Source organism: Oncorhynchus mykiss, chromosome 10, assembly GCF_057628025.1.
Source record: "Oncorhynchus mykiss isolate SJ-2025 chromosome 10, ASM5762802v1, whole genome shotgun sequence".
Lineage (NCBI taxonomy): Eukaryota > Metazoa > Chordata > Actinopteri > Salmoniformes > Salmonidae > Oncorhynchus > Oncorhynchus mykiss.
This window is the reverse complement of record NC_143031.1, coordinates 63,963,013-64,512,199: the sequence shown is the minus strand read 5'-3', so window position 1 is coordinate 64,512,199 and position 549,187 is coordinate 63,963,013. Positions and strand designations below refer to the sequence as shown.

The 549,187-nt window shown below is 42.7% G+C and overlaps 17 protein-coding genes and 3 long non-coding RNA genes across 58 annotated transcripts; 8 read left to right on the top strand and 12 right to left on the bottom strand.

Annotated features, from left to right (window-relative positions):
* The first annotated feature begins 3,979 nt into the window (after positions 1 to 3,979).
* On the top strand, positions 3,980 to 17,922 carry LOC110534655 (uncharacterized). 2 transcript variants are annotated; one of them, XM_036934502.2, is made up of 5 exons: positions 3,980 to 5,091; positions 5,490 to 5,620; positions 5,824 to 6,009; positions 10,087 to 10,239; positions 14,735 to 17,922. In XM_036934502.2, exons 1-5 carry the CDS (start codon positions 4,809 to 4,811, stop codon positions 15,599 to 15,601), a joined length of 1,620 nt encoding a protein of 539 aa, XP_036790397.2. In that variant the 5' UTR covers positions 3,980 to 4,808; the 3' UTR covers positions 15,602 to 17,922. The 2 variants fall into 2 exon arrangements, with proteins under 2 accessions (XP_036790397.2, XP_021475294.3); XM_021619619.3 differs by lacking the exons at positions 10,087 to 10,239; positions 14,735 to 17,922 and having other exon boundaries at positions 5,824 to 8,324.
* Positions 17,923 to 27,929: 10,007 nt separating this feature from the next.
* LOC149980157 (uncharacterized) lies at positions 27,930 to 44,969 on the top strand. The gene is made up of 7 exons (XM_021619625.3): positions 27,930 to 28,455; positions 30,204 to 30,334; positions 30,531 to 30,698; positions 37,218 to 37,376; positions 39,329 to 39,440; positions 41,854 to 41,963; positions 42,600 to 44,969. The coding sequence occupies exons 1-7, from the start codon at positions 28,173 to 28,175 to the stop codon at positions 43,527 to 43,529; spliced, it is 1,893 nt and encodes a 630-aa protein (XP_021475300.3). The 5' UTR covers positions 27,930 to 28,172; the 3' UTR covers positions 43,530 to 44,969.
* A 1,899-nt stretch (positions 44,970 to 46,868) lies between these two features.
* On the top strand, positions 46,869 to 53,494 carry LOC110534635 (uncharacterized). Of its 3 annotated transcripts, none has more exons than XM_021619557.3 (3): positions 46,869 to 47,981; positions 48,619 to 48,749; positions 50,223 to 53,494. In XM_021619557.3, the coding sequence occupies exons 1-3, from the start codon at positions 47,699 to 47,701 to the stop codon at positions 51,516 to 51,518; spliced, it is 1,710 nt and encodes a 569-aa protein (XP_021475232.3). In that variant the 5' UTR covers positions 46,869 to 47,698; the 3' UTR covers positions 51,519 to 53,494. The 3 variants fall into 3 exon arrangements, with proteins under 3 accessions (XP_021475232.3, XP_090043637.1, XP_090043638.1); XM_090187511.1 differs by having other exon boundaries at positions 47,414 to 47,588; XM_090187512.1 differs by lacking the exon at positions 48,619 to 48,749 and having other exon boundaries at positions 47,457 to 47,981.
* A 4,386-nt stretch (positions 53,495 to 57,880) lies between these two features.
* LOC110534632 (uncharacterized) lies at positions 57,881 to 91,769 on the top strand. Of its 3 annotated transcripts, none has more exons than XM_090187507.1 (6): positions 57,881 to 58,960; positions 61,385 to 61,515; positions 61,717 to 62,448; positions 69,780 to 69,944; positions 70,166 to 70,277; positions 70,516 to 72,073. In XM_090187507.1, exons 1-6 carry the CDS (start codon positions 58,678 to 58,680, stop codon positions 71,382 to 71,384), a joined length of 2,292 nt encoding a protein of 763 aa, XP_090043633.1. In that variant the 5' UTR covers positions 57,881 to 58,677; the 3' UTR covers positions 71,385 to 72,073. The 3 variants fall into 3 exon arrangements, with proteins under 3 accessions (XP_090043633.1, XP_021475228.3, XP_090043632.1); XM_021619553.3 differs by lacking the exons at positions 57,881 to 58,960; positions 61,385 to 61,515; positions 61,717 to 62,448; ... (1 more) ...; positions 70,166 to 70,277; positions 70,516 to 72,073 and adding exons at positions 77,464 to 78,238; positions 78,500 to 78,624; positions 78,806 to 78,898; ... (1 more) ...; positions 88,444 to 88,555; positions 90,378 to 91,769; XM_090187506.1 differs by lacking the exons at positions 57,881 to 58,960; positions 61,385 to 61,515; positions 61,717 to 62,448; ... (1 more) ...; positions 70,166 to 70,277; positions 70,516 to 72,073 and adding exons at positions 77,657 to 78,238; positions 78,500 to 78,624; positions 78,806 to 78,898; ... (1 more) ...; positions 88,444 to 88,555; positions 90,378 to 91,769.
* A 7,653-nt stretch (positions 91,770 to 99,422) lies between these two features.
* Positions 99,423 to 139,535, bottom strand: LOC110534636 (uncharacterized). 3 transcript variants are annotated; one of them, XM_090187432.1, is made up of 7 exons: positions 139,106 to 139,535; positions 137,865 to 137,995; positions 130,192 to 130,380; positions 103,993 to 104,142; positions 103,484 to 103,595; positions 103,154 to 103,275; positions 99,423 to 101,183 (listed from the first exon to the last, which is right to left on the bottom strand). In XM_090187432.1, exons 1-7 carry the CDS (start codon positions 139,368 to 139,370, stop codon positions 100,242 to 100,244), a joined length of 1,911 nt encoding a protein of 636 aa, XP_090043558.1. In that variant the 5' UTR covers positions 139,371 to 139,535; the 3' UTR covers positions 99,423 to 100,241. The 3 variants fall into 3 exon arrangements, with proteins under 3 accessions (XP_090043558.1, XP_090043556.1, XP_090043557.1); XM_090187430.1 differs by lacking the exons at positions 130,192 to 130,380; positions 137,865 to 137,995; positions 139,106 to 139,535 and adding exons at positions 108,603 to 108,794; positions 111,449 to 111,579; positions 117,215 to 120,072; XM_090187431.1 differs by lacking the exons at positions 99,423 to 101,183; positions 103,154 to 103,275; positions 103,484 to 103,595; ... (2 more) ...; positions 137,865 to 137,995; positions 139,106 to 139,535 and adding exons at positions 106,959 to 107,996; positions 108,603 to 108,794; positions 111,449 to 111,579; positions 117,215 to 120,072.
* Positions 139,536 to 142,772: 3,237 nt separating this feature from the next.
* Positions 142,773 to 150,615, bottom strand: LOC110534701 (uncharacterized). Of its 3 annotated transcripts, XM_090187539.1 has the most exons (6): positions 150,106 to 150,605; positions 149,364 to 149,494; positions 149,044 to 149,199; positions 144,841 to 144,993; positions 144,326 to 144,433; positions 143,951 to 144,085 (listed from the first exon to the last, which is right to left on the bottom strand). In XM_090187539.1, the coding sequence occupies exons 1-5, from the start codon at positions 150,392 to 150,394 to the stop codon at positions 144,350 to 144,352; spliced, it is 813 nt and encodes a 270-aa protein (XP_090043665.1). In that variant the 5' UTR covers positions 150,395 to 150,605; the 3' UTR covers positions 143,951 to 144,085; positions 144,326 to 144,349. The 3 variants fall into 3 exon arrangements, with proteins under 3 accessions (XP_021475307.3, XP_090043665.1, XP_090043664.1); XM_090187538.1 differs by lacking the exons at positions 143,951 to 144,085; positions 144,326 to 144,433; positions 144,841 to 144,993 and having other exon boundaries at positions 145,376 to 149,199; positions 150,106 to 150,615; XM_021619632.3 differs by lacking the exons at positions 144,841 to 144,993; positions 149,044 to 149,199; positions 149,364 to 149,494; positions 150,106 to 150,605 and having other exon boundaries at positions 142,773 to 144,085.
* A 92-nt stretch (positions 150,616 to 150,707) lies between these two features.
* On the bottom strand, positions 150,708 to 156,730 carry LOC149980156 (uncharacterized). 5 transcript variants are annotated; one of them, XR_016483875.1, is made up of 4 exons: positions 156,396 to 156,730; positions 154,731 to 154,868; positions 151,431 to 151,770; positions 150,708 to 151,299 (listed from the first exon to the last, which is right to left on the bottom strand). It is a non-coding gene; the product is annotated as an uncharacterized LOC149980156 (long non-coding RNA). The 5 variants fall into 5 exon arrangements; XR_016483878.1 differs by having other exon boundaries at positions 151,657 to 151,770; positions 156,396 to 156,715; XR_016483874.1 differs by lacking the exon at positions 154,731 to 154,868 and having other exon boundaries at positions 156,396 to 156,526.
* Positions 156,242 to 324,674, top strand: LOC110534626 (uncharacterized). 15 transcript variants are annotated; one of them, XM_036934482.2, is made up of 13 exons: positions 156,242 to 156,764; positions 157,152 to 157,282; positions 157,441 to 157,605; positions 159,672 to 159,836; positions 169,371 to 169,482; positions 170,111 to 170,232; positions 171,735 to 171,933; positions 193,679 to 193,809; positions 194,006 to 194,164; positions 199,853 to 200,017; positions 219,358 to 219,469; positions 219,685 to 220,444; positions 227,860 to 228,175. In XM_036934482.2, the coding sequence occupies exons 1-13, from the start codon at positions 156,476 to 156,478 to the stop codon at positions 228,056 to 228,058; spliced, it is 2,709 nt and encodes a 902-aa protein (XP_036790377.2). In that variant the 5' UTR covers positions 156,242 to 156,475; the 3' UTR covers positions 228,059 to 228,175. The 15 variants fall into 15 exon arrangements, with proteins under 15 accessions (XP_036790377.2, XP_036790383.2, XP_090043611.1 ...); XM_090187486.1 differs by lacking the exons at positions 156,242 to 156,764; positions 157,152 to 157,282; positions 157,441 to 157,605; ... (8 more) ...; positions 219,685 to 220,444; positions 227,860 to 228,175 and adding exons at positions 225,638 to 226,092; positions 240,941 to 241,065; positions 241,426 to 241,441; ... (5 more) ...; positions 275,752 to 275,863; positions 276,081 to 277,223; XM_090187489.1 differs by lacking the exons at positions 156,242 to 156,764; positions 157,152 to 157,282; positions 157,441 to 157,605; ... (8 more) ...; positions 219,685 to 220,444; positions 227,860 to 228,175 and adding exons at positions 262,531 to 266,873; positions 273,788 to 273,796; positions 286,748 to 286,823; ... (5 more) ...; positions 315,061 to 315,065; positions 322,970 to 324,674.
* LOC118936898 (uncharacterized) lies at positions 218,262 to 219,780 on the bottom strand. Its single transcript, XR_005034334.2, has 2 exons — positions 219,673 to 219,780; positions 218,262 to 219,438 (listed from the first exon to the last, which is right to left on the bottom strand). It is a non-coding gene; the product is annotated as an uncharacterized LOC118936898 (long non-coding RNA).
* Positions 324,675 to 326,416: 1,742 nt separating the features above from the next.
* LOC110534640 (uncharacterized) lies at positions 326,417 to 330,474 on the top strand. The gene is made up of 3 exons (XM_021619563.3): positions 326,417 to 326,946; positions 327,308 to 327,435; positions 327,637 to 330,474. The coding sequence occupies exons 1-3, from the start codon at positions 326,664 to 326,666 to the stop codon at positions 328,870 to 328,872; spliced, it is 1,647 nt and encodes a 548-aa protein (XP_021475238.1). The 5' UTR covers positions 326,417 to 326,663; the 3' UTR covers positions 328,873 to 330,474.
* A 3,199-nt stretch (positions 330,475 to 333,673) lies between these two features.
* On the top strand, positions 333,674 to 344,715 carry LOC110534683 (uncharacterized). Its single transcript, XM_090187472.1, has 7 exons — positions 333,674 to 335,096; positions 339,478 to 339,608; positions 339,785 to 339,952; positions 341,880 to 342,032; positions 342,274 to 342,385; positions 342,537 to 342,664; positions 343,096 to 344,715. The coding sequence occupies exons 1-7, from the start codon at positions 334,814 to 334,816 to the stop codon at positions 343,963 to 343,965; spliced, it is 1,845 nt and encodes a 614-aa protein (XP_090043598.1). The 5' UTR covers positions 333,674 to 334,813; the 3' UTR covers positions 343,966 to 344,715.
* A 6,256-nt stretch (positions 344,716 to 350,971) lies between these two features.
* LOC110534618 (uncharacterized) lies at positions 350,972 to 389,642 on the top strand. 9 transcript variants are annotated; one of them, XR_016483866.1, is made up of 12 exons: positions 362,664 to 363,149; positions 364,053 to 364,183; positions 366,736 to 366,903; positions 370,699 to 370,851; positions 371,091 to 371,202; positions 371,345 to 371,510; positions 377,723 to 377,853; positions 379,155 to 379,310; positions 380,724 to 380,888; positions 381,257 to 381,368; positions 387,295 to 387,422; positions 387,751 to 389,642. XR_016483866.1 is itself a non-coding variant. In XM_090187469.1 (9 exons), exons 1-9 carry the CDS (start codon positions 351,316 to 351,318, stop codon positions 388,669 to 388,671), a joined length of 1,911 nt encoding a protein of 636 aa, XP_090043595.1. In that variant the 5' UTR covers positions 351,080 to 351,315; the 3' UTR covers positions 388,672 to 389,642. The 9 variants fall into 9 exon arrangements, 8 of the variants coding, with proteins under 8 accessions (XP_090043592.1, XP_090043595.1, XP_090043593.1 ...); XM_090187469.1 differs by lacking the exons at positions 362,664 to 363,149; positions 364,053 to 364,183; positions 366,736 to 366,903; ... (3 more) ...; positions 380,724 to 380,888; positions 381,257 to 381,368 and adding exons at positions 351,080 to 351,598; positions 351,970 to 352,100; positions 357,545 to 357,718; positions 359,533 to 359,570; positions 361,567 to 361,570 and having other exon boundaries at positions 370,732 to 370,851; XM_090187467.1 differs by lacking the exons at positions 362,664 to 363,149; positions 364,053 to 364,183; positions 366,736 to 366,903; ... (3 more) ...; positions 377,723 to 377,853; positions 379,155 to 379,310 and adding exons at positions 351,080 to 351,598; positions 351,970 to 352,100; positions 357,545 to 357,718.
* Positions 389,643 to 393,091: 3,449 nt separating this feature from the next.
* On the bottom strand, positions 393,092 to 405,968 carry LOC110534662 (uncharacterized). The gene is made up of 3 exons (XM_021619559.3): positions 405,451 to 405,968; positions 398,965 to 399,053; positions 393,092 to 398,746 (listed from the first exon to the last, which is right to left on the bottom strand). The coding sequence occupies exons 1-3, from the start codon at positions 405,731 to 405,733 to the stop codon at positions 397,457 to 397,459; spliced, it is 1,662 nt and encodes a 553-aa protein (XP_021475234.2). The 5' UTR covers positions 405,734 to 405,968; the 3' UTR covers positions 393,092 to 397,456.
* A 10,161-nt stretch (positions 405,969 to 416,129) lies between these two features.
* On the bottom strand, positions 416,130 to 425,774 carry LOC110534677 (uncharacterized). The gene is made up of 3 exons (XM_021619607.3): positions 423,790 to 425,774; positions 419,717 to 419,847; positions 416,130 to 419,021 (listed from the first exon to the last, which is right to left on the bottom strand). Exons 1-3 carry the CDS (start codon positions 424,046 to 424,048, stop codon positions 417,819 to 417,821), a joined length of 1,593 nt encoding a protein of 530 aa, XP_021475282.3. The 5' UTR covers positions 424,049 to 425,774; the 3' UTR covers positions 416,130 to 417,818.
* LOC118936894 (uncharacterized) lies at positions 425,632 to 428,232 on the bottom strand. The gene is made up of 3 exons (XM_036934540.2): positions 428,052 to 428,232; positions 427,642 to 427,753; positions 425,632 to 427,266 (listed from the first exon to the last, which is right to left on the bottom strand). The coding sequence occupies exons 1-3, from the start codon at positions 428,196 to 428,198 to the stop codon at positions 426,437 to 426,439; spliced, it is 1,089 nt and encodes a 362-aa protein (XP_036790435.2). The 5' UTR covers positions 428,199 to 428,232; the 3' UTR covers positions 425,632 to 426,436.
* A 334-nt stretch (positions 428,233 to 428,566) lies between these two features.
* On the bottom strand, positions 428,567 to 431,517 carry LOC149980155 (uncharacterized). Its single transcript, XR_016483881.1, has 3 exons — positions 430,833 to 431,517; positions 430,335 to 430,465; positions 428,567 to 430,148 (listed from the first exon to the last, which is right to left on the bottom strand). It is a non-coding gene; the product is annotated as an uncharacterized LOC149980155 (long non-coding RNA).
* Positions 431,518 to 442,651: 11,134 nt separating this feature from the next.
* On the bottom strand, positions 442,652 to 450,895 carry LOC110534696 (uncharacterized). 2 transcript variants are annotated; one of them, XM_090187450.1, is made up of 7 exons: positions 448,665 to 450,895; positions 448,179 to 448,309; positions 447,834 to 448,007; positions 446,184 to 446,345; positions 445,682 to 445,793; positions 445,333 to 445,460; positions 442,652 to 443,791 (listed from the first exon to the last, which is right to left on the bottom strand). In XM_090187450.1, the coding sequence occupies exons 1-7, from the start codon at positions 448,939 to 448,941 to the stop codon at positions 442,883 to 442,885; spliced, it is 1,893 nt and encodes a 630-aa protein (XP_090043576.1). In that variant the 5' UTR covers positions 448,942 to 450,895; the 3' UTR covers positions 442,652 to 442,882. The 2 variants fall into 2 exon arrangements, with proteins under 2 accessions (XP_090043576.1, XP_090043577.1); XM_090187451.1 differs by lacking the exon at positions 442,652 to 443,791 and having other exon boundaries at positions 444,091 to 445,460.
* A 14,473-nt stretch (positions 450,896 to 465,368) lies between these two features.
* LOC149980154 (uncharacterized) lies at positions 465,369 to 468,793 on the bottom strand. 2 transcript variants are annotated; one of them, XM_090187531.1, is made up of 4 exons: positions 468,640 to 468,762; positions 468,297 to 468,509; positions 467,204 to 467,325; positions 465,369 to 467,028 (listed from the first exon to the last, which is right to left on the bottom strand). In XM_090187531.1, exons 2-4 carry the CDS (start codon positions 468,499 to 468,501, stop codon positions 465,832 to 465,834), a joined length of 1,524 nt encoding a protein of 507 aa, XP_090043657.1. In that variant the 5' UTR covers positions 468,502 to 468,509; positions 468,640 to 468,762; the 3' UTR covers positions 465,369 to 465,831. The 2 variants fall into 2 exon arrangements, with proteins under 2 accessions (XP_090043657.1, XP_090043656.1); XM_090187530.1 differs by having other exon boundaries at positions 468,297 to 468,793.
* A 4,113-nt stretch (positions 468,794 to 472,906) lies between these two features.
* Positions 472,907 to 500,395, bottom strand: LOC110534619 (uncharacterized). Of its 2 annotated transcripts, none has more exons than XM_090187433.1 (7): positions 499,912 to 500,395; positions 498,626 to 498,756; positions 489,292 to 489,471; positions 484,397 to 484,555; positions 478,327 to 478,438; positions 477,952 to 478,079; positions 472,907 to 474,278 (listed from the first exon to the last, which is right to left on the bottom strand). In XM_090187433.1, the coding sequence occupies exons 1-7, from the start codon at positions 500,192 to 500,194 to the stop codon at positions 473,343 to 473,345; spliced, it is 1,929 nt and encodes a 642-aa protein (XP_090043559.1). In that variant the 5' UTR covers positions 500,195 to 500,395; the 3' UTR covers positions 472,907 to 473,342. The 2 variants fall into 2 exon arrangements, with proteins under 2 accessions (XP_090043559.1, XP_090043560.1); XM_090187434.1 differs by having other exon boundaries at positions 488,722 to 489,471; positions 499,912 to 500,394.
* Positions 500,396 to 508,666: 8,271 nt separating this feature from the next.
* LOC110534617 (uncharacterized) lies at positions 508,667 to 537,691 on the bottom strand. Its single transcript, XM_021619533.3, has 7 exons — positions 535,991 to 537,691; positions 535,483 to 535,613; positions 535,124 to 535,285; positions 532,757 to 532,909; positions 532,266 to 532,377; positions 527,853 to 527,977; positions 508,667 to 514,758 (listed from the first exon to the last, which is right to left on the bottom strand). Exons 1-7 carry the CDS (start codon positions 536,265 to 536,267, stop codon positions 513,817 to 513,819), a joined length of 1,902 nt encoding a protein of 633 aa, XP_021475208.3. The 5' UTR covers positions 536,268 to 537,691; the 3' UTR covers positions 508,667 to 513,816.
* Positions 537,692 to 549,187: the final 11,496 nt, after the last annotated feature.

Below are 549,187 nucleotides of genomic sequence, written 5' to 3'. Positions count from 1 at the left end.
TGTTATTTTAAATGGACAAAACATTTTTTGCTTTTCTTTCAATAACAAGGACATTTCTAAGTGACCCAAAACTTTTGAACGGTAGTGTAGTATATAGGGCAGCAGACTCTAAGGTGCTAGTGATGGCTGCAGTCTGATGACCTTGAGATAGAAGCTGTTTTTCAGTCTCTCGGTCCCTCTGCTGTTTCCTGAAGTCCACGATCAGCTCCTTTGTTTTGTTGATCTTGGCACCACACTCCCAGGGCCCTCACCTCCTCCCTGTAGGCTGTCTCGTCATTGTTGGTAATCAGGCCTATTACTGTTGTGTCCTCTGCAAACTTGATGATTGAGTTGGAGGTGTAGTTGGCCACGCAGTCATGGGTGAACAGGGAGCACAGAAGGGGGCTGAGCACGCATCCTTGTGGGGCCCCAGTGTTGAGTGTCAGCGAAGTGGAGGTGTTGTTTCCTACCTTCACCACCAGGGTGCGGCCTATCACGAAGTCCAGGACCCAGTTGCACAGGGCGGGGTTCAGACCCAGGGCCTCAAACTTAATGATGAGCTTGGAGGGTACTATTGTGTTGAATGCTGAGTTATAGTCAATGAACAGCATTCTTACATAGGTATTTATCTTGTCCAGATGGTATAGGGCAGAATGCAGTGCAATGGCGATTGCATCGTCTGTGGATCTATTGGGGCGGTAAGCAAATTGAAGTCGGTCTAGGGTGTCAGGTAAGGTAGAGGTGATATGATCCTTAGATGGTCTCTCAAAGCACTTCATGATGACAGAAGTAAGTGCTACGGGCAGTAGTAATTTAGTTTAGTTACCTTAGCTTGCTTGGGTACAGGAACAATGGTGGACATCTTGAACCATGTGGGGACAGCAGACTGGGCTAGGGAGAGATTGAATATGTCCGTAAACACGCCAGCCAGCTCATGCGGCTAGGGATGCCGTCTGGGCCGGCAGCCCTTGGAGGGTTAACATGCTTAAATGTCTTACGTCGGCCACGGAGAAGGAGAGCCCGCAGTCCTTGGTAGCAGGACATGTCGGTGGCACTGTGTTATCCTCAAAGTGGGTGAAGGTGTTTAGCTTGTCCGGAAGCAAACGTTGGTGGTTTTCCATTTGTAGTCCGTGATTGTCTGTAGACCCTGCCACATACGTCTCGTGTCTGAGCCATTGAATTGTGACTCCACTCTGTCTCTATACTGACCTTTTGCCTGTTTGCTTTACGGAGGGAATAACTACACTGTTTGTATTCGACCATATTCCCTGTCACCTTGCCATGGCTAAATGCAATGGTACGCGCTTTCAGTTTTGCTCAAATGCTGCCATCTATCCACGGTTTCTGGTTAGAGTAGGTTTTAATAGTGGGTACAACATATCCTATACACTTCCTGATAGACGAATACGGTGACTGAGTTTATGTTGTTCTCGGAGGCTACCCGGAACATATCCCAGTCCAAGTGATCAAAACAATCTTGAAGCGTGGATTCCGATTGGTCAGACCAGCGTTGAATAGTCCTTAGCACGGGTACTTCCTGTTTGAGTTTCTGCCTATAGGAAGGGAGGAGCAAAATTGAGTCATGATCAGATTTGCCGAAGGGACGGTGGGGGGGAGGGCCTTGTAGGCATCCCGGAAGTTGGAGTAGCAGTGGTCGAGTGTTTTAGCAGCATGAGTACAACAGTCATTGTGTTGATAGAACTTCAGTAATTTTTTTCTCAAATGTACTTAAATAAATGCAGCCTTCGGATATGTGGTTTCCAGTTTGCATAAAGTCCAGTGAAGTTCTTTGAGGGCCATTGTGGTATCTGCTTGAGGGGGAATATACACAGCTGTGACTAAAGATAATTATCTTGAAGATAAGAAGATAATTATCTTGGGAGGTAATACGGTAGGAATTTGATTGTGAGGTATTGTAGGTCAGGTGAACAAAAGGACTTGAGTTCCTGTATGTTATCACAATCACACCATGAGTTGTTTATCATGAAACATACACCCCTGCCCTTCTTCTTCCCAGAGAGATATTTATTTCTGTCTGCACAATGAACTGAGAACCCAACTGGCAGTACGGACTCAGACAGAATATCCATGTTTCCGTGAAACAGAGTATGTTACAGTCCTTGATGTCTCTCTGGAAGGAAATCCTCGCCCTGAGCTCGTCAACTTTTTTATTCAGAGACTGAACATTAGCGAGTAACAGACTAGGAAGTGGCAGGTGGTGTGTGCAATTCCTGAGTTGGACTAGAAGTCCACTCAGAGTCCCTCTTTTCCATCGGTGGCGTTTTGGATCAGCCACTGGAATCAGCTCAACCGCCCAGGGGAACAAACAAACGATCCGATTCGGGAAAATCAATGCTGGTAATGCTTTTGAGTTACCGCCGCTCTGATATCCAAAAGTTCTTCCCGGCTGTATGTAATAACATAAAACATTTCCTGGGCTAATAATGTAAGAAATATGACAAAAAAAACGAAATACTGCAAAGTTTCATAAGAGCTAGAAACACGGCAGCCCTATCCGTCAGCTCAGTTTTCGAGTCACGCCCCTCAGGGAACGACCCTTGTCGTGCTTTGCTCTCCAGAGCAGGGCACCGTTCAAAGGAGTGATCAATGGGGTAGCATTGAGTGTAGAAGTGGATCAAATAAAAAAATATATATTCCTGGTGTTTGTGACGCCCTCCGTTTGGTGAGACGCAGTCCTGGTGGCAATGGCAAGACTGAGAACCCGGTCTGTCTTGTTGAGATTTGAGACAGTTTCTACCAGGTTAGGTCATATGTGACTCACCACCTTGATTTGGTCTTATGTAGTGAAATTGTGTTTTTTTTTTTTACATTGAATAAAAGTAGAGATTCAGCTACAAAATGGTATATCATACAATGCGTTTTTGAGGAACAATTGGAAAGTAATTCTGCTTTGAAAGTTGCTAAACTTTTGAGAAAATGGCCTTTGAATGTTTTGGTGTCTAGTGAAGAGCTCTTCTTTGTCTACACCCATTCAGCATTGTTCACACCCTCTTAAGCTTTAGTCCCACCCATCTCGTTTCGCTCTCAGCGCTTTCAGAGCCCACACTTGACACTGGCTGATGATTTGTTTACCTCTGGATAACATGAAAAACAGCCTAACCAGCTCTGCTGGCAACAATTTCATTACGCTTTTTTTGCCGGCGTCTACTCACACCTGCAATATTCAGCAGGTATTGTACACTTTAGCTTAAGATATGTACAGTGTTTCATTCTGGAAATGGTCCTCTACAAGTCAGAATGTTGAATACAGTTATATTTGAATTTACTCTGCCAATTTTCCGTGGTGTTGGTCCTACAGACAAAATATTCACAGGAAAGTATTGTTTTCCTGACTTGTTAGAGAACCGGTTCTGAAGTAGAAATGTATGTCACCTGCACAAAACTTTGTAAACTCCTGCAAGACTTCAGTTAGTATGCATGGTTCTGGTGTGTGTACTTCCGTCTTGTGCACCTGCCTTCGGTCATGAGCAAAACATATTGATTGCCACACACATAGACCCGCATTTTGAAGTTGGTTTAATAATACTTCATTGTGGATAACTGGCAGAGTAAGTTTAAATATAATTTTATTCAACATTCGTTGTCTACATAATTTAGTGATAAGGATAGAGAAAGCACTGAGAAAGAACTGTGTGTCAACTGTTGGGGCGCCGAAGATGTACTCTTAGGTCTAAATCGATTCTCAAGAGCGGCGCGGTTCTGGAAACAACGCCCTTTACTTTAATACCACATCAAAATAATTTCACAAATGTAAAATATACATGTACTGTTTTAATTGGCTTTATCACAGTTGCAGCCAACAGTATTTTTCAGTTACATACTTGTTAACATTAAGCGATACTTGTTAACATTGAGAGCAAACATCGGTTCTATCATCAATAGGTGATAAAGGTAGTTAGCGTCTATGAATGGGGTAGGGGCACCCATGCAACTGGGGATACGAAGTGCTCTTTGAAAGAGAGACGAGTTTGAGTGGGGCAGAAAGTTTACTATGCTTAAGGCAGTGAAGAGAGCAGAGGATAGGCCAAGGTCAAGTGTTCGACCGGGAGCCCCCCAGTGAGTAGGCCTGAAGAGAGCAATCCATAGAGGATTTATTGCTATGGTTATTAATTGTCTGCACTGATGGAGCATAAATCCCAGAAAATAGATGTTGTAGTGGCAGCAGCAGGAATTGGTAGGGCTAAAGTATTGGTATTTGTGCAGGGTTAGATAGTGGTGCGAATAATTTTTCACCCTTCTTTTCTGTGACATAATGTGCAATTCACACTCCAACCTGTAAAAGACAGCATCAAGTCTACCTGCCGGAAACTCACAGGAAGGAGTAAACCTATGCTAGGACAGTTTACTATTTACCTTACTGAGTCTTTGGAATAAAGTTGTATTATTTTCTATTCGATTCTAACACACTGTTCTGTGTAAACAAGTCTGCTTTGAGCTTGAAAGATACTGATCATACGTGTAATGTAAGAAGTGTGTAATGTAAAATTATGTGTCATGTAATAAGCAGTACCGTAGTTCAAAGAACAGCGCGCATACATGTTTCATTTAACCACACCCTTTAAGCTATGACGCCAACAAATAAAATCCTTTCTCTTCTGTGTAAACGGAAGTGAACAGGTGACCAAAAAACATTTCCACATTAACGTTAATATTGTTGTTATTTAGACGTTTATTAACTCACTTGAACTTTACAATATGACCCATTTAACTGCACAGCATTACCTCGTGTAGTCTTTAATTCGCATTGGAGACAGGACTTGATAAATGTTATCTAGGTAACGCTAGCTAGCTGCAAAAGTTAGCAAACAATGGCTAACTGTATGGTTTTTCACACTCAAATAGCCTCCATCATGGAGGTGCTAGCGAATGCAGCCGTGGCAGAGATCTGTAAACTCGTAGACGACGACTATGCAGTGTTACGTGTGGAAATTTCTCAAAGCCAGAAAGAAAACAGGGGATTACGGAGGAAACTACAACTACTGGAACTGAAGGTGGCACGGGAGCGCGCAGAGAGGACCATTCGAGAGCGCGTCCTCGCTAGTCGTCCCAGTAGTGTCAAGATCCTCGACAGATACAGAGGAATGGCAAGAGGTACATTTTGCAGAAGGCTGCAGGGCCTGTGGCCTCATTCCCCTCTCTGCATGTGTTCAGATGTGTTATCCAGAATTGGGTCTTGGTCAGTTTTGGGATAGTATGCAACTTCCCCAGATTACTTGGCTATCTTTATTTTACCTGGCAGATCAATTAAGGACAAATTCTTCTTGCACAAAGACAATATCATATTCTAGCAAAATTCTTGAATTTCCTATTGTTATACTCAATATATATTTTTTGATGCATGTAATATAATTAATCAATAAATACTATATAAAAAAGTTATGAATAGTGTTATCTTACATTCTTGCCAATTGTAGACAATGTCAATAGTGTACAATATAGCATTGACAGTACCTAACTTAACCACTCCTTTTTCCCACAATCACTCTCAGGTGAAGGACATCTCACTGGAGGCCACAGGAGCTTTGTGAAGCCAGCAGGACACAACGCTTGGAGAGATGACCAACCCATATCTATAGATGAGGGGAGTGGAATCTCAACCCAGCATGTTATCGTAATAGAGGTTAGTGTGCATAAAACATGTTATTTGTAAATTACTGTACATCAAATGTCGGCCGTTTATTTTAAAAAGGTAACCCTCAGCTATTGACTTGCTTACATGTACATCCTTATTTATCTGCTGTGGGGGCACTTGTGAGACTTCCCTACGACATTATTATCCAATTCAGCTCATGTACCTGTAATAACCTCTTCTCTGCTTGTCAGTCTGCAGATGCAGAGGCTGCAGGCCCTGGAGGATTGTCTCTGGTCAAGCAGGAGAGGACTGAAGGAGATGACCCACGACACAGCAGAGACATCCAGACTGGCGCAGTGGCTGGAGTGGCACCCCTTTTAGCCACGGAGGACCCCACCGCCCCGCCCCAGCCCAGGAACCAACGCAGCATCACGGAGGTCAGTGGAATGCTGAACGCCGACCTCAAGTCAGAGACAGACAGCGAGAATTTAACTGTAACACACAGGCTCTTACACACAGGACCTGACCAAATGTCAGACCCAGAGAGACTGGGGCTGGGACCACTGGGCTGTCGTCCTGCTCCTGGCTCAGAGTATTTGCTTTACGGTATCCCGAGCCCGAGGATGGTTCATTACCATCGGGACTCAGGTGACACGTTGGAGACTGGCAATGATCTGTCTTGTACTTACACTACAGAGATGGACCCTGGCAACATGCACTTGGGCTTAGAGAGACAAACTGATCTGTCGCGAGAGGACTGGAACCAGTACAGTAGTAGTGGATACACTGAAGGGTGCCTAGATAAGAAAGGGGACGATATAGTGGTAGATGATGTGAAAGTGGAGGGCGACGCTCCTCTGACGTGGAATGTAGACAAGACTCACTTAGGAGAAGGACATTCAAAAGGCAGAGATTTTTTAGATTACAGGGAAAGCTTGGAGACAAATCCAAATGTCGCGACCCACTCCCATTTGCACGTGCTCAGGGATCGTGAACCTGTGCCCACGTCGACGGGGCCTTCCAATTCACATGGCTGCGTCCTTTTTGATAAGGTATTGAACTCAGAGGACCAAAGGGCCAAGGAGCAGGGAGGGAGACCAACATCTGGCAATAGCAAAGAGAAACGGTTCCTCTGCACGTTCTGTAACAAAGGCTTCAGCTGCCCCCAGAAGGTGGAGATCCACCAGAGGGTCCACACAGGAGTAAAACCCTTCAGCTGTACCCAGTGTCAAATGCGCTTTGCTGAGGCTGGCAACCTGAAGAGGCACCAGAGGGTCCACACAGGGGAGAAACCCTTCAACTGTACCCAGTGTCAGATGCGCTTCACCCAGGCTTGCCACCTGAAGAGGCATCAGAGGGTCCACACAGGGGAGAAACCCTACAGCTGCCCCCGGTGCGATATGCGCTTCGCCCAGGCTGGCAACCTGAAGATGCACCTGAAGGTCCACACGGAAGAGAGGCCGTTCGCCTGTACGCACTGCGGGAAGAGGTTCTCAGAGAGGAGCTATCTCAAGATACACCAGCAGAAAAACCATTCCACACGATAGCCTCTGATTTTCATTGTTGTCAGCAGAAAATATCCACAGATGCATTTGGAATAACGAGAGTAACACATTTCAGTGTTGAATATTCCTGGTAGAATATTGCATTTAGACATTGTGTGATATATAAGCCTAAAAAGTCTTACATATTGTGTTTGTACTGTGTAGACTATATGATGTTCAGAATTGCATGTTTCATTACCTGCATTCAACTACTTAATTTGACTTAATACTATTTCTATAAGAAACTACTATTTCTATGAGAAAATGTATGCGGTTTATCAACTTTATTGTGATTTTTTTGTTAAGACATTACATTTACATTTGAGTAATTTAGCAGATGCTCTTATCCAGAGCAACTTAAATCACAGTTATAGCAAGTACAGTTTCCCTCAAAGTAGTTATCAGTAATATCTGTGCAAGTAGGAAAATACTATTTGTATTTATTTATTTTAATGATTCGGGGGGGCTTTCGGATTAATTTAAGATTATATTTGAAGAGGTAGGGTTTCTGAAGATTGTCAGTGAATATGCTGTCCTTGCTTCAGGGGGAAGTTGGTTCCACCAATCGGGTGCCCGGACAGAGAAGAACATTGCCTCGGCTGGCCGTGGGACGGCCAAGAGTCCATAGGTGGCAGAACAGAATGCTTGGGTTGAGGTGTAGGGTTTGATTATAGCCGGAAGGTAGGGAGGGGCAGTTTTCCTTGCTGCTCCGTAAGCAAGCACAATGGTCTGCTAGTGGATGCAAGCTTCAACTGGAAGCCAGTGGAGTGTGCTGAGGTGTTGGGTGACATGGGAGAACTTGGGAAGGTTGAACACTCGGTGGACTGTGGAGTTCTGGATAAGTTGCAGGGGTTTGATGGCACACGCAGGAAATCCAGGCAACAGAGTTGTTGTAGTCTAGACAGGAGATGACAAGCGCAGGGATTAGGACCTGCATTGTTTCCTGTGTGAGGAAAGGTCGTACTCTATAGATGTTATAGAGCTCGTGTCAAACTCATCACCCATGTTGTAGAGCATGAACCTGCTTCGATGTTCTTTGCACTCTGGGAGGGGGACATCATGGTGGCGCAGCTTCATCTTGTTAAGCTTGAGGTGGGTCGACATCCAAGCTGAGATGTCTGCCAGGCATGCAGAGACATGTATGTGTGGTTTTCATGTGATGTATTTTAACACTTAAATGTTTAATAAACACAAAATGGGACTTTTCATTCTAAGACTTTCATTGAGACCCTTTAGTATACTGTAATCTGATCTCACCCTATTCTGCATACACTCGACAGCGCTTTATAACTGTAGTGGGGATGGGTAAACACTTCATGTTGAAAGTGTGTTTATTACAGGGCCGGCCCGCCATACTGTATCTCCATAATTGTCCAAACAAAATATTTTAATATTTATCATTTATTTGACCGAGAAGCGCGCCGACAGAAAGACCCATCACTGTCAGAGTATTCGAGCAGCCAAAACAGCACCCCTCTGTCTCAGTATGTGTAGCCCATGTATCTGATACTGTCTGGACTAAAAGATTATGGCATGACATTCTCTTTTTTGACCGCATCAGATAAATGGGCTACATATTGTAAGACAGAAAGGAGCTGTTTCAGTCGTTCGGATGCTATTTTGGACTAAGGTGTGAAGGTAACCTACTTTCAAAGTGATTTGTTTTACAATCAGATGACAACATCATGACGTGTTGTGTTCATGCCACATTAAAAGGCAGACAAATACATTTTTACAGTTAAACTACATGCATTACTATACAACCCACAATAGAAGCGCAAAAGCAGTCATTTGGACTGCTCATGAATACAAAAAAAAATGCATTAGGCTAATCTGCTACTTTTAAAGTCATGTCCCCCTCCGTCCTAGACTTTTCCTAAATAAGTCTATAATACACATGGTCAGAATCTTAATATCACAAACAGAATTTGTGTTCTAGACCGTTTTAGGAGGCCCCTTCTCCCCACAATATGGCCTGCTCCCCACCTTCTCACGATTAGTTGAAGATGCCAGTTGATAATCACGCAGATAATTGTCTCGAGGCTGAACCTAAACTATACCGAAACTAAATTCAAACGCATAAGAGATTAAATAAATTAAGTAGGCTAAAGTATGATGGGGGAGAATGAATGGGTTGATGAGCAAAGGGAAGCGAACAATGCATAGTTATGTGATCACCAATTGTTAATGAAGGACAGGGCGGGCAATTCTATTGTATTGATCTATTTGAATTCTAATTTGAACATGGTATGTACTCTATCAGTGTATTCTGGATCTCTTGGAGTACACCGTGAGAGCGTGTGTAATTTATAATGGCAAGAAGGCCAAGATGAATGAATGCACTCGTTAGCGTTGCTACAAAATCGGAATAAAAACAACTCAGATGGTGTGGAAGAATGAATCATGAGCACATCTCTGATGAGTGTTCTTCTGATTCTGAGCCTCAACCTGAACCTATTCCTCCGAGTCCTAAGCGCAAAACATACCTAATTGTGCGCACTGAGCAGGTGGTAGCGCCACCACCAAATGAAATGGTGAGACAGGAAAGCGGACGGCACTATTCGGAATAGAACAAGCCGGTGAGAATTCTACGGGCCATTATCAGCACAAAATGTATTCACTGAGAGAGCAGGCCCTACATCTCAAGCAAGAAACCAATTCAGCAATGCACTCCACAGCTTTCGTTTAGGCTGTGTGACATGGACATGCTCCAACTGATAATTAACTTTTTGACTGTCATATTAACACTTACAATTTCCTGAACACTTGAAAATATATATATATATATATTTTTTTTACATATATCCACATAGGTCCTGAAAAAAACATGCCCCCCTATGAAAAAATCGAATGCCCATCAAACGGATTTGTTCTGGCACCCACCCTGGTTTATTATCTGTGTGTGCGTGTTTAGATTATGTATCTGATGGAGTGTATGTCTATTTAATCTGTATCACCTGTCTCTTCCAGGAGGAGGAGGGTCCAGAGGTGTTGCTGGTGAAGGAGGAGAGTCTGGGGAACCCTGAGGGGACCATGGTAATGGAGGACAACCAGACTACACCTCCTCCTGAACCCACAGAGGAACCAACTGAGCAGCACAGGACCACATACAGTCTCACTGAGGTGGGCCCACTGTGAACTCCTGTCTGAATGGTATTAGGTCAGGGCCGTGTTCACAAAGCCTCTCAGAGTAGGAGTGCTGATCTAGTATCAGTTTTGTCTTTTAGATCATAATGAATAAGACTATGTAGTCAAGTGAGGACGATCAGCACTCTTACTCTGAGATGCTTTGTGGATTTTATTTTGTCTAAACTGTGGGACCATGCCTTTTTAATGATTGAACCATTAGTGTAAAGTAATCAAATTAATTAACATGTTTTTTTATTTTACCTTTATTTCATCAGGGAGTCATACTGAGACCAAGGTCTCTTTTACAGATGAGCCCTGAATTACAGAAATGAGAGAAAATACACACATCAAAATATAAATCCAAAATGCAACCAGAAAGAAAAGTCATTAAAAAAAAACACATTAATCAGTAACAAGGTCCTCAATCAGCCTTCTGAATTGCCCTAGAGGCACCAAAGTATAAATGTAAGAACATTTGGAAGATTGTTCCACATATACGATGCAAGAAAACTAAAAGCTGATTAACCTAACTTCGAGACCAACGGTATTCCCAGAGTTAGCCAACCCTGACACCGGGTGTAGTAACTCATAAGTCTAAAGTTTTTGCAAAAATGTTAGGTACAGTGGGGGGTTTTGTAAAAGGGCTTTATAAATGAAAATGTATCAACCTATGTGACATCAGAGGGCCAACCAACTTTCTGATAGAGATTGCTTTGATGAGTACTAAATCTGACACCCGTATTAAAGCACTATGATAACAGCATCTAACAGCTTTAATGAAGTGGCAACTGTGTTCATGTAGATGTCGCCATAGACTGAATAATTTGCTGTCTACTATTTAGCGAGAGGCATAATCTATTTCTTTAGAAGAAGCTTATTTTTATTCTCAACTTCTCCATATTATTTTTAAAAGACAGCTTTTCAGCTATCCAGATGTCCAGACATTTGTAGGCAGGGACACGATCAATATGGACACCGTCCAAAGTACATTAGTTATTTTTATGCACTCTAGATAACAACATATTCTTAGTTTTACCTGCATTCAATACTAATTTCAGGTCAATAAAGTTTTTTGGTAATACGATGAAGACCGACTGTAGTTCAGATAAAGCCTGGTCAATCGTGGGGGAAATAGCATACACAACAGTATCATCGGCATGCAGGTTACAATTTTTTGTAATCTGCAACAATATTGTTAATGTAAACAGTAAAAAGTACAGGACCCAGAATAGACCCCTGTGGGTCTATTTGTCAAGTAACTTTTAAACCAGTTATACTGAACAAAAATATAAATGCAACATGTAAAGTGTTGGTCCCATTTTTCATGAGCTGAAATAAAAGATCCCAGAAATGTTCCATATGCACAAAAAGCTTATTTCTCTCAAATGTTATGCACAAATTTGTTTACATCCCTGTTAGTGATAATTTCTCATTTTCCAAGATAATCCATCCACCTGACAGGTGTGGCATATCAAGAAGCTGATTAAACGGGATGATCATTACACAGGTGCAACTTGTGCTGGGGACAATAAAAGGACATTCTAAAATGTGCAGTTTTGTCACACAACACAATGCCACAAGTTTTGAGAGAGTGTACAATTGGCATGCTGACTGCAGGACTGTCCAACAGAGCTGTTACCAGAGAATGTAATGCTAATTTCACGACCATAAGCCTCCTCCAATGTAGTTTGAGAATTTGTCAGTATTCAGTACTCCGACTAGAAGTGGTAGGCCACAGACCTCCCGGGTGGCGCAGTGGTCTGCATTGCAGTGCTAGCTGTGCCACCAGAGACTCTGGGTTCGAGCCCAGGCTCTGTCGCAACCGGCCATGACCGGGAGGTCCATGGGGCGATGCACAATTGGCCTAGCGTTGTCCGGGTTAGGGATGGTAGGGATATCCTTGTCTCATCTCGCACTAGCGACTCCTGTGGTGGGCCGGACGCAGTGCACGCTGACCAGGTCGCTAGGTGTTTCCCCCGACACATTGGCTTGGTTGTTGTGTTTCGGAGGACGACCTTCGTCTCTCCCGAGCCCGCACGGGAGTTGTAGCGATGAGACAAGACAGTAACTACTTATAATTGGATACCACGAAAATGGGGGTAAAAAAAAAAGTGGTAGGCCACAAAAGCTCACAGAACAGGACCGCTGAGTGCTGTAACGCGTAGAAATCCTCTGTCCTCGTTTGCACTACCGACGTCCAAACTGCCTCTGGAAGCAACGTCATCACAATAACTGTTCGTCGGGAGCTTCTTGAAATGGGTTTCCATGGCCGAGCAGCCGCACACCATGCGCAAGGCCAAGCGTCGGCTGGCCTAAAGCTCTCCGCCATTGCAGTGGAAATGCGTTCTCTTGTGTAATTACGCAGTCTGACGGACGAATCTGGGTTTTTACGATGCCAGATGCATAATGCCAACCTGTAAAGTTGGGCGGAAGAGGTTTGGGCCCTTTAGTTCCAGGGAAGGGAAAGGGAAATCTTAATGCTACAGCATACAAAGACATTTAACGATTCTGTGCTTCCAACTATGTAGCAACTTTTCTGTTTCAGCATGACAATGGCCCCCTGCACAAAGCGAGGTTCATACAGAAAGGGTTTGTGGGGATTTTTTCAGGATAAAATCAAATGGAATGAAGCTAAGCCCAGGCAAAATCCTAGAGGAAAACCTGGTTCAGTCTGCTTTCCACCAGACACTGGGAGATGAATTCACCTTTCAGCAGGACAATAACCTGAAACACAAGGCCAAATGTACACTGGAGTTGCTTAACAAGAAGACAGCGAATGTTCCTGAGTAGCCAAGTTACAGTTTTGACTAATCTACTTAAATATATGCCAAGACCTGAAATTGATTGTCTAGCAATGTACAACAACCAATTTGACAGAGCTTGTAGAATTTTGAAAAGAATAATGGGCAAATGTTGCACAATCCAGGTGTGAAAAGCTCTATGAGACTTACCCAGAAAGATTCAGAGCTGTGCTCGATGGTGCTTCTACAAAATGTTGACTCGGTGTGAATACTTATGTAAAGTAGATATTTCTGTATTTCATTTTCAATAAATTTGCAAAGATTTCTAAAACGTGGGTGAAAGAAAAAGGAGGCTTAGATTTGGTCTGTGGGGACGGGGAGGTGTCTGTATGAGAACAGACACAGACTCTCCTAGCAGTGCGCCGTCCTGCTCCTCTAGTTGTGATTCAGACAGACTGATGGCACCTCAGATTAACCCCCTAACCGGTGCTGCCTTCAGCCTGCCTTCTACAGGATCTATCAACTGGAACATGGACCCTGCGACAACACAGACACTCCCTGGCCTTTGTCCTCCTCACACTCTCCTAATGTTTAACCAGACCTCAGACAATGCCAATTCCTCAGCACTAAATGGCTACACAAGCCCATTCACAAATGACAGTAGTAGTAATGCTATCAGCAGATCCGGTGGAAAAGAGAAGCTCTTAGTGTTCATTCTGTGGGAAAGCTTTCAGTTTCCCCAAACAGGTGTAGATCCACCAGAGGATGCACACGGGGGAGAAATTGTTGGGCTGCCGCCTGTGCTGGGCCTGTTTTTCCGACTCGTCCCACCTGAAGAGACACCAGATGGTCCACACGGTAGAAACCCTACAGCTGCCCCCAGTATGAGAAGAGGTTCTCCCACCAGTTGAAGATGCACCTGATGATCCACACGGGAGAGAGGCTGTTCACCTGTACACACTGCTGGAAGAGGTTCTCAGAGAGGACCTACCTCAAGATACACCACCAGAAAATGCACACGGCCCATGTATAGTTTAATGTAACATAGTACTAGTTAGTTTGTTTGTAGTTAATTCTGTTGGTTTTGGATGTAGTTGAGAACTGAGGAAAGAATGAATATGATGAGGCAGAGTAGATGATAGTGTGATGGTGTCTGTAAAAATGCTTCATTATTGAAAAGCATTTTCATGTAATGTTGAACTTTTTCCAAAGTATCTCCCAACCCTACCTGGTCATATCCCCTATACTCCCTCAACCTGGTTATATCCCCTATACTCCCCCAACCCGGTCATATCCCCTACACTCCCTCAATCTGGTCATATCCCCTATACTCCCCCAACCCGGTCATATCCCCTATACTCCCCCAACCCGGTCATATCCCCTATACTCCCTCAACCCGGTCATATCCCCTATACTCCCCCAACCTGGTTATATCCCCTATACTCCCCCAACCTGGTCATATCCCCTATACTCCCCCAACCTGGTTATATCCCCTATACTCCCCCAACCCGGTCATATCCCCTATACTCCCCCAACCCGGTCATATCCCCTATACTCCCTCAACCCGGTCATATCCCCTATACTCCCCCAACCTGGTCATATCCCCTATACTCCCCCAACCTGGTTTCTCCCCCATACCTCCATTGACGGTGGTTAATATTTTAGAATATCTTGTCATGTTTGTGTATGTACAGCAAAAAGTTTATTATATAAACTTTTATGATTTTCTCTTCCATTTGTGTTTACAGTCTGCAGTCCACGAGGACTTGTTAATATCCAGTGTTGCTGGTGGGAGAGACTGGACCTCTGAGGTGGCTGGTCACAAACCCTGGCCCAGGATCAGGATCATGGATCAGGAGCCGTCGCTCTTTCTTCCTGAGTCGGATCCAGGACCCAACCGTGAGGGACAGAGACTCTACCACCACACAGAACACAACCAGCGGACAGGTGGACTGAACAACCTCAGACATGGCGGTCATCAGAGAGGCTCCAGTCCACAGCCCAGACCCTTCTCTTCACAGTCTCAGTGCAGGGATGGAGCAGGGCCTGGCGCTGATGGAGATAGACCCTCCTGTTCCTATGATACAAACACCACAGTATCCATGATGAAAAGAGCAAGACACCCTGGGCTTCAGCCTTCCGAGAGAGTAGAGGGAGACTCCCCTGATGGGAATCTAACAGGAAGTTTGTCTTCTCTTTCAGGGTCTCGTCTAATGCCTAGTGACTGGGTTCATAAAAGGCCTGGGCCTGGGTCTAGCCTTACTCAGCTACTTCATGGTTACCCTACCAACACAGCACACAATCCCAACAACACCCAAACAATGACTAGAGGAGGGAGCTCAAAGACTAACCACCTGAGTGTGGTGGCTCCTGCTTCTACCTCGCCTGGTGTCATTGGGTCACAGCGTGGGAGGCAGAGCATTAGGGGGGATGCCGACAAGCCATACGCCTGCCCCACATGTGGGAAGCGCTTCGCTCAGTCAAATTATGTGAAGATGCATCAGACCGTTCACACCAAGGAGAAGCCCTTCAAGTGCAAACTATGTTACAAGAGCTTCTCCTTCCTGACTAACCTTACCAGACATAAGAGTGTCCACAATGGGGAGAAATTGTAGCACTGTGGCTTGAGTTTTATATAGGGGATATCTGGGAACCATTCTTTAGCTGACATTATATTTATCATGTGAAGTGTCTTGGGATACGATATATATACAGTGCCTTGCGAAAGTATTCGGTCCCCTTGAACTTTGCGACCTTTTGCCACATTTCAGGCTTCAAACATAAAGATATAAAACTGTATTTTTTGTGAAGAATCAACAACAAGTGGGACACAATCATGAAGTGGAACGACATTTATTGGATATTTCAAACTTTTTTAACAAATCAAAAACTGAAAAATTGGGCGTGCAAAATTATTCAGCCCCCTTAAGTTAATACTTTGTAGCGCCACCTTTTGCTGCGATTACAGCTGTAAGTCGCTTGGGGTTTGTCTCTATCAGTTTTGCACATTGAGAGACTGAAATTTTTTCCCATTCCTCCTTGCAAAACAGCTCAAGCTCAGTGAGGTTGGATGGAGAGCATTTGTGAACAGCAGTTTTCAGTTCTTTCCACAGATTCTCGATTGGATTCAGGTCTGGACTTTGACTTGGCCATTCTAACACCTGGATATGTTTATTTTTGAACCATTCCATTGTAGATTTTGCTTTATGTTTTGGATCATTGTCTTGTTGGAAGACAAATCTCCGTCCCAGTCTCAGGTCTTTTGCAGACTCCATCAGGTTTTCTTCCAAAATGGTCCTGTATTTGGCTCCATCCATATTCCCATCAATTTTAACCATCTTCCCTGTCCCTGCTGAAGAAAAGCAGGCCCAAACCATGATGCTGCCACCACCATGTTTGACAGTGGGGATGGTGTGTTCAGCTGTGTTGCTTTTACGCCAAACATAACGTTTTGCATTGTTGCCAAAAAGTTCAATTTTGGTTTCATCTGACCAGAGCACCTTCTTCCACATGTTTGGTGTGTCTCCCAGGTGGCTTGTGGCAAACTTTAAATTACACTTTTTATGGATATCTTTAAGAAATGGCTTTCTTCTTGCCACTCTTCCATAAAGGACAGATTTGTGCAATATACGACTGATTATTGTCCTATGGACAGAGTCTCCCACCTCAGCTGTAGATCTCTGCAGTTCATCCAGAGTGATCATGGGCCTCTTGGCTGCATCTCTGATCAGTCTTCTCCTTGTATGAGCTGAAAGTTTAGAGGGATGGCCAGGTCTTGGTAGATTTGCAGTGGTCTGATACTCCTTCCATTTCAATATTATCGCTTGCACAGTGCTCCTTGGGATGTTTAAAGCTTGGGAAATCTTTTTGTATCCAAATCTGGCTTTAAACTTCTTCACAACAGTATCTCGGACCTGCCTGGTGTGTTCCTTGTTCTTCATGATGCTCTCTGGGCTTTTAACGGACCTCTGAGACTATCACAGTGCAGGTGCATTTCTACGGAGACTTGATTAAACACAGGTGGATTGTATTTATCATCATTAGTCATTTAGGTCAACATTGGATCATTCAGAGATCCTCACTGAACTTCTGGAGAGAGTTTGCTGCACTGAAAGTACAGGGGCTGAATAATTTTGCACACCCAATTTTTCAGTTTTTGATTTGTTAAAAAAGTTTGAAATATCCAATAAATGTCGTTCCACTTCATGATTGTGTCCCACTTGTTGTTGATTCTTCACAAAAAAATACAGTTTTATATCTTTATGTTTGAAGCCTGAAATGTGGCAAAAGGTCGCAAAGTTCTAAGGGGCCGAATACTTTCGCAAGGCACTGTATATTTTAAGTTCTCTAAGTCCCTCAGTTGAGAATCTTGGTACACTCACATTCTCAAATATACAGACTTGTTGTTTTGGGTGCTAGCATAGCCAAAACACTGCCATGTTATTGAAGAGCAACATTATATTTCCCCTCTCAATTTGATTTTGCCTATGTTATATTCATAACAAATATAATGTCCCTCGCAACATTATTTAGCATAATCAGGTGGTACCTGTTACTTTATGTACAATAATTAAGTGATCAAATCTGTTAATAAATTAGAATAAATCTTGTTGATTTTGCATTTGCTTGTTGACCATTTAAATTTAAAATTGGCCTTAGTTTCCTTGGCTTATAGTGCTCTGAGCTTGAAAGATACTGATTGTGAAAAGGAAATTTGATGTGTAATGTAGTAAGCAGTACTGTACTTTAACGCCCCCAAATAGCAGTCTATTTTTAAATCATGTTGTTTATTTCATGAAAATAACTCCAAATATATAATTTATTTCCCTGAACCTCTCTTTGCCATTGAAATGCTCAGGGGAAAATACATTTTTATTAAATTACTGTTGCTGCATCCCTGTTGATTTAAATAAAACTTTCCATACATGTTTGCCCATAGAAGAAGAGGACAGAAATGTACTTTTTTGAGCCGAATGACAAGAAATTGTTCATGTACAATCACTGCAGAACAAACTGTATGAGCTCCGTTCGAGACTATCCTATCAACGGGACCTGAACAACTGTAATATCCAATGTTTCTCTGAGTCCTGGCTGAACGAGGACATGGATAATATGCATCTGGCTGCTTTTCCTATGCATCAGCAGGACAGAACGGCAGTATTGAGTAAGCTCAAGGGGTGTGCTGTGTCTCTTTGTTAACAGCTGGTACGTAATCTTTAATATTAATGAAGTCTCAAGGTTCTGCTTGCCTGAGTTAGAATACCTCATAAACTGTAGACCATACTATTTACCACGCTGGCATTAAGACCGGACTCAATGACCTGTGTAGGGCCATAAGCGAAGAAGGAAATACTCATCCAGAGGCGGCGCTCCTAGTGGTCAGTGTTTTTAATGCTGGAAAACTGAAATCCGTTTGACCTCATTTCTACCAGCATGTAACTAGAGGCAACTAGAGGCGAAAACACTAGATCACTTTTTCTCCACAACACAGGCACGCATCCAAAGATCTCCCTCGTCCTCCATTTGACAAATCTGACCATAACTCTATCCTCCGGATTCTGGCTTACAAGCAAAAACTCAAACAGGAAGTACCAATGGCACGCTCTATACGAGTCACTTGTACTTCCTGTGGATGGTAAACTACAGGACTGTTTTGCTAGTACAGACTGGAATATGTTCTGGGACTCATCTTACGGGTTTGAGGAGTTAACCACATCAATCATAAGTGCATTGATGACATTGTGACGTACATATCTCAACCAGAAGCTATGGATTACAGGCAACATCCGCACGGATGTGGCAGGGCTTGCAAACTATCACAGATTACAAAGGGAAACCCAGCCACAAGCTATCCAGTGAGTCGAGCCTTCCAGATGAGTTAAATGCCTTCTTTGCTCGCTTTGAGGAAAGCAACGGTGAACCATGTGTGAGAGCACTAGCTATTCCAGATGACTGTGTGATAACGCTCTCTGTAGCTGACGTGAGTAAGACCTTTAAACAGGTTAACATTCACATGGCCGGCAGGGCCATGCGGATTACCAGGACGCGTAGTCAGCATACGCTGACCAGCTGGCAAGTGTCCGACATATTCAACCTCTTCCTGGCCCAGTCTGTAATACCTACATATTTCAATCAGACCATTTTAGTTCCTGTTCCCAAGAACGCCAAGATAACTTGTCGAAATGACTATCGCACCATAGCACACACCTGTAGCTGTGAAATGCTTTGAAAGGTTGGTCATGGCTCACATCAACACTATCATCGCAGACACCCTGGACCCACTCCAATTCGCATACAGCCCCAACAGATGACGCAATCTCTATTGCACTCCACACTGCCTTTTCCCACTTAGACAATAGGCACACCTACGTGAGAATGCTGTCCATTAACTACAGCTCAGCGTTCAACACCATAGTGTCCTCCAAGATCATCACTGAGCTAAGGACCCTGGGACTGAACACTTCTCTCTGCAACTGGATCCTGGACTTCCTGACAGGACGGCCCCAGGTGATGAGGGTAGGCAACAACACATCCACCACGCTGACCCTCAACATGGGGGCCCCTCAGGCATGATTGCCAGGTTGAGCAAACATTTCAAGCCCAATGACCACTCAAAATCCAGCCAAAGGGCCTGAAAATGTGCCAATTTTGATTTCCCACAGCAAGAGTTGCAACATTTATATGATAAACAATTTTTCCATTGTTTTCAAGCTAATTAAGAAGGAATATACGTAACTTGTAACTACGTTAGAAGCAAAAAAAAATTTCATCAAAATAATAATTATTGTGAACAAGACATAAACTAATTAAACTTGCCAGATCATTTTCCATCAATGGATGTCGATTTAACTCGTTTGACTGCTATGATTAAGCAATAAAGCATGAGAGGGTATGGTATATGGCCAATATACCACAACTAAGGGCTGTTCTTAAGCATGACAACACGGAGTGCCTGCATACAGCCGTTAGCCGTGGTATATTGACAACAAACCCCCAGGGTGCCTAATTGTTATTATAAACTGGTTACCACAGACGTTACCAATCACACTGCACACTGCCCTATCCCATCTGGACAAGAGGAATACTTATGTAAGAATGCTGACTACAGCTCAGCATTCAACACCAAGGACCCTCCAAAACTCATCATTAAGCTTGAGACCCCGGGTCTCGACTCAGCCTTGTGCAACTGGGTCCTGGACTTTCTGACGGCTGCCCCCAGGTGGTGAAGGTAGGAAACAACATCTCCACTCCGCTGATCCTCAACACTGGGGCCCCACAAGGGTGCGTTCTCAGCCCCCTCCTGTACTCGCTGTTCACCCACGACTGTGTGGCCATGCACGCCAACAACTCAATCATCATGTTTGCAGACTACACAACAGTGGTAGGCTTGATTACCAACAACGACGAGACAGCCTACAGGGAGGAGGTGAGGGCCCTCGGAGTGTGGTGTCAGGAAAATAACCTCTCACTCAATGTCAGCAAAACAAAAGAGATGATCGTGGACTTCAGCAAACAGCAAAGGGAGCACCCCCCTATCCACATCAACGGGACAGCAGTGGAGAAGATGGAAAGTTTTAAGTTCCTCTGTGTACTTATCACGGACAAACTGAAATGGTCCACGCACACAGACAGTGTGATGAAGAAGGTGCAACAGCGCCTCTTCAAGCTCAGGAGGCTGAAAAAATTGGGCTTGTCGCCGAAAACCCTCACAAACCTTTACAGGTGCACAATTGATAGCATTCTGTCGGGCTGTATCACCGCCTGGTACGGCAACTGCACCGCCCACAACCGCAGTGTCTCCAGAGGGTGGTGCGGTCTGCATGACGCATCACCGGGGGAAAACTACCTTCCCTCCAGGACACCTGCAACACCTGATGTCACAGGAACGCAAAAAGATCATCAAGGACAACCACCACCCGAGCCACTGCCTGTTCACCCCGCTTCCATCCAGAAGGCGAGGTCAGTACAGGTGCATCAAAGCTGGAACCGAGATAGAAGCTGTTTTTCAATCTCAAGGCCATCAGATTGTTAAACAGCCTCCACTAGCACAGAGAGGCGGCTGCCTACCTACGGACTTCATATATCATTGGCCACTTTAATAAATGGAACACTCGTCACTTTAATAATGCCACTTTATTAAGAATGTTTTCATATTTCGCATTACTCATCTCATATGTATATACTATATCCTTCACAATCCATTCTTTATCTATTGCATCTTAGCTGCTCTGTCACTGCTCATGCATATATTTTATATTTATGAAGTTGGAAGTTTACATACACCTTAGCCAAATACATTTAAACTAAGTTTTTCACAATTCCTGACATTTAATCCTAGTAAAAATTCCCTGTCTTCGGTCAGTTGGGATCACCCCTTTATTTTAAGAATGTGAAATGTCAGAATAATAGTAGAGAGAATGTTTTCTTTCAGCTTTTATTTATTTTATCACATTCCCAGTGGGTCAGAAGTTTACATATACTCAAATAGTATTTGGTAGCATTGCCTTTAAATTGTTTAACTTGGGTTAAACGTTTTGGGTAGCCTTCCGCAAGCTTCCCACAATAAGTTGGGTGAATTTTGGCCCATTCCTCCTGACAGAGCTGGTGTAACTGAATCAGGTTTGTAGGCCTCCTTGCTCGCACACGTTTCTTCAGTTCTGCCCACAAATGTACTATGGGATTGAGGTCAGGGCTTTGTGATGGCCACTCCAATACCTGGACTTTGTTGTCCTTAAGCCATTTTGCTACAACTTTGGAAGTATGCTTGGGGTCATTGTCCATTTGGAAGACCCATTTGCGACCAAGCTTTAACTTGCTGATTGATGTCTTGAGATGTTGCTTCAATATATCCACATAATTTTCTTTCCTCATGATGTCATCTATTTTGTGAAGTGCACCAGTCCCTCCTGCAGCAAAGCACCCCCACAACATGATGCTGCCCGTGATTCACGGTTGGGATGGTGTTCTTCGGCTTGCAAGCCCCCCGTTCCTCCTCCAAATGATGTCAATTAGCCTATCAGAAGCTTCTAAAGCCATCACATCATTTTCTGGAATTTTCCAAGCTCTTTAAAGGCACAGTCAACCTAGTGTATGTAAACTGCTGACACTCTGGAATTGAGATACAGTGAATTATGAGTGAAATAATCTGTCTGTAAACAATTGTTGGAAAAATTACTTGTGTCATGCACAAAGTAGATGTCCTAACCAATTTGCCAAAGTATAGTTTGTTAACAAGACATTTGTGGAGTGGTTAAAAAACGAGTTTTAATGACTCCAACCTAAGTGTATGTAAACTTCTGACTTCAACTGTATATATTCTTATCTCATTCCTTTACTAGATTGTGTGTATTCGATTTTGTTGTGGAATTTGTTCGATATTAGGTTTTGTTGTGGAATTGTTAGATATTACCTGTTAGATACTGTTGCACTGTCGGATCTAGAAGCATAAGCATTTCGCCCCGCTAACCATGTGTATGTGACCACAATTTTTTTTATTTGAAGTCATTTTTTGTCATACCCATGGTACACGGTGTGATTTGTTAAAAAAAACATTTTTTTTACCTTTATTTAACCAGATAGGCCAGTTGAGAACAAGTTCTCAGTTACAATTGTGACCTGGCCAAGATAAAGCAAAGCAGTGCGACAAAAACAACAACACAGAGTTACACAAACCAACCTACAGTCAATAACACAATAGAAAAATCTGTGTACAGTGTGTGCAAATGTAGAAGAGTAGGGAGGTAAGGCAATAAATAGGCCATAGGGGCGAAATGATTACAATTTAGCATTAACACTGGAGTGACAGATGTGCAGATGATGACGCAAGTAGAGATACTGGGGTGCAAAAGAGCAAGAAGATAAGTAACAATATGGGGATGAGGTAGTGCTATTTACAGAATGGCTGTATACAGGTACAGTGATCGGTAAGCTGCTCTGACAGTTGATGCTTAAAGTTAGAGAGGGAGATCTAAGACTCCAGCTTCAGTGATTTTTGCAATTCGTTCCAGTCATTGGCAGCAGAGAACTGGAAGGAAAGGCGGCCAAAGTAAGTGTTGGAGTTGGGGATGACCAGTGAAATACACCTGCTGGAGCGTGGGTGTTGCTATGGTGACCAGAGATAGCTGAGATAAGGCGGGGCTTTACCTAGTTGTTGGAATGAGACCAAGGTGCAGCGTGGTGAGCGTACATTTTATTTTGTTAAAATGTCGCCAACAAAACAAGAAATAACAAAAACGACCGTGAAGCTTACAAGGGCTATAGTACCCCTAACAAAGACAACTTCCCACAATGACAGAAAGGAAAAAGGCTGCCTAAGTATGATTCCCAATCAGAGACAACGATAGACAGCTGTCCCTGATTGAGAACCAAACCTGGCCAACACATAGAAATACAAAAACATAGAAAACAGAACATCGAATGCCCACCCAAATCACACCCTGACCAAACCAAATAGAGACATAAAAAGGCTTTCTAAGGTCAGGGCGTGACAATATGGGGCTTTGGTGACAAAACGGATGGCACTGTGATAGACTACATCCAATTTGCTGAGTAGAGTGTTGGAGGCTATTTTGCAAATGACATCGCAGAAGTCAAGGATCGGTAGGATAGTCAGTTTTACGAGGGTATGTTTGGCAGCATGAGTAAAGGAAGCTTTGTTGCGAAATAGGAAGCCAGTTCTAGATTTCATTTTGGATTGGAGATGCTTAATGTGAGTTTGGAAGGAGAGTTTACAGTCTAACCAGACACCTAGGTATTTGTAGTTGTCCACATATTTTAAGTCAGAACCTTCCAGAGTAGTAATGCTAGTCGGGAGGGTGCGGGAAGCAATCGGTTGAAGAGCATGCACTTAGTTTTACTAGCATTTAAAAGCAGTTGGAGGCCACGGAAGGAGTGTTGTATGGCGCTGAAGCTCGTTTGGAGCTTTGTTAGCACAGTGTCCAAAGAAGGGCCAGATGTATACAGAATGGTGTAGTCTACGTATAGTTGGATCAGAAAATCACCAGCAGCAAGAGTGACATCATTGATATATACAGAGAAAAGAGTCAGCCCGAGAATTGAACCCTGTGGCACCCCCATAGAGACTGCCAGAGGTCCAGACAACAAGCCCTACGATTTGACACACTGAACTCTATCTGAGAAGTAGTTGGTGAACCAGGCGAGGCAGTCATTTGAGAAACCAATGCTATTGAGTCTGCCGACAAGGATGCAGTGATTGACAAAGTCGAAGGCCTTGGCCAGGTCAATGAAGAAGGCTGCACAGTAATGTCCTCTATCGATGGCGGTTATGACATAGTTTAGGACCTTGAGCGTGGTTGAGGTACACCCATGACCAGCTCGGAAACCAGATTGCATAGTGGAGAAGGTATGGTGGGATTCGAAATGGTCGGTGATCTGTTTGTTAACTTGGCTTTCAAAGATTTTAGAAAGGCAGGGGTAGCCAGGTGGAAAGCATGGCCAGCCGTAGAAAAATTATTATTAAAATGATTGATTATCGTCGATTTATTTGTGGTGACAGTATTTCATATCCTCAGTGCAGTGGGAAGCTGGGAGGAGGTGCTCTTATTCTCCATGGACTTTACAGTGTCCCAAAACTTTTTGGAATTAGTGCTACAGGATGCAAATTTCTGTTTGAAAGAGCTAGCCTTAGCTTTCCAAACTGACTGAGTATATTGGTTTCTGACTTCCCTGAAAAGTTGCATATTGCGGGGGCTATTCGATGCTAATGCAGAACGCCACAGGATGTTTTCGTTCTGGTCAAGGGCAGTCAAGTCTGGGGTGAACCAAGGGCTATATCTGTTCTCAGTTCTAACTTTTTTTGAACAGGGCATGCTTATTTAAGATGGTGAGGAAAGCACTTCTGAAGAGCAAGCAAGCATCCTCTACTGACGGGATGAGATCAACATCCTTTCAGGATACCCGTCCCAGGTCGATTAGAAAGGCCTGCTCACTGAAGTGTTTTAGGGAGCATTTGACAGTGATGAGGGGTGGTCGTTTGACCGTGGACCCATTACGCACGCAGGCAATGAGGCAGTGATTTCTGAGATCCTGGTTGAAGACAGCAGAGGTGTATTTAGAGGGCAAGTTGGTCAGGATGATATCTATGAGGGTGCCCATGGTTATTGATTTAGGGTTGTACCTGGTAGGTTCCTTGATAATTTGTGTGAGATTGAGGGCATCTAGCTTAGATTGTTGGACGGCCAGGGTGTTAAGCATGTCCCAGTTTAGGTCACCTAACATTACGAACTGTGAAGATAGATGGGGAGCAATCAATTCACATATGGTGTCCAGGGCACAGCTGGGGGCTGAAGGGGGTCTATAACAAGCAGCAACGGTGAGAGACTTTTTAAAAGTAGAAGCTCAAATTGTTTGGGCACAGACCTGGATAGTATGACAGAACTCTGCAGGCTATTTCTGCAGTAGATTGCCACTCCGCCCCCTTTGGCAGTTCTATCTTGTCGGAAAATGTTATAGTTAGGGACGGAAATTTCAGGATTTTTGGTGGCCTTCCTAAGCCAGGATTCAGACATGGCTAGGACATCCGGGTTTCCGGAGTGTGCTAAAGCAGTGAATAAAGCAAACTTAGGGAGGAGGCTTCTAATGTTAACATTCATGAAACCAAGGCTTTTACTGTTATAGAAGTCAACAAATGAGAGCTCATGGGGAATGGGAGTGATGCTGGGGACTGCAGGGCCTGGGTTAACCTCTACATTACCAAATGTAAACAAAGGAGGAGTATGATAAGGGTACGGCTAAAGGCTATAAAAACTGGTCGTCTAGTGTGTTCGGAACAGACAGTAAAAGGAGCAGATTTTTGGGCGCAGAAGAATAGATTCAAGGCATAATTTACAGACAAGGGAATGCTAGGATGTGAGTACAGTGGAGGAAATCCCAGGCATTGAGTGACGATGAGAGAGGTTTTGTCTCTAGAGGCACCATTTGAGCCAGGTGAGGTCACCGTATGTGTCGTATGTGGAACAAAAGGGCTAGCTAAGGCATATTGAGCAGGGCTGGAAGCTCTACAGTGAAATAAGACAATAATCACTAACCAAAACAACAATAGACAAGGCATATTGACATTAGGGAGAGGCATGTGTAGCCAAGTGATCATAGGGTCCAGTGAGTAGCTAGGCGAGCTGGAGACACAGCGATTCAGACTGCTAGAGGGCTGGGGCTAGCGGGCTACCAGAAGGGCCTCCGGGGGACGTCGCAACGGAGCCTGTTGAAACCCCCTCGGACCGTTACATCGGCAGTCCAGTCGTGATGGATTGGCGAGGCTCCGAGTCGGCAGTAAAGGGTCCAGGCCAATTGGGAAAAGAGGTATTGCAGCCCAGGAATTGGCTGATGGACCTCTTCGGCTAGTCGGGAGATGGGCCTAGCTCGAGGCTAGCTCAAGGCTAACTGGTGCTTGCTTCGGGACAGAGACGTTAGCCAGGAGTAGCCAATCGGATAGCAGCTAGCTAGCTGCGATGATCCGGTTTAAAGGTTCAGAGCTTGCGGCAGGAATCCGGAGATGTGGTAGGGAAAAAGCAGTCTGATATGCTCTGGGTTGATATTGCGCTGTGCATACTGGCAGGAATTGACCGGGCTGAGTCTGGCTGATGTCGGAGTTAATGGTGATGACCGCTAGTAGCTAGTTAGCTGGCTAGCTTCTGATGGGGGTTCCGGTTCTAAAGTATAAAAAATAGCAGATCCGTATCACATTGGGTGAGGCGGGTTGCAGTAGAGTATGTTCAGTCCGTTATTGGAAATTTAGATATTTATTTTTTAATATATACTGAATAGATACGAAGAAAACGATATATACACGGGACAGGATTGTTTTTCATGAGTATGTCTTATTTTATTTGTTTGTACTTTTATTTTCTTATGTAATTTGTTGTGCAATTGTAAGATGCAGGGTTCCCTTGCAAAATAGACGTTCTCCCTGTTAAAATAAATGTAACAAAAAATTAAGTACAGTGCACATACTCTTTTCATTTAGCCATACCCTTTGAGTTATGACACCTACCAATAACAGGAGTGATTACTGCGGTAGCAGTAAAAGTAGAAGTTGATCAACTGAAGGGGAAAATTCCCGGTGTTTGTGATGCTCGTCGTTTGGTGCGATGCAGACAGGGTGGTGAGAGTGGGGAAACAGAAGAGTCTGTTCTTTTGAGTTTTGATGTTGAGTCTTTTTCCATCAAAGATGTTTGGGTATATAAGTTATCCTGTATGAGCTTTTGTGCCGAATACATTATGTTGTTACAGGTGTCAAGCTTATGGGCATGTGGCAGCAATGTTTAGGAGGGAGGTTCCTAGGTGTGAGAAGTGTGCAGAAGGGCATGAGACAAAGGAATGTGTAGCATTGGGGAAAGTAGTGGTATGTGTTAATTGTAGGGGTGCCCATGGGACTGGGGATCAGAAATGTCCTGTGCGAGAGAAGCAGGTTGAGGTGGTTTCCAGGGTTAGAGTAGTGCAGAAGTTGTCATATGCTGAGGCAGTGAAGAAAGTAGAGGAAGATGGGTCAAGGAGGACAGATCCTGAGAGGAGTGGTGTGAGTAGTAGATCTGTACCAGTAGAGGGATAGGCCAACAAGTGATATGTTTCAGTAAGATTGGATTTTCGGCATTTATAGCAATGGTTATCAACTGTACTGCAGGGATGGAACGTACGTCTCAGAAAATTGAGGTTGTGGTGGCAGCTGCAGAGGTATTTAGGTTTTCGAGACTTGACATCAGAAGAGTTACAGGGTGTGTTGAGTGGTGATGTCCCATTCTTTAAGGTTGTTAGCATGAGGTAGGACTAAATAGATTTAAATATTGGAGTAGGGTGGTGGTCATTTTTTGTGAGTTAGTGTTAAATGGTAGTTTATTTCGTTTTCAAGCAAAGTATAAGGTAGTTGTACTCCAGTCTAATAGATGGCGGTAATGCAACATATATTGGATGCCAACCGCGTTAAACCTCATCGAAGAAGAACAACATCCTTTCTCTTCAGTGTAAACGGAAGTAAACAATGTCAACGACCAAGAAACATTTCCACTTTAGTGTTTTTAATTTGGTTATTTAGACGTTTATCAACACAATACAACTCAGAATATAGACCATTTAACAGCAGAGCACCATATTCTTACCCCATGTAGTCTTTAATTCGCGTTGTAGACAGGACTTTATTGATATATGTTATCTAGGTAACGCTAGCTGCTAACAATGGCTAACTGTATGGTTTTTCACACTCAAATAGCCTCCATCATGGAGGTGCTTGCGAATGCAGCCGTTGCAGATATTTGTAAACTCGTAGACGACGACTATGCAGTGTTTCGTTTGGAAATTTCTCAAAGCCAGAATGATAACAGGGCATTGCGGAGGAAACTACAGCTACTGGAACTGAAGATGGCACGGGAGCGCGCAGAGAGGACAATGCGAGATCGCGTCCTCGCCAGTCGTCCCAGTAGTGTCAAGATCCTTGACCGATACAGAGGAATGGCCAGAGGTACAATTTCGCCCCATTCCCCTCTGCACATGTCTTCAGATTTGGGTCTTGGTTAGTTTTTGGATAGTATGAAATAATTTCCCTGATTACTTAGCTAGCTATGTTGTGCAGACACTATCGTACAGGTATTCTGACCAGGTGAGCGCTACTTTTGGATGTAGATTGCAGAATGAGAGCAGGTCACACAGTCGTCAGTCAGGGCCCCGAAGAATCATTCATAGGTTGTTGTAACCAGAGCCACACATTTTTGGTTTGTCATACACGTACAATGTTTTGATTATTACTTGAAAAGTCACTAAGATTATATTTGGTTGTGGTCTTTTTTTTTGCAAAATACCTATTTTGGATGCAGCTGTTAGCTAGAATGCTAACGCTCATTGACATACAGTGCATTTGGAAAGTATTTAGACCCCTTGACGTTTTCCAAATTGTGTTACTTTACAGCCTTACTCTAAAATGTATTAAATCATTTTTCACTCAATCTGCACACAATACTCCATAATGACAAAGAAAAAAGTATTCAGACCCTTTGCCACGAGACTCTAAATTAAGCTCTGGTGCATCCTGTTTCCATTGATCATCCTTGAAATGTTTCGACAACTTGATTGGAGTCCAACAGTGGTAAATTCAATTGATTGGACATGATATGGAAAGGCCCCACAGTTGACGGTAAATGTCAGAGCATAAACCAAGTCATGAGGTCGAAGGAATTGTCTGTAGAGCTCTGAGATACGATTGTTTCGATGCACAGATCTGGGGAAGGGTACCAAAAAATGTCTGCAGCATTGAAGGTCCCCAAGAACACAGTGGCCTTCATCATTCTTAAATGGAAGAAGTTTGGAACACCAAGACTTCCTAGAGCTGGCTTCCAGGTAAAACTGAGCAATCGTGGGAGAAAGGCCTTGGTCAGGGAGTTGACCAAGAACCCGAAGGTCACTCTGACAGAGCTCCGGAGTTCCTCTGTGGAGATTGGAGAACCTTCCAGAAGGACAACCAACTCTGCAGCACTCCACCAATCCAGGAGTGGCTTCAGGACAAGTCTCTAAATGTCTTTGAGTGGCCCAGCCAGAGCGCGATCTCTGGAGAGACCTGAAAATAGCTGTGCAGCGACGCTTCCCATCCAAGCTGACCGAGCTTGAGGGGATCTGCAGTGTGCCAAGCTTGTTGCGTCATACCCAAGAAGACTTCAGCCTGAATATCGCTGGCAGGTGCTTCAACAAAGTACTTAGTAAAGGGTCTGAATATTTATGTAAATGTGATGTCATTTTTTTAAATATAAATGATCAAAAATTAAAAAAATCTGTTTTTGCTTTGTCATTATGGGATATTGTGTGTAGATTGATGAGGGAAAAAACAATTTAATCAATTTTAGAATAATGCTGTAACGTAACAATGTGGACAAAGGGGTCTGAATACTTTGAGTGCACTGTAAGCTGTAGCAAAGTTAGCCGAAAGAGCCATAATTTTTAAGTGTAATGCAGTTGATTTGCGATGATGATAAACATTATCTAGCAGTCATGCCAGCCTTAAAATCCAATTATAATCCAAAAGTACAGTAGTGTGAAATGCATTCATAAGCAACATGTACTTTTTGTTGCTGATGTTCTATGAGAACTTCCCCATCTTCTGCAACCAAATTCTGCACATAGCCCTGGTGCAGCAATGTTTGAAAACACTGAATGGGGTCTATACCATTGAAAAGACAGTAGCTAACCTAAAAGCATATTTTCCCCCAATCACTTTCTCAGGTGAAGGAAATCTCAATGGGGGCCACAAGAGCTTTGTGAAACCAGCGGGACATAATACATGGAGTGATGACCAACCAATCACTGTTGATGAGGGGAGTGGAATCTCAACCCAGCATGTTATCGTGATAGAGGTTAGTGTCATAGTGTAACATAAAATAATCACAGTACATTAAATGTGGCCCGTTTATTTCAGAAAGGCTCCCCTCAGCTATTCACTTGCTTACATCCTTATTTATCTGCCATAGGGGAGCTTGTGAGACTTCCCTATGACATTGTTTTCCAATTCTACTCATGTACCGGTAATAACCTCCCCTCTTCTTGTGTCAGGATGCAGAGGCTGCAGGTCCTGGGGTCAAACTGGAGAGGTCTGAAGGAGAGGAGGACACACGGCACAGCAGTGAAATCCAGACTGGACAGGCTGGAGTGCCCCCTGAAGCCACGGAGGACCATACCACCGCCTCAGCGCAGCCCAGGAACCGAAGCAGCATCACGGAGGTCAGTGGAACGGCAAACGCCGTTCTCAAGTCAGAGACAGACACCAAGACTTTAACTGTAACACACAGGCTCTTACACACAGGATCTGACCACAGATCAGACCCAGAGAAACTGGGGTTGGGGACACTGGGCTGTCCTCCTGCTCCTGGTTCAGAGTATTTACCGGTATTTCAACAGAGCCAGAGGACAGTTTATTCCCTTGGAGATGGTGATGCATTAGACACTGGTGGTGATGGCCTGTCTTGTTCTTACACTACAGAGATGGACCCTAGCAACATGTCCTTGGGTTTAGATACACAGACTGATCTGTCTAGAGGGGACTGGAACCAGTACAGTAGTAGTCTATACTCTGATGGGTGCCTAGATAAGAAAGGGGAGGTTATGGTTGTAAATGAATTGACTGTGAAATTGGAGGGCAACACTCCTCCCACATGGAATGCAGATAGTCACCTAGGAGACGGACACTCACAGGGCAGAGATTTCTTAGATTATAGGGAAATCATAGAGACAAATCCAAATGTTGCGACCCACTCCCCTTTACACGTGTTCAGGGATCGTGACCCAGTGTCCACGTCGATGGGGCCTTCCGATTCAGAAGGCCGCGTCCTTTTCGATCAGGTATTGAACTCAAACGACAGTGCTAGACCCCAGGCTCAGGGAGGGGGATCAGAATCTGTCAATGGTAAAGAGAAGCGGTTCCTCTGCGTGTTCTGTAACAAAGGCTTCAGCTGCCCCCAGAAGGTAGAGATCCACCAGAGGGTCCACACAGGGGTGAAACCCTTCAGCTGTACCCAGTGTCACATGTGCTTCGCTGAGGCTGGCACCCTGAAGAGGCATCAAAGAGTCCACACAGGGGAGAAGCCCTTCAGCTGTACCCAGTGTGAGAAGAGGTTCTCCCGTCAGCACCAGTTGAAGATGCACATGAAGGTCCACACCGGAGAGAGGCCATTTGCCTGTATGCACTGCGGGAAGAGGTTCTCAGAGAGGAGATACCTCAGGATACACCAGCAGAAAAACCATGCCACTCTATAACATAGAAAGTAACCATTCCACTCAATAGCGTCTGATGTTAACATCAAACCCTGCATTGAAGGTAGACTCATTGAAATGACATAGATGCACAAAGTAAACAGCAGTAGTTGGTCAATTTCCGCAACAGCAAAGAGCATTGAAGTGCAAGGCGCAGACATTGTGGGATATTTAAGCCTGACATTCAGAGGTTTAGCTACAACCTTCTAAAGTCGAGGAGTCAAAGAAATGTGACTTTGCTTGGGAAGTAATCTTATACCATATGTGACTCTCGCTATCAATTCACTTTCTGTAAAATATAATATGTATAATAAAATTGAATGTTCATATAAATTATTATTATAATTATATATGGTAGCAGAATAATTTTTGGGGAAATCTGGTCTATCATTTATTTTCCTTATACATTATTTTTTATTATTATTATTATTATCATTAAATAGCCTACCTAAAAGATGTAACGAGTCTTTGTTAAACTATGTAGAACTGCAGGAAATTAGCTTCAAAACAAAATTCCTAGGTCCTTCAAATTGAACAAAATCAAGCTGGGAGGGGCTATAGAATGATCACAAATACCTGTTTCATCACTTATATTTAACTACTTATTTTTTTCCAAATACACTTTTAATGAGAAAATGAATGCAGTTTATCAAGTTCATTCAGATTTGTAGTTGAGATGTGTGTATATGTGGTTTTTATATGGTCTAGTTAAAACTTGTTTGTTTAATAAACAAAACATTTGACTTTTCATTCTAAGACTTTCATTGAGACTCCCTTTTAATATACATAACTTCTGATCATATAAATCACACAACAGCACTTTATAACCAATATAAACTAAATATATCTACACATACACACACACACACTAACAAACACCTATTTATTATGGAACATTATGCCAGACAAAATTGAACGGGCCTATTTATATAATGAATTCGTAGGGCAGAAATGATAAAATATTAAAGTACTGGACCTCTAAGTAAAGGCTTCAGTCATGCAAAAGCTATACATAAATCCAATATGGTTCGCTCCTTGTTCAAGAAGGACCTTATTCCCTTTATTCAGATTATAACCTCACTTTCGGTTGTTTGAAAATTAAACAATCTTCAAAATATCACTCTTTTTAAAACAAGCCATAGAAAGCTGGTTGCCATTTCAGTTTAATCCAGCAGAAAAAAAGACAGAACAAATATTACAACACATATTATGGTTAAACTCAAATATACTAATTGATATAAAATAAAATAAAAACAGTAATCTTTGTAAATGATATCATAAATAGGACTGGTAGAGTTATTTCACACATGCAGTTTACAAAAATATGGAAATGTCTGCTCTATCCAAAATTACAACCAACTGCAGCATTACTGCAAAAATGAATGAGGCAAGTGAAAGGGGTACAAGGTAACGCATTTGTCTGTCAGACCTGCATTAAAGACCAAAATTGGTTAAAGAAAATTGTGATAAATAAAAGTATACCAGTTTCATTTTAGGACCAAACGCACCATACAGGTTGCAAAATAGTTGAAGAGATTTTCGATGTACCGATTCCATGGTACGTGGTTTATGTGACAACTACGCTTGATTCAAAACTTTGAGTCTTTCAATTTTAAATTATTATACAAGATTCTTGCAACCAATATAATGTTATGCACAGTGTGTATCTATATATATTTCTTTCTACAGTGCATTCAGAAAGTATTCAGACCCCTTGACTTTTTCCACATTTTGTTATGTTACAGCCTTATTCTAAAATGGTGTAAATATTTTTTTCTCCTCACCATTCTACACTCAATACCCCAATACCCCAAAGCAAAAACAGTTTTTTTGAAAGTTCATCAAATTTATACAAAATAAAAAAACAGAAATATTACATTTACACAAGTATTCAGACCCTTTACTCAGTACTTTGTTGAAGCACCTTTTGCAGCGATTACAGCCTCGTCTTCTTGGGTATGACTAAAAGTTTGGCACACCTTTATTTGGGGAGTTCCTCCCATTCTTCTTTGTAGATTCTCTCATGCTCTGTCAGGTTGGATGGGGAGCGTCGCTGCACAGCTATTTTCAGGTTCAAGTCAGGGCTCTGGCTGGGCCACTCAAGGACATTCGTAGACTTGTCCGGAAGCCACTCCTGCATTGTCCTGTTGGAAGGTGAACCTTCGCCCCCAGTCTGAGGTCCTGAGCGCTCTGGAGCAAGTCTTCATGAAAGATCTCTGTACTTTCCTCCGATCATCTTTCCCTCGATCCTGACTAGTCTCTGCCGCTGAAAAACGTCCCCAGCATGATGCTGCCACCACCATGCTTCACTGTAGGGATGGTGCAAGGTTTCCTCCAGACGTGACACTTGTCATTCAGGCCAAGGAGTTCAATCTTCTTTTCATCAAGCCAGAGAATCTTGTTTCTCATGGTCTGAGAGTCCTTTAGGTGCCTTTTTGCAAACTCCAAGCGGGCTGTCATGTGCCTTTTACTGTGGAGTGGCTTCCGTCTGACCAATCTACCATAAAGGCCTGATTGGTGGAGTGCTGCAGAAATTGTTGTCCTTCTGGAAGGTTCTCCCATCTCCACAGATGAACTCTGGAGCTCTCTGAGTGACCATCGAGTTCTCGGTCACCTCCCTGACCAAGGTCCTTCTCCCCCAATTGCTCAGTTCGGCCGGGCGGCCAGTTCAAGGAAGAGTCTTGTGGTTCCAAACTTCTTCCATTTTAGAATGATGGAGGCCACTGTGTTCTTGGGGACCTTCAATGCTGGTACCCTTCCCCAAATCTGTGCCTCAATATAATCCTGTCTCGGAGCTCTAATAATTCCTTTATAATTCCTTTGACCTCACCTCATGGTTTGATTTTTGCTCTGACATGCACTGACAGGTGTGTGCCTTTCCAAATCATGTCCAATCAATTGAATTTACCACAGGTGGATTCCAAAAATAAGGTATTTCAGTTTATATATATTTTTTTATAAATGTGCAAACATTTCTAAAAACCTGTTTTCGCTTTATCCTTATGGAGTATTGTGTGTAGAGTGCTGAGGAAAAATATTAATTTAATCAATTTTAAAATAAGGCTGTAACATAACAAAATTGGGAAAAGGGGAAAGAGTCTGAATACTTTACGAATGCACTGTATATATGGGGGATACAACCATCCCAGCTCTGCAGATTTTGCTGCGAAGGGACAGAGTCATTAGATCACTTGTTTTGGTACTGCCCATATGTGGCTTGTTTTTGGTTGCAGATTCAGGAATGGCTGAAAAATTGCTACATTTACCTGGCGCTAACTCTGCAAATAGCACTGCTGGGTGATTTTGAAAAGTCATAGTCAATCGATCAATAATATAATAATACTCTTAGCAAAAATGGTCATCTTTAATTTACAATTGTAGAAACAATGAGAATAGAAAGGTTCAAAACTTTGGTCAAACAACACAGTGGAAAAATACAGTGGGGAGGACAAGTATTTGATACACTGCCGATTTTGCAGGTTTTCCTACATACAAAGCATGTAGAGGTCTGTAGTTTTTATCATAGGTACACTTCAACTGTGAGAGATGGAATCTTAAACAACAATCCAGAAAGTCACATTGTATGATTTTTAAGTCATTCATTTGCATTTTATTGCATGACATAAGTATTTGATCACCTACCAACCAGTAAGAATTCCGGCTCTCACAGACCTGTTAGTTTTTCTGTTCTCCACTCATTACCTGTATTAACTATACCTGTTTGAACTCGTTACCTGTATAAAAGACACCTGTCCACACACTCAATCAAACAGACTCCAACCTCTCCACAATGGCCAAGACCAGAGAGCTGTGTAAGGACATCAGGGATAAAATTGTAGACCTGCACAAGGCTGGGATGGGCTACAGGATAATAGACAAGCAGCTTGGTGAGAAGGCAACAACTGTTGGCGCAATTATTAGAAAATGGAAGAAGTTCAAGATGACGGTCAATCACCCTCGGTCTGGGGCTCCATGCAAGATCTCACCTCGTGGGGCATCAATGATCATGAGGAAGGTGAGGGATCAGCCCAGAACTACACGGCAGGACCTGGTCAATGACCTGAAGAGAGCTGGGACCACAGTCTCAAAGAAAACCATTAATAACACACTATGCCGTCATGGATTAAAATCCTGCAGCGCACGCAAGGTCCCCCTGCTCAAGCCAGCGCATGTCCAGGCCCGTCTGAAGTTTGCCAATGACCACCTGGATGATCCAGAGGAGGAATGGGAGAAGGTCATGTGGTCCGATGAAACAAAAATAGAGCTTATTGGTCTAAACTCCACTCGCTGTATTTGGAGGAAGAAGAAGGATGAGTACAACCCCAAGAACACCATCCCAACCGTGAAGCATGGAGGTGGAAACATCATTCTTTGGGGATGCTTTTCTGCAAAGGGGACAGGACGACTGCACCGTATTGAGGGGAGGATGGATGAAGCCATGTATCGCGAGATCTTGGCCAACAACCTCCTTCCCTCAGTAAGAGCATTGAAGATGGGTCGTTGCTGGGTCTTCCAGCATGACAACAGCCTGAAACACACAGCCAGGGAAACTAAGGAGTGGCTCCGTAAGGAGCATCTCAAGGTCCTGGAGTGGCCTAGCCAGGCTCCAGACCTGAACCCAATAGAACATCTTTGGAGGGAGCTGAAAGTCCGTATTGCCCAGCGACAGCCCCGAAACCTGAAGGATCTGGAGAAGGTCTGTATGGAGGAGTGGGCCAAAATCCCTGCTGCAGTGTGTGCAAACCTGGTCAAGAACTACAGGAAACGTATGATCTCTGTAATTGCAAACAAAGGTTTCTGTACCAAATATTAAGTTCTGCTTTTCTGATGTATCAAATACTTATGTCATGCAATAAAATGCAAATTAATTACTTAAAAATCATACAATGTGATTTTTGTTTTAGATTCCGTCTCTCACAGTTGAAGTGCACCTATGATAAGAATTACAGACCTCTACATGCTTTGTAAGTAGGAAACACTGCCGATTTTGCAGGTTATCAAATACTTGTTCTCCCCACTGTATATGGCAATTAGAAATCAAAACGGGATGGTCTTCAGGGATAGATGGGAGGGGTTGAGAGTAGCTGAAGGGTGGGCCCAAAATAAACAGAAATAATGTAAAATATACTATGTCCGTAAAATGTATATAGTATGTATAAGCTGGAAGTTGTCCATTTGTTTACTGCAATTAGGGGAGGGGTGGTTGAAAAAACAAAAGTATACTTCAAAATAGTTTAGTCGGGTTTGTCTGATGATGACTTTTGACTTATCATAGCTGACTCTTATTTACCCACATCCTCATCATTTATGTCCACCATGATGGGTGTAACAGCAATGAAGTTATTCTGTAACTACAGTACAGGTCTCATGTAGTCGAGATGGGTAAACACTCCATGTTTAAAGTGTGTTTTATCTCTGCGTTTTTAGTGTGTACTGTACGTATCTGATGGAGTGTATGTCTATGTAATCTGTATCACCTCTCTCTTCCAGGAGGAGGAGGAGGTGCTACTGGTGAAGGAGGAGGGGTGTGAGGATGGTCTGGGGAACCCTAAGGGGACCATGGTCATGGAGGGCAACCAGACTACACCTCCTCCTGAACCCACAGAGGAACCAGCTGAGCAGCACAGGACCACACACAGTCTCACTGAGGTGAGCCGACTGTAAACTACTGTCTGAATGGTATTAGGTCAGGGCCCGTATCCACAAAGCCTCTCAGAGTAGGAGTGCTGATTTAGGATCAGTTTTGCCTGCCTTGTTTCCTGTTATTAGTTGATTTTGTTAGTGCATCCCTAAATCTAATTTATCAGCTGTTGTCAAAGCCAAAAATCAAATTGTATTTGTCACAGGTGCTGAATACAACAGGTCGGGTTTTCAGGGAAGTCAGGAACCAATATACACAGTCAGTTAGGAAAGCTAAGCCTAGCTTTTTGAAACAGAAATGTGGATCCTGTAGCACTAATTCCAAAAAGTTTTGGGACGCTGTAAAGTCCATGGAGAATAAGAGCACCTCCTCCCAGCTTCCCACTGCACTGAGGCTAGGAAACACTGTCACCACCGATAAATCTATGATAATCGATCATTTCAATAAGCATTTTTCTACGGCTGACCATGCTTTCCACCTGGCTACCCCTACCCCGGCCAACAGCTCTGCACCCCCCGCAGAAACTTGCCCAAGGCTCCTCCACTTCTCCTTCACCCAAATCCAGACAGCTGATGTTCTGAAAGAGCTGCAAAATTTGGATCCCTACAAATCAACTGGGCTAGACAATCTGGACCCTCTCTTTCTAAAATTACACGCCGAAATTGTTGCAACCCCTATTACTAGCCTGTTCAACCTCTCTTTAGTATCATCTGAGATCACCAAAGATTGGAAAGCTGCCGCGGTCATCCCCCTCTTCAAAGGGGGAGACACTCTAGACCCAAACTGTTATAGACCTATATCCATCCTGCCCTGCCTTCCTAAATCTTCGAATGCAAAGTTAACAAACAGATCAAAAACCATTTTGAATCCCACCATACTCCGTTCTTGTTGGCTGGCCCTCGCTACATTTGTCGCCAAACCCACTGGCTCCAGGTCATCTATAAGTCTTTGCTAGGTAAAGCTCCGCCTTATCTCAGCTCACTGGTCACCATAGCAACACCCACCTGTAGCACACTCTCCAGCAGGTATATTTCACTGGTCATCCCCAAAGCCAACACCTACTTTGGCCACCATTCCTTACAGTTCTATTGCTGCCAATGACTGGAACGAATTGCAAAAATCACTGAAGCTGGAGACTTATATCTCCCTCTCTAACTTTAAGCATCAGCTGTCAGAGCAGCTTACCGATCACTGTACCTGTACACACCCCATCTGTAAATAGCACACCCAACTACCTCATCCCCATATTGTTATTTTTTTTCTCTCTTTTGCACCCCAGTATCCCTACTTGCACATCATCATCTGCACATCTATCACTCCAGTGTTAATGCTAAATTGTAATTATTTCCATTCTATGGCCTATTTATTGCCTTTACCTCCCTAATCTTACTACATTTGCACACACTGTACATAGATTTTTCTATTGTTTTATTGACTGTACGTTTGTTTATCCCATGTGTAACTCTGTGTTATTGTTTTTGTTGCACTGCTTTGCTTTATCTTGGCCAGGTCGCTGTTGTAAATGAGAACTTGTTCTCAACTGGCCTATCTGATTAAATAAAGGTGAAATAATTTTAAAAAATAGAAATACAGTTAAATGCTTACTTACAAGGCTTTAAGAGGTTTTAAGAAAAATAAATTTAAGTAAAACATAGAAAATAAAAGTTACAAATAATTAAACAGCAGCAGTAAAATAACAATAGCGTTATGACATCCAGGCATTTCAAGTATACTCAATTTTCGAAACGTCGCACACTAATCTTTTATTTTTCATATACTCAAACAGCTTACTATTTAGGATGCAAATATGGTTATTCAGACACAGCCCATGTCTTTCAAGGATCCAACCACGAATGAGTGTCAAAGAATAAAATCTTAGTATCAAATCAACTAAAACGTTTGAATAGTACTCATAGCGAATTTCTTAATCCAACATCCTCTCACTCTGTATCTCTTACAGTCAGTAGACATGGAGGAAGGGAAGCCTGATCTGCTGCTGGTCAAAGAGGAGACAATAGAAGATGGACCAGATAGCATTGATCTGCTGAGTGGACTAAAGATGGGGGAGCAAGGTAAGGGAGAAATACATATAACCTACATACAGTAATATCAGGATGTAGGAATGGACATAAACCTAACAATTTCAAAGACCAATGTATCTAAAAGGGAGGAGGCACCAAATTCACTGGGGTGGAATTGGTGTGGAGGGTTCATGGGTGGCATTTGACAATTTATTTGAATTCCTCATGTCTAAATTATTGTTAGAAAAAGTTTGGTCCAAATCAGAGGTTAGATGCTATATTTATTGAACAATATATGAATCCTATAAACTAGAATAGACAAGTTGGGTGCAATCAATTAGCTTCATTTCTCAGAGATGAAATTATATTTCTAGAGAATAATGTTGCAGGAATGCTAATCTTATCTATTTCGAACAACAAAAACAATTTCAGAACAATCTGAGATGGTGGGTGTCAAAATCCTCTTTCTTGTGCTTCTTGAGGTGGAATGACCCTAAAGCATCCATACCAGGAGTCCACCCTCACATTCAGATACTCAAATGAACTCATCACATGCACAAATGAGTCTGGACAATTGGCTCACAGTGTAAGACGCCTAGTTCCTGACGCTTATCCCCACTTCCGACTTAAGTTCAAATCCCCAATGGGGTCATCATTTGTCCTTTGATATGTGGACATTCATTGTGGTATTGTGTTGAGAAGAAAAGTGCAGTCGTCACCTCAAATGAAGATTAAGAATGAATTTAATAAAGGAGCTAGGCCTAAGACTTTCTTCTGTCGTCTTCACAAACATACTGCTAGGACCTACAAATTTCTTAGTATATGAGGCTGCATGGTTGTGTACACTTGCCTACATGTAGGATAGGGCTACATTTTATATGCGTTTTTAGAATCATTATCTAGCTTACCTTGTCTCACGTGTAACAAAGTGTAAATTGACTGGTCTGGCTAGGTTCACCAAGTGTCCAGACTTGCCTTCTCCTAGCTTTACAACTTGAAGTCACTCAGACCAAGACGCAGGCTGTAGAATAGGCCTAATACATAAATATTTGTTGCTACAATGAATATACATTTGAAGTCAGAAGTTTACATGCACCTTACCAAATACATTTAAACTCAGTTTCACAGTTCCTGACATTTAATCCTATTAAAAATGCCCTGTCTTAGGTCAGTTAGGATCTCCGCTTTATTTTAAGAATGTGAAATGTCAGAATAATAGTAGAGAGAATTATTTATTTCAGCTTTTATTTCTTTCATCACATTCCCAGTGGGTCAGTAGTTTACATACACTCAATTAGTATTTGGTAGCATTGCCTTTAAATAGTTTAACTTGGTTCAAACGTTTTGGGTAGCCTTCCACAAGCTTCCCACAATAAGTTGGGTGAATTTTGGCCTATTCCTCCTGACAGAGCTGGTGTAACTGAGTCTGCCCACAAATTTTCTATATGTTTGAGGTCAAGATTTTGTGATGGCCACCCCAATACCTTGACTTTATTGTCCTTAAGCCATTTTGCCACAACTTTGGAAGTATGCTTGGGGTCATTGTCCATTTGGAAGAGCCATTTGCGACCAAGCTTTAACTTCCTGACTGATGTCTTGAGATGTTGCTTCAATATATCCACATAATTTCCCTCCCTCATAATGCCATCTATTTTGTGAAGTGCACCAGTTCCTCCTGCAGCAAAGCACCCTCACAACATGATGCTGCCACCCCGTGCTTCATGGTTGGGATGTTGTTCTTCGGCTTGCAAACAACTTGCGAACTATTGTTTGTACAGATGAACGTGGTACCTTCAGGCATTTGGAAATTGCTCTCAAGGAGGAACCAGACTTGTGGAGGTCTACAATTTTTTCCCCTGAGGTCTTGGCGGATTTATTTTCCCATGATGTCAAGCAAAGAGGCGCTGAGTTTGAGGGTAGGCCTTGAAATACATCCATAGGTACACCTCCAATTGACTCAAATTATGTAAATTAGCCTATCAGGAGATTCTAAAGCCATGACATCATTTTCTGGAGTTTTCCAAGCTGTTTAAAGGCACAGTCAACATAGTGTATGTAAACTTCTGACCCACTGGAATTGTGATACAGTGAATTATATGTGAAATAATCTGTCTGTAAACAATTGTTGGAAAATGACTTGTGTCATGCACAAGGTAGATGTCCTAACAAACTTGCTAAAACTATAGTTTGACCCAATTGACCTAAGCAGGGCCAAATTGACCTGTTGAACAAATGCGAATGGAGGGCGGCTCTACCGCTTGAGGTCTCTGATGAGTTGAATTTGTTATTTTGTTACCGGATATAAATTATATGCCGTCCACAGCATCGTGGCTTATTTGGCCAGGTTGCCCTTTGAGAAAAGCTAGCAGCTAGCCATTTTAGACTGATGGTTTAAAGCAAGTCTAAGCAAAAGTTCATAAGTATGGTCCCCTTATGTAGAGTTGTCTCTGCCATGTTTCTAAAGGTTGTTGGCTGGAGGCTAACAGAGGAGACTGGGCGGCCATATTGGATTCCCAGACCCAGATGGGTGCAACCAAGGCCTCGGGGGACGACACCAGAGGCAACATATTGGAGGTCAGTGGATGGGAATCCATTTATTTTTTACCAGCTGAAGATGCACCTGAAGGTTCACACGGGAGAGAGGCTGTTGTATGTAGTTGGAAACTGGATGAGGTGAACTAAGGAAAGAATGAGTATGATGAGGCAGAGTAGATGATATGGTGATGGTGTCTGTAAAAATGCTCCACTGATGAAGAGGGACAACCTTATCATGGTGTTTGATGCTGGTGTTTTATAATGAGGAAAATTCATTTTATCAAAGCGAGGGTACCAGATTTACAGAAAAGGTCAAGTGTTACCATAGTGAGAAATTATTCTACTTGTCACATCGCTTTGTGCAATAAAAGTACTGTACTTCATGTTCTGTGAGTGTATGACCATTTTGTTCAAATTAAATACAAAATCAACTCTGTGCTGACTGACTTTCCCCAAAAAAATTCCAGGCACAGACTTTCCCTTATCTCAGTCAAACCAAACATTAATTATTGAATCAACACATAAGGACATTTTTTATAGTAAACTCCAATGGCTCCATATTGTTAGGTGCTTGAATCACAGTGTTAGAGATGGGCTTGACTGTGGTAAACAGTTTACTGATGAAGAGTTTGTTATATAAGGTTTTATGCTTGTCTTTACAATTGTTGTTTGCAGTGTGCAGTCCATGAGGACCTGCTGAAATCTGGTGTTGCTGGCGGGAGAGACTGGACCTCTGAAGCGGCTGGTCACAAACCCTGGCCCCGGATCAGAACCCTGGATCAGGAGCCGTCACTCTTCCTTCCCGAGTCAGAACCAGAACCGAACCACGAGGGACAGAGACTCCAGCACCACGCAGAACACAACCAGTGGACAGCTGGACTGAACAACCTCAGTCCTGGTGGTCATCAGAGAGACAGAGGCTCCAGTCCACAGCCCAGACCCTTCTCTTCACAGTCTCAGTGCAGGGATGGAGCAGGGCCTGGGCCTGATAGAGATAGACCCTCCTGTTCCTATGATACAAACACCACAGTATCCATGATGAACAGAGCAGGTCACCCTGCACTTCAGCCTTCACAGAGAGTGGTGGGAGACTCTACTGGTGGTAGTCTATCAGGAAGTCTGTCTTCACCTTCAGGGTCTTGTCTAATGACTAGTGAATGGATTCATAGAAAGCCTGGACCTGGGTCTAGCCTTCCTCAGTTACCTCATGGTTACCCCACCAATACAGACAGGGCCAGGATGGGTGGTCACCACGAGAGGTACCTAGCCTATAACACAGCACACAATCCCAACAACACCCAAACAATGGCTAGAGGTCAAGGAGGGAGCTCAAAGACTAACCACCTGACGGTGGTGGCACCTGCTTCTACCTCCTCTGGTGTCATTGGGTCACAACGTGGGAGGCCGAGCATTAGGACGGACGCTGAAAAGCCGTATGCCTGCCCCACGTGTGGGAAGCGCTTCGCTAAGACAAAATATATCAAGCAGCACCAGACCGTTCACACCAAGGAGAGGCCCTTCAAGTGCAAACTATGTTACAAGAGCTTCTCCTTCCAGAGTAACCTTATCAAACATAGGAGTGTCCACAACGGGGAGAAATCATAGCACTGTGGCTTGAGATGTACACTGGGGAGATCTGGGAACAATTCTTTAGCTGACATGTTATAGTCATCTTGTGAAGTGTCTCAGAGAGAGGGTTTTTTGGAATACTAAGTCCCTCAGTTGAGCATCTGGGTACGCTCACATTCTCACATGATACAGACTTGTTGTTTGGTGTGCTGGCACAGTAAATCCATTTTGAATTCGCTCACTTTTTGAAAGCATCCGTTATGATTTAAACAAAACTTTCCATACATGTTTGCCCATGGAAGAAGTTGTCAGAAAGTGACGCGTGAACTCCAATGTTGCAGCTTGGACCCTATTTCACATTATCTGAAGTTTGTGTTGTGCCCCGCCATCAGTTGAGACACAACATGCTCTTGAATACAGAGTGGGTGTCATTTCAATCATAGAAATATAACTCATAGAACGGACCTATTCCTTCAGACCACTGCCATTTACATTTTTATTGAATTGACATTTTTACTTCTAATTACTACCACAACAATGACCTTCGGTCCACCCACAGTTTAATGTCAATTTAAAGGGTCATGTCTATTATATTATCTTTATTTCAATAGGTTTCCTATGGAGGATTGGCAGTATAATTTATATAAACAACAGATATTCACATACAAGTCAACATTCTCGGATGTGTGGACCTCCAACCATCTTTGTGGTACCATTTTAAAGTTGACATTTTTGTACATTTATCATCCAAAACATGACACCCACCCTGTATTCAAGAGCAAGTTGTGTCTCAACTGATGGTGGGCACAACACAAAAACCTTAGATTATGTCAAGTAGGCTAAGATACGACATGTGTGAATATGAAAAAAATCTCATTACAGATTTAGATAATTGACTTAATAAAACGTTTTTTTAAATACTTAATTAAAAACAAATATATAAAATAAATCTCCAGAAATCATAAAATAGTTTGACAACCCTGTTTTGTAAGCTTTTAAATATAAATCTCAACCGTTTATCTTTTCCAGTGATGAAGACATGGATGTCTCATGGTATGGTGGGGTATGCAAAATGGGTCATCTTTGAGCACCTTTATCTCCTGAATGTTTTGGTATTCAGGTCCAAAAAGTTACTTTTCGAGCACTCATACCATGGGTTTTGTTCAAATCAAAAGGGGTGCCATCAAAAAGTGGTTGAATTCAAATGGATTTACCCATAGCCAAAACACTGTCATTAAAGTGTAACACTATATTTCCCCTCTGAATTTGGTTTTGGCTATGTTCTATTCATAACATATATAATGTCCCTCTTGTTATAACACCCCCTCCCCCCAACATTATTTGGCAATCAGGTGATTGATACCTGTTCCTATATGTAGAAAAAAAAAATAGATCAAATCTGTTAATAAATGAGAAATCAGTTTGTGAGTGGGTTACACTGGTGAAAAAGAAAGGAAATGAGAAGTAAAGTTGTAGTGGAAAATAGGAAACTCTCAGACTCGTTTTTAGTTGGAGTGAGGGTTTTGGACGAATGTAGCCTGGGAGATCCTTTTGAAGTCTCGATAAATGTCATGCATGCGGCGTTGTGTGAAGTGGCGTCAGTACGGTTCACAAGAAGTGGGCTTATATAGATATTTTTTTGTGTCAACGGAGCAGAAGAAGCGTGCATTGGGCCTCAAGAAGATATGAGTGGAATATTTTGTGTATGGATCTTCAAATCAGAGCGCCTATCAAGGGGGTTATCTATCGTTTTGCATGTAACGGATGTGAAATGGCTAGCTTAGTTAGCGGTGCGCGCTAAATAGAGTTTCAATCGGTGACGTCACTTGCTCTGAGACCTTGAAGTAGTGGTTCCCCTTGCTCTGCAAGGGCCGCAGCTTTTGTGGAGTGATGGGTAACGATGCTTCGTGGGTGACTGTTGTTGATGTGTGCAGAGGGTCCCTGGTTCGCGCCCGGGTATGGGCGAGGGGATGGTCTAAAGTTATACTGTTACATGCGCATAAAGTACGTGCAGATGTAATACCAGAGGAAGTAGGTGGAGTGGTTGGTGCCCTTTGACACCGTATGGTGGATTGAGTGAAGAAATTAACTTCATCCACACTTTTGTTTACAGCCAAGGCATTGGGGCGGCAGGGTAGCCTAGTGGTTGGAGTGTTGGACTAGCAACCGAAAGGTTGCAAGCTCAAATCCCCAAGCTGACAGAAGCTGTCGTTTTGCCCCCGAACAGGCAGTTAACCCACCGTTCCTAGGCCGTCATTGAAAATAAGAATTTGTTCTTAACTGACTTGCCTAGTTAAATAAAGGTAAAATAAAAATTGCAATAAATCCAGGTAAAGGATGTTCTGCCCTCACAGGCCCCCGAGCCTGTTTAGTAGGGGTGTGACTTGAATTGGAATGTGACTGACAGAGTGTGATGGGTTTTTTCAGGGGTGGACTGGGACAAGAATTCGGGCCTGGCATTTTATCCACACCAGCCCACATCACAGTGCGCGCCGCCAACTCATTTTCCACTGGTGTCACTAACTTTTACAGTTGGTGACACCAGCCCATGATATGGTCGAACCCAAATGTCCAAATCATGAGTTACCATCTAATCAAGTCATTCATAGTGCAAAAAAACAAACACATTTCACCGTTTTATTTCCAAAATCGGGTCACCTTAATTGACAATATAGCAAATGTAGTCAATTTGTCAACCCAAAATTCATGACAATCACTGGATTAGGTTGCACATCAAAATATCATATATTCAAACATAAGTCCAAGCAGGAATGTATGAGTTCATGATATTTTGATATGCATCCTAATCCAGCCATTGCCATGAGTTTTGACTTTGAATGTGTGTTTGCGTGACCTCAGCTCAGCCTATCAGAAAACTGGGCTGGCAATCCTGATAGGTCCATCCATTGCCCACTATTCAGCCAAAGGCTCATTAGCAAAAATCATTAATAAAGGCCCATAGGCCACCGGCCATGTCATTTTACTCTTTTTGTATATCGAAAAATAAAACAATAAGTTGTGTGTGTAAATTTCGACCAGCCCAACCAAAAAAAAAAATTATCTAGCCCATCTGGCATTTGACAGATGGCCAAGCTGCCTCTGGGTTTTTGAATGATTTTAGATTTTTCCCCCTTTCCTACGATATTCCTGCAAAAAAAATATATAGTTTACTACCCATACAGTAGGTGGCGGCATGCACCTCAAACGATTGTTTGCCGACGACCACAATACCATAGAAGAAGGATACTTAGCTATTCTTGCCTGTTTCATGTTCAGGGCTAGAAGGGATCCAGCTTTTGTCAAATTAAAGTCCGATTTGACTTTTCGCAGCAGGTTAGGAGAACTCACGCAGCAGGTTAGGAGAATTTACGAAGCAGGTTAGGAGAATTTACGAAGCAGGTTAGGAAAAGGGTTGGGGTTAGCTAAAATGAACAAAAAATATATTTTGATCTTCATTTGACAAAAACTGGATCTCATCTAGATACCAACCATTCATAGGGTTGTTACTACACGAGGTACAGCTAAGGACGATATTTACCATTGAACTACTGCGAGAGTTTGGATGTACGTTTTGAAGCCTGATAAATCGGCTTCTTCTTATACGTCAGTGGTCGGACATCACTTTTACATTTGCATTGTATCTGTGCGCTGATACATTGTAGTTAATTTCCGCAGACCTTATTTTCGGCCCCTATCCTTTCCCCATTCAGTTTTTCCATAGAGACGGCTGAAAGAACCAGAGGTAGCTTATTTTCGGGTTTTAGGACTACACATTTTTTTAATTAATCAATACATAAAGCACATGAGGGAACACAAGCATACATAGATTACAAACAATGGACAATCGAGCTAGGGGTAGGTTTTAGGACTACAAATCTAAGCGATATCCGACTCCGATTCGTCATCATTCCAAACTCTCGCGGTAGTCCAATGGTACATCTCGTCCGTAGCTGTACTCCATCTAGTCACAACCGTTTCACAGCGGTACCGAGAACAGTTTCCACGTAATCGTTTTTATTGTTTAGACATTTATTAACACCAAGGAACTGAATCATATGACTCATTTAACGGCACAGCATCACGTACTTACACCAGGTAGTATTTAATTCGTATTGGAGACGGGAGCTGGTTGATAGCAGCTAACTAGCGTTACACCCCCCCCCCCCACCCCCCAAAAAACTAGCGTTACCTAGATACATCTAACAATGGCTAACTGTGTGGGTTTTCACACTCAAATAGCCTCCATAATGGAGGTGCTAGCGAATGCAGCAGTGGCAGAGATCTGTAAACTCGTAGACGACGACTATGCAGTGTTTCGTTTAGAAATAACTCAAAGCCAGAAAGAAAACAGGGGATTGCGGAGGAAACTACAGCTACAGGAACTGAAGGTGGCACGGGAGCGTGCAGAGAGGACAATACGAGAGCGCGTCCTCGCCAGTCGTCCCAGTAGTGTCAAGATGCTTGACGGATACAGAGGAATGGCAAGAGGTACATTTTTCAGAAGGCCAAGGCTGCGCGGCATGTCGCCGTTAATATAAAATTGTATTGGTCACATACATATTTAGATGTTATTGCAGGTGTAGCAAAGTGCTTGAAAATAGCTCATTTTATGTCGCCCCGTTCCCCTCTGCACATGTGTTCAGGTGTGTTACCCAGAATTGGGTCTTAGTCCGTTTTTGGATAGTATGATTACTTCGCTATCTTACGCAAAGACACAATATCATATGCTATCCGGATTCTTGATTTGCTGCATTTCCTATTATTTACTCAACGAAAACAATGTGATACATGGAACATAATACATCAATCAATAAATAGTATGAGAAATAAGTTATGAGAATTCTTACATCCTTAATTTACCATGCAAGTCAGTTAAGAACAAATTCTTACAATGACGGCCAAACCTGGACAACGCTGGGCACTGAGATGCAGTGCCCTAGACCGCTGCGCCACTCGGGTGACCAAATTGTAGACAGTGTCAACATAGCCACGGGAATTAGGGGTACTGCAGCGCCCCTGAAATGTAAAACACAAAAATATTAACCCCCCCCAAAAAAAACCCCCAAAACATTCCCACCAAATTAGTGTAACCTAACCACTTATTTTCCCCCAATCACACACTCAGGTGATGGACATCTCACTGGAGGCCATAGGAGCTTTCTGAAGCCAGCGGGACACAATACATGGAAAGATGAACAACCAATCACTGTTGATGAGGGGAGTGGAACCTCAACCCAGCACGTTATTGTGATAGAGGTTAGTGTAATGCATAAAATGTATTATTTGTCAATCAAATGTGGCCCTTTTTATTTTAGAAAGGCTCCCCTCAGCTATTCACTTGCTTACATGTACATTCAAATGTATCTGCCATAGGGGAGCTTGTGAGACTCCTACAACATACATGCACACAGTAATGCGATTATTTGCGTTGGTGGGTTTTTTTATCAACTGAATGTATGCATCTTCGAAGTAGTTTTCACATACAAACTTTACATGTCCCAATTCAGAATCAAATATCTTTCCCAAAAAACAACATGATAGATTTTGATTGGCGATTTTGTACATTTATCAGAGTGCCAACAGGATTTCGCAACATTTTATTGTAATTTCTGTTGCCAAAAATGGCGGCAGCATTTCTGAAATTTCATATAAAGACATGTGCTCAGTTTTAGGACAATTTTAAGCAGAATACATAATACAAAAACAATTAGAAACACCTAAAGTGCTCAATTTTGTTTATTTTCCTCAACAAACAGCTATGTCATAATCCACTTACACACACACCCCTTCTCTCCATCAGGCTTGGGGCTTGCTGTCAACACAAGATGCACCTCCCATTCCATCTCTCTCTCAAAAAACCCCAAATTGATTCAAAGCTGATCAATCGCTTTCAATTTGAGGATCGATATTTCTTTCTAATAAGTTGTCTTCAAAATAATTGATTGTGATTTTCTTTTCTGAAAGGGTCGTATGGTAGATAAAGAACAGATAACGTGGTTGATATGTACAATTATTATTTTTTTTTATCCAGAAAGATTGTTCTTTCGTGATCCGTATTAAGTTTTACAGAGTTTAAAACGGCAAAGCTGACAAATAGCACTCAGCTCTTTGCGCAGCGCTCTCCATAGACAGACTGGTGGAGAGCAGAGTGCCGACCACCCTACTAAAGCCAAGGTTAGCGGAGTAAAAGTTTGCGTGAAACGCCACTCACCTTGATTCTTTCAACACTTACCACAGTCTTCCCTGCTACCACTTCAGTCATTGTGGTCTGCCGCTGCTGTGGGAACTGTTGTGACATTCTCTTATGTTTTGCTGATTCGAAGTTACTGTTGGTTGTTGACTTTCTCTATTTTCTAAAAACATTTGGAAATTGTTTTGCACGTTCATTAGCTGTTATTTTTGTTGGAAAATTAGATTGATTTCAGTTCATTGTACTGCCTGTCAGCCATCAACAATCACCCATCATCTTCGCATGTGAATAGGCTGACAGGCCAGGGGGAAATAACTTTGTTGAAGGGTGGTCAGATTGGGTGTTACAATCTGTGTATGCTTACTTTGATTTTGACCTTACTCTGCCCATCTTAAATCGGTGTAAGGTGTTTACATAACTATTGCATAATCTGCCTACTGCCATAATCTGTTTAACATAGAATTTTTACTATGCATGTAAACATACTCTTCATGTATCCAATTCAATTCATGTACCAATAATAACCTCTCTTGTGTCAGTCTGTAGATACAGAGGCTGCAGGTCCTGAAGGATCGTCTCTGGTCAAGCAGGAGAAGACTGAAGGTGAGGAGGACCAACAGCACAGCAGAGACATCCAGACTGGAGCGGCTGTAGCCACAGAGGACCCCACCAACGCCCCAGCACAGCCCAGGACTCGACGCAGCATCATGGAGGTCAGTGGAACGCTGAACTCCGTCCTCAATTCCGAGACAGATACCAAGACTTTAACTGTAACACACAGGCTTTTACACACAGGATCTGACCACAGATCAGACCCAAAGAGACTTGGGCTGTGGAAACTGGGCAGTCCTCCTGCTCCCGGCTCAGACTATGTACCGGTATTTCACCAGAACGAGAGGAAGGTTCATTCCCACGAGGATGGTGATGGTGATGCGTTACACACTGGCGGTGATGATCCGTCTTGTTCTTACGCTACAGAGATGGACCCTGGCAACATGCCCTTGGGTTTAGAGACACAGACTGATCTGTCTAGAGGAGACTGGAACCAGTACAGTAGTAGTATATACTCTGAAGGGTGCCAAGATAAGAAAGTGGAGGGTCTGGTTGTAGAGGAAGTGACTGTGAAAGTGGAGGGCGACATTTCTCCCACATGGAATGCAGATAGTCACTTAGGAGACGGACACTCACAGGGAAGATATTTCTTAGATTACAGGGAAAGCTTGGAGAAAAATCCAAATGTCGCAACCCACTCGCCTTCATACGCGTTCGGGGACCGTGACCCAGTGTCCACGTCGATGGGGCCTTCCGATTCACACAGCCGCATCCTTTTCGATCAGGTATTGCACTCAAACGACAGTGCTAGAGCCCAGGCTCAGGGAGGGGGAGAAACATCAGGCAATAGTAAAGAGAAACGGTTCCTCTGCATGTTCTGTAACAAAGGCTTCAGCAGCCCTCAGAGTGTGGAGATCCACCAGAGGGTCCACAGAGGGGTTAAACCCTTCAGCTGTACCCAGTGTCACATGCGCTTCAGCCAATCTAGTGACCTGAAGAGGCACCAGAGGGTCCACAGAGGGGTGAAACCCTTCAGCTGTACCCAGTGTTTAATGCGCTTCACCCAGTCTAGTGACCTGAAGAGGCATCAGAGGGTCCATACAGGGGAGAAACCCTTCAGCTGCCCCCAGTGTGACATGCGCTTCACCCAGGCTGGCAGCCTGAAGAGGCACCTGAAGGTCCACACAGGAGAAAGGCCGTTCGCCTGTCCGCACTGCGGGAAGAGGTTCTCAGAGAGGAGATACCTCAGGATACACCAGCAGAAAAACCATTCCACTCTATAAACTAGAAACCATTACATGTTATAGCGTATTACGTTTAGATCAAACCCTGCGTTGTTGTCAGCAGAAAAGATCCACAGATGCATTTGGAGTAGCGAAAGTAACACATTTCAGTGTTGAATATTCCTGTTTTGAATATTTAATCTCACAACTTGAATGAAAAATTTGTGAGGATGGTAGCGGCCTATATTGCCACTCCTATTTGCTATCTCTTCAGTATAAGCCTACAGCCTACAAGCCACTCAGGCCTGGAGGGAAGCAAAAGTCATTCTGCTACCCAAGAATATCAAACCCTGCGTTGTTGTCAGCAGAAAAGATCCACAGATGCATTTGGAGTAGCGAAAGTAACACATTTCAGTGTTGAATATTCCTGTTTTGAATATTTAATCTCACAACTTGAATGAAAAATTTGTGAGGATGGTAGCGGCCTATATTGCCACTCCTATTTGCTATCTCTTCAGTATAAGCCTACAGCCTACAAGCCACTCAGGCCTGGAGGGAAGCAAAAGTCATTCCGCTACCCAAGAATATCAAAGCACCCTTTACAAACTCCAGCAGCCAACCAATCAACCTGCTACCAACCCTTAGTAAACTTCTTGAAAGAAAAATGGTGTTTTACCAGATACAATGCTATTTCACAATAAACATATTAACAACTGACTTTCAGCCTGCTTATAGGGAAGAGCACTCAACATGTACGGGACATACACAATGATGATTGGCTGGAAGAAATTGATAATAAGAAGCTTATGGGAGATGTTTTGTTAGACTTCAGTGCAGCTTTTGACATTATCGATCATAATTTGCTGCTGGAAAAATGCATGTTGTGTCTTTACGTGCCCATTTTTACCACATTCTTGCCAGCATACGCCTTTTATACCTCCTATGCGCATGCCAGAATGCAGGTGACGAGTGACAGTAGTGGTGTGCAGATGCTGGTGGGCGTTTATTTGAATAAATCCATTGAATATACACTTTCAAAAATATATACTTTATTTTTTTTGTCAGGCAGGTCCTAAGAAACATAAGACTAATAATGTATTTTCAATGGGATAGAATAGGCCTAGCATAGAGTTTAATGATGTTACGTACAAATGAATTAAGTCAATAGTTCATTCTTTTGTTCATTAAACCCACGACACACACCTACCCCATTCAGTCAACACGCTTGTATTTTATAGTAAGAATAAATAAATAAAATACAAATAATATTTTTCCAACACAACCACTGTCATATAAAAAAGTGGTATTCTGAAATAGAAGCACGTGCTTTTTTGATCCTTTTTTGATCCACATTTCATCTATTTCCTACCCTCACTCCACTTTGTTAGGGAGCAGAAAATAAGAGTTGAGTTCATATTTCACAATCTCCGCAGGCTTTTGGAGTTGCCTTTACGCGATCGAGCAAAATAGTAGGTCTACGCTTGCTACATTATAGCATTCAATAGGTCTCTGATTTGCTCAGCCAGAAACCAATTAACCAAATAGCCTGAGACAAATCCGTGAAGTCGGGATTAGGCGTAGGCTACTAAGCAACTGCGAGTGAAGGGCAAAATAATCCACTTGTTAAACTGCATTGGCCTATATTACATGCTGACACAATGTTCTAACAAATGAGCCAACTATACAACATGATCATGAGCAGCACTCACCTCAATTTAGCTAACATTTCCCCCGGGTGACATCAATAAGGGACCATAACTTTCACCTGGTCAGTCTATGCCATAGACAGAGCAGGTGTTCCTAAAGTTTTGTACACTATGTATAAGCCACTTAAGCCTAAAAAGTCTGTCATATATTGTATTTGTACTGTGTAGGCTATATGATGTTCGCAAATGCCTGTTTCATTACTTTACTTCAACTACTCTGTTTGTCCCCAAGACGCTTTCAATTAGAAAATGAATGCAGTTCATGTGTATGTGTGGTTTTCATATGATTTATTTAAAACTTGTTTAATAAACACAATGTGACTTTTCATTCTAAGACTTTCATTGAGAATCTCTTAAGTATACATCACATCTGATCTCACCCTGTTCTGCATACACCAGACAGTGCTTTCTAAACAATTTACACTTACTAAATATACCTACACATACCCACACACAAACAAGCACCTACTGTACACATCAAAATAGTTTTGTCAGGTTTGTTTTATGATGACTTGACTATTTTTACCCACATCATATTTATGTCCATGATGAGTTTAACAACAATGAAGTCACCCTGTATCTACAGTTTATGATGCAAACATATTGGGGATGGGTAAACACACTGGGGCCATACTTGCAAACATTAGAAAAAGTTCAAGGTAAAGTTTAAGTATCAGCAAATTAAAATCCTTGACGTAGTGGCATGTGATCAAAGCCTACATGTTAGCTGTTGCCACTACATGAGTTTACAGATTTAGCCCTACAATAACCTCACCAGATGGCTGGGATTATTTCCTGTAACAAATTATCAGCCAAATAAAAATGGTCAATGTAGTTGGACGTGTTCCAACATGTGTTCATGGAATAGTCCTTAACAGAAGTATAACAGCATGTACTGATGATCAGAGCAACTACATCACCTGTATCTAACTGATTGGCCAAATTGCTTTCTGTGTTGAGTGCCTAGATCCAGATAATTGTCACAGATTGTGGCAAGGGTTCGAATCTCACGTTAGTTCCCCCCCCCCCCCCTTTGAAATGTAGTATTATATTTGTGTTAGTGTGTTGAAAGGATGTAGCCTACAGCCAACAGTTTGAAAATGAAGATTAAGAATACATTTATTAAGGAGCTACCTCTTTCTTCAGCCTTGCAGACAAACACTGCTGTGACCTAATAATCATATTGCATAGGCTATATTATATTGACTTGTACACCAAATCATCTACTTCGTCACATATGTACTAGAGTAGGATTACAGGTCATCCTACAGATGGCAGTATTGCAGTTTATTTTAAATACGTTTATCGGAAGTCCGGACTCGAACCCACGCTAAGCCTAATGTGTGTAAAATATTCCAAATCTACAATCTTAATGGAGGAAGATATTTATTATGGGGAATTGTTTTTATTTGACAGTCATCTAACTCTGAGCGGGTCGAAAGTTTCAAGTTCCTTGGTGTCCACATCACCAACGAACTACCAAGACAGTCGTGAAGAGGGCACGACAACCCCTTTTATCACCTCAGGAGGCTGAAAAGATTTGGCAATGGGTTCCCAGAACCCAGGGACTCTGATGGCACAGCTGGCGCTGCAGTACAGCGCCCTTAACCACTGCGCCACCCGGGAGGCCCCCACTATAACCTACATTAATTCACATCAGATAGTGTCCTCCTTATGCTATAAACTATTAATGCATATGGGACTTTGTATGGTACACTTCCATTGTCGATTGGCTATAGTCGTCCGGAAATAAAAATGTATCACTCCTGGAACCCGTCTCATATGAAAACCATGAATTCAATGTAAACATGCAGACTGACACAGGCCACTGGCACAGCTACATAAACAATCAACGCTACTCTAGTATATTCTGTATCATGTAACGTTAGCCGTGGAGGCTTGCACTTACATCTACAATGTTATATATACATTATTATAATAATCCACTTCGTCATGTGTGGACCAGCAGTGAACAGCATTTCCCTTAACAAAAATGCTTGAAGCGAGGGGTTTTCGAACCCGCATTTAATGAACACTGCCGTTTACGAGTCAACCGCATTAGCGCTGTTTGTCACCTGAAAAGCAATGGCTACGGAACATGACAGCTATTTAACAAGTCCATAAGGCAACAAAAAAAATGTTTACTATCCAATTCAAGGATGCGATGATAATGCAAAATTGACATAGACCAAGTGAAGAGGAACAAATGTAAACCTTAAATTTGTAGGTTTAAAGGTATCACTTTGGTGGCCAAGTTGACCTATTTTAAGAAATGCCATTGGTTTGTGGAAAAAAAGTTTAAGCTCGATGATAAACTGTTACCGGAAATAATCAAGGTCACCTGGTGAGGTTTGCATAGGGCTAAATGTGCAAGCTTATGTAATGGAAACCGCTAACATGTAGCCTTTGATCACGTGCCACTACGTCAACAATTTAACAGGCTGACCCCTTAAACTCAAGGGTCGAGTGCCTGCGAGTTTTCGCTCCTCCCTTGTACTTGATTGATACATTAAGGTCACAAATTAGTAAGGAACACCTCTCACCTGGTTTTCTAGGTCTTAATTGAAAGGAAAAAAACTAAAACCAGCAGACACTAGGCCCTTCATGGAATGAGTTTGACACCCCTGGCCTCATTTTTAAAATTTAACTAGACAAGACAGTTAGGAACAAATTATTATTTACAATGATGGCCTAGGAACAGTGGGTTAACTGCCTTGTTCAGGGGCAGAACAACAGATTTTTACCTTGTCAGCTAGGGGTTTCGATCTGCAATCTTTCGGTTATTGGCCCAATGCTCTAACCAGTAATGATGGGTCGTTTGCGAACGAGTCGGCTCTAAGAGCCGGTTCTTGTAGGTGAACGTTGGGAGCCGGCTCGCATATCAGAAGAGCCAAATCTATTTATAAAAAAATTAAGATATGAATAATCAAAATATGTAAATTAATAGAATGAAATAATTCAAAGAACGAAAAAAGAAATAGAATTATATAGGCCTAAATGTTCAAGCGCGCACACACATTCGTTCTGACTGTCTGCTTAGACTAACAGCCTCACCTGTTGAACCTGTCAATCAGACACACAGTGTCAACCAATGAACCAAAGATGCATGAGGGAGGGCTGAACCAACTCACTCACAGTCACACACTTAGCAGCCGAGGAGAGAGAGGAAGGACAGCTGTGAAAACAACAGCTGGAAAATGAGTCGGAAGCACAGTAGCATTTGGATGCATTTTAATAATGTAGATAATGTTAGAGCCCAGTGTAGAATTTGCCAAAACAAAATCTCATATAAAGCCGGTTCTACGCACAACCTACACCGGCATATGTGAACTATGCACCCAACGGTGAAGCTAGCTGTATCTTTGAGAAACTAGCTGGCCTGCTAGTGATAGTGGCGGAGCCAGCACATGGAGGTGTATTCACTCAGTCAAGTAGGCCTACTCCGCAACCCACAGCAACGCAGTCTTCAATGGACCAGTTTATGCCAAAGTCTATGTTTGTAACAAAACGAGGCGAAATTGATATTGCATTGGCTAAAATGATTGCCACCGATTTCCAGCCATTTTCGATCGTGGAGGACAGAGGTTTTAGAAATTATAGCAATAGTCTAAATCAAATGTACACAATTCCAAGCAGGAAAACCCTTTCAAGATCACTTATTCCACAACTGTACGAGAGGACACAGGCTTCAGTGCGGGAAAGAGTCCAAAAAGCTACTGCAGTTTGCCTTACCACTGACTGGGTAACCACTTCTTACATGTCAGTTACATGTCACTTCATTGAAGATTTTTCGATGTCTAGCTGTCTTCTGGATTGCTTTGAGTTCAGTGACAGACACACCTCAGAGAACTTGTTGAGAGTGGCCAGAGAATGGCTAGTAGATGGAAAAGTGTGTTAGCGACAATGCAGCTAACATAACCGAAGCCATGAACATTTTTAAATGGACCCATCATCCATGTCTTGCCCACACAATCAACCTGATTGTAAGAGAAGCTCTGAAGGTGATGAAGCCCACTGTGGACAAAGTGAAAGCAGCTGTGGAATTCTTCCGCAGGAGCACAGTAGGTGCTGAAAAACTAAAGTCTACACAACACCAGATGGGGATGCCTGAGCTGAGGCCTAAACAAGACTGCACTACAAGGTGGAATTCAACATTTTATATGTTGAAGCGGTTTCTTGAGTCAAAGGATGCCATCATCTCTACCCTGGCCATTGTCAATGCACCTGTTGATGCTCTGACCCAAGAGGAATAATGGGAGGTGGTGGAGGAGGTGTGCAGAGTCCTGGAACCCTTTGAGCAGGGCACTGTGGAGATCAGTGGAGTGAGGTACAGTAAGCAGTTATTACTACATAATTTTTTTATCCAGTATTATATATGTATATGAGCAGTAGATGAGAATGTAGTATCAGCAGACAAAACATGAACCTGAACCTATAAGTTACTATTCTCTCTTTTCAGCTATGTGACAGCCTCAAAAATGATACTCCTGTGTAAGGGTCTGCAGCGAATCACATCCAGCTGCCAGAGAGAAGCAAATGTAACCACAGGATATGTGACAGAGTGGATGGACACACTATGTTCATCAATGGACTGAAAGTTCCACAGAATGGAATCATGTGCTATCAGAAACCATTGCACTTGACCCCAGGTTTAAGAAGTTAGCCTTCAGTGATGCCAGAGCATGATTAGGCTCTTCAAAGAATAAGGGAGGGACAGCCCCAGCAGTCAGCTGGCTCAGGCACCAGGGCAACAGGAAGAAGAGGGATCAGATGGAGCAGAAGCACCAGCAGGTGCGCCACAAATGTCTGCTGTTTGATGAGAGAGCAACTGGGTCAGAAATGTGCAAGTGAAAAAATTTGAGGTTGCCAGGGTTACAGTGCAGAATGTGTCTCATGCTGAGGCAGTGAGGAAAGGAGATGTTGATGGGAAAAGAGTGAGGCCGGGTGAGGGAGCCTGAAAGGATCCCTGTGACTCGTAGGCCAGAACAGTGACCAGGACAGTTTGTACTTTAGTAAGTTTGGTTTATTATAATTTATTGCTATGGTCATTAATTGTACCGCACAGATGTAGAAGAAATCCCAGAAGATAGGTTTGGTAGCAGCAGCAGAAAAGTTTTTGGGTGTCAGATTTGAGTGCAAAAGAACTACACAGGGTTTTGAGAGAAGGGGTTCCAGCCTCCCAGGCCGACGGCCTATGGTGGGAAATATGTAGGGTTAGATGGTGGTGCCCTTTTTTCGTGAACAAAATGTGCAATTCAATCCCTGACCTGTGAAAGGCAGCAAAACGCAACAAAGCGTCTAGTCGGCCGGAAAACCACATGAAGAAGACCATTTAAACGGAAGTGAACAGTAACCAAGAACAATTTTTACGTTATCGTTTTTATTGTTGTTATTTAGACGTTTATTAAAACCCTGCATAGCATCACATACTTACCCCAGGTACTATTTTATTCGCGTTGGAGAAAGGTTAGTTTGATGTTATCTAGGTAACGCTAGGTAGCTAGCCTCTAACAATGGCTGACTGTATGGTTTTTCACACTCAAATAGCCTCCATCATGGAGGTGCTAGCGAATGCAGCCGTGGCAGAGATCTGTAAGCTCGTAGACGACGACTACGCGGTGTTTCGTTTGGAAATAACTCAAAGACAAAAAGAAAACAGGGCATTGCAGAGGAAACTACAGCTACTGGAACTGAAGGTGCCACGGGACCGCGCTGACAAGACAATGCGAGAGCGCGTCCTCGCCAGTCGTCCCAGAAGTGTCAAGATCCTCGACAGATACAGAGGAACCGCAAGAGGTACATAAGGGGCTATTTATGTGTGGTAAATTCCGTAATTATATGTGGGGAATTTAAAACGATTACGGAACCCAAGGATCTGGTATCTCAGTCAATTTCATACATTTAAATACACATTTTGAAACTTATCGCAACCTGAACCCTGCTGCAGAAACAAGGATGTTTAAAAAAAATATATACTCGTTGCACAGTTGTCAGAAAATGTACAGTACCTGTCAAGTTTGGACACCTACTCATGCAAGGGTTTTTATTTATTTGCAATGTTTTCTACATTGTAGAATAATGGTGAAGACATCAAAACTATGAAATAACACTGTTAAACAAATCAAAATATATTTGATATTCTTCAAAGTAGCCCCCTTTTGCCTTGATGACAGCTTTGCACACTCTTGGCATTCTCTCAACCAGCCTCATGAGGTAGTCACCTGGAATACATTTCAATTAACAGATGTGCCTTGTTAATTTGTGTAATTTCTTTCCTTAATACGTTTGAGCCAACCAGTTGTGTTGTGACAAGGTAGGGGTGTTATACAGAAGATAGCCCTATTTGGTAAAATACAAAGTCCATATTATGGCAAGAACAGCTCAAACAAGTAAGAACTTTCAAGAACTTTGAACATTTGTTCAAGTGCAGTTGCAAAATCCATCAAGTGCTATGATGAAACTGCCTCTCATGAGGACTGCAACAGGAAGGGAAGACCCAGTTACCTCTGCTGCAGAGGATACGTTCATTAGAGTTAACTGCACCTCAGATTGCAGCCCAAATAAATGCTTAACAGAGTTCAAGTAACAGACACATCTCAACATCAACTGTTCAGAGGAGAACTGTTTGAATCAGGCCTTTGTTGAATTTCTACAAAGAAACCACTACTAAAGGACACCAATAATAATAAGATACTTTCTTGGGCCAAGAAACACAAGCAATGGACATTAGACCCGTGAAAATCTGTCCTTTGGTCTGATGTCTAAATTTGAGATGATTGGTTCCAACCACTGTGTCTTTGAGACGCAGAGTAGGTGAACGGATTATCTCCGCATGTGTGGTTCCCACCATGAAGCATGGAGGAGGAGGTGGTGTGATGATATGCTGGTGCTTTACTGGTGACACTGTGAGTGATTTATTTAGAATTTAAGGCACACTTAACCAGCATGGCTACCACAGCATTCTGCAGTGATACACCATCCCATCTGGTTTGTGCTTAGTGGGACTATCATTTGTTTTTCAACAGGACAATGACCCAACACACACCTCCAGGCTGTGCAATGGCTATTTGATCAAGAAGGAGAGTGATGTAGTGCTGCATCAGATGACCTGAACTCCACAATCATCCAACCTCAACCCAATTGAGTTAGTTTGGAATGAGTTGGACCGCGGAGTGAAGGAAAAGCAGCCAACAAATGCTCAGCATATGTGGAAACTCCTTCAAGACTGTTGGAAAAGCATTCCTCATGTAGCTGGTTGAGAGAATGCCAAGAGTATACAAAGCTGTCATCAAGGCAAAGGGTGGCTACTTTGAAGAATCCAAATATATTTGGTTTTGTTTAACTTGTTTTGGTTACTACATGATTCCATATGTGTTATTTCATAGTTTTGATGTCTTCACTATTATTCTACAATGTAGAAAATAGTAAAAATAAAGAAAAACCCTTGAATAAGTAGGTGTGTCCAAACTTTTGACTTGTACTGTATGTATAAATCCCAAGTCTGTCTTTCATGGTGTCTTCGATGCTCACATGGATGGATGACTCTACTAAAGAATTATGGTGGACAATAATGTACGTTATGAACAGTACAATTTGGAAGACAAGATGCATTATCACTATGAAATAATATTTTGTTCAATTAAAAAAATTATAATAATCAAAACAGAACTAAAAAGAAGAAATAAGATGGAATCCAAAAACTACCACGGACACTATAAAATCTGTAAATCACGTTATGTAATTATGAACTAAAATGTATTGATGTGAAACTTGAATTGTATTCATATGAAATATTTATGATTGTAAAATGTTAACTTCAATAAAGATTATTGTTTTAAAGAAAGAAAGGCAAGAGGTTTATTTTGCAGAAGGTCGTCCTTTCCCCTCTGCGCATATGTGACTTTAAATGTGTTAACCACATTTGGTTAACCAGAATTGGATTGTATGCAATAATTCCCCTGATTTATTTAGAAATCTTGCACAAAGACACTATCATTTTCTTGATTTACTGCATTTACTATTATTTACCTTTTGAAAACAATGTGATGCATGGAACATTATCTACTGATTACAAATAAAATAACTTCTTGATACACTAAGTGTTTCCTTACATCCTTGCCAATTCTAGACAGTGTTAAAACTGTCAATAGTGTACAACATGGTGTTGAGCATTGATGGTACCTAACCTAACCACCTCTTTTCCCCCAATCACTGTCTCAGTTGAAGGACATCTTACTGGAGGCCACAGGAGCTTTGTGAAGCCAGCGGGACACAATACATGTAGAGATGACCAACCAATCACTGTTGATGAGGGGGGTGGAACCTCAACCCAGCACGTTATCGTGATAGAGGTTAGTGTAATAGTATTACATCAAAATGAGAGTACATCAAATGTGGCCAGTTTATTTCAGAAAGGCTCCCCTCAGCTATTCACTTGCTTACATGTACATCCTAATTTATCTACCATAGGGGAGCTTCTGAGACTTCCCAACAACATTATTACCGGTACATGAGTGTTATCCAAATTCTAATCTCCCCTCTTCTTGTGTCAGGATGCAGAGGCTGCAGGTCCTGAGGTCAAGCTGGAGAGGTCTCAAGAAGAGGAGGACCCACGGCACGGCAGATGCCACTATACTGGAACGGCTGGAGCGCCCCCTGTAGCCACAGAGGACCCCACCACCGCCCCAGCGCCACCCATTACCCGACGAAACATCACGGAGGTCAGTGGAACGCTGAACGCCGTCTTCAAGTCAGAGACAGATACAGAGACTTTAACGGGCCTGGACCGACTGGGCTGTCCTCCTGCTCCAAACTCAGAGTATTTACTTTACGGTAACACAAGCCCAAGGACGGTTCTGTCCCATCAGGACTCAGGTGACACGTTACAGACTGGCAATGATCCGTCCTGTTCATACACTGCAGAGATGATACCTGGTGACATGCCTATCGGCTTAGATACACAGACTAATCCATTGAGAGGGGACTGGAACCGGTACAGTAGTAGTGTATACTCTAATGGGTGCCTTGATAAGAAAGGGGAGGGTATAGTTGTAGATGAAGTGAAAGTGGAAGGCGACACTCCTCTGACATGGAATGCAGACGAGACTCACTTAGGAGAAGGACACTCGCAGGGCAACACCAGTGACTTCTTAGACTACAGCGAAAGCTTACAGACAAATCCAAATGTCGCAACCCACTCCCCTTTACACCCACTCAGGGATCGTAACCCAGTGTCCACGTCGATGGTACCTTCCGATTCACACAGCCGAGTCCTTTTCGATCAGGTATTGAACTCCAACGACAGGTCTAGAGCCCAGACTCAGGGACGGGGAGCAACATCAGGTAAAGAGAAACGGTTCCTCTGCATGTTCTGTAACAAAGGCTTCAGCCGCCCCCAGAAGGTGGAGATCCACCAGAGGGTCCACACAGGGGAGAAACCGTTCAGCTGTACCCAGTGTCACATGCGCTTTGCCCAGGCTTGCAACCTGAAGAGGCATCAGAGGGTCCACACAGGGGAGAAATCCTATAGCTGCCCACAGTGTGAAAAGAGGTTCTCCCACCAGCACCAGCTGAAGATGCACCTGAAGGTCCACACAGGAGAGAGGCCGTTCCCCTGTGTGTAGGGAGGGCTGTTACGGTGACCGTAATACCGCCGCGCCGGTGGTCACAAGTCATCACTGTAGTCAAATGCCACGTGACTGTTGAGTCATGGTAACTGAGCTACTCAAACTGCACTCTGTAAATGAGTGTTGCTGATGAGTGTGAGTAGCCTACCAAACTTGCTAATGGCCATCAATACGCTAATTGCATGGTACTCAACACTCTATTGTCCCTCAAATCACTCTGACATCAATGTTAATGCATTTGAAAATCGCATCAAAAACACTATGATTGAATTTGAATAATCTGCAGGGGTCGCAATAGCAGGAATACATGTGTGTTGCATTCTGAAAATACAGGTGTATTGACCATGACTTTCAAGTTCCACATTTTTATATTGAAATAGACTTGCTGCTATTATCTGAAACGTCTCATCCATCCTCCAAACCATGCTCTCTATCTCTGCGCAGAGTGATTTGAGGGACAATAGAGCGTTGAGTACCAGGTCATAAGCATCTTGATGGCTGTTAGCAAGTTTGGTAGGCTACTAACGCCCATCAGCACCATCTGTTTACAGAGCGCAGTTTGAGTAGCCCAGTTACCATGACTACGTTCACGTGGAATTTGACTAGAGTAATTCGGTTTCAAGTTCCACATTTTTATATTGACATAGACTTTCTGTTATAATCTGAAATGTCTGATCCATCCTCCAAACCGCGGTCTCTCTCTCTCTGCACTCCATGTGGGTGAAAGGGGAGGGAGAGAAATGCATTGTGATTGCAACATTTCAAATTGCAGTTGTGGGAAAATCATGCAAATAGGCCTATTGTTATGACTGTTGGAAAGAAGTGGGTCTCAGATGTCTTTGTGCTTTTTGCCACTTTTTCTCCCCAATTTTGTGATACCTAATTAGTACTTTTGTCCCATCGCTGCAACTCCCGTACGGACACGAACGAGGCGAAGGTCGAGAGCCATGCGTCCTCCGAAACACAACCTGCCAAGCCGTACTGCTTCTTGACACACTGTTTGCTTAACCCGGAAGCCAGCCGCACCAATGTGTCGGAGGAAACACCGTACAGCTGGCAACCGAAGTTGGCTTGCAGGCGTCTGGCTCGCCACAAGGAGTCGCTAGAGCGAGATGGGACAAGGACATCCCAACTGGCCAAACCCTCCCTTAACCTGGATGACGCTGGGCCAATTGTGCGCCGCTTCATGGGTCTCCCGGTCACGGCCGGCGGTGACACAGTCTGGGATCGAACCAGAGTCTGCGATGCAGTGCCTTAGACCGCTGCGCCACTCGGGAGGCAGGAGAGTCTCAGCTTTCTGTAGGTTTTATATTTATTTCTCAATTTGGACAGCTGGAGCACCTTTTTTAAATAAAGTGTCTCATAGGCTATAGCTTTGAGATATATCTTATACGGGGCGGAGTAATTGCATAGGCCTATAGACATCATTGGGTATGCTGAAAAGTGTTCAGGACATTACATTAACTGTTAACTAACTACTTGAACTGTTAGTTAGCTGTGTAATTGATTAATCTATCAGCATATTATATTTAGTTTTCTAGCTAATGCATTTTGAGTTTCCACTTCCTCAGATGGTGAATTAGCCCAAATCCACATATACAGTATGTCACTAAAGTGAGTACACCCCTCACATTTTTGTAAATATTTGAGTATATCTTTTCATGTGACAACACTGAAGAAAGGACACTTTTCTACAATGTAAAGTAGTGATTGTACAGCTTGTATAACAGTGTAAATTTGCTGTCCCCTCAAAATAACTCAACACACAGCCATTAATGTCTAAACTGCTGGCAACAAAAGTGAGTACACCCCTAAGTGAAAATGTCCAAATTGGGCCCAATTAGCCATTTCCCTCCCCGGTGTCATGTGACTCGTTAGTGTTACAAGGTCTCAGGTGTGAATGGGGAGCAGGTGTGTTAAATTTGGTGTTATCGCTCTCACACTCCCTCATACTGACTGGTCACTGGAAGTTCAACATGGCACCTCATGGCAAAGAACTCTCTGTGGATCTGAAGAAAAAAAAATATTGCTCTACATAAAGATGGCCTGGGCTATAAGAAGATTGCCAAGACCCTGAAACTGAGCTGCAGCACGATGGCCAAGACCATACAGCGGTTTAACTGAACAGGTTCCACTCAGAACAGGCCTCGCCATGGTCGACCAAAGAAGTTGAGTGCACGTGCTCAGCATCATATCCAGAGGTTGTCTTTGGGAAATAGGCATATGAGTGCTGTCAGCATTGCTGCAGAGGTTGAAGGGGTGGGGGGTCAGCCTGTCAGTGCTCAGACCATACGCTGTACACTGCATCAAATTGGTCTGCATGGCTGTCGTCCCAGAAGGAAGCCTCTTCTAAAGATGATGCACAAGAAAGCCCGCAAACAGTTTGCTGAACACAAGCAGACTAAGGACATGGATTACTGGAACCATGTCCTGTGGTCTGATGAGACCAAGATAAACTTATTTGGTTCAGATGGTGTCAAGCGTGTGTGGCGGCAACCAAGTGAGGAGTACAAAGACAAATGTGTCTTGCCTACAGTCAAGCATGGTGGTGGGAGTGTCATGGTCTGGGTCTGCATGAGTGCTGCTGGCACTGGGGAGCTACAGTTCATTGAGGGAACCATGAATGCCAACATGTACTGTGACATACTGAAGCAGAGCATGATCCCCTCCCTTCGGAGACTGGGCCTCAGTCTATCTATATATATATATCACACACACTACCGTTCCAAAGTTTGGGGTCACTTAGAAATGTCCTTGTTTTTGAAAGAAAAGCACATTTTTTGTCCATTAAAATAACGTCAAATTGATCAGAAATACAGTGTAGACGTTGTAAATGACTATTGTAGCTGGAATCTGCGTGTTTTTTATGCAATATCTACATAGGTGTACAGAGGCCCATTATCAGCAACCATCACTCCTGTGTTCCAATTGCACATTGTGTTAGCTAATCCACATTTATCATTTTAAAAGGCTAATTGATCATTAGAAAACCCTTTTACAATTATGCTAGCACAGCTGAAAACTGTTGTTCTGATTAAATAAGCAATAAAACTGGCCTTTAGACTAGTTGAGTATCTGGAGCATCAGCAAAAAAGTCCCAAAATTTGAACATCCCAAGGAGCACCATTGAATTCATTATTTAAAAAAATTGAAAGAATATGGCACCACAACACACCTGCCAAGAGAGGGCCGCCCACTGAAACTCACGGACCAGGCAAGGAGGGCATTAATCAGAGAGGCAACAAATATAACCCTGAAGGAGCTGCAAAGCTCCACAGCAGAGATTGGAGTATCTGTCCATAGGACCACTTTAACCCGGAAACTCCACAGAGCTGGGCTTTATTGAAGAGTAGCCAGAAAAAAAGCCATTGCTTAAATGGCCAAAAAGCATGTGGGAGACACCCCAAACATATGGAAGAAGGTACACTGGTCAGATGAGACTAAAATTGAGCTTTTTGGCCATCAAGGAAAACACTGTCTGGCGCAAACCCAACACCTCTCATCACCCCGAGTACACCATCCCTACAGTGAAGCATGGTGGTGGCCGCATCATGCTGTGGGGATGTTTTTCCATCGGCAGAGACTGGGAAACTGGTCAGAATTGAAGAAATTATGGGTGGTGCTAAACACAGGGAAATTCTTGAGGGAAACCTGTTTCAGTCTTCCAGAGATTTGTGACTGGGACAGAGGTTCACCTTCCAGCAGGACAATGACCATAAGCATACTGCTAAAGCAACACTCGAGTGGTTTAAGAGGAAACATTTAAATGTATTGGAATGGCCTAGTCATAAGTCCAGACCTCAATCCAATTGAGAATATGTGGTATGACTTATGAGCTGGAGCAGTTTTGCTTTGAAGAATGGGCAAAAATCCCAGTGGCTAGATGTGCCAAGCTTATAGAGACATACCCCAAGAGACTTGAAGATGTAATCGACAAAGTGTTGACTTTTGGGGGGGTGAATGGTTATGCACGCTCAAGTTCAGTTTTGTGTTATTTCTTGTTTATTTGACAACAAAAATATGTTGCATCTTCAAAGTGGTGGGCATGCTGTGTAAATCAAATTATACAAACCCCCAATTTTAATTCCAGGGTGTAAGGTAACCAAATAGGAAAAATCCCAAGGGGGTTGAATACTTTCGTGTGTGTTGTGTGTGTGTGTGTGTATAAAGATGTCCCTACTGTTGGTGCATGCAAATGTGAGCCATTTCAACTGAACATTGTGGTTACATTAATGAAGAATGAAATCAAATAAATCTTATTCATGATGAATAAATGATGCGTGTCAGGAGCTGGTCCTTTTTACAACACACCTATTATAGCGTTCGTATTTCATCGACACTGTCGAGTGCATACGGATGGCATGCCCATGCAGCTGATAATGGCCTATTCTAAAGTATAAAGTATAAAACCTTATAAATTGAGAGTAGTCTGATGGGAGAGAATATTATCACTAAGAGAGACTAATGAGCAGTACGTACAGTCTAGGCAAGAAACAGCGCATGCCTTTTTTGCAACTTTTTAAAATCATCAATAGTTACATCATGCAGCCCATTTGTTTTGATTTCTAATTAGGTTTATCTCACAACTAAAGTTGCCAAATAACTCGAAATGAAGCATATAGGACGTGTTACAAATGATCAATTTTTACACTCGACACAGAAAAGCGCACTCGCTCGGCAATCGTTAGAGAAAAATATCCCTTCTATTGTATTAATCAATGTACACTTATATTCTTGTAACTATAAAGTCATATAAAATAATTGCATAGGAATTAAGCATATATTTTCTGCTATTGGCATGGCACTCCCAGATCGGTAATATACAGTAGGCCGACTCAATATAAAATCCGGTTCTTCTGAAATACATTTTTTTCATATCATGTTTCTTAACACCAGCTATTGTGATGGTGTATATTAAATAGATTTGTAATCCATATATTCATTGTAGATGTTCCAAAGGCGCGCATCAGCGGCTTGTATGCGTGGAAACCCGGAGATGCCAACCGTATTTATATTAATGCATGGTCAATAACCTCGAGACCGGTGGTCACTCTGCGTGACAGTTAACGGCTAACACATTTTCATGCCCGCCACAGCCCTACGTGTACACACTGCAGGAAGAGGTTCTGAGAGGACCTACCTCAGGATACACCAGCAGAAAAAAACATTCCACTCTATAACATAGAAGCCATTCCACACGATATCTTCTGATGTTTGGATCAAACGTTGAATTAACAGATTTCAGTGTTGAATATTCCTAGGTAGAATATTGCATTCAGACATAAAACATCTGTTACATATTGCGTTTGTATTGTGTAGGCTATATTATGTTCACAAATGCCTATATCACTACTTCTATTCAACTAACTTCTTTTTTTCCCCAAAGACACTTTTAATGAGAAAATGAATGCAGTTAATCAAGTTCATGGACATTTTTTAAGACATATATGTGTGGATTTCATAAGGCCAATTTTTTCCGTTTTGTTACGAAGTGGGATTAAAATGGATTCGTCAATGATCTACAAAAAAAGTGGAAGAAAAACTATACAATATATTTTTTTTTAAAACATGAAAAATAAAACATTATCTGAGTCTATACAGGTTAGAATCACCTTTAGTAGCAATTACATCTGTGAATCTTTGAGTAAGTCTCAAAGAGCTATCCACACCTGGTCTGTGCAACATTTGCCCAATTTATTTTAAACAATAATCTTAAATCCCTGTCAAATTGGTTGTTGATCATTGCTAGACAACCATTTTCAGGTCTTGCCATAGATTTTCAAGCAGATTTAAGTCAAAATTGTAACTTGGCCACTCAGGAAAATTTGCGGTCTTCTTGGTAAGCAACTCCAGTGTAGATTTGTCCTTGTGTTTTAGGTTATTGTCCCGCAGAAAGATGAATTCTCCCAGTATCTGGTGGAAAGAAAACTGATCCAGGTTTTCCTCTACGATTTTGCCTGTGCTTAGCTCCATTATGTTTATTTTTTTATCCTGAAAAACTCCCCAGTCCTTAATGATTACAAGCATACCCATAATACGATGCAGCCACCACTATGCTTGAAAATATGGGGAGTGGTACTCAGTAATGTGTTGTATTGGATTTGCTCCAAACATAACCCTTTGTATTCAGGACAAAAAGTGAATTGCTTTGCCATTTTTCTTTTGCAGTACTATTTTAGTGCCTTGTTGCAAACAGGATGCATGTTTTGGAATATTTTATTCTGTACAGGCTTCCTTCTTTTCACTCTGTCAAAGAGGTTAGTATTGTGGAGTAACTACAATGTTGTTGATCCATCCTCTGTTCTCCTATCACACCCATTAAACTATGTGACTGTCTTAAAGTCAGAGGTTGAAAACTTATTGACTCAAGAAATTTCAGCTTTTCATTTTTTATTAATTTGTCAAAATTAAAAATTAAAAAAACATAATTCCACATTGACATATTGTATGTAGGCCTGTGACCCCAAAAATCTCTATTTTAATCCATTTTAAATTTAGTCTGTAAAATAACAAAATGTGGAAAAAGTCAAGGTGTATGAATACTTTCAGAAGGAACCGTAACAGTGGAGGCTGCTGAGGGAAGAACGGCTCACAATAATGGCTTGAATGGAGTTTAATGGATGGAATAGAGTGAATGGAATGGTATGAAAACCATGTCTTTGGAACCATTCCATTTACTCCATTCCAGACATTATTACGAGCTGTTCTCCCCTCATAAGCCTTCACTGCACTGTACCCACACACTAACAAACACCTACTGTGCACTTCAATATAGTTGAGTCAGGTTTGACTGATGATGACTCATGTTTACCCACATCATATTTATGTCCACCAGGATGAGTTTAACAACAATTAAGTCATTCTGTAACTACAGTATAGGACTCAAGCGTAGTGTGGATGGGTAAACACTGTTGAAAGTGTGTTTATTATCTGTGTGTACGTACCTGAGGGAGTGCATGTCTGTAATCTGTATCACCTGTCTCTTCCAGGAGGAGGAGGGTCCAGAGGTGCCGCTCATGAAGGAGGAGAGGTGTGAGGAGGGTCTGGGGAACCCTGAGGGGAACATGGCCATGGACGACAACCAAACTACACCTCCTCCTGAACCCACAGAGGAACCAGCTGAGCAGCACAGGACCACATACAGTCTCTCTGAGGTGAGCCCACTGTGAACTACTGTCTGAATGGTATTAGGTCAGGTCTTAATTCATTTTTTCTTAAGTGTGGGACCCTGCCATTGAATTATCCAACCATTAGTATAGTATCAAATCAACTAATATGTATGCATTGTACTCATAGCCCAATCAGAAGATGCCCCATAGCAGGATGCTCATATCAGATGTCTTGATCCAACATCTTCTCTCTGTATTTCTTACAGTCAGTAGACATGGAGGAAGGGAAGCCTGATCTGCTACTAGTCAAAGAGGAGACAATAGAGGACGGACAAGAGAGCATTGATCTGCTGAGTGGACTAAAGATGGGGGAGCAAGGTAAGGGAGAAATACATATAGCCTACATACAGTATTACATCTTCAATGGGATTAGCGATGCACCTGACTATTTTGTCTTCATTTTCTTCATTCATACAATGAAATCAATACAACTTATGTTTACATACAACAAAAACACAATGTATGAACTTGACCATGTAATTGACTAAAAAACACTCCATATGTAGAGTTTTCTCTGCCATGTTTGTAAAGTCTATTTTCTAACCTCTTCCTGCAGGTGGTTGGCTGGAGGCTAACAGAGGAGACTGGGCGGCCATCTTGGATACCCAGGGAAAAGCAGCCAAGAGCCCAGGGGACAACATCATTGAGCATGCCAGGACCAGATGCGACATAGTGGAGGTCAATGGATGGAACAGCGTCCTTAATTCTGGGCTGGGGAACAACACTGTTAACCACAACCAGAAACAGACGGTCGAATACAAAACAACAGCTGAACTTAGTCTTCATGACAACAGACTGGCTGAGACCAGGGCGAGGCGTAGATTTGGTCTGCGGGGACGGGGAGGTGTCTGTATGAGAACAGCCACAGACTCGGCTAGCGATGCTCCGTCCTGCTCCTATAGTTGTGATTCAGAGAGACTGATGGCGCCTCAGGTTAACCCTCTAACAGGTGCTGCCTTCAGCCTGCCTTCTATAGGATCTATCAACTGGAACATGGACCCTGCAACAACACAGACACTCCCTGGCCTTCGTCCTCCTCACAATCTCCTAATGTTAAACCAGACCTCAGACAATGCCAGTGCCTCAACACTAAATACCTACACAAGCCCATTGACAAATGACAGTAGTAGAGATGGAATCAGTAAAGGTGGCATCGCCAAAGATAAGTGTTTCCCGTGTTCGTTCTGTGGGAAAGCCTTCAGTTTCCCCAAACAGGTGGAGATCCACCAGAGGATGCACACGGGGGAGAAACCATTCGGCTGCCACCTGTGCTGGGCCAGTTTTTCACACTCGTTCAGCCTGAAGAGGCACCAGAGGGTCCACACAGGGGAGAAACCATTCAATTGCCACCTTTGCCGGGCCAGTTTTTCACACTTGTTCAACCTGAAGAGGCACCAGAGTGTCCACACAGGGGAGAAATCCTGAAGCTGCCCCAGTGTGAGAAGAGGCTTTCCCACCAGCACCAGCTGAAGATGCACCTGAAGGTCCACATGGTAGAGAGACCGTTCGCCTGTACACACTGCGGGTTCTCAGAGAGGAGATACCTCAGGATACACCAGCAGAAAACATGGTCCATGTATAGAGTATAGTAACATATAGTACTAGTTAGTGTGTTTGTAGTTAATTCTGTTGCTTTTGGATTTAGTAGGGAACTGGATGAGGTAAACTCCACCCAGCACTGCCAGAAGAGGACTGAGTTTTTCCTAGCCACTGTGCTTCTACATCTGCATTGCTTGCTGTTTGGGGTTTTAGTCTGGGTTTCTGCTGATGTATAAAGGGCTTTATGAATGCATTTGATTGAAATTTGATTGAACTGAGGAAAGAATGAGTATGATGAGGCAGAGTAGATGATATGGTGCTGGATGGTGTGATAGTGTCTAGTAAAGATGCTTCACTAATGAAGAATGACAAACTTAGTCCCTTTAGCTTGATACTGGTGGTGTTATAGTGAGATCAGGATGGTGCCTTGTAATGTTGAACCTTTTCCAAAGTATTCTGAAATTCATTTTATCAAAGTAAGGGTTCCAGATTTACAGAAAAGGTCCAATGGTACCATAGTGAGAAAAGTTAATCTACTTGTATCGTTTTGTGCAATAAAAGTACCGTACGTAAAAGTTATGCGAGTAAATTACCATTTTGTTGAAATGAAATACGAATTTGACTGTGCTGACTGACTTGGTTGTTTTTGTATCATTGCAGGGACTGAGTTTCCCTTATAAGTCCATTTCAACTTAATTTTTTGGGAAAATGGTCAGTTACTTGATAAAACCTTCGGTACTTAATTATTTAATCAACACACACAGTCGTGGCCCTTGCACTTTTATCAAGTAACTGACCATTTTCCCAAACAATTAAGTTGAAATTTAACATTTTATTTGGCCTCGACAATTCTTTATTTCACTGTTAATATTACAGAACCTTTGTTTTTGATTCATAACTGAAATGGCATTATTGACACCCTAGACATAATATTTGGTAGCACAGCCTTTGGTCAAAATAACTGGTATAATCAAGCGCTTCCTATAGCCATCAATGAGCTTCCTGCAACTCTGTACTGGCAGCTTGGCCCATTTCTCTTGCGTGCCATCTCCCAACTGCTGTTTTTGGGTCTATCCACAAGTTTAATGGGATTTCGTTCTGTACTCATTGCTGGCCACTTTAGAACAGTCCAGTGTTTTCTCTCAAACCATTTCTCGGGGCTTTTTGAAGTGTGTTTAAGGTCATTGTCCTGCTGGAAGACCTTTGACGGAGACCCAGCTTTCTTGCACTGTGTCTGGCATTGCGCTCAAAAATGCCTTGGTATTCTCCTGATTTCATGACCCAGTGCTAGAGTCAGCAAAGCAACCCCAAAACATCGCTGGTGTGCTTTAGAGATGGTGTGAGAGATGGTGTGCTTTACCAAAAAGCTCTAATTTGTTCTAATCTGCCCACAGGACATTCTCCCAGAAGGATTTTGGCATGTTCAGGTGTTAGGGCAAATTGCAGTCAGGCTTTCTTATGTCTCTCTCTCAACAGTGGGGTCCTCCTGGGTCTCCTACCATATAACCCCCTGTCATTGAATTGGTGACGGACGGTGCGCGTTGAAATTGTCATACCTTGTGTCTGAAGGTCAGCTTGAATGTGTGTGCTTTCTCCACCATTCAAACAATCCTTTGCCGCAATCTTCCATCACGTTCTCTTGCGGACACTTCCAGGGAGGTTGGCTACAGCGGCATGGGCCTTAAACTTATTGATAACGTTACGTACGGTGGAAACAGGAACTCTGGAGATGGACTTGTAGCCTTGATTGTCCATGCTTTGCTACAATCTTGTGTCTGACCTCTTCAGATAATTCTCTGGTTTTCTTTATTTTCTCCATGCTCATTGCAGTACACTCAGTGACAAACAAACAGGAGAATGAGTCCTTTTCTCTATTCAAACTTCTTCTTCTACTATGGTATAATGGCGTTCGCAACATTTAGATGTGCATTCCGCCACCTACTGTGCGGGTAGATAATAAGGATCCCAAAAAGGAAAACGTTTCAGTAAAAATAAATAAAATATCATACAAACTACCCCAAAATAAATTAACTACACAAAATCAACCTGCTTTTCTGTAAAAACCTCATTCTAATCAGGTCCAACACAGGCTCAGAAGCCTCCTGTGAGGACAGGACTATAGTCCTTGGAGCCCCAAGTCTTTGAGCCTCAAAAACGTATCTGGCTGCAGATATGATGTCCAGCTTCTTGGACATCTTAGACACTTGTGCTGTACAATTAATCTTCACAATGAGTGTATCCAGATCACCTGATTGACTTAAAACACTATCAACTGGTCGCACTGAATCCACCACCATATCGCCAACACTGTTGCCTCTTGCCCCTATGACTCTCTTCACCGCCTCCACATAGGAGCTCCGCTGTGCAACCCTGATCCTTGACACCTGGACCTCCTTTACCCTAACAGGACACGCGAGGAAGTCTGGAGTAAGATGCCCACCACATTTGCAACATTTTCCATTCACAGATTCTTCAATATGATACTTCTCCCATCTGCAAACATTTGACACGTGACCATATCCTTTACGATTTCTACAATGATTGTGGACTACAGGAAAAGGAGAACCGAGCACGCCCCCATTCTCACCGACAGGGCTGTAGTGGAGCAGGTTGAGAGTTTCAAATTCCTTGGTGTCCACATCACCAACAAACTATCATGGTCCAAACACACCAAGACAGTCGTGAAAAGGGCACGTCAATGCCTATTTCCCCTCAGGAAACTGAAAAGATTTGGCATGGGGACTCAGATCCTCAAAAAGTTCTACAGCTGCACCATCGAGAGAATCCTGGTTGCATCACCGCCTGGTATGGCAACTCTTCGGCCTCCGACCGCAAGGCACTACATAAGGTAGTGCGAATGGCCCAGTACATCACTGGGGCCAAGCTTCCTGCCATACAGGACCTCCATACAGGCGGTGTCAGAGGAAGGCCCTAAAAATTGTCAAAGACTCCAGACACCCTAGTCATAGACTCTCTCTGCTACCACACGGCAAGCAAAGGCAGTCTTTAGGTGGTCCTCTGGAGCCACCAGCACTTGCCAATATCCTTCATCATTCCTAAGCACTCCAGGAGTTCATTCACGCGGGGCATGGGATACGCGTTGAACGTAGAGATTGCGTTTACACCCCTAAAGTCATTGCAGATTCTCATACTATGGTCAGGTTTGGGGACCAGGACTATGGGACTGGACAACTCACTCGTAGATAGCTTGATCACCCTCATCCTCAGCATCTCCCTTACCTCGTTCTTTGCGATGACTTGGCGGGCCTCAGGAATCCTGTAAGGCCGGATATGCACCTTCTTGCCGGGTTCAGTGTGAATATGATGAAACAGGACATCTGTTTGTCCTGGGAAGGGCGAGAATACCCTGCCGAATTGCATAATCAGCTTGTCTAGCTGTCTCGACTGCTCCGGAAGGAGAGTTCGGCCACAGTTCACCTGTAGCAGGGCCTTCTCTTTTTCCTTGTTCTCCACGACCATCAAAGCCAAACCCTTCTCTCTCCCATTGTACTTCTTCAGCAGGTTGATACCCCTTTACTTATTCCACATTTTGTTGTTACAGCCTGAATTCAAAAAGGATTAAATATATTTGTTTATTTACCCATCTACAGACAATACCCCATAATGACAATGTGAAAACATGTTTTTTTAGAAATTTGTGCGCAAATATCTCAAGTATTTACACCCCTGAGTCAATACTTTGTATAAGCACTGTTGGCAGTGATTAAAGCTGTGAGTCTTTCTGGGTAAGTCTGTAAGAGCTTTCCACACCTGGATTATGCAACATTTGCCCATTATTCTTTTCAAAATTCTTTAAGCTCTGTCAAATTGGTTGCTGATCATTTTCAGGTCTTGCCATAGATTAGTAAAAACCTGTTCTTGCTTGTCATTATGGGGTATTATGTGTAGATTGATGAGTTGAAAAATACTATTTAATCAATTTTAGAATAAGGCTGTAACATAACAACATGTGGAAAAAGGAGTCTGAATACTTTCTGAATGCACTGTATATGGTTGGTATTTACAGTTTTTTTATTTTCTGCCCAGCCCAAACACCACGTTCAACTATTCATGGTCTACAATTTAGACCACAATTAGTTGAACGAAGTGTTAGTGAAAGGCTGGAACAAAACATGTAAACTCCTGTCATATGTACAAAAAACCTGGGTTCGATCCCAGGCTGTGACCTGGAGTCCCATAGGGCGGCAGACAATTGTCCGGTTTAGGGAAGGGTTTGGCCAGGTGCTCTAGTGACTCCTTGTGGCGGGCCGGGCGCCTGCAGGCTGACTACGGTCGTCAGTTGAACAGTGTTTCCTCCGACACATTGGTGTAGCTGGCTTCCGGGTTAAGCAAGCGGGTGTTAAGAAGCATGGCTTGGCAAGTTATGTTTAGAGGACGCATGACTCGACCTTTGCCTCTCCCGAGTCTGTTGGGGAGTTGCAGCAATTAGACAAGATCGTAATTGGGGAGAAAAAGGGGGTAAGAAAATGCATAATAATTAAGGGCTGTGTTTTGTGTAGGTTTAACATGGCATTCATTACGTATTGATAACTGTGTACAGTGCCTTCGGAAAGTATTCAGACCCATTGTCTTTTTCCACATTTTGTTATGTTACAGCCTTATTCTAGAAACCAAGATTGAACTCTTTGGCCTGAATGCCAAGCGTCACATCTGGAGGAAACCTGGCACCATCCCTACAGTGAAGCATTGTGGTGGTGGCAGCATCATGCTGTGGGGATGTTTTTCAGTAGCAGGGACTGGGAAACTAGTCAGGATCGAGGCAAAGATGAACGGAGCAACGTACAGAGAGATACTTGATGAAAACCTGCTCCAGAGCGCTCAGGATCTCAAACTGGTTCAAAGGTTCACCCTCCAACAGGACGACGACCCGAAGCACACAGCCAAGACAACGCAGGAGTGGCTTCGGTACAAGTCTCTGAATGTCATTGAGTGGCCCAGCCAGAGCCTGGGCTTGAACACTATCAAACATCTCTGAAGAGACCTGAAAATAGCTTTGAAGGAAGGCTCGTCATCCAACCTGACAGAGCTTGAGAGGATCTGCAGAGAAGAATGGGAGAAACTCCCCAAATACAGGTGTGCCAAGGTTGTAGCATCATACCCAAGAAGACTCGAGGCTGTAATCACTGCCAAAGGTGCTTCAGCAAAGTACTGAATAAAGGGTCTGAATATTTATGTAAATATGATATCAGTTTATTTTGTTTTATAAATAGCAATATTTTCACTATTTTGTTGTTGCTTTGTCGTTATGGGGTATTGTCTGTAGATTGATGAGGGAAAAATAATTATCAATTTTAGAATAAGGCTGTAACCTAACAAAATGTGGGAAAAGTAACTTTTATCAATATATTCGCCTGTATTTAACCCCAACAAATGAAATGCTAATCGGCTGCTAATGTGGCTATCGTAAAAAACTACAAATGTCATGATGATCTGGACGAGACTGTAGAATCAAGGCAAACTCTGCATTAACTATCCAATGTTAGCTAAATGTAATTATGAATAAATTGGCTACATTTCTTAATTGACCTACAACGGTGCCAGCTAGATATGACGTTCAGGAGCTTGCAGGGATTTGTAGTCTTGCATGATGTCTACTTTGATGCCAATTAGTATTTCCAATCTGACAGTAAATAGAGCTGAATATTGAACAAATTCACCTTGTCTGAGAGAATTACATAGTTATCAAAACGTAACACCAGGGTAAAGCTACACAAAACACAGCCCTTAATTTAAGTGTTTCTAAAATCCCCTATTGTAAAAATGAATGGTGGAAAAACTATTGGAACCATTTCCGTGTTTGACCGCTAGGTTTTAGGGATATTATGACACCGCCACCACAGATAGAACAATTAGCCAGATATTTCACCAGATGTATACATTTGAAGCATCCGGTTGGAATTTCCACTCACGACCAAATATGGTGATGAGAGGAAGCCCGGTGGCCAGAAGTGGGAGTAGATGGATGGATTTTCTTGCAAATTTTCTCATCTATTATACATTTGATCTCCATACAGTTTTCTGTTTCCAAAACTAGAATTTGTAACAAACAGAGTGGATTGCGTTTTGTTTTTTCTCTTTGCCAAAGTTTTAAAAAACAATTGCGTTGTTTAGAATGAGTTATTGCACGAGCGCACTTCAGACTAGGCATTCCCTAACGGAAACCACGTGTAATCGACTCAAACTCCAGTCCAATTGGTGGCGGTAATGCACCTTTTTGGTTGCCAACCGCCATTTAAAAACCAGATAAGTATTGACGTAAACATGACCAAGAACAATTTTCTCGTTAGGGTTTTTATTTAGACATTAACACAATGGAACTCAAACTATTATTAATTTAACTGCTCAGCATCACATACTTATGCCTCTTTAAATCGCGTTGGAGGCAGGACTTGGTTGATATATGTTATCTCTGTAACGCTAGCTTGCTAGTCGTTAGCAAACAATGGCCATGGTTTTTCACACTCAAATAGCCTCCATCATGGAGGTGCTAGCGAATGCAGCCGTGGCAGAGGTCTGTAAACTCGTGGATGACGACTATGCAGTGTTTCGTGTGGAAATAACTCAAAGCCAGAAAGAAAACAGGGTATTGCGGAGGAAACTACAGCTACTGGAGCTGAAGGTGTCACGGGAGCGCGCCGAGAAGACAACGCGAGAGCGCGCACACTCCAGTCGTCCCAGTAGTGTCAAGATCCTCGACCGATACAGAGGAATGGAAAGAGGTACATTTTGCAGAAGGCTGAGGCAGCGGGGCCCCCCTCTGTACATGTGTAACTAGATGTGTTAACCAGAATTGAGTCTTGGACAGTTTTTGGATCGTATGCAATAATTCCCCAGATTACTTAGCTATATTGCACAAAGACACAATTTTACATCCTGGCCAATTCTAGACTGTCAAAACTGTCAATATTGTACAATATAGCGTTCAGCATTGACCGTACCTAACCTAACCACCTATTTTCCCCAATAACTCTCGTGTGAAGGACATCTCACTGGAGGCCACAGGAGCTTTGTGAAGCCAGTGGGACACAATACATGGAGAGATGACCAACCTATCACTGTTGATGAGGGGAGTGGAACCTCAACCCAAAATGTTATTGTGATAGAGGTTTGTGTAACAGTACATCAAATGTGGCCAGTTTATTTCAGAAAGGCTCCCCTCAGCTATTCACTTGCTTAGATAGACATCCTCATTTATCTGCCATAGGGGAACTTGTGAGACTTCCCTACGACATTGTTATCCAATTCTACTCATGTATCGGTAATAACCTCCCTTCTTCTTGTGTCAGGATCCAGACGCAGAGGCTGCAAGTCCTGGAGGATCGTCCCTGGTCAAGCAGGAGAGGACTGTAGAAGAGGATCCACGACACAGCATCACGGAGGTCAGTGGCACGCCGAACGCCATCCTAATGTCAGAGACATTTAACTGTAATGAACAGGATCTGACCACAGATCAGACCCAGAGGGGCTGGGCAGACTGGGCTGTCTTCCTGCTCCCGGCTCAGAGTATTTACCGGTATTTCACCAGAGCCAAAGGGCTGTTAATTATTGTGTAGATGGTGATGCGTTACACACTGGAGGTGATGATCTGTCTTGTTCTTACGCTACACAGATGGACCTGGCAACATATCCTTGGGTTTAGAGACACAGATTGATCTGTCTAGAGAAGACTGGAACCAGTACAGTGGTAGTGTATACTTTGAAGGGTGCCTAGATAAGAAAGGTGAAGTTATAGTGGTAGATAAAGTGACTGAGAAAGTGGAGGGTGACATTCCTTTCACATGGAATGCAGATATTCACCTAGGAGACAGACACTCACAGGACAGACTTCTTAGATTACATGAAAAGCTTAGAGACCAATCCAAATGTCGAGTCCCATTTCCCGTTCAGGGATCGCAACCCAGTGTCCACGTCAATGGGGCCTTCCAATTCACACGGCCTTTTCGATCAGGTATTGAACTCAAATGACAGGGCTAGAGCCAGATTCAGGGAGGGGGAGCCACATCGTTCTTCTGCATGTTCTGTAACAAAGGCTTTAGCTGCCTCCAGAAGGTGGTTCCATCAGTAGTTCCACACGGGATAAATCCTTCAGTAGTACCCAGTGTCACATGCACTTCGCCCAGGCTGGCAACCTGAAGAGGCACCAGAGGGTCCACACGGGCAAAATCCTACAGCGGCCCCCATTGTGAGAAGAGGTTCTCCCACCAGCACCATCTGAAGATCCACCTGAAGGTCCACACGGGAGAGAGGCCGTTCGCCTGTACACACTGTGGGAAGAGGTTCTCAGAGAGGAGCTACCTCAGGATACACCAGGAGAAAAACCATTCCACTCGATTAGTTTCTTATGTTTAGAATGAACCATTAAAGACAAATATACATTTTTATTGTTGTCAGCAGAAAATATCCACAGATACACTTGGAATAACAAGAGTAACAGATTTCAGTGTTCAATATTCCTGGGTATAATATTGCTTCCAGGCACTGTGTGATATATAAGGCATATATAACCCTAAAGTATGTTATAAATTGTTTGTACTATGTAGGATATATGATGTTCACAAATGCATATTTAATTACTTTATTTCAAGTACTTACATTTTTCTTCAAGACACTTTTAATGAGAAAATTAATGCAGTTTATCAAGTTCATGCTGATTTTTATGGTGTATTTTTATTATTATGTAATTTAAAACTTTATGTTTAAAAGAAAACACAAAATGGGACTTTTTATTCTAAACTTTCATTGAGACTTTCTTTAGTACACATCACATCCGATCTCACCCTATTCTGCATACACCCAACAGCGCTTTATAACCATTATAGACTTATTAAATATACCTACAAAAACCCACACATGAACAAACACCTACGGTACATGTCAGAATAGTTTAGTTGGGTTTGTTAGGCTTTTGACTCATATTTGCCAACACCATCATATTTATGTCCACCATGATGAATTTAACAACAATTACATAATTCTTTAACTACAGTATAGGACGTACCTGAGGGAGTGTAATCTGTATCAGCTGTCTCTTCCAGGAGGCGGAGGGCCCAGAGGGGCTGCTAGTGAAGGAGGAGGGGTGTGAGGAGGGTCTGGGGAACACCGAGGGGATCATGGTCATAGATGACAACCAGACTACACCTCTTTCTGAACCCGCAGAGGAACAAGCTGAGCAGCACAGGACCACACACCGTCTCACTGAGGTGAGTCCACTGTGAACTACTGTCTGTTTGGCATTAGGTCAGGGCCCGTATCCACAAAGCCTCTCAGAGTAGGAGTGCTGACCAGGTGGGGGCCTGATCCTAGATCAGTACTCTTACTCTTAGAAGTCTTGTGAGTAGAAAATTGGTCGTAAGTGCTGGGACTAGAGACATTTTACTCCTACTCTTAGGGTTTAAAAAAAAGCTATGCAGGAAGCCTCTTTAGTCATGAGTCCCACCTACTTGACAGATACTTTTGGTCATGTAGTGTAAGTGGCCACCTGATCGTCAAACATCTCGAGTTGAGAACAAGTTTTCATTTGCAACTGCGACCTGGCCAAGATAAAGCATAGCAGTTTGACACACAACAACACAGAGTTACACATGGAATAAACAAAACATACAGTCAATAATACAGTGGAAAAAAAAAAAAAAAAAAGTCTATATACTGTGAGTGCAAATGAGGTAAGATAAGGGAGTTAAGGCAATAAATAGGCCATGGTGGCGAAGTAATTACAATATAGCAATTAAACACTGGAATGATAGATGTGCAAGTAGAATTACTGGGGTGCAAAGGAGCAAGATAAATAAATAAATACAGTATGGGGATGAGGTAGTTGGATGGGCTGTTTACAGATGGGCTATGTACAGGTGCCATGATCTGTGAGCTGCTCTGACAGCTGGTGCTTAAAGCTAGTGAGGGAGATATGAGTCTCCAGCTTTAGTGCTTTTTGCAGTTTGTTCCAGTCATTGGCAGCAGAGAACTGGAAGGAGAGGCGGCCAAAGGAGGAATTGGCTTTGGTGGGTGACCAGTGAGATATACCTGCTGGAGTGCGTGCTACGGATGGGTGCTGCTATGGTGACCAGTGAGCTGAGATAAGGCGGGGCTTTACCTAGCAGAGACTTGTAGATGAACTGGAGCCAGTGGGTTTGGCGACGAGTATGAAGCGAGCGCCAGCCAACGAGAGCATACAGGTCGCAGTGGTGGGTAGTATATGGGGCTTTGGTGACAAAACGGATGGCTCTGTGATAGACTATCCAATTTGTTGAGTAGAGTGTTGGAGGCTATTTTGTAAATGAAATCGCCAAAGTCGAGGATTGGTAGGATGGTCACGAGGGTATGTTTGGCAGCATGAGTGAAGGATACTTTGTTGCGAAATAGGAAGCCGATTCTAGATTTAATTTTGGATTGGAGATGCTTTATGTGAGTCTGGAAGGAGAGTTTACAGTCTAACCAGGCACCTAGTTATTCGTAGTTATCCACATATTCTAAGTCGGAGCCGTCCAGAGTAGTGATGCTGGACGGGCGGGCAGGTGCGGGCAGTGATCGGTTGAAGAGCATGCATTTAGTTTTACTTGCATTCAAGAGCAGTTGGAGGCCACAGAAGGAGAGTTGTATGGCATTCAAGCTCGTCTGGAGGTTAGTTAACACAGTGTCCAAAGAAGGGCCAGAAGTATACAAAATGGTGTCGTCTGCATAGAGGTGGATCAGAGAATCACCAGCAGCAAGAGCGACATCATTGATGTATACAAAAAAGAGAGTCGGCCTGAGAATTGAACCCTGTGGCACCCCCATAGAGACTGCCAGAGGTCCGGACAACAGGCCCTCCGATTTCACACACTGAGAAGTAGTTGGTGAACCAGGCGAGGCAATCATTTGTGAAACCAAGGCTGTTGAGTCTGTTAATAAGAATGTGGTGATTGGCAGAGTCTAAAGCCTTGGCCAGGTCGATGAATACGACTGCACAGTAATGTCTCTTATCGATGGCGGTTATGATATCATTTAGGACCTTGAGTGTGGCTGAGGTGCACCCATGACCAGCTCTGAAACCAGATTGCATAGCGAAGATGGGATTCGAAATGGTTGGTAATCTGTTTGTTAACTTGGCTTTTGAAGACCTTAGAAAGGCAGGGTAGGATAGATATAGGTCTGTAGCAGTTTGTGTCTAGGGTGTCTCCCCCTTTGAAGAGGGGGATGGATGACTGTGGCAGCTTTACAATCTTTGGGAATCTCAGATGATACGAAAGAGGGTTTGATAGGGGTTGCAACAGTTTTCGCAGATCATTTTAGAAAGAGAGGTTCTAGATTGTTTAGCCAGGCTGATTTGCAGGGGTCCAGATTTTGCAGCTCTTTCAGAACATCAGCTTTCTGGATTTGGGTGAAGGAGAAATGGGGGAGGCTTGGGCGAGTTGCTGTGGGGGGTGCAGGGCTGTTGACCGGGGTAGAGGTAGACAGATGGAAAGCATGGCCAGCTGGATTTATTGGTGGTGACTGTGTTTCCTAGCCTCAGTGCAGTGGGCAGCTGGGAGGAGGTGCTCTAATTCTCCATGGACTTTACAGTGTCCCAGAACTTCTTTGAGTTTGTGCTACAGGATGCAAATTTCTGATTGAAAAAGCTAGGCTTAGCTTTCCTAACTGCCTGTGTATTTAGGGGGCTATTCGATGCTAATGCAGAATGCCACAGGATGTTTTTGTGCTGGTCAAGGGCAGTCAGGTCTGGAGAGAACCATGGGCTATATCTGTTCCTGGTGCAAATTTTTTTGAAAGGGGCATGCTTATTTAAGATGGTGAGGAAGGCATATTTAAAGACTGACCAGGCATCCTCTACTGACGGGATGAGGTCAATATCCTTCCAGGATACCCGGGCCAGGTCGATTAGAAAAGCCTGCTCGCTGAAGTGTTTTAGGGAGCGATGATGAGGGGTGGTCGTTTGACCGTGGACCCATTACAGATGCAGACAATGAAGCAGTGATCGCTGAGATCTTGGTTGAAAACAGCAGAGGTGTATTTGGACGGCAAGTTGGTCAGGATGATATCTATGAGGGTGCCCTTGTTTATGGATTTGGTGTTGTACCTGGTTGGTCCATTGATCATTTGTGTGAGATTGAGGGCATCAAGCTTAGATTGTAGGATGGCCGGGGTGTTAAGCTAACAGTCCGATGTGCTCTGGACAGCTAACAGGCCGCGGCTAGCAGGCTAACGGCGGAGCCAATTGAGAAACCCCCCTCGGGCAAATCACGTCGGTGGTGCAGTCGTGATGGGTCGGCGGGGGTCCTTTGCCAGTTGGTAAAATAACTATTGTAGCCCAGGGAGTGGCTGATTGGCCTCTTTGGCTAGCCGAGAGATGGGCCTGGCAGGGCTAGCTCCAGGCCAATTGGTTCTTGCTTCGGGACAGGGACGTTAGCCAAGAGTGTCCACTCGCCTAGCAGCTAGCTAGCTAGCTGTGATGATCCATGTGAAGAAAGGTTCAGAGCTTGCGGTAGGTATCCGGAGATATGGAGAAAAATAAGTCCGATTTGCTCTGATTTGAGTCGTGCTGTGCAGACTGGCGAAAGTTGTTAGAGGTGCTAGAGGTAGCTGATGACCGCTAGCAGTGGCTAGCTGACTACTAGCTAGTTAGCTGACTACTAGCTAGTTAGCTGGCTTGCTTCTGTTGGGGTTCTGGTTCAGAAGACTTCTGATACTTCCGGTTTAGACGACTTCCGGTTCAGAAGAATTCATCCCAAAGGTGTTCGCTGGGGTTGAAGTCAGGGCTCTGTGCAGGCCAGTCAAGTTCTTCCACACCGATTTTGGCAAACCATTTCTGTATGGACCTCGTTTTGTGCACCGGGGAATTGTCGGGCTGAAACAGGAAAGGGCCTTCCCTAAATTTTTGTCACAAAGTTGGAAGCACAGAATCGTCTAGATTCTTTCTATGCTATAGCGTTAAGATTTCCCTTCACTGGAACTGAGAGGCTTTGTCCAAACCATGAAAATCAGCCCCACACCATCATTCCTCCTCCACCAAACTTTACAATTGGCACTCTGCATTTGGGCAGGTAGCCTTCTCCTGGCATCCATCGGACTGCCAGATGGTGAAGCATGATTCACTGCTCCAGAGCCCAATGGCGGCGAGATATACACCACTCCAGCAGACGCTTGGCATTGCGCATGGTGATCTTAGACTTGTGTGTGGCTGCTCGGCCATGGAAACCCATTTCATGAAGCTCCAGACGAACAGTTGTTGTGCTAACGTTGCTTCCAGAGGATGTTTTGAACTCTGCAGTGAGTGTTGCAACTGAGGACAGACTACTTTTACGCGCTACACGCTTCAAGCACTCGGCGGCCCGTTCTCTGAGCTTGTGTGGCCTACCGCCTACAGCACTTACAGTTGACCAGGGCAGAAATTTGATGAACTGACTTGTTAGAAAGTTGGCATCCTATGACGGTGCTCAGTTGAAAGTCACTGAGCTCTTCAGTAAGGCCATACTACTGCCAATTTTCCTATGGAGATTGCATGGCTGTGTGCTCGATTTTATACACCTGTCAGCAACAGGTGTGGCTGATATAGCCAAATCCATTCATTTGAAGGGGTACCACTTTATTTTGTGTATATATACACCGTGCATTCAGAAAGTATTAAGATCCCTTGACTTTTTCCAAATTTTGTTAAGTTACAGCCTTAAAAATAAATAAATGCTCATCAATCTACACACAATTCTTTACTCAGACCCTTTACTTAGTACTTTGTTGAAGCACCTTCGGCAGCGATTACAGCCTTTAGTCTTCTTGGGTCTGACTCAACAAGCTTTGCACATCTGTATCTCCCATTCTTCTCTGCAGATCCTCTCAAGCTCTGTCAGGTTGGATGGGGAGCGTTGCTGCACAACTATTTTCAGGTCTCTCCAAAGATGTTCATTCGGGTTCAAGTGTGGGCTCTGGTTGGGTCACTCAATGACATTCAGAGATTTGTCCCCTAGCCACTCCTGCGTTTTCTTGGCTTTTTGCTTAGGGTCGTTGTCCTTTTGGAAGATGAACCTTTGCCCCAGTTTGAGGTCCTGAGCTCTCTGGAGCACGTTTTCATCAAGGATCTTTCTGTACTTTGCTCTGTTCATCTTTCCCTCGATCCTGACGAGTCTCCTGCCGCTGAAAAACATCCCCACAGCATGATGCTGCCACCACCATGCTTCACTGTAGGGATGGTGCCAGGTTTCCTCCAGATGTGACGCTTGGCATTCAGGCCAAAGAGTTCAATCTTTCTTTCCTCAGACCAGAGAATCTTGTTTCTCATGGTCTGAGAGTCTTTAGATGCCTTTTGGCAAACTCCAAGCGGGCTGTCATGTGCCTTTTTTTACTGAGAAGTGGCTTCAGTCTGGCCACTCTACCATAAAGACCTGCTTGGTGGAGTGCTGCAGAGATGTTTGTCCTTCTGGAAGGTTCTCCCATCTCCACAGAGGAACTCTGGAGCTCCTTCCCTAGATCTGTGCCGCGACACAATCCTGTCTCGAAGCTCTACGGACAATTCCTTCGACCTCATGGCTTGATTTTTTGCTCTGACATGCACTGTGAACTGGTGGGACATTATATAGACAGGTGTGTGCCTTTTCAAAATCATGTCCAATCAATTGAATTTACAACAGGTGGATTCCAAGTTGTAGAAACATCTCAAGGATGAACAATGTAAACAGGATGCAGCTGAGCTCAATTTCAAGTCTCATAGCAAAAGATCTGAATACTTATGTAAATAAGGTATTTCTGTTTTGTTTTTTTAAACAATTTTTTAAAATTTTTTCTAAAAACCTGTTTTACTTTTTCCATTTTAAAATAAGGCCGTAACAAAATGTGGGAAAATTCAGGGGGTCTGAATACTTTCCGAAGGCACTGTAGTGTATTAAGGACACCTTTTGAGCTGTCCTAACCAGTTAAGAGGTACCAGCCGGTGCCTTGATAATAGAAAAATGCGGAGTCAGTGGTTCCTGCGCCACATGCAATTGCTTTGGAGTTGTTGAAAAAATGTTTATTGATATGAATGTAACTTTACATCAAACGTTGCAATGGTAAAATGTTTTATAACTTTCACTTGACACGATAACTTTGCCTTCTCTTAATTTTTTCCTAATGTTGGAATGCATAATCTTTTAAGAAATGTTGATATTTTTTATAATGCGATAGGCATATTGCACTGAATCATACAGTATGGTTGTTAAAAGTAGAAGTTGGATAGCTGTTATATCAACACACGCGTACTCCCGTTCAACAATTCTCTAAATTACTTCTGGCACGGTAGGCTAGGCATCCACTCGATAATGTTGCATAAAACGTTTGAAAGGTCTATCAATAATCATCAAACCGTAGGCCCTAGATGCTGTCAATTGCTTATTAATCAATTGCCCAACTCATAACTTGAAATAACACGATGTATGTTAATTGAATAATCAAAAGAAAATGTGTATTATTTATTAGCCTAGTGGTTATAAGTATTTAGGCATATCATGTGACTTAGGCCTCATGTAAAATCATTGTCAGAAGCGCAAAAGATAGCATGTAGATCTGTTCTGAACAAAAATATAAACACAGCATGTAAATTGTTTGTCCCGTTTCATGAGCTAAAATTAAAGATCCCAGATATTTTCCATATGCACAAAAAACATTTTTTCTCTCAAATGTTGGGCACAAATTAGTTTACATCCCTGTTAGTGAGCATTTCTCCTTTGCCAAGATAATCCATCCACCTGAAAGGTGTGGCATATCAAGAAGCTCATTACAAGCTCATTACACAGGTGCACCTTGTGCTGGGGACAATAAAACGGTCCTATCTCTAAAATGTGCAGCATTGTCAAACAACACAATGCAACAGATGTCTAAAGTTTTGATAGAGTGTGCAATTGGCATGCTGACTGCAAGAATGTCCACCAGAGCTGTTGCCAGAGAACTGAATGTGAATTTCTCTACCATAACTCGCCTCAAACGTCTTTTTAGAGAATTTGGCAGTACGTCCAACCGGCGTCACAACCACAGACGATGTGTATGGCGTCATGTGGGTGAGCTGTTTGCTGATTTCAACGTTGTGAACAGAGTGCCCCGTGGTGGGGTTATGGTATGGGCAGGCATAAGCTATGGACAAAATGAATGCACAGAGATACAGTGACGAGATGCTGAGGCTTATTGTCGTGCCATTTATCCTCCACCATCACCTTATGTTTCAGCATGATAATGCACAGCCCCATGTCGCAAGTATCTGTACACAATTCTTGGAAGCTGAAAATGTCCCTGTTTTTCCATGGCTTGCATACTCCCATTGAGCATGTTTGGAATGCTCTGGATCGACGCATACAACAGGGTGTTTCAGTTCCCGACAAAATCCAGCAACTTCACAAAGCCATTGAAGAGTGGGACAACATTCCACAGGCTACACTCAACAGCCTGATCAACTCTGATGTGTAATTTAAAAAAAAATGTTGCATATTGCGTATGTTTTTGTTCAGCGTAGATTATTTTTTGGTTGATCATATAGAAATATCAAAACATTCTTTGAACTCCAAAACAATTGCATGGGGTACAGGCGCCTCTGCCTTTTCTTATTATCAAGACACTTGCTGGTAACTCTTAATCGGTTAGGACAACTCATGAGGGGTCCTAAATATCTGTCGACTAGAAGAGGCTTCACGCATAGCTTTTATTTTTACCTATAAGAGTAGGAGTAAAATGTCTCTATTCTCAGTACTTACGGCCACATTTGTAGTCTAAGACGCTTTGTGAATACAAGCCCTGATCTTGATTAATTTTGTCTTAAGTGTGGGACCATGCCTTTGAATTAGCAAACCAATAAAGAATGTCAAGTGATCAAATCAACTAACATTTGCATAGTACTCATAGCAATCACTCGTCTGATCAGAAGATGCTCCATAGCAGGGTGCTCATATCAGATTTCTTGATCCAACATCCTCTCACTCTATATCTCTTACAGTCAGTAGACATGGAGGATGGACAGCCTGATCTGCTGCTGGTCAAAGAGGAGACGATAGAGGATGGACCAGAGAGCATTGATCTGCTGAGTGGACTAAAGATGGGGGAGCAAAGTAAGAGATAAATACACTGCTCAAAAAAATTAAGGGAACACTAAAATAACACATCCTAGATCTGAATGAATTAAATATTCTTAAATACTTTTTTCTTTACATAGTTGAATGTGTTGACAACAAAATCACACAAAAATGATCAATGGAAATCAAATTTATCAACCCATGGAGGTCTGGGTTTGGAGTCACACTCAAAATTAAAGTGGAAAACCACACTACAGGCTGATCCAACTTTGATGTAATGTCCTTAAAACAAGTCAAAATGAGGCTCAGTAGTGTGTGTGGCCTCCACGTGCCTGTATGACCTCCCTACAACGCCTGGGCATGCTCCTGATGAGGTGGCGGATGGTCTCCTGAGGGATCTCCTCCCAGAACTGGACTAAAGCATCCGCCAACTCCTGGACAATCTGTGGTGCAACGTGGCGTTGGTGGATGGAGCGAGACATGATGTCCCAGATGTGCTCAATTGGATTCAGGTCTGGGTAACGGGCGGGCCAGTCCATAACATCAATGCCTTCCTCTTGCAGGAACTGCTGACACACTCCAGCCACATGTGGTCTAGCATTTTCTTGCATTAGGAGGAACCCAGGGCCAACCGCACCAGCATATGGTCTCACAAGGGGTCTGAGGATCTCATCTCATTACCTAATGGCAGTCAGGCTACCTCTGGCGAGCACATGGAGGGCTGTGCGGCCCCCCAAAGAAATGCCACCCCACACCATGACTGACCCACCGCTAAACCGGTCATGCTGGAGGATGTTGCAGGCAGCAGAACGTTCTCCACGGCGTCTCCAGACTCTGTCACGTCTGTCACATGTGCTCAGTGTGAACCTGCTTTCATCTGTGAAGAGCACATGGCGCCAGTGGCGAATTTGCCAATCTTGGTTTTCTCTGGCAAATGCCAAACGTCCTGCACGGTGTTGGGCTGTAAGCACAACCCCCACCTATGGACGTCGGGCCCTCATACCACCCTCATGGAATCTGTTTCTGACCGTTTGAGCAGACACATGCACATTTGTGGCCTGCTGGAGGTCATTTTGCAGGGCTCTGGTAGTGCTCCTCCTGCTCCTCCTTGCACAAAGGCGGAGGTAGCGGTCCTGCTGCTGGGTTGTTGGCCTCCTCCTACGGCCTCCTCCACGTCTCCTGATGTACTGGCCTGTCTCCTGGTAGTGCCTCCATGCTCTGGACACTACGCTGACAGACACAGCAAACCTTCTTGCCACAGCTCGCATTGATGTGCCATCCTGGATGAGCTGCACTACCTGAGCCACTTGTGTGGGTTGTAGACTCCGTCTCATGCGACCACTAGAGTGAAAGCACCGCCAGCATTCAAAAGTGACCAAAACATCAGCCAGGAAGCATAGGAACTGAGAAGTGGTCTGTGGTCACCACCTGCAGAACCACTCTTTTATTGGGGGTGTCTTGCTAATTGCCTATAATTTCCACCTGTTGTCTATTCCATTTGCACAACAGCATGTGAAATTTATTGTCAATCAGTGTTGCTTCCTAAGTGGACAGTTTGATTTCACAGAAGTGTGATTGACTTGGAGTTACATTGTGTTGTTTAAGTGTTCCCTTTATTTTTTTGAGCAGTGTACATATAGCCTACATACTAATAGTAATAGATCTTCAGTGGGAATAGTGATGCACCTGGCTATTATTATTTATTTATTTTCTTAATTCATAAAATTAAATCAATACAACTTATGTTTAAATACAAAACACACATAATGTATGAACTTGACCAAGTTATTGAGTCAAATTCCCTATGTAGTTTTCTCTGCCATGTTTTTAAGATCTATTTTCTAACCTCTTCCTGCAGGTGCTTGGCTGGAGGCTAACAGGGGAGACTGGGTGGCCATCTTGGATTCCCAGACGGGTCCAGTCAATGGCCCGGGGGTTGACATCACTGAGCAGGCCAGGACCAGAGGCGACATAGTGGAGGTCAGTGGATGGGACAGCGTCTTCAACTCTGGGCTGCGGAAGAACAATGTTAACAAGAAACAGACTGTCGAACACAAAACAACAGCTGAACTTAGTCTCCATGACAACAGACTGGCTGAGACCAGGACGAGGCGTAGATTTGGTCTGCGTGGACGGGGAGATTTCGGTATGCGGCTGGAGAGAGAAGAGACTGACTCGACTAGCGATGCTCCGTCCTGCTCCTATAGTTGTGAGTCAGAGAGATCGATGGCACCTCAGGTTAACCCCCTAACAGGTGCTGCCTTCAGCCTGCCTTCTATAGGATCTATCAACTGGAACATGGACCCTGCGACAACACAGACACTCCCTGGCCTTCATCCTCCTCACACTCTCCTTATGTTAAATCAGACCTCAGACAATGCCCGTACCTCAACACTAAAGGGCTACACAAGCCCATTGACAATTGACAGTAGTAGAGATGGAATCAGTAAAGGTGGCGGCGCCAAAGAGAAGCGCTTCCCGTGTTCGTTCTGTGGGAAAGCCTTCCGTTTGCCCAAACAGGTGGAGATCCACCAGAGGATGCACACAGGGGAGAAACCATTCGGCTGCCACCTGTGCCGGGCCAGTTTTTCAGACTCGTCCAACTTGAAGAGGCACCAGAGGGTCCACACAGGGGAGAAACCCTACAGCTGCCCCCAGTGTGAGAAGAGGTTCTCCCGCCAGCACCATATGAAGATGCACCTGAAAGTCCACACGGGAGAGAGACCTTTCGCCTGTACACACTGTGGGAAGAGGTTCTCAGAGAGGAGCTATCTCAGGATACACCAGCAGAAAATGCACACGGCCCATGTATAGTGTAATGTAGTATATTTAATGTAGTGTTAGTCAGTTTGTAGTTAATTCTGTTGGTTTTGGATGTAGTAGGGAACTGGATGAGAACTGAAGAAATAATGAGTATGATGAGACAGAGAAGATCAGGGGTTATCAACAGGATGGGCGGCCCCCTAATCCTGCCTAATGAGTGGGCAGGCCTTGCCTATAGCATATCATAATTGCATCAATGATTTATATATCAATGGTCATAACAAACTCTGAACACCATTACATCAAAATGGATGTAGAGGACATGACAAATAAACTCAAAAGGTGGGAATATTTCCTGGTTGCTCAGGAGGTAAAGGAAAAGTGGAATAAATGTGACTAGTTATGGAAAATACTGGAGATCAAAAAGGAGGTAAGGAGCCAGCACTGCTTGTATATTATGTGTAATAAAGTATAAGCATACTAGAGAGTATGTTGTAATGGTTTTTTTTCATGCCTTAATTACAGCAAAGTCTAAAAACTGTCAAATTAATTTGTGAATGCAATTTCCGAAATGGAACGGTTTAGTTATTGTTTATGCTAATTATTCAAGACTTGCTTTATTTTATTTTAAAATTTAAAATACTAGATTGCATTTCACATCATGAATGACTTGTGTGATGACATGAATGAATGAATGATTGATTGATACAGTATCCTATAGAAGTATTGAAATATAGTCCTAAGTAAGTTACGGTATTAAGACTAAACAGGATGTGTTTTTAGGTCTTCAGCTCGATGGTGGTTATACAAGGTTGCTATACTAAACCTACTAATAATAATGACTTATTATTATTATAATAGTAATAATAAGGAGATCAAGAAAAATTAGACAATTTGGTACAGTGTCAACACTAAATAAATGATAAATAATACCAGAGGCTGTTCTAACAAAAAAAGTGGAAAGCCTTTATTACAGCAAAGCAAAGATTAAAACAGACGGATTTGTGAAATGGTTTGCTTGGCATATCGTTGCGTAGCCTCATGGAATCAGTAGGCTATTAAACAGTCAAAACAGGTAACAGAAGCAGGATCTGTCTTATTTCTGTAGGTATATTGATGATTTATAAAGCTAGGCACATTTCACAGTTAGGCTATTGATTATAAACCTAATTAAGTTTGGGTTTTCTCTCCTCACTTTTCTTAGACAATAAGGCAACGGCTGTTTTCTCATCTCGTTCTGCTGCTGCCTCCGGCATTGTTCTCAACACCAATATGCTGGTTAACTTTGCTATTATGCACATAGCAACATGGTCTAGGAAAAGGCACCAATTAAATCCAATTCATGTTTCAAAATCATGGACATCAACCGCTATCCAACAAGGGAGAAAGCGTATTTGTTATTATTTTTGTTAGTGTTGCACCACTGTTTGTTATATAACCACAATTTCAGTAACACTGATGGACTGTGCCATCCACACGGCCTCCACAATGGATCAATCAGGTGTCTTGTAAACCATGAGATACAGCACCAGTCAAAAGTGTGGACACACCTACTCATTCCAGGGTGTTTTCTTTATGTTGACTATTTTCTACATTTTAGAATAATAGTGAAGACATCCAAACTATGAAATAACACATGGAATCATGTAGTAACCAAAAAAAGTGTTAAACAAATCAAAATATATTTTATATTTTTTAACGTAGGGGGGGAGGGTATTAGTATTAGGAATGGTGTTCCTAATGTTTGATATAGTCAGTGTAAGTATTCCTGTATTTCCACTACTGTACTGTCAAAGCAATTATCTAAGTAAGCCTCAGTGATGGCGAATATAAAGTTAGCAATATATTGATTTCATTAACCTTATTTCTGAGGTTATATATTAATATTGGCTATTTGAGTGGGAGAGTGAATGCTCCTGGGCAGCAGGTAGCCTAGCAGTTAGAGTGTTGGGCCAGTAACCAAAAGGTTGCAAGGCAAAAATACATTTGATCTGCCCTTGAGCAAGTCATTTCACCCTAATTGCTGCAAGATCGCCGTCAATAATGTCTGAATCCCTGGTTGCGACTCCACTCTCCGATGGATGTTTATTTTTTATTTATCCCTTATTTTACCAGGTTGACTGAGAACACATTCTCATTTACAGCAACGACCTGGGGAATAATTATAGGGGAGAGGAGTGGGGATGAATGAGCCAATTGGAAGCTGGGGATGATTAGGTGGCCATGATGGTATGAGGGCCAGATTGGGAATTTAGCCAGGACACCGGGGGTTAACACCCCCTACTCTTACGATAAGTGCCTTGGGATCTTTAGTGACCACAGAGAGTCAGGACACCCATTTAACATCCCATCCGAAAGACAGCATCCTACACAGGGCAATGTCCCCAGTCACGGCCCTGGGGCATTGGGATAAAAAGAAATTGACCAGAGGAAATAGTGCCTCCTATTGGCCCTTCATCACCACTTCCAGCAGCATCTGGTCTCCCATCCAGAACCAACCCTGTTTAGCTTCAGAGGCAAACCAGCAATGGGATGCTGATGGTCTCAGGGGGAGTTGGGATATGCAAAAAAAACATGTTTCCAATTCACACCTCACACTCATACAGGTTACCCACTTCTACATGCAGTGAAACAGGACAAATATAACACTCCCTATTTGACCTTTTGTATCAGATGTAGACAATGTCCCCATGCTCCCTAACAGCCTTCATTGCTGGGATCAGTTATTTTCTCCTCTGGCGCACAGCTTCAGAGTAGTCCTCGTTTAGGAAGATGTTGGTTCCTCTCAAGTTCTTGGCTCTCTCCAGGACATCCACCTTGTCCTTGTTCCTCAGGAACTTAATCACTACTGGTGATATATTTTCCAGTCCTGTGGGCGTGCTTAACCTCAATCTTTCTTGATCCAAAATGCAACTTTTCATCAATCATTTTCCTCACTTTCTCCTCAGACTCCATCCAGTTCTCATGTGGAGACTGTGGGATTCCACCCACAACGATGTCATTTTTCCTTGACTGTCCTTCTAGGTACTCCCATTTCCCTGTAATTATCAACATCGATTCACAGACAGTGTTGTCATCTTTTCTCTTGGAATCAGAGTTAGTTATGTTGCAGCCGTCTTTTTTCCCAACTCATCAATCTCTCCCTCGGAGAAATGCACTGTTTTTCAGGCCATGAACCTCTCTGGTCAGATTGTCCATTCTTGAATTTACCAGTATTCGGACAAAACTATTTTCCTGCAGTTGTAACAGAGCCTTGTAGAATTATTTTTGTTGGTTTAAATGTCATAATAGCAGCGTAGGCTATCGTTGGTATACCACGTAGTTCCAGCCCCGTCAGTTCACCCTTCACACATGCACTTACAGCCCAGTTCAGTACATTGACTGTCTATTTATCTAATTTTTCTAATTGGGGGAAATCCCGTGGGATCTGTTCTCTACAACAAAGAGGAATGTGAACTAAACTATCTTTCATGACCACCTGCTCTGCTGAAATGCAGTACATTTAGCAAATTTAACTATCTGAATATATAATTTGTTGCCATTTTGCGTTGTATTGTAACATGCTGTTAGATACCTGCAAGGGATAAGATAGTTGGGTGTGGATAATCTTTCTACAATGAGTTAGCAAGTCGGAAATGTCAAAGTTTCCTAGTGCCGATTAGCACCTGAACGCTGCATTATTCTTGCTAGGTCTTGCTTATTCTTGCTGGCTTCTCAGAGGTCTGCTAACGTTAGCCAACAAGCTAACTGTATGATTTTTCACTCAAATAGCCTCCAGTGTTTCGTTTGGAAATTTCTCAAAGCCAGAAAGAAAACAGGGCATAGCCCCACCTGTTTAGCAAAAACAGTTGGGGCTCTTTTTTGTGCCTGTTTTGCATGTTATTTTGGCATTAATACATGTCACATATCAGTTTGCAAACAATGTAAAATAAATAAATAATTTAGTTAATAAATAATTTAGTTAATAAAGCCGCATACAAACATTATCTCTTTTTTGCTTTCTTGAGTAAGGCAGCTCCAAAATGCAGGTGTTTCAGCCTAGCTCAGTGCTTTCTGTGATGGTGGGTCAGCCAGCGGATAATACGGAGGGGTTGGTAATGTTCTCTAGTTGCGCCGTGATTGGCTCAGTGTTCTGTCACTCATGGGGACACTATGTCACCGCAAAATCTAAGGGTAGAGCTCGAAAATGCAAGCCCCTTGGGTGCTGCCATAGAGTTACATTAGATGTGCCCATCCAAGAAGGCTCATAATGAAGAGAAATAGTTGTTAGGAATCAGTAGCTAACTGCAAGCATTGCAAAGCAATCACTAGCCTGCTATTCAGTGGAGTGGGTGTGTGGTCCAATTCTGGGTTTAAGGGTTTAAGGGTCTCTTTACCAAGCTGAATAAACATTCAACATTGGCCATTCTGTCAATCCAGCATGACTTCTGCCCCGCTGGAAACTCAGAACTGGGAAGGTAACTGGGAACTCGGGGAAAAAACAAGCTCTGACTGGGGAAAATACATTTTGAATGGTCTTCCAACTCGGAATTGCAAGTCGAGAACTTGTGCATCTTTCTAGAGCTCCAACCTGAATATCACTGATGTCCTTATGATTCGACATCGTTTTTTTCCGAGTTCCCAGTTTTCTTGAAAGCACCATAAATCCATAAAATGACGACAAAGTTTGATGACAACATTTTCCCATGAAAGACCGCTTGCGCCTCCTTCCTGTGAGCACAGCACAAGGTGAGTCCAAAAATGTATTGTATGCTGCTGCATAAATTATGAAATATGCCAGGGAAATATGTATACTGTAGCTAAGAAAGTAATACTAAGTGCATGTTGTGTAGTTAGTAGCCCATGTGCCTCACCACAATAATTTGGTCCCCTTTCCCATCATAATTTAGCCTACTGTTTCTGACTTGGTTGTGCACATGTAGCCTATAGCCTGTTTTAGAGAAATGTTATCATCAAATAAGAGCTTTCATTGTCTGCTTATATGCCCCCTTTATTTATCCTACAGTTCTGACTTGGTGTACAGCGAGAATACTGTAAGAACGACCCATGTTCTGAATTCTGTCACGGTACATTTCAAAAGTGCTGAACAAATAGTTAAATTTACTATGTCCGTCCTAGCTCGCTTATTAATGTCTTTAATCGAAATTACAGATTGACTCTTATCCGCTCATCGTCCCCTTATACCATAGTTTGTACATCTCAATTGTCTGTAGAAACCACATTTGTTTAAGTAGGTCAGCCATATCAGCTGTTTTTTTTAAAGGCAGTAAATGAGGCTGAATGAACTTGCTGCCAGACAAGGCTCCGCTGATAGTCAGGTGAAGCAGTAAGAAGGTGTTGGGACTGCTGTTGGGACTCTGCTGTTGGGACAGCTCTGTGTAGGCCATAACAGTTTGTGGGCACCGTTTGTCACCGTTATAGTGCATGTATTGTTTAGTGCTGTGTTGTGGCTTTGCTGGCATGCATCTAAAAACGGAATTTTTTAGTTTGCCCCACCAAGATTTACATGCTAAAATCTCCACTGGAAACAATATATCCACAAAAAAAGTATAATTACATCAACTTTTCAAAGCGCTGGTAGTGCATTCAGATTTCTAGCACCTGAAGTATGCACAGAACCATGTAAACACGCGCACGATGTCTGGCATGTATTTTCTTCTTGTGCGCATGTTTCAGGTGCTAAGAATCTGTACGCACTACCAGCGCTTAATTTAGTGAGCCACCTACTGTGTGGGATAGAAACAGGATTCCAAAAAACAGAACCGATGTTGGGGGGGATATTCAAACAAACAACCAAAAAATACATGAAATTAAACAAGTGTATTTTTTAAACATACTTGTATCCAAAACAGAATGTAAGTATCCAGTTTCAGTTGAGCAAAGTCATATATATTGAACAAAAATATAAACACAGAATATAAAGTGTTTCATGAGCTGAAATAAAAGATTCCAGAAATGTTTCATACGTGCGTATGAAGCTTATTTCTCAAATGTTGTGCCAATTTTTTTTACATCCCTGTCAGTGAGCATTTCTCCTTTGCCAAGATAATTCACCCACCTGACAAGTGTGGTATATCAAGAAGCTGATTAAACAGCCACACTTGTCAATGTGCAGTTTTGTCACAGAACACAATGCCACAGATGTCTCAAGTTTTGAAGGAGCATGCAATTGGCTGGCTGACTGCAGGAATGTCCACCAGAGCTGTTGCTAGAGAATTGAATGTTCATTTCTCTACCATAAGACACCTCCAATGTAATTTTTTTGAAAATGTGGCAGTATGTCTAACCGGCCTTACAAACGCAGACCACGTGTAGCCATGACAGCCCAGCATCTCCCCCTCTGGCTTCTTCACCACCTGCGGGATTATCTGAAACCGTGGGTTTGCACACCCAAAGAAATTCTGCATAAACTGTCTCAGGGAATCTCATCTGCGTGCTCATCGTCCTCACCAGGGTCTTGACCTGACTGCAGTTTGGCGTCGTAACCGACTTCAGTGGGCAAATGCTCACCTTCGATGGCCACTGGCATGCTGGAGAAGTGTGCTCTTTATGGATTAATCCCGGTTTCAACTGTACCAAGCAGATTTCAGACAGCGTGTATGGCGCTGTGTGGGAAAGCGGTTTGCTGATGTCAACGTTGTGAACGGAGTGCCCCGTGGTGGCAGTGGGGTTATGCTATGGGCAGGCATAAGCTACGGACAACAAACACAACTGCATTTTATTGATTGCAATTTGAATGCGCAGGGATACTGTAACGAGATTCTGAGGCCCATTGTCGTGCCATTCATCCGCCGCCATCACCATCATGTTTCAGCATGATAATGCATGGCCCCATGTTGCAAGGATCTGTACACAATTCCTAGAAGCTGAAAATGTCCCAGTTCTTTCATGGCCTGCATACTCACCAGACATGTCACCCGTTGAGCATGTTTGGGATGCTCTGGATCGACGTGTACGACAGCGTGTTCCAGTTCACGCCAATATCCAGCAATTTCGCAGAGCCATTAAAGAGGAATGGGACAACATTCCACAGGCCACAATCAACAGCCTGATCAACTCTATGCAAAGGAGATGTCGTGCTGTATGAGGAAAATGGTGGTCACACCAGATACTGACTGGTTTTCTGATCCACGCCCTTACTTTTTTTTAAAGGTATCTGTGACCAACAGATGCATATCTGTATTCTCAGTTTTTTATTGACTGATATCCTTATATGAACTGTAACTCAATAAAACCTTTGAAATTGTTGCATGTTGCGTTTATATTGTTGTTCAGTACACTTGGTGTTACCTTAGATTTTAAACTGTCATGGTCAAAACATATATATTCAATGGTTGTAAAGATGGAGAGTGGTCTGTCTGTGATAAAGAGATGCTTTCTTTTTTTGACACTACACTCCACAAAGCAAGTCCTGCAGGCTCTAGTTTGATCTTATCTTGATTATTGTCCGGTTATATGGTCAAGTGCTGCAAAGAAGGACCTAGTTAAGCTGCGACTGGCCCAGAGCGGAACATTTTGCTCTTCATTGTAATCAGAGGGCTAATATCTATACTATGCATGCCAGTCTCTCTTGTCTAAGAGTCGAGGAAAGACTGACTGCGTCACTTGTTTTTATAACAAACAATGTGTAAGGAAATTCCAAATTGCTTGCATAGTAAAATTACACACAGCACTGACACACACACTTACCCCACCAGACATACCACCACAGTTCTTTTCACAGTTCCCAGGTCCAGAACAAATTCAAGGAAATGTACTGTATTATACAGAGCCATGATTGCACGGAACTCCATTCAATTTCATATAGCGCAAGTGAACAGCAAACCTGGCTATCAAAAAACAAATACAGCAACACCTCACGAAACAACGCCTCTCCCCCATGTGACCTACTTGTTGTGTGGATGTACTAACGTGTGTGTAACTGATAGATGCACGCTCACGTTAATGTTTTTAAATATATGTAAATTGTCTTTGGTCTGTAATGTCTTTTTCGTTACGTGTCGGACCACAGTAAGACTAACGTTCACCATTGGTGTCGGCTAATGGGGATCCTAATAAAATAAAATCCTCTTCATGATAACTACAGTATCTTTCAAGCGGAGAGCAGACTTGTTTAGAAAGAACAGTGTGTTAGTAAGAATAGAGTAGAAAAGAGTATGACTTTATTCCATCTACATCACCTCAGTATGGTAAATATTCAACTTTGTTTTGTAAAACACCCCTCATTTTGACTGTCACAGACGTCACAAACGACTTCAATGATGGCCGTCTCAGACTGAAGTACGTAGCGAACGATAGAGCAGCGGAATAATTCAGTTTGATTTGTCAGGCAATGACTTGTGTGGCTGGGGAAATCAATTATTGAGTGGCAATGTTTGCTACAACCATTGGAGATCCATAACAATAATACACATAAACGATATGGAAGATGATAGACGGGAGGATGAAAAATATCTGATTAAGGCGAACTCTTACCTACTACCCAGTGCCATGGGAGGGTTATAGGGGAAAGGGGCACAGTAAGGGGTTGTTTTTGGACCTCTTCCCCAATGAAAGCGACCTCGGGGTCATCTCATCTCACCTGACTTGTTATAAAAAGAGGGTGTATTTTGATCACCTATTTTTAGTAAATAAAGGAACAGGTACAACCGGATTGTGTGTGTGTGTGTGTGTGGGGAGGGGGGTGTTGTAAAAAAAGAGGGACATATTTATTATGAATAGAACATAGGCAAAACCAAATTCAGAGGGGGAGTATAGTGTTGCTCTTCAGTAACATGACAGTGTTTTGGCTATGCTAGCACACCAAACAACAAGTCTGTATCATGAGAGTTTACCCAGATGCTCAACTGAGGGACTTGGTAATCCCCCCAAAACTCCAGGACTTTTCACATGATAACTATAATATTTCAGCTAAATAATAGTTTCCAGATATCTCCTGTGTACATCTCAAGACCCAATGCTATGATTGCTCCCTGTTGTGGACACTCCTATGTCTGATAAGATAACTCAGGAATGAGAAGCTCTTGTAACACAGCTTACACTTGAAGGGCCTCTCCTTGATGTGAATGGTTTGGTGCTTCTTCACATAGGTCGCCTTTGCAAAGCGCTTCCCACACGTGGGGCAGGTGTACGGCTTGTCTTCGTCTGTGCTAATGCTCGGCCTCCCATGTTGTGACCCAATGACACCAGAGGAGGTAGAAGCAGGAGCCACCGCCCCCAGGTGGTTAGTCTTTGAGCTCCCTCCTTGACCTCTAGCCATTGTTTGGGTGTTGTTGGGATTGTGTGCTGTGTTATAGGCTAGGTACCTCTTGTGATGAACATCCATCCTGACCCTGTCTGTATTGGTGGGGTAACCATGAGGTAACTGAGGAAGGCTAGACCCAGACCCAGGACTTCTATGAACCCAGTCACCAGGCATTAGACAAGACCCTGAAGGTGAAGACAGACTTGCTGCTAGACTATCACCCGGGGGGTCTCCCACCACTCTCTGTAAAGGCTGAAGCTCAGGGTGACCTGCTCTGTTCATTATGGATATTGTGGTGTTTGTATCATAGGAACAGGAGGGTCTATCTCTATCAGCCCCAGGTCCTGCTTCATCCCTGCACTGAGACTGTGAAGAGAAGGGTCTGGGCTGCGGACTGGATTCCTGACTGGAGCCTCTGTCTCTCTGATGACCACCAGGACTGAGGTTGTTCAGACCACCTGTCCACTGGTTGTGTTCTGTGTGTTGGTGGAGTCTCGGTCCCTCGCAATTCCGTCTCCGTTCCGACTCGGGAAGGAAGATCGATGGCTCCTGATTCAGGGTCCTGATCAGGAGCCAGGGCTTGTGACCAGCCGCTTCAGAGGTCCAGTCTCTCCTGCCAGCAACACCAGATATCAGCAGGTCTTCATGGACTGCAGACTGTAAACACAAATTGTACAGAAGAGCATATCAAAAGTTTATGAAAGAAACTCTTTGCTGTTACACACAAAAACATGACATGATAATTATCAAATGTTAACCACAGTCAAGTCCGTCTCGAACACTGATTCAAGTACCTAACAGTATGGAGCCAAAAACTGTCTATATGAGTTGATTCAAGTTGATTTTCTGCTGGTGTATCCTGAGGTACACTACATGACCAAAAGTATGTGGACACCTGCTCGTCAAACATCTCATTCCGAAATCATGGGCATTAATATGGAGTTGATCCCCTCCTTGCTGCTATAACAGCCTCCACTCTTCTGGGAAGGCTTTCCACTAGATGTTGGAACATTGCTGCGGGGACTGGCTTCCATTCAGCCACAAGCGCATTAGTGAGGTCGGGCACTGATGTTGGGCGATTAGGCCTGGCTTGCAGTAGGTGTTCCAATTCATCCCAAACGTGTTAGATGGGGTTGAGGTCAGGGCTTTGTGCAGGCTAGTCAAGTTCTTCCATAGCGATCTTGACAAACCATTTCTGTATGGACCTCACTTTGTGCATTGTCCTGCTGAAACAGGAAAGGGCCCCAAACTGTTGCCACAAAGTTTAGAATGTCATTGTATGCTACATCGTTAAAATTCCCCTTCACTGAAAGTAAGGGGCCTTGCCCGAACCATGAAAAACAGCCCCAGACCATTATTCCTCCTCCACCTAACTTTACAGTTGGCACTACGCATTGGGACAGGTAGCGTTCTCCTGGCATCCACCAAACCCAGATTTGCCGTTGGACTGCCAGATGGTAACGTGTGATTCATTACTCCAGAGAATGCGTTTCCAGTGCACCAGAGTCCAATGGCTGCGAGCTTTACACAACTTCAGCAGACACTTGGCATTGCGCATGGTGATCTTAGGCTTGTGCGCAGCTGCTCGGCCATGGAAACCCATTTCATGAATCTTCCAATGGAACAGTTCATGTGCTGAAGTTGCTTCCAGAGGATGTTTGAAACTCGGTAGGGAGTGTTGCAACTGAGGACAGATTATTTTTACGCGCTACGTGCTTTCAGCACTCTGCGGCCCCGTTCTGTGAGCTTGTGTAGCCCACTCCTTCACGGCTGATCCGTTGTTGCTACTAGACGTTTCTACATCACAATAAGAGCACTTACGGTTGACAGGGGCAGCTCTAGCTGGGCAGAAATTTGACGATTTGACTTGTTGGAAAGGTGGCATCTTATGACGGTGCCATATTGAAAGTCACTGAGCTTTTCCGTAAGGCCATTCTACTGCCAATGTTTGTCTATAGAGATTGCATGGCTGTGTGCTCAATTTTATACACCTGTCATAACGGGTGTGGCTAAAATAGCCTAATCCACTAATTTGAAGGTGTGTCCACATACTTTTGTATGTATAGTGTAGCTCCTCTGAAAACCTGCAGTGCCTACAAGTGAACAGCCTCTCTCTCGTGTGGACCTTCAGGTGCATTTTCAGCAGTCGCGCTGATGGGAAAACCTTTCCTCACACTGGGGAAGCCTAAGGGTTTCTCCTGTGTGGACTCCCATTTGCCTCTTCAGGTTGGAGGAGTGTGAAAAACTGTCCTTGCACAGTTGGCAGCCTAACCAGGAAGTGTCTGTGTTGTCGTAGGGTCCATGTTCCTGTTGATAGATCCTATAGAAGGCAGGCTGAAGGCAGCACCTGGTAGGGGGTTAACCTGAGGCGCCATCAGTCTCTCTGAATCACAACTATAGGAGCAGGACAGAGCATCGCTAGCCGAGTCTGTGTCTGTTCTCTCCAGCCGAATACAGACACCTCCCCGTCCCCGCAGACCAAATCTATGCCTCACTCTGGTCTCAGCCAGTCTGTTGTCATGGAGACTATGATCGGCTGTTGTTTTGTGTTCGACTGTCTGTTTCTGGTTGTGGTTAACAGTGTTGTTCCCCAGCCCAGAGTTTAGGATGCTGTCCCATCCACTGACCTCCACTATGTCACCTCTGGTCCTGGCCTGCTCAGTGATGTCGTCCCCCGGGCTATTGACTGCACCCGTCTGGGAATCCAAGATGGCCCCCCAGTCTCCTCTGTTAGCCTCCAGCCAACCACCTGCAGGAAGAGGTCAGAAAATCTTAAAAACATGGAAGATAACTCTGCATAAATGTTTTTATAACATACATTATAATGTGGGTTTTTGTATGTAAACATAAGTTGTATTGATTTAATTTTATGAATAAAGAAAAAAATAATAGCCAGGTGCATCACTATTCCCATTGAAGTGTATCTATTATGTTCTGTATATGTATGTCTCCCTTACCTTGCTCCCCCATCTTTAGTCCACTCAGCAGGTCAATGTTCTCTGGTCCATCTTCTATTGTCTCCTCTTTGACTATCAGCAGATCAGGCTTCCCATCCTCCATGTCTACTGACTGTAAGAGATACAGAGTGTGAGGATGTTGGATCAAGAAATCGAATATGAGCACCCTGCTATGGAGCATCTTCTGATCATGCAATGAGGGATTGCTATAAGTACTATGCGAACTTTAGTTGATTTGATACTATGCAAATAACTTGATTACTTGACACTTAATGGTTTGGTCATTCAAAGGCATGGTCCCACACTTAAGACAAAATAAATCAAGACCTGGGGCCATATCCACAAAGCGCTGATCAAGGATCAGGTCCCCCCATATGTGTAAATAGGTCTTATTCATTTTTATCTAAAGGAGTTAAACTGATCCTAGATCAGCACTCCCACTCTGAGAGGCTTTGTGGATACGGGCCCTGAACGAATACCATTCAGACAGTAGTTTACAGTGGGCTCACCTCATTGAGACTGTGTGTGGTCCTGTTCTGCTCAGCTGGTTCCACGGTGGGTTCAGGAGGTGGTGTCGGATGGTTTTCCTCCTCAGGGTTCCCCAGACCCTCCTCATACCCCTCCTCCTTCACCAGCAGCACCTCTGGACCCTCCTCCTCCTGGAAGAGACAGGTGATACAGATTACACATACATACACTCCCTCAGGTACGTGCACACAGGTAATAAACACAGTCAACATGGAGTGTTTACCCATCCCCACTATGTTTGAGTCCTATACTGTAGTTACAGAATGACTTTGTTGCTAAACCCATCATGGTGGACATAAATATGTGGGTAAAAATGAGTCATCAGACAAACCTGACTAAACTATTTTGACGTGTACAGTAGGTGTTTGTTAGTGTGCAGGTATATTTATTTATATTTAAGTGTATATTGGTTATAAAGCGCTGTTGGGTGTATGCAGAATAGGGTGAGATCAGATGTGATGTATATTAAAGACAGTTTCAATGAAAGTCTTAGAATGAAAAGTCCCATTTTGTGTTCATTAAACATAAACAAGTGTTGAATACACCATGTGAAAACCACACCAACACGTCTCTCTGCGTGCCTGGCAGACATCTCAGCTTGGATGTCAGCCCACGATCTCAAGTTCAACCTCGACAAGACGGAGCTGCTTATCTTCCCGGGGAAGGCCTGCCCGCTCCAAGACCTCTCCATCACGGTTGAAAACTCCACGGGATAGGCCGTCTTGTGTAAATAAGAATTTGTTCTTAACTGACTTGCCTAGTTAAATAAAGATTACATTAACATTTTCTTTTAGAAATAAGTCAGTCTCATCTAAAACAGAGTTGAAAAAAAAACAACGTTTTTTTAAACGTTTTATTATTTTGCTTTTTGGTCTTAATTTAAGGTTAGGGTTAGGCAAAAGTTTAGCATTGTGACAAAGGTTAGGTTTAAAATAACATTTTAATAAAGATACATTTTAGAAATAGGCTGAGTTTCTGACTTTGTGGCTGTGGTAACAACCTAGAATTAGCTTGACCCCGAGTTAGTACCCTGGTGACAGACTGCTTCATCAACAATGGTAAATGTGTGTTATGTTAAAAAAAATACCCGGTTTGATAAGCTGGTAGCTTCATTACTCAGCCAAGCAGATACAAGTAGTAGATCATTTTGGTTGTGAAGTGCATTATCAAAAGCGTTCTCCTCTCTTTATAACAAAATGCAATTAACCCCTTGGCTGTCTATTGTATAACGCTGTCACAGGCCCTCCCAGTCAACCCCACCTCATGATATGAGGAAGTCAATTGTTTATAAGGATTGCCTGCTGCAGTTGTTTGAGAAATGTCCAGTTTGCAGCCGAACAGCCAACATACAGAAGACCAGCAAGGGGACCCTCAACATCACGCAGACATGCGCTCGCTGTGAGCATTCCTATAAATTGAACAGGGAGGACACTTGAATCAGGTTGGTCAAATTTGACCTGGTCAAAACTGTTTAGCCATTTTTTCCCCCCAATTCACCATCATAACCTAGCCTGGTGGAACCAGCCTGATCGCTGCGTTTACCATTCTATTTTACGTCACATATATCTGAAGTGAAATAGAAAGACATACTCAGCGATCAGGTTGGTTCCACCACGCTAATCATAACCACTATTGATAATGTAATCAGTGCTCTGTGTGTGTTTGTATCAATGGAGGCTGCGGAGTGGAGGACGACTCATAATAACGGCGCGCGAATGGTAAGTTTGATGTATTTGATACCATTCAACTTAATCCAGTCCAGCTGTTACCATGAGCCCATCCCGCCAATTAAGGTGCCACCAACCTGATCTACAATGGCAAAGACCTCACCTCCAGCGTCACCTCGTTTGCTCAACAACGGTTGTCGATAGGTAGACCATAATTAGGCAGGTTTAGTCTGACCTGTTAAAACTTCAACACAGTATGTTTGTCAGATATCACCAAACCTAACTGCCATTGGTAATAGAACAGTGACTGTGTATACGTTGACAGATGCATCTATGGAGCCATCACTTGGAGACTTGCAAGATGATGTGATGGAGTCCTGACCGACAGACGGGCTTGATACTGACGTCTCTGAATGGACAGAGACCTGGCACTCGGCATAAAAATGTTACTAGATACCATTTCATTCAATAATTAAAAAAAGACAATGCAAGGAAAAGTTATCAGTCAATATGGGGAGGGAGAAACTGTGTATTCTGCACCAGGTTCAGGGAACTCCTGTTTTATACGGGACACGACACAGGAAGGTATGACCACTGACATGTTTGCTAAGGCAGCCACATTACCGCCAGACAAAATGCAGATAGGCAGTGTATCTGTATCGGCTGGGAACGACAATGAAAGGTCAAAGGTTCACATTGTTATATTAGCAGAATACTGCTTCTTTGGTTTTATTTAAAGTGTTGTTTATTCTACATGGACATGTTACTACATTTGAAAGTTATCAAAATACTTAGTTTAGAATATTTACATAAATTTAGCAATCACATTTTTACACTGTAGGCTACTGACCTATTCAAAGCTTCCTCCAGCATCTCACCATACATCTATCATCTGCCTGTAGTTGTTGTACTCAACAAGCAGGAGGTTTGTTTGTTGTGAGGGGGGGGGGGGCTGCTGCAGTCAAGGTTCTGACATATGAGTGTGTCTTGGTGGTGGCAAGGACAAACACAAGAAACACCCACATTAAACCACACCCCCCCAAGCCATCTCAAGTATGGCTTCCGTCATGGCCGACAGCATTTCTTGAGGAGCAAGTTAAAAAAACGACGCCAAATCAGCAGCTGCAATTCCCCCTGAATGTTGAGCCCTGATTTACTACGACTTTGATACTTGGTTCTCACCCAGCCATCTTAAGATGAATGCACTGATTGTAAGTCGCTCTGGATAAGAGCATCTGCTAAATGACTAAAATGTAAATGAAATGTCTCAACTAAAACTCTGCACAAACTTGATATCTCCATTTATTTTTTAATTAAAAAGTATCTTGGGGTAAAAAATTAAGTAATTGAACGGAAGTAATGAAAACAGGCATTTGTGAACATCATATAGCAGAGTACAAAAATAATATGTAACAGTCTCTTTAGGCTTCTACACTGTGTACAAAACATTAGGAATACTCATTATTTCCTTGACAGACTGACCAGGTGACGCCAGGTGAGAGCTATGACCACTTATTGAAGTCACTTGTTAAATCCACATCAATCAGTGTAGATGAAGGGGAGGAGACAGGTCAAAGAAGGATTTTTAAGCCTTGAGACAATTGAGACATGGATTGTGTAGGTGTGCCATTGAGGGTTAATGGGAAAGACGAATTGAGGCTGTTCTGAGGGCAAAAGGAGGTGCAACTCAATATTAGGAAGGTGTTCCTAATGTTTTGTACACTTAGTGTATATGCCTTATGTATCACAATGTCTGTATGCAATATTCTACCCAGGAATAGTCGACACTGAAATCTGTTTATTAATCTTGTTATTCCAAATGCGTTTGTAGATCTTTAAAAAAAAAGTATCTTCTTTATGCAGGGTTTGATCTAAACATCACAAGCTATCGAGTGGAATGATTCTTTTCTATGTTATAGAGTAGAATGTTTTTTCTGCTGGTGTATCCTGAGATAGCTCCTTTCTGAGAACCTCTTCCCACAGTGCGTACAGGCGAACGGTCTTTCTCCCATGTGGACCTTCAGGTGCATCTTCAGGTTGCCAGCCAGGGAGAACCTCTTCTCACACTGGGGGCAGCTGAATGGTTTCTCCCCTGTGTGGACCCTCTGGTGCCTCTTCAGATCACCAGACTGGGAGAACCTCTTCTCACACTGGCTACAGCTGAAGGGTTTCATCCCTGTGTGGACCCTCTGATGGATCTCCACCTTCTGGGGGCAGCTGAAGCCTTTGTTGCAGAACTTACAGAGGAACACCTTCTCTTGACTATTGTCTGATGTCGGTCCCCCTCCCCACGCCCTTTGGTCCTCTGAGTTCAATACCTGATCGAAAAGGACACAGCCGTGTGAATCAGAAGGTGCCATTGATGTGGACACTGGGTCGCTTTCCCTGAAAGAGTGTAAAGGGGAGTTGGTGGCAACAATATGATTTGTCTCTAAGATTCCCCTGTAATCTAAGAAATCTCTGCCTTGTGAGTGTTCTTCTAAGTGAGTCTCGTCTACATTCCATGTCAGAGGAGCGTCGCCCTCCACTTTCACAGTTACATCATCTACCACTGTAACCTCTCCTTTCTTATCTTGGCACCCTTCAGAGTATACACTACTACTGTACCCGTTCCAGTAACCTCTAGACAGAGCAGTCGGTCTCTCTAAACCCATGGGCATGTTGCCAAGGTCCATCTCTGTAGTGTAAGAACAAGACGGATCATCACCGCCAGAGTCTAACGTGTCACCAAGGGAGTAAACCATCCTCTGGCTCTGGTGAAATACCGGTAAATACTCTGAGCCAGGAGCAGGAGGACAGCCCAGTTTCCCAAGTCTGTCTGGGTCTGATCTGTGATCAGATCCTGTTGGTAATAGCCTGTGTGTTACAGTTAAAGTCTCGGCGTCTCTCTCTGACTTGAGGACGGTGTTCGGCGCTCCACTGACCTCCGTGATGCTACGTCCAGTCCTGGGCTGGGGTGAGCTGGCGGTGGTGAGGTCCACCGTGGCTTCAGGTGGTGCCACTGTAGCCACTGCTCTAGTTTGGGTGTCTCCGCTGTGTCGTGGGTCCTCTCCTTCAGTCCTCTCCTGCTTGACCAGAGACGATCCTTCAGGACCTGCAGCCTCTGAATCTGCAGACTGACACAAAAGAGGAGGTTATTACCGGTACATGATTTGAATAGGATAACAATGTCATAGGGAAGTCTCACAAGCTCCCCTATGGCAGATAAATTAGGATGTACGTGTAAGCAAATTGGGATATGGGATATGTATATGTGGGATATGTTCCAGGATTCATCTGATAGCATTCAGGAGTTTGACACATTAGGCACGGGATTCATCTATAAGTGCATAGACGAAGTAGACCCCACAGTGATCATACGAACGTATCCAAACCCGCCAAAAAACATTGATTAAATGCAATATCTGCACTGGGATAAAGGCTAGAACTACTTCTTACATGGAATGGGACACAGACATGGACACACACAAGAAAGCACACTACGAGCTTGGAGGAGACATTAAAAGGACAACATTGGAGGAAGGTGGAATCCTATTCCACCGGCTCTGATGCTCGTCGTATGTGGCAGGGCTTGCAGATGACAACAGATTACAAAGGGAAACCCAGCTGTTAGACACCCAGTGATGCAGAACTTCCAAACGAGCTAAATACCTTTTATGCTCGCTTCGAGGAATACAACACTGAGTCTTTTGTGAAAGCCCCAGTTGTTCCGGATGACTGTAATCTCGCTCTTTGTGGCCGTCAACACTCACAAGGCCTCCGGGCCAAATGGAATCTTCTCAAAGCATGCGCAGACCAGCTTGCAAGTGCCTTCTGACATTTTCAATCCCAGTCTGTAATCCCAACATGTTTCAAGCTGACCACTATTGTCTCTGTTCTCAAGAACTCCAAGGTTACCTGCCTAAATGACTATCGCCCAGTAGCACTCACACCTGTAATCATGAATTGCTTTAAAAGGCTGGTCATGACACACAAACACCATTATCCCAGACCACATGGACCCACTTAAAATTCGCATACTGCTCCAACAGATCCACAGATGACGCAATCTCAATGGCACTTCACACTGACCTCTCCCCCCTGAACAAGAGGGGAAATAAGTATCTGAGAATGCGGTTCATGAACGCCGAGCTGTAGTCTAACACCATAGTCCCCTCCAAGCTAATCCCAAAGCTGGGGACCCTGGGACTAGAGGCCTTCATTGGTCCAAAAAGTTGGACCCATTCCAAATTGGACCTGGGGCTTTTCCATCCAGACCGGATATGCATAATTTATTTTTCAATATAGAGGCCCGTTCCGAACTAATAGCTGCCATAGGTTATTTATCATGCAATAGGATTTTGTAGTGGCTACCTGTCTTGCATCAAACCGGGAGAAGCTAGTTAAGCTAGCTTTGCCCCACACAGAGAGACTATGACTGTAACCTATTGCCGTCTTGATGACTTATGTTTGGCCAACAACAAGTCACATGCGCCACTATTGTGAAAAGCTAAAATGCATACATTTCGCTCTCTCTCTACCGCAGTAGTCGCGTTCGGATCCTTCCGGACCAGTCAGTTAAAATTACACATACCCAAGACAATTTCAGATCCGACCCAGACCAGTGACATTATTTAGAATTCTGGATCCGGAACCGCTCGGGAATTCAGGTACCGGTGGATCCGTGAATACCTGGAACTGGACACTTTCCTCTGCAACTGGATCCTGGCCTTCCTGACGGGCCGGTACCATGTGGTGAGGGTAGGCAACAACACCTCTGCCACTCTGACCCTCAACACGGGGCTTCTCATAGGTGTGTGCTTAGTCCCCTCCTGTACTCCCTGTTCACGACTCCAACACCATCATCAAGTTCGCTGACGGCACGGCGGTGATAGGCCTTTGTGGTGCTAGGACAACAACATCTCCCTCAATGTCAGTAAAACCAAGGAACTGATATTGGACTACAGGAGAAAGAGGGTAGAGCAAAGCCTCCAGCCAACCAAGCCATAGTCTGTAAACGGTACCAGAGCATCGACACTGTAGCTTCTACCCCCAAGCCACAAGACTGCTAAATAACCATAAGAGTGCTAAATAACCATAAGAGTGCGAAATAGTTAATTAATTGGTTACCGGACTATCTGCACTGACCCTTACACGTGGTCTGCCACTGCGAGGATGATCAGCTGTCCATCCTGTCTCCCTGTAGCGCTGTCTTAGGCGTCTCACAGTACGGACATTGCAATTTATTGCCCTGGCCACATGTGCAGTCCTCATGCCTCCATGCAGCTTGCCTAAGGCACGTTCACGCAGATGAGCAGGGACTCTGGGCATCTTTCTTTTGGTGTTTTTCAGAGTCAGTAGAATGGCCTCTTTAGTGTCCTAAGTTTTCATAATTGTGACCTTAATTGCCTACCGTCTGTAAGCTATTAGTGTCTTAACGACCGTTCCACGGGTGCATGTTCATTAATTGTTTCTGGTTCATTGAACAAGCATGGGAAACAGTGTTTACACCCTTTACAATGAAGATCTGTGAAGTTATTTGGATATTTACAAAATATCTTTGAAAGACAGGGTCCTGAAAAAGGGAAGTTTCTTTTTTTGTTTAGCTCCATTCTAGTATATTGTATTCCTCGTGTGTTACTATTTTCATGGTGAAGTCTACACCCGTTGTATTCGGCGCATGTGGCAAATAAAATGTTATTTGATTTTAATAGCTGAGTGGACCATTTCTGAAATAAAACGGGACACATTTGATGTACTGTAATTTCTAATGTTACACTATGACACTAACCTCTATCACAATAACATGCTGGGTTGCGGTTCCAATCCCCTCATCTATAGCTATGGGTTGGTCATCTCTCCACACATTGGGTCCCGCTGGCTTCACAATGCTCCTGTGGCCTACAGTGAGATGTCCTTCGCCTGAGAGAGTGATTGGGGGAAAAGAGGTGGTTAGGTTAGGTACTGTCAATGCTCAACACTATATTGTACACTATTGACACTGTTTACAATTGGCAAGGATGCAGGGTATGCAAGGTAACACTTCTCATAACTTCTTGATATACTATTTATTGATTCATTATGTTCCATGCATCACATTGTTTTTTATTGAGTATGACAATAAGACATTCAGTAAATCAGAATCTGGTTATAATATGATACTGGCAGTGCCCGAAATCTGGCTTGCCTACTACTTCCTTAAACTGCATACTGTGTACTAATCATACTATATATTACTTAGAATGTGCTGTTTAGTAATAACGTATGCCCTAAACAACAAATACCAATATACTAGGCTCATCCATACTGACAATGCTTCATCTAATTTGCAATTGCGCTGTTCTGTGCAATTTGTTCATTTTGGTAGCACCTCCCATATTTGAATATCAGCTATTTTTGCCTACTATTCAGTGATGTAAAAAAAATATAAATTGTAAAGTACAGATACCCCCAAAAACTACTTAATTTTAAGTACTTTAAAACTTTACCTTTTTACTTCACTACATTACTAAAGAAAATTATGTAATTTTTACTCAATACATTTTTCCCTGACACCCAAAATTATTGGTTACATTTTGAATGCTTAGCAGGATAGGAAAATTGTATATTTCACAACATTATCAAGAGAACATCGCTACTGCCTCTTATCTGGCAGACTCACTAAATACATGCATATCTTGTAAATTGTCTGAGGGTTGCAGCATGCCCATCCGTAAATTTAAGGGGGAAAAAATGGTGTCGTCTGGTTTGCTTAATAAGGAATTTGAAATTATTTATACTTTTACTTTTGATATTTAAAAATATTTAAAACCAAATACTTTTAGAGACTTTTACTGGGTGACTTTCACTTGAGTCATTTTCTATTAAGGTATCTTTACTTCTACTCGGGTATGACAATTGGGTACTTTTTCCACCACTGCTACCATTTATAGGTGACGCGATAAACAATGGACGCTATGCGAGAATTCTATACTGAATAAAAATATAAAAAACGCAACATGCGACAATTTCAAAGATTTGACTGATTTTACAGTTCATATAAGGAAATCAGTAAATTGAAATAATTCATTTGGCTCTAATCTATGGATTTCACATGACTGGGAATAAAGATACGCATCTGTCAGTCTCTGATCTGCAGAGGCTGTACTGTGCAATCCGGGAATTTTGTGATTGATGTTTTTATTATTTCAAGTGTAAACTACCAGAATTCAGTGGCTACAGACATACAAATTGATAAAAGCTAAATACCTGTGAATTTAAAATGTGTCCCATCTATCTTGCTGTGCAGGTGGCTAGCAGGAAGCTCACTCTGTTTCAGCCTAGGCTAATTATTTTCTGGAAATGGTGCAGTTTACCCTCCCATCACTCTATTAACTCATCAAGACCCAACATAACATTACAATGTAACCCAACTCAGGTGTAGCCCTACCTTAGAAGTAAGCTGTGTTTTTAGACTAGTATTGCAACCTTCTACATTCAGACTTATTGAGAAATGTGTGTCTGTGTTAGGCTGTGTGTGTGGGTGGGGAAGTTTGTGTCTGTGTGGGCTGTGTATGCAGGTGGCATCAGTTTGACCTAATCAGTTAGGCTACTGAATAGAACATACCTGTACTATATAGACTAAATCTTACTAATTGGTAAATAGTTAACCTGACTTTTGTTCAGGATTATGTAATCCCAATTATATGTACTCCTAAAACCCTGGTGTGTGTGCGTGGCAGCTTACCCCATAGTGTAAGCATTCTTAGAATACATAGTGTGCTGTGCGTTTAGTATTTATCTTCTTTATTCTCCAGGACATACAGTGCCTTGCGAAAGTATTCGGCCCCCTTGAACTTTGCGACCTTTTGCCACATTTCAGGCTTCAAACATAAAGATATAAAACTGTATTTTTTTGTGAAGAACCAACAACAAGTGGGACACAATCATGAAGTGGAACGACATTTATTGGATATTTCAAACTTTTTTAACAAATCAAAATCTGAAAAATTGGGCGTGCAAAATTATTCAGCCCCCTTAAGTTAATACTTTGTAGCGCCACCTTTTGCTGCGATTACAGCTGTAAGTCGCTTGGGGTATGTCTCTATCAGTTTTGCACATCGAGAGACTGACATTTTTTCCCATTCCTCCTTGCAAAACAGCTCGAGCTCAGTGAGGTTGGATGGAGAGCATTTGTGAACAGCAAGCAGTTTTCAGTTCTTTCCACAGATTCTCGATTGGATTCAGGTCTGGACTTTGACTTGGCCATTCTAACACCTGGATATGTTTATTTTTGAACCATTCCATTGTAGATTTTGCTTTATGTTTTGGATCATTGTCTTGTTGGAAGACAAATCTCCGTCCCAGTCTCAGGTCTTTTGCAGACTCCATCAGGTTTTCTTCCAGAATGGTCCTGTATTTGGCTCCATCCATCTTCCCATCAATTTTAACCATCTTCCCTGTCCCTGCTGAAGAAAAGCAGGCCAAACCATGATGCTGCCACCACCATGTTTGACAGTGGGGATGGTGTGTTCAGCTGTGTTGCTTTTACGCCAAACATAACGTTTTGCATTGTTGTCAAAAAGTTCAATTTTGGTTTCATCTGACCAGAGCACCTTCTTCCACATGTTTGGTGTGTCTCCCAGGTGGCTTGTGGCAAACTTTAAAACGACACTTTTTATGGATATCTTTAAGAAATGGCTTTCTTCTTGCCACTCCCATAAAGGCCAGATTTGTGCAATATACGACTGATTGTTGTCCTATGGACAGAGTCTCCCACCTCAGCTGTAGATCTCTGCAGTTCATCCAGAGTGATCATGGGTCTCTTGGCTGCATCTCTGATCAGTCTTCTCCTTGTATGAGCTGAAAGTTTAGAGGGACGGCCAGGTCTTGGTAGATTTGCAGTGGTCTGATACTCCTTCCATTTCAATATTATCGCTTGCACAGTGCTCCTTGGGATGTTTAAAGCTTGGCAAATCTTTTTGTATCCAAATCCGGCTTTAAACTTCTTCACAACAGTATCTCGGACCTGCCTGGTGTGTTCCTTGTTCTTCATGATGCTCTCTGCGCTTTTAACGGACCTCTGAGACTATCACAGTGCAGGTGCATTTATACGGAGACTTGATTACACACAGGTGGATTGTATTTATCATCATTAGTCATTTAGGTCAACATTGGATCATTCAGAGATCCTCACTGAACTTCTGGAGAGAGTTTGCTGCACTGAAAGTAAAGGGGCTGAATAATTTTGCACGCCCAATTTTTCAGTTTTTGATTTGTTAAAAAAGTTTGAAATATCCAATAAATGTCGTTCCACTTCATGATTGTGTCCCACTTGTTGTTGATTCTTCACAAAAAAATACAGTTTTATATCTTTATGTTTGAAGCCTGAAATGTGGCAAAAGGTTGCAAAGTTCAAGGGGGCCGAATACTTTCGCAAGGCACTGTATGTACATAACCTGTTACCAATGCTGCTACTGTTTGTCATGTTTGCACTGTTACTGTACACTTGACCATTTCAAATCGAATCAGTTTGTCACGTGCGCCGAATACAACAGGTGTAATAGACCTTACAGTGAAATGCTTACTTACAGGCTCTAACCAATGGTGCGAAAAAAAAGGTGTGTGTCTGTGTAGGTAAGTAAAGAAATAAAACAACAGTAAAAAGACATGTGAAAAAAGAGTAGCAAGGCTATATACAGACACCTGTTAGTCAGGCTTATTGAGGTAGTATGTACATGTAGGTGTCGTTAAAGTGACAATGCATATATGATGAACAGCGAGTAGCAGAAGCGTAAAAAGAGGGGTTGGCAGGTGGTGGGACACAATGCAGATAGCCCAGTTAGCCAATGTGCGGGAGCACTGGTTGGTCGGGCCAATTTAGGTAGCATGTACATGAATTTTTAGTTAAAGTGACTATGCATATAAGACAAACAGAGTAGCAGCAGCGTAAAAGAGGGGTTGGGGGCACACAATGAAAATAGTCCAGGTAACCAGGAGTCTTATGGCTTGGGGGTAAAAACTGTTGAGAAGCCTTTTTGTCCTAGACTTGGCTCTCCGGTACCGCTTGCCATGTGGTAGTAGAGAGAACAGTCTATGACTGGGGTGGCTGGGATCTTTAACCATTTTTAGGGCCTTTCTCTGACACAGCATGGTGTAGAGGTCCTGGAATGCAGGCAGCTTTGCCCCAGTGATGTACTGGGCCGTACGCACTACCCTCTGAAGTGCCTTGCGGTCGGAGGCAGAGCAATTGCCGTACCAGGCAGTGATGCAACCGCTCAGGATGCTCTTGATGTTGCAGCTGTAGAACCTTTTGAGGATCTCAGGACCCATGCAAAAATATTTTTTGTTTGCTGAGAGGGAATAGGCTTTGTCGTGCCCTCTTCACGACTGTCTGTGTGTGTTTGGACCAATCTAGTTTGTTGTTGATGTGGACACCAAGGAATTTGAAGCTCTCAACCTGCTCCACTACAGCCCCGTCGATGAGAATGGGGACGTGCTCGGTGCTCCTTTTCCTGTAGTCCAAAATCATCTCCTTAGTCTTGATTACGTTGAGGGGCAGGTTGTTACTCTGGCACCACCCGGCCAGGTCTCTGACCTCCTCCCTATGGGCTGTCTCATCGTTGTCGGTGATCAGGCCTACCACTGTTGTGTCGTCAGCAAACTTAATGATGGTGTTGGAGTCGTGCCTGGCCATGCAGTCGTGGGTGAACATCCCTGGGGAGCTCCAGTGTTGAGGCTCAGCGTGGCAGATGTGTTGCTACCTACCCTCACCACCTGGGGGCAGCCTGTCAGGAAGTCCAGGATCCAGAGGGAGGTGTTTAGTCCCAGGATCCTTAGCTTGGTGATGAGCTTTGAGGGTACTATGGTGTTGAACGCTGAGCTGTAGTCAATGAACAGCATTCTCACATAGGTGTTCCTTTTGTCCAGGTGTGAAAGGGCAGTGTGGAGTGCAATAGAGATTTCATCATCTGTGGATCTATTTTGGCGGTATGCAAATTGGAGTGGGTCTTGGGTTTCTGGGATAATGGTGTTGATGTGAGCCATTACCAGACTTTCAAAGCACTTCATGGCTACGGACGTGAGTGCTACGGGCGTGAGTGCTACGGGTTAGTAAGGAATTCCCCACACCTGGTTGTCTAGGCCTTAATTGAAACCCCTGGACTAGGAATTGACCTTTTTCGATTACTTGGAAAATACGACATTCTAGCAATGACAACTCCTAACCTCATGAAATAAAGTGTTCTGTATTCCTGAGAAGCTTCTCAATAACATGGAATACAAAGTATAACACCAGAGACAGTTTCATTTTGACCTCTAACACTATACTATCTAGAACGCAATAATGGGTATTCTGAAAAATGGCCATTGTGTCTGCAATAATATTTTTTCTTTCTTTTAACCAAGCAGGTCAATTTAAGGTCAAATAAATAAAATATTAAAAGATAGCTTAATAATCAGGGTAAGTATTGTATACTATCCAAAAACTGACTAAGACCCAATTCTGGGTAACACATCTGAACAACATGCCCAGAAAATAACCGAACAACAGGCACCTCAGCCTTCTCCAAAAAAGTACCTCTTGCCATTCCTCTGTATCGGTCGAGGATCTTGACACTACTGGGACGACTGGTGAGGACGCGCTCGCGTATTGTCCTCTCTGCGCGCTCCCGTGACACCTTCAGTTCCAGTAGCTGTAGTTTCCTGCGCAATCCCCTGTTTTCTTTCTGGCTTTGAGACATTTCCAAACGAAACACTGCATAGTCGTCGTCTACGAGTTTACAGATCTCTGCCACGGCTGCATTCGCTAGCACCTCCATGATGGAGGCTATTTGAGTGTGAAAAACCATATCGTTAGCCATTGTTTACTAGTATCGTTAGCAGCTAGCTGGCGTTAACTAGAAAACATCAACCAAGTCCCGTCTCCAAACGCGAATTAAAGACTACCCGAGTTAAGTACGTGTTGTTTTGCAGTTAAAATGAATCGCATTGAGTTTCAGGGTGTTAATAAATGTCTAAAAAATAAAAACGCTAACGTGGAAATTGTTCTTGATCACTACTCACTTCCGCTTATTACTTATTTACATTTGTATTGACGCAACCAACTGAAAGGTGCATACACCGCCACCTACTGTACTGGAGTGTGAGACCGTCCTCCAATTATTCTCTTCACTAAACCTGAGCTGTGTTCGAATACTCATACTAACCGTACTATTTGTGACGTGAATTGAGTATATAGTATGCTTTTTGGTAATAGTGTGGATATAGTTTCTATGCAAAAAGTTATCGGATGATATACTAAATTTGACAAAATACGAGGTGGACACTTTTTCCGTGCTTTTAGGGCCGATAATGCATTTTTTTTCGAAAATGGGCGTGGCTTCACATGGTTTTCAGATTTGAAGAAAATGGCGAAAAATATAAATTGAGCAATTCAATGTAATGACTTTTCAAATAAGTTACGTTACAGGTTATGTTAGCTACACTATTCTTACACACCGCATAGAATTACAGTAACCGGTATGTCAGCTAGGTACCTAACGTTAGTTGGCTACTAATACATTGAACTTGCCAGGCAGTATTATTAACTATCTGCTATCTAACTACCCAACGTTTATTGACTTGATTATTCACATTGTTCTTAGCTAAGTGGTATATTCGTTTCAATCGACATTGTTCATTCTGGCTATCTACTCCGATTTCAAGCAGAATTACTGATGAGTGAGAGTGAGGTGTTCTCTGTTTCATTTGTTTCTGGAAGTAGCTAGCCAACATTAGCTAGTTAACTTGGGTGCTTGACTACTGTTGAACGCTCGGATCAACACGACTTCTCGGCCAGATCATGCTCCGAATTTATGAACTGACAACACTCTGGATTTACAAAAGCCCTGACCGCACTCTGGCACTCCAGATTGAATTTACAAACACAACCCAAAATCATAAAATGTTTAGCTAGTTATTTGTTATGCTAACAAGCTAGCAAGAGGTTGAATAGCAACAACATCAACTTCCGGTAGACAGGCAAAGCTCTGGTAAACTCAACTGAAATGACAGTTCGTTTACAGTATTCTAAAATTAACGAATAGCATACATACAGTATGTAGTATATCGTCATTAAGTATATAGTATACAGTATTTTAGTATGGATATTCAAATACAGATCTGGATTTATTTCTTGTAAAAATATGTTTTTAACTTGAATCCCTTTTCTCCCCAATTTCATGGTATCCAATTGGTAGTTACAGTCTCGTCTCATCACTGCAACTCCCGTACGGACTCGGGAGAGGCGAAGGTCAAGAGCCGTGCGTCCTCCGAAACACAACCCAGACAAGCTGCACTGCTTCTTGACACAATGATCGCTTAACCTGGAAGCCAGCCGCACCAACGTGTCGGACCTGGACCGGCACATGAGTCGCTAGTGCGCGATAGGACAAGAACATCCCTGCCGGCCAAACCCTTACCTAACCCGGCCGACGCTGGGCTAATTGTGCGCCACCCCATGGGTCTCACGGTCGCGGCCGGCTGCGACAGAGCCTGGACTCGAACCAGAATCTCTAGTGCTCCAGCTAGCGATGCAGTGCCTTAGACCCTCCCATACAGATTTATTTGAAAAAATGTCTTCCCTTACTATTCATCCCATTGCCTCTGCCAGCAATGTAACCCATTTTCCCTAATCAATATGTACATTTCTCTAATTAACTGCACCTGTATATCCACAATATTATTTTTCACTGCTTTCTTTGCTATTATATCTACTATATAGTTTTAACTAACTCCTCCTGTATGAGTAGGAATGCAACAAAACTGAACAACAGCGTCATTACTTCTACAAATTAATCCTCTCGTTCTGATTTTCCAGATCTTAAACTACACAAAACTGATGCAGAGTCCAAACAAATTACTACTCTTGGTTGCGCCTCCTCTATCCATTGCAATACAACAATCACAACCATTTCTGTTGAATATACAAATTCATTACTTTATTTTCTTCAATCAGGCTAAGATCAACATATGGTATTGTATAAAACCACAGTGGCACATGTCCTATTGTCACAGATGGCTCTATAAAAAAGGGCTCTATAAAAAAGGTCCCCGTGTCTATATTCATCAAACCCCTTTCCGAATCTCAGGGGCTCCCTCTTTTGATATTGTTCATATTCCCAGCAGTCTTCCAATACTGCCAGCGTAGTATCTACATGTTATCAACCTCTTAAGGATTTTCACCTAAAATGAGATACCCAAATCTGACTGCCTGTAGCTCAGGACCTGAAGTAAGGATATGCATATTCGTGATACCATTTGAAAGGAAACACTTTGAAGTTTGTGGAAATGTTAAATTAATGTAGGAGAATATAACACATCTGGTAAAAAAAAGTGTTTTGTTTTGTTTGTACCATCATCTTTGAAATGCAAGAGAAAAGCCATCATGTATTATTCCAGCCCAGGCACAATTTAGATTTTGGCCACTAGATGGCAGCAGTGTATGTGCAAAGTTTTAGACAGATCCAATGAACCATTGCATTTGTTCAACATTTTGTATCAAGAATGCCCAAATGTGCATAATTGGTTTATTAATACATTTAAGTTCATAACTGCACTCTCCTCAAACAATAGCATGGTAATCTTTCACTGTAATAAATCTACTGTAAATAGGACAGTGCAGTTAGATTAACAAGAATTTAAGCTTTCTGCCAATATCAGATATGTCCAGAGAAATGTTCTTGTTACTTACAACCTCATGCTAATCACATTAGCCTACGTTAGCTCAACCTCTACAGGACCCACCGATCCTGTAGAGGTTAACTCGTCTAAGGGATAGTGGTATTTCTCAATAATATACTTGTAAAGCCTCTACCGGTGTAGTTTTAAAAAGGCACCATCATACATACTGCGTGCCCTTGCTTGCATCAAAGCGCAACAGCAATGTAATAGCCACTGAACCATATACAAAGCACCCATAGTTAGACGATCTGATCAAAGTATGATAAATATTCACTAAAGATTAGCATTAGCGATGACTGGAAGTCTATGGGTATCTACTAGCGGATACAGATAGCGCAATGACTGGAGGTCTATGGGTAACGCTAATTTGCATTGGTTCGCAAAACTACCTCTAACTTCATACTGAACAGAGACATAGAAATGGTATCCACAAGTTCCTCTGATGCTGGGGAAGTAGATAAAGTGCCCCATAGCTGAACTCCGGAAGTATCCCTTTATCCTTAAAGGAAAACTCCACCCAAAAATAATATTTTGGTATTTGCTTTATTAGTCCATTGTTGACATAGTCCTAAAATATTTTGCATGTCAGCAATCAAAATGATCAAGTTTTGTAACTTTCAAAATACAGAAATCATCCCTGTATGATGCATTTTGCAAACGTAAGAATCTCTGGATTAACTATCCAATGTTAGCTAAATGTTCTTTAAATGGACAATTCTGTGAAATGTCTGTTGGAAGTTTTAAATTGACACAATACCTGTTAGCAATGGTATCAGCTAGAGATGACATGCAGGAGCTTGCAGGGATTTGTAGTTTTGCATGTCTACTTTGATGCTAATTAGCATTTTCGAATCAGAGTAAATAGAGCCGAATATATTGATAAAAGTTACCTTATCTGAGAGAAATGTACATGGCTATCATGCCAGGGGAAGCCTACACTGGAAGCCCTTAATTTAAGTGATTCTAAAAGCCCCTATGGGGAAAATGGTGGACAAACAATTGGAACCATTTCCCTGTTTGACCTCTAGGTTTTATGGGTATTATGACACCTCCACTTTGGGGCTCTATAGTCTCAAGGCTTAAAAATCCTTATTTAGCCCGTCTCCTCCCCATCATGTACACTGATTGAAGTGGATTTAACATACATGTGACATAAATAAGGGATCATAGCTTTCACCTGGTCAGTTGCATTGAAAGAGCAGGTGTTCCCAATGTTTTGTACACTCAGTGTGCATGGGCTGTGTGCTTTTTCTGCTGATGTAGCCAAATGTATCTCCTCTCTGAGAACCTCTTTCTGCATGCGTACAGGCGAGTAGTCTTTCTCCAGTGTGGACCTTCAGGTGCATCTTCAACGGGTACTGGCGGGAGAACCTCTTCTCAAACTGGGGGCAGCTGTAGGAATGCTCCATGTAGACCCTCTGGTGCCTCGTCAGGGTGCCAGCCTCAAATCCAATTAAATTGTATTTGTCACATGCGTCGAATACTAAAGGTGTTGACCTTACAGTAAAACGCTTACTTACAAGCCCTTAACCAACAATACTGTTAAGAAAAATAAGAGTTAAGAAAATATTTACTAAATAAACTTACCTTACAACCTTATTCTAAAAATGACTACAGATATTTTTCCCTCAATCCACACAATACCCCATAATGAGAAAGAAAAAAACTGTTTTTTATATCACATTTACATAAGTATTCATAACCCTTTACTCAGTACTTTGTTTACAGCACCTTTGTTAGCGATTGCAGCATCGACTCGTATTGGGTATGACACTACAAGCTTGGCACACCTGTATTTGGGGGGTTTCTCCCATTCTTCTCTGCAGATCCTCTCAAGCTTTGTCCGGTCTCAAGCGTTGCTGCACAGCTATTTTCAGATCTCTCCAGAGATGTTAGATTGGGTTCAAGTCCGGGCTCTGGCTGGGACACTCAAGGACATTCAGAGACTTGTCCCGAAGCCACTCCAGCGTTGTCTTGGTTGTGTGCTTAGGGTCGTTGTCCTATTGGAAGGTGAACCTTTGCCCCAGTCTCAGGTCCTGAGTGCCCTGAAGCAGGTTTTCATCAAGGATCGCTCTGCACTTTGCTTTGTTCATCTTTGCCTCAATCCTGACTAATCTCCCATTCCCTGCCGCTAAAAAACATGCCCACAGCATGATGCTGCCACCAACACGCTTCATCGTAAAGATGGTGCCAGATTTCCTCCAGAGGTGATGCTTGGCATTCAGGCCAAAGAGTTCAATCTTGGTTTCATCAGGCCAGAGAGTCCTTTAGGTACCTTTTGGCAAACTCCAAGCAGGCTGTCATGTGCCTTTTACTGAGGAGTGGCTTCTGTCTGGCCACTCTACTATAAAGGCCTCATTGGTGAAGTGCTGCAAAGATGGTTGCCCTTCTGGAAGGTTCTCCCATCTCCACAGAGGAATTCTGGAGCTCTGTCAGAGTGACCATCGGGTTCTTGGTCCCCTTCATGATCAAGGCCCTTCTCCCCCTGATTGCTCTGGCCGGGCGCCCAGCTCTAGGAAGAGTCTTGGCGGTTCCAAACTTCTTCCAGTTAAAAATGATGGAGGCCACTGTGTTCTTGGGGACCTTCAATGCTGCAGACATTTTGCTACCTTTCTCCAGATTTGCGCCAACACAATTCTGTCTCGGAGCTCTACGGACAATTCCTTCGACATCATGGCTTGGTTTTTGCTCTGACGTACACTGTCAACCGTGGGACCTTATATAAACAGATGCGTGCCTTTCCAAATCATGTCCAATCAACTGAATTGACCACAGGTGGACTTCAATCAAGTTGTAGAAACATCTCAAGGATGATCAATGGAAACAGGATGCATCTGAGCTCAATTTCGAGTCTTATAGCAAAGGGTCTGAATACTTAAAAAAAAAAAAACAGATACCTTATTTACATATTTAGAATAAAGCTGTAATGCAACAAAATGTGGAAAAAGGGAAGGGGTCGGAATACTTTCCGAAGGCACCATATACATGACTGGGAATACAGATTTGCATCTGTTGGTCACAGATACCTTAAAAAAAAGTAGGGGTGTTTGGATGAGAACCATTCGGTATCTGCTGTGACCACCATTTGCCTAATGCAGCGCGACACATCTCCTTTGCATAGAGTTGATCAGGCTGTTGATTGTGGCCTGTGGAATGCAACAAAAATGTGGAAAAAGGGAAGGGGTCTGAATACTTTCCAAATGTACACTGTACGTACGGGAAACTGTGGGGACGAGGTCATCGATCAAGCTGCTCCAAGGAGTTGGATAGTTTTGACTTCTCAACAGCAGCAGCTTACTTTCAGCAGGGCAAGATCTGCCGCAAACGCACGTAAAATTAGGCTAGAAGCAATTATTGTGTTCGTCAGGCTCGATCCTAAGCAAGATCAACATATGCCTTCCCTGTGTCATGTATAATATAAAGATTCGGAATGGATTGAGACTATAGTAGATTAATGTGCAATTGGTGCATTTCAGTAGCACCTGGAAACGAAACATCGTTGCCAACAATACCCATCGGAGAATTACACTTTTTTTTTTTTTTTACCTTTATTTAACTATGCAAGTCAGTTAAAGAACAAATTCTTATTTTCAATGACGGAACAGGCTAACAAGGGCAGAATGACAGCTCGGGGGATTTGAACTTGCAACCTTCCGGTTACTAGTCCAACGCTCTAACCACTAGGCTACCCTGCTGCCCCAATGTTGCAATCACTAGGCACACAACTACCTACAGTAGGAAACAGAGTTGTTATCAATAAGCCACATATCACACGACACGAGTCATGACCATAGTTAAAATGAAAATAAAAACATTATCATCCAGTAGAACTGTTTTGTTATTCATTCGGCCTAATGAAAATGGTCATGCCAAGGCTAAATTCAATTAGCTGTGTTTTGATATTTATTAATTAAATATTCACACAAATAGCTTATAAAGCAAGATTATTTGAAAATTATTTTATACAAATACTCTATTTTGAAGTTTTATTACTGTGTAGGCGACTTGTTCTTCTAAATCTTTTTTTATTTAAAAAAAATGATATTCACTTGTGATTTTTATCAGGGATGAAGACGCAACGGGCAATGTTTTGCCTTTCAATAAACCTGTCATGTTGTTATAAGAACATCATTCTACTTTATTACAACTTTACAGGCTAACATGCTGACCACACCGCTTGCATTACAAAATAAATGTACACATACATGTTATTCAATCATTGAACCCAAACTGCTTGCGAGTGCCTGCGTGGCTAGGCGCTAAAATAGAAATAGGTTCTATTTGTGACCCTGCAAGTCTGGCCTCTCCCATCTCCTCATTGGTTTTTAAGAACATATACCCACGTGCCATCTCCTCATTGGTGTTTAGGAGCATATACCCACGTGGGTGATTGAAAGATGAACTGACGACCACACTCCAGTTGGTTGTGGTAATGCACCTTAAAGTTGGTTGCCAACCACCATATAAAGTCCAAAAAAGAAAAAGCCTGAAAGAGAAGAGATTACTATTAACAAACTGTTTACCCTTTTATCTGTAGATTAATTGTCAGAGTAGAGGACCTTGTGCATTTCAGGTAAAGGAACAACCAATGTTTATATCCCAGGACAAATTAGCTAGCAACAGCAAGCTAGCTAGCTAGCTAGCTAAATTGCCATAAATGTTTAATGTTTTTCGACCTGTCCCCAAATTAATATAATTAGTTCAGAGTTTGTTTGACATTTCAACCTGCCTGTCCTGATCGCGTTACGAACACAATGCATATGGATGTCCGGTAAATTAAAATCTTGCTGGCCACGTTGTCCGGCGCCAAAAGGAAACCCTGACCAGATCCCCCCCTTTCTTATTTAGGCTCCCTTCAGAGTATATACCAGAGGTGTGACCAAGTCACTATTATTCGAGTCACAAGGAAGTCTCAAGTCACAAAGTAGTCCAAGTCGTGCATTCTAAGAGCAAGTCAACTCGCATCACCAGTTATTTAAAGTCAAGTTTAATAAACATAAATACGTTTTAAATACACCAAATACGCATACACTGAACAAAATATATAAATACAACTTGTAAAGTATTAGCCCCATGTTTCATGAGCTGAAATAAAATATCCCAGAAATTGTCAGAAGGTAATTTCTCAAAAATGTTGGCCACAAATTGATTTAGATCCCTGATAGTGAGCATTTCTCCTATGCCAAGATAATCCATCCACTGGATAGGTATGGCATCTCAAGAAGTTGATTAAACATCATGTTCATTACACAGGTGCACCTTGTGCTGGGGACAAAAGGCCACACTAAAATGTGAAGTTGTGTCACACAACACAATGCCGCAGATGTCTCAAGTTGAGGGAGTGTGCAATTGGCATGCTGACTGCAGGAATATCTACCAGAGCTATTGCCAGATCATTTAATGTTAATTTCTCTACCATAAGCCACCTCCAACGTTGTTTTAGAGAATTTGTCAGTACATCCAACCGGCCTCACAACCACAGACTATGTGTATGGCGTCGTGTGGGTGAGCAGTTTGCTGATGTCAACGCTGTGAACTGAGTGCCCCATGGTGGCGGTGAGGTTATGGTGTGGGCATGCATAAGCTACGGACAATGAACACAATTGCATTTTATCCATGGCAATTTGAATACACAGAGACACCGTGACGAGATCCCGAGGCCCATTGTCGTGCCATTCTTCCGCCGCCATCACCTCATGTTTCAGCATGATAATGCACAGCCCCATGTTACTATATCTGTACACAATTCCTGGAAGCTGAAAATGTCTCAGTTCTTCCATGGCCTGCATACTCACCAGACATGTCATCCACTTAGCCCTGTTTGGAATGCTCTGGATCAACGTGTACGACAGCGTGTTCCAGTTCCCACCAATATCCAGCAACTTCGCACAGCCATTGAAGAGGAGTGGGACAACATTCCACAGGCCACAATCAACAGCCTGATCAACTCTATGCAAAGGCGATGTGTCGCTCTGCATGAGGCAAATGGCGGTCACAGCAGATACCGACTGGTTCTCATCCACCTCATCCATTTTGTTTTTAAGGTGTGTGACCAACAGATGCATATCTGTATTCCCAGTAATGTATATATATTTTTTGTTGTTGATGTTTTAACGATCTCAGTCCAGCTTTAAACTTACTCTTGAATGATGTAATAGTAGAACTCACTAATGTGCAATTTCGAAATTGGGTAGTGCATCATCAGTTCCTCTCGTCATGTTAGTCATTGCATACCATAGAGAGATGTATAACTTGTCAAAAATGTCCAGATCAATTAGCCCATGTCAGCTAATGTTTTTTTTTTTATGTAGTTTTTTTTAGCCCATTCAAGCTTCTGTTTAACCCAATCAAAGCTCTTCTGTGGTTCTGTGGAACCAGCTTTCCCTTGCAACTAGGACAGCATAGTCCCTGCTCAACTTCCAAAAACATCTGCAACCCTGCCTCTTCAAAGAATATCTTAATTTAACCCCCCACCAATATTTTTTTACTTTGGCTACTAGGACTGACTTTGCTGAGAACTACTTTGAGGGAAACTGCATTTGCTACGACTGCAATGTGGTTCTAATCCAGCCATTTTAAGATGAATTAACTAATTGTAAGTCACTCTGGATAGGAGCTCCTGCTAAATTACAAAAATGTAATTTCTCAACAAAAATCTGCATGAACTTCATAAACTGCATTCATTCTGTCAATAAAAGTGTCTTGGGAAAAATGTCAATAGTTGAATGGAAGTAATTAAACTGGCACTTGTAAAGATATAGCCTACACAGTACAAACACAATATCTAACAGACTTTTTAGGCTTATATATGTGTTATATGGTGCCTTCGGAAAGTATTCATACCCCTCGACTTATTCCACATTTTGTTGTGTTACAGTTGGAGTTCAAAACGGATTCAAAAATGAATAATTCCCCTCACCCATCTATAGACAATAGCCCATAATAAAAGTGAAAACATGCGATTACAGCTGTGAGTCTTTCTGGGTAAGTCTCTAAGAGCTCTCCACACCTGGATTGTGCAAATTTGCCCATTATTCTTTAAAACAATTATTCAAGCTCTGTCAAATTGGTTGTTGATCATTGCTAGACAACCATTTCCAGGTCTTGCCTTAGATTTTCAAGTAGATTTAAGTCAAAACTGTAACTCGGCCACTCAGGAACATCCAATGTCATCTTGGTAAGCATCTCCACTATATATTTGGCCCTTTGTTTTAGGTTATTGTCCTGTTGAAAGGTGAATGTCTCCATGTCTGTTGGAAAGCAGACAACCAGATTTTCCTGTAGGATTTCACCTGCGATTATATCTATTCGTCTTCTTTTTATCCTAAAAAAAACTCCCTAGCTTTTGCCGATGACAAGCATACACCTAACATGATGTAGCCACCACCATGTTTGAAAATATGAAGAGTTGTACTCAGTGATGTGTTTGTCTTGATTACAAAGTGTTATGTTTAGGGCAAACTTAATTTCTTTGCTACATTATTTTTGCAGTTTTACTTTAGTGCCTTATTGCAAACAGGATGCATGTTTTTGATTTGTATTCTGTACAGGCTTCCTTCTTTTCACTCTGTCAATTAGGTTATTGTGGAGTAATTACAATGTTCCATCACAGCCATTAAACTGTTTTAAAGTCACCATTGGGCCTCCCGAGATTCTGGATTCTGGGTCCAAGTCCAAGCTCTGTCACAGCCGGTAGACCCATGGGGTGGTGCACAATTGGCCCAGCGTCGTCCGGGTTAGGGGGGGGGGGGGGTCCTTGTCCCATCGTGCACTAGCGACTCCTGTGCGCAGTGCACCCTGACACGGTCACCAGGTGCATGCCGTTTCCTCCGACACATTGGTGCGGCTGGCTTCCGGGTTAATTGAGCACTGTGTCAAGAAGCAGCGCGGCTTGGTTGGTTGTGTTTGAGGATGCACTGCTCTCGACCTTCGCCTCTCCCGAGTCCGTATGGGAGTTGCAGTGATGCGACAACTGGATACCACGAAAAAGGGTCAAAGTAAAAAAAAATAATAATAAAGTCAACATTTGTCTCTTGGTGAAATCCCTGAACGGTTTCCTTCCTCTCCGGCAACTGAGTTAGGAAGGACATCTGTATCTTTGTAGTGACTGGGTGTATTGATACACCATCCAAAGTGTAATTAATAACGTCACCATGCCCAAAGGGATATTCAATATCTGCTTTTTATTTTTACCCATCTACCAATAGTTGCCCTTCTTTGCGAGGCATTGGAAAACCTCCCTGGTGTTTGCGGTTGAATCAGTGTTTGAAATTCACTGCTCGACTGAGGGACCTTACAGATAATTGTATGTGTGGGGTACAGAGATGAGGTAGACATTCAAATTTCATGTTAAACACTATTGCACACAGAGTGAGTCCATGCAACTTGTTTAGAACATTTTTACTCCTGAACTTATTTTGGCTTGCCATAACAAAGGGGTTGAATACTTTTCAGCTTATCATTTATTATTACATTTGTAAAAAGACAAAAAATGTAATCCATTTTAAATTCAGGCTGTATCACAACAACATTTGGAGGAATTCAAGTAATGTGAATACTTTCTGAAAGCATTGTATATCACACAATGTCTGGATGCAATATTTTACCCAGGAATATCCAACACTGAAATATGTTACTCTCATTATTCCGAATGCATTTGTTGATTTTTTCAGTTGACAGTAAAAAATCATCTTTGACTTTAATCTAAACCTTAGAAGCTATCGAGCAGAATGGTTACTTTCTATGTTATACAGAGGAATGTTTTTTCTGCTGGTGTGTCCTTAGGTAGCTCCTCTCTGAGAACTTCTTCCCACAGTGCATACAGGTGAACGGCCTCTCTCCCTCGTGGACCTTCAGGTGCATCTTCAGGTTGCCAGCCAGGGCAAAGCGCATGTGACACTGGGTACAGCTGAAAGGTTTCTCACCTGTGTGGACCCTCTGGTGCCTCTTCAGGTCACCAGCCTGGGAGAACCTCTTCTCACACTGAGGGCAGCTGAAGGGTTTCTCCCCTGTGTGGACCCTCTGGTGCCTCTTCAGGTGGTCCTGGCGGGAGAACCTCTTCTCACACTGGGTACAATTGAAGGGATTCTCCCCTGTGTGGACCCTCTGGTGGATCTCCACCTTCTGGAGGCAGCTGAAGCCTTTGTTACAGAACATGCAGAGGAACCGTTTCTCTTTACTATTGCCTGATGTGGCTCCCCCTCCCTGAGTCTGGGCTCTAGCCCTGTCGTTGGAGTTAAATACCTGATCGAAAAAGACGCGGCCATGTGAATCGGAAGGTGCCATCGACGTAGACACTGGGTCCCGATCCCTGAGCTCGTGCGAAGGGGAGTGGATTGCGACATTTAGACTGGTCTCTAACCCATCCCTGCAGTCTAAGAAGTCACTGGTGTTGCCCTGCGAGTATCCTTTCCATATAGGAGTCTCGTCTGCATTACATGTCAGAGGAGCGTCGCCTTCCACTTTCACTTCATCTATCACTATAACCTCCCCTTTCTTATCTAGGCACCCTTCAGAGTATACTCTACTACTGTAGGGGTTCCAGTCCCCTCTAGACAGATCAGTCTGTGTCTCTAATACCAAGGGCATGATGCCAGGGTCCATCTCTGTCGTATAAGAACGAGACAGATCATTAACAGTCTCTAATGCATCCCTTGAGTCTTGATGGGAATGAACTGTCCTTGGGCACGAGTTTTCATAAAGTAAATATTTTGAGTCAGGAGCAGGAGAACAGCCCAGTCTCCCCAGCAACAGTCTCTCTGGGTCTGATCCGTGGTCAGATCCTGTGTGTAAGAGCCTGTGTGTCTCGGTGTCTGTCTCTGACTTGAGGATGACCTCCGTGATGCTGGGTCGGGTCCTGGGCTGGGGCGTGGTGGCAAGGTCCACCACGGCTACAGGGGGCGCCACTCCAGCCGCTGCTCCAGTCTGAATGTCTCTGCTGTGTTGTGGGTCCTCCTCTCCTTCAGTCTTCTCCTGCTTGACCAAAGACGATGCTCCAGGACCTACAGCCTCTGCATCCGCAGGCTGACACAAGAGAGATGATTATTATCGGTAAAGGAGTTGAATTCGATAACAATGTCATAGGGAAGTCTCATGTAAGCAAATTGGGATATGTATGTGGCATATGTTCTAGGATTCATCCGATAGTATTGAGCAGCGAGTTGTGCCGGGAAAATAATTCTGGGGCCCTTAGTATTTCCTGATCTGGTAACCTAACCAGGTAAAAGTCAGGACTTTATACAGCCTGGGGTGATTCATCTGTAGTAAAAAGGTTTAATATGGGCTTTTGCAACAGCTAAATGGGGATCGTAATAAAATACATGGTTTGAAAAGAGGATAAACATGGTTGGACAATAAAACTCACAAGACTGCGCTTGTTTTATGCAGGTTTGAATCGCGTAGTCCTGCCCTATGCAACTGTCAGCTATTGTGTTTGATTAATTCCAGTTAATAATTTGATTGAAAAAGTCTAGGTAGCCTAGTCAGCCCAAGTTTGAATATAAACCAAATCTGATCCCATTCACATTTTCTCACTAACAAATAGGCTACAGATACACAACGTTACCACTTTGTTTACCCTGGCCAGAGCGACAGGGAGCATAGTAGGCTAGACTATGCAGCTACGGTTTTTAGTAGCCTACAGTTGATCAGACTGAGAAACTGTGTCGTCTCCAAGGAATACAGCATGTCAGATAGCTAGTGTTTAGGTGTATATGCTGCCACATTTATGTAAGAGTTTTTGATGGTGTCTAAATAAATAAATACCATGGGAATGTGGAGAGCATACCTTGATTTCAGTTAATCTGATTGGTAAAAACACTCAGACTGCAGCAGCACTCTGGTGTTGACAGAGAAATTGTGAGAGAGTTGACAAATCCGTGTATGAGGGCTGTCAATTTTCTATAATGCCTGCCACAAGAAGTTAGTCATTCTTGAATGCGCATTATGCATGATTCTGGTTAAATTGGTAACATAAGGGACATTTTATAGACACTCTTGAAAGCCAGATCAGTGATTAGTGCAACAAAAAAAAGCAGGTTCAACTATTTTGATAAAACAATATATTATTTGTGGGTCTTATGGTTGTGGAAGGCTTATATTTATCTTAGGTATAATTTCACAAGCCCTGAATTAGTTACATTATTTCTGACTGCTTAACATCCAGCGTATATGACCATTAAATTGTACAACAAAGCTTATTTAGAGAAAACCTTTTTAAAAATGAGATACAGTGCATTTGGAAAGTATTCTGACCACTTTACTTTTTCCACATTGTTACAATATAGCCTTATTCTAAAATGGATTAAATAAAATGAAAAACAAATTAAATCTACACACAATACCCCATAATTATGAAGTGAAAACAAGTTATACATTTTTGGTCATTTATATTTAAAAAACATTTAAAATACCTTATTAATAGAAGTATTCAGACCCTTCGCTATGGAGACTCGAAATTGAGCTCAGGTACATCCTGTTTCCATTGATCATCCTTGAGATGTTTCTCCAACTTGACTGGAGTCCACCTCTGATAATTTCAATTGATGGGACATGATTTGGGAAGGCACACCCATGTCTATATAAGGTCCCACAGTTGACAGTGCACGTCAGAGCAAAAACCAAGCCATGAGGTTGAAGGAATTGTTCGTAGAGCTCCGAGACAGGATTGTGTCGAGGCACAGATCTGCTGTCTGCAGCATTGAAGGTCCCCAAGAACACAGTGGCCTCCATCATTATTAAACGGAAGAAGTTTGGAACTACAAAGACACTTCGTAGAGCTGGCTGCCTAGCCAAACTGAGCAATCGAGGGAAAAGGGCCTTGGTCAGGGAGGTGACCAAGAACCTGATGGTGCGTCTGACAGAGCTGCAGAGTTCCTCTGTGGAGAAGGGAGAACCTGCAGCGCTCCACCAATCAGGCCTTTATGGTAAAGTGACCAGACGAAAGCCACTCTTCAGTAAAAGGCACATAACAGTCCGCTTGGAGTTTGCCAGAACGCACTTAATGACTCTTGGACCATGAGATTCTCTGGTCTGATGAAACCAAGATTGAACTCTTTGGCCTGAATGCAAAGCATCACGTCTGGAGGACACCTGCCACCATCCCTACGGTGAAGCATGGTTGCGGCAGCATCATGCTGTGGGGATGTTTTTCAGCGGCAGGGACTGGGAGACTAGTCAGGATTGAGGGAAAGATGAACGGAGCAAAGTACAGAGATCCTTGATGAAGTCCTGAGCGCTCTGGAGCAGGTTCTCAGACTGAGGCATAGGCTCATCTTCCAACAGGACAACAACCCTAAGCACAGCGAAGACGCAAAGGGCTTGCTTTGGAACAAGTCTCTGAATGTCCTTGAGTGGCCCAGCCAGAGCCCAGACTTAAACCAGATCTAACATCTCTAGAGACCTGAAAACAGCTGTGCAGAGACACTACCCATCTAACCTGTCAGAGCTTGTAAGGATGTGCAGAGAGGAATGGGAGAAACTCCCCAAATACAGATGTGCCATGCCTGTAGCATCATACCAAAGAAGACTCAAGGCTGTAATTGCTGCTATAGGTGCTTTAACAAAGTATTAAGTAAAGGGTCTGAATATATTTGCTGTAACAAGCAGTTCTCTTTGTAGTAATGGTGCAGGCATGACAGTCATGAACCTGTAGGGCTCGACATTAACACTTGTCCTTTTGTCCGGGACAAGTAAAAAAACAAGTAAGATAAGAAAAATGTCCATTCAGAAAACTCCATTTACAAGTAAAAATAAACACACAACAATTACTCCGATCAGAGGCCAACATTGGAATAATATTCACATTTATTTCTCATGTTAAAATGTAGGTGATATGCATGTTGGTTACAGCCTCATGTACAAATCGATGCAGACATGAGGAGCCAGAAATTGTAGCCGTTCTAACGGACAACAATAAGTAGGTCTGTCCAGGGGCTGTTGGCTGTGCCTCTGTACTACATGGACATTGTTGGCGCACCCCCTTGGGTTTGTGCCGTGGGGGGAGATCTTCTTTGTCTATGCTCGGCCTTATCTCAGGATGGTAAGTTGGTGGTTGAAGATATCCTTCCAGTGGTGTGGGGGCTGTGCTTTGACAAAGTGGGCGGGGTTATTTCCTGCCTGTTTGGGCCTGTCCCGGGGTATCGTCGGATGGGGCCACAGTGTCTCCCAACCCCTCCTGTCTCAGCCTCCAGTTTTTATGCTGCAATAGTTTGTGTCAGGGGGCTACGGTCAGTCTGTTATATCTGGAGTATTTCTCCTGTCTTATCCGGTGTCTTGTGCGAAATTAAGTATGCTCTCTATTTCTCTCTCTCTCTCAGAGGACCTGAGCCCTAAGACCATGCATGCCTCAGGACTACCTGGCCTGATGACTCCTTGCTGTCCCCAGTCCACCTGGTCGTGCTGCTGCTCCAGTTTCAACTGTTCTGCCTGTGGCTATGAAGCCCTGACCTGTTCACCGGACGTGCTACCTGTCCCAGACTTGCTGTTTTCAACTCTCTAGAGACAGCAGGGGCGGTAGAGATACTCTGAATGATTGGCTATGAAAAGCCAACTGACATTTACTCCTGGGGTGCTGACCTGTTGCACCCTCTACAACCACTGTGATTATTATTATTAGAGCCGGCTGGTCATCTATGAACATTTTAACATCTTTGCCGTGTTCTGTTATAATCTCCACCCTGCACAGCCAGAAGAGGACTGGCCACCCCTCATAACCTGGTTCCTCTCTCTGTTTCTTCCTAGGTTCTGGCCTTTCTAGGGAGTTTTTCCTAGCCACCGTGCTTCTACACCTGTATTGCTTGCTGTTTGGGGTTTTAGGCTGGGTTTCTGTACAGCACTTTGTGACATGAGCTGATGTAAGAATGGCTTTATATATACATTTAATTGATTGATTGACAGACATTGGCTTACCCAAACAACAACTCATGCTCCGTTTATTTATTGGCTTCCTGGTAAGATCCTAATTTGATAAAGCCATAAATATCATTGTTTTTGTCACAGAAGGCTGCTGAGGGAAGGACGGCTCATAATAATGGCTGGAACGGAGCGAATGGAATGGCATCAAATACATGGAAACCATACTTTTTTTTTTTATGCACTGCTCAAAAAAATAAAGGGAACACTAAAATAACACATCCTAGATCTGAATGAATGAAATATTCTTATTAAATACTTGTTTCTTTACATTGAATGTGCTGACAAAAACACACAAAAATTATCAATGGAAATCAAATTTATCAACCCATGGAGGTCTGGATTTGGAGTCACACTCAAAATTAAAGTGGAAAACCACACTACAGGCTGATCCAACTTTGATGTAATGTCCTTAAAACAAGTCAAAATGAGGCTCAGTAGTGTGTGTGGCCTCCACGTGCCTGTATGACCTCCCTACAACGCCTGGGCATGCTCCTGATGAGGTGGCGGATGGTCTCCTGAGGGATTTCCTCAGTCTGGACAGTCTGTGGTGCAACGTGGTGTTGGTGGATGGAGCGAGACATGATGTCCCAGATGTGCTCAATTGGATTCAGGTCTGGGGGACGGGCGGGCCAGTCCTTAGCATCAATGCCTTCCTCTTGCAGAAACTGCTGACACACTCCAGCCACATGAGGTCTAGCATTGTCTTGCATTAGGAGGAACCCAGGGCTAACCACACCAGCATATGGTCTCACAAGTGGTCTGAGGATCTCATCTCGGTACCTAATGGCAGTCAGGCTACCTCTGGCGAGCACATGGAGGGCTGTGCGGCCCCCCAAAGAAATGCCACCCCACACCATGACTGACCCACCGCCAAACCGGTCATGCTGGGGGATGTTGCAGGCAGCAGAACGTTCTCCACAGCATCTCCAGACTCTGTCACGTCTGTCACATGTGCTCAGTGTGAACCTGCTTTCATCTGTGAAGAGCACAGGGCACCAGTGGCGAATGTGCCAATCTTGGTGTTCTCCGGAAAATACCAAACGTCCTGCACGGTGTTGGGCTGTAAGCACAACCCCCACCTGTGGACGTCAGGCCCTCATACCACCCCATGAAGTCTGTTTCTGACCGTTTGAGCAGACACATGCACATTTGTGGCCTGCTGGAGGTCATTTTGCAGGGCTCTGGCAGTGCTCCTCCTTGCACAAAGGCGGAGGTAGCGGTCCTGCTGCTGGGTTGTTGGCCTCCTCCTACGGCCTCCTCCATGTCTCCTGATGTACTGGCCTGTCTCCTGGTAGCGCCTCCATGCTCTGGACACTACGCTGACAGACACAGCAAACCTTCTTGCCACAGCTCGCATTGATGTGGCATCCTGGATGAGCTGCACTACCTGAGCCACTTGTGTGGGTTGTAGACTCCGTCTCATGCTACCACTAGAGTGAAAGCACCGCCAGCATTCAAAAGTGACCAAAACATCAGCCAGGAAGCATAGGAACTGATAAGTGGTCTGTGGTCACCACCTGCAGAACCACTCCTTTATTGGGGGTGTCTTGCTAATTGCCTATAATTTCCACCTGTTGTCTATTCCATTTGCACAATAGCATGTGAAATGTATTGTCAATCAGTGTTGCTTCCTAAGTGGACAGTTTGATTTCACAGAAGTGTGATTGACTTGGAGTTACATTGTGTTGTTTAAGTGTTCCCTTTATTTTTTTGAGCAATGTATATACACTTTCACCCCCCTACCCTCATTAGAGTAAACTAACGGACAACAATACTTCTACTTACAGCTACTTCGTTCACATCTACAGTACCTGTAATTAAATAATTCTACATATAATCCTAATTTCCTCTTTCTTCAAGTGCTAGATTATCACTCACAGCGGCCAATCCACCAGTCATTCTGAGTTTAACTCCAACCCTTCGATATCCACAGATTAACCCATCTTTCCCATTTCCTTTTGCAATACATCCCTCCATTTTACTATGATGTCTTACAAGGGTCTTGAACCTCCCTATTTGTAACATTTCTACCATTCATTCCCTAACAATAAATAGCTTACCCAAAAGTATAATGATATTTCCTATTGACTGATGGTTTTTCAGATCCTGCAACAACAGTTTGTTAGGGTTTTAGTCCAGAGAAATCAGAGAAAATTAATTAAATAGCCACTGCTAAATAATTATCCGCAGTGACCCTATATTGCACTGACTATGCCAACGTGTCTCAAACTAGGGGTCTTGAATTAAAAATGGGGTCGCGAGAGAAACTGTGAAATAAAATTAAGGTTGTAATAAACTGAGCGGTTTCTGTTTCCTTCCTACAAATAAAATGTGGCTCTATCTTTTATACGGTTTAAGCTACAAAATATTATGACCCCCATCACTGAAAGATAAGACTCAGAAATACATATGTGTCTCCCTCAATAAATGCCCACAAGTCTCATTAGAACAGAGTGGACTAGACCAGTGGAGAAAGAACATCAATGATGACATCTTGACCATGTTTTGTTATAATCTCCACCCGGCACAGCCAGAAGAGGACTGGCCACCCCACATAGCCTGGTTCCTCTCTAGGTTTCTTCCTAGGTTTTGGCCTTTCTAGGGAGTTTTTCCTAGCCACCGTGCTTCTTCACCTGCATTGCTTGCTGTTTGGGGTTTTAGGCTGGGTTTCTGTACAGCACTTTGAGATATCAGCTGATGTACGAAGGGCTATATAAAATAAATATGATTGAAATTTGAATGATGATGTTCTTTTCTACACAGAAGATCATACAAAATGATCGCCTGATGATTTTCTGAACTTCCCAATACCTTTCTGATCCCTTATTGAGGTCACTAGTTAAGGTATCGTGGCTTTCACCTGGTCAGTCTATATCATGGAAAGAGCAGGTGTTCTTAATGCATTTTAGAGTCCGCTACCCCTGTCGCCCCATGAATGGTTTTGACCACTAACGTTTAAAAAGATATGTTTTGCATGGCCCGGTGCTGCGGGTGAGCAGGATTTGCAACCATTCCACTGATTCTAAATAGAAATCTCTACCCACCCTGGGGACCAGGCCAACCAAAACTAATACACGCTTCAAACCATACATTAGGCTATCCATATTACCAGATCTTCTATTCTTTCTATTTCTACGGTGGATTTGCAGCTGCGATGTAGATAATGCATTGATGTATAGCTAGCTAGCTGAAACGACAGAGAGAACAAAGAATATAGCTATTTGATCATGTCTGTGTGTATATCCAAATATTAATGATGTCTGGAATCCTATATGGTTTCACTGGAATTATCAACAGGCAAGAATTAGACAAACGGCAACCCTCAACAGCTCGTATAGCCACGGTTTAGCTGAGATTCAACTGCTGACAGGTAGTCTTTCTGAAAGAATTATTTTCACCTAATAGTATGCCTGTTAACCAAAATGGTGCTCACAGGTGGAACCTAAAACGAGAACTTCCTCTCTAGGACAGGAATTGCTCGAAATAGGTGCGATAACTTATTTTGAGGTGGGCCTTTAATAGTGGAGTGAAGCCTTTCTGAAATAGACGGGGCACATTTGATGTACTGTTTTATGTTACTCTATGACACTAACCTCTATCACGATAACATGCTGGGTTGAGGTTCCAGTCTCCTCATTTATAGCTATGGGTTGGTCATCTCTCCACGGGTTGAGTCCCGCTGGCTTCACAAAGCTCCTGTGGCCTCCAGTGAAATGTTCTTCACCTGAGAGAGTGAATGGAGGAAAGGGGTGGTTAAGTTAGATACTTTGTGCTCAGTGCTATATTGTACACTATTGACACGGTCTACAATTGGCAAGGATGCAAGGTAACAGTTCTCATAATTTCTTGATATCCTAATTTATTGCTGGATTCTTTTCCATGCACCACATTTTTTTTATTGAGTATGACAATAGGCAATTGGTTAGAAGCTGGTTAGAATATGATACTGTCTTTGTCTGAAATCCAGTTTGCCTACTACTTACTTAAACTGCATACTAATCGTATAACATACTACTTAGTTTTAAAAAAAAATACAGTAAGCAACAAATACCAACATACTAGGCTAATCCATTTTTCTACATTAGATGGGTTTCGATTCTGCCTGCACTCCGTCGAGGGACGAGCATCACGGATGGGTGACGCCATCTGACGTAAGGCAGTGAGGCTCATTGTGCTTTCAATACAACTGGGAATTCGGAAATAACCGAGGTCAAATAATGACGAAAGTGATCTCCAGGTCGGAAAGTCGGAGCTCTAGAAAGACGACTTAATTTCCGTCATGCAATTTCCAGTCAGAGCGAGTTTTTTTCCCGAGTTCCCAGTTGTTTTGAATGCAGAGAAGTTGGAGATGTACTTGTTCTGAGTTGTTTTGAACCCGGCATAATACAGAGAACGCGTCATCTAATTGCGATGTTTCCCGCCAATCGTTAGTTTAGTAACTCATCCATATCAGCTGTTGTCAAACACACGTGAGTCTTACTCGAAAGTGAACATTGATTTATACTAGACGAAAAGCCGACATGAGTATAACATACTGGCACTCAAAGCTTACTCAATTTTCTAAAATTCACATACTATAAAAATATTTAGGCATACCTAAAAGGCCTATTATTTAGAACGAAAATATAGGTATTAGGACAAAGCAATTCTGTCGGTGGAATAATACTTTTCTTAATTTACCTTCCTGGTAAAATACAAACATTGTACAATATGGATATCAGAGAAGTATTACATACTATCCAAAAACTGACCAAGTTCCAAACCTGGATAACATATCTGAGCAGAGGGGAACCGGGCGACAGGCCACGCAGCCTTCGCATTCAGCAAAATTTACCTCTTGCCATTCCTCTGTATCCGTCGAGGATCTTGACACTATTGGGACGACTCGCGAGGACGCGCTCCCGTGACACCTTCGGTTCCAGAAGCTGTAGTTTCCTCCGCAATGCCCTGTTTTCTTTCTGGCTTTGAGACATTTCCAAACGAAACACTGCATAGTCGTCGTCTACGAGTTTACATATCTCTGTAACGGCTGCATTCGCTAGCACCTCCATAATGGAGGCTATCTGAGTGTGAAAAGCCACACCGTCACAGTTTGCCATTGTTAGCTAACACGAATTAAACACAAACTGGGGTAACGTTAAGTATGTGATGCTGTGCAGTTAAATTAACAATGTTCCACTGTGTTAATAAATGTCTAAATAACAATAACAACCTTAACGTGGAAATTGTTATTGGTCACTTCCGTTTGTTTGGCGTCATAGCTTAAAGGGTGTGGTTAAACGAAAAGGTTGTGCGCGCTGTTCTGTGAATTACGGTACAGATTATTACGTTACACATCAAATCTCTTATGATCTGTATCTTTCAAGACGATAGGAGAAATTGATAATGAATAGATTTATTCCGTCTACATCACCTCAGTAAGATAAAGATTAAATTGTCCTTGTTCTATCCAATGTTTACCGTCTCTCTAAAAGCAGGTATTTACACAAGCCTGTTTCAAATGATAAATTAACAAAGGATTAATGAGGGGTATGTGGTTATTTACCCTCTTAGCCCAAGACACCAAACATAACTACAGTGCATTCGGAAAGTATTCAGACCCCATGACTTTTCCCACATTTTGGTACGTTACAGCCGTATTCTAAAATGGTTAGAATATTCCCCCCACCCCCCTCAATCTACACAAAATACCCCAAAATGACAAAGCAAAAACAGGTTTGGGAATGTTAGCAAATTTATAACAAATACAAAAATATATAAATGTAATATTTCAGTTGAAGTATTTCGACCCTTTACTCAGTACTGTGTTGAAGCACCTTTGGCAGCAATTACAGCCTCAAGTCATCTTGGGTACGACGCTACAAGCTTGGCACATCTGTATTTGGGGAGTTTCTGTCTCTGTCAGGTTGTATGGGGAGCTTCACTCCACAGCTATTTTCAGGTCTCTCCAGAGATGTTTGATCAGGATCAAGTCCGGGCTCTGGCTGGGTCACTCAAGGACATGCAGAGACTTGTCCCGAAGCCACTCCTGCGTTGTCTTGGCTGTGTGCTTAAGTTTGCTGGAAGGTGAACCTTTGCCCAAGTCTGAGGTCCTGACCATGCTTCTCATGGTCTGAAAGTCCTTTAGGTGCTTTTTGGCAAACTCCAAGCGGGCTGTTATGTGTCTTTTACTGAGGAGTGGCTTCCGTCTGGCCACACTACCATAAAGGCCTGATTGGTGGAGTGCTGCAGTGATGGTTGTCCTTCTGGAAGATTCTCCCATCTCCACAGAGAAACTCTGGAGATCTGTCAGTGTGACCATCGGGTTCTTGATCACCTGCCTGACCAACGCCCTTCTCCCCAGATTGTTCAGTTTGGCCGGGCGCCCAGCTCTAGGAAGAGTCTTGGTGGTTCCAAACTTCTCCCATTTAAGAATGGAGGCCACTGTGTTCTTGGGGACCTTCAATGCTGCAGAAATGTTTTGGTACTCTTCCCAAGATCTGTGCCTCGACACAATCCTGTCTCGGAGCTCTCGGAGCTTTGCTCTGACATGCACTGTCAACTGTGGGATCTTTAATAGACAGGTGTGTGCCTTTCCAAATCATGTCTAATCAATTCAATTTACCACAGGTGGACTCCAATCAAGTTGCAGAAACATCTCAAGCATGATAAATGGAAACAGGATGCACCTGAGCTAAATTTAGAGTCTCATCGTAAAGGTTCTGAATACTTATTTAGATTGTACTGTTTTTTATTTTTAATACATTTGCAAAAACATTTTTAAAAATGTTTTCGCTTTGCCATTATGGGGTATTGTGTGTAGAATGATGAGGGGAAAAATTTATTGAATCCATTTTAGAATAAGGTTGTAGCGTAACAAAATGTGGAAAAAGTAAAGGTGTCTGAATACTTTCCGAATGCATTGTACGTCAGCTACAGAAAGGTTCCCAGATGCCCTCTGTGTAAATCTCAAGCCACACTGCTACTATTTCTCCCCATTGTGGACACTCCTATGTCTGATAAGGGTACTCAGGAAGGAGAAGCTCTTGTAACATACTTTGCACTTGAAGGGCCTATCCTTAGTGAAAACGGTCTGGTGCTTCTTCACATTGTTTGCCTCAGTAAAGTGCTTCGCACACGTGGGGCAGGCGTATGGCTTGTCTGCTTCCGTCTTAACGCTCGGCCTCCCACGTTATGACCCAATGACAGCAGAAGTAGAAGCAGGAGCCACTGCCCTCAGGTGGTTAGTCTTTGAGATCCCTCCTTGATCTCTAGACATTGTTTGGGTGTTGTTGGGATTGTGTGTTGTGTTGTAGGCTTGATCAGGATCAAGTCCGGGCTCTGGCTGGGTCACTCAAGGACATGCAGAGACTTGTCCCGAAGCCACTCCTGCGTTGTCTTGGCTGTGTGCTTAAGTTTGCTGGAAGGTGAACCTTTGCCCAAGTCTGAGGTCCTCTTGTGGTGAACGCCCATCCTTAACCTGTCTGTATTGATGGGTTAACCATGAGCCAGCTGAGGAAGGCTAGACCCAGGCACAGGCCTTCCATGAACTCAGGTACAAGGCATTCGACGAGACTGAAGAAGACATACTTCCTGTTAGAATACCCACCACTGTCTGTGAAGGCTGAAGCCCAGGGTGACCTACTCTGTTTTTTTTTTTTTTTTTTGTTTTTTTTACCTTTATTTAACCAGGCAAGTCAGTTAAGAACAAATTCTTATTTTCAATGACGGCCTGGGAACAGTGGGTTAACTGCCTGTTCAGGGGCAGAACGACAGATTTGTACCTTGTCAGCTCGGGGGTTTGAACTCGCAACCTTCCGGTTACTAGTCCAACGCTCTAACCACTAGGCTACCCTGCCGCCCCTGGTAGTGTGTTCATCATGGATACTGTGGTGTTTGTATCACAGGAACAGGAGGGTCTATCTCTATCAGGCCCTGCTTCATCCCTGCACTGAGACTGTGAAGAGAAGGGTCTGGGCTGCAGACTGGATCCCTGACTGGAGCCTCTGTCTCTCTGATGACCACCAGGACTGAGGTTGTTCAGACCACCTGTCCACTGGTTGTCTTCTGTGTGGTTGTGGAGTCTCTGTCCCTCGTGGTTGGGTCCTGGTTGTGACTCAGGAAGGAAGAGCGACAACTCCCGATCCAGGGTTCCGATCCGGGGCCAGGGTTTGTGACCTGCCACCTCAGAGGTCCAGTCTCTTCCGCCAGCAACACTGGATATCAGAAGGTCCTCATGGACTGCAGACTGTAAACACACAATTTAACAGAAAAGCATTAAGGTCTTTATATAAGAAACTCAGAACACACAGAAACATGACACTATAAAATGTTCTCCACAGTCAAGCCCATCTCTAATGCTAATACAAATGTAATATAACAAATTTCCATGTGTTGACTCAATAATTAAGTATAATGTTTTGGTTCGAATGAGATGTTTTGTGCAGCAAAACAAAAATAACCAAATCAGTCAGCACAGTCAGTTTTGTATTTAACTTCAACAAAATGGTAATACACTCAACTTTGAAGTACAGTACTTTTATTGCACAAAACAATACGTGACAAGTAGAATAACTTTTTCTGTAAATCTGGTACCCTCATTTTGAAAATAAAATAAAGGTTCAACATTACACACAGCTTCACTACTTTATGTCAAGTAAACATTAATTAATGCACTATCATTTCCTCATTATAAAACACCAGCATCAAACACCATGAGAAGGTTGTCACTTTTCATCAGTGAAGCATTTTTACAGACACCATCACAGCAACCATCATCACCATATCATCTACTCCGCCTCATCATACTATAAATCCAACCTCAACAGAATGAACTACAAACTAACTAGTACTACATTATTATATGTCACTATACACTATACATGGGCCGTGTGCATTTTCTGCTGGTGTATCCTGAGGTAGCTCCTCTCTGAAAACCTCTTCCCGCAGTACATACAGCGGAACGGCTTCTCGCCCGTGTGGACCTTTTGGTGCCTCTTCAGCTGGTGCTGGTGGGAGAACCTCTGCTCACACTGGGGACAGCTGTAGGATTTCTCCCCTGTGTGGACCCTCTGGTGTCTCTTCAGGTGACCAGCCTGGGCGAAGCGCATATCACACTGGGTACAGATGAACGGTCTCTCCCCTGTGTGCATCCTCTGGTTGATCTCCACCTGTTTGGGGAAACTGAAGGCTTTCCCACAGAAAGAACACGAGAAACGCTTCTCTTTGCCACCAGATCTGCTGATAGCGTTACTACTACTGTTATTTGTCAATGGGCTTGTGTAGCCATTTAGTGCTGAGGAATTGGCATTGTCTGAGTTCTGGTTTAACATTAGGAGAGTGTGAGGAGGACGAAGGCCAGGAAGTGTCTGTGTTGTCGCAGGGTCCATGTTCCAGTTGATAGATCCTATAGAAGGCAGGCTGAAGGCAGCACCTGTTAGGGGGTTATCCTGAGGAGTCATCAGTATCTCTGAATCAAAACTATAGGAGCAGGATGGAGCATCAGTAGCTGAGTCTCTGTCTGTTCCCTCTCGACTCACACCGACACCTCCCTGTCCTCGCAGACCAAATCTAGGCCTTGCCCTGGTCTCAGCAAGTCTGTTGTCATGGAGACTAAGTTTGGTTGTTGGTTTGTGTTCGACTGTCTGTTTCTGGTCACGGTTAACAGTGTTGTTCCCCAGCCCAGAATTAAGGACGCTGTCCCTTCCACTGACCTCCACTATGTCGCCTCTGTTCCTGCCATGCTCAATGACGTTGTCCCCTAGGCCCTTGGTTGCACCCGTCTGGGTATCCAAGATGGCTCCCCTGTCTCCTCTGTTAGCCTCCAGCCAACCACCTACAGGGAGAGGTTACAAAATAGACTTTACAAACATGGCAGAGAATTCTACATATGGATTTTTTTTTGTTTTACCTGGTCAAGTTCATACATTATGTGTGTTTTGTATTTAAACATAAGTTGTATTGATTTAATTTTATGAATGAAGAAAATAAATAAATAATAATAGCCAGGTGCATCACTATTCCCACTGAAGATCTATAACTATTAGTATGTAGGCTATATGTATTTATCTCTTACTTTGCTCCCCCATCTTTAGTCCATTCAGCAGATCAATGCTCTCTGGTCCATCTTCTTCTCCTCTTTGACTAGCAGCAGATCAGGCTTCCCATCCTCCATGTCTACTGACTGTAAGAGATACAGAGTGAGAGGATGTTGGATCATGAAATCTGATATGAGCGCCCCGCTATGAAGCACCTTCTGATTGGGCAATGAGGGATTGCTGTGAGTATTATACAAACAGGTCAATTTATTTGATACTATGCAAACGTGTTAGTTAATTTGATTACTTGACACTCTTTAAGGGTTTGATAATTCAAGGGCATGGTCCCACACCTAAAATGTATCAAGACCTGGGCCCGTATTTACAGAGTCTCAGAGTTAAAGTGTTGATCGTCCCCAGCTGTCTATATAGTCTAATTCATTTTGATCTAAAAGGAAAAACTGATTCTAGATCAGCACTCCTACTCTGAGAGGCTTTGTGGATATGGGCCCTGACCTAATACCATTCCGACAGTAGTTCACAGTGAGCTCACCTCAGTGAGACTGTGTGTGTTCCTGTGCTGCTCAGCTGGTTCCTCTGTGGGTTCAGGAGGAGATGTAGTCTGGTTGTCCTCCATGACCATGGTCCCCTCAGGGTTCCCCAGACCCTCCTCCTTCACCAGCAGCACCTCTAGACCCTCCTCCTCCTAGAAGAGGTGATACAGATTACACAGACTTACACACCCTCAGGTACGTACACACAGATAATAAACACACTTTCAACATGGAGTGTTTACCCATCCCCACTACGTTTGAGTCCTATACTGTAGTTACAGAATGACTTCATTGTTTTTAAACCTATCATGGTGGACATAATGATGTGGGTAAAAACAAGTCAGCTATGAAGTCAAAAGCCATCAGACAAACCTGACTAAACTATTTTGATGTGTACAGTAGGTGTTTGTCAGTGTGTTTGGTATGTGTAGGTATATTTAGTAAGTGTATATTGGTTATAAAGCGCTGTTGTGTGTTTGCAGAATAGTGTGAGATCAGATGTGATGTATACTAAAGAGAGTCTCAATGAAAGTCTTAGAATTAATGTTGTCTTTATTAAACAGAAACAAGTTTCAAATACTCCATATGAAAACCACATTCGTCTCTCAAGCTACTATTTTTTCCTAGCTTTCAAATAGGCACGTTCTTCTCTCCCCTGCAACTCTTCCCTGGGTCCTTATTGTATAAGAGAAAGTTGTGTTTTCTGTCAATATACCTGGTAAAGGAATGGTTAATAAACAACTAGGGGGGCCCTGTAAAATCAGATTTTCCCCCCAAAATAGTGTTTTTGGTCTGTCTGGAAGAATAACCCAAAAATATTCCCCTTTTAATTGCGCATTTGGCCCTTTAATTATGCGTCTAGCGATGGTTCTGTACTGCTGCTGCTCATTTCATGGCAAAGTTAGCAAATAACAAATAATAGATACAAACAGTTCATATTTAATTGAAAAGGTTTTGGGGACACTCAAAAGACAGTTATCACATCAACTGGCTACACACAGAGTGATAGACAAATGCCTGCACCACACAGACAGACAGAGGCAATATTGCTGAAAATGTATTGGGAGAGTGTTTAATTTGGCTTTTTCATCAAATAGTGACTAACCAGGGGTGGGACAATGTCAATACAGCGTTGATTAGATAGTAGCTGGGAGCTTGCGGTGTCTGATACTTGTGAGGTTTGTTTATGTCATTTTGCAATGGAACACGTGAAAATTGAATATATATACAAACAGGTACATTTATTTGATACACATTTTTCCATTGGGCGTAGAGAAAATGTTGTATTTTTAAAGCAATTGCCGCCAATTGCCCAGCCCTGGCCTACACAGTACAAACACAATATGTAACAGACTTTTAGGCTTATACAGTTGAAGTCGGAAGTTTACATACACCTTAGCCAATTACATTTAAAGTCAGTTTTTCACAATTCCTGACATTTAATCCTAGTAAAAATTCCCTGTTTTAGGTCAGGTAGGATCACCACTTTATTTTAAGAATGTGAAATGTCAGAATAATAGTAGAGAGAATGATGTATTTCAGCTTGTATTTCTTTCATCACATTCCCAGTGGGTCAGTAGTTTACATACACTCAATTAGTATTTGGTAGCATTGCCTTTAAATTGTTTAACTTGGATCAAATATTTCGGGTAGCCTTCCACAAGCTTCCCACAATAAGTTGGGTGAATTTTGGCCCTTTCTTCCTGACAGAGCTGGTGTAACTGAGTCAGGTTTGTAGGCCTCCTTGATCGTACACGCTTTTTCAGTTCTGCCCACAAATTGTCAAAAGGATTGAGGTCAGTGCTTTGTGATGGCCACTCCAATACCTTGACTTTGTTGTCCTTAAGCCATTTTGCCACAACTTTAGATGTATGCTTGGGGTCATTGTCTATTTGGAACCAAGCTTTAACTTCTTGACTGATGTCTTGAGATGTTGCTTCAATATATCCACATAATTTTCCTACCTCATGATGCTATCTATTTTGTGAAGTGCACCAGTCCCTCCTGCAGCAAAGCACCCCCACAGCATGATGCTGCCACCCCCATGCTTCACGGTTGGGATGATGTTCTTTGGCTTGCAAGCCTCCCCCTTTTTCCACCAAACATAATGATGGTCATTATGGCCAAACAGTTCTATTTTCGTTTCATCAGACCAGAGGACATTTCTTCAAAAATTACGATCTTTGTCCCCATGTGCAGTTGCAAACCGTAGTCTGGATTTTTTATTGTGGCTTTGGAGCAGTGGCTTCTTCCTTGCTGAACGGCCTTTCAGGTTATGTCGATATAGGACTCGTTTCACTGTGGACATAGATACTTTTGTATCTGTTTCCTCCAGCATCTTCACAAGGTCCTTTGCTGTTGTTCTGGGATTAATTTGCAAATTTCGCACCAAAGTACGTTCATCTCTAGGAGACAGAACGCGTCTCCTCCCTGAGCGGTATGACGGCTGCGTGGTCCTATGGTGTTTATACTTGCGTACTATTGTTTGTACAGATGAACGTGGTACCTTCAGGCATTTGGAAATTCCTTCCAAGGATGAACCAGACTTGTGGAGGTCTACAATTTTTTTCTGAGGTCTTGGCTGATATATTTAGATTTTCCTATGATGTCAAGCAAGAGGCACTGAGTTTGAAGGTAGGCCTTGAAATACATCCACAGGTACACCTCCAGTTGACTCAAATGATGTCAATTAGCCTATCAGAAGCTTCTATAGCCATGACATAATTTTTGGGAATTTTCCAAGCTGTTTAAAGATAGTCAACTTGGTGTATGTAAACTTCTGACGCACTTGAATTATGATACAGTGAAATATTTAAGTGAATATATATAATATAATATATATATATATTATAAGTGATATAAGTGAAATAATCTGTCTGTAAACAATTGTTGGAAAAATTACTTGTGTCATGCACAAAGTAGATGTCCTAACCGACTTGCCAAAACTATAGTTTGTTAACAAGAAATGTGTGGAGTGGTTGAAAAACGAGTTTTAATGACTCCAACCTAAGTCTATGTAAAATTCCGACTTCAACTGTATATGCCTTTGTTTGATATGTAATGTCTGGATGCAATATTCTACCTAGGAAAATTAAACACTGAAATCTGTTAATCTCGTTATTCCAAATGCATCTGTGGGTCTTTTCTGCTGACAAAAATAAAAATGAATCCTTGTCTTTAGTGAAGGGTTTGATCTCAAGTCAGAAGCTATCAAGTGGAATGTTTATTTTCTATTGAGTGGAATGTTTTTTCTGCTGGTGTATCCTGAGGTAGGTCCTCTCTGAGAACCTATTCTCACAAAGGGGGCAGCTGAAGGGTTTCTCCCCTGTGTGACCCCTCCGGTGCCTCTTCAGGTCACCAGCCTGGGCGAAACGCATGTGACACTGGGTACAGCTGTAGGGTTTTTCCCCTGTGTGGACCATCTGGTGTCTCTTCAGGTGGCCAGCCTGGGTGAAGCGCATATGACACTGAGTACAACTAAAGGGTTTCTCCCCTGTGTGGACCCTCTGGTGGATCTCCACCTTCTGGAGGCAGCTGAATCCTTTGTTACAGAACATGCAGAGGAACCGTTTCTCTTTACTGTTGCCTGATGTGGCTCCCCCTCCCTGAGCCTGATCGAAAAGGACATGGCCATGTGAATCGGAAGGCCCCCTCGACGTGGACTCTGGGTCGCGATCCCCGAGCATGTGTAAAGGGGAGTGGGTAATGACATCTGGATTTGTCTCTAAGCTTTTCCTGTAATCTAAGAAATCTCTGCCCCGTGAGTGTCCGTCTCCTAGGTGATTAGCTGCATTCCATGTGGGAGGAACGTCGCCCTCCACTTTCACAGTCACTTCATCTACGACCAGACCCTCCCCTTTCTTATCTAGGCACCCTTCAGAGTATCCACTACTACTGTGCCGGTTCCAGTCCCCTCTTGACAGATCAGTCTGTGTCTCTAAAACCAAGGGCATGTTGCCAGGGTCCATCTCAGTAGCGTAAGAACAAGACGGATCATTACCGCCAGTGTCTAACGCGTCACCATCCCCAAAGGAATGAACCGTCCTCTGGCGAAATATCGGTAAATACTCTGCAGGAGGACAGCCCAGTGGCTCCAGTCTCTCTGGGTCTGATCTGTGGTCAGATCCTGTGTGTAACAGCCTGTGTGTTACAGTTAAAGTATTGGTCTCTGTCTTGAGGACGGTGTTCAGCGTTCCACTGACCTCCGTGATGCTGTGTTGAGTTCTGGGCTGCACTGGGGCTGTCGTGGGGTCCTGCATGGCTACAGGGGGCACTCCAGTCTGAATGTCTCTGCTTTGCCGTGGGTCCTCCTCTCCTTCAGACCTCTCCAGCTTGACCCCAGGACCTGTATCTGCAGACTGACACAAGAAAAGTGGAGGTTATTACTGGTAAATGAGTGGAATTGTATAACAATGTTGTAGGGAAGTCTCACAAGCTCCCCTATGGCAGATAAAGATGTACATGTAAGCAAGTAAATAGCTGAGGGGGTACTGTAATTTTGATGTAATACTATTACACTAACCTCTATCATGATAACGTGCTGGGTTGAGGTTCTACTCCCCTCATCAACTGTGATTGGTTGGTCATCTCTCCATGTATTGTGTCCTGCTGGCTTCACAAAGCTCTTGTGGCCTCCAGTTAGATGTCCTTCACCTGAGAAAGTGATTGGGGAAACAAACAGTTTTCAGTTTGCATGTGTGTTATATTAAACATAGAGGAGGGAGTAAAATGTAGGCAAGCAATAAACATTTCAGAACAACTACTAGTCGAATAAGACATGGGAGAGATGACAAATTTTGGAAAAGAGATTTATTTATAGACTAATACACTTGAAACAAATAGCCAAACTGAAAACTGGAGACATTACTAGTGCCTCCACCGCGATCAAAGGACCCAAATAAAAAAAAAGCGTACTGTCTTCTAGGGTGGCTAATGCTACTTCCTGATGTTGCCAGGGGTAGACAGACTCACGTGGTGTGCAACATCCGAAAGTGGTGGTGGGATTATTTGTATTAGTACAGTACGCACATTTCGTCCGTGTTTTCCCCCACAGACGAGCCATTAACTCAAGTTAAGAAGGAAACTGAAGCCTTTGCAGCCTGAATGGAATATGTTTTATGTGCCAGCCGGTCCATGGGGGACAAGTGTATGTCCGAATACATTAAAGTTGGACGTAAAATGCCAAACGATGTAAAAGGCCGGATGGGCTAGGCTATATATGAACGGCGACAGCCTCCGCTCTCTCGGCCATCTGCTAAATGTACCTCTTGCCATTTCTCTGTGTCGGTCGAGGATCCTGACACTACTGGGACGACTGGCGAGTGCGCGCTCTCGCACTATTCTCTCTGCGCGCTCACGTGCCACCTTCATTTCCAGTAGCTGTAGCTTCCTCCGCAATCCCCTGTTTTCTTTCTGGCTTTGAGTTATTTCCAAACGAAACACTGCATAGTCGTCGTCTACGACTTTACAGATCTCTGCCACGGCTGCATTCGCTAGAACCTCCATGATGGAAGCTATCTGAGTGTGAAAAACCGTACAGTTAACGTTAGCCATTTTTAGCTAACCAGCAGTCAGATAGCATCTATAAACAAAGACCCGGGACCAACGCGAATTAAACACCGCCTGTGGTAATTATGTTAAATGTCTAAATAACAACGCTTGTTTCTGGTCACTGTTCGCTTCCGTTCTTCTTCTTTAAAGTTTTCGATTACACCTATTGGTGTATTGCAGCCACCTACTGTACGGGGTCTTCTTCTTTGATATTATGGTGGTCCGAAAACAAATGCTATAGGTGCATGCCGCCACCTACTGTTTGGCTGTATATCAGCCCAAATAATTAACAAAATACAAATAAACAAGGCAAAACTCAATGTACTCCTTTATTTAGGCTCTGGGGCCTGAGAAGAAGAGCATCTTTGGACAGTATTATTTGCAATGTTTCGGCAGTGAAGTTCTGGAAACCCCAAAACCTTTCAGCTCCAGTTTCTTTGTCTTTTTGTTCGTTTATGCAGTACAATTAATCATATGTTCGATAAACACACCATTTTAAATTGTATTCATTTTAGAATAAGGCTGGATACTGGATACTGTGGTGTTTGTATCATAGGAACAGGAGGGTCTCTCTCTATCAGCCCCAGGTCCTGCTTCATCCCTGCTCTGAGACTGTGAAGAGAAGGGTCTGGGGCTGCAGACTGGATCCATGACTGGAGCCTCTGTCTCTCTGATGACCACCAGGACTGAGGTTGTTCAGTCCACCTGTCCACTGGTGATGTTCTGTGTGGTGGTGGAGTCTCTGTCCCTAGTGGTTCGGTGCCAGGTCCGACTCGGGAAGGAAGAGAGATGGCTCCTGATCCAGTGTCCTGATCCGGGGACAGGGTTTGTGACCAGCCACCTCAGAGGTCCAGTCTCTCCCACCAGCAACACCGAATACAGGTCAGCAGGTCTTCATGGACTGCAGACTGTAAACACAAATTGTACAGAAATGCACAAAGGTTTATATTAAAAAACAATGTTCTGTACACACAGAAACATGATCATTATAAAATGTTAACCACAGTCAAGCCCATCTCTAAAACTGGGATTCAAGTACCTAACAATATGGAGCCATTGGAGTAAAAAAAAAAAAGTCCATATGTGTTGATTCAAGAATGAAGAAGACAAAATCTACGCCTCGCCCTAGTCTCCGCCAGTATGTTGTCATGGAGACTAAGGTTGTTGTTTTGTGTTAAACTGTCAGTTTCTGGTTGTGGTGAAAAGTGCTGTCCCCAGACCAGTTTTGAAGACACTGTCCTATCCATTGACCTCCACTATGTCACCTCTGGTCCTGGCCTGATCTGTGATGTCGTCCCCTAGGCCCTTGGCTGCACCCATCTGGGTCTTGGAATCCAAGATGGACATGCACTCTCCTCTGTTAGCCTCCAGCCAACCACCTACAGAAAGAGGTTAGAAAATGTGACCTGTTTCAGGAAGCTAGGCGTATGTCACATGTCACCACTTCACAGGAGGCATTTGAACGTAACAAAATGTTTTTTTATTTATCATAATGCGTTTTTGTGCAGAAATGCCTTCTGGAACATGTAAAATTTCATATGCCTTTATAACAAACTTGTATGCCATCTGTAAATATGAATACAATTGTTAAATTGTGACCCTAATTGGTTTAGCCACAGAAAGAGACAGGAGCCTTCCTGCTAGTCATGATTGGCTAAGATAATGGATGGGCTGGACATGCAGAGAGATGAGCTCGGATTGGCATGCTTGGCACGGTAGCATGCTTCCGTCTATAACATGAGCTTCTCAGTATGTGTAGACAATAATTTCTACCACAGATTTGTGAAAGATGTCATGAAGAACTGCAAGTGTTGCTACTACTCTAAACATTGCTGCCCTTAATTTAACAGGCGCTATCGGCAACAATCAGAGAGAAAGAGTTTCTGGAGGACAATCGTGCCATGCTGACTCTAGGACTCTTAAAATGAATCAGACAATGAGGAAATCCCTGACTTAGTGTAACGGATGTGAAACGGCTAGCTAGTTAGCGGTGGTGCGCGCTAAATAGTGTTTAAATCGGTGACGTCACTTGCTCTGAGACCTTGAAGTAGTGGTTCCCCTTGCTCTGCAAGGGCTGCGGCTTTTGTGGAGCGATGGGTAACGATGCTTCGTGGGTGTCAGTTGTTGATGTGTGCAGAGGGTCCCTGGTTCGAGCCCGGGTATGGGCGAGGGGACAGAGTAAAGTTATACTGTTACATTGGTGCTGTTGACCCGGATCACTGGTTGCTGCGGAAAAAGGAGGAGGTCAAAAGGGGGGTGAGTGTAACGGATGTGAAACGACTAGCTAGTTAGCGGTGGTGCGCGCTAAATAGCGTTTCAATCGGTGACGTCACTTGCTCTGAGACCTTGAAGTAGTGGTTCCCCTTGCTCTGCAAGGGCCGTGGCTTTTGTGGAGCGATGGGTAACGATGCTTCGTGGGTGACTGTTGTTGATGTGTGCAGAGGGTCCCTGGTTCGCGCCCGGGTATGGGCGAGGGGACGGACTAAAGTTATACATTAGGTAAAAACATTTTCATTTAACCAGACATTGTAGTCTTCTGATGACAGTGGTGTGGAAGAAACGGCGATCAACAGTGTTGTTGTCATGGAAGAAGTTGACCAAGTTTTGAAATCAGTGGAATGTCTGGTGGAAGCAGAATATGATTGCAATTGCGAAGGGAGTCGAAAAGAGGCCCCCGAAGGAGGTTGTATGTTCGCTTAACCTCGGAAGCCAGCTGCACCATGTGTCGTCGGAGGAAACACTGTTCAACTGACAACCAAAGTCATGTTTCGGAGGACGCATGACTCGACCTTGCCCTCTCCCGAGCCCGTTGAGAGTTGCAGTAATGAGACAAGTTCGTAATCACAAAATTGAGGAGAAAAAAAGGGGGTACAATTTTTTAAAATTATAATTAACCTTATTTACATAAGTATTCAGACCCTTTGCTGTGAGCCTCGAAATTGAGCTCAGGTGCATCCTGTTTCCATTGATCATCCTTGAGATATTTCTACAACTTGATTGGAGTCCACCTGTGGTAAATTCAATTGATTGGACATGATTTGGAAAGGCACACACCTATATAAAGTTCCCATCATTCAGGGAGGCGACCAAGAACCCTATGGTCACTCTGACAGAGCTCCAGAGTTCCTCTGTGGAGATGGGAGAACCTTCCAGATGGACAACCATCTCTGCAGCACTCCACCAGTCAGGCCTTTATGGTGGAGTGGCCATACTGAAGCCACTCCTCAGTAAAAGGCACATGACAGCCCGCTAGGAGTTTTCCAAAAGGCCCCTAAAGACTCTCAGACCACGAGAAACAAGATTCTCTCATCTGATGAAACCAAGGTTGAACAATTTGGCCTGAAAGCAAAGCGTCACGTCTAGAGACAACGACCCTAGGCACACAGCCAAAGACAACGTAGGAGTGGATTCAGGACAAGTCTCTGATGTCCTTGAGTGGCCCAGCCAGAGCCCGGACTTGAACATCTCTGGAGAGACCTGAAAATTGCTGTGCAGCGATGCTCCCTATCCAGCCTGACAGAGCTTGGGATTAACTGCCCAAATACAAGTATGACAAGCTTGTAGCGTTATAATCAAGGCGGTAATCACTGCCAAAGCTACTTCAACAAAGTACTAAGTAAAGGGTCTGAATACTTATGTAAATTATAATTTAAAAAAAAGTATATATAAAATTTGCAAAAATTTATAAAAACTGTTTTTGCTTTGTCACTATGGGGTATTGTGTGTAAATTTGAGGGGGGGGGGGATTGAATACATTTTAGAATAAGGCTGTAGCGTAACAAAATTTTGAAAAAGTCAAGGGATCTGAATACTTTCAGAATGCACTGTATACAGTAACTAACCCCTCTACTGCACACATTTTGGTTTTTCATTTTATTATGTTCTGAGGTGTTGTCCATCCCCAAAGACCTGGAGAAAAGGACCAACTTTGGAAAACCCTGGTATACATCATTGGTTATGACGTGCGAATTTCACCTGATCGTGGCTGACTGCCCATGTGGTCATGTTGTCTAAACTTGTAGGTACTAAAGCTTGTGGTGATCGGTGGCATGTTATAGAACCTATCCACAAGAGTGTAGGCTACAGCTTAGTTGTTAAGGTTGTAAAAGATGTGAAAGTTACTGTCTCACTGACCAAGGCCAATTTTGGCTCAGGGTTGGTCACATGACCCACTACAGTGACTGTTTTTCTCATTCCAATGATTTGATGATTGACAATCTATAAAATGTTTATTTTGCATGCTCGCGCACACGATGCGGGCAGTGTGGTCCGCATGTATAATTGCGCAAGCATTGGAAAATAAATTTGCACATACATGTTATTCAATTATTGCACCCACACTGCTTGCGCACGTCTGCGTAGCCTCTCCCATATCCTCATTGGTTTTTAGGAGCTTATATCCACGTGGGTGATTGAAAGGTGAACTGAGGTCCACACTCCAGTCCTGTTGGTACTGCACCTTAAAGTTGGTTGCCAACTGCAATATAAAGTGCAAAGAAGGAGAGATTACTAGAAACAAACTCCGTTTTCCCTTTTATCTGTGGATTAATTGTCAGAGTAGAGGACCTTGTGCATTTCAGGCAAATTATCAACCCAATGTTTATATCCCAGGACAAATTAGCTAGCAACAGCAAGCTAAATTGCCATAAATGTTTAATGCTTTTCGACCTGTCCCCAAATTAATACAGTTGGTTCAGAGTTCGTTTTGATATTTCAACCTACGTGTCCTGATCGCGTCTGATGTGGGTGGCCAAAATCAACATGGACGCATGCGCACGGGCGGTGTGGTCAGCATGTGAGACACTGCATTGCAGTGCTAGAGGCGTCACTACAGGGTCGGGAGGGCGCCATCCAGGTTAGCGACTCCTTGTGGCGGGCCGGGTGCCTGCAGGTTGACTTCGGTTGTCAGGTGAACGGTGTTTCCTCGGCACATTGGTGCAGCTGGCGTTAAGAAGCGCGGTTTGGCGGGTCACGTTTCGGAGAACGCATGACTCGACCTTTGCCTCCCGAGCCCGTTGGGGAGTTGCAGCGATGAGACAAGATCGAAAAAGGGGGTAAAATACAACAACAAAAAATGAACAACTTTCTTTTTTAAATAAAAATAAATACAAATTACAAGTTGTATGAAAATCCCTTTCATTTGAACCATTAATCATTACAGGCACTACTATAGCTACAATGTCAATTGCACCTCTTCTGTGATAATTGGTTCTGTATCCTGATTGTCTATGGCATCAGATGAGTGCCAAATTGAGATGGAGCACGCAAGCAAGAATATAAATCACAGCGCGAGCAGATTTGTATCGAAGAAAACCAGTCGCGCAAGCGCATAAACTACTTTGATCGTGCATAGACAGGGTTGGGCTGGAAATTAAACTTGAGAGCTTGAAACATTGATATTGAACAAGTTGAAAATCATTGTCGAATGCAATAAATTAGTCCGAGTGCATGCAGAGATTAATGCACTCTCAAAAATACACCCTGCCCATGTATGAAAGTCTCTTCTCACAAACACAATTTTCATTTTGCTCTCATTGTCCATCTCACGGAGTGAACGTTTGACAGTCCTATATCGTGGGGCTCTGCTCCTAGTGGTTTACCCAAGGTGCCAGGGTTCTGGTCAAGAAGTTCGGATATTGATTGAACGATCCGCACATGGATCGAAGAGCTTACTCTTTCACATTCAGAAAACCTTAAGGTGATATTCTATTTAATAATGTATTCCATTTCCTTAGGTATAATGGTTGAATTGGGTAGGGATGTGAACTAGGCTTTTGACCGTCGCAGTCTCTGGTCCACACTCCAGTTCAATTTGTGGCAGTAATGCATCACTAAAGTTGGTTGCCAACCATTTAAGAACCACTGAAGAAGAACTGTCAACGGAAGTGAAAAGTAACCAAGAACAATATCCACGGCAGCGTTTTTATTGTTGTTATATATACTTTTATTATCACCTTGAAACTCAAAATATTACTTATGTAACTGCACAGCCACACATACTTACCCCAGGCAGTGTTAAATTAGCGTTGGAGACAGGCCTTGGTTGATAGATGTTATTAAGGTAACGCTAGCTAGTTGCTAACAATGGCTAACTGTAGGCCTATGGTTTTTCACACTCAAATAGCCTCCATCATGGAGGTGCTAGCGAATGCAGCCGTGGCAGATATCTGTAAACTCGTAGACGATGACTATGCAGTGTTTCGTTTGGAAATAACTCAAAGTCAGAATGAAAGCAGGACATTGCGGAGAAAACTACAGCTACTTGAAATGAAGGTGGCACGGGAGCGCGCAGAGAGAACGACGCGAGAACGCGTCCTCGCCAGTGGTCCCAGTAGTGTCAAGATCCTCGACCGATACAAAGGAATGACAAGAGGTTGGCTACATTTTGCAGAAGGCGGATGCTGCGGGGCCTGTCGCCCAGATCACATCTGCGCATGTGTGACGTTAGATGTGTTTAACACATATGGTTAATCAGAATTGGGTCTTGGTCAGTTTTGAGATAGTATGCAATAATTCCCCTGGTTACTTAGCTAACTTGCAGAAAAACAATATCATATTCCGACCAGGTTGATTTACTGGCATTTCCTATTTATTAATAGAAAACAATATGATGCATGGGACAGTAAATCAAGAAATTATAAGTGTTACCTTACATCCTTGCCAATTGTAGACCGTGTCAAAACTGTCAATAGTCTACAATATAGTGTTCAGCATTGACAGTACCTAACCAGTACCTCTTTCCCCCCAATCACTCTCTCAGGTGAAGGACATCTCACTGGAGGCCACAGGAGCTTTGTGAAGCCTGCTGGACACAATGCGTGGAGAGATGACCAACCAATCACTGTTGATGAGGGGAGTGTAACCTCAACCCAGCACTTTATTGTGATAGAGGTTTGTGTAATAGTATTACATCAAAATTACAGTTCATCAAATGTGGCCAGTTTATTTCAGAAAGGCTCCCCTCTGCTATTCACTTGCTCACATCCCTACAACATTGTTATCCAATTCTACTCATGCACTGGTAATAGCCTCCCCTTTTCTTGTGTCAGTCTGCAGATGAAAATGCAGCAGGTCCTGAGGTCAAGCTGGAGAGGACTGAACGAGAGAAGGACCAACAGCACCAGACTGGAGCAGCGGCTGGAGTGGCGCCCTCTGTAGCCACGGAGGATCTCGCCGCTGCGCCCCAGGCCAGGACCCGACGCAGGATCACGGAGGTCAGTGGAACGCTGAACGCCATCCTCAAGTCAGAGACAGACACAGAGACTTTAACTGTAACACAAAGGCTCTTACACACAGGATCTGACCACAGATCAGACCCAGAGAGACTGGGCAGTCGTCCTGCTCCCGGCTCAGAATACTTACCGGTATTTCAGAGCCAGGGGACGGTTAATTCCTGTGGAGATGGTGACACGTTCGACACTGGCGGTGATGATCCATCTTGTTCTTACGCTACAGAGATGAACCCTGGCAACATGCTCTTGGGTTTAGAGAGACAGACTGATCTGTCTAGAGGGGAATGGAACCGGTACAGTAGTAGTGTATACTCTGAAGGGTGCCTAGATAAGAAAGGGGAGGTTATAGTGGTAGATGACGTGACTGTGAAAGTGGAGGGCGATGCTCCTCCCACATGGAATGCAGATGGTCACCTAGGAGACGGACAGTCCCAGGGTAGAGATTTCTTAGATTACAGGGGAAGCTTAGATACAAATCTAAATGTCACGACCCACTCCCCTTTACACGCGTTCAGGGATCACGATGCCGTATTCACGTCGAAGGCACTTTCCGATTCACATGGCAGCGTTCTTTTCAATCAAGTACTGAACTCAAACGACAGGGCTATAGCCCAGGCTCAGGGAGGGGGAGCCACATCGGGCAATAGTAAAGAGAAACGGTTCCTCTGCATGTTCTGTAACAAAGGCTTCAGCTGCCCCCAGAAGGTAGAGATCCACCAGAGGGTCCACACAGGAGAGAAACCCTTCAGCTGTACCCAGTGTCATATGTGCTTTGCTGAGGCTGGCAACCTGAAGAGGCACCAGAGGGTCCACACAGGGGTGAAACCCTTCAGCTGTACCCAGTGTCAAATGCGCTTTGCTCAGGCTGGTGACCTGAAGAGGCACCAGAGGGTCCACACAGGGGAAAAACCCTTCAGTTGCCTCCACTGTGAGAAGAAGTTTTCCCGTCAGCACCAGCTGAAGATGCACCTGAAGGTTCACACGGAAGAGAGGCCATTTGCCTGTACGCACTGCAGGAAGAGGTTCTCAGAGAGGAGCTACCTTAGGATACACCAGCAGAAAAACCATTCCTCTCTATAGCATAGAAAGTTACCATTCCACTCGATAGCTTGATGTTTAGCTCAATCCCTGCATTAAAGGCAAAGATTCATTTTTGTTGTTGTCAGCAAAAAGATAACGATAGTAATAGATTTCAGTGTTGAATATTTCTGGGTAGACTATTGCATCCAGACATTGTGTGTTATATATGGTATATTTAAGCCGGGAAAGTCAGTTACATATTGTGTTTGTTCTGTGGTGCCTATATAATGTTCACAAATGCCTAGTTCCTTACTTTCATTCAACTACTTCATCTTTTTCCTAAGACACTTGTACTGAGAAAATGTATTCAGTTTCTAGGTCATGCAGATTTTTTAGTTGAGAGTGTGCGTGGTTTTCATATGGTGTATTTAAAACTTGTTTATGTTTTAATAAACACAAAATGGTAATTTTCATTCTAAGACTTTCATTGAGACTCCCTTAAGTATACATCACATCTTATCTCACCCTATTCTGCATACACATTACAGCGCTTCATAGCCAAGTTAGTCACTAGTTAACAAAGTCATGATTATGGCTATTTCTAAAATGTATCTTCTTAAAATTAGATTATAAATTTAACTACACTGCTATACCTTATGCCTAATCTTAAATTAAAACCAAAAAGCACATTTTTGTTTTCATTAATGTTTATGTTATAGCCAATTTTTATTGTGTGGGTGTGTTAATCAGCGACAACCAATACCTAACAAACACCTACTGTACACGTCAAAAGATTTTAGTCAGGTTTGTCTGATGTTGACTTTTGACTTATCATAGCTTATCATATGTACCCTCAAGATATTTATGTCCACCATGATGGGTTTAAAAACAATGAAGTCATTCTGTAACTACAGTATAGGACTCAAACGTAGTGGGGATGGGTAAGCACTCCATGTTGAAATTGTGTTTCTGTGTGTACATACCTGAGGGAGTATGTCTGTGTAATCTGTATCACCTGTCTCTTCCAGGAGGAGGAGGGTCCAGAGGTGCTGCTGGTGAAGGAGGAGGGGTGTGAGGAGGATCTGGGGAACCCTGAGGGGACTATGGTCATGGAGGACAACGAGACTTCACCTCCTCCTGAACCCACAGAGGAACCAGCTGAGCAGCACAGGACCACACACAGTCTCACTGAGGTGAGTGCACTGTGAACTACTGTCTGAATGGTGTTTGGTCAGAGCCCGTATCCACAAAGCATTTTAGGGTAGGAGTGCTGATCTTAGATCAGTTTAGCCTTTTAGATCAATATATAGACAGGTGGGGACCTGGGCCCAGATTCACAAAACACATCTTACGCAAAAACTTACAAACTATCTTAAGAATTTTTTTTTTAATTCATAAGAAAGTTAGTGCAATTCCTCAACAATGTCTTAATATTTAATGATCTTCTTACGAGCTTCTCAAATATCTTCTTCCGAATCTTCTTAATATATTTGTTGCTAGGCAACCAAATCAAATGTATTTATATAGCCCTTCGTACATCAGCTGATATCTCAAAAGTGCTGTACAGAAACCCAGCCAAAAACCCCAGACAGCAAGCAATGCAGGTGTAGAAGCACGGTGGCTAGGAAAAACTCCCTAGAAAGGCCTATAGTTAAGGAAAAAATGGCAGTTAAGAACACGTTTCTTCTTAGGAAGGTTTTGTGAATCTGGGCCCTGATCCTCGATCAGCACTTCTACTCTTGAGAAAAACGTCTTATTTAAAACAAAATAATTATTTCTTTACAACACATCACACTCAACCAACATCAAAACACACCGCATTTCAACACATTACATCGTTCTCTCTCATCCTGGTCTAAATACGTTTTGACTGTGGGGTTTATTGTTGATGTACTCTTCTCATACTTTGTTTACTTGATATCTAGCAAACTCATTCAAAACTGTCGTTGTCCCGCTGTCTTAGCTGTGTTGACACTCGTGCACAGCCTATCCTTGCACCCACTATCACAGCGGATTAATGAAATGCATAGTTCGGAGAAAATAGTTACAAAAATAAATGTTTTTCAAACAACTAACGTTAAAATAAGAGTACAAAGTGTGAACCACCTAGCTTTGGAGTAGTTACAATGTCTATTTACCTGCCTTTGAGAGGAGCAGGCTAGTAGATACCCATAGACTTAGCAATTGCACTAAGCTAACTACATGCAGAGACATAAAAATGGTATCCATGAGTTTGTCTGACTGGGTAATTATGAAATCACCAAAGATACCAAAGTATCCATTTAACCAATTTACCAACTGGTGATTTCACCAGGCAGGCCAAAACTCCATCCCACCAAAACAGGCTGAAATTTCAGGCAGCCTTTTTAAACAGCTCTTACACTAAACGGCATTATCATAATTTTCACAATTTTACAGTATTTTTCAAACCTAATAGTGTGGAAATGGATATAAAATACAGGAAAAATACATAGTTGACTGCACTGGGCCTTTGAGACTAGATTTATCAAGACCTGGGCCCGTATCCACAAAGTCTCAGAGTAAGAGTGCTGATCTTTCCAAATAACCTTACTCATTATGATCTAAAAGGCTAAACTGATCCTAGATCACTCCTACTCTGAGAGGTTACTTCATCCTATGGTACTACAGCCATGACGTTTGTTTACTGTTGCTAGAAACTCATTTAATGGGACAAGTCTTGGAACAAATGAAGAAAGATTTTGATGGAGAAATATATTTAACATCTTACTCACTGTTAGCAGTTGATGTTATTCTTCAATAACACAAACTCCAAAGCAAATCAGTGGGAGAAAAATAGATTTATTTGAAAAGGACAAATCATAGATGTTATGCTGGGAGGTAGATGTTCATTCCCCCTGTCCTCAGATTTTCTCCACAGAACAAAGAAACATGATGCCACTTATAACACCCCACCCTAGCCTGGGGTTGACCAATCAGATGACCTTGCAGTACAACTGGGCCAATGGCCAAATAACAAGTATCCTGCTGCAGACTCAATGTGCAGACAAATGAAACCATGACACACGTAGCTCTGAGTTCAGGACTGACATTCCAAAGATTCTAAACAACTGTTTAACTGAAAACCAACTATTTCCATTGACAATTCCCTATTGACCATTAGTACTCTCTTTAGTTTTTAGTACTCTCGTGTTCTCATCCTCTGCGTTGTGTATTTATCTTCAAAATAGTATTATAATCAGCCAAAGCAAGGGGAATGGCAGTGCTGTTCAATAATACTATTAAGCACAAGTTAAAGTCTCAGTATGTTGAGCTCAACTGTCGATTTATTTTCAAACATGTTATATTGGGCAATGCAACAATGCTTATTGTGAATATTTATGGGCTGCTGAGTGGAACAGCAGTCTAAGGCATTGCATTTCAGTGCTAGAGGCATCACTACAGACCCTGGTTCGATCCTGGGCAGTATCACAACCGGCCGTGATTGGGAGTCCCATAGGGCGGCGCACAATTGGCCCAGCATCGTCCGGGTTTGGGCTTGTCCGGGGTAGGCCGTCATTGTAAATAAGAATTTGATCTTAACTGACTTGCCTAGTTAAATAAAGATTAAATAATGAGGATATGCCTTTGCTTTTTTTCTGATATTCAGTGTCGACTATACAATTTCCCAGAAATACAAAATCTAGAATATTACTATTAGATATGATCATTAACAATGGGCTTGCAGACATCTGGCGAATACTACATCCAGTAGACAGAGTATACATTTTACTCTCCAGTCCACAAGGTCTACTCCAGACTAGACTAGTTTTTTTGGTCCAATTTACAATCAGTGACAATGGATAACATTTTTATCTGATCACAGTCAGGTAAAGTTGGTTGTTGAAATAGAGGTAAACCTAGGGCTGTTGCGGTGACCGTATTACCGCCACACCGGCGGTCATGAAGGCAGTCAAATTCCACGTGACCGTTTAGTCGCGGTAATTAGGCTTCTCCAAGCTCTAATGCTGCTGATGGTCATTAGTAGCCAACCAAACGTGCTAACTGCCTGGTACTCAGCACTCTATTGTCCCTCTAATCACACTGAAATCAATGCAAATGTATTCAAAAATATAATCAAACACTTCTTGAGCTCCCATGAGCTCATGTTGTGCAACATTTCAAAAGGCCATGCAATTGCGTGAGAAAACAGAGTGATGGCCAATATTAAAAATAGGAGGATCGGCGTTCTATAGGCTAGGGCTACTATATGAATTTCTCAACTTTCCTAATATTAAGCACATTGCTTATATTTACAACAGGAGTATAGCCTACCTGTCTGGCATGAAAATAAACCACGGGGAAGTGTCCTCCATTCGCTATTTAAGTGCATAGGTGACATGTATTTTCTCCTGCTGACCCTGTTTCGATACAGGTGCATGATAATGGTCCATTCTAAATCAAAACAAATTTCACACATATACTGAATAATATGTAAAGGCAAGATTAAATCAAGAATAGTCTGATGGGTGGCAATATTAGCGTATCACTTATGAATGATGCCCAGCATAAGAAACAATGCATTTTTTTGCGACTTTTTCTAATCGTAGTCACACACCTCATGTAGCCTAGCCCATAGGCCTATATGTTTCAATAAGGTTTGTACCACAACTAAAGTGGTCAAATAAGTTGCCTTGCTCAGGTGCAGAATGACAGATTTGTTATAATATGTTAATATGTTATCTCTTGTTTCGCTGGTTATACTTTACCATATAATGCCTTGTGACCCATCTCTACGACATAGTTTACCAATGTGGTGATGTTTGGTGTAAGAGTTTCTCCGTCTTTTTACACCAGTATTGTATATACTGCCAATTTTAATGTCACCTAATATCCACTGTCCTTGATTCTCACAAGGATTATTCAACCCCAAAATATGCTAAAGGGCAGGGTTGATCCAAGCTCTCTGATTCATAATGCATAATACTTTTCTTGCCTCACAATGCAGTCAATCATCCAAGCTAACTGGCTAAAGTTGGCTAGCAATGCTTACTTCCAGACACAAACAAGAAAATACATCACTCTCCATTTTACTCACCTGGCAGAGCTGGTTAGGCTTTTTTTCCAAGTTATTCAAAATGTTGGTGACTAACTGTGAAGCTGGCAATAATTTAATGTTTACTGACACCAGCCATATTCAACAGGCAATAGACAAAGCGAATTTACCAAGTACCCCATTTAACAATGTCCATGGAGAACACACAATGACTAAAGTGGCTTGTGAAAGTATTCACTCCCCTTGGCATTTTTACTATTTTATTGCCTTACAACCTGGAATTAAATTTGATTTTTGGGGGCGTTTGTATCATTTGATTTACACAACATGCCTACCACGTTGAAGATGCAAAACATTTTTTCTGGTCAAACAAACAAGAAATAAGATTTAAAAAAGTGAAAAACTTGAGCGTGCCTAACTATTCACCCCGCCAAAGTCAATACTTTGTAGAGCAACCTTTTGCAGTAATTACAGCAAGTTACAGCAAGTCTCTTGGTGTCTCTATAAGCTTGGCACATTTAGCCACTGGGATTTTTGCCCATTCTTGAAGGGCAAAAGGTTCCGAAGGTTCCGCCGGTGTACAGCAATCTTTAAGTCATACCACAGATTCTCAATTTGACTGAGGTCTGGGCTTTGAATAGGCCATTCCAAGACATTTAAATGTTTCACCTTAAACCACTCAAGTGTTCCTTTAGCAGTATGCTTAGGGTCATTGTCCTGCTGGAAGGTGAACCTCCGTCCCAGTCTCAAATCTCTGGAGGACTGAAACAGGTTTCCCTCAAGAATTTCCCTGTATTTAACGCCATCCATCATTCCTTCAATTCTGACCAGTTTCCCAGTCCCTGCCGTTGAAAAACTTCCCCACAGCATGATGCTGCCACCACCATGCCTCGTTGTGGGGGATGGTATTCTCAGGGTGATGAGAAGTGTTGGGTTTGTGCCAGATATAGTGTTTTCCTTGATTGCCAAAAAGCTCAATTTTAGTATTATCTGACGAGAGTACCTTCTTCAATATGTTTGGGGAGTCTCCCACATGCCTTTTGGCAAACACCAAAAGTGTTTGCTTATTTTTTTCTTTAAGCAATGGCTTTTTTCTGGCCACTCTTCCATAAAGCCCAGCTCTGTGGAGTTTATGGCTTAAAGTGGTCCTATGGACAGATACTACCATCTTCGCTGTGGAGCTCCTTCAGGGTTATCTTTGGTCTCATTGTTGCCTCTCTGATTAATGCCCTCCTTGCCTGGTCCGTGAGTTTTGGTGGGTGACCCTCTCTTGGCAGGTTTATTGTGGTGCCATATTCTTTCCATTTTTATTAATAATGGATTTAATGGTGCTCCTTGGGATGTTCAAAGTTTCTGATATTTTTTTATAACCCATCCCTGATCTGTACTTCTCCACAACTTTGTCCCTGACCGGTTTGGAGAGCTCCTTGGTCTTCATGGTGCCGCTTGCTTGGTGGTGCCCCTTGCTTAGGGGTGTTGCAGACTCTTGGGGCTTTCAGAACAGGTGTGAGATCATGTGACACTTAGATTGCACACAGGTGGACTTTATTTAACTAATTATGTGACTTCTAAAGGTAATTGGTTGCACCAGATCTTATTTAGGGGCTTCATAGCAAAGGGGGTGAATACATATGTACACACCACTTTTCTGTTTTTAATTTTTAAGATTTCTTTTAACAAGTTATTTTTTTAAATTTCACTTCACCAATTTGGACTATTTTGTGTATGTCCATTACATGAAATCCAAATAAAAATCAATTTAAATTACAGGTTGTAATGCAACAAAATAGGAAAAATGCCAAGAGGGATGAATACTTTTGCAAGGCACCATATACCATTTAGCTAAGCTAAGAATGATGTGAATAGTCAACAAACGCTGGGCAGTTGAATAGCATATAGTTAATATACTAGCTCGTTGCAATGATATACTATGCAGTTCATAAAGATAGTGCAAGCAACACATTTCATACTTAGTTAAAACAAATAATGTATATTTTAAGACCAATAAGCATACTACATACTCAAATGACTTCACAAATAGTACGGTTAGAGCGATTACGCTGATATAACGCTAATATCAATACACTGAATTCTCTATTAGATTGGAATTTTCCTGTCAGCAGGGTAATGCTGCTAAGTTCGATCCATGATTAGATTTTTTTTTATATTTGTGCCGAATTGGTAGAATGCCTGTGCACTTCTAGTAGTGCCTCCATAGCTTGGAAAAATAATTTATTCAATAAATATAGCATCTCATCTCTTACTGTGAAAAACACATTTTCAGGCCTTTTCTCTTTTTTACATTTTTATTTCACCTTTATTTAACCAGGTAGGCCATTTGAGAACAAGTTTAACACAAAATAAAATAAAAATATTTTTTAAAATCTATGTACAGTGTGTGCAAATGTAGAAGAGTATGGAGGTAGGCAATAAATAGACCCTAGAGGCGAAAATAATTACAATTTAGCATGAATACTGGAGTGATAGATGTGCAGATGATGATGTGCAAGTTGAGATACTGGGGTGTAAATTATGATGTGCAAGTAGAGATACTGGGGTAATGAGATAATGAGGTAGTCGGTGTGCTATTTACAGATTGGCTATGTACAGTGTACAGTGATCGGAGAGGGAGATATAAGACTCAGCTTCAGAGATTTTTGCAATTTGTTCCAGTCATTGGCAGCAGAGAACTGTAAGGAAAGGTGGCCAAAGTAAGTGTTGACTTTGGGGATGACCAGTGCAATGTACCTGCTGGAGCGCATGCTACGGGTTGTATGGAGTTGTATGTTGTATGGCGTTGAAGCTCGTTTGGAGGTTTGTTAGCACAGTGTCCAAAGAAGGGCCAGATGTATACAGAATGGCGTCGTCTACGTAGAGGTGGATCAGAGAATCACCAGCAGCTAGAGCGACATCATTGATCTATACAGAGAAGAGAGTCGGCCCGAGAAGTGAACCCAGTGACACCCCCATAGAGACTGCTAGAGGTCCGGACAACAGGCCCTCCGATTTGACACACTGAACTCTGAGAAGTAGTTGGTGAACCAAGCGAGGCAGTCATTTGAGAAGCCAAGGCTATTGAGTCTGCCGATAAGAATGTTGTGATTGACAGAGTCGAAAGCCTTGGCCAGGTCGATGAAGACGGCTACACAGTACTGTCTTTTATCGATAGCGATGTATTATCTGAAATGTATTACCTGATGGAAAAATCCCATAAGCGTTTAGACAATCATAATGCTTTAACCATATCTTAACAAATGATCCATAAAGAGACCACTCTGAACCTACGTACATCTACGTATGGGTTGTTTAAGTTGCATCTCATTAGATTCCCAGTATTAATTGATCAAATCTTAAGTAATCGATTATACACACATGGTAATTTCGCATTCATTTTTTTCTTCATATCTTCACATAATCAATATACACTGCTCAAAAAAATAAAGGGAACACTTAAACACAATGTAACTCCAAGTCAATCACACTTCTGTGAAATCAAACTGTCCACTTAGGAAGCAACACTGATTGACAATAGATTTCACATGCTGTTGTGCAAATGGAATAGACAAAAGGTGGAAATTGTAGGCAATTAGCAAGACACCCCCAATAAAGGAGTGGTTCTGCAGGTGATAACCACAGACCACTTCTCAGTTCCTATGCTTCCTGGCTGATATTTTGGTCACTTTTGAATGCTGGCGGTGCTTTCACTCTAGTGGTAGCATGAGACGGAGTCTACAACCCACACAAGTGGCTCAGGTAGTGCAGCTCATCCAGCATGGCACATCAATGCGAGCTGTGGCAAGAAGGTTTGCTGTGTCTGTCAGCGTAGTGTCCAGAGCATGGAGGCGCTACCAGGAGACAAGCCAGTACATCAGGAGACGTGGAGGAGGCCGTAGGAGGCCAACAACCCAGCAGCAGGACCGCAAGGAGGAGCAGGAGGAGCACTGCCAGAGCCCTGCAAAATGACCTCCAGCAGGCCACAAATGTGCATGTGTCTGCTCAAACGGTCAGAAACAGACTCCATGAGGGTGGTATATGAGGGCCCGACGTCCACAGGTGGGGGTTGTGCTTACAGCCCAACACCGTGCAGGACGTTTGGCATTTGCCAGAGAACACCAAGATTGGCAAATTCGCCACTGGCGCCCTGTGCTCTTCACAGATGAAAGTAGGTTCACACTGAGCACATGACCGGTTTGGCGGTGGGTCAGTTATAGTGTGGGGTGGCATTTCTTTGGGGGGCCGCACAGCCCTCCATGTGCTCGCCAGAAGTATCCTGACTGCCATTAGGAACCGAGATGAGATCCTCAGACCCCTTGTGAGACCATATGCTGGTGCGGTTGGCCCTGGGTTCCTCCTAATGCAAGACAATGCTAGACCTCATGTGGCTGGAGTGTGTCAGCAGTTCCTGCAAGAGGAAGGCATTGATGCTATGGACTGGCCCGCCCGTTCCCCAGGCCTGAATCCAATTGAGCACATCTGGGACATCATGTCTCGCTCCATCCACCAACGCCACGTTGCACCACAGACTGTCCAGGAGTTGGCGGATGCTTTAGTCCAGGTCTGGGAGGAGATCCCTCAGGAGACCATCCGCCACCTCATCAGGAGCATGCCCAGGCGTTGTAGGGAGGTCATACAGGCACGTGGAGGCCACACACACTACTGAGCCTCATTTTGACTTGTTTTAAGGACATTACATCAAAGTTGGATCAGCCTGTAGTGTGGTTTTCCACTTTAATTTTGAGTGTGACTCCAAATCCAGACCTCCATGGGTTGATAAATTTGATTTCCATTGATCATTTTTGTGTGATTTTGTTGTCAGCACATTCAACTATGTCAAGAAAAAAGTATTTAATAAGAATATTTCATTCATTCAGATCTAGGATGTGTTATTTTAGTGTTCCCTTTATTTTTTTGAGCAGTATATATATATATATATATTTTGTTCCTAGCCCATGACTCCTCCGACCTGTGAATGGCAGCAAGCAATACGCAACATAGCGTCAAGTCTGCCGGAAACTCACACTAAGAAAAACACGTAAACGGAAGTGAGTGTGACTCCAAATCCAGACCTCCATGGGTTGATACATTTGATTTTCGTGTGATTTTGTTGTCAGCACATTCAACTATGTAAAGAAAAGTATTTAATAAGAATATTTCATTCATTCAGATATAGGATGTGTTATTTTAGTGTTCCCTTTATTTTGAGATAAAAACATCTGCATTGAACCTTTAAGTCTGGGACCATGACTTTGAATTATCAAACCATTAAAAGGGTTTGTTTGGGATTTTGCTAATTAAGCTCTTTATCTACTTCCCTAGAGACCGATGAAGTCGTGGAAACCATTTTTACGTCTCTGTATGTAGGAAGACAGAACACTGGAAGTATTTGGGTACAGCTAGCATGCTAGTTGTACCCAAAGACTTCCATTCTTTGCGCTAAGCTAGTTAACATTGGCTCGGCAAATTACCTCAAACTGCCTGCATACTGGACTCAGAGACATAATAATGGTATACACCAGTTCATCTGACTCTGGGGAAGTAGATAAGGGCTTCATTCCCAAAATCCCAAACTATCCTTTTAAAGAGTGTCAAGTAAGCAAATCGCCAAACATGTTTGCATAGCAATCCCTGATTGCCGAATTAGAAGATGCTCCATAGCAGGGTGCTCATATCAGATTTCTTGATCCAACATCCTCTCACTCTGTATCTCTTACAGTCAGTAGACATGGAGGATGGGAAGCCTGATCTGCTGCTGGTCAAAGAGGAATCTATAGAAGACGGACCAGAGAGCATTGATCTGCTGAGTGAACTAAAGATGGGGGAGCAAGGTAAGGGAGACATACATATACAGAACATAATAGATATACTTCAATGGGAATAGTGATGTATCTACATAAAACTGAGTATATCAAACATTAGGAACACCTTCCTAATATTGAGTTGCACCTCCCCACACTTTTACCCTCAGAACTGCCTCAATTCATCAGGGTATGGACTCAACAAGGTGTCAATCGTTCCACAGGGATGCGGTCCCATGTTGACTCCAATGCATCCCACAGTTGTGTCAAGTTGGCTGGATGTCCTTTGGGTGGTGGACCATTGTTGATACAGACGGGAAACTGTTGAGGGTGAAAAAAAAACCCAGCAGCGTTGCAGTTTTTGACACAAACCGTTGAAAGGCACTTACATTTTCTGTCTTGCCCATTCAACCCTTATTTAACCTGTCTCCTCCCCTTCATTTACGATGATTGAAGTGGATTTAACAAGTGACATCAATCAGGGATCATAGACTGACCAGTTAAAAACTGTCATGAAAAGAGGTGTTCTTAATGTTTTGTATACTCAGTGTATGTTTATAACAAACATAATGTATAAACTTGATGATTTAATTGACTCAAACTCCATATGTAGAGTTCTCTGCATGTTTGTAAAGTCTTTTGTAACCTTTTCCTGAAGGTGATTGGCTAGAGGATAACAGAGGAGACTGGGTGGCCATCTTGGATACCCAGACTGCTGCAGCCAAGGGCCCAGGGGACAACATCACTGAGCAGGCCAGGATCAGAGGCGAGATAGTGGAGGTCAGTGGATGGGACAGCGTCCTCAACTCTGGGCTGGGGAACAACACTGTTAACCACAACCAGAAACAGACAGTTGAATACAAAACAACATCCAAACTTAGTCTCCATGACAACAGACTGGATGAAACCAGGACGAGGCGTAGATTTGATCTGCAGGGACAGGGAGGTGTCCATATGAGAACAGACACAGACTCGGCTAGCGATGCTCCGTCCTGCTCCTATAGTTGTGATTCAGAGAGACTGATGGCGCCTCAGGTTAACCCCCTAACAGATGCTGCCTTCAGCCTGTCTTCTATAGGATCTATCAACTGGAACATGGACCCTGCAACAACACAGACACTCCCTGGCCTTCATTCTCCTCACACTCCTCTAATGTTAAACCAGACCTCAGACAATGCCGGTGCCTCAACATTAAATGGCTACACAAGACCATTGCCAAATGACCGTAGTAGAGACAGAATCAGTAAAGGTGGCAGTGCCAAAGAGAAGCGCTTCCAGTGTTCGTTCTGTAGGAAAGCCTTCAGTTTCCCCAAACAGGTGGAGATCCACCAGAGAATGCACACGGGGGAGAAACCGTTCGGCTGCCACCTGTGCCGGGCCAGTTTTTCTCAATCGTCCAGCCTGAATAGACACCAGAGAGTCCATACAGGGGAGAAACCCTACAGCTGCCCCCAGTGTGAGAAGAGATTCTCCCGCCAGCACCAGCTGAAGGTGCACCTGAAGGTCCACACGGGAGAGAGGCCATTTGCCTGTACACACTGCGGGAAGAGGTTCTTAGAGAGGAGCTACCTCAGGATACACCAGCAGAAAATGCACATGGCCCATGTATAGAGGATAGTGACATATAATGTAGTACAAGTTAGTTTGTTTGTAGTTCATTTGTATTGAGTATAGTGACATGTAATGTAGTTAATTATATTGTTTTTATATGTAGTGTGGAACTGGAGGAGGTGGACTGAGGAAATCATGAGTATGATGAGAGAGTAGATGATATGGTGATGGTTGGTGTGATGGTGTCTAAAAATGCTTAATTGATGAGTGACAACCTTGTCCTGTTGTTTGATCCGGTGTTTTATAATGAGTGCCTTCATTCCTGTTTACTTGACATAAAGTAGTGAAGATGTGTGTAATGTAATGTTGAACCTTTTCCGAGAAGTTATTATACTTGTCACGTATCATTTTGTGTAATAAAAGTACTGTACTTCACGTTATGTGAGTGTATGACCATCTTGTTGAAATTAAATACAACATTGACTCTGCGCTGACTGACTTGGTTATTTTTGTATCATTTCAGGGACTGAGTTTCCCTTGTCACAGTCGAACCAACACATATGGACATTATTTATAAAAAACTCCAATGGCTCCATATTTTTGGGTACTTGAATCAGTGTTAGAGATGGGCTTGACTATGGCTAACATTTGATAATGTCATGTTTCTGTTTGTACAGCAAAGAATGACTTCTATAAACCTGTATATTATCTTCTGTACAATGTGTTTACAGTCTGCAGTCCATGAGGACCTGCTGATAACTGGTGTTCCTGGCAGGAGAGACCGGACCCTTGAGGCGGCTGGTCACAAACCCTGGCACCGGATGAGAACCCTGGATCAGGAACCGTCGCTCTTCCTTCCCGAGTCTGAACCAGGACCCAACCACGAGGGACAGAGACTCCACCACCACACAAAACACAACCAGTGGACAGGTGGACTGAACAACCTCAGTCCTGGTGGTCATCAGAGCGACAGAGGCTCCAGTCAGGGATCCAGTCCGCAGCCCAGACCCTTCTCTTCACAGTCTCAGTGCAGGGATGGAGCAGGGCCTGGGGCTGATAGAGATAGACCCTCCTGTTCCTATGATATGAACAGAGCAGGTCAGCCTGGGCTTCAGCCTTCACAGAGAGTGGTGGGAGATCCCCCTGGGCCTGGGTCTAGCCTTCCACAGCTGCTTAATTGTTACCCCACGAATACAGACAGGGTCAGTATGGGCAGTCACCACAACAGGTACCTAGCCTATAACACAGCACACAATCCCGACAACACCCAAACAATGGCTCCATGTCATGGAGGGCTCTCTGGTGTCATTGGGTCAAAACGTGGGAGCCCAAGCATAGGGACGGACGCCGACAAGCCATACGCCTGCCCTACGTGTGGGAAGCGATTCGCGAAGGCGAAATATGTGAAGCAGCACCAGACCGTTCACACCAAGGACAGCTTCAAGTGCAAACTATGTTACAAGAGCTTCTCCTTCCTAAGTAGCCTTATCAGACATAGGAATGTCCACAATAGGGAGAAATCGTAGCTTGAGATGTACACGAGGGATGTCTGGGAACTCGCTCAAAATAAAAAGTCCCTCAGTTGAGCATCTGGATATGATCACATTCTCACATGATACAGACTTGTTGTTTGGTGTGCTGGCATAGCCAAAACACTGTCATGTTATTGAAGAGTAACACTATTTCCCCTCTGAATGCTTTTTCTTATGTTCTATTCATAAAACACTTTTATAACACCTTTATAACAAGTCAGGTGAGATGACCCTGAGGTCATGCTTTCATTGGGGAAGAGGTCCAAAAACAACCCCTTACTGTGTCCCTTTCCCCTATTGCCCTCCCATGGCACTGGGTAGTAGGTAGGAGTTCTCCTTAATCAGATATATTTCATCCTCCCCTCTATCATCTCCCATATCTTTTATATGGCTGTAGCAAACATTGCCACTCAATAATTGACTTACTCAGACACTGTTGGCTGTATTATACTGATGTACGTCAACTGTTTCTGTTAAGCTTGTGAACTCTGGGGATTTTCTTATCTATCATCTATGGTATGGGATCTTTACAAACAGTCCTTTGGCCTCAAGCTGTTTGCAGTAAATGGCCTGAAGGCTCCAGGTCTTGTGATGACGGGTGAAATAATAAACATGAACGAATGTAACCCTGTACTTGATATTACAACCTGGAGTGTATATCCTTTTAACCCTTTGTTAAATTGTCATTTGAAACAGGCTTGTGTAAATACATGTTTTAAGAGAGAGAGTAAACCTAGGCTAGAACAAGTATAGTTTAATATTTACCTTACTGATGTGATGTTGATGGAATAAAGTAATTCCTTGATTTTACGCTCTTCTTTCTAACACACTGTTCTTTCTAAATATCACAATAACGAGGCTATATACAGGGGGTAAATAAACAAATGTTTTAAAAAGTAACACAAGATAATAAGGCTATATACAGGGGGTACCGGTTAGTCAAGGTACTTGAGGTAATATGCACATGTAGGTAGGGGTAAAGTGACTATGCATAGATAATACACAGCGAGTAGCAGCAGCGTAAAGAAGGGGGTCAATGCAAATAGTCCGGGTAGCCATTTGATTAAGTGTTCAGCTTGCGAGTAGAAGCTGTTAGGGAGCCTTTTGGACCTAGACATGGCGCTGACAATTTTTAGGGCCTTCCTCTGACACCGCCTGGTATAGAGATCCTGGATGGCAGGAAGCTTGGCCCTAGTGAAATATTCCTAAACAATGCACTAAAGTAATACTGCAAAAAATGTGACAAAGCAATTCACTTTTTGTCCTGTATACAATGTCTTGTTTGGGGCAAATCCAATACAACACATTACTAAGTACCACTCTCCATATTTTCAAGCATAGTGATGGCTGCATCATGTTATGGGTATGCTTGTAATTGTTATGGATTGGGGGGGGGGGGGGGGGGGTTCAGGATAAAACAATTAATGGAATGTAGCTAAGCACAGGCAAAATCCTAAGCGGCGATACAGCCTGACAGAATGCTCTCGATGATGCATCTGTAGAAGTTCAAAAGGGTCTAAGGGGCCAAGTCAAATTTCTTTAGCCTCCTGAGTTTGAGGAGGCACTACTTCTTCACCATGCTGTCAGTGTGGAGGGACCATTTCAGCTCCTCAGTGATGTGCACGCCGAGGATCTTGAGCCTCTCCATTGTAGCCCCTTCTATCTGGAAGAAGTGAGAAGAGTGGAAGGAGTAAATGGTAGAAGTGGTAATTGAGCCTGCACCAGTGAATGTTTCTTGGCAATCAAGGGATCCTGATAAACAGTGCCTTGACTTTTTCTACATTTTATGTTACAGCCTTATTCTAAAAATGATTAAATATTATTTTTTTCTCAGCAATCTACACATCAGCAATACCCCATCATGACAAAGCAAAAACTGTTTTATTTTTTTATTTATATGTTTTCTAAAATAAAAGTAACAGAATTACCTTCTTTACATACATTGGGGCAAAAAAGTATTGTCAGCCACCAAATGAATGGGGCCATGTATCGTGACATTTTGAGTGAAAACCTCCTTCCATCAGCAAGGGCAATGAAAATGAAACGTGGCTGGGTCTTTCAGCATGACAATGATCCCAAACACACCGCCTGGGCAACGAAGGAGTGGCTTCGTAAGAAGCATTTCAAGGTCCTGGAGTGGCCTAGCCAGTCTCCAGATCTCAACCCCATAGAAAATCTTTGGAGGGAGTTGAATGTCCGTGTTGCCCAGCAACAGCCCCAAAACATCACTGCTCTAGAGGAGATCTGCATGGAGGAATGGGCCAAAATACCAGCAACAGTGTGTGAAAACCTTGTGAAGACTTACAGAAAACGTTTGACCTCTGTCATTGCCAACAAAGGGTATATAACAAAGTATTGAGATAAACTTTTGTTATTGACCAAATACTTATTTTCCACCATATTTGCAAATAAATTCATTAAAAATCCTACAATGTGATTTTCTGGATTTTTTTTCCTCATTTTGTCTGTCATAGTTGAAGTGTACCTATGATGATGTACCTATGATGGCCTCTCTCATATTTTTGAGTGGGAGAACTTGCACAATTGGTGGCTGACTAAATACTTTTTTGCCCCACTGTAAGTATTCAGACCCTTTGTTATGAGACTTGAAATTGAACTCAGGTGAATCCTGTTTCCATTGATAATCCTTGATGTTTCTACAACTTGGAGTCCACCTGTGGTAAATTCAATTGATCGGACATGATTTGGAAAAGCATACACCTGTCTATTTAAATTCTAACAGTTGACAGTGCATATCAGAGCAAAAACCAAGCCATGAGGTCGAAGGAATTGTCCGTAGACCTCTGAGACTGGATTGTGTTGAAGCCCAGATCTGGGGAAGGGTACCAACAAAAATTATGCTGCATTGAAGGTCCCCAAGAACACAGTGGCCACAGTCATTCTTAAATGGAAGAAGTTTGGAACCACAGAGAGTCTTTCTAGAGCTGGCCACGCGGCCAAACCGAGCAATCGGTGGCGAAGGGCCTTGGTCAGGGAGGTGACCAAGAACCAGATGGTCACTCTGACAGAGCTCCAAAGTTCATCTGTGGAGATGGGAGAATCTCACCGAAGGACAACCATCTCTGCAGCACTCCACCAATCAGTCCATTAGAGTGGCCAGACGGAACCCACTCCTCAGTAAAAGGCACATGATAGCCCACTTGGAGTTTGCCAAAAGGCCTCTAAAAGACTCTCAGACCATGAGAAACAAGATTCTCTCATCTGATGAAACCAAGATATTGAACTGGAGGAAGCCTGGCACCATCTCTATGGTGAAGCATGGTGAAGCATGGTGGTGGTGTCGTCATGCTGTGGGGAAGTTTTTCAGTGGCAGGGACTGGGAGACAAGTCATGATCGAGCAAAGATGAACGGAGCAAAGTATAGAGAGATCCTTCCAACAGGACAACAACCCTAAGCACACAGCCAAGACAACGTAGGAGTGGCTTCAGGACAAGTCTCTGAATGTCCTTAAGTGTCCAGCCAGAGCCCGGACTTGAATCCAACCTAACATCTCTTGAGAGATCTGAAAATAGCTGTGCAGCAACACTCTCCATCCAACCTGACAGAAATTGAGAGGATCTGCTGAGAGGAATGAGAGAAACTCCCTGAATACAGGTGTGCCATGCTTGTAGCGTCATACCCAAGAAGACTCGAGGCTGTAGTTGCTGCCAAGGTGCTTCAACAAAGTACTGTGTAAAGGGTCTGAATAAACTCAGCAAAAGAATAAATGTCCTCTCACTGTAAACTGTGTTTATTTAAAGCAAACTTAACGTGTAAATATTTGTATGAAACTAAGACTCAACAACAGACAGAAACGGAACAAGTTCCACAGACGTGACTAACAGAAATTGAATAATGTGTCCCTGAACAAAGGGTGGGTCAAAATCAAAAGTAACAGTCAGTATCTGCTGTGGCCACCAGCTGCAGTAAGTATTGCAGTACAGCTCCTCCTCATGGACTGCACCATATTTGCCAGTTCTTACTGTGAGACGTTACCTCGCTCTTCCCATACATTTCTGGGGGGAATGGCCCTAGCCCTCACCCTCCGATCCAACAAGTCCCAGACATTTTAAATGGGATTGAGATCCGGGCTCTTTGCTGGCCATGGCAGAACACTGACATTCCTGTCTTGTAGGAAATCATGCACAGAACGAGCAGTATGGCTGGTGACATTGTCGTGCTGGAGGGTCATGTCAGGATGAGCCTGCAGGAAGGGTACCACATGAGGGAGGAGGATGTCTTCCCTGTAATGCACAGCGTTGAGATTGCCTGCAATGACAACAAGCTCAGTCCGATGATGCTGTGACACACCGCCCCATATCATGACGGACCCTCCACCTCCAAATCGATCCCGCTTCAGAGTACAGGCCTCGGTGTAACGCTCATTCCTTCAATGATAAATGTGAATCCGACCATCACCCCTGGTGAGACAAAACCGCAACTCATCAGTGAAGAGCACTTTTTGCCAGTCCTGTCTGGTCCAGCGACGGTGGGTTTGTGCCCATAGGTGACGTTGTTGCCGGTGATGTCTGGTGAGGACCTGGCTTACAACAGGCCTACAAGTCCTCAGTCCAGCCTCTCTCAGCCTATTGCGTACAGTCTGAGCACTGATGTGCGTTCCTGGTGTAACTCTGGCAGTTGTTGTTGCCATCCTGTACCTGTCCCGCAGGTGTGATGTTCGGATGTACCGATCCTGTGCAGGTGGTGTTACACGTAGTGTGCCACTGCGAGGATGATCAGCTGTCCGTCCTGTCTCCCTGTAGCGCTGTCTTAGGCGTCTCACAGTACGGACATTTCAATTTATTGCTCTGGCCACATCTGCCATCCTCATGCCTCCTTGCAGCATGCCCAAGGCATGTTCACGCAGACGAGCAGGGACCCTGGGCATCTTTCTTCTGGTGTTTTCCCGAGTCAGTAGAAAGGCCTCTTTAGTGTCCTAAGTTTTCATAACTGTGACCTTAATTGCCAACCGTCTGTAAACTGTTAGTGTCTTAACGACCATTCCACAGGTGCATGTTCATTAATTGTTTATGGTTCATTGAACAAGCATGGTAAACAGTGTTTAAACCCTTTACATTGAAAATATGTGAAGTTATTTGAATTTGAACAAATTATCTTTGAAAGACAGGGTTCTGAAAAAGGGACATTTATTTTTCTGTTGAGTTTACTTGTGTAAATTTGTTATGAGAATTTCGTTATCAATGTTCATAAACTTCAATTAATCTACTCAGTCTGCAACCCAGAGTTTGTAAGGTTCTGGTTTAAATGTTTATTCACGAGAGCGCTCTAAAATCAAAAATGCAAACAGTGTTGATAACACACACAAACAAGTTCAAATCTTAAGGAATGCCTTGCTCAGACAGTCAGTGTTTTTGCACTACACAGATACATTGTTTAATCTGCAACATGTTTCATAATTTTCTGCAAGCCTAACAGTTTCTCCCCTCCACAGGTGGAGACAGAATGTCCTGTAAGAAGCACAGTAGTACAACTTGTCTGTCGATAGCTCCTCTCACCTTTTGTTTCCCACTTGCACTCTGCTTACATACTAAAAAGGAACAAAAGGTCCTTGTTCTAATTCTGACTAAAACTACACACATCATCAGATTATAGTTTTATGATTCTAATACATTTCACACAATTATATGGTTTCAGGATGGAATATTTTTAGTCATTATCTTAATTAACATATAAATAATTTAGTCATTATCTTACCATTACCTTAAACATATAAATCATATGAATGTCTATTATATCACATTTATTTGCAAAAATGTCTAAACCTGTTTTTGCTTTGTCATTATGAGGTATTGTGTGTAGATTGATTTGGGGGGGTGCGATTTAATCAATTTTAGAATTAGGCTGTAAGAGGTAACAAAATGTGGAAAGAGTCAAGGGGTCTGAAAACTTTCTGAGTGCACTATATTACATGTGAAACGGGTGAACTTTGTAGCATTTTTTTGCAATGGTCATAAACTGCACAGCACAAATGAAGAAATCAGAGTGCAACAGAATGCTTTTTGGGGACTCAGTGAGTTGACAACCGAAGCATTGTAAGTATTCCTGTCAAAGGGATGTGAACTATATGGAGGGGTGCTAGCAAATGCAGCCGTGGCAGAGATCTGTAAACTCGTAGACGACTATGCTGTGTTTTGTTTGGAACTAACTCAAAGCCAGAAAGAACGGGATTACAGAGGAAACTACAGCTACTGGAACTGAAGACCGCACGAGAGCGCGCAGATCGACCCATACAGCGCCGTATGGGGGGGAAAGTTTTTTTATTTTCTTGTTTTTGTTAAAAAGTAAACATCCAGAGAGCCTCTGTATGGAAAAAAATAAAATGATTAAATCCTTTTCAATGATAAGAATTCAAACACTAATTATTTTTCCACAATGATCATTATATGAAACAAAAACAGCCTATAGTCTGTATTGGATGCTGGATAGTTTGAAGCATTGAATGACAGCCAATGTTAAAATAATACCTTCAGGGCTTCTGGTCATTTGCACACACCATACATAGCTTTTTCTATTTTATTATATTTTCTTTTGTGTTATTGACTGTACGTTTGATTATGTGTAACTCTGTGTTGTTTTTGTCGCACTGCTTGGCTTGATCTTGGCCAAGTCGCATTTGTTAATGAGAACTTGTTCTCAACTGACTTCACTGGTTAAATAAAGGTTAAATAAAAAATAAATATATAAAAATGGTCGAGGTATGTCTCCATGGCTTTGAAGCAGACTGTGGTGGTGATACGCAACTGCAGGTCATTTGGGTCCATATTCTGCAGGATTCAGTGCAGTTTAATTTTTTCCATGGTGCATGCAGTTAATTTAAGTAAAAAAATGGAAGTTACTGAAATGTTGGTTGATGTTATTACAAATGGTAGTATATTATAGGATATATTATCATGTGTGTCATGTACACTCTACAGAGCCAGGATCCTCTTCAAGTGATACGGTTTTGTCAGGGAGGAGTGTGGAAGTGAAGGAAGAGGTGAAAGACTGTGCCGGCAGTACCAATGCAGATGATGAGGATGGAGCAAATGAGAGAAGGTGCACAGAAAGAGACAGACAAAGTGAGAATGTTGAAAAACAAGCTGATCAGTGACTTTGCTAGCAAGAAGGCTCGCCGTTCTTGCTAGCACCCGATGCCCAAAGGCTGAGAACAAGATATGAGAGAATACAGTAGACGGCATGTGTCCGAAAGTGATTGATGACTAATTTTATGTGTCATGTGGTTATGCCCATTTATGTACATCCTGTATAGAGTGAGTGCTTATGTAACCTGATAGTGCAGCTGTTTTGGATAAAGCATGTGTTTGCAATAAAGCTGTCCTGGTGATTGATGTGTAGTGACCTAGTGACCTCTGGAATGTGTTTGAACATTTGAAAGAGTTGGGAAATTTTATAGTGAACTTATGGCTCTGCTGTTTAGGGATCTTGTATATGAAACAGTAATTTCCGGGAATGCCTGAGTATAAGTAAGAGCTGTGAACACTACGAGCGACAAGAAACCTCAAGAGAGATAAACCACGAAGACTCCAAAGAAGAAACAAAACATGGCTCCTAGACCAATGGGTATTGTGTCCTTCGTGTCATGAACACAATGATAAATCCATCAAAGCCATTCTTTGCGATGCACCTGATTGTTTTAATGGTGTGACGGACATGTGGAGTACATTTTCCAACCGGACGATTCAACAGTGAAGATTTTCACAAACAGCTGCCTCAGCACCCTTTTTCAACCAAAATGGGGAGTTTTTCTCCTAAAGTTGCGGATGAGAAAATGGCTTAAGATGAGACTTGCTCTATGTCAGTTCGAACAGGCCCTGAATGGAAATTCCCTTCCTCGGTACGCATTGGAAGAGGAAGTCTGCGGGAGAGATGATTTGAAAGCCATAAGACTCTCTTCAGTGGCATATAGTCCAGACTCCAAAGTGACAATTGTTGGTTGTGCCAAATTCAATAGTTCAAATGCAATCAATTCAGTTAGTTCGTTATGTATTTTCAAAAGCCTGCACAGAGGTCAACTATTTGGTGCCTGTCTTTAGCTTTAGGTGGGGAGATTATTATAAAGTCCTTGAAATGATGAAACAAGTGGAAAATATTTTGCAACATCGTGAACCTTTACAGAGATGAGCCCTTCTGTCCTCAATACATAACTTGGGGCTAAAGGCAAGAAAGTTCATCTATCATGGAAAAGAAAACATACAAAATCTGGACGGTAGTATTGTTCAATAATAACGTGTAATATGTATGCATTTCGATACTAAATTAATGAAATATCAGGCTCTCTCTGTCTCTGTCCCTCAAAGGTTGTGTGTGTGTGTGTGAGTGCGTGTGCATGTTTGTGTGTGTGGAAGGTCTTTGAAACCACTGTCTGAAAACAGTGGGGGTCCTGTGGCGTCTGAGGAGCTCATGACCTGTCACCCCCCTCATGTGGGTGTGGCAGGGCGTTAGGTTACAAGCAGAGAAACTTGCTGAGAACATTATTTTCTAAGAAAGGAATTAAAGAAAAATTATAACTGTAAACATTTAATAGATATTAAAGTGTAGTATTGGGAAATATGTATGATTTATATAAATGTTTCGTAAAAAAAAAAAAAACATTCCCTGCATATTTTTAATATTGCATTGTGCACTTTTTAATAATTGTAACATGTTTAAAGGTCTGTACAGCAGGCATTTCGATGGAGAAAAAAAAGGGTTTTAAAATGTAGTTTAACTTCAATGAATGACAGCTCTTCCTTGGGCCATATGTCTCTGTCTTTCTTACAACAAAACAATTATACATGTAAACATTTAAGGGGTATTCAAATGTAGTATTGTGTGATAAATAATATATATGTTTTATATTTTTTGTAAAAAAAAAGAGCTATAATTTAATATTGCATGGTACACTTTTTAATAATAGTAATATGTTTAAAGGTCGGTACAGTAGGCATTTCGGGATTAACATTTTGGAAGAAAATATTATATTTAAAAATAAAATTGTATCTTACCTTTAATGAAGGAAAGCTTTATGTCTCTCTCCCTCTCTCGCCGATCTGTTTCTCTCTACACACGAGCCAAGGGTTCCTGGAGGGGGGAGGGGGGGGGTTGTGTGCGTGTGTGTGGAAGGTCTTTGAAACAACTGTCTGAAAACAGTGGGGTCCTGTGGCTTCCGAGGATCTCATGACCTCTGAACCTCCAAAAGACTTCTCGGCATATCCGAATGTTGGGTCAGCAAAAAATAATGTCAGAAAACTGTTTTTATGTGTTCTCAGAATGAGTCCTGGTGTGGTTGTCGCAGTCAATCACGCCATTCTCTTAAACAAACCTATAAAAAGAGAGTCCATACATTTTCTCAGTTAGGACACAGAGGACCATAGGACTGCTGACGGAACAATCTCAAAGAGACTCCGTGAATCCTTTATCACCCATGGAGCATTTTGAAGGCGAGTTGAAATTACAATAATAATGAATGCTTTTGATATCTAACGATGCAGGTTTATAAAGATATATTGTATATTATTTTACCTTTGTTTAACTAGGCAAGTCAGTTAAGAACAAATTCTTATTTTCAATGACGGCCTTGGAACAGTGGGTTAACTGCCTGTTCAGGGGCAGAACGACAGATTTGTACCTTGTCAGCTCGGGGATTTGAACCCCTCAACTTGGATATACGTACCAAGTCACCCACGATGAATTTAAAATCTATTTTTTTCTTACGGCGAAGGGGAAACAGACCATACAGATTTTTTAAGATTTGAAGAGTTTTCAGAAGAGACCTCAGGCGGTTTCATACATATACTCTTATGGTAGCTGTAGTTATAACCTTTACTAAACCTTGAACTATATCCACATATCTATAGGTGTTGTGAGCCGTAAAGTATTTCTACATCCTCTCCTTCAAAGTCCTGTTAAAGTGTTAAACAACTGAAGCTTTCAAATACGAACCTGTAGCAAAATGTACGATATTGTCCTTCTTCATGAGTTTCTGAAAAGTATTATAAAAAAAAATCCTTACCGCCGTCAGTCTGCACTTTCTTGTGTGCTCCTCCTTCCTCCAAGATAGAGTCAAAGGCCCGGGTCACCTCTGCCCCACTCTTATTTCTTTAAGACCCATACAAATGCTATTTTAGATAAAATGTCTATAACTGTTAGCATGAATCGATTTCCATCATTTTTATCAGCAAGTGCCTGCATGCCACATAGATCCGCCTGAAACCGGGTCATGGGATGAGTAGAAAAAAACTATATTTAGAGGAAATTGTTTTCGCACCGGTTTATGCAGTGTAAGCATCCTGTTCTGCTAGCCAATCATTCACTTGAGCATCGCCTAACCTGCTACCTGTTTCTTCAACTATAGCTCTCTGGAACCTCTCCTTCCCGCCGAAAGACCCTGGGTTAGACGGGGTATAATAAAAGTATTTCATAATCTACCCTTCTTGCCTCTCTGATGTACAATAACATTAATAAGCCCATTAAAAATAATGAGAACATTTCATATACATACATTCAGACAATTCAGGATATGAAGCAAGATATTAGTACCTGTTTTCTCAATGACCCATGCATGCAACACATGGTATACTTGGTTTACATTTACAGGCTTATATCTCTGAATTTTTAAAACACATACATCCGTTATACAAGTATATTAACAACAAAATATGATACGTTACAATTAAATGATGGTTCAAACAAATAAACTAAAATCTTAGACAAGGATGTTTCTAGTTCTTCAGAATCATCCACAAGACGTGATACCTGTTGTGACCAGTGTAGTCTTCCGCGACTCATGATTTGTTCCATTTTTAACACACGCTCTGCATTAGTATTGTTGGATGTGTAGAGCGATACATTGTCCACTTCCTCTCAAAATAAAAAAATGCATTTATTATCTTTAACATATAAACAATGGGTAACAATTTGCATACTATCTATTTAAAAAATAATAATAATGTTACTCGTTTTCTTGGGGTGTATTGAGCCAGAAAGTCACTACATCAGCCACCAAAGCTTCCTTGTATTTGTTATTGTCCACCAGTACTTTCTTGGTTTCTTTGAGTCGCTCATGGATGAAGATCACCTCCTTCAGTTCATGTAGGAAAGTATCTGTCACACCAAAGACCCATACACCATAGACCCATACACCATAGACCCATAGACTCCAGGGCTCTGACCGTCCGATGTTATATTTTTTTCAACTAGAAAATGTTTCTATGCAGGACAAGGATTGTCCTGACTTTCAAGAATGCCTGAGTAGCTTCGCCTTGCTTTTCTGGTTGGCTGGAAAGTTTCACCATCCAATTATTTCAGATCTACAAGAGTTCAAGTCTTACCATGGTACGGACGGACGGTGGCGATACATTGGCACATGATAATTATTATAATATGGCAAATATGAGTAAATTCTTGCATTCTATACATGCTGGTTTTCGAGGGCTATACATAACGCATGAAACAGATTAATGGGAGGGTATACAGGCTGTTGCTAATTTATTAATGTGCAATTTGCCGAAATGGCTAATGGAAACACTTCAACCACTACATTTTTTTATTCAACACTGTAGGTGTAATCTAGTGACAAATCAAGAAGCCAAACCAATTCTAGACAGTCAATAGTGTGCAATACCGTTTTGCATTGAAAGTAGCTAGCCTAACCATCTCTTTTCCCCCAATCATTTTTTCAGCTGAAGGCCATCTCACCGGAGGCCACAAGAGCTTTGTGAAATCAGCAGGACACAATACATGGCAAGATGGCCAACCAATCATTAAACCAAACAGTTATCGTGATTGAGGTTAGTGTAATAGTGTTGCATCATTTTTTTTACTTTGTAAATCAAACGTGTCCCGTTTATTTCAGAAAGACACCCCTTGGCTATTCATTTGCTTGCGATAAGGGAGGTTGTGAGACTTCCCTACGACATTGTTATCCAATTCAACTCATGTACCAGTAATAACCTCCCATCTTCTTGTGTCAGTCTGCAGATGTAGAGGCTGCAGGTCCTGGGGTCAAGCAGGAGAAGTCTGAAGGAGTTGCCGCTCCCGCGGCAAAGCAGAGACATCCAGACTGGAGTTGCTGGAGTTCCCCCTGTTGTCACGGAGGACCCCACCACCGCCCCAGGACCCGCAGCATCACGGAGGTCAGTAATTAACTGTAACACACAGGATCTGACCACAGATTAGACCCAGAGAGACTGGGCTGGCCTCCTGCTCCCGGCTCAGAGTACTTACCGGTATTTCACCAGAGCCAGAAGACAGTTAATTCCTGTGAAGATGGTGATTGTGACGCGTTAGACACTGACGTTGATGATCCGTCTTGTTCTTACGCTACAGAGATGGACCCTGACAACATGCCCTTGGTTTTAGAGACCCCGACTGATCTGTCTAGAGGGGACTGGAACCGGTACAGTAGTAGTGTATACTCTGAAGGGTGCCTAAATAATAAAGGAGATGTTATAGTGGTAGATGATGTGACTACAAGTGGAGGGCAATGCTCGTCCCACATGGAATGCAGACAGTCACCTACAGAGGTTAAAGTTCTCTGTCAATGAGCCAGGTTTCCATCAAATGGATTCTGGTTTGGAGATGACATAGCCTAATACAGACAAGCATGTCTGTTATACGAAATATAGTCTCAAATCAGGCCCAGCGGCAGGATTAAGTTGGCAAGGGGGCACAACTATTTTCACTTGCTGATAATAATCGATAGTACAATTACATACACTGTATTTGCAGCCTCGGACTGCTGTCTTGCCGCAGAAATACAGACTACTGCACCGCTTTACAAACATGGACAATTCATAACTGGGTCGAGAAAATGCAGTTATGACAACGCTACACAGCTACATGCACAATACCAATCAATGCAATGCAAAACAGTTGCCTATTACAGTAATAACACTTCCCCATGCCAATACAATGCATTTCCAATCGCGGAAAGCAAACAATAATGTACAATGCACTACCACGACTTGTCAGTACAATGCAGCTTGGACGCAGCTACTAAGTTGTCTTCCCACAAGAGTGCTGTACTACACTGTGTATGATAAGAGAAATTAGTATTCCATAGCAACAAGTTGTTTCTGGCAACACTATAGCTACATCGTTACTCAACCATTGGTCAAGGTCTGCCCACCCTCATCAATGTAGCACCTCTTCTAACATAAACATATAAAACAACATTAAAAACAATCATATTATAAACTAAACATTTACAATCCAATCACAGAAATCAAGCAGTAGACTTGGCAGCAATGCCAATGAAGACAATCACATCTACACCTATTTCTGACATTTGCCACGCATTTCCAAAAACTAGCAAATAACAAGATAATAAAAGCCCATCCAGGCTGCCTGCTCTTACCAAGATTCAAAAGAGTTGCAGCCACCTTGATGCTGTGTTGAACCTCCTCAGCAGTCTCTCGTTCCACTCCCCACGGAATTTGCTTGTAAGATCCCTCTCAAAGCCAGTTGAAAGCTACGCTTTCCTGCTGTGCAACATGCTCCGTCTGTGCTCACAGAACATTTTCAATGTTGAAAAAGAGTTCTCGCACATTGACGTGGATGCTCCAAATGTTAATCCCAGATTCAATGCCATCAGCACAGGCATTGCTGTTAGAGGCCGGGAGTATCTATCCAAAATGTAGTAAATTTTCCTTCTCCAGATCAGACGATTTCAGTCTGTAGAAACTGCCATGCAACAGTAAACTCGGCTTCCACAAAAACCAGCAGTCATTTCACCTTTTTGACATCCATAAAGGTTTCATTCTCTGGGTGCAAGGCACACAGGGCCTCAAAAATCAAATCAAATCAAATGTATTTATATAGCCCTTCGTACATCAGCTGATATCTCAAAGTGCTGTACAGAAACCCAGCCTAAAACCCCAAACAGCAAGCAATGCAGGTGTAGAAGCACGGTGGCTAGGAAAAACTCCCTAGAAAGGCCAAAACCTAGGAAGAAACCTAGAGAGGAACCAGGCTATGTTCCAACAAGTTGCCTGTTTCGTTAGTTAAATATTGCTGACATTTCTCCCAGTACAGCATCGAGTGCTGAAAAACAGTATTTTGCACTCCCTCTAATTACCGGTCCATTGTTGTTTTGACCACATATTCTTTCAGATTACAACTCACTACTCTTTGCCGTTTGCTTGGAGAGGGAGTGTCCGTGTGCTTGTATTTCCTTGCAGGAATATTCCAGCCACTCTCTGTCTTTGAACAACGTGCTACAAAATGCCTGTTTTCTCCCACAGAACAGGCAGGTTGGGTATTTCCCCAGACAAAGCTGCACTGGCTCCTCATCACCAAGGTTGTCAGGCACGAATGGAGGCGTCGGTGCTTGTAATAGCCTAGCGGTGCTGCTGCTAGGTTCGGTCTTGGAGGCTGCAGTTGTTGGGTTGGTTCCCTCCTATGTCACCAGGCTGGAAGACGGTTGCGCATGTACCTTTGCTGCTGGGCTCGACGGCCTTGGCGATTCGTGTTGGCTCAGCGGTAGGCTTCTCCCCCTCCCCGCCGCTTTGATTCGATGCTGCCGTTGTGCCCTGGCGAAGCCACTTTTTAATATCCATCATGCTATCAGTTACCAAACTAACTGTTAACTTTAGTTAAATTACATCCATGAAAGTAAACCTAAAACGGTCAAATTGACCCCGCCCTTCTACTGTGAAGGCCAATCAAAGTTTGTTTTTTTCAACTGGTAAAATATGTATAACGTATGCGTGCAAGGGAGTTGCATGAATGAAGCATTCACAACAAATCGGTTTGGCATGATGGAGTTGACAGATTGTGGGACAGAATAGGGACACAAAACTGATGGGGAACAATATTTCGCCCCCTCGTGGCGCCGGGCTTGTCTCAAATATGTTATTTTCTCTTTAAGCTGTGTGCACTGAACCAACATGCATAATTGTTGATGACACTCCGATGTTCAGATGAATGGAATTTAATGGTCTATAAAGGGCACCACAGCAGCACTTAACTCAGTGGTGTGTAGCTGCTGGCAAATTAATTCAAAGCCTCTATTTTATCACTCAGGATGCAACTTTCCAGTGCTACTATTTTGCCGTGTAATGTTCTTAAAACAAAATCAGACAAACCCATAGTAGAATAGTTTATCTATTTACCTTGTCGACTTGTTGTTCTGTGGTCCATGCAGATAAGAAAAATATTCCTCTCAAAGCGCATTCAAGTTACGAGAGTGAAACATGTATTGACAGTCAATGCACAACTATTCTTAATGCAATCACGGGAAAACACTTGAAAGCAGTTTTGGCATTGTTAAAAAAAATTGAGGGATTCCAGTTTCACATTACTACCACATTTGTTTATCTATTCATTGAATTGCGTGTCTGGCATCGTTTTACAAATGCAGTTTTACAACACGTGTTTCAAGCATGGTTTATATGTGGTGGGCGAAGCCAAAAATAGGAGCGTATTTGTTTTGTAGTTGTCATTAAAACATTTTTTATGTTTTTAAAAACGTTTAACGTTTTTAAAAACGTCAGCAGAATATGCATATTCGCCCCATACATATGGCATATCCTTACACACATAGCAAACCTTGCAATACAATTTCTATAAAAACAGTACAGTGTGCTCTTCAATAAGAAAACCAGAGTTTGATTTCTATACCAGATGAGTTCTCAAATAGCAGGTGCCCAATATCATGGTGGACGTGCATAATGTTGGATGCATTGGAATATAAGGTATGGCAAATGATACCGAGGCTGTAGGATTATACAAAAAACAGTTGGGAAATGAATGTTTGAGTTTTAAACACTAAATGTTCAGTGAATGTGAGTATAATTAAGTGGTTTACATGATTAACTTTCCTAACCTTCTAAAAGTTGACGGTGACATGCTTTTCATAATGTACACTTCATGCGTATACATTTGAACAAAGAACACCATAAAGTGTTTATTTTTTATTTATCTTGAAGAACAATCTGGCCATAATGGCCATGTACTCTTATCTCCACCCAGCACACACAGAAAAGGACTAGTCACTGGTTCCTACCATTCCAGGGAGTTTTCTTAGCCACCGTGCTTCTACATCTGCATTGTTTACTGTTTGGGGTTTTAGGCTGGGTTTCTGTATAAGCACTTTGTGACATCTGCTGATGTAAAAAGGGCTTTATAAATAAATGTGATTCATTGATTGATTATTGAGTACGGAGACAAATAGCAAAGGTACTTCAGGCACTATTTGGAGTATGTAAATATAGTGTAACCTACCAATCAATGTATATCAAGTGCAGTGGAGGGCACAATCTTACAATGTTGTAGTCCAGACATGAGAGCTTTACCATCTATGCCAAAAGCCTGGGCCTCTGACGGAGACTGTAGAACTGTTATCGCCGCATCCTTCAGTATTACCCCTACTCTCTAGGCGCATGTGTGTCCAGGCCCTATAGGCATATTGAAAGGATCCCACCCTGGTCACCAATGTAGCTGACCGATGTAGAGTGAGGCAAGGACCTTAGCAGAATGCAATCTAAAGCTTGTGTGGTCCAGAGACGGGGAACTCTAGCATCTTTGGCAAAAGCCTGGGCTCCTGACAGGGACAATAGAATTGTCCACATTCCATGTTAAAATTGTAAGATAAAACAAATTTGTCACCTGTCAGAAGCGAGATGCTGTCTGAAGAGGAACAGATATAGCTAGCTCCCAAAGACTGAAATAAGATAAATATCTGTTTGAGTGCACTTGAAATATGCAGCATGCAATACGAATGGTTTTGATTGTATGAAGACTCCATTGACCATTTAGCCAATTTATTGAAAGCTAGCCAATGTTTGACTAGTCAAGCCAGCTACTGTAAATGTCCATTTGTGTTTCATTAGCTAGCAGTCAGTGAATAGCAGTTGTGAAAAAAGTACACAATTATTATATTTGAGTAAAAGTCATAGAAAATGACTAGAGTAGAGGTGTAAGTCACCCAGTGAAGTACTACTTGAGTAAAAGTCTAAAAGTATTTGATTTGAAATATACTTAAGTATCAAAAGTAAATGTAATTGCTCAAATTTACTTAATTATCAAAAGCAAAAGTATAAATAATTTCAAATTCCTTATATTAAGCAAACCAGACGGCATTATTTCCTTGCTTATTTTAATTTACGGAAAGCCAGGGGCACACTCCAACACTCAGACATTATTTACAAACGAAGCATGTGTTTAGTGAGTCATCAGATCAGAGGCCGTAGGGATGACCAGAGATGTTCTCTTGATAACTGTGTGAATTTTATAATTTTCCTGTCCTGCTAAGCATTCTAAATGTAAAGAGTACCTTTTGGGTGTAAATTAAAATGTATGGAGTAAATAGTACATAATTTTCTTTAGGAATGTAGGAAAGTAAAAGTTGTCAAAAGTACAAATAGTAAAGTACAGATACCCCCAAAAACTACTTAAGTAAAAATAGTTGAAAGTATTTCTTAAGTACTTTACACCACAGGTGAATAGCACTTGGCTGATCTCTTGGAGCAGGACACATGAGAGCTGAATAAATCATGTGAGACAAGAATTAATCAAATAAATCGCAGCAAGGCAATGTAGTTTGTGAAATAGAAAATTAACATCCTGACAGACTGAGGCAGGCTGCTCTGCAATCATCCAATTATTGACCGGGATAATGTGGCATTTCTTATTTGTCAGTATGAATGAAATTAGTGGGTCCTGCCTTGATGACTGTATTAGATTTACAGTACTTGTCCTATATATTTTTGTTGTCTTAAACTATTACCTAGAATAAACTGATAGCTCTATTGCTATCACGTCATTCCAGGAAAGGGGCGTTTTAGCTATCTGCTCCTGCTAGCTACATCTAATGGTCTGGGAGGACAGAACACTACCACTCAACACCCCCTACAACTGTTCTGCAGTAAAACCTCGCAATCCCAAGTATTTCTCTCCCGCTGCCACCACAACCTCTATTTTCTGCAACTTTAGATCCATTTCTGCAATACAATTGACAACCATAGCTATGAATGCCAAGAAACCTACCTTACTGAAGCACATATTATTTCCATCACTCTCTTAGTTTCTGCCTACTCACAGAAATCCTCTAAGGATCCCTCACCCTGTACCATCTTCCTCAGCCACTCTCTTCACTGCTTCAGCATGTTTTTTTGGGGACGCTGGGATTTGACAGCAGAGGCATTACAAGGAATCCTGTCGATTTAATGCTCCATCCTCACAGGCACCTGAGCCTGTCTAGGGATGGGATTTGAACTGTGACTGAAGGAGTGGAGTGGTATCTTGATGTATTTTGTGTATGATCTCGGTTTACAAATATTTTTGTTTCAATACCCTGTACAGTAGGTTGAGGCAATACACCACAATAGGTGTAGTTTGCTATAAAACCTTGAAGACTTGATGTGTAACATAATAAGCAGTACCGTAATTCAAAGAACATCACTCATTTTTAGCCACACCCTTTGAGCTATGACGCCACCCAATAACATCCTTTCTCTCCAGTGTAAACGGAAGTGAACAGTGACCAAGAAGAATTTCCACATTAGCGTTTTTATTGTTCCTATTAAGACGTTTATTGACAACATGGAACTCAAAATATGACTAATTTAACTGCACAGCATCACATACTTACCCCATGTAGTCTTTAATTCGCGTTGGAGGCGGGACTTGGTTAAAATACGTTTTTTTTTAGGTAACGCTAGTTAGCTGCTAGCAATGTCTAACTGTATGGTTTTTCACACTCAAATAGCCTCCATCATGGAGGTGCTAGCGAATGCAGCCGTGGCAGATATCTGTAAGCTCGTAGACGACGACTATGCAGTGTTTCGTTTGGAAATAACTCAAAGCCAGAAAGAAAACAGGGCATTGCGGAGGAAACTACAGCTTCTGGAACTGAAGGTGTCACGGGAGCGCGCAGAGAGGACACCGCGAGAGCGCGTCCTCGCCAGTCGTCCCAGTAGTGTCAAGATCCTCGACCAATTCAGAGGAATGGCAAGAGGTATACCTCGCAGAAGGCTGCGCGGCCTGTCGCCATTCATATATTGCTCGGTGCCTGTCACCATTCATAAATTGCTCGGTGCCTGTCGCCATTCATATATTGCTCGGTGCCTGTCGCCATTCATATATTGCTCGGTGCCTGTCGCCATTCATATATAACTCAGTTCCTGTCGCCATTCATATTTAACTCAGTGGCTGTCGCCATTCATACAGTTGAAGTCGGAATTTTACATACACCTTCACCAAATACATTTTAACTCAGTTTTTCACAATTCCTGACATTCAATCCTAGTAAAAAAAACCTGTTTTAGGTCAGTTAGGATCACCACTTTATTTTAAGAATGTGAAGTGTCAGAATAATAGTAGAGAGTGATTTATTTCAGCTTTTATTTATTTCATCACATTCCCAGTGGGTCAGAAGTTTACATACACTCAATGAGTATTTGGTAGCATTGCCTTTAAATTGTTTAACTTGGTTCAAATGTTTTGGGGAAACTTCCACATGCTTCCCACAATAAGTTGGGTGAATTTTGACCCATTCCTCCTGACAGAGCTGGTGTGACTGAGTCAAGTTTGTAGGCCTCCTTTCTCGCACACACTTTTTCAGTTCTGCCCACAAATTTTCTATGGGATTGAGGTCAAGGCCTTGTGATGGCCACTCCAATACCTTGACTTTGTCCTTAAGCCATTTTGCCACAACTTTGGAAGTATGCTTGGGATCATTGTCCATTTGGAAGATCCATTTGCGACCAAGCTTTAACTTCCTGACTGATGTCTTGAGATGTTCCTTCAATATATCCACATAATTTTCCTCCCTCATGATGCCATCTATTTTGTGAAGTGCACCAGTCCCTTCTGCAGCAAAGCACTCCCACAACATGATACTGCCACCCCTGTGCTTCACAGTTGGGAAGGTGTTCTTCGGGCTTGCAAGCCTCCCCCTCTTTCCTCCAAACATAACAATGCTCATTATGGCCAAACAGTTCTATTTTTGTTTAATCAGACCAGTGGACATTTCTACCAAAAGTACGATCTTTGTCCCCATGTGCAGTTGCAAACCCTAGTCTGTTTTTTTTATGGCAGTTTTGGAGCAGTGGCTTCGTCCTTGCTGAGCGGCCTTTCAGGTGATGTCGATATTGGACTCTTTTTACTGTGGATATAGATACTTTTGTACCTGTTTCCTCCAGCATCTTCACAAGGTCCTTTGCTGTTGTTCTGGGATTGATTTGCACTTTTTGCCCCAAAGTACTTAATCTCTAGGAGACAGAACGTGTCTCCTTCCTGAGCGGTATGACGGCTGCGTGGTCCCATGGTGTTTATACTTGCATACTATTGTTTGTACAGATGAATGTGGTACCTTCAGGCGTTTAGGAATTGCTCCCAAGGATGAACCAGACTTGTGGAGGTCTACCATTTTTTTCTGAGGTCTTGGCTGTTTTCCTTTGATTTTTCCATGATGTCAAGCAAAAAGGCACTGAGTTTGAAGGTAGGCCTTGAAATACATCCACAGGTACACCTCCAATTGACTCAAATGATGTCAATTAGCCTATCAGAAGCTTCTACCCCATGACATAATTTTCTGGAATTTCCCAAGCTGTTTAAAGGCAAAGTCCACTTAGTGTATGTAAACTTCTGACCCACTGGAATTGTGATACAGTAAAATAATCTGTAAACAATTGTTGGAAAAAATACTTGTGTCATGCACAAAGTAGATGTCCTAACCGACTTGCCAAAACTATAGTTTGTTAACAAGTAATTTGTGGAGTGGTTGAAAAACAAGTTTTTAATGACTCCAACCTAAGTGTATGTAAACTTCCGACTTCAACGGTATATAACTCAGTGCCTGTTGCCCCGTACCCTGGAATTGGGTCTTGGTCAGTTTTTGGATAGTATGCAATAATTCCCCAGATTTCTTAGCTATCTTGAACAAAGAAACAATATAAAATCCTAACCAGTTTAATTTACTGCATTTACTATTATTTAATCAATGAAAACAATGTGTTGCATGGAACATAATACATTGATCAATAAAAAGTATATCAAGCAGTTATGCTAAGTGTTACCTTACATCCTTACCAATTCTAGACCGTGTCAAAACTGTCAAGTGTTCAATATAGCATTGAGCATTGAGCATTGACAGAAGCTAACTTAACAATCTTCCCCCCCCCCCCATTCACTTTCTCAGGTGAAGGACACCTCACTGGAGGTCACAGGAGCTTTGTGAAGCCAGCGGGGCACAATACATGGCGAGATGACCCACCAATCACTGTTGATGAGCTGAGTGGAACCTCAACCCAGCATGTTAACGTGATAGAGGTGAGTGTAGTATTACATAAACATCTACAATTAAATTGTAAATGAAATTTGGCCGGTTTATTTCAGAAAAGCTCCCCTCAGCTATTTACTTGTTTACATGTACATCTGCCATATGAGAGCTTGTAAAACTTCCCTACGGCATTGTTATACAATTCAACTCATGTACCAGTAATAACCTCCTCTCTTCTTTTGTCAGTCTGCAGAGGCTGCAGGTCCTGGGGTCAAGCAGGAGAGGTCTGAAGGAGAGGAGGACACACGTCACAGCAGAGACATCCAGGCTGGAGCGCCCCCTGTACCCACGGAGGACCCTACCACCGCCCCAGCACAACCCAGGACCCGACGCAGGATCACGGAGGTCAGTGGAACGCTGAACGCCGTTCTCAAGACAGAGACAGACACAGAGACTTTAACTGAAACACAAAGGCTAGACACAGGATCTGACCACAGATCAGACCAAGGTCGATTGGTCTCTCACACAGGATTTGATCCTGCTCCCGGCTCAGAGTATTTACTTCAAGGTAACCCGAGCCTGAGGACGGTTCAGTCCCATCGGGACTCAGGTGACACGTTAGATGATCCATCTTGTTCTTACACTTCAGAGATGGACCCTGGCAATATGACCTTTGGTTTAGAGATTGATCTATCTAGAGGGGACTGGAACCGATTCAATAGTAGTGTATACTCTGAAGGGTGCCTAGATAAGAAAGGGGAGGGTTTGGTCATAGATGAAGTGAAAGTGGAGTGTGAGGTTCCTTCCACATGGAATGCAGATAATCACCTAGGATACGGACTCTCACAGGGCAGAGGTTTCTTAGATTACAGGAAAAGCTCAGAGACAAATCCAAATGTCGCAACCCACTCCCCTTTACATTCGCTCAGGGATCGTGACACAGTGTCCACGTTGATTGGGCCTTCCGATTCTCACTGCCACATCCTTTTCGATCAGGTATCGAACTCAAATGACAGGACTAGAGCCCAAACTCAGGGAGGGGGAAACACATCAGGCAATAGTAAAGAAAAACGGTTCCTCTGCATGTTCTGTAACAAAGGCTTCAGCTGCCCCCAGAAGGTGGAAATCCACCAGAGGGTCCACACGGGGGAGAAACCCTTCAGTTGTACCCAGTGTCACAAATGCTTCGCCCAGGCTTGTGACCTGAAGAGGCACCAAAGAGTCCACACAGGGGAGAAACCCTACAGCTGCCTCCAGTGTGAGAAGAGGTTCTCCCACCAGCACCATCTGAAGAGGCACCTGAAGGTCCACATGAGATAGATTCAGGTCACCTTAAAGGGAAAAATTAAAGTTTATGGCTCGTATCACTGGTGTTCTGCCTAGCAGTAAAGAACGATGTTTGTACAGATGTGTAGGAGGAGACTCAGCCTATGAGGAACGTTTAAATATCAGTGCTTGTGTGAAAATGTTTTTGTCTAATGCAGCTGTATTGATCCTCTGGGAAGAATAAACTTGGTTAAGCTTTCATAATGTTCGTTGAGTGTTTTACTCTGAGAATTAGAACCTAACAACAGTAAAACATTTTTATGATGACTATTACATTTGTTGGTACTTTAAATTCTCATAAAAAGTATATTCAATAATTTTGTTGGGCAAATTCTCGAAACTGCTAAACTTTGAACTAATCACATACCCGTTGTGATGAAGGCAGCCAATGGCCTGCTTCTATCTACGACGCAAACACTGCCTCTTGTGAAAACGCAAACTGCTGTCTAATGAAGAGGAACAGCTATAGCTAACTCTCAAAGACTGAAATAAGATAAATATCTGTTTAAGTGCACTTGAAATATGCAGTATGCAATACCAATTGTTTTGATCGTATGAAGAGGTAACTTCGTTGACCGTTTAGCCAATTTATTGAAAGCTAGCAAAATGTTAGTTTGACTAGCCTAGTCAGCTACTGTAAATGTCAATTTGTGTTTCATTAGCTTTCTTTGACAGTGAATCCAATTTTTTAAATAATGTTTCGTCTCATTTCAAGTAACTAGCTGTAAGATTAAATGAACATTCAATCGTATAATTTGCATAGAAACCTAAACAAAAGCATGAAGATAGAAAAATGTGTGTGTCATGAATGCTAGAATGGAGGTATAAAAATGACAGCTGCATATGCATATTAGCCAATACATATAGCATAACCTTCATTACATCTCCTCTAAAAACAGTTGTACAATGTGCTTTGCAATAAGATAACCAGAGTTTGATTTCTAAACCAGATGAGTTCTCAAATTGCAGCTGCCCAATCTCATGGTGGGCATGCATAGTGTTTGATCCATTGGTATGGAGAATGATAAAGAGCTTTTAGGATTATAGAAAAAGTAGTTGGGAAATATATGTTTTAGTTTTTTATGAGTTTCAGTGAATGTGAGTATATTTAGGTGGTTTAAATTATTAACTTTCCTACTAATCTTCTAAAAGTGGACAGTGCCAAAATCTTGTCAATCCATTCATTATTCTACTAACTATGACTGAATGTGAGGCAAATTTTCCATAATGTACATTTCGTGCATATACAGTGAGTGCCTTCGGAAAGTATTCAGACCCCTTGAGTTTTTCCTCATTTTGTTACGTTAGCCTTTATTTTAAAATATATTAAATTAATGTTTTTCTTCATCAATCTACACACAATACCCGATAATGAAAAAGCAAAAACAGGTTTTTATACATATTTGTTAATTTAAAAAAATAAAAAGCTGAAATACTTTATTTACATAAGTATTCAGACCCTTTGCTATGAGACTCGAAATTGAGATCAGGTGCATCCTGTTTCAATTGCTCATCTTTGAGCTATTTCTACAACTTGATTGGCGTCCACCTGTGTTAAATTGAATTGATTGGACATGATTTGGAAAGGCACACACATAAGGTCCCACAGTTGTTAGTGCATGTCAGAGCAAAAAACAGACATTTCCAGAAGGACAACCATCTCTGCAGCACTCCACCAATCAGGGTTTTATGGTAGAGTGGCCAGACGAAAGCCGCTCCTCAGTAAAAGACACATGACAGCCCGCTTGGAGTTTGCCTTAAAGGTACCTAAAGACTCTCAGACCAAGAAACAAGATTATCTGGCCTGATGAAACCAAGATTGAACTCTTTGGCCTGAATGCCAAGCGTCACATCTGTAGGAAACCTGGCAACATCCCTACGGTGAAGCATGGTGGTGGCAGCATCATGTTGTGGGGATGTTTTTCAGCGGCAGGGACTGGGAGACTAGTCAGGGTCGAGGGAAAGATGAACGGAGCAAAGTACTGAAAGATCCTTGGTGAAAACCTGCTCAGGACCTCAGACTGGGGCAAAGGTTCACCTTCCAACAGTTCAACGACCCTAAGTACACAACCAAGACAACACAGGAGTGGCTTCAGGACAAGTCTCTGAATGTCATTGAGTGGCCCATCCAGAGCCCGGATTTGAACCCGATCGAACATCTCTGGAGAGACCTGAAAATAGCTGTGCAGCGACACTCCCCATCCAACCTGACAGGGCTTGAGAGGATCTGCAGAAAATAATGGGAGAAACTTCCCAATACAGGTGTGCCAAGCTTGTAGCGTCATACCCAAGAAGACTCAAGGCTGTAATCGCTGCCAAAGGCGCTTCAACAAAGTACTACTTATGTAAATGTGATATAAAAAATAAAAATAAAATAACAAAAAATGTATAAATGTGTAAATATTTATAAAAACCTGTTTTTGCTTTGTCATTGTGGAGCGTTGTGTGTAGATTGATGAGGGGAAAAAAGAATGATACATTTTAGAATAAGGCTGTAATGTAAGAAAATGTAGAAAAGGTCAAGAGGTCCAAATACTTTCCGAATGCACTGTACACCCGAACAAAGAACACCGTCACAAATAGTGTTCCGCCATTTATTGATTATGGAGACAAATAGCAAATGTGTCTCAGTATCTAAATATAGTGTAACCTATCAATCACACACATACAATGTTTGTCCGGAGATCTTTTACCATCTATGCCAAAAGCCTGTGGCCTCTCATGGAGACCGTAGAACTGTCACCAACACATGCTTCACTATTACACCTTCTTTAAGAACATTTGTGTCCAGCAAATGTATTGAAAGCTAGCCAATGTGTGACTAGCCAAAGCGTATCGAAATGATCCCGCCCTGGTCACCAATGTTGCTGAATCCAATCAAATGTTATTTGTCACATGGTTTGTAAACAACAGGTGTGGACTAACGGTGAAATGCTTACTTACAGCCCTTCCCAACAACGCAGAGAGAGAATATAGAGAGATAATAGAAAAGTAACGGAAATGTGTTAAAAGTAATAAATATACACTCTGAAAACCAGCTCCTCCCTCAACAGAAGATACTGTAGTTTGCTGAAGTCCATCACATGTACGCACTGTGGAAGAGGTTCTGGGTGACGAGCTACCTCAGGATACACCAGCAGAAAAACATTCCACTATATAACATAGAAAGTAGGTCTGGGAATTGCCAGGGGCCTCTTAAGATATTATCACAATACTTAGGTGCCTATAAAATATTTATCACGCTTCTCACAATTCAATATGTATTCCGATTTGATGTTCCAAACGTATTGCTCACTATATGTCTGCTGCAGAGAGAGGAGAGAGCATGAGAAATCGAGCTTTGATGAATCAGGGAAATAAAAGTGCTGAAAACATGTTGGCTCACTATTTAAAAACAAGATGGAGAACAAGCTATAGGATGAAAAATATTGGGAGTTTTTGCGCAGGTACAGCCGACTAGCGCCAGCTAACGCTACCTACAGTAGCAAAAAAGTTATAATAATAAAAAATATATATATAATTAATTTGATTTAAATCGGTAATTGGAGTCAAATATTGATATGATATTGTCCCAAAAGTAACGTGATTGGTAACCATTCCAATCATTAAAGGACACATGTTAATATCTATTGTTGTCAACAGAAAAGATCCACAGATGCATTTGGAATAATGAGAGTAACAGATTTCAATGTTGAATATTCCTGAGTGAAATATTGCGTCCAGACATTTTGTGATAAATAAGCCAGCGGCCTAAGGCACAGCGGTCTATGGCACTGCATCTCAGTGCTAGAGGCAGACCCTGGTTCGATTCCAGGCTGTATCACAACCGGCCGTGATTGGGAGTCCCATAGGGCGGCGCACAATTGGCCCAGCGTTGTCCGGGTTAGGCCATTATTGTAAATAAGAATTTGTTCTTAACTGACTTGCCTAGTTAAATAAAAATAAATAAAAATCTATTAACACTGTTACATCTGTTACATCAAATAAAAATCAAATGTATTTATAAAGCCCTTTTTACATCAGCAGTTGTCACAAAGTGCTATACAGACACCCAGGCTAAAGCCCCAAACAGTAAACAATGTAGATCTAGAAGCACGGTGTTTAGGAAAAACTCCCTAGAAAGGCAGGAACCTAGGAAGAAACGTAGAGAAGACTGAGGGGTGGCCAATCCTCTTCTGGCTGTGTTTGGTGGAGAGAGTATATCGCCATTAAGGCCAGATTGTTCTTCAAGAAGTTCATATTGTGTTTATACTGTGTAGACTATATGACGTTCACAAATGCCTTTATCATTACTTCTATTCAACTACTTTATTTTTTATGTGTAAATGAGTGCAGTTTATCAAGTTCATGCAGATTTTTAGTTGAGACGTATGTGTGGTTTATATATTGTGTATTGAAAACTTTTCATTCTAAGACATTCATTGAGACTCTCTGTAGTATACATCACACCCTATTCTGCATACACCCGACAGTGCTTTTTAACCAATATATGCTTACTAAATATACCTACACATACCCACACAATAACAAACACCTACTGTACACATCAAAATAGTTTATAGTTTAGTCAGGTTTGTCTGATAATGACTTTGACTTACAAAGTCATATTTATGTCCACCATGATGGGTTTAACAACAATGAAGTCATTCTGTAACTACAGTACATGTAGTGGGGATGGGTAAACACTCCATGTTGAAAGTGTCTATGTGTGTATAAGTACCTGAGGGAGTGTATGTCTGTGTAATCTGTATCACCTGTCTCTTCTAGGAGGAGGAGGGTCCAGAGGTGCTGCTGGTGAAGGAGGAGGGGTGTGAGGAGGGTCTGGGGAACCCTGAGGGGACCATGGTCATGGAGGACAACCAGACTACACCTCCTCCTGAACCCACAGAGGAACCAACTAAGCAGCACAGGACCACATACAGTCTCACTGAGGTGAGTCCACTGTAAACTACTGTCAGAATGGTATTATGTCAGAGCTCGTATCCACAAAGCCTCTCAGAGTAGGAGTGCTGAACTAGGATCAGTTTTGCCTTTTAGATCATAATGAATAAGACAATATAGACAGATGGGGACCTGATCCTCGATCAGCACTTCTACTCTGAGACTTCCCTGGGGCTGTAGCCACAAAGCGTCTCAGAAAAGGTCATAGGAATTAGATTAAAACCTGTTTTAAGACAACAACAAAAAACCTCTAAGCTCAGAATAGTTTTTAGGATGATGTTAAAACACTGCTCAGACCAACTCTGAGCCAGGAGTAAAATCAACTCTTAAAAGTTTCTCAGCTGGTAATCAGGACAATTTGAGGTACCATAATGGAAAGATAGTGATGACGCTCATTAACATTGTTATGGGCCCTTCCCAACAATGCAGTGAGAAATAAAATAGAGAAATAATAGAAAAGTAGTAACAGAATAATAATAAATACAGAATGAGTAATGATTACACGGGGTACCAGTACTAGGATAATTGAGGTAGATATGTACATATACAGTGGGGCAAAAAAGTATTTAGTCAGCCACCAATTGTGCAAGTTCTCCCACTTAAAAAGATGAGAGAGGCCTGTAATTTTCATCATAGGAACACTTCAACTATGACAGAGAAACAGAGAAAATGTGAAAAAAAAATCCAGAAAATCACATTGTAGGATTTTAATGAATTTATTTGCAAATTATGGTGTAAAATAAGTATCTGGTCAATAACGAAAGTTGATCTCAATACTTTGTTATATACCCTTTGTTGGCAATGACAGAGGTCAAAAGTTTTTTGTAAGTCTTCACAAGGTTTTCACACAGTTTATTTTGGCCCATTCCTCCATGCAGATCTCCTCTAGAGCAGTGATGTTTTGGGGCTGTTGCTGGGCAACACGGACTTTCAACTCCCTCCAAAGATTTTCTATGGGGTTGAGATCTGGAGACTGGCTAGGCCACTCCAGGACCTTGAAATGCTTCTTACGAAGCCACTCCTTCGTTGCCCGGGCGGTGTGTTTGGGATCATTGTCATGCTGAAAGACCCAGCCACGTTTCATCTTCAATGCCCTTGCTGATGAAGGAGGTTTTCACTCAAAATCTCACGATACATGGCCCCATTCATTCTTTCCTTTACACAGATCAGTCGTCCTGGTTCCTTTGCAGAAAAACAGCCCCAAAGCATGATGTTTCCACCCCCATGCTTCACAGTAGGTATGGTGTTCTTTGGATGCAACTCAGCATTCTTTGTCCTCCAAACACGACGAGTTGAGTTTTTACCAAAAAGTTATATTTTGGTTTCATCTGACCATATGACATTCTCCCAATCTTCTTCTGGATCATCCAAATGCTCTCTAGCAAACTTCAGACGGGCCGGGACATGTACTGGCTTAAGCAAGGGGACACGTCTGGCACTGCAGGATTTCAGTCCCTGGCGGCGTAGTGTGTTACTGATGGTAGGCTTTGTTACTTTGGTCCCAGCTCTCTGCAGGTCATTCACTAGGTCCCCCCGTGTGGTTCTGGGATTTTTGCTCACCGTTCTTGTGATCATTTTAACCCCACGGGGTGAGATCTTGCGTGGAGAACCAGATCGAGGGAGATTATCAGTGGTCTTTTATGTCTTCCATTTCCTAATAATTGCTCCCACAGTTGATTTCTTCAAACAAAGCTGCTTACCTATTGCAGATTCAGTCTTCCCAGCCTGGTGCAGGTCTACAATTGTTTCTGGTGTCCTTTGACAGCTCTTTGGTCTTGGCCATAGTGGAGTTTGGAGTGTGACTGTTTGAGGTTGTGGACAGGTGTCTTTTATACTGATAACAAGTTCAAACAGGTGCCATTAATACAGGTAACGAGTGGAGGACAGAGGAGCCTCTTAAAGAAGAAGTTAGGGATTTTCTCATGGGTCTCACCACAGTTTATAACCATCATTTAGTTATTATTCATAAAAAATCCCATAACAATATGCCAAAAGACTGTGGGCTACACTAGTTCATTTAGCAGGCAAGATTTGCTTAGAATTCCATGGCATTATTTTATAGTATGAAGAATACAAGTGAACAAAGCTGAATAAAATAGAAAGGATATTTTCTCCAAATAATTTGAGGAAGTGCGCACATGCGGCTATTCTGTGTTGAGCGGTTAACAAATAAGTAGGTACTATATGCTTAATTTAGAGTTATTAATGTATCTTTAGTTGTTCTACAAACGTTGGGCTGTATTTTTTTATTTGTAATACATTGTAAGGCTGTATGATGCGACTAATGATGATGTGAAAAAAGTAGCTTGAAAGGCATGTGCTCTGCTTTGGTTTTTTGCGCAGGCTGTACACACTTCATCAGTCTCTTATTCACAATTTGAATAAGAGTGCTGCCTGCTCCGAATCACTCACACTGCTCTTCATCACCTGATCTGGTCTTTCTCACAGGCTACAAGTGAGGACAGACACATCGGGGACGCAACTTCGCATGTCCTTATCCAATTCCGAAGTGCATATTGAAGATATTGGAAGAACTGTCCACATTTACTTTTCGCCAGCTAACAAGATGAGTGGGCCTAACGTACAGAAAAAGCTCTAGCCTATGTCAATCTACTATCCCCCATAGTACAAAAGTTGGTCAATTATATTCTCTGTGAGAAATAAATATTCCAAACATAGTCTGGAACAAAACCTTGACCTATAGGGGAGGGTCTGGGTGGGCGTCTGTCCGCGGTGGCGGCTCTGGCGCGGGACGCGGACCCCACTTCACCATTGTCTTAGTCCGCCTTATTGTCCGTCTCCGTGGCTTTCTCACCATGGCCACCCTTCTCAATGACCCCACTGGACAGAGGGGCTCTTTGGGACAGAGGGGCAGCTCGGGACAGAGGTGGGGCAGCTGCTCGGGACAGAGGGACAGCTGCTCGGGACAGAGGGGCAGCTGCTCGGGACAGAGGGGCAGCTGCTCGGGACAGAGGGGCAGCTGCTCAGGACAGAGGGGCTCCGGCAGCGGCGCCGGACAGGCGGGAGGCTCCGCCAGCGGCGCCGGACAGGCGGGAGGCTCCGCCAGCGGCGCCGGACAGGCGGGAGGCTCCGGCAGCGGCGCCGGACAGGCGGGAGGCTCCGGCAGCGGCGCCGGACAGGCGGGAGGCTCCGGCAGCGGCGCCGGACAGGCGGGAGGCTCCGGCAGCGGCGCCGGACAGGCGGGAGACTCCGGCAGAGGCGCCGGACAGGCGGGAGACTCCGGCAGAGGCGCCGGACAGGCGGGAGACTCCGGCAGAGGCGCCGGACAGGCGGGAGACTCCGGCAGAGGCGCCGGACAGGCGGGAGACTCCGGCAGAGGCGCCGGACAGGCGGGAGACTCCGGCAGAGGCGCCGGACAGGCGGGAGACTCCGGCAGAGGCGCCGGACAGGCGGGAGACTCCGGCAGCAGGGCCGGACAGGCGGGAGACTCCGGCAGCAGCGCCGGACAGACAGGACCACCTGCAGGGAGGAGACAGAGAGACAGCCTGGTGCGTGGGGCTGCCACAGGAACCACCAGGCTGGGGAGCCCTTCAGGAGGCTTGGGGTTAGGAGGAGGCACCTGAAGGACCGGGCTGTGGGGGAGCACTGGAGCTCTGGTGCGCAACCTTGGCACCACTTCCCCAGGCTGGATAACCACTCTAGCCCGGACCCTCCAGAGTGCAGGCACAGGTTGAACCGGGCTGTGGGTAAGCACGGGAGATCTAGTGCTTACTACACGCACCTCTCCCTTAGGCTCCACTCCCACATTCGCCCGGCACGAGCGGAGCGCAGGCAGAGGACGCACTGCACCCTCCCAGCGCCCCGGAGACACAGCACGCAGAGCCGGCGCAGGATACCCTGGACCAAAACTGCGTACCGGCGATCAGACCCGCTGAGCAGGCACCATACGCCCTGGCTCGATGCCCGCACTCGCATGACACTCTCGGGGGGCTGTCCTATAGCGCACCGGGCTATGGACACTTACTGGCGACACCGTGCGCTTAACCGCATAACACGGTGCCTGCCCAGTATCACGCTGCTTATAATAAGCACGAGGAGTGAGCGCAGGTCTGCTACCTGGCTTAGCTCCACCCCTCGTGTGCCCCCCCCCCAAAAAATGTGGGGCTGTCTCTCGTACCTGTCGCACTGCCCTGCTGCTTTCGCCAACCTCATTCTCCTGTAACCTTCCTTGCACTGCTCCATCGAATCCCAGGCGGGCTCCGGCACTCTCCCTGGGTCGATGGCCCATCTGTCTACCTCCTCCCAAGTAGTGTAGTCCTGTGAAGCCGGCCGCTGTTGTTGTTGCTGCTGCTGCTGCTGCTGTCGTCGCTGTTTTCTACCACGCCACTTGGTCCTTGGTTGGTGGGTGATTCTGTCACGCCCGTCCTCCTCTTCATCTGAAGATAACAAACACCTACTGTACACATCAAAATAGTTTATAGTTTAGTCAGGTTTGTCTGATAATGACTTTGACTTACAAAGTCATATTTATGTCCACCATGATGGGTTTAACAACAATGAAGTCATTCTGTAACTACAGTACATGTAGTGGGGATGGGTAAACACTCCATGTTGAAAGTGTCTATGTGTGTATAAGTACCTGAGGGAGTGTATGTCTGTGTAATCTGTATCACCTGTCTCTTCTAGGAGGAGGAGGGTCCAGAGGTGCTGCTGGTGAAGGAGGAGGGGTGTGAGGAGGGTCTGGGGAACCCTGAGGGGACCATGGTCATGGAGGACAACCAGACTACACCTCCTCCTGAACCCACAGAGGAACCAACTAAGCAGCACAGGACCACATACAGTCTCACTGAGGTGAGTCCACTGTAAACTACTGTCAGAATGGTATTATGTCAGAGCTCGTATCCACAAAGCCTCTCAGAGTAGGAGTGCTGAACTAGGATCAGTTTTGCCTTTTAGATCATAATGAATAAGACAATATAGACAGATGGGGACCTGATCCTCGATCAGCACTTCTACTCTGAGACTTCCCTGGGGCTGTAGCCACAAAGCGTCTCAGAAAAGGTCATAGGAATTAGATTAAAACCTGTTTTAAGACAACAACAAAAAACCTCTAAGCTCAGAATAGTTTTTAGGATGATGTTAAAACACTGCTCAGACCAACTCTGAGCCAGGAGTAAAATCAACTCTTAAAAGTTTCTCAGCTGGTAATCAGGACAATTTGAGGTACCATAATGGAAAGATAGTGATGACGCTCATTAACATTGTTATGGGCCCTTCCCAACAATGCAGTGAGAAATAAAATAGAGAAATAATAGAAAAGTAGTAACAGAATAATAATAAATACAGAATGAGTAATGATTACACGGGGTACCAGTACTAGGATAATTGAGGTAGATATGTACATATACAGTGGGGCAAAAAAGTATTTAGTCAGCCACCAATTGTGCAAGTTCTCCCACTTAAAAAGATGAGAGAGGCCTGTAATTTTCATCATAGGAACACTTCAACTATGACAGAGAAACAGAGAAAATGTGAAAAAAAAATCCAGAAAATCACATTGTAGGATTTTAATGAATTTATTTGCAAATTATGGTGTAAAATAAGTATCTGGTCAATAACGAAAGTTGATCTCAATACTTTGTTATATACCCTTTGTTGGCAATGACAGAGGTCAAAAGTTTTTTGTAAGTCTTCACAAGGTTTTCACACAGTTTATTTTGGCCCATTCCTCCATGCAGATCTCCTCTAGAGCAGTGATGTTTTGGGGCTGTTGCTGGGCAACACGGACTTTCAACTCCCTCCAAAGATTTTCTATGGGGTTGAGATCTGGAGACTGGCTAGGCCACTCCAGGACCTTGAAATGCTTCTTACGAAGCCACTCCTTCGTTGCCCGGGCGGTGTGTTTGGGATCATTGTCATGCTGAAAGACCCAGCCACGTTTCATCTTCAATGCCCTTGCTGATGAAGGAGGTTTTCACTCAAAATCTCACGATACATGGCCCCATTCATTCTTTCCTTTACACGGATCAGTCGTCCTGGTTCCTTTGCAGAAAAACAGCCCCAAAGCATGATGTTTCCACCCCCATGCTTCACAGTAGGTATGGTGTTCTTTGGATGCAACTCAGCATTCTTTGTCCTCCAAACACGACGAGTTGAGTTTTTACCAAAAAGTTATATTTTGGTTTCATCTGACCATATGACATTCTCCCAATCTTCTTCTGGATCATCCAAATGCTCTCTAGCAAACTTCAGACGGGCCGGGACATGTACTGGCTTAAGCAAGGGGACACGTCTGGCACTGCAGGATTTCAGTCCCTGGCGGCGTAGTGTGTTACTGATGGTAGGCTTTGTTACTTTGGTCCCAGCTCTCTGCAGGTCATTCACTAGGTCCCCCCGTGTGGTTCTGGGATTTTTGCTCACCGTTCTTGTGATCATTTTAACCCCACGGGGTGAGATCTTGCGTGGAGAACCAGATCGAGGGAGATTATCAGTGGTCTTTTATGTCTTCCATTTCCTAATAATTGCTCCCACAGTTGATTTCTTCAAACAAAGCTGCTTACCTATTGCAGATTCAGTCTTCCCAGCCTGGTGCAGGTCTACAATTGTTTCTGGTGTCCTTTGACAGCTCTTTGGTCTTGGCCATAGTGGAGTTTGGAGTGTGACTGTTTGAGGTTGTGGACAGGTGTCTTTTATACTGATAACAAGTTCAAACAGGTGCCATTAATACAGGTAACGAGTGGAGGACAGAGGAGCCTCTTAAAGAAGAAGTTAGGGATTTTCTCATGGGTCTCACCACAGTTTATAACCATCATTTAGTTATTATTCATAAAAAATCCCATAACAATATGCCAAAAGACTGTGGGCTACACTAGTTCATTTAGCAGGCAAGATTTGCTTAGAATTCCATGGCATTATTTTATAGTATGAAGAATACAAGTGAACAAAGCTGAATAAAATAGAAAGGATATTTTCTCCAAATAATTTGAGGAAGTGCGCACATGCGGCTATTCTGTGTTGAGCGGTTAACAAATAAGTAGGTACTATATGCTTAATTTAGAGTTATTAATGTATCTTTAGTTGTTCTACAAACGTTGGGCTGTATTTTTTTATTTGTAATACATTGTAAGGCTGTATGATGCGACTAATGATGATGTGAAAAAAGTAGCTTGAAAGGCATGTGCTCTGCTTTGGTTTTTTGCGCAGGCTGTACACACTTCATCAGTCTCTTATTCACAATTTGAATAAGAGTGCTGCCTGCTCCGAATCACTCACACTGCTCTTCATCACCTGATCTGGTCTTTCTCACAGGCTACAAGTGAGGACAGACACATCGGGGACGCAACTTCGCATGTCCTTATCCAATTCCGAAGTGCATATTGAAGATATTGGAAGAACTGTCCACATTTACTTTTCGCCAGCTAACAAGATGAGTGGGCCTAACGTACAGAAAAAGCTCTAGCCTATGTCAATCTACTATCCCCCATAGTACAAAAGTTGGTCAATTATATTCTCTGTGAGAAATAAATATTCCAAACATAGTCTGGAACAAAACCTTGACCTATAGGGGAGGGTCTGGGTGGGCGTCTGTCCGCGGTGGCGGCTCTGGCGCGGGACGCGGACCCCACTTCACCATTGTCTTAGTCCGCCTTATTGTCCGTCTCCGTGGCTTTCTCACCATGGCCACCCTTCTCAATGACCCCACTGGACAGAGGGGCTGTTTGGGACAGAGGGGCAGCTCGGGACAGAGGTGGGGCAGCTGCTCGGGACAGAGGGACAGCTGCTCGGGACAGAGGGGCAGCTGCTCGGGACAGAGGGGCAGCTGCTCGGGACAGAGGGGCAGCTGCTCGGGACAGAGGGGCTCCGGCAGCGGCGCCGGACAGGCGGGAGGCTCCGCCAGCGGCGCCGGACAGGCGGGAGGCTCCGGCAGCGGCGCCGGACAGGCGGGAGGCTCCGGCAGCGGCGCCGGACAGGCGGGAGGCTCCGGCAGCGGCGCCGGACAGGCGGGAGGCTCCGGCAGCGGCGCCGGACAGGCGGGAGACTCCGGCAGAGGCGCCGGACAGGCGGGAGACTCCGGCAGAGGCGCCGGACAGGCGGGAGACTCCGGCAGAGGCGCCGGACAGGCGGGAGACTCCGGCAGAGGCGCCGGACAGGCGGGAGACTCCGGCAGAGGCGCCGGACAGGCGGGAGACTCCGGCAGAGGCGCCGGACAGGCGGGAGACTCCGGCAGAGGCGCCGGACAGGCGGGAGACTCCGGCAGAGGCGCCGGACAGGCGGGAGACTCCGGCAGCAGGGCCGGACAGGCGGGAGACTCCGGCAGCAGCGCCGGACAGACAGGACCACCTGCAGGGAGGAGACAGAGAGACAGCCTGGTGCGTGGGGCTGCCACAGGAACCACCAGGCTGGGGAGCCCTTCAGGAGGCTTGGGGTTAGGAGGAGGCACCTGAAGGACCGGGCTGTGGGGGAGCACTGGAGCTCTGGTGCGCAACCTTGGCACCACTTCCCCAGGCTGGATAACCACTCTAGCCCGGACCCTCCAGAGTGCAGGCACAGGTTGAACCGGGCTGTGGGTAAGCACGGGAGATCTAGTGCTTACTACACGCACCTCTCCCTTAGGCTCCACTCCCACATTCGCCCGGCACGAGCGGAGCGCAGGCAGAGGACGCACTGCACCCTCCCAGCGCCCCGGAGACACAGCACGCAGAGCCGGCGCAGGATACCCTGGACCAAAACTGCGTACCGGCGATCAGACCCGCTGAGCAGGCACCATACGCCCTGGCTCGATGCCCGCACTCGCATGACACTCTCGGGGGGCTGTCCTATAGCGCACCGGGCTATGGACACTTACTGGCGACACCGTGCGCTTAACCGCATAACACGGTGCCTGCCCAGTATCACGCTGCTTATAATAAGCACGAGGAGTGAGCGCAGGTCTGCTACCTGGCTTAGCTCCACCCCTCGTGTGCCCCCCCCCCAAAAAATGTGGGGCTGTCTCTCGTACCTGTCGCACTGCCCTGCTGCTTTCGCCAACCTCATTCTCCTGTAACCTTCCTTGCACTGCTCCATCGAATCCCAGGCGGGCTCCGGCACTCTCCCTGGGTCGATGGCCCATCTGTCTACCTCCTCCCAAGTAGTGTAGTCCTGTGAAGCCGGCCGCTGTTGTTGTTGCTGCTGCTGCTGCTGCTGTCGTCGCTGTTTTCTACCACGCCACTTGGTCCTTGGTTGGTGGGTGATTCTGTCACGCCCGTCCTCCTCTTCATCTGAAGATAACAAACACCTACTGTACACATCAAAATAGTTTATAGTTTAGTCAGGTTTGTCTGATAATGACTTTGACTTACAAAGTCATATTTATGTCCACCATGATGGGTTTAACAACAATGAAGTCATTCTGTAACTACAGTACATGTAGTGGGGATGGGTAAACACTCCATGTTGAAAGTGTCTATGTGTGTATAAGTACCTGAGGGAGTGTATGTCTGTGTAATCTGTATCACCTGTCTCTTCTAGGAGGAGGAGGGTCCAGAGGTGCTGCTGGTGAAGGAGGAGGGGTGTGAGGAGGGTCTGGGGAACCCTGAGGGGACCATGGTCATGGAGGACAACCAGACTACACCTCCTCCTGAACCCACAGAGGAACCAACTAAGCAGCACAGGACCACATACAGTCTCACTGAGGTGAGTCCACTGTAAACTACTGTCAGAATGGTATTATGTCAGAGCTCGTATCCACAAAGCCTCTCAGAGTAGGAGTGCTGAACTAGGATCAGTTTTGCCTTTTAGATCATAATGAATAAGACAATATAGACAGATGGGGACCTGATCCTCGATCAGCACTTCTACTCTGAGACTTCCCTGGGGCTGTAGCCACAAAGCGTCTCAGAAAAGGTCATAGGAATTAGATTAAAACCTGTTTTAAGACAACAACAAAAAACCTCTAAGCTCAGAATAGTTTTTAGGATGATGTTAAAACACTGCTCAGACCAACTCTGAGCCAGGAGTAAAATCAACTCTTAAAAGTTTCTCAGCTGGTAATCAGGACAATTTGAGGTACCATAATGGAAAGATAGTGATGACGCTCATTAACATTGTTATGGGCCCTTCCCAACAATGCAGTGAGAAATAAAATAGAGAAATAATAGAAAAGTAGTAACAGAATAATAATAAATACAGAATGAGTAATGATTACACGGGGTACCAGTACTAGGATAATTGAGGTAGATATGTACATATACAGTGGGGCAAAAAAGTATTTAGTCAGCCACCAATTGTGCAAGTTCTCCCACTTAAAAAGATGAGAGAGGCCTGTAATTTTCATCATAGGAACACTTCAACTATGACAGAGAAACAGAGAAAATGTGAAAAAAAAATCCAGAAAATCACATTGTAGGATTTTAATGAATTTATTTGCAAATTATGGTGTAAAATAAGTATCTGGTCAATAACGAAAGTTGATCTCAATACTTTGTTATATACCCTTTGTTGGCAATGACAGAGGTCAAAAGTTTTTTGTAAGTCTTCACAAGGTTTTCACACAGTTTATTTTGGCCCATTCCTCCATGCAGATCTCCTCTAGAGCAGTGATGTTTTGGGGCTGTTGCTGGGCAACACGGACTTTCAACTCCCTCCAAAGATTTTCTATGGGGTTGAGATCTGGAGACTGGCTAGGCCACTCCAGGACCTTGAAATGCTTCTTACGAAGCCACTCCTTCGTTGCCCGGGCGGTGTGTTTGGGATCATTGTCATGCTGAAAGACCCAGCCACGTTTCATCTTCAATGCCCTTGCTGATGAAGGAGGTTTTCACTCAAAATCTCACGATACATGGCCCCATTCATTCTTTCCTTTACACGGATCAGTCGTCCTGGTTCCTTTGCAGAAAAACAGCCCCAAAGCATGATGTTTCCACCCCCATGCTTCACAGTAGGTATGGTGTTCTTTGGATGCAACTCAGCATTCTTTGTCCTCCAAACACGACGAGTTGAGTTTTTACCAAAAAGTTATATTTTGGTTTCATCTGACCATATGACATTCTCCCAATCTTCTTCTGGATCATCCAAATGCTCTCTAGCAAACTTCAGACGGGCCGGGACATGTACTGGCTTAAGCAAGGGGACACGTCTGGCACTGCAGGATTTCAGTCCCTGGCGGCGTAGTGTGTTACTGATGGTAGGCTTTGTTACTTTGGTCCCAGCTCTCTGCAGGTCATTCACTAGGTCCCCCCGTGTGGTTCTGGGATTTTTGCTCACCGTTCTTGTGATCATTTTAACCCCACGGGGTGAGATCTTGCGTGGAGAACCAGATCGAGGGAGATTATCAGTGGTCTTTTATGTCTTCCATTTCCTAATAATTGCTCCCACAGTTGATTTCTTCAAACAAAGCTGCTTACCTATTGCAGATTCAGTCTTCCCAGCCTGGTGCAGGTCTACAATTGTTTCTGGTGTCCTTTGACAGCTCTTTGGTCTTGGCCATAGTGGAGTTTGGAGTGTGACTGTTTGAGGTTGTGGACAGGTGTCTTTTATACTGATAACAAGTTCAAACAGGTGCCATTAATACAGGTAACGAGTGGAGGACAGAGGAGCCTCTTAAAGAAGAAGTTAGGGATTTTCTCATGGGTCTCACCACAGTTTATAACCATCATTTAGTTATTATTCATAAAAAATCCCATAACAATATGCCAAAAGACTGTGGGCTACACTAGTTCATTTAGCAGGCAAGATTTGCTTAGAATTCCATGGCATTATTTTATAGTATGAAGAATACAAGTGAACAAAGCTGAATAAAATAGAAAGGATATTTTCTCCAAATAATTTGAGGAAGTGCGCACATGCGGCTATTCTGTGTTGAGCGGTTAACAAATAAGTAGGTACTATATGCTTAATTTAGAGTTATTAATGTATCTTTAGTTGTTCTACAAACGTTGGGCTGTATTTTTTTATTTGTAATACATTGTAAGGCTGTATGATGCGACTAATGATGATGTGAAAAAAGTAGCTTGAAAGGCATGTGCTCTGCTTTGGTTTTTTGCGCAGGCTGTACACACTTCATCAGTCTCTTATTCACAATTTGAATAAGAGTGCTGCCTGCTCCGAATCACTCACACTGCTCTTCATCACCTGATCTGGTCTTTCTCACAGGCTACAAGTGAGGACAGACACATCGGGGACGCAACTTCGCATGTCCTTATCCAATTCCGAAGTGCATATTGAAGATATTGGAAGAACTGTCCACATTTACTTTTCGCCAGCTAACAAGATGAGTGGGCCTAACGTACAGAAAAAGCTCTAGCCTATGTCAATCTACTATCCCCCATAGTACAAAAGTTGGTCAATTATATTCTCTGTGAGAAATAAATATTCCAAACATAGTCTGGAACAAAACCTTGACCTATAGGGGAGGGTCTGGGTGGGCGTCTGTCCGCGGTGGCGGCTCTGGCGCGGGACGCGGACCCCACTTCACCATTGTCTTAGTCCGCCTTATTGTCCGTCTCCGTGGCTTTCTCACCATGGCCACCCTTCTCAATGACCCCACTGGACAGAGGGGCTGTTTGGGACAGAGGGGCAGCTCGGGACAGAGGTGGGGCAGCTGCTCGGGACAGAGGGACAGCTGCTCGGGACAGAGGGGCAGCTGCTCGGGACAGAGGGGCAGCTGCTCGGGACAGAGGGGCAGCTGCTCGGGACAGAGGGGCTCCGGCAGCGGCGCCGGACAGGCGGGAGGCTCCGCCAGCGGCGCCGGACAGGCGGGAGGCTCCGGCAGCGGCGCCGGACAGGCGGGAGGCTCCGGCAGCGGCGCCGGACAGGCGGGAGGCTCCGGCAGCGGCGCCGGACAGGCGGGAGGCTCCGGCAGCGGCGCCGGACAGGCGGGAGACTCCGGCAGCGGCGCCGGACAGGCGGGAGACTCCGGCAGAGGCGCCGGACAGGCGGGAGACTCCGGCAGAGGCGCCGGACAGGCGGGAGACTCCGGCAGAGGCGCCGGACAGGCGGGAGACTCCGGCAGAGGCGCCGGACAGGCGGGAGACTCCGGCAGAGGCGCCGGACAGGCGGGAGACTCCGGCAGAGGCGCCGGACAGGCGGGAGACTCCGGCAGAGGCGCCGGACAGGCGGGAGACTCCGGCAGAGGCGCCGGACAGGCGGGAGACTCCGGCAGCAGGGCCGGACAGGCGGGACCACCTGCAGGGAGGAGACAGAGAGACAGCCTGGTGCGTGGGGCTGCCACAGGAACCACCAGGCTGGGGAGCCCTTCAGGAGGCTTGGGGTTAGGAGGAGGCACCTGAAGGACCGGGCTGTGGGGGAGCACTGGAGCTCTGGTGCGCAACCTTGGCACCACTTCCCCAGGCTGGATAACCACTCTAGCCCGGACCCTCCAGAGTGCAGGCACAGGTTGAACCGGGCTGTGGGTAAGCACGGGAGATCTAGTGCTTACTACACGCACCTCTCCCTTAGGCTCCACTCCCACATTCGCCCGGCACGAGCGGAGCGCAGGCAGAGGACGCACTGCACCCTCCCAGCGCCCCGGAGACACAGCACGCAGAGCCGGCGCAGGATACCCTGGACCAAAACTGCGTACCGGCGATCAGACCCGCTGAGCAGGCACCATACGCCCTGGCTCGATGCCCGCACTCGCATGACACTCTCGGGGGGCTGTCCTATAGCGCACCGGGCTATGGACACTTACTGGCGACACCGTGCGCTTAACCGCATAACACGGTGCCTGCCCAGTATCACGCTGCTTATAATAAGCACGAGGAGTGAGCGCAGGTCTGCTACCTGGCTTAGCTCCACCCCTCGTGTGCCTCCCCCCCAAAAAATGTGGGGCTGTCTCTCGTACCTGTCGCACTGCCCTGCTGCTTTCGCCAACCTCATTCTCCTGTAACCTTCCTTGCACTGCTCCATCGAATCCCAGGCGGGCTCCGGCACTCTCCCTGGGTCGATGGCCCATCTGTCTACCTCCTCCCAAGTAGTGTAGTCCTGTGAAGCCGGCCGCTGTTGTTGTTGCTGCTGCTGCTGCTGCTGTCGTCGCTGTTTTCTACCACGCCGCTTGGTCCTTGGTTGGTGGGTGATTCTGTCACGCCCGTCCTCCTCTTCATCTGAAGAGGAGAGGCAAGATGGATCTGAGGACCAATACGCGGCGTGGTAAGTGTCCATGGTCAATCTTTAATAAAGAAAGTAGTGAACACTGAAAACTATACAAAACCAGTAAACAAAATAACAACCGTGAAGCTAATCATATGGACTGTGCTGAAACAAGCCATCAACATAGACAATCACCCACCAACAAACAGTGCAACCCAGGCTACCTAAGTATGATTCTCAATCAGAGACAACTAATGACACCTGCCTCTGATTGAGAACCATACTAGGCCGAAAACATAGAAATGCCCCAAAACATAGAAAAACAAACATAGACTGCCCACCCAACTCACGCCCTGACCATACTAAATAAATACAAAACAACGGAAATAAAGGTCAGAACGTGACACCGTGCTTCAAGGTTGGGATGGTGTTCTTCGGCTTGCAAGCCTCCCCCTTTTTCCTCCAAACATAACAATGGTCATTATGGCAAAACAGTTCTATTTTCGTTTCATCAGACCAGAGGACTATTCTCCAAAAAGTACAATCTTTGTCCCCATGTGCAGTTGCAAACCGTAGTCTGGCTTTTTTTAATGGCGGTTTTGGAGCAGTGGCTTCTTCCTTGCTGAGTGACCTTTCAGGTTATGTCGATATTGGACTCATTTTTACTGTGGATATAGATACTTTTGTACCCGTTTCCTCCAGCATCTTCACAAGGTCCTTTGCTGTTGTTCTGGGATTGATTTGCACCTTTCACACCAAAGTACGTTCATCTCTAGGAGACAGAACGCGTCTCCTTCCTGAGTGGTATGACAGCTGCGTGGTCCCATGGTGTTTATACTTGCATACTATTGTTTGTACAGATGAACGTGGTACCTTCAGACATTTGGAAATTGTTTCCAAGGATGAACCAGACTTGTGAAGGTCAACAATTATTTTTCTGAGGTCTTGTCTGATTTCTTTTGATTTTCCCATGATGTCAAGCAAAGAGGCACTGAGTTTGAAGGTAGGCCTTGAAATACATCCACAGGTACACCTCCAATTGACTCAAATGATGTCAATTAGCTTATCAGAATCTTCTAAAGCCATGACATCATTTTCTGGAATTTTCCAAGCTGTTTAAAGACACAGTCAACTTACTGTATGTAAACTTCAGACGCACTGGACTTGTGATACAGTGAATTATAAGTGAAATAATCTGTCTGTAAACAATTGTTGGGAAAATGACTTGTGTCATGCACAAAGTAGATGTCCTAACCGACTTGCCTAGACTATAGTTTGTTAACAAGAAATTTGTGGAGTGGTTGAAAAATGAGTTTTAATGACTCCAACCTAAGTGTATGTAAACTTCCGTCTTCAACTGTATATCATTCACAAGTGATAGGCTAATATTGTCACCCATCAGTCTATTCTTGATATAATATTTCTTTACATATACTAAATAAAATGTGTGAAATTTGTTTTGATTTAGAATGGACCATTATCATGCACCTGTATCAAAACAGGGGCAGCGGAAAAAATACATGTCATCTATGCACTTAAATAGCGAATGGAGGACGTTTTCCCCGTGGTTTATTTTCATGCTAGCCAGGTAGGCTATACTCCTGTTGTAAATATAAGCAATGTGCCTAATTTTAGGAAAGTTAAGAAATAAATATAGTAGGCCTAGCCTATAGAAAGCTGATGGGCTCCTCCTCTTTTTAAAAGGCCATCACTCTGTTTTCTCGCAGAATTGCATAGCTTATTGAAATGTTGTGCAACATGAGCTTATGGGTCTCATGAAGTGTTTGATTAGATTTTTGATTACATTTGATGTCAGAGTGATTAAAGGGACAATATAGTGCTGAGTACCAGGCAGTTAGCAAGTTTAGTAGGCTACTAATGACGATCAGCAGCACCAGAGCTTGGAGAAGCCTAATTACTGTAACTAAACGGTCATGTGGAATTTGACTGCCTTCATGACTCGTGACCGCCGGTGTGGCGGTAAGGTCACTGCAACAGCCCTATTCCAGACTTGGTGCATCGGCACTACTTGCCCTGCGGTAGCAGAGAGAACAGTCTATGACTTGGGTGGCTGGGTTCTTTGACAATGTTTAGGGTCTTCCTTTGACACCGCCTGGTATAAAGGTCCTGGATGGCAGGGAGCTCGGCCCCAGTGAGGTACTGGGCTGTATGCATTACCCTCTATAGCGCTTTGCGGTTGGATGTCAAGCAGTTGCCATACCAAGCGGTGATGAAGCCAGTCAAGATGCTGTCAAGGATGCAGCTGTAGAACTTTTGGAGAATCCGAGGGCCATGCCAAATCGTTTCAGCCTCCTGAGGGGGAAGAGGCATTGTCGTCCCTCTTCATGACTGTGTTGGTGTGTGTGTGGACCATGATAGGTTCTTAGTGATGTGGACACCAAGGAACTTGTAGCACTCGATCCACTCCACTACAGTCCAGTCGATGTAAATGCAGCCGTGTTCGGCCCTCCATTTCCTGTAGTCCATGATCAGCTCCTTTGCCTTGCTGACGTTGAGGGAGAGGTTGTTGTCCTGGCTTCACACTGCCAGTTCTCTGACCTTCTTACTATAGGCTGTCTCATTGTCGTCAGTGATCAGGCCTACCACCGTCGTGTCGTCAGCAAACTTAATGGTGTTGGAGTCATGCATGTCCATGCAGTCGCGGGTGAACAGGGAGTACAGGAGGGGACTAAGCTTAGTGATGAGTTGAGGGCAATATGGGGTTGAATGCTGAGCTGTAGTCAATGTGTGAATTTATGTATGCTCTCTCTAATTCTCTCTTTCTCTCGGAGGACCTGAGCCCTAGGACCATGCCTCAGGACTACCTGACATGATGACTCCTTGCTGTCCCCAGTCCACCTGGCCGTGCTGCTGCTCCAGTTTCAACTGTTCTGCCTATGATTATTATTTGACCATGCTGGTCATTTATGAACATTTGAACATCTTGGCCATGCTCTGTAATAATCTCCACCCGGCACAGCCAGAAGAGGACTGGCCACCCCACATAGCCTGGTTCCTCTCTAGGTTTCTTCCTAGGTTTTGGCCTTTCTAGAGAGTTTTTCCTAGCCACCGTGCTTCTACACCTGCATTGCTTGCTGTTTGGGGTTTTAGGCTGGGTTTCTGTACAGCACTTTGAGATATCAGCTGATGTATGAAGGGCTATATAAATACATTTGATTTGATTTGAACAGCATTCTCACCTCTTGTCCAGGTGGGAGAGGGCAGTGTGGAGTGAAAGAGATTGCTTCATCTGTGGATCTGTTGGGTCTGTATGCGAATTGGAGTTAGTCCAGGGTGTCTGGTGTGATGTTTTCAAAGCATTTCATTGCTACATATGCGAGTGTTACGAGGCGATAGTCATTTAGACTGGTTACCTCTGTGTTCTTGGGCACAGGGACTATGGTGGTCTGCTTTAAACATGTAGGTATTACAGACTGGGTCAGGGAGAGGTCTGGTAATCCATCTGGCCCTGCGGCCTTGTGAATTTTCTTGTTTGCTTATGGCCCTATACAGCTCGTTAAGTGGGGTCTTAGTCCCATCTGTTTGTTGTGGTAAATAGACAGCTACAAAAAATATAGATGAAAACTCTCTTGGTAAATAGTATGGTCTACAGCTTACCATGAGATATTCTAATTTAAGCAAGCAGAACCTCGAGACCTTAATTTTAGAGACAGCATCAGCTGTTGTTAACAAAGAGACATACACCTCCCCCTTGAGCTTACCGGATGCTGCCGTTCTGTCCTACTGCTGCATGGAAAAACCAGCCAGATGTATATTATCCATGGTCTTGTTCAGCCAAGACTCCGAGAACCATGGGTTATTACAGTTCTTCAAGTGCCGTTGATAGGGTAGTCTCGAACGGAGCTCGCCCAGTTTGTTTTCCAGTGATTGTACGTTCACCAATAGAATGGAGGGTAGAGGTGGTTTATGTACTCGCCGACGTAGTTTGTTAGGGTGCCTGCATGTTGGCCACTCTTGCACAGTCTATTTATTTTCCGAGTCTCTGGGATTAGGGCCTGGTCTGGGGTGAGCAGTATGTCCTGCTCCTCTGACTCGGTGAAGTAGAAATATTCATCCAAATCGAGGTTAGTGATCGCCGTTCTGATATCCAGAAGGTCTTTTTGGTCATAAGAATTAGAATTATGGGGAATAACTCATCGCGATGAGGCATTACCAGTTTTGGACTATAGAATGCTTCAGACACCCATCAAATGTTGCAATGGTAAAATGTTGAATATAATTTTCACCGAATACAATTACTTTGCCTAAACTTAATTCTTGCCTAATATTTTGGCATGCATAACCTTTTTTTAACCAATTCTGATGGTTGTTAAAAGAGGAATTATGTTAATAGGCTATTACCGTTATAACAACACACTCGTCACTACCGTTTAACAACTCTAAATCGCTTTGGCACAGTAGGCATCAACTCACTTGCCGATAATGTTGCATAAAACGTTTGAATAGTCTATCATTTTCGTCAAACATAATCAAAGTTAATGTAGGCCTTATCATGTGAAAATTATAGACCTTTCAAACATTTTGTGCAACATTATCTAGATGCTTTCAATTTCCAAACCTAAAGGCATACCCAATTTAAGTCTTATTTTTTTAAAGGTCGACTGAATGTCTATCAAGATGATGTTGCGCCCCAAAGGGATAACGTGAAATAACAATGTAGGTTATTGACATAATCAAAAGAAAATTGGGATTATTTATTAGCCTAGTGGTTAAAACAATTTAGGCATACCATGTGAAATTAATGTCAAAAGCGCAAGAGATACTGTTGCAGGTAGGTCTAGATTAATTATGGATTGATCATATAGAAATATCAACACATTCTTTCAACAACTCCAAAATAATCGCCTATGGTCCAGGAACCACTGACTCGCTGCCCTTTTCTATTATCTAGACACTTGCTGGTAACTCAACTAGTTAGAACAGCTCATGAGTTCTCCTAAATATCTGTAGACTAGGTAAGACTCTTATGACTAAAGATTATTCAAGCATAGCTTTTATTTTTACCCATAAGAGTAGGATAACTTTTACTCTGAGACACTTTGTGGATGCGGGCCGTGGTCTTGATTAATTTTGTCTGAAGTGTGGGACCATGTTTTGATTTATTAAACCATTAAAGACTATCAAGTATTAAAGTCAACTTACATGTTTGCATAGTATCAAATCACCTAACATGTTTGTATAGTGCTCATAGCAAACTCTCATTGCCCAACCAGAAGATGCTCCATAGCAGGGTGCTCATATCAGATTTCTTGATCCAACATCCTCTCACTCTGTATCTCTTACAGTCAGTAGACATGGAGGAAGGGAAGCCTGATCTGCTGCTGGTCAAAGAGGAGACCATAGAAGACGTACCAGAGAGCATTGATCTGTTGAGTGGACTAAAGATGGGGGAGCAAGGTAAGAAAGAAATACATATAAACTACATACAGTAATAGATCTTCAATGGGAATAGTAATGTGCCTGGCTATACATTTTTTCAGAAGATTAAATCAATACAACAAAACACACAATGCATGAATTTGACCAGGTAATTGACACAAAAAAAACTCCATATGTAGAGTTCTCTGCCATGTTTTTAAAAAAAAAGTATATTTTGTAACCTCTTCCTTCAGGTGGTTGGCTGGAGATTAAAAGAGGAGACTGGGCGGCCATCTTGGATTCCCAGACCGGCGCAGCCAAGGGCCGAGGGGACAACATCACCGAGCTGGCTAGGGCCAGAGGAGACATAGTGGGGGTCAGTGGATGGGACAGAGTCCCTAATGCCGAGCTGGGGAACAACACTGTTAACCACAACCCAAAACAGACTGTCGAACACAAAACAACAGTCAAACTTAATTTCCATGACAACAGACTGTCTGGGACCAAGGCAAGGCGTAGATTTGGTCTGCGAGGACGAGGTGGTGTCTGTATGCGGCAGGAGAAAACAGCCACAGACTCTGCTAGCGATACTCCGTCCTGCTCCTATAGTTGTGATTCAGAGAGACTGATGGTGCCTCAGGTTAACCCCCTAACAGGTGCTGCCTTCAACCTGCCTTCTATAGGATCTATCAACTGGAACATGGACCCTGTGACAACACAGACACTCCCTGGCCTTCATCCTCCTCACACTCCCCTAATGTTAAACCAGACCTCAGACAATGCCAGTGCCTCAACACTAAATGGCTACACAAGCCCATTGACAAATGACAGTAGTAGAGATGGAATCAGTAAAGGTGGTGGCGCCAAAGAGAAGCGATTCCCGTGTTCATTCTGTGGGAAAGTGTTCAGTTTCCCCCAACAGGTGGAGATCCACCAGAGGATGCACACAGGGGAGAAACCGTTCAGCTGCAACCTGTGCAGGGTCAGTTTCTCACACTCATCCAGCCTGAAGAGGCACCAGAGGGTCCACACAGGGGAGAAACCATTTGGCTGCCACCTGTGCCGGGTCAGTTTCTCCCACACGTCCAGCCTGAAAAGGCACCTGAAGGTCCACACGGGAGAGAGGCCGTTCGCCTGTACGCACTGCGAGAAGAGATTCTCAGAGAGGAGCTACCTCAGGTTACACCAGCAGAAAATGCACACAGGCCATGTATAGTGACATATAATGTAGTATTAGTTTGTTTGTAGTTAATTATGTTGGTTTTGGATGTAGTAGGGAGCTGGATGAGGTGACATGAGGGAAGAATGAGTATGATAAGGCAGAGGAGATGATATGGTGATGGTTGGTGTGATAGTGTCTGTAAAAATGCTTCACTGATGAAGAGTGACAACCTTATCATGGTGTTTGATGCTAGTGTTTTATAATGAGGAAATGATAGTGCCTTAATTCATGTTTACTTGGCATAAAGCAATGAAGCTGTGTGTAATGTAATGTTGAACCATTTCCAAAGTATTCTCAACTTCATTTTATCTAAGAGAAGTGTACCAGATTTGGTAACAGGTCAACTGTTACCATAGTGATAAAAGTTATTCTCCATGTCACTAGGGCTGTTGCGGTAATCCAGCATTCATGCGTCATGACCGCAATAAAATTCTAATGTGACCAGTCATGGTAATCTCCTTTTAAGCACTCTGGAGATATGTTCGTAGTACCCAACTCTGTAACGATCATCAGGTCGCTAATGGCCTGGTACTCAGGGCTCTATTGTCCTTCTAGCCACTCTGACATCAATGCAAATGTAATCGAAAATCACATTAAACACATCATCAAAACAGTATGTGCTTTTAAACTCACCTCACTCTGATTGATTGATCAATTTGAATAAATTAGTTCAACAACAGGTTGAATCTGAGTGGAAAAAAGATACCTTTGGTACAAACTTGCCCTAGCCTAAATAAAACAAATTCAGAGTCTACATTATAGTGGATTTTTGGGGGAATTTGTATAGCCTAGTAATAGGGCACATTTTATATTTTTCATAATTAATAGTCTGATATGTTTCCTTTAGCTACAGAATATCTCACCACCATGCCTTTCCATCTCCTCCCAGCTTTCCTTAATGCCATTCTTCAGCGCACAGTCAGAGGGGCTGTCAACAGTTTAATGAAATACAGCAGACAGTTTCGTTGTGAAAACATGTTACTATCGATGTTCCCTTACAGATTTCACTTGTTTTTCCATATTAAGCACTGGGTAGCTGCAGGAACAGGATTGGAGTGCCCATGGCATGCAGAGTTTGGGCAGAATATCTATCACATGAAGTAGTTTCCCCGAAATGGGACCAAGCTGCGGGAAAGTGACCTCCATTCGCTATTCGATACGGATGATATGCATCTTTTTCTCTTGCCTCTGTTTCTGCAAATGTGATAATGGGACATTCTAAATCGAAACTCATTTGACATATTAGTTAGGATTACATTGAGAATAGTCTGGTGAAATAATGATCACTTGATGAGAGCTGGAGTGAACAGCATGTGCAGCCTGAGGCAAGGAACAGAGCACAAGCTTTTTTTTGTGACTTTCTCAAAATTGTCAATAGCCTATCGTCGCATCATGCAGCCCATACCTTTTGATTTCTAAAGCATTCTAAGGTTTGTATCATTCACAACTAAAGTTGCCAAATTACAGAAAATCTGGCATATAGAACCTGTTTCAAATTATGACTTTTATGCTCAACATAGACACTTCATATGCGCACTCCGGAATGGGAAAAATGTAATTTCTATTTTAAGTTCAATTATAATCGTCTTACTATAAAATCATACAATATAAAATAATGGCATGGGATTTAAGCATATCTTGTCTGCTAAATGAACAAGCCTACAGCATGGCGCATAGCCATACAGCATGGCGCATAGCCATAAAATGATATTTATTTTTGACATGTTTCTTTAGACTTGCCTAAAATAAATCATGGCTTTGTTGTGATGGTGTATATTCAACTGATTTACTCTGTGTTTTTAAATGTAGATGTTCCAAAGTTCATCAGCAGCTTGTATGCATGGAGGGCTGGATGGAGGGCTGTATGCATGGAGGGCTGGATGGAGGGCTGTATGCATGGAGGGCTGTATGCATGGAGGGCTGGAGATGCTCAACGTGTTTATGTTAATTACTGGTCAATTACCATGAGACCAGCAGGCTTTTGCATGACAACCAGCTGACAAAGTGTCATGACCACCACAGCACTACTTATTGTTTTGTGCAATAAAAAGTACTGTACTTTACATTGTGAGTATTACCATTTTGTTGAAATAAAATACAAAGTTGACTCTGCTGACTGACTTGGTTATTTTTGTATTATTCCAGGAACTGAGTTTCCTTTATTTCAGTCAAACCAAAACATTATACTTAATTCTCGAATTAACACATATGTAAATGTTTTAAATAATTAACTCCAATGGCTCCATATTGTTAGGTACTTGAATCACAGTGTTAGAGAAAGGCTTGGCTGTGGTTTAACATGTTATAATGTGTCATGTTTCTGTGTCTACAGCAGAGTTTCTTATATGAACCTTTTTATATGCTCTTTTGTATACTTTGTGTTTAGTCTGTAGTCCATGAGGACCTGCTGGTATCTGGTGTTGCTGGCAGGAGAGAGTGGACCTCTGAAACGGCTGGTCACAGACCCGGACAACAGCACCCTGGGTCAGGAGCCATCGATCTTCCTTCCCGAGTCGGAACCAGGACCGACCCACGAGGAACAGAGATTCCACCACTACACAGAACACAACCAGTGGACAGGTGGACTGAACAACCTCAGTCCTGGTGGTCATCAGAGAGACAGAGGCTCCAGTCAGGGATCCAGTCTGCAGCCCAGACCTTTCTCCTCACAGTCTCAGTGCAGGGATGAAGCTTCAGCCTTCATAGAGAGTGGTGGGAGACCCCCCTGGTGGTAGTCTACCAGGAAGTCTTTATTTTCCTTCAGTCTCATCTCATGCCTAGTGACTGGGTTCATAGAAGGTCTGGGCCTGGTCCTGGGTCTAGCCTTCCTCAGTTACCTCAGGATTAGCTCATCAATACAGACAGACAGTCAGGATGGGTGGTCACCACAAGAGGTTCCTAGCCTATAACACAGCACACAATCCCAACAACACCCAAACAATGGCTAGAGGTCAAGGAGGGAGCTCAAAGACTAACCACCTGATGGTGGTGGCTCCTGCTTCTACCACCTCTGGTGTCATAGGGTCAAAAATTAAGAGGCCAAGCAATAGGACAGACGCTGACAAGCTGTATGCCTGCTCCACATGTGGGAAGAGCTTTGCTGAGGCAAGGTATGTGAAGCAGCACCAGGCTGCTGACACCAAGGCGGGGCCCTTCAAATGCAAACTATGTTCCAAGAGCTTCTCCTTCCTGAGTTACCTCATTAGACATAGGTGTGCCCACAATGGGAAGAAATCGTAGCAATTCTTTAGATTAAATATTATAGTTATCATGTGAAGTGTCCAGGGCTAAGAGTTTTTATTACTAAGAGTTGAGCATCTGGGTATGCTAACCTTCTTACATAATACAGATGTTGTTTGGTGTGCTGGCATAGCTGAAACACAGTCCTTGAAGTCTACTATATGAAAACAGTGCATTCGGAAAAGTATTCAGACCCTATACTCAGTACTTTATTGAACCACCTTTGGCAGCGATTACAGCCTCGAGTCTTTTTGGGTATGAAGCTACAATTTTGGCACACCTGATTTTGGGGAGTTTCTCACATTCTTCTCTGCAGATCCTCTCAAGCTCTGTCAGGTTGAATTGTGGGCGTCGTTGCACAGCTATTTTAAGGTCTCCAGCGATGTTCGATGGGGTTGAAGTCCGGGCTCTGGCTGGGCCACTCAAGGACATGCAGAGACTTGTCCCAAAGCCACCCCTGCGTTGTCTTGGCTGTGTGCTTAGAGTCATTGTCCTGTTGGAAGGTGAACCTTCACCCCAGTCTGGGGTTCTGAGCGCTCTGTAGCAGGTTTTCATCAAGAATCTTTCTGTACTTTGCTCTGCTCATCTTTCCCTCGACCCTGACTAGTCTCACAGTCCTTGCTGCTGAAAAACTGTAGGGATGGTGCCAGGTTTCCTCAAGACGTGACGCTTGGCATTCAGGCCAAAGTGTTCAATCTTGGTTTTATCAGACCAGAGGATGTTGTTTCTCATGGTCAGAGTCTTTTAGATGCCTTTTGGCAAACTCCAAGTGGGCTGTCATGTGCCTTTTGCTGAGGAGTAATTCCTTCGACCTTGTGGCTTGGTTTTTGCTCTGACATGCATTGTCAACTGTGGGACCTTACATAGGCAGGTGTGTGCCTTTCTAAATCATGTCCAATCAATTGAATTTACCACAGGTGGAGTCCAATCAAATTGTAGAAATGTATCAAGGATGATCAATGGAAATCGGATGCACCGGAGCTCAATTTCGAGTCTCATAGCAAAGGGGCTGAATACTTGTAATAATAAATAAGGTAAATATGGTATTTGTTTGTAATAAAAAAAATGTTTTTTCTAAAAACCTGTTTTTGCTTTGTCATTGTGTGTTGATCGCTTTGTATTGTGTGTTGATTGAGGAAAATAATGAATTTAATAAATTTTAGAATAAGGCTAAAGTAACAAAATGTGGAAAAAGTGAAGGGGTCTGAATACTTTCCAAATACACTGTATATTCCCCCTTTGAATTAGTTTTTTTTACCTTTGTTCTAGTCAACAAATATAATGTCCCTCCCAACATTATTTTGCATAATCAGGTGGTACCTGTTCCTTTATGTACTATAATTAGGTGATCAAATCTGTTAATGAGAAATCATGTCCTTCTGATATGTTTACTTTTTATGTACTTGTTTATCCTTTAGAATAAAACGTGGCCTCATTTTCCTTCGAACCTATGAAAGGGATTCCACGGCCATTGTCAAAATTGGCTATATCGTACAATTGAATGAAAACAAATTAGCTTTATAATTTAAGGTTCGTTTTAAAATCAAATGTTAAGCAGATACATTGTAGAAATAGGCAGGCTTTAGACATAATTATGACTTTGGCTGTGGATACTTGTGACAACTGCTTGAAAGATACTGATCATGATTCGGTTTTACGTGTAATTCAAGAACATCGCATACCCTTTATTTAGCCACACCCTTCTATGACGCCTACCAATAATATCATTTATCTTCTGTGTAAACGGAAGTAAATTACGAAGAACATTTTCCACGTTAGCGTGTTTATTGTTGATATTAAGACGTTTATTAAAACCATGGCACTTAAAATGATTCATTTAACAGCACAGAATCACATACTTACCCTATGTAGTCTTTAATACACGTTGGAGACAGGAATTGGTGATAACTAGTTAATGCTAGCTGCTAACGTTAGCTAACAATGGCTGACGGTATGGTTTTTCACACTCAAATAGCCTCCATAATGGAGGTGCTAGCGAATGCAGCCGTGTCAGAGATCTGTAAACTCGTAGACGACGACTATGCAGTGTTTCGTTTGGAAATTACTCAAACCCAGAAAGAAAACAGGGCATTGCGGAGGAAACTACAGCTATTTGAACTGAAGATGGCACGGGAGCGCGTCCTAGCCAGTCGTCCCAATAGTGTCAAGATTCTCGACCGGTACAGAGCAATGGCTAGAGGTATATTCTGCCGAGGCTACGCGGCCTGTCGCGGTTCATATATAGCTCAGTGCCCGTCTCTTCGTTCTGCACGTGTTCAGATGTTATCCAGAATTGGGTCTTGGTCAGTTGTTGGATAGTATGCAATAATGCCCCTGATTATTTAGCTATCTTGCGCAAAGACACTATCATATTCTAATCAGATTCTTGATGTGCTGCATTTCCTATTATTTACTCAATAAAAACAATGTGATACATTGAACATAATACATCAATAAATAAATAGTATATCAAGAAGTTATGAGAAGTGTTACCTTAAAATCGTTGCCAATTCTAGACAGTGTCAATAGGGTACAATATAGCATTGACAGTACTGAACTTAACCCCATCTTTCCCCCAATCACTCTTGCAGGTGAAGGACATTTCACTAAAGGCCACAGGAGCTTTGTGAAGCCAGGGGGACACAATGCATGGGGAGATGACCAACCAATCACTGTTGATGAGGGGAGTGGAACCACAACCCAGCACATTATCGAGATAGAGGTTAGTGTAATAGTGTTACATAAAAAATGCTAATTTGTAAATCAATAGCCCATTAATTTCAGCAAGGCTTTCTTCAGCTATTGACTTGCGTACATGCACATCTACCATAGGGGAGCTTGTTTGACTTCCCTACGACATTGTTATCCAATTTAAGTAATAACCTCATCTCTTCTTGTGTCAGTCTGCAGATGCAGGTCCTGGGGTAAAGCAGGAGAGGTCTGAAGGAGAGGAGGACCCACGTCACAGCAGAGTCAACCAGACTAGAGCGGCTGAAGTGCACTCTGTAGCCACGGAGGACCCCGCCACAGTGCAGCCCAGGGCCCAACGCAGCGTCACGGAGGTCAGAGACAGACACAAGTCAGAGACAGACACAGAGACTTTAACTGTAACACAAAGGCTTTTACACATAGGATCTGACCACAGATCAGACCCAGAGCGACTGGGGCTGGGGCCACTGGGCTGTCCTCCTGCTCCCGGTTCAGAGTATTTACTTTACGGTAACCCAAGCATGAGGGCTGTTAATTCCCATCCGGACTCAGGTGACGCATCAGAGATTGGCAATGATCCATCTTGTTCTTACGCTACAGAGATGGACCCTGGCAACATGCGTTTGGGTTTAGAGACACACACTGATCTGTCTAGAGGGAACTGGAACCGGTACAGTAGTAGTGTATACTCTGAAGGGTGCCTAGATGAGAAAGGGGAGGGTCTGGTTGTAGAGGAAGTGACTGTGAAAGTGGAGGGCGACGATCCTCCCACATGGAATGCAGATAGTCACCTAGGAGACGGACACTCACAGGGCGGAGATTTCTTAGATTACAGGGGAAGCTTAGAGACAAATCAAAGTGTTGCGACCCACTCCCCTTTACACGCACTCAGGGATCACGACCCAGTGTCCACGTCGATGGGGCCTTCCGATTCACACGGCCGCGTTCTTTTCGATCAGGTATTGAAATCAAACGACAGGGCTAGAGCCCAGGCTCTGGGAGAGGGAGAAACATTAGGCGGTAGTAAAGAGAAACGGTTCCTCTGCAGGTTCTGTAACAAAGGCTTCAGCTGTCCCCAGAAGGTGGAGATCCACCAGAGGGTCCACACAGGGGTGAAACCCTTCAGCTGTACCCAGTGTCACATGTGCTTCGCCCAGGCTGGCAACCTGAAGAGGCACCAGAGGGTCCACACAGGAGTGAAACCCTTCAGCTGTACCCAGTGTCCCATGTGCTTTGCCCAGGCTGGTGACCTGAAGAGGCACCAGAGGGTTCACACAGGGGAAAAACCCTACAGCTGTACCCAGTGTCCCATGCGCTTCGCCCAGGCTGGTCACCTGAAGATGCACCTGAAGGTCCACACGGGAGAAAGGCCATTTGCCTGTACGCACTGCGGGAAGAGGTTCTCAGAGAGGAGCTACCTCAGGATACACCAGCAGAAAAAACATTCCACTCTATAAAATATAAAGTTACCATTCCAATCGATAGCTTCTGATGTTTAGATCCTACCCTTCATTAAAGACAAAGATTAATTGTCATTGTTGTCAACCGAAAAGACCCACAGGTGCATTTGGAATAATGAGAGTAACAGATTTCAGTGTTTAATATACCTGAGTAGAATATTGCATCCAGACATTGTGATACATTGTATAATACTGTATGATATACTGTATAACCCTAAAAAAGTCTGTTACATAGTGTTTGTACTGTGTAGGATATGATGTTCACAAATGCCTGTTTCATTACTTCCATTCAACTACTATTTTTTCCCCCCAAGACACTTTTAATGAGAAAACGAATGCAGTTTATTCACTTCATGCAGAGGTTTAGTTGAGACGTGTATGTGTGGTTTTCATATGGTGTATTTAACGACTTCCTCCCGGGATTGAACTTTTTCTGTTGTAAAGTGATATCCCAAGTATAAATACAAGTCTAAATAAATAAAAAATGTTTTGAGCAAAAGTTTTTGGGAACACAACTGCAAACTTCAAGGAGTAGGGCATTCAAGGAGTTGGTTTGATAGGAAGTTGCGATACCATCTGCCTAGTGAACAAAAGAGGAAAGCCCACCCACTTGTGCTATGTCCTGGACCACCTATTGAGATGTGCCTTTTAAGTAAATCCGCTGTTAAATGAGGTGAAAAGGAGACTGGATTGCCACCTTAACACTTGTTCATGTTTAATAAACACAAAATTAGACTTTTCATTCTAAGACTCATTGAGACTCTCTTTAGTATACATCACATCCCATCTCACCCTATTCTGCATACACCCGACAGCGCTTTATAACCATTATAGACTTACTTAATATAGGCAGACTTACCCACACACTAACAACTACTGTATATGTCAAAATAGTTTTCAGGTTTGTCTGATGACTTTTGATTTATCATAGCCAACTTATTTTTACCCACAACATCATATTTATGTCCACCACAATGGGTTTTACAACAATGAAGTCATTCTGTAACTGCAGTATAGGACTCAAAAGTAGTGGGGATGGGTAAACACTCCATGTTGAAAGAGTGTTAATCTGTGTGTGTACGTACCTGAGGGAGTGTATGTCTGTGTAATCTGTATCACCTCTCTTCCAGGAGGAGGAGGGTGTGAGGTCTAGACTACACCTCCTCCTGAACCCACAGAGGAAACACACACAGTCACACTGAGGTGAGCCATTGTAAACAATTGTCTGTATGGTATTAAGTCAGGTCCAATATCCACAAAGCAACTCAGAGTAGAAATGCTGATCTAGGATCAGATTTGCCTTTTAGATAATTATGAATAAGACTATGTAGACAGGTGGGGACCAGATCCTTGATCAGCACTTCTACTCGGAGACTCTTTGCGGATATGGGACCATGCTTTTGAATTATCAAACCATTAAAGAGTGTCAAGTAATCAAATCATCTATCACTTTTCCAAATCAATTACCATGTTTGCATAATACTCATTGCAACCCCTCATTTCCCAATCAGAAGATGCTCCATAGCAGGGTGCTCATATCAGATTTCTTGATCCCACATCCTCTCACTCTGTATCTCTTACAGTCAGTAGACATGGAGGATGGGAAGCCTGATCTGCTGCTGGTCAAAGAGGAGACAATAGAAGACAGACCAGAGAACATTGACCTGCTGAGTGGACTAAAGATGGGGGAGCAAGGTAAGTGAGAAATACATATAACCTACATACAGTAATAGAGCTTCAATGCGATGCCATCTTCGATTCCCAGACCGGTGCAGCCAAGGGCCCAAAGCACATCAGCAAGCAGGCCAGGACCAGAGGCGACATAGTGGAGGGGGGATGCGGTGGGATTATTTAAGATACTCTTTGTAGAGGTAGAGTTTCAGATGTTTTCGGGAAGATGGGCAAGGATTCTGCTGGCCTAGCTTCAGGACGAAGCTGGTTCAGGGAATAAAATTAACACCTGCTACACCGGTAGATTAGATTTAGGTATTGGCGGGTAAGAATTTCTATTTCACCAGCCACGTTGGCGGGTGGTCAATTTCCAGTGCCAGCATTACATTTACAAATAAAAATAGTCAAACATCAAGTATGAGCAGATCTGTTTTGTTTCATAGCTGCTAATCGCACAAAGAAATAAGAATCCTATATCCCACCTCGCGCAGAAACACTGCCTGGCTGGGGAGCTGTGTGCACTGACTGAAGTGCTGAGAGATTCATTTTTAGAGGCGCTGCACACAGGCATAAAAGTGTCTAATTTACTCAAAAGTCTACAAAGTGAGACTTTGTCCTCGTGTTTCTTGGCTATTTACACTGTTTTGTTCACAAGCTCGGTTGTATTTCAACATTACTTTGATTCTGCTACTTCAATTGATAGTGAAGAGACACCCTAGTCAGATCCCAAATCTCACACGCACACAAACACACCTGGCACAACTCGAGTGGCCCCGATACCACGGTTAACCTCCCCCTTTAAGGGGCAGGTGAACATTTTGTCTCTGATATTTTGGTTAAAAGACTCAGGTCACAAAATGTTGTATGAAGTTGAGCAAAATACCACATTACTTCATACTAATACATTTCTTGTTTTAAAACATCACAAATCATGGTCATCTGTTTTATTGTTGTTGATGTATTTGTATCCTGTAGCACAAACTCAAAAAGATTCTGGGACACTGTAAAGTCCATGGAGAATAAGAGCACCTCCTCCCAGCTGCCCACTGCACTGAGGGTAGGAAACACTGTCGCCACCGATAAATCCACTATAATTGAGAATTTCAATAAGCATTTTTCTACGGCTGGCCATGCTTTCCACCTGGCTACCCCTGCCCCGATCAACAGCCCTCCACCCCCCACAGCAACTCGCCCAAGCCTCCACCACTTCTCCTTCACCCAAATCCAGATAGCTGATGTTCTGAAAGAGCTGCAAAATCTGGACCCCTACAAATCAGCCGGGCTAGACAATCTGGACCCTCTCTTTCTAAAATGATCTGCCAAAATTGTTGCAACCCCTATTACTAGCATGTTCAACCTCTCTTTCGTATCGTCTGAGATTCCCACAGGTTGGAAAGCTGCCGCGCTCATCCCCCTCTTCAAAGGGGGGAAAACTCTAGACCCAAACTGCTACAGACGTATATCTATTCTACCATGCCTTTCTAATGTCTCCGAAAGCCAAGTTAACAAACAGATTACCGACCATTTCGAATCCCACCGTACCTTCTCCGCTATGCAATCTGGTTTCAGAGCTGGTCATGGGTGCACCTCAGCCACGCTCAAGGTCCTTAACGATATCATAACCACCATCGATAAGAGACATTACTGTGCAGCCGTATTTCATCGACGTGGCTAAGGCTTTCGACTCTGTCAATCACAACATTCTTATTGGCACACTCAACTGACTTGGTTTCTCAAACGATTGCCTCGCCTGGTTCACCAATTATTTCTCAGAGTTCAGTGTGTCAAATCGGAGGGCCTGTTGTCCGGACCTCTGGCAGTTTCTATGGGGGTGCCACAGGGTTCAATTCTCGGGCCGACTCTCTTCTCTGTATATATCAATGATGTCGCTCTTGCTGCTGGTGATTCTTTGATCCACCTCTACGCAGACGACACCATTCTGTATACCTCTGGCCCTTCTTTGGACACTGTATTAACTAACCTCCAGACGAGCTTCAATGCCATACAACTCTCCTTCCGTGGCCTCCAACTGCTATTAAATGCAAGTAAAACTAAATGCATGCTCTTCACCCGATCACTGCCCGCCCGTCCAGCATCACTACTCTGGACGGTTCTGACTTAGAATATGTGGACAACTACAAATACCTAGGTGTCTGGTTAGACTGTAAACTCTCCTTCCAGACTCATATTAAACATCTCCAATCCAAAATTAAATCTAGAATTGGATTCCTATTTCGCAAAAAAACATCCTTCACTCATGCTGCCAAACATACTCTTGTAAAACTGACCATCCTACCGATCCTCGACTTCAGCGATGTCATTTATAAAATAGCCTCCAACACTCTACTCAACAAATTGGATGCAGTCTATCACAGTGCCATCCGTTTTGTCACCAAAGCCCCATATACTACCCACCACTGCAACCTGTATGCTCTCGTTGCCTGGCCCTCGCTTCATATTTGTCGCCAAACCCACTGGCTCCAGGTCATTTACAAGTCTCTGCTAGGTAAAGCCCCATCTTATCTCAGCTCACTGGTCACCATAGCAGCACCCACCCGTAGCACGCGCTCCAGCAGGTATATCTCACTGGTCACCCCCAAAGCTAATTCTTACTTTGGCCGCCTTTCCTGCCAGTTGACTGCTGCCAATGACTGGAACAAACTGCAAAAATCACTAAAGCTGGAGACTCTTACCTCCCTCACTAGCTTTAAGCACCAGCTGTCAGAGCAGCTCACAGATCACTGCACCTGTACATAGCCCATCTGTAAATAGCCCATCCAATCTACCTCATCCCCATACTGTATTTATTTATTGCGCTCCTTTGCTTCTTGTACATTAATCTTCTGCACATTCTACCATTCCAGTGTTTAATTGCTATATTGTAATTACATTGCCACCATGGCTTATTTATTGCCTTACCTCCCTTATCCTACCTCATTAGCACATGCTGTATATAGACTTTTCTACTGTATTATTGATTGTATGCTTGTTTATTCCATGTGTAACTCTGTTGTTGTATGTGTCGAACTGCTTTGCTTTATCTTGGCCAGGTCACAGTTGTAAATGAGAACTTGTTCTCAACTAGCCTACCTGGTTAAATAAAGGTGATTTTTTTATTTTTATGTAATGATAAAAAATCAGAGTGCCTGGTACATTTTTTTAATCTACCTGTCACTGTGGCTTGTGGTCCAAAAACTACATTTTAAGCCCTGTACTGGTTCCACCATTTGGGTTTCAGGACAAAGAAGAGCTTGGAATGGGCTGATCGGTTGCTGCCCTCCCGTAGGGGTGGGAGGGCCAAGAGACCAGAGATGGCAGAACAGAGTACTCGGGTTGAGGTTGTAGGGTTTGAGCATAGCCTGAAGGTAGAGAGGGGCAGTTCACCTTGCTGCTCCATAGGCAAGTACCATGGTGTTGTAGTGGATGCGATATTGGACTGGAAGCCAGTGGAGTATGCAGAGGAGTGGTGTGACATGGGAGAATTTGTGAAGGTTGAACACCAGCCCTGCTGCAGCGTTCTTTATAAGGATTTGATGGCACAAGCGGCGAGCCCCGCTGTCAGAGAGTTGTAGTCCAGACGGTGTCGAAGACAGTGCATAAATCAAGGATGATGAGAACAGAGGAGAGAGAGTCAGCTTTCGCAGTGCAGAGAGCCTCCGTGACACAGAGAAGAGCAGTCTCGGTTGAGTGACAGCGAGAGAGTTCGTCAGAGACAGCACACTAGTGTTTTGTAAAGAAAATAAGGAATACCGGTCTGTAGTTTTACGTCTGATGGGTCAGGTGTCAGTTTCTTGAGGATGTGACGACTCTGGCCATTTTGAAGTGAAGAGGGGACACAGCCAGTGGTCAGGGATGAGGGAAGTGAGGTCTCCAGAGATGGTCTGGAGAAGGGAGTTGAGCGGGCAGGTTGTTGGGCGGCCGGACCTCACTAGTCGCAGAATTTCATCTGGAGAGAGAGGGGAGAAGGAGTAGGAGTAGGGTAGTTCTGTATGAGTGGGACCAGTGGACTCAATAGATTGAGTGAATGAGGAGCGGATGTCATCAACCTTTATTTCAAAGTGATTGACAAAGTTATCCGCAGCAAAGGGGGGTGGACAATTAAGGAGGGAGGAGACGGTGGAAAATAGTTTCCTAGCGTTAGAAATTTAGAGTGATAGGGTTTGAAATTTAGAGTGATAAAGTGACTTTTGCAGTGGATACAGAGTAAGAGGAGGAAGTGAAAGGATGATAGGTCCTCCGGAAGTTTAGTTTTCCTCTATTTTCGCTCAGCTGCCCACAGATCTGTTCTCTAAGCACGCAATGAGTCACTCAGCTACGGAGCAGAAGGAAAGGACCGAGTCTTCCAGGAGGAAAAGGGACAGTGCGAGTCATAGAATGCGGAAAGGGAGGATAGTAAAGGGTCAACGAGGCAGAATCAAGAGTCAGGAGGGAGAAGGATTTAGCAGAAGGGAGAGATGATAGGAGAGGAGTGAGTTGTGGGAGAGAGAGAAGATTGTGACAGCGCATGACCATCTAGGTAGGGGCTAAGTGACTAGGGTTGGAGAAGAGGGAGATAGAAAAGGAAACAAAGTAGTCAGAGACCTGGAAGGGGGTTGCCGTGAGATTTGTAGGTGAACAGCCTCTGGTAAATATGAGGTCAAGTGTATTGCATGCCTTGTTGAGTGGGAGGGGACTGGGAAAGGGTGATGTCAAAGGGAGGGGAAAGAAAGAGTTGTAAAGAAATTAATCGAAGGCAGACGTCGGGAGGTTGAAGTCACCCAGTACAAAGAGCGGTGAGCCATTGTCAGAAAATGAGTTTATCAAGGGGTCAAGTTCATTGAGGAACTCAAAGGGCACTTGGTGAGCGATTGATGACAACAATGGTATTGTTGCACACAGGGGAGAAATCCAACACCTGTCCCCAGTGTGAGAAGAGGGTCTCCCTCCAGCACTACCTTAAGAGGCACCAGAGGGTTTATACAGAGGAGAAGCCCTACAACTGCTGAGTGTGAGAAGAGATTCTCCCACCAGCAACAGCTGCAAATGCACCTGTATGTTCACACAGGAGAAAGGCTGTTCACCTGTATGCATTGCGGGAAGAGGTTCTCAGAGAGGGCAACCTTGTGATATTCCAGCAGAAAATGCACACAGCCCATGAATAGTGTAATATGTAGTACTCGTTTTTTTTGTTTAATTATTTTGGATGTATAGAGAACTGGATGAGGTGAACTGAGGAAAGAATGAATGTGATGAGGCAGAGTCAATTATATGGTGATGGTGTCTGTAAAAATGCTTCACTGATGAAGTGACAACCTTGTCCTGTTGTTTGATGCTAGTGTTTTATAATGAGATGAATGTGCCTTAATTCATGTTTACTTGGGATAAAGTAGTGAAGCTGTGTGTAACATAATGTTGAACCTTTTTTAAAGTATTCTAAAATGTATTTTATTAAAGCGAGGGTACCATAATTTACAGAAAATGTCAAGTGCTACCAGTGAGAGAAGTATAATAACTTGTGACAAATAGATTGAGGTCCCTCAATTTGTAAGGTCCCTCAACCGAGCAACCATTTTGTTGAAATTAAATACAAAATTGACTCTGTGCTGACTGACTTGGTTATTTTTGTATAATTGCAGGAACTGAGGAACCCTTATCAGTCAAACCAGAACATGATACTTACTTCTTGAATCTGTCACACCCTGATCTGTTTCACCTGTCTTTGTGATTGTCTCCACCCACCTCCAGGTGTCACCTGTTTTCCCATTAGTCCCTTGGTACTTATTCGTGTGTTCCCTGCTTTTCTGTTGACAAACAAGAAGACCTGGTAAGTCAACCAGTGTGGTCTTTTCACCTGTTCTCCTGCTTTTTCCTTCACTCTGTTTTTGCTAGTTCTCCCGGTTTTGACCCTTGCCTGCATTGACTCTGAACCCACCTACCTGACCATTCTGCCTGCCGTTCTGTACCTTCTGGACTCTGACCTGGTTTTTGATCTTTTGCCTGTCCATGACCATTCTCATGCCTACACCTTGGATTATAATAAATGTCAGAGACTCAAACCATTTGCCTCCTGTGTCTGCATCGTGCCCTTATAGAATAAACACATATGGCCATTTTAATAAACTCAATTTTCTCCATATCATTAGGTACTTGAATCACAGTGTTAGTTTGGCTTGCCTGTGATTAACATTTTATAATATGTTTCTGTGTGTATAGTAAAGAGTTTCTTACATTGCTTTCAGAAAGTATACACAACCCTTGACTTTTTCCACATTTTGTTGTGTTACAGCCTGAATTTAAAATGGATTTTTTTGTCACTAGCCTTACACACAATGTCAAAGTGGAACTATGTTTACACATTTTTATAAATTAATTAAATTAAAAGATGAAATGTCTTCCGTCAATAAGTATTCAACCCTTTTTGTTATGGCTATATAAGTTCAAGAGTAAACAAACATGTGCTTAACAAGTCACATGTTGCATGGACTCACTCTGTGTGCAGTAATAATGTTAAACATGATTTTTGACTGACACCCTCATCTCTGTACCCCACACAATTATTTGTTTAGGTCTCTCAATCGAGCAATGAATTTCAGACACAGATTCAACCACAAAGACCAGACCAAGGAGGTTTTCCAATACCTTGCAAATAAAGGCAACTATTGGTTTTCTTTCTCCTCCTGGCGGCAGACTGATTCATTCTCAATAAGTGTGACGTTCGCGTGCTTCAATGATGTCAGACAGTGGTATGCAAGTGCTTGGAAATACCTTAGAAGGCATAGCTTACATGTCTCGTATGTTTTTTTATACAATCCAAGCAAAAGCTAGTTATTACTGTGGTCCAAGTGTTTTGAAATTCAAAATGTCCCATGTACTGTAAATCTCCCATATTTGTTGTGTGTATTATTGCTATGAATCCCCCATGGCTGTAGCAAACATTGCCACTAAGCAATTGACTTACTCAGCCACACACTGTTGGCTGTTTTTATACTGATGTACTTCAGTCACCATGTCACCGTTTTTAGAGACAGTAAACCTAGGCTAGAACAAGGACGGTTGTAATCATTAGTCCAAACAGTTGTGCAAATAAAACGAGTGTTTCTAATGGACAAATGCAGGTATGTCCCCATTCTTTTTACAGTCCATGTAGGTCCCTCCGTTTCGTTCCATTTGAGAAACGTTTTGCAACAGAATCGGCGTAGTGAATATAATAAAAAACAAATTAATACGGCCCAGCTGAATATTTACCTTACTGATGTGATGTAGATGGAATCAAGTAATTCATTGTATTCTACAATATTCTCTAACACACTGTTCTTTATAAACAAGTCTGCTCTGCGTTTGAAAGATACTGATCATGTGAAATGTGATGTGTAATAAGCAGTACCGTAAATCAAAGAACAGCGCGCATTCTTTTTTCATTTAACCGCACCCTTTAACTATGAAGCCAACCAATAAGATCCTTAAACGGAAGTGAACAGTGACCAATAATAATTTAGCCACTTAACGTTTTAGTTATTTAGGCGTTTGTTAATACCGGGGAACTCAAAATATGACTTATTTAACTTCCCAGCATCACATATTTACCCCCAAGTGGTGTTTAATTCGTGTTTGAGAAAGCACTTGTTGATATATGTTATCTAGGTAATGGTATTTAGCTAGCTGCTAAGAATGGCTAACTGTAACGATATGGTTTTTCACACTCAAATAGCCTCCATCATGGAGGTTCTAGCGAATACAGCCGTGGCAGAGATCTGTAAACTCGTAGATGACGACTATGCAGTGTTTCGTTTGGAAATAACTCAAAGCCAGAAAGAAAACAGGGCATTGCGGAGGAAGCTACAGCTACTGGAACTGAAGGTGGCACGGGAACGCCGTCCCAGTAGTGCCAAGATCCTCGAGCGATACAGAGGAATGGCAAGAGGTACATTTTGCAGAAGGCCGAGGCTGCTGTCGCCCGGTTTCCCATGTGTTCAGATGTCTTACCAATAATTGGGTCTTGGTCAGTTTTGGATAGTACCGAAAAATTCCCATTATTACTTAGCTACCCATCTTGCGCTAAGACACTATCGTATTCTAACCAGATGCGCGAGACTTTTGGATAAAGAATTAAAGCAGTTAGCGCCGCTGCCACGAATAAACGTTCATAGTTGTTGTAACCAAAATATATTTTGGGGATGCTTACAATGTTTATATTATAGTTTGACCAGACACTAATAATATATTTGGTAGATATCTTTGTAAAATATATATTTTGGATGCATCACTTGTTAGCTAGAATGCTAACGCTCATTGACATCTGCTGTAGTAAAGTTAGCCAAAGAGCCATTTTACTGTTTGAAGTGTTTTGAAAAAGTGTAATGCAGTTGATTTGTGATGAGACAACCATTACATTAAAAAGGTCCAATGCCGCCGTTATCTTAATATCAAATCATTTCTGGGTAACAATTAAGTACCTTGCTGTGATTGTTTTAATTTGAAATTATAAAAAATAATAGATTCTTAGCAAAGAGCAATTTCTCAAGCAAGGATTTTGCCAGGACTGTCGGAGTGGGGAGAGAAACAGAAAATGTGTTATTGGCAAAGCGGTTTGGAACTCCACTTCAGATTGGTCTAAAGGAAAAATCCACCCAAAACCACTCATTCCTATAATTTAATATGTGAGAACAATATTTGTGAACAAATGTTTCATTTTTCCATTATAATAAGATTGGTAGCAACATGTGGAAATCTGTTACAGCTCAAGTGGACTACAAAACTCAAAATGCAATGCTCTCTCTTTGGGCTGGCTAGCTAGGTAGCTAGCTAGTAAATGTAGCTACACACAATAATACCAAAGTCAATATCATGTGAAGTAGTTGGCAAACTGTAAAATCGCCTAAACAAACTGCACTATCATTTTAGGAGTCTACAGTCTCACTTTGTTAAACCTGCAGATCGTTGTGCCTCAGAGTGGAGTCTGACATAAACATCGGCACCATGCAATGCACACAGAACTGAAGAGGCAGACAAATAGGATACATTTGGTAGACCCTCTGTTAAATTACAAATTTGAGCGAAGACAACCTCCCGCGTTTACATCTGACAGTATTGAAATCTGACATGCATGATATAAGATTTCGCAATCTAAAAGTCGTAGTCCTATTAACTTCCAGTGGAGTAACAGCGGCTTTATTGCAACGCAAAATCATACTGGTCGAATTCCTGCCTGCTTGAATGGCAATAGCTCAGATACACATGAAAATATGCAGGGAATGGATAGAATATCGCCAAGAGATGCACAAAAACAATATTACTTTCAAAATGGGTTAATCTTTACTTTGACTAATGTTACCAGGCAGGCCACCAAAACAGGCTGAACATTTCAGACGGTCTTTTCAAACAGCTCTTACACTAAAAGGGATTATCATAATTTTCACAAATTTACAGTACCATTCTAACCTCAGTGTGGATATACAGTACCAGTCAAAAGTTTGGACACCTACTCATTCAAGGGTTTTTCTTTATTTTGACTATTTTCTACATTGGGGAATAATAGTGAAGACAAACTATGGAATCATGTAGTAAACAAAAAAGTGTTAAATCAAAAAATATATTTTAGATTCTTCAAACAGCCTTGCACCCTATTGGCATTCTCCCAACCAGCTTCATTAATAATTATTTTCAAACAGTCTTGGGAGTTCCCACATATGCTGAGCACTTGTTGGCTGCTTTTCCGTCACACTGCAGTACAACTCATCCCAAACCATCTCAATTGGGTTGAGGTCGGGGGATTGTGGAGGCCAGGTCATCTGATGCAGCACTCCATCACTCTCCTTCTTGGTCAAATAGCCCTTACACAGCCTGGAGGTGTGTTTTGGGTCATGATCCTGTTGAAAAACAAATGATAGTGGGACTAAGCGCAAACCAGATGGGATGGTGTATTGCTGCAGAATGCTGTGGTAGCCATGCTGGTTAAGTGTGCCTTATTCTAAATAAATCACAGACCGTGTCACCAGCAAAGCACCATCACACCACCTCCTCCATGCTTCACGGTGGGAACTACACATGCGGAGATCATCCATTCAACTACTCTGCGTCTCACAAAGACATGGCGTTTGGAACCAAAAATCTCACATTTTGAATCGTCAGATCAAAGGACAGATTTCCACTGGTCTAATGTCCATTGCTCGTGTTTATTGGCCCAAGCAAGTCTCTTATTATTGGTGTCCTTTAGTAGTGGTTTCTTTGCAGCAATTTGACCATGAAGGCCTGATTCACACAGTCTCCTCTGAACAGTTGATGTGGAGATGTCTGTTGAACGCTGTGAAGAATTTCTTTCGGCTGGTAACTGTAATGAACTTATCCTCTGCGGGACTTATCCTCTGAGGTGACTCTGCGTCTTCCTTTCCTGTGGCAGTCCTCATGAGAGCCAGTTTCATCATAGCACTTGAGGATTCTTGCGACTGCACCTGAAGAAACGTTCAAAGTTCTTAATTTTCCAGGTTGACTGACCTTCATGTCTTAAAGACTGTTGTTTCTCTTTGCGTATTTGAGCTGTTCTTGCCATAATATGGACTTGGTCTTTTACCAAAAATAGGACTATCTTCTGTATACCCACCCCTACCTTGTCACAACACAACTCATTGGCTCAAACACATTAAGAAGGAAAATAAATTCCAGAAATTAACTTAACGGCACAATTTAAATGCATTCCAGGTGACTACCTCATGAAGCTGGTTGAGAGAATGCGAAGAGTGTGCAAAGCTATCAAGGCAAAGGGTGGGTACTTTGAAGAATCCCAAATAAAACATTTTGATTTGTTGAACCCTTTTTTTGGTTACTACGTGTTTTCCATATGTGTTATTTCACAGTCTTCACTATTAAATAGTAAAAATAAAGAAAAAACCCTTGAATGAGTAAGTGTCCAAACTTTTGACTGGTACTGTGTGTGTGTGTGTGTGTGTGTATATATATATATATATAACAAAGAAAAATATTATTTTTGACTTCACTGGGCCTTTAAACAGGACGTGCACACAAGGCTTAAAATCCAATTATGATACAAAAGTAGTGTGAAATAAAAAATATTTACATATTTCATAATTGTATGTTTGTGTATTCTGAAAACTCCCACGTGTTCAGTAATTGCACGCATCGCCTTTATGGCATTGTTTGCAAACACAGAAAGAGGTCTATACCACAGTAGTTAACCTAACCACCTCTTTTCCTCATTCTTGCTCTCAGGTGAAGGACATCTCACTGGAGGGCACAGGGGCTTTGTGAAGCCAGTGGGACACAATACATGGAGAGATGACCAACCAATTACAGTTGATGAGGGGAGTGGAACCTCAACCCAGCATGTTATCGTGATAGAGGTCAGTGCAGGGCTCTCCAACATTGTTCCTGGGTGGCTGCAGTCCTGTAGGTTTTCACTCCAACCCTAATCTAGCGCACCGGATTCTAATAATCAATAAGCTGAATCGGGTTACTTAGATCTGGGGTTGGCGTGAACCTACAGAAGGGTATCTCTCAAAGGACAAGGTTGGAGAGCCCTGGCTTCATTTAGTGTTGCATTACAGTTACTTTGTAAATCAAATGTGGCCCATTCATTTCGGAAAGGCACCCTTCAGCCATTCACATGTACATCTACCATAGGGGAGCTTGTGAGACTTCCCTAAGACATTGTTATCCAATTCTACTCATGTACCGGTGATAACCTTCTCTCTTCTTGTTAGTCTGCAGAGGCTGCAGGTCCTGGGGTGAAGCTAGAGGGGTCTGAAGGAGAGGAGGACCCACGGCACAGGAGAGACATCCAGACTGGAGTCGAGGACCCTACCACCGCCTCAGCGCAGCCCAGGACTCGACGCAGTATCACGGAGGTCAGTGGAACGCTGACCGCCGTCCTCAAGTCAAAGACAGACACCAAGACTTTAACTGTAACTCACAGTCTCTTACATACAGGACATGACCACATATCAGACCCCGGTCTGGGGAGACTGGTCTGTCCTCCTGCTTCCAGCTCAGACTATTTACCGGTATTTCACCAGAGCCAGAGGCCTGTTCATTCCCGTGGGGATGGAGACACGTTAGATACTGGTGGTGATGATCCTACTTGTTCTTACACTACAGAGGACCCAGAGGACCTCAACATGCCCTTGGGTTTAGAGACACAGGCAGATCTGTCTATAGGGGACTGGAACCAGTACAGTAGTAGCGTGTACTCTGAAGGGTACTTAGATAAGAAAGGGGAGGGGCTGGTCATAGATGAAGTGACTGTGAAATTGGAGGGTGATGTCCCTCCCACATGGAATGCAGATCACCTAAGAGAAGGCCACTCGCAGGGCAGAGATTTCTTAGACTACAGGGAAAGCTTAGAGACAAATCCAAATGTTGCGACCCACTCCCCTTTACTCACGCTCAGAGAGCGCAACCCTGTGTCCACGCCGATGGGGTCTTCTGATTCACAAGGCCACATCCTTTTCGATCAGGTATTGAACTCAAACAGGGATAAAACCCAGGCTTGGGGAGGGGGAGCAACATCAGGCAATAGTAAAGAGAAACGGTTCCTCTGCATGTTCTGTAACAAAGGCTTCAGCTGCCCCCAGAAGGTGGAGATCCACCAGAGGGTCCACACAGGAGAGAAACCATTCAGCTGCACCCAGTGCCACATGCGCTTCACCGAGGCTGGCACCCTGAAGCGGCACCAGAGGGTCCACACAGGGGAGAAACCTTACAGCTGCCCCCAGTGTGAGAAGAGGTTCTCCCGCCAGGACAAACTGAAGAGGCACCTGAAGGTCCACACGGGAGAGAGGCCGTTCGCCTGTACGCACTGCGGGAAGAGGTTCTCAGAGAGGAGCTACCTCAGAATACATCAGGAAAAAACCCATTCCACTCTAACATAGAAAGTAACCATTCCATTTGATAGCTTCTAGATCAAAGCCACATTGAAGATAGACTTTCAATTTCCGCAACAACTAAGAGCGTTGGAAGTGCAAGGCCCAAACATTGGAATATACACAGTGCACAAAACATTAGGAACACATGACATGGACTGACCAGGTGAAAGCTATGGTCCCTTATTGATGTCACCTGTTATATCCACTTCAATTAGTGTAGATGAAGGGGAGGAGACGGGTTAAAGAAGGATTGTTAAGCCTTGAGACAATTGAGACATGGATTGTGTAGGTGTGCCATTCATAGGGTGAATTAGCAACACAAAATATTGAAGTGCCTTTGAACACTGGATGCAAATGACATCCAGCCAACTTGACACAACAGTGGGAAGCCTTCGAGTCAGCATGGGCCAGCATCCTTGTGGAATGCTTTTGACACCTTGTGGAGTCCATGCCCCAATGAATTAAGGCTGTTCTGAGGGTAAAATGGGGTGCAACTCAATATTAGGAAGGTCAAATCAAATTGTGTTTGTCACATGCGCCAAATACAACAGGTGTAGTGTAGACCTTAACCAACAATGCAGTTAAGAAAAACAAGTGTTAAGTAAACACTTTTAAATAACAAATCATAATTAAAGAGCAGCAGTAAAATAACAGTAGCGAGGCTGTTACTAACCAGTGCGGGGCCACAGGTTAGTCAAGGTCATATGTACATGTAGGTAGAGATAAAGTGACTATGCATAGATATATAAACAGAGTAAAAGAGTGGGTGCAAATAGACTGGGTAGCCATTTGATCAGCTGTTCAGGAGTCATATGGCTTGGGGGTAGAAACTGTTAAGCCTTTTGGACCTAGACTTGGTGCTCTGCTACCGCTTGCTGTGCGGTAGCAGAGAACAGGTGTACCTAATGTTTCGTAGACTCACTGTATAAGACATGTATAAGCCTAATGCATCTTTCATGACTTCCATTGAACTACTTCATTTTTCCCCCCAATATTATTTTGTGAAAATGAATACAATTCATCAGGTTCATGCAGCTCTGTAGTTGAGACAACGTGTGTGTGGTTTTCATAATGGTGTATTTAACTTGTTTGTTTAATAAACACAAAATGGGACTTAAGTCTGACGTTTGTTGAGATTCTCTTTTGTATACATCACACATACTTAAGTCACCCTATTCTGTGTAAACCTGACAGAGCTTTATAACCAATATATACAGTGCCTTGCGAAAGTATTCGGCCCCCTTGAACTTTGCAAACTTTTGCCACATTTCAGGCTTCAAACATAAAGATATAAAACTGTATTTTTTTGTGAAGAATCAACAACAAGTGGGACACAATCATGAAGTGGAACGACATTTATTGGATATTTCAAACTTTTTTAACAAATCAAAAACTGAAAAATTGGGCGTGCAAAATTATTCAGCCCCTTTACTTTCAGTGCAGCAAACTCTCTCCAGAAGTTCAGTGAGGATCTCTGAATGATCCAATGTTGACCTAAATGACTAATGATGATAAATACAATCCACCTGTGTGTAATCAAGTCTCCGTATAAATTCACCTGCACTGTGATAGTCTCAGAGGTCCGTTAAAAGCGCAGAGAGCATCATGAAGAACAAGGAACACACCAGGCAGGTCCGAGATACTGTTGTGAAGAAGTTTAAAGCCGGATTTGGATACAAAAAGATTTCCCAAGCTTTAAACATCCCAAGGAGCAATGTGCAAGCGATAATATTGAAATGGAAGGAGTACCAGATCACTGCAAATCTACCAAGACCTGGCTGTCCCTCTAAACTTTCAGCTCATACAAGGAGAAGACTGATCAGAGATGCAGCCAAGAGGCCCATGATCACTCTGGATGAACTGCAGAGATCTACAGCTGAGGTGGGAGACTCTGTCCATAGGACAACAATCAGTCGTATATTGCACAAATCTGGCCTTTATGGAAGAGTGGCAAGAAGAAAGCCATTTCTTAAAGATATCCATAAAAAGTGTTGTTTAAAGTTTGCCACAAGCCACCTGGGAGACATACCAAACATGTGGAAGAAGGTGCTCTGGTCAGATGAAACCAAAATTGAACTTTTTGGCAACAATGCAAAACGTTATGTTTGGCGTAAAAGCAACACAGCTGAACACACCATCCCCACTGTCAAACATGGTGGTGGCAGCATCATGGTTTGGGCCTGCTTTTCTTCAGCAGGGACAGGGAAGATGGTTAAAATTGATGGGAAGATGGATGGAGCAAAATACAGGACCATTCTGGAAGAAAATCTGATGGGAGTCTGCAAAAGACCTGAGACTGGGACGGAGATTTATCTTCCAACAAGACAATGATCCAAAACATAAAGCAAAATCTACAATGGAATGGTTCAAAAATAAACATATCCAGGTGTTATAATGGCCAAATCAAAGTCCAGACCTGAATCCAATCGAGAATCTGTGGAAAGAACTGAAAACTGCTGTTCACAAATGCTCTCCATCCAACCTCACTGAGCTCGAGCTGTTTTGCAAGGAGGAATGGGAAAAAATGTCAGTCTCTCGATGTGCAAAACTGATAGAGACATACCCCAAGCGACTTACAGCTGTAATCGCAGCAAAAGGTGGCGCCACAAAGTATTAACTTAAGGGGGCTGAATAATTTTGCACGCCCAATTTTTCAGTTTTTGATTTGTTAAAAAAGTTTGAAGTATCCAATAAATGTCGTTCCACTTCATGATTGTGTCCCACATGTTGTTGATTCTTCACAAAAAAATACAGTTTTATATCTTTATGTTTGAAGCCTGAAATGTGGCAAAAGGTCGCAAAGTTCAAGGGGGCCGAATACTTTCGCAAGGCACTGTACTTACTAAATATACCTACACATTACCACACACTAACAAACGCCTACTGTACACGTCAACATAGTTTAGTTAGGTTTGACTTAACCACATATTTATGGCCACCATGATGGGTTTAACTAGAATGAAGTCATTCTGTAACTACAGTATAGGACTCAAATATAGTGGGGATAGGTAAACACGCATACTTGCGAACATAAGCAACCATTTAAGTTTCTCTGGCTCAAAATGCGTATCAGCCAATTAAAACTGTTGATTTACTTACACGTGACAGAGCTCTGAATTGTACGTTGAACGCTTTGTACTGAACGACACGTTTCCCAAAAACGTTATTGTACGTTGTTTAACAGACTGTTTGGTGGGTGTGGCTTGAAGCAATGAGTGACTTATTTAAAAGGGCAGTGGCCATGCTGACTGCGTTCCACAACCCAACCCTTCCTCGTTTTTTAACTGGTCCTTCAGTACAGCATCGCTCCGTTCAACTGTACGTTCCAGAATGTAAAAACGTAGTGAATGGAGCACTGGTCCCATCAGATAACATGGCACACGTTAGCCCTATGCTTATCTCACCAGGTGGCAGATTATATCCTGTAACAAATTCTTCATAAGATCTATAAAGATCATACTTTAAATCCCCCAACCAATATTATTTCTTAAAATAGGTCAACCTTGGCCACTTAAGGGATATTATAAACCTACAAATTCAAGGTTTGCTTTTATTCCGCTGGTCTGTAACAAAATGTTCTGTGCCAATATTGCATTGATGCATCCTTGACTAGGCTACTAGCTACTACTAACGTTAGACATTTTCACATATGTCGAAATCCTGCGTTTTTGTTTCAGTTTCACACACATCCATGTGCTTTTATGGAAAAATTGAAATAAGGTTCTTACAACATGTGCATTTATCATACATCATAAGAAAAAAACAAGAGCCTCATGGATTTGTCTAGTAAGCAGTCATGTAGGCAACCATTATCACCATCACTTCTAGGCAGCACACACTGCTAAAGCGATTGACTCTAAATCAATAGTGCACTTTCACCATGAGCCCCCCGCATCAAGATTTTTTGTTCACCGCTGGTCCTTCATGCTCGATTCAAAACGTTTGTGATGAAGTGGATGACTATAATAATGTATAGCCTATAAAAACGTTATATGCCTTCATAGGAATATAGCCTACACTAATGTGTCCTAATCAGCTAAGCTCCACTAGGCATTAACCTCACCGGCCTGGAATCCGAGGCTACATATGGAATAGGACCTAGGTAGATAATGGGGTTCATCATAAATTGAGGTGTACCATGCAAAGTCCCATATGCATTAATAGGTTATAGCATAAGCAGGACACTATCTGATGGGAATTAATGTAGGTTATAGCTCTACTGTTGATTGGACGGTGTGTCTGGGTGAGCCTTTGTTTGCGTGGTGGTTAATTTCTGTATTACCAAATGAGGAGAAACAAACTTCACACACCGGTCAGAGTTACACTTAAACTACATCTTTAATAATAAGAGCTTTGCATTAGCAATAACTTTCAATGATGCACCATTTCTAATGAACCATTTAACGTGACAACACAAAAGTACAACTTTTTATAGCCAAGATACACCCCTCTCAACCTACATGACGGACAACAGATACATAAAATGGTCACAAGGTTAAGATTTGTATGAAAGGTGTCTATAATACATAACTGACACAGCAGTTGCTGTCTGCTTTCATTGTATAGACCAGTGTCTGGTCCTCCTACTCCAAACTGGAACCATCTCACACTGGTACGTTATAGCACAAAAACATTACCTTGTGTTATCTAGAATGCTCTTTAGGTTTTATCACCCAAAGACATCGTAAATCTCCTCTGTCAGTGCCATCTCAGAGGCCCTCCTCAGTAGAACACACACAATAGTTAACAGAATACTCTATTCTGCAGAATAAAGCAACCATTATAATGCAATACAAGCATTATAACATAATCTTGCAATTTCCACAACAGATGGTACATAAATGGCTATGAAATAATGGATAAGGTAAATCTACCGGACAAACAAATGCAACAATTTCGAACATTTTACTGTGTTACAGTTCATATAACTGACTCCGTCAATTTAAATAAATTCATCAGGCCCTAATCTATGGATTTCACATGACTGGGAATACAGATATGCATATGTCGGTCACAGATACCTTAAAAAAATGTGCCTCACACTGGGCCTCAAGATCTCATCACTGTATCTCTGTGCATTCAAATTACCATCCATAAAATGCAATTGTGTTCGTTGTCCTTACGCCTGCCCATACCATAACCCCAACTCCACTATGGGGCACTCTGTTCACAACGTTGACATCAGCAAACAGCTTGCGCACACACACAATGCCATACACGTGGGTAGAGAAATTAACATTAAATTCTCTAACAACTGCTCTGGTGGAAATTCCTGTAGTCAGCAAACCAATTGCACGCTCCTTCAAAATTTGAGACATCTGTGACATTGTGTTGTGTGACAAACCTACACATTTTAGAGTGGCCTTTCATTGCCCCCCAGCACAAGGTGCACCTGTATAAAGATCATGCTGTTTAATCATCTTGATATGCCACACCTGTCAGATGGATGGATTATCTTGGCATAGAAGAAATGCTCACTAACAGGGATGTAAATAAAACATGAGAGAAACAAGCTTCTTTTTAATGGAACATTTCTGGGATCTTTTATTTCAGCTCATGAAACATCGGACCAACACTACATGTTGTGTTTATATTTTTGTTCAGTGTAGTATGGTCTACAGCAGGGCTGCCAAGCCTCTTCCTGGAGATCTACCATCCTGTGGGTTTTCAGTCCACACCTGATTCTACTTATTAGCTGCTCAACAAGACCTTAACTAGCTGAATCAGATGCACTAAATTAGGGTTGGACTGAAAAACCTACAGGACAGTAGATCTCCAGGAAGAGGGTTGGGCAGCCCTGGTCTACAGCATGTCTCCAACCCTGTTCCTGGAGAGAGACCCTCCTGTAGGTTTTCGCTCCAACCTCAGCTGCAGCTAACACCAACCAACTAATTATTAGAATCGGGTGCGCTAGATTAGTGTTGGAGCAAAAAACCTACAGGACTGTAGCTCTCCAGGAACAGGTTTGGAGAGCCCTGGTCTACAGCTTATCGTGAGGTATTCTAACTCAGGCGAGACTTCCTTAATATTAGAGATTGCGTACCAGCTGTTGTTAACAAAGAGTCACACCACCCCCTTTGTGCTAACCCGATGCTGCTGTTCTGTCCTGCCGATGCATAGAAAAACCCACTAGAATATTATCCATGTCCTTGTTCAGCCAAGTTTCAGAGAAACATAGGATATTACAGTTGTTCAGGTCCTGTTTATTGGATAGTCTCGAACGAAGCTCATCCAGTTTGTTCTCCAGCGATCATACATTAGCCAATAGAACAGAGGGCAGAGGTGGATTATTTACTCGTGTCCGTAGTTTCATCTGGGTAGCCGCATGTCGGCCTCTACATTGCTTTCTCTTTCGAGTGTTGTGGATTAGGGCCTAGTCTGGGGTGAGCAGTATTTCCTGTGCCACCGACTCATTGAAGTAGAAATCTTCATCCAATTTGAGGTTAGTGATCACTGTTCTGATAACCATAAGCTCTTTTTCAGTCATAGGAATTGATGGCGGAAACATTATGTACAAAAAAAACTTAAGATCAGTACAAACAAAAAAATTAAGATCAGCGCAAAAACCTCCACAAAATAACAGAATTGGTCAGGAGCCTGTAAAACGTCCGCTATACATTCCACCGCCATTTTCATGACAGAGCCATGACCATGTCTGTGACAATTATGTGGACTAGGCACTTTACACAGAGAGCAATTTAACCAGTCAGTCAAATACACGCGATAGTTGCTTTGATGATGATGGACTGAGGTACGTTAAGGATGCTTCCATGAACAAGGAAAACCAACAACTATGTCAACGACTTGAACTGGTGAGGTCTAACGTGTGTACAATTTAGCGCTCTGTCAACTGCAAATAAATCTACGTTCTGAATTGACTGATACACATTTTGAGCCAGAGAAACTGTTCACATTTATATGGTTGCAAGTATGGCCAAGCAATGTTTAAAGTGTTTATTATTGGCATGTATGTCTCTTCCAGGAGGAGGAGGGTCCAAAAGGTGCTGCTGGAGGACAACCAGACTACACCTCCTCCTGAACCCACAGAGGAATCAGCTGAGCAGCACAGGACCACACAGTCTCACGGAGGTGTGCCCACTGTTAACTTAATGTTATGACTATAACTACTGTTTTTTGAAGGAGGCGATATGATGTACAACATACTATGGAGAGTCGCACTCTTGCGACTTCGGTTGAAGGATCTCCAATCACGCCAGACAAGGCCAATGAAATCCGTGCCTCACTGGAACCCCCGCCTTCCACAGGTGATAAGTGTGAGGCTAGGATTCATGCTCTATAATGAGCCCAGGAATGGGCAGCGCAGATCCAAACAGGTGTTGTATCTCATTTGCCTCCTTCAGGGAGCAGTAGTTAGTCATAATGTTACATTCTCTTTCAGTCTGTCAAATATCTCCTATAGTCAACCCTTTAAAACAACGCCCAAGACGCTGCCAGACCCCTGGTGGAGTGGGTGTGTACACATGTAGGTAACCCTTAACCTTTGCTGCTATATGCCAGGGAGATAGCAGCATCTCTCCTTGGATTGTGGAGGCTGAGACAGTGCCCTCCTGTGAGCTGGATTAGCAAAAGAGACCAAAAGCTGGTCACACAACCGGATATCCCAGGTCCGTTCAATGTGCAAGCGTAAAGCTTGCACCGGACACAGGACATGTAACCTCTGTTGCTCTTTAGAAGCAAAAGGAGGAGGCAAAAAGGGAAATAGCCCTAAAGCTAAGGACCTGTAGGACATAGCCATAGAACTGAATACAGGAAGCATGTAAGGATAACACGGTCCCCAACACGTTTAGTCAAAGCCAGGAGCAGGGAGGTTTCGTAGGAGGGGATCGTCAGATCCACCGACTCCAGAGGCCCAAAGAGTGCCTCCAAAACCAGCGTCAAGTCTCATGTGGGCGGAATAGGTTTAGAGACCCGTCAGACGGCATTCAACTTAGAGGAACCCTACTACCAGGGGGTGGGTCCCTGGTGAGGCTCCGTCAATTCCCACATGACATGCTTTAACGTGGAGAATACCCGCCCCTGCTAAAAAAGCTCCTGTAGGAACATAAGGATGTCCCTCACAGAGCACTGAAAAGGAATAAGTCCATTATCTTAGCACCAGAGCTCAAACGCTTGCCACTTGTACTCATACAACCCTTTAGTGGAGGGCGCCCTTGCAAACTGAGTGGTAGCAATAACATTGAGGTAAACCTCTAGTCATCAGATTGGCCCGCTCAGGGGCTCGGCCCATAGGAACCGAATATCCGACCTCCTGTGCCAAACCTGCCCGTGTGCCTGGGACAACAGGTCCCCGCCTAAAAGGCGATTGATCTCTGCAAACAAAGGCTGCCTGGACCAACGGGGAGCCACAAGAATCAATGATCAACCCTCCCGGCGCACCCTCCAACGTTGGCTGAATCAGAACCACTGGCGGAAACGCGTAAAGGAGGGTACGAGGCCACTGGTGCGCCAGAGAGTCTGTTCCCAACAGGGCACTAGGGTCCCTCTTCAAGAAAAATATAACAATGACACTGCGCATTTTCACGATGCGTAAAGATCTACATCGGCTCTGCTGAAAATTCCCCATACCTGGGAGACCATCCAGGAGTCTAACCTCCACTCTTGAAAGAGAGGGTCCAACTTGGATAAAATATCTGCACCCGAGTCCTTGTGGTGTGTCGGGCGCCTGCAGGCTGACTTCGGTCGTCAGTTGAACAGCGTTTCCTCCGAAGACATTGGTGCAGCTGGCTTCCGGGTTAAGCAGGCGAGTGTTTGGTTTGGTGGGTCATGTTTCGGAGGACGCATGACTCAACCTTCGCCTCTTGAGCCCATTGGGGAGTTGCTGCGATGAGACAAGATCGAAAAAGGGGTGTAAAAAAAATATAAATAACACCTGCACTGGAGAGGCAACCAAGAATGCGCTGCCCAGCGCCGCTCCCCAATGCCGGTCTCATTACTCCCATTCAACTACAAAAACAAATTCCCAAGACACTTTTAATGACAAAGTGAATACAGTTTATTAAGTTCATGCAGATTTCTTGTTGAGACGTGTACAGTTGAAGTCTGAAGTTTACATACACTTAGGTTGGAGTCATTAGAACTCGTTTTTCAACCACTCCACAAATTTCTTGTTAACAAATTATAGTTTTGGCAAGTCGGTTAGGACATCTACTTTGTGCATGACAAGTAATTTTTCCAACAATTGTTTAGACAGATTATTTCACTTATAATTCACTGCATTCACTAAGTTGACTGTGCCATTAAACAGCTTAGACAATTCCCGAAAATGATGTCATGCTTTAGAAATTTCTGATAGGATAATTGACATCATTTGAGTCAATTGGAGGTGTACCTGTGGATGTATTTCAAGGCCTACCTTCAAACTCAGTGCCTCTTTGCTTGACATCATGGGAAAATCAAAAGAAATCAGACAAGACCTCAGAAAAATAATTGTTGACCTTCACAAGTCTGGTTCATCCTTGGAAACAATTTCCAAATGTCTGAAGGTACCACGTTCATCTGTACAAACAATAGTACGCAAGTATAACCATCATGGGACCACACAGCCTTCATACCGCTCATGAAAGAGACACGTTCTGTCTCCTAGAGATGAATGTACTTTGGTGCAAAAAGTGTAACTCAATCCCAGAACTACAGCAAAGGACCTTGTGAAGATGCTGGAGGAAACAGGTGCAGAATAATCTATATCCACAGTAAAACGAGTCCAATATAGACATAACCTCAAAGGCCGCTCAGCAAGGAAGAAGCCACTGCTCCAAAACTGTCATAAAAAAGCCAGACTACGGTTAGCAACTGCACATGGGGACAAAGATCGAACTTTTTGGAGAATTAACCTCTGGTCTGATGAAACAAAAATAGAACTGTTTGGCCATAATGACCATCGTTATCTTTGCAAGCCGAAGAATACCATCCCAACCGTGAAGCACGGGGGTGGCAGCATCATGTTGTGGGGGTGCTTTGCTGCAGGAGGGTCTGGTGCACTTCACAAAATAGATGGCATCATGAGGAATGATGTGGATATATACAGTGGGGAGAACAAGTATTTGATACACTGCCGATTTTGCAGGTTTTCCTACTTACAAAGCATGTAGACTTCAACTATGAGAGACGGAATCTAAAACAAAAATCCAGAAAATCGCATTGTATGATTTTTAAGTACTTAATTTGCATTTTATTGCATGACATAAGTATTTGATACATCAGAAAATCAGAACTTAATATTTGGTACAGAAACCTTTGTTTGCAATTACAGAGATCATACGTTTTCTGTAGTTCTTGACCAGGTTTGCACACACTGCAGCAGGGATTTTGGCCCACTCCTCCATACAGACCATCACCAGATCCTTCAAGTTTCGGGGCTGTCGCTGGGCAATTTTTCAAAAACTGAAAAATTGGGCGTGCAAAATTATTCAGCCCCTTTACTTTCAGTGCAGCAAACTCTCTCCAGAAGTTCAGTGAGGATCTCTGAATGATCCAATGTTGACCTAAATGACTAATGATGATGCGCTACCAGGAGACAGGTCAGTACATCAGAAGATGTGGAGGAGGCCGTAGGAGGGCAACAACCCAGCAGCAGGACCGCTACCTCCACCTTTGTGCAAGGAGGAGCAGGAGGAGCACTGCCAGAGCCCTGCAAAATGACCTCCAGCAGGCCACAAATGTGCATGTGTCTGTTCAAACGGTCAGAAACAGACTCCATGAGGGTGGTATGAGGGCCTGACGTCCACAGGTGGGGGTTGTGCTTACAGCCCAACACCGTGCAGGACGTTTGGCATTTGCCAGAGAACACCAAGATTGGCAAATGGAGAACGTTCTGTTGCCTGCAACATCCTCCAGCATGACCGGTTTGGCGGTGGGTCAGTCATGGTGTGGGGTGGCATTTCTTTGGGGTGCCGCACAGCCCTCCATGTGCTCGCCAGAGGTAGCCTGACTGCCATTAGGTACCGAGATGAGATCCTCAGACCTCTTGTGAGACCATATGCTGGTGCGGTTGGCCCTGGGTTCCTCCTAATGCAAGACAATGCTAGACCTCATGTGGCTGGAGTGTGTCAGCAGTTCCTGCAAGAGGAAGGCATTGATGCTATGGACTGGCCCGCCCGTTCCCCAGACCTGAATCCAATTGAGCACATCTGGGACATCATGTCTCGCTTCATCCACAGACTGTCCAGGAGTTGGCGGATGCTTTAGTCCAGGTCTGGGAGGAGATCCCTCAGGAGACCATCCGCCACCTCATCAGGAGCATGCCCAGGCGTTGTAGAGAGGTCATACAGGCACGTGGAGGCCACACACACTACTGAGCCTAATTTTGACTTGTTTTAAGGACATTACATCAAAGTTGGATCAGCCTGTAGTGTGGTTTTCCACTTTAATTTTGAGTGTGACTCCAAATCCAGACCTCCATGGGTTGATAAATTTGATTTCCATTGATCATTTTTGTGTGATTTTGTCAGCACATTCAACTATGTCAAGAAAAAAGTATTTAATAAGAATATTTCATTCATTCAGATCTAGGATGTGTTATTTTAGTGTTCCCTTTATTTTTTTGAGCAGTATATATATATATATATATTTTGTTCCTAGCCCATGACTCCTCCGACCTGTGAATGGCAGCAATCAATACGCAACATAGCGTCAAGTCTGCCGGAAACTCACACTAAGAAAAACACGTAAACGGAAGTGAACTGTGACCACATTAGCGTTTTTGTTATTAAACATTTATTTAACAACCTGAAACTCAAAATATGAGTCTTTAACTGCACATTATCACATACTTACCCCCACATAGTGTTTAATTCGCGTTGCAGACAGGACTTAGTTGATAGATGTTATCTCTAACGCCAGCTTGCTAAACATATATAACTGTATGGTTTATCACGCTCAAATAGCCTCCATCATGGAGGTGCTAGCGAATGCAGCCGTGGCAGAGATATGTAAAGTCGTAGACGACGATTATGCAGTGTTTCGTTTGGAAATAACTCAAAGCCAGAAAGAAAACAGGACATTGCGGAGGAAACTACTGGAAATGAAGGTGGCACGGGAGCGCGTCCCTGTCTGTCGTCCCAATAGTTTCAAGATCTTCGACCGATACAGAGGAATGGCAAGAGGTACATTTTGCTGAGGTTGCGCGGCCTGTCGCCCCGTTCCTCTCTATATGTGATGTGTTACCAATAATTAGGTTTTGCTCAGTTTTTGGATTGTATGCATTATGATTTATTTAGCTATCTTGCGCAAATACACCATATTCTAACCAGATTTGCGATTTTCTGCATTTTCTATGTTTTTATTGACAAAATAAATGTGATTCATGGAACATAATACATTGATCAATAAATAGTGTATCAATAAGTTATGAGAAGTGTTACCTTACATCCTTGCCAATTGTAGACAGTGACAAAAGTGTGCAATATACCATTGAGCACTGGCAGTACCTAACCTAACCACCTCTTTTTCCCCCAATCACTCTCTCAGGTGAAGGACGTCTCACTGGAGGCCACAGGAGCTTTGTGAAGCCAGCGGCACACAATACATGGAGAGATGGTCAACAAATCACTGTTGATGAGGGGAATGGAAACTCAACCCAGCACATTATCATGATAGAGGTTAGTGTAATAGTGCTGCGTAAAAAAATAAAAAATAGTTGGCTCCCCTCATCTATTCACTTGCTTAAATGAGGATGTACATTTATCTGCCTTAGGGGACCTAGTGAGACTTCCCTACAGCATTGTTGTCCTTGTTATCTTCTTGTATCAGGCTGCAGGTCCTGGGGTCAAGCAGGAGAGGTCTGAAGGAGAGGAGGACCTACGGCACAGCAGAGACATCCAGACTAGAGAGTCTGGAGTGCCCCCTGTAGCCACGGAGGACCCCACTACCACCCCAGCGCAGCCAAGGGCCCGACGCAGCATCACGGAGGTCAGTCGCCAATACTCCAGCCGCCAAGCTATAGACTGTTCTCTCTGCTTCAGCATGGCAAGTGGTACCGGTGCATCAAGTCTGACACCAATAGGCTCCTGAACAGCTTCATTCCCCAAGGCATAAGTCTGCTAAATGGCTAACAAAATTGCTACATGGACTGAGTTCACCCTTGTATTTTATTTTTGCACTGTCTCTATGCACACTCACAGGGCCTTACACACTCATGCACACTCCAACACACACACAAACACTCAATTCATAATTTCCTCACACGCACACCCACTTGCATACAATCATCATATATGCTGCTGCTACTCTGTTTATCATATATCCTGATTCCTTGTCACCTTACCCCTATACATGTCGCTCCAGTATCACTGCAAATTGTAGTATGGTACTAGAACTGACTATGTATATAATATGCATATTTACTTTTTTAGATTTTTATTTTTTCTATTACATTGTTATTGATTACTGCATTGCTGGGTTTAGAGCTCGCAAGAGAGGCATTTCACTATACTTGTGCAGTTGACATTACAACTTGAAACAAGAAGAGGCACAAGTGGGTCCACACAGGAGAGAGGTCGTTCACACTGCAGGAAGAGGTTCTAATAGAGGAGCTACCTCAGGATACACCAGCAGAAAAAAACATTCCACTCTATAAAATATAAAGTTACCATTCCACAGGAATAGCTTCTGACGTTTAGATCAAACATGACAAAGATTAATTTTCATTGTTGACAGCAGAGAAGATCCCACAGATAGTGTGGTATGAGCCTAAAATGTCTGTTTCATATTGTTTGTGCTGTGTAGGCTTTTTAATGTTCACAAATTTTCACAAAATACTTTTAATGAGGAAATGAATGCTGATTTATACATATGGTGCATTTAACACTTGTTTATGTTTACTAAACACAAAATAGGACTTTTCATTCTAAGATTTTCTTTGACTCTAGACCCACACACTAACAAACATCTACTGTACACGTCAAAATAGTTTGTCTTTTGACTTTTGTCTTATCATAGCTGACACATATTTACCCACAACATCATATGTATGTCCACCATGATGGGTTGAACAACAGTGAAATAATTCTGTAACTACAGTATAGAACTCAAACATAGTGGGGATGGGTAAACACTCCATGTTGAAAGTGTGTTTTCTGTGTGTACGTACGTACGTACGTACGTACCTGAGGGAGTGTATTCTGTGTAATCTGTATCACCTGTCTCTTCCAGGAGGAGGAGGGTCCAGAGGTGCTGCTGATGTGTGAGGAGGGTCTGGGGACCATGGTCATGGAGGACAGCCGGACTACACCTCCTGAACCCACAGAGGAACCAGCTGAGCAGCACAGGACCACACACAGTCTCACTGAGGTGAGCCCACTGTAAACTACTGTTTACTACTATAGCAATCCCTCATTGCCCAATCAGAAGATGCTCTATAGCAGGGTGCTCATATCAGATTTGTTTATCCAACATCCTCTCACTCTCTCTTACAGTCAGTAGGCATTGAGGATGGGAAGCCTGATCTGCTGCTAGTCAAAGAGGAGACAGTAGAGGATGGACCAGAGAGCATTGATCTGCTGAGTGGACTAAAGATGGGGGAGCAAGGTCAGAGAGAAATGAATATATATACATACAGTAATAGATATTCAATGGGAATAGTGATGCACCTGGCTATTATTTTCTCTTAATTTATCAAATTAAATCAATACAATGTATGTTCACGTACAAAAACACACATTAGAATGTATGAACTTGACCAGGTAACTAACTCATGCCATATTTGTAAAGTCTATTTTGTAACCTTTTCCTGCAGGTGGTTGGCTGGAGGCTAACAAATACTGGGTGGCTGTCTTGGATTCTCTGACCCTGACTGGTGCGGCTAAGGGCTCGCAGGACGATATCACTGAGCAGGCCAGGACCAGAGGCGACATAGTGGAGGTCAGTGGATGGGACAGTGTCCTCAACTCTGGGCTGGGGAACAACACTCTTAACCACAACCAGAAACAAACAGTCGAACACAAAACAACCAAACTTAGTCTTCATTACAACAGACTGGCTGAGACCAGGATGAAGCGTAGATTTAGTCTGCGGAGACTGGGAGGTGTCGGTTTGTGGCGGGAGAGAACAGACACTCTGCTAGCGATGCTCCGTCCTGCTCCTATAGTTGAGATTCAGAGAGACGGATGGCGCCTCAGGTTAATCCCCTACCAGGTGCTGCCATCAGTCTGCCTTCTATAGGATCTATCAACTGGAACATGGATCCTGCGACAACACAGACACTCTCCATGTCCGAATAACCATAATAGCATCCGACATACTGTACTTAAACTGCGTAGTATGTACTCATTTTCATACTATTTATGATGTAATGCCTTTTAAAATGTATGCAGTATTCCATGGCTGTTGCGCACTACTCTGCTACGCAAATATAACTGGCTAGCTAGGCTAAATATGACATTTGTATTTATTATTTGCCAGCAGCATACCACCCTGCATACCACTGCTGGCTTGCTTCTGAAGCTAAACAGGGTTGGTCCTGGACAGTCCATGGATGGGAGACCAGATGCTGCTGGAAGTGGTGTTGGAGGGCCAGTAGGAGGCACTCTTTCCTCTGGTCTAAAAATATCCCAATACCCCAGGGCAGTGATCTTTCGGATGGGACATTAAACGGGTGTCCTGACTCTGAAGTCATTAAAGATCCCATGGCACTTATCATAAGTGTAGGGGTGTTAACCCCGGTGTCCTGGCCAAATTCCCAATCTGGCCCTCAAACCATCACGGTCACCTAATAATCCCCAGTTTACAATTGGCTCATTCATCCCCCTCCTCTCCCCTGTAACTATTCCCCAGGCCGTTGCTGTAAATGAGAACGTGTTCTCAGTCAACTTACCTGGTAAAATAACGGATAAAAAATAATAATAATAATAATAATTGGGATGCCCATTAGCTCTGGGGTCCAAACACACCAAAGCACCCACATTACTTCTAAAACAACAGATAAAACGGTGAACTATGTTTGTACTGAATGAGCTAAAGATAAAACAGTACATCGTATAACATCCCTACACCACCACATATCCACAACACAATGTTCAATAACACCATATGACAATATCACAATGTATGTGTCTGTACCTTTTGTGTGTGTCTCTTCACAGTCCCTGTTGTTCCATGAGGTGTATTTCTACCTGCTTTTTACATCTGATTATTCTGCTTGCATCAGTTACCTGATGTGGAATAGAGTTCCATGTAGTCATGGCTCTATTTAGTACTGTGCGTCTCCCATAGTCTGCTCTGGACTTGGGGACTGTGAAGAGACCTCTGGTGGCATGTCTTGTGTGGGGTATGCATGGATGTCCGAGCTGTGTGCTAGTAGTTTAAACAGACAGCTCCGGACATTCAGCTTGTCAACACCTCTTACAAAAACAAGTAATAAGGAAGTCGATCTCTCTCCCACTTTGAGCCATGAGAGATTAACGTGCATGTCATTGTTCGCTCTCTGTGTACTTTTAAGCGCCAGCCGTGCTGCCCTGTTCTGAGCCACCTACAAGTCCCTCTGTGACCACACTACTGAACAGTAGTCTAGGTGCGACAAAACTAGGGCCTGTAGTACCTGCCTTGTTGATAGTGTTGTTAAAAGAAGGTAGAGCAGCGCTTTATTATGGAGAGACATCTACCCATCTTATCTACTGCTGCATCAATATGTTTAGGCCATGACAGTTTACAATCCAGGGTTACTCCAAGCAGCTTAGTCACCACAATTTGCTCAATTTCCACATTCATTACGAGACGTAGTTAAGGTTTAGGGCTTAGTGAGGGATTTTTCCCAGATGCAATGCTTATATTTGGTTAAATTACATTTAACCTAGCTTGCCTAATCAATAGCCTGCTTTCATAACAGAAGACCAAAAAACGATCTACAATTTTAATATTAGTTGATTGAACTTACCTCTGTCAGCCATTGTTCACCTTTCGGGCCGAACTCGGTTGAGTGAAGGCATGATCGGCTGAGAGTCAGCTTCGGGTGTCAACTGGACCAACACCATGTCGACTGATGGTGTCGCAAGGGTTTGTGTTACGGCGATAAGAGCTCGGGCTGATCAAGGCAAATTCATGGCAGATGGAAACATTTTATACTTTAGATTTATATTGTGAAGGGGAAAGGGGTGTTTGTCATCCCTGCGGTCAAGCTGCTGTTGGACATGGCCCTTTAGGTTGATGCTGATGTTTTATAGTGAAATAATGATAGTGCCGTAATTCATGTTTACTTGACCTGAAGTAGTGAAGCTGTGTGTAATGTTATGTTGAACCTTTTCCAAAGTATTCTAAAATTAATTTTATCAAAGCTAGGGTACCAGATTTACAGAAAAGTGTTACCATAGTGAAAGTTAGTCCTGTCGCGTATCGTTTCGTGCAATAAATGTGAATGTAATGCCATTTTGTTTCAATTAAATACTAAATTGACTCTGTGCTGACTGACTAATGTTTGGTACTTGAATCAGTGTTAGAGATGAGCTTGACTGTGGTTAACATTTTAGAGTTTCTTTATATAAACATTTATGCTTTTCTGTACCATCTTTGTTTGCAGTCTGCAGTCCATGAAGACCTGCTGATATCCGGTGTTACTGGCGGGAGAGACTGGACTTCTGAAGAGGCTGGCCACAAACCCTGGCCCCGGATCAGGACCCTGGATCAGGAGCCGTCACTCTTCCTTCCCCAGTCAGAACCCGGAACCAACCACGGGGGACAGAGACTCCACCACAACAACTACATAGAACACAACCAGTGCACAGGTGGACTGAACCACCTCGGTCCTGGTGGTCATCTGAGAGACAGAGGCTCCAGTCCGCAGACCAGACCCTTCTCTTCACAGTCTCAGAGCAGGGATGAAGCAGGGCCTGGGGCTGATAGAGATAGACCCTCGTGTTCCTATGATACAAACACCACGGTATCCATGATGAACAGAGCAGGTAACCCTGGGCTTCAGCCTTCACAGAGAGTGGTGGGAGACCCCCCTGATGGTAGTCTATCAGCAAGTCTGTCTTCTCCTTCAGGGTCTCATCTAATGCCTGGTGACTGGGTTCATAGAAAGCCTGGACCTGGGTTTAGCCTTCCTCAGTTACCTCATGGTTACCCCATGAATACAGACAGGGTCAGGATGGGCGTTCACCTAGCCTATAACACCGCACACAATCCCAACAACACCCAAACAATGGCTAGAGGTCAAGGAGGGAGCTCAAAGACTAATCAACTGAGGGTGGCTCCTGCTTTTACCTCCTCTGATGTCATTGGGTCACAACATGGGAGGCCGAGCGTTAGGACAGACACAGACATGCCGTATGCCTGCCCCACGTGTGGGAAGCGCTTTGCTGAGGCAAATTATGTGAAGACGCACCAGACCGTTCACACCCTTCAAGTGCAAACTAAACTACAAGAGCTTATCAGACATAGGAGTGTCCACAACGAGGAGAAATCGTAGCAGTGCGTCTTCAGCTGTACGCAGGGGATGTCAGGGAATCATTCTTTAGCTGACAGATTGTTGTTATCGTGTGAAGTGTCTTGGGGTAAGAGGGTAATTAACCATACCCCTCATTAATCCTCTATTTAACTTGTTTTTAAGAGACAGTAAACCTAGGCTAGAACAAGGACAGTTGAATATTTACCTTATTGAGGTGATGTAGATGGAATAAAGTCATTCTATTCTGTTCTTTCTAAACAAGTCTGCTCTCAGCTTGAAAGAGACTGATCGTATGAGATTTGAAGTGTAAGGTAATAACCAGTAGCGTATTTCAAAGAACAGTGCACATACTATTTTCATTTAACCACACCCTTTGAACTATTACGCCAACCAATACGATCCTTCCTCTTCAGTGTAGACCGGTGTCTTGATTTGTCGAGATCTCTGAGTGGGAAGAAAGGTGCAAGGCTCAAACGTCTTCTGAATATATACCTAGTAATGGTGCAGAATGCTCAATGAGGTTAAGAAGAATCCTAGAGTGTCAGCTAAAGACATACAGAAATCTCTGGAACATGCTAACTGTCTGTTGACGAGTCTATGATACGTAAAACACTAAACAATAATGGTGTTTATGGGAGGACACCACGGAAGAATCCACTGCTGTCCAAAAAAAACCATTGCTGCACGTCTGAAGTTTGCAAAAGTGCACCTGGATGCGCTACTGGCAAAATATTATTTGGACAGATGAAACTACATTTGAGTTGTTTGGAAACAACACACAACACTGTGTGGAGAAAGAAAAGGCACAGCACACCAACATCAAAACCTCAACTAAAGTATGATAGAGGGAGCATCATGGTTATGGGCTGCTTTTCTGCCTCATGGCCTGGACAGCTTTCTATCATCGACGTAAAAATGAATTAAAGTTTATCGTGACATTTTGCAGGAGAATGTCAGGCTATCTGTCCGCCAATTGAAGCACAACAGAAGTTGGGTGACAAGACAAGACAACAACCCAAAACACAGAAGTAAATCAACAGAATGCCTTCCAGAGTGGCCCAGTCAGAGTACTGACCTCAACCCGATTGAGATGCTGTGGCATGACTTCAAGCAGTTCACACCAGACATCCCAAGAATATTGCTGAACTGAAACAGTTTTGTAAAGAGGAATGGTCCAAAATTCCTCCTGACCGTTGTGCAGGTCTGGTCCGCAACTACAGGAAACATTTGGTTGAGGTTATTGCTGCCAAAGGAGGTTCAACCAGTTACTAAATGCAAGGGTTCACATACTTTTTCCACCCTGCACTGTGAATGTTTACACAATGTGTTCAATAAAAACATGAAAACGCATAATTGTTTGTGTTATTAGTTTAACTTCTCTGGGATAGGTGGGACGGTAGCATCCCACCTGGCCAACATGCAGAGAGCCAGATTCAAATAAATTACAAGCTGGAGGAGTTGCAAGCAAATGTGAGCTAACTGAATGAATATACAGTTGAAGTCGGAAGTTTACATACGTTTAGGTTGGAGTCATTAAAACAACTTTTTCTTTTTTTTTCTCCCTTTTTTCTCCCCAATTTCGTGGTATCCAATTGTTGTAGTAGCTACCATCTTGTCTCATTGCTACAACTCCCGTACGGGCTCGGGAGAGACGAAGGCTGAATGTCATGCGTCCTCCGATACACAACCCAACCAGCCGTACTGCTTCTTAACACAGCGCGCATCCAACCCGGAAGCCAGCCGCACCAATGTGTCGGAGGCTACACCGTGCACCTGGCAACCTTGGTTAGCGCACACTGCGCCCGGCCCGCCACAGGAGTCGCTGGTGTGCGATGAGACAAGGAGATCCCTACCGACCAATCCCTCCCTAACCCGGACGACGCTAGGCCAATTGTGCGTCGCCCCACGGACCTCCCGGTCGCGGCCGGTTACGACAGAGCCTGGGCGCGAACCCAGGGACTCTGATGGCACAGCTGGCGCTGCAGTACAGCGCCCTTAACCACCCCTTGTTTTTCAACCACTCCACAAATGTATTGTTAACAAACTAGAGTTTTGGCAAGTCGGTTAGAACATCTACTTTGTGCATGACACAAGTCATTTTTCCAACAATTGTTTACAGACAGATTATTTAATTTATAATTCACTGTATCACAAGTCCAGTGGGTCAGAAGTTTATATCCACTAAATTGACTGTGCCTTTAAACAGCTTAGAAAATTCCAGAAAATGATGTCATGGCTTTAGAAGCTTCTGATAGGCTAATTGACATAATTTGAGTCAATTGGAGGTGTACCTGTGGATGTATTTCAAGGCCTACCTTCAAACTGGGTGAGGCAGTGGTAGCCTAGTGGTTAGAGCGTTGGACTAGTAACCGAAAGGTTGTAAGATTTAATCCCTGAGCTGACAAGGTAAAAATCTGTTGTTCTGCCCCTGAACACAAGGCAGATTACCCACTGTTCCTAGACTGTCATTGAAAATAAGAATTTGTTCTTAACTGACTTGCCTAGTTAAATAAAAGTAAAAAAAATAAATAACTCTGTGACTTTTTTTTTGACATCATGGGAAAATCAAAAGGAATCTGCCAAGACCGGTTCATCCTTGGGAGCAATTTCCAAAAGCCTGAAGGTATGATGTTCATCTGTACAAACGATAGTACGCAATATAATATAAACACCATGGGACCACGCAGCCGTCATACTGCTCAGGAAGGAGTCAGGAAGTTAAAGCTTGAACACAAATGGACAATGACCACTTTGGAAGCATACTTCCAAAGTTGGGTCAAAATGGCTTAAGGACAACAAAGTCAATGTATTGGAGTTGCCATCACAAAGCCCTGACCTCAATCCCATAGACAATTTGTGGGCAGAACTGAAAAAGCATGTGTGAGCAAGGAGGCCTACAAACCTTTTATTTTATTTTTTATTTAACCAGGTAGGCTAGTTGAGAACAAGTTCTCATTTGCAACTGCGACCTGGCCAAGATAAAGCATAGCAATTCGACACATACAACAACACAGAGTTACACATGGAATGAACAAAACATAGTCAATAATACAGTAGAACATAATAAGGCAAAAAGTCTATATACAGAGTGCAAATGAGGAAAGTTAAGGGAGTTAAAGCAATAAATAGGCCATGGTGGCGAAGTAATGACAATATAGCAATTAACTACTGGATTGGTAGATGTGCAGAAGATGAATATGCAAGTAGAGATACTGGGGAACAAGATAAATAAATAAATACTGTATGGGGATGAGGTAAGTAGATAGATGGGCTATGTACAGGTGCAGTGATCTGTGAGCTGGTCTGACAACTGGTGCTTAAAGCTAGTGAGGGAGATTTGAGTCTCTACAAACTACAAACCTCTTCCTGGTTGGATTTTTCTCAGGTTTTTGCCTGCCACATTAGTTATGTTATACTCACAGACATCATTCAAACTGTTTTAGAAACGTCAGAGTGTTTTCTATCCAAATCTTCCAATAATATGCATATCCTAGCTTCTGGGCCTGAGTAGCAGGTAGTTTACTCTGGGCACGCTTTTCATCCGAACGTGAAAATACTGCCCCCTAGCCCAAAGAGGTTTTAACTTGTGAATTATGTAGAGTCTATGCTAATGGTGCCACGTCCAAAAAAAACTACTCACTTGAACAGGTTCACCACAAGGGTGTCACCCCTCCCTTTATTATCTACACCAATGACTGATTGTTCTGCTCCTGAACAAGGCAGTTAACCCACTGTTCCCCTGTAGGCCATCATTGTAAATAAGAATTTGTTCTTAACTGACTTGCCTAGTTAAAGGTAAAAAAAATAATAATTAAGTATGCTGGTTTACATCCCTCTCTGTCAAGAACAGATACTGCCTTCAAGCCATTGTGAACACCTGCTCAAAGATCACCAGGCTGCCTCAGAAGTCTGGCCTCATTCTTTGAGCAGCAGGCCAGGAGGAAAGCCTACGACATCATGGGGAACAGCACCATATCCTCAACCCGCAGTTCCATCTGCTCCCCTTTGGGATGTCGCCTGTGCTTTCTCAAGTGTTCCACCAATAGACGCAGGGCCTTGTTCGTAGCTGAGGCAAATCGCCTGGTTAACAGGACCATTCATGAAGACTATTCTAGAGATAATTAATGGCAGGGCTAAACTAAGAACTGTGGCTACCACGGACTTAAATGCACCATGCACTTTTAACTGATGCCTTAATGCGTTTTTTTTTGGTCTCTTACATTTTTTTTTTATATACTGTGTTTGTCCTGTCTGAAGCACCCTGTCAGGCCTGAACGAATTGCCTCTCTGGGATTATTAAAGTTGAATTGTAAGTTTCGAGAATTCAATTTAAGATTTTTTTTGTGCATCCTCTGCCCAGAGGCAGCGGGCGCTCCGTGTCACGCGACTCGGGATCGACCTGTGTCGTGCTTTGCTCTCTGGAGCAGGCCGTCGCTCAACAGAGTGATGAATGGGGTAGCGTTGAGGTGGATCAAATGAAAATGAATATTTCTGGTGTTTGTGAGACGTAGATCCGGTGGCAATGGCAAGACTGAGAATACCCTATCTGTTTTGTTGAACTATGACAGAGTTTCTACCTGATATGGTTAGCTTATATTTGCTATTCTGTGAGGGCCCATGTTCCGAACCCTGCTATGGTGCTTTAGGTGTAAAGGATTGACATGTTGCAGCAGTGTCTAGAAGGGAGAGTGTTGGGAGTTGGGATAGAGAAAGCACTGTGTCAACTGTGTGCCCTGTGAGAGAGAGACAGGTTGAGATTGACAGAATTTGAGTTGTGCAGAAAGTGTTCTATGCCGAGGCAGTGAAGAGAGTAGAGGACAGCCCAAGGGTGAGTGAGTAGGCCTGAAGAGAGAGATCCAGAGAGGATGAGTTTTAGTAAAGTATGGTTTCTTGTGTTTATTGCTATGGTTATTAACTGTCCTGCACTGATAGCTGTATTTTCTGAGATTTACACTCTAACTACCAAAATAATGCAAAGAATTGAGTAAATGAGGGATGAAAAGTATATTAAAAGCAGATGCTTCCACACAGGATGGTTCAAAATGGTTCAACCTTGAGCGCCTGTTTTGGCATTAAGTTCCAAAAAGTAACTTTCTGACCACTTCTACCATGGGCAAATATGTATGGAAAATTTCATTCAAATCAAAAAAGGGTTGTGGTTGAAATCAAATGGAACGACCCTTCTGTTTTGTAGGTTATTTGAACACATACCCCTCATTAACTTGTCATTTGAAACAGGCTTGTTTTTAGAGAGACAGTAAACCTAGGCTAGATCAAAGGAAAGTTAAATATTTACAGTATATTGTATTTTATTCTACTCATCTTGCTAACACTGTTCTAAGTGATCTAAGCTTTTAAGACTGATCTTGAATAGGAGATAAGCAGTACCGTATTTCAAAGAACAGTGCGCATACGCTTTTCATTTAGCCACACCCTTTGAGCGACAACATCTTTTCTCATCGGTATTTCAACGGAAGTAAACAGTAACTAAGAATACATTTCACGTTAGCGTTTTTTAAAATTTATTTAGACGTTTATTAACACCCTGGAACTCAAACTATGTCTAATTTAACTGCACAGCACCACATACTTACCCCATGTAGTCTTTAATCCTCGTTGGAGACAGGACTTGGATGGTCAATAGAGGTTAGCTAGAGGTAACGCTACCTAGCTACTAAGTTAGTTAATAATGGCTGCTAACTGTATGGTTTTTCACACTCAAATAGCCTCCATAATGGAGGTGCTAGCGAATGCCGCAGTGGCAGAGGTCTGTAAACTCGTAGACGACGACTATGCAGTCTTTCGTTTAGAAATAACTCAAAGCCAAAAAGAAACCAGTGCATTGCGGAGGAAACTACAGCTACTAGAACTGAAATTGTCACGGGAACGCGTCCTCGCCAGTCGTCCCAGAAGTGTCAAGATCCTCGACCGATACAGAGGAATGGCAAGAGGTACATTTTGAAGAAGGCCAAGGATGCGGGGCATGTCGCCGGTTCCCCTCTGCGCATGTGTGATTTTAGATGTGTTAAGCACATATATGGTTAACCAGAATTGGGTCTTGGTCCGTTTTTGGGTAGTTAGTATGCAATAATTCAGCTGATTACTTAGTTATCTTGCGCAAAGAAGCAATATAATTTAACCAGATTCTTGATTTACTGCATTTCCTATTATTTACTCAAAAACAATGTGATACATGGAACACAATACATTGATCAATCAATAAATAGTATGTCAAGAAGTTATGAGAAGTGTTACCTTACATTCTTGCCAATTCTAGACAGTGTCAATCATGTACAATAGCTTTTGAGAATTTACAGTAGCTAACCTAACCACCTCTTTTCCCCCAATCACTCTCTCAGCTGAAGGAGATCTCACTGGAGGCCACAAGAGCTTTGTGAAGCCAGCGGGACACAATACATGGAGAGATGACCAACCAATCACTGTTGATGAGGGGAGTGGAACCTCAACCCAGCACGTTATCGTGATAGAGGTTAGTGTAAACGTGTTACATTAAAATTACAGTATATCAACTGTGATCAGTTTATTTCAGAAAGGCTCCCCTCAGCTATTCACTTGCTTACATTTACATCCTTATTTATCTGCCATAAGGGAGCTTGTGAGACATCCCTTTGACATTGTTATCCAATTGAACTGGATACTAGTAACAACCTCCTTCTTGTGTCAGGATGCAGAGGTTGCAGGTCCTGGGGTCAAGCAAGAGAGGTCTGAAGGAGAGGAGGACCCACAGCACAGCAGAGACATCCAGATTGCAGTGCCTGGAGCTTCCCCTGAAGCCACGGAGGACCTCGCCGCCACGCCACAGCCCAGGACCCGACGCAGCATCATGGAGGTCAGTGGAACGCCGAACGCCGTCCTCAAGTCAGAGACAGACACTGAGACTTTAGCTGTAACACACAGCCTCTTACACACAGGATCTGACCACAGATCAGACCCAGAGAGACTGGAGAAACTGGGGTGTCCTCCTTCTCCTGGCTCAGAGTATTTACCGGTATTTCACCAGAGCCCGTGGATGGTTTATTCCCGTGGTGATGGTGACACATTACACTCTGGCGGTAATGATCCGTCTTGTTCTTACGCTACAGAGATGGACCCTGGCAACATGCCCTTGGGTTTAGAGACACAGACTGATCTGTCTAGAGGGGACTGGAACCGGTACAGTAGTAGTGTTTACTCTGAAGGGTCCATAGAAAGAAATAAGAAAGGGGAGGGTCTGGTCGTAGATGAGGTCACTGTGAAAGTGGAGGGTGACTCTCCTCTGACATGGAATGCAGACGAGACTCACTTAGGAAAAGGACACTTGCAGGGCAACACCAGTGACTTCTTAGACTACAGGGAAAGCTTAGAGACAAATCTAAATGTCCCGACCCACTCCTCTTTACACACGTTCAAGGATCGCGACCCAGTGTCTACGTCGATGGGGCCTTCCGATTCACACGGCTATGTTGTTTTCGATCAGGTATTGAACTCAAATGACAGGGCTAGAGCCCAGACTCAGGGAGGGGGAGCAACATCAGGCAATAGTAAAGAGAAACGGTTCCTCTGCATGTTCTGTAACAAAGGCTTTAGCTGCCTCCAGAAGGTGGAGATCCACCAGAGGATCCACACAGGGGTGAAACCCTACAGCTGTACCCAGTGTAACATGCGCTTCGCCCAGGCTAGCACCCTGAAGAGGCACCAGAGGGTCCACACAGGGGTGAAACCCTTCAGCTGTACCCAGTGTCAAATGTGCTTTGCTCAGGCTGGTGACCTGAAGAGGCACCAGAGGGTCCACACAGGAGAAAGGCCATTCGCCTGTAATCACTGCGGGAAGAGGTTCTCAGAGAGGAGATACCTCAAGATACACCAGCAGAAAAAACATTTCACTCTATAACATAGAAAGTCACCATTCCACTCGATAGCTTCTGACGTTTATAATAAAGTCACATTCATTTTTGTCAGCTGAAAAAATCCACAGATTCATTTGGAATAACGAGAGTAACATATTTCAGTGTTGAATATTCCTGGGTAGAATATTGCATCCAGACATTGTGTGATATACAATGCCTTCAGAAAGTTTTCACATCCCTTGACTTTCTCAAAATTTTGTTGTGTTACAGCCTGAATTTAAAATGGATTAAATTGAGATTTTGTGGCACTGGCCTACACACAATACACCATAATGTCAAAGTGGAATTATGTTTTTAGAATTTTTTACAAATTAATAAATGAAAAGCTGGAAGTTCTTGAGTTAATAAGTATTCCACCCCTTTGTTATGACAAGCCTAATAAGTTCAGGAGTAAAAATCTGCTTAACAAATCACATAAATTGCATGGAGTCACTCCGTGTGCAATAATAGTGTTTAACACTATTTTTTTTTTACGACAATCTCATCTCTGTACCCCACACATACACAACTGTCTGCAAGGTCCCTCATATGAGCAGTGAATTTAAAGAACCGATTTGAGTGTTGTTGGAATAAGTATATACACAAATTGACAGTGTAAATGTTTGAGGTCCTGCAATCAGGGATGGGGATGGGATTACTGTATGTTTTGCCTTGCCAGCATCTCGGGCCGGTGAGTGCGAAACCACCCTCTGGGAGCGGCAATTTGTGTTGTCTGTATTCTATTGTTTTAAATACAAAAAGGAAAACGTGTATATATACACTGCTCAAAAAAATAAAGGGAACACTTAAACAACACAATGTAACTCCAAGTCAATCACACTTCTGTGAAATCAAACTGTCCACTTAGGAAGCAACACTGATTGACAATAAATGTCAATGCGAGCTGTGGCAAGGTTTGCTGTGTCTGTCAGCGTAGTGTCCAGAGCATGGAGGCGCTACCAGGAGACAGGCCAGTACATCAGGAGACGTGGAGGAGGCCGTAGGAGGGCAACAACCCAGCAGCAGGACCGCTACCTCCGCCTTTGTGCAAGAAGGAGCAGGAGGAGCACTGCCAGAGCCCTGCAAAATGACCTCCAGCAGGCCACAAATGTGCATGTGTCTGCTCAAACGGTCAGAAACAGACTCCGTGAGGGTGGTATGAGGGCCCGACGTCCACAGGTGGGGGTTGTGCTTACAGCCCAACACCATGCAGGACGTTTGGCATTTGCCAGAGAACACCAAGATTGGCAAATTCGCCACTGGCGCCCTGTGCTCTTCAAGGATGAAAGCAGGTTCACACTGAGCACATGTGACAGACGTGACAGAGTCTGGAGACGCCGTGGAGAACGTTCTGCTGCCTGCAACATCCTCCAGCATGACCGGTTTGGCGTTGGGTCAGTCATGGTGTGGGGTGGCATTTCTTTGGGGGGCCGCACAGCCCTCCATGTGCTCGCCAGAGGTAGCCTGACTGCCATTAGGTACCGAGATGAGATCCTCAGACCCCCTGTGAGACCATATGCTGGTCCCGTTGGCCCTGGGTTCCTCCTGGGTTCCTCCTAATGCAAGACAATGCTAGACCTCATGTGGCTTGAGTGTGTCAGCAGTTCCTGCAAGAGGAGCCTCATTTTGACTTCTTTTAAGGACATTACATCAAAGTTGGATCAGCCTGTAATGTGGTTTTCCACTTTAATTTTGAGTGTGACTCCAAATCCAGACCTCCATGGGTTGATAAATTTGATTTCCATTGATAATTTTTGTGTGATTTTGTTGTCAGCACATTCAACTATGTAAAGAAAAAAGTATTTAATAAGAATATTTCATTCATTCAGATTTAGGATGTGCTATTTTAGTGTTCCCTTTATTTTTTAGAGCAGTGTAGTATAAAAACTCAATCCTTCAGAAAGTGGAGAGCAAGACTTATGCAGCTCCACTACACATTTTTATAAAAGCCGCGTTCGACAGGATTACCAACACAGACTGACCAGCTCAAATAGACAGAAGCCCTCTATGGCAGACTAATCCGAACTCCTCTCTCGGCATGTCCAGCCCACTCATTATCTCAGCCAATCATGGCTTGTGGGAAGGTTGCTGTCTTTCTGTGGCTTAACCAACAAGGCTTGTAATTTAACAATTTTATTTGTATTTACAGATGCCATACAAGTTTGTTATTAAGGCAAATTAAAGTTCACATGTTCCAGAAGGCATTTCTGCAAAAAAAGCGTATTTCGAAAAAATTAACTTAATGGATCTCCTTTGAAGTCGTGACTTGCGACATACGCCTAGTTTCCTGAAACAGGTCACATATATACATTCACACACAGTGCATTCGGGAAAGTATTCAGACCCCAAAGCGAAAACAGGTTTTTAGAAATTGTTGTAAATTTATTCAAAATAAAAAACAAATACCTTATTTACATTGGTATTCCAACCCTTTGCTACGAGACTTGAAATTGAGCCCAGGTCCATCCTGTTTCCATTGATCATCCTTGAGATGCAGTGCATGTCAGAGCAAAAACCAAGCCATGAGGTCCAAGGAATTGTCCGTAGAGATCCGAGACAGGATTGTGTTCAGGTACAGATCTGGGGAAGGTGGGTACCAAAACATTTCTGCAGCATTGAAGGTCCCCAAGAACACAGTGTTCCGATCAATCTTAAATGGGAGAAGCTTGGAACCACCAAGACTCTTCCAAGAGCTGGCCGCCCAGCCAATCTGAGCAATCAGGGGAGAAGGGCCTTCGTTAGGGAGGTGACCAAGGACCCGATGGTCACTGACAGAGCTCCAGAGTTCTTCTGTGGAAATGGGAGAACCTTCCAGAAGGACAAACATCTCTGCAGCACTCCACCAATAACACCTTTATGGTAGAGTGACCAGACGGAAGCCACTCCTCAGTAAAAGGCACATGACAGCCTGCTTGGAGTTTGCCGAAAGGCAGCTAAAGGACTCTCACACCATGAGAAACAAGATTTTCTGGTCTGATGAAACCAAGATTGAACTCTTTGGCCTGAATGTCAAGCATCGTGTCTGGAGGAAACCTGGCACCATCCCTACGGTTATGCATGGTGGTGGCATCATCATGCTGTGGGGATGGTTTTCAGCGGCAGGGACTGGGAGACTAGTCAGGATTGAGGCAAAGATGAACAGAGCAAGGTACAGAGAGATCCTTGGTGAAAACCTGCTCCAGAGTGCTCAGGACGACAGAGTGGGGCAAAAGTTTACCTTCCAACAGGACAATGACTCTAAGTACACAGCCAAGACAACGCAGGAGTGGCTTCGGGACAAGTCTCAATGTCATTGTGTGGCCCAGCCAGAGCCCGGACTTGAACCCAATCTGACATCTCTGGAGAGACCTGAAAATAGCTGTACAGCAATGCTCCCCATCCAATCTGACAGAGCTTGAGAGGATCTGCAGAGAAGAATGGGAGAAACTCCCCAAATACAGGTGTGCCAGGCTTGTAGCATCATACCCAAGAAGACTCAAGGCTGTAATCGCTGCCAAAGGTGCTTCAACAAAGTACTGAGTAAATGGTCTGAATACTTATGTAAATGGGATATTTCAGTTTTTTATTTTGAATACTTTGGCAAAAAAAAATACCCTGCGTATGCTTTGTCAGATTGATGAGCGAAAAAAACTATTTAATCCATTTTAGAATAAGTCTAATGTAACAAAATGAGGAAAAAGTGAAGGTCTGAATACTTTCCGAATGCACTGTGTATATATAAGACCAGGGAGGTTTTCCAATGCCTCACAAAGAAGGGCACCTATAAGTAGATGGGTAAAAAAACAAAAAGCAGGCATTGAATATCCCTTTGAGCATGGTGACTATTAATTACACTTTGGATGGTGTATCAATATACCCAGTCACTACAAAGATACAGACGTCCTTCCTAACTCTGTTGCCGGAGAGGAAGGAAACCTGCTCAGGGATTTCACCATGCCAATGGTGACTTTAAAACAGTTAGAGTTTAATAGCTGTGATAGGAGAAAACCGAGGATGGATCAGCACCATTGTAGTTACTCCACAATACTAACCTAAATGACAGAGTGAAAAGAAGGAAGCATGTACAGAATAAAAATATTCCAAAACATGCATCCTGTTTGCAATAAGGCACTAAAGTAAAACTGAAAAAAATATGCCAAAGAAATTAACTCTATGTCCTGAATACAAAGCATTATGTTTGGGGCAAACACCTGATCAGTCTGTCATAGAAAGAGCAGGTGTTCTTAATGTTTTGTATACTTAGTGTACAGTATAAGCCTGAAGTCTGTTTCAAATTGTGTTTGTACTGCGTAGCCTATATGATGATCACAAATGCCTGTTTCATTACTTCCATTCAACTACTTAATTGTTTTCCCATGACACCTTTTAATGAGAAAATGAATGTAGTTCGTCAAGTTCATTCTGCTTTTTAGTTGAGACGTGTATGTGTGGTTTTCATATGTCGTATTTAAAACTTGTTTAATAAACACAAAATGGGACTTTTCATTCCAAGACTTTCATTGAGTCTCTCTTTAGTATACATCACATCTGATCTCACTCTATTCTGCATACACCAGACAGCGCTTTATAACCATTATACACTTACTAAATATACCTACACATACCCACACACTAACACCTACTGTACACATCAACATAGTTTAGTCAGGTTTGTCTGATTTTTACTTATCATTGCAGACTTATTTTCACCCCCAACATCATATTTATGTCTATTTTTCTGTATATCTAATAGGGCCGAGGCGATACCAGTATCGCGATATTCGTTTGTGTCGTGGCAAGGAAACAAAACACGAAGCAGATTTAACTTTGAGGAAAACAGTCCTAATATTGAAAACAAACATCATTGTGTTTTCATCCAGACTCACATAGATTTATTTTCCATAACACACACTGTTTTACATACAGCAGGTTTTTAAAGGGCCAAAGAGTTTTGTCCGCTTCGTGTTTTCATTTTTGCCATGAAAAACAATGTTGCGATACTGTTATCATCCCGGCCCTAATATCTAAGCTTAACTCTTGAGTCTTCTGAATCCTCCTGACTGTGCCCCCTATAGACCACAATATGAGTCATAATACCCATAAAACCTGGAGGTCCAACAAGGAAATGGTTCCAATCGTTTTTTCCACCATTCATTTTTCCCAAAGGGGATTTTTGAAACTTAAAATAAGGGATGTATTCGTGTAGGCTTACCCTGGTGTGACGCTTTGATAACCGTGTAAATCTCTCTAGGACAAGGTAACTTTATCAATTTACATTCGCCTGTATTTACCCCCCCAAAAAATGAAATGCTAATTAGCTGCTAATGTGGCTATCATAAATAACTACAAATGCCATGATGATCTGGACCAGACTACCAAATCGAGGCAAAGGTAAGATTCTCTGGATTAATGTTAGCTATATTTAGTCATGAATAAATTGGCTACATTTCTTTAAATGGACAATTGTGATCCGTCTTGCGCAAGTAAATTGACACAATACCGGTTAGCAAAGGTGTCAGCTAGTGATGACGTGCAGGAGTTTGCAGGGATTTGTAGTCTTGCATAATGTCTACTTTGATGCTAATTAGCATTTTCGATATTGAGAGTAAATAGTGAGGAATATATTGTCCGAGAGACATTTACATGGTTATCAAAACACAGCCCTTATTTTAAGTGTTTCTAAAAACCCCTATGGTGGAAAAATGATTAGAACCATTTCGCAGTTTGACCGCTAGGTTTTATGGGTTTTATGACACCTCCACCTTGGGGCTCTATGGACATGATGCCTCTGCCCCAACCAATGGCATTTCTTAAAATCGGTCAAATTCAATAGTTCAAAATGTGCTTTTCTTCCGTTGTTCTGTAGCAAAATGTTGTATGCCAATATTGCATTGATGCATCCTTGACAAGGCTACTAGCTATTACCGTTAGATAACATTTTCACATTTTTGTGAAAAAAAATCCCACGTTTTTGTGAAAAAAAAATCCCACGTTTTTGTTTATCTGTTTCACACACATCCATGTGCTTTTATGGATCAAATAGAAATAAGGTCAGTTTATCTTACATCGTAAGAAGAAAACAGATCCTTATGGATTTGTCTAGTAGCAGTCATGTAGGCAACCATTATCACCATCACTTCTAGGCAGCACACACTGCTAAAGCGATAGCAGACTAACTTTAAGTGAACTTGTTCCTGGATATAATCACTGCCACCTTGTGATGTTAGCATAGGGCCAACGTGTACGACAATTTAGCGTTCTGTCACGTGCAAATAAATCAGTTTTTAATTGGCTGGTACGCAATTTGAGCCGGATAAACTGTTTTAAATGTAAATAGTCGCTTATGTTTGCAAGTATGGCCAATTAATGTTCAAAGTGTGTTTTATCTCTGTGTGTATGTGTGTACGTACACTCCCTCAGGTATGTCTGTGTAATCTGTTTCACCTGTCTCTTCCAGGAGGAGGAGGGTCCAGAGGTGCTGCTGATGAAGGAGGAGGGGTGTGAGGAGGGTCTGGGGAATCCTGAGGGAACCATGGTCATGGAGGACAATCAGACTACACCTCCACCTGAGGTCTGAATGGTATTAGAAAGCAAAGCCTGTCAGAGTAGGACTACTGATCTGATCTGCTGATCAGTTTAGCCTTTAAGATCATAATGAATAAGACTACAATATGTAGGCAAGTGGGGACCTGATCCTCAATCAGCACTTCTACTCTGAGACGCTAGGTGGATATGGTCCAGGTTACAATTAAAATGTAGGAAAATGCCTTTACATTATCAAACCATTATAGAGTGTCTGGTAACACAATGTAATAACGTTTGCATAGTATCAAATCAACTAAAATGTTTGCATAATACTCATAGCAATCCTTCATTGCCCAACCTGCTCTGTATCTCTTTCAGTCAGTAGACATGGAGGATTGGAAGCCTGATCTGCTGCTCATCAAAGAGGAGACCATAGAGGACCGACCAGAGAGCATTGACCTGCTAAGTGGACTAAAGATGGGGGAGCAAGGTAAGGGAGAAATACATATAGCCTACATACAGTAATAGATATTCAATGGGAATAGTGATGCACCTGGCTATTATTTTTTCTTCATTTATAAAATTTAATCAATACAACTTATGTTTAAATACAAAAACACAATGTATAAACTTGACCAGATAATTGAGAAGAAAAAAAACTATATATGTAGAGTTTTCTGTGTCATGTTTGTAACCTCTTCCTGCAGGTGGTTGGCTGGAGGATGACAGGGAAGACTGGGCGGCCATCTTGGATTCCCAGACGGGTGCAGCCAACATCACTGACCAGGCCAGGACCAGAGGCGACATAGTGGAGGACAGTGGATGGGACAGTGTCCTCAACTCTAGGCTGCGGGACAACACTGTTAACCACAACCAGAAAAAGACAATCGAACACAAAACAACAACCAAACGTATTCTCCATGACAACAGATTGTCTGAAACCAGGATGAGACATAGATTTGGTCTGGGGGGGCGGGGAGGTGTCCATATGCAGCTGGAGAGAACAGACATAGACTTGGTTAGCGATGCTCCATCCTGCTCCTATAGTTGTGATCCAGAGAGAATGATGACGCCTCAGGTTAACCCCCTAACAGGTGCTGCCTTCAGCCTGCCTTCTTTAGGATCTATCAACTGGAACATGGACCCTGCGACAACACAGACACTCCCTGGTCTTTGTCCTCCTCACACTCCCCTAATGTTAAACCAGACCTCAGACAATGCCAGTGCCTCAACACTAAATGGCTACACAAGACCATTGACAAATGACATTAGTAGTGACGGAATCAGTAAAGGTTTCAGCGCCAAAGAGAAGCGCTTCTCATGTTCGTTCTGTGGGAAAGTATTCAGTTTCCCCAAACAGGTGGCGATCCACCAGAGGATGCATACGGGGGAGAAACCGTTCGGCTGCCACCTGTGCCGGGCCAGTTTCTCAGACTCGTCCAACCTGAAGAGGCACCAGAGGGTCCACACAGGGGAGAAACCCTACAGCTGCCCCCAGTGTGAGAAGAAGTTCTCCCACCAGCCCCATCTGAAGAGGCACCTGAAGATCCACACTGGAGAGAAGCCGTTCGCCTGTATTCAGTGCGGGAAGAGGTTCTCAGAGAGGGGCTACCTCAGGATACACCAGCAGAAAATGCACACCGCCCATGTATAGAGTATGAGTGACAAAGTAGTGAAGATGTGTGTATTGTCATGTTGAATATTTTCCAAAGTATTCTAAAATGAATTTGATAAATGCGAGGGTACCAGATTTACAGAAAAGTTTGTTACCATAGTGAGAAAAGTTATTGTACTAAATTTAATGTGAGTGTATGGCCATTTTGTTTAAATTAAATACAAAATTGACTCTGTGCTGACTGACTAGGTTATGTTTGTATCATTGCAGGGACTGAGCTTCCCCTATCTCAGTGGAACCAAAACATTGAACTTAATTCTTGAATCATGACATTTAAATAATAAACTCCAATGGCTCCATATTCGTAGGTACTTGAATCAAGACATTTTTTTATAAAGCCCTTTTTACATCAGCAGATGTCATAAAGTGCTCTACAGAAACGCAGCCTAAAACCCAAACAGCAAGCAATGCAGATGTAGAAGCACGGTGGCTAGGACAAACTCACTGTGTTAGAGATGGGCTTGACTGTGGTTAACATTTTATAATATAATATTTCTGTGTGTTAGAATGCTATTTTATGATGAGTATTCCCTATTGGAATTTGGCCTCCAGGTACCCTCTAAGGCCAGATGTCACCGTAAAGCAGGTCTCAGTAACTGGTATCTGGGCCCCTGAGCCTTAAAACCGGCCATGGGTGTCGTTATTAAGCGATTTAAGATGTTTCAAATGTATAGTATATTCAACCCCAAGGTCTCTGCCTTGATTTAATGCTTTGGCACCAGGCACAGAAGGGTGGAACAGCAAACGGCAAGAATATTTAGGTCCTTCCTCCCCACTGGAGGGGGAGGAGATTTTCTGCTAACCTCTTAGAAGAAAGTGTCTGTCTTCCCCATATGTCTGTTTTTGTTTATTAGACCTTTAAAATGTAGAAGTTGTTCACCTTATATTTTACATCTAGCATTTCTCCAAACTGACCAGTTTTCAATTCATAACATTGGCGCTGCGAGCAGGGTGGGCTTCTCATCACCGGAGGACACGTGACAAAAGAGGTGAGTGCTCTATCCTTTTAATTTAGAATTAGATGGATTTGATATTGTCACACCTCACCTGTAAAGTTAATGTTAAAAGTAGTGACCACACTTGTCTCTGTGTGACCCCACCAATTTGGCAAAGAACTGAAGTGAATCGGATAACTGTTTGGTGTGGAAAGCATTGATAAGTGTGTTTCCTTCATATATTCCTGGGTTGTGAGTGCTGCATAACTATCTATGTTTATGTCATAAGAGAGCTCTTTTCGCAACTTTTGGGGTGTTGTGTATTGCTGTACAATCATGGTAGCTAGAGTGAAGGATTAGATTTAAGCTCCGTCTGACATATGGCTGAGGTGAAGGATTAAATTGTCTAGCAGGATGAAACTCCAAATGACAGACATGGCACTTTTCCTTTTTATGAACAGGAGGGAAGGACCTTTTGGTGACACTGCATATGATGATGCACTGTCCTGATTATTTCATATAAGCAGGATAAACATGGGTATGCATGTGCAGACAATGTGTGATTGACTGTGTGCATATGATTTATGGTGAAGGCAACAGTGCATGTTGCGAGAGATGGGTGCTGCAGCCTAATGTTAAAGTGATTCCTCAGCAGTGTTGGGTATAGAGTACTCAACTTACTTTTTTGTTGTAAAGAGTAACTTAACGCAGTAGTTTATCAACTGAAGACATCCGTTAATTAGTTACTTTTTTCAATTAGTTACTTTTTCTTTTTTGGGCCCCAAAATGTTTAAATCCTTTCCCTAAGTTCACACATTTCCTGTTTCTTCAAGAACGTTGTGGTGGGAAGCTAGCAAGGTGCAGAGACAATTGCTGTGGAACATCGTGGAAGTGTTCACATTTATTTTGAATTGGTAGAATAAAAGGTTTTTCACATAATAAAAACTGCCAACTTAAAATATCAAAAAGCACCTTCAGGCCAAGCACAGCTCCACAAGAGTGTTGGAGAAAGACCCACACCAGCCAATTGTCGTTGATGCTGAGGATGACCGTGCTTGCTTCAAAACAGCAAAATCTAGATTTCTGTTAGGCTAAACCTGTCACCCTGAAAGAACTAAATACAAATGTATGCTTCTTTGATGATTGTAAGTAATTCCTTTGATTGCATGCCATATATTTCAATGCATTATGTTTAGGATTGATCTGACAGTTTGCATTTGTGGTCAACAGTTTAATGCGCAGGGTATTTACATTTTCATATTTCAATTCGAGCTTGTTGTGATTTAAAAACCTGTATTTAGTGGCTTTAATATGTATATTTTGTTTCATAAAACTCCCTAAAATGTTGGTTTTGATTTATGGACAATGTTCCTTTGATGCTTTGGATTTATCAAGATATAAATTCTCAACACTTCTTTGCATTCATCAGACTGATTTATGTTGAATATAACAATGTTACCGGTATTAGACCTTATAATTATTTACATGAGAAGGAGGTTAATATCTCTTTATAGGATTATGATTATATTGATATAAAGAGAAAGAACTGTTACAAACGGTTAGACCTACATCCATCCTGCCCTGCCTTTCTAAAGTCTTCGAAAGCCAAGTTAAACAGATCACTGACCATTTCGAATCAAATCCCGTTAGCAGGATCAATTTGACAACATCCCGTGAAATGGCAGAGTGCCAAATTCAAAATAAATTATTAGAAATATTTAACTTTCATACAATCACAAGAGCAATACACCAAAATAAAGCTTAACTTCTTGTTAATCCAGCCACCGTGTCAGATTTCAAAAAGGCTTTACGGCGAAAGCAAACCATGCCATTATCTGAGGACAGCACCCCATCATACAAACACATGACAATCATATTTCAACCCGCCAGGCGCAACACAAAACTAAGAAATAACAATATAATTCATGCCTGAACCTTTGAAGATCTTCTATGTGCACTCCAATATGTCCCATAAACATCACAAATGGTCCTTTTGTTTCGATTAATTCCGTCGTTATATCCCCAAAATGTCAATTTATTTGGTGCGTTTGATTTAGAAAAACACAGATTCCAACTCGCGCAACATGACTACAAATGATCTAATAAATTACCTGTAATCTTGGTCCAAACATTTCAAACAACTTTCCTAATCCAACTTTAGGTATTTTAAAAAGTAAAAATATGCTAAAATTTAAGACGGGATAAACTGTTTTCAATAGCGGATAAAATCAAAGTGGAGCGAGCTTCAGGTCGCGCTCCCCAAACAAAAGAGTCCACTTCGCTCGACTCCCAGAAAGGAAAGGGCTACTTCTTCATTACTCAAAGGAAAAACATCAACCAATTTCTAAAGACTGTTGACATCTAGTGGAAGCCATAAGAACTGCAAGCATATTTCTATTGAAACGGGCTTGCCATAGAAACCTAATGGAAAACAGATTGACCTCAAAACAAAAATTCCCTGGATGGATTATGCTCGGGGTTTTGCCTGCCAAATCAGTTCTGTTATACTCACAGACATTATTCAAACAGTTTTAGAAACTTCAGAGTGTTTTCTATCCAGATCCACTAATTATATGCATATTCTAGCTTCTGGGCCTGAGTAGCAGGGAGTTACTTTGGGCACGCTTTTCATCCGGACGTGAAAATACTGCCCCCTATCCCAGAGGTTATCAAACAGATCACTGACCATTTCGAATCCCACCATACCTTCTCCGCTGTGCAATCCGGTTTCTGAGAAGGACACGGGTGCACCTCAGCCACGCTCAAGGTACTAAATTATATCATAACCGCCATCGATAAAAGACCAGTACTGTGCAGACGTCTTCATCAACCTGGCCAAGGCTTTTGTCAATCACCGTATTCTTATCGGCAGACTCAATAGCCTTGGTTTCTCAAATGACTTCTTCACCTGGTTCACCAACTACTTCTCAGAATTCAGTGTGTCAAATTGGAGGGGCTGTTGTCCGGACCTCTGGCAGTCTCTATGGGGGTACCACAGGGTTCAATTCTCGGGCCGACTCTTTTCTCTGTATATATCAACGATGTCGCTCTTGCTGCGGGTGATTCCTTGATCCACCTCTACGCAGATGACACCATTCTGTATACATCTGGCCCTTCTTTGGACACTGTGTTAACAAACCTCCAAACGAGCTTCAATGCCATACAACACTCCTTCCGTGGCCTCCAACTGCTCCTAAGTGCTAGTAAAACCAAATGCATGCTCTTCACCCGATCGCTGCCCACAACCGTCCGCCCGACTAGCATCAATACACTGGACGGTTCTGACTTAGAATTTGTGGACAACTACAAATACTTAGGTGTCTGGCTAGTCTGTAAACTCTCCTTCCAGACTGACATTAAGCATCTCCAATCCAAAATTAAATCTAGAATTGGCTTCCTATTTCGCAACAAAGCCTCATTCACCCACTCTGCCAAACATACCCTCGTAAAACTGACTATCCTACCGATCTTCAGCGATGTCATCTACAAAATAGCCTCCAGCACTCTACTCAGCAAACTGGATGCAGTCTATCACAGTGCCATCCGTTTTGTCACCAAAGCCCCATGTACCACCCACCACTGCGACCTGTATGCTCTCGTCGGATGGCCCTCGCTACATATTCGTCGCCAAACCCACTGGCTCCAGGTCATCTATAAGTCTTTGCTAGGTAAAGCCTTATCTCAGCTCACCGGTCACCATAGCAACACCCACCTGTAGCATGCACTCCAGCAGGTATATTTCACAGGTCATCCCCAAAGCCAACACCTCCTTTGGCCACCTTTCCTTCCAGTTCTCGGTTGCCAATGACTGGAACGAATTGCAAAAATCGCTGAAGTTGGACACATATCTCCCTCACTAACTTTAAACATCAGCTATCAGAGCAGCTTACCGATCGCTGCAGCTGTACACAGCCCATCTGTAAATAGCCCATCCAACCTTCTACCTCATCCCCATATTGTTTTTATTTACTTTTTTTGCTATTCTATCACTCCAGTGTTAATTTGCTAAATTGTAATAACTTTGCTACTATGGCCTATTTATCGCCTTACCTCCTTACTCCATTTGCACACAATGTATATACAGTGCCTTGCGAAAGTATTCGGCCCCCTTGAACTTTGCGACCTTTTGCCACATTTCAGGCTTCAAACATAAAGATATAAAACTGTATTTTTTTGTGAAGAATCAACAACAAGTGGGACACAATCATGAAGTGGTACGACATTTATTGGATATTTCAAACTTTTTTAACAAATCAAAAACTGAAAAATTGGGCGTGCAAAATTATTCAGCCCCTTTACTTTCAGTGCAGCAAACTCTCTCCAGAAGTTCAGTGAGGATCTCTGAATGATCCAATGTTGACCTAAATGACTAATGATGATAAATACAATCCACATGTGTGTAATCAAGTCTCCGTATAAATGCACCTGCACTGTGATAGTCTCAGAGGTCCGTTAAAAGCACAGAGCATCATGAAGAACAAGGAACACACCAGGCAGGTCCGAGATACTGTTGTGAAGAAGTTTAAAGCTGGATTTGGATACAAAAAGATTTCCCAAGCTTTAAACATCCCAAGGAGCACTGTGCAAGCGATAATATTGAAATGGCCATCCCGCTAAACTTTCAGCTCATACAAGGAGAAGACTGATCAGAGATGCAGCCAAGAGGCCCATGATCACTCTGGATGAACTGCAGAGATCTACAGCTGAGGTGGGAGACTCTGTCCATAGGACACCAATCAGTCGTATATTGCACAAATCTGGCCTTTATGGAAGAGTGGCAAGAAGAAAGCCATTTCTTAAAGATATCCATAAAAAGTGTTGTTTAAAGTTTGCCACAAGCCACCTGGGAGACACACCAAACATGTGGAAGAAGGTGCTCTGGTCAGATGAAACCAAAATTGAACTTTTTGGCAACAATGCAAAACGTTATGTTTGGCGTAAAAGCAACACAGCTCATCACCCTGAACACAGCTCATCACCCTGAACACACCATCCCCACTGTCAAACATGGTGGTGGCAGCATCATGGTTTGGGCCTGCTTTTCTTCAGCAGGGACAGGGAAGATGGTTACAATTGATGGGAAGATGGATGGAGCCAAATACAGAACCATTCTGGAAGAAAACCTGATGGAGTCTGCAAAAGACCTGAGACTGGGACGGAGATTTGTCTTCCAACAAGACAATGATCCAAAACATAAAGCAAAATCTAAAATGGAATGGTTCAAAAATAAACATATCCAGGTGTTAGAATGGCCAAGTCAAAGTCCAGACCTGAATCCAATTGAGAATCTGTGGAAAGAACTGAAAACTGCTGTTCACAAATGCTTTCTATCCAACCTCACTGAGCTCGAGCTGTTTGCAAGGAGGAATGGGAAAAAATGTCAGTCTCTCGATGTGCAAAACTGATAGAGGCATACCCCAAGCAACTTACAGCTGTAATCGCAGCAAAAGGTGGCGCTACAAAGTATTAACTTAAGGGGGCTGAATAATTTTGCACACCCAATTTTTCAGTTTTTGATTTGTTAAAAAAGTTTGAAATATCCAATAAATGTCGTTCCACTTCATGATTGTGTCCCACTTGTTGTTGATTCTTCACAAAAAAATACAGTTTTATATCTTTATGTTTGAAGCCTGAAATGTGGCAAAAGGTCGCAAAGTTCAAGGGGGCCGAATACTTTCGCAAGGCACTGTACCTTTACCAAACTATGGCTCAAGTGAATTAGTACACACTGTACACTTAGAAATAATTTGATTATTCTGAACAATAACTTATCAACATTTGATAAAATCCATCAAATATTGCTTCGACCATTCGGCGCTGTGAATTTGTACGTTTTAATCCACTCTCACTGTAGTATTTTAATCTACCCTTGGGCGGCAAGTGCTTGCCTCGGCACCCGAGCAGGGGGAGGAATGGGGGATAAGGGGGGTGACATCTGCCCCCTTTCTGTTTACCTGTCCTTGTTCTGTATGTCTTATTTTATATAATTTACTTTGTACCTATAACTCGTGGGGTCTTGTAGTTTCTGTCTGCTCTTTTATGTTTAGATAATAATTGCATACTTGTCTTTTCTACAAAATACCTACACACCATTCGTGTGTGTGTTCAATAAAACTTGTTTGAACAAGAAGAAAGCATTCGAGTGAGGGAAACAGCACCCCTCTGTCTCTCCAGGTGTAGGCCATCTATCTGATGCTGTCTGGTCCAAACGTGTATGACATTGTTGCCACCGGCAGCATTGAAGGCAAGGGAAGCCAGCGAGCATTTGGCCTCCCTTGAGAAAAAAAAATGTATACAAATTTGCCAATCAACATTGGTGCTAAACTGGCCGAGTTCAACTGAATGATCCTAGCGCACCAAATAAAAGTGTCAAGGGAAGCCAGCTTGGATTTAGATGTCCCTCCTATCAAATCGCATTGAGAGCACATTTCATTGACAGAAACTTGAATTGTTGCATCTCGTTGTGTTGTCCTACGGTAGCTAGCTAGCTAAAATGGTCACTTTCCTAAATTATCCATGGATGGAGATAAGGGTTTGGACTTGTGATTTTACTTCTTTCTCCGTACTGGCCAAGAATTGGCCAGATTGGTGATTTTGATCCAACCATGAATTAATACATTGTTGTGTCCCTGGCCTGAGAGGATGGAAGTTCAATAAGTACCTAATGTAGAAGAATAGTGTTAACTAGCTAACGTTGCCCATGAATGGGGCTTGTGTGATAAGTTTGTCTCTCCTCATTTGATAGTAAAGAAATGAACCACCACAACAGTCTACACAGTGTAGTGCCTTTTAGAATTGAAGAGCACCGAATCCCCAGCTACAGATACACGTTCTTGTTAGAGCATCTCGAAGACTAAATTCAATGTAGAATCAGTTTTGACAAGGTGACAAACAGATTATGTTTTACCATTGTAACATGCAGTGATAATAATTCTATTGTCCCTGTCAGGAGCCCAGGCTTTTGCCGTAGATGGTAGAGTTCTCGTCGCTGGACCACACAATCTTAAGCCCTACCAATATACATTGATTGGTAGGTTACACTATATTTAGATACTTCAAATACTTCCTGAGACACCTTTTTCTATTTGTCTTTGTACTTAATAAACGGTGAAACACTAAATGTGACAATGTTCTTTATTCAAATGTATATGCATGAAACGGACATTGTGGAAAAGATTCCTCACACTCAATCATAGTTAGTAGTAGAATAATAGATTGGCAATAATTTGGCACTGTCAACTTTTTAAAGGTAACTGGGAACGAGGCTAATCAGTTAAACCACCTAAATATATTCCCATTAACTGAACATTTAATAGATGAAGCTCAAACTTGAATTTCCCAACTCCCTTTTCTGTAACCCTGCAGACTATCGTTCTCCATACCGTATATTCCAATAAATCCAACACTATGCATGCCCACCATGGCATTGGGCAATCTGCTGACATGAGGACTCATCTGGTTTAGAAATCAATCTATGGTCATCTTATTCTAGAGCACATTGTATATATTTTGCCCAGCGGTTTTTAGAGAAGATTGTATTGCAAGGTATTGGCTAATATGTATATGCAGCGGTGGGTTTTAAACCACCATTCTATATGACTGAACGTTTCTTTAAGGCAGCAGGTGGTTACTTGAAATTGGACATAATCGTCCCAACATTTCCCGAGGTAGGAATATCGCAAAATATGACCAATGGCTCATTCGAGAGAAGACATCCTCCTTGTAGTGTCTTAACACTTAGTACTTATTTATGTAATAAGAAAGACTCTGAATACAAGCAATTGAACTGGAGCTTCACATTTACTCAAACGAGTTAGTACCAGAATAACATTGAACAACACTGCGCATGACCAAGGGTGCTCCATCCTTAAAGGGGACATCAGTAAATTAACAGAACATAACACTCCCCGAGTTATGACATCGGCTAGTATTGAAATCTGACATGTATGATAGACGTTTTCGCGATCTAAAAGTCGTATTCCTATTAACTTCCAGTGCAGCGAGAGACTTAACACGGTGCCTACGTCATACCGGTCGGATTTCTGCCTGCCGCATCCTTTTCCATCAGATACACATGAAAACATGAAATGGCCCTTGGAATCGCTAGGACATCACCCAGAGGTGCACAAAAGCAATATAACATTCAAAATGGGTGAACCTTTCCTTTAAGATACTTTTTTTTAAGGCGGGGATTTGCAATAATTCTGTCTGTGGGAGTTAGTGACGACCTGCTTGAAGATAATGAACATGAATAAAAGTTTTGATGTGTCATGTAAAGCAGTACCGTATTTCAAAGAACGGCGCGCAGACCCTTTTCCATTTAGCCACACCCTTTGACCAATGACGCTCCCAATAAACACCCTTTCTCTTCTGTAGAAACGGAAGTAAACAATGACAAGGAACAATTTTTACGTTAGCGTTTTATATTTAGACGTTTATTATTAACACCATGGAATTCAAAATATGACTAATTTAACTGCACAGCATCACATACATACTCCATGTAGTCTTTAATTCGCGTTGGAGACAGGACTTGGTTGATTGATGTTATCTAGGTAACGCTAGCTAGCGAACAATGGCTAACGTTAACTGTATGGTTTTTAACGCTCAAATAGCCTCCATCATGGAGGTGCTAGCAAATGCAGCCGTGGCAGAGATCTGTAAACTCGTTGACGACGACTATGCAGTGTTTCGGTTGGAAATAACTCAAAGCCAGAAAGAAAACAGGGCATTGCGAAGGAAATTACAGCTACTGGAACTGAAGGTGGCACGGGAGCGCGTCTGCGCCAGTCGTCCCAGTAGTGTCAAGATCCCTGACCGATACAGAGGAATGGCAAGAGGTACATTTCCGTTCCCTCTGCACATGTGTTCAGATGTGTTACCCAGCATTTTTGGATAGTATGCTATTACCCAGATTACTTAGCTATCTTGCACAAAGACGCATCATATTCTAACCAGATTGATTTACTGCATTTCCAATTATTTAATAATCGAAAACAATGTGATGCATGGAGCACCATCAGTCGATCTATAAATAGTATAACACGAAGTTATGAGAAGTGTTACCTTATATCCTTGCCAATTCTAGACAGTGTCAAAAAACTGTTACTAGTGTACAATATACCTTTGAGCATTGACAGTACCTAACCACATCTTTCCCCCAATCACTCTCAGGTGAAGGACATCTCACTGGAGGCCACAGGAGCTTTGTGAAGCTAGCGGGCCACAATACATGGAGAGATGACCAACCAATCACTGTTGATGAGGGGAGTGGAACCTCAACCCAGCACGTTATTGTGATAGAGGTTAGTGTAATAGTATTACATCAAAATTACAGTACATCAAATGTGGCCAGTTTATTTCAGAAAGACTCCAATCAGCTATTCACTTGCTTACATTATCTGCCACAGCGGACATTGTGAGACTTCCCTACAACATTGTTATCCAATTCATCTCATGTTCCAGTAATAACGTCCCCTTGTGTCAGTCTGCAGATGCAGAGGCTGCAGGTCCTGGGGTCAAGCAGGAGAGGACTGAAGGAGAGGACCCACGACACAGCACAGACATCCAGACTGGAGCAGCGGCTGGAGTGGCGCCCCCTGTAGCCACGGAAGAACTCTCAACTGCTTCCACGCTCCAGTCCAGGACCCGATGCAGCATTAGGGAGGCCAGTAGAACGCCCAACGCCATCCTCAAGTCCGAGACAGTCACAGAAACACAAAGGCTCTTACAGACAGGATCTGACCACAGATCAGACCCAGAGAGACTGGAGCTGGGGCCACTGGGCTGTCCTGCTCTCGACTCAGAATATTTACTAGACGGTAACCCAAGCCCGAGGACGGTTCATTCCCATCGGGACTCTGGTGATGTGTTAGAAACTGGTAATGATCCGTCATGTTCTTACACTACAGAGATGGACCCTGACAACATGCCCTTGGGTTTAGAGACACAGACTGATCTATCTAGAGGGGACTGGAACCGGTACAGTAGTAGTGTATACTCTGGAGGGTGCCAAGATAAGCAAGGGGAGGTTATAGTCGTAGATAAAGTGAAAGTGGAGGGCGACGCTCCTCCCACATGGAATGTAGACGAGACTCACTTAGGAGAAGGACACTCACAAGGCAGAGATTTTTTAGATTACAGGGAAAGCTTAGAGACAAATACAAATATCACGACCCACTCCCCTTTGCACGCGCTCAGGGATCGTGAGCCAGTGTCCACGTCGATGGGTCCATCCGATTCACACGGCCGCATCCTTTTCCATCAGGTATTTAACTCAAACGACCAGGCTAGAGCCCAGCCTCAGGGAGGGGGAGCCACATCAGGCAGTAGTAAAGATAAACGGTTCCTCTGCATGTTCTGTAGCAAAGGCTTCAGCTGCCCCCAGAAGGTGGAGATCCACCAGAGGGTCCACACAGGGGTAAAACCCTTCAGCTGTACCCAGTGTCACATGCGCTTTGCCCAGGCTTGCAACCTGAAGAGGCACCAGAGGGTCCACACAGGGGTGAAACCCTTCAGCTGTACCCAGTGTCACATGCGCTTCTCCCACTCATCAAGCCTGAAGAGGCACCAGACGGTCCACACAGGGGAGAAATCCTACAGTTGCCCCCAGTGTGAGAAGAGGTTTTCCCACCAGCACCAGCTGAAGATGCACCTGAAGGTCCACATGGGAGAAAAGCAGTTTGTCTGTACGCAAGAGGATCTCAGAGAGGAGCTTCCTCAGGATACACCAGCAGAAAAACCATTCCACTCTATAACATAGACCAGACATTAGTTACATAAGGCACGCCAAGCAATTTGATAAAATGGAGTAAATCAGTGAACTTGCATTTGTTTTGAAATTGCATTGGTTTTCCATAAATGGCTATTTAATCATTGTGTTTTGTTTGGAGAGCTCCTGTCAATGTTGAGTATGGACGCTCACCTGATTACACATAGAAGTAGGCCTAGGCTACCTGGCCTGCACACAAATGTATAAATGTGCCTATTTGGGGATGTCTGATAGTATTTCTGATTGTCTTAACTCACCACCACTAATGATCTGGGGTGCTTCTCATTGTCATTTTTTTCTTCTCAAACAGCAAGTAACCTAAACAATGTCTGTTTTTACATCCATTGAGAATGACAGTAGTTCCTCAATAACCAGGTTTCCAGCCAACTCTTTTTCTATAAGTAAAATACATGTCGGAACAAAATATTCACTACAGGCCTGATGGAAACAGCAAGTTTTTTCGGTCAACTTTCCAGATGTCGACAAATCAAAATACACTAAACAAGGTTGGATCTTTGTGTCGGTAAAATTAATAATGCGAGAAATGGCGGTGGAAACGCTTTTATCCGCAAATATTGATATAATATTCATCATATCGAAGTAAACTTGGAGGCACGCAATGATATGTTGTGTGGTCCTCCCACTACGACTCGGGAAAGCATGCAGTTTATTAGACTAGAGATTAAATAAGTTATGATGAACAGGGTGGGGAAAGTTCACGGTGATGAGCTTGATGCTCCTTTTCAATAAATATTGAGGGTCTTATTCTGGTGACATAATGATTGATGTTTGGCTGCCGTTTAACTAATAAAAATAATCTTGCTATTTTGTCCATAATAATCTTATCACGTAGACTATATACCCTCACTGTATCTGCGTGGTGTTGGATAGAGCGCATGTGCCATCAGTAGAGTTGAAAATAAGATGGAAACCACTTTATCGGCACATGGGAATTTAACTGCAAAAGTCATTTTTATGTGCACTACCTCATCACATACAGCTTGTTATCTGCAACAAGAAAGGCTTACTGTGTGTACGTAAAACTGGACACACCCCTCTGATGGGAAAATGTGCATATGGTTTTTATGCAGATTTTTAGAATATTCACATTAAAATCTGTTGCCAATTGGATGGAAACCTAGCGAATGTATTTAAAATCTTTTCAGCTCTCTCCCTTTCGAAAACAACGGAGCCTAGGCGTGAAAGGGAAAAATGTAATGCTCTGATCCAGTGAAAATTGCAAATACCTGATTACTCCTTATCCCTTATCCCAGAGAAAAAGCTGGCTCTGTCCAGAACTCACTGGCGCAAGAAACTCTGAGGACCCAGAATAGTTGATACAATGCTGCAAGTTTGCAAGCTGGAGCTTCGGGCCGGACCCAGTTGATAGTTGATACAATGTTTCAAGTTCTTTGCAGACAGGCAGAGTAGAGAGTTAAATGCAATTGAAAGAACATGAACAAACTGCTATGCGTAGCCAATGTGATTTATATAATACTTATTTTTATCAGGATATTTTCTACCTGCAATGTTTTTATTTGTTGGCTTTATTTTTGGCTATTTTTACCTAGTTGTCATTAATAGTTACTTGCATTGGTATACGTTCTTTAGCTGCCAATGGCTCAAGGTGTATCATACAATGTGTCCATTACACAGAGACAGGCGCTCTTGCATTAGATACATTTTAACTTAGATCTGTATCATTTTAATTTCAATAGAATTTAGCTTAACCACATGACAATGATTTTAATATGTTATTATCCATGAAAATGTTCATGTGAAAATCATAACTTGCACGTAGACCGGTAGCTCCAGGCATGCCTGTTTGTCATGTGCCTTTTTCTCAGGAGTGGCTTCTGTCTGTTCACTCTCCCAAAAAAGCCCAGATTGGTTAAGTGCTGTAGAGATTGTTGTCCTTTTGTCAGGTTCTCCCATCTCAGCCAAGGACCTCGTTGACCAAGGTCCTTCTTGCCAGTTTGGTCGGACGGCCAGCTCTAGGCAGAGTCTGGATTGTTTTGTAATTTTTTTATTTCCCAATGATGGAAATCATGCTCTTGGAAACTTTCAACATTCTAGAAATGATTTTATACCCTTCCCCAGCTATATGCCTCATCACAATTCTAACTCGGAGCTCTACGGACAGTTCATTGGACTTCATGCTATAGTTTCTGCTGACATGCACTTCTTCTTCTTTGAAATTGGGTTGGTGGATTGCATCCAACTTTTAAAGGTGCATACTCCGCCACCTACTGTACTGGAGTATGAGGTCAGTTACGGCCTACCTACATTAAATTATCTTCATTAGTCCTTTTCCTCTAAGAAAGTGAAAGAGCCATAGACACCCCTCCCCTTTCAATCCCCCACTACACAACCCAAACCCCAACCCCGTCCAGCCTCTAACCCTTTCACACAATCTCTCGCTATCTACGTCATACCGTTCACAAAATATCAACACATGCCCCACCGTTTCCTCCACTAAACACTCATCACACAGACCTGTTTCATGTCTCCCTATCATCCACAACGTGACATTCAAACCTGTGTGCCCAAACTGTAGTCTACTCCACACAAATAACTCTGTCCTACATCGTGTACAACCCACCTCTTCCTTTACTGACTGATGCATGCAATACAATTGCCTCCACTTACTACTAGCATCCCACTTCCTTTGTCAAAGACCGAGCCCTTTTGCCCGGATCAAGGACTTGACTTCCCTGCGGCCCAGCAGGACCTGAATACCCCCTCTCTCTCTGAATACCCCCTCTCTCCTCACTACCCTCTTAGCCACCACATCAGCCTTTTCATTACCCTCCACATCCACATGGGTGGGAACCCAGTAAAAGCTTACCACCACTCCAATCCCAATAACAGCACCATCATCTCCACAAACAAGTCTCCCCTATCTGACCTGGACTAATCTATCCGACTACTCAACACTGCAGCCCAATCAGAGCAGATCACTACTGAGTGGTTTCAACTCCTTCACCCATCTCAAACCTATAATTATGGCCATCAACTCGGCCGCATACACTGACACATTCAGTTAACTGCTTACATACTCTAACATTGAAATTTGGGATATACAGTACAGTCGGAAAGTATTCAGACCCTTCATACCCCTTCACTTTTTCCACATTTTGTTACGTTACAGCCTTATTTTAAAATATGGAGAGACTCAAGGCTGTAATCGCTGCCTATGGTGCTTCAACAAACTACAGAGTAAAGGATCTGAATACTTATGTAAATGTGATGTTTCATTTGCAAAAATGTTTGCTTTGTCATTATGAGGTATTGTGTGTTGATTGATGAATAAAATAATTAATTTAATCAATTTTAGAATAAGGCTGTAATGTAACAAAATGTGAAAAAAAAGTGAAGGGGTCTGAATACTTTCCAAATGCACTGTACACCCCTGCCCCCACCTTACCGCTGACTGGATCCTTTTCCTTTGAACCATCTGTATATATCCTGAAAAACAAATAAAACCGATTATCCTGACATGCACTGTCAATTGTGGGACATGATATAGACAGGTGTGTTTCTTTCTAAATCATGCCCAACAATTGAATTGGCCACATGTGGACTCCAATTGTAGTGATGTCTCAAGGATGATCAAAGGAAATTGGATGCACCTGAGCTAAATGTTTAGTGTCATAGCAAAAGGGTGTGAATACTTTTGTAAATGAGATATTTCTGTATTTAATTTACAATACATTTGTTAAAATATCTAGACATGTTTTCACTTTGTCTTTATGGGTTATTATGTGTCGAAAAAATATAGATTTAATACATTTTGAATTCAGGCTGTAACACCACAAAATGTGGAATTAGTCAAGGGGTATGACTACTTTCTGAAGGCACTGTATATGATGTTCAGAAAATGTCATTACTTCCATTCAACTACTTAATTTTTCCCCTAGACACTTTTAATGAGAAAATGCAGTTTATCAAGTTTATGCAGATTTTTTTGTTAAGACGTGTGTGGTTTTCATATGGTGTATTTAAAACTTGTTTGTTTAATAAACACACAATGGGACTTTTCATTCTAAGACTTTCATTGAGACTCTCTTTAATACACATCACATCTGATCTCACCTTATTCTGCATACAAACACACTAACAAGCACCTACTACCAACTATAGTTTAGTCGGGGTTGTCTGATGACAGGGTTTTTTTCTGCATATATACAGTACTAGTCAAAAGTTTGGACACACCTACTCAATCAAGGGTTTTTCTTTATTTTTACTATTTTCTACATTGTAGAATGATGTTGAAGGCATCAAAACTATGAAAATAACACATATGGAATCCTGTAGTAAACAAAAAAGTGTTAAACAAATACATTTTAGATTCTTCAAAGTAGCCACCCTTTGTCTTGATGACATCTTTGCACACTCTTGGCATTCTCTCAAACAGCTTCATGAGGTAGCCACCTGGAATGCATTTCAAATAACAGGTGTGCCTTGTTAAAAGTTAATTTGTGGACTTTCTTTCCTTCTTAATGCGTTTGGTAAAAGACCAAGTCCATATTATGGCAAGAATAGCTCAAATAAGCAAAGAGAAATGACAGTCCATCAATACTTTAAGACATGAAGGTCAGTCAAACAGGAACATTTCAAGAACTTTGAAAGTTTCTTTAAGTGCAGTCGCAAAAATCATCAAGCGCTATGATGAAACTGGCTCTCATGAGGAGCGCAAGAGGAAAAGAAGACGAAGTCACCTCTGCTGCAGAGGATAAGTTCATTACAGTTACCAGGTTCAGAAATTGCAGCCCAAATAAATGCTTCAGAGTTCAAGTAACAGACACATCTCAATATCAACTGTTCAGAGGAGACTGCATGAAATCAGGCCTTCATGGTGGAATTGCGGCTAAGAAACCACTACTAAAGGACACCAATAATAAGAAGAGACTTGCTTGGGCCAAGAAACACAAGCAATGGACTTCAGACCAGTGGAAATCTGTCTGATGAGTCCAAATTTGAGATTTTTGGTTCCAACCGCCATGTCTTTGTGAGACGCAGAGTAGGTGAACAGATGATCTCTGCCTGTGTGGTTCCCACCGTGAAGCATGGAGGAGGAGGTGTGATGGTGTGGGGGTGCTTTGCTGGTGACACTGTCTGTGATTAATTTAGAATTCAAGGCACACTTAACCAGCATGGCTACCACAGCATTCTGAAGCGATACTCCATCCAATCGGTTTTGCGCTTAGTGGGACTATCATTTGTTTTTCAACAGGACAATGACCCAACACACCTCCACACCGTGTAAGGGCTATTTGACCAAGACGGAGAGTGATGGAGTGCTGCATCAGATTACCTAGCCTCCACAATCACCCGACCTCTAACCAAGAGATGGTTTGGGATGAGTTGTACCACAGAGTGAAGAAAAAGCAGCCAACAAGTGCTCAGCATATGTGGGAACTCCTTCAAGACTGTTAGAAAAGCATTCCAGGTGAAGCTGGTTGAGAGAATGCCAAGAGTGTGCAAAGCATTTCAAGGCAAAGGGTGGCTACTTTGAAGAATCTCACATATAAAATATATTTTGATTTGTTTAACAATTGTTTGTTTACCACATTATTCTATAAGTGTTATTTCATAGTTTTGATGTCTTCACTATTATTCTACAATGTAGAACATAGTAAAAGTAAAGAAAAACCCTTGAATGAGTAGGTGTGTCCAAACTTTTGACTGGTACTGTGTACATATACACAGTGCCTTCGGGAAGTATTCAGACCCTTTTTTCCATATTTTGTTACTTTACAGCCTGATTCTAAAATGTACTCTTTTTTAATCCCCTCATCAATTTACACACAATACCCCATAATGACAAAGCAAAAACATTTTAGAGATGTTATCAAATTTATTACAAATAAAAAACTTAAATATCACATTTACATAAGTATTCAGAACCTTTGCTCTGAGAATAGAAATTGAGCGCAGGAGCACCCTGTTTCCATTTATCAGGATTGTGTCGAGGCACAGATCTGGGGAAGGGTACTACAAAATGTCTGCAGCATTGAAGGTCCCAAATAACACAATGGCCTCCATCATTCTTATATGGAAGAAATTTGTAAGCATCAAGACTATTTCTAGAGCTGGCTGCCTGGCCAAACTGAGCAATCGGGGGAGAAGGGCTTTGGTCAGGGAGGTGGTAACTCTGACAGAGCTCCAGAGTTTCTCTGTGGAGATGGGAGAACCTTCCAGAAGGACAACCATCTCAGTAGCACTCCACCAATCAGGCCTTTATGGTAGTGGCCAGACAGAAGCCACTCCTCAGTAAAAGGCACATGACAGCCTGCTTGGAGTTTGCCACAAGGCACCTAAAGGACTCACAGACCAAGAGAAACAAGATTCTTTGGTCTGATGAAACCAAGATTGAACTCTTTGGCCTAAAAGCCAAGCGTCACGTCTGGAGGAAACCTGGCACCATCCCTACAGTGATGCATGGTGGTGGTAGCACCATGCTGTGGGTATGTTTTTCAGCAGCAGGGACTGGGAGACTAGTCAGGATTGAGGGAATGATGAAAAGTACAGAGAGATCCTTGATGAAAATGTGCTCCAGAGCGCTCAGGACCTCAGACTGGGGTGAAGGTTCACCTTCCAACAGGACAACGACCCTAAGCACACAGCCAAGACAATGCAGGAGTGGCTTTGGGACAAGTTTCTGAATGTCCTTGAGGGGCCCAGCCAGAGCCCGGACTTGAACCCGATCGAACATCGCTGGAGAGACCTGAAAATAGCTGTACAGCAACGCTCCCCATCCAACCTGACAGACTTTGAGAGGATCTGAAGAGAAGAATGGGAGAAACTTCCCAAATACAGGTGTGCCACGTTTGTAGCGTCATACCCATGTAGACTCGAGGCTGTAATCGATGCCAAAGGTGCTTCAACAAAGTATTGAGTAAACATGATATTTCATTTTTTACATTTTTATACTCCCTAGTCCTTGCCGATGACAAGCATGACAAGTAGAAGTCGGACATTTACATACACCTTAGCCAAATACATTTCAACTCAGTTTTTCACAATTCCTGACATTTAATCCTAGTAAAAATTCCCTGTCTTAGGTCAGTTAGGATCACCACTTTATTTTAAGAATGTGAAATGTTAGAAATAATAGTAGAGAGAATTATTTATTTCAGCTTTTCTTTCTTCCATCACATTCCCAGTGGGTCAGAAGTTTACATATACCAAATACTAATTGAGTGTTATTGTCTTTAAATTGTTTAACTTGGGTCAAGCCTTCCAGAAGCTTCCCACAACAAGTTGGGTGAATTTTGGCCAGTTCCTCCTGATAGAGCTGGTGTAACTGAGTCAGGTTTGTAGGCCTCCTTGCACACACACGCTTTTACAGTTCTGCCCACAAATGTTCTATGGGATTGAGGTCAGGGCTTTGTGATGGCCACTCCAATACATTGACTTTGTTGTCCTTAAGCCATTTTGCCACAACTTTGGAAGTATGCTTGGGGTCATTGTCCATTTGGAAGACCCATTTGCGACCAAGCTTTAACTTCCTGACTGATGTCTTGAGATGTTGCTTCAATATATCCACATCATTTTCCTACCTTATGATGCCATCTATTTTGTGAAATGCACCAGTCCCTCCTGCAGCAAAGCACCCCCACAACATGATGCTGCCATCCCCGTGCTTCACGGTTGGGATGGTGTTCTTCGGCTTGCAAGCATCCCCTTTTTCCTCCAAACATAACAATGGTCATTATGGCAAAACAGTTATATTTTTGTTTCATCAGACCAGAGGACATTTCTCCAAAAAGTACGATGTTTGTCCCCAAGTGCAGTTGCTAGCTGTAGTCTGGCTTTTTTATGGTGGTTTTGGAGCAGTGGCTTCTTCCTTGCTGAGCGGCCTTTCAGGTTATGTCGATATAGGACTCGTTTTACTGTGGATATAGATACTTTTGCACCTGTTTCCTCCAGCATCTTCACAATGTCCTTTGCTGTTGTTCAGGGATTGATTTGCACTTTTTGCACAAAAGTACGTTCATCTCTAGGAGACAGAACGCGTCTCCTTCCTGAGCGGTATGACGTCTGTGTGGTCCCATGGTGTTTATTATTGTGTACTATTGTTTATACAGATGAACGTGGTACCTTCAGGCATTTGGAAATTGCTACCAAGGATGAACCAGACGTGTGGAGGTCTATAATTGTTTTTCTGAGGTCTTGGCAGATTTTTTAAAATTTTTCCATGATGTAAAGCAAAGAGGCGCTGAGTTTGAAGGTAGGCCTTGAATACATACACAGGTACACCTCCAATTGACTCAAATGATGTCAATTAGCCTATCAGAAGCTTCTAAAGCCATGACATCATTTTCTGGAATTTTCCAGGCTGATAAAAGGCACAGTCAACTTAGTGTATGTAAACTTCTAGCCCACTGGAATTGTTATACAGTGAATTATAAGTGAATCAAATCAAATGTATTTATATAGCACTTTGTACATCAGCTGATATCTCAAAGTGCTGTACAGAAACCCAGCCTAAAACCCCAAACAGCAAGCAATGCAGGTGTAGAAGCACGTTGGCTAGGAAAAACTCCCTAGAAAGGCCAAAACCTAGGAAGAAACCTAGAGAGGAACCAGGCTATGAGGGGTGGCCAGTCCTCTTCTGGCTGGGTCGGGTGGAGATTATAACAGAACATGGCCAAGATGTTCAAATGTTCATAAATGACCAGCATGGTCAAATAATAGGTCTGGGACAGGTAGCACATGCGGTGAACAGGTCAGGATTCCATAGCCCCAGGCAGAACAGATGAAACTGTAGCAGCAGCACGGCCAGGTGGACTGGGGACAGCAAGGAGTCATCATGCCAGGTAGTCCTGAGGCATGGTCCTAGGGCTCAGGTCCTCCGAGAGAGAGAAAGAAAGAGAGAAAGAGAGAATTAGAGAGAGCATACTTAAATTCACACAGGACACCGGATAAGACAGGAGAAGTACTCCAGATATACTACACAAACTACTGCAGCATAAATACTGGAGGCTGAGACAGGCGGGGTCAGGAGACACTGTGACCCCATTCAACGATACCCGGACAGGGCCAAACAGGAAGGATGTAACTCCACCCACTTTGCCAAAGCACAGCCCCCACACCACTAGAGGGATATCTTCAACCACCAACTTACCATCCTGAGACAAGGCCGAGTATAACCCACAAAGATCTCCGCCACAGCACAACCCAGACAGGAAGATCACATCAGTGACTCAACCCACTTAAGTGACGCACCCCTCCTAGGGATGGCATGAATGAGCACCAGTAAGCCAGTGACTCAGCCCCTGTAATAGGGTTAGAGGCAGAGAATCCCAGTGGAAAGAGTGGAACCGGCCAGGCAGAGAGAGCAAGGGCGGTTCGTTGCTCCAGAGCCTTTCCGTTCACTTTCACACTCCTGGGCCAGACTACACTCAATCACATGACCCACTGAAGAGATGAGTCTTCAGTAAAGACTTAAAGGTTGAGACCGAGTTTGCGTCTCTCACATGGGTAGGCAGACCATTCCATAAAAATTGCGCTCTATAGAAGAAAGCACTGCCTCCAGCTGTTTGCTTAGAAATTCTAGGGACAATTAGGAGGCCTGCGTCTTGTGACCGTAGCGTACGTGTAGGTATGTAAGGCAGGACCAAATCAGAGAGATAGGTAGGAGCAAGCCCATGTAATGCTTTGTAGGTTAGCAGTAAAACCTTGAAATCAGCCCTTGCCTTGACAGGAAGCCAGTGTAGGGAGGCTAGCACTGGAGTAATATAATCACATTTTTTGGTTCTCGTCAGGATTCTAGCAGCCGTATTTAGCACTAACTGAAGTTTATTTAGTGCTTTATCCGGGTAACCGGAAAGTAGAGCATTGCAGTAGTCTAACCTAGAAGTAACAAAAGCATGGATTAATTTTTCTGCATCATTTTTGGACAGAAAGTTCCTGATTTTTGCAATGTTATGTAGATGGAAAAAAGCTGTCCTTGAAACAGTCTTGATATGTTCGTCAAAAGAGAGATCAGGGTCCAGAGTAACGCCGAGGTCCTTCACAGTTTTATTTGAGACGACTGTACAACCATCAAGATTTATTGTCAGATTCAACAGAAGATGTCTTTGTTTCTTGGGACCTAGAACAAGCATCTCTGTTTTGTCCGGGTTTAAAAGTAGAAAGTTTGCAGCCATCCACTTCCTTATGTCTGAAACACAGGCTTCTAGCGAGGGCAATTTTGGGGCTTCACCATGTTTCATTGAAATGTACAGCTGTGTGTCATCCGCATAGCAGTGAAGGTTAACATTATGTTTTTGAATGACATCCCCAAGAGGTAAAGTATATAGTGAAAATAATAGTGGTCCTAAAATGGAACCTTGAGGAACACCGAAATTTACAGTTGATTTGTCAGAGGACAAACCATTCACAGAGACAAACTGATATATTTTCCGACAGATAAGATCTAAACCAGGCCAGAACTTGTCCGTGTAGACCAATTTGGGTTTCCAATCACTCCAAAATGATTTATGGTGATTCGATGGTATCAAAAGCAGCACAAAGGTCTAGGAGCACGAGGACAGATGCAGAGCCTCGGTCTGATGCCATTAAAAGGTAATTTACCACCTTCACAAGTGCAGTCTCAGTGCTATGTTTGGGTCTAATACCAGACTGAAGCATTTCGTATACAGTGCCTTGCGAAAGTATTCGGCCCCCTTGAACTTTGCGACCTTTTGCCACATTTCAGGCTTCAAACATAAAGATATAAAACTGTATTTTTTTGTAAAGAATCAACAACAAGTGGGACACAATCATGAACTGGAACGACATTTATTGGATATTTCAAACTTTTTTAAGAAATCAAAAACTGAAAAATTGGGTGTGCAAAATTATCAGTTTTGCACATCGAGAGACTGACATTTTTTCCCATTCCTCCTTGCAAAACAGCTCGAGCTCAGTGAGGTTGGATGGAGAGCATTTGTGAACAGCAGTTTTCAGTTCTTTCCACAGATTCTCGATTGGATTCAGATCTGGACTTTGACTTGGCCATTCTAACACCTGGATATGTTTATTTTTGAACCATTCCATTGTAGATTTTGCTTTATGTTTTGGATCATTGTCTTGTTGGAAGACAAATATCCGTCCCAGTCTCAGGTCTTTTGCAGACTCCATCAGGTTTTCTTCCAGAATGGTCCTGTATTTGGCTCCATCCATCTTCCCATCAATTTTAACCATCTTCCCTGTCCCTGCTGAAGAAAAGCAGGGCCAAACCATGATGCTGCCACCACCATGTTTGACAGTGGGGATGGTGTGTTCAGGGTGATGAGCTGTGTTGCTTTTACGCCAAACATAACGTTTTGCATTGTTGCCAAAAAGTTCAATTTTGGTTTCATCTGACCAGAGCACCTTCTTCCACATGTTTGGTGTGTCTCCCAGGTGGCTTGTGGCAAACTTTAAACGACACTTTTTATGGATATCTTTAAGAAATGGCTTTCTTCTTGCCACTCTTCCATAAAGGCCAGATTTGTGCAATATACGACTGATTGTTGTCCTATGGACAGAGTCTCCCACCTCAGCTGTAGATCTCTGCAGTTCATCCAGAGTGATCATGGGCCTCTTGGCTGCATCTCTGATCAGTCTTCTCCTTGTATGAGCTGAAAGTTTAGAGGGACGGCCAGGTCTTGGTAGATTTGCAGTGGTCTGGTACTCCTTCCATTTCAATATTACCGCTTGCACATTGCTCCTTGGGATGTTTAAAGCTTGGGAAATCTTTTTGTATCCAAATCCGGCTTTAAACTTCTTCACAACAGTATCTCGGACCTGCCTGGTGTGTTCCTTGTTTTTCATGATGCTCTCTGCGCTTTTAACGGACCTCTGAGACTATCACAGTGCAGGTGCATTTATACGGAGACTTGATTACACACAGGTGGATTGTATTTATCATCATTAGTCATTTAGGTCAACATTGGATCATTCAGAGATCCTCACTGAACTTCTGGAGAGAGTTTGCTGCACTGAAAGTAAAGGAGCTGAATAATTTTGCACGCCCAATTTTTCAGTTTTTGATTGTTAAAAGAGTTTGAAATATCAAATAAATGTCATTCCACTTCATGATTGTGTCCCACTTGTTGTTGATTCTTCACAAAAAATACAGTTTTATATCTTTATGTTTGAAGCCTGAAATGTGGCAAAAGGTTGCAAAGTTCAAGGGGGCCGAATACTTTCGCAAGGCACTGTACATTGTTTGTCTTCAGGAAGGCAGTGCGCAACAGCCTTTTCAAAAAACTTTGAGAGGAATGGAAGATTCGATATAGGCCGATAGTTTTTTATATTTTCTGGGTCAAGGTTTGGCTTTTTCAAGAGATGCTTTATTACTGCCACTTTTAGTGAGTTTGGTACACATCTGGTGGATAGAGAGCCGTGTATTATGTTCAACATAGGAGGGCCAAGCACAGGAAGCAGCTCTTTCAGTAGTTTAGTTGGAATAGGGTCCAGTCTGCAGCTTGAAGGTTTAGAGGCCATGATTATTTTCATCATTGTGTCAAGAGATATAGTACTAAAACACTTGAGCGTCTCTCTTGATCCTAGGTCCTGGCAGAGTTGTGCAGACTCAGGACAACTGAGCTTTGAAGGAATACGCATATTTAAAGAGGAGTCCGTAATTTGCTTTCTAATAATCATGATCTTTTCCTTAAAGAAGTTCATGAATTTATCACTGCTGAAGTGAAAGCCATCCTCTCTTGGGGAATGCTGCTTTTTAGTTAGCTTTGCGACAGTATAAAAAATAAATTTCCGATTGTTCCTATTTTCCTCAATTAATTTGGAAAAATAGGATGATTGAGCAGCAGTAAGGGCTCTTCGATACTGCACGGTACCGTCTTTCCAAGCTAGTCGGAAGACTTCCAGTTTGGTGTGGCGCCATTTCCGTTCCAATTTTCTGGAAGCTTGGAAGTAAAATAATCTGTCTGTAAACAATTGTTGGAAAAATTACTTGTGTCATGCACAAAGTAGATGTCCCAACCGACTTGCTAAAACTCTAGTTTGTTAACAAGAAATTTTTGGAGTGGTTGAAAAACGAGTTTTAATGACTCCAACCTAAGTGTATGTAAACTTACGACTTCAACTGTATCCATAACATGATGCAGCCACCACAATGCTTGAAAATATGAAGAATGGTACTCAGTCATGTGTTGGATTTGCCCCAAACATAATGTTTGTATTCAGGACATAAAATGTATTTATTTGCCACATTTTATTCTGTACAGTCTTCCTTCTTCTTGTCATTTAGGTTATTCATGTGGAGTAACTACAATGTTATTGATCCATCGTCAGTCTTCTATCACAGCCATTAAACTCCGTAACGGTATCTTTGTAGTGACTGGGTATATTGATAGACCATACGAAGTGTAAAAAATAACTCCACCATGCTCAAAAGGATATTTTGCCCATCTACCAGTAGGTTCCCCTTTTTTGCAAGGCATTGTATAACCTCCCTGGTCTTTGTGGTTGAATCTGTGTTTGAAATTCACTGCTCGACTGAGGGACCTTACAGATAAATGTATTTGTGGGGTACAGAGATGAGGTAGTCAGTCAAAAATCCTGTTTAACACTATTATTGCACACAGAGTGAGTCCATGTAACCGATTATGTGACTTGTTGGAGGTGTCCGCAAGAAAACAGACACAAACTCAGCTAGCAATGCTCCGTTCTGCTCCTATAGTTGTGATTCAGAGAGACTGATGGTGCCTCAGGTTAACCCTCCAACAGGTGCTGCCTTCAGCCTGCCTTCTATAGGATCGATCAACTTGAACATGGACCCTGTGACATCACAGACACTACCTGGCCTTCATCCTCCTCACACTCTCCTAATGTTAAACCAGACCTCAGACAATGCCAGTGCCTCAACACTGAGTGGCTACATAAGCCTATTGACAAATGAAAGTAGTAGAGACAGAATGAGTATAGGTGGCAACGCCAAAGAGAAGCGCTTCCCGTGTTCGTTCTGTGGAAAAGCCTTCAGTTTTTCAGCTGGAGATCCACCAGAGAATGCACACGGGAAGAAATAGTTTGGCTGCCTCCTGTGCCGGGCCAGTTTCTCCAACTAGTTTAACCTAAAGAGATGCCAGAGGGTCCACACAGGGGAGAAACCCTTCAGCTGGCGGGGGAAGAGGTTCCCCCGCCAGCACCAGCTGAAGATGCACCTGAAGGTCCACACAGGAGAGTTTGTTTGCCTGTACGCACTGTGAGAAGAGGGTCTCAGAGAGGAGCTATCCCAGGATACACCAGCAGAAAATGCACACAACAGTTGTGTATAGTTATGCAGTTCTAGTTAGTTTGTAATTAATTCAGTTGGTTTTGGATGTAGGAGGGAACTGGATGAGGTGAACTGAGGAAAATAATGAGTATGATGAGGCAGAGTAGATGATATGGTGATAGTTGGTGTGATGATGTCGGTAAAAATGTTGATAATGAAAAGTGACAACCTTGTCCTGTTGTTTGATGCTTGTGTTTTATATAATATAATGAGGAGTCGATAGTGCCTTAATTAATGCTTGGGTGGGGGTCTTATAGTTGTCCTGTTTCACTGCATGTACAAGTAGGTAACCTGTAATAGTGTGAAATGTGTTTTGTGCATTTCCCAACTCCCCCTGAGCCTGGGGTCAAGGCCAGGGATCAGCCATTATTGACGGTGACACTGGAGCAATTAGGGTTCGGTGCTCAAGGGCACATCGAAATATATATATATATTTTTTACCTAACGACCTTTCGCTTAGTTGCCAAACACTCTTAACCGCTAGGCTACCTGCCTACCTCATGTTTACTTGACATGAAATAGTGAAAATGTGTGTAATGTAATGACAAACCTTTTCCAAAGTATTCTACAATTAATTTGATCAAAGCGAGGGTACAAGATTTACAGAAAATGTAAAGTGTTACCATAGTGAGAAAAGTTATTCTACTTGTCACATATCGTGAAAAAGGTACTGTACTTCACGTTATGTGAGTGTATGACCATTTTGTTTTTGCAGAGTTTCTGATCTCAGTAGAACCAAAACATCATACTTAATTCTTGAATCAACAAATATATACTTTTTAAAATGTTTTATAATGACCTCCAATGGCTCCATATTGTTAGGTGCTTGTGTGAGAGATTAGATTGTGGTTAAGATTTTATAATATCATGTCATGTTTCTGTGTGTACAGCAAAGATTTTCTTATATAAACCTTTACAGTCTGCAGTCAATGAAGACCTGCTGATATCCAGTGTTGCTGGTGGGAGAGACTGGACCTCTGAAGCGGATGGTCACAAAACATGGCCCCGGATCAGAACCCTGGATCAGGAACCGTCGCTCTTCTTTCCCGAGTTGGAACCAGGACCCAACCACGAGGGACAGAGACTCCACCAACACACAGAACACATGCAGTGGACAGGTGGACTGAACAACCTCAGTCCTGGTGGTCATAAGAGAGACAGAGGCTCCAGTCTGCAGCCCAGACCCTTTCTCTTCACAGTCTCAGTGCAGGGATGAAGCAGGGCTTGGGGCTGATAGAGATAGACCCTCCTGTTCCTATGATACAAACACTACAGTATCCATGATGAACAGAGCAGGTCACCCTGGGGTTCAGCCTTCACAGAGAGTGGTGGGAGAACCCCCTGGTGGTAGTCTATCAGCAAGTCTGTCTTGTCCTTCAGGATCTCATCTAATGCCTGGTTAATAGAAGGGTTAATAGAAGGCAGGGGTCTGGACCAGAGTCTAGTCTTCCTCAGTTACCTCATGGTTACCCCACCAATACAGACAGGGTCAGCATGGGTGTTTACCACAAGTGGTACCTAGCCTATAACACAGCACATAATCCCAACAAAACCCAAACAATGGCAAGAGGTCAAGGAGGGAGCTCAAAGTTGAGTTTTATATCTGGGAACCAATTTTTGGCTGACATATTATAGTTATCATGTGAAGTGTCTTGGGGTGAGAGGGTAATTAAATTCACACCCCTCGTTAGCTTGTTACTTGAAACAGGCTTGTGTAAATACCTGTTTTTAGAGAGACCGTAAACCGAGGCTAGAACTAGGATAGTTTAATATTTACCGTACTGAGGTGATGTAAATGGAATAAGTCATTACTTTCTACACTATTCTTGTCAATACAGTTATTTTTAAAGAAGTCTGTGGTGAGCTTGAAATATACTGATCATAGTACATTTGATTTGTAATGTAATTAGCAGTACCGTAATTCAAAGAACAGCCCGCATATATTTTTAATTTAACCACACCCTTTCAGCAACGACGCCAACCAATAATATCCTTTCTCTTCTGTGTAAACAAAAGTGAACAGTGACTTAGAACAATTTCCACATTAGCGTTTTTATTGTTGTTATTTAGACGTTTATTAACACCCTATAACTTAAAATATGACTAATTTAGCTGCACAACTTCACATACTTACCCCCAGGTAGTGTTTAATTCACGTTGGAGACAGGACTTGGTTGATAGATGTTATCTAGGTCACGCTAGCTAGCGAACAATGGCTAATGTTAAATTTATGGTTTTTCACACTCAAATAGCCTCCATCATGGAGGTTCTAGCGAATGCAGCCGTGGAAGATATCTGCAAACTCGTAGACGACGACTATGCAGTGTTTCGTTTGGAAATAACTCAAAGCCAGAAAGAAAACCGGGTATTGCGGAGGAAACTACAGCTTCAGGAACTGAAGGTATCACGGGAGCGCTTCCTCTCCAGTCGTCCCAGAAATGTCAAGATCCTTGACAACAGACACAGAGGAATGGCTAGAGGTAGGCCCGTTCCCCTCTGCGCATGTTTGACTTCAGATGTGTTTACCACAGATATGGTTAACCAGAATTGGGTCTTGGTCAGTTTTGGGATAGTATGCAATAATTCCCTTGATTACTAAACTAACAAATATCACATTCTAACCAGATTCTTCATTTAATGCATTTCCTATTATTTACTCAATGAAAATAATGTGATGCATGGAACATAATACATTGATCAATACATAGTATATCAAGAAGTTATAGGAATTGTTACCTTATATCCTGGCCATTTCTAGACAGTGTCAATAGTGTACAATATACCGTTGAGCATTGATAGTAGTTAACCCAACCACCTCTAATTCCCAATTACTCTCTCAGGTGAAGGACATCTCACTGGAGGCCACAGGAGCTTTGTGAAGCCAGCGGGACACAATACATGGAGAGATGACCAACCAATCACTGTTGATGAGGGGAGTGGAACCTCAACCCAGCACGTTATTATGATAGAGGTTAGTGCAATAGTATTACATCAAAATTACAGTATATCAAATGTGGCCAGTTTATTTCAGAAAGGCTCACCGCAGCTATTCACTTGCTTACACGTACATCCTTATTTATCTGCCATAGGGGAGCTTGGAGACTTCCCAACGACATTGTAATCCAATTCAACTCATGTACCGGTAATAGGTTTGTGACAAATGTAAAACATTTGTTAATGTTTAGTAAAAGACCAAGTGCATATTATGGCAAGAACAGCTTAAATAAGCAAAGAGAAACAACAGTCAATCTGGAAAGTTAGAACTTTGAAAGTTTCTTCAAGTGCAGTCGCAAAAACCATCAAGCGCTATGAAGAAACTGGCTCTCATGAGGACCGCCACAGGAAAGGAAGACTCAGAGTCACCTCTGCTGCAGAGGATAAGTTCATTGGAGGTACCAGCCTCAGAAATTGCAGCCCAAATAAATTCTTCAGAGATCAACATCAACCGTTCAGAGGAGAGAATCAGGCCTTTGTGGTCGAATTGCTGCAAAGAAACCACTACTAAAGGACACCAATAAGAAGAGACTTGCTTGGGCCAAGAAACACGTGCAATGGACATTAGACCGGTGGAAATCGGATTTTTGATTCCAAACGCCGTGTCTTTGTGAGACGCAGAGTAGGTGAATGGATGATATCCGCATGAGTTCCCACCGTGAAGCATGGAGGTGGTGTGATGGTGCTTTACTGGTGACACTGTCAGTGATTTATTTAGTATTCAAGGCACACTTAACCAGCATGGATACCACAGCATTCTGCAGCAATACGCCATCCCATCTGGTTTGCACTTAGTGGGACTATCATTTATTTTTCAACAGGACAATGACCCAACACACCTTCAGACTGTGTAAGGGCTATTTGACCAAGACGGAGAGTGATGGAGTGCTGCATCAGATGACCTGGCCTCCACAATCATCCAACCTCAACCCAATTGAGATAGTTTGGGATGAGTTGGAACCGCAGAGTGAAGGAAAAGCAGCCAACAAGTGCTCAGCATATGTGGAAGCATTCCAGGTTAAGCTGTTTGAGAGAATGCCAAGAATGTGCAAAGCTGTCAAGGCGAAGGGTAGCTACTTTGAAGAATATAAAATACAAAATAATATTTTGATTTGTTTAACACTTTTTTGGTGATTCCATGTGTGTTATTTCATAGTTTTGATGCATTCACTATTATTCTACATTGTAGAAAATAGTCAAACCAAAGAAAAACCCTTGAATGAGTAGGCGTGTTCAAACTTATGACTGGTACTGTATATGGATGATTCATAAAGCCAGGCACATTTAACGGTTAGGCTGTTGATTATAGACCTAATTAAATTTAGTTTCCTCTCTCCTCACATTTCTTAGACGATTAAGTCAAGGGCTTTTTTCTCATCTCCTATCTCTGCCGCTGCCTCCGCCACATTGTTCTCAACACCAATATGCTGGTTAATTGAGCTATTATGCACATACAGTTGAAGTCGGAAGTTTACATACACCTTTGCCAAATACATTTAAACAGTTTTTCACAATTCCTGACTATTAATCCTCGTAAAAAGTCCATCTTAGGATCACCACTTTATTTTAAGAATGTGAAATGTCAGAATAATAGCACAGTGTTTTTCTGTCATCACATTCCCAGTGGGTCAGAAGTTTACATACACTCAATTAGTATTTGGTAGCATTGCCTTTAAATTGTTTACCTTGGGTCAAACATTTCAGGTAGCCAGCCTTCCAAAAGCTTCCCACAATAAGTTGGGTGAATTTTAGCCCATTCCTCCTGACAGAGCTGAGTCAGGTTGGTAGGCCTCCTTGCTCGCACATGCTTTTTCAGTTCTGCCCACAAATTTTCTATGGGATTGAGGTCAGGGCTTTGTGATGGCCATTTTGCCACAACTTTGAAAGTGTGCTTGGGGTCATTGTCCATTTGGAAGACAAATTTGCTTCAATATATCCACAATTTTCCTACTGCTGTTCTGGGATTGATTTTCACTTTTTGCCCCAAAGTACGTTCATCTCTAGGAGACAGAACGTGTCTCCTTCCTGAGCGGTATGACGGCTACGTGGTCCCATGGTGTTTATACTTGCGTACTATTGTTTGTACAGATGAACGTGGTACCTTCAGGCGTTTGGAAATTTCTCCCAAGGATGACCCAGACTTGTGGAGGTCTATAATTTCTTGGCTGATTTTCTTTTGATTTTCCCATGATGTCAAGCAAAGAGACACTGAGTTTGAAGGTAGGCCTTGAAATACATCCACAGTTACACCTCCAATTGACTTCTGCCACATTTTGTTTCATTATAGCCTTATTCTAAAATTGATTTTTTTTTTTATTCTAAAAACCTCAGCACACATCGTGCCAAAGGAGATGGCAGCAGTTTTACGGGCTCCTAACCAATTGTGCTATTGTGTGTGTTTTTTGCAAGTTATTTTGTACATAATGTTTCTGCCACCGTCTCTTATGACTGAACGGAGCTTCTGGATATCATAACAGCGATTACTCACCTGGTACTGGACAAATATTTTTTCTTTAACTTGTCAGATGCAAAGGATTTACTTAAGACACCGAACATGGCCCAAATCCCCATCATTCGCATGAAGAAGAGATGGAGGTATAGGGGACGTAGGTCAGGGTTCCTTGTAAGAATCTGACAGCGAGTGAGTAATCCCCCGCCTAAAATCAGTCCTATTAGCCAACGTGCAATCATTGGATAATTAACTAGATGAGCTCTGATCTAGACTATTCTACCCAAGGGACAATAACTAATATATCTTATGTTTCACCGAGTCATGGTTGAACGACTGGGTTTTCCGGGCATTGGCAAGATAGAACAGCTGCCTCCGATAAGACAAGGGGTGTCGGTCTATTTGTCAATAACTGCTGGCGCACGAAATATAATATTAAGGAAGTCTTGAGGTTTTGCTCACCTGAGGTAGAGTATCATGATAAGCACTATTTCCCAAGAGAGTATCTATATTTTCCGTATACTTACCACCACAAACCGATGCTGGCACTAAGACCACACTCAACAAGTTGTATATGGCCATAAGTAAACAAGAAAATGCTCATCTAGAGGGAGCACTCCTTGTGGCCGGGGACTTTAATGCAGGGAACCTTAAATCTGTTTTACCTCATTTCTAACAGCGTGTTACATGTGCAAACAGAGAGAGGGAAAAAAAAAACTAAAATTTTAACATAATTCTATACTCGTGATTGCTGTTTACAAGCAAAAACTAAAAAAGGAAGTACCAGTGATTCGTTCAATATGGAAGTGGTCAGACGACGCAGATGCGTAACTTCATATGGCTGCAATCCCGTTAACAGGAGCAATATGACAACAGCCAGTCAAAGTGCAGGGCGCAAATTTCAAAACATAAAAAATCTAAATTAAAATTCCTCAAACATACATGTATCTCATAACATTTTAAAGCTAATCTCGTTGTTAATCCCACCACAGTGTCTGATTTTCAAATGTGCTTTACAGCAAAAGCACCACAAACGATTATGTTAGGTCACCACATAACCACAGAAACACAGCAATTTTTCCAGCAAAATGTTTTCCAGACACTGTCACAAAAACCACAAATAGAGATATTAATCACTTACCTTTGATAATCTTCATCAGATGACACTCATAGGACTTTATGTTACACAATAGACATGTCATATTTTAAAAAGGCTTTTCGGCAAAAGCATAAGCTATTATCTGATGATAGCACAACAGTCAACAAAGAGGGTAGCATATTTCAACCCTGCAGGCGCTACACAAAACGCAGAAATAAAATATGCATTACCTTTGGCGAGCTTCTTTTGTTGGCACTCCAATATGTCCCATAAACATCACAATTGGTCCTTTTGTTTGATTAATTACGTTCATATATATCCAAATGTCAATTTATAAAGCGCGTTTGATCCAGAAAAAAAACAACTTCCAAAATGCGTATAAATGCCTATAAACTTTGCCAAAATATTTCAAACTACTTTTGTAATACAACTTTAGGTATTTTTAAACGTTAATAATCGATCAAATTGTAGACGGGTCTATCTGTGTTCAATACAGGAAGGCAACAAACCATGCTACATCTTGCACACTCTCAACAGTGTTACCCAGTTCCTAGATGGCCGTACTTCTTCATTGCACAAATGAATAACCTCAACCAAATGCAAAGACTGGTGAAATCCAGTGGAAGCGGTAGGAACTGAAAACCAGTTCCTAAGAAATATAGTTTGCCAACGAGAACTCAATGAACAGACAGGGACCTAAAAAAAAGAAAATTCTGAACGGTTAGTCCTCGGGGTTTTGCCTGCTACATAAGTTCTGTTATACTCAGACATGATTCAAACAGTTTTATAAACTTCAGAGTGTTTTCTATCCAAATCTACTAATAATATGCATCTCTTATATTCTTGGCATGAGTAGCAGGAAGTTAAAATTGGGAACGCTATTTATCCAAAAGTGAAAATGCTGCCCCTTATCCCAAAGATCTTACCCCAAAGATCCAGAAATACTCATCATAATCTGAGACGGCGCTCAGAAGTAAAAATCACAATAGCCGCCACGATGGCGTCAACATAAACAAGAAATTACATAAATATTCCCTTACCTTTGATGATCTACATCAGAAAGCACTCCAGGAATCCCAGGTCCACAATAAATTTTTGTTTTGTTCGATAATATCCGTTATTTATGTCCAAATACCTTCTTTTGTTAGCGCGTTTGGTATACATATCCAAAAGCTCATTCTGGTCAGCGTTACATCGGACAAAAACTTCAAAAAGTTATATTACAGGTCGAAGAAACATTTCAAACTAAGTACAGAATCAATCATTAGGATGTTAACATATAGCTTCAATAAAGTTCCAACCGGAGTATTCCTTCGTGTCTTCATGAGCAATGGAACACAAGTGGGTACCATGAGGAATAACCGTGATCAGAAAATGGCTGCTTCTCAGACACCTGATACATTCTGCTCGCATTCACTCCCACAACAACGTGGAAGTCTCATTCAAATTTCTATTGATGGTTGACATCTAGTGGAGCCCCTAGGCAGTGCAACATCATTCATATCTCAAGGGGATTTTCATTGGGGACTTTGTATGGTGAATGCATACAAAGCTCAGATTTCTCACTTCCTGTTTTGATTTCTCAGGATTTTGCCTGCCATATGACTTCTGTTATACTCAGACATCATTCAAAGAGTTTTAGAAACTTTAGAGTTTTCTATCCAATACTAATAATAATATGCATATATTAGCAACTGAGACTGAGGAGCAGGCCGTTTACTTTGGGCAACTTATTCATCCATGCTACTCAATACTGCCCCCCAGCCATAAGAAGTTAAGCTACAGGACTGTTTTGCTAGCTTAGACTTGAATATGTTCAGGGATTCTTCCGGCATTGAGGAGTACACCACATCAGTCACTGGCTTCATCAATAAGTACATCTGACGCCATCCCTACAGTGACCGTACGTACATACCCCAACCAGAAGCCATGGATTACAGGCAACATCCGCATCCGCTAAGTGGTAGATCTGCCGCTTTCAAGGATTGGGACCCTAACCTGGACACTTAAGAAATTCTGCTATGCCCTCCGACGAACCATCAAAAACGGCAAAGCGTCAATACAGGAAGGACTAAGATTGAATCCTACTATACCGGCTCCGATGCTCGTCAGAGCTTGCAAACTATTACGGACAACAAAGGGAAGCACAGCCACGAGCCACCCAGTGACACGAGCCTACCAGACGAGCTAAATTACTTCTATGCACGCTTGGAGGTAAGCATGAGAGCACCCGCTGTTCCGGACGACTGTGTGATCACACACACTCCGTAGCCAATTTGAGTAAGACCTTTAAACGGGTCAACAGTCACAAGGCCACACAGCCAGACGGATTACCAAGACATGTACTCCGAGCATGCGCTGACCAACTGGCAAGTCTTCACTGACATTTTCACAATCTCCATTGCACTCCACACTGGTCTTTCCCACCTGGACAAAAGGAACACCTACATGAGAATGCTTTCATTGACTACAGCTTAGCATTCAACACCTTAGAGCCCTCAAATCTCATCTCTAAGCTAAGGACCTTGGGACTAAACACATCCCTCTGCCACACTGATCCTCAACACGGGGGCCCCTCAGGGGTGCGTGCTGTACTCCCTGTTCCCCCATGACTGCATGGTCAAGCACCACTCCAACACCATCATTAAGTTTGCTGACGACAACAGTCTGATCACTGACAATGATGACAACATCTCCCTCAACGTGTTCAAGACAAAGGAGATGATCGTGGACTACAGGAAAAGGAGGGCCAAGCATGCCTCCATTCTCATTGACAGGACTGTAGTGGAGCAGGTTGAGAGCTTCAAGTTCCTTGGTGTCCACATCATATCTGATCTCACCCTATTCTGCATACACCAGACAGCGCTTTATAACCAATATACACTTACTAAATATACCTACACACGAAACACCAACTGTACATGTCAAAACAGTTGTCCAATTTGTCTGATGTTGACTTGACTTATCACAGCGGACTTATTTTTACCCACATTTATGTCCACCATGATGTATTTAACAACAAAGTAATTCTGTAACTACCATATAGGACTCAAACGTAGTGGGTATGGGTAAACACTCCCATGTTTATTATCTGTGTGTATGTACCGGAGGGAGTGTAATCTGTATCACCGCTCTCTTCCAGGAGGAGGAGGGTCCAGAGGGGGTGCTGGTGAAGGAGGAGGGGTGTGAGGAGGGTCTGGGGAACCCTGAGGGGACCATGGTCATGGAGGACAACCAGACTACACCTCCTCCTGAACTCACAGAAGAACCAGCTGACCAGCACAGGACGACACACAGTCTCACTGAGGTGAGCCCACTGAACTACTGTCTGAATGGTTTTAGGTCAGGGCTCGTATCCACAAAGCCTCTGAGTAGGAGTGCTGATCTAGGATCAGTTTTGCCTTTTAGATCATAGTTTTATTCATTCTGTCGACAAGTCATTCAGCACTTCCACTTTGAGATGCTTTGTAGATGCGGGCTCAGGTCTTGATTAATTCTGTCCAACCAATCAACTAACATGTTTGCATAGCAATCCCTCATTGCCAAATCAGAAGATACTCCATAGCAGGGAGCAAATATATAATTTTTGGTAACACTTTACTTGACACCAAGCATCGTAACGTTATGACACGGTCATATCTATGTAATATGTCATAACAGCTGACATGAGTGTTATGACCATATGACAAGTTATGACATATTTACACCTGACATATTACATTATTGTATGGCACATAAATGTCAAAACCCACATTTATTCAACTGTGTTTTGCCAAGTTTCTTTTTAAACATTTTCAAACATCCTTTGTCATGTTTTTGTTTTAAGTAACTTGTAGAAAATACACTGACACTGTCTTGAGGCATTATGACCATCATGTGTCACTTTACTTGGACTAAGAAAAAACACTGACAAGAAGCTTTATGACCATCAGATAGGCCTATCACGTACATGCCCTTATGTCAGTCATCAGTCAAAAAAAGGGTGTCTTGTCCTGCTCCTAAAATCTGCTCCTGTATTCATCCCAGTCATCAGCAACAGCGGATTGGGGAAGGTGCATGTCTGACATCAATGTGTGCGCAATTACAATAATAATTTAATTTGGCCAATTTCAGAAAATGTTCTAGGTAGGATTTGTGCATTTTGACACTCGTATGTTGGTGCCTTAACCAGCCATAAAATAATGCAATATGTCACAAGAGGTCTAAGTATGTGTTATGACCATAACTTGTCATGTCAGCTGTTATTACATGACACGGTTATGACCGTGTTATGATGCAAGGTGTCAAGTAAAGTGTTACCCAGATTTATTGATCCAACATCCTCTCACACTGTATCTCTTACAGTCAATAGACATGGAGGATGGGAAGCCTGATCTGCTGTTAGTCAAAGAGGAGACAATAGAGGACGGACCAGAGAGCATTGATCTTCTGAGTGGACTAAAGATGGGGGAGCAAGGTAAGGGAGAAATACATATAGCCTACATACAGTAATAGATCTTCAATGGGAATAGTGATGCGCCCGGCTATTATTTTTCTTAATTCAAAAAATGAAATCAATACAACTTCTGTTTACATACAAAAACACATATTATAATGTATGAACTTGACAACAAACAAATCCATATGTAGCGTTCTCTTCCATATTTGTAAAGTCTATTTTCGAACCTCTTCCTGCAGGTGATTGGATGGAGGCTAAAAGAGGAGACTGTGCGGCCATCTTCGATTCCCAGACCCAGACTGGTGCAGCCAAGGGCCGAGGGGATGACATCACTGAGCAGGCCAGGACCAGAGGCGAGGTCAGTGGATGGGACAGCATCCTCAACTCTGGGCTGGGGAACAACACTGTTAACTACAACCAGAAACAGACAGTCGAACACACAACACCAACTGAATTTAGTCTCCATGACAACAGACTGGCTGAGACCAGGGCGAGGTGTAGATTTGGTCTGCAGGGACAGGGAGGTGTCTGTATGCATCAAAAGAGAACAGACACAGACTCTACTAGCGATGCTCCGTCCTGCTCCTATAGTTGTGATTCACAGAGACTGATGGCGCCTCAGGTTAACCCCCTAACAGGTGCTACCTTCAGCCTGCCTTATATAGGATCTATCAACTGGAACATGGACCCTGTGACAACACAGACACTCCCTGGCCTTCATCCTCCTCACACTCTCCTAATGTTAAACCAGACCTTAGACGATACCAGTGTCTCAACACTTAATAGCTACACAAGCCCATTGACAAATGACAGTAGTAGTAGTAGTAATGCCATCAGTAGATCCGGTGGCAAAGAGAAGCGCTTCCCGTGTTCATTCTGTGGGAAAGCCTTCAGTTTCCCCAAACACGTGGAGATCCACCAGAGGATGCACACGGGGGAGAAACCATTCAGCTGTAGCCAGTGTCACATGCGCTTTGCCCAGGCTGGCCACCTGAAGAGGCACCAGAGAGTCCACACAGGGGAGAAACCCTATAGCTGCCCCCAGTGTGAGAAGAGGTTCTCCCGCCAGCCCCAGCTGAAGAGGCACCTGAAGGTCCACACGGGAGAAAGGCCGTTCGCCTGTACGCACTGTGGGAAGAGGTTCTCAGAGAGGAGCTCTCTCAGGATACACCAGCAGAAAATGCACACAGCCCATGTATAGAGTATACTGACATGTTATGTAGTACTAGTTAGTTTGTAGTTCATTCTGTTGGTTTAAGATGTAGTAGGGAACTGGATGAGGTAGAATGAGTATGATGAGGCAGAGTAGATGATATGGTGATGGTGTCTGTACAAATGCTTCACTGATGAAGAGTGACAAACTTTGTCCCTTTCAGGTTGATGCTGGTGTTTTATAATAAGGAAATGATAGTGCCTTAATGTTTACATTAAATAAAGTAGTAATGTGTAATGTTGAACCTTTTCCAACATTTATTTTATCAAAGCGAGGTTACCAGATTTACAGAAGTTATTCTACACTGAATAAAAATAAACGCAACAAGATTTTAAAATCAGTTAATATAAATACATTTGTTAGTCCCAAATCTAAGGATTTCACATGACTAGGAATCAGTGTTGTGTTCTAGACCACCTAAAGCGAGACCGATTCAAGACCAAGACCGGAGAAAAATTGAGTCCAATTCAACACCATGATTGTAATTTTGTCAAATCTCCACCATTGTAAGAGTTCAAAATGTCCAGTATTTCTGTGTTCATATTTCAGAAGAACATGTGGTTTCTTTAGACATTCAGAAAAGGTGAAAAAATGCATGCAGAGGGAAAATAGAGCCACTCTACCAATTATTACTAACCCAAACAATGAAGATCTTCTACGCCTAAGGATCTCAAGCACTGAGATGCAGCGCCACTCGGGAGCCCCAGAGTATTTATAACATATTTATAATGATAATAATAATTCTAATTACATTATTTTCAAGGATATTGATTTAATCTATTACTAAGTAAGCCACTGGCTAGGCCACCAGAAGCTAGACAGAAAGGATCTGCCATTCAACTACATTTTGGCGTGACAGTGGAATCAACCAATCACATTTTGAATTGTAATGGGTGGGACTGTTTTTACAAAAAAAACATATGGAAACGTCTGCCTTCTCAAAGGCCAGCAGGTCATTGCGGAATAGGGAGCAGTAGTTCTCAGTCTAGCCAGCTATCTTTTGTTGTAGGCTAGTTTGCAGTGGCTGCAGCATTGTTATTGAAGATGTTGTTGCTAATTTGTTAGCTTCTCACTTATCAAGAATAACTTTCAACAAGAAGTTAAGTTTCAAATGATCATCAACTGGTGAGTGGGACAGTTTTTTATTGGAGCTCACTTGCTTTTCTTAGCCATTTCTTTTAAAATAACTTGTGTGTGAAACATTGTTGCATTTAAACTTTACTTCACCGGCTACTTTGTGTGTTGAATGTGAAATGTTTTTTGCAATGGGAAGTAGTAGTTGTACATTTCGATTAGGAAATGCTTTGCCTAATGGTTGTGTTTTTGTACTCTTATGATTGGGAACTACTAGCTTATTATGTCAGTGTGAATGGACTGCTTCTCTTTAACATCATGCTGTGTGTGACTGCTGTCTTTCCATCGGCCCTATGTAGTGATGCCTGGTGAAGTGGGTATCCTCAAATTTTACCAAACGGCCTGCCCAGCGGAGGCAAGGCACCCTATGTTTTCCTGTGGTTTTTAATTAGTATTCCTATATATTTTTCAGATTTGCACTCTCAATCACACTGTTTTTTTTTTAAACAGAAAAACAACAAAAATGTTATTTTCTTAGAGTCCACAACGATGCTTAAACCACATCCTGAGACCATTTTGTAGGTCTGGGGAAAAAAGTATTTGAGGTGAGGAGTATTTTTAATAATAGTAATAATGTATTATTTTATCTGATTGGGTGGGCATTATGACTGAATTGTGCGTCAGAAATAGCCTAATAACCAAGACTTTTTCCAATACCTGGTTTGCATACCCATTTACTTGTAGATCATAAGTTTAGACGTCTTTCCTACCTACCCTACCGGTTACCGATGTCATTCTTATGCGACCTGCTCCATGCCAAAACCAGTTGAGAGCTGTACCCTCTTGCTGCCTGCAGACGATATCCTGTTGAAACTAGGCTGTGCGGCGCACTTGTGAATATATTTCACATGCTTTGCGATTGTGTAGGCTACTTTGTGCATGATCTCTCTATTGTACTACATAACTGATAAGTCGTATACCTCCACTCCACTACTTTAATAGGCATCAATGGGGATTAAGAAGTGAGTATACGAAATGCCCAAAAGTGCACTCCTACATGAGTGCGCTGGTATTACCATTGCTGTCCTTTCAGCATCACAAACCTCTCACACACTGAAGGTCCAATAGGTTCGCCACTGAAGGCCTAGGTCCACTAGGTTCGCCACTGCGCAAACATGTCTATAATAGATAAAGACTGCAGGTATTAATGTTTCAAGAAAGGAGGGTATATATTTGGCCTGGCAAAGCGTGTTACGGAGTCTAGTTGATAGGTAATCAACTAGCTGGGCTGTTCCCCGGACCCCGTATGTAGGGACTTGTACAATGCTTGAACATGGCTATTGAACTTGACATTTGTGTCTGTCTTTATTTTTTAATCTAACATACCATGTTTCTGTATGATATCAGAAGTGTCACGAAAAACCACACGTTTGTTATTTTACAGTATAGGCGCAGTTACGTTCCATATGCGAACACACGCCGTTTCCTACTACTAATGTTCGTCACACCACTGATCAACTCGTCGTTAGCTGGCTAGTTAGCATCACTACCTACCGCGATGGCTGAAGGCAAAGAGATATATTCCGTCGCTATGGCAGTGAACATTCTGCCACCAAAACCCATGGTTCTCACGGGGGACTGGAATACTAATTGGGACAACTTCAGGGATGAATTCGAGGACTGTGCGCTGGCGACCGGTCTACATGAAAAAACCAACGAGGTCCAAGCGGCAACTCTGAGGAGTTTAATGGGCAGCGATTCCAGGCACATCTACCTGCACAATCTCCCCCACACAGCACAACAACAGGGTGATGGAAAGGCCATACTGGATGCATTGGATAACTACTTCAAACCCGCCAGGAACGTCATTTAGGAGCGGTTCGTTTTTGGAAGCTGCAAAACAGGAAGAGGGTGAGTCAGTAAACAACTTTGTAACCCGTTTGAGAGAAAGAGCCGCTACTTGTGAATACGGGGAATTGAAAGATTAACTGATTTGTGACAAAAATAGTACTGGGAATTGCAAATGAGGACATGCGCCGGCGTCTACTAAGAGAGATAGGCTTAACATTAGTAACTGCCATTGAAATGTGCCGCACTGCCGATGTCACTGACATGAGAATGAGAGCAATGGAAATCGAAACCCAACGCACTGACGTTGATACTGTTCACACTGTTGCCAGGCAAACATTGGTTTTTGTCAATCGAGGCAGAGTAATTCACCACAAACGGTGAATACAGACAGCCCATAGTATGCAAATACTGTGGAAATGCACACGCAAGAGACAGAGCACTGCCCTGACAATGGAAAACCATGCAGAGCTTGTGGAACTAATAATCACTTTGCAAAAGTGTGTCTCAAAAGCAAAAGAAGGGTGAGTGAGGGCAAGATTCACTGTGTTGATGTCACTCAGTGTTCAGAACAGTGAAAGTGACATTTACATGCATGAATCCATTGGGGCTGTATACTCAAGAGGGAAGAAATGGTTTGTGGCACTACGATTACACAACAAGTTGCAACAATGTCAACTGGATTCCGGTGCTACATGCAACGTAATGAGCGACAAAGACAAAAATCAACCTGGCACCTGACACACATCTCTTGCCCAGCGATATTAGACTAAAGCTGAGCTAATGAGCTCTATGGGCATCTTTGAGACCCATAGCTGTAGTTTGAGATCATGAAAACCAGTCAACATCCTCTCCTCTCATGCTCTACATGCGAACGCCCGGGATGGATGCAGTTCACCATACCAAATGACCTGCACATCACGGAGCTTGTCCAGCAAGGACGCCTCAACTACTCAGCAGATATGACAATGTATTCAACGGGCTTGTTGAATCAGTACCTGGGGAAGTACACTTTGAATTGGATGAGAGTGTCACTCTAGTCCAGTGTGCTCCTCGCAATGTGCCCATTGAAATGAAACTGGATGTGAAGGCACAGCTGGACAAGTATGAGGTCGATGGCCACATGACATCTGTGACTGAACCAACTGACTGGATCAGCAATATGGTCATCATAGTGAAAAAGCCTGAGAAGCTGAGGGTCTGCATCGACCCAAGCACTGAAACGCCCCCACTACATCATGCCGACACTGGAGGATGGCCTCTACAAGCTTCCCAAAGCCAGAATGGTCACCTTTGTGGACACCCGAGATGCATTCTTGTAATGCAAGCTGGACCAAGATGGCAGCGTCATGACAACCTTCTGGACCCCCTTAGGGTCAGAAACGCTGACTCAAGCTCCCGTTTGGTGTCTCCCTGGCGCCTGAGGTATATCAATGCAAGCAGCACGGGTTACTGGCTGTGCTCAAGGGCATTGAACCCATCGCTGATGATGTCTTGGTTGTAAGCTGTGGTGACACAGACGAAGAAGCAGAACGCGATCACAATGTGAAGTTCCTGGCACTGATGGAGTGCTGCCGATCAGTCAAGCTGCGCCTTGGCCTTAAGAAGCCTCGGTTCAAGGTGAAAGATGTCAATTTCCATGGCCACATTCTGTTGGCCAAAGCCCTGAAGTTTTGGCCAACAGTCAGAGCGATCCTTGACATGCCAAACCCGTCTGATGCAAAAGGAGTGCAGCGTCTCATCGGTTTTGCAAAGTTCATATCATACCTATTAGCAGTCTGTGAGCATCTGCACCCGCTGCTGGACAAAGACACACCATGGCACTGGCTACCCAAAAACAAGGCTGCGGTGCAGGATATAATTTCTGGCTTCATCCATGTCAGTGTTGCGCTACTACGACGTTACGACGCCTGTCACAATCCAGAGTGACTCCAGCCAAAGTGGACTTGGATGCTGCCTTATGCAGGCCATCCTGTTGCATTTGCCTCGAGCGCTCACTCCACAAACAAAACTATGCACAAATTGAGAGAGTGCCACAGCATCGTCTTCTCCTGCCAGCACATCCATCACTACTCATATGGTCAAGAGCTGGTCACCTCTGAAACTGACCACAAACCACTCATTAAACCTCTCAATGTGCCTAATAGGCTTCACAGCATGCTCCTGACTCTGCAAAACTACAGCCTGAAGGTTGTCTACAAGCCAGGACCAGAGATGTACATCAGTAACACCCTGAGCAGGGCAACAGCACAATGTACAGGCAGAGGCACTGCCTATCAGCGGCATGCCATCTGTTCTCTACAGCAGGAACAACAAGATGTTCAACAGATCAATCAGGCAGACTACTTAAACGTCACAGATCACCTCCTAGCTCAGATCAGGCAACACACTGACAAGGACGAACACCTACAGTCACTGAAGTCCATTGTTCTCACAGGTTGGCTGTACTTGAAAGAGGAGACACATTTCAAGTTGAGATCAGTGTGCAAAATGGCATCTTGTTTGGAGGTCAGAAGGCCATTATCCCCAAATCACCACATCCAGAGATGCTGACCCGCATACACTCCAGTTATGTTGGAGTTGACGCATGCTACCGCCAGGCACGCAAAACATTATACTGGCCAAACATGCAAGTAGAAATGAAAGACTCTGCAGCTGTACCATATGCAACGAGTATGCTCATGAACAGCAAAAGGAAACCAGGATGTCGCACAAACTGCCCTCAAGGGCCTGGCAAATCGTCAGCATGGATTTATTCAGCCACAGACAAATAGACTATCATCGTTGATCCCTACTCTGACTTTTGGGAAATGTAACTGCTCCCTGACTTGTCTGCAGAGACGGCCATAAAGCGCTGCAAGGCCAGCCTGACAAAGGCATCACGGAAAATGGCCTACAATTCACTGCACAGTTCAAGCGTTTCGCCTCAGAATGGGAGTTTGACCACACATGACCTCTCCAAGGCACCCAAAGGCAAATGGCAAGGCAGGGTCAGCTGTCAAGATTCCAAAAACCTGTTATGCAAGGCCTTGCGTGATAGCAAGGAAAAGCCATCTGAAAGTGGAGGAACACGTCCACTGAAAACATGGACAGCAGCGCAACGCCTTCTGTCCAGTTGTCTGAAGACTACCATCCCTGTAGCTAACAAGCTACTTGAGCCTTGTTTTATGGTTGGCATCACAGACAAACTGCAACACAGAAAGCAGCTCGCTAACTGCTTCTACGACCAGACTGCTTGAGACCTACCAGAGCTGGAGATGGGTGAAACGATAAGGATGAAACCGCTGCCGGGAGACCACATAGGACTTTTGAGGCTGGGCAAGTCTACAGAGTTGCGTGTCTACAGAGAGTTTCACCACATTCAAACCTGGTGGATGTCGGTGAGTCCCTCCATCGTCGTAAATCGGGTCGATCTGCACGTAGGAAAGCAGACAACAAACCAGAACACACCATACACTCACCTAGATGAACTGGATCACAGTCCAGGCCTAAGGGAAAGGGGAGCAGATTTGAGACATGAGTCAACTGAGGGTGAGGCTTCTACTCCACCAAGCTCCCCAGCTTGTGACCCTAACTCTACCCGTCAGAGCCCATACTTACTTCCGGGTTGGTCGGCTGTGTAAGCCACCGAACAGGCAAGGGACTGTGTTAACTCGTGCTGTTATATATATATAAATAAATAAATAAATAAAAAAACAGGAAGAGGACAACTGAAGTAAAAAGAAATGCAATGCATTTTCATTTGTTATGACTTGACTGTTAAGAACTTAATGTTGTGCTGTTATGTTTGCACTTTCTATTGAAACAATAATGTTAGTCTAGTTGATAGGTAATCAACTAGCTGGGCTGTTCCCCGGACCCCGTATGTAGGGACTTGTACAATGCTTGAACTTGACATTTGTGTCTGTCTTTAATCTAACATATCATACAGAAACAAACCTGTTTTATGCACTTACTGAATGGAAGCTGATAATTATGAATTTTGTACTCTGCTGGTCTCTAAGAAATTACAAGGCTTCACTGTCTGAGACAGAGTCAAGACTGAGTACAAATGTATCCGACACCGAGACAAGAAAACCACTCAAGATGTGGTCTCGAGACCGGTCTCGAGTACTACAACACTGCTAAGAATACAGATATGCATCTGTTGGTCACAGATACCTTAAAAAAGAAGGGACGTGGATCAGAAAACCAGTCACTATCTGGTGTGCCATCTGCCCAGTACAATTGAAACAGGGATTCATTCGTGAAGAGCATACTTCTCCAGCATGCCAGTGGCATTGAAGGTGAGCATTTGCCCACTGAAGTTAGGTTGAGACCCTGGTGAGGACGACGAGCACGCAGATGAGCTTCCCTCAGACGGCTTCTGACAGTTTGTGCAGAAATTCTTTGTTTGTGCAAACCCACAGTTTCATCAGCTGTCCGGGTGGCTGGTCTCAGATGAAACCACAGCTGAAGAAGCCAGATGTGTAGGTCCTGGGCTGGTGTGGTTACACGTGATCTGCTGAAAAAAAAACTCCAGTGGCTCCATATTGATACTTGAATCACAGTGTTAGAGATAGGCTTGACTGTGGTTTACATTTTATTATAAAACTGGGTGGTTCGAGCCCTGAATGCTGATTGTCTGAACACCATGGTATATCAGACAGTATAACACGAGGATGACATCACTTATTTTTACTGTTCTAATTCAGTTGTAACCAGTTGATAATAGCAATAAGGCATGAAGGGGCATGTTACAGATTTTTTTAATGTTTCTGTGTATTCAGCAAGAGTTTCTTATATAAACCTTTTATATGCTCTTCTGTACAATTTGTGTTTACAGTCTGCGGTCCATGAGGACCTGCTGATGCCCAGTGTTGCTGACGGGAGAGACTGGACCTCTGAAGCACCTGGTCACAAACCCTGGCCCCGGATCAGAAGCCTGGATCAGGAGCCGTTGCTCTTCCTTCCCAAGTCAGGACCAAACCACGAAGGACCGAGACTCCACCACACCGAACACAACCAGTGGCCAGGTGGACTGAACAACCTCAGTTCTGGTGGTCATCAGAGAGACGGAGGCTCCAGTCAGGAATCCAGTCTGCAGCCCAGACCCTTCTCTTCACAGTCTCAGTGCAGTGATGAAGCAGGACCTGGGGCTGATAGAGATAGACCCTCCTGTTCCTACGATACAAACACCACAGGATCCATGATGAACAGAGCAGGTCAGCCTGGGCTTCAGCCTTCACAGAGAGTGGTGGGAGACCCCCCTGGTGGTAGTCTATCAGCAAGTCTGTCTTCTCATTCAGGATCTTGTCTAATGCCTGTTGAATGGGTTCATAGGAAGCCTGGGTCCAGCCTTCCTCAGCTACCTCATGGTTACCCCATGAATACAGACAGGGTCAGGATGGGACAGATTAGGACGGACGCCGACAAGCCGTATGCCTGCCCCACGTGTGGGAAGCGCTTCGCAGAGGCGAGCTATGTGAAGAAGCACCAGACCGTTCACACCAAGGAGAGGCCCTTCAAGTGCAAACTATGTTACAAGAGCTTCTCCTTCCTGAGTAACCTTATCAGACATAGGAGTGTCCACAATGGGGAGAAATCGTAGCAGTGTGGCTTTAGATGTACACAGGGGATATGAGAACCATTCTTTATCTGACATATTATAGTTATCATGTGAAGTGTCTTTGGGTAAGAGGGTAATTAACCACATACCCCTCATTAACCCTTTGTTAACTTGTCATTTGAAATAGGCTTGAGTAAATCTGTTTTTAGAGAGACAGTAAACCTAAGCTATAATAAGGATAGTTGAATATTTACCTTACTGAGGTGATGTAGATGGAATAAAGTAATTATTTTCTCTTCTCTATTCTTGCTAACACACTGTTCTTTCTAAAAGAGTCTGCACTCAGCTCGAAAGATAGCAATAATAGGAGATTTTGTGTAATGTACACTGAACAAAAATATGAATGCAACATGTTAAGTGTTGATATCATTTTTCATGAGCTGAAAAAGATGTTCCATATGCACAAAAAGCTTATTTCTCCAACATGTCCACAAATTCGTTTACATCCCTGTAAGTGAGCATTTCTACTTTGCCAAGAACATCCAATCCACCTGTCTAGTGGGGCATATCAAGAAGCTGATTATCATTATTTTCTCTTCTGCTCTATTCTTGCGAACACACTGTTCTTTAGAGCGTTGGGCCAGTAACCGAAAGTTTGTTGGATCGAATCCCCGAACTGACAAGGTAAAATAAAATCTGTTCTTCTGCCCCTGAGCAAGGTCGTTAACCCACTGTTCCCTGAGCACGAAAAATGTGGATGTCGATTAAGACAGCCCCCAGCACCTCTCGGATTCAGACACATTTCAGTTAAAGGCATTCAGTTGTACAACTGAGTCGGTATCCCCCTTTCCCTTTGTAAACACGTTTGTCACAAAACTTAGCGAGGCCTTCAAATTATGTAAACGCCGCGCACATATACATTCAATAATGACAAACCGTCCCTTTGCAAGTCAGAATGTTTAATAAACTTAATTTGAACTTACTCCGTGGTGTTCGTCCTTCTGTTGGTATACATTTTAGACAAAATATCAACAGGGCAGTGTTATTAACCCGACTTCAAAACACGGATCTTTGTGTGTGGCAATCAAGATGTTTTTTTTGCCCGTGGACAATACGGAAGTACGTGCACACCGGACGTTTTCATGAAACTGAAGTTTGCAGGTGTTTACATGGTTTTGTGCACGTGTCAGGTGATCATAATTTAAAACGGCAGTAATGGTGCTCTAAAAATTCGGGTAAACAATACTTTCCTGTGGATAATTTGTCTCGAATTTCGAGCAATTGAAGGACAAACCGCACAGATCACCGGTGTAGAGTAAGTTCAAATGTAATTGTATTCAATATTCTTGCTTGTAAGGAACATTTGCACAATGTTACATTCGTTTCAGGCTGTATCTACCAATTGCATGGTGTATTACAGCCTAATGAAATCAGACAATTAACAAGTCTGTTGTCATTATTTAGATTAGCGTCCCGGTGTTGTGCCGAAAATCTCCCCCTGACAGAGGGGGGTTCGGTCCCGAACTAATATTATGGACTGTTGATGATTACATTTTGTGATGTTGTATTGCAGCTGTCTTCTTGGGCAGGCTTCACTTGCAAAATATAGTCTGTCTCAATGGGCTACTATTAGGATATTAAAGAAAGACATTACACAGCCATATTAACTGAGAAAACATTTATTATAAATTAAAGTGAATACGCCCTTTTAATTAGGAGACCACGTATTTGACTCTAGTGACAAAATTAAAGAGATTTTGTCCCCTCAATCATTTTTGCAGCTTTGTATAATGTTAAAAATTATGTTTAAAAAAGTATAACTACTCAGTGGTGACCCATCAGGAGTGGGGTGTAATAGGAGTGGGGTGTAATACATTATCAGACTCAGAACATGACATTAAAACCAGTCCAATGATGTTAATGAACAGTAACACATACCAGTTTTTAAAATAGAAAAAATAACAATCATTAGGATTTCATAATCACCAATTACCATGTGAATAGTTTCACAACCTTGAAAAATGTTTTTGAAGGTGTCTGTTTATAACCAGTTTAATAAAATGTCAGAATTGATTAACAATAATAATTAACCTACTGAACAATAACTCATTGACCTGTTTATTTATTGTGTGTGTGTGTGCGCGTGGCCTATCAGTGGGAAAACTGCGGATGTTTTTTTCAGTTTTATACGTTTATCGAACTCTGAGATGATGGTTGACAGGGCAATTCAGAGGTCATGCTGGCTTGTCCAGTTTGTTTCTGCTTTTAGTTTTCAGCACGGCCATAGCAGAGAAGACACTTTCACACAGATAGGAACTGCTGAACGGTAGCATGATTCTAATTGCATGACAGGCCAGAGCAGAATGCTCTCCCACTACGCTGCACAAGTTATGTTGTGCAGAATGAGATTGGGGCATACGGGATTGAATCCTTCTTTGAAATTAATCGGGAAACATGGTACTGGAATGTGTGATGGGTGTATGGTAGAGAAGGGTTGAACATGTATTATGATGTAGAAAGGGAGAGTTTATTTGATAGGGTTAGAGAGGTAGGCCTGAGATGGGGATTGGGTGGTATTGTTTTTTGGAGGGGGGGGGGGGGGGGGGGGGGTAGTGAGGTTTGTAGGGAATTTTATTTTATTAGAAATTCAGAGTTATAGAATAGGAATAGGGAGACCGTGACCGTCCTCACACTCCACTACGGTAGGTGGCGGTATATACACATTTCAGTTGGTTGCGATTCGCCAATGGAAATGTAAAGAAGAAGTAATTGGAAGTGAACATGACCAAGAACAATTTCCACGATAGCGTTTTTATTTAGATATTAACTCCACAGAACTCAAAATGACTAATTTAACTGCACAGCATCACATACCTGCTCAGGGTAGTCATTAATTCGTGTTGGAGACAGGACTTGTTTGATAGATGTTATCTAGGTAACTAAGCTATATAGCAGTTAATGTTAGCTAACAATGGCTAACTGTATGGTTTTTCACACTCAAATAGCCTCCGTCATGGAGGTTCTAGCGAATGCAGCCGTGGCAGAGATATGTAAACTCGTAGACGACGACTATGCAGTGTTTCGTTTGGAAATTTCTCAAAGCCAGAAGGAAAACGGGGCATTACGGAGGAAACTCCAGCTACTGGAACTGAAGATGGCACGGGAGCGCGCAGAGAGGACAAGGCGAGAGCGCGTCCTCGCCAGTCCTCCCAGAAGTGTCAATATTCTCGACCGATACAGAGGATTGGCAAGAGGTACATTTTGCAGAAGGCTGAGGGGCGTGTCGCCCCGTTCCACTTTGTGCATGTGTCACTAGATTTGTTACACACATATGGTTAACCAGAATTGGGTCTTGGTCAGTTTTTGGACATTATACATTAATTGCCCTGATTACTAACTGTCGTTCTAGCACAGACACTTTCATATTTTAACCAGATTTTTGATTTACTACCTTTTCTATTATTTACTTATTGAAAACAAATAGTATATAAAGAAGTTATACGAAGTGTTACCTAACATCCTTTCCAATTCTATACAGTGTCAATAGTGTACAATATATACTGTTGAGCAGTAACCGTACCTAACCTAACCACCTCTTCCCCCAATCATTCTCAGGTGAAGGACATCTCACTGGAGGCCATAGGCGCTTTGTGAAGCCAGCGGGACACGCGTGGAGAGATGACCAACCCATATCTATAGATGAGGGGAGTGGAACCTCAACCAGGCATGTTATCATGATAAAGGTTAGTGTAATTGTGTTGCATTAAAAAGGAGAGTTTGTAAATCAAATGTGCAACATTTATTTCAGAAGGGCTCGCCTCAGCTATTCACTTGCTTACATGGACTAATTTGTCTGCCATAGGGGAGCTTGTGAGACTTCCCTATGACATTGTTATCCAATTCAACTCATGTACCGGTAATAACCTCCTCTCTTCTTGTATCAGTCTGCAGATGCAGAGGCTGCAGGTCCTGGGGTCAAGCAGGAGACGTCTGAAGGAGAGGAGGACCAACGGCACAGCAGAGACATCCAGACTGGAGACCCTACCATCGCTCCAGCGCCGCCCAGGATCCAAAGCAGCATCACGGAGGTCAGTGGAATGCCGAACGCCGTCCTCAAGTCAGAGACAGACACAGAGACTTTAACTGTACCATACAGGCTCTTACACACAGGATCTGACCACAGATCAGACCCAGTGGGGCTTGAGCGACTGGGCTGTCCTCCTGCTCCTGGCTCAGAGTATTTACCAGTATTTCACCAGAGCGAGAGGACGGTTAATTCCCATGGAGATGATGATGGTGACACGTTAGACACTGGTGGTGCTTCATCTTGTTCTTACGCTACAGAGATGGACCCTGTCAACATATCCTTGGGTTTAGAGAGACAGATTGATCTGTCTAGAGGGGACTGGAACCGGTACAGTAGTGGTGTATACTCTGAAGGGTGCCTAGATAAGAAAGGGGAGGTTATAGTGGTAGATGAGGTGAAAGTGGAGGGCAACGCTCCTCTGACATGGAATGCAGATGAGACTCACTTAGAAGGACACTCACAAGGCAGAGATTTCTTAGATTACACGGATAACTTAGAGACGACCCACTCCCCTCCACATGCTTTCAGGGATCGCAACCCAGTGTCCACGTCAATGGGGCCTTCCGATTCACACAGCCGGGTCCTTTTCGATCAAGTATTGAACTCAAACGACAGGGCTACAGCCCAGACTCAGGGAGGGGGAGCCACATCAGGCAATATCAAAGAGAAGCGGTTCCTCTGCATGTTCTGTAACAAAGGCTTCAGCTGCCCCCAGAAGGTAGAGATCCACCAGAGGGTCCACACAGGGGTGAAACCATTCAGCTGTACCCAGTGTCACATGCGCTTTGCTGAGGCTGGCAGCCTGAAGAGGCACCAGAGGGTCCACACAGGAGAGAAACCCTTCAGCTGTACCCAGTGTCATATGTGCTTCTCCCACTCTTTCAGCCTGAAAAGGCACCAAAGGGTCCACACAGGTGACAAATCATACAGCTGCCCCCAGTGTGAGAAGAGCTTCACCCACCAGAACCAGCTGAAGATGCACCTGAAGGTCCACATGGGAGAAAGGCCGTTTGCCTGTATGCACTGCGGGAAGAGGTTCTCAGAGAGGAGCTACCTCCGGATACACCAGCAGAAAAAACATTCCACTTTATAACATAGAAAGTACCCATTCCACTCGATAGCTTCTGACTTTTTGATCAAACCTTGCATTAAAGACAGATTCATTTTCATTGTCTGCAGAAAAGATCCCCAGATGCATTTGGAATAATGAAAGTAACAGATCTGTGTTGAATATTCCTGGGTAGAATATTGCATACAGACATTGTTTGATATATGACATGTACACCCCTCACATTTTTGTAAATATTTGAGTATATCTTTTCATGTGACAACACTGAAGAAATGACACTTTGCTACAATGTAAAGTAGTGTGTACAGCTTGTATAACAGTGTACATTTGCTGTCCCCTCAAAATAACGCAACGCACAGCCATTAATGTCTAAACCGCTGGCAACAAAAGTGGGCCCAAAGTGTCAATATTTTGTGTGGCCACCATCATTTTCCAGCACTGCCTTAACCCTCTCGGGCATGGAGTTCACCAGAGCTTCACAGGTTGCCACTGGAGTCCTCTTCCACTCCTCCATGACGACATCATGGAGCTGGTGGATGTTAGAGACATCGCACTCCTCCACCTTCTGTTTGAGGATGCCCCACAGATGCTCAATAGGGTTTAGGTCTGGAGACATGCTTGGCCAGTCCATCACCTTTACCCTCAGCTTCTTTAGCAAGGCAGTGGTCGTCTTGGAGGTGTGTTTGGGGTCGTTATCATGTTGGAATACTGCCCAGCGGCCCAGTCTCCGAAGGGAAGGGATCATGCTCTGCTTCAGAATGTCACAGTACATGTTGGCATTCATGGTTCCCTCAATGAACTGTAGCTCCCCAGTGCCGGCAGCACTCATGCAGGCCCAGACCATGACACTCCCACCACCATGCTTGACTGTAGGCAAGACGCACTTGTCGTTGTACTCATCACCTGGTTGCCGCCACACATGCTTGACACCATCTGAACCAAATAAGTTTATCTTAGTCTCATCAGACCACAGGACATAATTCCATAGTTCCAGTAATCTACAGTGGAGCAAAAAAGTATTTAGTCAGCCACCAATTGTGCAAGTTCTGACTTAAAAAGATGAGAGGCCTGTAATTGTCATCATAGGTACACTTCAACTATGACAGACAAAATGAGAAAAAAAAGTAGGATTTTTAATTAATTTATTTGCAAATCATGGTGGAAAATAAGTATTTGGTCAATGACAAAAGTGTATCTCAATACTTTGTTATATACCCTTTGTTGGCAATAACAGAGTTCAAACGTTTTCTGTAAGTCTTCACAAGGTTTTCACACACTGTTGCTGGTATTTTGACATTCCTCCATGCAGATCTCCTCTAGAGCAGTGATGTTTTGGGGCTGTTGCTGGGCAACACGGACTTTCAACTCCCTCCAAAGATTTTTTTTGGGGGGGAGAGATGTGGTTTAGTGAGGAATGGGGCTGGGACAGGTCGGGTCACATTAAGGGAGAAGGAACAGTTTATTATCCACATCACCGAACTTCCTGCCTAGTAATAAAGATGTCATGTCTAGAGGAAAGGAGGAGACTTCACCTAAATTGGGGTATATATATTTGTGCTGGTGGGAACATGTCTGTCTGTTCAGCTGTCTGACCCATTGGGTGAATAAACTTGGTTTTAGCTTTAATAATCATCTGTGAGTTTTTACTCGGTTAATTTAGAACAGGCCTGGGCAACTCCAGTCCTCGGGGGCCTGATTGGTGTCACACTTTTGCCCCAGCTGCAGCTAACACACCTGACTCCAATAATCAACTAATCATGACATTCAGTTAATAAAAATGCAATTAGTTTAAAATCAGGTGTGTTTGCTAGGGATAGGGGAAAAGTGTGACACCAATCAGGCCCACGAGGACTGGAATTGCCCAGGCCTAACAGTATATATTATGGTACCACGTCTGATCTCATTAATATGCTACCTTGTAGGGATGAAATGGTTACCGTTTCACGATAAACCATGGTAAAACTGGTAAATGGTAAAATTCCCAACGGTTGGTATTACCGTTTCAAATTATAATTATCATTAAATCAGTAAATACTGTCCAGCATCAACCAGCATCAACCAAAGTTAGACACAGTCTGACATAGGCGCAGCATGCAACGTGGGTTTTGATTTGTGTGGAAACATGGCAGAGTCAGTGACAGCGCTCGAGAGATTTTTCAACCTTCTAAGAGGACAAAATCTGAAGTGTGGTCGTATTTTGGGTTTAACAAGAATGCTGAGGGAAACTTAATCGAAAATGGTCACCCTATCTGCAGAACATGCAAAAAACAACTTCAAATCAACACTTCAAATCTCTTGAGTCATCTTCGTGACCACCACCCGCTACTTTATAGCAAATGCAAGCTAAGTTAACTTTTAGCTCAATGCATGATGTGGTGACTTCGGAATGGGGGAAAATGTCATGGTTTGTCTGTCTAACTTGCTAATAGCTTGTCAATAATGTAAACTGAAGCTTTCAGTGTTACCTACTCTTTTAAAAACACTTCACGTTGTTCTGCAGCTGTATGTGTCGTGTGTCTGCAGACTCTATTCGCCCATTGCACACGATAACACGTTATGTAGTTTAGTTACCCAACCAACATATTTTGTGAAGTTAAAATCCGGCAGTCGTCGACTTGGTTGTAAAAGTGTTCCAACGAGAGAGACTATAGACTCCTATACAAGGCTCCTGTATTTGTCAATTGTTGAGCTCATTGCAATTACTGTCACTGTCTTCTTAAGACTAATTTGTATTTATGTAAATTGTGCATGGGGGTCATTGCATATACTCATGCAACACAGAAGATGATAGACTGTGTGAGTGAATAATAATTATAACGTAAAACTAGTGACGCACCAATATGACATTTTTTGGCGATACCGATATTTTCATTGCCCAAAAAAAACAGCACGATAACCGATATTCTAAAAAATTAGCGGCCTTTTTAAGCATTCTATTACAGTTAAATAATTACACACACATGGACGCAGCGGTCCAAGGCACTGCATCTCAGTGCAAGAGGTGTCACTACAGTCCTTGGTTCGAATCCAGCCTGTATCACATCCGGCCGTGATTGGGAGTCCCATAGTACGCCGTAGTACGCCGCACAATTGGCCCAGCGTCGTCCGGGTTTGGCCGGGGTAGGCCGTCATTGTAAATAAGAATTTGTTTTTAACTGACTTGCCCAGTTAAAGGTTACACACACACACCACACTGACCAAAAAGTTATTTTGTTGGCATTTACGTATGTCCCCATTAACAGTAAAACATAATCAAAACCAATTTCTTTCACTACCTTGCTGTGCTGTTTCGTTTGTCATTTGCTCAGTCATTTCATTCTCAACCAGGATTTCTATGGAACGCCGTTGGGGTCTTGGCATGTCAAAAAAGATACACGTCAAATAAGCTTGTTGACCAATCAGGACCTGAACATGACTGCATGTCACATAATAATTTAACGCTTTAATTAATTTGTATGTAGTTATTACACATTGATTACACTATCACTTGTATTTCATAAGTCACAACGATTCATCGATACGTATGCTATGATGCTGGTAAAGTTGTCCCGCGCGCCTACAGTGCTGGTCAAAACAAATCTAGCTAGCTCATGGAAGCAAAAAAATGTCTTCCCCAAAAACATATCAAAACAAAATCAGTTTCAGACACTCTAATGTGCTTGTCCTCTTGCTCAGTTGTGCACCGGGGCCTCCTTCTCCTCTTTCTATTCTGGTTAGAGCCAGTTTGCGCTGTTCTGTGAAGGGAGTAGTACACAGCGTTGTATGAGATCTTCAGTTTCTTGGCAATTTCTCGCATGGAATAGCCATCATTTCTCAGTACAAGAATAGACTGATGAGTTTCAGAATAATTTTCTTTGTTTCTGGCCATTTTGAGCCTGTAATCGAACCCACAAATGCTGATGCTCCAGATACTCAACTAGTCTAAAGATGGCAAATTTTATTGCTTCTTTAATCAAAACCGTTTTCAGCTGTGCTAACGTAATTGCAAAAGGGTTTTCTACTGATCAATTACAAGACTGAATCCTAAGCCTGTACAACCAGGTTAAAGCTGATGTTGGAAAAACTTTGGCTCAAGGCACATGGTTTGCTGCAACCACTGACCTCGACCAGTGAAAGCAGGGGTTGTCTCAACCCTACATCAGCTTCACTATCCATTACCTCACCCCAGACTGGCAACTGGAATCAAACTGCCTGGAAACACAGTTCTTCCCAGAAGATCACTCAGCTCACAACATCAGGGAGTTTTTTTGAGAATATAACATCTCTGTTGACGAGTCTACAATACGTAGAACGTGTAAGCAGAGGGAGCTGAAAACAGGAGGAGAAATGGAAGTGAATGAGGGCGAAGTATCGGAGGTGGTAGGTGTGATGAAGTTCTCGGAGCCTGAAGCTTGCACCGAGGGTCAGGATAAAGATGAGTCTGTGACAGTAGGAGTGAAGTTTTTGGAAAAAGTGGACCCTTGCACAAGCATTTCGCTACACTAACATTAACATCTGCTAACCATGTGTATGTGACCAATAACATTTGATTTTCATTGTTTGAAAATAATGTCTGAGTGTTGGAGTGTGCCCCTGGCTATACATCAATAAAAAAAATATAAATTGTACCTTCTGGTTTGCTTAATATAAGGAAGTTGAAATGGTTTATATTTTTACATTTACTTTTGATACTTAAGTACATTGTGCCCCTGGCTATCTGGCAATAATTACATTTTTTTTTATACAATTGTGCCATCAGGTTTAATATAAGGAATTTGAAATGATTTATACTTTTACTCAAGTATGACCATTTAGTACTTTTTCCACCGCTGGATGTGGCTGGGGGTTATAGCATTTATTTCACATGACCAATCAATTTAGACAAGTGTGTCTGGTTAAGCGTCATCTAATATTAAAAAAATATTTTGATCTGGACACTTTCTGTTTACCTGGAATTTTGCCTTTTTGTAGGCACCTACCACTTTTAGTCTTCAGCACATGACCTCATGTGAATCCTTAAAGAGATGGGTGGGGCTGGCTTAAGAGGGTGTGAACAATGCTGAATGGGTGTAGACAAAGGAGAGCTCTAGTAGGTACCAAAACATTCAAAGGCTGTTTTCTCAAAAGTGAGTTTACAAGTGTATCAACTTTCAAAGTAGAAATACTTTCCCATTGTTACTCAAAAATGCTGTGTATGATACCATTTTGTAGCTCTGTGTCTCTACTTTTATCCAATGTAAAAAATAAAAATTCAAATTTTCTACATAAGACTGAATCCAGGTGGTGAGTCACATATGCTGAGGCAGTGAAGAAAGTAGAGGAAGATGGGTAAAGGGATCCTGAGGAGTGGTGTGAGTAGTAGATCTGTACCAGTACAGAGGAATAAACCAATAAGTGATATGTTTCATTCAGTAAGATTGGATTTTTGGCATTTATAGTAATGGTTATCAACAGTACTGCAGGGATGGAATGTAAGTCGCAGAAAATTGAGGTTGTGGTGGCAGCTGCAGAGGTATTTGTGAGTGCGAGACTTGACATCAGAAGAGTTACAGGGTGTGTTAAGTGGTGGTGTCCCATCCTTTCAGGTTGTTGGCCTAAGGTAGGACTAAATATATTTAAATAGTGGAGTTTTTTTTATTGTCGTGTTAGATGGTAGTGTATTTGTTCTATTATTATTAAACCATTTTTTTCAAGCGAAGTATAAGGGAGTTATACTCCAGTCTTGTAGGTGGCGGTAATTCAACATTGATTGGCCAACTGCCGTTAAACGTCATCAAAGAAGTAGTAGTAAACGGAAGTAAACAGTGACCAATAACCATTTCCACGTTAGCGGTTTTATTGTTATTTAGACGTGTATTAACATCCTGGAACTCAACATATGACTAAGTTAACTGCACAGCATTACATACTTACCCCAGGTAGTCTTTAACTCGCGTTGGAGACAGGACCTGGTTGATGCTAGGTAATGCTAGCTAGGTAGCCGCTAATGGCTAACTGTATGGTTTTTCACACTCAAATAGCCTCCGTCATGGAGGTGCTAGCGAATGCAGCCGTGGCAGAGATCTGTAAACTCGTAGACGACGACTATGCAGTGTTTCGTTTGGAAATGTCTCAAAGCCAGAAAGAAAACAGGGGATTGCGGAGGAAACTACAGCAACTGGAACTGAAGGTGTCACGGGAGCGCGCAGAGAGGACCATTAGAGAGCGGGTCCTCGCCAGTCGTCCCAGTAGTGTCAAGATCCTCGACCGATACAGAGGAATGGCAAGAGGTACATTTTGCATAAGTTGTCCCGTTCCCCTCTGCGCATGTGTTCAGATGTTACCCAGAATTGTGACTTGGTCAGTTTTTGGATAGTATCCAATATACGCTTTGGTTGTTTTAGAGTTTTTCCTGGTTAGGTAAAACTCTGTGTCCTATTTGTAGGCCATGACAAAAGATTGTTATAGATAGCTTCCCTTTTCATCTATGTTATGACTATAGGGCTTGGATTTTTTGTCAGGTCATGTGAATTGGAAACACTCAGGACAGGTTTGAAAGTCTTCATTTAATGTATTCCTATTTAACCTATTTCTTCGTCTGATTACAGTGCTCTTCAGAAATGACTAATTATGTTATCTTTATGTAAGGCAGGGTTACATTTAACACTATACACAGACTTTGTAACAGTTTTTATAAGTCATAAAACCACTAACTTTGTGTTGTCCTGGTCTCCATCCATCCCACCAGAAGTTGGTTTCCTGGCGCTCACTGTAGGAATTGATTGCCTGTAAAATCCATATATTCAATCATTAAATCAACTATTTGCTAAAGTTTACTTGAAAATAATACCCCCCTTTTCATTAAGTATATTTCATTGAATATCACTCATTCTATTGCACTCTATTCTAACCAAACCTGCATTACCAATTCATATCAGTAAGTTGGAACCGGTTCAGGGAACAGAACAGAAAACCAGAAAATAACGAAATTATATTTCATAGGTTTAAAAATGAACAAAAAGGAACTATATAATCGGGTACTTTTCTTAGGGTCGACCCGGTTCAGTAATTTATTTTGCTGGTCGGAACAGTGGAACGGAACAACAACAAAAATGGTTCTAAATGACTTTGGGTTCAACCCTTGGTCACGATGCACGTGACTAGGTCGTTGAAAAAGACTGATGGCTGCCTGTCTCTGTATTTGAGAAAGTTATTGTGGTGCTAGAATCCATAAATTCTCTCTTTCTGCATTAGCTATCCATCTGTTATGGTTGGACAAATGTGTTCATATTGTCTGTGTAGAATGCTCTGTGGTGGAATTTTAAGACAGGGGAATTTGCTCCAGAAACATAAATAAAATAATATGCCAATGAAGTTTACTGGACTAATAAACTGGCTGACTAACCCTTTCAGGAACTTGAGTATCCCTACGCCTTGGGTAGCAGCAGCAGATCGTTTCATCTTCTTTACCTGTGCCAAACACATTTATTCAGTGAGTCTAAATCAGGGGCGCAACTTTCACTGGGGACGGGGGAGACACGTCCCCTCCACATTCTGAAATTGCATTTTTTTATCATTGGAATGTGATACAAAACGAGGCAACTGTGTACTTTAGGACTCTGAGCGGTCGAGTAGGATGTTTCTGGAACAAAGCCTATTCCCCCTCAGGAGACTGAAAAGATTTGGCATGGGTCCTCAAAAAGTTCTGCAGCTGCACCATCGAGAGCATCCTGACTGGTTGCATCACTGCCTGGTATGGCAACTGCCATAAGACTCCTGAACAGCTAATCAAATGGCTACCCAGACTATTTGCATTGTCGTCATCCCCCCCTCCTCCCCTTTGTTATGCTGCTGCTTCTCGCTGTTTATTATCTATGCATAGTCACTTTAACTCTACCTACATGTACATGTTACCTCGACTAACCTGTGCCCCGCACATTGACTCTGTACCGGTACCCCCGTATATAGCCTCGCTACTGTTATTTAACTGTATTTAAAAATAAATAAAAAAAAGTTTTTACTTAACACTTATTTTTATTGTTGGTTAAGGGCTTGGAAGTAAGCATTTCACTGTAAGGTTGTTGTATTCTGTTGTATTCGGCGCAATTTGATTTGGAGTGTATCGGACTGGATTTAAAAAAAGGGGCCCCCCCACTTCTAAAAATCAATATTAACGTTAGCTGCTGGCTGCATAAACATATCTAGCTAATGTTATCTAGCTAGTCTACTATAGCTATAGATTGGATCGTTGTACCTAGATTTGGACAACGACTAAACTGCTTTTATTAACACACTCTTGTTTTCCATGAAAATATGTGTTCGCTCTCTCTTGAGGCAGGCAGGAGAAGACTGTTTACACTAGATAACACAGCCACAAAGTCGGGTCCCACAGAACGTGCGCGAAGACAGGGGCATATTGCGAGTCAAACAATGGTTAGTGCTATCCGAAATCATTGGGACATCCCTAGCCTCAAGTCCTAACCATTTTAACTTTCAACTTTAATGGGGGTAGGGCCGTCCCAATGATCCATGATAGCAAGGACAGCCAAACAACGAGGTCACAGAGTTTCTAAACCGAGACGCTACATTGCGAGACTTCCGGGAACCCTTGCGAAGCAGACCAAACAGACCAGGCCGGGGTTTGAGAAGTCGATTAGAGAACAAAAACAACTTTAGATCAAAGTAGTGTCTTTGATTTGACAGCGCGAGACCACCGTTAGAACCGATGACATGTTTCTGTGCATGAGTAAAGCTAGCCAACGTTGCAATGACATCGCCTACAAGCATGATCAGGGATTTCTATTGGAGAAACAGTTTCTGCCTATCTTCATACTGTACTGTCTTTGACGAGGTGCTGGTGCAACCAGACTAGTTGTTGAGAGGCGTGGTTGATGAGGCTCTGTAGGCTGTAGCTAGGCGACCGCTGTGACTGACAAGTGAATCCACCTGTCACAGCAAGTGTGGGGGCTACCTCCTCACTAGACAAACGGGGGAAAATATGCTGAAATTGGGGGAGGTACTATGTAAGCTTGTCCAATAAGAAACGGCTGCTTTTACGTTTAATTTTTTTTTCTATGACATAAACTAATGAATATGTCTGGTAAACGCATTTGTTGCTGCTGCTTGGAAGGTGTTGAAAAGTATTGGAGCAAATGCTGTCTCGCCACACGTTTTCCGGCGGGTCGGGCTGGCCCTAGCCTTTTGGGGGCCCTACACAAAAGTTAAGGCAGAGGACATTTTAGAGTTAATTTCCTGCAATTCTACACATTTTGCCAGGGGGGGATATATAAAATGTTTTCAAGATGCATACTGCATACATACAAAATGCCTCCAGATTGTAAAGTGGTGTGTGCAGCGCTGATGAAGCCTGCCTTTCCGTTGTCACATTTTGTGGTATACCTCATAACCTGGCTGGTGAGTGCCTTCAGAATGTATTCATACCCCTTTGCTTATTCCACATTTTGTTGTGTTATAGCATGCATTTAAAATGGATTTAATTATAATTGTTTCTCACCAATCTACACACTACCACATAATGACAAAATGAAAACATATTTTTAGAATTTTCTTTTGTTTCTGTACAATCTTCCTTCTTTTCACTCTTGTCATTTATATTAGTATTGTGGAGTAACTACAATGTTGTTGATCCATTCTCAGTTTTCTCCTATCAAAGCCATTAAACTCTAACTGTTTTAAAGTCACAGTTGGAGTCATGGTGAAATCCATAAGCGGTTTCCTTCCTCTCTGGCAACTGAGTTAGTAAGGACACCTGTATCTTTGTAGTGACTGGGTCTATTGATACACCATTCAAAGTGTAATTCATAACTTTGCCATGCTCAAAGGGATATTCAATGCCCTTTTTTGTATATTGGTATTGGAAAACCTCCCTGGTCTTTGTGGTTGAATCTGTTTTAAATTTACTGCTCGACTGAGACCTGTATGTGTGGGGTACAGAGATGAGGTAGTCATTCAAAAATCATTTTAAACACTATTATTGCACACAGAGTGAGTCCATGCAACTTATTGTGATTTGTTAAGAAAATGTTTACTCCTGAACTTATTACTTAACTTAATTTGTGTGTATATATATAAAAATAACATAATTCCACTTTGACATTATGGGGTATTGTTTGTAGGCCAGTGACCCCCAAAGATCCACATTTAGTCAATTTTAAATTCAGGCTGTAACACAACAAAATGTGGAAAAAGTCCAGGGTTGTGTATACTTTCTCAAGGCACTCTATACATTTTTTTTTTGGGGGGGGGGGGGGGGGGGGGGGGCGGCACTAGTGGATGGCCTCCTAAGCAACTACTTATGTCACTTATGCCCTGGGCCAGGCCTGATGTAATAGTTCCCCTGATTACTTAGCTATCTTGCAAAAAAAAATTATTTACCAGGCAGGTCAATTAAGAATACATTATTCTAACACAGACACAAAATCATATTCTAACCAGACTCTTGAGTTACTGAATTTACTATTGTCATACTCAATAAAAATGATGTGATGCATGGAACACAATCAATCAATCAATCAATAAATAAATAGTATATCAAGAAGTTATAAGAAGGGACATCCTTGCCACTTGTAGACAGTGTCATGTGTACAATATAGCATTGAGCATTGACAGTAGCTAACCTAACCACCTCTTTTCCCCCAATCACTCTCTCAGGTGAAGGACATCTCACTGGAGGTCACAGGAGCTTTGTGAAGCCAGCGGGACACAACACATGGAGAGATGACCAACCAATCACTGTTGATGAGGGGAGTGGAACCTCAACCCAGCATGTTATCGTGATAGAGGTTTGTGTAATAGTATTACATCAAAATTACAGTTAATCAAATGTGGCCCATCTTAATTTCAGAAAGGCTGCCCTCAGCTATTCATTTATTTGCATTAGGGGACATTGAGACTTCAGTACCACATTGTTATCCAATTCAACTCATGTACCGATAATAACCTTCTCTCTTCTTGTCAGTCTGTAGATGCAGGTCCTGGGGTCAAGCAGCAGATGACTAAAGGAAAGAAGGACCCACAGCACAGCAGAGACATCCAGACCGAGGCAGTGGCTGGAGTGGCGCCCCCTGTGGCCACGGAGGTCCTCTCCGCTGTGCCCCAGGCCAGGACCATACGCAGCATCATGGAGGTCAGTGGAACGCCGAACGCCGTCCTCAAGTCAGAGACAGACACCGAGACTTTAACTGTAACACCCAGGCTTTTACACACAGGATCTGACCACAGATCAGACCCAGAGAGACTGGGGCTGTGGAGACTGGGCTGTCCTCCTGCTCCTGGCTCAGAGTACCTACCAGTATTTCACCAGAACCAGAGGATGGGTCATTCCTGTGGAGATGGTGATGGTGACACGTTAGACACTGGTGGTGATGATCGGTCTTGTTCTTACACTACAGAGATGGACCCTGGCAACATATCCTTGGGTTTAGAGACACAGACTGATCTGCTTAGAGGGGAATGGAACCGGTACAGTAGTAGTGTATACTCTGAAGGGTGCCTAGATAAGAAAGGTGAGGGTTCAGTCGTAGATGAGGTGACTGTGAAATTGGAGGGCGACGTTCCTCCCACATGGAAAGGTCACCTAGGAGACAGACACTCGCAGGGCAGAAATTTCTTAGATTACAGGGAAAGCTTAGAGACAAATCCAAATGTCGCCACCCACTCCCTTGTACACACGTTCAAGGATCACGACCCAGTGTCCACTTCAATGGCCCTTTCCGATTCTCACAGCCACATCCTTTTCGATCAGGTATTGAACTCAAACGACAGGGCTAGAGTCCAGGCTCAGGGAGGGGGAGCCACATCAGGCAATAGTAAAGAGAAACGGTTCCTCTGCATGTTCTGTAACAAAGGCTTCAGCTGCCCCCAGAAGGTGGAGATCCACAAGAGGGTCCACACTGGAGAGAAACCCTACAGCTGTACCCAGTGTCATGTGTGCTTCGCTCAGGCTGGTGACCTGAAAAGGCACCAGAGGGTCCACTCAGGGGAAAAACCTTACAGCTGCCCCCAGTGTGAGAAGCGGTTCTCCCGCCAGGACCAGCTGAAGAGGCACCATATGGTCCATACGCGAGAGAGGCCGTTTGCCTGTACGCACTGCGGGAAGAGGTTTTCAGAGAGGAGCTACCTCAGGATACACCAGCAGAAAAAACATTCCACTCAATAACTTCTGACGTTTACATCAAACCCTGCATTAAAGACAAATGTACATTCTCACGATTGTCAGCAGAAAAATCCACAGATACATTTGGAATAACAAGAGTAACAGATTTCAGGGTAGAATATTGCATCCAGACATTGTGTGATATATATATATATATATATATATATATATATAATATAAATAAATATATATATATATATATATATATATATATATATATATATATATATATATATATATATATAGGCCTAAACAGTATGTTACATATTGTGTTTGTACTGTGGCATATATAGGCCTAAAAAGTATGTTACATATTGTGTTTGTACTGTGTAGGCTATATGATGTTCACAAATGTCTATTTTATTACTTCTAATTAAACTACAAAATGTTTTTCCAATACATTTAATGAGAACATGTATGCAAGTTATCAATTTTGTTGTTGAGACGTGTACATGTGGTTTTCATATGGTGTACTTAAAACTTATTTGTTTAATAAACACAAAATGGGACTTTTTTATTCTGAGACTTTCATTGAGACTCCCTTTAGTATATATCACATCTGATATCACCCTATTCTGCATATACCCAACAGCGCTTTATAACCAATATACACTTAAATATAAATAAATATACTTAAAGTATTTACACTTACTGTACAATTCAGAATAGGTTAGTTTGTCTGATGACTTTTGACTTATCTGAATCATATTTACCCACAACATCATATTTATATCCACCATGATGGGTTTAACAACAATGAAGTCATTCTGTAACTACAGTATAGGACTCAAAAGTAGTGGGGATGGGTAAACACTCCATGTTGAAAGTGTGTTTATTATCTGTGTATGTACCTGAGGGAGTGTAAGTCTGTGTAATCTGTATCACCTGTCTCTTCCAGGAGGAGGAGGGTCCAGAAGTGCTGCTGGTGAAGGAGGAGGGTCTGGGGAACCCTGAGGGAACCATGGTCATGGAGGACAACCAGACTACACCACCTCCTGAACCCACAGAGGAACCAGCTGAGCAGCATAGGACCACACACAGTCTCACTGAGGTGAGCCCACTGTGAACTACTGTCTGAATGGTATTAGGTCAGAGCTCGTATCCACAAAGCCTCTCAGAGTCGGAGTGCTGTTGTCTTATCAAACCATGAAAGTGTGTAAAGTAATCAAAAACTAACATGTTTGCATAGTATTCATAGCAATCCCTCATTGCCCAATCAGATAATACTCCACAGCAGGGTGCTCATATCAGATTTCTTGATCCAACATCCTTTCACTCTTTATCTCTTACAGTCGGTAGACATGGAGGATTGGAAGCCTGATCTGCTGCTGGTCAAAGAGGAGACAATAGAAGACGGACCAGAGAGCATTGACCTGCTGAGTGGACTAAAGATGGGGGAGCAAGGTAAGGGGGAAATAATTACAGCATAGAGCAACTTATGTTTGCATACAAAAACACACATCTTAACTTGACCAGGTAATTGACCCAAAAAAATCCATATGTAGCGTTTTCTCTGACACGTTTGTAAAGTCTATTTTCTAATCTCCTTCTGCAGGTGGTTGGCTGGAGGCTAACAGAAGAGACTGGGTGGCCATCTCGGATTTCCAGACCCAGACGGGTGCAGCCAAGGGCCCAGGGGACAACATTACTGAGCAGGGCAGGACCAGAGGTGACATAGTGGAGGTCAGTGGATGGAACAGAGTCCTCAACTCTGGGCTGGGGAACAACACTGTTAATCACAACCAGAAAAAGACAGTCGAACACAAAACAACAACCGAACCTAGTCTCCATGACAGCAGGGTGAGGTGTAGATTTCGTCTGCAGGGACAGGGAGGTGTCCGTGTGCGGGGGGGAGAGAACGTGTAGCTGTGCTGACTGACTTGGTTCTTTTTGTATTATTGCAGAGACAGAGTTTCCCTTAACTCAGTTGAACCAAAACATATTTCATTCTTGAATCAACACATATGGACATTGTTTCACAATAAACTCCAATGGCTCCATATTGTTAGGTACTTGACTGTGGTTAACATTTTATAATATCATGTCATGTTTCTGTGTGTACAGCAGTTTCTTATATAAACATGTATGCTTTTCTATTAAATTTGTGTTTACAGTCTGCAGTCCATGAGGACCTGCTGATATCTGGTGTTGCTGACGGGAGAGACTGCACCTCTGAGGTGGGTGGTCACAAACCCTGGCCCCGGATCAAAACCCTGGATCTGGAGCCATCACTCTTCCTTCCCGAGTCGGAACTAGGACCCAACCGTGAGGGACAGAGACTCCACCACCACACAAAACACAACCAGTGGACAGGTGGACTGAACAACCTCAGTCCTGGTGGTCATCAGAGAGACAGAGGCTCCAGTCAGGGATCCAGTCTGCAGTCTGGGGCTGATAAAGATAGACCCTCCTGTTCCTATGATACAAACACCACAATATCCATGATGGACAGATCAGGTCACCCTGGGCTTCAGCCTTCACAGAGAGTGACGGGAGACTACCTCCAGGGGGGACTATCAGCCAGTCGGTCTTCTCCTTCAGGGCCTCGTCCAATTCCTGGTGAATGGGTTCATAGAAGGTCTGGACCTGGGTCTAGCCTTCCTCAGCTACCTCATGGTTACCCCACCAATACAGACAGGGTCAGGATGGGCGTTCACCATAAGAGGTACCTAGCCTATAACACAGCACATAATCCCAACAACACCCAAACAATGGCTAGAGGTCAAGGAGGGAGCTCAAAAACTCTTGCTTCTACCTCTGGTGTCATTGGGTTACAATGTGGGAGGCCGAGCATTAGGATGGACGCCGACAAGCCATATGCCTGCCCCACGTGTGGGAAGCGCTTTGCTGAGGCAAGGTATGTGAAGCAGCACCAGACTGTTCACACCAAAGACAGCTTCAAGTGCAAATTATGTCACAAGAGCTTCTCCTTCCTGAGTAGCCTTATCAGACATAGGAGTGTCCACAATGGGGAGAAATCGTAGCAGTGTGGCTTAAGATGTATACAGGGGATGTCTTTATCTGACATATTATAGTTATCTTGTGAAGTGTCTAGGGATAAGAGGGTAATTAACCACATACCCCTCATTAACCCCTTTAACTTTTAATTTAAAACAGGCTTGCGTTAATACCTGTTTTTAGAGAGATAGTAAACCTAGGCTAGAACAAGTATAGTTTAATATTCTCTGTCTGTTGAAACCAAGATTGAACTCTTTGGCCTGAATGCCAAGTCTGGAGGACACCTGGCAGGGACTGGGAGACTAGTCAGGATCGAGGCAAAGATGAACAGAGCAAAGTGCAGAGCGATCCTTGATGAAAACCTGCTCCAGAGCACTCAGGACCCCAGACTGGGGTGAAGGTTCATCTTCCAACAGGACCCTAAGCACACAGCCAAGATAACGCAGGAGTGGCTTCGGGACAAGTCTGAATGTTCTTGAGTATCCAGCCAGAGCCCGGACTTAAACCCAATCAAACATTTCTGGAGAGACCTGAAAATAGCTGTGCAGCTACACTCCCCATCCAACCTGACAGAGCTTGAGAGGATCTGCAGAGATGAATGGGAGAAACTCCCCAAATACAGGTGTGCCAAGCTTGTAGCGTTATACCCAAGAAGACAAGGCTGTAATCGCTTCCAAAGGTGCTTTAACAAAGTACTGAGTAAAGGCTCTGAATACTTGTGTAAATGTGATATTTCAGTTTTATATTTTTAATAAATTAGCAATAGTTTCTAAAAACCTGTTTTTGCTTTGTTAATATGGGGTATTGTGTGTGTGGATTGATGAAGGGAAAAAAACGATCTAACACATTTTAGAATAAGGCTGTAATGTAACAAAATGTGGAAAAACAGGGCATTGCGGAGGAAACTACAGCTACTGGAACTGAAGGTGGCACGATGGCACATCCCCGCCAGTTGTCCCAGTACTGTCAAGATCCTCGACCGATACAGAGGAATGGCAAAAGGTACATTTTTGCAGAAGACCGAGGCTGCGGGACCTGTCGCACCGTTCCCCTCTGTGCATGTGTGACTTTAGATTTGTTAACCACATAAGGGTCTTGGGCAGTTGGATAGTATGTAATAATTCACCAGATTACTTAACTAGATATCTTGCACAAAGACACTATAATTTTCTAACCAGATTCTTGATTTACTGCATTTCCTATTATTTACTAATTGAAAATAATGTAATACATTGATCAATAGATAGTATATCAAGAAGTGATGAGAAGTGTTACATATACACAATACACACAAGTCTAAGTAACGGAATGGAATTAAGAATAGTAGAATAGAATACAGTATATACAGTTGAAGTCTGAAGTTTACATACACCTTAGACAAATACATTTAAACTCAGTTTTTCACAATTCCTGACATTTAATCCTAGTAAACATTTCCTGTCTTAGGTCAGTTAGGATCACCACTTTATTTTAAGAATGTGAAATGTCAGAATAATAGTAGAGTGATTTATTTCAGCTTTTATTTCTTTCATCACATTCCCAGTGGGTCAGAAGTTTACATACACTCAATTGGTATTTGGTAGCATTGCCTTTAAATTGTTTAACTTGGGGTCAAATGTTTCGAGTAGCCTTCCACAATAAGTTGGGTGAATTTTGGACCATTCTTCCTGACAGAGTTGATATAACGGAGTCAGGTTTGTAGGCCTCCTTGCTCGTACACGCTTTTTCAGTTCTGCCCACAAATTGTCTATAGGATTGAGGTCAGGGCCTTGTGATGGCCACTCCAATACCTTGACTTTGTCCTTCAGCCATTTTGCCACAACTTTGGAAGTATGCTTGGGGTCATTGTCCATTTGGAACCAAGCTTTAACTTCTTGACTGATGTCTTGAGATGTTGCTTCAATATATCCACATAATTTTCCTACCTCATGATGCCATCTATTTTGTGAAGTGCACCAGTCCCTCCTGCAGCAAAGCACCCCCACAACGTGATGCTGCCACCCCCGTGCTTCACGGATGGGATGGTATTCTTCGGCTTGAAAGTCTCCCAATATTTCCTCCATCGTTACGAGGGTCATTATGGCCAAACAGTTCTATTTTTGTTTCATCAGACCAGAGGACATTTCTCCAAAAAGTACAATATTTGTCCCCATCTGCAGTTGCAAACCGTAGTCTGGCTTTTTTATGGTGGTTTTGGAGCAGTGGCTTCTTCCTTGCTGAGCGGCCTTTCATGTTATGTCGATAAAGGACTTGTTTTACTGTGGATATAGATACTTTTGTACCCGTTTCCTCCAGCATCTTCACAAGGTCCTTTGCTGTTGTTCTGGGATTGATTTGCACTTTTCGCACCAAAGTACGTTCATCTCTAGGAGACAGAACACGTCTCCTTCTTGGGTGGTATGACGGCTGCCTGGTCCCATGGTGTTTATACTTGCATACTATTGTTTGTACAGATGAACATGGACCTTCAGGCATTTGGAAATTGCTCCTAAGGATGAACCAGACGTGTGGAGGTCTACAATTTTTTTCTGAGGTCTTGGCTGATTTCTTTTGATTTTCCCATGATGTCAAGCAAAGAGGCACTGAGTTTGAAGGTAGGCCTTGAAATATATCCACAGGTACACCTCCAATTGACTCAAATTATGTCAATTAGCCTATCAGAAACTTCTAAAGCCATGACATAATTTTCTGGAATTTTCCAAGCTGTTTAAAGGCACAGTCAACTTAGTGTATATAAACTTCTTACCCACTGGAATTGTGATACAGTGAATTATAAGTGAAATAATCTGTCTGTAAACAATTGTTGGAAAAATGAATTGTGTCATGCACAAAGTAGATGTCCTAACCGACTTGCTAAAACTATAGTTTGTTAACAAGAAATTTGTGGAGTGGTTGAAAAGAGTTTAATGACTCCAACCTAAGTGTATGTAAACTTCCGACTTCAACTATGTGAGATGAGTAATGCAAAATATGCAAACATTGTTAAAGTGGCCAGTGATTTCAAGTCTATATAAATAGGCAGCAGCCTCTAATGTACTAGTACTAGTGATGGCTGTTGAGATAGAACCTGTTTTTCAGTCTCGGTCCCAGACCGTACCATCCTGTGGAGAGCCCTGCGATTGCGGACGGTGCAGTTGCCTTACCAGGCGGTGATACAGGTCGACAGGATGCTCTCAATTGTGCATCTGTAAAAGTTTGTGAGGGTTTTAGGTGCCAAGACAAATTAAATGCCAAGACAAAATAAATCTGACACAGCGGTTGCATTAAGGAGAAGTATATCTCTAATTCTGTGCATAACACTTGCATCTTATGATGGGTATTTCTGTAAATTGATGTGGCTCTCTGCAAATTCGCCGGATGTTTGAGGCACATTATTGAACATAACACACCAATGTAAACAGAGATTTTTGGATATAAATATTAACTTTATCGAACAAAACATACATGTATTGTGTAACATGAAGTCTTATGAGTGTCATCAGATGAAGATCATCAAAGGTTAGTGAATATTTATAATGCTATTTCTGACTTTTACTGACTGCACAACATGGCGGGTAACTGTATGGCTTGTTTTTGTTGTCCGAGCGCTGTACTCAGATTATTGCATGGTTTGCTTTTTCCGTAAAGTTTTTTTGAACTCTGACACAGCGGTTGCATTAAGGAGAAGTATATATTTAATTCCATGTATAACACTTGTATTTATCAACATTTATGATGAGTATTTCTGTAAATTGATGTGGCTCTATGTAAATTCGCCGGATGTTTTCGAAGCACAACAATACTGAACAATAATGCGCCAATGTAAACTGAGATTTTTGGATATAAATATAAACTTTATCGAACAAAACATACATGTATTGTGTAACATGAAGTCCTATGAGTGCCATGTGATGAAGATCATCAAAGGTTAGTGATTCATTTTAATCTCTTTCTGCTTTTTGTGACTCCTCTCTTTGGCTGGAAAATGGATGTATGTGTTTTTGTAACTAGGTTCTGACCTAACAATCATATGTTGTGCTTTCGCTGTAAAGCCTTTTTTGAAATCGGACACGATGGGTAGATTAACAAGAAGTTAAGCTTTAATTTGGTGTTTTGCACTTGTGAATGTATGAAAGTCAAATATTTTTGAATTTTGCACTCTGCCTTTTCAGCGGATGTTGTCGAGGGGTTCCGCTAGCCCTAACAAGTTAAGGTTGCAGTGACACATCCATAACCTGAGCGGAAACCTGATTGCATACCCGAGAGAATACTGTAGACATCACAAAAGCCAGTCAGTTGATTATTGACAAGTTTTTCTAACATTTTGATAAACAGGGCAAAATAGAAATAGGCCTATAACAGTTAGTATCAGCTTGATCTCCACCTTTAAATAAAGGACAAACTGTGGCTGCCTTCCAAGCAATGGGAACCTCCCCAGAAAGGAGAGACCGGTTAAAAAGGTTGGAGATAGGCTTGTCGATGATAGGGGCAGAAACCTTAAAAAAGAAAGGGGAGCTCCTTTAGCACCTCTGACTCAGTGATTGCCTGTGGGACATGGGAAAAAGAGGGAGAAGCATCGGGGATATTTGCATTAGAAGGGATGGGAGATGAGGAAATGTTGGAAGGGAAGGAGGCATGGCCGAGTCAAATAGGAATCCTGACTTAATGATGTGGTGATTAAAAGCTCAGCCATGTGCTTCTTGTCAGTAACAACCACATCATCAACATTAAGGGACATAGGCAGCTGTGAGGAGGAGGGTTTATTCTCCAGGTCTTTAACTGTTTTCCAGAACTTCTTGGGGTTAGACCCACAGAGAGAGAACTGCTCCTTAAAGTAATGAACTTTGGCCTCCGAAAAGCCTGAGTGCACTTATTTTAAATTTGCCTGAACGATAGCCAGTCAGCCTGAGTATGCGTGTGCCAAGCCTTTCGCCAAATGCAATTCTTGAGGTGGAGTAACTCTGCAAAATCACGGTCGAACTAGGGGCTGAACCTGTTTTTAATATTCATTTTCTTTATGGGGTGTGTTTGTTAACAATACCACTGAAAATATAAAAAAAGAAGGTTGATGCATCTCCAACAGAGGGGATCAAGCTGATTCTATACCATTTTACAGAGGCCAGTTCATGAAGGAAGGCTTGCACATTAAAGTTTTTTAGCAAGTGTCTATGACGAATCAGGACAGGTCGTTTCACTGAATAGCCATTTCAAACACAGGCTGCAAAACAGTGATCACTAATTACAGAAAACACCACACTAATGCCTATCAGGATTATTTGTGAGGATAACATTGAGGAGCGTAGCCTTTTCTGGGTGTTTGGAGTCATACCTTGTGGGATTGGTAATAATCTGAGAAAGATTTAGGGAGTCCCATTGCTTTAGGACTTGGTCAGGTGATTTAAGCATGTCCCAGTTTAGGTCACCTAGCAGAAAAATGCAGACTTAGTGTAAGGGGCCAGGAGAGAGATTAGGACAGGTAGGGTACAGGCCAGTGCTGATGGAGGACAATAGCACCCAGCAACAGTAAACCAAGAGCTATTTGAAAGTTGAATGCTTAAAACCAGCAAATCAAATTGTTTGGGGACAGACTTGGTGGAGAGAACCGAGCTTTGAAGGTGATCCTTGGTAAAGATTGCCACTCCCCCACCTTTGGAAGATCAGTCTTGCCGCAAAAGGTTATAACCAGAAAGGTTAACATCAGTATTCAAACACTTTACCTTAACCACGTCTCTGTACCAGTCAAAAGTTTGGACACGCCTACTCATTCCAGCGTTTTTCTTTATTTTTACTATTTTCTACATTGTAGAAAGAATAGTGACGAGATCAAAACTAGTCACCTAGATATTTGTGCGTCTAACTTTCACACATCGTTATTCACGATTCCTTCAGGATTATCTACATTAATGTATTAGTGTTTAGAAACATATTGTATTCTTATTTACAATAAAAGTGACTCCAAAATGACACATTATTTACCATTCATTTCTATTGGCCACAAAATAATCTAAAACACAACCAAAACAAACAGCAAATAAATCTAACAAAGTTTTATGTTCACAATCTTGATGTAATCATTGTGTACAAGGAATATGGTACCAAATACTAAACTGTACAACCTTATTCTAAAATTAAGAAAAAAAAGTTTTATCCATCTACACACAATGCCCCACTGGGGGCAAGAAATTTGAATTATTTCGCTTTTTTCCCAAGAAAAGTGCGCCATTGAAAGGAGTGATTACTGGGGTAGCTGTAAATGTAAAAGTTGACCCACGGAATGGGAAGATTCCCGGTGTTTGTGATGCTCGTTTTTTTGGTGCGATGCAGACAAGGTGGCGAGAGTGGTGAAACAGAAGAGTCATTATCTGTTATTTTGAGTTTTGATGTTGAGTCTTTGCCCGACATAGTGATGTTAGAATATAAGTTATCCTGTAGGCGCTTTTGTGCCGAATACATTACGTTGTTACAGGTGTCAAGCTTATGGGCATGTGGCAGCAGTGTGTAAGAGGGAAGTTCGTACAGTAGGTGTGAGAAGTGTGCAGAAGGGCATGAGACAAAGGAATGTGTAGCATTAGGGAAAGTAGTGGTATGTGTCAATTGTAGGGGTGCCCATGGGGCTGGGGATCAGAATTGCCCCGTGCAAGAGAGGCAGATTGAGGTTTCCAGGGTTAGAGTAGTGCAGAAGTTGTAATATGCTGAGGCAGTGAAGAAAGTAGAGGAAGATGGGTCAAGGAGGAGGGATCCTGAGAGGAGTGGTGTGAGTAGTAGATCTGTACCAGTAGAGGGATAGGCCAACAAGTGATATGTTTCAGTAAGAATAGATTTTTAACAATGGTTATCAACTGTACTGCAGGGATGGAATGTAAGTCGCAGAAAATTGAGGTTGTGGTGGCAGCTGCAGAGGTATTTCTGAGTGCGAGACTTGACATCAGAAGAGTTACGTGGTGTTAAGTGGTGGTGTCCCATCCTTTCAGGTTGTTGGCCTAAGGTAGGACTAAATAGATTTAAATAGTGGAGTAGGGTGGTGTTAATATTTTTGTGAGTGTAGTGTCAGGGTATTTTTTAATTGTTTAAAGCAAAGTATAAGGGAATTGCACTCCCGTCTAGTAGGTGGCGGTAATGCAACATCTTGGATGCCAACCGCCGTTAAACCTCATCGAAGAAGAAATATCAGCGGGTACGTTGATATTTTGGCAACCTTTGCACTTCGACGCCAACCTATAACATTTCTCTATGTAAAAGGAAGTGAACAGTGACTAAGAACAATTTCCACGCTAGCGTTTACTGTTGTGATTATTTTAACTACACAGCATCATATACTTACGCCATGTAGTCTTTAATTCGCGTTGGAGATAGGACTCGGTTGATAGACGTTATATAGGTAACGCAAACTGCTTACAATGGCTGACTGTATGGTTTTTCACACTCAAATAGCCTCCATCATGGAGGTGCTAGCGAATGCAGCAGTGGCAGAGATTTGTAAACTCGTAGACGACGACTATGCAGTGTTTCGTTTGGAAATTTCTGAAAGCCAGAAACAAAACAGGGCATTGCGGAGGAAATTACAGATTCAGGAACTGAAGGTGGCACGGGAGCGCGTAGACAGGACAATACCAGAGCGCGTCCTCGACAGTCGTCCCAGTAGTGTCAAGATCCTCGGCCAATTCAGAGGAATGGGAAGAGGTACTTCTCACAAAAAGCGGAGATTGCGCGGCCTGTCGCTGTTCATAAATGCTGTAGCTCAGAATTCGGTCTTGGTCAGATTTAGGATAGTATGCAATATTTCCGCTGAATACTTAGCTAACTTGCGCAAAGACACTCATATTCAAACCAGATTCTTGATTTACTCCATTTCCTATTTACTCAATGAAAACAATGTGATGCATGGAACATAACACATCAATGAATAGATAGTATATCAATAAGTTATGAGAAGTGTTACCTTGTATCCTTGCCAATTCTAGACAGTGTTTAAACTGTTAATAGTGTGAATATACTGTTGAGTATTGACAGTGGCTAATCTAACCACCTCTTCTCTCCAATCACTCTCTCAGGTGGCAGACATCTCACTGGAGGCCACAGGAGCTTTGTGAAGCAAGCGGGACACAATACATGGAGAGATGACCAACCAATCACTGTTCATGAGGGGAGTGGAACATCAACCCAGCATTTTATCATGATAGAGGTTAGTTTAATAGTGTTGCATTACAAATTACAGTTACTTTGTAAATCAAATGTGTCCCGTTTGTTTCAGAAAGGCTCCCCTCAGCTATTCACTTCAGCTATCTGCCTTAGGGGAACTTGAGAGACTTCCCTACAACATTATCCAATACGCCATGGTTCCTTGTTTTGTAGATTGAGAATTTGCTTGAAATGTATATATATTAAAATGTATGTGTTTCCAAGGTAATGTACTTACCATATGCCGGTTTTCAACGTATCTGACGACCAAGAAGAAGCATAAAGCCGAAACGTTAATCATTAAATGTTTAGCTTTTTTTTTTTGTACTGGCTGGCAATGTTCAGTAAAAAAGGTACAGCGTAATCTAATAAAGGTTTTTATCGTCCCGTGAGTCCAACTTGAGCAGGCACGCTAACAGGGTTGCTGAGTTGTAGTTCAAATGAGACTTTAATAACTTATTCTTATTTCTTGAGTGTTAAATATTTAGATAAAAGTCATCTCAATACACAAATACGAATATAATTGTACCTTCAAAAAGTATTCACAGCTCTTGACTTTTTCCACATTTTGTTATGTCACTGCCTGAATTGAACATGTATTCAATTTAAATGTTGTCATTGATCTCCACACAATACCTCATGTCAAAGTGGAATTTTGTTTGTAGAACAATTTAGAAATGAATACAAAATGAAAATCTGAAATGTATTGAGTCACATTTTCAACCCCTTTGTTATGGCAAGCCTAAAGTTTAGGAGTACAAATCTGCTTAACAAATCGCATAATGTTGCTTGGACTTATTCTGTGTTCAATAAGAGGTTAACATGATTTTTGAATAACTAGCCAATTTCTATACCCCACACATACAATTATCTGTAAGGTCCCTCAATCGAGCAGTGAATTTCAAGCAGATATTCAACCACAAAGACCAGGTAGGTTTTTCCATGCCTCGCAAAGAAGGGCACCTTTGAGCATGGTGAAGTAATTAATTAGGCTTTGGATGGTGTATCAATGCACCCAGTCACTACAAAGATACAGGCATCCTTCCTAACTCAGTTGCCGGAGAGGAATGAAGGGATTTCACCATCAGGCCAATGGTGATTTTAAAACAGTTAGAGTTTAATGGCTGTGATAGGAGAAATCTGGGGATGGATCAACAACATTGTAGTTAGTCCACAATACTAACGTAAATGACTGAGTGAAAATAAGAAAGCCTATACAGAATAAAAATATAACAAAACATGCATCCTGTTTGCAATAAGGCACTTCGGAAAGTATTCAGACCTCTTGACTTTTTCCACATTTTGTTAGGTTACAGCCTTATTCTAAAATTGATTACATCTTTTTTCCCCCCTCAGTCTACACACAATACCCCATAATGACAAAGCAAAAACAATTTCAGACATTTTTGCTAATTTATAAAATTTCAACTGATATGTAAATGTGATAAGTATTCAGACCCTTTACTCAGTACTTTGTTGAAGCACCTTTGACAGCTGTGAGTCTTCTCGGGTATGACGCTACAAGCTTGGCACACCTGTATTTGAGGAGTTTCTCCCATTCCTCTCTGTATATCCTCTCAAGCTCTGTCAGGTTGGATGGGAACATTGCTGCACAGCTATATTCAGGTCTCTCCAGAGATATTCGATCGGGTTCTGGCTGGGCCACTCAAGGACATTGAGACTTGTCCCGAAGCTACTCCTGTGTTGTCTTGGCTGTGTGCTTAGGGTTGTTGTCATGTTGGTAGGTGAACCTTCGCCCTAGTCGGAGGTCCTAAGCACTCTGGAGCAGGTTTTCATCAAGGATCTCTCTGTACTTTGCTCTGTTCATCTTTCCCTAGATCCTAACTAGTCTCCCAGTCCCTGCCGGTGAAAAACATCCCCACAGCAAGATGCTGCCATCACCATGCTTCACCGTAAGGATGGTGCCAGGTTTCCTCTCGAAGTGACGCTTGGCATTCAGGCCAACAAGTTTAATCTTGGTTTCATCTGACCAGAGAATCTTGTTTCTCATGGTCTGAGAGTCGTTAGGTGCCTTTTGTCAAACTCCAAGTAGGCCACCCTGACCAAGGCCCTTCTCCTCCAATTGCTCAGTTTTGCCCGGGCGGCCAACTCTTGGTGGTTGAAGAGTCTTGGTGGTTCCAAACTTCTTCCATTTAAGAATGATCGGGCCACTGTGTTCTTGGGGACCTTCAATGTTGCAGAAATGTTTTGGTACCCTTCCCCAGATCTGTGCCTCGACACAATCCTGTCTCCGAGCTCTACGGACAATTCCTTCAACTTCATTGCTTGATGTTTGCTCTGACATGCACTGTCAACTGTGGGACCTTATATAGACAGGTGTGTGCCTTTCCAAATCATGGACAATCAATTTTATTTACTACAGGTGCACTCCAATCAAGTTATAGAAACATCAAGGATGATCAATGGAAACAGGATGTACCTGAACTCAATTTTGAGTCTCAAAGCAAAGTCTGAATACTTATGTAAATAAGGTATTTATAAAAACCTGTTCTCACTTTGTCATTATAGGGTATTGTGTGTAGATTGAAAAATGATTTTTTTTAAATACGGCTATAATGTAACAATGTGGAAAAAGTCAAGGGGTCGAAATACTTTCCAAAGGCACTGTAAATATGCAAAAAAATGTGGCAAAGAAATAAATGAAAGCTTTCAATTCAGGACATAAAGTTATGTTTGGGGCAAACACTACACATCACTGAGTGCCGTTCATATTTTCAAGCATGGTGGTGGCTGCATCATGTTTTGGGTATGCTTGTCATCGGCAAAGACTAGGGAGTTTTTTTTAGGATAAAAGGTAACGGTATAGAGCTAAGCACAGGCAAAAACCTAGTGAAAAATCTGGTTCAGTCTGCTTTCCAACAGACAATGGGAGACAAATTCAGCTTTCAGCAGGGCAATAACCTAAAACACAAGGCCAAATATACATTGGAGTTGCTTAGCAAGATGACATTTAATGTTCCTAAGTGGCCTAGTTACTGTTTTGACTTAAATTGGCTTGAAAATCTATGGCAAGAATTGAAAATGGCTGTTTAGAAAGGATCAACAACCAACTTGACAGCTTGAAGAATTTAAAAAAAAGTATAATGTGCAAATATTGTACAATCAATCCAGGTGTGCAAAGCTCTAATAGACTTACCCAGAAAGACTCACAGCTGTAACCGCCGACGAAGGTGATTCTAACATGTATTGTTTCATGGGTGTGAATACTTTTGTATATGAGATTTCTGTATTTCATGTTCAATAAATTTGCTAACATTTAAAAAAAATATGTTTTCACTGTCATTATAGAGTATTGTGTTTTCATTGGCTTGCAAAAGTATTCACCCCCCTTGGAATTTTTCCTATTTTGTTTCATTACAACCTGGAATTAAAGTGGATTTTTGGGGGGGTTTGTATCATTTGACTAACACAACAACACTTAAGATGCAAAATAGTTTTTATTGTTTAACAAATAAAGAAATAAGACAAAACTTGTGTGCATTACTATTCACCCCCACCCCCAAAGCTGCAAGTCTCTTGGGGTATGTCTCTATAAGCTTGGCAGATCTAGCCACTGGGATCTTTGCCCATTCTTCAAGGAAAAACTGCTCCAGCTCCTTCAAGTTGGATGGGTTCTGCTAGTGTACAGCAATCTTTAAGTCATCCCACAGATTCTCAATTGGATTGAGGTCTGGGTTTGACTAGGCCATTCCAAGACATGGAAATGTTTCCCCTTAAACCACTCGAGTGTTGCTTTTAGTGTAACAGACTTGCTTCCGTCCCTCTCCTCGCCCCAACCTGGGCTCGAACCAGGGACCCTCTGAACACAACAGCAGCCACCCTCGAAGCATCGTTACTCATTGCACTACAAAAGCCGCGTTCTTGCAGAGCAAGGGGAACAACTACTTCAAGGTCTGAGTAAGTGACTTCACATCGGTTACACTCACCCCCCTTTTGACCTCATCCTTTTCCGCAGCAACCAGTGATCCGGGTCAACAGCATCAATGTAACAGTATTGCTTCCGTCCCTCTCGCCCCTACCTGGGCTCGAACCAGGGACCCTCTGCACACAGACAACAGTCAGCCTCGAAGCATCGTTACCCATCATGCCACTATTAGCGCGTACCACCGCTAACCATTTCACATCGGTTACATTAGCAGCATGCTTAGGTTCATTGTCCTGCTGGAAGGTGAACCTCTGTCCCAGTCTCAAATCTCTGCAAGACTGTAACAGGTTTCCCTCAAGAATTTACCTGTATTTAGCACCACCCATAATTTCTTCAATTCTGACCAGTTTACCAGTCCCTGCCGATGGAAAAACATCCCCACAGCATGATGCGGCTACCACCATGCTTCACTGTAGGGATGGTATTCTCGGGGTGATGAGAGGTGTTGGGTTTGCGCCATAAAGTGTTTTCCTTGATGGCCAAAAAGCTACATTTAGTCTCATCTGACCAGAGTACCTTCTTCCATATGTTTGGAGAGTCTCCCACATGCTTTTTGGCAAACATCAAACATGTTTGCTTATTTTTTTCTTTAAGCAATGGCTTTTGTCTGGCCACTCTTCCGTAAAGCCCAGCTCTGTGGAGTGTACGGCTTAAAGTGGTCCTATGGACAGATACTCCAATCTCTGCTGTGGAGTTTTGCAGCTCCTTCAGGGTTATCTTTGGTCTCTTTGTTGCCTCTCTGATTAATGCCCTCCTTGCCTGGTCTGTGAGTTTTGGTGGGCGGCCCCCTCTTGGCAGGTTTGTTGTGCCATATTCTTTCCATTTTTTAATAATGGCTTTAATGGTGCTCCTTGGGATGTTCAAAGTTTCTGATATTTTTTTGTAACCCAACCCTGATCTGTACTTCTCCACAACTTTGTCCCTGACCTGTTTGGAGAGCTCCTTGGTCTTCATGGTGCCACTTGCTTAGTGGTGTTGCAGACTCTGGGGCCTTTCAGAACAGGTTTGTATATATACTGAGATCATGTGACAGATCATGTGCCACTTAGATTGCACATAGGTGGACTTTATTTAACTAATTATGTGACTTCTAAAGGTAATTGGTTGCGCCAGATCTTATTTAGGGGCTTCATAGCAAAGGGGGTGAATACATATGCACTTTTTATTTTTTTGAAACAAGGTATTTTTTTCATTTCACTTCACCAATTTGGACTATTTTATGTATGTCCATTACATCAAATCCAAATCTATTTAAATTACAGGTTGTAATGCAACAAAATAGGAGAAACGCCAAGGGGGATGAATCCTTTTCAAGGCACTGTAGTTGGGTGAGAAAAACAATCGATTTAATACATTTTAAATTCAGGCTGTAACACAACAAAATGTGGAATAAGTCAAGGGGTATAGATACTTTCTGAAGGCACTATATCTTATTTTTTCACCACATTTCCATGAATTTGATATGCGTGACGCCTATTAAAAACACGTACCTCTTGTGTCAGTCTACAGAGGCTGCAGGTCCTGGGGTCAAGCAGGAGAGGTCTGAAGGAGAGGAGGACCCACGGCACAGCAGAGACATCCAGACTGGATCAGCGACTGGAGTGGCGCCCCCTGTAGCCACGGCGGAACCCAACACCACCCCAGCGCAGCCTAGGACCCAATGCAGCATCACGGAGGTCAGTGGAACGCCGAACGCCGCCCTCAAGTCAGAGACGGACACCGAGACTTTAACGGGGCTGGGACAACTGGGCTGTCCTCCTGCTCCCCGCTCAGAGAATTTACTTTACGGTAGCCCGAGGATGGTTCTATCCCATCAGGACTCAGGTGACTCGTTACAGGCTGGCAATGATCCGTCTTGTTCATATGCTACAGAGATACCTGGTGACATGCCTGTGGGCTTAGATACAAAGACTAATCCAATGAGAGGGGAAATGAACCTGCACAGTAGTAGTGTATACTCTGAAGGGCGCCTAGAAAAGAAAGAGGTTATAGTGGTAGATGAGGTGAAAGTGGAGGGTGATGCACCTCTGACATGGAATGTAGACGAGACTCACTTAAGAGAAGGACACTCACTAGGCAACACTAGTGACTTCTTAGACTACAATGTGGTGACCCACTCCCCTTTACTCACTTTCAGGGATCGTGACCCAGTGTCCACGTCGATGGCACCTTCTGATTCACACGGTCGCGTCCTTTTCGATCAGGTATTGAACTCAAACAAAAGGAATAGAGCTAAGGGTCAGGGAGGGGGAGCCATATCAGGCAATAGTAAAGAGAAACGGTTCCTCTGCATGTTCTGTAACAAAGCCTTCAGCTGCCCCCAGAAGGTGGAGATTCACCAGAGGGTCCACACAGGGGAGAAACCCTTCAGCTGTACCCAGTGTCACATGCGCTTCGCCCAGGCTTGCACCCTGAAGAGGCACCAAAGGGTCCACACGGGGGAGAAACCCTACAGCTGTACCCAGTGTCACATGCGCTTTGCCCAGGCTGGTAACCTGAAGATGCACCTGAAGGTCCACACGGGAGAAAGGTCTTCTGACATTTAGATAAAATCCTGCATTAAAGACTGATGAATTGTCATTGTTGTCAGCATAAAATATCCACAGATGCATTTGGAATACTGAGTAACATATTTCAGTGTTGAATATTCCTGGGTAGAATATTTCATCCAGATGTGTGATATATAAGCCTAAAAAGTCTGTTACATGTTGTGTTTATACTGTGTAAGCTATATGTTGGTCACAAATGCCTATTTCATTTCTTCCATTCAACTTAATTTTTTCCACAAGAAAATGAATTCAATTTATCAAATTCATTCAGTTTTTTGTTGACATGTGTGGTTTTCACATGGTGTATTTAACACTTGTTTCTGTTTAATAAACACAAAATGGGACTTTCATTGAGACTTTTAGTATACATCACATCTGATCTCACCCTATTCTTTATAAACACTGCGCTTATGTGAAGAAATAATAGTTTATCAACATTTTAAACTAAACGTTCTGATCTGTTGCATCAGCCTCATTGCTTTAAAAAAAATGTTGATGTAGCCGAGGCCTACTGGTTGATTGACTTTGATCTTTTGTCCCACAACTGTCCCAGAGTCTGTTAGGAATAGGCTATTTCTTTCTCGCACAAAACGACAAGCTGACCAATAGAATAGGTACTCTTTTCTACTATTGGGGATAGTAGATTGACATAGGCTAGTGATAATGCTGTTTGACTTTTCTTCAGCCAACAAGAAGAGTATCACTGTGGACAGTTATTCTAACATCTTCAATGTGCGCATCAGAATTCGGTAAGAAGGATGCACTTCTATTGAGCTGAATGACAAATGTCTGAATGTGATTTCTGTCATTCTGAGCACCGTGGGTGGACGCCTAATCAGGTTATGAACCTAATGCATATGGGTCCGGTACATTTCTCAAATGTCAGATAAATGAAAATGCTTCCAGTTAAAATGTCCGGTATCACCTGTCACTTCCAGGAGGAGGAGGGTCCAGAGGTGCTGCTGGTGAAGGAGGAGGGGTGAGAGGAGAGTCTGGGGAACTCTGAGGGGACTATGATCATGGAGGACAACCAGACTACATCTCCTCCTGAACTTAGAGGAACCAGCTGAGCAGCACACGAACACACAGTCTCACTGAGGTGTGCCCAATTGTAAAGTAGAGTCAATAGTATTAGGTCAGAGCCCGAATCCACACAAAAAAGTGAGTGCTGACCTGCATCAGTTTTGCCTTTTAGATCATAATGAATAAGATTATATGTACAGATCCTAGATCAGCACTCCTACTCTGATACATTTTGTCTTAAATGTGGGACCATGTCTTTTGAATTATCAAACCATTAAAGACTGCCAAGTAATCAAATCAACTAACATGTTTGCATAGTACTCATAGCAATCCCTCATTGCCCAATCAGAAGATGCTCCATATCAGATTTCTAAGTCCAACATCCTCCCACTCTGTATCTCTTACAGTCAGTAGACATGGAGAATGGGAAGCCTGATCTGCTGCTGGTCAAAGAGGAGACCGTAGAGGATGGACCAGAGAGCATTGATCTGCTGAGTGGACTAAAGATGGGGGAGTAAGGTAAGGGAGAAATACTGTACATATAACCTACATACAGTAATAGATTTTCAATGGGAATAGTGATGCACCTGGCTATTGGGTTATTCCACCAATTAGGTGGCTTTTGAGTAGTGTAACTTGGTGTAAAAAATAAAGAACACATATTCAATTTAATAAAAAAACACTTTTTCCAATCTAAAAAAAAAAAGCCTATTAAGTACCAAATAAAGTAACAGGGTTGACCATAACAGGGTTTAGAAATTCATCTTAAATCAGTCATGAATCCCCTTGTGAAGGGGAATGGTTGGCTAAACATGACTGTTACCATGGTTACTCCATGATAGTCTTAAAGAAATAGCCTCTACAAGGCAGAATATTGAATAAAATTATATTTGCAATTTTCAAAAAAATAGTACAAAAAAAAAATATTCAGCATTTTGGCTTGTAGAGGTCTTGAGTGGAAACTTTCCTGATCCAAATGCACATTTCTGCCCAACATAGAATTCTATGTAATTCAATGTCGGGTCTCAGCCTAGGGGAATGGACCCTTCTTATGTGCAACAGGAAGGGACAATTGAATGCAAGCTTCACAAAAAACAAAAACATTTCTAGCCTATCTATAGGTAACAGAGTTGATGTGTTAAGCTTGACCCATTCAGTTTCCCAACACAAAACACCAGAATATGTCCAAAAAGAGTAAAACCAGCTCACCTGATTTTACACTATGATTTCACGATTATATGTCTTTTGAAAATAATATTTTTTTTACTGTAAAATTAGGGACATTAAAAAAAATGTTTAGCTTAAAATGAATCACTAATCACAAATAATAATGAAGGAGCTTCCACATATGCTGAGCACTTGTTGGCTGCTTTTTCCTTCACACTGCAGTACAACTCATCCCAAACCATCTCAATTGGGTTGAGGTCGGGTGATTGTAGAGGCCAGGTCATCTGATGCAGCACTCCATCCTTCTCCTTCTTGGTCAAATAGCCCTTACACAGCCTGGATCACAGTTTTGGGTCATTGTCCTGTTGAAAAACAAATGGTCCCACTAAGCGCAAACCAGCTTGGATGGTGTATTACTGCCGAATGCTTTAGTAGCCATGCTGGTTAAGTGTGCATTGAATTCTAAATAAATCACTGACTGTCACTAGCAGAGCAGCATCACACCACCTTTTCCATGCTGGGAACCACACAGGTGAAGATAATCCATTCACCTACTCTGCGTCTCACAAAGACAGTGGTTCGGGAAAAAAAAAAAAAAAAGAAATCGCAAATTTGGACTTATCAGACCAAAGGACAGATGTCCACTGGTCTAATGTTCATTGCTGGTGTTTCTTGGCCCAAGCATGTATTTTCTTATATTGGTGTCCTTTAGTAGTGGTTTCTTTGCAGCAATTTGACCATGAAGGCCTGATTCAGGCTGTCTCCTCTGAACAGTTGATGTTGAGATGTGTCTGTTACTTGAACTCTGTGAAACATTTATTTGGGCTGCAATCTGAGGTGCAGTTAACTTTAAAGAAATTTATCCTCTGCAGCAGAGGTAACTCTGGGTCTTCCTTTCTAGTTGCGGTCCTCATGAGTCAGTTTCATCATAGCTCGATGGTTTTTGCGACAGCACTTTAAGAAACTTTCAGAGTTATAGAAATTTTCCGCATTGACTGACCATGTCTTAAAGTAATGATGGACTGTCATTTCTCTTTGCACTTTGCTTATAATATGGACACATGGTATTTTACCAAATAGGGCTATCTTCTGTCTACCTTGTCTTAACACAAATTATTGGCTCAAACGCATAATTATCCAATGAGGTTGCAGGGTGGGCCTAATGGCTCAGTGGACACAGCAGAGAGAAAGAGAGAGCAATGACTTGGTGCACATATCTGGACCTATGTGACGTAGTACCAACTTTTCGGGGACCACTTTTGGCTCTTACGTGATAGTTTCAGAACTACTGGCTACAAATTATACAGAAGTACCAGAGAATCTCTTTAAAGAGTGGCCTATCGGGCCTCCCGAGTGGCGCAGTGGTCTAAGGCACAACATCGTAGTTGCAAGCTGTGCCACTAGAGATCCTGGTTCGAGTCCAGGCTCTGTCGCCTCTCCCGAGTCCGTACAGGGGTTGTAGTGATGAGACTAACTACCAATTGGCAACCACGAAAATGGTAAGAAAAACAGGTAAAAGGAAATATATATATATATATATATATTTTTTTTAAGTTGCCAATCCACTTAAATCCAATATTTCACACAAAAAAAAGTCTTAAACTAGTCATATTTTGGTCATATGGCATCCTGATCAGAATATGACCATTATATAACATCATAATGACATGTGCATGTTGGTATGGAGTACTGTCTCATGTGGTCTCACCCTCTCAGGCCCCAGAGCTTTATCAGGGTGTTTGAGTGACTGGAGTGGGATTTTTTTTTGTTTTTGTGGAATAATGTTATTTTCCCTATCCCCAATAATATCATGTAATTTTCTTTTGTCTATTTTTTCACCCCATCCAGTTGGTGGCGGCAATATACCTTTTGCGTGAAATTCGCAACAAAACCTCACCTAAGAAGTAGTAAACGGAAGTAAGCGTTGACCAGTTAACATTTTCACATTAGCGTTTTTATTGTTGTCATTTAGACATTTATTAAACCCATGGAACTCAAAATATTACTAATTTAACTACACAGCATCACATACTTGCCCCAGGTACTCTTTGATTCGCGTTTGAAACAGGAGTTGGTTAATGTTGTCTAGGTAAAGTTAGCTGCTAACGTTAGCTAACAATGGCTGACAGTGTGGTTTTTCACACTCAAATAGCCTCCATTATGGAGGTACTAGCGAATACAGCCGTGGCAGAGGTCTGTAAACTCGTAGATGACGACTATGCAGTGTTTCGTTTGGAAATAACTCAAAACCAGAAAGAAAACAGGGCGTTGCGAAGGAAACTACAGCTACTGGAACTGAAGGTGGCACGGGAGCGCGTCTTCGCCAGTCGTGTCAAGATTCTTGACCAGTACAGAGGAATGGCAAGAGGTACATTTTGCAAGGCCCAGGCTGCGGGGGCTGCCTCGGTTCATATAGCTCAGTGCCTGTCGCCCCGTTCCCCTTTGTGCATGTGTGTCTTTAGATGTGTTAATCAGAATTGGATCTTAGTCAATTTTTGGATAGTTAGTATGCAATAATTCACCTGATTACTTAGCTACCTTTCCCGAAGACATAATAGGGTCGTTCCACTTCTGCTTAACCAAAACCATCACATTGTTTTAAGTGAGTAAACTATAGATAATGCAGTAAATCAAGAATCTGTTTAATATTGGGTTGTTCCATTTGATTTCAGTCACTTTTTGACCACATCCCTTTTGATTTGAACTAAACTTTCTATACATATTTGCTTATGGTAGAAGTGGTCAGAAAGTATTTAGGAGATAGATGTGCTCAAAGTTGACGCGTTTTACATACCCCACCCTACCATGAAACATCCATGTCTAAATCACTGGAAAATATAAATGATTGAGTTGTATATCATTTAAAAGCTTACAAACATGGTTGTCAAACTATTTAATACTTGATTTATTTTTAAACTGGCTTTCTTTCTTTTTTTACCATTAACGTCAATTATCTAAAAAGGCTAAAAACAGCTACTTTCTCAGAACTGTTAATTTCTGACTACTTCTATCATGGGCAAATGTGTATAAAAGTTTAGTCCAAATTAAAAAGTTGTGCTGTCAAAATATAATTGAAATTAAATGGAAAGACACCTACAATATCATCTAACTTGATTTACTGCATTTACCATGATTTACTCATTGAAAACAATCAATAGAATATCAAGAAGTTATATCCTTGCCAATTGTAGACCATGTCAATAGTGTATAATATACCATGAAGCATTGACAGTAGCTGACCTAACCTCTTTTCCCCCAATTACTGTCTCAGGTGAAGGAGATCTCACTGGAGGCCACAGGAGCTTTGTGAAGCCAGCGGGACACAATACATGGATAGATGACCAACCAATCACTGTTGATGAGGGGAGGGGAACCTCAACCCAGCACATTATCGTGATAGAGGTCAGTGTAATAGTGTTGCATTAAATATTACAGTTACATTGTAAATCAAATGTGTCCGTTCATTTAAGTAAGGCAGGTATCAGGTATTCACTGTACAACATGTACATTGAAAATGGCGCCGGAAAAGGCTGACGTTTTACATGTCCCCAACCGATAGTGTTTTTGTTTGTTTATTTGCGTGGTTTGTAACTTATTTTTTAAACGTATTTTGTACATATTGTTTCTTATGACCGAAAATAACTTCTGGACATCAGGACTGCGATTACTCACCACGGACTGGCAGAATCCTTTTTTTCCTTTGAGTCCGACTCGAATGATATACTGCTTTTTCGGGAACAGGCCCAGATCCCCGTGATTTGCGTGAAGAGGAGGCAGAGAAAAAGGAGCTAGAGGGCAGGCTGCCTTCTGAGAATTAGTAGACGATTGAATAAAGCCCCATTTCCTTCCATTCTGTTAGCAAACGTGCAATCTTTGGAGAATAAAATCGATGACCCACGCGGAAGATTAAATGACCAACGGGACATTCAAAACTAATATCTTATGCTTCACGGAGTCATGGCTGAACGACGACACTATCAACATACAGCAAATCCTGCTATGCCCTCCAACGAACCATCAAACAGGCAAAGCGTCAATACAGGACTAAGATCGAATCATACTACACCGGCTCTGGCGCTAGTCAGATGTGGCAGGGCTTGCAAACCATTACAGACTACAAAGGGAAGCACAGCTGAGAGCTGCCCAGTGACACAAGTCTACCAGACGAGCTAAACTAATTCTATGCTCGCGTCGAGCCAAATAACACTGGAACATGCATGAGAGCACTAGCTGTTCCGGAAGACAGTGTGTCACTCTCTCCGCAGCCGATGTGAGTAAGACCTTTAAACAAGTCAACATTCACAAGGCCGCAGGACCAGACAGATTACCAGGATGTGTACTGCGAGCATGCGCTGACCAACTGGCAAGTGTCTTCACTGACATTTTCAACCTCTCCCTGTCCGAGTCTGTAATACCAACATATTTTAAGCAGACCACCATAGTGCTTGACCCAAGAACACTAAGGTAACCTGCCTAAATGACTACCAACCCGTAGCACTCACGTCTGTAGCCATGAAGTACTTTGAAAAGGCTGGTCAAGGCTCACATCAACACCATTATCCCAGAAACCCTAGACCCACTCCAATTTGCATACTGCCCCAACAGATCCACAGATGATGCGATCTCTGTTGCACTCCACACTTCCCTTTCCCACCTGGACAAAAGGAACACCTATTTGTGAAAATGCTATTCATTGACGACAGCTCAGTGTTCAACACCATAGTGCCATCAAAGCTCATCAATAAGCTAAGGACCCTGGGACTAAACACATCCCTCTGCAACTGGATTCTGGACTTCCTGACGGGCTGCCCCCAGGTGGTAAGGGTAGGCAACAACACATCAGCCACGCTGATCCTCCACATAGGGGCCCCTCAGGGGTGTGTGCTCAGTCCCCTCCTGTACTCCCTGTTCACTCATGATTGCAAAGCCAGGCATGACAACAGTGGTAGGCCTGATCAACGACGAGACAGCGTACAAGGAGGAGGTCAGAGACCTGGCCGCGTGGTGCCAGGACAACAACCTCTCCCTCAACATGAATAAGACAAAGGAGATGATTGTGGACTACAGGAAAAAGAGGACAGAGCACTCCCCCATTCTCACCGATGGGGCTGCAGTGGAGCAGCTTGAGATATTCAAGTTCCTTGGTGTCCACATCACCAACAAACTAACATGGTCCAAGCACACCAAGACAGTCGTGAAGAGGGCACGACAAAACCTATTCCCCCTCAGGGGACTTAAAAGATTTGGCATGGGTCCTCAGATCCTCAAAAGGTTCTACAGCTGCACAATCGAGAGCATCCTAACTGGTTGCATCACTGCCTGGTATGGCAACTGCTCGGCCTCCAACCGCAAGGCACTACAGAGGGTAGTGTGAATGGACTAGTACATCACTGTGGCCAAGGTTTCCGCCATCCAGGACCTCTATACCAGGCGGTGTCAGAGGAAGGCCCTAAAAATACTCCAGCCACCTCAGTCAGACTTTTCTCTCTGCCTCCGCACGGCAAGCGGTACCGGAGCGCCAAGTCTATGTCCATAAGGCTCCTGAACATCTAATCAAATGGCTACCCAGACTATTTGCATTGCCCCCCCCCCCCCCCGCCCCACACTATTTATTCATAGTCACTTTAATAACTCTACCTACATGTACATATTACCTCAACTAACCGGTGCCCCCGCACATTGACTCTGTACCACCGGTACCCCCCAGTATATAGTCTCACTATTGTTATTTTACTGCTGCTCTTTAATGACTTGTTACTTTTATTTCTTAGGGGCTCGTAAGTAAGCATTTCACTGTAAGGTCTACTACCCCTGTTGTGTTCGGCGCATGTGACTAATAAAATTTGATTTGACATCCTCATTTATCTGCCATTGGGGAACTTGTAAGACTCCCCTAGGACATTGTTATACAATTCAACTCATGTACTGGTAACAACCTCCTCTTCTTGTGTCAGTCTGCAGATGCAGGTTCTGGGGTCAAGCTGGAGAGGTCTGAAAGAGAGGAGGACCCATGGCATAGCAGAGACACCCAGACTCGAGCGGCTGTAGAGCCCCATGTAGCCACAAAGGACACCCCCACCATCGCCCCAGCACCGCCCAGGACCCGACGCAGAATCACGGAGGTCAGTGGAACGCAGAACGCCGTCCTCAAGTCAGACACCAAGACTTTAACTGTAACACACAGGCTCCTACACACAGGATCTGACCACAGATCAGACCCAGAGAGACTGGGGCTGGGGAGACTGGGCTGTCCTCCTGCTCCTGGCTCAGAGTATTTACCTTACGGTAACCCAAACCCGAGGACTGCTCATTCCCTTCGGGATTCAGGTGATGCATTAGAGACTGGCAATGATCGGTCTTCTTCTTACGCTACAGAGATGGACCCTGGCATCATGCACTTGGGCTTAGAGACACAGACTGATCTGTCTAGAGGGGACTGGAACCCCTACCGTAGTAGTGTATACTCTGAAGAGTCCGAAGAAAGAAATAAGAAAGGGGAGGGTCTGGTCATAGATGAAGTCACTGTGAAAGTGGAGGGCGACGCTCCTCTGACATGGAATGTAGATAAGACTCACTTAGGAGGACACTCACAAGGCAGAGATTTCTTAAATTACAGGGAAAGCTTAGAGACAAATCCAAATGTCACAACCAACTCCCCTTTACACACGGTCAGGGATCATGAGTCAGTGTCCATGTCGATGGGACCTTCGAAGTCACAGGACCGCGTCCTTTTCGATCAGGTATTGAACTCAAAGGGCCAAAAGGCTAAGGCACGGGGTAGAGGAGCAACATCAGGCAAAAGTAAAGAGAAACGGTTCTTATGCATGTTCTGTAGCAAAGGCTTCAGCTGCCCCCAGAAGGTGGAGATCCACCAGAGGGTCCACACAGGGGAGAAACCCTTCGGATGTACCCAGTGTCATATGCGCTTCGCTGAAGCTGGCAACCTGAAGAAGCACCAGAGGGTCCACACAGGAGAGAAACCATTTGGCTGTACCCAGTGTCACATGCGCTTCGCCCAGGCTGGTCACCTGAAGAGACACCAGAGGGTCCACACAGGGGAGAAATAATACAGCTGGTCCCAGTGTGAGGAAGATGCACCCGAAGGGCTACGCGGGTGAAAGGCGGTTCACCTCTACGCAATGCGGGAAGAGGTTCAGAGATGAGCTACTTCAGAATACACCCGTAGAAAAAAACATTCCACTCTATAGCCTCTGATGTTTAGATCAAACACTGCATTAGTTTAATTTTCATTATAACCAGAGTAACAGATTTCAGTGTTGAGTATTCCTGTGTAGAATATTGCATCCAGACATTGTGTGATATACACTGAGTGTACAAAACATTAAGGATACCTGCTCTTTCCATGCCAGACTGATCAAGTGAATACAGGTGAAAGCTTTGATCGCTTATTGATGTCACTTTTTAAATCCACTTCAATCAGTGTAGATGGAGAAGTAGAGAGGTTAAAGAAGGATTGTTAAAGCCTTGACACAAGAGACATGTATTGTGTATGTGTGCCATTCAGAGGGTGACTGGGCGAGACAGAATATTTTTATAAATTGAAGTGCCTTTGTAAGGTGTATGGTATTACAGTCGGAGTGAAACAAATTTCTTGTAAACAAACTATAGTTTTGGCAAGTCGGTTAGGACATCTCTTTTGTGCATGATACAAGTAATTTTTCCAACACTTGTTTACAGACAGATTATTTCACTGTATCACAATTCCAGTGGGTCAGAGGTTTACATACACTAAGTTGACTGCCTTTAAACAGCTTGGAAAATTCCAGAAAATTATGTAATGGCTTTAGAAGCTTCTGATAGGCTAATTGACATAATTTGAGTTAATTGGAGGTGTACCTGTGGATGTATTTCAAGGCCTACCTTCAAACTCAGTGCCTCTTTGCTTGACATCATGGGAAAATCAAAAGAAATCAGCCAAGACCTCAGAAAACAAATTGTAGACCTTCACAAGTCTGGTTCATCCTTGGGAGCAATTTCCAAACGCCTGAAGGTGCCACGTTCATCTGTACAAATAATTGTACGCAAGTATACACACCATGGGACCACGCAGCCATCAAACCGCTCAGTAAGGAGATGTGTTCTGTCTCTTAGAGATTAACGTACTTTTGTGCAAATCTATCCCAGAACAACAGCAAAGGACCTTGTGAAGCTGCTGGAGGAAACGGGTACAAAAGTACCTATATCCACATAACCTGAAAGGCTGCTCAGCAAGGAAGGCACTGCTCCAAAACCACCATAAAAAAATCCAGACTACGGTTTGCAACGGCACACGGGGACAAATATTGTACTTTTTGGAGAAATGTTCTCTGGTCTAATGAAACTAAAATAGAACTGTCATCTCAAGACATCATTCAGGAAGTAAATGCTTGGTTGCAAATGGGTCTTCCAAATGGAAAATGAATTAAGCATACTTCCAAAGTTGTGGCAACATGGCTTAAGGACAACAAAGACAAGGTATTGGAGTGGCCATCACAAAGTCCTGACCTCAATCCTATAGAAAATGTGTGGGCAGAACTGAAAAAGCATGTGCGAGCAAGGAGGCCAAGAAACCTGACTCAGTTACACCAGCTTTGTCATGAGGAATGGGCCAAAATTCACCCAACTTATTGTGGGAAGATTGTGGAAGGCTACCCAAAACGTTTGACCCAAGTTAAACAATTTAAAGGCAATACTACCAAATATTAATTGAGTGTAGGTAAACTTCTGACCCACTGGGTATGTGATGAAATAAATCATTATTTCTACTATTATTCTGACATTTCACATTCTTAAAATAAAGTGGTGATCCTAACTGGCCTAAGACAGGGAATGTTTTCTAGGATTAAATGTCAGGAATTGTGAAGACTGAGTTTAAATGTGTTTGGCTAAGGTGTATGTAAACTTCCGACTTCAACTGTAGATGACAGGCGCACCGCTACTGGATTTTTCACGCTCAACAGTTTGTGTGTATCAAGAATGGTCCACCACCCAACGGACATCCAGCCAACTTGTAGGAAGAATTGGAGTCAACACGGGCCAGAATCCCTGTGGAAAACCTTTGACATCTTGTAAAGTCTATACCCCAACAACTTGAGGCCGTTCCGAGGGCAAAAAGGGAGGGGGTGCAACTCAATATTAGGAAGGTTTCAATGTTTTGTAAGTAATGTGTTTGATTCTAACATGTATTGACTCAGGGGTTGAATACTTATCTAATCAAGAGTTTTATTTTTCATTTTTTACTTACAAATGTTACATTTTTCTTACACTTTGACAGAGTTTTGTGTAGATCGTTGGAGAGAAAAAAAAGACAATTTAATCAATTTTAATTCCACTTTAACAACAAAATTTGGAAAAAGTACAGATGATATTGTGTTTGTACTGTGTAGGCTAAATTATGTTCACAAATGCCTATTTCATTTGCTTCTATTCAACAACTTAATTTTTTTCCCAAGACACTTTTGTTGAGAAAATGAATGCAGATTTGTAGTGGAGACATGTGCATGTTTGGTTTTCATATGGTGTATTTAAAATGAGTTTTGTTTAATAAAAACAAAATGGGACTTTTCATTCTAATACTTTTTAAAATACTTGTCTCTCTTTAGTATACACCGCATCTTATCTCACCCTATTCTGTATACACCTGACAGCACATTGTAACCAATATACACTTACTAAATATACCTACATGTACCCATACACTAACAAACACCTACTGTACATTTCAAAAATAGTTAAGTCTATTGATATGTATGTCTACCATGATGGCTTTAACAACAATGAAGTCATTCTGTAACTACAGTATGGGACTCAAACGTAGTGGGGATGGGTAAACACTCCATGTTGAAAGTGTGTTTATCTGTGTGTACGTACCTGAGGGAGTGCATGTCTGTGTAATCTGTATCACCTGTCTCTACTAGGATGAGGAGGGTCCAGAGGTGCTGCTGGTGAAGGAGGAGGGTCTGGGGAACCCTGAGGGGACCATAGTCATGGAGGACAACCAGACTACATCTGCTCCTGAACCCACAGAGGAACCAGCTGAGCAGCACAGGACCACACACAGTCTCACTGAGGTGAGCCCACTGAACTACTGTCTGAATGGTATTAGGTCAGAGCTCGTATCCACAAAGCCTCTCAGAGTCGGAGTGCTGTTGTCTTATCAAACCATGAAAGTGTGTAAAGTAATCAAAAACGAACATGTTTGCATAGTATTCATAGCAATCCCTCATTGCCCAATCAGATAATGCTTCATAGCAGGGTGCTCATATCAGATTTCTTGATCCAACATCCTCTCACTCTGTATCTCTTACAGTCAGTAGACATGGAGGATGGGAAGCCTGATCTGCTGCTGGTCAAAGAGGAGACAATAGAAGACGGACCAGAGAGCATTGACCTGCTGAGTGGACTAAAGATGGGGGAGCAAGGTAAAGGGGAAATAATTACAACTTATGTTTGCATACAAAAACACACATCTTAATTTGACCAGGTAATTGACCCCAAAAAAATCCATATGTAGCGTTTTCTCTGACACGTTTGTAAAGTCTATTTTCTAACCTCTTCCTGTAGGTGGTTGGCTGGAGGGCAACAGAATAGACTGGGTGGCCAAATTGGATTCCAAGACTCAGACGGGTGCAGCCAAGGTCCCAGGGGACGACACCACCGAGCAGGCCAGGACCAGAGGCGACAGTCAAAACTATAACTCGGCCACTCAAGAACATTCAATGTCTTCTTGGTAAGCAACACCAGTGTAGATTTATCCTTGCGTTTTAGGTTATTGTTCTGCCGGATGGTGAGTTAATCTCCCAGTGTCTGGTGGAAAGCAGACTAAACCAGGATTTCCTCTAGGATTTTTCCTGTGCTTAGCTCCATTCTGTTTATTTTTTATCCTGAAAAACTCCTGTCCTTAATGATTACAAGCATACCCATAACATGATGCAGCTACCACTATGCTTGAATATCGGGAGAGTGGTACTCAGTAATGTGTTATGTTTGTGGCAAATCCAATACAACACTTTGTATTCAGGACAAACAGTTAATTGCTTTGCCACATTTTTTGCAGTATGACTTCAGTCCCTTGTTGCAAACAGGGTGCATGTTTTATTTATATTCTGTACAGGCTTCCTCCTTTTAACTCTGCAATTAGGTTAGTATTGTGGACTAGCTACAATGTTGTTGATCCTTCCTTTGTTTTCTCCTATCATAGAGCCATTAAACTCTAACTGTTTTAAAGTCACCATGGGCCTCATGGTGAAATCCCTGAGCTGTTTCCTTCCTCTCCGGCAACTGAGTTAGGAAGTATGCCTAACTGTATTTTTGTAGTAACTGGGTGTATTGATACACCATCTAACGTGTAATTAATAACTTCATCATACTCACAAATCATGTTAAACCCAATTATTGCATACAGAGTGAGTCTATACAACTTGCTAAGCATATTTTGACTCCTGAACTTTAGGCTTGCCATAACAAATCTAAATGTAATCAATTTTAAATTCAAGCTGTAACACAACCAAATGTGGAAAAAGTCAAGAGGTGTGAATACTGTATTTTAAAGAAGTGAGCTCAGCTAACCTGTCAGAGGATGGGCAGAGGGAGAGAACGAGAGAGGAGCACCCTGGAGCACTGGATATGAGGGAGGATGTAAATTATGCATTGAATGCACCATTTACCATGGCAGAGGTGAAGACAGCAATAGGCAAGGCTGGGTTAGCTTCACCTGGGAAAGATGTTTGCTTTGTCATATTGGCCCATGTCCGCGATGAGGCTCTGGATAATGTATTGGATTGAGGTCAAAGCTTTGTGATGGCCACTCCAATACCTTGACTGTTGTCCTTAAGCCATTTTGCCACAACTTTGGAACTATGCTTGGGGTCATTGTCCATTTGGAAGACCCATTTGCAACCAAGCTTTATCTTCCTGACTGATGTCTTGAGATGTTGCGTCAATATATCCACATCATTTTCCTTGTTCATGATGCCATCTATTTTGTGAAGAGCACCAGTCCCTCCTGCAGCAAAGCACCGCCACAACATGATGCTGCCACCCTTGTGCTTCTATTCAGTTCTATTTTTGTTTCATCAGACCAGAGGACATTTCTCCAAAAAGAACGGTCTTTGTCCCCATGTGCAGTTGCAAACCGTAGTTTGGCTTTTTTATGGCGGTTTTGGAATGGTGTCTCCTTCCTTGCTGAGCGGCCTTTCAGGTTATTTCGATATAGGACTCATTTTACTGTGGATATATTTAGATACTTTGGTACCTGTTTCCTCCAGCATCTTCACAAGGTCCTTTGCTGCTGTTCTGGGATTGATTTTCACTTTTTGCCCCAAAGTACTTCATCTCTAGGAGACAGAACACGTCTCCTTCCTGAGCGGTATGACGGCTGCGTGGTCCCATGGTGTTTATACTTCAGTACTATTATTTGTAAAGATGAACGTGGTACCTTCAGGTGTTTGGAAATTGCTCCCAAGGGTGAACCAGACTTGTGGAGGTCTGCAATTTTTTTTCTGAGGTCTTGGCTGATTTCTTTAGATTTTCCCATGATGTCAAGCAAAGAGCAACTGAGTTTGAAGGTAGGCCTTGAAATACATCCAGAGGTACAACTCCAATTGACTCAACTGATGTCAATTAGGCTATCAGAAGCTTCTAAAGCCATGACATAATTTTCTGGAATTTTCCAAGCTGTTTAAAGGCACAGTCCACTTAGTGTATGTAAACGTCTGACCCACGGGAATTGTGATACAGTGAAATAATCTGTCTGTAAACAATTGTTGCACAAAGTAGATGTCCTAACCGACTTGCCAAAACTATAGTTTGTAAACAAGTTTTAATGACTCCAATCTAAGTGTATGTACACTTGACTTCAACTGTATGTAAGATTATGGAGAATTACTTCCTGGAGAACAGGGGGTTAATATTGCCACATCAGAGTGGGTTCAGGAAGGGGAACTATGGACCCAGTGCTCTGCTTAGAAGCAGAGGTCAGGAAGGCCCAGGTCAATAAGGAGACTGTTGTAGCTGTCTTGTTTGATGTGGATGGCATATGATATGCTAATCAAGCTTGACCTTATTGGTGTAGGAAGTAGAACGTTCAACTGTTTGGAAGGTCTATCCAGGTGAGGGTGGGGCAGCTACTTGGTGGATAATGGTAAACCACAGGGGAGCGTGATTAGTTGGGATGCACCGACATTACAATTTTGGCCGATAGCTGATATTTTCCTTGCCCCCCCAAAAAAATACCGATAACCGATATTTACAATTTTAGCGGCCTTTAAGCTTTCTAGTACATTTAAATAGTTTAAACACACACTAAAAAGTTATTCTGTTGGCATTTACGTATGTCCCCATTACCAGTAAAACATAATCAAAACCTATTTCTTTCACTTACTTGCTGTGCGGTTCTGATGTTCATTTATTCAGTCTTAACCAGGATTTCATCATACATGTCAAGCAGTGAAGTTTCAGCTCTCTTTGTCCGTGGCCTCTCTTCCTCCGTGCGCACTGTCACTATTTCTATCTTGTCCAGCTGTGTCTGTAACATTTCACATAAACCCTGCTGCTTGTCTGCATCGAAGTAGCGGTCCTTGCATCGAGCATGGTGGCGAAACAGTAAAGAGGCTCAGAGAGAATTCCAACGAATCGCTTGTTCACAGCCTTTTGCAAGTTTTAACCCCGCGGTCTGTGTCGGCAGTTTCGTTGAGCAGGCGTTTCAATGCCGTGACAGAGGGTATCACGTCTGCTGCAGACGCTGTTGATTAGCTTATTTCTCGAGTCAGTTCGAATGTAGCTAGGAGTGTGTTCATGTTTCCAAGTTTCAAACATGTTCTCAAATGCCATTGAAATGGCAGCAGTGGTATGAGAACCAGCACATTCTTGAGCATGTAATACGGCTTTCCTCAGTACGAAATTATCGTTGACCCACTGCGCTGTCAGACTCAGCATGTTCACTGGGCTGACAGCGGCTGGTCCAAATTTCAGTCGTGAAACTAATAGCAGTGACGCCCATAGCAAGTAGCTTATGAATGTGCGTTTCAACAATACTCTGTAACTCCGGTAGGGTAACATCTGAAAAATAGCACATACTTGGTAGTGTGTACCGGGGCTTGAGTTGCTCGACCAGTCGACGAAAGCCCAAAATCATCCACGACATTGTTAAGGGCAATGAATTCCAATATCTTGGCGATAATGGATTTCGCCTTTGAGTTGTCTCGCTGAAATGTATTTTTTTGTGGCGTCATTACGTCATCTACCTACATTATATAGGTGTGCACGTCAGCTTTGACATTGGTTTTGCACTTCAGCGTTAAATGCCGATGTTGGCATTTTTAGCTAATATCGTCCGATTCTGATATGCTTACCAATTTATGTTGTGCATCCCTAGTGATTTGTCATCTTTTGTTCTCAATCAATATCAATTATGTTTACTCTCAGGTACAGCTGGATATTGGAAGGTCTTTATTTGCAGATGATGGGGCCTAATGGAAGAAATGTACCATTCACAGTCAGGATGTACAGGAAGCAGTCGATGAGGTGGTCATTAAAGTAGGGATTCAGATTCTCTGTAGAGAAGTCAGACAGTGTTCTTTACCATGAGGAAGGTGGGAGATGAGGTACGTCTGAGGTTGTATGGGAGAAACTTGGAGAGACTGGGGGCCTTCAGGTTCCTAGGGATGTACTTTGACATAAGGCTGACCTGGGTAGAACACATTGAGAGAGTGGTGGGAAAATTCTATAGGTTCTGAATGTGATGCGCTGTCTGTAGCTTATGGTTCAGATGCCAGGATATCACTGGAAAGATTAGATGTCATACAGGCGCAAGGACTCAGAATATGAAGCCTGACAGAGTAGTGGTGTGCGCTGTCTCATTTCATCAGTACTGATAAGCCTGCAGTCCTTTAGCTCACGCAGCACCAGATAAAACCTGCTGTATGAGGTACTACAAACCCATCTTCTCTATACAGAGGGAAAAAATCGAATCAAATTTGATTTGTCACATGCTTTGTTAAGAATAGGTGTCGACCAACAGTGAAATGCTTACTTCCGGGTCCTTTTCCAACAATGCAAAGTTAAGATACAAAAATACAAAGTGACACAAAGAATAAATACACAGTAAATAACAATACAGAGTAAAAATAACATGGATATATACGGGGAGTACAAGTACTTAGTCAGTGCAAGAGAATTAGCACCAAAAAGGGTCAATGCGGGTAGTAAAGGTAGCCATTTGATTAGCTATTTAGCAGTCTTATGGCTTGGGGTTATAAGCTTGTTGGTCCCAGACTTGCTGCACTGGTACTGCTTGCCGTGCGGTAGCAGAGAGAACAGTGTATGACTTGGGTGACTGGAGTCTTTGAACCTTTTTTGGGCCTTCCTCTGACACTGCCTGGTATGGAGGTCCTGGATGGCAGGGAGCTTGGCCCCAGTGATGTACTGGGCCGTACTCACCACCCTCTGTAGTGCCTTGCGGTCAGGTGCCTTGCAGTTGCCGTACCAAGCCGTGTGCATCCAGTCAAGATGCTCTCAAAAAGTTGGGGGCTGGAGAACAGCAGCATGAGAAAGATGATAGGAGGCCACCTTAAATAGACATAGGTTGGGACACAACCGGCTGAATAATTAATAATTAATAAATTACATATCATAGGAAAATATCCACCAGGAAGGTGTGATTATTGCCAGGAAATATAAACAGAACATGTGTTGATATAGTGCGGGCAGTATAAGCGGAAGAGAGATATTTGAGCATCTGTATTTTATTTAAAAAAATATATTTTACTGTTATTTTACCAGGTAAGTTGACTGAGATGAGAGAGAATGGGATACAGGAATTTAGTGTAATGAGTCCATTGAGTAGAATATGAACATATACAGTATCCGTTTTTTTGTTGTATTTTTTACAAGATAAACGGGGCAGGCAGGCATTATTATGTTTCTCCCGGTCTCTGGCCCACACTCCACTCCAGCACAGTAGTAGGTGGCAGTAATGCACTAACAACATAGGATGCCAACTGCCCAAAAATACCACCGAAGAAGTAAACGGACGCGAACAGTGACCAAGAACAATTACCACTTTAGCGTTTTTATTGTTGTATTTAGACGTTTATTAACACACTGGAACTCAAAGTATGCCGATTTTTACTTCACGGCATCACATAATTACCTCAGGTAGTCTGTAATTCGTGTTGGAAACAGGACTTGGTTCATATACCTATGTTATCTAGGTAACGCTTGCTAGCTGCTAACAATGGCTGACTGTATGGTTTTTCACACTCAAATAGCCTCCATTATGGAGGTGCTAGCGAATGCAGCCGTGGCAGAGATCTGTAAATTAGTAGACGACGACTATGCAGTGTTTCGTTTAGAAGTTACTCAAAGCCAGAAAGAAAACAGGGCATTGCGGAGGAAACTACAGCTACTGGAACTGAAGGTGGCACGGGAGCGCGCAGAGAGGACAATACGAGAGCGCGTCGTCGCCAGTCGTCCCAGTAGTGTCAAGATCCTCGACCGATACAGAGGAATGGCAAGAGGTACATTTTGCAGAAGGTTGAGGGGCTTGGCGAATTTGTTCAAATGTGTTATCCAGAATTGTGTCTTGGTCAGTGTTTGGCTAGTGTGCAATAATTCCCTTGATTACTTCGCTATCTTGTACAATGTTTTATTTATTTTACCTTTATTTTACCAGGTAGGTCAATAAAGAACAAATTCTTCTTGCACAAAGACACTGTCATATTCTAAACAGATACTTTGAATTACTGAATGTCCTATTGTCATACTCAATTAAAAGCATGTGATGCATGGAACATAATCAATCAATAAATGGCATATAAAGAAGTTATGACAAGTGCTACCTTACATCCTTGCCAATTGTAGACAGTGTCAAGTGTACAATATAGTATTGAGCATTGACAGTTGGTGACTTAACCACTCCCTTTCCCCCAATCACTCCCTCAGGTGAAGGACATCTCACTGGGGGCCACAGGAGCTTTGTGAAACCAGCGGGACACAACGCGTGGATAGATGACCAACCTATAGCTATAGATGAGGGGAGTGGAACCTCAACCCAGCATGTTATTGTGATAGAGGTTAGTGTCTTAATGTAACATAAAAAATTACAATACATTTAAATGTGTCCTGTTTTATTTCAGAAACACTCCCCTCAGCTATTCATATGCTTACATGTACATCCTTATTTATATGCCATAGGGGAGCTTGTGAGACTTAGATTTTAGTCATTTAGCAGACACTCTTATCCAGAGCGACTTCAAATCAAACTTTTTGTCACATCCCCCGAATACAACAAGTGTAGACCTTACTGTGAAATGCTTACTTACAAGCCCTTAACCAACACTGCATTTCAAGAAGAGTTAAGAAAATATTTACCAAATAAACTAAAGTAAAAAATAATACAAATTAACACAACAATAACGAGGCTATATACAGGGTGTACCGAGTCAGTGTGCGGGGATACAGGTTAGTTGAGGTAATTTGTACATGTAGGTAGAGGTGAAGTGACTATGCATAGATATTAAACAGCGAGTAGCAGCAGTGTACAAAACAAATGTGGGGGGGTCAATGTAAATAGTCCAGGTAGCTATTTGATTAATTGTTAAGCAGTCTTATGACTTAGGGGTAGAAGCTGTTAACCTTTCTGGCGCAGGCGTTCCGCTAGCGACCCACCTCGACAACATCCGGTGAAATTCAAATGACAGAAATATAAATATTTAACATTCATGAAAATACAAGTGTGATACATCAAAATAGAGCTTAACTTGTTAATCCAGCCGCTGTGTCAGATTTCAAAAAGACGTTACCACGAAAGCACACCATGCGATTATCTGAGGACAGCGCCCCGCATACAAAAGCATGAAAAACATTTTTCAACCAGGCAGGTGCGCCACGAAAGTCAGAAATAGCGATATAATAAATGCCTTACCTTTGATGATCTTCTTCTATTGGCACTCCAAAAGGTCCCAGCTACATCACAAATTGTCCTTTTGTTCAATAATGTCCTTCTTTATATCCCCAAAAACTCAGTTTAGCTGGCGCGCTTCGTGCAATAATTCACCGGTCTTGCTCATATCGGCTACCAAGAGCGTTATCACACAGTCATCCAGAACAGCTGGTGCTAGGACCAAAAGGCTCCTTAACAGCTTCAGTGTTGCTTGCCTCGAAGCCAGCATAAAAGGCATTTAGCTCGTCTGCTAGGCTTGCGTCAGGAGCAATTAGAGTTCAACACCTTGCTCGGGGATTCGAACCAGCAACTTTTCAGTTACTTAACCAACACTCTTAACCACTAAGCTATCTGCCGCCCCCAGACTTCCCTACGACATTGTTATGCAAACCTATTATGTATCGATAATAACCTCCTCTCTTCTTGTGTCAGTCTGCAGATGCAGAGGCTGCAGGTCCTGGGGTCAATCAGGAGGGGACTGAAGGAAAGGACTCAAGACACAGAGACATCCAGACTGGAGCGCTCCCTGTAGCCACGGAGGACCGCGCCGCCACGCCCCGGCCCAGGACCTCCCGCAGCATCACGGAGGTCAGTAGAACGCTGAACGCCATCCTCAAGCCAGAGACCGACACAGAGACTTTAACTGTAACACACAGGCTTTTACACACACGATCTGACCCAGTTAGACTGGGGCCACTGGGCTGTCCTCCTGCTCCCGGCTCAGAGTATTTACTTTACAGTAACCCGAGGACTGTTCCTTCCCATCGGGACTCGGGTGACGCGTTAGGGACTGGCAACGATCCGTATTGTTCTTACACTACAGAGATGGACCCTGGCAACATGCCCTTGGGTTTAGAGACACAGACTGATCTGTCTAGAGGGGACTGGAACCAGTACAGTAGTAGTGTATACTCCGAAGGGTGCCTAGATAAGAAAAGTGATGTTATAGACTGTGGTGACTGTGAAAATGGAGGGCGACGCTCCTCTGACATGGAATGTCGACGAGAATCACTGAGGAGAAGAACACTCAGACAGATTTCTTAGATTATAGGGAAAGCTTAGATACAAATCCAAATGTCCCCACCTACTCCCCTTAACACAAGTTCAGGGATCACGACCCAGTGTCCACATTGATGGGACCTTCCAATTCACAGGGCCACATACTTTTCAATCAGGTATTGAAATCAAACGACAGGACGAGACCCTACACTCGGGGAGGGGGAAAAACATTCAGTCAATAGTTAAGAGACGCGGTTCTTCTGCATGTTCTGTAACAAAGGCTTCAGCTGCCCCCCGTTCGCCTGTATGCTAAACTGTCTCCTACCTTCATCTACACTGATTGAAGTGGATTCAAAGTTGACATCAATAAGGGATCATAGCTTTCACCTGGTCAGTCTATGTCATGTGAAAAGCAGGTGTTAAGGTTTTTATACTCATTGTACATCACATCTGATGTCACCCTATTCTGCATACACCCAACAGCGCTTTATAACCAATATACACTTACTAAATATAGCTTTACATACCTAACAAACACCTACTGTACACGTCAAAACAGTTTAGTCTGGTTTGGCTTTTGCTGATTCATATTTGCATTTTAACAGATGCTCTTATCCAGAGCGACTTACAGTAGTGAGTGTGCATACATTTGATCAGTTATCAGTTGTAGCCTTCATCTGCCTTTCCAGCCGTTTGGGAGATGGGACACCTTTATCCGCCTGGTCAGCCGTTTAGGAGTTGTGGCTTTGAAATTGGGAATTGTCCATCTCCAAGACTGGCTGCCCGCCAGGGTTTGAGAGCGCATTCTACCCAACATTTTCCCATAACACTGATTTACCCACAACATCATATTTATATCCGCTGTGATGGCATTAACAATGATGACGTCATTCTGTAAATACAGTCTAGGATGGGTGAACACCATGCTGAAAGTGTTTATTATGTGTGTACGTACCTGAGGGGGTGTATGTCTGTGTAATCTGTATAATCTGTCTCTTCCAGGAGGAGGAGGGTCCAGAGGTGCTGCTGGTCAAGGAGGAGGGGAGTGAGGAGGGTTTGGGGAACCCTGAGGGGAACATGGTCATGGAGGACAACCAAACTACACCTCCTCTTAAACCCACAGAGGAACCAGTTGAGCAGCACAGGAACACACACTGTATCACTGAGGTGAGCCCTCTGTAAACTACTGTCTGAATGGTATTAGGTCAAGGCCCATATCCAGAAAGCCGCAAGAGTAGGTGCGCTGATCTAGGATATCAACTTATTCATTATGATCTAAAAGGCAAAACTGATCCTAGAACAGCACTCTGAGACTCTTTGTGGATACTGACCCAGGTCTTGATTCATTTTGTCTTAAGTGTGGGACCATGCCTTTTGAATGATCAAACCATTAAAGAGTCAAGTAATCAAATCAACTAACATATTTACACAATACTCATAGCAATCCCTCTTTGCCCAATGACAAGATGCTCCATAGCAGGGTGCTCATATCAGATGTCTTGATTCAACATCCTCTCGCTCTGTATTTCTTACAGTCAGTAGACATGGAGGATGGGAAGCCTGATCTGCTGCTAGTCAAAGAGGAGACAATAGAGGATGGACCAGAGAGCATGGATCTGCTGAGTGGACTAAAGATGGGGGAGCAAGGTAAGAGAGAAATACATATAGCCTACATACAGTAATAGATCTTTAGTGAGACTAGTGATGCACCTGGCTATTATTAATTGTTCACAGCTAATCTCTCCGAAGACACTTGGGCAGCCCATTCCTTCATTTTGGATTGGTGTCTTGCCTTTGTCTGACACTTCAGCAACTGGTTACAGTTTGTTGGTTCTGTTGTTGTTGGAGTGAGGCCTAGCCTACCGGTGAAGTGGGTCTCATTCATTTTTTGGAAACGATTTTGCTGGAGGGAAGGTTTTGCCAAATCCTGTCGTAAGGAACCCGATGGGTTATCAGAAAATGACCCAGCGTGTGCCGTTACACGTGCTATGTCTAAGAAAGTCGTCGGGAGCAAGGCTAGAGGATGTCAGCAATCCCACAATGGTCAATCTGTCCGAGATGTTTATGGGTGATCCTGATTTCACTAAACCTCCTTGAGTTGACCTCTCCTTTGACAACCTCAAAGATGAGCGAGTTTGCAGGACCACTGAAGGAAGAGGGGGTCCCTACAGTTGATACTTTGATGATGTATAGGAGGAAGCAGTTGGTTGCTGAACAGAGTAAAGATGTTTCCCTCTCCCCTCTTTTTGCTGAGATACGTCCAGAGCAGGAGCTTGAAGTTTGTGTGGCTTACTTTGACAGAGATGGTGTTCTAATGAGGAAATTGAGTTCTTGCGCCACTTTTGGCCAGTACGATTGGCCCAGTGTTTCTCAAGTTGTCGTTCCAGTTACGCTTCGACAAGAGATACTGAGGTTGGTCATGATGGTAGTATGGCAGGCCATCTTGGGGGTCAACAAGACGTATGAAAATATCTTGCATAACTTCTTCTGGCCTGGTCTAAAACAGGACTTTGTGTCTTAAAGTAAATCCTGTTATGTTTGCCAGAGGATGGGTCAACTGAACCAAGCTGTGCCGTTTGCACCTTTACTGCCTATTCCTGCTTTTGATTTGGTATTTCATTAGGATCCCCATTAGATGTTGCAAAAGCAGCAGCTACTCTTCCTGGGGTCCACACAAAACATGAAACAATACAGAACATTAATAGACAAGAACAGCTCAAGGATAGAACTACATACATTTTTTTTAAAGGCAAATGTAGCCTACATATCAATGCATACACACAAACTATCTAAGTCAAATAGGGGAGAGGCATGGTGCTGTGAGGTGTTGCTTTATCTGTTTTTTGAAACCAGGTTTGCTGTTTATTTGATTATATGAGATGTAATGGAGTTCCATGCAATACTGTCCGCTTTCTTGAATTTGTTCTGGATTTGGGGACTGTGAAAAGACCCCTGGTGGCATAAGTGTGTGTGTGTGTGTGTGTGTGTGTGTGTGTGTCAAAGCTGTGTGTAAATTGACTATGCAAACAATTTGGGATTTAACACATTAATGTCACTTGTAAAAAATAAGTGATGCAGTCACTCCTCAACTCTTAGCCAAGAGAGACTGGCATGCATAGTATTTATATCAGCCCTCTGATAACAATGAAGAGCAAGACGTGCCACTCTGTTCTGGGCCAGCTGCAGCTTAACAATGTCTTTCCTTGCTGCACTGGACACATGACTGGACCGTAATCAAAATTAGACTAAACTAGAGCTTGCTTTTTGGAGTGTGGCGTCCAAAAAGCAGAGCGTCTCTTTATTACGGGCAGACCTCTCCCCATCTTTACAACCATTGAATCTATATGTTTTGACCATGACAGTTTACAATCTAAGGTAACGCCAAGTAATTGAGTCTCCTCAACTTGTTCAACAGCCACACTATTCATTACCAGATTCAGCTGAAGTTTAGAACTTAGGGAATTATTTGTACCAGATACAATGCTCTTAGTTTTGGAGATGTTCAGGATCAGTTTAATACTGGCCACCCATTCCAAAACAGACTGCAACTCTTTAAGGGTTTCAGTGATTTCATTAGCTGTGGTTGCTGTGTATATGGTTGAATCATCAGCATACATGGACACGCATGCTTTGTTTAATGCCAGTGGCAGGTCCTTGGTAAAAATAGAAAAGAGTAGAGAGCTGCCCTGTGGTACGCCACACTTTACATGTTTGACATTAGAGAAGCTTCCATTAAAGAATACCTTTTGATTCTATTTGATATATAACCATAACACACACTTTTTTTCAACAACTGGTTGTGGTCAATAATATCAAAGGCTGCACTGAAGTCTAACAGTACAGCTCCCACAATATTTTTATTATGAATTTCTTTCACCCAGTCATCAGTCATTTGTGTCAGTGCAGTACATGTTGAGTGCCCTTCTCTATAAGCATGCTGAAAGTCTGTTGTTAATTTGTTTACAGAGAAGTAGCATTAACAGTTTACTAAGAGCTGGCAGCAAGCTTTTTGGTCTGCTGTTTTTTTTGGTATGCTGGCTTCCCTCCAGGCCTGAGGACAAAGACTTTCCTCTAGGCCCAGATTAAAGATATGACTGATATGAGTGGCTATAGAGTCAGCTACAAATCCTCAGTAGCTTTCCATCTAAATTGTCAATGCCAGGAGATTTGTCACTATTGATTGATAACAATTTTTCCACCTCTCCCACACTAACTTTACAGAATTCAAACTGCAGTGCTTTTCTTTCATTATTTGTTTTTTTTTAATGCATGAATACGATGGCTCACTGTTCATTGTTGCCATTTCCCGCCTAAGTTTGCCCAATTTGACAATGAAGTAATCATTCAAATAATTGGCAACATCAAATGGTTTTGTGATGAATAAGCCATCTGATTCGATGAAAGATGTAGTTGAATTTCTGCCCGTAATTTTCCATCATTCTTTATATTATTGATCTTGGCTTCATAATACAGTTTCTTCTTCTGTTGTATACATAATTTCTCAATTTGCAGTAAGTCAGATGTGCAGCCAGATTTATTAGCCACTCCTTTTGCCTTGTTTTTCAATTCCTCATCAATCCATGGAGCCTTAACAGTTCTAACAGTCAGATTCTTGACAGGTGCATGTTTTATTACGCTTTTTTGCCGACATTTACTGACACCGGCCATATTCAACGGGTGTTGTACACTTTAGCTTAACAAAATAAAGTCCCAGTATTTAAAGATGACCGCAATATACCGATACACTAATGCTGAAAACGTAAAAAATCTTAACATAAACCATAAGTCAATTTGACCCCAGAACTGGACTCAATACATTAAATACTTTAACGGGTACGTGGGACTAGCGTCCCACCTGGCCAACATCCAGTGAAATTGCAGAGTGCCAAATTCAAAAACAGAAATACTCATTATAAAAATGTATAAAACATACAAGTGTTATACATCGGTTTAAATATGAACTTCTTGTTAATCCAACCACGGTGTCAGATTTCAAAAAGGCTTTACGGTGAAAGCATACCATGCAATTATCTGAGAACAGCACCCAGCAGACAAATCATTACAAACAGTTACCAGCCAAGTAAAGGAGTTAAACAAGTCAAAAATAGCGATAAAATTAATCACTTACCTTTGATGATCTTCATATGGTTGCATTCACAAGACTTCCATTTACTCAATAAATGTTTGTTTTGTTTGATAAAGTCCCTGTTTATATCCAAAAACTTTAGTAAAACTTCAGTAATCCACATGCGCAGACGTAGTCACAACAGGCAAATTAAAAATCCAAATAGTACCAGTAAAGTTCGTAGAAACATGTCAAACGATGTTTATAATCAATCCTCAGGTTGTTTTTAGCCTAAATAATCTATAATATTTCAACCGGACAATAACGTCATCAATATAAAAAGTAAACAAAAAAGGCGTGCTCTCGGTCGCGCACATAAAAAACCTCTGGGACACTGTAGGGTCCACTCATTCAGAGTGGTCTTACTCGCTCATTTTTTCTAAATTTCTAAAGACTGTTGACATCTAGTGGAAGCCATAGGAAGTGTAATTTGAGTCCTAAGTCAATGGATACTGTAATGGCATTCAATAGAAAACAACAAACATAAAAACAATTATCAGGATTTCAGTACTGTTATACTCAGACAATATTTGAACAGTTTTGGAAACTTTAGTGTGTTCTATCCAAATCTACCAATTATATGCATATCCTAGCTTCTGGGCCTGAGTAGCAGGCAGTTTACTTTGGGCACGCTTTTCATCCGGAAGTGAAAATAGTGCCCCCTACCCTAGTGAAGTTAAGATTGATTACCTGCTACATTCAAAGATAATCAACCTACAGCACTACACTAAACTTCACTTACTTGTGGTATTGTTGTGTCTCTGACTGATTAAATTATATGACAGGCTATTTTATCAAATCGATTACCTAACGTTTGATTGATTACGTGATTTAATTAAACCATGCAACAATTAACTTGTTAATAACCTGGGGCACCACAGAAGGGTGTTTATAGAGCTGCTGTCTTCCGAATAAACTCTTAAAGATGTTTTATGTCAATAGCGGTCCATTATTAATCGTCACCTTATTCAGTCTTATCTGAACGTTGTAAAATTCCTAGTTATCTTCACAAACCCTGGCTAACAAGTTTAATCGGCAATACAAAAATTGGCTTGATTATTTATTAACTAAATACCTAAATAATCACACAAATACTTTACACAGGATGGATCATACATCTATTACTAATCATGTCATAAAATAAAAAGTCCCTAGCAGATGAAACCAATATAATGGCTGGTTACGCAAAGAAAAGGGGTTGGGTTTGAATCAAAGATAGGGAAGACTGAGGGACAAAGGGGATTGGGTCTCTGTCGGACCTTGAGAAGCTATGCTACCGTAAATACAGAATCTTATGCATTCTAATAACCGCCTATTCGGAAAAGGAAAATGCAAGATATAAACACTCAGCAAAAAAAGAAACGTCCCTTTTTCAGGATCCTGTCTTTCAAAGATAATTCATAAAAATCCAAATAACTTCACAGATCTTCATTGTAAAGGGTGTAAACACTGTTTCCCATGCTTGTTCAATGAACCATAAACAATTAATGAACATGCACCCGTGGAATCGTCGTTAAGACATGAACAGCTTACAGACGGTAGGAAATTAAGGTCACAGTTATGAAAACTTAGGACACTAAAGAGGCCTTTCTACTGACTCTGACAAACACCAAAAGAAAGATGCCCACGGTCCCTGCTCATCTGCGGGAACGTGCCTTAGGCATGCTGCAAGGAGGCATGAGGCACCAGTCCTCACGCCTCACTAAAATTACATTTAATAATTTCACAAATAGTTTCATATTTAAACATTTTAAATTGCACAACAATTCCATGTGAATCTGATAACTAGAATGTGTGGCCTTTCCAAGATACAATTTATGTCGTCCTATCATCAGATATAATCCCCACACAACAACTGACCTGACATCATATTCTTTAAGTACCAACGGACACTTTCAACTGGTTGGATTACACAAATATTGTACCTTTCCCCAACCTTTTGATGTTACCATATTCTCTCTATGTTAACAAAGGGCTTTCCAAGGGTCCATTCTGTAGGGTGGAGGGAAAAGGGGAAAGGTATTTATGGGGGTCATAAACCTCATACAACAGGGCAACGTCATGACAATATTGAGATATAAACTTGGTAATGCTTTCACTGATTGCACATAAAGCAGCATTTCCCCAAGGATTTATTTTCAGCAGTGGTGGAAAGTTAGTGCGGGTGGGTCGTTTCTGTGGCCAGCGGTGCCATCTACGATCAAACATTTTAGAGGACCTCCTCTTGACCGCAGAGACCAATTTTGTTGCTTTAAAGCAAATTTTCCAATACACATTTTGCATTGGAGCGGAGATAACATTATACAGTTTTAAAGCTAGTTTCCTGCCATTCTACACTTTGTCATTGCTGCTCGCAGCAGTTTACATACAAAAACACACAATGTATGAACCTGACCAGGTAATATCCCCCAAAAAGTTCTCTGCCATTTTTGTAACCTCTTCCTGCAGGTGATTGGCTGGAGGCTAACAGAGGAGACTGGACGGCCATTTTGAATTCCCAGACCCAGACCGGTGGAGCCAAGGGCTTACGGGACAACATCACTGAGCAGGCCAGGACCAGAGGCGACAAAGTGGAGGTCAGTGGCTAGGACAGCGTCCTTAACTCGGGGCTGCGGAACAACACTGTTAAAAACAACCAGAAACAGATAGTTGAACTTACTCTCCACGACTGAGCCCTGGGCTAGGCGTATATTTGGTCTGCGGGTACAGGGAGGTGTCTGTATGCGGCGGGAGAGACAGTCTCAGACGAAAGAATGTTGCGAACGACAGAGCAGCGGAAGGATTTAGAGTCGTCAGGCTAGGGCTGAACTGTGGTTACCATTTTATAATGTCATGTTTCTGTGTGTAGAGCAAATGGGTTCTTACATAAACCTATATGCTTTTCTGTTGAATTTGTGTTTACAGTCTGCTGTCCATGAGAGCCTGCTGTCATCCGGTATTGCTGGTGGGAGAGACTGGGCCTCTGAGGTGGCTAGTCACAAAGCCTGGCCCCGGATCAGAACCCTGGATCAGCAGCCTTCGCTCTTCCTTCCCGAGTCGGAACCAGGACCCAACTACGAGGGACAGAGACTCCACCACCACACAGAACACAACCAGTGGACAGGTGGACTGAACAACCTCAGTCCTGGTGGTCATCAGAGAGACAGAGGCTCTAGTCAGGGATCCAGTCTGCAGCCCAGACCCTTCTCTTCACAGTCTCAGTGCAGGGATGTAGCAGGGCCTGGGGCTGATAGAGATAGACCCTCCTGTTCCTATGATACAAACACCACAGTGTCCATGATAAACAGTGCAGGTCTTCCTGGGCTTCAGCCTTCACAGAGAGTGGTGGGAGACCCCCCTGGTAGGAGTCTAACAGGAAGTCTTTCCTCTCCATCAGGATCTCGTCTAATGCCTGGTGAATGGGTTCATAGAAGGTCTGGGTCTAGCCTTCCTCATTTAACTCATGGTTACCCTAGCAATACAGACAGAGTCAGGATGGGTGTTCAGCACAAGCGCTTCCTAGCCTCTAACACAGCACAAAATCCCAACAACACCCAAACAATGGCTAGAGGTCAAGGAGGGAGCTCAAAGACTAACCACCTGAGGCTGGCTCCTGCTTCTACCTCCTCTGGTGTCATTGGGAGGCCGAGCATTAGGACTGACGCCGACAAGCCGTACACCTGCCCAACATGTGGGAGGCGCTTTGCTAAAGCGAGCTATGTGAAGATGCACCAGACCGTTCACACCAAGGAGAAGCCCTTCAAGTGCAAACTATGTTACAAGAGCTTCTCCTTCCTGACTAACCTTATCAGACATAGGAGTGTCCACAATGGGGAAAAATCATAGCAGTGTGGCCTGAGATGTACACTGGGGGTGTCAGGGTGACATATTATAGTTATGTGAAGTGTCTTTGGGTAAGAGAGTAATTAACCACATACCCCTCATTAACCCTTTGTTAACTTTTGAAACAGGCTTGTATAAACTGTTTTTAGAGAGAGTAAACCTGGGCTAGAACAAGGATAGATGAATATTTACCTTACTGAGGTGATGTAGATGGAATAAAGTAATTGTATTTTCTACTGTGTTCTTCATAAACAAATCTGCTCTGAGCTTGAAAGATGGTGATCATGAAGGAGATTTGATGTGTAATGTAATAAGCAATGGCGTATTTGAAAAGAACAGCATACCCTTTTCATTTAACCACATCCTTTGAGCTATGAAGCCAACCATTAAGTATGAGGCGTTATACGTGCCTATTCCTTGATTGTAATATTCAACCGATAAGGCAATGCCACAATAGTGATTATTGGAAGAATTGAACCGCTCATGCAACGAGAACCGGAAGCACCGACTGCTAGCTGAGTGGATGATTGTAAGTAGAAACTTCAGTGCAAACTTGTTTGGAAGACTGTTGTGGGGGGCGCAGACTGCTATAGAAGGTTGACTGGAAGATAGCTACAGATTGTTAAACCAGATAGATAATGTGATTGAACCAAAGATTTTTGGTATCCATTACTGGGAGTTACAGGTTAGGTACTGTTTGGTGTAGCACAGAATATTTTCTACCAACCCTAACTTCAAATTATTGGTCACATACACATATTTTGCGGGTGTAGCTAAATACTTATGTTCTTAGTTCCAACAGTGCAGTAGTATCTAAAAATGATTCACAACAATACACATAAATCTAAAAGTAAAAGAATGGAATTAAGAAATAAATATTAGATTGAGCAATGTCGGAGTGGCATTGACTAAAATACAGTAGAATATAATACAGTATATACATGTGAGATGAATAAAGCCGTATTTAAACATTATTAAAGTGACTAGTGTCCCATTATTAAAGTTGCCAGTGATTCCAAGTCTGTATATAAGGCAGCAGCCTCTAAGGTGCAGGGTTGTGGAAGCCGGCTAGTGATGGAAATTTAACAGTCTGGTGGCCTTAAGACCGAAGCTGTTTTTCAGTCTTTCGGTCCCAGCTTTGATGGACCTGTACTGATCTCGCCTTCTGGATGATGGGGGGTGAACAGGCAGTGGCTCAGGTGGTTGATGTCCTTGATGATCTTTATGACCTTCTTGTGACATTGGGTGCTGTAGGTGTCCTGGAGGGCAGGTAGTTTGCTCCCGGTAATGCGTTTGGGCAGACTGCACCACCCTCTGGAGAGCCTTGCGGTTGCGGGCGGTGCAGTTGCCATACCAGGATGCGATACAGCCCGACAGGATGCTTTCAATTGTGCATCTGTAAAAATGTGTGAGGGTTTTAGGTGACGAGCCACATTTCTTTAGCCTCCTGAGGTTGAAAAGGCTCTGTTGGGCCTTGTTCACCACACTGTCTGTGTGAGTGGTTTATTTCAGCGATGTGTACGCCAAGGAACTTGAAGCTTTCCACCTTCTCCACTGCGGCCCTGTCGATGTAGATAGGGGGGTGCACCCTCTGCTGTTTTCTGAAGTCCACAATAATCTCCTTTGTTTTGTTGACGTTGAGTGAGAGGTTGTTTTCCAGGCACCACACTCCCAGAGCCCTCGCCTCCTCCCTGTAGGCTGTCTCGTCATCATTAGTAATCAAGCCTGCTACTGCTGTGTCGTCTGCAAACTTGATGATTGAGTTGGAGGCGTGCTTGGCCACGCAGTCATGGGTGAACAGGGACTAGAGGAGGGGGGCTGAGCTCGCACCCTTGTGGGGCCCCAGTGTTGAGGATCAGCAGGGTGGAGGTGATGTTTCCTACCTTCACCACCTGGGGGCGGCCCGTCAGGAAGTCCAGGACCCAGTTGCACAGGGCGGGGTTCAGACCCAGGGACAGTCAATATGTTGATAGAAGTTTGGCAGCCTAGTCCTCAGATTTGCTTTGTTAAAATCCCTAGCAACAATAAATGCAGTGTCAAGATATGTGGTTTCCAGTTTGCATAAAGTCACCCTCTAAAAGAGCCTTACGGTCCGCGGCGGTGGAGTTGCGTACCAGGCTGTGATGCAGCCCGACAGTATGCTCTCGATGTGTGCGCAGAGGAATTTGAAGTTATTGACCGGCCCCATTGATGATGATGGGCGTGTCCAGCCTGGTTCCCCCTGAAGTCCACAATGATCTCCTTTGTTTTGCTAACGTTGAGGGAGAGGTTGTTTACCTGGCACCACTCCGTCAGAGTGCCTACCTCCTCTCTGTAGGCTCGTCGTTGATCAGGCCTACTACTGTCATGTCATCAGCTAACTTGGAGTTGGAACTGTGTCAGTCCATGCAGTCTTGGATATACAGGAGGGGACTAAGGACACCCTTGTGCGGCCCTCATGTTGAGGATCAGTGGCAAGGAGCTAATGTTGCCTACCTTCATCACCTGGGGGCGGCCCGTCAGGATGTCCAGGACCCAGGTCCATATGGAGGAGTTCAGACCCAGGGCAGTGAGATTTTTAATGAGCTTATTGGCACTATGGTATTGAAGGCTGAACGTTAGTCAATCGATGAACAGCATCCTCACATATCCATTCCTTTTGTCAAGGTGGGTAAGGGCAGTGTGCAGTGCAATGGCGATTACGTCGTCCTTGGATCTGTCAGGGCGGTATGCGAATTGGAGAGGCCGAGTGTGTCGGGAAGGGAGTAGGTGATGTGGTCTTTGTTGTTACTTTCCCTTTCTTGGGCATGGGGATGATAGTGGACAGATTGAAGCTGGTAGAGAGGGCTGTAATCATTGGTTGACGCGAAAAGAAAAAAAACAATGGCGGCGGCAACACGACCCACCATCGGATTACCAAAAATGTATAGAGTATAGAGGCCTGAGCTAGAGATTGAAAATGTCAGCACATGGTCTGAGGGTGCGGCTTGAGATGCTGTCTGTGCCGGCAGCAATGCGAGAGTTAACACGTTTTGAAGGACTTACATACATACTCAGTGGAGACTGTGTGTAGCTCATTGTGCTCGACTCTTGAGAAAAGGGTCTTTAGCTCGTCTGGTAGGTTGGCGTTGGTGACCGTGATGTGGCTGGATTTCTTTTTGTAATCCGTGATCGTTAGGAGACCCTTCCACATACGCCTCATGTCCGACCCATTGAATTGCTCCTTCACTTTGTCCCTGTACTTGTTTCGCCATCTTGATCAATCTGTACTGTTAAACCAAACTATTGTTTTTTAAATCAATCGACGATTGTGCACCCCAATACATAGACATGCTTTTGAGTTATGTACCCAGTAGGTCCCTCACATTCTCTGGCACTGGCCTTTTTAACTATCCCAAATCCTAGGACCAAGATGCAGCTTTTGGTTCTATGCCCCCTGCCCCTGGAATAGCCTGCCAGAGAACCCGAGGGCGGCCGAAACTGTGAACATATTTAAGAGATCTTAAAACACACCTTTTTAGCTTTGCTTTTTAGTCGTTCAGTTTTTGTTATTCTTTTGTTTTATTATCCTCATGTTTGTTGTGTAATAAATATTTCAGTTTTCATTTTCATAGTTTTTGTTTTTTCCTGTGAAGCTCAGAGCATCGCATTCATGTCTGAAATCTGCTATATAAATAAAGCTTGATTTGATTTTTTAAAAGTCAAATGTATTCCCACAGAACAATGAGACAGATATTTCACTGGATGTATAAATGTGAAGCATCCACTTGGCGTTTCCACTCACTACCAAATATGTTAGAGGAAGCCCAGTGGCCGGCAGTGGGAGAAGATGGATGTTAGCAGACGTTCTGCAAAATGTTCTCATCTATGAAACATTTGATCTCAATACAGTTTTCTGTTCCAAACATAGTGGACTTAAGTATTGTAGTTGTTACCCTTTGCCAAAGTATTAAAAATGGCATTGTTCAGGAGTGCAAGGGCAAATTGAGTTATTGTAGGCGTTCCCTAACGGTAATATGCAAATATATGCTGAACACGCCAGCTCGTGCTTGTTCTGCCCATTGGAAATGACAGTCCTGGATTAGTTATAAACATTTTTGGTTATCCGACGGTGGGTAGTGTTGCCGCCGCCATTGTTTTTTTGCGTCAAGAGGTGACGAGGAGTTGGGTCTGTTTTCAGTATGCATGTTGAAGGGGGTGTGTCATCTATCATCATTCACTTCCGTAGGTTTACTCAAATGATGAGGGAACCATCCCTTCACCTTGTTTTGGTATAACATCTTTGGTCTGACAGAAGTTTATAATGCATTGTATGACGTCAACAAACATGGCTTAGCATTAGCTCATCAGTACAACCTTCAAAGAAGTATTATACACGCAATTTATGCAAAAATCGAATGCATGATGTCACCAGTAAATTCATTAATTATTACCACACAAACCATTTTCTGATGATTTATTGATACAAGTGGCACGTGCCAGCAGTCAATCACGTAATTAGTCTGACACCTAATCAGCCATTCAGTCTTGTTTATGTGGGCTAAGCTGTAGCATTAGCAATATCTTTCAAAAGGAGACCACTCACAAATGTGGAAATTCTGACAGTGAGTCTGAAAATCAGATTCTGATGGTGAGGATCTGCTTCCCATCCTTGTGGCCATTGATAACCCTAAATCTGAGGACCCCTTGCCCACCGACAAAGTCCCATGCCCCTCTGAAGATGCTGGTGGTGATGGAGGCAGACCGACGAAGATGAAGTACAAGAGGTCTGTGGTAGCTGGAAGGCCGCGAGCCATTTCACCACTCCTGGCACTGCGGTTTGCTTATGAGTCCCAGTCTGGAGTGCATAGCTCCTTGCCATTGAGACGTCCATATCCTCTCCGCTGTCTATACAGCGACATTGTCGGCCACAGGGAAGGTGGACCACCTGATGGGATCAAACCAGACTGAACTTGACTAACCTCAAAATGGGGGCAGTGGATAAGACAGACATGATAATCAGCTTTGTGGAATGTGCTCGGAAGACTACCAAGTGGTATAAGATCTTTTTCCATCTGACACTGCTGTCCTCAATGGCCACATAGTTCACCACCAGATAACAGGTGAGATTATTGAACAAGGTTTTTTTTGTAGTAATTAGACATACTTTAATTTTAGAATTGAACTGACTCTCTCACCCACCTCTCCACTCCCTCATCCTCCCTACTCCGCCATAGGTGAGGTAATTACCTACCAAAAGTACAGAGAGAACCTCCACTGGGGGCTGTCCTGCTGTAGACAATCCCCTACGCCTCACCGCAAGGCATTCTTTCAAACTGCTGCTCAAGACAGTCGCACACGGAGGCACTGCAAATCTGACTGTCTGGCACCATGAGAAGGAAGCAAAGGTTGTTGACAAAGTACACGTGTTCAGCTTGTGACACACCCCTGTGTCGTACCGTACACTCAAGCACTATTTAGCACATTTGCAGCAATGACTGACATTCCATGATACTATGACTTTTGGGGTGGATGGGTGGGAATGCAGTTCAAATCACTACATGAATATTGAAATATGGGTTATGCATATTAATAAGTTGTCAGTCATTTCTTGCTGTTTTTTCCCCAAGCAAAGGAGTGTCTGTTTAAACTGTATGTTGCTAGCATACAAAAGCTGGCCTTAATCGTCAGCGGCAAATGATGTTTGTGTGTGGCACAGAATAAAGAAGAATTATTACTAAATTACAATACAGCATCAGGATATAGCAATAAAACAATTAAAGTAGTAACATAACCCTGCTATAAAAGTAATAAATTGCATTGACAAAATCACAAATATGAATAACAGTAACTGTTGAGCTCCACAAGGAGGCAGGGCCCAGCAGAGCTAAAATACACAGGCCATGAGGCCAGGGCAGCTTCAAAGGATACAACACAAGCAAATACTTCTCCTTGTGGAGTGCAACAGCAGCATTGTTTTACAAAGATAATAGAAGAATGTAGCTAGTAACATAAGCACAATTGAGTAGAACACCATAAAGGTTAAGAAATTAAGTTCCTTGCATGTCCACGGTTATAAAGGAATGCACACAGAATACATTATGCTCCATACATATATATACGGTGTGCTACAGTAGAAACGACAACACGATACACAAACTATAATGTAATAAGTCACTTACTTTGATAGAAATGCACACAAGTCCAAAGTTATTATTTGTAAGGAAAACAACAATGAAGGTAATTCAGGCGTCAGGAGGAAAAAGTTAGCATTTCTTTTCTGATCGGAGATGCTCAAATGTCTGCATACGTGACCAGGGCAACACTGGGGAAGTGCTTGGGCTCTCATCAAAGAGAGAAATTTGTCCGGTTCATCGTAGTGCCTCAAACGTAAATTCTACGACACAGTGAAATGGGATACTTTATGTGAATTAATAAGGAATTGGAAGACACCTCAATTCAAACTGTTTGAAAATTATTTGAAATTGGCCAGTTGAAAAACAGCCTATAGATAATTAGCAGGCAGTGTGGGTTAAAACCTTTTAGGGATAGGGGGCAGCATTTTCACTTTGGATGAATTGCGTGCCCATAGTGAACTGCCTCCTACTCTGTCCAAGATGCTAATATATGCATATTAATATTACTATTGGATAGAAAACATTCTGAAGTTTCTAAAACTGTTTGAATTATGTCTGTGAGTATAACAGAACTCATAGGGCAGGCAAACTTCCAAACAGGAAGTGGAAATTCTGGGGCTGGTTGATTTTCAACTCATCGCCTATTCACATCCAAATAAGATGTGGGATCTGTTCGCACTTCCTACGCCTTCCACTAGATGTCAACAGTCAGTAGAACTAGGAATGAAGCCTCTAGTGTGATGTGGGACCGGATGGCCGCTATTTGAGTCACTGGTCTGGCAGAATGCCAGTTCCAAGTTACGCGCAGTAGTCATTATATCGCCTTGCGTTCCATTACTCTGTAGACAAAACGAATGCTCCGGTTGGAACGTTATTGGATATATATGATAGCATCCTGAAGATTGATTCTCTACTTAGTTTGACCAGTTTATTCGACCTGGAATATAACTTTTAAAGTTTTCGTCCGAGTTCGCCTGGACCAGCGCCAGCTTTTGGACATGTGAACTAAACGTGCTAGCAAAAGTAGCTAATTGGACACTAGTAATGGACATTATGGAACAAAAAAACGATTTATTGCAGAACTAGGATTCATTGCACTGCATTCTGATGAAAGATCATCAAAGGTAAGGGAATGTTTATGATGTAATTTCGTATTTCCGTTGACTCCAACATGGCGGAGAAATATATTAACTTTGAGCGCCGTCTCAGATTATTGCATGGTATGCTTTTTTCGTAACGTTTTTTAAAAAATCTGACACAGCGGTTGCATTAACAACCAGTGTATCTTTAATTATATGTAAAACATGTATCTTTCGTCAAAGTTTATGATGAGTATTTCTGTTATATGACGTGGCTCTCTATAATTACTCTGGATATTTTGGAGGCATTTCTGAACATGGCACCAATGTAAACCGAGATTGTGGATATAAATATGCATATTATCGAACAAAACACAAATGTATTGTGTAACATGATGTCATATGAGTGTCATCTGATGAAGATTATCAAAGGTTAGTGATTCATTTTATCTCTAATTCTGCTTTTGTGACCATCTTTGGCTGGGAAAAATTGCTTTTTTGGGGGATTTGGTGGAGATCTAACATAAATATGTTGTGTTTTCGCTGTAAAACATTTTAAAAATCAGACACGTGGGTAGATTAACGAGATGTTTATCTTTCATTTGCTGTATTGGACTTGTTATTGTATGAAAGTCAAATATTTCAAAAAAATATTTTTGAATTTCCCGCGCTGCCTTTTCAGTGGTATGTTGGGGGCGGGGGTTCCGTTAGCAGAACCTGTGTCCTAGACAGGTTGACTGTCCTGCATAACAATCACATTTTGGAACACCAATTACATTTCCATCCAAAAATGTGTCATTTTTTTGTTTAAAGAAAAATCACGGCAGCTGTGATGGAAACATGGAAGTTTCAGTGTAATTTTAAAAAAATGGCAACAGATCATTTGTTCCTTCGACATGGAGGGATCTTTGTGTCGGTAAAATTAACACAGGAAATGCCAGTGAAAACGCTTTATGTGCAAATAATTATATAATAACCAGCGTATCTAAGTAAATTTGGAGTCACGCGATGATATGGTGTGTGGTCCTCCCACTATGACTTGAGAAACCATGCAGTTTATTAGGCTTCAGAGGAAATATGTTGTGAAAGTGCATGGTGATGAGCTTGATGCTGCGACATGATGATCGATAATTGACTGCCTTTTGACAAATATATTCGCTGTTATCCATAATAATCTCATCATGTAGACTAGACAAGCCACAGCCTACCCGTATTGTATCTGCGAGCTGTTGGCTAGAGCGCAGGTGCCAAGACCAAATTAGACACATTTGCTGTTTATGACAAAACTATCAGTAGAGTTGAAAATGCGATGGAAACACATTGAACTTTTATATTTTTATTTGGTACATGAAAACTTGAATCGAAAAAGTACATTTTGGGTGCACTACGTCATCACGCACTGATTTGATGGAAACATTTCTGGTGGGAAAATGTGCACATTGTTTTTATGCAGATTTGAGAATATTCCATTGAAAATCTGTTGCCAATTGGGATGGAAACCTAGCTAATGAATGCATTCTGATATCACGCGCATAACCAAAAAACTCACGCTGGGGGGTTAATGCAGCATTTGATCTAAATGTCAGAAGCTATTAAGTTAAATTATTTTCTATTTTACAGAGTAGAATGGTTTTTCTGCTGGTGTATCCTGAGGTAGCTCCTCTCTGAGAACCTCTTCCCGCAATGCCTACAGGCGAATGGCCTCTCTCCCGTGTGGACCTTCAGGTGCATCTTCAGGTTGCCAGCCAGGGCGAAGCGCATGTGACACTGGGTACAACTGTAGGGTTTCTCCCCTGTGTGAACCCTCTGGTGCCTCTTCAGGTCACCAGCCTGGGAGAACCTCTTCTCACACTGTGGGCAGCTGAAGGGTTTCTCCCCTGTGTGGACCCTCTGGTGCCTCTTCAGGTCACCAGCCTGGGCGAAGCTCATGTGACACTGGGTACAGCTGAAGGGTTTCACACCTGTGTGGACTCTCTGGTGGATCTCCACCTTCTGGGGGCAACTGAAGCCTTTGTTACAGAACATGCAGAGGAACCGTTTCTCTTTACTATTGCCTGATGTTGCTCCCCCTCCCCGAGCCTTGGCCCTTTGGTCATTTGAGTTCAATACCTGATCGAAAAGAACGCAGCCTTGTGAATCGGAAGGTGTCGTCGACGTGGACACTGGGTCGCGATCCCTGAATGCGTGTAAAGGGGAGTGGGTGGCACCATTTCGATTCGTCTCTAAGCTTCCCCTGTAATCTAAGAAAACTCTGCCCTGTGAGTGTCCGTCTCCCAGGAGACTATCTGCACTCCATGTGGGAGGAGCGTCGCCCTCCACTTTCACCTCATCTACCACTATAGCCTCCCCTTTCTTATCTTGGCTCCCTTCAGAGTATACACTACTACTGTACCGGTTCCATTCCACTCTAGACAGATCAGTCTGTGTCTCTAAACCCAAGGGCATGTTGCCAGGGCCCAACTCTGTATTGTAAGAACAAGACGGATCATTGACAGTCTCTGACGCATCACCCAAGTCCAGATGGGAATGAACCGTCCTCGGGCTTGGGTTATCGTAAAGTAAATACTCTGAGCCAGGAGCAGGACAGCCCAGTAGCCCCTGCCCCAGTCTCTCTGGGTCTGATCTGTGGTCAGATCCTGTGTGTAAGATCCTTTGTGTTACAGTTAAAGTCTCGTTGTCTGTCTCTGACTTGAGGACGGCGTTCGGCATTCCACTGACCTCACTGACCGTGATTCTGCATTGGGTCGCGGCAGCAGTCGCAAGGTCCTCTGTGGCTACAGATGGCGCCACTCCAGCCGCTGCTCCAGTCTGAATGTCTCTGCTGTGTTGTGGGTCCTCTCCTTCAGTCCTCTCCTGCTTGACCAGAGACAATCCTTCAGGACCTGCAGCCTCTGCATCTGCAGACTGACACAAGAAGAGAGGAGGTTATTACCGGTACATGAGTAGAAATGGATAACAATGTCTTGGGAAGTCTCACAAGCTCCCCTATGGCAGATAAATGAGGATGTAAGCAAGTGAATAGCTGAGGGGAGCCTTTCTGAAATAAACGGGCCACATTTGATGTACTGTGATGTTTTATGTCACACTATGACAAAGACATGCTGGGTTGAGGTTCCACTCGCCTCAATTGCTATGTTTTGTTCATCTCTCCACACATTATGTCCCGCTGGCTTCACAAAGCTCCTGTCGCCTCCAGTCAGATGTCCTTCACCTGAGAGTGATTGGGGGAAAGGGTGTTTAGGTAAAGCTCACGCTATATTGTACACTATTGACAGACACTGTGTCCGAATACCCATACTTGCGTCCTAAATAGTAGGCCATAATGTGAAAATAGAACGTTTTATAGTATGTGAATTTTCTAAAATCGAGTGCTTTAAATGCCAGGATGCTATACTCATTTCGGCTCTTCATCTTGTAGAATTCGCTGCACACTTCAGGAATTTTACAGCCACAGTGCATTGGAAGAGGGGGAATAGTGAAGCTTCTGCGGTAGTGTTCAAATCTAAGTAGTTTTTGTTTTCCTTGAAATGATTACGAATGTATCATTGTGATGTTACACCTTTGAAAACAGATCTGCTGTCTGCCGTGCCTTTCAATAGCGTGTGACTGTGGTCCGCAATTCGGGGAGTTCCTGCATGTGGGCATTGCAGGAACCCCCTCCTCCCCCCCATCGAGCATCCCATTGATATTCTGGATATCCCCTGATTGTTTATGTAATTACAATGTCGGTCAAAAGGGAAATAAATGTATAGGCTAATTGACATCATTCAAATCAATTGGAGGTGTACCTGTGGATGTATTTCAAGGCCTACCTTCAAACTTAGTGCCTCTTTGCTTGACATCATGGGGAAATCAAAAGAAAATAACAAAAAAAACTACATTTTAGACCTCCACAAGTCTGGGTCATCCTTGGGAGAAATTTCCAAACGCCTGAAGGTACCACGTTCATCTGTACAAACAATAGTACGCAAGTATAAACACCATGGGACCACGCAGCCATCATACCGCTCTGGAAGGAGACTCGTTCTGTCTTCTAGAGATGAACGTACTTTAGTGCTAAAACTGCGAATCAATCCCAGAACAGCAAAGGACCTTGTGAAGATGCTTGAGGAAGTATCTATATCTACAGTATCTATATCCACAGTCAAATGAGTCCTATATCGACATAACCCGAAAGGTCGCTCAGCAAGGAAGAAGCCACTGCTCTAAAACCGCCATAAAAAAAGCAATTGCTTTTTTTTTTGCAATTGCACATGGGGACAAAGATCATACTTTTTGGAGAAATGTCCTCTGGTCTGATGAAACATAAATAGAAATGTTTGGTCATAATGACCATCGTTATATTTGGAGTTAAAAGGGGGACAACATCCCACTCGTGAAGCACAGGGGTGGCAGCATCATGTTGTGGGGGTGCTTTGCTGCAGGAGGGACTGGTGCACTTCACAAAATAGATGGCATCATGAGGTAGGAAAATGATGTGGATATATTAAAGCAACATCTCAAGACATCATTCAGAAAGTTAAAGCTTGGTCGCAAATGGGTCTTCCAAATGGACAATGACCCCAAGCATACTTCCAAAGTTGTGGCAAAATGGCTTAAGGACAACAAAGTCAACGTATTGGAGTGGCCATCACAAAGCCCTAACTTCATTCCTATAGAACATTTGTGAGCAGAACCGAAAAAGCATGTGCGAGCAAGGAGGCCTACAAACCTGACTAAGTTACACCAGCTTTGTCAGGAGGAATGGGACAAAATTCACCCAACTTATTGTGGAAGGCTACCTGAAATGTTTGATCCAAGTTAAACAATTTAAAGGCAATAATACCAAATACTAATTGAGTGTATGTAAACATCTGACCCACTGGTAATGTGATGAAAGCAATAAAAGCTGATATAAATAATTATCTCTACTATTATTCTGACATGTCACATTCTTAAAATAAAAGTGGTGGTCCTAACTGACCTAAGACAGGGAATTTTTACTGGGATTAAATGTCAAGAATTGTGAAAAACTGAGTTTAAATGTATTTGGCTTGAGTATATGTAAACTTCCGACTTTAACTGTATCTACAGAAAGTTAACAGCTACTTTGCTCATGTTTTGGTTAATGTTGTACTTCATCTTATAACTTTTCAGGATCTATGGGCAGGATCACCTACATGAGCTGGAGGGGCAGTCATCAGAAGAAAAAAAAGTTGGGAGAAACATAAGCAAAAATAAATGATACGCTACTGTATGTTATCTTGACTAATAAGGTACCCCTGTTCTCTGAAAGCAACAACACTTTTCCATCCATTTTCTATGCTTCCTATGAACACCTACTCATTCAAGGATTTTTCTTAATTTTTTAAAACTATTTTCTACATTGTAGAATAATAGTGAAGACATCAAAATTATGACAAAACACATATGGAATCATGCAGTAACCAAAAAAAGTGTTAAAATATATTTAGATTTGTTTACATTTGAAATTCTTCAAAATAGCCACCCTTTGCCTTGACAGCTTTGCACACTCTTGGCATTCTCTCAACCAGCTTCATGGGGTAGTCCAGGAATGCATTTCAATTAACAGGAGTGCCTTCTTAATAGTTAATTTGTGGAATTTCTTTACTTCTTATGCGTTTGAGCCAATCAGTTGTGTTGTGACAAGGTAGGGGTGATATACAGAAGATAGCCCTATTTGGTAAAAGACCAAGTCCATATTATGGCAAGAACAGTTCAAATAAGCAAAGAGAAATGACAGTCCATTACTTTAAGACATTAAGGTCAGTCAATACGGAACATTTCAAGAACTTTGAAAGTTTCTTCAAGCGCAGTCGTAAATACCATCAAGCACCATGATGAAACTGTCTCTCATGAGGACCGCCACAGGAATGGAAGACCCAGAGTTACCTCTGCTGCAGAGGACAAGTTTGTTAGAGTTACCAGCCTCAGAAAGTGTATTACCCACCGTAAAGCATGGAGGAGGAGGTGTTATGGTGTGGGGTGCTTTGCTGGTGACACTGTCAGATCATTTTGAATTCAAGGCACACTTAACCAGCATGGCTACCACAGCATTCTGCAGCGATATGCCATCCCATCTGGTTTGGGCTTAGTGGGACTATCATTTGTTTTTCAACAGGACAAGGGCCCAACACGCCTCTAGGCTGTGTAAGGGCTATTTGACCAAGAAGGAGAGTGATGGAGTGCTGCATCAGATGACCTGGCCTCCACAATCCCCCGACCTCAACCAAATTGAGATTGTTTGGGATGAGTCGGACCGCAGAGTGAATGAAAAGCAGCCAACAAGTGCTCAGCATGTGGTAACTCCAAGACTGTTGGAAAAACATTCCAAGGGAAAGCTGGATGAGATAATGCCAAGAGTGTGCAAAGCTGTCATCAAGGCAAAGGGTAGCTAGAATTAAAATATATTTTGATTTGTTTAACATTTTTTTGGTTACTACATGATTCCATATGTGTTATTTCATAGTTTGTCTTTACTACTATTCTACAATGTAGAAAATAGTAAAAAAAAAAAAAACCTTGAATGAGTAAGTGTTATAAAACTTTTTACCGATAGTGTAAATGTGAAGACATACATGTTAGAAAGGTGCAAGTATTCCAGAGAAATGTAGCACAATTAGCATAATCATTTACAGGGCTTTATATGTAGTATATTTGATGCTATCCTTTTCCATATTTTTCCAGGAATATGGAATCCGTGCTGACTCGGGAGGACACAGCCGCATCTTGGAAGTTGTATTCGGTGATGGATTTGGCGCTAGATGCATCCAGATGTGGATGCTGGAGAAGGTATGGCCATTTTAAAGGTCATTAATAAGATGTAGTTTTAGATATTTTGTATCCATTTTATTTCATAGCTAGTATTTATTAATTTTGTACTGTTTTTGGTGAAATCTTTTTTTAAACCCAAAGTGGATCTCTGTTCTCATTGAAGTGTTTCTTGTTTGTTAGAAAATATTTGTACATCGACTGTTGGTGTGTTTTACTTTCAACATTTCTATTAATTTTTTTAATGCACTGGCACATCTGAGCCCTTTTGTTGCAGGTGCATGGTAAACATTTGATACGTTTAAAGAAAAAAAAGAAACCCACGCACTCTTGCTAGTATCACTTTTTTTTATTGAAGAGTGTCGGGTTCTTGGCCTTTCACCTTTTTGCTCTACTAAACTAAATAAAATATCTTTGGTAGAATAATAATTGATTTAATTTCTATAGCTCTTTTCATTACAATCTCAAAGTAAATCAAAAGCAAAAAAACAAAATAAATAGTCATAAGTATCCTAGCGATAGTTGCCTAGGTCATTCCAATGGAGGCCAAGTCTTTGAGTGCATGCTACTTATCTAGCTAACATTTGCCCAAAACATCAACACGCCGCTATAGTGAAAGGGCTTCTTCTTTTGTGTTTTCACTTTGTGAAACAAAAGGGGATAGAAAACCACCCTTCTGATTTCCCTACACTCATTAAAACCCACCACCCCATTCCACTACTTTGAGCCTATTGTCTCCTACACCAGGCCGACACCCAGTAACTCTTATTTTTTACCAGTCTGAGCTCATTTTGTTTACAAGTTCCCAGTTGTCTTGAACGCACCAAAAGTAGTAAGTTTCAGCCATGGCATACTGCATATTTTTTTACTAAACAGTGTGTGCTAAATACTATGAGACGATAAGTACATACTATGCAGTTTAAGTATGTAATATTCTAGTATTCGTACATGCCCAGAGTCTACAATTGACAAGGATGTAAGGTAATACTTCTCATAATTTCTTGATATACTATTTATTTATTGATTGATTGTATTCCATGCATCACATTTTTTTTATTGAGTATGACAATAAGAAATTCAGTAAATCAAGAATCTGGTTATATGATACTGGTTGTGTCAAATCTGGCTTGTCTACAACTTACTTAGACGGCATACTGTGTACTAATCATACTACATTCTCTTTAGAACTACTGTTTAGTAAAAACAAATTCAGTAACCAACAAATACCAACATACTAGGCACATCTATAATGAGAATGTGCCATCTAATACGCAATTGCGCCATTTCCAGCCATTCTTTCATTTCGGTAGCACATCCCCATATTTAAAACTGCAACATGTAACTTTTTGTGGACTGACAAAATTCACATAGAAATGTGTTATAGATCTGTCACTCATTGAAAGCAAGTCTAAGAAGCGGTGGATCTGTTTTATGTTTCATTTCTATGCTTCCCATTCTTAAGTTGAGTTTTTGCATCTTTTGCTTTAAACAGCTGAAAATACAATAGTTTTGGTTATGGAAAATATATTTAACATCGGTTTAGATGGTACAATGATTCTCTACACAATGAATGCTTGTTTTGTCACAAACTGAAATTGGGCGAACTATTAGAATTTTAGCAACCAGAAAATGGAGGCGCGATTTCTGCATATTGCACCTTTAATTAATCAGCAGATGTAAAACACATGGGAGTCTTCCTCAAAAGTCTACAGTAAATTCTACTAGATGAAATGCCGACATGAGTATAACATACTAGCATTTGCTGTCCAGTGTAGCTCAGTTGGTAGAACATGGCACTTGTAACGCCAAGGTTGTGGGTTGGATTCCCACGGGCGTCAAGTACAACAAAAAAAGTATAAATAAGTAGGCACTCACTACTGTAAATCGTCAACAAAAATGGTAGGTTTAAATCAAACTAGATTTTTGAAAATGTACATACTAAAAACGTTCTAAAAACGTACCTAAAATGCCTATTCTGACATAATCTTTGTGCAAGAGTATTTTGTTCTTAATTGACCTGCCTGGTAAAATAATTGCGATGTTTTTTTTTTTTTTTGCACCTATGTGAAATTAGCCACAACAGTGGAATTTGTGGATTGCCTTCATAATAAAAGTCCGCACTTGAAAGTGAAGGAAACGATGCATATATAATAATCATGCCATATTTGGACTAGCTATTGCTGAACAATATTCGAATGTAATATAAATTAAACAAAAGACGATAATTAATTTGACCCCCCCCCCCCCCCAAAAAAAAAAAAAATGTTTTTTTTAAATCACTGTGGATGTAAGTAGACTTGAATTGCATTGGTGCCTAATTCTATGCACTGTACAGCCTTACCTATGGATTCTGGTTACATGAAATGGGGTATCAGCCCACTCAGTGATACCCACAAGACTTTACACACATATTAGTGTCAGATTTTATTGCGAGATCTCACTGAAATGAGCCAAATTGCAATATAAAATGTCAATACATACAATAGGCTTTATAGTGAGGGGATTGTGTTAAAATAACTCATTATTGTATTTAGTTGAATTTATGACATTGTCAGAATGATAAAAAATGAAAAAACGTTGCATGATCTATTCCAAATATGCCACGACTCCATTATTTGTATCCATTTGCATCACTTTCAATGGTGGTCTTTTACTTTGAAGCCGAAATGAAAGTTCCACTAGTGTGGCTAATCCTTATTGTGGCTAGCTTAACATAGGTCAGTATTGCGTACTATTCAAAAACTAACCAAGATACAAGTCTGAGTAACACATCTGAACACGTATGCAGAGGAGAACGGTGCAACAGCCCCGCACCCTCCACCTTCTGCAAAATGTACCTCTTGCCATTCCGCTGTATCGGTCGAGGATCTTGACACTACTGGGACGACTGGCGAGGACGCGCTCTCGTATTGTCCTCTCTGCGCGCTCCCGTGCCACCTTCAGTTCCAGTACCTGTAGTTTCCTCCGCAATCCCCTGTTTTCTTTCTGGCTTTGAGTTATTTCCAAACGAAACACTGCATACTCGTCGTCTACTAGTTTACAGATCTCTGACACGGCTGCATTCGCTAGAACCTCCATAATGGAGGCTATTTGAGTGTGAAAAACCATACAGTTAGCCATCGTTAGGTTAGCAGCTAGCTAGCGTTACCTAGTCTTTACTTCCAACGCGAAGTAAAGACTACCTGAGGTACATTTATGATGCTCGTATTTTGAGTTCCAATGTGTTAATAAACGTCTAAATAACAACAAAAACGCTAACGTGGAAATTGTAGTTGTTCACTACACTACTTCTGTTTCTTCGGGATCATGGTGTTCGCACGTTGTTTGTGCATGCCGCCACCTACTGTGCGGGAGTGTGGGCGTTCACGTGAAATTGAGTGATGCAAAAAGGTTAGAGGGAAAGGAAAACAATTGTACCACCAGACTAGCCCTTCACCTATATACCACTAATTCATTAAAAAAACACCACCACCCCAGTCCACTACTATGACCCTAACTGATCCTACACCAGGCCTACTATTTTGTTCAACACACCTTGTAACTCTCCTGCAGAAAAACCTTGTACACCCAAGTACTTCTTTGCAGCTGCCACAACATCTATTTTCTGTGATTTAGGTTCCATTTATGTGGTACAGTTGATAACCATGGCTATGAATACTAAGAAGCCAACCTTACTGAAGCACAAATTCATATCACTGTATTGGCCAAGGCCTACTACTCACCCTTGACCCATCATCCTCTACTCTCTTCACTGCCTCAGCATATGACACCTTCTGTTCTACTCTGACTCTGGCAACCTTAACCAGTCTCTCTCGCACTAAGGCACTTCTGATCCCCAGCAACATGGGAACCCCCACAATTGATACTAACATTCCTTCGGGCCAATGCTCTCCTACACACTGCTGCTGCAACATGACCATAAGCTTGGCATCTGAAACACGTTAGTGGGTTCGGCTCAAAAGCTCTCATGGGATAACTGACATATTCTAACATGACTTTGTTAGGTAAAGACGAAAAAACTCAAAATGACATGCGGTGTCAGCGTAGCACCAAACGGCAGGTGTCACAGACAAAGGGAATCTTCCATTTCAGTTTCTCCACCTCAACACTTCATGCCATCCCAGTAATGACTCCTTTCAAAGGCACACTGCTCCAGAGAGCAAATCAAGTCACGGGTCTTGTCCAGAGGTGCGTTCTGTGAAGTGCCCTCTTCCTCAGAAAGGAACAAACACTGAAAATCATTAAGTCCATTTCGAACTGCCTTCACTGATTTAACAGTACCCAAATAATTTCCCCCCCCAGCCTGAGACTACATATGGGTCAGCCAAAACGCAGGGATCCACTTTCTACAAAAATGTCACTCCCACTGGGACAGAACCATCCTTTACATGACCATCGGGTGAGGTTTGGAGTCTGAGGTCTTCATCCTCACTCTCTTCAGGTTCAATTTCTGAGCCATCAGAAACAGCAGAGTACGGTTTGTAATTCGTGCCATTCTTCCTCAACACACATCTTCCAACTACTCGTTTTTTCTTCCTCGCTGTCCATAGCTACATCTCTGTTCACAATGCTCATGCCGCACTGATGGCCTTTCTCCAATTCCCAACATCTGTTCCTAAGCCCAATTTACGCATCTGGCAATCTCTGGCCTCTCCCAATTGGGATTGTTATCTGCTGTTCATTTTGCTTATTTTGCACGTGTTGATTTCATTTGACAGCTGACATAACAAGGAATTGCCAAAGAGCCACTATTCACTTCCGTTTACTTATTCTTAAAGTGTATTGGCGTATTGCAACTAGCGATGTGCATTTCGAACGATTCGTTATTTTTTAACTCTTTTAACGGACTCGAGAGTCATGATTTGTTTTTCTGAGTGACTCGTTCATTTGACCGGCTAGTTCTGGTCGCAATGAGTTCTACAGTATGATTAATACGCGCTTCTCTGGCTCGGCGGCTCCAGTGAATTGCAACTGAGAAAATTATCATAATCCATTGGCTAATTTGTCAAGTTCCACTTATTTTTTTAGCTAGTCTGTACAACAACAAAAAATAACTGACCATTTTATAAATGGTAAACAGTGGGGCAAAACAAGTATTTAGTCAGCCACCAATTGTGCAAGTTCTCCCACTTAAAAAGATGAGAGGCCTGTAATTTTCATCATAGGTACACTTCAACTATGACAGACAAAATGAGACAAGAAAATCCAGAAAATCACATTGTAGGATTTTTAATGAATTTATTTGCAAATTATGGTGGAAAATAAGTATTTGGTCACCTACAAACAAGCAAGATTTCTGGCTCACAGACCTGTAACTTTTTCTTTAAGAGGCTCCTCTTTCCTCCACTCGTTACCTGTATTAATGGCACCTGTTTGAACTTGTTATCAGTATAAAAGACACCTGTCACACTCCAAACTCCACTATGGCCAAGACCAAAGAGCTGTCAAAGAACACCAGAAACAAAATTGTAGACCTGCACCAGGCTGGGAAGACTGAATCTGCAATAGGTAAGCAGCTTGGTTTGAAGAAATCAACTGTGGGAGCAATTATTAGGAAATGGAAGACATACAAGACCACTGATAATCTCCCTCGATCTGGGGCTCCACGCAAGATCTCACCCCGTGGGGTCAAAATGATCACAAGAACGGTGAGCAAAAATCCCAGAACCACACGGGGGGACCTAGTGAATGACCTGCAGAAAGCTGGGACCAAAGTAACAAAGCCTACCATCAGTAACACACTACGCCGCCAGGGACTCAAATCCTGCAGTGCCAGACGTGTCCCCCTGCTTAAGCAGTGTTCCTTATCATTTGTGGAGTGCATCATGAGCAAAGTCATTGTAGCCTATAATTTCAATTCCCCTGTGAAAACCATGAGCATGGGACTTGGCTTTGCTATACCGCAGCCTACCAAAGGTTGTACCGTGTCCATTACAGCGTAGAAAAACGCCTCTCCAATTTATGGAAGATACCAAAGCATTGGCCATAACAATAGATGGTGAAGTCAATGATACTGTTTTTTCCTATTCACCTGTGGCTAAGTTTTTCCTAAATGCTTATGACAAATCCAGCTCCAACCATAGTCCAGCCAACTGGCTAATCTTTTGAATACAGTATAGTGAAGATAACTAGCTAGATAAGGTTAGCATGCTAATTAATAATAATGTTAATTTATACAGCGTCAGCTGTCAAAGCAGCTTACCGATCGCTGCAGCTGTACACAGCCCAACCAACTACCTACCTCATTCCCATATTTGTTTTTCTGCTCTTTTGCACACCTGTTTTTCTACTTGCACATCCTCATCTGCACATATCACTCCAGTGTAAATTGCTAAATTATAATTACTTCGCCACTATTGGCCTATTGCCTTACCTCCTTACTTCATTTGCACACACTGTATACAGATTTTTCTATTGTGTTACTGACTGTACGATTGTTTATGTGTAACTCTGCTGTTTTTTGTCACACTGCTTTGCTTTATCTTGGCCTGGTCACAGTTGTAAATGAGAACTTGTTCTCAACTGGACTACCTGGTTAAATAAAGGTGAAATAAAAAAAAATCTAAATACATTAATAATAATTAAACAGTCCTCACCTTGAATTTCAAATCACAACCTCTTGATTCACGGTACGCTAATCGTCCTGCTACATATCGGTTAATCAGAGTATTCTCATCATTGATTAGATGCATTTATTTCAGCAATATAAGGCCTTTCAGTATAATTGTCTAATGTTGGTGGGGCATGTTAACCCGATTGAATGATACTGCTGAATCACTTTGAGATCTGTTCATGTTTTTCTTGAGTGTACTTTAACAGAGCTGAGATTTACTTCAAAATGCATTCACCCTATTGCTTACAGCCTTACACCTATTAAGTTGTTTCAGCTCTCCACAAGTCCCTAGAGAGGGTAGGGTTTCTTTGCTGCTTGCATTTGCTGTTTGTTTTGGTTGTGTTTCAGATTATATTGTGCCCAGTACAAATTAATGGTAAATAATGTATTGCGTCATTTTGGAGTCACTTTTATTGTAAATAACAATAGAATGTTTCTAAACGCTTCTACATTTAATGTGGATGCTACCATGATTACAGATAATTCAGGACTAACTGTGAATAATGATGAGTGGGAAAGTTACAGGTGCACACATATCATACCCCCAAGACAGGAAAGGTGAACGTTTTAGGGGGGGGGGGGGGGTTATGATATTTGTGCATCTAACTCTAACTCATCATTATTCACAAATCATTCAGGATTATCTGTAATCATGGTAGCATCCACATGAATATTGAAGTGTTTAGAACATATTCTAGTCTTATTTACAATAAAGGTGACTCCAAAATTACACAATACATTGTTTACCAATAATTTCTATTGGGCAGAAAATGATCTGAAACACAACCCAAACAAACAGCAAATGCATCCAACATGTTTGTAGAGTCACAAGCTTAAAGTAATCATTGCACGCTAGGAATATGGGACCAAATACTACACTTTTGACTACTTTAATACACATACAGTTGAAGTCGGAAGTTTACATACACCTTAGCCAAATGCATAATAATAATATATTCTTGACCAGCACAAAAACATCCTATGGCGTACAGCATTAGCATCAAATAGCCCACGCGATATGCAACATTTCAGGGAAGTTAGGAACCAATATGCACAGGCAGTTAGGAAAGCTAAGGCTAGCTTTTTCAAACAGAAATTTGCATCCTGCAGCACAAACTCCAAAAAGTTCTGGGACACTGTAAAGTCCATGGAGAATAAGAGCACCTCCTCCCAGCTGCCCACTGTACTGAGGCTAGGAAACACTGTCACCACCGATAAATCCACTATAATTGAGAATTTCAATAAGCATTTTTCTACAGCTGGCCATGCTTTCCACCTGGCCACCCCTGCCCTGGTCAACAGCCCTGCACCCCCCACAGCAACTTGCCCAAGCCTCCCCCATTTCTCCTTCACCCAAATCCAGATAGCTGATGTTCTGAAAGAGCTGCAAAATCTGGACCTCTACAAATCAGCAGGGCTAGACAATCTGGAATTATCAGCCGAAATTGTTGCAACCCCTATTACTAGCCTGTTCAACCTCTTTCGTATCGTCTGAGATCCCGAAAGATTGGAAAGCTGCCGCAGTCCTTCCCCTCTTCAAAGGGGGAGACACTCTAGACCCAAACTGCTACAGACCTATATCTATCCTACCATTCCTTTCTAAGGTATTCGAAAGGCAAGTTAACAAACAGATCACCGACCATTCTGAATCCCACCGTACCTTCTCCGCTATTGCAATCTGGTTTCCGAGCTGGTCATGGGTGCACCTCAGTCACGCTCAAGGTCCTAAACGATATCATAACCATTATTGATAAGAGATAATACTGTGCAGCTGTATTCATCGACCTGGCCAAGGCTTTCGACTGTCAATCACCGCATTCTTATCGGCAGACTCAACAGCCTTGGTTTCTCAAATGACTGCCATACAACTCTCCTTCCGGGGCCTCCAACTGCTCTTAAATGCAAGTAAAACTAAATGCATGCTCTTCAACCGATCGCTGCCCGCACCTGCCCGCACATCCAGCATCACTACTCTGGATGGTTCTGACCTAGAATATGTGGACAGCTACAAATACCTAGGTGTCTGGTTGGACTGTAAACTCTCCTTCCAGACTCACATTATGCATCTCCAATCCAAAATTAAATCTAGAATCGGCTTCCAATTTCGCAACAAAGCATTGTTCACTCCTGCTGCCAAATATGCCCTCGTAAAACTGACAATCCTACCGATTCTTGACTTTGGCGATGTCATTTACAAGATAGCCTCCAACACTCTACTCAGCAAATTGGATGCAGTCTATCACAGTGCCATTGATTTTGTCACCAGAGCCCCATATACTACCCATCACTGCGACCTGTATGCTCTCGTTGGCTGGCCCTCGCTTCATATTCGTCGCCAAACCCACTGGCTCCAGGTCATCTATAAGTCTTTGCTAGGTAAAGCCCGTCTTATCTCAGCTCACGGGTCACCATAGCAGCACCCAACCATAGCACGCGCTTCAGCAGGTATATTTTCCTGGTCACCCCCAAAGCCAATTCCGAGGTCGGAACGTCATTCCTTCCAGTTCTCTGCTGCCAATGACTGGAACGAATTGCAAATGTCACTGAAGCTGGAGATCCATATCTCCCTCACTAACTTTAAGCACCAGCTCACAGATCACTGCACCTGTACATATCCTATCTGTAAATAGTTCATCCAACTACCTCATTCCCATACTGTTATTTTTTTTTTGTTGCTACTTTATACCCCAGTATCTCTACTTGCACATTCATATTTTGCACATCTATCACTCCAGTGTTTAGTTGCTAAATTGTAATTATTTCACCACTGTGGCCAATTTATTCCCTTATCTTACCTCATTTGCACACTGTATATATACTTTTTTCTCTATTGTGTTTTTGACTGAATGTTTGTTTATTCCATGTGCAGCTCTGTTGTTTTTTGTGTCACACTGCTTTTCTTTATCTTGGCCAGGCGGCAGTTGTAAATGAGAACTTGTTCTCAACTAGCAGACCTGGTTAAATAAAGGTGAAATAAAAAATAAAAACGTTTTTCACAATTCCTGACATTTAATCCCAGTAAATATTCCCTGTTTTAGGTCCGTTAGGATCACCACTTTATTTTTTAGAATGTAAAATGTCAGAATAATAGTGGAGAGAATCTTTTATTTATTTCCCAGTCGGTCAGAAGTTTACATACACTCAATTAGTATTTGGTAGCATTGCCTTTAAATTGTTTAAATTTGGGTCAAACGTTTCAGGTAGCCTTCCAGAAGCTTTCCACAATAATTGGGATGAATTTTGGCACATTCCTCCTGACAGAGCTAGTGTAACTGAGTCAGGTTTGTAGGCCTCCTTGCTCAAAACACGCTTTTTCAGTTCTGCCCACAAATTTGGAAGTATGCTTGGGGTCATTGTCCATTTGGAAGACCCATTTGCGGCCAAGCTTTAACTTCCTGACTGATGTCTTGAGATGTTGCTTCAAAACATCCATATAATTTTACTTTTTCATGATGCCATCTTTTTTGTGAAGTGCACCAGTCTCTCCTGCAGCAAAGCACCCCCACAATATGATGCTGCCACCCCCGTGTTTCACGGTTGGGATGGTATTCTTTGGCTTGCAAGCCTCCCCCTTTTTCCTCCAAACATAACAATGCTCATTATGGCCAAACAGTTCTATTTTTGTTTCATCAGACCAGAGGACATTTTTCCAAAAAATATGATCTTTGTCCCCATGTGCAGTTGCAAACCGTAGTCCGGCTTTTTTATGGTGGTTTTGGACCAGTGGCTTCTTCCTTGCTGAGCGGCCTTTCAGGTTATGTCGACATAGGACTCGTTTTTACTGTGGATATAGATACTTTTGTACCTGTTTCTCCAGCATCTTCACAAGGTCCTTTGCTGTTGTTCTGGGATTGATTTGCACTTTTCAGACACCAAAGTACGTTCATCTCTAGGAGACAGAATGCTTCTCCTTCCTGAGCGGTATAACGGCTGCGTGGTCCCATGGTGTTTATTATTGTGTACTATTGTTTGTACAGATGAACGTGGTACCTTCAGGCGTTTGAAAATTGCTCCCATGGATGAACCAGACTTGTGGAGGTCTACAATTTTGGCTGATTTCTTTTGATTTTCCCATGATGTCAAGCAATGAGGCACTGAGTTTGAAGGTACATCCACAGATACACCTCCAATTGACGTCAATTAGCCTATCAGAAGCTTCTAAAGCCATAACATAATTTTCTGGAATTTTCCAAGCTGTTAAAAGGCACAGTCAACTTAGTGTATGTAAACTTCTGACCCACTAGAATTGTGTACAGTCAATTAAGTGAAATAATCTGTCTGTAAACAATTGTTTGAAAAATTACTTGTGTCATGCACAAAGTAGATGTCCTAACCGATTTGCCAAAACTATAGTTTGTTGAAAAAATTGTTTTAATGACTCCAACCTAAGTTTATGTAAACTTCCGACTTCAACTGTAAGTGAATTTGTCCCAATACGTTGGTCCCCTAAAATGGGAGGACTATGTTTCAAAAAGTGCTGTAATTTCTAAACTTTTCCCTCGATATGGATGAAAATACCCTCAAATTAAAGGTGGGTCTGCACTTAAACCTCATAGACATTGTATCATTTCAAATCCAAAGTGCTGGATTACAGAGCCAGAACAACACAAAATGTGTCAGTCCCAATACTTTGAGCTCACTGTATACAATGTAGAACAAACATGTCATTGACAAACTCATTTTAATTGAATCAGATACATCTGATGTAACTGTTGCCAAATAATGACATTAACATACACTGAGTGTCCAAAACATTAGGAACACCTTCCAAATATTGAGTTGCACCCCCTTTTGGACTCTCCATTCCACAGGGATGCTGGCCTGTTGACTTCAATGCTTCCCACAGTTGTGTCAAGTTGACTAGATGTCCTTTGGGTGGTGGATAATTCGTGATAGGCATTATAAATTGTTGAGTGTGAAAAACCCAGCAGCTTTGCAGTTCTTGACACAAACCAGTGCGTTTGGCACCTACTATCATTACCCGTTCAAAGGCACTTAAATATGTTGCCTTGCCCATTCACCCTCTGAATGGCAGTGGCACACCATCCCTGTCTCAAGGCTTGAAAATCATTAATTAACCTGTCTCCTCCCCTTCATCTACTCTGATTGAAGTGGATCTAGCAAGTGACATCAATAAGGGATCATAGTTTTCACCTGGTCACTCTGTCATGGAAAGAGCAGGTGTTCCTAATGTTTTGTACACTGTGTATATATATATATATATATACTGCTCAAAAAAATAAAGGGAACACTTCAACAACACAATGTAACTCCAAGTCAATCACACTTCTGTGAAATCAAACTGTCCACTTAGGAAGCAACACTGATTGACAATAAATGTCACATGCTGTTGTGCAAATGGAATAGACAACAGGTGGAAATTGTAGGCATTTAGCAAGACACCCCCAATAAAGGAGTGGTTCTGCAGGTGGGGACCACAGACCACTTCTCAGTTCCTATGCTTCCTGGCTGATGTAGTCACTCTAGTGGTAGCATGAGACGGAGTCTACAACCCACACAAGTGGCTCAGGTAGTGCAGCTCATCCAGCATGGCACATCAATGAGAGATGTGGCAAGAAGGTTTGCTGTGTCTGTCAGCGTAGTGTCCAGAGCATGGAGGCGCTACCAGGAGACAGGCCAGTACATCAGGAGACGTGGAGGAGGCCGTAGGAGGGCAACAACCCAGCAGCAGGACCGCTACCTCCGCCTTTGTACAAGGAGGAGGAGCACTGCCAGAGCCCTGCAAAATGACCTCCAGCAGGCCACAAATGTGCATGTGTCTGCTCAAACGGTCAGAAACGGACTCCATGAGGGTGGTATGAGGGCCCGACGTCCACAGGTGGGGGTTGTGCTTACAGCCCAACACCGTGCAGGACGTTTGACATTTGCCAGAGAACACCAAGATTGGCAAATTCGCCACTGGCGCCCTGTGCTCTTCACAGATGAAAGCAGGTTCACACTGAGCACATGTGACAGACGTAACAGTCTGGAGACACTGTGGAGAACCTTCTGCTGCCTGCAACATCCTCCAGCATGACCGGTTTGGTGGTGGGTCAGTCATGGTGTAGGGTAGCATTTCTTTGGGGGGCCGCACAGCCCTCCATGTGCTCGCCAGAGGTAGCCTGACTGCCATTAGGTACCAAGATGAGATCCTCATACCCCTTGTGAGACCATATGCTGGTGTGGTTGGCCCTGGGTTCCTCCTAATGCAAGACAATGCTAGACCTCATGTGGCTGGAGTGTGTCAGCAGTTCCTGCAAGAGGAAGGCATTGATGCTATGGACTGGCCCACCCGTTCCCCAGACCTGAATCCAATTGAGCACATCTGGGACATCATGTCTCGCTCCATCCACCAACGCCACGTTGCACCACAGACTGTCCAGGAGTTGGCGGATGCTTTAGTCCAGGTCTGGGAGGAGATCCCTCAGGAGACCATCCGCCACCTCATCAGGAGCATGCCCAGGCATTGTAGGTAGATCATACAGACACGTGGAGGCCACACACACTACTGAGCCTCATTTTGACTTGTTTTAAGGACATTACATCAAAGTTGGATCAGCCTGTAGTGTGGTTTTCCACTTTAATTTTGAGTGTGACTCCAAATCCCAACCTCCATGGGTTGATAAATTAGATTTCCAGAGATAATTTGTGTGTGATTTTGTTGTCAGCACATTCAACTATGTAAAGAAAAAAGTATTTAATAATAATATTTCATTCATTCAGATCTAGGATGTGTTATTTTAGTGTTCCCTTTATTTTTTTGAGCAGTGTATATACAGTGCCTTGCGAAAGTATTCGGCCCCCTTGAACTTTGCGACCTTTTGCCACATTTCAGGCTTCAAACATAAAGATATAAAACTGTATTTTTTTTGTGAAGAATCAACAACAAGTGGGACACAATCATGAAGTGGAACGACATTTATTGGATATTTCAAACTTTTTTAACAAATCAAAAACTGAAAAATTGGGAGTGCAGAATTATTCAGCCCCCTTAAGTTAATACTTTGTAGCGCCACCTTTTGCTGCGATTACAGCTGTAAGTCGCTTGGGGTATGTCTCTATCAGTTTTGCACATCGAGAGACTGAAATTTCTTCCCATTCCTCCTTGCAAAACAGCTCGAGCTCAGTGAGGTTGGATGGAGAGCATTTGTGAACAGCAGTTTTCAGTTCTTTCCACAGATTCTCGATTGGATTCAGGTCTGGACTTTGACTTGGCCATTCTAACACCTGGATATGTTTATTTTTGAACCATTCCATTGTAGATTTTGCTTTATGTTTTGGATCATTGTCTTGTTAGAAGACAAATCTCCGTCCCAGTCTCAGGTCTTTTGCAGACTCCATCAGGTTTTCTTCCAGAATGGTCCTGTATTTGGCTCCATCCATCTTCCCATCAATTTTAACCATCTTCCCTGTCCCTGCTGAAGAAAAGCAGGCCCAAACCATGATGCTGCCACCACCATGTTTGACAGTGGGGATGGTGTGTTCAGCTGTGTTGCTTTTACGCCAAACATAAGGTTTTGCATTGTTGCCAAAAAGTTCCATTTTGGTTTCATCTGACCAGAGCACCTTCTTCCACATGTTTGGTGTGTCTCCCAGGTGGCTTGTGGCAAACTTTAAACAACACTTTTTATGGATATCTTTAAGAAATGGCTTTCTTCTTGCCACTCTTCCATAAAGGCCAGATTTGTGCAATATACGACTGATTGTTGTCCTATGGACAGTCTCCCACCTCAGCTGTAGATCTCTGCAGTTCATCCAGAGTGATCATGGGCCTCTTGGCTGCATCTCTGATCAGTCTTCTCCTTGTATGAGCTGAAAGTTTAGAGGGACGGCCAGGTCTTGGTAGATTTGCAGTGGTCTGATACTCCTTCCATTTCAATATTATCGCTTGCACAGTGCTCCTTGGGATGTTTAAAGCTTGGGAAATCTTTTAGTATCCAAATCCGGCTTTAAACTTCTTCACAACAGTATCTCGGACCTGCCTGGTGTGTTCCTTGTTCTTCATGATGCTCTCTGCGCCTTTGACGGACCTCTGAGACTATCACAGTGCAGGTGCGTTTATACGGAGACTTGATTACACACAGGTGGATTGTATTTATCATCATTAGTCATTTAGGTCAACATTGGATCATTCAGAGATCCTCACTGAACTTCTGGAGAGAGTTTGCTGCACTGAAAGTAAAGGGGCTGAGTAATTTTGCACGCCCAATTTTTCAGTTTTTGATTTGTTTAAAAAGTTTGAAATATCCAATAAATGTCGTTCCACTTCATGATTGTGTCCCACTTGTTGTTGATTCTTCACAAAAAAATAGTTTTATATCTTTATGTTTGAAGCCTGAAATGTGGCAAAAGGTCGCAAAGTTCAAGGGGGCCAAATACTTTCGCAAGGCACTGTATATGCTGTATCTATCACACAATGTCTGTATGCAATATTCTACCCTGGAATATTCAACACTGAAATCTGTTACTCTCATTATTCCAAAAGCATCTGTGGATCTTTTCTGCTGACAACAATGAAAATGCATATTTTTCTTTAATGCAGGGTTTGAGCTAAACGTCAGAAGCTATCGAGTGGAATGGTTACTTTCTATGTTATAGAGTGGAATGGTTTTTCTCCTGGTGTATCCTGAGGTAGCTCCTCTCTGAGAACCTTTTCCCGCAGTGCGTACAGGCGAACGGCCTCTCTCCCGTGTGGACCTTCAGGTGCATCTTCAGGTGGTCCTGGCGGGAGAACCTCTTCTCACACTGGGGGCAGTTGTAGGGTTTCTCCCCTGTGTGGATCCTCTGGTGCCTCTTCAGGTCACCAGCCTGGGCAAAGTGCATGTGACACTGGGTACAACTGAAGGGTTTCTCCCCTGTGTGGAACCTCTGGTGGATCTCTACCTTCTGGGGGCAGCTGAAGCCTTTGTTACAGAACATGCAGAGGAACCGTTTTCCCTTACTACTGCCTGACGTTTCTCCCCCTCCCTGAGCCTGGGCTCTAGCCCTGTCGAAAAGGAAGCGGCCGTGTGAATCCGAAGGCCCCATCGACGTGGACACTGGGGCGCGATCCCTGAACGTGTGTAAAGGAGAGTGGGTAGAGCCATTTGGATTTGTCTCTAACCTTTCCCTGTAATTTAAGAAATCTCTGCCCTGTAAGTGTCCATCTCCTAGGTGATGATTATCTGCATTCCATGTGGGAGGAACGTCACCCTCCACTTTCATAGTCACTTCATCTATGACCAGACCCTCCCCTTTCTCATCTAGGCGCCCTTCAGAGTATACACTACTACTGTACTGGTTCCAGTCCCGTCTAGAAAGATCAGTCTGTGTCTCTAAACCCAAGGGCATGTTTCCAGGGTCCATCTCTGTAGTGTAAAAACAAGACAGATCATCACCGCCAGTGGCTAACGCATCACCATCTCCATGGGAATTAACCACCCTTTGGCTATGTTGAAATACCGGTAAAAACTCTGAGCCAGGAGCAGGAGGACAGCCCGGTCTCCCCGGCCCCAGTCTCTCTGGGTCTGATCTGTGGTCAGATCCTGTGTGTAACAGCCTTTGTGTTACAGCTAAAGTCTTGATGTCTTTCTCTGACTTGAGGACTGCATTCGGCGTTCCACTGACCTCCGTGATTCTGCTTCGGGTCCAGAGATGCGCTGGGGTGATGGTATGGTCTACCGTGGCTACAGGGGGCGCTCCAGCTGCTGCTCCAGTCTGGATGTGCCTGCTGTGCCGACGGTCCTCCTCTCCTTCAGACCTCTCCTGCTTGACCAGAGACAATCCTTCAGGACCTGCAGTCTCTGCATCTGCAGACTGACACAAGAAGAGAGGAGGTTATTACCGGTACATGAGCTGTATTGGATAACAATGTCTTGAAGTCTCATAAGCTCCCCTATGGCAGAAAAATGAGGATGCGCATGTAAGCAAGTGAATAGCTGAGGGGAGCCTTCCTGAAATATCCCCCGAGATCCAGCAATACATTTTTGTCCTTTCTAATGAGTATTTGTTTTTTGGATTTAAGGCCATACATGCCGCTGTGTTAGTTCCTGTTGTAACTTTGAGAGGACATTCTGGGCTTTTCAATGATATCACGTGTGGGTGTGTCACCATAATTTTTTCTTTATGGTTCTTCAAAATGGCTACCATCACAATTACAATTAACACATTTTATGGTAAGTGTGTGTAATTTTTGTGAGTTTAATATTCAAATTGTTTCTAGTAGGTAAATATCTAAGGAATAGTTTGAGTTTATGGCAGTTTAATAATTTTTTCATAATTAAATAAGATCTAAATAGTTCATATTTACTACCATTTACTAATGGCTACTGTACAGTGCACATTTTTATTCACCCTAAACTCTTTTGTGATGCAAAAATATGAATCATTCCCTAAACTTTTTGTGCTGGGTTTCATGTAAGCAAGTGAATAGCTGAGGAGAGCCTTTCTGAAAATAAACAGGCCACATTTGATTTACAAACACATTTTTTATGCAACACTATTACACTGACCTCCATCACAATAACGTGCTGGGTTGAGGTTCCACTCCCCTCATCAACAGCTATGGGTTGGTCATCTCTCCACGCATTGTGTCCTGCTGGCTTCACAAAGCTCCTGTGGCCTGTAGTGAGATGTCCTTCACCTGAGAGAGTGATTGGGGGAAACGAGGTGGTAAGGTGAGCTACTGTCAATGCTCAACAGTATATTTATTGACACTGTCTAGAATTGGCTAGGATATAAGGTAACACTTGTCATAACTTCTTGATATACTATTTATTAATGTATGTATCACATTGTTTTCATTAAGTAAATAATAGGAAATGCAGTAAATAAAGAATCTGGTTAGAATCTGGTTGTGTCTGCGTGCAAGATAGCTAAGTAATGCGGGGACAGGGTTGGGGAGTAACAGATTACATGTAACTGATAAAGAAAACTCTAACAGAAAAAATATTATCAGATTACAGTTACTTTTGAAAAAAAGATGATTACTTCTAGGATTACTTTTAAATTCAGAAAGGATGTTTACGAAATACTGAGCGAGTCTGACCACAAGTCAGAGACCACTATGATGGCACACCAAATCCGTTTGAAGGATTGCAGGAATACGTTTGTAGGCTATAGTGCAAGCTACTGTATGTCTTCCAATGGTGCAACTTCTATCGGCATCAAAGATTATACAAACAACTTGGATAAATCCTTGGAGGTAAGGATAACAAGGGAAATGGCACCGCAATGAATAGTACTGCAATGGAGCGCTGCCGTTTTCTTCTGACCAATTCAGCTATTTTTGCGTGGTTTTTGCACTGATCTTAAAGCTGCAATATGTAACATTTTGGACGGCTCAACCAAATACAGGACATACTGCAAACCCCGGAACAGGCCCTACCCAAGACTTGGAAAAGACTGCTTAAGAGAGAAATAATCCGCCACTACTCTCCATTCTATTGGCGAACGTATAATCACTGGAGAACAAACTGGATGAGCTCCGGTCGAGACTATCCTATCAACGGGACCTGAAGAACTGAAATATCCTATGTTTCTCGGATTCGTGGCTGAACAAGGATGGTTTTTCTATGCATCGTCAAGTCCGTACGGCAGCATCGGGTAAAGTTAGGGGGGAGGGGTGTGTTAACAATAGCTGGTGTGCAATCTCTAATAATAAGGAAGTCTCAAGTTTCTGCTCGCTCAAGATAGAATACCTTATGATAAACTGTAGACCATACTATTTACCAAGAGAGTTTATATTTCCGTAGCTGTTTATTTACCACCACAAACCGAAGCTGGTACTAAGACAAGCTGTATAGGGCCATAAGCAAACAAGAAAATGCTCATCCAGAGGCGGCGCTTCTAGTGGCCAGTAATTTTAATGTAGGGAAAGTGAAATCCATTTCTACCAGCAAGTCACCTGAGCAACTAAAGGAGAAAACTCTAGATCACCTTTACTCCACAACAAAGAAATGCATACAAATCTCTCCCTCGCCCTTCATTTGGAAAATCTGACCTTAACTCTATCCTCCGCATTCCTGCTTACAAGAAAAACTCAAACAGGGAGTACAAGTGACGCGCTCAATAAGGAAGTGGTCCGATGAAGCGCATGCTAAGCTACAGGACTGTTTTGCTAGCACAGACTGGAATATGTTTTGGGATTCATCAAGTGGCATTGATGAGTTTACCAGTCACCGGCTTCATTAATAAGTATGGGATGATGTGAGCCCTGTTCATGACTGTGTTGGTGTGTGTGGACCATAATAGATCCTTTGTGATGTGGACACTGAGGAATGAAGCGCTCGACCTACTCCACTACAGCCCTGTCGATGTGAATGGGGGCGTGCTCGGCCCTCCATTTCCTGTAGTCCACAATCAGCTCCTTTGTCCCTATAGGCTGTTTCATCGTCGTCTGTGATCAGGCCTCCCAACATTGTGCTGTCAGCAAACTTGATGATAGTGTTGGAGTCGTGCGCGGCCAATAACATCTATGTGAGAATGCTGTTCATTGACTAAAGCTCAGCGTTCAACACCATAGTGCCCTCCAAGCTCATCACTAAGCTAAGGACCCTGGGACTGAACACCTCCCTCTGCAACTGGATCCTGTAATTCCTGACGGGCCACCCTCAGGTGGTGAGGGCAGGCCACAACACATCTGCCACACTGACCCTCAACACGGGGGCCCCTCAGGGACTCCAACACTATCATCGCCCCCATTCACATGGACGGGTCTGTAGTGGAGCAGGTCGAGAGCTTCATTCCTCAGTGTCCACATCACTAAGGATCTATCATGGTCCACACACACCAACACAGCCGTGAAGAGGGCACGTCAACGCCTGTTCCCCCTAAGAAGGCTGAAAAGATTCTAGAGCTACACAATTGACAGCATCTTGACTGGCTGCATCACCGCTTGGTATGGCTACAGCTTGGTATCCAACTGCAAGGCACTACAGAGGGTAGTGCGTACGGCCCAATACATCACTCGGGCCAAGCTCCTTGCCATCCAGGAACTCTATACCAGGCAGGAAGGCCCTAGAAATGGTCAAAGACTCCAGCCACCCAAGTCATCGACTGTTCTCTTGGCTACCGCACAGCAAGCGGTAACGATGCACCTAGTCTGGAACCAACAGGACCCTGGACAGCTTCTACCCCCAAGCCATAAGACTGCTAAATAGTTCATCCGGGTAGCTATTTGGTTAAGTATCTGCATTGACCCTTTTTGCACTAACTTTTTGGAATCCTCATATACCCTGCTGCTCTTTATTATCCATCCTGTTGCCTAGTCACGTTATTCCTAGTTATATGTACATATCTGCACATCGGCTAGGGACTGGTACCCATTGTATATAGAGAAGTTAGTTACTCATTGTGTATTTTATTAGGACTTTGCTATTATTTCTCTCTGCATTGTTGGGAAGGGCCTGTGAGAAAGCATGTCACTGTTAGTCTACACCTGTTGTTTACGAAACGTGGCACAGCAGTGGTGTAGCCTACGGGCGATACGGATAACACTTAGGCTTATTATTGATGTCTACATAGCAATGTGATTCACACCTCTGCTGTGGTAGTTGTGGATGACTGTTCACAAATGTATAGGTGTATTTTACCCCAATGATGGTTGAATTGAAGAAGTGTAGGCTAAGCTGCCTATTAATCATTGTTTATGCGACCCGTGGACAGCCAGTGAAAATGCGCTCTTTGCAACAGCTGCATAATGCCGATCCCAGCCTATGGAATAAAACTTCCTCCCTTGTAAACTCCTCCGTGGTATTGTGATCCACTAATACTGGAAAAAAACTAGTTTCATTTAAGAAGACCACGAGTAGGTATTTTATTGCTCCGTCTAAATCAGGTTAAAAGTCCTAACGGACACATGCTTAAAATCTGCAAATGATCGAGATAGTGTCACCCATATAGAGATCCTATTAAAAAGTATTATAATTCCTAATTCTATGTTGTCAACAACAAAAACGTTAGGCCTATAACAAATGTAGCATACATGTTTCATGTCATGCCAATAGCACTTTTTGGTACAGCTCAAAGTATGCCATTCAATGAGCAGCATTGAGACCTCGATGACAACGAGACCTCGATGACAAAAACAGAATAGGCTAATGAGTCCTTCATTTTTGGGTAAAACCATTAGACTTTGGTTTTTAATATAAATATACACTGAGTGTACAAAACATTAAGAACACCTGCTCTGTCTATGACAGACTGACCAGGTGAAAGCTATGATCCCTTACTGATGTCACTTGTTAAATCCACTTCAAATCAGTGTAGGTGAAGAATGATTTTTAAGCGTTGTGACATGGATTGTGTGTGTGCCATTCAGAGGTTGAATGGGCAAGACGAAATATTTCAAGTGCATTTGAACAGGGTATGGTAGTAGGTGCCAGGCGCACCGGTTTGCGTCAAGACCTGCGACACGTTTGGGGAGCATTGGAGGCAACATGGGCCAGCATCCCTGCAGAACCATTTCGACACCTTGTAAAGTCCATGCACCGACGAATTGAAGCTTTTCTGATGAGGGTCGTTCGTGTTTTGTACACTCACTGTATACGAAAGCCACGCATCCTCGGCCTTTTGCAAAATGTACCTCTTTCTATTCCTCTGTATCGGTCGACGATCTTGACACTTCTGGGACGACTGGCGAAGACGCGCTCCCGTGCCACCTTCACTTCCAGTAGCTGTAGTTTCCTGCGCAATGCCATGTTTTCTTTCTGGCTTTGAGTTATTTCCAAACGAAACACTGCATAGTCGTCATCTACGAGTTTACATACCTCTGCCACGGCTGCATTCGCTAGCACCTCCATGATGGAGGCTATTTGAGTGTGAAACCCCATACAATTAGCCATTGTTAGCAGCTAGCTAGCGTTACCTGGAACACCTATCATGTCCTGTCTCTAAAGCGAATTAAACACTAAATGTGGTAAGTATATGATGCTGCGCAGTTAAATGAGTCACGTTGAGTACCAGTGTTTAAGGAACTTATAAATAACAAAAACGATAAACGTAGAACTTGTTCACTGTTTACTTCCGTTTACAGAGCAAGGATCTTATTGGCTGATGTCATAGCTCAAAGGGTGTGGTTAAATTTAAACGGGAACTGCTTATTACAATCTCCTATTCATGATCACTATCTTTCAAGCTGAGAGTACTTGTTTAGAAAGGACAGTGTGTTAGCAAGAATAGAGTGATGGAATAAAGTAATTATTTTCTAATCACCTCAGTAGGGTAAATATTAAACTGTCCTTGTTCTATCTGAAGTTCACTGTCTCTCTAAAAACAGGTATTTACTCAAGCCTGTTTCAAATGACAAGTTAAAAGGTTAATGCGGGGTATTAATTACCCTCTTACCAAGACACCCTGCATACATATCAAGCCACACCGCTATGATTTATCCCCTTGGTGGACACTCCTGTGTCTGATAAGGCTAGTCAGGTAGGAGAAGTTCTTGTAAAAATAGTTTGCACTTGATGGGCCTCTCCTTGTGAACAGTCTGGTGCGTCTTCACATAGTTCGTATGAGCCGGCTTGTCTGCGTCCGTCCTAATACTCTGCCTCCCATGTTGTGACCAAATGACAGCAGAGGACATAGTCTGACCTCCCTCCTTGAGCCATTGTTTGGGTGTTGATGGGATTATCCACTGTGTTATAGGCTAGGTACCTCTTGTGGCGAATGTTCATCCTGACCCTGTCTGCATTTGTGGGGTAAATGAGGAAGGCTAGACCCAGGTCCAGGCTTTCTATGAACCCATTCACCTGCCATTAGACAATAACCTGAAGGAGAAGACAGACCTGCTGATAGACTACCACCAGGGGGGTCTCCCACCACTCTCTGTGAAGGCTGAAGCCCAGGAAAACCTGCACTGTTCATCATGGACACTATGGTGTTTGTATCATAGGAACAGGAGGGTCTATCTCTATCAGCCCCAGGTCCTGCTTCATCCCTGCACTGAGACTGTGAAGAGAAGGGTCTGGGCTGCAGACTGGATCCCTGACTGGAGTCTCTGTCTCTCTGATGACCACCAGGACTGAGGTTTTTCAGTCCACCTGTCCACTGGTTGTGATGGAGTCTCTGTCCCCCGTGGTTGAGTCCTGGTTCCGACTGGGGAAGGAAGAGCTACGGCTCCTGATCCATGGTCCTGATGCAGGGCCACCTCAAAGGTCCAGTCTCTCCAACCAGTAACACCGGATATCAGCAGATCTTCATGGACTGGAGACTGCAAACAAAGATTATACAAAAAAGCATGAAAGCATTATTTGCTGTACACACAGAAACATGACATGTTATAAAATGCTAACCACAGTCAAGTCCATCTAACACTGATTCAAGTACCTAACAATATGGAGCCATTGGAGTTTATTTTATTTTTTAAAGTCTGAACTCAGTCTCTGCAATGATACAAAAATAACTAAGTCAGTTAGCACAGAGTCAATATAGTATCACAATCACATTTATTGCACAAAATTATACGTGACAAGTAGAATAACTTCTCACTTCACCTTTTTCTGTAAATATCAATCCAATTTACTTATAAAGCCCTAATTACGTCAACTGATGTCACCAAGTGCTGTACAGAAACCCAGCCTAAAATCCCAAACAATGCAGGTGTAGAAGCACGGTGGCTAGGAAAAACTCCCTAGAAAGGCCGGAACTTAGGATGAAACCTAGAGAGGAACCAGGCTATGGGGGGGTGGCCAGTCCTCTTCTGGCTGTGCCGAAGAGGAAGATAATATGTTGGCCTTGTATTGATAGAAAATCACTAGAAAAATAGATGAAAAAATAAGTAATTTCTGTATTGCCACAAGAGGTCTTAGAAAAGGTCAGATATTAAATGGAGGAAAGATATGGTACCTTCACTTTAATAGAATACTTTGGAAATGGTTCAACACTACATTACACACAGCTTCAATACTTCATGAATTAAGGCACTATCATTATCTCACTATAAAACACCTAAAGACATGAAGTTTGTCACTCTTCATCAGTGTAGCATTTTTACAGACACCATCACCATATCATCTACTCTGCCTTATCATACTCATTCTTTCCTCAGTTCACCTCATCCAGTTCCCTACTGCATCCAAAACCAACAGAACTACATTGTATATTAATATACTCTATACATGGGCTGTGTGCATTTTCTGCTGGTGTATCCCGAGAGAGCTCCTCTCTGAGAACCTCTTCCCGCAGTGCGTACAGGCAAACGGCCTCTCTCCCATGTGGACCTTCAGGTGCATCTACAGCTGGTGCTGGCGGGAGAACTTCTTCTCACACTGGGGGCAGCTGTAGGATTTCTCCCCTGTGTGGACTCTCTGGTGCCTCTTCAGGTTGGAGGATTGAGAGAAACTGGCCAGGCACAGCTGGCAGCCAAATGATTTCTCCCCCGTGTGCATCCTCTGGTGGATCTCCATCTGTTTGGGGAAACTGAAGGCTTTCCCACAGAACGAACACGGGAAGCGTTTCTCTTTGCCACTGGATCTACTGATAGCATTACTACTACTGTCATTTGTCAATGGGCTTGTGTTGCCATTTAGTGTTGAGGCACTGGCATTGTCTGAGGTCTGGTTTAACAGGAGAGTGTGAGGAGGACAAAGGCCAGGGAGTGTCTGTGTTGTCGCAGGGTCCATGTTCCAGTTGATAGATCCTATAGAACGCAGGCTGAAGGCAGCACCTGTTAGGTGGTTAACCTGAGGTGCCATTTGTCTTTCTGAATCACAACTATAGGAGCAGGACGGAGAATAGCTAGCCAAGTCTATGTCTGTTCTCATACGGACATCTCCCTGTACCCGCGGACCAAATCTATGCCTCGCCCTGGTGTCAGCCAGTCTGTTGTCATGGAGACTAAGTTTGGATGTTTTGTGTTCAACTGTCGGTTTCTGGTTGTGTTGAACACTGTTGTTCCCCAGCCCAGAGTTGAGGATGCTGTCCAATCCACTGGCCGCCACTATGTCGCCTCTGGTCCAGGCCGGCTTGTTGATGTCGTTCCCTGGGCCCTTGTCTGTATCCGTCTGGGTCTGAGAATCCAAGATGGCCACCCAGTCTCCACTGTTAGCCTCCAGCCAATCACCTACAGGAAGAGGTTACAAAATAGACTTTACAAACATGGCAGAGAACTCAGGTCCAAAATATTGGCACCTCTGATAAAGCAAAAACCCGGAACGGCAAAATAGCCCCATAACATCAAAGATCCACCACCATATTTTACAGTAGGTATGAGGTACCTTTTTTTTGCATATGCTTACATTTTTCAAAACCAAATCCACCACTGGTGTACATGGCCTAAGAGCTTTATTTTCAAGTCACCTGACCGTAGCACAAGCCTGAAGTTTGATAAACTGCATTGGCACTTGGATTGAAACTGGTGCTATGAGGAGGAACGAGCCTTGTGTTGGAGTGACATTAGCTGTCGGGAAAAAATGGGCTATATGCATATCTCTCTTACCTTGCTCCCCCATCTTTAGTCCACTCAGCAGATCAATGCTCTCTGGTCCGTCTTCTATTGTCTCCTCTTTGACCAGCAGCAGATCAGGCTTCCCATCCTCCATGTCTACTGACTGTTAGAGATACAGAGTGAGAGGATGTTGATTCAAGAAATTTGATATGAGCACCCTGCTATGGACATCTTCTGATTGGGCAATGAGGGATTGCTATGAGTACTATGCAAACATGTTAGTTAATTTGATTACGTGACATTATTTTAATGGTTTGATAATTCAAAGGCATGGTCCCATACTTTAGGCTAAATTAATCAAGACCCGTATCCACAAAAAGTCTGAGTAGGAGGGCTTATCTTTCCATATAATACGGGCCCTGACGTAATAACATTCAGACAGTAGTTTAAAGTGGGCTCACCTCAGTGAGACTATGTGTGGTCCTGTGCTGCTCAGCTGGTTCCTCTGTGGGTTCAGGAGGAGGTGTAGTCTGGTTGTCCTCCATGACCATGGTCCACTCAGGGTTCCCCAGATCCTCCTCACACCCCTCCTCCTTCACCAGCAACATTTAGATTTGTCTCTTAGATTACTTTACCTGTAATCTAAGAAATCGCGGCCCTGTAAGTATCCGTCTTCTAGGCAACTATCTGAATTCCATGTGGGAGGAATGTCGCCCTCCACTTTCAGTCACTTCATTTACGACCAGACCCTCCCCTATACACAACTAATGTACTGGTTCCAGACCCCTCAGAACAGATCAATCTGTATCTCTAAACCAGATGTGGGACTAAGTCACTATTATTCGAGTCACAAGCAAGTCACAACCTGCAAGTTTCACATGCTAACGTTTTAACATTTGTGGCACAAATCCCATTCAAGTCATGGGACAGATATTAGCATTTTTCACGCATCTTGTTCACATCTATAAGTGACTTTGTTGAGCTTTACAATCGCATGAGATACTTTTGGATGATTTGGACATGATGTGTGAAAAATGCTAATATCGGTGGCCTGTTTTGATGTTGAAAGTCTATACACATAAATACCCCACCAATGTGGACTAGAGGCCACAAGCTTATTTTTGGAACAACACCCTATAGAGTCTCGGCCTAGCTCCTCATGTACCAGAAACCTAGCAGAGCTGTTACTCACAAATAACTTTTATGTTTAGAAGTTACTTTTTCCAACAAACCAAAATAACCACTATGGGGAGTTTGATGGCACCCAATTATGCCAATCTTTATATGGGAAGCTTAGAGCAGTGGTTCCCAACCAAGGGTACTGGGACCCCAGGGGGTACTTGGGCTATCCACAAGGGGTACTTGAGAAGACTCATGAGACCATAGACTTACTGGTAAAATGCACAAAAGGTGGTACTTCAGGGGTTCTCCAAGCAGAACAAAATTCAGTTGGTGGTACACCAACCAAAAGCGTTTGGGAACCACTGGCTTAGAGCATGATTACATTCCCAACCCTGAGTAAAATCCCTTTCTATCCATGATCAAACTACATCCACATTATATAGATGATATTGGTATTATTTGACAGGACTCCCAATGAACTTGAGTTTCTTAATAAGTCAAATGATCATTTTCATTTCACCGTGGACTTTGATTACTCTAGTGTCAGGTTCCTTGACATTCAGATCACTAAAGAAAATGATACACTCATCACCAATCTATACAGGAAGCCCATAGTTAGAAAAAAACTATTCTAAGAAGTGAACATTGTACAACAGTTCTAAAGGAAGTTAGTTCTGAAGTGTCTGTCCTATATCTGAGAGATGTGAACAAATAAAAAATAATGTTTCATATGTATTTAACCCCTTATTTATGTCACCAAACAGACTCCATATATACTGCCATTCACTTTTTCAACTGGTACTGGGGGACCTTCAGACGGGTCCAATACCTTCAGACGGGTCTTGAGGCCTGTCGGCATCCTAGAGCAAAACGTGAGAGTTCCACCTTTCCACTGAGGGGTCATATTAGTGTGTAGCCCAAACGTTCAGCCCCTACAGACAGAAGTTGGCAGATTGGCTGTACCGACTTCAGACAAGTCCCAATATGCTTGTGGGGAGTCTAGTCAGGCTCGAGTCTAAAACTGCTCTAAACCAAAGGATATGTTGCCAGGGTCTATCTCTTTAGCCTAAGAACAAGACACATCATCACTGCCACTGGTCACCATCCCCACGGGAATGAACTGTCCTCTGGCTCTGGATGACAGCCTAGTCTCCCCAACCCCCAGTCTCTCTGGGTCTGATCTGTGGTCAGATCCTTTGAGTAAGAGCCTGTGTGTTAGTTAGTCTTGGTGTCTGTCTCTGACTTGAGGACGGTGTTCCACTGACCTCCATGATACTGTGTTGGGTCCTGGGCTGCACTGGGACGGTTGTGGGGTCCTCCGTGGCTGCAGGGAGCTCTTCTGCCGCACCAGTCTGGACGTCTCCGCTGTGCTGTGGGTCCTCCTCTTCAGTCATCTCCTGCTTGACCACAGGACCTGTAGCCTCGGCATCTGCAGACTGACACAAGAAGAGAGGTTATTACGGGTACATGAGTTGTATTGGATAACAATGTCGTAGTGATGTCTCATAAGCTCCCCTAAGGCAGATAAATGAGGGTGTACAAGTATGAAAGTGAATAGCTGAGGGGAGCCTTTCTGAAATAAACTGTCCACATTTGATGTACTGTAATACTATTACACTAACCTCTATCGTGATAACGTGCTGGGTTGAGGTTTCACTCCCCTCATCAACAGTGATTGGTTTGTCATCATTCCATGTATTGTGTCCTGCTGGCTTCACAAAGCTCTTGTGGCCTCCAGTTAGATGTCATTCACCTGAGAGAGTGATTGGGGGGAAAGGAAATGGGGTGGTTAGGTACTGTCAATGCTATATTGTACACTATTGACAGTTTTGACACTGTCTAGAATTGGTAAGGATGCAAGGTAACACTTCTCAATTTATTGATATACTATTTATAGATCAATTATGTCCCTTGCATCATATTGCTTAACATGAGTAAATAGGAAATACAATAAATCAAGAATCTGGTTAGAATACCATATTGTATATTTGTACAAGATAGCTCAGCAATCTGGGTTATTATTGCATACTATCCAAAAACTGACCAAGACCCAATTCTGGTTAACACAAGTCACATGTGTAGAGGGGAACTAGGCGCACGGCAGGCACCCACGCCTTTACCTCTTGCCATTCCTCTGTATCGGTCGAGGATGTTGAAAGTACTGGCACGACTGGCGAATACGCGCACTTGCATTGTCCTCTCTCTGCGTTCCCGTGCCACCTTCAGTTCCAGGAGCTGTAGTTTCCTCTGCAATGCTGTTTTCTTTCTGGCTTTGAGAAATTTCCAAACGAAACACTGCATAGTCGTTGTCTACGACATTACTAATCTCTACCACGGCTGCATTCCCTAGCACCTCCATGATGGAGGCTATTTGAGTGTGAAAAACCATACCGTTACAGTTAGCTAACGTCAACAAACAACTAGCTAGCTAGACTTACCTAGATAACATATATCAACCAAGTCTTGTCTCCAACGCGAGCTAAACACTACCTGGGGTAAATATTTGATGCTCTGGAGTGACATTTGTCATATTTTGGGTTCCATTGTGTTAAACGTAGAAATAACAAAACCCTAACGTGGAAATTGTTATTGTTCACCGTTCACTTCCGTATACTTCTTCTATGGTATTATGGCGGTCCGCAAACATTCTACTGTTCTGGAGTATGAATTCATTACACGTTGTATCTAGATTTCCATCCAATTGGCGACAGATTTTCATGCGAATATTCTAAAATTGCATAAAGAAAATATGCCCATAGAAGGCCAGCATCCCGGAGTCGCCTCTTCACTGTTGATGTTGAGACTGGTGTTTTGCGGGTACTATTTAATGAAGCTGCCAGTTGAGGACTTGTGAGGCATTTGTTTCTCAAACTAGACACTAATGTACTTGTCCTCTTGCTCAGTTGTGCACCGGGGCCTCCCACTCCTCTTTCTATTCTGGTTAGAGCCAGTTTGCGCTGTTCTGTGAAGGGAGCAGTACACAGCGTTGTATGAGATCTTCTGTTTTTTTTGGCAATTTCTCACATGGAATAGCCTTCAACTTTTTGTTTCTGGCATTTTTGAGCCTGTAATCAAACCCACAAATGCTGATGCTCCAGATACTTTTTATTGCATCTTTAATCAGTACAACAGTTTTCAGCTGTGCTAACATGATCGCAAAATGGGTTTCTAATGATCAATTAGCCTTTTAAAATTATAAACTTGGATTAGCTAACACAACGTGTCATTGGAATACAGGAGTGATGGTTGCTGATAATGGGCCTCTGTACGCCTATGTAGATATTCCATAAAAATATCAATTTGATGTTATTTTAAAGGGCAAAAAATGTGCTTTTCTTTCAAAAACAAGGACATTTCGAAGTGACCACAAACTTTTTAACGGTAGTGTATATATTTCTTTGCATTTTAGCTAAACCTAATCTTTGTCCTAACCTTAACCTAATTCTCCTAACCTGCTACGTCAATTCTCCACGTGATATATAAGACCTAAAAGCCACACATCTTTTCACAGGAACAGTTCCAAAAGACAAGTCACACTCGCACAGTGACGGAATAAATACAACCACACATAGGCCTAACTATTGATTCAAGACCATGGACAGCAAAGAAAACAGATGCGCTGTGTATGCTTGTCATCGGCAAGGACTAGGGAGGATTTTTTGGGATAAAAAGAAACAGAATGGAGTTAAAAATCCTAGAGTAAAACCTGTTTCAGTCTGCCATCCAACTGAAACTGGGAGATTCACCTTTTAGCAGGACAATAACCTAAACACAAGGCCAAATATACTCTGGAATTGCTTACCAGGACGACATTGAATGTTTCTGAGTGGCTTATTTACAGATTTGACTTAAATCGGCTTGAACATCTATGGCAAGACTTTAAAATGGCTATCTAGCAATGTTCAACAAACAACTTGACAGAGCTTGAAGAATAAAAAATGTGTAATGGCTAATATTGTACAATCCAGATGTGCAAAGCTCTTAGAGACTTACCCAAAAAGACTCACAGCTATAATTGCTGCCAAAGGTGATTCTAACATGTATTAACTCAAGGGGTTGAATACTTATCCAATCCAAATATTAGTGTTTTACTTTTCAATCATCTTTTTAAAATATATATAACTTTTCTTCCACTTTGACAGAGTATTTTGTGTAGATTGTTAAAAAAATGACAATTAAATCCATTTTAATCCCAATTTGTAACACACAGGAAAAGTATAGGGTTGTGAGTACTTTCTGAAGGCACTGTCCTTTAATTTTATATCTGAGAGAAGTACTTTCTCGATAGACATCAAAGCCAAGACTGACAGTCGGGCCGGTCCGGTGGTGTTCCTAGAGTAAGTCTTGATCCGTTTCAGGGTGGAGAATGTGGACACAGGAATGGTCAATACCAGACAGGTAAGCAGATACAGTTGGTGCATACTCTCATTCAGCCTCTTCTGCGGGAGAACATGGAGAAGATCGGCCGGGATCCTACCCTCGAAGTCAGACATGGAGTACATTACTGTGAGTTCAGTTTGGAGCTGCAACAGATCAAAGTTGGTGTCATAGCTTTCCTCAAGACTTAAGAATGCAGTACTGGGGAAGGTTTCACTATACCCGGGGAACTGTTGTGGGTCAAAGAGGACAAGGAACATGAGCCTTTCATTGTCCTTGAATGTATACGTTTCTCCAGATCAGTGACTGAGAAGACTTGACTTTAGCTACAGTACCAGTCAAACGTTTGGACACACCCACTCATTCCAGGGTTTTATTTATGGGTACTATTTTCTACAATGTAGAATAATTGTGAAGACATAAAAATTTATTTCCTTAATGCGTTTGAGCCAATCAGTTGTGTTATGACAAGGTAGGGGTGGTATATAGAAGATAGCCCCTTTTGGAAAAAGAACAAGTCCATATTATGACAAGAACAGCTCAAATAAGCAAAGAGAAATGACAGTCAACCATTACTTTAAGACATGAAGGTCAGTCAATCCGGAAAATTTGAACGTTTCTTCAAGTGCAGTCGCAAAAACCATCAAGCGCTATGATGAAACTGGCTCTCATGAGGACCGCCACAGGAAAAGAAGACCCAGAGTTTCCTCTGCTGCAGAGGATAAGTATATTACCAGCCTCAGAAATTGCAGCCCAAATAAATGCTTCACGGAGTTCAAGTAACAGACACATCTCAACATCAACTGTTCATAGGAGACTGCGTGAATCAGGCCTTCATGGTCGAATTGCTGCAAAAAAAACACTACTAAAGGACACCAATAAGAAGAGACTTGCTTGGGCAAAGAAACATGAGCAATGGACATTAGACCAAGATTTTTGGTTCCAACCGCTGTGTCTTTGTGAGACGCAGAGTAGGTGAACGGATGATCTCTGCATGTGTGATTCCCACCGTGAAGCATGGAGGTGTGATGGTGTGGGCGTGCCTTTCTGGTGACACTGTCAGTGCTTTATTTAGAATTCCAGGCACACTTAACCAGCATGGCTACCACAGCATTCTGCAGCGATACGCCATCCCATCTGGTTTGTAGTTAGTGGGACTATAATTTATTTTTCAACAGGACAATGACCTAAACAACACCTCCCAGGCTGTGTAAGGGCTATTTGACCAAGAAGGAGTGTGATGGAGTGCTGTATCAGATAGTCTGGCCTCCACAATCACCCGACCTCAACCCAATTGAGATGGTTTGGGATGAGTTGGACCGCAGAGTGAAGGAAAGCAGCCAACAAGTGCTCAGCATATGTAGGACATCCTTCAAGCATTCCAAGTGACTACCCCATGAAGCTGGTTGAGAGAATGCCAAGAGTGTGCAAAGCTGATTATTAATGCAAAGAGTGGCTACTTTGAAAAATATAAAATGTGTATTTGTTTAACACTTGGTTACTACATGATTCCATATGTGTTATTTCATAGTTTTGTCTTCGCTATTCTTCTACAATGTAGAAAAAAGTGAAAATAAAGAAAAACCCTTGAATGAGTAGGTGTGTCCAAACTTTTGACTGGTACTGTATATTTCCCAGCTGAGGGAGAAGGTTGTCAATGATCCCAAGGTGTAGCTGTTGGTACCACGCCCATAACGTCTCCATGCGTCTGTAGATAGAATGAAATTCCCCTTTTTCCCTCTCGGTGGTGCTGCTTGTACAACCAGAACTGCATGCCAAATTCCCTGTTCTGCAAAATCCCAAATAGCACGTTGGAGTACTCAATGACGGAGTTGAAAAAAATCTTAGTAAACTTTGCAGCACCTTGTGACATAACCAGGTTAAGCGTGTGCGCATAATAATGAATTAAAATCCTACAGGCTCAGTTTTCTTTGACCTTTGCGTGTACTCCGTTTAGACCAGAGACCATGACTGCGGCCACATCGTAACACTGTGCCGCTACTTATGGAGTGGATCCATACTCATCCCCCAAAAAAACGAGAACCAGGGCTGCAACATCCGCTGCCCGCTTGTCCTCGGTGACATCATACTCATCAAATCTCTCCTTCACACCACAGTCGGTAGTTACATTGCTAATGTCTGTTGTCTCAACCCTAATGGTTTTACAAGGTGTTCTTCTCACCCCCTCCTTCATGGCATCTGCCATTACTTACATCTGCGACCGCTTGGATCAGGTCGTTCTGGATTTTGCTGGAAGTGCCAATGAACATGGTTGCTGTAGAAAGATGACAGTTTAGGGGGCTGTCATACTCAGCCAAAAAATCCAGCATCTCCAAGTAGTTCCCTTTAATTAGCCGATTATTTTTCCCTCATCATGTCCTCTGAATGCCAATTGTTGCGTGCCCAAAAAACAGTACTTGACTTGTACTGAAATAGGTTTTGTGTGTCGGTACTGTTTATATTTAAGAGCAGGAGCTCAACAATACTTTTGAGCTAATGTTCTATAAGAGGTGCAGGAGCTCTAGCAGGAGAAAAATGTAGGTGTCGGTACTCCGCCCCGTCGAGCTCCCGCCCAAGTCAAGCACTGCCAACAACACAACACATTGAAGTGCTTCAGAATCTCCCTGTTCTGCCTGACTATCTCCTTGTAAGAAAGAGTCTCTCTGCATTGGTTCTCGTTAAACTGAAGGTCTACTCTTGAGTCACCAAATGTTTTTGAGCTCACTGTAGTTCGCAGGTGTGAAGTTGAGTTTTGGTGGCTTAGAGCTGACTTCGTAAAACTGACTAGGTCTTTGAAACCAGTACTGGCCCAGGTTGATATATTGTGGTGCTGGAGAGTACAATGGTAAGGGTTGTCGTCGGGAGAAAGAGATGAGGACCAAAGCGCAGCGTGGTAAGTGTTCATGATGATTTTGAATTAAAACTCAGAACACTAAACAATAAATGACAACGTGAATTTACAAAACCGAAACAGTACCGTGTGGCCCAAACACTCACACGGAAACAAACACCCACAAACCAAAAGTGAAACCCAGGCTACCTAAGTATGATTCTCAATCAGGGACAACAATTGACAGCTGCCTCTGATTGAGAACCATAATAGGCCGAACTCAAAAACCAACATAGAAAAACAAACATAGACTGCCCACCCCAACTCACGCCCTGACCATACTAAAACAAAGACAAAAACAAAGGAACTAAGGTCAGAACGTGACAACAATCCCAGCAGTACAGCTTATTGGTTTGCTTACACCCAGTCATCCACGGTTAGCGCTCATAACTGTTAGCTTGAAAATACCTTTCAAATCACTTTCTTAGTTTTTGATTGGATTTTATTAGGATCCCCATTATCCGACGCCAATGGCGACAGCTAGCCTTAATGGGGTCCGAGATATAACGAAAAAGACATTACAGACAAAATACTGTAGAATTTACATACATTTAAAAACAACCTGTGTGTGCATCTATCAGTTACACATACATGTCAAGTACATACTCACAAGTAGGTCACATGGGGGAGAGGCATTGTGCCGTGAGGTGTTACTTTCTTTGTCTTTTTTAAACCATGTTTGCATTTCACTTGCGCTATTCACTGGCACTCATGGCTCTGTATAATACTGTATGTTTCCTTGAATTTGTTCTGGACCTGGCAACTGTGAAAAGACCCCTGGTGGCATGTCTGGTGGGGTAAATGTGTGTGTCAGTGCTGTGTGTAAGTTGACTATGCAAAACATTTTGAATTTCCAACATGAATGTTTCTTATAAAAACAAGAAGTGACGCAGTCAGTCTTTCCTCAACTCTTAGCCAAGAGAGACTGGCATGCATAGTATTAATATTAGCCCTCTGATTACAATGAAGAGCAAGACGTACCACTCTGTTCTGGGCCAGATGCAGCTTAACTATGTCTTTCCTTGCTGCACTGGACCACGCGACTGGACCATAATCAAAATTAGGCTAAACTAGAGCTTGCTTTTTGGAGTGTGGCGTCAAAAAAGCAGAGCGTCTCTTTATTACGGGCAGACCTCTCCCCATCTTTACAACCATTGAATCTATATGTTTTGACCATGACTGTTTATAATCTAAGGTAACGCCAAGTAATTGAGTCTTCTCAACTTGTTCAACAGCCACACCATTCATTACCAGATTCAGCTGAGGTCTAGATCTTAGGAAATTATTTGTACCAAATACAATGCTCTTAGTTTTAGAGATGTTCAGGACCAGTTTATTACTGGCCACCCTTTCCAAAACAGACTGCAACTCTTTGTTAAGGGGTTTCAGTGACTTCATTAGCTGTGGTTGCTGATGTGTATATGGTTAAATCAGGATACATGGAAACATGCTTTGTTTAATGCCAGTGGCAGGTCTCTAGTAAAAATAGAAAAGAGTAGAGGGCCTGGAGAGCTGCCCTGCGGTACACCACACTTTACATGTTTGACATTAGAGAAGTTTCCATTAAAGAAAACCCTTTGATTCTATTAGATATATAGCCATAACACAAGTTTTCTCAACAACAGGTTATGGTCAATAATATCAAAGGCTGCACTGAAATCTTACAGTACATTTCCCACTATCTTCTTATCAATTTTTAAACTAATTATCAATAATTTGTGTCAGTGCAGTACATGTTGAGTGTCCTTCTCTATAAGCGTGATGAAAGTCTGTTGTTAATTTGTTGGCTCGATGGCTCACAGAGAAATAGCATTATATTTGGTCAAATTGTTCCAACAGTTTGCTAAGAGCTGACAGCAAGCTGATAGGTCTGCTGTTAGAACCAGTAAAGGCAGCTTTACCACTCTTGGGTAGCGGAATTACTTTGGCTTCCCTCCAGGCCTGAGGACAAAGACTTTCTCTAGGCTCAGATTAAAGATATGACAGATAGGAGTGCCAATAGAGTCAGCTACCATCCTCAGTAGCTTCTTATCTAAGTTGTAGATGCCAGGAGGTTTGTCATTATTGATCGATAACCATTTTTCCACCTCTCCTACACTACCTTTACAAAATTCAAACTTGCTTTTCTTTCATTATTTGTTTTTTATGCTCACTGTTTTTTATGCTCACTGTTCGTTGTTGGCATTTCTTGCCTAAGTTTGCCCACTTTGCCAATGAAGTAATCATTAAATTAATTGGCAACATCAAATGGTTTTGTGATGAATAAGCCATCTGATTCGATGAAAGTTTAATTTGTATTTTTTTTTTTTTGAATTTTACCCCTTTTTCTCCCCAATTTCGTGGTCTCCAATTGTTGTAGTAGCTACTATCTTGTCTCATCGCTACAACTCCCGTACGGGCTCGGGAGAGACGAAGGTTGAAAGTCATGCGTCCTCCGATACACAACCCAACCAAGCCGCACTGCTTCTTAACACAGCACGCATCCAACCCGGAAGCCAGCCGCACCAATGCGCCGGAGGAAACACCGTGCACCTGGCCACCTTGGTTAGCGCACACTGCGCCCAGCCCGCCACAGGAGTCGCTGGTGCGCGATGAGACAAGGACACCCCTACCAAGCCCTCCCTAACCCGGGCGACGCTAGGCCAATTGTGCGTCGCCCCATGGACCTCCCGGTCGCGGCCGGTTACGACAGAGCCTGGGCGCGAACCCAGGGACTCTGATGGCACAGCTGGCGCTGCAGTACAGCGCCCTTAACCAAAGCGCCACCCGGGAGGCCCCTTAATTTGTATTTCTGTCCATAATTTCATTTGAAGTACTCCAAAGTATTTTTCCATCATTCTTCATATCATTGATCTTGGCTTCATAATACAGTCTTCTTTTTGTTGAGTTTAGTCACATTCATTTCTCAATTTGCAGTAAATCAGCCAGTCAGACTTATTAGCCACTCCCTTTGCACCATACAGTTTTTCAATTCCTCATTAATCCATGGAGCCTTAACAGTTCTAACAGTCAGTTTCTTAACAGGTGCATGTTTATCAATAATTGGAAGAAGCAATATTATACATTTATCAAGTGCACTGTCTGGATACAAATTATTATTCACATCAGACCAACAAATATTTTTTAACATCATCCACATAAGAGTCACAGCAAAACATTTTGTATGATCTCTTATACACTATTTTAGTAAAGCACCCCCACAACATGATGTTGCCACCCTCGTGCTTCACGGTTGGGATGGTGTTCTTCGGCTTGCAAGCCTGCCCCTTTTTCCTCCAAACATAACTATGGTCATTACGGCCAAACAATTCTATTTTTGTTTCATCAGACCAGAGGACATTTCTCCAAAAAGTACGATCTTTGTCCCCATGTACAGTTGCAAACCGTAGTCTGGCTTTTTTATGGTGGTTTTGTAGCAGTGGCTTCTTCCTTGCTGAGCGGCCTTTCAGGTTATGACGACATAGGACTCGTTTTACTGTGGGTTTAGATACTTTTGTACCTGTTTCTTCCAGCATCTTCACAAGATCCTTTGCTGTTGTTCTGGGATTGCTTCCCACTTTTCGCACCAAAGTACGCTCATCTCTAGGAGACAGAACGCGTCTCCTTCCTGAGTGGTATGACGGCTGCGTGGTCCCATGGTGTTTATACTTGCGTACTATTGTTTGTACAGATGAACGTGGTACCTTCATGCATTTGGAAATTGCTCCCAAAGATGACCCAGACTACATTTTGTTTCTGATGTCTTGGCTGATTTCTTTTGATCATCCCATGATGTCAAGCAAAGAGGCACTGAGTTTGAAGGTAGGCCTTGAAATACATCCACAGGTACACCTCCAATCAGAAGCTTCTGAAGCCATGACGTAATTTTCTGGAATTTTCCAAGCTGTTTAAAGGCACAGTCATCTTAGTGTATGTAAACTTCTGACCCACTGGAATTGTGATACAGTGATACAGTGAATTATAAGTGAAATAATCTGTCCGTAAACAATTGTTGAAAAAATTATTTGTCATGCACAAAGTAGATGTCCTAACTGACTTGCCAAAACTATAGTTTGTTAACATGAAATATGTGGAGTGGTTGAAAAACACATTTTAATGACTCCAACCTAGGTGTATGTAAACTTTCGACTTCAACTGTATTTCCTTGTATTGTTATTGCTGTATCATCAAATGAATTATCTAAGTGAGTCTCAGAAATTGATAATATATGAACGTTATCTGGCCTGGCTCTCTCATCCCTTCCAGGACTCTGGGTGGTAGGGTGGATAATAAGCCTGTCATAGCAGATGTAAGCAATATCCCCACACTCTCTGGCAGCTTTCATGGCTGGGATGGGTTCTTTCCTTTTCTGGTGCACAACTTCAGGATCGTCCTTGTTGAGGAAGATATACATTCTTCTCAAGTTCTTGGCTCTTTCCAGAACAGCTACCTTGTCCTTGAACCTCAGGAACTTGACCATTATCAGCCTGGGCCTGTCACCTGGGCCGGTGGTGGGTTTTCCAGTCCTGTGGGCTCGCCCCACCTCAATCTTCCTGTGGTCCATCTTCAAGATCATTCCCCTCACTTTGTCCTCAGACTCCATCCAGGTCTCATAGAGATTCTGCAATTTTGTCCACTAACCTTGATTGTCCCTCGAGGTAGTCTGATTTATCTGTAATTTTTTATAATGGATTCACACACAGAACTGATGTCTTCTCTCAATGACTTACAGATTGCTGTCATCTTGCCGTTTTCCCTTTTTCAACTCGTCGAGCTGACCCTGGGAGAACTGCAAACTGTTCTTCAGGTCCTGGACCTCTCTGGTCAGGTCATCCATTATTTTATTAGTTGAATCCACCAGTATTAGGACAAAATACTTTAAGCTTTTTTATTTTTGTTAATTTAAAAGATCCTTCATGTGTGATAGAGAGACACCACTGTCCTCAACGGTACTCCCACCGGCTTTGATCTTTGTCATGGTAGCTGGCAATGTAGGTTACGCTGTTACTCCTCGCAGTTCCATACAGGGCAGGTCACAGAGAAGATTGAAAACAAACAGCAGGGATCTAGACAGCCACAAACCCGAGAGAATCCGTGGTTCCAGCCACAATGGCTAATCGCGTCGCAGGTTGTGTTCAAGCCCTCAAGAAAACCAGCTGGATAGGCAGCTAGCTAGCAGCTAGGCTAGCTGCTACGCCAAATAGCTCCTCAGATCCGGCCTTGGTCGGCAGGATCACTGGAAAGAGACTAGAAGTTCCAGGAACTGATGCCAACTGCAGTGCGGTATTCAAACTAAAAAAGTTAGCTAGCTACTGGTGACGGAAAGAGAAAGAAAACAGTTATCAGTTGAAGGTAACAGTATGCCACTGGGAGGACAGTAGCAGGTGACCCAACTGTAGTTTGTGACAACTAAGATTTCCCATTGTAGCCAATTTAATTTCAGAAATTCCAGTAGCGATTTTATATATTGAGTTTTAATCACTTAATAATTCAGAAACTAAATTTAAGTTACTTCTGAACTTTTAGTTGATCCTCTCTCCTCATGAGGGAGAGATAATATCTTAAAGATGTGTGTTTATGGTAACAGAATTTCAATCCACAAGGAAATGTTTCTTAAAGATATCCTAAACTAAATATGTGTTTATTAGTCAGCAGGGGTCTGTAGTTCAACATCATTGTGTTTTGATATATTTCTAATAAGGCCAAGAAATCAAAGCTTTTGTTTATTCAACATTTTGAGGATGGAAAATTATTGAAAATGTATTTATGCCTTCATGCTCCTGTGAGCTTCACATATTGGTACTCATGGATCCATGCAAGTCACACATGCGCAAGAGGCCCCGCAACCTGGCCGTCACTTGTTACCAAGGATACATTGTAGAAATAGGATGGGGTTTATGACTGCATCTTCTTAAAATGTGATTTTAAACCTAGCCACACTGCTAACTGTATGCCTGATCCTAACCGACATTAAGACCAAAAAGCACATTTTGTTTTTAGAAATTGTTACGATACTGACTTTGTGATTGTGGTAACTAGTGGAAACGCCGCAAGTCAACCTCCGGCTTCTGCAAAATGTACGAACCTCTTGCCATTCCTCCGTATCGGACGAGAATCGCGCTCATGCATTGTCCTCTGCGAACTCACGTGACACCTTTAGTTCCAGTAGCTATAGTTTCCGCCGCAATACCCTGTTTACTTTCTGGCTTTGAGACATTTTAAAACAAAACTGCATTGTCGTCTACGTGTTTACAGATCTCTGCCACAGCTGCATTCGCTAACACCTCCATAACAGAGTATTTGAGTGTGGAAAACCATAGCTGTTGGTATTGTTAACGAACATTAGCCAAGTCCTGCCTCCAACGAATTAAAGGCTGCCTAGGGCAAGGACGTGATGCTGTGCAGTTAAATTAGTAATATTTCGAGTACCATGGTCTTAAAGTCTAAATAACACAAAAAAAACGCTAAGGTGAACATTGTTCTTGGTCACTTTACGTCCGTCTACACTGAAGAGAAATAATGTTATTGGTTGGCATCATAGCTCAAAGGTGTAGTTAAATGAAAAATGTATGCGTGCTTTTCTTAGAAGTACGGTACTGCTTATTATGTTACACATCAAATCTCCTATGACAAGTACTGTATCTTTCAAGCTGAGAGCAGACTTGTTTAGAAAGGACAGTGTGTCAGCAAGAATAGAGTAGAAAAGTAATATTACTTTATTCCATCTACATCACCTCAGTAAGGTAAATATTAAACTCCTTGTTCTAGCCTCGGTTTACGGTCTCTCTAAAAACAGGTATTTACTCAAGCCTGTTTCAAGTTAACGAGGGGCATGTGATTAATTATCCTCTTACCCCAAGACACTTCACACTATATTTAAGTATAGTTCCCAGATATCCCCAGCATACTTCTCAAGCCACACCGCTATGATTTTTCCCCTTTGTGGACACTCTTATGTCTGATAAGGCTAGTCAGGAAGGAGAAGCTCTTGTAACATAGTTTGCACTTGAAGGGCTTTTCCTTGGTGTGAACGGTCTGGTGCCTCTTCACATAATTTGCATCAGCGAAGCGCTTCCCACACGTGGGGCAGACGTACGGCTTGTCAGCATCTGTCCTAATGCTCTGCCTCCCACGTTGTGACCCAATGACACCAGAGGAAGTAGAAGCAGGTGCCACCACCCTCAAGTGGTTAGTCTTTGAGCTCCCTCCTTGACCTCTAGCCATTGTTTGGGTGTTGTTGGGATTGTGTGCTGTGTTATAAGCTAGGGGAACACCCATTCTGACCCTGTCTGTATTGGTGGGGTAACCATGAGGTAACTGAGGAAGGCTAGACCCAGGTCCAGGCTTTCTATTAACCCATTCACCAGGCATTAGATGTGTCCCTGAAGGAGAAGACAGACTTGCTGATAGACTACCACCAGAGGGGTCTCCCACCAGTCTCTGTGAAGGCTGAAGCCCAGGGTGACCTGTTCTGTTCATCATGGATACTGTGGTGTTTGTATCATAGGAACAGGAGGGTCTATCTCTATCAGCCCCAGGCCCTGCTCCATCCCTGCACTGAGACTGTGAAGAGAAGGGTCTGGTCTGCAGACTGGAGCCTTTGTTTCTTTGATAACCACCAGGACTGAGGTTGTTCAGTCCACCTGTCCACTGGTTTTGTTCTGTGTGGTGGTGTCTCTGTCCCTTGTGGTTCAGGCCTGGTTTTGAGCCGGGAAGGAAGAGCGACGGCTCCGGATCTAGGGTTCTGATCCGGGGCCAGGCTTTGTGACCAGCCACCTCAGAGGTCCAGTCTCTCCCGCAAGCAACACCAGATATCAACTGGTCCTCTGTAAACTGAACAGAAAAGCATAAAGGTTTATATAAGAAACTATTTGCTGTACACACAGAAACATGACATGATATTATAAAATGTGATTCCACAGTCAAACTCATCTCGAACACTGATTGAAGTACCTAACAATATGGAGTAATTGGAGTTTATTATAAAAACATTTCCATATGTGTTGATTCAAGAATTAGTATTATGTTTTGGTTAGACTGAGAAGGGAAACTCAGTCCCTGCAATGATATATAGTCAGTCAACACAGAGTAAATTTTGTATTTAATTTAAACAAAATGGTCTTACACTCAACTTTGAGGTACAGTACTTTTATTGCACAAAATGATACGTGACAAGTAGAATAACTTTTCTCACTATGGTAACACTTTATATTTTCTGTAAATGTGGTACCCCCACAGTGATAAAATGTATTTTAGAATACTTTGGAAAACGTAAAACTTCACACACAGCTTCACCACTTCATGTCAAGTAAACATGAATTAAGGCACTATAATTTCCTCATTATAAAACACCAGCATCAAAACAGGACAATTGTCACTTTTCATTAGTGAAAAGTTTTTACAGACACCATCACACCAACAATCACCATATAATTTACTCTACCTCATCATACTCATTATTTCCTCAGTTCACCTCATCCAGTTCCATATACATCCAAAACCAACAGAATGAACTAAAAACTAACTACATTACATGTCAGTATACTCTATACATGGGCCCTGTGCATTTTCTGCTGGTGTATCCTGAGGTAGCTCCTCTCTGAGAACCTCTTCCCACAGTGCATACAGGCGAACGGCCTCTCTCCTGTGTGGACCTTCAGGTGCATCTTCAGCTGGTGCTGGTGAGAGAACCTCTTCTCACACTGGGGGCAGCTGTAGGGTTTCTCCCCTGTGTGGACCCTCTGGTGCCTCTTCAGGCTGGACGATTGGGAGAAACTGCCCCGGCACAGGTGGCAAACAAATGGTTTCTCCCCCGTGTGAATCCTCTGGTGAATCTCCACCTGTTGGGGGAAACTGAAGGCTTTCCCACAGAAAGAACACGGGAAGCGCTTCTCTGTGGCGCAGCCACCTTTACTGATTCCGTCTCTACTTCTGTCATCTGTCAATCGGCTTGTGTAGCTATTTAGTGTTGAGGCACTGACATTGTCGGGGGTCTGGTTTAACATTTGGAAAGTGTGGGGAGGACGAAGGCCAGGAAGTGTCTGTGTTGTCACAGGATCCATGTTCCATTTGATAGATCCTATAGAAGGCAGGCTGAAGGCAGAACCTGTTAGGTGGTTAACCTGAGGTGCCATCAGTCTCTCTGAATCACAACTATAGGAGCAGGATGGAGCGTCACTGGCCAAGTCTGTGTCTGTTCTTTCAAGCCACATACCTCCCTGTCCCCGCAGACCAAATCGACGCCTCACTCTTGTCTCTGACAATCTGTTGTCATGGAGACTAAGTTCGGTCGTTGTTTTGTGTTCGACTGTCTGTTTCTGGTTAACAGTGTTGTTCCCCAGCCCAGAGTTGATGATGCTGTCCCATCCACTGACCTCCACTATGTCGCTACTGGTCCTGGCCTGCTCCGTGATGTTGTCCCCTGGTGCCTTGGCTGCACCGGTCGGGGTCTGGAAATCCAAGATGGCCACCCAGTCTCCTCTGTTATCCTCCAGCCAATCACCTGGAGGTTACAAAATAGACTACAAACATGGCACAGAAAACTGTACATATGAAGTTTTTTTTTTGTCAATTTCCTGGTGAAGTTCGTACATGTGTGGGTTTTAGTATGTAAACATACATTGTACTGATTTCATTTTATTGAATGAAGAGAAAATAATAGCCTGGCATATCCCATTGAAGTAGCTATATCGATTATGTTCTGTATATTTAGGTCTCTCTTACCTTGCTCCCCCATCTTTAGTCCACTCAGCAGATCAATGCTCTCTGGTCCGTCTTCTATTGTCTCCTCTTTGACTATCAGCAGATCAGGCTTCCCATCCTCCATGTCTACTGACTGTAAGAGATAGAGTGAGAGGATGTTGAATCAAGACATCTGATATGAGCACCCTGCTATGGAGCATATTCTGATTGGACAATGAGGGATTGATGTGATACTATGCAAACGTGTTAGTTGAATTGATTATATGACACTCTAATGGTTTGATAATTGAAAGGCATGGTCCCACACGTAAGACAAAATTAATCAAGACCTGGGCCCTTATCCATAAAGAGTCTCAGAGTGGGAGTGCTGATTGAGGATCGGGTCCCCACTTGTCTATATAATCTTAGTCATTATGATCTAAAAGGCTAATTGAATCCTAGATCAGTACTCCTACTCTGAGAGGCTTTGTGGATCCGGGCACTGAACGAATACCATTCAGACAGTAGTTTACTGTGGGCTTACCTCCGTGAGACTGTGTGTGTTTTTATGCAGCTCAGCTGGTTCCTCTGTGGGTTCAGGAAGAGGTGTAGTCTGGTTGTCCTCCATGACGATGGTCCCCTCAGGGTTCCCCAGACCCTCCTCACACCCCTCCTCCTTCACCAGCAGCACCTCTGGACCCTCCTCCTGGAAGAGACAGGTGATACAGATTACAGACATACACTCCCTTAGTTATGCACACACAGATAAAACACACTTTCAACATGGAGTGTTTACCCATCCACACTATGTGTCCTATACTGTAGTTACAGAATAACTTCATTGTTGTTAAACCCATCATGGTGGACATAAATATGTGGGTAAATATGAGTCAGCTATGATAAGTCATCATCAGACAAACCTGACTAAACTATTTTGACGTGTACAGTAGGTGTTAGTTAGTGTGTGGGTCTAGAGTCAATGAAAGTCTTCGAATGAAAAGTTCCGATTTTGTTTATTAAAACAACATGAAAACCACACATACACCTCAACAAAAAAATCTGCATGAACATGATAAACTGAATTAATTTTCTCATGAAGTGCCTTGTGACAATTTGAACATCATATAGCCTACACAGCACAAACAATATGTTACAGACTTCGTAGTCTTATGCTGACAACATTTAAAATAAATGTTTTAAATTCATGTAGGGTTTGATCTTCATGTCAGAAGCTATCATGTGGAATGGTTACTTTATGTTATAGAGTGGAATGGTTTTTCTGCTGGTGTATCCTGAGGTATCTCCTCTCTGAGAACCTCTTCCCGCAGTGATTACAGGCGAACGGCCTCTCTCCTGTGTGGACCTTCAGGTGCATCTTCAGGTGGTCCTGGCGGGAGAACCTCTTCTCACACTGGGTACAGCTGAAGGGTTTCTCTCCTGTGTGGACCCTCTGGTGCCTCTCTACTTTCTGGAGGCAGCTGAAGCCTTTGTTACAGAACATGCAGAGGAACCGTTTCTCTTTAATATTGCCTGATGTGGCTCCCCTTCTCTGAGCCTGGGCTCTAGCCCTGTCATTTGAGTTCAATACCTCATCAAAAAGGACACGGCCGTGTGACTCGGAGGGCCCCATTGATGTGGACACTGGGTTTTGATCCCTGAACGCGTGTAAAGGGGAGCGGGTGGCAACATTTAGATCGGTCTCTAAGCTTTCCCTGTAATCTAAGAAATCTCTGCCCTGTGAGTGTCCATCTCCAAGGTGACTATCTGCATTCCATATGGGAGAAGCATCGCCCTCCACTTTCACAGTCACTTCATCTACCACTATAACCTCCCCTTTCTTATCAAGACAGCTTTCAGAGTATACACTACTACTGTACTGGTTCCAGTCCCCTCTAGACAGAACCGTCTGTGTCTCTAAACCCAAGGGCATGTTGCCAGGGTCCATTTTTGTAACGTAAGAATAAGACGGATCATCGCCGCCAGTGTCTAACACGTCACTATCACCATGGGAATGAACCATCTTCTGCCTATGGTGAAATACTGGTAAATACTCTGAGCAGGGAGCAGGAGGACAGCCCAGTCTCCCTAGCCCCAATCTCTCTGGGTCTGATCCTTTGTGTAAGAGCCTGTGTGTTACAGTTAAAGTCTTGGTCTCTGCCTCTGACTTGAGGACGGCGTTCAGCGTTCCACTGACCTCCGTGATGCTGCGTCGGGCGCTGGGCTGCGCTGGGGTGGTAGTGGGGTCCTCTGTGGCTACAGGGGGCGCTCCAGACGCTCCAGTCTGGATGTCTCTGCTGTGCCGTGGGTCCTCCTCTCCTTCAGACCTCTCCTGCTTGAACCCAGGACCTGCAGCCTCTGCATCTGCAGACTGACACAAGAAGATAATGTTGTAGGGAAGTCTCATAAGCTCCCCTATGGCAGATAAATGAGGATGTACATGTAAGCAAATGAATAGCTGAGGGTAGCCTTTCTGAAACAAACAGGCTACATTTGATTTCCAAAGTAATTGTAATTTGTAATGCAACACTATTACACTAACCTCTATCATGATAATGTGCTGGGTTGAGGTTCCACTCCCCTCATCAACAGTGATTTGTTGACCATCTCTCCATGTATTGTGTCCCGCTGGCTTCACAATAGTCCTGTGGCCTCCAGTGAGATGTCCTTCACCTGAGAGAGTGATTGGGGGCAAAGATGTGGTTAGCTACTGTCAATGCTATATTGTACACTTAACAATGTCTACAACTGGCAAGGATGTAACATAACTTCTTGACATACCATTTATTGCACTGATCAATGTATTATGCATCATATTGTTTTAATTGAGTAAATAATAGCCATGCAGTAAATCAATACATTTGTTTAGAATATTATATTGTCTATATATGCAAGATTACTAAGTAATCGGGTTAATTATTACATACAATCCAAAAACTGACCAATAACCAATTCTGGGTAATACATCTTAACACAGACGGTAACTGCGTTATACATGATCCGCGACAGGCCACGCAGCTAAATGTACCTCTTGAAATTCCTCTGTATCGATCGAGGATCTTGACACTACTGGGACGACTGGTGAGGACGCGCTCTCGCATTGTCCTCTCTGCACGTTCCCGTGCCACCTTCAGTTCCAGTAGTTTCCTCCGCAATGTCCTGTTTTCTTTCCGGCTTTGAGTTATTTCCAAACGAAACACTGCATAGTCGTCGTCTACGACTTTACAGATCTCTGCCACGGCTGCATTTGCAAGCACCTCCATGATGGAGGCTATTTGAGTGTGAAAAACCATACAGTTAGCCATTGTTAGCAGCTAGCTAGCGTTACGTAGAGAACATCTATCAACCAAGTCCCGTTTCTAGCGCGAATTAAGCACTACATGGGGTAAGTATTCGATGCTGTGCAGTTAAATTAATCATATTATGAGTTCCATGTTGTTAATAAACGTCTAAATACAAAAAACGCTAACGTGGAAATTGTTTCTTGGTCAATGTTCACTCCCTTTACTTCTTCTTCGTATGCGTTTCCGGCAGGCTAGAAGCTTTGTTGCGTAGACTAATGCTGCTGCGTTTTACAGGATCGGAGTGTGAATTGCACATTTTGTCACAAAAAAAGGGGGGGAAGGGCAAATGAATTGCACCAGCTAACCCTACACATACACTGAGTGTACAACACATTAGGAACACCTTCCTAATATTGAGTTGCACCCCCTTGTGCCCTCAGAACAGCCTCAATACGTCAGCCATGGACGGCAAGATGTTGAAAGTGTTCCACAGGGATGCTGTCCTATGTTGATTTCAATGCGTCCCACATTTGTGTCAAGTTCGCTGGATGTTTTTTGGGTGGTGGACCATTAATGATTCCCACGGTTAACTGTTGAATGTGAAAAATCCAGCAGTGTTGTGGTTCTTGACACGAACCGGTGTGCCTGGCACCTACTACTATACCCCGTTCAAAGACACTTAAATCTTTTGTTGCCCGTTCACCCTCTGAATGGCACCCACACATGTCTCAAGGCTTAAAAATCCTTCTTTAACCTGTCTCCTCCCCTTCATCTACACTGATTATGTGGATTTAACAGGTGTATTACAGGATAATAGCTTTCATCTGGTCAGTCTATGTCATGGAAAGGGAAGTGTCCTAACGTTTTGTACACTTAGTGTATATACCACTATACCCCAAAAATCCATTACTTGAACCCAACCAGATCCTACTTCAGGCCAACAGCCTGGGCGGATGGAACCCCTATCGCCTTCTCTTAAAACCCCCTGTAGATATTCTAAGCTAAAAATCTATTTTTTGGTGCAGTACAATTCAGTGCAGTACAATTAATAACCATAGCACCCTACCTTACTGATACTCATCCTCACTGATACTCATCCTCTCTGGATCTCTATTCAGGCCTACTCACTGGGGGGGGGGGGCTGCCAGTTGAATTATTCACCCTTGGGCTATCCTCTACTATCTTCACTGCCTCAGCATAAAAACTATCTCAACCTGTCTCTCTCTCACAGGGCACTTCTGATCCCTAGCTGCATGGGCGCCCCCACAGTTGACACAAAATACTTTCTCTATCCCAACTTTACACTCCCTATCTTTACACTGTTGCAACATGTCGGAATCCTTGGCATCAAAAGCACTGTAGTGGGTTCGGAACATAGGCCCTCACAGAATAGCAAATATTAACCTTAGCAGGTAGAAACTCTGTGTCAAAGCTCAACAAGACAGACAGGGTATTCTGAGTCGCGCCATTGCCACAGGGTCTAAATCTCAGCATACGGCGCGCATCACAAACACCAGGAATATTATTTTTTCATTTGATCCACCTTTACTCTACGCCTCCCCATTGATCACTCCTTTGAGAAAGCAAAGCACGACACAGGTTGATCCCAGAGACGCGTGACGTGGTTCGCTCACTGCCTCTGGGCGGAGGATGCAAAAAAAAGTATATATAAAATTCCACCCAATCTTTGACAGATCACATTTTGTCCTTTTAAATAGCTTGAAACAACATGGTCCGGCCGAATAGCAGGGATCCACTTTTTCCAAAAAAGGTAACTTCTACCGGTCCAAAATCATCTCTGGTAGGATTCTCAGAGCAAACGTTAGAAGTCTCTACCACACCTGTTGCCGTAGGTACTTCATCCTGGTCAGGCTAATTATTTTAACACCATTACCAGGTATATATTCGGAAGATGTAGGTTTGAGCCTGGTGCCTTCCCATTCTTCCGTGTCTGCGCCACGACTCAGAGAGAACTAGATAAATCAAGACACCCCATTTCCGTTTTAAATTGAAGAGAAAGGATCTTATTGGTTGGCATCATAGTTCAAAGCGTGTGGTTAAATGAAAAAGGTATGCACACTGTTCTTAGAAATACGCTACTTCTTATTACATTACACATCAAATCTCCTATGATCGGTATCTTTCAAGCTCAGAGCACACTCGTTTAGAAAGAATAAGGTAGAAAATAATAGAACGACTTTATTTAATCTACATCACCCCAGTAAGGTAAATATTAATATGTCCTTGTTCTAGCCTAGTTTTAGTCTCTAAAAACAGGTATTTACACGAGCCTGTTTAAAATGAAACGTTAGCAAAGGGTTAATGCTGGGTATGTGGTTGATTACCCTCTTACCTCAAGACACTTCACATGATAACTATAATATGTCAGATAAATATATATATATTTTTTTACCTTTAACTTAAATTACCTAGAAACGCTTAAACTTCAATTTTTTTAATATTCCATACACTACCGATCAAAAGTTTTAGAACACCTACTCATTCAAGGGTTTTTCTTTATTTTATTTTTTTTACATTTTCTACATTGTAGAATAATAGTGAAGACATCATAACTATGAAATAACACATATGGAATCATATAGTAACCAAAAAAGTGTTAAACAAATCAAATAGCCACCCTTTGCCTTAATGACAACTTTGCATACTGTTGGCATTCTCTCAACCAGCTTCATGAGGTCACCTGGAACACATTTCAATTAACCGGTGTGCCTTCATAAGTTAATTTGTGGAATTTCTTTCCTTCTTAATGCGTTAATCGGTTGTGTTGTGACATGGTATATAGAAGATTGGTAAATTTGGTAAAAAAACAAGTCCATATTATGGCAAGAACAGCTTAAATAAGCAAAGAGAAACGACAGTCCATCATTCCTTTAAGAAATGAAGGTCAGTCAATATTTTATTTTGATTTATTTAGCCTTTATTTAACCAGGAAAGGCTCATTGAGATTAAAATATATTTTTCAAGAGCGCCCTGGCCAAGATAGGCAGCACCAAGTCATTACAAAAAAAACATGAGAAACTACAAGTAATCTAGTAAAAACCATTGAATTCACGAGAGTATAAAACAGCAAATTAAAAACATTGACAGGTCAGGGAATCCTTCATCCGTGATTTAAAAACACCAATCGGGACAAGTTCTTCCAATATGGAACATTTCAAGAACTTTGAAAGTTTCTTCAAGTAGTCACAAAAACCATCAGGCGCTATGATGAAACTGTCTCTCATGAGGACCGCCACAGGAATGGAAGACCCAGAGTTTCCTTTGCTGCAGAGGATAAAGTCATTAGAGTTACCAGCCTCAGAAATTGCAGCCCAAATAAATGCTTCACAGAGTTCAAGTAACAGACACATCTCAACATCAACTGTTCATGGACTGCATGGATCAGGCCTTCATGGTCGAATTGCTGCAAAGAAACCACTACTAAAAGACACCAATAAGAAGAAGAGACTTGCATGGGCCAAGAAACACAAGCAATGGACATTAGACTGGTGGAAATTTGTCCTTTGGTCTGGAGTCCAAAGTTGAGATTTTTGGTTCCAACACGTGTCTTTGTGTTATGTAGTGTGGGTGAACGGTTGATCTCTGCATGTGTATTTCCCACCGTAAAGCATGGAGGAGGAGGCGTTATGGTGTGGGGGTGCTTTGCTGGTGACACTGTCAGTAATTTAACCAGTATGGCTACCACAGCATTCTGCAGCCATACACCATCCCATCTGGTTTGCGCTTAGTGGGACTATGATTTGTTTTTCAACAGGACAATAACCCAACACACCTCCAGGCTGTGTAAGGGCTATTTGACCAAGAAGGAGAGTGATGGAGTGCTGCATCAGATGACCTGGCCTCCACAATCCCCAGACCTCATCCAAATTGAGATGGTTTGGGATGAGTTGGACCGCAGAGTGAAGGACAGCAGCCAACAAGTGCTCAGCATATGTGGGAACTCCTTCAAGACTGTTGGAAGAGCATTCCAGGTGAAGCTGGTTGAGAGAATGCCAAGAGTGTGCAAAGCTGTCATCAAGGCAAAGGGTGGCTATTTGAAGAATCTCAAATATATTTTGATTTGTTTCAAAAAATGTTTGATTACTACATGATTCCTTATGTGTTATTTCATAGTTTTGATGTCTTCACTATTATTCTACAATGTAAAAAAAAAACTTGAATAAGTAGGTGTTCTAAAACTTTTGACCGGTAGTGTACATTGTAGCTTAGACCTACTTTACATCATCTGAGGTTTTTGTGTTGTGCCCACCAACAGTTGAGACAACATGCTCATGAATACAGGGGGGGGGGGGGGGGGGTGGTGTCATTTCAATTATAAAAATAGAATTCACAGAGTGGACCTATTCCTTCAGACCACAGCAGTTGAGTTGATACACCATTTGAAATTTAAATTGAATAGAAATCAAATACATTTTTATTGGTCACATTACACGTGATTAGCAGATGTTATTGTGGGTGTAGTGAAATGCTTGTGCTTCTAGCTCCGACAGTGGAGTTATATCTAACAAGTATTATATAACAAATTACGCAACATATACCCAATACACACAAATCAAAGTAGGAATGAATTAAGACTATGTACATAAGGACGAGCAATGTCAGATTGGAACGGACTAAGATACAGTAGAATAGTATAGAATACAATATATACATATGAGATGAGTAATACAAGATATGTAAACATTATTAAGTGACTAAGATACCGTATAATAGTATAGAATACAGTACATACATATGAGATTAGTAATACCAGATATGTGAACATTATTAAAGTGACTAGTGTTCCATTCCTTAAAGTGGCAAGTGATTTCTAGTCTATGCTTATTGGTAGCAGCCTCTAATGTGCTAGTGATGGCTGTTTAACAGTCTGATGGCCTTGACAGGATGCTTTCAATTGTGCATCTATAAAAGTTTGAGGGTTTTAGGTGACAAGCCAAATTTCTTTAGCCTCCTGAGGTTGAAGAGGTTCTGTTGTGCCTTCTTCACCACACTGTCTGTGTGGGTGGTCCATTTCAGTTTGTCAGTGATGTGTACGCCAAGGAACTTGAAGATTTCCATCTTCTCCACTGTGGTCCCTTTGATGTAGATAGGGGGGTGCACCCTCAGCTGTTTCCTGAAGTCCACGAACTTGAAATGTCCATGAAATGTTAACCTCTTAAAGCGGTAGCCTTACTTCTCACTGACACACTCGTATACAGTGTCTCTTCCGCCCGTGTGAAGTAGGATGTGAAATCCGACACCACTTTTAGCTCTGATCTCCTTCCTACTATTTCATTCACTCGTCTGACTGTCCATCAACTCCTGGCTGAACCCTACGTCACAGCCACTGGCAGCTGAGGAGAGTGGTTTCGTCACTCTAGCACAGTGGTTCCCATCATTTTCCGGGTATTGTTCCACAAACTGAATATTGCTCTGCCCGGAGTGCCGCTGAAGTACCCCCTCATGTGCATTTTACCAGTAAGTCTATGGTCTCGTGAGTCTTCTAAAGTTGGGAACCACTGCTCTAGGACATTCAGAGATTGATTTATAGCCAACTTTATCAAAGTAATCGGAAATAATTTATAGATTTGAAACAAAAAACACATTGTTTGTCATAAAAGTACAAGGTTAATATTAGATGTAATGTGAGTCCCCAACAAGTTCAGAAAGCTGATCTTTGGTCCTCAGCCTGTTTGACTCCATGAATGTGTGTGTTAGTTAGCTAACTTTTGATTGTGTCCAGAGATGTCTGTCTTGATGCTTTTTCCAGGTAAAAAAAGGAGGTAGCAAAAGAATACACACCAAGATTTCTGGATTTGTGCATTGCTTATGCTTTCAAAATGTCAGAGCCCGGGGAAGACACGTTTCTGAGGTCAGCAGGACAATTATGAGATGGAGTTGTGTCGAGATGCCCCTGGCCGCTAGCACAGCTGGGAGAAGAGGAATATTGGGACAGGGACACGGAAAGGTGTATTTCGGAGGAGGAATGGAGGAGGAAAAAGAGGTCGAAGAGAATGAGGAAAGCAACGGTTGCATATGATGAAGATGGCGATTTTAAAAAGGGAGATGGTGTCAAAGAAGACTTGGGTCACGTACAAACAGAGTAAGATGTCCAACAGACCGAGTTCTGGAGGTGAAATGGAAGTGAATGAAGCCGAGTTAAGTGAGGTGGAAGGCGTGGTGAAGATCTCGGAGCCCGAATCTGGCATCGATGGACATTATAAAGAAGAATCTGGTCCAGTAGGAGTGACATTTTTGGAGAAAGTGGATCCTTTTCGCGGATCCTTTTGTGGTTTCAAGATGGGTGGGAAAGGAGTTGGGCAGTTGAATCAGTGATAATAGCCTATAGTGGACTTGTGATATTTGTTTGTGTTTCTTCTGCCCAGGGGGAGTGGGCGCTCCGTGTAACGCAACTTGGGTCAAGAGCATTCGTGCTTTGCTCTTAGGAACAGGGCACTATTGAAAGGAGTGATTTCTGGGGTAGCGTTGAGTGTAGAGAAATTGAAGTTGAAGATTCCTGGTGTGACGCCCACCGTTTGGTGCGATGCAGACTCGGTGGTGAGCGTGGTGCATGATGCAGACTCAGTGGTGAGCGTGGTGCAAGATGCAGACTCGGTGGTGAGCGTGGTGCAACAGAGGGGTCACTGTCAGTCCTTTTGAATCAGAGTCTTTACCCGACAAATTCATGTTAGGATGTATCAGTTATCCTGTTAGAGTTTTTTTTTTGCCAAATCCACTACGTTGTTTTAGGCGCAACGTTCATGGTCATGTTACAGCAGTGTGTAGGAGGGAGATTCCTAGATGTGGGAAGTGTCCAGGAGGGCATGGGACAGAGAATTGTGTAGTTCCGGTGGATAAAGTTCTGTGTGTCAACTGTAGGGTGCACATGATTCTGGGGATCTGACGTGTCCGGTGCAAGAGAGGCACGTTGAGGAAGGTCAGAGTATTGCAGAAGTTGTCATATGCTGAGGTAGTGAAGAAAGTAGAGGAGGATGGGTCAAGGGTGAGGGATCCTGAGAGGATCCCTGTGAGTAGTAGATCTGTGCCAGCACAGAGGGGTAGGCCAACGAGTGATATATGTTTCAGGAAGGCTGGCTTCTTAGCGTTCATAGCAATGGTTATCAACTAGCATAGCAGTGGTTATCATACCTCAGAAATGGAATGTAAATCACAGAAAAAAGATGTGGTGGTGGCAGCTGCAGAGGGGTACTTGGGTATATGAGATTTGACTTTAGAAGAGTTACAGGGTGTGTTGAGTGATGGTGTCCCGTCCTCCCAGGCCGTTAGCATGGTGCAGGAGCAGATAGGGTCAAAGTAGTGGAATGGGGTAGTGGGTTTTTAATGATCCTAGAGAAAATTTGATCAAAACGTCTGCTCCCACATCTGTGAACATCACACAGAGCTCTAGCTTGGCTTCCTGACCTACTTCTTCTTCGGTGGAGTTTAACTGCGGTTGGCATCCAGTATGTTGCATTACCACCCCCAACTGGACTATAGTATAAATCCATTATCCTTTAACACTAAACATACAAATATATATTTTACAGTTACAAGCAAAGTGAACTCTTATAGTAGTCATTTGATTATACTCTATTTAGAAAGCATACAAGTCATTTCAAGCCCTATTACTACAGTTTTGTTGAATAGGAAATACATCATAAAAAATATTTGATATTTTTATTGTGTACTTGAGTTTGTGTTTTCCAAAAGGCACTACACCACAGCAATTTACAGTAATTTTTTTGCAGAAATGTGTGATTTGAACCTTTCTTGGAGTATGCAGCATTACTAGTTATTGTTTATGGCCCTCATGATAAATTATTACTTTGTGGGATTACGTAGATTATTTAGTGACATTTCACTGGTTTTAACTTCTAATTACTACCACAAAGATGGCCACCGGTTCACCCACAGTCAAATGTCAACTTAAATGGTCATGTCTATTCTATTGTCTGTATTTCTATGAATGCCCAACAATCACTCATATAGCAAAAGGTGTGTACCTGAACAGAATTGTAATTTGAATGTGAACATCTTCATCATCAAGTAACAATAGTCTGCTGACAGGTGACATTAGGCAGGCCATTGTTACTTTCATGTTGATGGGCTGTTTTTCTATGCTTATGTGAGGGGCTAATCTGTAAATCATTTATGACAAAGTAGTCCTAATGCCAGCCATTTTGAGATGTGTCCCTTATCATAAAGTTGTTTCATGTGTCCCTGTGACAGACTGTAATGCCTGTTCTGTCTGTGCCCATATATTTTGTTTGTCCACAGGTCTCACAAAGACGATTGATGCACTCGCAAAACTTTGAGACTGTGAGGGAATGAAGTACAGAAGAACAAGTGTCATCAACCACCTCTATTGGCCTTCATCAACCTCAGTCTGGCAAAGAAACAGTGCCAAAGTGGACATCAGCTGAAAATCACATACAAAACACCTACACCCATGACAATGCCCTCTACCCAAACTGTCTCCACGGAGGCCTTGAGGAACGCAAATGGCTAAAACCAGGTATGTATATCTTAAGTATGTTTATTAAGCTGTTTGTTTTCTATAATGTAATTTCAGCGTTACAAATCTCAATTTTGCTCAACAGGCACCAAGGCTGGGGAAACACTGCCTGCCATCATACTGAACACACGCCTCCTGAAAGATGTGAAGAAGATTAGCCCTCTATACCAGACCTTTGCAATTGAGGACTTCCACAGGCTGATTTGGATTTTTGCACCCAATAATTTGATTTATTCCTTCCCTGGCATGCTGTGCAGGTAACCATGCATATTTTTACATCTCTCTACATTTGTAGACTGTTGCTTGCTGCAATGCATTGGAACGAGAATGCCAACTGGCCACCAGCAACAACTGCTGCAGGGGAGCTGAGATACGAGATACATTTCCCAATGTTCAAGAAAGGGGAATATTCTGTCTCTTGTATTTGGGAAGTTCTATTTCATCCCGCCACAAATACTTTCAACCCAAATAAATACTGTTACAAATATAGACAGTACTGTACTTGTTTGAAACATTTTTTTGGCTTGTATGCAGGGCCGGCCACTAAAATTGTTTAGTCGCCCCCCTCGACGGCAGAGAAAAATGTACATTTTAATATACATTTCCTGCAATTCTACTCGTTTTGCCATGGGTCGTAGAGAAAATGTTGCAGTTTTAAAGCACGTTTTCTGCAGTTCTAAACATTTTTGCCATGGGCGGAGAGAAAATGTAGCAATTTTATAACAAATTTCCTGCAATTCTACAATTTTTTTCCATGATTTATTCAATGTTAATGATATACAGTTGAAGTCGGAAGTTTACATACACCTTAGCCAAATACATTTAAACTCGTTTTTTTCACAATTCCTGACATTTAATCCGAGTAAAAATTCCCTGTCTTAAGTCAGTTTGGATCAGCACTTTATTTTAAGGATGTGAAATGTCAGAATAATAGTAGAAATAATGATTTATTTCAGCTTTTATTTCTCTCATCACATTCCCATTAGGTCAGAAGTTTACATACTTCCCACAATAAGTTGGGTGAATTTTGGCCATTTCCTCCTGACAGAGCTGGTGTAACTGAGTCAGGTATGTAGGCCTCCTTGCTCACACATGCTTTTTCAGTTCTGCACACAAATATTCTATAGGATTGAGGTCAGGGCTTTGTGATGGCCACTCCAATACCTTGACTTTGTTGTCCTTAAAGCCATTTTGCCACAACTTTGGAAGTATGTTTGGGGTCATTGTCCATTTGAAAGACCCATTTTTATTTTTATTTAACCAGGTAAGCTAGTTGAGAACAAGTTCTCATTTACAACTGCGACCTGGCCAAGATAAAGCAAAGCAGTGTGACAGAAACAACAACACAGAGTTACATGGAATAAACAAGCGTAAAGTCAACACAATAGAAAAAAGAACGTATATATACAGTGTGTGCAAATTGCATGAGGAGATATGGCAATAAATAGGCCATAGTAGCAAAGTAATTACAATTTAGCAGATTAACACTGGAGTGATAGATGAGCAGATGATGGTGTGTAAGTAGTGATACTGGTGTGCAAAAGAGCAGCAAAGTAAATAAAAACAATATGGGGATGAGGTAGGTAGATTGGGTGGGCTATTTACAGATGGAATATGTACAGCTGCAGCGATCGGTTAGCTGCTCAGATAGCTGATGTTTAAAGTTAGTGAGGGAAATGTAAGTCTCCAGCTTCAGCGATTTTTGCAATTCATTCCAGTAACTTGCAGCAGAGAACTGGAAGGAAAGGCGGCCAAAATAGGTGTTGGCTTTGGGGATGAGTGGGTGTCGTCATCGTGACCAGTGAGCTAAGGCGGAGCTTTACCTAGCATAGACTTGTAGATGACCTGGAGCCAGTGGGTATGGCGACGAATATGTAGCGAGGGCCAGCCGACTAGAGCATACAGGTCGCAGTGGTGGGTGGTATAAGGCGCTTTGGTAATAACACGGATGGCACTGTGATAGACTGCATCCAATTTGCTGAGTAGAGTATTGGAAGCTATTTTGTAGATTTTTTATTTATTTTTATTTATTTTACCTTTATTTAACCAGGTAGGCAAGTTGAGAACAAGTTCTCATTTACAATTGCGACCTGGCCAAGATAAAGCAAAGCAGTTCGACAGATACAACGACACAGAGTTACACATGGAGTAAAACAAACATACAGTCAATAATACAGTATAAACAAGTCTATATACAATGTGAGCAAATGAGGTGAGAAGGGAGGTAAAGGCAAAAAAGGCCATGGTGGCAAGGTAAATACAATATAGCAAGTAAAACACTGGAATGGTAGTTTTGCAATGGAAGAATGTGCAAAGTAGAAATAAAAATAATGGGGTGCAAAGGAGCAAAATAAATAAATAAATTAAATACAGTTGGGAAAGAGGTAGTTGTTTGGGCTAAATTATAGGTGGGCTATGTACAGGTGCAGTAATCTGTGAGCTGCTCTGACAGTTGGTGCTTAAAGCTAGTGAGGGAGATAAGTGTTTCCAGTTTCAGAGATTTTTGTAGTTTGTTCCAGTCATTGGCAGCAGAGAACTGGAAAGAGAGGCGGCCAAAGAAATAATTGGTTTTGGGGGTGACTAGAGAGATATACCTGCTGGAGCGTGTGCTACAGGTGGGAGATGCTATGGTGACCAGCGAGCTGAGATAAGGGGGGACTTTACCTAGCAGGGTCTTGTAGATGACATGGACCCAGTGGGTTTGGCGACGAGTATGAAGCGAGGGCCAGCCAACGAGAGCGTACAGGTAGCAATGGTGGGTAGTATATGGGGCTTTGGTGACAAAACGGATTGCACTGTGATAGACTGCATCCAATTTGTTGAGTAGGGTATTGGAGGCTATTTTGTAAATGACATCGGCAAAGTCGAGGATTGGTAGGATGGTCAGTTTTACAAGGGTATGTTTGGCAGCATGAGTGAAGGATGCTTTGTTGCGAAATAGGAAGCCAATTCTAGATTTAACTTTGGATTGGAGATGTTTGATATGGGTCTGGAAGGAGAGTTTACAGTCTAACCAGACACCTAGTATTTGTAGTTGTCCATGTATTCTAAGTCAGAGCCGTCCAGAGTAGTGATGTTGGACAGGCGGGTAGGTGCAGGTAGCGATCGGTTGAAGAGCATGCATTTAGTTTTACTTGTATTTAAGAGCAATTGGAGGCCACGGAAGGAGAGTTGTATGGCATTGAAGCTTGCCTGGAGGGTTGTTAACACAGTGTCCAAAGAAGGGCCGGAAGTATACAGAATGGTGTCGTCTGCGTAGAGGTGGATCAGAGACTCACCAGCAGCAAGAGCGACCTCATTGATGTATACAGAGAAGAGAGTCGGTCCAAGAATTGAACCCTGTGGCACCCCCATAGAGACTGCCAGAGGTCCGGACAACAGACCCTCCGATTTGACACACTGAACTCTATCAGAGAAGTAGTTGGTGAACCAGGCGAGGCAATCATTTGAGAAACCAAGGCTGTTGAGTCTGCCGATGAGGATGTGGTGATTGACAGAGTCGAAAGCCTTGGCCAGATCAATGAATACGGCTGCACAGTAATGTTTCTTATCGATGGCGGTTAAGATATCGTTTAGGACCTTGAGCGTGGCTGAGGTGCACCCATGACCAGCTCTGAAACCAGATTGCATAGCAGAGAAGGTATGGTGAGATTCGAAATGGTCGGTAATCTGTTTGTTGACTTGGCTTTCGAAGACCTTAGAAAGGCATGGTAGGATAGATATAGGTCTGTAGCAGTTTGGGTCAAGAGTGTCCCCCCCTTTGAAGAGGGGGATGACCGCAGCTGCTTTCCAATCTTTGGGAATCTCAGACGACACGAAAGAGAGGTTGAACAGGCTAGTAATAGGGGTGGCAACAATTTCGGCAGATAATTTTAGAAAGAAAGGGTCCAGATTGTCTAGCCCAGCTGATTTGTACGGGTCCAGGTTTTGCAGCTCTTTCAGAACATCTGCGATCTGGATTTGGGTGAAGGAGAAGCTGGGGAGGCTCGGGCAAGTAGATGCGAGGGGTGCGGAGCTGTTTGCCAGGGTTGGGGTAGCCTGGAAAAAAGCATGGCCAGCCGTAGAGAAATGTTTGATTATCATGGATTTATCGGTGGTGACCGTGTCGTCTAGCCTCAGTGCGGTGGGTAGCTGGGAGGAGGTGCTCTTGTTCTCCATGGACTTTACAGTGTCCCAAAACTTTTTGGAGTTAGAGCTACTGGATGCAAATTTCTGTTTGAAAAAGCTAACCTTTGCTTTCCTGACTGACTGTGTGTATTTGTTCCTGACTTCCCTGAACAGTTGCATATCGCTGGGACTATTCGATGCTATTGCAGTCCACCACAGTATGTTTTTGTGCTGGTCAAGGGCAGTCAGGTCTGGAGTGAACCAAGGGCTATATCTGTTCTTAGTTCTACATTTTTTGAAAGGGGCATGCTTATTTAAGATGGTGAGGAAATTACTTTTAAAGAAAGACCAGGCATCCTCGACTGACGGGATGAGGTCAATATCCTTCCAGGATACCTGGGCCAGGTCTATTAGAAAGACCTGCTCGCAGAAGTGTTTTAGGGAGCGTTTGACAGTGATGAGGTGTAGTCGTTTGACCGCGGACCCATAGCGGATGCAGGCAATGATGTTGAGATCCATATTGAAAACAGGAGAGGTGTATTCGGAGGGCAAGTTGGTCAGGATAATATCTATGACGGTGCCCATGTTTACAGATTTAGGGTTTTACCTGGTGGTTTCCTTGATAATTTGTGTGCGATTGAGGGCATCTAGCTTAGATTGTAGGACTGCTGGGGTGTTAAGCATATCCCAGTTTAGGTCACCTAACAGAGCGAACTCTGAAGATGGATGGGGTGCGATCAATTCACATATGGTGTCCAGGGTACAGCTATCACACCGCTCAGGAAGGAGATGCGTTCTGTCTTCTAAAGATGAATGTACTTTGGTGCGAGAAGTGCAAATCTATCCCAGAACAACAGAAAAGGACTCTGTGAAGATGCTGGAGGAAACAGGTACAAAAGTATCTGTATCCACAGTAAAAACAAGTCCTATATCGACATAACCTGAAAGGCCGCTCAACAAGGAAGAAGCCACTGCTCCAAAACCGCCATAAAAAAGCCTGACTATGGTTTGCAACTGCACATGGGGACCAAGATTGTACTTTTTGGAGAAATGTCCTCTGGTCTGATGAAACAAATATAGAACTGTTTGGCCATAATGACCATCGTTATGTTTGGAGGAAAAAGGGGGAGGCTTTCAAGCCGAACAACACCATCCCAAACGTGATGCACTCGGGTGGCAGCATCATGTTGTGGGAGTGCTTTGCTGCAGGAGGGACTGGTGCACTTCACAAAATAGATGGCGTCATGAGGAGGAAAATTACGTGGATATATTGAAGCAACATCTCAAGACATCAGTCAGGAAGTTAAAGCTTGGATGCAAATGGGTCTTCCAAATGGACAATGACCCCAAGCATACTTCCAAAGTTGTGGCAAAATTGAGGACAACAAAGTCAAGGTATTGGAGTGGCCATCACAAAGCCCTGACCACAATCCTATAGAACATTTGTGGGCAGAACTGAAAAAGCAAGTGCAAGCAAGGAGATCTACAAACCTGACTCAGTTACACAATTTCTTTACCATTTTTACTAGGATTAAATGTCAGGAATTGTGAAAAACTGAGTTTGAATCAAGTGGGCTAAGGTGTATGTAAACTTCCGACTTCAACTGTATCACTCACTACACACTATTAATGGGCTATGGGCATTGTCTGAGACCTGGTTTAACAATAGAGTGTGAAGAGCACAAAGGCCAGGGAGTTTCTGTGTTGTCACAGGGTCCATGTTCCAGTTGATAGATCCTATAGAAGGCAGACTGAAGGCAGCACCTGTTAGGGGGTTAACCTGAGGTGCCTTCAGTCTCTCTGAATCACAACTAAAGGTGCAGGATGGAGCATCGCTAGCTGAGTCTGTATCAGTTCTCTCTGGCCGCATACCAAATCTACACCTCGCCCTGGTCTCAGCCAGTCTGTTGTCTTGGAGAGTAAGTTCAGTTGTTTTGGATTCGACTGTCTGTTTCTGGTTGTGGTTAACAGTGTTGTTCCCCAGCTCAGAGTTGAGGACACCGTCCCATCCACTGACCTCCACTATGTCACCTGTGGTCCTGACCTGCTTGGTGATGTTGTTCCCTGGGACATTGGCTGCACCAGTCTGGGTCTGGGAATCCAAGAAGTTTTAGTCAATTAACTGGTCAAGTTTGTACATTGTATTTTTATATGTAATTGATTTCATTTTATGAATGAAGAGAAATATAAAATAATAGCCAGGTGCATCACTATTCCCATTGAAGATATATTACTGCTTGTAGAAAATAATTATTTATCCCTTACATTGCTCCCCCATCTTTAGTCCACTCAACAGATCAATGCTCTCTGGTCTGTCTTCTATTGTCTCCTCTTTGACTATCAGCAGATCAGGCTTCCCATCCTCCATGTCAACTGGCTGTAAGTGATACAGAGTGAGAGGATGTTGAATCAAGACATCTGATATGAGCACCCATCTATGGAGCATATTCTGATTGGGCAATGAGGGATTGCTATAAGTACTTTGCAAACATGTTAGTTGATTTGTTACTTGACACTCTTTAATGGTTTGATCATTCAAAAGGCATGGTCCCACACTTTCAGGAGGAGGTGTAGTCTGGTTGTCCTCCATGACCATAGTCCCCTCAGGGTTCCCCAGACCTTCCTCACACCCCTCCTCCTTCACCAGCAGCACCTCCAGACCCTCCTCCTCCTGGTAGAGACAGGTGATACATATTACACAGACATACACTCTCGGGTACATACTCACACACATACAGATAATAAATACACTTTCAACATGGAGTGTTTACACATCCCCACTATGTTTGAGACCTACACTGTAGTTACAGAATGATTTCATCATTGTTATTCCCATCATGGTGGACATAAATATGATGTGGGTACATCAGAGTTACTTGAAAATGTTGGGTAGACTGGGCTCTGAAACCCTGGCGGGCAGCCAGACTAGGAGATTAACCATTTCAATTCCAAAGCCACAAGGCCAGGGAGATACAGGAGTCCCATCTCCCAAACAGCTGGAAAGGCAGATGAAGGCTGCAACTGATAACTGATGAAAATGCATACACCCACTACTGTTTTTATTTGACCTTTATTTAATTAGGCAAGTCAGTTAAGAACAAATTCTTATTTACAACGACGGCCTAGGAACAGTGGGTTAACTGCCTTGTTCAGGGGCAGAACGACAGATTTTTACCTTGTCAGCTCGGGGATTCAATCTTGCAACCGTTCGGTTACTAGTCCAACGTTCTAACCACTAGGCTACCTGCCACCCTGTAAGTCACTCTGGATAAGAGCTAAAATCTAAATGTAAATATGAGTCAGCTATGTCATCTTCAGACAAACCTGGCTAAACTATTTTGACGTGTACAGTAGTGTGTGGTAGAGCAGGGATGCTAAACCGAAATTGTAGACAAACCGACAAAACCGATCACTTATCGCAGGCATTTGGCTGATAGGCTACGCATAGATAATAAACAGAGAGTAGCAGCAGCTTAAAAGTGGGTTCTGGGTAGCCCTCTGATTAGCTGTTCTGGAGTCATGGCTTGGGGGTAGAAGCTGTTGGTTAATGGGACAATTGATGGCTACAACCATTGAACTAGTAGTAGTAGTTTAAATTATATATGTTTTAACTGTGGTGCACATTGTTATAAACGTATTGTTCTATTTATAGTAATCGCATCAATTCAGGCAATTTATCAGGATATGGATTTTTGTCCATAATGCCCAACTCTAATGTGTGGGTAAGTGTAGGTATATTTAGGAAGTGTATATTGGTTATAAAGAACTATCGGGAGTATGCAGAATAGTGAGTTCAGATGTGATGTATACTATGAAAGTCTTGGAATAAAAAATTGTTTTGTGTTTATTAAACATAAAAAAGTGTTAAATACACCATATGAAAACCACACATACAGGTCTCAACTCAACAAAAAATCTGCCTGAACTTGATCAACTGCATTCACTTTCTCATTAAAGTAGTATGAAACAGGCATTTGTGAACGTATAGCGTACACAGTACAAACACAATATGTAACAGACTTTAGGCTCATACAGTATATGCCTTATGTATTCCACAATGGGACTTGCACTTCAACACAGTTGTAGAAATTGACCCACTCCTGCTGTTTACTTTGTGCATCTACTTTCTCACTGAGTCTAATGCAGGTTTTGATCTAAACATCATAAGCTATTGAGCGGAATGGTTACTTTCTAAGTTATGGAGTAGAATGTTTTTTCTGCTGGTGTATCCTGAGGTAGCTCCTCTCTGAGAACCTCTTCCCGCAGTGCGTACAGGTGAAAGGCCTTTCTCACACGTGGACCTTCAGGTGCATCTTCAGCTGCTGCTGTTGGGAGAACCTCTTCTCACACTGGGGGCAGCTGTAGGGTTTCTCCCCTGTGTGGACCCTCTGGTGCCTCTTCAGGTCTCCAGCCTGGGCGAAGCGCATGTGACACTGGGTACAGCTGAAGGGTTTTTCCCCCGTGTGGACCCTCTGGTGCCTCTTCAAGTTGCCAGCCTCGGTGAAGCGCATGTGACACTTGGTACAGCTGAAGGGCTTCTCCCCTGTATGGACCCTCTGGTGGATCTCCACCTTCTGGGGGCAGCTGAAGCCTTTGTTACAGAACATGCAGAGGAACCGTTTCTCTTTACTATTGCCTGATGTGACTCGCCCTCCCTGAGCCTGGGCTCTAGCCCTGTAGTTTGAGTTCAATTCCTGATCGAAAAGGATGCTTGTGTGTGAATCTGAAGGTCCCATCGATGTGGACAGTAGGTCACAATCCCTGAACGCGTGTAAAGGGGAGTGGGTCGCGACATTAACATTTGTCTCTATACTTTCCCTGTAATCTAAGAAATCTCTGCCCTGTGAGTGTCCATCTCCTAGGTGACTATCTGCATTCCATGTGGGAGGAATGTCGCTCTCCACTTTCACAGTAACTTCATCTACGACCAGATCCTCCCCTTTCTTATCTAGGCACCCTTCAGAGTATATACTACTACTGTACTGGTTCCAGTCCCCTCTAGACAGATCAGTCTGTGTCTCTAAACCCAAGGATATGTTGCCAGGGTCCATCTCTGTAGTGTAAGAACAAGACAGATCATCACCACCAGTGTCTAACGTGTCACCATCTCCACGGGAATGACCCATCCTCTGGTTCTGGTGAAATACCGGTAAATACTCTGACCCAGGAGCAGGAGGACAGCCCAGTCTCCCCGGCCCCAATCTCTCTGGGTCTGATCTGCGGTCAGATCCTGGGTGTAAGAGCCTGTGTGTTACAAGTAAAATCTTGGTGTCGGTCTCTGACTTGAGGACAGTGTTCAGTGTTCCATTGACCTCCGTGATGCTGCGTCGGATCCTGGGCTGCGCTGGGGAGGTGGGGTGGTCCTCTGTGGCTATAGGGGGTTCTCCTGCCGCTCCAGTCTGGATGTCTCTGCTGTGCTGTGGGTCCTCCTCTCCTACAGACCTCTCCTGCTTGACCCCAGGACCTGCAGTCTCTGCATCTGCTGGCTGACACAAGAAGAGGGAAGGTTATTTAACTGGTACATGAGTTAAATTGGATAACAACGTCATAGGGAAGTCTCACAATCTCCTCTATGGCAGATAAATAAGGATGTACATGAATAGCTGAGGGGAGCCTTTCTGAAATAAACTGGCCACATTTGATGTACACTATTACACTAACCTCTATCCTGATAATGTGCTGGGTTGAGGTTCCACTCCCCTCATTAACAGGGATTGGTTGGTCATCTCTCCATGTATTGTGTCCCACTGGCTTCCTGTGACCTCCAGTGAGATGTCCTTCACCTGAGAAAATTATTGGGGGGAAAAGAGGTGGTTAGTTTAGATACTGTCAATGCTCAATGGTACATTTTACACTATTGACTGTTTTGACACTGTCTAGAATTGGCAAGGATGTAAGGTAACACTTCTCATAACTTCTTGATATACTATTTATAGATTGATTGATTGATTATGTTCCATGCTTCACATTGTTTTAATTTAGTAAATAATTAGAAATACACTAAATCATTAATCTGGTTAGAATATGACATTGTGTCTTTGTGCAAGAAAGCTAAGTAATCAGGGGAATTATTGCATACTATCCAAAAACTGGCCAAGACCCAATTCTGGTTAACCATTATGTGGTTAACCAACCCGGTATCAGAGTATTTTGTAATATTCTGTATGTAATTCTGAGACACTTCATTTATTATGACATGTTACGTTTTGTATGGTATGGTATGTATTCATTTGTGGCTGTCCATCAACCATATCATATGACATGTTACAAATTACAATTTGTATTATACGTTACGAATTTGCTAAAATGTATGAAATGTTATGAATTCTATCTAGGTGCCTAACGTTAGCTAGGCTAGGGGTTAAGGTTCGAGTTAAGTTCAGGAGTTAGGTTAAATGGGTAACTTAGGAGTAGGGGAAGGGTTAGCTAACATGCTAAGTAGTTGCAAAGTTGCTAAAAAGTAGTAAGTAGTTGAAAAGTTGCTAATTAGGTCAAATGCTAAAATTGTCCGTTAAGAAATTCAAACTCGCAACCTTTGGGTTTGCTAGACGTTTGCTTTATACGTCCCGACCATCTGTCTTATGTAACTATACCAAACATAACATTTCATTCTAATTTTGAGTGTGTCGGATTTTCATTTACAATGTTACGTCTAGTCTATGAAACCAAGCTGGGATAATGCATCTAAAGTCACACATGCACAGAGGACAACTGGTCGACAGACCCTGCAGCCTCGGACTTCTGCTAATTGTACCTCTTGCCATTCCTCTGTATCGATCGATGATCTTGCCACTACTGGGACGACTGGCGAGGACGCGCTCCCGTTCCAGAAGCTGTAGTTTCCTCCGCAACGCCCTGTTTTGTTTTTGGCTTTGAGAAATTTCCAAACGAAATACTGCATAGTCGTCGTCTACGAGTTTACAGATCTCTGCCACGGCTGCATTCGCTAGAACCTCCATAATGGAGGCTATTTGAGTGTGAAAAACGACACCGTTAAAATTAGCCATTGTTAGCAGCTAGCTAGCGAAGAGTTAACGTTAACTAGATAACAAACATCTATCAACCAAGTTCTGTCTCCAAAGCGAATTAAACACTACCTGGGGTAAGTATGTGATGCTGTGAAGGTAGTCATATTTTGAGTTCCAGGATGTTAATAAAAGTCTAAATAACAACAATAAAAACGCTAACGTGTATATTTGTCTTGGTCATTATTTACTTCCGTTTAATTCTTATTTGGTGGCGTTTTAGGGTGGACTACATCCAGACGAAAAAGGTGTATTGCCGCCTACTACTGGATTGGGGGAAAAATTGGAAAAAAAATTACAAATCTTTCAAACTGACTTGCCTAGTTAAATAAAGGTTATGTTAAACACATTTTAAAAATCGTGTGGGTGTATACCAATCTCAACCACGAAAAAAAGAAATACAAAACAAAACAGTAAGCCTCAGTCATTCAAAATACAGAGTACTGCTCAAGCCAGTACTCTGCGCAGAATAGGCGAAATTGCCACGGGGGATGAGGGGGACGTGTCCCTCCCGTTATTCAGAATCGGTTTATTTCCAAACATCTTATTCATCCATTTTTTTTTTAAGCATTAGATGACCTGGTGTTATGGTGCATTGATTAGTTAGACAGTTTAAAGACGTTATTTGGGTGTTTTTTGCCAAAAGTTTACCTTTAAAGTAAGGGCCAGATCGACATTTACTGGAGGGAGGGGTGGTCCAAAATAGGGGAGGGTTGTGTTTTTTTTGGGGGGGGGGGCACAGGGAAGGGTAGTGCGTTTTCCCCCCTGGTTTACATTTACTCTTCTGATCGTATTTTCCCTATACAAATGGCTTGACTTACTTTTGATATAATTCTAATAATTTTATAAACGTTTGTGAGGGTCTGGTATGGTGGCTATTATTAAGCTTTAGCTACTGCAGGCCTATGATATGAAGGCAATGCGCCCCGGCATTCCAACTGACTCCGACAGTTGAACTTTAGGTGAGGTAGACTATTTCAGGCCTACCAGAGTTACTCCTATAACTTAACAATATAATGCTGATCTTCATAAAAAATATTTGGATCGAAAATGAACAAATTACCCTCCTTCTGTTATATGTGTATAGCAGTATGCCACCGGCATATCTCAATATCTCTTGGATTAGGCATAAGCTTCTCTTCCTTTATATATATATATATATATATAAGGAAGATATGTATATATACAGTTGAAGTCAGAATTTTACATACACCTTAGCCAAATACATTTAAACTCAGTTTTTCACAATTCCTGAACTTTTATCCTAGTAAAAATTCCCTGTCTTAGGTCAATTAGGATCACCACTTTATTTTAAGTATGTGAAATGTCAGAATAATAGTAGAGAACGATTTCTTTCAGCTTTTATTTCTTTCATCACATTCCCAGTGGGTCAGAAGTTTACATATACTCAATTAGTATTTGATAGCATTGCCTTTAAATTGTTTAACTTGGGTCAAACATTTTGAGTAGCCTTCCACAAGCTTCCCTCAATAAATTGGGTGTATTTTGGCCCACTCCTCCTGACAGAGCTAGTGTAACTGAGTCAGGTTTGTAGGCCTCCTTGCTCGCACACGCTTTTTCCCACAAATGTTCTATAGGCTTGAGGTCAGGGCTTTGTGATTGCCACTCCAATACCTTGACTTTGTTGTCCTTAAGCCATTTTGCCACAACTTTGGAAGTATGCTTGGGGTCATTGTCCATTTGGAAGACCCACTTGCGACCAAGCTTTAACTTCCTGACTGATGTCTTGAGATGTTGCTTCAATATATCCACATCTTTTTCCTCCCGCATAATGCCATATATTTTGTGAAGCACCCCCACAACATGATGCTGCCACCCCCGTGCTTCACGGTTGGGATGGTATTCTTCAGCTTGCAAGCCTCCCCCTTTTCCTCCAAACATAATGGTCATTACTGCCAAACAGTTCTATTTTTGTGTCATCAGACCAGAGGACATTTCTCCAAAAAGTACAATCTTTGTCCCCATGTGCAGTTGCAAACCATAGTCTGGCTTTTTTATGGCGGTTTTGGAACAGTGGCTTCTTCCTTGCTGAGCGGCCTTTCAGGTTATGTCGATATAGGACACATTTTACTGTGGATATAGATACTTTTGTACTTGTTTCCTCCAGGATCTTCACAAGGTCCTTTGCTGCTGTTCTGGGATTGATTTGCACTTTTCGCACCAAAGTACGTTCATCTCTAGGAGACAGAACGCGTCTCCTTCCTAAGCGGCTGCGTGGTCCCATGGTGTATATACTTAAGTACTATTGTTTGTGCAGATGAACGTGGTACCTTCAGGCATTTGGAAATTGCTCCCAAGGATGAACCAGACTTGTTGAGGTCTGCTGGTTTCTTTTGAATTTCTCATAATGTCAAGCAAAGAGGCACTGAGTTTGAAGGTAGGCCTTGAAATATATCCACAGGTACACCATTCTAACACCTGGATATGTTTATTTTTGAACCATTCCATTGTAGATTTTGCTTTATGTTTTGGATCATTGTCTTGTTGGAAGACAAATCTCCATCCCAGTCTCAGGTCTTTTGCAGACTCCATCAGGTTTTCTTCCAGAATGGTCCTGTATTTGGCTCCATCCATCTTCCTATCAATTTTAACCATCTTCCCTGTCCCTGCTGAAGAAAAGCAGGCCCAAACCATGATGCTGCCACCACCATGTTTGACAGTGGGGATGGTGTGTTCAGCTGTGTTGCTTTTACGCCAAACATAACGTTTTGCATTGTTGCCAAAAAGTTCAATTTTGGTTTCATCTGACCAGAGCACCTTCTTCCACATGTTTGGTGTGTCTCCCAGGTGGCTTGTGGCAAACTTTAAACGACACTTTTTATGGATATCTTTAAGAAATGGCTTTCTTCTTGCCACTCTTCCATAAAGGCCAGATTTGTGCAATATACGACTGATTGTTGTCCTATGGACAGAGTCTCCCACCTCAGCTGTAGATCTCTGCAGTTCATCCAGAGTGATCATGGGCCTCTTGGCTGCATCTCTGATCAGTCTTCTCCTTGTATGAGCTGAAAGTTTAGAGGGACGGCCAGGTCTTGGTAGATTTGCAGTGGTCTGATACTCCTTCCATTTCAATATTATCGCTTGCACAGTGCTCCTTGGGATGTTTAAAGCTTGGGAAATCTTTTTGTATCCAAATCCGGCTTTAAACTTCTTCACAACAGTATCTCGGACCTGCCTGGTGTGTTCCTTGTTCTTCATGATGCTCTCTGCGCTTTTGACGGACCTCTGAGACTATCACAGTGCAGGTGCATTTATACAGAGACTTGATTACACACAGGTGGATTGTATTTATCATCATTAGTCATTTAGGTCAACATTGGATCATTCAGAGATCCTCACTGAACTTCTGGAGAGAGTTTGCTGCACTGAAAGTAAAGGGGCTGAATAATTTTGCACGCCCAATTTTTCAGTTTTTGATTTGTTAAAAAAGTTTGAAATATCCAATAAATGTCGTTCCACTTCATGATTGTGTCCCACTTGTTGTTGATTCTTCACAAAAAAATACAGTTTTATATCTTTATGTTTGAAGTCTGAAATGTGGCAAAAGGTCGCAAAGTTGAAGGGGGCCGAATACTTTCGCAAGGCACTGTATATATATATATAGAACAAATATATAAACACAACATGTAAAGTGTTGGTTTCATGAGCTGAAATAAAAGTTCCATATGCACAAAAAGTTTATTTCTCTCAGATTTTTTGCACAAATTTGTTTATTGAGCATTACTCCTTTGCCAAGATAATCCATGCAGGTGTGGTATATCAAGAAGCTGATTAAACAGCATGATCATTACCTTATGCTGGGGACACTAAAAGGCCACTCTAAAATGTCCAGTTTGTCACACAACACAATGCCACAGATGTCTAAAGTGTTGAGGGAGCATACAATTGGCATGCTGACTGCAGTGCACATACTTTTGGTCATGTAGTGGAAGTATTTATGTAGAAAATAGCGACCACAATGGAAATAGGGCCAGACTTTATTGTGCAATCCTGGTCACTTTAAAAATCATTTGTATTTTTTTAACTGACAAATAAAATCGATCAATCCAAACTGTGCAGTGGCCAATTGATTAATGGAAAGAGACATTGGTTACAAAACACCAAAAAGTTTAATGAGATTCAGAGATTGTCAAGCCAAGCCTTCGATACTGGCTAAGCCTACAAGGTAGGGAGGGATGAATTTTCTGTGTGTCGAGATTGACATAGTCTATTTATTGTGGTGTTGAAAACGCAATCCATGATATTTTAGTGGCTGAAATAGGTATGCTTTGTTTATTGGTTGTGTGGTGCATTGGCACAGAAACATGTTCATGGAAAATTTGTCGTATATATTCTTTATTCAATTATAAAAATGGCATCACAATATTGAAAATCAGATTTCCCCTAGCTGATCATTGACATATAATTACAATATGAGTGATTCATTAAAAAGTAGCTTTTCTTTGTTGGAATGGTGTGGGCATACCCTAACAACAGACACAGCCTGGATTCAAATCCAGGCTGTATCACAAACGGCCGTGATTGGGAGTCCCATAGGGACAATTGGTCCAGCGTCATCCGGGTTTGGCCGGTGTAGGCCTTCATTGTAAATAAGAATTTGTTCTTAACTGACTTGCCAAGTTAAATAAAGGTTCAATTAAATAAAAAAAATGGTGTGGGTGTATACCAATCATGAAAAATATTCATAGATTTTTCTGTATTTTCAAAAATGTCAGCTAAACAATGGTTCCCTGTGTGCATCTCAAGCCACACTGCTATGATTTCTCCCCGTTGTGGACACTCCTATGTCTGATGAGGTTACTCAGGAAGGAGAAGCTCTTGTAACATAGTTTGCACTTGAAGGGCCTCTCCTTGGTGTGAACAGTCTGGTGCTCCTTCACATAGTTTGCTTTAGCAAAGCGCTTCCCACACGTGGGGCAGGTGTATGGCTTGTCATCGTCCGTCCTAATGCTCGGTCTCCCACGTTGTGACCCAATGACACCAGAGGAGGTAGAAGCAGGAGCCACCACTCTCAGGTGGTTAGTCTTTGAGCTCCCTCCTTGAGCCATTGTTTGGGTGTTGTTGGGATTATGTGCTGTGCTATAGGCTAGGTCCTTCTTGTGGTAAATGCCCATCCTGAACCTGTCTGTATTGGTGGGGTAACCATGAGGTAACTGAGGAAAGCTAGACCCAGGTCCAGGCTTTCTATGAACCCAGTCACCAGGCATTAGACAAGACCCTGAAGGAGAAGACAGGCCTGCTGATAGACTACCACCAGGGGGGTCTCCCACCACTCTCTGTGAAGGCTGAAGCCCAGGGTGACCTGCTCTGTTCATCATGGATACTGTGGTGTTTGTATCATAGGAACAGGAGGGTCTATCTTTATCAGCCCCAGGCCCTGCTACATCCCTGCACTGAGACTGTGAAGAGAAGGGTCTGGGCTGCAGACTGGATCCCTGACTGGAGCCTCTGTCTCTCTGATGACCACCAGGACTGAGGTTGTTCAGTCCACCTGTCCACTGGTTGTGTTCTGTGTGGTGGTGGAGTCTCTGTCCCTCGTGGTTGGGTCCCGGTTCCGACTCAGGAAGGAAGAGCGACAGCTCCTGATCCAGGGTTCTGATCCGGGGCCAGGGTTTGTGATCAGCCACTTCAGAGGTCCAGTCTCTCCCGCAAGCAACACCGGATATCAGCAGGTCCTCATGGACTGCAGACTGCAAACACAAATACAACAGAAAAGCTTAAAGGTTTAAATAAGAAATTATTTCCTGTACACACAGAAACATGACATTATAAAATGTTTACCACAGTCAAGCCCATCTCTAACACAGTGATTCAAGTACCTAACAATATGGAGCCATTGGAGTTTATTATAAAATATGGCCATGTGTGTTGATTCAAGAATGAAGTATAATGTTTTGGTTTGACTGAGATAAAGGAAACACAGTCCCAGAATTTATATTTTGTTTTGTCAGTCAGAACAGAGTACATTTTGTATTTAATTTCAACATGGTTTCAAATGGTCATACACTTACATAAAGAACTGAAGTAGGGGAGAGTGTTTGTTTCTATGAAATCATACACAAAATGAATCATGTGACCAAATATTTAGGAAGAGGTCATCATTTCATGGTCCATGCTCTCTGATATCCCTTGGAAGTCCCAAATCTGACGTTACCCAATTGAAGTTGAAATTTGAAATGGTTAGGGTTTAGGGTAGGGAAGTCCAAAGGATTCCGGATAGCACTAACCATTATTTCATGAAGTCTGTGAAGGAAGACACCACATTGAAAAAGTGGTAAGCAAGTTAGCAAAAACAAATAAAAAAAATAAAAAGATTTTCAAAAAGTCAAATTCATTTATTGTTGTAGTTTTCATGACGCTTGTATCTAAACCAAAGTAGATTGATTTATACTTCATTTGGGGTCTCTATAAGCTTCAACATGAGGCCCTAAACATGGCATGAAAGTGCATCCTTGGAGCTATTTGGGCTAATATAGTCAAAATGTATGCCTTGGGGTAAGTTGAGCCAATGGCCTTGGGGTAAGTTGAGCCAATGACCATGGGGTAAGTTGAGCCAATGGCCACCATACCCCATACAAATGATGATTACATTTAGTCAGTTTTATGCACAGTATTTTTGCAATGTGTAATGCATATAAACTCAAGATGGGTTTTTATTGTTACAGAGCAGACATCATCATGCCCTGTCTATACAAACGGAAAACAAGCAGGGGTCTAAACCCCAAGGACGTGAGAGAAGGGAATAAGTCCATTGGATCGGCAGCAAGAGATTAACAAATAGACTGAATGACACCGAAGAGGTACATTGACAAAAAAAATAACAACAAACATGGATGGACCTGTGTGAAAGAGAGGCTATGATAGAGTAGCAGAGGCACCACTGTCTTATCTGATGACACGGAGTCTGAGCTTGCTAAACATATCAAGAAACTTGCGGACCGGTTTCATGGGCGTAGTAGGCTCAAATGCAGAGAACATGCCTAAAAACTGGCACACAGAAACAACATCCCTGTCCAAGACAACTGGTCAAGAAATGGAAGGGTAAGTGATATCGAACAGACAGATCTACTGTATACATTTAAGATATACAATATACCAACCCCATTCCATTATTTAGAACTTTGACGACCACCACCATCACAGGAAACTATCACCCGCTTACCCCAAGGCAGTTCAACTTACCCTGTCCCAATGCTCAACTTACCACATACCTGAGCGAAGTTGTGCCAAGAGACCACTTTCTTTTTTGGACAAGCTATGTTTTCAAAACTGTAATGTTTACATGAATTCTGATTATTTCCAGGGATACAGAACATCTTGAAATATATGTAGATATTTTTGTTAGAAAGAATACTATATGGGCCTCCCGGGTGGCGCAGTGGTTAAGGGCGCTGTACTGCAGCGCCAGCTGTGCCATCAGAGTCCTGGGTTCGCGCCCAGGCTCTGTCGTAACCGGCCGCGACCGGGAGGTCCGTGGGGCGACGCACAATTGGCCTAGCGTCGCCCGGGTTAGGGAGGGCTTGGTCGGTAGGGGTGTCCTTGTCTCATCGCGCACCAGCGACTCCTGTGGCGGGCTGGGCGCAGTGTACGCTAGCCAAGGTGGCCAGGTGCACGGTGTTTCCTCCGGCGCATTGGTGCGGCTGGCTTCCGGGTTGGATGTGCGCAGCGGCTTGGTTGGTTGTGTATCGGAGGACGCATGACCTTCAACCTTCGTCTCTCCCGAGCCCGTACGGGAGTTGTAACGATGAGACAAGATAGATTCCCTACTACACAATTGGATACTACGAAATTGGGGAGAAAAAGGGGTAAAATTCAAAAAAAGAAAGAATACTATATTTCCCTTGACGCTGATTGTAAAAAATGGCCCATTTTCCCCTACTTTTATTGCACAAAACAATACCTGTGACTAGAATAACTTTTCTCACTATGGTAACACTTTCCATTTTCTGTAAATCAACAAAAAAGCAACATCTCAAGACATCAGTCCGGAAGTTAAAGTCCGGAAGTTAAAGCTTGGTCACAAATGGGTCTTACAAATGGACAATGACATACTTCCAAAGTTGTGGCAAAATGGCTTAAGGACAACAAAGTCAAGGTATTGGAGTGGCCATCACAAAGCCCTGACGTAAATCCCATAGAAAATGTGTGGGCTGAACTGAAAAAGCGTGTGCGAGCAAGGAGGCCTACAAACCTGACTCAGTTACACCAGCTCTGTCAGGAGGAATGGGCCAAAATTCACCCAACTTATTGTGGGAAGCTTGTGGAAGGCTACCCGAGATGTTTGATCCAAGTTAAACAATTTAAAGGCAATCCTACCAAATACTAAAAGCTGAAATCAATCATTCTCTCCACTATTATTCTGACATTTCACATTTTTAAAATAAAGTGGTGATCCTAACTGCCCTAAGACAGGACATTTTTACTAGGATTAAATGTCAGGAATTGTGAAAAACTGAGTTTAAATGTATTTGGCTAAGGTGTATGTAAACTTCTGACTTCAACTGTAAATAAATATATTATTATTATTACTATTCATGGGCCGTGTGCATTTTTTGCTGGTCTATGGTGAGGTAGCTCCTCTCTGAGAAATTCTTCCCAGTAGTGTGTACAGGTGAACAGCCTTTCTCCCTGTGTGGACTTTCAGGTGTATCTTCAGATGGTGCTGGTTGGAGAACCTCTTCTCACACTGGGAGCAGCTGTAGGATTTCTCCCCCCGTGTGGACTCTCTGGTGCCTCTTCAGGCTGGACAAATGGGAGAAACTGGCCCGGTAAAGATGGCAGTCAAACTATTTCTCCCATGTGCATCCTCTGGTGGATCTCCACCTGTTGGGCAAACGGAACTTTCCCACAGAACGAACACAGGAAGCGCTTCTCTTTGCCACTAGATCTACTGATGGCGTTACTACTACTGTCATTTGTCAATGGGCTTGTGTAGCCATTTAGTGTTGAGGCACTGGCTTTGTCTGAGGTCTGGTTTAACATTAGGGGAGTGTGAGGAGGACAAAGACCAGGGAGTGTCTGTGTTGTCGCAGGGTCCATGTTCCAGTTGATAGATCCTATAGAAGGCAGGCTGAAGGCAGCACCTGTTAGGGGGTTAACCTGAGGCGCCTTCAGTCTCTCTGAATCACAACTATAGAAGCAGGACGGCACATTTCTAGCCCAGTCTGTATCTGTTCTCTTTCATTGCGTACGGACACCTCCCTGTCCCAGCAGACTAAATCTACACCTCACCCTGGTCTCAGCTAGTCTGTTGTCATGGAGACTAAGTTCGGTTGTTGTTTTGTGTTTGTCAGTCTGTTTCTGGTTGTGGTTAACAGTGTTGTTCCCCAGTCCAGAGTTGAGGACGCTGTCCCATCCACTGACCTCCACTATGTCACCTATGGTCCTGGCCTGCTCAGTGATGTCGTCCCCTGGGCCCTTGGCTGCACCAGTCTGGGTCTGGGAATCCAAGATGACCGCCCAGTCTCCTCTGTTTGCCTCCAGCCAATCACCTACAGGAAGAGGTTACAAAATAGACTTTACAAACATGGCAGAGAAAACTCTACATGTGAATTTTTTTGTGTGTTAATTACCATGTCAAGTTCATACATTTTAACGTGTGTTTTTGTATGTAAACATAAGTTGTATTGATTTCATTTTATGAATGAGGAAAAAAAAAAAAATAATAATAGCCAGGTGCATCACTATTCCCATTGAAGCTCTATTACTGTATGTAGGCTATATGTATTTCTCCCTTACCTTGCTCCCCCATCTTTAGTCCACTCAGCAGATCAATGCTATCTGGTCCATCTTCTATTGTCTCCTCTTTGACTATCAACAGATCAGGCTTTCCATCCTCCATGTCTACTGACTGTAAGAGATACAGAGTGAGAGGATATTGGATCAAGACATCTGATATGAGAACCCTGCTATGAAGCATCTTCTGGTTGGACAATGAGGGACTGCTATGTGTATTATGCAAACATGTTAGTTGATTTTATTAGTTGACACTTAAATGGTTGGGGGAGGACAGGGAGTGCTTCTCACAGTCTCCCTAATCTTGGGGGAGGACAGGGAGTGCTTCTCATGGTCTCCCTAATCTCTGTCGGCTGGGTAGTAATACAGTATGTGCGTAGAATACCTACTGTTTGTGTGGAAGTATGTGCGCAGCTATAAAATGTTTTTGTGTTCTTGACTTTAGAACGTTCTCGTGAATAAACTATACTAACCTTTTGCATAAGCATGAGTCTTTGACTAATTATTATTAAACCCATGGACTTACAAACCTCGGGGATTGGTCAAAGCTATTGATTGACTGTTATTATCATTGTGATTGAACATTCTCCTGACAAGTAGGACACATTTTGTAGAGAGTTGTTGCGTATGCTGGTTTCAAGCGCTGGTTTTCAAGTTATCAAGTGTGGCCGACAGACTTGTGATTGATATTTATTGAAACTGAAAGTGGATTACGCTGGTAAAGTCAAACATCACAACACATTCTAAACCGCTCTGGTGACACACACACTTTTTGCCCAGTCGTCCACATGGCTATAATGGGATTGCCCATTATTTTGTTTTTGTAAGGACCCCAAAAAAAAACAAGAGGCAGTGGGAGAACCTATTCAAGTAAGTAAATACGTTATGAAAATGTAAAAAAAATTATATATATATATATATTATTACAGTACTACTAGTAGGCGACTTTGTAGGCTAACTCAACTGAGCTGCTATCTAGTTAGCCGACTTTACACCACTTTACATAAGTGGTCACCAACCTTTTTTGAGGTAAGATCACATTCGGAGTCTAAATGCAAGCCAAGATCTACCACAACATTAACCAATTAAAAACAGTACTGTAGCAATGAGGTTTGTGCAATAGGCTATAGGCCCAACACATGATCAATGCATATTGACTATGCTTTATTAAATTGCCCTGCCAATGTTGTTCTTCTCAGACCATTTTAGGTATATGATCACACTGTAATAGATCATTTGTTGTATTACTTGTGAGGCACAACTGAGTGAGCATAATTGTTTTTACTGGACTGATGGCCTGCGTGTGATGGTCAGTCTGAGGGGAGGGAGCAGTGGTGAGGTTACCTCTCACTTAATTCACCGTCCCCCCCACTGAGAAAAGGGGACACAGTCTTCCAGTTGATGGAAAAACTCATTATTTCTGCCACATGCACCAATTGATGTTGTTACTCGTATGACCAGAGAAAATGAAATGCTCCTTCATATAAAAAAAAGACCATCCACTAATAATAACGACACTAGCTCATCGGAACACTTTGCTCTACTCATTCAATGCAGCTGCAGTGCTAGTTGTAGCAAGTGTTAATAACAGCGCTGAATAACTTAAACATGAACTTACTCATAAAAACAGCAGCTATTTTCTGTATTCATTGGGTCTGTAGTCGTGGTTTTAAATGTTTTGAAAACCTCACAGTATCAACTTTGCTGTGCGTTCAACGTTTCTTTTTACAGTCTATGGCTCGAAGAAACTGTGCAAACACGCTGATCTGAGATATCTGATTGGCCCTCGGTAAGCCTATAGGTGCACTTGTTTTATTTCAGACACATGTAATGGTTCAAAATGGGAACACTTTGCCTTTCTGGCACAAGGGCTGCTGAATAAAGCGCACCTACTACCAACAGCGCGAAACCAATTTGAAAAAAATATGCACGCAAGGCTTTATCGTTGTATTTTTTACAGAAATGTTTGGTGATCCACATGGAATGCCTTGGAGAATGCCTTGGTGACCACTGCTTTACAGACTGTTTAGCTAAGGGAATTAAATGTAATCAGCTAGCTAGCTTTCTATTAGCTGGAAATATGGATGTAATCATTGTAAATTAAAAACACACGTCTCCAAATGAATTTGTAGATAACAGCCATGGACGAGGGTGAAATTGCAGCTCCAGCTGTCAGTAAAGTGAGAGTGTAGACTACCGGACAGGGTAGATTCTCCAGTTCCAGTCCCTAGAGGAAAACTATGAGGACAGAGAGATAATAGCAACATAATATTCAGTAATGTCTAATTTCAGTATAATGAAGCCTGTGTCTTTGTGATGTTTTCTGTCCTCAGATATGGAAAGCTGTGAAAGCCTCTGTTTGATGAATAGAGAGGTCCCAATGAATGTCCCAAGAGACAAATGGTGCATTTCCATATCAGAGTTTTCTGTTTCCATCTACATGGCCCGTCTCACTGGGCCATGGTTCCAGCGGACCTCCTCTCACTTTGGGCACAAGGCAAGCCACTGGTACTTTTCAGAAAACTGTGAACTTTAACACCTTCTCACAAAACAACTGTGTATACCATCAGGATTTTTCCATACAACATGTGCCAACCTATGTAGGCCGATCTAGAGTGCATTTGGAAAGTATTCAGACCCCTTGACTTTTTCCACATTTTGCTACGTTACATCCTTGAATTGATTGAATTACATTTTTCCTCATCAATCTACACACAATACCTAATAATGACAAAGTGGGAAAAAACGTTTTTTTGATTTTTTTGGCAAATTTATTAAACATAAAAAACAGAAATACATTATTTACATAACTATTCAGAAACTTTGCTATGAGACTCGAAATTGAGCTCAGGCGCATCCTTTTTCCATTGATCGTCATTGAGATGTTTCTACAACTTGAATGGAGTCCACCTGTGGTGAATTTAATTGATTGGACATGATTTGGAAAGGCACACACCTGTCTATATATAAGGTCCCACAGTTGACAGTGCATGTCAGAACAAAAACCAAACCATGAGGTTGAAGGAAATGTCTGTGGGCCTTTATGGTAGAGTGGCCAGACGGAAGCCACTCCTCAGTAAAAAGCACATGACAGCCCGCTCTGAGTTTGAGGATCTGTAGAGAAGAATGGGAGAAACTCCCCAAATACAGGTGTGCCAAGCTTGTAGTGTCATTCCAAAGAATACTTGAGGCTGTAATCGCTGCCAAAGGTGCTTTAACAAAGTACTGAGTAAAGGGTCTGAATACTTATGTAAATGTGATATTTCATTTATTGCAAAAAAATTATAATTAAATAACAGTTTTTGCTTTGTCATTATGGGGTATTTTGTGTTGATTGAGACTTTTTAAAATACATTTTAGAATAAGGGTGTAACATAACAAAATGTGGAAAAAGTCCAGGGGTATGAATACTTTCCGAATGCATTGTATTGGTTATACTGTATGTGCAGGCCTACCTATGTTAGCACATGTTGTATAAAAAAAAATACTGTTAAACATCACACACAATGTATAAACCTATTACAATTGGAGCAGGCCAACCCTGCTGGGTGTGCAGGGTTCTGTTTCAGCCCAGCAATAACACACCTGATTCAACTTCTAATGAGTTGGTCATCTAGTAGTGTGCTATTACTCAGCTGGAACAGAAGTCTGTTCACCCAGTAGATCAGTGGAGGAAGGATGGCCACCGCTGGTATGGAGTTTGTTTTGTTCACCTGAAATAAGAGTAGCCTACGTGTTACTACTCAATCATCTATTGTTGTTTAGACTAAGATATCTAATCTTTACATATGAGTTAGTGTATTTGTACATTATGTAGTGATGAAGTGTTGATTCTTTGAAGTGAAGTGTTTAAACTTGATTTAATTGTTGAACTATTATTCAAAATGGATTAATCACAGTCCTGCAATAAAGAGGGGAAGGGGTTCTGTCTGTAATGTGTCTGTGTGTCTGTGTTGTATTCTCAAATGAACATTTCCTTCGTGTCTAGCTGTAAGATCTCCAGTCTGTTTTATTTGATTGTCATTCTGTCTCAGTATATCAGCTATCTGAATCCATTTAGCAGCTTATCATACAGCATGCAGCCACAGGCTTACAGTATGATGGCATGACTGGCCTTATGGGCATCTGAAGCAGAGAATATCTAAACTCACACATTGTTACATTTTGAGCTATACGTTCTCAGTTTAAAATGATACCAGTAGACAATGTTTATGAGGCAAACCATATACCAGATTTTGTACATACCATTTAAGTGCTGACATGTAAAATGGTTTAGTGCAAATCCAACTCTTGTAATTTAGGGTATTCAACAGTTACAGTACATTGTCCGGAGCCTGCTGGTTTTCTGTTCTACCTGATAATGAATTGCATTCACCTGCTGTCCCAGGTTTGAATCAGTCCCCGATTAGAGGGGAAGAATGAAAAAAAAATTCAAATGTTTTGTCAATTGTGCTTGTGTTGTTGACATGTTTAGTCCTCACACACTGTTGTTCTTACGGCATTAATCTGGTGAGCATCTTTGGAGGTCCGTCCAAGCAAGGCATTTGACTGGTTTGACGTGTTGTGTTACGTCACTGGTTTACATGGGGTTTCTCACCCCTCTTTAGCTAATTTCTGCCATGGAACTTTGCCCGGCTTCCCATTTTAGGGAAACCTGGATAGCGACAAGGCTACTATGAGTACTATGCAAAAATGATAGTTGATATAATACTATGCAAATGTGCTAGTTGATTTGATTACTTGACACTTTTCAATGGTTTGATAATTCAAAGCCATGGTCCCACAATTAAGACAACATTTATCAAGACCTGGGCCCATATCCACAAAGAGCCTCAGAGTAGGACTGCCGATCTAGAATCTTTCCAAATAATCTTATTCATTATGATCTAAAAGGCAAAACTGATCCTAGACTACTCCTGCTCTGAGGATATGTACCAGTGGAGGACCATCCTCCCAAGTGAATTTCATAAAAATAAATTTTAAACATTTACGAAGTTCTCCTTTTTAGATAAAACTATACCAAATAATTGATTAAAACACACTGTTTTGCAATGAAGGTCTACAGTAGCCTCAACAGCAATCTGTAGGGTAGCACCATAATGTAGCTGGGGGAGAGCTAGCGTCAGTCCTCCTCTTAGTACATTGACTTCAATACAAAACTTAGGAAGCTCTTGGTTCTCACACCCTTCCATAGACTTACACAGTAATTATGACAACTTCTGGAGGACATCCTCCAACCTATCAGAGCTCTTGCAGCATGAACTGACATGTTATCTACCCATTCAAAGGATCAGAGAATCTATAACTGAAAGCATAAGCTACTGCTAGCTAGCACTGCAGTGCATAAAATGTGGTGAGTAGTTGACTCATTGAGCGAAAGACAATAGTTTAATGATTTTCGACAAATTAATTTCTTTAAAAATTAAGGAGAAGCAAGAGAGAGAGTCGTTTTCCACTTTTAGTTTCATTTACTTAGCAAATGCAGCTGCTTATTTTAGCCAACAAACACCAGGCTCAAACAGAGGAATACTATGTTAGCTAGCTGGCTATGACTATCTAACACAACACTGGAACTTTTCCAAGTCGAGGTACATTTTTGGTTTTATTAATCCATTGCCACCCGGGTCTCTGGTGTTACTAAACTGCTTACTGACTATACACAAACAAAGGGAAAGGGTGAGAGGAGAACGCATAGATGCGAGAAGGAATACAACGTGGCTGCTATGAAAGTGAACAAAACAGGGATAAACATACCTGAATTTGTCCAATAGAAACTCTCATTTGCAATTGTTGGACTAATGATTACACCCAAGATCAGCTAGATGTGTCTGTCGCCGCAATATTTTCTCTCGACCTGTGTGCGGCTACGTTGTAAACTTCAATTCATAGGCTAGGTTGAAACAACCTCATGATGGGTATAGGGGGAATTTTTGCATCACGTAGTAGCCTAAACCTATCAATGTTACATTGAACTGGGTGCTCATGAAAAAATATCATCCTCCCTCATCATCAAAACCACTGACCACCACTGATATGGACCTAATACCATAAAGACAGTTCACAGTGGGCTCACCTCAGTGAGACTGTGTGCGGTCCTGTGCTGCTCAGCTGGTTCCTCTGTTGGTTCAGGTGTAGTCTGGTTGTCCTCCATGACCATGGTCCTCTCAGGGTTCCCCAGACCCTCCTCACACCCCTCCTCCTTCACCAGGAGCACCTCTGGACCCTCCTCCTCCTGAAAGAGACAGGTGATACAGATTATTACACAGACATACACTCCCTCAGGTACGTACATACGTACCTACGTTTGAGTCCTATATTGTAGTTACAGAATTACTTTATTGTTCAGAAAGTATTCACACTCCATGACTTTTTCAAATGTTGTTGTTTTACAGCCTGAATTTGAAATGGATTAAATTTAGATTTGTTGTCACTGGCCTACACACAATACCCCATAATGTTAAAGTGGAATAATGTTTTTGGGAATGTTTACAGATTAATTAAAAATTAAAGGCTGAAATGTCTTGAATCATTCAATCTATTTGTTATGGCAAGCCTAAATACGTTCAGGAGTAACAATTTGCTTAACAAGTCACATAATATGTTGCATGGACCCACTCTGTCTGCAATAATAGAGTTTAACATGAAATTTGAATTACTACCTCATCTCTGTACCTCACACATACAATTATCTGTAAGGTCCCTCAGTCGAGCAGTGAATTTCAAACACAGATTCAACCACAAAGACCAAGGAAGTTTTCCAATGCCTCGCAAAGAAGAGCACCTATTGGTAGAGATTTAATATCTTTTTGAGCATGGTGAAGTTATTAATTACACTTTGGATGGTGTATCAATACATGCAGTTACTACAAAGATACAGGAGTTCTTCCTAACTCAGTTGCCGGAGAGGAAGGAAACAGCTCAGGATTTCACCATAGTGACTTTAAAAGAGTTACAAAGTTTAATGGCTGTGATAGGAGCAAACTGAGGATGGATCAACAATATTGTAGATACTCCACAATACTATGCTAATTGACAGAGTGAAAAGAAGGAAGACTGTACGGAATACAAATAGCAATTAACTTTCTGTCCTGAGTACAAAGTGTTATGTTTTGGTCAAATCCAAAATAACACAGAGTATCACTCTCCATATTTTCAAGCATAGTGTTGGCTGCATCGTGCTATGGGTATGCATATAATTGTTAAGGACTGGGTAGTATTTTTAGGATAAAAAATGTATTGAATGGAGTTAAGCACAAGCACAGCCCTAGTGGAAAACCTGGTTCAGTCTGCTTTCCACCAGACACTGGGAGATGAATTGACCTTTCAGCAGGACAATAACCTAAAACATAAGGCCAAATCTACACTGGAGTTGCTCACTAAGACAGGGAACGTTCCTGAGTGGCTGAGTTACAGCTTTGACATAAATCTACTTAAACATCTATGGCAAGACCTGAAAATGGTTGTTAGGCATAGATCAACAACCAATTTGACACAGCTTGAAGAACTTTGAAAATAATAATTGGCAAATGTTGCAAAATCCAAGTGTGGAAAGCTCTAAGAGACTTACCCAGAAAGACTCACAGCTGAAACCGCTTCTACAAAGTATTGACAAGGGGTGTGAATACTTATGTAAATAAGATATTTCTGTGTTTAATTTTCAATAAATGAGCAAACATTTATAAAAACATTTCACTTTGTCATTATAGGGTATTGTGTGTAGACAGTTGAGGAAAAAAATAATTTAAACCCTTTTTCGAATTCAGTCTGTAACACAACAAAATGTGGAATAGATCACGGGGTATGAATACTTTCTAAGGGCACTGTAAATATGATATTGTGGTTAAATATGAGTGTGCTATGATAAGTCATCAGACAAACCTGACTAAACTATTTTGATGTGTACAGTTGTGGCCAAAAGTTTTGAGAATGACACAAATATTGATTTCCACAAAGTTTCCTGCTTCAGTGTCTTTAGATATTTTTGTCAGATGTTACTATGGAATACTGAAGTATAATTACAAGCATTTCACGAGTGTCAAAGGCTTTTATTGACAATTACATGAAGTTGATGCAAAGAGTCAATATTTGCAGTGTTGACCCTTCTATTTCAAGACCTCTGCAATCCGCCCTGGCATGCTGTCAATTAACTTCTGGGCCACATCCTAACTGATGGCAGTCCATTCTTGCATAATCAATGCTTGGAGTTTGTCAGAATTTGTGGGTTTTTGTTTGTCCACCCGCCTTTTGAGGATTGACCAAAAGTTCTCAATGGGATTAAGGTCTGGGGAGTTTCCTGGCCATGGACCCAAAATATCAATGTTTTGTTCCCCGAGCCACTTAGTTATCCCTTTTGCCTTAAAAACTGTTCCTGGATGGTTGGGAGAAGTTGCTCTCGGAGGATGTGTTGGTACCATTCTTTATTAATGGCTGTGGTGTTAGGCAAAATTGTGAGCAAGCCCACTCCCTTGGCTGAGAAGCAACCCCACACATGAATGGTCTCAGGATGCTTTACTGTTGGCATGACACAGGACTGATGGTAGCGCTCACCTTGTCTTCTCCGGACAAGCTTTTTTCCAGATGTCCCAAACAATCGGAAAGGGGATTCATCAGAGAAAATGACTTTCCCCCAGTCCTCAGCAGTCCAATCCCTGTACCTTTTACAGAATATCTGTCTGTCCCTGATGTTTTTCCTGGAGAGAAGTGGCTTCTTTGCTGCCCTTCTTGACACCAGGCCATCCTACAAAAGTATTCGCCTCACTGAGTGTGCAGATGCACTCACACCTGCGTGCTGCCATTCCTGAGCAAGCTCTGTACTGGTGGTGCCACGATCCCACAGCTGAATCAACTTTAGGAGACGGTCCTGGCGCTTGCTGGACTTTCCTGGGCGCCCTGAAGCATTCTTCACAACAATTGAACCGCTCTCCTTGAAGTTCTTGATGAGCCGATAAATGGTTGATTTAGGTTCAATCTTACTGGCAGCAATATCCTTGCCTCTGAAGCCCTTATTGTGCAAAGCAATGATGACGGCACGTGTTTCCTGCAGGTAACCATGGTTGACAGAGGAAGAACAATGATTCCAAGCACCACCCTCCGTTTGAAGCTTCCAGTCTGTTATTAAAACTCAATCAGCATGACAGAGTGATCTCCAGCCTTGTCCTCGTCAACACTCACGAGAGGACGAGAGAATCACTGATATGATGTCAGCTGGTCCTTTTGTGGCAGGGCTGAAATGCAGTGGAAATGGTTTTGGGGGATTCAGTTAATTTGCAATGCAAAGAGGAACTTTTCAATTAATTGCAATTCATCTGATCACTCTTCATAACATTCTGGAGTATATGCAAATTGCCATCATACAAACTGAGGCAGGTGACTTTGTGAAAATTAATATTTGTGTCATTCTCAAAACTTTTGGCCACGACTGTATAGTGGGTGTTTGTGTGTTGGTAACGTATTTATTTATATTTAAAATGTGGTTATGGTTATAAAGCACTGTTGCGTGTATGCAGAGTAGGGTGAGATCAGATGTATACTAAAGAGAGTCTCAATGAAAGTCGAATTTAAAGTCCCATGTTGTGTTTATTAAACATAAGTGTTAATCACACCATATGAAAACCTCACATACACGTCTCAACAACAAAAAAATCATTGTGAACTTGATAAAACTGTATTAATTTTAAAAATAAAGTAGTTCAATGGAAGTAATGAAATAGGCATTTGTGAACATCATATAGCCTACACAGCACAAACACAATATGTAAGACACTCATTAGGCGTATATATGCCTTATATATCACACAATGTGTTGATGCAATGTTCTACCCAGGAAATTTCCACACTGAAATCTGTTTCAACACCGAAACTCTTGTTATTCCAAATGCATCTATGGGTCTTTTCAGCTGACAACAACCAAAATGAATCTTTGTCTTTAATGCAGGTTTTGATCTAAACATCAGAAGCTATTGAGTGGAATGGTTACTTTCTATATTACAGAGTGGGATGGTTTTTCTGCTGGTGTATCCTGAGGCATCTCCTCTCTGAAAAACTCTTCCCGCAATGCATACAGCCGAATGGCTTCTCTCCAGTGTGGACCTTCAGGTGCATCTTCAACTGGTCCTGGCGAGAGAACCTCTTCTCACACTGTGGGCAGCTGTAGGGTTTCTCCCCTGTGTGGACTCTCTGATGCCTTTTCAGATGGTGCTGGTGGGAGAACCTCTTCTCACACTGGGTACAGCTGAATGGTTTCTCCCCTGTGTGAACCCTCTGGTGGATCTCCACATTCTGGAGGCAGCTGAAGCCTTTGTGACAAAACATGCAGAGGAACCGTTTCTCTTTACTATTGCCTGATGGTGCTCCCCCTCCCCGAGCCTGGGCTTTAGCCCTGTCATTTGAGTTCAATACCTGATCAAAAAGGACACGGACGTGTGAATCGGAAGGCTCTATCGACGTGGACACTGGGTCGCGTTCTCTGAACGCGTGTAAAGGGGAGTGGGTTGCGACATTTAGATTTGTCTCTAAGCTTTCCCTGTAGTCAAAGAAGTCACTGGTGTTACCCTGCGAGTGTCCTTCTCCTAAGTGAGTTTCGTCTGCATTCCATGACAGAGAAACGTCGCTCTCCACTTTCACAGTCACTTCATCTACGACCAGACCCTCCCCTTTCTTATCTAGGCACCCTTCAGAGTTTACACTACTACTGTACCTGTGCCAGTCACCTCTCATTGGATTAGTCGGTGTATCTAAGCCCAAAGGCATGTCACCAGGTAACATTTCTGTAGCGTATGAACAGGACGGATCATTGCCAGTCTGTGACACGTCTCCTGAGTCCTGATGGGACAGAACAGTCCTCGGGCTTGGGTTACCATAAAGTATATACTCTGAGCGGGGAGCAGGAGCACAGCTCAGTGATTCCAGCCCCGCTACAGTCTCGGTGTCTGTCTCTGACTTGAGGGCGGCGTTCTGCGTTCCACTGACCTCCGTGATGCTGTGTCTGATCCTGGGCTGCGCTGGAGCGGTGGTGGGGTCCTCCATGGCTACAGGGGGAACCACTTCAGCCGCTGCTTCCACCTGGATGTTTCTGCTGTGACGTGGGTCCTCCTGTCCTTCAGACCTCTCCTGCTTGACCCCAGGACCTGCAGCCTCTGCATCTGCAGCCTGACACAAGAAGAGAGGAGGTTATTATCGGTACATGAGTTGAATACCCTATGAATGTCCCGCCTACTTCCTGGTCGAGTCCCGTACAGTTCTTGAAAGGCAATCAAGCTTATACTATCAAATTCATGAAAACGCGGTCATAAGACATATATACAATTAGATTTGTATATTTCATTTGCTCATACCCGATGTTTTTTATACAAATATCTGACGGTCAATAAGTAAGACACATCGGCGAAAGTTAGAAAAGTCTAATTTAACTACAACTCAGCACCCTTGTTAGCATGGTTGCTCGAGTTTGAGGACGATAAAAACCTGTTAGTTACAACCAGTACTTTTTAACCCCTTAACCCTATTCTCAACCGGCTGGTAGAGCATGTTTTGACAATGGATTTATAACTGGATTTGAACGAAATCTTCACTAGAACTTTATTGGTCAACTCCCCCAGCATCAATTTACATAATTTGTATAATTTTGGGTTGCTACAGTTCCGTGTTGTGGCATTAACTTTGCCCACTCAGAGGGCTGTAAGAAAACAAAAAATGAGTCACCAAAAATATAGGATTAAGGCAGGAATTACATTTGTGAGGGATTAATATTGTTCCATTCATGTTAGTAGAGACCTTGAAGAGTAGGAATATGAAAATAAATAGTTAAAATGTAAAAAAGCTAACAAGCAAAACATTTTGTTTTGTGGTTGATATGTCAGTAAAAAGTATGGTGGACTATATTTTTTATTAAAAATGTTGCTGAAAAATATGATTGAATTGTTGACAACGCACTATAGTAGACAACATGAATTGGTTAAACCACATTTCATGACCCATGGGGTCAATTAATCAATATTCGTACTTAAGGTCGCCTATAAAATAATGCCTATAATAGTAATTTTAAAAAAGTACAGTTTGCCATATATTCTCTAAATGTAGTCTGAACATGGTGGTAGAACCTGGATCATTATTAATTTAATAAAACCATTTTGAGGGACATTGCACTATACACTGCCTGAAAACGCATTGAAAACATTTTAATATATACTGAACAAAAATGTAAACGCAACATGTAAAGGGTTGGTCCCATGGTTCATGACCTGAAAAAAAAGATCCCAGAAATCTTTCATATTTCATATTTTTTCTCTCAAATGTTTTATTACCTCCCTGTTAGTGAGCATTTCTCCTTTGCCAAGATAATCCAGCCACCTGACAGGTGCGGCATAACAAGAAGCTGATTAAACTGCATGAGCATTATACAGGTGCATCTTGTGCTGTAGACAATAAAAGGTGGTCTAAAAATGTGCAGTTTTGTCACACAACATAATACCAAAGATGTCTCAAGTTGAGGAAGGGTTCAATTGGCATATTGACTGCAACAATGTCCAGCAGAGCTGTTGCCAGAGAATGTAATGTTAATTTCTCTACCATAAGCCGCCTCCAACGTCATTTTAGAGAATTTGAAACCGGCCTCACAACTGCAGACCACGTGTAACCATTGTGGTGGTTATTTCTTTATTATCAAATGAGGAAAGACAAATTTATCACACAAGTCAAAGTTATACTTCAACTAAATCTTTATTCACATATTAATAAGGAAAGCATGTCACACCACACACTAGTGAATGATGCGAGTGCTCTGCAATAACTATGGCTTGTCGACACAACACTCTAGACTGTTGCGTTGAGAGCCCCGACACAAAGAATACAAATACCTTTTATAGCAAAGATACACCCTCTTAGTCTACATGACAAACAACAGAAGTGTGGAATGGGTCACAAGGTTAGGATTCATACAAAGGAAATTAATAATTCACAGCAGACAGTATCTGCTGTAAAGATTGTTCTCATTGTGTGGAAAACAGAGTCATTATCCATACTCGTCATCTCCACCCTGGTACCTCCCAGTACACAAACACCAACTCATGCTATGGAATGGGGTCATTAGGTTATCATCACCAAAGGCATCGTAAATCCAGTGTCAGCATTAAGCGCCAAAGGCCCAACTCTGTAGAACACACACAGATGAGTGTTCTAAGAACCCCTATTCTATTCCATAAAACAACCATTTGATGCAGTAACAGTATTATAACATAATATTGTAATTTTGCTCTCACACAACACCAGCCCAGGACCGTCTTCTTCACCTGCGGGATCATCTGAGACCAGCCACCCAGACAGCTGATGAAACTGTGGGTTTGCACAACCAAAGAATTTCTGTCAGAAACGGTCTCAGGGAAGCTCATCTGTGTGCCCTTCATCATCAGTAGGGTCTTGGCCTGACTGCAGTTCGGCGTTGTAACCGACTTCAGTGGGCAAATGCGTAACTTCGATGGCCACTGCCACGCTGGAAAAGTGTGCTCTTCACAGATGAATCCCGTCGTCTGGGCTAGCGGTTTGCTGACGTCAACGTTGTGAACAGAGCGCCCCATGGTGGGGTTATGGTATGGGCAGGCATAAACTACGGACAACGAACACAATTGCATTTTATCAATGGCAATTTGACTGATTTCCTTATATCAACAATAACTCAGTAATGACCACATTTTCATGAATTTGAAGATGCAAATTTGGAGCAAAGTCTTAGCCTACAAAACGAGGAACCTGGAAGTACCACTTTCATGGCGTATTGGATAACAATCTTGTAGGGAGGTCTCTCAAGCTCCCCGTGGCAGATAAATAAAGACGTAAATGTAAGCAAGCGAATAGCCGAGGGGAGCCTTTCTGAAATAGACGGGCCACATTTCATTAACTGTAATGGTGCCTGGAGAAGTGGGTACATTCTAATTTTGAAAAGAAAAATCCCAAAACGGCCCACCAGGGGGATAGGCGCCCTGTGTGAAACATTATATGAAAAACAGTGACAATCAGTGCATTCGGAAAGTATTCAGACCCCTTGACTTTTTCCACGTTTTGTTACATTACAGCCTTATTCTGAAAAAAAAAATTCCCCCTCATCAACTTACACAATACCCTATAATGACAGCGCAAAAATAGTTTTTTATGTTTGCAAATTTATAAAAATAAAAACCTGAAATATAACATTTACATACAGTACCAATCAAACATTTGGACACACCTACTCATTCCAGGATTTTTCTTTATTTTTACTATTTTCTACATTGTGAAGACATCAAAACTATGAAATAACACATATGGTATCATGTATTAACCAAAAAAAGTGTTAAACAAATCAAAATATATTTTATATTTGAGATTCTTCAAAGTAGCCACCTTTTGCCTTGATGACTGCTTTGCACACGCTTGGCATTCTCTCAACCAGCTTCATGAGGTAGTCACCTGGAATGCATTGAAATTAACGGGTGTGCTTTGTTAAAAGTTCATTTGTGGAATTTCTTCCTTTAATGAGTTTGAGCCAAGGTAGGGGTGGTATACAGAAGATTGTCCTATTTGGTAAAAGACCAAATCCATATTATGGCAAGAACAACTCAAATAAGTAAAGAGAAATGACAGTTAATATATGAAGGTCAGTCAATACAGAACATTTCAAGAACTTTGAAAGTTTCTTCAAGGGCAGTCGCAAAAAAAAAAAGAAAAAAAAAAAGGATCTCATGAGGACTGACACAGGAAAGGAAGACCCAGAGTTACCTCTGCCGCAGAGGGTAAGTTCATTAGAGTTAACTGCACCTCAGATTGCAACCCAAATAAATGCTGCAAAGAAACCACTACTAAAGGAAACTAAGAATAGACTTGCTTGGGCCAAGAAACACGAGGAAAGGAAATTAGACCGGTGGAAATCTGTCCATTGGTCTAATGAGTCCAAACTTGAGATTTTTGGTTTCAACCACCGTGTCTTTGTGAGACGCAGAGAAGGTGAACAGATGATCTCCACGTGTTGCTTCCCACGGTGAAGCATGGAGGAGGAGGTGTGATGCTGCTTTGCTGGTGACACTGTCTGTGATTTATTTAGAATTCAAGGCAGACTTAACCAGCATGGCTACCACAGCATTCTGCAGTGATATGCAATCCCATCTGGTTTGCGCTTAGTGGGACGATAATTTGTTTTCAACAGGACAATGACCCAACACACTTCCAGGCTGTGTAAGGGCTATTTGACTAAGAAGAAGAGTGATGAGTGCTGCATAAGTTACCTAGCCTACACAATCACCGGACCTCAACCAAATTGAGATGGTTTGGAATGAGTTGGACTGCAGAGTGAAGGAAAAGCAGCCAAGAAGTGCTCAGCATATGTGGTAACTCCTTCAAGACTGTTGGAAAAGCATTCCTGGTGAAGCTGGTTGAGAGAATGCCAAGTTTGGGCAAAGCTGTCATCAAGGCAAAGGGTTGCTACTTTGAAGAATCTCAAATATAAAATATATTTTGATTTGTTTAACACTTTTTTGGTTAATACATGATACCATATGTGTTATTTCATAGTTTTGAAGTCTTTTCTACAATGTAGAAAATAGTAAAAATAAAGAAAAACACTTGAATGAGTAGGCGTGTCCAAACTTTTGACTGGTACTGTAAGTTTTCAAACCCTTTATTCAGTCCTTTGTTGAACCACCTTTAGCAGCGATTAGAGCTTATAGTCTTCTTGGGTATGACACTACAAGCTTGGCACATCTGTAATTGGGGAGTTCCTCCCATTCTTCTCTGCAGATCTTCTCAAGCTCTGTCAGGTTGGATGATGAGCATCGCTGCACAGCTATTTTCAGGTCTCTCAAGAGATTTTCGATCGGGTTCAGGTCCGGGCCACAAGGACATTCAGAGACTTGTCCCGAAGCCACTCCTGCAGTCTTGGCTGTGTGCTTAGGGTTGTTGTATTGTTAGAAGATGAACCTTTGCCCTAGTCTGAGGTCCAGAGCAGTTTTCATCAAGGATCTCTCTGTACTTTGCTCTGTCATCTTTCCCTTGATCATGACTAGTATCCCAGTCCCTGCCTCTGAAAAACATCCCCACAGCATGATGCTGCCTCCACCATGCTTCACCGTATCAAAGGTGCCAGGTTTCCCTGCAGATGTGACACTTGGCAGTCAGGCCAAAGAGTTCAATCTTCGTTTCATCAGACCAGAGAATCTTCTTTCTCACGATTTGAGAGTCCTTTAGGTGCCTTTTGGCAAACTCCAAGCGAGCTGTCATGTGCCTTTTACTGAGGAGTGGCTTCCGTCTGGCCACTCTACCATAAAGGACTGATTGGTGGAGTGCTGCAGAGATGGTTGTCTTTCTGGAATGTCCTCCCATCTCCACAGAGGAACTCAGGAGCTCTGACAGAGTGAACATTGGGTTCTTGGTCACGTCCCTTCCCAAGGCCTTTCTCCCCCAATTTCTCAGTTTGGCCGGATGGCCAGCTCTAGGAAGTCTTGGTGGTTCCAAACTTCTTCCATTTAATGATGGAGGCCACTGTGTTCTTGGGGACAATCAATGAAACAGACATTTTTTGGTACTGTTCCCCAGATCGGTGCCTCGACACAATCCTGTCGGAGCTCTACGGACAATTCTTTCGACCTCATGGCTTGGTTTTTGCTCTATCATGTTCTATCAACTGTGGGACCTTATATAGACAGGTGTGTGCCTTTCCAAATAATGTCCAATCAATTGAATTTACCACAGGTGGACCCCAATCAAGTTGTAGATACATTTCAAGGATGATTAATGGAAACAGGATGCACCTGAGCTCAATTTCGAGTCTGATATAGCAAAGGGTCTGAATACTTATGTAAATAAGGTATGCTTTTTTATATTTAATACATTTGCAAAAATGTCTAAAAACCTGTTTTCGCTTTGTCATTATGGGGTATTGTATGTGGTATTATTTAATCCATTTTAGAATAAGGCTGTAACGTAACAAAATGTGGAAAGGCAAGGGGTCTGAATATTTTCCAAATGTACTGTACACTCAATGACCTAAAATGATATACAGTGGCTTGCGAAAGTATTCACCCCCCTTGGCATTTTTCCTATTTTGTTGCTTTACAACCTGGAATAAAATTAGATTTTTTTGGGTGTTCATATTATTTGATTTACACAACATGCCTACCACTTTGAAGATGCAAAATATTTTTTTATTGTAAAACAAACAAGAAAAAATACAAACAAAAACAGAAACCTTGAGTGTGCATAACTATTCACCCCCCCAAAGTCAATACTTTGTAGAGCCACCTTTTGCAGCAATTACAGCTGCAAGTCTCTTGGGGTATGTCTCTATAAGCTCGGCACATCTAGCCACTGGGATTTCTGCCCATTCTTCAAGGCAAAACTGCTCCAGCTCCTTCAAGTTGGATGGGTTCTGCTGGTGTACAGCAATCTTTAAGTCATACCACAGATTCTCAATTGGATTGAGGCCTGGGTTTGACTAGGCCATTCCAAGACATTTAAATGTTTCCCCTTAAATCACACAAGTGTTGCTTTAGCAGTATGCTTAGGGTCATTGTCCTGCAGGAAGGTGAACCTTCGTCCCAGTCTCATATCTCTGGAAGACTAACAGGTTTCCCTCAAGAATTTCCCTGTATTTAGTGCACGCCATAATTCCTTCAATTCTGACCAGTTTCCCAGTCCCTGCCGATGTTCTCGGGGTGATGAGAAGTGTTGGGTTTGCGCCAGACATAGCGTTTTCCTTGATGGCCAAAAAGCTACATTTTAGTCTCATCTAACCAGAGTACCATCTTCCATATGTTTGGGGAATCTCCCACATGCCTTTTGGCAAACACCAAACGTGTTTGCTTGCAATGTCTTTTTCTGGCCAATCTTCCGTAAAGCCCAGTTCTGTGGAGTGTACGGCTTAAAGTGGTCCTATGGACAGATACTCCAATCTCCGCTGTGGAGCTTTGCAGCTCCTTCAGGGTTATCTTTGGTCTCTTTGTTGCCTCTCTGATTAATGCCCTCCTTGCCTGATCCGTGAGTTTTGGTGAGCGGCCCTCTCTTGGCAGGTTTATTGTGGTGCCATATTCGTTCCATTTTTTATAATGGATTTAATGGTGCTCCGCGGGATGTTCAAAGTTTCTGATATTTTTTTAACCCAACCCTGATCTGTACTTCTCCACAACTTTGACCCTGACCTGTTTGGAGAGCTCCTTGGTCTTCGTGGTGCCATTTGCTTGGTGGTGCCCCTTGCTTAGTGGTGTTGAAACTCTGGGGCCTTTCAGAACAGGTTTGTTTTTATACTGAGATCATGTGACACTTAAATAAAGTCCACCTGTATGCAATCTAACTAATTATCTGACTTCTGAAGGCAATTGGTTGCATTAAATCTTATTTAGGGGCTTAATAGCAAAGGGGGTGAATACATAGGCACACACCACTTTTCAGGATTTTTTACTTTTTGAATTTTTTTAAACAAGTCATTTTTTTCATTTCACTTCACCAATTTGGACTATATGTCCATTATATGAAATCCAAATAAAAATACATTTAAATAGCAGGTTATAATGCAACAAAATAGGAACAATGCCAAGGTTGGTGAATACTTTTGCAAGGCACTGTATAACATATTGGTCTTTCACAGTCAGGCCAACCCAAGCTGTACTGTGCAAGTAGGCTAAACTGAGTCATACATTCCCAGGTTTCAGACTTTTATTATTATTATTATTATTATTATTATTGTTTTTTTAAGGCTTTTGCTATCAAAGTCACAAGTTTTTAATGAAAAAAAAACAACAAAATTGGATGTAAATCCATAACAATGATTAAGCCACATCAGGAGACTATTTTTTAGGTCTGGGAAGAAAGAAGAATTGAAGGAAATTATTTTTTTGTGTAGTTACCCTTTAATTCAAGTGCTCAGGCTGATGTTTGGTTAACAGTGTTTCTTTAGCAGGGGAGAACGCATGGGTGGGGCTTTTATTTGATATTTTTATGTTCTTTACTTGTCAGTAGTCAGTATTCCAAACGGCTTAGTTATCTTTTTACTTAAAAATGCAAACACCATCAGATAGAATTCATTGCACTGGGTTAGTCAGATTTGATCAAATATAACAAAACAGATGAACTGGAATGACATTCACTCTCATAGGCTGGCTTGCCAAAAATAACCAACTGAAAGCCACACCCCCAATAAGTGATGTGACATATGCCTCAAAGCAGTCATATTCTGTGCTATTATGGCTATATATATATGCCTATTTCATTTGTTTATTTAGCAAACAAGACAGCTCATAATCTAATGCTGTTATCAACCAACAAATAAACCTATTTTAGTTTTAATTAGCACATTTTTTTTAATTAGCAAACTTTTCTCAGTCTCGTGGCAAAATGTGTAGAATAGCATCGGATGAGCTATAAAACTGCACATTTTTCCCTCTGCCCCATGGCAAAATGTGTACAACTGCAGGAAATGTGCTTCAAAACTGCACATTTTTCTCTTTGCCCCATGGCAAAATATGCAGGAAGGTACATGCGCTGCCCCCCTCAAACATAATTATTATTACAAACATTTCTGCAGGGCCACCCACCAATATCTGGCTACAGCACTGTTCTGTTGCACGAGATGGAGTTTTAAAATCAAAATGGCCACTGGATTGATGTAAATAATCGTGATATCATTCTGAAAGGTAGGCTAGTTAACATTTAATTGAGACGGTTATTGGGAAAGCCTTTCCATCTACCAGAGTACGGTTAGGCCAGCATTAGCGTCGCTATATTTTTCCTGTTCCTTAATTGTTTGAAACCTGGACTTTTTACTTCATATTATGAGACATGTTTAACCTTGAATCAAAGTAGCCTATAGGCAAAATCCCACCATAGAAACGTGGAGTCAATTATTTTATAAAGGTTTCCTCATATGCTTTCTCCTGTTCTATTGGTTCTTTCTTTCATTGTCTAGCAGCCAAGGCATTATCCTTGTCATGTTAGAAACCGATGATAGTTGTTGCATCTTTAGATCCCCCCCTCTTTATAAATTTCTAACGGATATTTCCATCTCTGTCCATGAAACCTCTCACATTTTAGAAAGGAGTTTTCCACAAATTGCATTTTGGAACATCAGCCAATATTGCTGCACCCAAAATGTGAAGAAATAATAGTTTATCAACTTTTTAAGCTAAACATTCTTATCCGTTTCATCAACCTTATTAATTGATACGACGTATACCTCCACTACACTACTTTGATACGTATCAGTGGGGATTAAGAAATGGGTATACGCAATTCTCACTGAAAAATAAGTGGGTATATGGCGTATAGCCTCCACTACACCCCTGCTAACCTCTATCACGATAACGTGCTGGGTCGAGGTTCCGCTCCCCTCATCAACAGTGATTGGTTGGTCATCTCTCCATGTATTTTGTCCTGCTGCCTTCACAAAGCTCCTGTGGCCTCCAGTGAGATCTCCTTCACCTGAGAGTTATTGGGGAAAAGAGGTAGTTAGTTTAGTTACTGTCAATGCTTAACAGTACACTATTTACATTTTTGACACTGTCTAGAAATAGCAAGGATGCAAAGTAACACTTCTCATAACTTTCTATGCTATTTAGTGATCGATGTACACTGAACAAAAATATAAACGCAACATGTAAAGTGTTGGTCCCATGTTTCATGAGCTGAAATAAAAGATCCCAGAAATGTTTCATATGCACAAAAAACGTATTTCTCTCAAATTGTGTGCCCAAATTTGTTTACATCCGTTAGTGAGCATATCTCATTTGCCAAGATAATCCATCCACCTGACCGATGTGGCATCTCAAGAAGCTGATTAAAAAGCATGATCATTACACAGGTGCACCTTGTGCTGGGGACAATAAAAGCCCACTGTGCAGTTGTCACACAACACAATGCCACTGATGTCTCAAGTTTTGAAAGAGCATGCAATTGGCATGGTGACTGCAGGAATGTCCAACACAGCTGTTGCCAGAGAATGTAATGTTCATGTCTCTACTAGCATAAGCTGCCTCCAAAGTCATTTTAGAGAATTTGGCCTCAAAACCGCAGACCACGTGTAACCACAACAGCCTAGGACCTCCACATCCAACTTCTTCACCTGTGGGATTGTCTGACATCAGCCACCTGGATAGCTGGTGAAACTGAGGAGTATTTCTGCCTGTAATAAACCCTTTTGAGGGGATTTTTTAAATGTTGATTCTGATTGGCTGGGCCTGGCTGCCAAGTGGGTGGGCCATGGCTGCACCTCTGTCCAGTCATGTGAAATCTATAGATGTGGGCCTAATTTATTTAAATTGACTGATTTCCTTATATGAACTGTAACTCAGTAAAATATTTGAAATTGTTTGCGTTTATATTTTTGTTCACAATATTATGTTCCATTCATCACATTGTTTTGATTGAGAAAATAATATGAAATGATATTCAAGAATCTGGTTAGAATATTTTAGTGTTTTTGCGCAAGATAGCTAAGTAAACAGAGGCATTATTGCATACTATCCAAAAACTGACCAAGACCCAATTTTATGTAACATATCTGAACGGGAGCGACAGGAACGAAACTATATATGAAAGGCGACATGCCGCGCAGCCTTCGCCTTCTGCGAAATGTACCTTTTTCCATTCCTCTGTATCGGTCTAGGATCTTGACATTACTGGGACGACTAGCGAGGATGCGATCTCGCATTGTCCTGTCTGCGCGCTCCCTTGCTACCTTCAGTTCAAGTAGCTGTAGTTTCCTACGCAATCCCCTGTTTTCTTTCTGGCTTTGAGAAATTTCCAAACGAAACACTGCATAGTCGTCGTCTACGAGTTTACAGATCTCTGCCACGGCTGAATTTGCTAGCACTTCCATGATGGAGGCTATTTGAGTGTGAAAAACCATACAGTTAGCCATTGTTAGTTCAGCGTCACCTAAATAACATCTATCAACCAAGTCTTGTCTCCAACGCGAATTAAAAACTACATGTGATGCTGTGCAGCTAAATTTGTCATATTTGTTCGTCCCATGTTGTTAATTAACGTCTAAATAACAACAAAAAACGCTAACGTGGAAATTGTTCTTGGTCACTGTTCACTTCCGTTTAAACTGAAGAGAAAGGATGTTATTGGGTAACGTCATAGCTCAAAGGGTGTGTCTAAATGAAAAAAGTATGAGCGCTGTTTTTTTTTTTTTAAATAAGGTACCACTAAGAAATCTGTTCCCAAGTATTTCCACACATAATGGAGAGACACGTGATCCTATGAGAAAGGTTTTAAATAATTGTTTTAGTCGAAAATTATATCTGCTTGGGCTTCGTGTGGTTAATTTGCGTCATACAAATTATTTGTAATTATGTTCTGGCCCCCAACCACCAGCTCACGAAAAAAATCGGATCAAATCAAAATTGGTCACATACACATACATGTTTAGCAGATGTTATTGCGAGTGTAGCGAAATGTTTGTGCTTCTAGTCCAAATAAAATTATTCCTTCATAAATTCCATCTTAAACAAAAAAAAGTGCTACAACAAATCACATACAAAAGACAAGTCTACAGAGTGACTGAGACACAGACATATCTGTGTAATATCTAACATGCAATCTAACAATTCCACAACCACCTAATACACAGATCTAAGTAAAGGAATGGAAGAAGAATATGTAAATATATGGATGAGCAATGACAGAGTGTCATAGGCAAAATGCAATAGATTATATAAAATACACTATGTACATATGAGATGAGTAATGTAAGATATGTGAACATTATTAAAGTGCCATTATTAAAGTGACTAGTGTTCCATTCCTTAAAGTGGCCAGTGATTCCTAGTCTATGCCTATAGGCAGCAGCCGCTAATGTGCTAGTGATGGCTGTTTAACAGTCTGATGGCCTTGATAGAAGCTGTTTTTCAGTCTCTCGGTCCCAGCTTTTTCTGCACCTGTACTGACCTCGCTTTCTGCATAGTAGCAGGGTGAACAGGCAGTGGCTCGGGTGGTTGTTGTCCTTGATTATCTTTTTGGCCTTCCTGTGACATCGGGTGCTGTAGGTGTCCTGGAGGGCAGGTAGTTTGCTCCCGGTGTTGCGTTGTGCAGACTGCACCACCCTCTGGAGAGCCTTGCGGTTGTGGGCAGTGCAATTGCCGTACCAGGCGGCGATATAGCCCGACAGGATGCTCTCAATTGTGTATCTGTAAAAGTTTCAGCCTCCTGAGGTTGAAGAGGCGCTATTGCGCCTTCTTCACCACACTGTCTGTGTGGGTGGACCATTTCAGTTTGTCCGTGATGTGTTCGCATAGGAACTTAAAAACTGTCCACCTTCTCTACTGCTGTCGCATTGATATGGATAGGGGGGTGCTCCCTCTGCTATTTCCTGAAGTCCACCTTCATCTCCTTTGTTTTGTTGACGTTGAGTGAGAGTTTATTTTCCTGACACCACACTCCGAGTGCCCTCACCTCCTCCCTGTAGGCTGTCTCCTCGTTGTTGGTAATCAAGCCTACTACTGTTGTGTCATCTGCAAACATGATGATTGAGTTGGAGGCGTGCATGGCCTCCAACTCAAATGGCGCCAACGGAGATGGCTGCCTCACTTCTAGTCCTTAGGAAACTTTGCAGTATTGTTTTTTTAACGTATTATTTCTTACATTGTTAGCCCAGAAAATCTTAAGTGTTATTACATACAGCCGGGAAGAGCTATTGGATATCAGAGCAACGTCAACTAGGACCAGGAATACGACTTTCCTGAAGCAGAACCTTTGTCTGTACCACCAAGGGCATTTTAAGTGATTCCAAAGGCTGACACAAAACATAGCTGCCGGAGAAGAGGTAGACGGAGCGGTCTTCTTGTCAGACTTCGGATGCGCACATCACCCACCGCTCCCGAGTATTGTACTCGCTAATGTCCAGTTTCTAGATGACAAGGTTGCCAAAATTAGGGCAAGGGTTGCTTTCCAGAAAGACATCAGGGATTGTAACATACTCTGTTTCACGGAAACATGGCTCTCTCAGGATATGCTGTCGGAGTCGGTACAGCCACCTGGATTCTTTGTGCGTTGCGCCGGCTGGAATAAACATCTCTCAGGACAGAAGAATGGCGGGGTGTATGTTTCATGATTAATGACTCATAGTCTAATTGTAACAACATACAGGAACTCGAGTCCTTTTGTTCACCTGACCTAGAATTCCTCACAATCAAATGCCGACCATATTATCTTCCCAAGGGAATTCTCCTCGGTTATTGTTACAGCTGTGTATATCCCTCCTCAAGCCGATACCACGACGGCCCTTAAGGAACTTCACTGGACTTTATGCAAACTGGAAACCATATATCCTGAGGCTGAATTTATTATAGCTGGGAATTTTAACAAAGCAAATTTGAGAACAAGGCTACCTAAATTCTATCAGCATATTGACTGTAGTCTACTCTAACTTCCGCGATGCATACAAGGCCCTCCCCCACCCTCCTTTCGGCAAATCTGACCACGACTCCATTTTGCTCCTCCCTTCCTAGAGGCAGGAACTCTGTCGTGGAAATTTCCTGTATTTACCAAATCATGAGAGCAAACCACACACAAGTCAGAGTTATCATAAAGTCCATCTTTAATTATATGAGCTCCATCACAACCCTGTGACTCTCAGATCAATTCAGTGTCTGTCAATGAATTCTCTGAGAGTCCTTACACATTGCAACTAAGATCCTTTATAGCAAAGACACACATAGCCAGACAGCATTGGCTATAACTTCTCGTTCAGCTTTGTCTCCTAAACTATGTTCTCATCTCGCTCTCAGGACCATAAAACAAATCCTCATGAACAGGCATATATCAAATACATTCCTCCTGGACAAGATCACAGAGACACAGTGACTGGCACACAGACATTGTGGAGCCAAGAGATAATTGATTTAAAAGATATGTTTACATATGAAGACAAGCTTGACCCCTCCCCTCTCTGCGGCCCAAGTAACTTACCCCATGACAGAGAACAGATAACTGCAACCGGCCAACAGTATTATACAAAAATAGACATTCTGATGAGAAGTAACTCACAAGCATATAATGAAAATAAAACATCTTATCTATGTTACCCAACTAATTCTGATTATTTCCCAACAACTCAAACAGGATGTACCTGTGCTAAGGACAATTCAACGCTGGTCTGACCAATCCACGCTTCAAGATTGTTTTGACCACGCGGACTGGGACATTTTCCGGGTAGCCTCAGAGAATAATATTGACGTATACACTGATTTGTTGAGTGAGTTTATAAGGAAGTGCAAAGGAGATGTTATACCTACTGTGACTATTAAAACCTAGCCTAACCAGAAACCGTGGATAGATGGCGGCATTCGTGCAGAACTGAAAGTGCAAACCACAGCATTTAACCATGGAAAGGTGACTGGGAATATGGCCGAATACAAACAGTGTAGTTATTCCCTCCAAGGCAATCAAACAAGCGAAATGTCAGTATAGAGACAAAATGAAGTCACAAATCAAAGGCTCAGACATGAGACGTATGTGGCAGGTTCTACAGACCATCTAGTTGATGACCCCTACTGTTTATTACATTACATATCAAATCTCCTATTCGTGAAATGTCTAGAATATCATTGTATACTGTATCGTTAAGATTTCACTTCACTGGAACTAAGAGACCTAGCTTGAACCATGAAAACATAATTAATCAAACTTGGAATCGGTCAGAAAAACGCCTCCAAGGCTGAAATCTAATCTAATAATCGAACGAGCAGCATAAAAACACACGTGCCAATCGGAGTGTTCAGTGGCTCATTAAACATGTAAAGTGTGTTGTACCGCAGGGCAGCTCTCTTGGCCCTCTACTCTTTATTATTTTTACTAACGACCTGCCACTGGCATTAAACAAAGCCTGTGTCTATGAACAGTACATTCGGAAAGTATTCAGACTTCTACACTTTTTCCACATTTTGTTATGTTACAGCCTTATTCTAAAATTGATTATGTAAACCATTTTCTTCATCAGTCTACACACAACATCCCATAATGACAAAGTGAAAACAGATTTTTAATTTTTTTTTCAAATGTATTAAACATAAAAAGCAGATACCTTATTTACATAAGTATTCAGACCCTTTGCTATGAGACTCAAAATTGAGCTCAGGTGCATCCTGTTTGTATTGATCATCCTTGATGTTTTTACAACTTGATTGGAGTCCAGCTGTGGTAAATTTAATTGATTGGACATGATTTCCATATTATCAAAGGAAATTGAAGGACTAACAGTACAGGTAGATAGCAATAAAAACAGTACCATAGAGGCACAGAATAAATTAGAGGAAAAACAAAAATAAATGTTGGAACTTATTCAAGAAAGATCCAGTGTAAGATATTATAAAAATAAAGCGAACTGGATGGAATATGGGAAAAAATGCACAAAATAATTTTTCAACCTTCAACATAGAAATGTACCAAGAATATATTTTTGTTTCAGTCTCCTCCATCTCCACTAACCAAAGCTAATTGTATGGATTATTTTTCCTATTAATAATGTCAAATTAACATCTCTACAGAAAGACTAATGTGAAGGCCAAATTACAGAAGAGGAACTTCTTGATGCAATTAAAGCCTTTAAGTCTGGGAAAACTCCAGGGCTAGATGGCATACCAGTGGAAGTATACAAAACTTTTTTTGATATACTCAGAGGACCATTATTAGCATGTTTTAACCACTCCTATATAAGTAGTAGATTATCGGACACGCAACAATGTCTGATTTCATTATTACTGAAACAGGATCCAAGTGGTATAAATAAAGATCCAGTCCATTAAAAAAATTGGAGGCCTCTTACACTTCAGTGTTGTGATGCAAAAATTCTAGCTAAATGGCGCATAGAATTAAAAAGGTATTGTCAGATATTATTCATCCTAATCAGACAGATTTTTACATGGACGATACATTGGAGATAATATAAGACAAGTACTGGAAACAATAGAATACTATGAAATATCGGGGGAAACTAGGCCTGGTTTTCATTGCTGATTTTGAAAAGGCTTTTGTTAAAGTACGACTGGAGTTTATATATAAATGCCGAGAATATTTCAAATTTGGAGAATCACTTATAAAAGAGGTTAAAGTCATGTATAGTAACCCTAGGTGTAAAATAGTAAAAAATGGCTACATCTCAGAAAGTTTTAAACTGTCAAGAGGAGTAAAACAAATTATGATATTACATATTGGATCACAAAAAAATGCAACTTTTACATTACCGTGTAGTTTACCAATAAAATAGTCTGAAGCGGATGTGGACATACTCGGTATACATATCCCAAAATAAAGAAATGATTTCACTCCAATGCATTTTTATAGAAAGTTAGCAAAAATAGATAAAATCTTGCTACCATGGAAAGGAAAATACCTGTTTAGTCATATCACCTATTACCTATTTGCTTATGGTTTTGCCTACACCTAGTTACCTGCTTTTTAAATTATATGAACAAAAAAGATTCCATTTTATTTGGAATGGCAAGCCAAACAAAATTAAAAGGGCCTATTTATATAACAAATATGAATTCGGAGGGCAGAAATGATTAAATATTAAAGCATTAGACCTCTCACTAAAGGTATCAGTCATACAAAAGTTATACTTAAATCCAAAATGGTTCTCTAGTAAATTAGTAAGAATGTCTCACCCCATGTTCAAGAATGGCCTTTTTCCTTTTATTCAGATGACAACTGCTCACTTTCGGTTCTTTGAAAACGAAATCATTTCCAAAATATCGTTATTTTTTAAACAAGCGTCGCGGACCACAATGTCTTGCTCCCAGACAAATTAAACAACTTCTTTGCTCGCTTTGAGGACAATACAGTGCCACTGACACGGCCCGCTACCAAAACCTGCGGGCTCTCCTTCACTGCAGCCAACGTGAGAAAAACATTTAAACGTGTTAACCCTCGCAAGGCTGCAGGCTCAGAAGACATCCCCAGCCGCGTCCTTAGAGCATGCGCAGACCAGCTGGCTGGTGTGTTTACGGACATATTCAATCAATCCTTATCCCAGTCTGCTCTTCAAGAGGGCCACCATTGTTCTTGTTCCCAAGAAAGCTAAGGTAACTGAGCTAAATGACTACCTTCCCATAGCACTCACTTCCGTGCTTTGAGAGACTCGTCAAGGACCATATCACCTCCACCCTAGACCCACTCCAATTTGCTTACCGCCCCGATAGGTCCACAGACGATGCCATCGCAATCACACTGCCCTAACCCATCTGGACAAGAGGAATACCTATGTAAGAATGCTGTTCTTCGACTACAGGTCAGCATTTAACACCATAGTACCCTCCAAACTCGTCATTAAGCTCAAGACCCTGGGTCTCGTCCCCGCCCTGTGCAACTGGGTCCTGGATTTCCTGACGGGCCGCTCCCAGGTGGTGAGGGTAGGTAACATCATCTCCCCCCCGCTGATCCTCAACACTGGGGCCCCACAAGGGTGTGTTCTCAGCCCTCTCCTGTACTCCCTGTTCACCCATGACTGCATGGCCATGCACGCCTCCAACTCAATCATCAAGTTTGCAGATGACACTACAGTGGTAAGCTTGATTACCAACAACGACGAGACGGCCTACAGGGAGGAGGTGAGGGCACTCGGAGTGTCGTTTCAGGAAAATAACCTCACACTCAATGTCAACAAAACAAAGGAGATGATCGTGGACTTCAGGAAACAGCAGAGGGAGCAGCCCCCTATCCACATTGACGGGACAGTAGTGGAGAAGGTGGGAAGTTTTAAGTTCCTCGGCGTACACATCATGGACAAACTGAAATGGTCCACCCACACAGACAGCATGGTGAAGAAGGCGCAGCAACACCTCTTCAACCTCAGGAGGCTTAAGAAATTCGGCTTGTTATCAAAAACCCTCATAAACTTTTACAAATGCACAATCGAGAGCATCGGGCTGTATCACCTCCAGGTACGGCTCCGCCCACAGCCGCAAGGCTCTCCAGAGGGTAGTGAGGTCTGCACAACGCATCACCGGGGGCAAACTACCTGCCCTCCAGGACATCTACACCACCCAATGTCACAGGAAGGCCAAAAAGATCATCAAGGACAACAACCACCCGAGCCACTGCCTGTTCACCCCGCTATCATCCAGAAGGCGAGGTCAGTACAGGTGCATCAAAGCGGGGACCGAGAGACTGAAAAACAGCTTCTATCTCAAGGCCATCCGACTGTTAAACAGCTATCACTAACATTGAGGGGCTGCTGCCAACATACTGACTCAACTCTTGCCACTTTAATAATGGAAAAATTGATGTAATAAATGTATCACTAGCCACTTTATATAATGTTTACATACTCTACATTACTCATCTCATATGTATATACTGTACTCTATACCATCTACTGCATCTTGCCTATGCCGTTCGGCCATCACTCATTCATGTATTTTTATGTACATATTCTTATTCATTCCTTTACACTTGTGTGTATAAGGTAGTTGTTGTGAAATTGTTAGATTAGATTACTTGTTAGATATTACTGCATGGTCGGAACTAGAAGCACAAGCATTTCGCTACACTCACATTAACATCTGCTAACCATGTGTATGTGACAAATAAAATTTGATTTGAAGTTGTTTGCAATTTCAGTTTAATCCACCTGAAAAGACAGAAAAAATACAAATATTGTGGTAAAACTCAAATATTTATTTTTTCAAATATACTAATTGATAAAAATGTATTTTTTGATAAAATCTTTAAAAAAGGTATAATTTTTGAAAATGATATCATAAATAGGACTGGTGGAGTTATGTCACACATGCAGCTAACACAGACATATGGAAATGTCTGCTATACCCCAAATTACATCCAACTAATCGCCTCATTACCACAAAAATGGAAGAGGCAAGTGGAAGGGGGAAAAAGTAAGGAACTTGTCTGTCAGGCCCTGTATTAAAGACCAAAAATGGTTAAAGAAAACTGTGATAAAGGAAAGTATATACCAATTTAATTTAAGGACCAAAAAATTGACAGCTGTGCCATGTAAATCGCAAAATAGTTGGGAAGAGATGTTCGATGTACCGATTCCATGGCACATGGTTTATGAATTGACACGCAAAACGATGCCAGATTCAAAACTTCAAATTTTTCAATTTAAATGATTATACAAAATTCTTGCAACCAATAGAATATTATATATATATGTGGGGGATACAATCTTCCCAGCTCTGCAGATTTTGCTGCGAGGAAGAAGAGACATTAGATCATTTATTTTGGTACTGACCATTTCATTGTTTTTGGTCACAGGTCCAGGAATGGCTGAAGAATTGCAACATTTACCTAGAACTAACTCTGTACATAGCAATACTGGATGATTTGAAAAGTCATAGTCAATTGATCAAAAATAATTATTATATGATTGATTTTTTAATTGTTTATTTACAATCTGTAGAAGCTATGAAAATAAAATGGTTCAGTACTTTTGTGAAGCATCACAGCACAGTTGAAAAATATATGGCAAATAGAAATCCAAAATGGATGGTGTTAAGAGATAGATGGGAGGGGTTGAATGGAGCTGAAGGGTGGGACTAATAACAACAAGATAACCAATGTAAAACATACAGGTCTGTAAAATAGGTTCAGAAATGTTGTTAAATCGCACAAACCGGATGGACATCGGAAAGAGAGGATAGATTAAAACAAACAAAATCCAACTATTGTAAAATAGATATGTATATAATATGTATAAACTGAAGGTAGAAGCCTAAGTGTTATTGTTTCTTAGTTTACTCCAATTGGGGGAGGAGTGGTAGGGTTTGCGAGGAATAATAAAGGTATAGTCTAAAAAAAAGTGTGTTACCCAAAAATATGTGGGGGATTGGAAATGTTGCAGACAATTACATTGATGGAAGCAACGATCTATCCGCAATATTAGAGCTGATCCACCCCCTGAAAAAAAAAACACACACACCTGTCTATATAAGGTACCACATTTGACAGTGCATGTCAGCGCAAGAACCAAGTCATGAGGTCGAAGGAATAGTCTGTAGAGCTCCGAGACAGGATTGTGTTGAGGAACAGATCTGGGGAAGGGTTCCAAAAAATGAAGGTCGTTGAAGGTCCCCAAGAACACAGTGGCCTCCATCATTCTTAAATTGAGGAAATTTGGAACCACCAAGACTATTCCTAGAGGTGGCTGCCCCGGCCAAACTGAGAAATCGGGGAGAAAGTCCTTGGTCATGGACGTGACCAAGAATCCGATAGTCACTCTGTCAGAGCTCCAGAGTTCCTCTGTGGAGATGAGAGAACCTTCCAGAAAGACAACCATCCCTGCAGCACTCCACCAATCAGCCCTTTATGGTAGAGTGGCCATACGGAAGCCACTCCTCAGTAAAAGGCACATGACAGCCCACTTGGAGTTTGCCAAAAGGCACCTAAAGGACTCTCAAACCGTGAGAAAGAAGATTCTCTGGTCTGATGAAACCAAGATTGAACTCTATGGCCTGAATGCCAGGCGTCACGTCTGGAGAAAACCTGGCACCTTCGATATGGTGAAGCATGGTGCTAGCAGCATCATGATGTGGAGATGTTTTTCAGAGGCAGGGACTGGGAGACTAGTCATGGTCGAGGGAAAGATGACGGGGCAAAGTACTGAGAGTTCCTTGATGAAAACCTGCTCCAGAGCGCTCCGGACCTCAGACTGAGGCGAAGGTTCACGTTCCAACAGGACAACGACCCTAAGTACTACCAAGAAAAAGCAGGAGTGACTTCGGGACAAGTCTCTGAATGTCCTTGAGTGGCCCAGCCAGAGACGGGACTTGAACCCGATCAAACATCTCTGAAGAGACATTGAAAATAGCTGTGCAGCGAAGCTCCCCATCCAACCTGACAGAACTTGAGAGGATCTGCAGAGAAGAATGGGAGAAACTCTCCAAAAACTGGTGTGCCAAGCTTGTAGCGTCATGCCCAAGAATACTCAAGGCTGTAATCACTGCTAAAGGTGCTTCAACAAAGTACTGAGTAAAAGGGTCTGAATATTTAAGTAAATGTGATTTTTGTTTTTTTGAAAAAACTGTTTTTGCTTCGTCATTATGGGGTATTGTGAGTAAATTGATGAGGGGGGAAAAAAACTATTTAATCAATTTTAGAATAAGGCTATAACGTAAGAAAATGTGGGAAATATGAAGGGGTCTGAATACTTTCTGAATGCACTGTATACTGACTGTACCCTGATGATTCAACCCTATACGTGTCAGCAACCACAGCTAGTGAAATCACTGCAACCCTAAACAAAGAGTTGAAGTCCGTTTTAGAATAGGTGGCCAGTATTAAACTAGTCCTGAACATCTCTAAAACTAAGAGCATTATATTTGGTAAAAATCATTCCCTCAAATCATTTAAGTTCTATACATCAGCTGAATCTGATCATGAATAATGTGGCCGTTGAGGAGACTAAATTACATGGTGTGTGACCTTGGAATTATAAAAAAATTAAAACAAATGTACCAGGAAAAGATTGTAAACAGTCATGGACAAAACATATTCATTGAGTGGTTGTAAAGATGGGGAGAGGTCTGTCCATGATAAAGAGATGCTTGGCTTTTTTGACACCACACTCCGCAAATAAAGGCTCTAGTTTTATCTTATCTTGATTATTGCCCAGTCAGGTGCTGCAAAGGACATAGGAAAACTGAAGCTGGCCCAGAACAGAGTGGAATGTCTTGCTCGTCACTGTAATCAGAGGGCTAATATCAACACTATACATACCAGTCTCTCTTGACTAAAAGTAGAGCAGAGACTGTTTCTTATGAAAAAAGGTGATGCAGTCAATGTGTTAAATTCCAAATCCTTTCCATTGTCAATTTACACACAGCTCTGACACACACACTTAGCCTACCAGACATGCCACTAGGGGACTTTTCACAGTTCCCAAATCCAGAACAAATCCAAGAAATGTACAGTATTATATATAGCCATGATTACATGGAACTCTCTTCCATCTGAAATTGCTCAAGTTTACAGCAAACCTGTTTTTAAAAAACAGATTAATGAACATCTCACGGCACAGCACCTCTCCCCTATTTGACCTAGATTTTTTGTGTGTATGTACTTATTTGTAATCTGTGTGATGTTTTAAATGTATGTAGTTCTGTCCTTGAGCTGTTCTTGACTATTAATGTTCTTATTGTATCATGTTTTGTGTGCACCCCAGGAAGAGAACCTGATGCATTTGCAATAGTTAATGGGAATCCTAATAAAATACCAATACCAATAAATCTCAAGCCACACTGCTATGATTTCTCCCCATTGTGGACCTTCCCACTGTCTAATAAGGATACTCAGGAAGGAGAAGCTCTTTTATTGCATGACATAAGTATTTGATCACCTACCAACCAGTAAGAATTCCGTCATGGATTAAAATCCTGCAGTGCACGCAAGGTCCCCCTGTTCAAGCCAGCGCATGTCCAGGCCCGTCTGAAGTTTGCCAATGACCATCTAGATGATCCAGAAGAGGAATGGAGAAGGTCATGTGGTCTGATGAGACAAAAATAGAGCTTTTTGGTCTAAACTCCACTCGCCGTGTTTGGAGGAAGAAGAAGGATGAGTACAACCCCAAGAACACCATCCCAACCGTGAAGCATGGAGGTGGAAACATCCTTCTTTGGGGATGCTTTTCTGCAAAAGGGACAGGACGACTGCACCGTATTGAGGGGAGGATGGATGGGGCCATGTATCGCAAGATCTTGGCTAACAACCTCCTTCCCTCAGTAAGAGCATTGAAGATGGGTCGTGGCTGGGTCTTCCAGCATGACAACGACCCGAAACACACAGCCAGGGCAACTAAGGAGTGGCTCCGTAAGAAGCATCTCAAGGTCCTGGAGTGGCCTAGCCAGTCACCAGACCTGAACCCAATAGAACATCTTTGGAGGGAGCTGAAAGTCCGTATTGCCCAGCGACAGCCCCGAAACCTGAAGGATCTGGAGAAGGTATGTATGGAGGAGTGGGCCAAAATGTGTGTGTGCAAACCTGGTCAAGAAATACAGGAAACGTATGATCTCTGTAATATTGTACCAAATATTTAGTTCTGCTTTTCTGATGTATCAAATATTTATGTCATGCAATAAAATGCAAATTAATTACATAAAAATCATACAATGTGATTTTCTGGATTTTTGTTTTAGATTCCGTCTCTCACAGTTGAAGTGTACCTATGATAAAAAAATTACAGACCTCTACATGCTTTGTAAGAAGGAAAACCTGGAAAATCGGCAGTGTATCAAATACTTGTTCTCCCCACTGTATATACATAGGTATGTGGACACCCTTCAAATTAGTGGATTTGGCTTTTTCAGCCACACCCGTTGCTGACAGGTGTATAACATTGAGCACACCGACATGCAATCTCCATAGACAAACACGGGCAGTGGAATGGCCTTACTGAAGAGCTTAGTGACTTTCAACATGGCACTGTCATAGGATGCCACCTTTCCAACAAGTCAGTTTGTCAAATTTCTGCCCTGCTAGGGCTGCCCCGGTCAACTGTAAGAGCTGTTATTATGAAGTGGAAACGTCTAGGAGCAACAACGGCTCAGCCGTGAAGTGGTAGGCCACACAAGCTCACAGAACCAGACCGCCGAGTGCTGAAGAAACTAGCATGTAAAGATAGTTTGTCCTCGGTTGCAACACTCACTATCCAGTTCCAAACTGCCTCTGAAAGCAACATCAGCACAAGAACTGTTCGTCTGGAGCTTCATGAAATGGGTTTCCATAGTCAAGCAGCCGCACACAAGCCTAAGATCATCATGCGCAATGCCAAGCGTCGGCTGGAGTGGTGTAAAGCTCGCCGGCATTGGACTCTGGAGCAGTGGAAACGCATTCTCTGGATTGATGAAACACGCTTCACCATCTGGAAGAACGACTTCACCATCTGGCAGTCCAATGGACGAATCTGGGTTTGGAGGATGCCACGAGAACGCTACCTGCCGAATGCATAGCGCCAACTGTAAAGTTTGGTGGAGGAAGAATAATGGTTTGGAGCTGTTTTTCATGATTTGGGCTAGGCCCTTAGTTCCAGTGTAGGGAAATGGTAATGCTACATCATACAAGAACATTCTAGAAGATTATGTGTGTCCAAGTTTGTGGCAACAGTTTGGGGAAGGCCCTTTCCTGTCTCAGCATGACAATGCCCCCGTGCACAAAGTGAGGTCCATACACAAATGGTTTGTTGAGATCGGTGTGGAAGAACTTGACTGGCCTGCACAGAACCCTGACCTAAACCCCATCGTACACCTTTGAGATGAATTGGAATGACCGACTGCAAGCCAGGCCTAATCACTTAACAACAGTGCCAAGACAGTGCAAGACCCACAGCAATGTTCCAACATCTAGTGGAAAGCCTTACTAGAAGAGTGCAGGATGTTATAGCAGCAAAGGGGAGACCATATAAATGTCCATGATTTTGGAATGAGATGTTCAACGAGAAGGAGTCCACATACTTTTGGCCATGTAGTGTTTGGCAGCTAAAGAATGGTTCCCAGATATCCCCTGCGTAAAACTCAAGCCACACTGCTATGATTTCTCTCCTTTGTGGACACTCCTATGTCTGGTAAGGTTAGTCAGGAAGGAGAAGCTCTTGTGACATAGTTTGCACTTGAAGGGCCTCTCCTTGGTGTGAACTGTCTGGTGCTTCTTCACATAGTTTGCCTCAGTAAAGCGCTTCCCACATGTGGGGCAGGCGTATGGCTTGTCTGCGTCTGTCCTAATGCTCAGCCTCCCACGTTGTGACCCGATGACACCAGAGGAGGTAGAAGCAGGAGCCACCGCCCCCAGATGGTTAGTCTTTGAGCCTCCTTGACCTCTAGTCATTGTTTGGGTGTTGTTGGGATTGTGTGCTGTGTTATAAGCAAGGTACATCTCGTGGGGAACGCCCATCCTGACCCTGTCTGTGTTGGTGGGGTAACCATGAGGTAACTGAGGAAGGCTAGACCCAGGTCCAGGCTTTCTATGAACCCAGTCACTAGGCATTAGACGAGACCCTGAAGAAGACAGACTTCCTGAAAGACTACCACCAGGAGGGTCGCCCACCACCCTCTTTGAAGGCTGAAGCCCAGGGTGACCTGCTCTGTTCATCATGGACACTGTGGTGTTTGTATCATAAGAACAGGAGGGTCTATCTCTATCAGCCCCAGGCACTGCTACATCCCTGCACTGAGACTGTGAAGAGAAGGGTCTGGTCTGCAGACTAGATTCCTGACTGGAGCCTCTGTCTCTCTGATGACCACCAGGACTGAGGTTGTTCAGTCCACCTGTCCACTGGTTGTGTTCTGTGTAGTGGTGGTAGTGGAGTCTCTGTCCCTCACGGTTGGGTCCTGGTTCCGACTCGGGAAGGAAGAGTGACGGCTCTTGATCCACTGTCCTGATTCGAGGCCAAGGTTTGTGACCTGCCGCCTCAGAGGTCCAGTCTCTTCCGCCAGCAATACCTGATATCAGCAGGTCTTCATGGACTGCAGACTGTGAACACAAATTGTACAGAAGAGAATATAAAGGTTTATATAAGAAACAATTTGCTGTACACACAGAAACATGACATGATATTATAAAATATCATGTTTAGCAACGGAGGCCAGAACAAATGGATGCTTTTCGCCGGCAGCTTTCATCATTGGCACCCGCAGAACTTTTGTCACTACGAAAATTTGAACTGAGTACACCCATTTCTCTTTCTATGACAAAACATTAACCACAGTCAATAGAACAAGCTCCCCAAGGAGCGAAAAGATGCAGAAACTATTTACAGACAACGCCGATTTGGAAACAACTCCGGTTGAAACCAATGTACTACAGTCCTTGAAAAAAGAAAGGATCAATGCTATAAGTTGTGCATGAATGGACAGTGTTTACTCCAACACATTGGTGCAGCTGGCTTCAAGGGTTAAGCGAGCAGTGTGTCAAGAAGCAGTGCGGCTTGGCAGGGTTGTGTTTCAGAGGACGCATGGCTCTCGACCTTCGCCTCTCCCGAGTCCGTAGGGGAGTTGCAGCGATGGGACAAGACTAACGACCAATTGGATATCACAAAATTGTGGAGAAAAAACAGTAAAAATCCCACAAAATAATTTGTGCACAAATATCAGTGACCTTCCGGCCAGTATGGCATTAAGCCAGCTCCAAATAAAATACCTTATCAAAGACAACCTACAGCTCAAAGGTAATGTCAAAACACTCACAACTATTGTTAATTCATTATCAAGCGACAATAACATGCTGAAATAAACATTATTTCTCTAGAGTCTAAGACTGGGGGGTTATTATTGTTCTAAGATGGTCACCATGGATTAGTAAGCTATTTGATTTTGAATTCGTAGGTCTAAAAAAATATATACAATACCAATCAAAATTTGGACACCTACTCTTTCAAGGGTTTTTATTTATTTTTGCTATTTTCTACATTGTAGAAAAATAGTGAAGACATCAAAACTATGAAATAACACACATGGAATCATGTAGTAACCAAAAAAGTGTTAAACAAATCAAAATATATTTTAGATTCTTCAAAGTAGCAACCCTTTCCCGGGATGACGGCTTTGCACACTCTTGGCATTCTCTCAACCAGCATCACCTGGAATGCTTTTCCAACCACCTTGAAGGAGTTACCACATATGCCGAGCACTTGTTGGCTGCTTTTCCTTCACTCTGACATCCAACTCATCCCAAACCATCTCAATTGGGTTGAGGTCAGGTGATTGTGTAGGCTAGGTCATCTGATGCAGCACTCATCACTCTCCTTCTTGGTCAAATAGCCCTTACACAGCCTGGAAATCCTGTTGAAAAACAAATGATAGTCCCACTAAGCGCAACCAGATGGGATTGTGTATAATGCAGAATGATGTGGTAGCCTTGCTGGTTAAGTCTGATTGAATTCTAAATAAATCACAGACAGTGTCACCAGCAAAGCACCATCACACCACCACCTCCATGCTTCACGGTGGGAACCACACATGCGGAGATCATCTGTTCACCAACTAATTCAAAATAAGTTTTGAATTTTGGCCCATTCCTCCTGACAGAGCTAGTGTAACTGAGTCAGGTTTGTAGGCCTCCTTTTGTATAGGATTGAGGTCAGGGCTTTGTGATGGCCACTCCAATACCTTGTCCTTAAGCCATTTTGCCACTTTGGAAGTTTGGAAGTATGCTTGGGGTCATTGTCCATTTGGAAGACCCATTTACGACCAAGCTTTAACTTCCTGACTGATGTCTTGAGATGTTGCTTCAATATATCCACATAATTTTCCTCCCTCATGCTGCCATATATTTTGTGAAGTGCACCAGTCCCTCCTGCAGCAAAGCACCCCACAACATGATGCTGTCACCCCTGTGCTTCACGGTTGGGATGGTGTTCTTCGGCTTGCAAGCCTCCCCCTTTTTCCTCCAAACACAACGATGGTCATTATGGCCAAACAGTTCTATATTTGTTTCATCAGACCAGAGGACATTTCTCCAAAAAGTACGATCTTTGTCCCCAAGTGAGGTTGCAAACCGTAGTCTGGATTTTTTAAGGCAGTTTTGGAGCAGTGGCTTGTTCCTGGTTGAGCGGCCTTTCAGGTTATGTCAATATAGGATTTGTTTCACTGTGGATATAGATACTTTTGTACCTGTTTCCTCCAGTATCTTCACAAGGTCCTTTGCTGCTGTTCTGGGATTGATTTGCACTTTTCGCACCAAAGTACGTTCATCTCTAGGAGACAGAACGCGTCTTCTTCCTGAGCGGTATGATGGCTGCATGGTCCCATGGAGTTTATACTTGTGTACTATTGTTTGTACAGATGAACGTGGTACGTTCAGGCGTTTGGAAATTGCTCCCAAGGACGAACCAGACTTGTGGAGGCCTATAAAGGTCTTGGCTGATTTATTTTGATTTTCCCATGATGTCAAGCAAAGAGGCACTGAGTTTGAAGGTAGGCCTTGAAATACATCCACAGGTAAACCTCCAATTGACTCAAATGATGTCAATTGGCCTATCAGAAGCTTCTAAAGTCATGACATCATTTTTTGGAATTTTCCAAGCTGTTTAAAGGCACAGTCAACTTAGTGTATGTAAACTTCTGACCCACTGGAATTGTGATACAGTGAATTATAAGTGATATAATCTGCCTGTAAACAATTGTTGGAAAAATTACTTGTCATGCACAAAGTAGATGTCCTAACCGACTTGCCAAAACTATAGTTTGTTAACAAGACATTTGTGGAGTGGTTGAAAACAAGTTTTAATGACTCCAACCTAAGTGTATGTAAACTTCCGACTTCAACTGTATATAGCACTTTTCATACAGAATTTCTTACTTTTAAAAAAAACAAGGGAGCTGGCAGTTCATGGGAGAGGGTCTTCCACAGCTAGATGATGATGATGCAGTTCAGTAAAGGTGTAGCTTGATTGGATGCAGCGTCGATGGTACAGCCAGGGAGGGAGACACATCAGTCAGACAGGCCCGAAGCTTTATCAGGCACATCTGTCTCTGCAGTTCACAGCTCCCCTTCCTCCTCTGTAGGTAGGCTGGAACATCCACCACCGAATGTGTAGCACCCATCTGGGTGATGCATCGGCAGCAGTAAGTGCCTGGAGGCCACAACACCTGGGCAGTAATCAGCAACAGTCTCCTACTAGACGAGCCTCTGTCATCCCCTCACACCACAATCCAAATCTTTCTATGTCGTACTTGTTTGTTTTGCAGTTAATTATGTTGATTTTGGATGTGGTTGAGTGGTTGAAAAACACGTTTTAATGACTCCAACCTAAGTGTATGTAAACTTCCGACTTCAACTGTAGGTGTGTCCAAACTTTTGACTGGTACTGTATATAATTTGATCAATTACTGACTTTGGCCTTTAGTACCAAATCCAATAAAAACTTATTGAATAACACATTCATAAATAGAAAAAAGACAGTTAAAAAATAAATCACAAGGAATAATGTTTTGGAGTGTCTGTCCTATATCTAGGAGATAAAAGAAAGCTCAGGAAATATTTGTGCTTTTCTTTTACACATATTTAACCCCTTTTTGGGGGTAGGTACAAAATGACCTCCATACTTCCATTCATTTTTTTTAAAGCCAGTACCGGTTACATTCACATGAGTCCCGTGACACTTGTGGGGGTCGTTGAGCAAAATGGAGAACACCATCATGTTCGCGATAGTCTCATCTTTCCATGTTAGTCTGTAGGCCAAACCACTCAGACGTGCCACAGCCATTATCGTGAGAAGACCGATTTTCAGGATGTCTGACAAACACCAATGGAGCTTGGCCACCTTCCACCGCAGATGGATTGAGACGCAGCCAATGCCAAAAAAACAGATATCTAGCTTAAACTGAAAGATTTTGATGGGATTTTCAAAATTGTTACTTATGTTACGCGCCGGTGGACTCTAGGTGGATTTATTAGACTTACAGTCCCATTCGATGAGAGAGAACCTGGTTTTCACAGGTATTTCTGAGAATAATGATGGAAAATACATTATACAAACAAAACTACATATCCTAGCAGATGAGGTATCAAAAATCGCCACATCATGGCCAAATTCGGTTATTAGGCCTACAAAGAAAAGGTACCGGTTAAATCCAAGGGTAGACAATTACAAAGTACAAACTTTGGGCTTACTGACCAAAATACTCTACCCGATGCTTAAATATGGTCAATGATGCACACTGGTTGATGGAATGGTTGCTAAAATTCTAATAGTTTGCATAATTTCAGTTTGTGACAAAACAAGAAATCAGTGCAGAGCATCATTATACCATCGAAACCAATGTGAAATATATTTTCAATAACCAAAAATATTATATTTTCAGCTGTTTGAAGCTGGTGCACAAAATTGAAAGTAAAAGACGCAAAAACAAAACTTAAGGACGGGAAGCATAGAAATTCACACAGAACAGATCTACTGCTTCTTAGACTTGCTTTTAATGAGAATGACAGATCTGTAACGCACAATTCTATGTGAATTTGGTTGGGTCGCCCAAAATGTTACATATTGCAGCTTTAAAGAAATAGACTAGGCTTGGTGCTTATATTGTTGTTGACAAGCTCTATATTAACTGCAAGCTATACCGAGATGAAAAAGTTACAACTTGGCTTTCTATGTGAATTTGGTCGGGTCACCCAAAAAGTGACATATTGCAGTTTAACAGAAATACAAAAAGCATCATGTGAGGGATTGATCGCTGACGATGAACTACTAAAGGCAATTAACTCATTCCAAACTGGTAAATCTCCTGGCTTTGACGGTATACCAATTGAGGTGTAAGAGTTTATTTTAATTTTTTACAGAAAACAAAGAACCTTTGTTCACCTGCTTAAATGTTTCATTTGAACAGGGGGAATGATCAACGACCCAAAGAGATTGACTGATTACATTACTATTGAAGCAGGAAGCAAATGGCCATTATATAAGCTCTGTGCACCTCAAACTGAAGACCCCTCACTTTATGCTGTGACACCCATATTCTATCAAAATGTTTAGCACTTAGAATGACAAAAGTAATAAGCAAAATGACTGAAAGTGAGCAATCTGGCTTTATTTAGGGTCACTACATAGGTGACAGTATTTTTCTGGGAACTATTGAACATTGTGAAATAGAAGAAAAGGCAAGTGCATATTTTCAAGCATGGTGATGGGCTGCATCATGTTATGAGTATTCTTGTCATCGGCAAGGACTAAGGAGTTTTTGACATGATGGAATCTCATTTATATAGATGCCTTCAGTATTTTAACTTTGGCAAGTCATTTATTCAATCGTTTAAAGTCTTATATCAGAAACTGGTGAGTAAAATAGTGAATATTGGGTATTTATTTATTTAGAGGGGTTCGACAAAGGGATTCAGTTTCACCTTATTTATTCTTATTAGCTATCGAGATGCTGGCCATCCCAATCAGGAACAATTCCAATATATACTAAACAAAAATATAAACACAACATGTTGAGCTGAAATAAAAGATCAGAGATGTTCCATACACAAGAAAAACATATTTCTCTCTAGTGAATATTTCTCCTTTACCAAGATAATCCATCCACCTGACAGGTATGGCATATCAAGAAGCTGATGAAACAGCATGCTCGTTACACAGGTGCACCTTGTGCTGGGGACAATAAAAGACCACTCTAAAATGTGCAATTTTGTCACACAATACAATACTACCTCAAGTTTTGAAGGAGTGTGCAATTGGCATGCTGTCATCAGGAATGTCCACCATAGCTGTTGCCAGAGAATCTAATGTTCATTTCTCTGCCATAAGCCACCTCCAATGTCATTTTAGCGAATTTGGCAGTACGTCCAAGCAGCCTCACAACTGCAGACCACGTGTAACGACACCAGCCTAGGATCTCCACATATGGCTTCTTTGTCCTACGGGATTGTCTTGCGTACCAATGAAGTGGAGCAATGGCCCAGTGGACATGCTTGGCATCCACATTCCAAAAGAAAGAAGGATCTTGTAAAGGAGAACTTAGATTTGAAACTAGCCAAGATTGACAAAATACTATTGCTGTGGAAAGGTAAAGCTTTGTCTTTTATATGGCAGAGTAACCTTGAAAAACACCTTCCTTGCCTCTCAGTTGATCTACAGTGCTTCAGAAAGTATTCACACCCCTTTACTTTTTCTACATTTTGTTGTGTTACAGCCTGAATTTTGTGTCACTGGACTACATACATTACCCTATAATGTCAAAATGGAATAATCTTTTTAGAAATGTTTACAAATGAATTAAAAGCTAAAATGTCTTTAGTCAATAAGTATTCAACCCCTTTGATATGACAAGCCTAAATAAGTTCAGGGGTAAAAATGTGCTTAACAAGTCACATAATGCATTGCATGGGTTCTCTCGGTGTGCTTAGAATGAGTGTGTTTAGAATGACACAGATTTTATAATGACTACCTCATCCCTGTACCCCACACATACAATTATCTGTAAGGTCCCTCAGTTGAGCAGTGAATTTCAAACAAACACTGATTCAACCACAAAGACCAGGGAAGTTTTCCAATGCCTCGCAAAGAAGGGCACCTATTGGTAGATTGGTAAAAATGTAAACAAGCAGACATTGAATATCCCTTTGGACATGGTGAAGTTATTAATTAAACTTTGGACGGTGTATCAATACACCCAGTCACTACAAAGACACAGGCATCTTTCCTAACTCAGTTGCCGGAGAGGAAGGAAACCGCTCCATGAGGCCAATCATGGCCAATTTCACCATGAGGCCAATGGTGACTTTAAAACAGTTCAAGTTTAATGGCTGTGGTAGGAGAAAACTGAGGATGGATCAACAACATTTTAGTTACTCCACAATACTAACATAAATGACATAATTAAAATAATGAAGCCTGTACATAATAAATATATCTTCCAAAACATGCAGCCTGTTTGCAATAAGGCACTAAAGTAAAACTGCAAAAAATATGGCAAAGAAATTAACTTTATATACTGAATACAAAGTGTTATGTTTCAGTTAAGTCCAACACAACACATCACTGAATACCAGTCTTCATATTTTCAAGCATGGTGATGGGCTGCATCATGTTATGAGTATTCTTGTCATCGGCAAGGACTAAGGAGTTTTTTTTAGGATAAACAGAAACAGAATAGAGGCCAGGCAAAATCCTAGAGGAAAACCTGCTTCAGTCTGCATTCCAACAGACACTGGGAGATAAATTCAGCTTTCAGCAGGACAATAATCTCAAACACAAGGCCAAATACACACTGGAGTTGCTTACCAAGACATTTAATGTTCCTGAGTGGCCTCGTTACAGTTTTGACTTAAATCAGCTTGAAAATCTATGGCAAGACTTGAAAATGGCTGTCTATCTATGATCAACAGCCAACTTGACAGAGCTTGAAGAATGTTTTTAATAATAATGTGCAAATATTGTATAATCCAGGTGTGCAAAACTCTTAAAGACTTATCCAGAGAGACTCACAGCTGTAATCGGTGCCAAAGGTGATTCTAACATGTATTGATTTACTTATGTAAATTAGATATTTAATTTTCAATAAATGTGCTAAAAAATATTTCAAAAAACACTTTGCATTAAGTCAAGGGGTATGAATACTTTCTGAAGGCACTGTATACCCATTCTTCAAATAATCAATTAAATATTTATTGCATACTGACAGCAGGAATGTCCCCAGGAAAATTCAGAGCCAGATCATATGGTTTAATTCAAATACACTGATACATAAAATAAAAATTGGGAATGTGTTTCTGAAAAAGAGGATCTTATAATAAAACAAATATCATTGATAGTAATGGGAATTTTACACTGTGCACAATTGTATGGGAACATATTTACTATCAGGTACTGGCAGCAATTCAAACAGAATGGAAGAAAAAGTTAAGGGAAAGAAAATAGAAACTGTTTGTAGGTCTCATATTAAATCTCACAGATGGTTAACTGGAGATAAAGACAAGTACCATTTTCAATTGGGAAAACAACAAATGAGTTGCCTTCCCACACAAATTCAACTCTTACTGGGAAAAGCATGTATAGAACAACAGACTTCACAATCTGAATGTTTCAGTTGAAGATAGTGTAAATATTTCTGGCTACTAACAAGATGTTACACATATTGGACATAGAAGAATCCTCTTTCTACTGTTTTTGTCGTGTGGAAGTGCTGGATTTGTTACATATTTTCTGGTATTGCTCCATAGTTATCTTTTGGGCAAAGGTACAAGAGTGGTTACTCCCTGTTTTATATGATTTTGTTATTTTTCCAGAAACAGTTATATTGAGTGCAGGGACAGATACAAAACAATATACAATCTATTGATTCTGCTGGGGAAGGTTTCATTTTTAAAACTCAGAAAATAAATGTTAGTCTTGGACTCTTTCAACCTAACTGTGAAACACTATTATACATTAGATTGCAAAAGAAAGTGTGAGGTCTCCAGATTTTACTGATAAGTGGGACCAAATAACACATCAAGGATGGGCCTGATTTCATATACAAAAGAAAGGTGCTCCTGATTGCCAGTCATATGACGATTCTATTTGTTTCATTTTTATTTATTTTTTGTATTTGTGGTTGTTTGTATGTTTGCATGTGATTCCTGTTTATGTCCTTTTCTAGTTTAAGATAATTGCTTCTTTTCTTTTGTGTGTCTACAACACCGAGGTAGTGGACTGAAGAGGGTGGGGTGGTCTGGCGGGTAGTCTGTGGGACCATGAAACTTTAGCTCCCACTTCCCTATTGTGGGAAGGCTATTTGTAACATCTGTCAAAAAAAATACAAGGAAAGAAAACCCGCAAAAATAATAACTATGTCTCCTTATATTTGTAAACTCAGCAAAAAAATAAACATTCCTTTTTTCAGGATCCTGTCTTTCAAAGATAATTCGTAAAAATCCAAATAACTTCATAGATCTTCATTGTAAAGGGTTTAAACACTGTTTCCCATGCTTGTTCAATGAACTGTCATGGTTGGCCTGGGGGTAGGTTTATGACAGTCATAAATACCTCTTCCCCCCTTTTTCCTCTCTCTACCCTACTGATGTTACATTTGCAAAACCCTTGGGTAACAGAGATTCTGGAAACATCTGAAGGTGGGGGGAAATGAACTATATTCTGGTAATCCGACCAATTGAACATATGCGGTGGTACTTAATGAATATGATGTCAGTTCGGTTGTCATCTGAGACATTCTCATCAATGATAAGATAACAAACTCTATAGTGGAAAGTCTACACATCAGAGTTATCGGATTCACATGGAATTGTTGTTCAATTTAAATATTTGAATATTAAATTATTCGTGATGGTATGAAATGTGATTTAACTTCTAAAATGTGAGATTTGGTTTTTCATAAGATAGGGCTCTGCTCAATCAGTGGCCTGCCCCTGTGAAGGGACATGGGCTATAAAACTTTTCAAACACGCCCTCCTCTCCCTTCCTATATAAGCCCTTGACGACGATATAACCTTCTGTTCTGAGGACGACGGTCTGATGTCAGAATGGTTCAGATAATAACTACAGAACGAAGCCAACATCAGCGTGAGCTTTGGTTGCGAATGGTATGAACTTTGAACTCTTATTCACTACAGCAGTGATACCTCCTAGCCGTTGAGTTAGCAACAGCCGCTGCAAACGAGGGTTAGGAAGGAACGGACAGAGTATCCCGTCTACCACACAACGACGTTACTACAACGTATTCAATTTACCAGCAGAGACATTCTTCATGGGACAAAGGACTTGGTTGGACAACACTGCCTTCCATCTACCACCAACCTACCGAAGCGCAGCTCAGAGTAAATATTTATTGCATTTTCCTTTTCCAAATGGGCGGTAATTTAGAATATATAAGATAATGCATTTACGATAGCACAGCTTCGCCCTTTGTTCCTCAGTCTTCCCGCTCTTTCACTTTCACCCAGCCCCTTTTCTTTTGTGTAACAAGCTGTCATATCTGTTCCGCCCGCTAGGGACGTTTTCCTTTATGACGTAATTTGTAATCAAGTTATGATTTAATTATGTGTATGTGTAATTCTGTATATTTAGTAAATAAATAATTAAACCCAATTTTATATTGCTGATTCAACTTGTTAGCCAGGGTTCGTGCAGATAACTAAGAATTTACAACTTTCAGATGAGACTGAATTAAGATGACGATTAATATTGACTGCTATTGATGTAAGATATTACTAGGTCTTTAAGAGTTTATTCGGAAGATAACAGCTCTATAAATATTATTTTGTGGTGCCCGACTCTCTAGTTAATTACATTTACATGATAAACTCAATCAGGTAATATTAATTACGGAGAAATTATTTTATAGAATAGCATGTCATATCACTTAATCCGGCATTGCCAAAGACACGACAGAACCATAAACAATTAATGAACATGCACCTGTGGAACGGTCGTTAAGACACTAACAGCTTACAGACGGTAGGCAATTAAGGTCAAAGTTATGAAAACTTAGGACACTAAAGAGGCCTTTCTACTGACTCTGAAAAACACCAAAAGAAAGATGCCCAGGGTCCCTGCTCATCTGCGTGAACGTGCCTTAGGCATGCTGCAAAGAGACATGAGAACAGCAGATGTGGCCAGGGCAATAAATTGCAATGTCCGTACTGTGTGACTCCTAAGAGAGCGCTACGGACGGACAGCTGATCGTCCTCGCAGTGGCAGACCACGTGTAACAACACCTGCACAGGATCGGTACATCCTAACATCACACCTGCGGGACAGGTACAGGATGGCAACAACAACTGCCTGAGTTACACCAGGAACTCACGATCCCTCCATCAGTGCTCAGACTGTTCGCAATAGGCTGAGAGAGGCTGGACTGAGAGCTTGTAGGCCTGTTGTAAGGCAGGTCCTCACCAGACATCATCGGCAACAACGTCCCCCTATGGGCACAAAACCACCGTCACTGGACCAGACAGGACTGGCAAAAAGTGCTCTTCACTGAGGAGTTGCGGTCTTGTCTCACCAGGGGTGATGGTCCGATTCACGTTTATCGTCAAAGGAATTTGCGTTACACCGAGGCCTGTACTCTGGAGCGGGATCGATTTGGAGGTGGAGGGTCCGTCATGGTCTGGGGCGGTGTGTCACAGCCTCATCGACTGAGCTTGTTGTTATTGCAGGCAATCTCAACGCTGTGCGTTACAGAGAAGACCTCCTCCCTCATGTGGTAACCTTCCTGCAGTCTCATCCTGACATGACCCTCCAGCATGACAATGCCACCAGCCATACTGCTCGTTCTTTGCGTGATTTCCTGTAAGACAGGGATGTCAGTGTTCTGCCATGGCCAGCGAAGAGCCCGGATCTCTATCCCATTGAGCACGTCTGGGACCTGTTGGATCAGAGGGTGAGGGCTAGGGCCATTCCCCCCAGAAATGTAGAGGAACTTGCAGGTTCCTTGATGGAAGAGTGGGGTAACATCTCAGAAAAAAATGGCAAATCTGGTCCAGTGCAGTACTTAATGCAGCTGGTGGCCACACCAGTTACTGACGGTTACTTTTGATTTTGACACCCCCCTTTGTTCAGGGACACATTATTCCATTTCTGTTAGTCATATGTCTGTGGAACTTGTTCAGTTTATGTCTCAGTTGTTGAATCTTGTTATGTTCATACAAATATTTAAGTTTGCTGAAAATAAACGCAGTTCTTTTTTTGCTCAGGTTATAACAAATCGTTTAGTTCCTCTAAATGTGGGGAGGTGGGTAAAATAATAAATCAAGTCTAGCCCATCTCTAACACTGTGTTTTCAAGTACCTAACAATATGGAGCCAATGTCCATATGTGTTGATTAAAAAATGAAGTATAATATTTTGGCTAGACTGAGAAAGGAAACTCAGTCCCTAAAATAATACAAAAATAACCAAGTAGGTCAGCACAGTCAATATTGTATTTCATTTCAACAAAATGGTCATACACTAACATAACTTTGTAGTACAGTACTTTAATTGCACAAAACGATACATGACAAGTATAATACTATGGTAACACTTTACATTTTCTGTAAATCTGGTACACTCCCTTTGATAAATTCCTTTGAGAATACTCTGGAAAAGGTTCAACATTACATTACACACATTTTCACTACTTTACACCAGTGAATAATTTTTACAGACACCTTCACACCAACCATCACCATGTCCTTTAATCTGCCTTATCATACTCATTCTTTCCTGGTTCACTTCATTCAGTTCCTTACTACATCCAAAACCAAGAGAATGAATTACAAACTAACTAGTACTCCATTACATGTCAACACTACACACTATACATGGGCCGTATGCATTTTCTGCTGGTGTATCCTGAGGTAGCTCCTCTCTGAGAACCTCTTCCCACAGTGAGTACAGGCAAACGGCCTCTCTCCCGTGTGGACCTTCAGGTGCATCTTCAGCTGGTGCTGGTGGGAGAACCTCTTCTCACACTGGGGGCAGCTGTAGGGTTTCTCCCCTGTGTGGACCCTCTGGTGTCTCTTTAGATGACCAGCCTGGGCGAAGCGCATGTGACAATGGGTACAGCTGTAGGGTTTCTCCCCCGTGTGCATTCTCTGGTGGATCTCCACCTGTTTCGGGAAACTGAAGGCTTTCCCACAGAAAGAACATGGGAAGCGCTTCTCTTTTCCACCGGATCTACAGATAGCGTTACTACTACTGTCATTTGTCATCGGGCTTATATAGCCATTTAGTGTTGAGGCACCGGCATTGTCTGAAGTCTGGTTTAACATAAGGTGAGTATGAGGAGCACGAAGGCCAGGGAGTGACTGTGTTGTCGCAGGGTCCATGTTCCAGTTGATAGATCCTATAGAAGGCAGGCTGAAGGCAGCACCTGTTAGGTGGTTAACCAGAGGCGTCATCAGTGTCTCTGAATCACAACTATAGGAGCAGGACGGAGCATCGCTAGCTGAGTCTGTGTCTGTTGTTCTCTCTCCCCGCATACAGACACCTCCCCGTCCCCGCAGACCAAATCTACACCTTGCCCTGGTCTCAGCCAGTCTGTTGTCATGGAGACTAAGTTTGGTTGTTTTGTGTTCGACTGTCTGTTTCTGGTTAACAGTGTTGTTCCCCAGCCCAGAGTTGAGGACGCTGTCCCATCCACTGACCTCCACTATGTCACCTCTGGTCCTGGCCTTCTCAGTGATGTCCCCTGGGCCCTTGTTTGCACTCGTCTGGTTCTGGGAATCCAAGATGGCCGCCCAGTCTCCCCTGTTAGCCTCCAGCCAACCACCTGCAAGAAGAGGTTAGAAAATAGACTTATTTTTAAAAAAAATGTCACTTACCAGGTCAGGTTTATACATTATAATTTGTGTTTTTGTATGTAAACATAAGTTGTATTGATTTCATTTTTTTAATGAAGAAAAAATAGCCAGTTGCATCACTATTTCCATTGAAGATCTATTACTGTATGTAGGCTATATGTACACTGAGTATACAAAACATGCTCTTTCCATGACATTGAGATGACATAGACTCAAAGGGAGGAGACAGGTTAAAGTATGATATTTAAGCCTTGAGACAATTGAGACATGGCTTGTTTATGTGTGTGCCATTTAGATGTTGAATGGGCAAGACAAAAGATTTAAGTGGTTTTGAACGGGTTTGGTAGTAGGTGCCAGGCATAGGGCTGTTGCGGGGACTGTATTACCGCCACACCAGCGGTCACAAGTCAGGAAGGCAGTCAAATTCCATGTGACCGTATAGTCACAGTAATTAGGCTTCTCCAAGCTCTGATGCTGCTGCTGGTCATTAGCGGCCTACCAAACTTGCTAACTGCCTGGTACTCAGCATTCTATTGACCCTCTAATCAGCAATATATTGTCCCTCTTCATGAGAGCCCATAAGCTCATGTTGCGCAACATTTCAATAGGCTATGCAATTGCGCAAGAAAACAGAGTGATGGCCTCCTACAAAGAGGAGGATCCCATCAGCTTCATATAGGCTAGGCCAACTATATTTATTTCTCAACTTCCCTAATATTAAGCACATTGCTTCTCATTACAACAGGAGTATAGCCTACCTGGCTGAGATTAAAATTAAAAAACGTCCTGTATTTGCTATTTAAGTGCATATATGTATTTTTGTATTTTTCCCCGCTGCCCCTGTTTCGATACAGGTGCATGATAATGGTCGATTTTAAATCAAAACAAATTTCACACATATTATTTAGAGACAAGATTAAATCAAGAATAGCCTATCACTTGTGAATTATAAACTCAGCAAAAAAAGAAACGTCTCTTTTTCAGGACCCTGCCTTTCAAAGACAATTCGTAAAAATCCAAATAACTTCACAGATCTTCATTGTAAAGGGTTTAAACACTGTTTCCCATGCTTGTTCAATGAACCATAAACAATTCATGAACATGCACCTGTGGAACGGTCGTCAAGACACTAACAGCTTACAGAGGTCACAGTTATGAAAACTTAGGACACTAAGGAGGCCTTTCTACTGACTCTGAAAACACCAAAAGAAAGATGCCATGGGTTCCTGCTCATCTGCGTAAACGTGTCTTAGGCATGCTGCAAGGAGGCATGAGGACTGCAGATGTGGCCAGGGCAATACATTTCCATGTCTGCACTTTGAGACGCCTAAGACAGTGCTACAGGAAGACAGGACGGACAATTGATCGTCCTCGCAGTGGCAGACCACGTGTAACAACACCTGCACAGGATCGGTACATCCAAACATCACACCTGCAGGAAGGGTACTAGATGGCAACAACAACTGCCCAAGTTACACCAGGAACGCACAATCCCTCCATCAGTGCTCAGACTGTCCACAATAGGCTGAGAGAGGCTGGACTGAGAGCTTGTAGGCCTTTTGTAAGGCAGGTCCTCACCAGTCATCACCGGCAGCAACGTAGCCTATGGGCACAAACCCACCATCGCTGGACCAGAAAGGACTGGCAAAAAGTGAGGTTTCGTCTCACCAGGGGTGATGGTCCGATTCACGTTTGTCGTCGAAGGAATGAGCATTACACCGAGGCCTGTACTCTGGAGTGGGATCGATTTGGAGGTGGAGGGTCCATCATGGTCTGGGGCGGTGTGTCACAGCCTCATCGGACTGAGCTTGTTGTCATTGCAGGCAATCTCAACGCTGTGCGTTACAGGGAAGACATCCTTCTCCCTCATGTGGTACCCTTCCTGCAGGCTCATCCTGACATGACCCTCCAGCATGACAATGCCATCAGCCATACTGCTCGTTCTGTGCGTGATTTCCTGCAAGACAGGACTGTCAGTGTTCTGCCATGGCCAGCGAAGAGCTCGGATCTCAATCCCATTGAGCACGTCTGGGACCTGTTGGATCGGAGGGTGAGGGCTAGGACCATTTCCCCCAGAAATGTCCGGAAACTTGCAGGTGCCTTGGTGGAAGAGTTGGTTAACATCTAACAGCAAGATCTGGCAAATCTGATGCAGTCCATGAGGAGATGCACTGCAGTACTTAATGCAGCTGGTGGCCACACCAGATACTGATGGTTACTTTTGATTTTGACCCCCCCTTTGTTCAGGGACACATTATTCCATTTCTGTTCAGTTTATGTCTCAGTTGTTGAATCTTATGTTCATACAAATATTTACATGTTCAGTTTGCTGAAAATAAACGCAGTTGACAGTGAGAGGGCGTTTTTTTCTTTGCTGAGTTTATATTATCACTTGTGTATGATGCCCAGCATTAGAAACAATGCCTTTTTTTTGGGCGACTTTTTCTAATCATAGTCGCACACCTCATATAGCTTAGCCCATGGGCCTATATGTTTTATTAAGGTTTTTATCACAACTAAAATGTCCAAATAAATTCTTAATATTAAGCACATTAATCCACTTTACAAGGGGTGTAGAGCCTAACAGGCAGCACGTGAGTTTCAAGTTTGGGGAAGATAATTTTCACCATAAAAATGCACCTTTATAATAAAAGCATTACATGCATAATTGCATTTGCGGTCATTTTTGATAATGGTGTTTTCCACTAATGGAACATTCGCGGTTATAGCCTACTACCATGAGCGCATTGTTGTGCTTATAATGTGAATAAGTAGCCTAATAGTTTATCAACATTTTAAGCTAAACGTTATGATTTGTTGCGTCAGCCACATTGCATAAAAAAAAATGTTTATGCTAGTGGTTGTATTAATTTGGGATCTATCGCATCCCACAACTGTCCCAGACTATGTTTGGAATATTTATTTCTCGCACAGAATAGAATAGGTCGACTTTTGTACTATGGAGGATAGTAGACTGACATAGGCTAGTGCTTTTGCTGTTCATTATGCCTACTCATTTTGTTGGCTGCCGAAAAGTAAATGTGGACAATATCTTCAATATGCACCTCGGAAATGGATAAGGATGCACGCAGTTGCGTCCCCCAATGTGTCTGTCTTCACTTGTAGCCTGTGAGAAAGACCCGATCACGTGACAGAGCGAGCAGCACTCCGGGAGAAGGGCACAACTGCCACTGGCTGCAAAAGGCATGGATTGTTTTAGGGTGCATTACGGCCACACAAAGGGGATACCGCCGGGAAATTCTTGGCATTATCTGATGCTTGTCCAATTGTGAATGCGTGACTGATGTAGCGTGTACAGTGTGCGCAAAAAAAACAAAGCAGAGCTCATGCCTTTCAAGCAACTTTTTTCAAATCATCATTAGAGACTCCTCATGCAGCTGTACAATGTATTAAAAATCAAAACATATAGCCCAACATTTGTAGAACAACTAAAGGGACATTAATAACTTTAAATTAAGCATATAGGAGTACCTATTTTTTTGTTAACCGCTCAACCCAGAATAGCCGCATGTGCGCACTCTCAAACCGTTTGGAGAAAATATCATTTTTTCAATTGTATTCTTCATACTATAAAATAATGCCATGGAATTCTAAGAAAACCTTGTCTGCTAAATGAACTGGTGTAGCCCACAGCCATTTGGTATAGCCAGATCAGGACGTAACATAAGGACAATTCAGAGTATGCTATTCTGTTCTTCTGAAATAGACTACATTTTCTTCATATCATGCTTCTTTAGAGCTGTCTAAAATAAATAATTAATTTATTGTGATGTGTAGGCTATATTAAATGGATTTATTAGACTTTTTAAAATGTAGATGTTCCAAAGGTCAACATCAGTGGCTTGTTGGCTATGTGTGGCAGCCAGGAGATGCTAAATGTGTTTGTTAATTAACGGTCAATAACTGTGAGACCGATAGCTATTTGCCACCGGCTGATGGCACTTAGCCAGGCACACCGGTTTGTGTCAAGAACTGCAACGTTGCTAGGTATTTCACGCTCAACAGTTTCCTGTGTGTATCAAGACTAGTCCACCCAAAGGACATCCAGCCAACTTGACACAACCGTGGGAAGCATTGGAGTCAACATGGGCCAGCATCCCTATGGAACGCTTTTGATACCTAGTAGAGTCCATGCCCCGACGAATTGAGGCTGTTCTGAGTGGGGAGGGGAGGGTGCAACTCAATATTAGGAAGGTGTTCTTAATGTTTGGTACACTCAGTGTATTTCTCCCTTACCTTGCTCCCCCATCTTTAGTCTACTCAGCAGGTCAATGCTCTCTGGTCCATCTTCTATTGTCTCCTCTTTGACAATCAGCAGATCAGGCTTCCCATCCTCCATGTCTACTGACTGTAAGAGATACAGAGTGAGAGGATGTTGGATCAAGAAATCTGATATGAGCACCCTGCTATGGAGCATCTTCTGATTGGGCAATGAGGGATTGCTATGAGTACTATGCAAACCTGTTAGTTGATTTGATTACTTGACACTCTTTAATGGTTTGATAATTCAAAGGCATGGTCCCACAATTAATCAAGAAAGACCTGGCTCCGTATCCACAAAGAGTCTCAGAGTAGAAGTGCTGACCGAGAATCAGGTCCCCACCCGTCTACATAGCCTTATTCATTATGATCTAAAAGGCTAAACTGATCCTAGATCAGCACTCCTACTCTGAGAGGCTTTGTGGATAACCTAATACCATTTAGACAGTAGTTTACAGTGGGCTTACCTCAGTGAAATTGTGTGTGGTCTTGTGCTGCTCAGTGGGTTCAGGAGGAGGTGTAGTCTGGTTGTCCTCTATGACCACGGTCCCCTCTGGGTTCCCCAGACCCTCCTCACACCCCTCCTCCTTCACCAGCAACACCTCTGGACCCTCCTCCTCCTGGAAGAGAGAGGTGATACAGATTACACAGACATACACTCCCTCAGGTACATACACAAACAAGATAATAAACACACTTCACATGGAGGGGCCACACTTGCAAACATAAGCAAGCATTTAAAGTTAAACAGGTTCTCACGTACAAAATGCACAACAGCCAATTAAAATGTTTGTTTTACTTGTATGTGACAGAAAGCTAAATTGTAGCTGGTCCCATCAGGTAGCATGGCACACATTAGCCCTTTGTTAACCTCACTAGGTGGCAGCGATTACATCCCAGCACAACTTCTGCAGACAAGTCGTATACATAGTTGGACGTGTTCATGGAAGCGTCCTTAGCAACAAGGCTGTCACGTGTATTTCATTGACTGGTCAAATTGCTCTTTGTGTAAAGTGCCTAGTCCGTGTAATTGTCGCAGATTGTGGCAAAGGGTTCAAATCTCACGAGTCGCCCCCCGCACACAAACACACTGCTATTGTCAAATAATCATGTTGCATAGGCTATATTACATGGACGTGTACACCTAAATGTAGACCAACGTTATATATGCATTTTCATAATCTCCTTTGTCACCTGTGCTATGAATTGTCTCAAGGCTTAAAAGTCCTTCTTTAACCTGTCTCCACCTCTTCATCTACACTGATTGAAGTGGATTTAACAAGTGATGTCAATAACAGATCATAGCTTTCACCTGGTCAGTCAATGTCATGGAAAGAGCAGATGTTCTTAATGTTTTGTATACTCAGTGTATATTAAAGGGAGTCTCAATGAAAGTCAGAATAAAAAGTCCCATTTTGTGTTTATTAAACATAAACATGGGTTAAATACCCCATATGAAAACCACACATAGACATGTCTAAACCAAAACTATATTCACTTTCTCATTACAGGAGTGTCTTGGGAAAAATGTTTATTGTTGAATGGAAGTAATGAAATAGCCATTTGTAAACATTACAGTACAAACACTATGTAAAATACTTTTCAAACTTATATATCACACAATGTTTGGATGCAATATTGTAACGAGGAATATTCAACACTGAAATCTGTGACTCTCGTTATTCCAAATGCATCTGTGGATCTTTTCTGCTGATGTTTTTAAAAAGATTTTTTTTATTTATACAGGCTTTGATAAAAAGTCAGAAGATATCGAGTGGAATTGGTATGTTTCCATGTTACAGAGTGGAATGTTTTTTCTGCTGGTGTATCCTGAGGTAGCTCCTCTCTGAGAACCTCTTCCCACAGTGTGTACAGGCAAACGGCCTTTCTCCCGTGTGGACCTTCAAGTGCATCTTCAGTTGACCAGCCTGTGCGAAGCGCATGTGACACTGTGAACAGCTGTAAGGTTTCTCCCCTGTGTGGATCCTCTGGTGCCTCTTCAGGGTGTCCTGGCGAGAGAACCTCTTCTCACACTGGGTACAGCTGAAGGGTTTCTCCCCTGTGTGGACCCTCTGGTGCCTCTCCACCTTCTGGGAGCTGCTGAAGCCTTTGTTACAGAACATGCAGAGGAACCGTTTCTCTTTACTACTGCCTGATGTGGCTCCCCCTCCCTGAGCCTGGGCTCTAGCTCTGTCGTTTGAGTTCAATACCTGATCGAAAAGGACACAGCCGTGTGAATCGGAAGGTGCTACCAACGTGGACACTGGGTAGCGATCCTTGAACACGTGTAAAGGGGAGTGGGTGGTGACATTTAGATTTGTCTCCAAGCTTTCCCTGTAATCTAAGAAATCTCTGCCCTGTGAGTGTCCGTCTCCGAGGAGATGATCTGCATTCCATGTGGGAGGAACGTCGCATTCCACTTTTACAGTCACCTCATCTGCTAATATAACCTCCTCTTTCTTATCTAGGCACCCTTCAGAGTATACACTACTACTGCGCCGGTTCCAGTCCCCTCTAGACAGATTAATCTGTGTCTCTAAACCCAAGGGCATGTTGCCAGGGTCCATCTCTGTATTGTAAGAACAAGACGGATCATCACCGGCAGTGTCTAACGCGTCACCATCACCATCCCCATGGGAATTAACCGTCCTCTGGCTCTGGTGAAATACTGGTAAATATTCGGAGCTGGGAGCAAGAGAACTGCCCAGTTTACTCAGACCCAGTCTCTCTGGGTCTGATCTATGGTTAGATCCTTGGTGTAAGAGCCTGTGTGTTACAGTTAAAGTCTTGGTGTCTGTCTCTGACTTGAGGACGGCGTTCTGTGTTCCACTGACCTCCGTGATGCTGCGTCGGCTCCTAGGTTGCGCTTGGTTGGTGGGGTCCTCCGTGGCTGCAGAGGGCGCTCCAGACTGAATGTCTCTGATGTTCCGTGGGTCCTCCTCTCCTTCAGACCTCTCCTGCTTGACCCCAGGACCTGCAGCCTCTGCATCTGCAGACTGACACAAGAAGATAACAATATCGTCTCACAAGCTTCCTTATGGCAGATAAAAATGTAAAAAAAGTTGTACCTTTATTTAACTGAGGATAAATGACGATGATACATGTAAGCAAGTGAATAGCTGAGGGGAGATTTTCTTTATTAAACAGGCCACATTTGATAACTGTAATTTTTATATAACACGATTACACTAACCTCTATCACCATAAAATTCTGCGATGTGGTTCCACTCCCCTCATCAACAGTGATTGGTTGGTCATCTCTCCATGTATTGTGTTCCGCTGGCTTCAGAAAGCTTCTGTGGCCTCCAGTGAGATGTCCTTCACCTGAGAGTGTGATTGGGGGAAAAGAGGTGGTTAGGTTAGCTACTGTCAATGCTATATTGTACACGTTTGACCCTGTCCACAATTGGTAAGGATGTAAGGTAACACTTCTCATAACTTCTTGATATACTATGTATTGATTATGTTCCATGCATCTTATTGTTTTCATTTAGTAAATAATGGAAAATGCAGTAAATCAAAAATCTGGTTATAATATGATAATGTCTCTGCACAAGCTAAGTAATCAGGGGATTTATTGTATACGACCCAAAAACGGACAATTCTAGATAACATCTGAACACATATACAGAGGGGAACGGGCGACAGGCACTGAACTATAAATGAACAGCGACAGGTCGCACAGCCTCTGCAAATTGTACCTCTTGAAATTCCTCTGTATCGGTCAAGGATCTTGACACTACTGGGACGACTGGCGAGGACGCGCTCTCGCATTGTCCTCTCTGCGCGCTCCCGTGCAACCTTCAGTTCCAGTAGTTTCCTCCGCAATGACCTGTTTTCTTTCTGGCTTTGATTTATTTCCAAACGAAACACTGCATAGTCGTCGTCTACGAGTTTACAGATCTCTGCCACGGCGGCATTCGCTAGCACCTCCATGATGGAGGCTATTTGAGTGTGAAAAACCATACAGTTAGCCATTTTTTGCTAACGTTAGCAGCTAGCTAGCTAGCGTTACCTAGATAACAGCTATCAACCAAGTCCTGTCTCCAACGTGAATTAAACACGATATGGGGTGTGATACGATGCAGTTAAATTAGTCATATTTTGAGTTAATGTCTGTTAATACACGTCTAAACAACAACAATAAAAACGATAACGTGGAAATTGTTTTTTCATAACTGTTCACTTCCGTTTACTTCTTCGTGTGAGTTTCCGGCAGACTAGACGTTGTTTTACGTATTTCCGCCTTTCACAGGGTTACCACAGCCACAAAGTCTAAATTGTCTATATCGTAAAAGTTAATTAAAATAAAAAATTAATAAGTGTGTGTGGGGTAAGGTGACTAGTCATCAGGATATATAATAAACAGAGTAGCTGGAGCGTTATTTTATTGAATCTTTATTTTAACAGGGTAGAAATATTGTGCTCTGTATAATACAATATACAACACGTATTGTTCACACAATTATTTTATAAATACAAAAAATAAAAAACACAGTCATGGGAAGCACAAATAAGTTTGCTAATCTTGTCAACAAAAACAAAAAAGTGGTTGGCAATATCAAAGGGTTTTGTTATGAATGAGCCATCAGCCTCAATGAAGGATGGAGCCGAATTAGCTTTAATGCCTAGAATTTTATTTAAGCACACAAGATTTTTATTATAATTGATAAATTATTTATCTTATTTCCATTGTATAGTTTCTTCTCGTTTTTGTTTAGTTTAGTTACGTGATTTGTCAATTTACTGTATGGTTGCCAGACTTATTTTCCATTCCCTTAGTGTACTCGTGAAAAACCTCACTCCTGTTTGGACCTTCAGGTGCCTCTTCAGATGGTGCTGGTGTAAGGACAGGAGCTGGGAGACGAGAAGCAAGTACAGTGAGTGAACATTTAATAAATAACCAACATGAACCAAACAAGGACAGTGTCTGGACAGGGGAAACATAAAGACAATAATGCTGACACCGGGATCAAACCGAGGAACAGACAGATATAGGAGGGGCAATCAACAAAGTAATGGAGTCCAGGTAAGTCCAAAGAAGCGCTGGTGCACATAACGATGGTGACAGGTGTGCGTAATGATGGGCCACCGGGCGCCCTTGAGGGGGAGCGGGAGCGACAGTACACCCCCCTCTAGGGGTGCCACCCGGCATCCCACCTGGGCGAGCCCGACGGGCCGGCTGAGGCGTGGGAGCCCGACGAGCCGGGGGAGCCCAACGAGCCAGCTAAGGCGTGGAAACCTGACGAGCCTGCAGAGGCATCCCCCGTTCCATCGGCAGTGGCACCTGGACCTGACGTCATCAACCAAAACAAAATTCCCTGATGCTTCCAATATTGGGGTCAGCATTCTGTAAGGACAGACGCTGGGAGACGAGAAACAAGTACAGTGAACATTTAATAAAAAAATGAAACAAACAAGGACAGTGTCTGGACAGGGGAAACATAACGACAATAATTCTGACACGGGGATCAAACCCGAGGAACAGACAGATATATGAAGGGCAATCAACAAAGTAATGGAGTCCAGGTGAGCACAAAGAAGTGCTGGTGCGCGTTACGATGGTGACAGGTGTATGTGATGATGGCCGCCTGGCGCCCTCAAGCGCCAGAGAGGGGGAGCAGGCGTGATAGCTGGTGGCAGAACCGATTCTCACAGTGGGGGGCAGCTGTAGCGTTTCTTCCCTGTGCTTCTTCAGGGTGCCAGCTTCAACGAAGCACATGTGACACTGGGTACAGCCCTCCCCTTTCTTAGCTAGGCACCCTTCAGAGTATACATTAGTACTGTACCGGTTCCAGTCCCCTCTAGATCAGTCTGTGTCTCTAAACCCAGGGGCATGTTGTCAGGGTCCATCTCTGTGGCGAAAACAAGACGGATCATCAACTTCAGTGTCTAACGTGTCACCATCACCAATGGTTATGGACCGTCCTCTGGCTCTGGTGATATATACCAGGTGGACAGCCTAGTCTCCCCAGACCCAGTCTCTGTGGGTCTGATCTGTGGTCAGATCCTGTGTAAAAGCCTGTGTGTTACAGTTAAAGCCTTGGGTGTCTGTCTCTGACTTGAGGACGGCGATCGGCGGGTCCTGGGCTGCACTGGGGTGGTGGTGGGTTCCTCTGTGGCTACAGGGGTTGCGCCGGCCTCTCCAGTCTGGATGTCTCTGCTGTGCCGCAGGTCCTCCATTCCAGCTTGACCCCAGAATCTGTAGCCTTTGACACAAGAAGAGAGGAGGTTATTACCGGAACATGAGTACAATTGGATAACAATATCCTTGGGACGTTTCACAAGCTCCCCTATGGCAGATGTACATGTAAGAAAGTGAATAGCAGAGTGGAGCCTTTCTGGGGGAAAAAAATAATAGACCACATTTAATTTACAAAGTACTTGCAACAATATTACCCTGACCTCTATCATGTGCTGGGTTCCACTCCCCTCATCAACAGTGATTGGTTGGTCATCTCTCCATGCATTGTGTCCTGCCGGCTTCACAAAGCACCTATGGCCTCCAGTGAGATGTCATTCACCTGAGAAAGTGATTGGGGGGAAAGAGGTTGTTAGGTTAGCTATTGTCTGCTCAAAGGTATAGACCCCTTTTTGTGTTTGCAAACATTGCTGCATGAGGGCGATACGCGCAATTTGGTTGCAGAACACGGGGGAGTTATTATAGAAGGCCGCCCCCCAAAACATCTATTTACATGTTTCTTATGAATGCATTTCAAACTACTTTTGGATTATAATTGTATTTTAAGGCTCATATGAATGTCCTGCTTTGTGTCATCATCGCAAATCAACTGCATAATACTTAAAAAAAACACTTGGCCCAGTAAAATGGCTCTTTGGCTAACTGCTACAGCCTATCTGAATGAGCGTTAGCATTCTAGCTAACAACTGCTACATCCAAAATATATATTGTACAAAGATCACAACCAAATATAATGTTGGTGACTGTTCCAGCAATAATCAAAACAACACTGTAAGTGTAAGACATCCCAAAAATATATTGCTGTGGTTACAACAACCTATGAATGTTTCTTCGTGAAGCTGACTGACCTGGGTGACCGGGTGACAGATTAATCTGCATCCAAAAATCACGCGCATCTGGTTAGAATATTCATGGTTGAGTAGGTTACTTTCTAGATGTAATCCGGTAACAGTTACCTGTCCAAAATTGTAAATAGTAACGTAACTTTTGGATCACCCAAACTCAGTAACGTAATCTGATTACTTTAGATTACTTTCCCCTTAAGTGGCTTTAGAAGAAGACAAAAATGTATATTACCAATTGAACAACATCTATTGCATCTATGTTAGAGTTTACATTGCTGGCCATAAATGGATGTTGTATTTTACTTTATGGGTTGGTTATGTAGGCTTCTTCTAACACATTGCTTTCGCCAACATAATACTACGATTAGACTAAATTTGTACATTCAAAACCAAATTCTGTCAAATGTCCAGTCATTACAATTAATTCAATACCCCTTGATCTTTAAGAGTAGGACTTGGAATTATGGAAATATTAGATTAGCCTAAATGTTTTACCTGAGCATAATCCCAAAACAAAGGATTTATTTATCTGTTTTTTATGATTTTGTTGTCATGGAGGACTGATTGGGCTCATAATTGATTCGTGATGAAAAATAAATGCTGCTCTTAGAATGGCATGCTTTGAGCACTACAGAAAAGTGCTATTTGCATGTGAAAAATGTATGTCATATGCTGCATTTGCTACAGGCCTATTGTTTACGTTTTTGTTAGTGATACTTAGATATTTCAATAATTTGCAGCTGTCAAAAGTGCTATTAAAAGTGTGTGAGTTTGAGCAGACTGTATTTGCGAGCTGACGGCTAGAGTGCACGTGCCAAAACCAGAGTAAGGACATTTGCGATTTAACGCAACAGTTTGTGACAAAACTATCGGTAGAGTTGAAAATAGGATGGAAACACTTTGAACATTATATTTTTATTTGGTGTATTGAAACTTAAGCGAAAAATGCATCATCATGCACTGATTTTTATGTGAAATGAGTCTGTTTGGTGGAAACACACCCCTGGTGGTAAAATGCTCGTACCTTCTTTATGCAGATTTTAGAATATTCGCATGAAAATCTGCCACCAATTGGATGAAAACTTATCTATTGAGAAAACAGAAAGGTCTCCATTTTTTTTCCGTAAAACATAGTTTCTAAATTTTTAAGGAATCCTCCAAGTAATTATCTAGTTTTTCAAAAGGAATCTGTAATCTAATTACAATATTTTTAGCTGGCAATGTAATGGATTAGGCTACAATTAGTATTTTTGTAATCCGTTACATGTGATCAGTTACTCCTCAACCTTGAATATTATATATGGTCTTTGTGCAAGATACACTGCCTGACCAAAAGTATGTGGACACCTGCTTGTCGAACATCTTGGGAGAAAATCATTGGCATCCTATACAGTGCCAGTCAAAAGTTTGGACACACCTACTCATTCAAGGGTTTTTCTTTATTTTTTACATTGTAGAATAATAGTGAAGACATCAACTATGAAATAACACATATGGAATCATGTAGTAACCAAATAAATGTTAAACAAATAAAAAATATATTTTATATTTGAGATTCTTAAAATAGCCACCCTTTTGCATTGACGACAGCTTTGCACACTCTTGGCATTCTCTCAATAAGCTTCATGAGGAGTCACCTGTAATGCATTTCAATTAACAAATGGGTCTTGTTTAGTGAATTTGTGGAATTTCTTTCCTTCTTAATGTATTTGAGCCAATCAGTTGTGTTGCGACAAGGTAGGGGTGGTATACAGAAGATGGTCTTTTACCAAATAGGGCTAGGTCCATATTATTGTAAGAACAGCTCAAATAAGCAATGAGAAACGACAGTCCATCATTACTTTAAGACACGAAGGTAAGTCAATCTGGAAAATTTCAAGCACTTTGTGCAGTCGCAAAAACCATCAAGCGCTAGGATGAAACTGTCTCTCATTAGGACTGCTACAGGTAAGGAAGACCCAGAGTTACCTCTGCTGCCGAGGATAAGTTCATTAGTTACCAGCCTCAGAAATTGCAGCCCAACTAAATGCTTCAGAGTTCAAGTAAGAGACACATCTCAATATCAACTATTCAGAGGACACTGTGTGAATCAGGCCTTCGTGGTTGAATTGCTACAAAAGAAACCACTACTAAAGGACACCAATAATAAGAAGAGACTCGTTTGGGCCAAGAAAAACAAGCAATGGACATTATACCGGTGGAAATCTGTCCTTTGGTCTGATGAGTCCAAATTTGACCACTGTGTCTTTGTGAGACGCAGAGTTGGTGAACGGATGCTTCCGCATGTGATGGTGAAGAGATGCCTCCACATGTGATGGTGAAGGGGTGCTTTGCTGGTGACACTGTCAGTGATTTATTTAGAATTCAAGGCAGACTTAACCAGCATGGCTACCACAGCATTCTGCAGCGATACACCATCCCATCTGGTTTGTGCTTAGTGGGACTATTATTTGTTTTTCAACAGGACAATGACCCAACACACCTCCAGGCTGTGTAAGGTATATTTGACAAAGAAGGAGAGTGATGGAGTGCTACATCAGATGACCTGGCCTCCACAATCACCTGACTTCAACCCAAATGAGGTGGTTTGGGATGAGTTGGAACGCAGAGTGAAGGAAAAGAAGCCAACAAGTGCTCAGCATATGTGGGAACTCCTTTAAGACGGTTGGAACATAATTGCAGGTGAAGCTGGTTGAGAGAATACCAAGAGTATGCAGCTGCCATCAAGGCAAAGGGTGGCTACTTTGAAGAATAAAAAATATTACACTACCGTTCAAAAGTTTGGGGTCACATCGAAATGTCCCTGTTTTTGAAAGAAAAGCACATTGTTTGTCCATTAAAATAACATGAAATTGATCAGATATACAGCATAGACATGGTTAGTGTTGTAAATTACTATTGTAGCTGGAAACTGCAGTTTTTTTAGGGAATATCTACATAGGTGAACAGAGGCCCATTATCAGCAACCATCACTACTGTGTTCCAATGGCACGGTGTGTTAGCTAATCCAAGTTTATAATTTCAAAAGGCTAATTGATCATTAGAAAACACTTTTGCAATTATGTTAGCACAGCTGAAAACTGTTGTGCTTATTAAAGAAGCAATAAAACTGGCCATCTTTAGACTAGTTGAGTATCTGGAGCATCAGCATGTGGGTTCGATTACAGGCTGAAAATGTCCAGAAACAAAGAACCTTGTTCTGAAACTCGTCAGTCTATTCTTGTTCTGAGAAATTAAGGCTATTCCATGCAAGATATTGCCAAAAAACTGAAGATCTCATACAATGCTGTGTACTACTCCCTTCACAGAACAGCGCAAACTGGCTCTAACCAGAATAGAAAGAGGAGTGGTAGGCCCCGGTGCACAACTGAGCAAGAGGACAAGTAAATTAGTGTCTAGTTTGAGAAACAGACGCTTCACAAGTCTTCAACTGGCAGCTTCATTAAATAGTACATGCAAAACTCCAGTCTCCACAACAAAAGTGAAGAGGCAACTCCGGGATACTGGCCTTCTAGGCAGAGCTGCAAAGAAAAAAGCCATATCTCAGACTGGCCAATGAAAATAAAAGATTAAGATGGAAAAAAGAACACAGACACTGGACAGAGGAACTCTGCCTAGAAGGCCAGCATCCCGGAGTCGCCTCTTCACTGTTGATGTGGAGACTGGTGTTTTGCGGGTTCAAGTAAGAGACACATCTCAATATCAACTGTTCAGAGGAGAGACTGTGTGAATCAGGCCTGCTGGAGTGGTGTAAAGCTTGCAGCCTTTGGACTCTGAAGCAGTGGAAACGCGTTCTCTGGAGTGATGAATCAAGCTTCACCATCTGGCAGTCCGACGGACGAATTTGGGTTGGCGGATGCCAGGAAAATGCTACCTGCCAGAGTGCATACTGCCAAAAGTAAAGTTTGGTGGAGGAGGAATAATGGTCTGGGGCTGTTTTTCATGGTTTGGGCTAGGCCCCATAGTTTCCATTGAAGGGAAATCTTAACGCTACAGCATTCAATGTAGTGGAGCAGGTTGAGAGCTTCAAGATCCTTGGTGTCCACATCACCAACGAACTATCATGGTCCAAACACACCAACAGTCGTGAAGAGGGCACGACAACATCTATTCCCCCTCAGGCGACTGAAAATATTTTGAAATGGGTCCTCAGATCCTCAAAACGTTCTACAGCTGCAACATCCTGACTGGTTGCATCAACGCCTGGTATGGCAACTGCTCGGCCTCCGACCCGCAAGGTACTACAGAGGGTAGTACATACGGCCCAGTACATCACTCGGGCCAAACTTCCTGCCAGTACATCACTGGGGCCAGGACCTCTATACCGGGCGGTGTCAGAGGAAGGTCCTAAAAATTGCCAAAGTCTCCAGCAACCCTAGTCATAGACTGTTGTCTCTGCTACCGCATGACAAGCGGTACCGGAGCACCAAGTCTAGGTCCAAAAGGCTTCTTAACAGCTGCTACCCCTAAGTCATAAGACTCCTGCACATTTTGGAGAATATTCAGAGGTGGAAACGTTCCAAAACTTTCCATTTAAAAAAAATGCATGGGGTATATTTTCCATATCATATGGAGACAGAAACATAAACATTGTACCTTATCATAAGGAGACATAATTGCAAATGATTAAATGCTTCCAATATATATATATATTTTTTAAAGTCATGAATTGAACTTAAATTAAACGAGTGCACTCTTCACATGGGATGATTTCACTGAACAACAAAAAAAGGGAATATTGAATGATCCCCAATGATCCATCGCATCTCCCAAATACATCTGTAAAATTATAGTCTAGAAACTAAAGCTTTGGTTGTCTTCCTCTCAGGTTTCCATGTCTTCTCCCTGGACTTCCTCAATGTTCACCTCTTGAACATCAGACTCTGAGGCCTAATCTTCACTGTCACCTTTCAACCTTGTTGAGGATGGCTCGTTGTCAGGCTCAAAAAGCCTACAATTTGCCCGGATGGCTACCAATTTTTCAACCCTTGTATTGGACAACCTGTTGCGTGCTTTGGTGTGTGTGTTCCCCAAACAAGGACCAGTTGGGCTCTGAGGTGGCTGATGTTGATGGGATTTGGAGGATGATGGACGCAACAGGGGAAAGAGCGTCAGATCCACAAAATTCCTTCCACCAGGTGGCTGATGAGATATGTTGGCACGACTGCCAAATTGCATCTCCATGCCAAAGCTCTTGCTTGAAAGTGTACTTCGCCAGACTGCCAAGAACCTTGCCCTCATCCGGGCCATGGTGGTATCTGCACCAGACAGGATGCTCTTGCCAGCATACTTGGGGTCCAACATGTACGCTGCGGCGTGTATGGGCTTTAGGCAGAAGTCTTCACGCTTTTTGATGCAACAGTGAAGTGGGCAGGGCAGTACGGATTTCTTCTCTTACTTCTGCAAGCAGAGTCTGAACATCAGACAGGATGTTCAGTCCATACCGAGATATGGCCATTTCTTGGAAAGACTCCTTCCCCTCCAGGAGACTGGGTAACATGATGACAACACCACCCCAACGGGTGTTTCTGGGAAGCTTCAATGTGGTACCCTTATTCTTCTCACTTTGCTTGGTGAGGTAGATTGCTGCTACCTAACCATTTCCTTGGCTCTCTTGTAGAGTGTATCCATTGTTTTCAGTGCCATGATGTCCTTGAGGTGCAGATTCAATGCATGAGCAGCACAGCCAATGGGTATGATGTGAGGGTAGGACTCCTCCACTTTACACCAAGCAGCCTTCATGTTCACAGCATTGTCTGTCACCAGTGCAAATACCTTCTGTGGTCCAAGGTCATTGATGACTTCCTTCAGCTCATCCTCAATGTAGAGACTGGTGTGTCTGTTGTCCCTTGTGTCTGTGCTCTTATAGAATACTGGTTGAGGGGTGGAGATGATGTAGTTGATTATTCCTTGCCCACGAACATTCAACCACCCATCAGACATGATTGCAATACAGTCTGCTTTCTCTATGATTTGCTTGACCTTTACTTGAACTCTGCATCCAGTAAATGAGTAGATAAACCATGTCTCGTTGGAGGGGTGTATGCTGGGCAAAGAACATTCAGAAATGTATTTCAATACATATTGCCTGTAAGCATCAGAGGTGAACAAGTTGCATACACAGCTCGAGCAAGACATTCATCAGCATTTCTTTGACTACGATCCTACATAGAGTAAAAAAAAACTGCTGATTCTAGGAGGACCATGAGCTGTTACTATCGATAAGGTGTCTGATTCATCATTTTCACCTTGAATAGAAGTAGAGGGACTTTTGTCAGAGGTTGCTTGTTGTGAGTGCTAAGGGAACTTTATGCCAGATGATTCTGCATCTTTGTTGCATTCTTCACATATGATTTGGCACAGTATTTGCAAATGTACACAGCTTTTCCTTCTACATTAGCTGCAGTGAAATGTCTCCACACATCAGATAGTGCCCAAGGCATTTTCCTGTTAAGATGAGAAAAAAATATAAAAAATACAATTCCATGTAGAGATAAATAGTTAAGCAGTTAGATTAAACAACTCCTTTGTAAGATAAATGTTTAAATGAAACATGTATGGAAAGACGCGAATTAACACTCCTCAGTTAGCAGGCTCAAGCAACCCACATGGTAGCAAAAACTAACTAGCAGAAATTGTTCACAAGTTATACATTATTTAAACACACTTTGCTGTAGGCTACTATTTACTAGTTAACAAAAAAAGTATGTATGTCATAGAATATATTCACCCCACCCATTATTGTAATTGAAACGTACCAGAAAGCATGTAGTCTTTGGCTCAGACAGTGTAGTAGTGTGGCCTCAATAGCATCTCATTAGTTAATGATTTGAAACTTGATAGAGCAGTCTGACTGAGCGGTGGTAGGCAGCAGCAGGCTCGTAAGCATTAACTTCAAACGTTTGCCAGCAGCTCTTAGCAATGCTTTATCACAGCGCTGTTTATGACTTCAAGCCTATAAACTCCTGAGATTCGGTTGGCAATACTAAAGTGCCTATTAGAACATCCAATAGTCAAAGGTATATGAAATACAAATGATATAAAGAGAAATAGTCTGTCATAAAGAAATAGTCTGTCATAATTCCTATAATAACTACAACCTAAAAATTCTTAACTGGGAATATTGAGGTGGCTAGTGGTTAGAGCGTTGGACTATTAACCGGAAGGTTGCAAGTTCAAATCCCCGAGCTGACAAGGTACAAATCTGTCGTTCTGCCCCTGAACAGGCAGTTAACCCACTGTTCCTAGGCCGTCATTGAAAATAAGAATTTGTTCTTAACTGACTTGCCTAGTTAAATAAAGGTAAAAAAAAAAAAAAGCTGGGAATATTTAACCACCAATTGACTCAAATGATGTCAATTAGCCTATCAGAAACTTCTAAAGCCATGAAATCATTTTCTGGAATTTTCCAAGCTGTTTAAAGGCACAGTCAACTTAGTGTATGTTCTGATGTTATATGTTATCTTTTTTACATGGCACATATTGCACCTTTACTTTCTTCTCCAACACTGTGTTTTTGCATTATGTAAAGCAAATTGAGCATCTTTCATTATTTATTTGAGACTAAATCAATTGTATTTACAGTTGAAGTCAGAAGTTTACATAGGTTGGAGGCATTAATACTTGTTTTTCCACCACTCCACAAATGTTTTGTTAACAAACTATAGTTTTGGCAAGTCGGTTAGGACATCTACTTTATGCATGACAAGTAATTTTACATACATTTTACATACACTAAGTTGACTGTGCCTTTAAACAGCTTGGAAAATACCAGAAAATGATTTCATGGCTTTAGAAGTTTCTGAAAGGCTAATTGACATCATTTGAGTCAATTCGAGGTGTACCTGTGGATATATTTCAAGGCCTACCTTCAAACCCAGTGCCTCTTTGCTTGACATCATGGGAAAATCCAAATAAATCAGCCAAGACCTCAGAAAAAAAATTGTAGACCTTCACAAGTCTGGTTCATCCTTGGGAGCAATTTCCAAACGCCTGAAGGTACCACGTTCATCTGTACAAACAATAGTACGCAAGTATGAACACCATGGGACCACGCAGCCGTCACACCGCTCAGGAAGGAGACGCGTTCTGTCTCCTAGAGATGAACGTACTTTGGTAAGAAAAGTGCAAATCAATCCCTGAACAACAGCAAAGGACATTGTGAAGATGCTGGAGGAAACAGGTACAAAAATATCTATGTCCCCAGTAAAACAAGTCCTATATCGACATATCCTGAAAGGCCGCACAACAAGGAAGAAGCCACTGCTCCAAAACCACCATTAAAAAAGCCAGACTACGGTTCGCAACTGCACATGGGGACAAAGATCGTACTTTTTGGAGAAATGTCCTCTGGTCTGATGAAACAAAAATAGAACTGTTTGGCCATAATACCCATCGTTATGTTTGGAGGAAAAGGAGGAGGCTTGCAAGCCAAAGAACACCATCCCAATCGTGAAGCACGGGTGTGGCAGCATCATGTTTTGGGGGTGCTTTGCTGCAGGAGGGACTGGTGCACTTCACAAAATAGATGGCATCATGAGGGAGGAAATTATGTGGATATATTGAAGCAACAGCTCAAGACATCAGTCAGGAAGTTAAACTTGGTCACAAATGTTCCAAATGGACAATGACTCCAAGCATACTTCCAATGTTGTGGCAAAATGGCTTAAGGACAACAAAGTCAAGGTATTGGAGTGGCCATCACAGCCCTGACCTCAATCCTATAGAAAATGTGTGGGCAGAACTGAAAAAGCGTGTGCGAGCAAGGCCTACAAACCTGACTCAGTTACACCAGCTCTGTCAGGAGGAATGGGCCAAAATTCACCCAATTTATTGTGGGAAGCTTGTGGAAGGCTACCCAAAATGTTTGACCCAAGTTAAACAATTTAAAGGCAATGCTGCCAAATACTAATTGAGTGTATGTAAACTTCTGATCCACTGGGAATGTGATGAAAGAAATAAAAGCTGAAAGAATTTATTCTCTCTACTATTATTCTGACATTTCACATTCTTAAAATAAAGTGGTGATCCTAACTGACCTAAGACAGGGAATTTTTACTTGGATTAAATGTCAGGAATTGTGAAAAACTGAGTTTAAATGTATTTGGCTAAGGTGTATGTAAACTTCCGACTTCAACTGTATATATTATATTAAGTTAAAGTAAAAGTGTTAATTGTTCATTCAGAATTGTTGTAATTGTCATTATTACAAATAAATATATCATATAAAAAATAAATTAAAAAAAAAATCAATTTCAGAAATTGGCCGATTAATCGGTATCAACTTTTTTTTGGTCCTCCAATAATCGGTATCGGCATTGAAAAATCATAACCGGTCTACCTCTAATCAGTACCCGACCTCACTAATGATCGTGGCTGAATGGAAGCAAGTCCCCGCAGGAATGTTTCAACATCTAGTGGAAAGCCCTCCCAGAAGAATGGAGGCTGTTATTTATTTAACCCTTATTTTACCTGGTAAGTTTACTGAGAACACATTCTCATTTACAGCATCAACCTGGGGAATAATTACAGGGGAGAGGAGGGGGGGATGAATGAGCCAATTGTAAGCTGAGGATGATTATGTGGCCCTGATGTTATGAAGGCCAGATTGGGAATTTAGCCAGGACACCGGGGTTAACACCCCAGAGTGACCACAGAGAGTCAGGACACCCGTTTAACGTCCCATCCGAAAGACAGCACCCAACAGAGGGCAATGCCTAAGGCAGTGGAAAGGGTGCCTCCTACTGGCCACTTCCAGTAGCATCTGCTCTCCCATCCAGGTGTAACGGATGTGAAACGGCTAGCTAGTTAGCGGTGGTGCGTGCTAAATAGCGTTTCAATCGGTGACATCA

What these genes read in the sequence shown, in the direction of transcription:
- LOC110534655 (XM_021619619.3), top strand. Translation starts at nt 4,809, where the DNA reads ATGGCTAACTGTATGGTTTTTCACACTCAAATAGCCTCCATCATGGAG. An exon ending in ATACAGAGGAATGGCAAGAG is followed by an intron (nt 5,092 to 5,489) that starts GTACATTTTGCA and finishes AATCACTCTCAG; the next exon opens with GTGAAGGACATCTCACTGGA. An exon ending in AGCATGTTATCGTAATAGAG is followed by an intron (nt 5,621 to 5,823) that starts GTTAGTGTGCAT and finishes TCTGCTTGTCAG; the next exon opens with TCTGCAGATGCAGAGGCTGC.
- LOC149980157 (XM_021619625.3), top strand. Translation starts at nt 28,173, where the DNA reads ATGGCTAACTGTATGGTTTTTCACACTCAAATAGCCTCCATCATGGAG. An exon ending in CCACACACAGTCTCACTGAG is followed by an intron (nt 37,377 to 39,328) that starts GTGAGCCGACTG and finishes TATCTCTTACAG; the next exon opens with TCAGTAGACATGGAGGAAGG. An exon ending in ACTAAAGATGGGGGAGCAAG is followed by an intron (nt 39,441 to 41,853) that starts GTAAGGGAGAAA and finishes ATGTTTCTAAAG; the next exon opens with GTTGTTGGCTGGAGGCTAAC.
- LOC110534635 (XM_021619557.3), top strand. Translation starts at nt 47,699, where the DNA reads ATGGCTAACTGTGTGGGTTTTCACACTCAAATAGCCTCCATAATGGAG. An exon ending in ATACAGAGGAATGGCAAGAG is followed by an intron (nt 47,982 to 48,618) that starts GTACATTTTTCA and finishes TCACACACTCAG; the next exon opens with GTGATGGACATCTCACTGGA. An exon ending in AGCACGTTATTGTGATAGAG is followed by an intron (nt 48,750 to 50,222) that starts GTTAGTGTAATG and finishes CTCTTGTGTCAG; the next exon opens with TCTGTAGATACAGAGGCTGC.
- LOC110534632 (XM_090187507.1), top strand. Translation starts at nt 58,678, where the DNA reads ATGGCTGACTGTATGGTTTTTCACACTCAAATAGCCTCCATCATGGAG. An exon ending in GCCGAGTCCTTTTCGATCAG is followed by an intron (nt 62,449 to 69,779) that starts GTATTGAACTCC and finishes TGTCTCTTCCAG; the next exon opens with GAGGAGGAGGGTCCAGAGGT. An exon ending in CCACATACAGTCTCTCTGAG is followed by an intron (nt 69,945 to 70,165) that starts GTGAGCCCACTG and finishes TATTTCTTACAG; the next exon opens with TCAGTAGACATGGAGGAAGG.
- LOC110534636 (XM_090187430.1), bottom strand. Translation starts at nt 117,497, where the DNA reads ATGGCTAACGATATGGTTTTTCACACTCAAATAGCCTCCATCATGGAG. An exon ending in ATACAGAGGAATGGCAAGAG is followed by an intron (nt 111,580 to 117,214) that starts GTACTTTTTTGG and finishes TCACTCTCTCAG; the next exon opens with GCGAAGGACATCTCACTGTA. An exon ending in CCACACACAGTCTCAATGAG is followed by an intron (nt 103,596 to 103,992) that starts GTGAGCCCACTG and finishes TATCTCTTACAG; the next exon opens with TCAGTAGACATGGAGGATGG.
- LOC110534701 (XM_090187538.1), bottom strand. Translation starts at nt 150,394, where the DNA reads ATGGCTAACGTTAACTGTACGGTTTTTCACACTCAGATAGCTTCCATC. An exon ending in ACACAGAGAAATGGCAAGAG is followed by an intron (nt 149,495 to 150,105) that starts GTACATTTAGCA and finishes TCACTTTCTCAG; the next exon opens with GTGAAGGACATCTAACTGGA. An exon ending in AGCACGTTATCATGATAGAG is followed by an intron (nt 149,200 to 149,363) that starts GTTAGTGTAATA and finishes TTCTTGTGTCAG; the next exon opens with TCTGCAGATACAGGTCCTGG.
- LOC110534626 (XM_036934482.2), top strand. Translation starts at nt 156,476, where the DNA reads ATGGCTAACTGTAGGCCTATGGTTTTTCACACTCAAATAGCCTCCATC. An exon ending in ACTAAAGATGGGGGAGCAAG is followed by an intron (nt 169,483 to 170,110) that starts GTAAGGGAGACA and finishes CTTTTCCTGAAG; the next exon opens with GTGATTGGCTAGAGGATAAC. An exon ending in ACTAAAGATGGGGGAGCAAG is followed by an intron (nt 219,470 to 219,684) that starts GTAAGAAAGAAA and finishes CTCTTCCTTCAG; the next exon opens with GTGGTTGGCTGGAGATTAAA.
- LOC110534640 (XM_021619563.3), top strand. Translation starts at nt 326,664, where the DNA reads ATGGCTAACTGTATGGTTTTTCACACTCAAATAGCCTCCGTCATGGAG. An exon ending in ATACAGAGGATTGGCAAGAG is followed by an intron (nt 326,947 to 327,307) that starts GTACATTTTGCA and finishes AATCATTCTCAG; the next exon opens with GTGAAGGACATCTCACTGGA. An exon ending in GGCATGTTATCATGATAAAG is followed by an intron (nt 327,436 to 327,636) that starts GTTAGTGTAATT and finishes TTCTTGTATCAG; the next exon opens with TCTGCAGATGCAGAGGCTGC.
- LOC110534683 (XM_090187472.1), top strand. Translation starts at nt 334,814, where the DNA reads ATGGCTAACTGTATGGTTTTTCACACTCAAATAGCCTCCGTCATGGAG. An exon ending in ATACAGAGGAATGGCAAGAG is followed by an intron (nt 335,097 to 339,477) that starts GTACATTTTGCA and finishes TCACTCTCTCAG; the next exon opens with GTGAAGGACATCTCACTGGA. An exon ending in CCAGAGGTGACATAGTGGAG is followed by an intron (nt 342,665 to 343,095) that starts GTCAGTGGATGG and finishes TTGTGTTTACAG; the next exon opens with TCTGCAGTCCATGAGGACCT.
- LOC110534618 (XM_090187467.1), top strand. Translation starts at nt 351,316, where the DNA reads ATGGCTGACTGTATGGTTTTTCACACTCAAATAGCCTCCATCATGGAG. An exon ending in ATTCAGAGGAATGGGAAGAG is followed by an intron (nt 351,599 to 351,969) that starts GTACTTCTCACA and finishes TCACTCTCTCAG; the next exon opens with GTGGCAGACATCTCACTGGA. An exon ending in ACACACACTGTATCACTGAG is followed by an intron (nt 380,889 to 381,256) that starts GTGAGCCCTCTG and finishes TATTTCTTACAG; the next exon opens with TCAGTAGACATGGAGGATGG.
- LOC110534662 (XM_021619559.3), bottom strand. Translation starts at nt 405,733, where the DNA reads ATGGCTAACTGTATGGTTTTTCACACTCAAATAGCCTCCATTATGGAG. An exon ending in ATACAGCGGAATGGCAAGAG is followed by an intron (nt 399,054 to 405,450) that starts GTACATTTTGCA and finishes AATCACTCTCAG; the next exon opens with GTGAAGGACATCTGACTGGA. An exon ending in AACAAAACATAGCAATTGAG is followed by an intron (nt 398,747 to 398,964) that starts GCGAGTGGAACC and finishes TTCTTGTGTCAG; the next exon opens with TCTGCAGATGCAGAGGCTGC.
- LOC110534677 (XM_021619607.3), bottom strand. Translation starts at nt 424,048, where the DNA reads ATGGCTAATTGTATGGGGTTTCACACTCAAATAGCCTCCATCATGGAG. An exon ending in ATACAGAGGAATAGAAAGAG is followed by an intron (nt 419,848 to 423,789) that starts GTACATTTTGCA and finishes TCACTCTCTCAG; the next exon opens with GTGAAGGACATCTCACTACA. An exon ending in AGCACGTTATTGTGATGGAG is followed by an intron (nt 419,022 to 419,716) that starts GTCAGTGTAATA and finishes TTCTTGTGTCAG; the next exon opens with TCTGCAGATGCAGAGACTGC.
- LOC118936894 (XM_036934540.2), bottom strand. Translation starts at nt 428,198, where the DNA reads ATGTTGCTGGTGAAGGAGGAGGGGTGTGAGGAGGATCTGGGGAACCCT. An exon ending in CCACACATAGTCTCACTGAG is followed by an intron (nt 427,754 to 428,051) that starts GTGAGCCCACTT and finishes TATCTCTAACAG; the next exon opens with TCAGTAGACATGGAGGATGG. An exon ending in ACTAAAGATGGGGGAGCAAG is followed by an intron (nt 427,267 to 427,641) that starts GTAAGAGAGATA and finishes CTCTTCCTGTAG; the next exon opens with GTGATTGGCTGGAGGCTAAC.
- LOC110534696 (XM_090187450.1), bottom strand. Translation starts at nt 448,941, where the DNA reads ATGGCTAACTGTATGGTTTTTCACACTCAAATAGCCTCCATCATGGAG. An exon ending in ATACAGAGGAATTTCAAGAG is followed by an intron (nt 448,310 to 448,664) that starts GTACATTTAGCT and finishes TCACTCTCTCAG; the next exon opens with GTGAAGGACATCTCACTGGA. An exon ending in CCAGTAGCGACATAGTGGAG is followed by an intron (nt 443,792 to 445,332) that starts GTCAGTGGATGG and finishes TTTTCTGTTCAG; the next exon opens with TTTACAGAGGACCAGTTGAT.
- LOC149980154 (XM_090187530.1), bottom strand. Translation starts at nt 468,549, where the DNA reads ATGGCTAATTTTAACGGTGTCGTTTTTCACACTCAAATAGCCTCCATT. An exon ending in ATACAGAGGAATGGCAAGAG is followed by an intron (nt 467,326 to 468,296) that starts GTACAATTAGCA and finishes TAATTTTCTCAG; the next exon opens with GTGAAGGACATCTCACTGGA. An exon ending in AGCACATTATCAGGATAGAG is followed by an intron (nt 467,029 to 467,203) that starts GTTAGTGTAATA and finishes TTCTTGTGTCAG; the next exon opens with CCAGCAGATGCAGAGACTGC.
- LOC110534619 (XM_090187434.1), bottom strand. Translation starts at nt 500,194, where the DNA reads ATGGCTAACTGTATGGTTTTTCACACTCAAATAGCCTCCATCATGGAA. An exon ending in ACTAAAGATGGGGGAGCAAG is followed by an intron (nt 478,080 to 478,326) that starts GTAAGGGAGAAA and finishes CTCTTCCTGTAG; the next exon opens with GTGATTGGCTGGAGGCAAAC. An exon ending in CCATAGGTGACATAGTGGAG is followed by an intron (nt 474,279 to 477,951) that starts GTCAGTGGATGG and finishes TTGTGTTTGCAG; the next exon opens with TCTGCAGTCCATGAGGACCT.
- LOC110534617 (XM_021619533.3), bottom strand. Translation starts at nt 536,267, where the DNA reads ATGGCTAACTGTATGGTTTTTCACACTCAAATAGCCTCCATCATGGAG. An exon ending in AGAATTTTATGGTGATAGAG is followed by an intron (nt 535,286 to 535,482) that starts GTTAGTGTAATC and finishes TTCTTGTGTCAG; the next exon opens with TCTGCAGATGCAGAGGCTGC. An exon ending in CCACACACAATTTCACTGAG is followed by an intron (nt 532,378 to 532,756) that starts GTAAGCCCACTG and finishes TATCTCTTACAG; the next exon opens with TCAGTAGACATGGAGGATGG.